We start from the raw sequence: 566,173 nt of genomic DNA on the forward strand, positions 1-566,173 counted from the left end.
TTGTTGTAGATGTTGTACAACTAGTACAGTAAAGTTTCTTTCATTCTTTCATAAGTTCCATCTCATTTTGTGACTTGTGATTGTTGTTTTGGGGTTTTTGTTGATTTTAGAGATTAAAAGTTTTTTTTTGCTTTTCTGTTCAAATGTAGCAAACAATCTTGCAACTGAGTGTAACAATTTTTTTCCTTAGTGGTGGATCAATTACTTAATTTAGTTTTCCGGTGTTTCCTTTACTAGGGGGAAATTGGTTAATCGCAATATCAACCCTTAAGTATGTGGCGATTTTATGACAATTGTTAATTATCTTAAGAACAACAAGATTTATTGTACCTATGGAATGAGTAAGTGAAAGTTGAGGAAATGTATAAAATTTATTATGCAGGCATGTAGACAGAAAAGCAATTACGTCTCAATTATTGACATTAGTAAAATGTTGAGTAAATATTTATAGTTGAGGAAAGGAAATAGAAATGAATAACGTATGTTTTATTTCCATAAGATTTTACCGATTTAAAAAGTCACGTTATCTGCAGTATGAATGAATTAATTGACCAATTTCGAATTACTTTCCCACTTCCAGTATTCTGCGGACCTTAGTGCATATGCACTAATTTGATTACAAACTGGATTTATCATCAAACAATACTTTTAAAGCTTAGCGCAGTGGCATTGGAATTCTTGACTCCAACGAGGCATACGCTTTGTAGAGTAATGTAACTTATATACAGAGTTATGTGTTCTCTGAGAGCTTCAATACACGAGCGCGGAGGAAATAAAATTTGTCGAAGTCACCAAAATACGTATTCGTGAGATGCTTTTATCGTTGAAGCCATTTCTTCAGGTTTGGAATCAAGAAATAGTCAATCGGGGCTAAATCCGAAGAATAGGTCGGATGAAGGAGCAATTTGTAGCCTAATTCATGTATTTTTACTAAGGAAACTGCACTCTTGCAATGTCCTGGTGAAAAAGAACTTTTTTCTAGTTCATATGCGGTCAAATCATATTCTCAAAATTTAAATCGACCCAATAATTCATGGTTGTTTTACCCTTTTAAAGGTAGTCAATGTGGATTATATACCAATTTAGATTATACCATGGTTGCCATGACTTTATTAGCTGACAAACCCACCGATTCACCCCGAGATAACTACTGTTTTGACTGTTTCCACGGTTACGAAACGGAGCAAAAACTCTTCCATTTTGAGGTTAAACTACGTGAAAGCATTCTCATACCGAAGTTATAATTCAAAATGTATATCACTGAGATTCCTATTGCTTCCACAATCTCTATCACTTTCAATCTCCGATCACAATTTTTTCAACTGTTACGTTCAGAACGTTCGGCAACTTCCGTGCTTGTACGGCCACAACGAAATTCAGTAAACCTCTTTTTTAACATTGACATTGAGGGTGCAGAGTTCCCATAGTATTTTTCAAGTTTAGCCTTAGTTTATATAATTATATTAGGTATATATTAACTTTATTTCTCCTGAAACAATTGTACAGTCACCGGACAGCAGTATATAAAATTAAATTAAACATGATATTCTCAACAAAAGAGCAGCAGACTTCTGGAGTGATCATCACTTCTTACTTGGAATAAAAAGATTGAAAACTCTGATCAAAGGAAATTCAACATCATGTGGACAGTTGCAATTAAGTATAGGTCTTTACAAACTCTTAAACCGAAACAATAATGACTGGTTCACAACAATCGAAAGAATACAATGGATTTCAGACTCCAGACTTGAACTACGAGACATTAACCTCAAACTCGGACTAACTCTCTTTCTCCAGAAACCACTTTACAGTAAACAATATGACTTCTCTCCTTGATATTCACAACAAGAGATCAGCAAATTCTTTGAATGACCATCACTTCTTAGTTGGAATACTTAGTTTGAAAAATTGGTTGAGAGAATCTCCGATCAAAGGAAATTCGACAACATGTAGGCATCTTCATCCACATTAAATGTAATCTTTACATATTCCAAGACCAAAGGAATGCTAAATAACCCATAGGTTTCAAGAAAACCGAAAACCATTGTTATCTTTCGGTTTCCATGGAATAGAAAACAGAAACTAAATGCAGCTCCTGACAATAAACAATTACAATAAAACCGATCCAACTGTTATCCCATAGCGGACGCAAAACAGATAAAGTTGAAACTAAATGTTGCAGTAAGAGGAAACGTAACAGAATATTTTAATTGGCCGTGCGCTTTTTAGGAGTGGTCTGAATATCTTTTTAAGATAACCAAATAAGTAACCAAAATGAATTCTTCAACAGAGCAATAAACATCAAAATCAAGCAAATAGATATTTGGGTAGAACAGGCGTGAATCCAGCCAAATGGTTTGGGTGTGGAAAATGGAATAAATACTTCAATACTTTTCCAGCTTTGTATATAAAATTGTATATTTTGTTATAAAAATATTGGTCTAGGGGAGGGAAATTTACTTATTTCCCCTTCCCGTGGATTTGCTCCTCCTATAGAATATAATTCCGATATGAAAAAAATCCAGCCATATTTTGAAATTGTAAGGTCAGATATTTCGATGAAAATACCAAAGAAAAGCTCATTTCCCATTATAGCTAAAGGAGTTACTCAAAACTTTGCCATTAGAATGCGAGCTCTTGGAACCCCAAAAACTTTGAATAAAGGGCATACCTAAGAGTTTGGGGCGAAACCCCGGACAATATTGACTAAGTAAGAATGACACAGCCAAAACTTTCTTACATAGAATCTTCTTTTGTCGTTTGTGGCATATCGCACAAATAAGAATAATTAGAGAGTTTTCTGACGGGTGTGAGCTGTGATTTCAGCCATAAAGAGAGCCGTGAATTGGTTAATATTTTACCGGATATACGAATAGGATATTCGGATCTATATCGGAAGCCAAGCAGATTTAATATCTTCTATATATTACGTGTTAAAACAACATCAAATTTGGTGCTTGAATGCTGTTAACGAGATGGCGATAAATGCCATAATTGGACTATATCCTGTTGTACAGGGATATCATATCCAGAACACAATGGCAAAGAGGAGGACTTCGCTCTTAGAAATGGAGATTGACTCTATTTGATATTAGACTCTAAGATTTCGTACAAACGAAATTATATCCAAAAACGACTTATTTGACGACAAGAGCGTATGATCTAAGTTTTCGGTCTATGACTCCAACGAACAATTCGCTGCCGCTACAGTAATCACTGGCCACTTTTTGATCGGCATACTGATATTCAGCTGAAGGAGTCGAAATAAACATTAGGAGGAAATAGTAAGATACATTCTTTGCCATTATTCGTCATGAAATGTTTGGTCAAGGACTCACAACGGTTGGATAGAATGCTTTTTTAATGAATGATTTCAGTTTTCATTTTCAACAACTAGTTAAATTATGTCTAAACAATTTTCTTTGTTAATTTCTCATAGTATTTATTCGTTATATGCTCGTTATATATGTACTTGGCAAATAACTACCAAAATTTTGCTTTTAAAACAAATATTTATTATTTACCAGTTAAATCTAAAAAGAGAAGTGTTAATTGTTGACTTAACTTGACTTAAATAGAATCAAAGTAAACAAACAAAAAAATAAAATACAACACATGACTGCATAACAAAAATTAAATGAAGAAATATAAAAAATCAAACAATTCAAATTAGTTGGCAGTGAATGAAAATAGCAATAGAAACAGAAACAGCAGCAACAATAATAGAACAGCAATAGAAAGATATAACAAATGAATTGGTAACAATTTTCATTCAGTTTTATTTATTCATTCACTCACTCCACTTCAACGGCCAATGATCGTCTATTAAACGCGATTTACAACAAACAACAGCAACAGCAACAACACTAACTAAGAAGAATAAGAATAAAATAAATGTTGCACTACATCACGTATCGCATCGAATACAATACTAAACGGAAGCTTGCCAATGTTCGAGGCACGTATGGGTTATTAGTGCAGCAGCAACAATAACAACAATGAATACGAATCGCTTGTATGGATGGATTCTAAAAGAAGGCAACAAAAAAAACACACTTTAGATTCTAAACTTTAGAATGATTTGATTGTAATGAGATTGTTGCTGCTTGCTGTCTGCTTGGTATTGCCGCTTTTGGCTAATTTTGTTGCTGAATTCTTTATTTTCTATGACTGCTGTTACATTGTTGTTTTTGCTGTTTGTTGTGTCCATATTATGATTTTTCAACTATTTGTTTGTTGATTTTTTATTTTGATTTATGTTTAAAACAAATTTAGTTTTTTTTTTCTTCTTCAGCAGCCTTTATGAGATGTACGAGTCTAAAAAATAAATATGTTGTAGAAAAAAGTTAAGTAGACTTTTAGTGTATGAGAAAATAACCAGCTGAGAATAAATATGTATTAATTTTTTGTTAAACAATTGAATTTTGTTAATGAATATTTTATGTATTAGCTTCTAGATTTTACAGAAAATCATTTCCGTACTCAGAATTTCAATAAATTCTGTAGTTGTTTTGATTAATTCTTACTTTTTTTGGACGAAAACTTTTAAATCTCACAAGTCTAGAACAGACCAATTTGTATTACATTAAACAGTAACTGAAATAAGCAGTTTGCCAACAGCTAGCCGAATAATTTATCTCGTCGGATTATAGTTTCCTTGCTATAGCTAAATTGACTAAAACTTTTCATCTCGGACTAAATCTATTAAATCTGACAAGTCGTGAGCAGAAAAAATTAATACTCTTGTTAGGTCAGTAATAAAAAGTAGCCAAAACCAGTAAAGAAGTGGCCACTTAAAATCCGTACGGATTAAAGCGAGCATAACTTTTAAATAAAACAACGTATGTTAACATTTTATACATGAAATTAACGGTAATTTATTAAGCTTTCAAAAAAATGTAACTGTAGGTTTATGTGTCTTTATTTTGAATAAATTTTTTGGCCTTTCTTTGTATGCCTCCCATTATTAGCTGCACAACTTTTCTTCCCACCGAGACACGATTGAAGCCGAGACACGATTTTGCATGACCGAAATGATCGAATCATAACTTGGGATGAAAAATGGATCCATTACGATAACCCGAGATCGTAAGTGAAATCTCTACCACATGTTGCAATACCTGGTAAAATGAATTTAGAATGATAGTTATAGTTCAGACCTTGCCCCATCTGACTACTATTTGTTTCGATCGAAGCAGAACGCTCTATTTGGTATATGCTTCACTTCGGAACAGAGTATCCGATATTGTCTTAATTCGTTCTTGGTCTCAAAACATGAGCAGTTCATTTGGCTCGAAATTCATATGTATGTTGCCAGAAAGACGGGAAAAGTGACCTTTTTAAATAAATTACATATATTGTACAAAAAAGCTAAAAATTTAAAAAAATCTCGATTTTTTTTAGCTCCCCACTTCCGAAGATATGCCAAAAAAAATCAAAATAATTTATCATCTAGAAATTATTAGGTAAGAAATCTACTGCACGAATATAAAGAAAATTGTGGATAATTTCAATTAGTTTGATTGAAATAATTCTAAAGCCGTTTGTCCACTAGCAAGTCACTTGCGGAAGAACTTCTGCAAGTATTTGCTGAAGTGTTTCCACTCAAACCGAAACTTGCGGAAGTCTGATTCCAGAAGTAGTTTGTAGAAGTTATTACGACGAACTTGCTGCAGGAAATTGCAGATGTATTTCCACACAATGTGAGTACAGATTGCAGTAAGTAGAGTTTGCCTTTTTTACGAATGACAATATAGAATCGCAGCATATTTAATTAAAAAGATACATCAACTTAAAAATACAGAAGATTCCATGAAGCTGAAAAATTTCCTAAGAATCTTTAATTCAAACAAATATTCAAAAGCAGGACATTGGTTATACCTCCAACAGAGCGGCTTTTAGTTACACTACCAAAAAAACACAAAACTAAACTGAAAACAGAAGATAATACCACAGACCGTTTACCCGATTTCTTATGCAAGTCTTCAAAATACTTGCAGTTCACAGCAAGTCGTTCAAGTTACTTCTAGAAAGTAACAAACACGTGTTTCCACATAATTGCTGCAAGTAAATTCTGCAAGCGCTGATTTCTGGAAGTCGACTTCTAATACGTGTTTACACGATCAGAACTTCTGGAAGTCACTTCTGGAAGTCACTTCCACAGGAAAAGTTGGTAGTGGACACACAGCATGTTGAAATCCACAAAAATTATTTAATTTTTTAGAGACAAATACATATTCAAATATTCACAAATAATTGTCAATAATTTTCTAAATACTTACATAGTACGATTATATACATACATACATATGTATATGCAAAGTAAAAAGTTAAAAATAAATCCCTCAAACTGGCTAATGTGCATGACGGGCGCAGCATTAATTGAGTGCCCCCCAAACAATGGACCCAAAAGACAAAATCATAAACACAAAGAAAAACAAAACAAAAAAATATGAAAAGAAAAGAAGCGGTTGACTTTGTTAATGACCTTCAAAATAATGGGCTTGTTAAACTAACTACACAAATTGTTGAATTAACAATTATTTTACTTTATACATTATTTTTTTTTGTTGGCGTTAGATTGCAAATATTTATTGAATAAAAAAACAAATAGCTCAATTGCATTACTTAGTGCTTTTATTTCTATATTAACTTTTAAATCGAAACCCTTTTTATTATTGTTATTATTTTTATACATTTATTTGTTATTATTATAAATTTACAAAAGCATGAAATTTGTTAAAGACTTTTTATTGATTTTTTTTTTTTTTTTAAATATTATTACTTTTTGTATTTTGTGCATTGACCGTCAAAATAATTGCTCTAGTTTTTGTTTTTTATAAAAATGTAAATATTATTGAGTTTAAAAGTTTAGAGACATTGGCAACAGTTTATATTTGAAATGCTTTGAAAACAGAAGTGTGCCAAAAATTAAAAAAAAAAATCATGTGACTGACAACAATAGGTCCTTGTTAGATTACACCTGAAATCTTTTGATATAAAAAATTTATGTTTTTATACCCTTCACCTTCGTGATGAGGGTATATATAAGTTTGTCACTCCGTTTGTAATTTCCACAATATAATTTTCTGACCCTATAAAGTATATATATTCTGGATCCTTATAGATATCGGAGTCGATTAAGGCATGTCCCTCTATCTGTCTGTTGAAATCAATTTTCTGAAGACCCCAGATATCTTCGGGATCCAAATCTTCAGATATGCTTTCGAGAAGTTTCATATTTAAAATCAGCAAAATCGGTTCACAGATGGCTGAGATATGAGGAAAAAACCAGGATAACCTCGATTTTTGACATATATCTGGATTACTAAGTCATTAATAAAGAGCTTTGCAACGACGTATATAAGACTATATATAATAAGTTGGACCTATAATGGGTCAAAATCGGAAAAAATATTTTTTAACCCGAATTTTTTTTTCACCAAAAAAAAAACAAAAAAAGTGGGAAAATACTTTAGGGATAAATAGGGAACACATCAGGGTTTCCAAAACTGCTTTCCGTTTTCTGATCACAGCTTTGGGATTTTAGAACATGTGGCCCAAAGTTGAAATTTTGATAAAAAAAATAGGTCAATTTCCAAAGGCCGTAGGGCCAACATGTTCGAAAAATACCAAAATGTTCTCCGCAAAGAAACTTTATAGAAAAACATAAAATTGTTATATGTTCTTAAATAAAGTTGTTTTTTAATAAAAAAAGAGTTATGTCATCTTTTTGTCCAAAAAACAGCAAAAATATACTATTTTTTTAATTTTTAAATTGAAAATCTGTTATTTTTGGATTCGTAATTGATATTGCTCTGAAATCTTTGTATGTTGTTGGTAATTTAGTTGTCTAACTAACAAAAAAAATTCGAGTCCATTCGGTCCAAAAGTGCGCCCTATATTTTTAAAAAGCGGACCAAGGTATCGCAAAATTTTAAAATTTCAATTTTGAAATGCCTATAACATATATAGCACAGGCATGTTTTTCAATGCTTTTTCAAGATCTAGCCGAGCGCTTTCCAAAAATATAAAATTCTTTGAAATCGGATGGGAAACAACAAAAATTGCACGTGTTTAAAAATTTTACATGTCGAAGGTACCCTACTTTGAGCCCCCAAAGCGCCGCCCCTGTATTATTTGTAGGGCCCATTTTAATAAGTTAAACTCAAATACTCCTTGGCTACACCCAACTCAAATTTTATCCCGATCGGACCAGCCGTTTAGAAATGCCAGATTTATTTCCAAAAAATTTCGATTCTGCCACACTGTGCAGTGGTTAAAACTCACATTATGTATATGAATTCGCCTTTGAAGACAATATCGGACCATAGCTTCTCGAAAATTACATATCGTATTGAGAACAGAGTTCTTGATATTGATGTGGTCGACATGTGGTTTCAACAAGACCCTGCCATATATACAGCCCGTAAAGCGATTCTTTAACTGTATGAATATATCAAGTTCATTTAAAGAAGTGGCCACTTAAAATCAGTACGCACTGTAGTAATCATAACAACGCCCCCTGTTATCAAAATGGGACAAGATTTACATATGTTTTTAACAACAAATCTACCCTTATTCTACAATGAATTGCAAGTCATTATGTTTAGTTTTAAAACGTGTAGACACAATGTAAAAAGAAGCCAAAGATAAAATTGTCCACAAATATCTAGAAAATCCGACTTTGTCGAGTTAAAAGATAGCCAAATTCTGATTTTTGGCAGTTATCAGGTCAAAAATTTTACGTCTCGGCAGCTTGAGGTTGTGTGGCCTTTAAATATGAATACGTAAAATTTAACAAAAATATTAATTTGGTAGGCAATCAAGTTTTTCAGACATGGTTTTAAAGAATTTTCAGAATTATATATAAAGAGAGAGTTTGGAAAAGCGATTGCTGTCATTTATAAGATATCACACATATGATACAAAGTTTTAGCCAAGTTGTCATTACTCAATGACAAGTTGTCATTACTCAAATACAACTATGAAGTGTTATATGAGATTTTGGAAGAATCCTCCTGCTCTCAAATGATTTTGTAAACTCTTGTTGAGTTTTACCACAATCTTCATGGAGTAATGCCTCGTATTCATGGTCTTCACACATTTTTGGCTGGCCTGGGCGATCTTTGTCTTTCGTATCAAAATCACCACTTATGAACCGAACAAACTATTTTTCGCACATTGAAACCGATGGAACATATTCACCATAAGCTTTGGTGAGCAATCGGTGTGCTTCAGCGGCACTTTTCGTGATCTAAAGATACGTCATCTAATGTAAATCCTGCGTTTTTAGGTATACACCCAACATATTTGCGTAATATTCCGACAAACTTTGTACAAAAAAAATCTCAATCAACAAAATTAATAATAAAACTTCTGTTACCAACTATAACCGTATTATTGCTGCTGCCGTAAATTAGATGTCATTAATCAGTTTAACAAAATGTTTTTGTCAATATTGCGCACATGCTCACCAAAAAAACACAATAACTATTTTAGTCAATCATTTAGTAAATTTGTCTTGTGTTGAGTCAGCCAGTCAGTCAGTTAGTTCGCCAGTTACGTTAGCTAATGATGTGTTAAATATAAAGTGTTAAATCATATAAAAATTTTTGTTAAATTTAAAATGTCAACAATTAAACGTCATCATCATTATCATAAATTATAGGCAAAATACTAGAGGCTCGTGCTTAACTGGAAAAAAAAATAATTTAAAAAAATATTTTTTTTACTTTTGAAACTTGAACATTTTTTTAATGAAAATCATTTCGAACTTCTATTGCAGCTATTGGGTGACAGGAAAAGTTATTTTCCTTAAGTTTTCTTAAATATAAAACATCAAGGAAGGATCTATTAAAAAAATTAATTGCAGAAATATTTTATTTAAACTCAAGATGCAATTCATTAGGCCAAAATTGACAGGTGTAAAAACCAGTATGAAAGAGACCTATTATAACAAATTTCATTTTTTTTACTCTGTTGATATTCCAAAATATGTAGAGAGCTTCATGCTGAAGTCTTTCCTTGCACCTTCAATATAGGAAAATTCAAATCAAATATCCACAAACACTACTCCCTATATCCTCCCTCCCATAACATATTTTACTAGATCCCCTGATTGCTGGTCCAAGCAAAAAAAAATAAAAAAATAATCCAATATGTTTTCGAAATGTGAACTAACCGCTTTTTTTTCCACCCAATAATTTTGTCTACATTAAATTACTCTCAAAGATCAAACAATTTAGATATTTCTATATTTAAAATAAAAATAAAAATAAAGAAATATGGAAAATAGACAAAAAGTCGAAAAAAAACAAATAATTCATCAATCTTGTTCTCTGGTAGTTGTTGTTGTTAAAATTTCCAACCGTTTAGATTGTTACTCGTACTCGTATCTGTCAACTTGATCAAGTGACAGTTTGAATTTGTCACCGTAATACGATCGGTATTCGATTTCTTATTGTTCATGTCTGATTTTGATTATTTTCTCGTTGCTTTGCTGATGGTTTTTTATTTTTTTTTTTATCAAATTATGTACCGTTGTAAACTGTTGTAGTTAGTTGTCGATAAATACAATAATTCGCTATAAAATTGTTGTTGGTATTTTACATACCTGGCTGATTGCCATAACAAGAGACATGACAACCAAACCAACCAACGAACCAGCCAGCGACATGTTGCCTTACCCATAGTCTACTACAAGTGTCTGAGAATACTTGCTGACCCGCTCCGCACCAAATCTAATAAATTGTCCCAAAATTAAACAAAAATTTATTTGTTTTTTTGCTTTATCATTGTTTAAACCAAACAAAACTTTAACCCTGAAAAAAGTAACTTTTAATATTAGATTTGAATTGTTGATTTTTTTCTTTTTAAAAAAAACTTATCCATACATGAGCAATAATCAGCAATTGTTGTTTGAAGTTTATTATTTTAGATGAATTTCGAAAGAAATTTTGCATTTACAGTTACATTTTTATTATTAAAGATAATTTTTAAATACTTGCAGTGTATTTGTATATTTAACCTTTTAAATAAAATAAAATTAAATTGTTAATTGTCATTAAATAGAATAATTGTTATAAATAACACTTTTGATTAACGCATTGTTTAATATCTACATATTGCACAATGGCTCTGTGTGTAGTGGGCAGCAATAACTATTTATTCACCAAAATTCCGTGAGAAAGTATGTACAAGGTTGTGTCGCTAGTAAATTAGAGATCAAGTGCTTTAACGAAAATCGATTGATAGTTTGGAATTTATCCAAGCAAATGGAATGTTTTAAAGAATGATCATAATGATCAGTGCTACACCAAAAATATGGAGGAGTTCTCATAACTTCTCGATAACTTCGTTTAGTACCAGTTTTTTTTATTATCAAATGTAGTGAAATAACAAAATTGTTTTTTTTTATATCAAAGATATATGTTTTACCTTCGAAATAGAAGAAAATCGGTTGGAAAGTGGCTGAATTACGGTCGTTTAAGTTTCGAAAATCTAAACATTTTCATTTTCTTTACACTCTTACTGGATCATGAGCCAGTAAAATAATTTTTCTTATCTTAGTGAAAAATCATATTAAATTAGCTTTCCAAAACATGTAACTAAATAAAAATCAATTAAAAAAATGATTGAGTGGAAAAACATCTTATCGCAAAAATAAGCTTATTTTTGTGATAAGATGTTTTTCCATAAATGCTTGCAAGTTCTTCTTTTTAAAAAAAAGCATGGCATGGTATACAGGCAGCCGTCCAAAACCTTCGTCTCGTACAGCTCACTTGGGTCCAATGAACGTTCCCTTTGTGATACCTGAAGAAGAAAAATTTGAACAGAAAGAAGGAAAAGGGAAATAGAAGTTAGGAAAAGGGAAATCTATAGAAAAGTTATAGTGAAATTTCAAAAGTAGAATGTATATAAAAAAAGAAAAGAAGGAGGAGAGGGGTCAAGAATTCAAAGAATTCGAAATAACGCAGACCATCATGGGATGGCTGCTGTGTCCATAAGAGGCATAATTTGCATGTCTGGTCTTATAAACCATCCGCTTTCCCTAATAAAGGCGTCTATACACCTCAAATTCTTCACGGATAACTCGGAAAGGGTGCTAAAGCATCGTTCACCTAAAAGCCTGGCACGTAGATCACCCAGTACCGGACAGTTACAGAAGAAGTGTAGGATGGTCTCTTCCTCTTCCTCATTATGACAACTTCTACAGTAGTCGTGGTAAGGTAACCCAAGTCTTGCAGCATGGATACCGAAGGTGCAATGCCCAGTGATCACTGCAACCATGTTGCTCAGTCGTATTCGTTGCAATCGAAGTAGGTACGACGCGTCGTGCGTTTACAGTCCAACGTAGGCCATATCATCCTCGTGGTGGCACAGGTGGATTCATTTCCCCACCTTGCATAGCTGACAGTATTTTGCTTTAGTTGAGGAGTATCCTGAATTTATACTACCGTAACTCAGCGATTTTCCATTGCGATTTTTACAAATATGTGTCAAACAAAACCAACAATTTTAAAATTAGTTTCTAAATAACTTATTTATGATGTTTTGATTATTTTACTAAACGAAGTGATCGAGAAAAACTATAATATATAACTATAAGTATTTCCGTAATCTATGGACTCCAACAAAATGTAATTGATACATGAGAACATGAGCGAATTTTTTTTCGTTCACTTTTTAATCACTGGTATTCATCACAGTCAAATTTGATGGTTCCTTAAACACAAATTCAATTGACATGAGGCCAAATTTAAGAGTGAATATTTCGACCTTACTTAGGAGGTAGTTTTCCAGCAGAACTCCTGACTGCATGGAATCTCATTACTTCTTAACTCTTAAGGATTTACTCCTTCATATATTCATTTCAAAAACGAGAAAAAAATCTCACAATTTAGGCCAAAAGTTCTGTCGTATTATCTTCAGAACACTGGACAAGATAGTATACTATTGACTAAAACGATTGATTCAGTTCTGTTACCTCTTCATCAACATATAGATTATAGAGGGAGATCAACTATATTTTAAAGATGTCGTCCTCTTTTGATGAATTCAACAGATAGCTTTCGTGGACATCGAAAACATTAAAACAACATCACTGCATGGGTCTTAAATTTGTTGGATTATAAATTTGATGGTATACAGGCAGATTACCTTAGCATTGGGTTCCTCTGGTATTAAAGCTATTTCAATAGAGCAACAATTGAGCGAATACCCGCTATTGTGGAATCTGGATCTGAATCCAAAGTATTGTAAAATCCCAGGAACATCATGGCCTTGAATTTGTCGCCTATTTTGATCATGTTGCTATTGAGACAAATGGAAAATTTATGTTCATTATAAGGAGCATTGTTTGAAGCAAAACTGAAGTATCAATTTAAATAGTAAGTTCAGCTTCTAACTAAATATCAAGGGTAGAGGCGACTGTCGCCCACAAAAAAGAGCGGATGTCTCGGTCCAAGGATTGTTCACTTGTTCATGCGATTCTTCTGTTTACGAACCCATTGAATAGATCAGTTTATATTGATATATTTCTAAATATTAAGATTCAAATTAAATATCAAGGATGAAGACAATATGCAGTACTGCAAGAAGCCCATTGGAAAGTATTGATATCGACTAGATTTAAAATGTGATCAGTCTTACCGATAGAATCAATTATCATGGTATCAATCTAAATAGGAAGTTGGACAGTCACACTTTCCTGCTTCCATTGTATGATTCTGAATAACGAAGTTCCATAATGGATGGTCGTGAAAGAAACATCTCCATACTCTATCCTAGTAGAAGAGATATTTTGGAGATATGGCTCCTGTTTGCACAATCGTTTGGGTTATAAGGTACAATCCCGGAGCACAATATTGAGATATCCTGACAAATCAGTAAAAAATTACGGTAATTGAGAATATTGAATATTAGCTGGAATCGAATAGTGCCTACATAACTGACGTGAATTTCGATTCTTAACCTTGTGCTAGATTTTGAAAGCGTGGATAAATCTCTACAATTACCACATGGGTCATTAAGAATAGTTGTAAGATAGCTAAGCAACAGTTGCCACGTCTGACTTGCTTACATGTATATGGGCTGGTATATGCTTAAACCGGTCAACAACTCATTAAACATAATGAGAAATGACAGGATGTTGAATACAATAATTTCTATCCAAAGGGTAGATATGAGAACAAAGAGACGATTGTTGAGTATTTAATTGTCATGTCGCTGAACTGTTTTGAATTTTGAAAAATGCACTTTATAGTAGATACTTTCTCACAAATCGGACATTATGGATTTCACGAGTTAGGTTAATATCTTGGGTGCAACAGTACATTGTACCACAATGGTCCAATTGTTCTTAGTATGTTGGACTTGACACTGGCAACAAAACATATCTAACATAACAAATCGTACATTTCTCAAAAAGTCATTAACTTTTCTTTTTCCACTCCCGTAGTATTCCTAACATTTAAGATCATATTATAGGCACTTCTTCCGTAATTATTCTCACAAACATAATAATTGCTCTCATAGTAAAATGAACTCATTATCCAATAAAATCTTAATTGCAAGCAGTTCCTAACATTTCTAATTATGGACTTTATTAACAACAACAACAATAAAAGACACATAGTGTCTTTCTTTACAATCTTAAGGGAAAAATCAACAGAAATAAAATTAAATTCATTCAACTAAACCATTCAGTATCATACGAGTATTATACCAAGAGTTGTAAGTAAGTATTTACGAGTATGTGGTATGTATGAATGTATGTATTTATTAATAAGTAAATGTTTTGTGAGAAATAACTTCAAAACCTTTATACTATGTACTACTACTACCTATATACTATGTGTATTACAGACCATTAACTTTTCGGAAGAATTTTGCCATACGTGGTGACTTTTGTTAAACAAAAACGAAAAAAAGTAACCACAATCCCTACAATAAGTTAAAAAAAATGTTTAAGTGCTTGAACACGCAACTCTAGAATAATTCAAAATTCATACCAAATCACGAACATAAATTACGAATTACATGTGAAAACACCTTGTTACTGGATAGGAAGGAGTACGTTACGATACGATACGTTTTCTTTTCTATACTTTTTCTAAAATTCTTATTTTTTTTGTGAAATTTTTCTTACGTTTGTTCGTTGATTTAAAGTCATTCATTAAATTTGTTCAGTTCCAAGTTTTATGTGTGAGTTTTTTTTTAAGCTGTTTTCTTATTTTATTTTTTTGTTTGTTCTGTGGTTCATTCAAAACCATTGACTTTAACAAGTTTTAGCCAACTTACCTCATCCACAACATCATCATCATCATAGTGGTCGTGGTCGTCACCAGTAGCAGCAACATCAGTTGTTACTATTGCCTGCAATTTAATGTGTACTGACGACACAATTGTGCAACAATATCTACGCGTTTAGAAGTGTATAACACGGCAATTTCCAAACATTATTTGTTTCGAATATAGAGTTTATGTTTGGTGTACAACAAAATTTAAATTGTTGGTAAAACAAATTTAATTTAAAACGAAGAAACTTCCTTGTAGGAAAATTAATAATACTTTAATGTTGTCATAAGATCTTTGACCTTGTAGACTTTATGCATTAATAATATTGATCTCTCAGTTCCACTTTATATAATGACACAACAGAAAGATTATTAGAAAGGAGTATTGATACTTAGGCCCTAATTTTGTAAATCACGTCACAAAGTGATATTTATATGGAAAGCAAAAACAAAATTTCAAAAATTTTAAAAATTTGTTTTTGTTTTATATACAAATTCTTAACAGAACAAACGCACCAAAATTCAAGCGTTGGTTTGCCTTTCATAATTTGAAAATTTTGTATATAAAACAAAAACAAATTTTTAAAATTTTTGAAATTTTGTTTTTGCTTTCCATATAAATATCACTTTGGCGACGTGATTTACAAAATTAGGGCCTTAATTTACAACCAGATCAATTGTAACAGTCTAATCAACAGTATGATTTCCCATTCAAAACCTTACTCACTGTCACACTATCGTTACTGCACCTTTCTCTTCTGTGTTAGTTCCACATCTACAACGTTACTCCTATGTCCAATGAAATTAAGGCACCTAAATCTCAATTGTAGACTGAGTAAGGAAATGCTCTTTTCAGTTTCGTCCATCCCCAGAGATCTTTAGGCTATGATATGTCAAAAACAGGAGTCATTCTGTGTTCTTTGAGTACTATTCTAAACAGATATAGACAGTTCTACATTCATCTCACTTATCGTGACACCGTAATGCCCAAAAGCCCCAAATATACGAACGATGACATTTTCAACTACATCATCTATGGAAATTTGAAATTTTTTTAAGTACATACTGATATTGCTTCATATTTGGAATCACCTGCATTCATTGCAATATTCTGGACACTGAATGTAAAAGCGGATGGTCGTAATGCACCAACGTGTCTCTGCTCTATCCTAGTAGAATACACAGAACACACTCTCATAAAAAGCAAAGAATCCGGCAATTTAGAAGGAGCATATGTTGGCTAGAAGTTTAGAAGCTAACGGAGTGGGAAAAGTTGCAGGATGTCCCATGGCTAAGATTTTTCATATTTTGCTTTTAATATTAAAAGTGACAAGGCACAAATTGATGTGTGTAAACATGAAAGAGGTTATGCAGCAAATGTAAAAAACAGTAGAAATTGCTGTATTGCTGTAATTTATCCAAAATAGGCTTAAAGTCGGAAATTGCCTGCAGTCGTTAATGTCGATTCTTAACCCCTATTTCTGAGAATGAAAAGAGCAGTTGATTGCTGCTCATTTCTTTTCAGGGGAATTTGAGATCGGTTGAGCTTATTTTAGGTTAGGTCATAAGGATAAGGATTCCTTTTCCATTTCCTGTACCACCACATATGTAATGCTTTCATTATATTCTTAGGCATTACATTTAGATGATCTGATATAATCCAATAATGGGTTTATGACTCTAACATCATTTAGTTTCTGAACAAAAAAAATATCCAAATATATTTAATCTCCTATATTAAAGTGGAGAGCATTGGACAGCTTCCCCTCACCATATCATCTTCAATAATTCGGATTCTTGCCATACTTGGCATTACATTATGATTTTCGAATTGGAAACTCGAAAACTAGAAGCCAGATATCAGTTACAATAGGACTCACTTTCATTGAGCAGCATGCGCAAATACAGAATAGAATAAAATGTGTTCGAGGTGTAGAGATGAAAATTAGGGGAATATTCTTGAATATTTTCTTCCTGTATTTTATATGCATTATATTCGGGAAGCTCACTGATCTGCTACTGATTCTGAAAGTCATGCTTAAATGAGATTTAGTATTCTTTCAAATGATTTTTCAAAAAGTTGTTATGAGGAAGACGAGGATGCAACTATTAAACACCTTGTTTATCGGGGACTCGGGCTGCGAAAATTGGTAGTACTTTTCTGCATAACCATGCGGTTATATTGAGGGGTGAATTTTAGGATTCGTTACCCAATCGCATACCGACATGTGAAGGACCTGATTTGAGGGGCCCTTCATAACCTAACTTATGGATTATATTTGCATAATTGTGTGGGTAATAAAATACAATCCATCAATCTTCTGATATAATGCAGGCTCAGGAAGAGATTCTGGCATTGCAGAATGTTGGAAATTAGCTGGGATCGAATGTCTACTCAACTCAGCAGTGAATGTATATTTTTAATTCTTGATTCTGAGAATGTAAAGAGACTTTGACTGTTTCTCATTTTATATCAGGGGAATGTCAGGGTGGATTAGCTTGTTTGAATCTTCATTACCTTCATTATCGAATTTTAATAGAATGAAATAGCTGGCGAATATGGGATGGGTCACCAGGAATGACAGCAGGATAGCCAGGCCACTGTGGTTTCATTCACCTCTTTTCTATCGATGGCTAAAAGGCTATGTGCAAGTATTTATCGTAGACGAAAGTGTGCTGGACTATCAAACTGAGGTTTGCGGGTTAGATTCCAGCCAGAGACTCTGAGCAAAACGCTTCGCAGTTTGTGTTAGTTCCATTGTCGCCTGAGCCCCATGTATAACTGTAAAGTCCTGTTGAAACAGCATAACATAGATGACATCTAGATAGGTAACTGAGAGCCACAAAGCTAAGTCTGTTGTCAAAGTCCTAGTTCGTGAGAATGTATTGCCATACATTTTGTTTTAGTATCACCCATATTTGTGAAAAGGGAGTAATTTTTTTCGTTGATATTTCTCTCTCCTCTCGTTCTATGTATTTATTCTATATATTTTTACTTTACAAATATTGAGACAAACCTGAGACATTTGTCTTGATTTATAAAAGTTATATAGCATCTTCCAAAAGATTGATTAATTTTGGGCTACATTGTGCAAAAAAAAACAAAATAATTTGACTTCCAAAACTTTTTTTGCATTTTATTTCACTGCTCAATTTCCTATCAAGGTTTTCCCAATACCAATTTGCAACATTGTTAAATTTTGCATGCAAACCATGTCGTTGAGATTTTAGTTGTTGTGTTTAGTTTCAAAAAATGTTTAAATAATAAAACGAATACGACGAGAACAAACAAACGCAATTTGTCGTCACTTGGCATTATTGTTGATTATTTGTTTTCGATTTTTTTTTTTGTCTGTTGTTTGTTGCAGTTTTGTTCTACTGTATTGTATTGTGGACTGACTCCTGGTTTTCTTTATGCTCTCCCAGTTAATGTTTCACAAAAGGGTGTTGCTGCTGTTGTTGGCACTTGGGTAATCATTTTATTTGTTTATGTGTTTCATATACCCCAGTAGTTAGTAAGCAGCCAACATCGGATGGAGATGGCTGGCCATGGCCAAAAGCCAACAATAACAGCAACAGCCCCAGCAACAAAGAAACAAAACTATAATAGTTACAACACACACAGACACAACTTAGGTAGCAGCAGCAACATTTATTCAAGAAGCATTTGTTGCATGCACAATTTGCTTATCGATCATATGCTTAATTCGTTCGAGGCGCCAAAAATGCGTTAAATTCCTGCAGCCAAACCAACCATCCATCCAAAGTGGGAAAATATCAATTCACTGATTTTCAATTGTGTAATAAAATTTGTTGAAATATTATTGCAACCAGAATGTTGTGAGTTTTGTGATGCATGCATGCATGTTTTTGTATGTTTGGCTTGGAAGGTGTTAATTTATGGCACCAAAATTCAATTTAGACCTCGTAATAAATGTAATTGATGGGAAATTTATTTTTTTGTTGTATGAAAGAAAAAAAGGTTTAGTTTTAACCGAAAATAAATTTTAGGGTTTATGGAGTCATGTTAGCTGGGAATTACTTACAACTGGGTGGTGGAATTGGTTGATGAGAACAGCAGAGAGTAGTAAGATCCTGGATGTAAACAGTGAACAATAAATGTAGAAGGAAATTGCGAACATCTTGAGATGTCACACGAATAATGTCTTTTTTTAATTCAACTTATTTTTACTTAAAATCTAAGGAAAAGGAAGTAGGTAAAAGTGTTTTACATTTAGAGATGTCATACATCGTATTTATTGTTTAATTTATTTAAACAACCAAAAAGCTGTCATTGTCATTTTTATACCCTATAGGATTTTAATTGATCTTGATGAATACATCCCAAGCACAGATTCGAGACTCAAGTTCAGAATAAATTCTCTCTACCTTTAAGCCAAATCAACTCGAAATTGTTTTATTTATTTATCCGCAATCATAAAGACAATTTAAAGTTTTTTTTTTTTTGTTAAGTTATTTATTCCATCACAAATTACTAGAAAAAGCTTCCCATCTTCAATTTAATCACAAAGACAAATAAGTATTTGTTTAAATAAAATAAAACGCCAAAATAACAAGAATTTTTTCCTTTATTTTATTTTTTTCTTCTTCAACTTCTCTTGATGATGGCAACCAAAAAGAATCAACTAAGAATGACAACAACAGAAACAAAATAAACCGCCTCTAAGAAATAAATAGAAATTAATTTTAATTGTTATGCAAATCAATTTAGCCGTAAACCATGAACACAACACATTCTTCATTGGACATTTGAACAACAACTTGGATTATTTGGACATCATACGACTAACTGACTGACTACAACAGACGACGATTATTTGGAAGCTCAACAACTTGTACAACTATAGAAAAAAATAATAGTCAACTTTTTAAAAAATAAATAAAAATGTTTAAGTAATTTGCAATAGAGAATTTTTTTTATCAGCTGCTACATACATATAATACTTTCAAAGAATTCTACATAGAGATGGTTTAAATGCAGGTTCAGTTCAAATTTGGAAAAGTTCTTTTTTCATTTTGTATTTCAAATGGTAAAATTCAAATTACTATCATGAACAAAATTGCAATATGATCTATTACCTAGAAGTACTTACATAATGACTTATTTTCTATCTCTAATAGGTTCTTTTTATACCCTTCACCATGAGTGGCAAGTGTCTATATTTCCATATTTTACGATATATCCATGTCCGTCTGCATGTTGAAATCATCTTTCCGTAACAAACAAATAACTTACATAATTAATACATCAATTTATACGCTTAGTCCAACTTAAATTGCTAAACAAAAGGCTAAGATTTTTTTCACCAATTTTTTTTCACCAAAAATTATTTTTAATGTTTATCTTAAAGTATACTTTGGCGAAGGGTATATAAGATTCGGCACAGCCGAATTTAGCGTTCTTACTTGTTTATTAGGCATTTGCATGATCACTCGAAAAATTGTACAGTTTTATAAAAATAATCAATATAATTCCCATTTAGTTAAGAACATTTTTCCCGAAAAATAGGAAATTTAAAAAAAAAGAATTATTTGAAAACCAATATTTTTTCTTAAAAGCTTTTTCTCAAGTTTGGCTACTAATCCAAAAAGGTAACGGCAACGCTAATTTTGATTATTTCGATAACGGTGATTTAGCGTTACGGTAACAGTATTTGGTGTTTTCGGTAACGGTAGATGAGCTGAAAAATTATTTTAAAGGTTTTATTATCTTATATACCCACCAACAATATAATACTGGCACCGATTTTTGGATATTTTCATGGACAAATTTTTATCTGCAATATTAATTACAAGAATGTGTTGACTAATATCAAATTTGTTGGTTTATAAAAATGTCATCCCCATTAGTCCTTCACTCTAGGCCAGGGATGCCCAAAGCTAAAACTGCAGTCGTGTTGGTAAGCGAAAGAGAACTCCACTTAAAAAGAAAAGTTTAGTGAACTAAAAAAAATATTTCAGTATTTATCAGACTTTATTTGTTAACAATCTTAATCAAATTGTCTGCAACATATTATCATACTTCATATTATCATTCACTTCAATGATTTTTTAAAGTTCAACATATATTAAACAATCCAAATATTTCTTTCAGTGACCATGAAAAAAAATACAACCTCTTACCATGTGCATTCGCCGCTGTCTCAGTAACGACTAGACAAAAGAGAATAAGAATATGTGTGTTGTTATTCAACTCGAAAGCACTATGAAATGGACACGATTGGTCTAAGTCCTATCGGTCAGACGGAAGGACATAGCTAGATTGTCTTTGAATTTTATAAGGATCTGAATATATGACTAAAGACAGATTTTGACTAAAAAAAGGAAAAGCTTTCGTATGAAGAAAACTTATTTGGAAACAATTTTAAAAAGCTCGTGTAAAAATTAATTTTTTGTGATAAGTTTTTTTTAAACAAACAAATATATTTTTGAAAACAACTTTCGTAATATAAAAGCTTTTTCATAAAGCACTTTCGTAATACAAAAGCTTAATTGGTTAAAGAAACGCAATTCATAAAAGCTCAGTTTGTTAATAAAAATTGTTGTGATATTTTCAAAAAGCTTTTTATTAAAGGCGTTAAATATTTTTTTCTTTAAATTCTTTCGAAATAAAAACCTTATGAAAATATTAGATTTAATGCAAAACTGTTTTTTTTTTGTTGGAAAACAAATGTTTTTTATTTTGAAAGCTTTTTTTTTAAATCAACCTGGTTAAAAAATAGCGATCTTTTTTTCTTCTAAATTTCTTCCAGATTTTGCCGGAACTGTTTTATATTCCAAAATAGCACAAATATTTATTAACCACAAACAAAATCTATACCTGCTAAACAAAATCGTCATCAGCTGTATAATCATCATCATCATGCCGATGATGATTAAACTGACTAATAATTAAAATGGATACGAGTATTTAAATTCTTTCTTCTTTCAAAAAGCGGTAGTTAAGTGAGGCGTTTATTTAGTAAATAGCAAAAAATCAAAAAAATCTATTAATATTTTAAAAAATTGCTATCCATTTAATTGATTTATTATTTCATCATGTGGACAATAATACTCTCCGATACTGTTTACTTAAACATTAGACATTGATGTCTCTAACAAAGGAAAGGGTCAGGAAGAATTTTTTGTTTTTTGGCCCCATGCAAATAATGATTAACAATTTTCTATTATTGTTTTGTTAGACATTTTTCAAATTGCAAAGTTTATACACTTTAAGTGGCTGCATTTCTTCATGTCCATGAATATTGACTTGTCGTCATTTATTATATTAGTATTTGCTCAATTGATTTTTAAGTGTCTTAAATTTCTATAGATTTTTTTTTGGTCAGAGAAAACCTTGAAGTATGTTTTTGTTTTTAGATTGCAGTTTAAATAGATATAAACTTTGTTAAATAAAAGGATGATGATGAAGCTGATTTCAGGGTCATACATGTGCTTAGAATCATTACACAACAAGTTAGAATGCCATATTTGGTTGTGGTGAATTTTTTTAGTAACCTCCATCATTAAATAACATTAAACATCATCGTTTCAACATTGATGACCAAACACACACAAGAATTAACATATTCAGTGAAAGCGTGAAAAATACAACAACAACCGAAATTCCAACATCATAAGCTAATGTTGAAAATTTGTAAAACATTAAATTTTTCCGTCTTATAACTTTATTACTGCTGAACCGATTTAGCTGATTTTCAATACCAAGCACCTTAGAAGAATAGCAATCATTTGAGAAGAAAATGATTTATTGAGCGGTTGAACTTTGAATGTGAGCTTGATTTCTACATACTATCTAAAGTTGGACATATATAGATCGGCTTAAGACTTTATGAGCAAGCACTGTACATTTAACTTATTGGTCGTCAATGGTATAATTCTAAATGTTATACACGAAACGACAAACCCTTAATCACAATGAGTATTGAAATGTGATTTGTGTTACTTCTTGTTTAAAGCATTATATTTTAAAATTGACGATGTCGTTGTTCTTTCAAAAATTCGTTAAACTGTTCATTTACCGTTTACTTATTTATGGGTTTCTTTAATTGGAAAATCCCTGTTAGAGAACTTCTGTTTTAAACATATTTAATTTAATGACAATTTCAGCCATTAATTTAAGTTTTAATTGACATTATTGAGAAAAATCCTCACCTTAGTGTTATTAGTAGTTTTGAAACTCATGAATGACTGCTTGAATGTGGCCACTAAATAGTAGTTTTTTTTCAATTTTAAATTGCACAGTGTCATGAAACAAATAGTTAACTATAAACTTAAATTTTCAAATTGATATTATGCCAATATGATTATGAATCTCAACGTAAATCAAAGAAAACTTAACGAAAATGCGTGTAAAATAAAATTGGCTCATTTAAGGAAATAGCCGACCCCACAGCCATCTCCAAACTTGGCCAAATTTCAGAAACAAATTCTTAAAAGGCAAAGACCCGATTATACAAAAATATTAGATTTAAAAAGCCCTATATCATTAATTCCATCTTAGAACACCGAAAAATAGTAAGTTTTTTAACTTTCGGATTTTGACTATATTTGATAAACATATTCCCTTTAGAGTGCTTTGGACATTTAAATTTTTATTCTTTTCAATTTCAAACTCGCGATTTTATTCACGATTTAATTCTTTTTTTTTTAAATCTAGAAAATTTATAAGGACTTTAACTTTAAATACTTGTATTTTAAAAAGCTGTAGTCGGATTTTATTGATTTTTAAACCCTTATAAAAAAATAAAAATATTTTTAAATAATTTTATAAAATTTTAAAAACTAAAAAAATTTCATACGGTGATTTTAAAAATATAAAATATGAATTAATGTAAAATTTTAACAATTAAAGATATCATAACAAAATTTGGAACCAATATAGACTCAAATGTCCTTAAATAAATGGCATTAGAATTTTTGAAATTCCTAAAACGGGGAAAATTTGTTCCAAAAACTCAGCTCATTGGAATCATAAATGGATTTTCAGCTCATTGGAATCATAAATGGATTTTTGGCTTTTTTTAAAAGAATTTGAGACCCGAGGCCCTTTAGGGAGCTACGTACTGGCACCCATTAGCGGTAGAAAGCTGAACAAACTCAAAAACACCTCAGCTCAAACCATGTGAAATTTCGTAACAATATCTCCAATAGTTACCAAGATACCGAATTATTTCCAAAAAAAAGTTTTTAAACCATTATAGTGTAAATGGAAGACAGTGTAAATGGAAGACACGGAAGACAAATATCGCCCAGGCCAATTAAAAAAGTTTAAAGACCAAGAATTGGAGGCATTACTCCATGAAGATTGTTGTAAAAATCCACAAGAGCTTGCAAAATCATTGGGAGTTACTAGGGTATTCGAATTATTCGATTTTTCTCTTGTTCGAATAAAACGAATAATTCGAATAAGAGATTTTAACTTGTTCGAATAATTCGCTGAAATCTGAGCAGACCATCAAAGGATACAAAAGGAACCTGTACCGAACGCAAGTGATTCGTTTGAAACGAGCAGTGGCCGAAATACGCCCAGAATATGAAACCGTAATGTTCCAGCATGACAGCGCTATCACTCATTCAGTATTCATAATGAAGTGGTTGGGAAGTTTTGCATCAGCTGCTTTATACACCACACTTTGCCCCGTCCGACTACTATTTCATTCGAACGATGTAGAACACTCTCTCTCGGATACGCTTCACTTTGGAACAGAGTATCCGAAAGTGGCTTGATTCGTTCTTGGCCTCAAAATATGAGCAGTTCTTTTGACCTGGAATCGGAAAATTACGCATTTTTAATTCATACTCTACATGTGAAATGACCCAAAATATATAAATTGGGGTCAGCCAAGTGATCAGACATTAGTGACAATTGTTGTCATTAAGGGTAAAACAGCTAGGAAGTTTTTTGAAATTAAAAGAAATACAAATATTAATGTCCAAATGACTCTAAAGAGTATGTGTTTATCGAAATTCATGGTTTATGGTTTAAATACACTAAATGAAAAAAACTAAATGTTTGGAACATATTTTCCCCGCTTAGATGTTTCGGTTTTTAAATGAAGACAATAAATAGCTAAAGTTATCAAACCATTGACTAAAAGGCCTTTCGACCTACATAATTTCCAAATTTTATTACGATATCTTAATGTGTTCAAATTTTACACTAAATTGAATTTTAAATATTGTTTTTCACAAAATATCACTAAATCATGACATGTCAGGAAATTTATGGTAAATGTTATTCTGAAAATTGATTGGATGTATTTTTTACTTTAAAATGTTATTTTTCTAGTCCTTAGGTTTTCAATAATATCAAATGCTCCTACATAGTGCCATTCAGTAGACTCACAAACCTTGACTTCTCTTGAAATTTTTAACAAGCTTAATCCAAAAACTCTTGAATATTTCATTAGAATATTTTTGACTTTCATCCTAGAATTGTTTTACAAAACCCGCATTTTTTCTATAAAATACCAGATCCCTAGAAAATATCCCTATAGATCTTTGAGTTATTTGGAAACAAATCATTGGACTAGGCAAAAGTGATGTAACAAATGGCAATTACTTCGCACAAAGATACCGACTGTAATTTTAGCACACTCGTTAAACACCACAATAACACCCTGCAAGGTATATTACGTAATTTTCAATCATTGCTAGACAAAGAACTAGCTGGATATTACTTTTAACTTTCCCTTGCTGGACGAGCAACACTGTGCCTAATGAAATTCTTCACAATATTTTCATTCGTACAATTCAGAACATTAATAACAAACACCAGCTAGTTTGTTAGTTAGTGGTGATTGGCCAAATGCCAATAACAACCTTTTTTACTAATTATTTGTTAAAAAGAACAAAAATTTATAAATAGAAACTAAAAATAACAACAAGACATAATGAAAATAAAACTTTTCAATTCAAAATAATTCTAAAAAGTCGTGGAAATAATAGTAGAGAAGAAAAGAAAATAAATACTTATTTATTTATGTAAATAAGTACCTACAATAAACGAAATTGCGAACTAATAATAAATGCCGACATTGTTTCCAATGTTTTGGCAAAGACTAGTCAAAGAATTATGTGCACTTTTTACCATTTTATTCTATTCGATTTAATTAAAACATGCAACAGCAGAAAAAATATAAAATAACAAAGAAACATAAATTATGCACGAAAAATTACAGAAAAAGCAAACGCGTTGCCATTTACACTATTTAGCTGAAAGTGCAACAAAAAAAAAACAAACAATAACTGCGCAAAAGTGAAAAAATAATAATGAAATAAATGGTAATAAAACATTTTCATTAAATATTCTAAAGGTATAATGAGGGGGAACAAATTATAAAGAAATTATATAAAGAACGTTAATTTATGATCATGGGAGACATTATTAAGGGAAAATAAATAAGAGAGCTATATTCGGCTGTGCCGAATCTTATATACCCTACACCAAAGTGTAGTTTAAGATTAAGTTATATTTAAAAATTTTAAATATTTTTTGGTAAATTTTTTTTTTAAATTTAAAAAACAAAATCTATCTTCGAAATTGTTTTCAATTTTTTTTTTGGAGTTTTAAAATTTTTTAATTTATAGTGAAAAAAAATGTTTGCCCAACAAATTTTCCCGATTTTGATCCATTGTTGGTCCAAATTGTTATAGCCTTATAATATAATAGAGCTTATAGACATAGTTGCAATGGACTTTGAAATATCTATCATTACATATCCATATTGTCTATATTAATGACTTAGTAATCCAGATATAGATCAAAAATAGGCCAAAAATCTAGGTTGTCCCGATTTTAAATAGCAACCGAGCCGTAAGAATTCCCGATATATTGATGTATCAATCCTGTTTGTAAGTTATTTGGGAGCTGCGGAAAGTTGATTTCAGCATACATACAGACAGACATGGCTATATCAACTTTGCTATCTATAACGATCCAGTACACGATTTACATATATTTTGATCAGTGCTAATGGTTGGTGGTCTTCCGGCATTAGGAAGGGTTCTTACAGATCCATACTGACGAAAATTGTGAATCAAATGGTTTATTGCTGACGCACATTAAAATGGCGATAATGGATATCTAACTAAGATATTTATGAGAGCTCAACTATTTTCAGATAGGGCAATCGTATGGGGGTAGGAGAAATAATAGACCGATTCTAACCAAATTCAATACGCTTCGACCTTGGGGCAATGGAAGAAATTGCACCAAATTTTTGTAGCATCTTCAATTTTTTTGAAGGGAGAGTTTGTGATAGAGATGGATCTGAGTTATTTTACAATTTTGTACCATTTTACTTTATTTAGTACTTCTTTATAACTTTTAGTACTATTTTACTATTGTTTGATACAAAAATGATTATAAATCTAATAGTTTTTAAACTTTAATATGATTAATGATTTTCTTTCAAATAAAAATAAAATGTTTACTATTTTTATCAGAAAAAAAATATAAAAATTTGAGTAACACGTAAATTTAGTTGTTGAAATATCAAATTGGCTCAAAGGAGTCTGCTACAAAAATGAATTGTTGTGTTGTCGAAATTGTTTTAAGCACAATGGGGTAATAAAAGCTTGCATTTGAAAAATTAGTTTTGAATAATAGCTCTGCATTTCATTGAACCAGTTCCGAAACTTCGAATTAGTTAACCACTAACAACTACTACTAGTGAAATTTCAACCCACCCGCAATATAATTTACTGGTGATTCAAGCATAGGGATATCATTGCAGGTGGCCGATTGACACACTCTGCATAGCACTAAATTCAATAGTACTAATTCTCATGAATTTGTTTTATTTAAAGAACTAAAAGCAGCTTAATTGGAATTCTAAAAACATTATCTCCCGTTTTATTTCCATATTTCATACCCAGAAAACCCATTGTATCATATCGCCTTCGGTAACAACTCCACTCAACTTTAAGTAACTGGAAAATTGACAAGAGTTTTATTTCTTTTAACAATTTTTATTTTTTGGTTTCAAATATTTTCAAGAGATAAACTTGAAAACTTAAATAGCAGACAAACTGCAGACAATAAATATAAAAAAAAGGAAATCTACACAAAATATTTTCGCGTATTTTTTGAAACATCTTTATCATGCGAGTACATGACAAACAAGTAACGTCAACAATAAGAAAATTGTAACATCATCAGTCATCACCCTCAATTGTCTGGGATTACGAGACACCTAAACTACCAGCAACCCAAACAAAAAAAAAAACAGCAAAAACTAAATTTTGTAAGTAAAAAAAGGGAACTAAATTGTTGACTTTAAGGGTGGATTTGTAAACAACATAAAATAAATTTATGGCAAAAAAAAAATATATAAAAATATGAAACTAGCTAAAAACATTCATTTATTATTTATGTACTAAAATATATAAAAATTATCAACGAAAATCAGAAGCAAAAAAAAATAAAGTACTAAAATCTATTAAATAATTTATGATGATGTCCAAACATTCGGCCATTAGACAGCCAAACGAACACACAGACTCAATTTGTTCTGGTCAGTTCATTGATAAAACATGACCAGACTTTAGAGACACAACTAAATCATGTTCAGGAAGTTGTAATAAACATGAACTTTAATAAATAGTTCATACTGGAGATTGCAGGAGAAAAATAAGAAACTTTATAAAATGAAAATGTATGTTGGAATTTTCAACAAGAAAAATCCATTTTACTGTTTGCAATCATTGATTTGACATGTAAGACCTGTCAACTTATTATACATACATATATTGTATAATTTTAATATAGTTTACGTTTAACCACACATAATATTTAAAAAAATTTATGAAAATAAACGAATATTTTACAAGTTTCAGTGGGGCAGAATCAAAATTTCTTTGGAAATAAATCGGCTGGTCCGATCGGGATAAAATTTGAATTGGGCGTAGCCAAGGAGTATTCGAGTTTAAGTTATTAAAACGGGCCCTACAAATGCTCCAGAGGCGGCGCTATGGGGGCTCAAAGTACCTTCGACATGTAAAATTTTTAAACACTCACTTTAACTTTTTTTAATGAAGCACTATACGGTCTACCGGGGCTCACTAGATTTACGCATTTCGTGAAGGACTCATGTTCAATTCTAATACCCTTTGTTGGCTTTCAGAATATCAATGGTAGATCTGATATTACAAAATCATCTTATATGCGTAAAAATAGTTGTGAAAGTTAGGGCCACAGGCACATTAGTTGGTTAACATTACACAGATCAACAGCAAAAAAAAAGGTTTTAATCTGCTCATTAGTAGCAGAGTTATAATAACAAATTGAATCGAAAAATATTGTTACGAAATTGTACTTGAATTCAAATATAACGATTTTAACGGCTGATTTAAAAGTAGCCTAATGCTTTCAAATAACAGTGCAGTAATAGCAAACTGTAACATATCTGTGGGCATTATTAACATTGAATAAAAGCTTTCAGTTGACCATTGATCGTAAGTTGGCAATGCTGTTTGCTGCGACCGTACATTCGAATTCGAATATTCAGTTAAAGAACATTGTAGAAAGTACACCACAGATGGCGTATGTATTAGAAAGCTCTAGACACTTAAAGAGAAATCTAGAGTGCAGATGGCAGTGTTATAAATAGTAGCAGAGGTTGCAGTCGTTAGTGAGTTTATCAGAGACGCTATTCGAATAAACATCAACTGAGTGCCTTAAAGTGTGATGTATTTTTCAAGTGAATTCGTGTACATTATAAAGTGTCTGTATTTCTGAGAATTTATAAACGTGTATAAAAAAAAACATTGAGTGACTATTTAATTCTGTTGTTGTACATTTATTTACAACAACAGGAAATAAACAAACGTTTTGAAAAGGTTAAAACATAACAATATGTATATTTTTTACGTGAAAATAGCAAATGTTTGTGTTTTAAAAAACTCATTAAAAATCGAAAACGCCAGAAATTGTTCAGGTTTATTCAGGTCACAAAGCCGAATATAATAGCAATAAAATGAGATATCGAATATAAAAATCGATTAATTCTTTTCGAATTTATTCACAATTAGGTGAATTCACCCATTTTCATAAAATTTTACTTTTTATTTGATATACATAAAATTGAGTTAATAATCTTCTTTCGATTGATTGAATTTTGAAAACATTTTCCCCATGCTATGTACAAATATTCACATATATCTTGCGTTTCAATCGGCTCAGTAGTTTCGGAGTTATAATAAATAAGCAAAAAATATATTTTTTAAGTGAAAATAGCAATTTTTTGTTTTAAAAAAAATCAAGAAAAATCTAAATCGGCAGAAATTGCTCGGATTTATTGCTTTATCGCAAAGCCACATGTAATAGGAATAAAATTAGATATCGATCATAAAAATCATAAAAATGGATTATTTTCTAATTTATTCACAATTAAGTGAATTTGCTCATTTTCATAAAATTGCAAGCATGTACTTTGAGTGTAAATTTCACATATGTTTTGTTTTTGTTACAGAACGATATTACAAAATCATCTGTGTATACGTAGAGCCACAGGCACATTAGTTGGTTTACACTATTGACATATGGCGTAAAATGTGACTAAAAAATGAAAACAATAGAAAAAGCAAGTATTTTACATTGTTGACATTATGTAAAATTTAGGTAAGCTATGAAAAAATGTCTACTTTTATGTTAAAATTATAGAATTTTGAAAACTCTCTTGAATTTTCAATTGTTTACATAGTTTACATAATGTAAACAATGCCATGTGCTTAAAATCTTCATTAATTTATCATATTTCTTAACTTATTTATAAATTTCATAAAAAAAATTTTTTTTACATTGTTGAAGTTATGTAAAATTTGGGTAAACAATGTCGAATTTACATATTTTTGATAAAATTTAAGAATTAAATATATTATAGAATTAAAATATTTAAATAAATGCCTTGAATTTTTTATTATTTTAATTTTTTACATAAATGTAAATAATGTCATGTGCATAAATTTCATTATCAATTTAACAAATTTGTTACACTTTATATAAAAATCAAGGAAAAACTTTTTTTTACATTGTAGACATTGTTTAAAATTCGGTTGAACATGGTAAAATTTACCTTAAAATTCTTTGATCCGATAACTTTACTAAAAAAAACTATTTTGTTACATTGTTTACATTATGTAAAATTATACATTAAGTAATCTTTTGGATAACTGTCTTGAATTTTCATTATGTAAAATTTAGGTAAACAATGTAAATTGTACCTTCTAATCATCATCATAATATTAATAGGCAAGTCGATTTCTTTAGACCCCTTTTACGCTCACATTATATATTCAATTTGGGCAAGAAATATACCATTTTAAAGGGATTTATTTACAGAAGTGCAGAATATATATTTTATTGAAATCGGTTCAGTTGTTTAGGAGTTATAAGCGTTTAAAGATTTTACTAACCCATATGCAAAAACGTGTACATGTGAACCTTAAGCTAAAATGTAAACAAAGCAATGCGTGTTTGTCCAATTTGTTGTTGTAAATATATAAGAGAAACAATTAAACAGCTCTGTTTCAAGTGAGAGTTGTTATAGAAATCAAAGAAGAAGATTTTAGTAATTCAAAGTCACTTAAAAACTATATTTTGAAGGTGTTTTTTTTTTTGTTTTCTAACTCCCATATGCATAAACAATTTTTAAATTTATCAAAGGTTTATAAAACAAAATTTCCATTCAAAATTTGCATATGGGGTTAAATATGTAATTGTACATAAGTAAATAGTTATTTTATAAATGTCCAGAACTATAACTGTGACGGTTTTCAAACTTCATGCGAATCAATTTCTTATCACGGCATGAAGTTTAATAAAAAATGGGACGGGTTGGAACAAATGTTGAGCCCCATACAAATTAAATAGTTATTTTTAAATATTTTGTGAACTATAATTGCAAGATTCTTCAAACTTATTATAAATGGCTCATTTATAATTTTGCATAGTTTCGCTGAAATTGTTCGGGATTGGAAATGTGGGCGTGGCCCTATACAAAGTATATAATTAATTTCGAATATCTGTAGAACTATAATTGTAAAAATGTTTAGATTAGATTAGAGGGCGTATCACCTCCCATACAGAGTAAATATTGATTTCGAATATCTGGGGAACCAAAATGGGAGGGGTCGGGAAAGGAGGTGAGTCACCTTCCATACAAAGTAATAATTGCAAGGTTATTCAAACTTTGTCTGCTTAGTTCTCTTACCATTTTACATAGATTGGCTGAAAATTATCGGGATTGCATTAGTGGTCGTGGCACAAAGTAAATACCTAATTTTGAATATCTGGAGAACTATAATTCTAAAAGTATTTAAACTCAGTATCAATCAGCATCAATTTATTACCATTCTACGGAGGTTAGCTAAAAACAAATTTGTTCCTGATCCCTGCTCGAAGTTTAGCTAAGCATGATCGGCTTTGTAGGAATGACCCCTCCCTTATAAAGGAAAGTTAAAGTAAAGCTTGATATTTACATAAAAGTTTATAAACTAACACAAAAAATTTGATTTAATCATTTCATAGGAAAAAAAAACTATTTGTTAAGATTGTTGACATCATGTAAAATTTATGTAAACAATGTTAAATTTAAAATTTTATATTAAAATTAAGGAATTTAGTTTAAAATTACTTAAATTCTTAATTGTTTACATTGTTGACATAATGTAAAAAACGTCATGTTGTATAAAATCTTAGTAAATCATTTAACAAATTTATTAAATGATTTACTTACTAATTTCATGACAAAAAACTAGTTGACATTATGTAAAATTTGTTGACATATGGTAAATAATGTTATGTGCTATAAAACCTTGACGAATTCAAAAATTTTTTTATTTAATTTAAAAAGCTAAATTTTTACATTGTTGACATTTTGTAAAATTTGGTTAAACAATGTAAACTATATGATTTTCTATTAAGATATGGAATATAATTAAATATTTTTACAATTCTGCTGAATTTTAAATTGTTGACATAAGGTAAATATGCTTAAACTGCATAAATTTAACAAATTTGTTATTTTATTTATTAGTTTATCACAAGAAATAGAAATTTTATATTGTTGACATTATGTTAAAATTGGGGTAAACATATCGCACTTAGTGGGTTAATATGCTACCTTTATCGTGTTCATCATGTAGATTCATACAAATTGTAGATAATCATCATGTGTATGGTTTGTCCTCATTATAATCAACATCAGCGTAATTATTGTCATTCTCATCATCATCATTAACAACGTCATCGTTAGCAACAGCTCATCAAAAGTGAATTTGATATAAATTGAAAATGCCACACGTCCAATGGCGCCAATATTCATTCATTCACTCACTTATTTGTACACACACACATACATGGCCGCTGCCACTCATACAAATACATAAATATTTCAAACATTTTTGCGGTAAAACATCAATACAGAAAGTCAAAGTCGTTGTAGTGTCTTGTTTTTGGTTTGATTCACAGCGTAAAAACCATCATCATCATCAGTCGGGCAATAAAGGCAACTTGCAATGATTCTATTGTACAGTGGGCCGATGCTTTCAAATATAGGACTTTTAAACTATTGGTCTGATCTATACTAACATTTATACACTGTAAAGCTTCACATTTGCTGCATTAACTTCAAAAGTTCAAAAAATAGTTTATTAAAATATTAGTGTTGATATTTGCATTTAACCCCACTGTGCAATATGAATTTACATCTGAACAACAACTACAACAACAAGAGCAATATTAGCAGGAACAGTACTGTAGGTTTCTTTTAATGTGTGACTACCGCCACCGCTGTTACTGTCATGGCTGCTACACAAGCTTCGTCCTCTTTTTGTCCTACTCCTAACACCACCACATACTCCTCCTCGTACACACACTCACACACCCAACCACATCAACATACACTCTCATTTACTAGACTGTGACACCTGTCAGTTTAAAATTTTTTTTTATGATTTTATTTACTTGTATTTATTTCAACAAAAAGTTCTTTCAACTTAATGTCTTCTTTCGGCTGAAGTTGGTTGCTGTTCTTGTTACTGCAGCTATTGTTGTAGTTGTATTCTGTATAGCTGATGCCTCCTGATTCTTCTGGGCTGTTTGTCTACTGGTCGGTGGCTCACTTGTTCGGATTGTTTATTTATTGTAGGAAATTCCCTTAAAAATTTTGTTTGGATTCTTTTTTTTCATATTGAAACTGTCATTGGAAATGTAAGAGTATGATGGTATGGTGTGTAAAATGTATGTGTGTGACTGAGTAATTGTATGTCAATCGAGTTTCACTTTTATTTTTTTCATTTCCTCCTGCCTGCCTTCATGTAAATCAAAAAGTTGTTAAAGTTCATTGTTTTTTTGTTTTACTTCGAGTCCATTAAAGCCATTTGTAGCTAGAAGAGTGTTTTGTTGTTTGATAAAACAAAAACCTTAATTTCTGCTCGTATGATGTACTTTGTTTTAACAAAAATAAAAACAAACAGAAATCATGTCCTGCTTCAATTTATACATCATTTTCATTTCCGTATAATAGTGTGTGTTTTTGAGTCTGTGTGCAAATGATTTATTAAGTTGGAAATTTCATAGATCAAGTTTGAGGAAATATAAATTAAAGAATTAGAAAATTTTTTGTTATAAATTTGTATAAAGAAAATTTGCAATTTACCATGTCATTAGTTATGTAAAATTAGTTTTGGGGAAATTGTGAGCCCAGTTGCTTTAATGGGTTAATTTCATTATATTCGATTCCAACATTGAATTTCAACTTTACATGATAAAGTTAGCACTTCACCTTAACTATCTAAGTGCATTGTTTACACAAAGATCGCCCAGGCCAGCCAAGACAGTTTGAAGACCAAGAATTGGAGGCATTACTGCATGAAGATTTTTGTTAATCTCAACCAGAACTTGAACAATCATTGGGTGCTACTCAAGTAGCAATTTAAAAACGTTTGAGAGCTGTAGAATTCATTCAAAAGCAGAGATATTGGGTATCATACCAATTGAAGCGGAGATACCTTGAAAGACGATTTTGTATGTCTGAAATAATGCTTGAATGCTATAAATGAAAATCATTTTTGCACCGACTCATTGCTTGCGATGAAAAATGAATTCATTACGATAACCCGAAGCGTAAGAGATCGTATGTGAAGCCCGGCCAACCAGCCGAATCGACACCAAACCCAAAAATCCATGCCGCTAAGTATTACTTTGTATTTGGTGGGAGCAAAGGGGTCTTATCTATTATGAGCAGCTGAAATCTGACCACACCAACACAGGGAACCTGTACCGAATGCAACTGATTCGCTTGAAGTGAGCATTGACCGAAAAACGCCCAGAATGTGTGGCCAGACATTAAATCGTAATATTTCATGTTGCAATACCTGTTAAAAAGTTTTTAGAATGGAGTGGTTGGGAAGTTTTGCCTTACTCGCTTTATAGTCCATACTGTGCCCCGTCCAACTACTATTTCTTTCGATAGATGTAGAACACTCTCTTTGGGATACGCTTCACTTTGGAACAGAGTATCCGATTTTGGCTTGATTCGTTCTTGACCTCAAAAGGTGAGCTGTGCTTTTGGCTTAGAATCCATATGTTGGCAGAAAGATGGGAAAAGGTCATAGCTAACAATGTATTTATTTCGAAAGAAAAACAGATTGGACTTTTTGGGAATTTTCCAAAATGGAATTTTTAAATTTGTTTCCTAAATAAATATTTATGAATTTAATTTGATTTTTTACACAAAATCGTAAACATTTCATTACAAAAAGCTAATAAAAACGTTAATATGGAGTTGGGAGAAATTTTTAAAAAACTATTTTGGGAATTTAATTTAATTTTTAAAAAAGAGTTCCCATATAAACATATAATGGGAATTATTGGTGATTTTGTAAAAAATTTTGGGAATTTAAAAAATAATTTTGCCAAATAATTAGTTCTTAATTTGATATAAATGTTCAGCATAAAATACTAATAAAAATACACCAGAAATAACTGGTTTGAGCGAAAAAAAAAATTGGGATTTTGGGGATTTTTAAGAATATTTTAGGAATTTTCAAAATCAGTTTAATTTAACTTAAAATAATGAAATTAACTAAATTAACTATTTATGAAGAAAAATTGTATTGGAATTTTTTGAATATTTTTTGGGAATTTAACAAAATGTTTCCAAATTAATAGTTTGAAATTTAACTTACATTTTATTGGTAAAAAATTTATAATTATAGTTAAAGTAACTAGTTTTAATGTTAATACCTTAATTTGTTCAAGGATGTTTAGAAAATATTTGAAGAAATTAAAATATTAAAGTGATTTCCATGATTTTAGTGATTTCATTTCCATTTGCATATTAAAGCGATTTCCGGATGTGGGCCCTATATGGAAGCTATGATTATGGATCGATCGTCATGAAATGGGATCACATAAATTAAACATGTATGACCGAAAAAGTCCTATTGACCGATTAGATTAATATTTTGCGCGTTTCCAACATCTGCACAAACACACTCTCCACAATGGTGGTGTAGGTCATAATTACTGGGGATTTTACAAATATGTTTAGACATCATAAAGTTTGTTTTGAAATCATAAAGTTTGTTCTTTATAAAATAGTATTTCTTATTCCATTTTTAAATTTTTATCAAAAAACAAGTAAGAGAGCTATATTCGGCTGTGCCGAATCTTATATACCCTTCACCAAATTATACTTAAAAATATTTTTATTTAAACAAAATCAAAATTTTTTTTTTAATGTTTTAAAATTTTTTAAAAATTTTTTTTTTTTAAAAAAGTTTTTTCAAAATTTTTTTTTTAAATTTCTTTAATTAAATTTTTTCGAAAAAGAATTTATGACAAAAAAAAAAATTTTGATGAAAAAAAAATTCGGGTTAAAAAATATTTTTTTCCGATTTTGACCCATTGTATGTCCAACTTACTATGGTCTTATATACGTCGTTGCAAAGGTCTTTGAAATATCTATCATTAGATATCCATATTGTCTATATTAATGACTTAGTAATCCAGATATAGGTCAAAAATAGGTAAAAATCGAGGTTGTCCTAGTTTTTTCCTTATATCTCAGCCATTTGTGGACCGATTTTGCCGATTTTAAATAGCGACCGAGCCGGAAGAATTTCGGAGATATTGATGTATGAATCGTGTAAGTTATTTGGGGGCTTCGGAAAGTTGATTTCAACACACAGACGGACAGACGGACATGGCTATATCGATTCCGCTATCTATAACGATCCAGAATATATATACTTTATGGGGTCGCAAATGAAAAATGTGGAAATTACAAACGGAATGACAAACTTATATATACCCTTGCCACTCATGGTGAAGGGTATAAAAAAATTCAAGAAATTTTCAAAAATATTTTAGGAATTTTTTAAATATTACCTTAAAATAACTTTTTAAACTCGTATTATTAATATTACTGAAATGAAGCTACTTAAATTTGTATAAAAATTAAATAAAATTCTTTAGGATATTTTGGGAATTTTTCGAAAAAAAATTTGGAATTTATTTTTATAACTAAATTTAAGAAAATCTTATCAAGGGAAGCTAAAATAAAAAGAAATTAAATTTAGGGGACATTTTGCAAAATATATATTTTAGGAATTATTAAAATATCTCTTTAAAATTAATTTTTCAGCACGAATTATAAATACTATTGTAAATGAGCTGCTTAAATTTCTAAAAATTTAAGTAAAATTCTTTAGGATATTTTGGGCATTTTTAAATAATATTTGGGAATTTATTTTTTTAGCAAATCTTGATAATTTTAATAAAAGTTAATAATTTACAAATAGTTTTGATGAAAAGTAGCCAAAATATTAAATTCTTATACATAATTTTTTTGTAAAACCCCCAAAAATTCCAAGGAAAATATTTGTGTATGTAAACTACTACATTCCTACAAATTTAAGACACTAAATTATAATTAAATTTAATACAGTCATTTAGTTTTGTTCAACTACAACTCGTTCGCTACATTAAATCTAAACTAGAATTAATGTTAAATTTAGCAAACAACCACCTTTAATGATCCTGCTGCAAAAGCAACATTAATTTGTACCAAATATATTCCGCGCCTATTAATACAAATTTGTTGTATGTTATAGTATATACTTACATGGACAACAAACAGTAGCTTCAATCCACACATTTACACAGAATAATAAAATTTTACAAACAAAAAAAACACAAACTTCATGTAAGAAGAGAATTTATATTGAAACGTTTATAGATGGTAGAAGGAGTACGTAAATACAACAACGAATATATATTACCAAATTATTCATGCATCCACAATACCGCACAATAAAATGCTAAAGAAAGTAAAACAACAAAAAAATTCAACAATAATTGCCAAAACGAAAGCAGGAACGAACTCAAACCCACCAACTGACCACCCACTTGTTTAAACTCACACAAATTTAATGCCGGCTACAATAGAAGCTCTTCTCCTGCTCTTACTCTGTCTTCTTAGGAAAAACAATACGACCAACAACCAACCAACCGCCTGTATTTATGGTGAACTTACAATTTGGACAATTTTACAAAGTTGAAATGTACGATTTTCGCACAGACAGCCAAAACACAGGGAAGGGCAAAAACAGGACAACACACACATTGGAATATATAGGCAAATGTTGTCCAGAAATTTCGCACCAATTATTGAAAAAGGACACTAACAACAATAGCAAAATTGTGCTTCTTCATACGCACACAATGTAGATAGAGACTGTCTTCTTTTTAAAGGGCAACAAGAAATAATATTTAAAATTCTTTGGACTTTTGTGGCTGCCACAACAGCAGTAGCAAAACACACAAGTCACAGAAAGTTGTAAAAGCGACTAGACTATTTAAATATTTGGTAATTGAATACAATACTACTGCTATTCAGTTTAAGTTTTAAATTAAACAAAAAATATTATTTTAAAAAATTGTATTTCCAAATAATTTTTTCGAAATTTCTTAAAATTCCCCAAAATATTTTCTTTTGTATTAAGTGGATAAAATGAAACAGCTTTTTATTATTTTTGTATTCAAATATTCCAACTATGGACTAAAATATTTATTCTGTCAATATTTTAAAAATTCCTAAAATATTGTTACGAAATTGTACTTGAATTCAATTGCAACGATTTTAACGGCTGATTTAAAAGTAGCAGAATGCTTTCAAATAGCAGTGCTGTAATAGAAAACTGTAATATATCTGTGGGCATTATTAACATTGAATAAAAACTTTCAGTTGACCATTGATCGTAAGTTGGCAACGCTGTTTGCTGCGACCGTATATTCGAATTCGAATATTCAGACAGATTCTAGACAGTTAAAGAGCAATCTAGAATGCAGATGACAGTGTTATAAATAGTGGCAGAGGTTGCAGTCGTTAGTGAGTTTATCAGAGACGCTTTTCGAATAAACATCAACTGAGTGCCTTAAAGTGTGTTGTGTTTTTCAATTGAATTCGTGTACATTATAAATTGTGTCTGTATTTCTACGAATTTATAAACGTGTATAAAAAACATTGAGTGACTATTTAATTCTGTTGTTGTACATTTGAATAAATAAAGAGTTGATACCATTTCTAAACTACTAAACGGCTTTTATTTGCAATCAAAAGTATCCGGTTTATTTAAAGGAAATAAACCAACGTTTTGAAAAGGTTAAAACGTAACAATATATTTGAAAACATTTTAGTTTTTTTTACTAAAAAGTTTTTATTCCTAATCAGAAACAAATTTTATGAGAAATATAACTAAAACTATTGAATTTTTAAAATTCCCAAAAATCCTCAAAAATTCCAATATGTTTTTCTTTGGTGTTTAAAGATTTTGTGACAAATTGAAACGCCTTCATTAAATAATTTTTAGACATAGGTATGACTATAGTTTTCAATTTTGGAAATATGTATATTCTACTTATACATATATTTTAAAATTCCGAACAATTTTTTGAAATTCCGAATAATACCAATTTAGCTACAAATCAAGATTTTATTAAGATAATATGAACAACATTTTAAATCCTTAATTAATTTTTTCAAAATCCCCAAAATTTCTAATATGTTTTTCTTTTATGTTTGGCTGTTTTTTTACAATTTAAAGCTGTTAGACTAAACTAGAACTTAAAATATGAGCAAAAGTTTTAATATTGAGCAAAATTTTTTAAATTCCTAAAATATTTTTCAAAACTCAAAATGTTAAGTTTAAAAAAAACACTATTTTATAAAGATTTATTTAACACTGTTAATTTTACTAATATTTTCCAAATTCTAAATTTTTTTCTAAAATCCCCATTTTATATTTTGCTTTTTAAACTTTTTTGAATTCCTAAAAAAAATTAAATTGCATTAAAATTTCCAGTTTTTTTTAATAAAATTAGTTTGTTATAGATTTAAAATAAATGTAATTATATTTTGAAAATAAAATTAAAAATTCCCAAATATTTTTTTATAAAATCTACAAAATATCCAACATATTTTTCTTACGTACCATGCACAGAAAAAATAAATTCATCATTGGAATGAATTTTGTAATAAATATTATTAATCGAACATGACTTTTTTCCCAAACTATTCCATTCAGAATAAGAATATGTTCATAAATATTATAAAATTGTTCATGACGGAAATTTTAGCTTATTTTGCATAAATTTAATAATATTTTATAATAAATTGCATTATAATTGCATTATCTAATGAGTTAATTCATAACTATTTAATCAATTTCGCGCATATTTTTTCATTTTGTAGCTGAAAATCATAAAAATAAATAAAAAATATTTTCAAGAAAATTTCAAAAATTGTTCAACAACATAAAAATATACATGAAAATTTATATTATATTTTTCAAGCCTTCTAGATTTAATTTGAAAACATAAAATATGAAAAAAATCTTAATATTTAGGAAATTATTTATAAATGTTATGAATCGAAATCAAATCATAATATTTATGTTGAAAGTTTTTTCCGTGTGTTGTAAAGATTATATTTGAAATAAATAATTAAATTGATACTTTAAATATTCCTAAACATTTTCTCAAAATCCCCAAAATGTCTGCTGTAGATATCTTTCATATTCTACTGTTTTTTTGACAATGCATTGGGGAAATATTTTATAAATTCTAAAAAAAAAAATAAATTAAAAATCCTTGATTTTTATTTTTAAACATGGTATTTTAAAATAAAACCACACTTTTATTGAGAAAATTTTAATTTATTAAAATACCATTAATTTTAAAAATAAAATTAAGAATTCCCAGAATTTTTTTAAAAATCCCCAAAATGTGAGCAATATTATTCAAATACCTAAAATATTTTCAATATATCCTCAAAATTTTTAGTTTTTTTTATTAAAAACACTAATTTCAAATCAGAAACACTATTTTATAAAGATTTTGTTTAAACTGTTATTTTATATTTTTCAAAAATTCCCAAAAATTTAATTTTTTCAAGTTATTTAAAATCAGTATCACTAGTTTGTGACGATTATACATATTTAAAACCAATAATTTAACCGAATTTTTTCCAAAATCCCAATTTATTTTTCCAAAATCCCAATTTGTTTTTCTTTAATTTTAAATATCGCAATCAAAAATACTAGCGTGGGAAAAAATTTATTAAATTACCAAAACTATCCCCAAAAAAAATTCAAACGATTTTTTTTTGCATATTTAGCTGATATCTTGCAAATTAAAGATCAACCATAATGTGTAATAAAATGGCCATATTTTTGAAAAATCCTTGAAAAAAAATATATGAAAAACCATAAAGTGAAAACCCCTAATAATCATGTACACTATGGATGTACCCAAATAACAGTATGCAAATTGTTTTTGCAACGATACTACTATTAATACTACTGCTGCTGCAAAAACAAAAACCAACAACTTTTAACTACTTGTATTATAGATTTTTCTATGAAAACCGGCAACACGTTGGTTCCTTCTATTTATTACTGTTTTTGTTTGTTTGTTTGCTTTATCTTCTATCAAACGCAATACACACTCTAAATAACAACAACAGCAACAAAAAAACTGTTAATGAAATTGACAAGAACAGCTGAGACACATTCATGTCTGACATTATAAAATGTCAGATGCGGTAAATTCAATAACGTACAACCAATGATTTCCTAAACTAAACAGACAAAAAGGAGCAACGGAAAAAATTTTCCAGAGAGTCTGGAGACCAGAACGTAGCCGAAAAATTGTTTGATTGGCGCATGCTTAATAAACGGAAGCGTACTGCTGAATCGACAACAACAACATCGACGGCTTCAGCATCATCAGCAGCAAGCAGCATCATCATCATCAATGACAACAACGATGAACAGGAGACATGAGAGTCTAATACTATTGCTGTGAAATAGCAACATCCATTTGTACATCTGCAGAGTGCTTAAAGGAGTGTTAACATTTGGATTTACTTATCATTTTAAAATACTACATAATTTTGGATGCAACCGCTTCGGTTTAGAGTTTTCAGTAATTAAAAAATCAAGCTCCTTCAATTTTGTTGAAATCAGGTTTTTTTTTTGGAATTTCCGAGGATCCACAACTGGTCTTCATCAATCATAAACTAGACTTTTTATTATCTCAATTTGCTTTGGTCTATTTATTATGCCAGAGAAAAAATATAGCACCAGGAAAGTTCAGTTGCTTATGAAGATATGTAAATGAAAGTGGCGGAAAACGATGAGGCTCCGAAACCTCTCTTTCAGTAGTATTTAGATATTTGAGACTGTTTGCGTTACTTCATTACATAGAAAACAATTCCGCTAAAGCTATCTAAAAGCAACATTTTTAAGACATTTATGCTCCTAAAACTGGTTTGCTGAAGTGGGCCTTATATGAAAGTTATGACCAATTAAAGACCAGTCAGACGGTCATGGTTTCATCGATCGGAATTCTTTAATGGCGTACAAACATTAGCACAATCGCATAATACCCTCCCATCTCCCAGAGGCGGATGTTGTTTTACTTATCGATCAGTAGCAGAAGATAGAAACTGTTTGTGAATCAGAAACGTAAATCCTTCCCATAGCCAAAAATGTCTATCATTTGCAGTAACAAGAGACTGAGACTGTTTGGGAACCAGTCATGTTAAGACAAATTGTGACATGTCTGTAACATTTTTCAAACTTAATCAGATATATTTCTGTTGATGCTCTCTGTACAAAGATAACTATTGGGTGTATGACTTAAGAATGCGGGAGTTTTTAAAATGTTTAGCTTTTATTTTAAAACATTTGTGCAATATAAATTTATTCAAAGCATTGGCCATAGTTAGCTATGACTTTTTCTCATCCTTCTGGCAACATATGGATTCCGAGCCAAAATAACTGCTCATCTTTTGAGTCCAAGAACGCATCCCAGAGAGAGAGTTCTGCATTGATCGAAACAAATAGTAGTCGGACGGGGCATGGTCTGGTCTATAAGGTGGGTGAGGCAAAACTTCATCATCCCTTTTTCAAAATAGTCTTTAACAGGTATTGCAACGATTTCATGTCTGGCCTTATGTCTGGGCATTTTTCGTACGATACTCTTTTTATTTGCGTTTGGTTCAGGTTCCCTGTGATTTTCACATTTCAGCAGCTCATAATAGATAGAACTCTATTGGTCCCACCAAATACAGAGAATTTCTTGGCGCCATGGATTTTTAGATATTTGGCTTTGGTGTTGATTCGGCTGGTTGGCCGGGCTTAACGTAGGATCTCTTACGCTTCGGGTTATTGTAATATTCTATTTTCCATCGCAAGTAATAATTCGGAGCAAAAATGATTTTCTTTTATAGCGTTGAAGCATCATTTCAGACATACAAAATCGTCTTTCAGGGTCTCTCAGCTTCAATTCCTATAGTATTCAATTTGCCTGCTTTGGGATGAATCCTGCTGCTTGCAAACATTCTAAAATTGCTAATTGAGTAGCTCCCAATGATTTTACAAGCTATTGTTGAGTTTGAGAACAGTATTCTTGGACTGTTCGCACAAAAAATTATCGAAACACAAAAACCGCGTTTATCTATTGATTTTACTAGTTGCAGATTGAAGATTTGGAAACTGATCCTTAATAAAGATAAAAAAAAAACGTTCACTATTAAAGAATGATACTGGAATCTTGTTGACCTGATATTGGAAACTTATAAAAGTAGATGGCGAAAGGAGTAAATGGGAAAAATTTCGACAATCTTCAGTAGCTTAAATTTTAAGGTGTTTAATCCAATGGTTGCTGCCGGTTTTTTTTTAACTGTCATTGACGGACCAGGTCTCTAGGGAATTGCGATACGAACATCATGTGTTCATCAATGGTTAAAGATTCAAACAGCCTATGTGCCTTCCTAATTATTCATCATCATTGTCCAAAGAATATCATAAAATGAAATTAGTTAATTGCCAATTTCCGGCAGAATAGGAGAAAGAAAACTTTGGAGTATCACTATAAACGGAGAGTAGAGTATTTTCTACTCGTCGTTCGCGGATAAACTGAGAAATCATTCTCTTATTCAGACAACAATGAACATAGTAAATCCAAAATAAATTTGCACAGGAACAAACATTGAAAGAGACTTTTAAACCAAAAATTATGCAAAGCTAGCAATTCAGTTTTATCACCTGAACTATTCAACTACGAGTACATATTGTATAGTATTCAAATTTAACAAATCATCGAATCAATTCTTCGAAATATCTGACACACGTACTATGTAAGCTCTATAAGGATTTGAAAAACATGTGAATATGTTGTCGATATGCGGCATTGCTGCTCGTACTGGATGGCACTGCCAATATAAGTTCGGGAAAAAAGGATGCCGGTTGTTGTAGTGCTCATTAGGCAAACGTAAGCCTAAAGTTACGGACGTGTGGTATTTTCCAAATAAAAAAAACGAAAAAATTAAACGTAAAATTGAAAAAATAAATAAATTCGTTTCTAGGATTTTTGGTTAGCGTTTGGAGTGTGTGTCTGTTTGCAGAACGGTTCATGGCCTAAAAGCCATCCATGGTGGCAAATATTGGCCAAACACAACAATAATAACAACAAGAATGTAGTGTTAAGTGTTTGTTTATTGTTGTTAAAGTCATGAGACATAACAACCAAAAAAAAACTTATAAAAAATGTATGAATTTTTTTTTAAGAAAAATAACACAACAAGAAGGAAGTTCTGACGACAGACGCAATTAAATAATTAATTAAATTAAATAAAATGAAACGAGTATTGTAAGCTAGTGACTGTCTTTATTTCTGGCAAACTAACATTCACAAAAAAAATTTAAATTACCTTAAAATTTCCGGACAAACAAATTTACAAAAATAGCAGCCACTGAAAAAAGTGTGAACAATGTTTTTGTTTTCTGGTACCCTCCCTTGCTCATTTTGGTTTTTCTAAATTCTTGTTAAATTTAGTACCAACATTTAATTGCATGTTAGAGGTCAAAACCCACTGTTGAACTCCAAAAAACCGGTTACATTTAAGAAAAAATCATTTTAAATGTTTAAAAAAAGAAGTTACTCCGTCGTACTAAAATACATCATCAACATCATCGTCATGAGCAGCAGCAGTCGCAAAAATATTTGCGAGAGTTTGTGGTGTCTGTCTGTGGATTGGTGTGTCCACAAAAGAATTAAGTGCGTGAGGTCGTTTCTAATGAGGTGTCTTTATTAGAGCGCTGGCCAAAAAGCATAAATATTTTTGAGTGTGCTGTACCCTACAGTTATTATTGTTGGGTTTTGGATAAAATTGAAATTGTCAAATCATGGTATTTAAAAAAATAGTAAAAAGAAAAAACGCAAAATTAAGCCTCATTTCACAATGGCCACAAAAAGCCAAAAGCGATTAAATCCGGTTCAGTTTTAGTTCAGTTCTAGTTCAGTTCTAGTTCAGTTCTAGTTCAGTTCTAGTTCAGTTCTAGTTCAGTTCTAGTTCAGTTCTAGTTCAGTTCTAGTTCAGTTCTAGTTCAGTTCTAGTTCAGTTCTAGTTCAGTTCTAGTTCAGTTCTAGTTCAGTTCTAGTTCAGTTCTAGTTCAGTTCTAGTTCAGTTCTAGTTCAGTTCTAGTTCAGTTCTAGTTCAGTTCTAGTTCAGTTCTAGTTCAGTTCTAGTTCAGTTCTAGTTCAGTTCTAGTTCAGTTCTAGTTCTAGTTCAGTTCTAGTTCAGTTCTAGTTCAGTTCTAGTTCAGTTCTAGTTCAGTTCTAGTTCAGTTCTAGTTCAGTTCTAGTTCAGTTCTAGTTCAGTTCTAGTTCAGTTCTAGTTCAGTTCTAGTTCAGTTCTAGTTCAGTTCTAGTTCAGTTCTAGTTCAGTTCTAGTTCAGTTCTAGTTCAGTTCTAGTTCAGTTCTAGTTCAGTTCTAGTTCAGTTCTAGTTCAGTTCTAGTTCAGTTCTAGTTCAGTTCTAGTTCAGTTCTAGTTCAGTTCTAGTTCAGTTCTAGTTCAGTTCTAGTTCAGTTCTAGTTCAGTTCTAGTTCAGTTCTAGTTCAGTTCTAGTTCAGTTCTAGTTCAGTTCTAGTTCAGTTCTAGTTCAGTTCTAGTTCAGTTCTAGTTCAGTTCTAGTTCAGTTCTAGTTCAGTTCTAGTTCAGTTCTAGTTCTAGTTCAGTTCTAGTTCTAGTTCAGTTCTAGTTCAGTTCTAGTTCAGTTCTAGTTCAGTTCTAGTTCAGTTCTAGTTCAGTTCTAGTTCAGTTCTAGTTCAGTTCTAGTTCAGTTCTAGTTCAGTTCTAGTTCAGTTCTAGTTCAGTTCTAGTTCAGTTCTAGTTCAGTTCTAGTTCAGTTCTAGTTCAGTTCTAGTTCAGTTCTAGTTCAGTTCTAGTTCAGTTCTAGTTCAGTTCTAGTTCAGTTCTAGTTCAGTTCTAGTTCAGTTCTAGTTCAGTTCTAGTTCAGTTCTAGTTCAGTTCTAGTTCAGTTCTAGTTCAGTTCTAGTTCAGTTCTAGTTCAGTTCTAGTTCAGTTCTAGTTCAGTTCTAGTTCAGTTCTAGTTCAGTTCTAGTTCAGTTCTAGTTCAGTTCTAGTTCAGTTCTAGTTCAGTTCTAGTTCAGTTCTAGTTCAGTTCTAGTTCAGTTCTAGTTCAGTTCTAGTTCAGTTCTAGTTCAGTTCTAGTTCAGTTCTAGTTCAGTTCTAGTTCAGTTCTAGTTCAGTTCTAGTTCAGTTCTAGTTCAGTTCTAGTTCAGTTCTAGTTCAGTTCTAGTTCAGTTCTAGTTCAGTTCTAGTTCAGTTCTAGTTCAGTTCTAGTTCAGTTCTAGTTCAGTTCTAGTTCAGTTCTAGTTCAGTTCTAGTTCAGTTCTAGTTCAGTTCTAGTTCAGTTCTAGTTCAGTTCTAGTTCAGTTCTAGTTCAGTTCTAGTTCAGTTCTAGTTCAGTTCTAGTTCAGTTCTAGTTCAGTTCTAGTTCAGTTCTAGTTCAGTTCTAGTTCAGTTCTAGTTCAGTTCTAGTTCAGTTCTAGTTCAGTTCTAGTTCAGTTCTAGTTCAGTTCTAGTTCAGTTCTAGTTCAGTTCTAGTTCAGTTCTAGTTCAGTTCTAGTTCAGTTCTAGTTCAGTTCTAGTTCAGTTCTAGTTCAGTTCTAGTTCAGTTCTAGTTCAGTTCTAGTTCAGTTCTAGTTCAGTTCTAGTTCAGTTCTAGTTCAGTTCTAGTTCAGTTCTAGTTCAGTTCTAGTTCAGTTCTAGTTCAGTTCTAGTTCAGTTCTAGTTCAGTTCTAGTTCAGTTCTAGTTCAGTTCTAGTTCAGTTCTAGTTCAGTTCTAGTTCAGTTCTAGTTCAGTTCTAGTTCAGTTCTAGTTCAGTTCTAGTTCAGTTCTAGTTCAGTTCTAGTTCAGTTCTAGTTCAGTTCTAGTTCAGTTCTAGTTCAGTTCTAGTTCAGTTCTAGTTCAGTTCTAGTTCAGTTCTAGTTCAGTTCTAGTTCAGTTCTAGTTCAGTTCTAGTTCAGTTCTAGTTCAGTTCTAGTTCAGTTCTAGTTCAGTTCTAGTTCAGTTCTAGTTCAGTTCTAGTTCAGTTCTAGTTCAGTTCTAGTTCAGTTCTAGTTCAGTTCTAGTTCAGTTCTAGTTCAGTTCTAGTTCAGTTCTAGTTCAGTTCTAGTTCAGTTCTAGTTCAGTTCTAGTTCAGTTCTAGTTCAGTTCTAGTTCAGTTCTAGTTCAGTTCTAGTTCAGTTCTAGTTCAGTTCTAGTTCAGTTCTAGTTCAGTTCTAGTTCAGTTGAAATTTAAAGTAAAAAGACATTATTATATTCCACAATCTAATAGTTAGTATTATAAACAACATATTTACTAAAATATAAAAATGCGAAATTTAAAATTTCCTTTAATATATTTAATAGTGTGTTTTTCAGTCGCCTCTTTTAATTTATGAAATAAAATAACGAAAAAAATCAACAACTAACATAAAAGCTTAAAGTTTCTTAATGAATAATTATAAATTTTATGGTCAATTAGAAGATTGAGCGAGAAGATTATTATCTCTCATCTTCATTCATTTTTAGCAGCCCATAATGAAAATTCTTAGAATTGATTCTTATTATTAGTTTATGATTTAATTTGAAGATACGTTTCTGCTGACTACTGTAAATCTGGCATAGGCACCAAGGAATGTAGATGGTTTTATCTTGTTTAATTACTTACCAACAATAATCCATGACTTAAGTAGTTTTACTGAAACTGTAAAGAAATAATAAAAACCATAAGTATAAGAAGGTTTAATGTATTTATTATGGCATATTTTTGATCAAATAGCCTCCTAGTCGAGGTTTAGTATTTACTAACGATAAAACTAAAACTATTTCATAGCTTCCAAATATAAATTACTTTCCATAAAGATACTTTAAATTCATTACAGTTTTTTTTTACAAAATATCGATCATCTTCATTTTTAGCACATGTTTTAAATTACAAATAAATACAATAAATATTTTTGTTTTTTTAGTTTTTATTACAATTCTTTGATTTATTTTTGCTCTTCTGTTCTTGGCTCAAAATTCCTACAAAAATAAACTAAACATAAAAGTGTTGGTACGAGAATTCAAGAAGTTCTTTGTCTTAAACTCTAACTAAAAGTCCATTTAGTATGTTGTCTACACACAGCAACAACAACAAATCACAAGAACCAAACCGAATGGTGAAAAAACCCTGTAATAGCAATAACAACAACTGCAACATACAGCAGCAGCTTCAGAATGAAATGAATAAAATTGTTTGCAATTAGGTCGAATTTTAAATACCCTGCAACTTAATATGCAAAACGTAGTTATGGTGGATGTTATTATATTGGGTGTATGACTTAACAAAGGATTCTTTCAAATTGTTAGCTTTTATTTTGAAACACTTGTACAACATAAATTTATTCATAGCACCGGCCATTATTAGCTATGACCTTTTCCCATCCTTCTGGCAGCATATGGATACCGATCCAAAAGAACTGTTCATCTTTTGAGGCCAAGAAGGCATCAAGCCAATTGCGGATACTCTGTTCCAGAGAGAGCGTTCTGCATCGTCCGAATCAAATATTTGTCGGACGAGACAAGATCTGGACTATAGGGCGGATGAAGCAAATCTTCACAACCTCTTCGTTCTAAATAGATTGTAACAGGTATTGAATAATTTGGAGTTTATCGGTAAATTCTCGCTTCAAACGAATCAGTTGCGTTCGCTACAGGTTCGCTGAGGTGGTCTGACCAGCTGTCAGCGCCATGGATATTTGGCTTTGATATCGATTCGGCTGGTTGGCCGTGCTTCACGGACGATCTCTTATGCTTCGGGTTATCGTAGTGGATCCATTTTTCATCGCAAGTAATGATTCGGTGCAAAAATGATTTTCTTTTATAGCGTTCAAACATCATTTCGGACATGCAAAAGCGTCTTTCAAGATCTCTTGCCTTCAATTCGAATGATACCCAATTTTGCTGCTTTTGGGTGAATCTTGCTGCTCGCAAATGTTTTGAAATTGCTGATTGAGTAGCTTTCAATGATTTTGCAAGCTCTTATTGAGTTCTGCAACAATCTTCATGGAGTAATTCCTCCAATTCTTGGTCTTCAAACTTTTCTGGCTGGCTGGGCTATTTTTGTCTACCGTATCAAACTTTTGAACCGCACTAACCATTACTCGCATGTTGAAACCGATGGAATACATTCACCATAAGCTTTGATGAGCAATCGGTGTGCTTCAGCGCACAGTGGGGCAGAATCGAAATTTGTTGGAAATAAATCTGGCATTTCTAAACGGCTGGTGCGATCGGCATAAAATTTGAGTTGGTTATAGCCAAGGAGTATTAAGTTATTAAAATGGGCCCTACAAATAATCCAGGGGCAGAACCAATGATTTGTGTTGAATAAAATATTAAGAAAATTTATAAAAAAATATATTTTTGAAGGACGGAGTTTTAAAGTAGCATATTTTTGAATCTAATTGAGATATTGACCAAAATTTGTAAGACCAAAAATTAACTTATCTAAACAAAAAAATATAGCTCGGAAAAAATATGGATCAAATTGTTCCTAATATTTGCAATCCTATTAAAATTTTGATATAAATTTTAGTTTTAGAAACTCAATAAATATGTAATATAATCTTTATTTATTAACGAAATCGCATGGGAAACAAAAAAATGGCACGTGTTTAAAAATTTTACATGTCGAAGGTACCCTACTTTGAGCCCCCATAGCGCCGCCCCTGGATTATTTGTAGGGCCCATTTTAATAACTTAAACTCGAATACTCCTTGGCTATACCCAACTCAAATTTTATCCATCAAATTCAAATTTTATCCCTATCGGACCAGCCGTTAAGAAATGCCAGATTTATTTCCAAAAAATTTCGATTCTGCCCCACTGTGCAGCGTCACTTTTTTTAAAGTGAAAATGCTAAATCCTGCAAACATTTACAAAATATCTTTACAACTGTTAAAAATACACTCCCCGAGTAATAGAATCCATATTCAAAGATTTATTTAATTGAAAGTATATTTTGAAAAAACAACGTTTTATTTAATAAAAATTATATTGCTTCACAATTGATAAACACAAATGAGAATAAATTTACATATTATCAGCATGTCTAATGTCTAATTTGAATTTGAATTTTCATTATTTGTATCTACTTTCTTCTTTTCAATATTTTGGCAAAAAAAAATTTAAAAATGAGATGTTGAAAATCTACTTTTTGCCGTAAAATTTGGAAATTCGGCCATATCAAATTAAATCAAATATTTAACCATATTTTCTATAGAATATTATGCATCACTATTTTTAAACCGAAAAAAAAATATTTTTTCATCGCTGATTCGAAAAGTTACACACGGAACAGCAATATCATTATAACCGAATATTTCGCTAAAAGTACAAAAAAAGAATAACACCACGATAATCATCATTACGATGGTCTACGTAATGAAGACAATGAAAAGGATGATAATAATGATGATGACGATCAAGATCATTAAATTTCATACAAGCAGCAGCAACAAAAACACCAACAATAATAGCAAGCAAGCAACAACAATTGCACAGCATTAAATTGAGTATGGCCAAGAACTTGAACATGACCAAAGTTCTCACGACAAGCACGAATAACAACAAGACGATGACGATTACGACGACGACGACGATGAGGAAAAAACGAGCAACATTAAAGCCACAACAACATTAAAAGCCAAGACGAAGCTTAAAGCCAAGAAATATAAAACAACAAAAGCCAACTCGTTTGCTGGTATTGTAGTTGCTGTTGTTGAGCAGAAACACAAGAAGTAAAAGAAGTTACAACAACAGAATTTATATGGAATTAAGCCAAGCATAGATTTGAAAGAAGAACTTCTTCGTCTTCTTGGACGACTGGCTGTAAACCACCAACTGCCAACGAACCAAGCAATCAAACACTAACACCACACACACATTCACACTCTCAGCCATGTAAGTGTGAGAATGTTGCTGCTGCTGCTGCCTCAAACTCTGGTTTGAAGTACAACCTGGTCAAATTAAAAAAAGCCAAAGCCGACTCTTGGCAAAATTACTAAAAGAAAATTATTCATTTTATAATGCTTGTAAATAAAATTCATAGAAGACCAAGAGCATAAATCCAACTCACTCACTAGAAGAGATTTTTTATAATGCCTTCAAACCCAACTGTTTTATTACACGAACAAAAAATGCCGGTTGTAATGAGTGTGAACAACACAAAATTTTACGCGGTTTTTATATGACTCTCTTTGCTCTCTATTTTACAACACTTTAAGACAAACCAAAAAAAAAAAAACAATTCTAAAGCTCTTTTTCTTGCTGGTTTGTTGGCTTCATGGTTCTTTTATTTTTTGTTGGTAATTTTGCACAACATTTTTACCATCTTGTCTAGGCAGAGCTGCCTGCCCGCAGCAATGACTGCCTGCTTACTGCGACTTTGATCTTCAACTTGACCATAGCTACAAAACACACCACAAAGCAACAATAACAGAAATTTACAACATTTGACCATGTAACTTTGAGGCAGCAAGTGGTTGGTACAAATGCAACATCAGTTTCTACATTCAACCAATTTCCTTGCAGTTTGAAACGAACTTATTGTTAAGAGTTGTATTAGAATTGTTTGAAATGCAACAAGATTAGTTGCATGGGTACTTTATTTGTTTGTTAATGGATATTTGTATCAAGAATTATAAAAGAAGTACTTTGCTAGGTACTTTTATGTGTTAGACTGCTAAAAGAACAGAGTTGGGAATTAAATTCTAATCAAATTTTCAACGTAACCAAATTGGAATAAAATTATAAACTATGTACATTAATACCCCCATTTTCCATACATTTGTATTGATTTTCATTTATCTGGTTCCGAGATTCATAATTTTGGCTGAAAAAATAGATTTTTCGATACAAACATTTTCATATTAAAACAAGTAAGAATGCTATATTTGGCTGTGCCGAATCTTATATACCCTTCACCATGTATACTTTTAGATAAATTAATAGCAATTGTTTGTATTTTTTTTTTTAATTTCAAAAAGATTTAATAATTCTGTTTTACCAATTTATGACTTTATATACATATGTATATTAAAACAGAAGTTAAGTTTTTGGTAAACAGATTTAGAAAAACAAAAAATTACACACAAATATCAATTCCAATTTGATCGTTTTACTACTTATTCTGCAGAGGCATTAATTTCACTTTCGATCGGAATGGAATTCTGTGAAAGGGGGGATGAATTACAGTGCGGGCTCGATTTGTGCAACTACCTTTTGTTGCAACTGACCAATTTGCGCAACAGCATATTTTTTAACATTACGGTCTTATAACAGCAACTTTTTTCGGAATAACGTCGCGATAAGTGCAACTTTATTTTTTATTTTGCAAATGTTACCTTATTTGGCAGTTATTCTGTTTCATATTTTTATACCCTTCACCTTCGTGAGAAGGGTATATACAGTATGGGCTCGATTTGTGCAACTACCTATTATTGCAACTGACCGATTAGCGCAAAAGCCAATTTTTTAACATTACAGTCTTTATAACTGCAACTTTTTTCAAAAAACAGACGCGATAAGTGCAACTTTATTATTTTTTTTCAGATGTAATATTATTTCGAAGTTATTCTATTCTCTTCTCTAATTATCCTGGTTGTTTTTTTAATCAGAAGCGTAATTCAAAACTATTCTTTGATTTTATTTAAGTTATATTTCAGTAAAGTGAAGATCATTTTATAAGTTAAATATGGGAGTAGTGAAAAAAATTTTAAAATTTACCATAAAACAAAAATTAGAAATTTTGAACAAATTAAATCATGGTGAAACTGTGAAGAAAATTTTGATTGATTACAAAGTTAATAAATCTACATATTCTTTTATTTTTTCGAGTATTATATTTATTTACACCATTTATTTTTACTTTGTTTTGTTTAATAAATCAATTAATTACTTTTTGTTAATTAAATTGCATGTTTTGTTAAAAAAAATAAAAAATAATAGCGTATATAGTGGTTGATTATTGCAACATTTCGAATATCGCAACAACCCCGATTTCCTTTCGGTTGCGCAAATCGAGCCCGTACTGTATATGTTTGGCATTCCGTTTGTAATTTCTACATTTTTCATTTCCGACCCTATAAAGTATATATATTCTGGATCCTTATAGATAGTGGAGTCGATTAAGCCATGTCCGTCTGTCTGTCTGTCCGTCTGTTAGTTGAAATCAATTTTCTGAAGACCCCAGATATCTTCGGGATCCAAATCTTCAATAATTCTGTCAGACATACTTTCGAGAAATTTGCTATTTAAAATCAGCAAAATCCGTCCATAAATAACGGAGATATGAGCAAAAAACCGGGACAACCTCGATTTTTGACCTATTTTTGATCTATATATGGATTACTAAGTCATTAATATAGACAATATGGATATCTAATGATAGATATTTCAAAGTCCATTGCAACGATGTAGATAAGGCTATAGTAAATTGGACCTACAATTGGTCAAAATCGGGAAAAATATTTTTTGACCCGAATTTTTTTTCATCAAAAAATTATTTTTGTCATAAAAATTGTTTTCCAAAAAAAAAAAATTTAAAAAAAATTTTTTTAAAAAAATTAAAAAACAATTTCGAAAAAAAATTTTGAAAAACAATTAAAAAAATTAAATTTTGTTTACCTAAAAATATTTAAAACAATTTATTTTAAAGTATAATTTGGTGAAGGGTATATAAGATTCGGCACAGCCGAATATAGCTCTCTTACTTGTTTTTATTCTCATAGTTTTTCAATCAGAAGCGTAATTTAAAATTGTTTGACAAATCATAGGAACCTAAAAAATCGTTTTACGACGACGCTGGTCTCACAAAGAATTTTTATCAGTAATATATAAATTTAAACCTTTTATTATATAACATTGTTTTATTTAATAAATGAATTAATTATTTTATGTTAATAAAATTGCTCGTTTCCGTTAAAAAAAAATGAATTTAAAAATTGCACTGTATTTAGTGGTCGGTTATTGCAACATTTCGAAAATTGCAACAACCCCGATTTCCTTTCGGTTGCGCAAATCTAGCCCGCACTGTATTATTCAAATTAAATTTTTAAGGATTAATTTTGTAATTTTAATGAACTTGTGTTATTTAGCGTTAAAACTAATAATTAACATTAAACTATACTTTTTTGGCGAAAAAAAAATATTTGGTTAAAAAATATGTTTTCCGATTTTGTCCGATAGTCCAACTTACTATGATCTAATATACGTCGTTGCAATAGACTTTGAAATATCTATCCATATTGTCTACATTAATGACTTAGTAATCCAGATATAGCTCAAAAATAGGTCAAAAATCGAGGTTGTTTCTTTATCTCAGCTATTTGTGGGCCGATTTTATCGATTTTAAATATCAACCGAACCGGGTCTATAGCGGATATATTGATGTATGAATCATGTATTTGATTTCAACATATAGACGAACATGACTATATCGACTCCGCTACCTATAACGATCCAGAATATATATTCAATTCATTTTCTGAGGGGGACCTTGTATATGAATTAGGTGTAAATGTTGCCCGATCTTCGCCATATTTTAAAGTACTTAAAACTAATTTGTGCAAAATTTGATGAGGTTTGCCGCATAATCAACATATTTATGACTGCTCAAACAGTATTCCGGGGAAGTTTTGTATGGTGGCTAGGTGAAATCATGAACTGATATTGCCAAAGAGAGTATTTGTGGAAAATGTGAGCCTAAGCGTGTTTTAAACTGACAGCCGGAAGGACGGATAGTTAGAATTTCCGTAATTAGAGAGAACTTCGAGTTAATCAATTTGAGCTCAATTCACTAAAATCTAAATTAAGAATTTAAAAATGTCAGCAACTCATTCCCAAAAAAAAAAAACTAATTCATTGGCTTCAATCATTTAGTTCATTCATCGTTAAAACAATTCATATTAGAATTCATTCAATCTTTGAATGATTAAATTTTTAATTCGAAATTGGATTAAAAAATGTCACAACAATATAAGGTACACTCGCTAGAAAATAAATTCTCAATTATACAATTCTTGTAACGTCAAACAAAAGAAAATATGAAAAAATTAAAATCAAAGTTTGACGCTATAGGGGTAAATATTGAAAACACTCCCTAGTGATTGTACCTTCTACAATTATTGTATCATGGATTAAAATATGTTTTCCATTCGATTTCTTTTGCCTACACAGACAAAAAAGAGATGCGTTGTGATGACCAAATTTGTAGCCAATCGAAAGTCAAAGTAAAGTCAGTTAAGAAACAAAAATTACTATTGAGATATCCGAACTTTTGTCACCCCAGCTACAACCGAAGAATTCGGTCATTATAACTAAATGATTCTATCAGCTACAAATTCGGTTATCATAACCAAAACTGTTTTTTCTGTGTATAACAAGCATTTACAAATTGACTGTAATATTGGTTTCAAACATATTATCACTTTGAAAAAAATCATATTCGAGCTTTTGTAAAAGCAAAAATAGTCAGTTAAACATTTAAGAATTCGTCATGTGCTTGATATTCAAACAGCTTGAGGCATGTTCCGTTGAACAAATTTATAATTTTCATATTAAGAACTTTGTTAGATTTGCCAAAGGTAGACATTTTAGACGAACATAGCTAGTTTGTTATTGAGTTTTGTAAATAATAACTTTATGATATCTAAGATTTTTAATATATTTTGTACGTTTTATTGAAAGAGAAATTTAAATATGTATATGTAATTAGTATACGCTTCATCATGAGTGTTAAGGGTATATATAAGTTTGTCATTCCGTTAGTAATTTCCAAAATTTTTCATTTGTACATTTCCACGGTCCTGAACGCGACAAAAAATAAATAATTTCTGAAAGAGTCGTAATTTGCAAATACATATTAAGTTAGGGGAAATTTATTGGATTCCAATTTTAAGGAGCGTTTGTAATGAGTTTTATCGCTGATTCGAAACAAAACTTTTCGACAAGGTATTGGACCTTACCCGTTTGCAAATTCGTTAAAATTGGTTATTTACATAAATTTGAAGTAGCTCTGAAATTGTTATTTTGCTTTGATTTGTTTTTTATCGAAGTTAAAATTTTATATAAGAATTGTACTGTAAGGTACTACTTTGTTTGTTTATAATGTTTGATTAAATGAAAGAGAATGGATCTTATGTATGGAATACAATATCAGGTTCGCCTTTGTTAGCCTCACAAAAGCGAGCCCTTTTGAGCACATTTTTCATTACATTCACACACATTTCATCACGAATATTTTGTTTGAATTACTCAAGTGTTTCTGGTTTGTTTGCATAAACCTTGCTTTTCAGATATCCCCACAAAAAGATGTCTGGAGCAGTCAAATATCAAGCGACCGTGGATGCCAATCAACTTCACCATTTCTTGAAATAACTGGTTGTTGAAAGAGGTCTCGCAGTAATTCCATTGTAATCCTGGCTGTATGCGATGTGGCACCGTCTTGTTGATACCACATGTCAATCAAGCCCAAGCATGCAGTTGTGGCGTTACAAAGTTTTCAATCATATCACGATATCGCTCCCCATTCACAGTTACCGTTACGCCGTTTTCATTTGATTCCACCTGACCAAATTGCACACCAGACTGTCACTTTTAATGGATGCAAAGGTGACTGATGAGGCACGTTGTTTCTCACAATAATTTCACGTAAGTTTCTCATCGTCACAGTAATCGATGATTGATTTTGATAAAATGTTTTAACGATTAAAACACGTAGGTTTATGGAATATTTTTCAGTAATATATTTACCACGTGTCTATTTCACTACTGCCAAATATGAACTGTCAAGACCTTCCGGCGGACACCCTGTATATCCTAGTTTCAATATATTTTCCTAAAAATCCTTTTTGTCATTGAAAAAAGGAAATCTCAAAAAAACAATCTTCCATTTTCTAAAGATTTTTTTCAATTATAAGCCATTGTAAGGTTAACAATACATACAAAATTCAGGAGATAGTAAACATTAGTAAAATTTTCCTAATATTTCGAAAATCTTTGTAATTATTTAGGATTTACAGTAGATGGCATATCTTTTGAACGCGGTTTTTGTTTTTAATAACTTATATGTATGTTATTTTGAAGGTTACATATCTGTCATTTATTCTCACGTTTTTTTTTAGCTTCGGAAGTGTAGAAAGGTGTGACAACAAAGCGGCATATGCTGGTAGTTTTGATGAATGTGTTCCATCGGTTTCAACGGGCGAGTAGTGTTTCATGTTTCACGGGAATTCCCGCAAAGGGAAATCCACTTGCGACCGGAATAGAATTCTGTGTCAGCCCTGAACATTCACGAGTTTTGAATAATGAACTTTAATTCCTTAGTTTTATTTGATGTTTTTTGAACTAGACTTTCTCTAAATGATGCTTAAAGCTAGAAAACAAATGCAGAAGATTCATTCAACAAAAATGATTTAAATCAAATAGACCATAACAAGTTCATTATTCAAAGTATTCCAAAAACTCGTGAATGTTCAGGGCTGCCACAGAATTTTATTCCGATCGAAAGTGGTATAACTAATTGTAGTATTTTGCTTTTTCACAAAACGTAAAACGAAAAAGTTGCGATTTTGACGCGGAAGACAAAGATCCTCCATGCCAGCCAAAAATGTTTGAAGACCAAGAGTTGAAGTCATTAATCCATGAAGATTGTTGTAAAACTCAACAAAAGTTTGCAAAAACATTGGGAACTACTCAATCAACAATTTCAAAATGTTTTCGAGCAACAGAATTTATTAAAAAGCAGGGAAATTGGGTACCATACGAACGTTACGCTATAAAAGAACATAATTTTTGCACCGAATCATTTTTTTCCGATGAAAAATGGATCCATTACAATAACGAAGCATAAGAGATCGTATGTGATGACCGATCAACCAGCCAAATCGACACCAAAGCCAAATATCTATGGAGCTAAGGTAATTCTCTGTATTAAGTGGGAGCAATAGGGTCTGTTATGAGCTGCTGAAATGTGATCATTAGTCAAATCGGAGGTATGTCTAAAGTGATTTTTTGAAGTGGACCTTATATGGGAGCTATGACTAATTATGGACCGATGGCCACAAAATTTGGTGTGTGTGAGTTCGGCTTATATAAAACTTATTTGTGCCGAATTTGGTTTGGATATCTATGTAACTAAGATCTTTATGAGATATTCAGATAGGGCAATCGTATAAGGGTTAAAAGAAATAATGGACCGATTCTAACCAAATTCAATAGGCTTTGACTAGAAAAGATTTACAAGGTCGGACAGGCAGACGGAAGGACGGACATCACTTAAACGACTCAGAATGTGATCGTGAGCAGGTTGGTATATTTTAAGGTGGGTGTTGGGAAAATAATTTTGCTCGTTACAAACATCAGTGATAACCCAATATACCCCACTATGGTGGTATAGGGTATAAATGTGAACAAATTTTGAAATTCAGGAGAACTTTAAATTGTATGTGGTCATGGAAAATATGTATACCAAATACATATTATCGATTTAAGAAGAGTAAATGTTCAAAATAATTTTTTTATGAAAAGTTATCGTTTCGCCCCAGCATACTGTTAAGATACATACATATATATGGAGGATTTCATGTCAAGTGAATCAATTTTTTCAATTCGATGACTTTCGATGATATTTGTACCAAGGTTAGTTGTTGACCCTCTCTAACTCAGAGAGTTCTTGACCGATCTTGTTGAAAAATTATGTCTGAATTACTATCCAATAGGTCTAACCTTGGTGCAAATTTCCCGATCGGAAGACATTAAAAAATGGTTCACTTGATCCGCCGTATGTACATATATTGTATTCAAACAAGCACATCGCAAAAACACTATTTGCAAAAAAACTACGTATGTACTAAATTCAGCAACCCTTGTTCAAAGTCGTGCGTTTTTAATATCAAAACAACAACAAAAAAATATGATCAAAAACTATTACAACAACAATAAATTGAAGAAGAAAAAAAAACAAATTAAAAGTCATTTTGCTTGCAAACATGCGTTTGTTTTTGTTGTTTTCTACGTATCATACATCGTCGTCCACTTGATTAAACGTTGACGCTGCTCTGACCACAGCAACGCAACGCACCGTCAACGTCTACATTTACCTCAGCTTATGGAATTATGGTGCTTTAAAATTGAACTGACTGCACTGCTGTATGGCGGAGAGCAAATGTTTGAATAAAATTTGAGACTTACAACCAGTTTGATATGAAATTTGTGAGTATGAATAGAATGTTGGAAGTGTTTAATAAAATATGTTGGGTATGATGGAGAACACAAGTATTGAATTAAAAACCACCACCTTTAATTTCTATTAAATAAAATAAATATGAATTTGATGACGATGATGATGATGCTGCAGATGAAGATGGTAACCACCACTAAATAGCATTTAGTTGTAACTGCTGTTGTGTTTGTTGTGTTTGCTGCAACTTGCTGCTGTGTTTGCTACAAGTTTGAGGTTGTTTGATGATGATGTTCTTTAGTAAAGAGTTTGAAATGCTGCAGATACTAATGCGGTCTCAGTCGACGTTATTTCGGTAGCAGTGTTTGTAGTGTATTGTTTGAGAATTTCTTTATTTGGCCAGTCAGCCAGCCAGCCATCCAAACCAACAACCATTCATCCAGCCAACCAAGCAACCAACCATCCAGCCATCCATCCATTGATGTATCTGTCTGTTGGTCTGTTGTTTGTTGGTTGTGTGTAAATGTCTTTCAGTTGTTGTTTTAACTTTGTTGTCTGTCTCTTCGCATTTGTTTCTGTGTGTGTGTGTTTGTCCGTATCTGTGATGTTGGTAACATTTGGATGTTATTTTTTGTTTGTATTGTTTTTGCTTTTATTATTATTTGGCGGCTGCTGTTGCTAGTGGTGTGTTGTTGTATAAAACGCTGTCGTCGTCGTCGCTGGCTGATACTTTTCTCTATGTAAAAAAATCGCCGCTTAACGGAGGCTATATAAATAAGCGTAGAGAAGTTATGACTCCGAGTCTCTTTGAATTTAATGAAGCGGTTGTATCTTGGTGCCAAAATCTATTACACACAGATATTTTTTGAGCCCACTTCTATTTAAACTAAAATTGTTTAACCAATTTATCCGTTAATAATTCCCAAACTAAAATTTCATTTGAAAAAAAAAATAGAAAAAAATTCTAAAACAAATTGCATGCTGCGTTATAAAAATCTAATAAATTTTGTGAATTTATTTAAGAAAAAAAATTTACAAACCAGTTAATTGATTTGATTAAATGAAAATAAATGAAAAATCAATTAAATATTTAATAAACAACAAAATAATCAATTAAAACAAAAAACAAGTGTTTTAAATAAAATATTAAGACAAAACAGAAAAGTGTGCTAACGAACCCTAAAAACCCAGGATACTAATTTATTGAACAACTAACCGGTCGGTCTTACGACCCAAAGGATTAATTCTAATTAGAAATTTAAAAATAAAACGAATTCTTTTTATTATAAGTTTAAGCAACCAAACGAAATTGTGTTAAAGAAAATTTCATTAAAGAAATTCTGAAAAACAAAAAACTTGTGCCAAAAGAAAATTTCAGTGTGTGCGAAAAATTTAATTTGGGAACAATTGCCAGTATAAAAGGAAAAATAATTGGATTTTTTAACAATTTGTCAAGTGTAAAAGGTGAGTGCTAAAAATTTCAAATAAAAAGAATAAAGTGCAATGGAAATAATTTAAAAAATGTATGTAACTTAAAAAATGTCTGGAAAAAAATGTAATTTTTTTCTGAAACGAACAGGACCTCTATTTACTAAATGAGATTTTCAAATAAATTACAAGTTTTGGAAAAAATTAAAGATTTTTCCATAAATTTTAAATAAAATGTTTGTGTAAAATTTATAATAAAAGAATTTATTGAAGTAAATGAAAATGAAATATTTTCATAAGTGAAATTTTCAAAGTTTGTTAAAATTTTAATTTTTATAACAAACAGGATATTTAAAATGTTTAAGATAAAGTTAATTGAATGATATCTCAAAATAAAAGTAATGTTTTGGAAACAAGTTACCAAAATATGAAAATTTTAAGTGTAATTTTTAAAGTTTCTAAAAATTAAAAAATTTATAGCATACCTGATATTTGAATTTTTGTATTATAAACTTAATTGCATGATCTTCCAAACTGAAGCCAAATAATTATCTGAATTTTTAAAAGTAGCAAATTTTAATTATTTGTTACCCTATTAAAAATATGAGAATCATAAAATTTTATAAAAAGTTTTGAAAGTTTTATAAAATGGAAATATTTAAAGCCTACTTTTTATTACAATGCTAATTGCATGAACTTTCAAACTAAAGCCAAAAATTAAGCAACAATTTGCTGGAAAAAAATTATTTTCCAAAAATCAAACAAATGTATTTTTAAAAGTATGTAGTCAATTGAAATTATTTGTTGTTTAAAAACTATTGGTATTTTATTTGAAAACTTATTGATTTTATAAAACATAGCAAAAGTTATTATCAAAAAAAGAAACTGTTTTATAAAATTAAATGTTATTTCATTATTATGAACATTTAGAATTTTTTAAATTAAAATTTTAATATTATTAATAAAAATCATATATTTGAAAAACTAAACGTTCAAAAAAAAATTTAAATTCCAAAGAAATTAGATATTTTTAGCACAGAAACTTTTTATTAAAAAAATTTCCAAAAATTAAATTTTTTTACAAAATTTTAAATGTTTTGAAACATGAATGTTTTTATTTTTAATAATATTAAACAAAATAAATTTTAAAAAAAATTCAAAAATTTTCAAATAATTTTTTAAAAATTTCAAAATATAAAAAAAAAATATGTATGTGTTTCAATTTATAAATTATTGCCCAGATTTTTTATATTATATCAAAGTTTTAGAAACAAATTTTAAATAAACATTTTAAAATTTGTGATATTTTATAACTTTCCTAAAATTATACTTATTAAAGCAGACATAACTTTGGGTATTTGAAATCAAAGGAGGTTAAATTATCTATCAAAATAAAAAAAAAGCTATTGGAAATTTGTCAATAAAAATATATATTTTTTTGGAATTTGAACTAAAGGCTACTACAAAATGCTATTGACAATTTGCCAAAAAATATATATTCTTTTTGAATTCTACTTTATTTTGAATTTATTATTTTTTTGAAAATTTAAATATTTTTCGAATTTATTCCTGTTTTGTTTTATTTTATCAAAATTAGTAAATAAACTCTCAAAAACATAATTAAAACTTGAGACTTTTAAACTAAAGCAACAAGTTTTTGAATCCAATTTTATAAGAAATTTATGTGAAATTTTAAAAGTTTCACAAAATTAAAGTTATTTAAGCTAAATTCATTTTAGATAATTCTACTTATAGCTTATTAAAAGAGCTTTTATAACATAACAAAATATGTTTAAAAATTTTAATAAAAAAAAGATTTTATCCGCTAAAATATAGCAACATTTTTGGAAAAAATTTAAGAAAATTTTCTAAAATTTTACTTTTCAAAGTAAAAATTAATATTACCAAATTTGTATTTATAGTAAATTACATAAGCTTTCACATGGTAAAAAGTTTTCAAATACATACATATCTATTTGTTTAAAAAAAAAGTTGATGATAAAATAAAACTATTAAAATTAAATCATTTTTTTTCATATTTTTTTAATTTATTGAAAAAAGTTCACAATGAATTGCATTTTTTGCAATTTATGGTTGTGAAACATAATCATGCTGAAATTTCAGCAACACTTCTGTAATGTGTCAAAGTACATGTCAGTATTGTGAATTATTCAAATAGTTTTTTTTATGTGTCTCAAATTCATTTCAATTAGAATTCATTCTTTTGACAACTCATAGAATGAATTCCTTGAATTATCATTAATTGAAAATCTCTACAAATATTTAAAAAAAAAAACAAAACGAATGAAGAATATGATTAAGTTTTCAAATCTTTTTGTGTAAAGCACTGAAACATTTTTTGAAAACTGAGTAATATTTATACAAAAATGTTAAAGTTATTTTCCAGTCGTGTTTCTGAATTATAATTCAAAGTTTGAGTTAATATTTTTCATACTAAAAAGGTTTATAAAACAATATTTCCATACAAAATTGTCTATAAAAAAAAAAGTTTATAATTTTTATAAAATAAAAATGTCACTATGAATAAGGGGATTAGTTTTCTGGGAATGAAATTCTGATATCTTAAAACTAAATGAAGATTTGTATTAAAAAATTATGATGTTTTTAAATCACTCATTTCTGGGCCTAGATTACACATAGCTGAAATGAAATGCATTTTCGGAATGATTGAAATGATGCTTACAATGACACAAATGTATATCATACAAGAATGTAGTGGGTTGGAAAATACATTCCATTGTGACATTTAGTTTTTGAAAATTTCTGTTAGTAGTAGCTTTTAGGAGGTTTTTTTCAAAAGTACATTTTCGTTAAAAATATTTCCTTTGACAAATGTATAATACAAAAAAAACTTTTCTTAAACTTTCATTTAAAAAGAGCTGAGAATGGGATTGTAGTGAACCCATAAAATACATTCCATTGAGCTATTTAGCTTTTGGCTGTTTCTGTTAATAGTAGCTTTAGGGGGCCTTTTTAAAAGTACTTTTTTGTCAAAAATTAAATATGTTGTTTAACAAATGTTTAATACGAAAGAATTTTCTTTTAAAAAAGTGCTGAGGATGCGATTGTAGCGAGCCCCTAAAATACATTCCATTGAGATATTTAGGTTTTGGCTGTTTCTGTTAATAGAAGCTTTTAGGGGACCTTTTTTAAAAGTACTCTTTTGACAAAAATTAAATATGTTCTTTGACAAATGTATAAAACGAATGAATTTTCTTAAAAGTTATTTTAAAAAAGTGCCTAGGATGGGGTTTTAGCGGTACCTTAGCTTTTAGTGGGACTTTTTTAAAAGTACATTTTTATAAAGAAATTATGTTCTTAAAAAATTACTTTTTTACAAAAATGTACATTATTAAAACTATTTTCAAAGTTAGCAAAGATAATGTAAAAATATTGAAAATGGATTTCAAATGTAAATTTAAAGATTTCGTTAAATTTGTTTACGAATTTCAACTACTACTAATTTGAAAAGCTACTTACTCCAGTTTTCAATTATTGTAATATTTTTTAATACGAGATACGCTGTCCATCATTTATTAAATAAAAATTCTTAAATTTATCAACGCCTTAATTAAATATTTAAACACCAATACATATTGAGTATTGAATTTAAATAATATATATATATTTTTTGCAGCAAAATGTGTTTCCCATTCACACTTGCAAAGTAATAAAATTGATTGAATTGAATTCAGGCAAATAAAACCCTGACATCTCTACTCTGCTAGTACCTATGTACTGCAAAAATAAAATAGTCAAACCCATTTGACAGAAAGTCGCACTCAGACAAACAGCCAACAATAATGTGCCTCAAGTTAAAAAGTCTACAAATTACTACGAAACAAAAAATACAAAAAAAAAGTGTGTGTAGAAAAAAGCCAACCAACCAACCAAACAGACTGACTGAGTGACTGATTAATAAAATATTCATTCATGAAAAAAAGTCAACATTTTTTTTTTTTTTTCAAAGTTGAGGTTTTATTTTCGCAGAATTATAGAGAATACGAGGAAGCGAAATAAAGTTAGGGCGAAGTATGCAGGTGCAATCACTACATGCAGTCAGACTAAAACTCAGTCGCAGTGTAGGGGCAAGAGTTTCACACGTAGCTAAGGAACTTTAAACTGAAACTAAAATTTCTTAAAAATTCTGGAATTTTACTTTAGTGGAATTATTGTAGCAGATTTTAAGAAATTTGAAAACGACATTTCCGCTTTACCACAATGTAAAACTACTGGGGATTGCATATCTTTTCCAGCTGTTACTTAAACAAATTTAGGAAAATAAAGAAAAATCTGCCAGACATGCCAGCGGACATTTTAAAAGGCCAGGGTTCGAAGGTACCACTTATATAGCAGCAGAATACAAATTTATTATTTTTCTATAAATTGTTATTCCCCTTTATTATATAATATAATAATGTATATGAATGAAAATATTTTAAGGGTCTGCTTAGTTTTTATATTGATTTCATTAATATTAATCAAATTTGTATTCATCTTCTTTAGCATTTCATGCAATCAATTCATTTCTTATTTAAACCAACTTGTTTTTGCTCAAACAAATAATAAAAAAAAATAGTTAGAAATTTCTAAAACTTTTTTTTTCCTTTTCTTCAATGGCAAACAAACTGGACGAGATCATTAAATGTTTGGAATTTCACTTTATTGGATATGTAATGAAATTGTTGTATTTCCCCCTATTTATTTTCTATAACCATTTACAAAGATGATTTACATCTCTCAAACATATAGATTTTGTCTAATAAGATGAAGAGGAGGTTGTAAAAAATTAATGAAAATTAAAATGGAAAATCTGGTTTAAAAGAAAAATTCTTTTTTCTGGCTTTAAAACTAGTAGTTAGACTAAAAGTGTTAATTATAATTTATGATTGATGATTTTCTACAGGATGTTGTGTAGATTTAAAAGAAGAAAAAAACCCAAACAAATATTTTGTTTCGTTTTTTTTTTTTTTTTTGAATTTCATTAATTAAATATTGAAAAGAAACGAAATGTTTTGTGTAACGGTGGTGAAACTAAACAATATTTCAATAATTTGCAAATTATCTTTAAAATAATCATTAAATATTGGCTGTAAATATTTCCTTTTGCTGATGATTAGAGTTTAAAAACTTAAAGAAAGTGTGGCCAATAGGAAAATTTTCCAGAAATTTTTATAGATTTTAGAAACTAAAAAATTAGAAAATTTGTTGATTGGCAAAAGAGCTATTTATTGTTTATTTTTTTTTAATTACTAATTAGTAAATATTTAGGTACTTTTTAAAAAAGTACTATTTTGAAAAAAAGTAATTTTTTTGAAAAAAGTAGTTTTTTACAATTTTTAAAATTAATTGTTTTTTATCATCAAAAGAATATTGTGGGAAACAAAATTTTTATTTTTGTAAGTTTTTGTTATTTTAAAACTTGCTTTCTTCCCAGTTATAAATATTATTAGAAAGAATCCACTGAAATTTAAAAATGGCCAGATCATTAGTGCTTTATTTAATTAATACTAGTTTGTAAATAGATGCTTTTTAAAAAGTACTATTAAGTAATAGTAGAATAGTGACAAATGTACTATTTTTTAAAATATCTTTTTTGGAAATTAGTATTTTTTTAAAAAATAATATTTTTAAAATTAGTACTTTTTTCAAATAAATAATTTTTTAAAAATGTAGTAGTTTTCTAAAATTATTTATTTTTTGAAATTAGTATTATTTTAGTACCATTTTTAAAATTTATATTATTTTTTCAAATTACTATTAAGTAAATAGATACTTTTTAAAAAAGTACTATTTTGAAAAAAGTACTATTTTTTAAATGATTTTTTTCAATTAGTTCTAAAATTGTATATCGATAATTTTTCAAAAATTAGTATTTTTTAAAAAACGTTTCTATTTTTAAAAAAGAGCTATTTTAAAAAGTACTCTTTTTTTAAAAAAAAAAATACTCATTTGAAATTTAAGGAATTTTTTAAAGTAAAAAGTATTATTTTTAAAATTAGTACCATTTTGCAAAAAAGTAGTATTTTTTAAAAAAAGGTACTATTTTTAAAATTATTTATTTTATGATATTAGTATTATTTTAGTACCATTTTTAAAATTTGTATTATTTTTTCCAATTACTATTAAGTAAATAGATACTTTTTAAGAAAGTACTATTTTGAAAAAAGTAGTACTTTTTAAAAATGTACTATTTTTTAAATGATTTTTTTTTTCAATTAGTTCTAAAAACATACTTTGTAAATCGATAATTTTTCAAAAATTAGTATTTTTTAAAACTTTTCTATTTTTAAAAAAGAGCTATTTTAAAAAGTACTATTTTTTAAAAAAAAAATACTCATTTGAAATTTAAGGAATTTTTTAAAGTAAAAAGTATTATTTTTAAAATTAGTACCATTTTGCAAAAAAGTAGTATTTTTTTTAAAAAAGGTACTATTTTTAAAATTAATTATTTTTTGATATTAGTACTATTTTGTAAGTACATAAATATCTATATCATATCAAAAAGCTTATATTATACATTTTTTAAAAAAAGTACTTTTTAAATTTATCTTCTAACCAAATCTTCTAATAAAATTACCTGAAAACTTTGCTGAGTTTCACTTAAATTTGCTTGAATGTCAGCAATTTCTCAACAGTTTCTTAAATAACTCAAGAGATAATGAAACTGTTACAGACTAGTTACATGACTGGTTCTTAGGGGATAGAAACTGATGCTAGTTCTAACATTTTATATTGTCACAGTTGGTGAAATTTATAAATAAGTTTTCTTTAGATCTCTTTATACATTTCCCATTGGGTCTAAACATAAAGAAATATAATTTTAAAATCGTTTAATTTTAATTGAGTTTCAGTTACTGAAACCTTGGTCAAGGTTTTGTTTAAAATATGTAACTAAAATTAAAAAATATTCAACATAATTAAAATTATAAATTTAACAAATTGCCTTAACTTACAGACCATTCAACGAAATCCCATTACGCATATAACTAATAGATGATTAAAAGTTTTTTTAAATTGAAAAATAAGTACATTGAAAGCAAACAAACAAACAAATCAATTAATTAATTGCATTAGTAAACCACATTATTAACACCTTAAAGGTTAAAGTACATATTCTTTCAAATAACTTGTAAATACGATTATTAAAAAAAACCAAACAAATTTCTTAAAGGAATTTTTACAATTTACAGCTTCAGAGAAGAATGAATCAGTAAAAGGGGAATTTTTAATGAAAAAAATGTAAAATATTATTTTTACAAAAAAATTATAATGACGACATATTTAAAAGAAACCAGAACAAGTTTATATATAAAACAAAATATTTAAATAATTTACATATTTAAATAAAAATATAATTACGCATAAAACAGTTGTGTATTTTGTCTCTCCATTTGGAATATTAAACAAATGCTATGTTTATAGTTTTAAAAAAGGGGAAATTAGTTTCATTATATGCTACATTTAAATTAATTTCTAGATTTTAATACCAAAAAACTTTTGGTACTTTTTAATAATGTCTTATTAAGAAAAGTACTGTTTCAAAAACGCACTTTAAAATAATAAGTTTGCTGTTAAGCTTAAAGCGCATTGAAAAACTTTGGCAACGAAAAGTACAATTGCTAAAATAGACTGTTTTGAATATGGTACTATTTTAAAAAAATATTTATTCTGTTTTTAATTATTTAATAGTAACAATAAACAATTTTTCAGAAAATTTTATTACGTTCAATTGCAAATAAGGACTTTAAAATAAAAGGTTCAAAATTATTATTCTAAAATACTTTTTTAATAATTGATTAATTGTATAGAAACTACATTCCAAAAAAGAAATTTTTTAAAATTGGTACTTTTTTAAAAAAAAAGTTTTCTATATTTTCATATGTACTATTAAATTTTGAAGAAATGTACTATTCTAAAAAAGTACTATTTTTTTAAATTGATAGTTTTCAGAAAATATGTTATTAATTTAATATTTGAATGATTATGGAAGAATATTTTATTAAGGGAAGAAGTACTATTGCAGAAAAGTACTTATTAAAAAAGTTGATACTTTTTTTAAGAAATAATTTGTTATTTTCAATATCTTAATAAAAACTATTACAATGAATATGTAAAAGGAACTTTTCTTACAAAAAGTACTATTTTTAAAATCAGTACTTTTTCGGAAAAAACATCATATTTTAAATATTTTTATAAAAAATACAATGATAAAAACTTATAAGCAAACTCTTATTGAAAAAAGTACTTTTTTCAAAATTGGTATCTTTACAAGAAAATGTTTACATTTTTCATATCTTTATAATAAGTTACAATGAAAATGTAAAAAGAACTTTTCTTACAAAAAGTACTATTTTTAAAATCAGTACTTTTTTGGAAAATACATCATATTTTTATAAAAAATACAATAATAAAAACTTATAAAAAAACTCTTATTGGAAAAAGTACTTTTTTCAAAATTAGTATCATTTCAGAAAAATTTGTCTATTATTATAAGAAGAAAAGTACTTTTAAAAAGGTACTTCTTCTTAAAAAATTAATTTTCTTTTAAAAAGTTAGTTTAACTTTTATAAGTTAAAGTAATATTTCCAAAAATTTCAGTTTTAAAAATTGGCTCTTTTATAGGATATCATTTTCAAAGTTCAAAATTTTAATAAAATTATCTCAATAATATTTTTTTCATAATAAAAGTAAATTAGACTTTTTTTTTTAAGAAAAGTACTATTTTGGAAAAAAGTACTTTTTGTAAAATTGGTACTTTTTCAGAAATATGTTTCAATTTTAAATATTTGAATAAAACGGATAATAATTAAAATGTATTGCGAAAAAGTAGGATTTATTACAAAAAAGTACTTTTTATGGAAATTTTTTTTTATTTTTAATACTTTAATAAAAAATATAACAATAAAAAAATTATAAGAAACTCATAAAGAAAAAGAACTTTTTCCCAATTTTTTTTTTACTTTGTGCATATTTCAATAATTTGGAGAACAATAAGATTTTATTATTAAATTTTCCTTTATAAAAAGACTTATTTTTAAAATTAGCATCTTTTCAAAAGAAAAAAATGTTCACATTTTTAAGCAAACATAGTTTCTTACCAATATTCTATTAAATCTGTAGAGTTTAAATTCAATTTCTTTTGTTTTTAAATTTATTTAAATTCCCTCCTACTTTACTGCAGAACAATTGGATTTTTGGCAAAAATTCAAAAATTTACTTTCGCTGAATTTCCAATACAAAATAGACAAACTCACATGCACAGACAGCAATAAATATAATAAATTAAATGAAATGAAATGCGTATAAAATAATAGAATAGAATCCTGGAAAAAAAATGTACAAAACGAACATTTATAGTAAATGGATGTGTTAAAAACAAATGTAAGTCTGTTTGTGTAGAAAGATACACACAAACACACTATGTACAACGAAACGAAAGTAGAAGGTCAGACAGTAGTTAAAGGATATTTTTGTTGTTTTCAATGTTTTATGTTAAATACAACAACAAGGGCAGGAGAAAGAGCGAACAAGACATGAATGTTTAAAAGAGGGCCAATATTCTGGGTGTTTTTCTGCTGTTGGATGATGCTGCTGTTGTATTTTGGAGTGTATCCTTTTTATGTTTGTTGTTGTATTTTATAAATATGTCTAGTCAATGTCTGGGTTTGTAGTCAATTTTCCAGCCAGCCATTTAATGCACGAAATAAAGAAAGTTTCTGCTTAAATCATAAGATTCTATTTTTGGAGGGTAAAAGTTTATTTATGTACGTATTTATTCATTTTTTTGCAATATGCGTACTTTTTTGTAGCAGAAAAAAAAACTTTAAGTTTGTTTATCTTGTACATGATAATTCCAGAGCACAGCAGAGCATAAGTTGGTAATTTCTTTAGAATTTTTTTGCTGATTATGTTACTTTTAAAGAAAATTTATTCATATTTTATGCTTGATATCACAAATGAAGGTACATTTATTAAGTAGAAATATTTTTGGTAGTTTATATAAAGCATTTTCATTAAAAAAAAAATATGTAAATATAACAAAGCGGGCTTAATATTCTAAATTATGTTATTTTTAAAGTTCAATGAACTTAAAAAGGTTGAACTGATGGTTTAATGATATCGACTGGAGGACAAATTGAAAAATAGTTTTGGTACAAAAATTCATTAAATCAGTTGAGTTTCAATAAAAGTACTTCTTGCAAAAGTACTTTTGTCAAAATTAATGCAATACTAAATAAATTCACAAATTTGAGAATAAAAAATAATAATTTTTGGTATAAAAATTCTTCAAATCAAATGAGTTTTAAAAAAGTACTTTTATCGCAAAAATTCTATATTTGAACCACTAAATTTTTAAATAAAGAACCCTATTAAAAGATTAATTTGAAAATTTTTTAATTAATGAAAAATGTAATTTTTAGAAAAGTACTTTTTTTAAATTAGTACTTTTTAACTGAAAATGTTTCACATTGTATTAATAAGAAATAAAAAATTTCAAAGCTATTAAGTAAAAATACTTTTTAAAAAAGTACAAAAAATTGTACTTTTTACTTTTAAAATAGTACTTTTAAATACGAAATTGGCGAGTTGTTTAAATATATTGAGAATCATTTATGATGAAAAGTACTGCAAGAACGAACTATTTTTAAAATTAGTAGAAACAGTTAAAGTTGTTATGAAACTTTTAATAGAAAAAGTAACCTAACTATTTTTGATATTTTATTAAAATTTATAAAGAAACTTTTATTGTATTATTGCAAAAAAGTACTTTTATAAATTGGTACTTTTCAGACAAACTTTACAATTTTTATTATTTTAATAAAAATGATAATAATAAAAAACAAGTAAGAGAGCTATATTCGGCTGTGCCGAATCTTATATACCCTTCACCAAATTATACTTAAAAATATTTTTATTTAAACAAAATCAAAATTTTTTTTTTAATGTTTCAAATTTTTAAAAAAAAATTTTTTTTCCAAATTGTTTTTTAATTTTTTTTAAAAAAAAGTTTTTTTAAATTTCTTTAATTAATTTTTTTGGAAAAAGAATTTATGACAAAAAAAAAAATTTTTGATGAAAAAAAAATTCGGGTTAAAAATATTTTTTTCCGATTTTGACCCATTGTATGTCCAACTTAATATGGTCTTATATACGTCGTTGCAAAGGTCTTTGAAATATCTATCATTATATATCCATATTGTCTATATTAATGATTTAGTAATCCAGATATAGGTCAAAAATAGGTCAAAAATCGAGGTTGTCCTAGTTTTTTCCTTATATCTCAGCCATTTGTGGACCGATTTTCTCGATTTTAAATAACGACCGAGCCGGAAGAATTTCGGAGATATTGATGTATGAATCGTGTATTGTGAGTTGGGGGCTTCGGAAAGTTGATTTCAACACACAGACGGACATGGCTATATTGATTCCGCTATCTATAACGATCCAGAATATATATACTTTATGGGGTCGCAAATGAAAAATGTGGAAATTACAAAAGGAATGACAAACTTATATATACCCTTGCCACTCATGGTGAAGGGTATAAAAATGTATTTAAAAACATTTATCAGAAAAAGTAATATTGGTACTTTTTCAGACAAACTTTTAAATTTTTATTATTTTAATAAAAATGATAACAATAAAAATATTTATCAGAAAAAGTACTATTATTGCAAATAAGTACTTCATATTTATATAATTGGAAGAAGAACTATAGAAAAAGTTATTCAAAAAGTACTATTTTCAAGAAAAACTTTTATATTTTTAATATTCATTTGCTTGATATTCCACATAATTTTTGTTTAATTTCAATTTTGATCTTAAATCCTAAAAATTGCCCTTAATTTCACACAATTTACTATTTTGTAAAAAAGAGAATTGTCTAGCTTTATGTTCATCCATTTTGGGGTAGCAGGTGTTTTTAGTATTTTATCGTAACAATTTATTAGCCACAAAACGAAATATTTATTCTTGTTTGTTTTTGAAATTTAAACAAAGTATAAATAATTTTGTGTAACAAAAAAAAGGAAAACCGCAAATATTTTATTATTATAGAGAATATGTGTATAAGACCCAAAAAAACACAATGAAATATGAAGCTTTAAGAAATTTAAGGATACAAATAAGTTTGGAAACAAAGAGCAAGCCTAAATGTAGGCAGCAGTTTTTAGTTTAGAGGGAAATCAACTCAAAAATCAGGTCTTTTTAAGGGAGAGTTTAGGCGATCTCATACTGAATTTTATGTGCTGTTTTTCTATAGCGAACGAGTGCTTTGAGTGGACGTTTTATATGTATTTTGTTTTTGTTACAAAACACATGTTAAATTTCCACTCAATTAGCACTCGTTCGCTATAGAAAAACAGCACATTAGTTTAAAGGAACCTCCTAAAAACCTTTAAAACTAGTTATTCATAATTCAGAATTTTAGAAACTGTATATTAATTTTATTTAATTTCCTTTGAGTAGATTTAAACTATTTATGCAAACCCAAAAAATAAAACATCAAAGAACTAAGCAAAAAACTAATAAACAATAATTCCAGCTAATGCAAAAAAAAAATATAGAAAAACACACACTTACAAACTAAAGAAAAACCAAATACATCAAACAAAAATTTAGCAGGTGCTTGTTATTTTTCGGGACAAATAAAACTAAAACAGAAAATATTACACAAATAGTAAAGACTAACAACAACAGCATCAACATAAAAATGATGACGACTAGATGGGGTATGCAAATCCTTAACTAAACTGTCATTTCCACTGTATTTAAGGAGTCACTCAAACCGTTTTCTACACACATACACATAAATAATAAAATACAAAAGACATAAAAATATATCTAGCCATAACTGCAAAAATATCTTAAGTGCATAACAGCAAACTTTGCGGGAAAAGCTTTTTTGTGATTGTTTGCATGTATTATTAATTCAAAGGACGATGGGCAAAATTGCTAAAATTATTATGAAATTTTAATAAATTTTGTAAACAAATGAACAAATTATGCAGGAGCAATTGAGTTTTGTTGGAGTCCATAGAGTGCGGTAATATTTAAGGTCTTATTTTCTAAATCACGCCGTTTACTGATAGTTTTCTGTCACTATGTATAAGAAACAATTTTAAAATCAACTGTTGGTTAGGATATTTTTGCTGTTAAGGGGAATCAATATGTAAAAATGTGTGCATATCATGGAATTTTAAATGGTAGATAAATAATAGAATGTACCAGATGGACGAAAAAAAAACGTCACCACACAACTACTACTCTACTATAACAATTATATACACACATGTACACAAAGATCTGTATATGCATCCTTCATAAACACTCGCTCACCAAAACACACACACTCACTGCAGATTTACCGTTTTTTTATTTTTTTTTATTTTATTTCTCTCTGTGGTCATTTTACTATTTTCATTTTTGTTTCTCCATTTTTGGTGAGTACTTACAGTTTTTTTACAACTCTGCCAAATACTTACTTATTTTACCGCTATTTCATTTGTTTTTTTATTTATTTTGTTTTTGTCTGGTCTATGGGTGAGAGAGAGCAAGAGATTCATGTATGTGTGAGTGGGTTGTAAGGACTGGCTGGGTGGATTTTTGATGCTGTTTTTGTTTGTGTTTTTCAGTTGCTTTTAAATTTTGTGATTTATATGCACAAACATTTAAAAATTGCTAAAAAGAAGCAACAAAAAATTAAGCTTTTCTACACACAGCCATATAAACATTTGCACGTTTTTTTACAATACCTAAATATTGTATGTAATACATACGTTCAATGTCCTTATTTTTTATTTTTTTTTTTGGTTTATTCTTGATTTTTTTTGGTGGCCATATTAGTTTTGTAGATTTTTATCATTGTATGTTTGTGTGTTTATTCTGTATTGTGTATATTTTAGTGTATATTTTTTTGGCATTTGTCATAATATTGACTTTATTGCATACGACAAATCGAGATTTATAGATAGAAAAACACAGCTTAAAATAGTTTTCCCCCAAAAAAAATTTTCATAGTTTTTTCTATATTAAAAGTTTTATAATATGTATTCTGCAGTATTTTTGAGGTAAACAGAGAGGTAGAAAATAGTGATTTCTAAAAAGTTTTTCTCGGGTTTGGCTCTGAGAAAATACTTGAATTTATTAGAAAAAGTATTGCTTATACAAAAATAATATGGTTTACTTACTAACTGCTTTAAATTCTACCGTAAAACCGCCAGTATTAAATAAGTACTCTGTATACGCATTCCTTTATTTTCCCTTATTTTTCTGACTCTGTGCGATAGCATTTACCAAAAACTTTTTCTTAATCTCAATTTTTATTTAACATGTCATTTAAAGTTTTCAGTTTTCCAGATTTTTTATTTGTGGTTGTTTGGTTTGACTAGTTATAAACTCGTTATTTACAACTGATTTTAAATGCAGTTGAAAAATACAAATAAAACAATATTTCTTCTTTTGACTTGACATATTACTGGCATAAATGGCAGATAAAGAGAGTAGAAAGGCATTAATAAACAGAAGTGTTTTTCCAGAACTTTATAAAATAAATTGTTGGTAGAAAATAATATACAAGTTTGAATTAATCAGATTCCAAAACAATTATTTTTGATGGGATTCGATATACTAACTATACAAAAATCAACGTTTCTAAAGAAATCAAAGATATCGAAAACTTTTCTATGGACAATCAAAGTTATGTAAAACGTTTATATAGAAAATTGAAGATATCGATAACTTTTCTATATAAAATTAAAGCTATCGATAACTTTTTTTATGAAAAAACAAAGTTATCGATCACTTTTCTATAAAAAATCAAAAGTTATTGATTACTTTTCTTTATAAAATCAAAGTTATCGATAACTTTTCTATAAAAAATAAGTTTTTGATAACTTTTCTATAAACAACCAAAGTTATTAATAACTTTTCTATAGAAAATCATAATTATCGATAACTTTTATATAAAAAAACCAAAGTAATCGAAAACTTTTCTATAGTTTTTGAAAACTTTTCTATAAATAATCTATGTTACTGACAATCATAGTTTATTATAACTTTTCCAAGCAAAAGTGAATGTTTTCGATAAGTTTTACAAAAAAAATCAAAGTAATGGATAATCAATAACTTTTCTACAGCAAATCAAAGTTATCGATAAATTTTATATAAAAGATCAAAGTTATCGACAACTTTTCCATAAAAACCCAAAGTTATTGATAACTTTTCTATAAAAATCATAATTATCGATAACTTTTCTATAAAAAACCTAAGTTATCGATAAATTTTCTATAGAAAATCAAAGTTTTTGATAACTTTTCTATATATAATCTATGTTACTGATAATCATAGATTATTATAACTTTTCCAAGCAAAAGTGAAAGTTTTCTATAAGTTTTACAAACAAAATCAAAGTAATGGACAATCAATAACTTTTCTACAAATCGAAGTTATCCATCATTTTCTAATAGAATAATCAATGTTATCTGTAATTTCGATATAGAAAATAAAAGTCATCATAAAATTTTCTGTAGAAAAACAATGTTATCCTTTAATTTTCTATAGAAAATCAAAGTTATCATAAAATGATCTATGTTATTAACAAATTTGCAATAGAAACTGAAAGTTATGGTTAAATTTTCTCTAGTAATTTTTTTGTTTAAAAATGTTCCCTAATTTTGGGCAACAAATTTGTCAGCAATTTTTTTTTTCAAATTCACCACAATTTCTTTTAAATTTCTCCAATTTCATTAATTTTTTTTTTTGCCTTTTTTATTAAATTAATTTGTTTAGAAAATTTTGTTGGCTTTTTTATTGTATAAAAACGTTTTGCTATTTTAACGGTTTAATTTTTTGCCAAGATTTATTTATTTACTTTTGTATGCTAAATTTATTGTTTGTCTTTTAATTGTTGCACTTTGTTGTGTTTATAATTTGTTTGCTTTTTTTTAGAAATTATTTATATTCAATTCAAATGTAAATTTGTTTATACAAATTTCTTTCATGAATTGATTGATTAATGCTTAAGCGCAGCAAAAAGAACATAAATAAATTTTGTTTTCTGAAATGAAAAGAAATAGAAAGTTTTTATAAGAAAAGAATGACAAAGAATAAGTTAAAAAATACAGATTCAATAGCTTTTATTTAGCTAAAGCTTGTAAATCTTTAAAGCTCTAAAACTATAAATTGTTGCTCTTTATGACTCAATTTGTTGTTTCACAATTAAATCACTGATGTTGAAATTAATTTATAAACATGATTTTTGTTGTATTTTGCAAATCATTATTTGACGTAATATAACCATTAATAATAGCGAAAAAATAACCTGCAAATTAGAACTTTTTTTTGTAACAAAACTGCGTAAAAACCAAAGAAATATCATATTATTTTTTTGTTGTTTTTATTTTAAATGAATCATTAATTTAACTATTTTGTAGAAACTACCAAAAAACAAATTTATTTCGTTTTGGTCATAATTGCTGATGAGTTGTTTTAAAATAATTATTATTAATAAATTATTTTTGTATCTTATTCTTAAAATCAAATTTCAATACTTAATGATTTTTTTTTTAACACTTCAAATTGTTTCAATAAAGAATCATCTATGTGCAAAAATACCAGAAATAAGGAAGTCATTAGATCAAATTATAATAATTTCAAAGAAGCTAGCCAAACAAAAAATTAATTAAAATCTAAAGAGTTTTAAACAGAAAGGAAAACCTTGTACATATTTACACTTTTAAACAAAAAAATTATAAAATTAACAAAACGTTTAGAACATCTTCTTTTAATTTCTTATATGGTTTTAGGCACATTAGCTAAGATTTTTTATTAATAAATCAATCAATCAATATTTATTTTCCATTAAAAGTTTTGTTTAATGACCGCTTTATTTGAATTAATTTATAACATTTATCTAAGATACTTGGTTAAATCAACAATATTCAATAGAGAGTGTTTTTTTATTTTCAAATTCCCACAGAAATCTACACTATATGTGTTAGACATAAAGATTTCAAACACACTCTTTATAAAAAAAAAACAATAATAATATAAAGGTGTTGATGTGGGTGTTGATCTAAATAACAAAAGTTGGAAATTGGTTCACAAAGACAAAGCATTTATTGCTCTATAAAACAATAAGGAACTTTTTATAATAAAAGTTTACAAAAGAAAATAAGAAAGAGTTAAATAAAAAAAAGTCCAAGAAACGTACAAAATATGTAGATTTATTTTATGCCATTAGTAAAAGACAAGTCATTTAAATTTCATGCTCACAATTCCAAATTAAAAACAGAACAACAAACGATCTATATATTTTCTACTGAAAACCACAGTTATCTATACAATTTCTACAAATGTTAAGATTTATGATATTTTTTTTAAGGAAAATCAATATTATCGATAATTATTCAATAGAAAATCACAGATATCGAAAACGTTTCTATAGAAAATCATGTTATCGATAACTTTTCTAGAAAAATCTATAAATTTTCTTAGAAAAACCAAGTTATCGATAACATTTCTATATAAAATTGAAGTTATTGATAAATATCTTTAGAAATTCAAAATAATTAAATCATTTTCTATTGAAAATCCAAGTTATCGATAACTTTTCTAAGAAAAATCAATATTATGGATAATTATTCAATAGAAAATCACAGATATCGTAAACTTTTCAAGTTATCGATAATTTTTTTTATAGAAAATTAAACTGATCGATAACATTTCTATACAAAATTTAAGTTATTTGATAACTTTTCTATAAAAATTCTAGTTATCGACAACTTTTCTATAGAAAATCAAAGTTATCGATTACTTTTGTATATATAATCACAATTATCTATAACTTTTCTGTATAAAATTAAAATTATCGATACATTTTCTTAAAAATTCAAAATAATTTATTAATTTTCTATAGAAAATTTAAGTTATCGATAACTTTTTTATAGAAAATTAAGCTGATCGATAACATTTTTATAGAAAATTTAAGTTATTTGATACATTTTCCATAGAAAATCCAAGTTATTGATTACTTGCGTGTATATAATCACAGTTATCGATAACTTTTCTATAGAAAATCAAAGTTATCGATAACTTTTCTATAGAAAATCAAAGTTATCGATAACTTTTCTATAGAAAATCAAAGTTATCGATAACTTTTCTATAGAAAATCAAAGTTATCGATAGATTTTCTTAGAAATTCAAAATTATTATTTTTGTTCCTTTAACAAAAATAATTTTATGTATCGATTTCTATGATATTCTAAGAAAATTTATAGATTTTTATAGAAAAGTTATCGATAACATGTTTTTGTATAGAAAAGTTTCCGTTATCTATCATTTTCTATTGAATAATTATCGATAATATTGATTTTCGTTAGAATAGTTATCGATAAATTGGATTTTCTATAGAAAATGTTTTAATTATTTTCAATTTCTAAAGATATTTATCGATAATGTTTTTATTTTGCAAAAGCTTTAGCATTTTAGAATTATGTATAATGTTGCACCCTTTCAATACAGATTATCGCACAGAATCAACAACATCCATGAATCATTTAATTATGATGCTTTAATGTCGTTGCTACTATTTTTGTGTTGCAAATTTAATTTAAAATTTCATTATGAATAATAATTTTCACTCGTTATTGTTTTAGTTTGACAACAATAAAAGCAAATCATAAAAATAATAAAAACAAACACAAACAAAACGCCTTCTGGAACCAAACACATAAAACTATTCAAATGACCACAAAACACTTCACAACCCCAGTCCACAGTTTATTTATTACAAGAGTCATACTCAACAACACACAAAAACAAATTAAATAAACTGAACTGAAATGAAATCAGTTCAATTAACTTTTGAACGTGAGTCGTTTGTTTGGAGGCGTTTTTTTGTTAATGTATGTTAAACAAAAAAAAACTAAATTTAGGTTTTGTAAATTTCGAATTTTGGCCAAAAGTTTGGCTACACAAACAAAAAATCACGTTTAAATGTGACCTATTTTTAACAATAATATATTTTTTTTATAGATTTGTTTATTTTTTTCTACAATTATTTGTTTAAAAATTGTTAACAATACAAAATACAGTATTTATGATTAAAAACTATTATTATAGGGTTCAAATAATATACAAAGCTATTAATTGAAATTGTTTCCATGGTTAATTTTATTAAGTGACACTTTATTATCAACATTTTTTTATTAATTAATTAATTAGCTGATAAGGTTAATAAAGAGCTTATTTTATCAACAACAAATTTAATTAAATTAAATTAAAATATAATTAATTATAATTTCTTTTCGTACTTTATTTGCAGGTAATTAAAAACAGAAAAAAACTACACTGTTATAAAGAAGATTTTTAACAAAAGGTTGGTTTAGAATACATTTATTTTAAATGCAATTATAAATGCTGTTTCAATAAAAAAATCCTCTTTATTCTTGCAGTATTTTCCAATAATTGCATTAATATTTCCTACCACATTCATAATCAAATATTAAATTTATTTTGTTTGCTAAATGTAAAAAGATAATTTTATTTTTCTAAAAACAAAATTTTGCCCTATTCTTTAAATTTAAATATTTTTCTGGCAACATTTATATTTTAATAAATTATTACAATAGTTTTCCCTACAATAATGCTTTCCTAATTAAAATTTTATAATAAAAACCAAAAAAAAAAAGAATAATCATTTGTAAAATGAGAAAAACTGCCACACACTTTCATTAAAAATGTACAAAAACAAAAAATTAATTTAAAATCACAAAAGAACACACAAAAATTAAACAAAAATAAAGCAGTAGCAGTATTTCCTTTTTCCGCTTTTTAGCAGGATTTTCATCATTATTTTAAAACTGTCGCTCTCATACAAATACTCACAAAGCTACACACTCGCTCTCTTCTTACACATCTACAGACACATTTTCAACAAATAGAATTTTTGAATTTTCAGAGTAAGAGTGGTTGTGTTTGTTTTGTTTTCCTTATACTTTTTGTTTTTGTTGCAGTTGTCTATGGGAAAGTATAAAAAAACAACAAATAAACTTAAATGACAATTTGAAAATTTAATACATTTTTAAAGAATTAAATACAAAACAAATTTCAGTTGCAAAAAAATTAAAACTGCGACAGTTTAAAAATGTTTTTGTTCTGGGAATTGGCTGTTTCCTTAATTTGTTGTTTGTGCCGCATTGTGTTGTAGCGCAAAGTGTTTTTCATCATTTCATGTCCTTTTAAATGTCAATTAAACAACTCTTTTCTGTTGCTGTTGATTTACAGAAAGAAACATGCAATATAAAGTTATAAATGCAATTTTTTTTGCTGTCTTTTATTGACATTTGCCCAACATGGACAGAGGAATTTATTACAATTTTAAAATATATATAAACAATGAGATCTTGTTAAGAGCATGTTCGTTTGTGCAACAAACAAGATTAAGATTAATTAATTTCCCCCCCCCCCCAAAAAAAAAAAAAATTATCAATAAATATTTTATACAACATTTTCTGGCGAAAATCTAAATTGTCAATATAATTTCTAATTTTATCCATAAATTTTCTATAGAAAATCAGTTTTCTAAAGAACATTTAAGTTGTCGAAAACTATTCTATAGATAATTAAAGTTGTTGATAATTTTTCTTTAGAAAATCCAAGTTATAAATACTTTTTTCATAAAAAATCAAAGTTACCGATACTTTTTATGAGAAATCGAAGTTATTGAGATAATTTTCTATAGGAAATAAAAGCTATCGGAACAGTTTATATAAAAAATTTAAGCTACAGGGGTGGATCAATAAGTACGCGCCTTTTTGAATTTCCCGGCTCCTAACTGAAATGGCAACACTAGTCCTGTCAAAATTATAACAAGCTTCGTCATTTGGTTTGTGTTTGACAGCCAGACTACCTCGTGACTTGAGGAGAAATTGGAAAAAGTTGAATTTCTTCCGTTCATTAAGCATTATTTTTACTGAAAAAAAAAATTACTCAAATAAAGGCTAAGCTTGATAAATACTATGGGAATTCTGCACCAGCAATTTCAATGGTAAAAAAGTGGTTTACTGAATTTCGTTGAGGCTGTTCAAGTTCGGAAGCTGCCAGTGGACGCCCAGTTGAGGTTTCTATACCCTAAACATTAGAAAAAATTCACGATATTGTGTTGGCCGATCGGAGATTAAAAGAGCGTGAGATTGGTCCGGTGGTTTCAATTTTGAATGATCACTTGGGAATGCGAAAGCTTTCGACAAGACGGCAGCCGAGTTTGCTCGCAATCGGGTGCACAAAAGGGTACACACATGTGCAGTTTCTATGGCAAAAATCCATGAATTAGGCTATGAAAAGCTCCCTCTTCCGCCCTATTCCCCGGATTTAGACCCTAGTGACTATTTCTTGTATTCAAACCTGAAGAAATGTATCGGCGGAAATTATCTATGTAATATCGAAATTATCGATAAATCATAGCTACCGATATCTTGTCTATTAAAAATTAATGTTATCAATAAGTTTTCTAAAAAAAATCCATGTTATCGATAAAGTTTCTTTAAAAATTAAAAGTTATCGATAACTTTTCTATAGAAAAACCAAGTTATCGAAAACTGTTTTATAGAAAAACCAAGTTATCGATAAAAATTATATAAAAATTTAAAGTTATCGAAAACTTTTCTATAGAAAATCCAAGTTATCGATAACTTTTCTATAGAAAACCCAAGTTATCGATAACTTGTCAATAAAAAATCCAAGTTATCGATAACTTTTCTTTACAAAATCCAAGTCATCGATAACTTTTCTTTAGAAAATCCAAGTTATCGATAACTTTTCTATAGAAAATCCAAGTCATCGATAACTTTTCTTTAGAAAATCCAAGTTATCGATAACTTTTCTATAGAAAATTAAAGTTTTCTATAAATTGAAAGTTGTGGATAACTTTTCCATAGAAAATCAATGAAAGTTGTTGTTAACTTTAAGTAGTCGATAAAAATGTTCAACGAAAATTTAAAGATATTAAAACATGTTCTATAAAAAGCAAAAATATCACTTGATTTTGGAGAGGAAATCAAGGATTTTGATAAATTTTCTATAGAAACTAACTAAAGATAACAATATCGATAAATTTTGTTTTGTATGATGTTATCTGTTGTGTAATTTTCAGTAAGGATTTTTCCAAATCTCACAAATGTTTGAAGCAGATTTTCAAATATGTATTTCAAATAAATTGATGTGTTTCCGATTATACAGAATCTATATAATTTAGTTTCAAAACAACTTCAAATAACAATTTTTCGCACTTTTAGTTGGTGACTTGTTTAAGCCTACAAAAACTAAAGTTGCTGGTGAAAATATATTCATATCTTTATAGGCAAAGAAAAAGATTGAAATAATATTCATTATTTTTTATGGCTATAATTTTTAAATTTTTTCTCACTGGTAGCTACAAAACAAAAATAAAGAAAACTATAAACTTAAAGGTCTATCTAACTTTCAACACTTTTTTAGAATGCCTGAAAACAAAACTATGGCACAGTGTAAAAAAGAAATTTTCTAAGCAATTGCACACAGCCTTTGAGCATAATTTGCAACTTAAAATATATAAAAAAAAGAAACTATAAAACAAAAGGGTAATACAAATTAAGGGTATTCAATTTAAGGCATATAAAGATTATATAGATTTAATTTATATAAACCAGTAAAATAATAACAAGTAAGAGAGCTATATTCGGCTGTGCCGAATCTTATATACCCTTCACCAAATTATACTTTAAAATAAAAATTTTAAATATTTTTAGGTAAACAAAATTAAAATTTTTTTCCAGTTGTTTTTAAATTAAACATTTTTTTTTTTAAAAAAAAAATTTGGTGAAAAAAACCAAATTCGGGTTAAAAAATATTTTTTCCGATTTTGACCCATTGTAGGTCCAACTTACTATGGTCTTATATACGTCGTTGCAAAGGTCTTTGAAATATCTATCATTAGATATCCATATTGTCTATAATAATGATTTAGTAATCCAGATATGGGTCAAAAATCGAGGTTGTCCTGGTTTTTTCCTTATATCTCAGCCATTTGTGGACCGATTTTCTCGATTTATTTAAATAGCAACCGAGCCGGAAGAATTTCGGAGATATTGATGTATCATTCGTGTATGTAAGTTATTTGGGGGCTTCAGAAAGTTGATTTCAACACACACACGGACGGACGGACATGGCTATATCGACTCCGCTATCTATAACGATTCAAAATATATATACTTTGTGGGGTCGCAAATGAAAAATGTAGAAATTACAAACGGAATGACAAACTTATATATACCCTTGCCACTCATGGTGAAGTGTATAAAAATATAGAGGAATACCCTTAATGTTAAACATTTTATTAAAGGCAAGCTTAATTTTTTTATTAAAACAGTCAACATTTTGTAACCATTTGATATTTGTTTACGAGTATTAAGTATAATAATGTTTTATGTAGCGGCATAACTGCTATTTGTCATTAGCAGCAGGCTTTTCTAACACTGTTCAGTTGGTTCTTTCAACTGCTTAGCCGTCCTTCCGTCTGTCCCTATGATATTGTGATTTCCTTTTTTTTTTGCATTTTCTGGGTAAATTTCTGTTGTAGTTGTAGGAGGAAGACAGGATTTCTGTGTTTGTGTTGTTGAATTATGGTTTGTTATTGTTGTAGTTGCTGGTTGTGCTGCTGCTGCTGCTCGTGCTATTGTTGTTGTGCTATGAAAGGACTAAGAAATTTTCTTTATTTGCCAACCATAAGAATGTTGTTGACTTCACTTAAGTGTTTATGTTGTTATTTCTTGTTACACTCGCTTGGCTCTCTCTGCCTCTGCTGTTTTATGTGGCAAGTATTCCAAAGATTTTTTCTTTTTTTTCTTTTTTTTTGAAAATGTGGTTGTTTGGTTCATTATTTGCTGCACTTGCGGTTGTGTGAAGCGAACTGCTGCTGTTGTTATTATTTTTTGTTGAGACAAGTACCTTGTTAAGTGACTATGACTTGACTCTTGGGCTTATGATACCCTTTTGGTATCTATGTGTTCCAAAAGTATGTACCAAAACACATTTTTGTCTTGCCAGTTACGATGACAAATCGTTATGGAATTTTTTATTTTTTTCTTCTCTAAATAAAGAATTTAATGACAATACAAAAAATCATATATATTATGCAACTTTGTATATACAATTATAAAAAAAATTGGGTACCCACTTTGTTTAAATAAAGTTCAATGTCAATATTTTTTGCAACTAAATAAAAAGGCATGACAAAGTCAATGTTAGTTTGACCAGTGGGGGATAAAGCTTTATCTTTCGTTTTTTATACCCATCACCAAGAAAATGATGGGTATTTGTCATTCTGTTTGTAACATTTCAAAATATTCATCGTAGAACCACGAAAGTTTATATACATATTCTGGGTCCTTGTAAAATTCCAAGGTGATCTAGACAACTCCAAAAAGTTGATATTTTTCAAAACTTTTTTGTAATTTACTTTAATTATGATGGCGGATGGATTAACTATTCCGTGACTTTTTCAATGTACAAATGTTTTTGAATTACGACAGTGACATAAAAAAAAATTAAATATTTTAATTATTATGGAATATTTATCGATATCTTTGATTTTCTATAGAAAATTCATCGATTACTTTGAATAATAACTCGAAGTTTGCTGTACTATAGAAAAGTTATCGATAACTTTGTTGATTATTATAGAAAATTTATCGATAAATTTGATTTTTTATAGAAAATTAATTTAGATTTTTTACAACATTTTTTTTTCCCATGAAACGATTATCAATAACTTTGATTTTCTATAGAAATGTTATCGATAACTTAATAGAAAATGTATCGATTACCTGAATTTTCTGACTAAAATTTATCAATAATTTAGAGTTGTATAAAAAATATCACCAACATTTATTTTCTACAGAAAATCTATCGATAACTTAGACAAGTTATCGATAACTTATCTTGAGAAAAACAAAGTTTGATTTGCAATAAAAAAAGAATCTGTAACTATTTTCATTATTAAAAGAATCGATAACTTTGATTTTCTATAGAAATGTTATCGATAATTTTGATTTATTATAGAAAAGTTATCGATAACTATGATTTTATGTAGAAAAGTTATCGGTAACTTTGAATTTCTCTAGAAGAATTATCGATAATTTTGATTTATTATAGAAAAGTTATCGATAACTATAATTTTCTCTAGAAATGTTATCGATAACTTGGAGTTACTCTAAAAAATTAACGGTTTCAAGTTTGAAACTCTTACAGATTTCAATGTTTTCTCTAGAAAAAATTAATGTTACCGTTCAGTTTTTTAGAGTAACTCCAAGTTATCGATAACTTTTCTAAAGAAAATTATAGTTATCGATAACTTTTCTGGATAAAATCATAGTTATGAATAACTTTTCTATAATAAATCAAAATTATCGATAACTTTTCTATAGAAAATCAAAGTTATCGATTCCTTAAATAATGAAAAGATTTTCTATTGAACATTTTGACATCTGTAAGATTTTCTATATATAGAAGATTTCTGTTTTGGAATCAGCTTATGATCAATGGCGACATATGAGTTAAGAATAAAAAGAAAATATGACGAATCCATGAATTCCACATATATCTATGTTGTTTTTTGGTTTTCAAAAATTTTATTAATTTTATTTACACATAATAACGTATTCTATAAGAAACAGTTATAAAATTTACCGTTTTTTATTAAACATAAATTTCAATGATTTCTCTAATTAAACAAATCTCACAAACATCTGTTGTTTTATGACTCAATAAAATTCTAATATCTTAAACACTTTATTGTCAATATTTTAGAGAAAATAAATATAAACCCCAAAATCAAAACGAAATCATAGCTCAAACAACATAAACTTAAACAAGTTCATTAAAATCGAATAAAAATGAAATTCATTTAACCTGTGAAATATTTTTAAGGTAAAAGAAAAAACTGAAATTTAAAAACAAAAAATAATTAATTACAACAACTTAAATGAAGCAAAACTTGAAATTACGAAACTATCATTTATTTTTTTGTTGTTACACAGTAAAATGAAAGTGTTCTAAAGCAGAGCAACCAAGAGAAAAAAATATTTCGTTTAAAAATTGAAAGTGCTAAAGAAAAGTAATTATTTTTTCTGGTTTTTATAAATTTCACTTTTATTAACTAGATTTTTTTCAGCTTTTTTTTCTTGAAGCGTGTATACAAATGAAATGAAAAGTTTAAAGGTTTCTTTCTAGTTATAGAAAGACAGAATGAAAAAAAAAGAAATGAAATGAAATTATACTCGTATGAGAACAAATACTTACTTTTAACTTTTTATTTCAACTTTTTTCCCTGTATGATACGAAACGCTGCAGGGTTCTTAGAGTAGAAACAAAAACACACAAATTGAATGATGTTTTATAATAAATCAATATATGGAGCAAGTATTTTTTGAGGTAATTGAAAGTTGTTGAACAAACATGAGTTATGAGACAGACCAAAAAAATAAAATAGCAAACAATAGGGAAGCAAATTTGTTTTAATGGATTTGCTAGATTTTTTGATATAATTTTAAATTAGATGTCTTCATATTGCTATACATCTGCATGATTGAATATTGAATAGATTCTATAACAAAATTTAAATATCAAAAAGATTTTCTGCAGAAATCTAAAACAAACTCAAATTATCTAGAGAAAACTGGAACACACGCAACATTTTCTATAGAACACTTTAATGTCCGTTAGATTTTTAATAGAAATGATCAACTTTGAAAATTCTCAAGATTTTCTATTAAAAGATTTAAAAACTGCAAGATTTTCTATAGAACTTTATAACAATCTCAGATTTTATATAAAAAACTTGAACAACCGCAAGATTTTCTATAGAAAACTTGAACAACCGCAATATTTTATGTAAAAAAGTTTATCAATCTCATGAGTTTCTATAGAAAACTTGAACAATCCCAAGATTTTCTATAGCGCAATTCAACATACGTAAGATTTTTATTAAAAATTACCAACATCCGAAAGTTTTTCTAAAGAAAACTTCAACAACCGCAATATTTTCTATAGAGAACTTAGGCCGCAAGATTTTCTACATAAAACTTTAACAGCCGTAAGTTTTTCAATAGAAATCTTATACAACTGCAAGATTTTGTATAGAAAATTTTAACATCCGCAAAATTTTCGATCAAAAATATGAACAACTGCAAGGTTTATACAAAACTTCAACATCCGTAAGATTTTTGATATAATTTATCAACTTCCGAAAGGTTTTATATAGAAAACTTGAAGAATCGCAAGATTTTTGATAGAAAACTTGAAGAACCGCAAGATTTTTGATAGAAAACTTCAAGAACCGTAAGATTTTCTATAGAAATCCTAAGCATCCCCATTATTTTCTTTAGAAATTCTTAACATCCCCCAAGATTTTCTGAAATCTTTTTTCAAAGGAAACCATTTCTAAACCAAATTTTGAATTGTTACATTCTATTTAAGCCTGTTTACTGCGGTTACTTTTCTTTAGAAATTTGTTTAAATATTAAAGAATTTCCTGTTTACAAATTACTGCAAAAAAAAAAAATAAATTAAAAAAAAATTACACTCTTTCTCATTAACACACGCACACACTCACAAAAACATAATTATAACAAAGTTCAAGTTTGTGTTTTAGGCACGTTTCAAAAATTAATTAGATTAGACTGAGAATGACAAGAAAAAGCGCTAAGAAAACATTTTACCTTTTTGCAAAATAAATATTAAAAACAAAAAAAAAAAAAACTCATCATAAAACTGTTCCTTGGAAAATTATGAATCATTTTTTTTAATAATCAAGAAAAAGCTGAAAAACAAATAGAGAAAGATTGTGTGTCAAGCCTGTCATAAAGTCTTGTCAATATTCGTACTCATACAGCCGTTAAATAATATTTTCATATATAAATTTGTTTATAGCGTTTTGTGTCTAATATTAGAAACCAGGTAACATTTGTTACCAACAACTCAGCTTAGATTTCTTAGAAGGTAAAAGTACTCTATCACTATATTTCTGTGTAGCACTCTAAGAGTACAAGTGCTTTTCTCAGCATTAGATTAAGGGTTGTCAAATCTGTATTGATGGCTTGTCATCAAAATGCTATAAATATTTTCCCCAGTTCTTACGTCTAGTTTATTTTAGCTTGATTTTTTTTTTGGTAAAACATAATTCAATTGGTTGCTTTAGCTGTATATTTTGATATTTATTTGGAGGGGTAGGGAAAAAAAAGCCTTTTTTATACATATTAATTTCTTTTGATTTCAAATTTGTTAAAAAAATGTTTGTGTTTGTAATTTATTGAGAGCACATTTCAATTAAACGGCTAATTTCAGTCTTAATTGAATAAATTAGCAGGATATTAGCAATTTTTCAATTAAAAAAAAATTGATTAAAAATTTAAATAAAATTAAGTATCAAAATCTTTAGCCGCAGATTTGTTTAATAGAAAACTTAGATATCCTTAAGATTTTTTGCAGCAAATTTAAACGTTCTTTAGATTTTCTATAGAAAACTTTGGCATCCTCAAAATTGCGTATAGAAAATCCAAAACCAACTTAGACCGCATTATTTTCTATAGAAATCACATTTATACGCTAGATTTTCTTTAAATCATTTTAAAATCTGCAAACTTTTTTATAACAAATTCAAATTTTTCCAAGACTTTCTATTGAAAACTTGAAAATGCACTAGATTTTCGATAATTTTAATTTTTTTTTTTTGTACAAATTCCTGATATTTGCAGATATGCCAAGAGATATCCGAAATATTTTCTATACACAGAAAAAACTATTTTTTAAACCGTTTCAATTCAAATATATATCACATATTGAACCGGTTTCAATTATTTTATAATTGAATCAAGTATTCATGTGCTCAAAAACAAAATTTTCTGATATTTTATATTGAATTTTGAGTTTTGAATTTGATTATTTTGACAATTGAATATACAATTTTCGTTATTGGTTGAATTTCAAATACAAAAATTATTGAATAGATAATTTTCGTAATTGAAAACCCATTTTTGTTATTTTTTGTACTTTCAATTACGAAAATTATCTATTCAATAATTTTTGTATTTAAAGTTCAACCAATAACGAAAATTGTATATTCAATTGTTAAAATTATTAAATTCAAAACTCAAAATTCAATAGAAAATATCAGAAAATTTTGTTTTTGAGCACATGAATACATGATTTAATTATAAAATAATTGAAACCAGTTCAATATGTGATAAATGTTTGAATTGAAATATATTCATTTTAATGCGTGAGATTTGCTATAGAAAACATTTTCTGAAAACTGTATTTTCAAAGAAAACCTTGATGTCTGGCAGATTTTTATAGAAATTTTTGAATTACGCCAGATTTTCTATAGCAAATATAAGCACCAGAAAGATTTTCTAAAGAAAACTTTAAATAATCCCAAGATTTTTTATACAAAATTCTGATATTTTGCACAATTTTTGTTGCGAAATCCTTGATATTCGCAAGATTTTCCACTGATAACTTTGGAATATTATGACACCCGCAAGACTTTTCATAGAAAACTTTGAGTCAAGACTTTCTATACAAGACTAAAGAATCTGCAAGATTTTTTTATAAAAAAAAACCCCAATATTCCACTATTTTCCAAGAAAACTTAAATATACGCAAGATTTTTTATAGAAAACTTAAAAATCTTCGAAATTTGTTATAAAAATTGTGAATACCTAAAGAGTTGGTATTGAAAACTCGCAAGATTTTCTATAGAAAACTGATTCAGAAATCATACAAATCCGCAAGATTTTCTGTAGAAAACTTTCACATCCGCTAGATTTTCTATAGAAAACTTAAACATCCGCTAGATTTTCTATAGAAATCTTTAATAGCCACAATACTTTCTATAGAAAACTTTAAATTGTGGCCACCTAATGATTTTGTATAGAAAACTTTGACATCATCTACAAATCATACACATCCGCAAAATTGTCTATAGAAAACCTAAACAACAGTAAAATTTCACTTTCAAATCATCACATTCCGCAAGCTTTCTATTCAAAACTTTTACATTCTCAAGATTTTTTATGAAAAACCTTGATTTCCGCATGATTTTAAATAGAAATCTTTGACAACCGCAATATTAGCTATAGAAAATCTTTGACACTCGCCAGAAAAGATTCAGATTCTCAAGCTTTTGCAACATTTCAATCTAAAACTTTAATATTATATAAAAAATTAATTTATAAATTACTAATTCAATATTTTTTTTCTTCTCTTTGCAGGTAAAAATTACGTTTAACAACTAGGTTTGATATTTTTTAGGAAGGGCCATTATTAAAATAACTATTCCCAACATAAAACAGCACTATTAAAGTTTCCCTTTAATCCTAACACTAAAATAAAAGGTTATTTAAAACTTCCACAGTTCGTAGGACCATATTAAAATACCTAAAACTACAACACATTACAATAACTGACAGTTAAGTTTATTTATTACAAATATTTATAGTTCATAACAACAAAGCAAAGAAAAAAAAAACAGAAACTATAATAGCATACCAGGGAAATGGATTAAAATGAATAAAGCAATAACAAATATTTAGTAGTTTTAGTTGTAAAGATAAATCTTTATGTAGCCATACATCCATAGATACATACATTGTTGTAATCCTCTTCCTTCCACAGTTACTAACTAAAGCTTTCAAAGGCTATGTATGTTTAGCCAGAACACACAATAATCAAATGTAAAGCAATTTCCTTGCAACAGCAATTTGCAAGGTGTTGAAAAGAAACTATCCTCTTGTTTGGCCAAAAACCAAAAGATAAATTATTGAAAATTGAAAAATGTTACATGTTTTCCTACCAACAACCATAGAAACAAAAATCATCACACATGTAATATTCAATGATTTCCAATTTCATCTGGAAACGAACAAAAAAAAAAAAACAAAGTATAATTTATATAGAGTTGAAGGAATGAAGGAGAACTTCTACTTCTTCGACTTCTAATGCTTTAGTTTAGTTTGAATATTTTATATAGTAGAAATCATGCTTAAACATGTCTCTCTCTTTCTCTGCTCATGCTACTTTTAGTGTTTTGTTCAAAAGTTGTAGGAAAAAAAGAAACGTAAAGTATTTCTATTGTACAAGTTTGTTTAACTAGAGTTATGGCCCTAAAGGCCATATATAGCCTATTCCCTAGAGTTCTCTTATGGCTTTTTTATTTTTTTTTCGTTTGAAGATTTACTGTTTTACAAAACAAATTTTTATAGATCACCACATACTATGCATTTTATATGTACATATGAATATATTATAGAGTGTATGTTTGTCTGTTCGAATATGTGTGGCATGTAGTTACTATTTTATAACTATGTACGACGTACTTCAACTACTTTTGTAGTTGCTTTAGTTAGTAAAGAACAGTTTTGCAAGGAATGTTTTCATTAAATGCATTTTTCAGTTAATTTAATAAAAAGAAATGATTTAAAAATCCTTAAGACTTTAACTTTAGCCCCAAAGTTTCTTATAAACAACTTTAACAGACGAAAGGTATTCTATAAAAATCTTTAACAGCCGCATGATTTTTTACAAAAAACTAGAATGTCCACTAGATTTTTTATAGAAAACCTTAACAATCGTAAAATTTTCTATAGAAAATCTTACGACTGTAAAGACTTGAATAGTCGCAAAGTTTCTTATAGAAAACTTTAAGAGCCGCAAAATTTTCTATAGAAAACTTTAATAGCCGCAAGATTTTCTATCAAAAGCTTTAATAGAAGTAAGATATTCTAATGAAAACTTTAACAGCCGCATGATTTTCTATTGAAAACTTTAACAGCAGCAAGATTTTCTATCGAAAGCTTTAACAGCAGCAAGATCTTCTAATGAAAACTTTAACTGCTGCAATATTTTCTACAGAAAACTTTAACAGCCCCAAGATTTTACAGACGCAAATTTTCCTATAAAAAACTTTAACATCCGTAAGATTTTCTATCGAAAGCTTTAACAGCAGCAAGATTTTCTAAAGGAAACTTTAACAGACGCAAGATTTTCTATCGAAAGCTTTAACAGTTGCAAGATTTTCTTAAGAAAACTTTAACAGTCGTAAGATTTTCTAAAGAAAACTTTAACAGTCGAAAGATTTTCTGTAAAAACCTTTAACAGCCACACAATTTTCTTTAGAAAACCTTTAAGAGCCATAAGATTTTCTTTAGAAAACCTTAATTGCCGCAAGATTTTCTATACAAATCGTTAACAGACGCAAGATTTTCTTCAGAAAGCTTTAGCAACAGCCACATGATTTTCTACCCAAATTTGAACAGCCGCAAGATTTCCAATAGATAACTTTAGCATCCTATAGATTTTCTATAGGAAACATAGTATTCTATAGATTTCCTTTGACAATAGAAAATGTATTTTCCTAGGGAAAGCTTCAATACTCTCCCGAATTCCTTGAAATATTAACAAATATCTACCAGTTTTCTTTTTATCAAATTGTAACCAGGAACAATTATGACTTCCAGTAGTTTTTCTTAAATAACATTTAAGATTACACTCCTTTATCTAACTTTCCTTAGTCAAATGCATTTGAAATATGTGTGTTCATGAACATTTTTGCCAACTAACTGTATGTGTGATTCTGTTCTGTTCTGTTTTTTCTTTTTTTTTTGTCTCAAAACATTGAGATTGAGACAACAGAGGCAAAAGTAGTTCTTCTGGGTCTTCTTTATGGTAGATTCATTCCTTTATACTTTATTTAAGATTTACTACATTATGGTACTTGTTATTTTACTGGTAAAGTGTCGTCTTTTTACTATATAGCTACATATATCGTTAGTAATAAAAACATAGCAAACATTTAAAAGGAGAATAAACAACACATATTCCCTGCTAATAATATGACTAGTCCATACATGTATGTAAAATATAGCCCCCTAGGGACTAGGACTTGGTCCAAAAGTCACCCAAATGTATTAAAAAAAAAACATGGTATATTCAAACATTACGATGTCCTAGGCCTGGACCATAAAACTCAGGAGAGTAGTCATTAAACTACTCTGTGGACCATTCCAGTGAATTAGTTTTGCAATCGGATTAACACGAACATAAGTCGTTTAACTACAAACTCTTGTTTAACAATGATATAGTCCATGACTGCATTACATTGGATCATGTTGTAATTATTCCAATATTATTAGAAGACCAATAAACAAAAAAACTTATTAAAACTCAAATGAAGGTAAAAGAAGTTTTAAAAACTTTTTGAAAAAAAATTTCAAAAAATTTTGAAAATTTCGAATTTCCAAATTTCAATTTTGTAACAAATTTCGCTGGGTTATTTATTCTTACAAGTCCTAGTCACAGTTTTTAAGTATTTGTTGCTATTGCTACATGAGTATGAGTTTTATATTACATATTTATACATTTTCACTCAGTTCAGTTTAAAATATAAGCCTGCTGTTTTGGTTTTTTTTTTTAATAATATTTTTCTTGTACAATTTGATATGGAAAAACTAAACGAAAAACTTACCTAAAGGCCAGCAAAGAACATTTCTATATACATTTAGCAAATGGTACTTGTATCTTTATATGTACAGATGATATAAGTTGGTTTTTTCTTTATTAAATATGACAAAATAAACAAGCAAAGAACCCTGACTTTTATTTGAAATTCAATTTCATGTTTTGCTGCGTTAAAATTAGTACTTAAGGCAAGAGAATTTTAAATTAAATTTAAATTGAACATATAGTAAATGGAAATAAGCTGCATGTTTTGTATTGAATAAATAAAGAGGAAATGTTTAAAAATAGGCCAAATTGACAGCATGACCTAGGAAGATCAATTGAGGAAGGCTTACAGAACAGGTGTTGCAAGGCAGCCAGACGGATGGAGGGACAAGAAATCGAGGCAATTGAAAAGAAATAAATATCTGCAAGACAATACATAATAATATACATTTATTTTTAAATAAAACCATGTAGTTTTTACTAAAAAAAAAACAAGTTAAACTTAGTTACAATGATTTGCAAACAAATTTGTCTGACATGTCAATAAAGGATCAGATATAAAATTAAACCGACAAACCTACATTTCTTTTGTATGAAATTGAATTTGTTTGTACAAACTATTAAATTAATCTAGACCTTTTAACACTCAAATATCATGACTTTTAGTTTTTGTCTGATAAAATTTTCCACCGACAATCAGACAAAAAATTTAAGCAGAATCATAAAAAATTAGCTTAGACATGTTTGATTAACTGCTTAAACAGTATTTAAAATTCATAATTTGTTTTCTGATCATAACTACTGATCAAATTCTCAAACGACAATCCCACAAAAAATGTCCACAAACTTGCAATTTTGAACAAATTCAGAATCTTTCGAACATTGATTTAAAACTGATAAAAAAATCTGTATTTTGTTGTCTGATTATAATTAATGATCCGACAAGCAGACATTTTACTTATATCAATAGAGATTATGTTTGTAATCATTAGTTGATTTTGTTTTCTATTAAAGGAAACTAGTAATTTTTAAGTTTTAAGACACACATGTGGTCATTTTCAATTGTCTGATCAAATTCACAATCAGACAAAAAATTTCCACAAAATACTTTTTTTTACAAATTAAATTGCTTAAAAGAATTTTTCGATACATTTTTTTAAAAATCTTTATTTAGTTGTCTGATTATAAATAATGATCCGACAAGCAGACATTTTACTTATATAAATATATATTTTTCTTGGAATTATTATTTCCTTTTGTTGTCTATTAAAGGAAACTAACATTTGAAGGGAGAGAGACTCAAATGAGGTCATTGTCGATTGTCTGATTATATTTTTATAATCAGACAAAAAACTTTGATGAAATGGAATTTTTTTTAACAAATTCCATTACTCACAAGACTTTTTTAATAAATTGTTAAAAAATCTTTAATTAGTTGTCTGATTATAAATAATGAACTAACAAGCAGACATTTTACTTATATCCATAGAGATTTTGTTTGTAATCATTAGTTGATTTTGTTTTCTATTAAAGGAAACTAGTAATTTTTAAGTTTTAAGACACAGATGTGGTCATTTTCAATTGTCTGATCAAATTCTTAACTCACAATCAGACAAAAAATTTCCACAAAATACATTTTTTTACAAATTAAATTGCTTAAAATAATTTTATGAACAGTGTTTTAAAACTATTTTTTTAAAAATCTTTATTTAGTTGTCTGATTATAAATAATGATCCGACAAGCAGACATTTTACTTATATAAATATATATTTTTCTTGCAATTGTTATTTCCTTTTGTTGTCTATTAAAGGAAACTAGTAAATTTTTAGGTCTGAGACTCAAATTAGGTCATTTTCAATTGTCTGATTATATTTTTAAACCATAATCAGACAAAAAACTTTGATGAAATTGAATTTTTTTTAACAAATTCCATTACTCACAAGAATTTTTTAATAAATTGTTAAAACAATTGTTAAAAAAATCTTTAATTAGTTGTCTGATTATAAATAATGAACAGATTTTGTTTGTAATTATTATTCGCTTTCGTTTTCTATTTAAGGAAACTAGTAAATTTTAAGGTCTGAGGCTCAAATTAGCTCATTTTCAATTGTCTGATTAAATTTTTTTATAAACAAACAGACGAATTTTTTTTATAAAATAATTTTTTTTAATCAATTCCATTGCACACGAGACTTTTATGAACTATTGCTTAAGCATTTTTTTGCAAAATTTTTTGTTTGGTTGCCTGTTTACTATTAATGACCCGACAAACATACATTTCATTTGCATGAAATTTTATTTTACTTGTAAAAGGATTTAACTTATGTGGTCTATTTAAAGAACTAGTCTTTTCAATGATTTAAGGCTCAAATATGATAACTTTTATTTTGTCTGATTATAGTTTTTGACGTTAATCCGACAAACAAATTTTCAAAATTTATAGGTATTTAATAAATTTCATTACCTATAAAAATTGTTGGAACAATTGCTTAAACAGACACTAGACTTGTATGAACAATAAATTTTTTTGTGTCAATATAATTTGCTTTTACTTTATATTAAAAAAAAACAAATTGTCTGATCAATTTTTCTACCGACATTTCGGACAAAAAGTTTTCAACTATTCGTAAGAATTTTTCGAGCTATTAAATTAGAAGTTTATATTTTCATTTGTCTGATAAAATGTCCAAGCCACAATCAGACAGAAAAATCCATCAAAAATATTTGTTTAATAAATTCAGGTTTTTAAAGATTTTTTTAAATAACGATTTCTTTAAGTCCCCTCTTTTGATGTTTGACAATATAAAAATATATTCTATGAACCGACAAATAGACAATTGAAAGTCTTCAAATTTGAAAGTCTTTAAATTTGCCATTGTCTGATTAAAAGTTTCACTTTTTTTGGATTTATTGATTTATGTATAAAACTAGCCCAGAAATTGGACAGTTTTAAGGATTTATTGTTCAAAATCTGTTAAATTTGCAATTCTCTGATTTACATTTCTTTAACAAAGAATTGTGATTTGTTTTGCAAACACCATCTATAACATTATTAAATTAAAGCAATTATCTTACAGAATCATTTAGTAAAATTAAATTTATTTTCAAATAAACGTGCAAAAATTACACTTTTACACTAATTTCTCTTTTACATATTGATTTTTTCAATACGGAAGTTTCTCGCCAAAAGTTCAATCATTTTATGTTTGTTTTGAAAATATATTTTAATAAGCACGTTTTTATGAACTTAACTTAACTCTATTTTCTTTTATTTCTAATAAAAACTACAAACATTTTGTCATAAATTCAACATGAATATGAGAGGAGCTGGTGATGATGATGATAATGGCAAGCGATAATGTTTGATGATTTAGTTGATTTCTTGGACAAACACCTGCATTATTTACAAATTGGTTAACACGTACTCGGCAACGACAACAAACAATAAAAATCCAACAAACCAACAGCATCTAGAAAAACTATTACTTATGAAGAAAAACAAAGTTGCAAGGAAAGGCAACAGAGGCATCATAAAAAGATAATGCTCACATATGCTAAGCCGCCTGGCTAGCTGGCTACTGCGTGTAAAAAAGTGTTAAAAATGATTTGTTCCATGAAATGGAAAAAATGTTTGAAGGAAACCAAAAAAAAAAGCAGATTTTTATTTATTTAGAATAGCACAACGTCAACCATTAAATGCTTCCAGAGTCATGTTAAACTATAGGCGAGTATTTGTAAGGTTTTGTTTGGGGTTTTTATGATGTATTTTTTTAGTTGTGTGTTGTGTCTGCACAGGGTACGGCTTTTCAAGAGGGACATGTTCACAAAAAAAAAATAAATACAAATAATAGAAGTCTGAAAAACTAACGGTATATGAATCATGACTTTGGCATCGTTTAACATCAACATCATCAGCAGCTCCAACACCAGCCGCCGCAGTCAATGTTGCCGTAGTTCAAGAGCAAACCTCATCTCTTCATCCAAACATTCACACCGTAAAACTTTTTTTCTGTTTTTTTTTCTTTTTTTTTTTTGGCAACCGACATTCTATGCCTGGTTATATGTTTTGGTTTATACGACTATATCTTATATATACATAGGTATACCTATGTGTTTTAATACATTTAGCTTTTAGCATCATCAGCTGGATAACAAGCTGGCATTATGATTTAAAACCACTTGCCAAATGCGTTAAAAATTGTCGACATGAACATGCTTGTAACAAACAACATTCTACACATCATATATATAACTACAGTTGGTGAGAAAATTAAAACTACATGCTAGCCAAACAGTAGGACACAACAAAATCCAACTTTATTTAAATTTTGTCAAAAATCTAACATCTAACGCCCATTTTAAGTAGGCGTGGCAATTTGAGAATTTAAAACAATTGCAAATTCTGCAATTGTTGGTTCTTTCAGCATTTGTTTTCATAAAATCTAAATATTTAAGGTTTTACACTGAAATGTGATTATTTTTCAATTGTCTGATCAAATTTACAACCGACAATCAGATAGACAATTTTCTACAGAATTTTAATTTTTGCGAAATTCAATTGCTTTAAAAAACCTGTCAAACATTTGATAAAACAATAATTTTTAAAAACAGTATTAGGTTGTCTGATTATAATTAATGATCCGACAAACAGACATTGTACTTGCTTGAATTTAGCATTTATCTGAACATTTTCCATTGTCTGACCAAATTTTTATGCAAAAAAGATTTCAAACAATAACACTTTGCTACAAAATGACACTTTTTGTCAGAACTTGAAAAGCGACCTAATGGGGGTTGTAGACCTAGGTGAGGAAATACTAAAATCGTTTTCAAAGATTTTGAAATACCCTCAAAATTTTGAGTTATTTTGAAAAAACCGTTTTAGGGTAGGTCGTTGTGCTTTAGTACCTCTAACTCACACATTTTTATACCGATTTCAAAATCTTAAACAAGCAAAGAATTGAGTTTTCATAAAATGTATATTATAAAAAATTGTGTAAGTTTTGATAAAAAGTTTCGCTTTACTTGTTATTTTTTTCGTAATTTTTCAAATTCAACAATAGTTATTTTAATTTTTTTATATGGAAACATATTTTTATTTGCACAATGTTTTAAAGACAATTTTATATAGACAAAAATGCGACATTACTTGTTAAAATCGGCTTATATTTCCAAAAGTTATTAAACTTTTTCGAAAAAATTTACTTTGTAAATTCAAAATTTTACAAATATTTTTTTTTATAGTTTTTTTTGTTTATTCATATGCGCTGGGGGAGAAAATACAAAAAAAATGTGTTAATGAAAAGTTTAATAACTTTTAAAATTTTCATCCGATTTCAATAATTAAAACGAACTAAATTTCCTTAATTCGTTGGTATAAATTTGTATAAGCTTTCATATCAAAATAAGCAACAAAAAGCGACCAAAATCAAAAAAGTTGAGAAATTTAGTTTTTCTTTTAGATATTCTTAACATAAACAATCCTTTTTGCTTAAAACTGTATCAAATTATACACGTCATTTTAAAGCGTAACTAGTTTTCTTTCCAAAACCGTTAAAGAATTTAAAGTCTGATGAAATCTGACTGAGTTACAGGTCGATAAGTTGACGAACATCACTGAAAATGTTTTTTTTAGAATAACTTCTGAATTTGAGGGTGTTTCTTTTTAGACACAATTCGTAATATACTCAGCAATGACCTATATCCCACGCTGGGTCGTTTTTCAGTTTTTTTCCATCGTAGCACCGTGTAATTAATTATTAACTTGTATTAAAAAATAAACTCCAAAACAAACATAGCCATTTCGCTGATTGTTTAATGTAAAGTGCCAAACATGATGATTTTTTTAAATTTTTGTATGGGGACACCCATGGGGGTTCCAGGGGGTGTGCCAGTAGCATGGGTGGGTCGGCCCTCCAAAGTTAGTGGGGGTCGGTCATACATTTACACTCGATTGGGGCACTTGAAATGGGTCAAAGTAGGATTTTTAAAAATTTGACCTTTAGGTCAAAATAAGGAACATCGGAATTCTTTTTAGAGTTATGATTCCTTGGGCAAAGTTTCTTATTTTGATCCCTAGAATTGTCAAAACGACTCCCTCTAATTTACGTCAATTAGCTTTTAAATAAAGTTTTTTTTATTATTTCATAGTTAACTATATATATTCCATTATTGAAAACAACACTCATAAATCAAAAATAAAAATTGTCAAGACAGCCAATTATTGCTACTTTATTTTTTCAAATTGACAATATTTTCCAAAAAAAAAAATAAACTTTCTCCCCTATTTTTAAAAAAGGGGCGTGTCAAATGTATTTTATAGTTCAGGAAGCCTAAAACTTATTATTATTCCAAACTGTGACTTTTGTTCCAGTTATTTCTTTAGTGTCCCCCAACTTTTATCACCTACTGTTGGGTACATCATCTGGCATACAAGATTTTCCACATCTTTTAAAGTTTTCTTTTGAGTTTTTTTTTTTTTTTGTTTTTATTTTCAAACAAAATGTTTGCACATATTTTAGCGCATTTCATTTCATTCTTAGTATTTGCTTGTTATTATTGTCATTGTTTGTTGTAGCTATTATTGTTGTGTAAGTTGTTGTTGTTGCAGTTGTTGTCTGTCTGTCTGTCTGTCTGTTGAATGAATCTTGTTGTAACTACATACATATAGTCAATATACTATATGTATGTACCTACAACGAGTAAATAGTTTCGATGTTGTGTGATTCTTTTTTCTACATTATTTTTTATTTTTTTTTGTTCTTTTGTTACAAAAAGCCCAGCGACGACTTCCTTTAACCATATTTGTTGAAGGTGCCAACAAGTACTTCAAACCTTCTTCTTTTCTTCTGCTTCAACTTCAAATCATTCTTGCATAACGTTACGTCTATGTGAAAGACAACAACAAATACTGGCAACACAAGAACAACAGCTCTTGCAACAATATGTACAACAAAAAGATATAAAGGAGAAACATAACGAAACAACAACAAAAAAACTATCTATAGATAGAGTCTGAAGAAACGTGCAAATTTTCAAATGACAGCCACCTTACATGACCACAGCAAAAAAACAAACAAAAAAAAAAGTATTTTTTTACACTCATGAGGAAAATGCAACAACAATAACAAAAATTTACAACAATAATAAGAAAATCAAAAAATTTATTGATCAAAATTAAAGGAGTTAGACAGGCAACTAACAGACAATAATCATACAAAACTTTGTCGAACCAATCATTTGAAGTATGAAATCATACAAGTAACTGTAACCATACAAAAATCAGACAATCAGACAATTTTGTATGTGGTAAACAGACAAAAAATGTGGGACAATTAAAATAAATTCTCAGACATTTTAAAACAGCAACATTGTTCCAAATTTTTATACATAATCAGACAAATATCTACAATCTAGTCAATCATCCGACAAATTTAAAAAATTTCAATTGTCTGATGGAATCTTCTACCTGCAATCACATGGAAAACTTCATAAGAAAATTTATTTTTTAACAGATGTAACAGTATTTTTGAACAACTGATTAAATAGTCATTGCATAATCATTATTTGAATGTCTGACAAGGAATATTGATCCGACAAACATACATTTTATTGGAACGTCATGGAATTTTGTTTGTAAAAATGTTTTATTTTGGTTACGTATTGCGGAAACTAGTCAAATTTTTAGCTTTTATTTTGAAACATTTGTACAATAAAAATTTATTCAAAGTATTGGCCATTGTTAGCTATGTCCCCTCCTTCTGGCAACATATGGATTCCGAGCCCAATGAACTGCTCATATTTTGAGGATCGTTCTGCATCGATCGACGGTCTGGCGGGTGAGGCAAACTACATCTTTCTAAATAGTTATCAACTGGTATTTAAATATGTGTTCGAGCGTCATGATGAAATATTACGGTTTAATGTCTGGCCGCATTCTTGGCGTTTTTCGACAAATGCTGACTTCAAACGAATCAGTTGCTTTCTACACAAGCTCATAATAGATAGAATCCTTTTGCTCCCACCAAATACTTTACATACGATCTCTTAAGCTTCGGGCTGTCGTAATGTAATGAATCGGGGCACAATTCGAAATTGAAATTACTGCTTGAGTAGTTGCCAATGATTTTGCCAGCTCCTGTTGAGTTTGGCAACAATCTTCATGGAGTAAGGCCTCCAATTCTTGGTCGTAAAATTTTTTTTGGCTGGCCTTTGTCCTTGTCGCACGTTGAAACCGATGAAACACATTCACCTTAAGCTTTGTTCAGTAATCGAAGTGCTTCAGCGGCACTCTTTTTCAAATTAAAGAAGTAAAGCAAAACTTCACGTATATAACGCTTTGTTAGCTCAAAATTAAACATTTTCGAAGCACAAAAAAAAACGTTGTTGTTTACATTATAATGTTCAATAAATAAAAGATACCGCATTTTTAAGTCTGTATTTAATAACCTTTTAAAATTCTTTAAAACTTTCCCTCTTTAATACCTTTGAAACAACCAATTTCCTTTTTTTCCTGAAAATTCTTTGAAATTTCTAAACTCACTTATCTTAAGATAGAAATCCTTTTTAAATTCCTTTTGCCAAATGATATTTACTACTTTATTTTAACCATCCGGAATGTTAAGTTTTATTTTTTCATAAAGTTAAAACATATTTTCAGGATGATTCAACAAATGTGTTTAGCAATGCAAAACTAATAACAAAATCTTACAAAAAAATAAACCAACAACTAGAAAAGTACGCCTTGGCAACCAGGAAATGCCAATCAATAAAACATAGAAACAGGAGAAATGAAGAAAAATCAGTTAAAAAGAGTATCCACTTGATGTGGTCAATGATCATTGAACACACAAATATACAACTAATGGACATTTAACTAAATATTTATGAAAAATGTTGTTGGTTGACTATACCAAGTGCTTTGCTGTTGTCAAGGCATCCAAAGGGGGGCTTGTGTTTAGACCTCAAGCCAGGAAATAGAGAATGTAGAAAAATCGTTTATTTTGTTTTTGCATTGGCTTTTAAAAATTATAAATAGAAAAATAAAAGGATGGTGTATTAAATAGCTTTAGTTCAAAAAAAAAGCAGTAGAGTAACGCTAAAGTAGGAAACAATTAAAAAAGGAAGTTCAGTAATTAAAGCTTATGCTAACACTGAACATGCTAGCCACTCACTAAACATATTCAACATAGGGGGTATGTTCAATGAAAGCAATGTGCAAATTTCAAATGGCAATATATTAATGACTGCAAAAATAATGAAATTTATTTACTTATTTCAAAATAAAAACCCACTTCTAATTACCTAACCAAACAATTTAAACTAATTCATCCAATTTTTATATTTTTCCCACCTTTAATAAATTTCACACATTCCAAAAAAGAAAAGAATCTATTTAAAAACAGCCCAAAAAACCCTCCATAGAATTAGTTACAAAAAAAATAAATAAACGAAATAAACAGTTATAAGTTCTTAATAATGTATTTAAACACTAAATGTGTTTAGAATTTTTTATTATTTAAATTTATTTACAACAATTTATTGAAATTAGTTCAATATTTAACAATGAAAAAAGATGTTCAACTCAGTCTGACAGCCCATGGCAACCACACAGACACGAGTTGAAAGCAACAATTCAACACCCTAACATAATGGAGGATTTTAAAGGCAGATAGAGTAAATGCTGCTTAACAGCTAAGCAATATCTACCTTTATAAACTGACATAAGTATCTATGAGCTACAAAGTATCTGCTTATGTACTTCAACTCATGCCGACAATTCATTAATATGATTACTCATGTTTAAGTAATTTGCATTGATTTTAATTTTGTTTGTTATAATCTTCTCTATAAAATATTTGTCTATTTTTTGTTGTTTATAAAAACTAAATACCAGAGCACTTGTTTAATAAGATATTTATTATTGAAAAGTAGAAACAAAAAATTGATTACGTCTAACATTACACGGAAATTCCCAGGTTTTTTCTTGAAGCTCTAGAAATTTTTTTGGCTAAATTTATTCTTTTTTATAAATTTAGCAAACTGAAATGAAATTTGTGTTTGTCATAATAATATGATGATGAGTTCTAAAATTATTTTTATTAAAATGATATCATTAGAAGAAGATTTCTAATTTTTTTTTTAACAAAAATTTTTAAATATTTTCAAGATGAAGTTTATAAAACTATAAAAATTAAGGAGAAAAAAACTATTAACAAAAGAACTTGTTAAAGATTTTTTTATTTTTATATTTATATTCTTTGTTTTGTTTAATGTATGTAGTCATTTGTCATCTTTTAATGATTTGATAAACAATATATTTATAATTTATAGGAAACTTTTATTGCCTGACACATGTCATTAATCTAATAAATAAAAATTTATTTAACAATCTGTTAAAATTGATGCTTGTATAAGATAAAAAAGATAATAAAGAACAAGATTTGATTAGATATTTACCGTTAAGTAACAAGTAACAAATATATAACAAATATAAAAATAAAATATAAACAATTTTCCCTTAAAATAAGCAAAAACAATAACTACATACATATACATTTTTAAATTATTAATGCTGTGGCAGTTAATAAACATAAACTGACTTTAACTGAACATGCTGCCCTTTAAACACTAAACATACTCCTTCAACACTAAACATACTGTTCAATGTTAGGCGGCAGGTAATTTGCGCCAAATGTTCTGCTTATATTTTTGTAGTTTTGCTTAAAATTATTGATGATTTATAAACATTTCATGTAGAATAAATCAGACAGAGGGCAAAAGTTGTCAGGCATACATATTGGATTTAACATTTTATACGTTATTATTGAGAATTTCTCTATTTTGACCATATATGGGATCCACTAAATTGAACCTGATTAATATTAAGGTCCTACGTGTCCTGGTTTATCCGTTATACCAAATTAAATTTTTAGTCCTGTAAGCTTATCCTGAAGCCCCCAGTGATTTGTTTTTCAATATTTTGTATTTTTGTATTTCCCTAATATGTTTCTATGCATTCTAAATCTTTTTTATTACAAAATTATAGTTTTTACAAATTTTGTACGCAAAAAATCGAAGCCACTTTTTTTAAAAAAAAATTTTGGATTCAAAAATCTATTTTCACACATTTTCAAATTGCTATCAATTGAACACGCATAGCGATAATTCAATGAAATAAATTGTAAACATATTCCAAAAATAGACTCAAAAACAATTTTTTAAAAATATTCATAAATATCTATGGATACAATGTAGCGAAAGGGTTAAACAAATTCCGAAAATCGGATTTCATTAGACTACAAATCCATCACTGTGTATAACAAAAATAAAATCGCATAATAATTAAAAATGTCTATGGCCATATTGGATCTGTCAAATTTAATTTCCAAACGTGTGTTTCTTTGTTAGTCATGCTAATTTTAAACTCACAATTCCAGTTAGGCTAAAAATTCAATTCAATCTTGACTCTCAGTGAGGCTGTTCATTACATCTAGGAGTTTAGTTTATATGTATATTGGTATTTTCAGAAAGCATCCAAAATCTTCTCTCTTTGTTGAAGAAATCCAGTTTTTTAAATGTCAAACAATGAAGTATAATTGCAACAATTAGACTTACTGCCTGTTCCATAATGTTGAAAAAATTTGAATGAGAAACACTCAGTTTTTAAAATTGTTTCGAATAGTTTTCATACAAATTTGTTCGAATCATTTTTCTTTCGTGGCGACACAGGCCTTAAGTATATACATGGTGTGGAGTCCAATGTAGCTTAGGTATATGTCTTTATGACTTGAGAAAGCGACTGTATCCTACCTAACCTAAGTAATGAACTTCCTATAACTGAACTTACTGACTGTATTAGTTATGTTAAGTGGAAACGCCTTTGAAAACTGCTTAGGTAACTTAATCTATTAAGATCTGGGTATAAAGGTGAGTCTTTAAAGTTTAGCTTAAACTGTAACATGTAAATAATACTGAATATACTTCCACCACACTGAACACTCTCACTGCAGCAGGTATGTTCAGTGTAGATGAAAGTAAACTATGCTAAGTGTTGCCCAAGGTGCATTTAATAAGGTGCCATCGGCAGCACAGCTGATTATAGAAATAGCACGCACAAATGTCAAACTACATATATAAAAAATATCCGCCAGTACGCCCGTATGTCAAACTCTATATATAAAAAATAAGTGAATTCGCCTGTATTTATTTCAATTCGCCACTGCTGTCACCTTGTTAAATACGCCTTGGTGTTGCCCTGAATATTTCCTCATTCCTAGAGAGGACTTTACCACATTCGCTTAACAATTACAGCAACAACTTTTTAATAGATTTCAAGTTACAATAATAAAACATTATTATTTTATTGAGCTGGACTCCTTTACCCGTTTCCGGGATTTTGAATTACTTTGCTATTCTATTCATTTAATTCTACTTTAATGCAACAAGGTTTTTTCGCCATTTATTAGCATTATTATTATTTAGTTTAGCGTCAAATGAAATCATTTATTAACATTTTGCTTGTCTGCCAGCCACAATTAAGCCAAATTTGGTGACATTCAATTTTTGTTTTTTTTTTGAGTTTTTTGTTCAAGGTATAATATTTCTTTTATTAAACCATTATTATAATAATAATAATAATGCATCAATAACATTAATTTTTTTTTACTATTTACTATTAATTATTATTTTTTTTTAAAAAGAGGTGGTGTAGGCCCTGGGTATTGTGTGAAATTTATAAAAAAAGGCTATTATGGAGGAGTGTTAAATTGTTTTTTATATAAACATAATTTATAAATGAAAACTATTGTTGTATTCATGAGAAAATTTAAATTAACTTTAATTGTGAAATTTCAAGTGGACTTGTAATAAGGAAAGTAAGGTCTTTTGCTTATAAATTCAATGACAAGTCAACAGCAAGAACTTTGGTTACTCTCTTATTATTCTTACTATTATTTCAATAAACTTTTTTATAATTTAAAGCATTTTAGCAATTATGTAGTTTAATATTTTGGTTCCTGGCTTAATTATTTTTTTTAACTTTCCTCCACCAAAGCAAAAGCTTAAACCAGTTCACAAAAATTAATTTTAATCATTAAAGTGGTTGGTGTTTGGAGTGACTGACTTGGGTATTTACCACACTTATGTACGAAATACATTTTTAATATCATGCTGAGTAATTTGCGCGTATTGAGTGCGTATTTCGAATAATCGTTTTTTTATAGATTTTATTTGCCAATAACAAATATGTTGTATTCAAATTTTGAATTTTTTTGGGTTGAATTCAAAACACGTCTGTTAATTGTAGTTTAGTTTTTGTTTGGTGATTTTGTAACATGTGCAAAAATTTATTTATAGACAATAAATTGTTATACATATGTAGATACTTGTTTAAAGCCATGAATAGTTAAAAACAAAATGGAAATTTTAATTTTATAAATACATAATATGCAAAAAGTTCTTAAAAAGGAAGCAAATTTGAAAAACCAGCCATAAAGTATAATTAATGCTTTTGAAATACATATTTAAAAATTCAATTGGAGTAGTAGAAAATAGTTTGATTTAAATTTATCATAGTTATTTGGGAACTGAACTTACCCTTTTACATGCTAAATATAAACTAAACATACTGCCGCTAACACTAAACATACGTCAGCCCATGAGACATGTTTTAGCTGGCAATGTGATTTAAAACTATTACAATGTTCGTTTAAAGAGTAAAGACATTTTGGCCGATTTTAAATTTTGAGCTCTCTAGCACAAAGCTTAGATTTATCTTAACTTCTCTTGGCAAATCATCATCAATCATTTTGTCTGCTCAGTTAGAATTTATGTGTTCATAATACGAAATGTCATAATAATGATACATAAAAACATTTTGTCACTTTATTATTCATATTTTTTTTTCAAGCATATTTGTCACAATTATCTACATACGTTAAGCAAATAAAAAACTAATAGATATAAATCTGGGAAGAAATGTAGGTTAAATTCTTATGCCATTGTGTCTTGGACACAACTAAAAAAAAACATACCCAGGCAGAAAGAAGACTATAAAAGAATTGTTACAAATTTGACTGACTGAGTCCGTGTGAGTGACCATTAAGTTACAATAAAGTAAGAAAAAAAAAAAGTAAAGAAACACCTGTGGGTACTTAAAGATACAATAATCATCATCAGCTATTTATGGCTTTTCTTTGGATTCTTTTTCATTCGTTCTTACTTATTTTCATATTTAATTTGTTTAATGAGTTCATTTAATTCACACTGTGTATTGAACAATTTCTGCTACGTGTTCCCACTGTCGATCACCATCGCTGCCTCTCTCTCTCTCCTGCCTTGAGTTTGATCAATAAGTTGGCAACTACTGGTATTTAAATAACGGTAAATAAAGACCGGCCATGTAAAAGTACGTGTACAAATCGTTGGTTGCTGTTTGCAAATGAAATTCTAGTGTATTTATGTATTTATTTATTGTGTTCTTCAAACAAATCTTTTTTAGTTGATCGCAAATGTAGAGTTAAAGATCTATTCTATCTATCTGAGTATGAAGATTGAATGGAAGATAAACAAAACATGGCTTTTTTGCAACATTGTTGTCTAATCGAATGTGGAATCTCTATTCTTGGTAAGAGAATCAGCAGCAGCAACAACAACAACATTTTCTTTTAATGTTGCAGTTTAATCTATCAAACATCATTGACACAAACACCCAGCAGAACCAACCAAACAACCAGCCAACAATTCATTCATTCATTCCCTGGGATCGATGAAAACTGACTGCATGAAATCCGAGTTAAACATTATGTTTAATTTACACGTTTTTATGCTCATTCTTCTCCACAGCACTCCATCATTGTATTCGATGTGTTTTCTTTCTTCTTTCCAAATAAAATAGAATTTCCTGACTAGATTCGCTCGCAGTCAGCGTGGAAGAGTGTCTGGTTGTTTAGAGTTCTAAGAATTTGAGACTTCAGCCGAAGTAGTGGTGTTTAAGTGGTAGATGCATGTTTTGGATGGTCAGTTGGAAATTAAAGGAAATAAGGCAGACTATTATTAAAGGAATGTAGTCCCTTTTATAATACTTACTAGATAATGAGAAATATCTACATATGTAAGATCTAAACCTTGTCTTTTGTATTGTTCAAAAATTAAAGCTTTTAGATAAAGCTTTTCTCTAAAATTAGTTTAAAGTTTTTAAATATTTAATTTTAAGTTAAATATTTTGCATCAAGTGCTTCAAAATGTGAAAACCTCCAAAAAGCTTTTTTTGCTGAATTATACATTAAACCTTTTTATAGAATTTATTGGAATTATGTTAGAATACAATATTGAAAGATGTAGAGCTTTTGAGTTTTGAGAGCTTTGACAGAAATAAAATAAATAAATTATTTGTAAAATTTTAAAAAGCTTTTAATATATTTGCAAAATGTAAATACCTACATATGTAAATCATTAAATATATAGAGCTTTTAATCAGTTGAAAAACATTTAAAAATATTTTTTTTGAAATACATACCTCAATTACTTTGAAAGCTCATCGTTTCCCCAAACTGTCTTACAAAGTTGCAAGTTTTAAAATGCTTTATATTTTAAAAATCAAGTTATTTCTGCAGATGTTTTTTACATCATGCAAGTATTATGAGCTTTTAAGTTATGCATGCATTTTTGATAATTATGTAATAACTTTCACGTTGAGAACAAGGAATCTTTTACAATTAAAAAGCTTTTTGAAAATAAAAGATTCTTTTAACCAAAAACAAATACAGGTTTTTGAAATAACTTTTTATAAAAGAGAGCTTTTAGAAAAAAATAAGCTTGGAAAATGCTTTAGAAGAAAGCATGTTATCGATATTTCAGAAATAAAAACGGAGCTTTTAGGAGAATAATTTATTAAATGTTTATAAATCAAATTTAGTATGGAAATTTTATTTTATAAACTTTTGATAACTTTAACAATTGATTATGAATAAGGCCTTTAAAAGCTGTTTTGTTGTCTTAATCTAATTTGTTCTCCTATATAAATAAATATCTGAATTCTTTTAAAGCATTTTCCAAGCTTATTTTGCTCTAAAAGCTGTCTTTTGTAAAAACTCATTTCAAAAAGCTGTCTTTTTTGGATAAAATAATAAAACCTTAAGGTGAAATTCACTAAAAGAATTTCAGAAAAAAGTTTTTATAAAATATACTGCTTTCCAAAAGACGCTCTTATAACAAAGATAAAGTTTAGAAACTAGAGCTTTTAGGGAAAATAGTGCCTTTAAAAACAATGAGCTTTTAAGAGCAGAAAAGCATTTGCAACTAAATACTTTTATATGAATGATATTTTTAGAATAAAATTAGCTTTAGTGTCAAAATGTTAAAAATTTTCACAAAAGCTTTCAAATCAGAGTTTTCAAGCTCTTAAGAAAATGCTAAATACTAAAGGGAACAGAAAGTTTCAGATTTAAATCATTTAAGATGGGTGAGTTCCAAAACATCAAAATACTTTGCTGTCATATCTTTATCAAAACAAAGCAAGCAAACGCTTAATGTACGTTCAGATTGTTGAAACATTTGGCAAAAAAGCGTAACCAATAAAAAGTCGTTATTTTTCTTTCCATTGAACAAAAATTTATTTCAATAAAAGCTAACTTCTGTTAAGAAAATATTACAATATGAGATCATTATTATGTATATAGCTTGACATCATTTGCCCTTATAAAACTCATCTAATATCAATTAAACATGTGTTGAACATATTGATTACACTATTTTCGTCAAAAACTTTACTTTTTCATACATTTTGAGATATGACGTTTTCGAATTTGCCCAATCTAAAAATTAAACAGAAATATAGAAAATTACTTGCAATTTATGCAACGGCTCTTTCAAATTTCTTTTAAATTGCAATTTTGAGAAGTTCCAGTTTTCTGCTAGCTTTGCAGTAACTTTTAAATTTTTTAGTTTTTCTCTTAACTGAATTCTTTAAAATTTAATTGAAATTATTCACTTACCTTTGCTAACTAATAATGTCTGTATTAGCTGCTTAAGTAGTTGCAGATTTCTTTCAATTTAAAATATTTCTTATTATTTTTCTAACCAGCCAGGTAAATTATTATAATCATCTTTTTAAGTCTATTAAGTGAAAGAAAAAAATCTGGGCGTAACTTTTGTGGCAAGAAAAATAGCAAACAAATTACTAAACCTTACAAATATGAAGAATTTATGAAAAACACCGGAGAAATTTTTACTCATGTCAAAAGACGAAAGCGACACTAAAAGTTTTTTTTTCAATTCTTTGTATTTTACCATGAAGACACACATTTTAATGTGGAGCTAAGGTGGCGCAAAAAGAACCTGATGAAGACGATGATGATGATGACATCAGTCATGCTGATGTTTGAGATGGTGCTGCTAAGGCTGTTGTAGATGATTTTATTAGGAGGAAAAAGGTTGGGCTTTAAGGATACATTTAGCATGTCTAAAATGTCAAAAAGATGTTTTTTGTGCCAGCTGAAAAGCTTAAAATTAATAAGCAGCGGAAGCATTTCTTAATTTTAAAGAAATAGTACGCAATTTTGTTGCCACAACTGACAACTTTTCCTGTGTAACTGACTGACTGTTTAACTATTTTGGTATTAAAATGTAAATTGTACGTGGTATTCGTATTAGATGAATTTATATGGCAAATATTTCTCTTAAAAAGCACTTGTTCTAATCTTCTAAGAAATAATAAGATGTCATGCCTTCATTCATTCATTAATTCATGTTTGTGGTCTTTTCTCCCCATATATTATTGGGTGTTGTTAGTTAGTTAGGCCAATGACTGAATGCGTGCAAAAGCGTGCATTCGCATAATTGGTTTTTCATTCACATCTGAGAAATCCATCCATAAGATTTGTTCAATTACCATTGTTTAACTGGCAGTGAGTAGTGTTTTTTTTTTTTTTTTGCTCATACTTGTTTGGGTTTGTGGTAATTATTTGTTGTTGAAGTATTTTCTTTTCAACTATTTGTGGTTTGAAATTGTTAAATATTTATTCTTTGAATTTTTTGTATTTGGGTTACCAACAACCATATTTGGCTAATACTTGTGAATGTTTTTTATTTTTTTAAAAAAAAAAACTATTATTCGTTTTTATGTTTTTATTATTTATCTGTTAAATGAGGTTGTAATTACATATTGGTAAAAGTATGAATTTGAAAGAATATTATTTTTGGCAGATTTAATGAAGATGACTGGCAAAAGTTGTTTTTTATGTAGAATAAAAATAAATTTAGCTTAAAAAAGCTTTAATTTATTTTCTGCTGAACATTGAAGAAAATACTTAAATACAGCTTTTAAATTATGTTCTTTAATTCAATGACTTTTAAATCTAACTAAGGAAAGTCCTTCAATTGAGAAAATAAGCTTTAAGTGAAAGCAATTATTTCTTAAGAGCTTTTAAAGTGAAATTTTTGTTCTTGCCTTTAAATCTACTCAAATTCTAATAACATCATTGACAATATTATTGTTATTACAAAAACTTCATACACTCTACTACATTTTCAAAAGAGCCACTTGAATTGGCTTAAAAATCCCAATTAAAATTATAATTTTTTTCTTTTTCTTCAGTTCTTTGGCAATGTATATGAGAATATGAGTATTAGAGAAAAGGTAAACCGAAGGTAGAGGAAACAGAAACATACAACTCATTAAATTCAAAATGAACATAAAGCATGTAATCATCTTATTTGTATTCGAATATAAACAATGATAATCACAAAAGTAAAAAGGCGAAGAAGCTTTTGCTTCGCCAAGCAAAAACAAATCTATGAAATTCTAGATTTAAAGAACACGCAGCAACAGGCCAGCAATGAAAATGTCGTTTTCTTTTGCTTTCAACAAATAAAAGTAAGACACAGCAACAAAAAATACAAAATATACAAGAAAAATTTCCTTTTTGTTTCCCATAAATATCAAAACAAAAGAATTAAAAATGCATTAATAATATAAACACACACTGACTCTGCAACATACCAGTACATATGATTAGCTAGCTGCTTTAAAACTGAAACTTTCCTCAAATACATGACCAAAAATGAAGCTTTGAAAAAAAGATTTTCCCCTTACAAAAAACACAACAAAACAAACCAAAAAAAAAAAATTCCAAAATTGCAACCAAATTTTTGCTACAAAAAAAGTAAAAGAAAGTCAAATAAAAATTGTCTTTTCGTGCTGATTTTTGGTTTGTTATTCGATTTGGTGGTTAGTTGCTAGTTCGACTCTCAAAAGGAAGTAGCAGCATCTTTGGCCATAATGACGATGATGATTGAGCTGTGGTTGTTGCAGCAGCAGAAGTTCCCAAAAACATCTTCACAATTCACAATTTCAAATCAAACGGCCACAAAAACAAACAAAAACATTACATGTACGTGCCATTTATTGGTTTTTTGTAATTTCTAGGTTGTCATGTTTGAATATGTGGAAATATGTCTTGGTTTGTGTGTGTTGCACTTGACTCCTTTTCCTACTTTTTTTTTTGTTTTCTTACATATAAATTCATTTTTAATGGTTACAAAAAAACCCTACAATTGGTATAATAAAAATTAAATAGTATCTACAAAAGTAATCGGTTTTAACATTATTCGTTTAATCGAATAACGGATTAATTCATAAATTAAGGTTATTAGTTTATTTATATTAAAACTGTATTTATTATTTGATTATTTAATTTAGATTAAATAAAAAAACAAAACCGATTATTCGGTTATCATAAAAAAAAACGATTAATTGGTATTTTAATGATGTTTTTTTTTATAAAACTCAAAATAAAACCAAATATAATGTAAAATATTGCCCTTTTATAAAAGGTTTTGCGATTAATCGGTTAATCGAATAAAAAATTAATCGGTAATTTTAGTCTACTAAATCATTCATGCATAATTTTAGCTGATTAGTTTATTTTAATAAAAAGCTCGATAATCGGTTTTCGATTATTCGAAATCAATTTTTTTAGAAATCCCACAATAAATAAAAAAAATAATGCAAATTGTTTCCTTTTTATAAACGGTTTTACGATTATTCGATTTACTAAATAATTGCTTAATCGTTAATTTTAATCTACTAAATCATTCGTTTTAATACAGAAATTATTATTGATTAAATTCATTAATACTCAAAACCTTAATAATCGTTTCTCGATTATTCGGTTATGTGAAACAGCGATTAATCGGTATTTTTATGATCTTAAAAATTATCAAAAAAAATAAATTATGCAAATTGTGTACATTTGGTAATAATTTTTTTATTTATTCGTTTTTATTCGATTATTCGGTTTTGGAAAAAAACGATTAATCGATTTCTCTGAACTTTTATAAAATGTACAATTAATAAAAACTGAAATTATGTAAACTTTCTACATTTTTTAATCGGGATTTTAATGGTACTACTATGATTTTTTATGAAAACTAAACTTAAACAACAAATTTTGCAAAATTTTTACGATTTTCGATTATTCGGTTAACCGAATAACCGTTTAAACGCTAATTTTTATTTAATAAATTATTCGTACAAATACTGAAATTATTTTTGATTAATTTAATTAATACCGGTTCTAGATTATTTGGTAGCCGGTTCTTAATTATTCGGTTATACGAAAAAGCGATTAATCGATATTTTTATGATATTTTAAAAAACTACAATTAAACAAACAAGAAACTATGAAATTTTCCTAATTTGGTAATCGGATTTTTAATTAATTGGTGAAACGAATAATCGATTAATCGGTAGTTTCATATTATTAATTCATTCGTTATAATACGGAATTTATTTTTCACTCATTTATTTGAGTTAAGTATGCTATTATACTAAAAACCGATTAATCGCTAAAAGATTTTTGTTTGTTCGGTTAGTCGGTATTATTTTGTCTTATAATTTGTGTTTAAAAACGTTTATAAAGAATTTTTAAATTATTCGAAAAAGCCGATTAATCGTAAACCGGTTTTCGATTATTCGGTTAACTGAAAAAAAGATTAGTCGGTTTTAGCAACAGTTTTTTTGTTCTTTTTGAAATTGTGTTAAAAAAAACGTTTATAACCGGTTTTGCGATTATTCTAAAAACCGATTAATCGTTAAACGTGTCGATTAATCGAATATGCGATTAATCGCCAATATTAAATTATTTTATACATCAAGTTGAAAATTTCGTCCAAAATTATTTATAAAATATTAAACAAATAATTTGTATTAATAAAAATGACTAACCGGTTCCTGATTAATCGAATAACCACTTAGTAGCTAAATTTAAAATATTTTATAAATTATTTTCAAATGATTTTATAAACAATTGAACGATTATTCGATAATTTTTTGTCGATTAATCGGGTACCCGTTCAATAACAATTAATTTATTTTATATTTTTTGTTTTAAACACATTTCTGGCATTTTTATTGTAAGTAATTTTAAGCCTAATCCTAAAACATTTGAAGAAAATTTGTTCATCTATAGCTCATTGTTAGTTCTCTGTTAATCAGAAACTTTTTTTTTTTTTTTTTTTTTTTGCTTTTCTACCACAAAAAGTACTTGCTGGCAATTTCTCATCAATGATTTTTGTTTTCAGAAAAAAATACAATTTATTGTTTGTATTGTAATTTTTTTTCTTTATTTTTTTTTTCTTGCAATGCTCATGCGTGTTGTCATGTTTTCTGTTTTTCTTTCTATTTGTTTGGCAACAACAAAAAGTCAGCAACATTTCGAAAAGAATTGCCTTTTTAAGTAGAACAGTTGTAGTCCTATTTTTGTCCATTATTCCCCCTTAACATGTTGCAGAAGAAAAAAAACAAAAAAAAAAACATATTGATGCCTTCTTGCGGAGAAGTTGTATTGTGAGTGAGTGTGTGTTTGGTTCGACAAGTATTGAATATTCAATGGACCACCAGGCTGGCTGGATATTGGCGAGATCTTCAATAAATATTTGCATTTTTGTGCATTCCTGTTTGTTCTGTTTGTATGTCTATATAAATTGAAATTTGAGTCCAAGCTTAGTACATGGTATCTATGTATTGGGGCAAGCAATTGCTGCTTGCACTTGTTTGTGTCATATTATAAATTTTTAGCAGAGAAAATTTAAAAACCATTATTTCAAACTTTTAAAACCTTAGAAAGTCACAATAATTTTGATTAGTAGCAAATATTTAGTTGTTAAAAGGTTTTACATAAATAATCCTTACTAAAGTTATAAGGAGTCGCACATTCGAAACACTTTAAAAATCTTTAGCAAAAGAAAAGGTAACATCTTTATTTAATAAAATCCACCCTCTTTTTTCTTGTCATAATTTTGTATTTCTTTTATGCTGTTATATTATCTCAATAAAATTTCATTTAATATGTTCACGTGTTGCATCCCTAGGGACTTTATTAAATTGTGATATATTTCTTTGGTTTTTTTCTTCTAGAAAATGTAATATAAAGGACCCTTTAAAAACGCAACAAAACTACTTTAGCTAATGTACTCATAAACCTATACAAATATATATGTATATGTATATAATAAAAGGAAATAAAAACCTTTCTGACATGAAAACGATTCTTTTTTATCTAAAATTACTTTTTGATTTATTATCTACGAAATGGTTAGTGACAGTTTATGTGTGTTGGGTTTCATGGCGGACAATTACAATATAATTTCTAATAACTTCTTTGTTAGAAGTTAAAAATGAAAACAAATTAGGATTTTTGGAAGAATATATTTGCTTGTTACATACTTTTGCTGGTGTCAAGTTTATATGTTTAGATAGTTAAACAAAGTTACTAACTAAAATAAAACATAAAAGCTTTAAAATTTAATATACAAAAAGCTTCATAGATTAAGACAGCTGTATATTTAAGCTTTATAATATTGTAAGCTGAAGTGTAATTATAAAAGCTTTTCATTAAACAATTCGTAAAATATTCTAAAAAAATTATAAAAGCTTTTTATTTTATAGGTAATTATGTATTTCCAAAAATCTTAATAAAATAAAAAAGCTTGTTTTATTTTACTTTTAATAAGTACAAATTTTAAAGTTCAATATGAAAGCTTTTAATAATTTTAAATGAAATTTAAGAAAATTTAGTAAATTATGGTGACTAAAATAAAAGCTTTCTACTTTAAAAGCATTTATTTACAAAAACATTTATGAAATAAAGCTTTTAAATTATGAAATAAAGCTTTTATATTTAAAAAAGTAAAAATTTAAAAAAAAAATGGTAAAAGACAACAGCTTTTTACTTTAAAATCAGTTACATATTTATAAAAATCTTTGTAAAATACTAAGCCCCATTTTCTCAATCTCTGTTTATTGTTTTTCGTAACGATATACTTCCTATTATTATAATTTTTATAGGAGAGGTGTCTGTTATCGTCACTATAAAAAATAACCAAATATTGAGAAAATGTTTTTAAAGCTATTTATTTAAGCTTTTAAAGTGTCATAAATTTAAAGCTCGGTGTGAAATCTTTTCAAAAATAAATTTTGAAATATACATATTCAAAATTTAACGAAACAATTTTAAATATTTGTAAAAACTGCTTTCTCATTCACAGAGTATTATGGAAATTAAGAAATTTGTTCATTAAAGCTTTAAAATAGTAAAAGCATTTACAGCTTTATTTAACCGTTTTTACAATAAAATTGCATTCTTATACCTTAAAAACTTAAAGCTTTCTGGACAAAAACTTTAGTTAATAAAAATGCTGGTAAAATATAAAAGTAAAGTTCATTGCTTTTTCAAAAATGCATTTTTCAGATCAAAATTTATTTTTATATGTATTTAAATTCTAAAAAGTTTTTAGCATTCAAAAATTTTTTTTGTGATAAATATAGATCAAAACATTGAAAAGCTTAGTATGAAATGGCATTAAGCTTATTAAAATCTAAAAGCTTTCTACTTTTAAAGCTTTTTTAAAAGAGTAATACATATGTAATTTAAATATTTTCTTTGGAAAATCAAAAGCTTTTGTCAAATTATAGAATTTTATAGTACTATAACTAAATCTAAAAGCTTTCTACTTTAATTACTTTCCTAAAAAGTTTCACTAGAAAATTTAAAATATTTTTTAAGTAGGATTTTTAAAAATAAAAAATATAAATAAAAATAATAGCTTTTTACTTAAAACAGGCCACATTAACTAAAAGCTTTTTTCAAAACTCGAAAGTTTCCCATCTTCTAATAGTCAATAACATATGTATTTAACAACTTTGTGGTAAAATATTACATTTCATTCATTAATTTTTAATGCAAATTGGTTATTGTTATTATAAGAAATGAAAAAAAAAGAAAACAAAATATTTATTGTCTATAAATGTTTACATATGTTCATGTAGCTTTTGAACCGTTAATCGTTCTATAAACTCCGCATATAATAATACCACACTAAATTACAAAAGCAATATAGAAAATATTTCTTTATTTATTTTATAGCAGAAAAAAAAACGCATTATTGGTAGATTGGAAAACAAAATTCCATTTTCTTTTAGCCACAAAAATCAAATTAACGCATTTTGTAAAAGATTTCTTTCTACGACGAGTAAAAACAATATGCCATATAACTCAACACAACATCTTCATATTCATCTTTATCCTCTATAAATTCAAAGCTGCTGAAGTTAATGATGATGATTGAATTAATCTTGTCTAGATGTAAAGATGAAAATAAAACACAGCCAACCAACCAACCAACCAATGAATGATCAATTTGATGTTGGTGTTGAGGTTAGGTCATAAGTTTTCCATTATCTGTATGAAAATTCTATAAAAGAAAATAATTTTGTTGTGTGTTTTTTTACATTTTTTTCACTTTGTGCAAATGCTAAATTAAATTGGCCCACTTTAGATGTGGAAATGCCAAGAGAGATACAAAAATGGGTTTGTGGTCAAGTAAATTGCAAAATAGTAAAAGATAAATACTGAAATGAGGTTGCAAGGTGTGAAATTAAGCCATAGACATTCAAATTATAGGTGAGCTTTGAAAGCAACAATGTTATTTCTGTTTAGTTTTTAAAACAAATTAGAATGAGAATTAAAGTTTATTGAAAAATAAAGTAAAATGAAAAAATCAAATCGAAATGGATAAAGCTTTAAAAAGCTTTTCATAACATTTCAGGAATTTGTATAAATGAACTCAAAAGCTTAGTTGACAATAACTTAACTAAAGCTTTTATTAAAATGAAAACACTTTTTAAAAACTTTGTTTTTGTAATACAATTTTAAAAGCTTGAATCAAAATTCAATAGTTTTTCATTAAATACCCAACTAGTGACAGTATGTCAGCATTAAAATCTCTTAAAACAAAAACACATAAATATCTTTATTTCATTATTTATTAAATTAAACTTAATTTGACAGCAACAGCAATAAAAAAAGACCTGACAACAATGTAAATTTACTAGGAATTTGCTCTAATTGTTTTTTAACAAGACATTTAAAACAATAAATTTAATTTTGCAAAACATTTACTGAAATATAAATACAGCTGTCAAAATGACAAATAACTAAAGTGATGCTTTTGTGGATGACAATGACAACTAAGGTTTTGCAATAAAATTAGAGGAGGGAGTAATCAAAAGAAAAAATAAATAAACAAATCACAAAACATACATAGCTAACATTCCTAAATAACTTTAATATTAAACACGTGACTTTACATTGTATTATCCCAAGCACGTGTACATATGTACCTACATATTCCTATTTTGTATTAGTTCTTAATAATTTCCTTATTTTTATTGTATTCTTTTCCATTTAGTTGTGTATAATATTTACTAATTTTTATTTTTATTTTGCAGGTTTCAACAACAAGATGACAAGAAAACGTTCGAGTCCCATGGGACTCGAAATATATTTGCCAGTTTTGCTGGCATTTATAATGTTGCCATTATTAGCACAAGCTGGTAAGTGTCCTAAAAAAAACTTTATTGTATTTCATTTAACAGTTTGGTTTTTTATGTGACAAAAAGCTTTAAGTATTGTTAAGTTTCATTAGACGTTTTTTTGGCAATAAAATACTTTTAGAATTATGTTATAAAAAAGATAAGATTTGTAATTAAATTGTGGCTACAAATGTGTTAGCTTTACTGTATTATCAATAGAAAGTAACAGGACATCTTTTCTTAAAGCTTTTTAAATATTATAGAAGAAAAAATAATTGATTACGTTTAAGATTTGTTGAAGATTTTTGTTTTGTAATTTTAAATCTTAAAGGCTTTTACAAATATATCAAATTTAATTTATTCTAAAAAGCTATAAAAGCATTGTGGTAGCTTTTTCAATGTCTTGACAAAAATAGTTTTTTAGTTCAAAATCACAATAAAAACTATATAAGCTCTTTAAAAACTTTTCGAGGAGCTAAAAGCTTTTGTAAAAATGTTTTACAATTAGGAATTTGTTATATCTGAATGTCATTAAAGCTTTTTAGAAAAGCTTTTTAGAAACTTTAACAAATAGTTTGTGTTTTTAATTGTTTTTATTGGAAAATCATAAGAAAGCTGGATAAAATACAAATTAAATATTTATTTTCTGGAAAGCTTTTACAAATATGTTCAACATGTATTTAGGAATTTGTCATATTCTCACCTTATTTAAAATTTTATTAAAGCTCTATAGAAAAGCTTACAAAAGCTTTTTATTAAAAAGACTTTGGGAAGTCTTAAGGATATTAAAGAATTTTTTGTCAAATTAAGGTTTTTCACAAGATCTAAAGAAAAGCTTTTACAAAAATTCTTATATTTCCACTGTATTTTCGCCCTCAACCTCGAAAGTAGATGTTGACTTGAAAAGCTTATTATATTCAAGGAAGATTTATGCTTTTGAATGGCTTATGTTTTATTGCAAAATCACCAAGAGACAAATAATTATTAAAAGCTCTTATAAGATATTTATAAAACTTTAAGTTTTTGCCAAAGTATTAAATAATTATGAATTTGTCATATGAGAATTTTACTGAAATTTAGTCGTAATCTTTAAAAAAATCTCTTTGAAATTTTTTTACAAAAATCTTAAAAAAATAAAGTTGAACTAAAAATAAAAGTTTTTAGAAACTTTAACGAAAATCATTGTCATTCACTTTTATTAAAACTTCAATATACAAACTTTAGCTTCAAAAGCTTTTTCATATAGATGAAATAATAACAAATATTTCTCAAAAAGCTTTTAGCATAAAATGTTCACTTTTTTCTACAAAAAAATAAAAGTTTTTATTAAAAAAATGTGTAATTTCAATTTGAAAACTAAAAGCTTTCAAACAACAAAAGGCTTTTACCACATTTTTTTATATTAAACAAATTATTTTTGGAATCCTAAACAAGAAATCGTTTAGATAAGGAATTTTCACTAAAGCAATTTCATAATCAAAATATTTGCTTCCAAGAAGAGCTTTTTCCAAAAGATCTGAAAAACTTTAAATATTTCTGAATACGTTTTTAACAGCAAAAGAAAGTTTTAATTATAAAAATTTGTTGGTTTCATTTTCTATTAAAAACGATGCTGTTAACAAAAGCTTCCAAAAATTCTAAAGTTTGTATCGTTTTAAAAACAGTTGTTAATGTTGTAAATATATTTTGAGCTATGTATTTGTAAACCTAAGGCTTTTAACATTAAGAGCTGTTATTATCGAACATTTTTACAAGCATTTTTAAAAGAAGACAAAACAGTTCAAAAAAGAATTCTTCAAAGGATTAGATATTGGATCAGCAGCACAATCCACAAAGATCTACAGGCGTTTTTGTATTACCTTAGACTAAGAAAACTGAAGTTAAAAGAAATTCTATTAACAGAACTTCCGACCTTTACAATAACTATGACAAATGCTCCCTAGCTCCGCGCTTTTAGGCAACGAACAAAGGAAAAAGAATCTCATTTAAAGATTTCAAAATCTTTTGTTGTGGTTTAATAAAAAAAAAACTTTGTTTTCTGCGACACTAATTCCGGCAATATTTTGATTAAGCCATTGAATTACAAACATATATTGATATACTCTATACTCTGTTTCCTCCGCAGGGTCAAGTCAGCTACCCGAAAACAATGTGAGGGGGTGAATTCACTTCTTGGTTGCTTTTGTGTAAAATAAATATAAAAAAAAACAAAACAGATTCTCACTTTACCCAAACATATGTGGGTGTATTTGAAGAATACAGGAAAAATAAATATTTAGACCTTAAAATTGTATTCACTTCCCCTTTGAAAATAAAATTAAAAAAAAACCTACAAAATTCACAAGAGGGGGAGGTTTCTGTTTGTTTGTAGGGCAGATGATATACAAAAAATATTACAAAAGAGTGAGAGGTTTATTAGCTTTAGCTGGTTTAAATTAAGAAACATGTGTATGATGGACGGGAAAGATGGTATGAGATGAAAGGTCAAACAACATTTTGTACCGAGAGGGAGAGGGTGGCAGGATGATGATGTTTTTAACACATCAACACTAATTTCTTGGCAAACATTAGCAGCAAATATGCGTTATTTTATTTGCAAATTGTTTGATGCTTTTGTTTTTGCTAAACATTTTGCCACCCTTATTTTTACACATAATAACTTACAATCACAACAAATTTCAGTCAATGCTCTCGAATTTATAGACTATATTTTGATTTTTTGTATTCATTTTGTTAGAGATTTTCTAAGATAAATGAAATTTTATAAACTACTACTACGACTGTTAAATTTACTGCACATGAGCTGAAAATTGCTGCAAAAAAAAAAAGATGTTCCACAACGAGTGACAAATTACTATCATCTGTTCGGAAAATTATAACAATTAGTTGGTAATTTTCAATTAGTGCGAATTGTGTTGCCGAAATTCCTCCCCCTTTTATAGAAAATAAAAAATCTGTTGAATTTTTCTAGAAAAATCAATAAAAATCATTTTCTATGACCCTGTCAATATATGACTGTGCTTTATTTTTGCAATTGAAGTGCATTTATCATTCGTTTCGACAGTTATTCATTTACACTTTGTGTTGTATCTTTAAATTGTATCTAAATCCCAGTTTTTTTTTTTGTTTTTGTATGTCTGCTGTATTTCTGGCCATATGGTAACAAACATTTGTTGGTTTTTTGTTTCGGACAATTATTAACACTCCCTGTTTACTGAGTCTGAGTGTGTGTTACTATTCAAAAAAAAAATTTTTTTTTGAATTGCAGCCCTCTTCTTTTGGTTTTGAAATTCTGCACAACAATTTTTATTGAGTCACGGATTTCAATTTAAATTGAAATTGTGTTTAAAATTTTTTCCATTTGTTTGTTTGTTTTAATGTTAAGTAAAGTGCGTGAAATTAATGAATGGCAAATTTTACAAATTGTTTGCAAAGCACAAGTGGGGGGTTAAATTTTAAACAAAACTCATCTATCCCCGGCAATTTATTTATAAAGAGTTTTTAATAAAAATAATAATTTTAATTATACCAGCCCAGCAGAGAGCTTTTTGAATATAAATATTTCCAAAAGCGTTAAAGTTGAAAGGAATTTTTAAAAAATCTAACTGCGGATTACTAATAATTAATTGTCAATTTACACTATTGAACTTTAGAAATGACAAAAGAGCTTTTTAATCATATTTTTAATAAGCAATATTAAATTAGAGCTTTTTTCAATATTGATTAGAATCCTAGAAAAAGTGTTTAAAATATGCATCTATCTAACACAAAATATCAAAAGCTTTTTTTAAGAATTAAATATATAACTGTAGTGAAGCTTAAAAGCTTTCTTAAAAAATATTTAATTAATTTTTTTTTTTTTTGGAAAATAATTTGCTAACAATTTTATAAAAGCTATGTTAAGGAGCTTTTACAAAAATCGTTTATGTTTTCAGATACTTTTATTGAAAAATAACTACAAAGATGATTTTGGCTTAAAAATCTTTTTAATTTCATAAAAAGCTAATGCAAAATAACAAAAGCTTTTTTCATCAAAATTAAAAAAAAAATAATATTTCAAATCTTGCAAGCTTTTTCAAAACATTTAAAGACTTTTAATGATTTAAAAGACATCAATTTTACATTTCACGAAACAACTAATGAAAGCTTTTTACAAAACTTTTACAAAAGTCTAATATTTTTAAAAACATTTTTTTTTTTATTTTCTTTAATGATTTAAAATACATCAATTTAATATAAAATTAATAAAAGCTCTGCAAAATTTTTTTTAAAAGAGCTATTTAATTTCATGAAAATATCAAAACTTTTTAAAAGATTTAACTCCTTATACATAATCAATTCTAAAATTTATAAAAGGTTTATAAGAAAATGTCCATACAAAATTTTGTTATAAACCTTTTATTATGTTTAAGGCAATTAAAAATTAATATTTTAAAGCTGAAAATTTGTAAATAAAAAAAAAACTAGAAGAATTTTCAATAATTTATAAGTTGCCACTTTAATATCTTACTAAAAATGTTATAAAAGCTTTTTAGAAAGCTTTTACATAAATCTTTTAGTTTCTAAAAGAATCTAGAAAAAGCATAAATGCTTTTAAATTTCATGAAAAGCTTAGCTACACTATCAAACGATTTTATAACGCTTTTAAACAACTTCAAGATTTTTCAATAATTTAAAATCAAGAAAAATTAAAAGCTTTGAAAGAATTATATGTTTTAAAAGATTTCTATAAAAAAAAACCTCGGCAATCATATTTTGCTTTTGAATTTCATGAAAAGCTTACGCAAATTATCAATCGTTTTTTAAAAAGATTTTAAAACTACCATAAAAGCTATTCAAAACGAAAATACAGCTTTTACAGAAATTCTATATTTTTACGAGATCTTTATTCGAACATTTATTCAAAACTATTTCTTTTTATAGTAAGAATTGTGCTAAATTTCCCAATTATTGATAAATTCATTGACATTTATTGTTGGTGGGGGGATAAGCTAGTTCATATGCGCATTTCACTGGTTGCTTAGGCCAGATCATCAGGAAACCTTTTCCCAAAAAGCTTTAGAAAAACTAAAGATATTATACAAATCAAACTATAGAGTGAATGAGAATTACAGACACTCAAGCTTTATTTGTAAAAATATCAAAGCTTAAACAAAACACCAACAATAAACAGTGAGTTTATCTTTTCTTACATTCCCTCTACAATTGGTTGGTTTGTTTCCGACTCAAACTGAAAAATTGCTGAAAAAGCTTTTTAATTTTATGAATAAGAAGCTTTTAATAATTGATTAAATTTCTTATTTAAAGGCAATTATAAATAATGTGATTTTAAAAGCTTTCCCCTGCAAGTCTAACCGATTTTGAGAACAGAAATTAATAAACTTTCTAAGTTCCTTATTTATTGAGTAAAAAGGCGACATTATAATAGAAACTTGATGGGGTCTAACAGATTTTTATTACAACATCTCGACAGAATAAATTTCAGTTTTTAAAGCCTGTTTAAGTTAATGAAAGACGTTTATAATGTACATACATTATTTCCTATTTATAGCACAAATAGTGAATTCGTCAAGGGACAGGTTATCTCTTAAACATCCTATATCATTAAAGCGCTATAGGATCATTTTGAATTATCTATAATATTCTTAATAATTGAGAATTAAAGTACTCATAAAAAGCCTTTTACCTTATCACTTTACAAACGCGCCCTCTTTTTCCAAACAATACTTCAAATCTAAAAAACACTTTCCTTCAAATACTGTCAAGCAAGTACTTTAACACAAAATAAAATTTACATTTAAATGAAGTGACAACACAAACAACAGGAAAGTAATTCTGTAAACTAAAAAAAAATGAATGAAAAACTTTCTTTTCGAATATTTTTTAGCAGGAAAAGTAAGAATTTAACATGCAATGCAAATTTTTGCATAAATAAAAATATGGGGTTTCTCTACAAATATAAAGCAAAAGATAACAATAATTTTCAAATATAGGCCATTTTCATAATTCTTAAACTTAATTAAACAATTAACTTAAAAATGTACTTAATGCGGGTATTATCTTTGTATGGTTTTGTAAATATAAAATGTAAAAGGAAAATGCATAGTGACCCATTTTTTCTCATGTTTATACGAACATAAATTTAAATATTTCTTCTTAGAATTGTCATTGACTTGTCAAAATTGTTTAGAAAACAACAACAACTTATTTACAAAAGATATTGGTAAATAGGGGCAAGACACAAAGAAAAACTAAACAAATAAACAAACAAACCAACAAAGGAAAAAAGAGTTTTTCTATGCCTTCAAGAGCTCAAAAGTAGGAACCAAAACAAGATTTAGAGAGTCAGTCCAGAGTCTGGTAACTGAAAGGGACAATTTATGTTAGTTATTATGTTGTCATTGTTCACATGTCTGTTGACTTCAGTTAAATGTCAGGTGATGTCTGTTTGACAGTTTCATTCAATTCACAAGCATTATGACTGATGGCTGTTTGGTTGGCAGTGTTTAAACAGATTTTCTTTGGCTCTTTAATTTCCTTTGACTGTTGAGTTTGTTTTGAGACTCTCATCCTATTGATGGTTTTTGTTTGAGAGAGCAGCCGTAATGTTTTCTATTTGATTTTCATTATTTTATATGTCAATAATGTTTGTGGATGGGTAAATATGTATTAGTGAGAAATTTAATATATCTTTTCACTTCGGTTTGGGAAAGAAAATTTTAAAATCTTTGTTTTTTACGATGATTAAATTTTCTTATTTAATTTCCATATTGGGCATGAAGGACCATTTTATTAAGCTGGAAATAAGATTTGATAAAGTAAGAAGGACTAAATAGACAATAATAATTTTGTTAACAAAAGCATCAATCATCATCCTTCGAACCACAGCTTTAAACAATAAAACATCTATTATTGTTTAAAGCTGTGTTTCGAAGGACCATGTATTAAAGCACATTTAAGATAATTCAAAGATTACTTTTTTAACGAGTTCAAAAGAGCATCATTGTTTAATGATTTATAAACTGAGTAGAGTTCGTAGATCCCACAAAAATAATTCGTTTTAAAATGCACACAAAATAAACTTCAGTTCACTGGAAACGACTGTAAACGTTTCCTCTGCAAAGACAAACCTGCTGCTACTTTAAAGTAATTATTTAAAATTTGATTTATTAAAGTTTTAAATTCATATTTAACTTTGTACAAAAAATTTATAATTTTTAATTAAAGCTACGGAAAAAAATAATGTCAAAAATATTTCCTAATTAATGTTAGCAAATCAATCATGATGCTGGCTGCAATACAATTAAAAATCTATAAATAATAACATTGAATAAATTATAAATTTAAAAAAAAAATCTTAAATGCCAATGAAATTTTTATGAAGCTTTTTACACCTTGTTCAAGCGCCAGCTATAGAGGAGGCTGTTAATAAAAACATTCATAAACATTTGGTTTATAATAAATAATTTATTTTTATAGCAATTTTATTGAGGTTTCTTTGTTTTAAATGAAAAAGTAATTGAAACAAATGTTTAAGTTGTACAAATCTACTATACTGCTTTACAATTTCAATAAGAGTATTTAACTCATTATTAATTTAATTTTTAAAAAACATTTTTAAAAGTTTTCACAAAATTTAGGGTTAATGGATCTAAAACCCTTAAAAACTTTTAGATCCATTGGTCTTTATATAAATATATTTTCTTTTGCAATAGCTGCCTACAAACTAAACAGAAGCTGTCGTTTGTTCATTTGATCATTTGAGGGTTAAGGGAGTTCTTTAGAACCCCTATGATCTATTTGCTTCTGTTACTGAAATGTAGAATGTTGGGAAAAGATCTAAAATAACATTTCAAAACAATTTTATGACATTTTAGAATAAAAATATAATTTGTGTACCCCGGAGGTCCAACTGCCATTTTCTACAAAACTATGACGGACTGGAGCGAACCTAAAGTTAACCCTCTAATGCTTAAGCATACCTAAGGCATTCATCGCATAAATGCCAATAAATGCATATATAACCGATTTTGCATTTCAAAAACTCATGTAACAGTTGCTAAAAAACGTACTTAAATTATTTTAAAAAGCTTTCAAAGTTTTTGAAATGAAATATCAGTTATATTTGCATTTATTGTCATTTTGCGATGAGTGCCTTGAGGTATGCTTAAGCATTAGAGGGTTCACTTTTATGTGGATTTGCTCGCAGGTATATTTATTGAAGTGATACCCCAGGGGTCTCTTGACTTTTTGTGATAAATCTATGACAGGAATGATTCATAACTTAAGATTTACTTTGATGATTTTCGTATAGGAAAATGTTGAAACATTTTAAATAGTATTATGCCTTTTCGGCTTGAAGGGATAATTTAGAAACCTTTTACTATTTTTTTTGTTGAAGTGGTTTATGAGAGCCCCTGGTAATTTAAAAATTACTCAATTTATTTAGTCTTTGGTAACGAAATACCAATGATTAAATTTCATATGAAAAATTTTACAGTTTTTAAAAACAGTTGTATGTCCTTTCCGATTAATGGGGTCCTTAGAGCCTCTGGTGTTTCTTTGTTTCATTTAAAAGAAAATCAATTGAAATATGTATGTATTATGTACTTATTTTTTATTTCTATATAAAGAAATGTCAATAATTTAATTTCACTGAACAAATTGAACAGTCTTTGGAAATTGTGCTTCATTTAGGATTAAAGGGTTTATTTACACCCTTTAATATATCGCTAATTTCTACTAGAATACTCGGTTTAAATGCTAATTAAACAAAACTTGGACCCTAAATTAAATATTTAAAATTAAATAATGATGTTTATAAATATTAAAGTTACTTATTACCTTTTAGGGTGTAAAGTGATCTATTTAAACCCCTGGGGTCATTCTATTGTCTTAAAATTAATAGTTTCTAAATATTTCCACTTCAAGGAAATTATTACTTCTGTTTCTTTTAACTGTCTCTACCAAGGCAACAGCATTATTTGTAGTCTATAATTATTATTTACTTTTAGATGCTTTTAAATTTTAAAATAGATTTCAAACCTCCAATAGTTTGATGATCTTTAAAATAAATAAAGAAATAACTACACAAGAATTTGCATATTTTCTATTTGAAAGCATCTAAATACTTTAAACAATAGTTTTTGCCATTTTATTTTAAAACCAAAAACAATTCAAGCTCAAGGTCAAAATCATGAGCGCTAACTAACAATTTTTAATAATTTTATTTATTCTCAAGCCCACATATTAAGAATTTACACTTGAGCAAAAAAAAACTATATAATCATGGACATGATTTGTAATTTTTCTTCGTTTATTTTTTTTGAAGTGATCATGTTTGGTGAACACAAACAAAGAAATTTTCAAATATGTTTATTAAATAATTTTGAAAGAAAATTGCCAGTAGCTTTTTATAAGTTTTAAGCAGCTTTTTTTTTTGGTTTTAATATTTTCTATGGCTGTTTATAGACAAACTATTGTGTGTTTAGGGCTTAAAAGCAGTCATTGATCATGACAATCATGATCATGGCCATAAAAGTTGGCGTTTGTTTATTTTTCTTTTGGTAGTCTATGGTAAAGACCCCCTTGTTAAAGGGGCGTCTTTTTAAATGTGGTTGTTTTTATTGTTTCATCAATCAATCTCTCTGGGTTTGGGTGTTTTACAACCAGCATTATAATTTTTTTTATTTACTTAGAAATGGTTAGAATTCATTATTTGCCAAAATCTTAGACAAAAAACACAGGTGCTTAAGCTAGATTTGTAAAAAGTGTTTGTCTTTTCGGGTAGTTTTGAAATTGTTTTTGTTTTCTTTTATGTATTTGAAAGGCAAACCTGAAATACTTTTCTGTGTGAAAGAATGGCCAAACAAAAACTAAAGTTGAATGAACTTTTTTGATTTAAAACCATCATCATTATCATTAGTAATTTACTAAAATTGTTTGGGAGTTACACATGAAAGCAAAGAAGGAAGGGGAGACAAAAAATCCCTAAAATTGTTTATTTTAAACAGACATAAAATCATGTGATCATTCTTGTTTTCTGTAACACGCTTTAAAACCCCCGGGGTCAGAGGGTAATTATATTTAGTTACCAAAGTTAGCCAGAGATTAAGTATAAAATTGAAGTCTTAGTATAAGGCGGTAGTCTGAGTATAAGACATTAGTCTGAGTATAAGACGGTAGTCTGAGTATAAGACGGTAGTCTGAGAATAAGACGGTAGTGTGAGTATAAGACGGTAGTGTGAGTATAAGACGGTAGTCTGAGTATAAGACGGTAGTCTGAGTATAAGACGATAGTCTGAGTATAAAACGGTTGTCTGAGTATAAGACGGTAGTCTGAGTATAAGACATTAGTCTGAGTATAATACGGTTGTCTGAGTATAAGACATTAGTCTGAGTATAAGACGGTAGTCTGCGTATAAGACGGTAGTTTGAGTATAAGACGGTTGTCTGAGTACAAGACGGTAGTCTGCGTATAAGACGGTAGTTTGAGTATAAGACGGTAGTCTGAGTATAAGACGGTAGTCTGAGTATAAGACGGTAGTCTGAGTATAAGACATAAGTCTGAGTATAAAACGGTAGTCTGAGTATAAGACGGTAGTCTGAGTATAACACGGTAGTCTGAGTATAAGACGGTAGTCTGAGTATAAGACGGTAGTCTGAGTATAAGACGGTAGTCTGAGTATAAGACGGTAGTCTGAGTATAAGACGGTAGTCTGAGTATAAGACGGTAGTCTGAGTAGAAGACAGTAGTCTGAGTAGAAGACAGTAGTCTGAGTAGAAGAGGGTAGTTTGTAGTAGTCAAATGAGATTAAATTGTTATTTTGCTAATTTTTAAAACATTTAAATTTGGTGTTAAAGGAGACATTTAGAGGTTTGAGGCACGCCCTTTATAATGTAATAACAAATTTCAATTTGAATGTCATTTCATAATACAAATTATATTTGGATCCTTTAAAATAATTTAATGGTGCTGGAGTGTTAGTTGAAATCAATTTTGTGAAAGTATCAGATAACTTAAAATACAAAATGACGTATCAAGCTATCGTATATTCCTTCAAGAGCTATGTTTTTACAAATTTGCCAAATTGGTTCAATAAGGGTCAGTATTTAACAAAAACGAGTTTTTTTTTTGTACAAAACTAAAATGTTTCACCAAAAGCGATTTTTCAAACATTACCTATTTAGTGATGATGATTTTTTAATGAGTCTAAGCTCAATTAAAGAATATTTCTTTTTATAAAGTGATTAATCATAATTTATTACAAAATTCTTAGGCTTAAACATGTATTTTATTATTTATTACAAACTTTGTAATAATATTTAATATTCAAGCGGAAGTTTATTGATTTTTTTAACAAGTTTTTGTTAGAAGTCATTAAAACTAAACTTGATGAAAAAAGACTGGCCGTCGTCGTACTTTTTACATCAATTCTCAAGTTTATTAAAAACATACGATCGCTATTATCATGATCGCTTTAATGGTTTCATATTTAATTTTGGTTGTGTAGAGTATAATTTCATATTTTACATATAAAGGGTTTAAATATCATTAATTATGAAATAAAAATTCAAAAAAAAAACAAACTAATCAACAAATTTGTTTTGCAGTTTAACACGCAAAAAATACTCATTATTAATTTTCAATTAGCAACGGTCAGTATTTTTTTTTCACTTCATATCCTGCATTAACATTTGTTTATAACATACAATAAATTTTGTTAAATTCTAAGATAATAACCATGAGAGTTTAGCTATTGCGTTCAGATCAGCTGCTTTGATCACTTCAATTTTTATAAAGTGTAAGGGTATAGAAAGCTTAACAAAAACATTTAAAATATACAAATTCTTGACACTATTTCAAAAAATTTCAAGCTATTTTTAGCCAATGACTACAATTTTAATCTCTATCAGAAATCTCTATCCACACTTAATTCATAGATTTTGATTAAAAAGATGCCGTTATTTTATCACAACTTCAACCGGCTTTAATACAATATTTATAAAATCCCACCTATTATTTCAGTAGCTTTTTCATGCTAATTAGACCATTAATTTCCATAAATTATTGAACGTTTTAATTAGCAAAGAGGTGCAAATTTATACACAAAACATAAATAAGCAACGAAATAAATTTGATATCAAATATGTATATGAAAGAAATATTTCAAAAGCACACAAATGAAAATTGCTTTAAACTGCTACATTTTAAACAAAAAATAAAAGGTCAAAAACCTTTCGAAAAACAAAACAAAAATCATTATAATGAGGTTAAAAAAACATACAAAAATTAAGTGGATAAAAATCACAAACGCCTACCAAAAACCAACGGTTTATCAAAACATTTTGTCTGAAGATGATCTTGTCTCTCACACACCAAAAATAATGTGATCTAATAATTGTGGCACGACTTTTGCTAAGTAATTTAATTTGGTTTTAATGTAATTATGGCTGGAAAGCCAAAAAAATATAATTTGTATTTAGTTTAAACAAACAGAAAATAAGGTAATGGTAAAATAAATCAGTCTTGAGTAAATAGCAAAAAGGGCGCTATTATTTTTTGTTTTAAATTAGTAAGAAAGAAATGGGTTCAATAAACTTCAATTATTAAAATATAAAAACTATAAGTTTCAAAGTAATTTATAAATTAGTCTCTTTAGAGAAAAGAAAGAACTTGGCTGCATTTTATTTATAAAATTGGGCAGGAATTTTTTTTAGTTTCAAGATTGATTTAAATTCGGCCAACAACCATTATTGGCAAAAAATTAACAGATTTAAGATTCTAATAGAGAATTTTAATTACAATTGCTAGTTTTACAACAAAATCTTTATATTCACAAACAAATTTCACCAAAATATATTATTTTTACTAAATAGTCAGAATTTAAGACGGTAGTCTGAGTATAAGACGGTAGTCTGAGTATAAGACGGTAGTCTGAGAATAAGACGGTAGTCTGAGTATTAGACGGTAGTCTGAGTATTAGACGGTAGTCTGAGAATAAGACGGTTGTCTGAGTATAAGACAGTAATCTGAGTATAAGACGGTAGTCTGAGTATAAGACATTAGTCTGAGTATAAGACGGTAGTCTGAGTATAAGACGGTAGTCTGAGTATAAGACGGTAGTCTGAGTATAAGACGGTAGTCTGAGTATAAGACGGTAGTCTGAGTATAAGACGGTAGTCTGAGTATAAGACGGTAGTCTAAGTAAGAGTCTGAGTATAAGGCGGAATAAGACGGTAGTCTGAGTATTAGACGGTAGTCTGAGTATAAGACGGTAGTCTAAGTAATAGTCTGAGTATAAGACGGTAGTCTGAGTATAAGACGGTAGTCTGAGTATAAGACGGTAGTCTGAGTATAAGACGGTAGTCTGAGTATAAGAAAACGGTAGTGTAGTGTGAGTATAAGACGGTAGTCTGAGTATAAGACGGTAGTCTAAGTATAAGACGGTAGTCTGAGTATAAGACGGTAGTCTGAGTATAAGACGGTAGTCTGAGTATAAGACGGTAGTCTGAGTATAAGACGGTAGTCTGAGTATAAGACGGTAGTCTGAGTATAAGACGGTAGTCTAAGTAAGAGTCTGAGTATAAGGCAGTAGTCTAAGTAAGAGTCTGAGTATAAGACGGTAGTCTGAGTATAAGACGGTAGTCTGAATATAAGACGGTAGTCTGAGTATAAGACTGTAGTCTGAATATAAGACGGTAGTCTGAATATAAGACGGTAGTCTGAGTATAAGACGGTAGTCTGAGTATAAGAAAACACATCAGATGTTTTAACTTAAAATCGATGTTAAATATATATATTTATTTATTTAATTTCCTACTAAAGTGAAGGGTGTTATAAAATTCGTTATTTTACTGGTTTCTTATAAACTCTAAAAAAACGTGAGCTAATCAAGTTAAAGAAACTAAAAATCATTATCATCATCTTATCAATTTATTTTAAAATAAAATTATAAATATTAAATTGCTTTTTGTGGGGCTACATTTTGTATTAAAATTTCATTAAATTTAGAAAATTTCATTGTCAAGGTAAATTGTTAAAAACTACAAAACAAAAGAAAGAAACAAAATTGATCAAATAAAATTAAGAAAAGGAAGTCAAAACGAAATCAAAAAAAAAATCACTTTTAATTGAAAATTGTTTAAATTAAACCGTTATATAAAATAAAAATCATCAATTTAATATAAATAAATGTTTGTTTTATTAAAAGGAATTGTATATTGCCCCCAAAACAATAAAGAGCCACTTAAGGGATCAACAATTTGAGCTTTTTAAAGAAACTGACATTTATTTAAATAACAGTTAATGGAAGAAAACATGATTTAACATGATATGCAAGATGCAGCATTTACATTTAACTGTCTACGAATGTTAAAAATTAAAAAAAGAATTTAAATGTCTTATTTATTGTTTATTATGGGCGGTTTGAATGTATTATGTTTTTCACTTTATTGAAGAAATGCTTTCAAAGAACAAATACACATGTTATAAAAGTGTGAAAGGAGTTTTTAACAAAACATTAACCCTTAACTGCACACTACGTACATAAATGGAGCTAAATAATGACAACAAATATGCAGTACTATTTATCTCACGCCTTACAATTTACAGTACACTTCACATAGTAATGGGAACTACTTACTGTACACATTACCTTATAGTATTATTACTAGGAAATGACAATTTGGTAATGGTAACTATTGCTACTGTGACATTTTGAACTAAATATGTAAGAACTAAATAATGCTCCAGTCTTTTAAAGGTTAAAATGCTTTCCAAATATCAACGGTATATTGACCTCTTCAATTGACTGATTTCTTATTTTAAACACAATTTACGGTTTTGTTTAATTTATTTCCAAAAAACAAAATCTCTTCTTTTCAGACTGGCATATTTGTGTTAAGAACAAAAATCTTTTCTTATTTAAACAGTAATTAATGGGAATTTGATTTATTCTCATTTCAAATTTATGTCATTTGTTTGTCTTAAACAAATTTCGTTTTATTTTTCCTCAATATTCTAACCATATTTGTATAGCTGTCTGAAGAGAATCACAGCGTGACAAAATTTTGTCAAAAAAAAATATAAAACGGTTAAAATAAATTGAATAAAAACATAAATTTTTTTGTTTATTTGTTAACAAAGAAATGTGGGTTTCTTTTAATGATTTTTGTTAGAGAATTTTCAAATGTCACTTTTGCTAAAAAAGGTCATTACAATAAAAGCTACTTAGCGGCATTTATTTATAAAAAACATTGATTAATGGAAGTTCTAGTTCAAGCTGTTTTTATAATTCAAAATCTGGTAACTAAGGAAAATAAATATTTGTAAGAGATAGTTTTTAAAAACGTAATTTCGTACTAGAATTCATACTTAATTGTCTGGGTTATAGAGTTGTGGATCTAAATTATTAACGAGTGTACACGACATTTGTTTACTTATTTTATTTTATTCAAGTTCAAAGGTCACATAACTGGGTATTTGCCTATATCTCGCTTAATATTCATCTAACAACATTTCAGTTAATTACAAAATATGTAGATTATGGAATTTCCTATATTTTAAGATAATTTTTGTTAAGTCTTATTAAAAAAATTTAAATTTCCTTATTTTGAAGAAATTTCTACAAAAAATGCGTACTTCCAAAGCAAACTTAAACAAAATCCAAATTATTTCCTGTCATTTGATTTCCAATAGAAATAAAATCTTTTAACATTCTTGAGTTTCAATTACACAAAAATTTCTAGAAAACAAACCGCAAAAATCTTGACAAAAAGCATTAACACTAGGCAGACGATAAAGGAGAGATAGTTAGACAGACAAACTATTAAATTACCTTGCATAAACATTTTTAATGTCGATGGTTAGAGCTTCTTCTGGCTCTTGAGAAACCCCCTCCCTGGGCTCCTAACAGACGTCTGCCTTTAACAAGATCATTGACAGTCATTTTCAGTTCGTGGTGTTTAGTTTTTGTTTCCCCCTCTAAATGTTGTGTAAGGAAATTCAATATCTCATGTGAACTATCGAAAAATCACAGTTAGCTTCACAACAACAACTCCTTTTTGGCGTGTGACAACAAAAAATAACGGCAAAAATATATCTACCAAAAACAAATAAAAAATATCTTAGAAATATTTTATAAAAGACAAAACAAACAAAAAAAAATCTTAGTAAAATCAATCGAAGATGATCAGCAAGCAGCATACCTTGATCAAGTTAAGCCACGAAAACTTTTCAAGACTCCCAACAGGCTGTATGAGGCTTAAAGCTGCTGTTGAGGATGATGATGATGATGATGATGACTTGGACGTTCACACTGATGCGGATGCGAATTGGTGATTGTATCTTTAAAACTAAGCATGTGTGAAATGCAAAACGCCTAAATCTCATCTCTCGTTTTGTAAAACAAACAAAAAAAAAAACGTAGAAATCATGATCAAATAGTTTTGCATGTTCGCATTTAATTTTAAAAGGAATATCTATTTATACGAGTACGATCGAAATAGAGGAAGAAAAAAAAATAGTGAAGATGGAATATGAGGATGCCTCAAGTTTGTGTATATATGTGTCATACAATACTATTTACATGTAAACATTGTTTACATATTCATGCCATGCCACATACACTTGCAACCAGTGTAGCCAGATGTGGGGATTTGTCCCCAATTTGGGGATTTCAAGATTTTTTTGGGGACAGAATTTCGTGGGGAGGGATTTGGGGATTTTAACAAAATTTGGGGATTTACATCCATTTTTGGGGATTTTACATTTTTAGACATTAGCGGTATTCACAATGTAGAGTACTTGGCCTAGTAATAAAGCAGAAAGAAGAGCTATTTATTGAAAAACATTTCAATTTCTAATCTATTTGGTTTTATATTTTGTTTAAATAATCATATTTTATTTCTTTCATTTCTTCAGAATTTGATGAAAAACATAAAAAACACAAAGATTTTTCGTTTTCAGGACACTACTTTGATAATAAAAAAATTAAAAAAGGATTTCATCAAAAGTTCACAGATATTAAATAGTTTTAAATTCTTGCTAAACACAGAAAGCTGAATCATTCTCTAGGAGCCAATTTTTGACTTCGTATTTAAATGTTAATTACACTGTGCGAAAGTGAAAAAATGTCAAAAAATTTCAAAAACATCCTCAAATTCAGAATTTATTCAAAAAAAAAAGTTTTCAATGATGTTCTTCAACTTATCGTCGACCTGTAACTTAAGCTGGCCACACACGGTTGATTTGTGATTATGATTTGGTCGTGTTCGACATCTTGTTACTTGTTAATGGGGATGTGCGCGATACTTTTTTCTGGAATAAAAAATCGAATATTATAAAGCTCTTGATTTCTCAAGGAGTTATAAAAACTAATTCATACAAAAATCGGATAAACATCAAGAATTCTTTGGCAGGTTTCAAAGTAAAATGACATCTTCCAAACAATTTGTTCCAAAATCGATGAATCAACATTTTGAAAATAGATGTAAAAATGCTTGTCGTATGTTATTATGCCAGATTGCAACTTTAGTTTGTTTAACTCAACATAGTAAAATTTAGTATTAACAATATAATTTAATTTTTTTTATGGTGACAAAATTGGGGATTTCAATATTGAAATGGGGATTTTTTGGGGACATCGACTTTCAGATTGGGGACATAAGGTAAACTTTGTCTGGCAACACTGCTTGCAACGTCTAAGATCTTTTGCCAGAAAACAGCAATAATGGTCGGAAGGTTAGGAATAATTTAAATGTTATATGATATAAACTCTTATATTTAGATTTTTTACATTTAAATACAGTTTTAATATCACCATTTTATTCTACTTACGAAAAGCTTTTATTTGATATACATTTCATTAAAATCCCTTCAATTTTATTTTTGCGCCGATCCATTAAGAATATGAAATGGCAGTAGATAACATAAGCAAAATGGGTATCAAAATTTTGCATTTTTTGAGCAGTTTATGAAATTCATATAAACTACATGAATTAACATAATTTATGAAGGACTTTTCCAAAATTATTAAAGTTTTTATACATTAAAGATTTAGTAAAAGCATCATTTAATTATGCTTTAAAAAAGCTTTCATTTGATATACATTTCATTAAAATCCCTTAAATTTTATTTTCCCCCGATTCATTAAGAATATGAAATGGCAGCAGATAACATTAGCAATATGGGTATCAAAATTTAGCATTTTATAAGTAGTTTAGGAAATTCCTATAAATTACATAAATTAACATAGTTAATAAAGGAATTTTTCAAAATTATTAAATTTTTTATACTTTAAAGCTTTATTAAAAGCATCATTTAATTATGCCTTTTTTAAGGCTTTAATTTTACATACATTTTGTTAAAATCCCTTAAATTTTATTTTCCCCCGATTCATTAAGAATATGAAATGGCAGCAGATAACATAAGTAATATGGGTATCAAAATTAAGCATTTTATAAGTAGTTTAGGAAATTCATATAAACTACATAAATTAACATAGTTAATAAAGGAATTTTTCAAAATTATTAAATTTTATAGACTTTAAAGCTTTATTAATATCGTCATTTAATTATGCTTAAAAAAATCTTTCATTTAACATACATTTTGTTAAAATCCCTTCAATTTTATTTTTCCGCCGATTCATTAAGAACATGAAATGGCAGAAGATAACATAAACAATATGGGTATCAAAATTTAGCATTTTGTGAGTTCTTTAAGAAAACAATATAAACCACAAGGCTATAGAAGGATTTTATTAAATTAAGCATTTTTTACTTTGCTAATTTTTTAATGCCACTAATTCAGCTTCTAGTTTTGCTAATAAAATTTGGCAAATCACTTTTAAAACTAGTGGGATTTTTAAATTTTTTTTCTCTTTCTAAAAGTCCAAAAAAATTGCGATCCAACATGCAGTATACTGCAGATGTAGGGTATTTAAATTCAAACAAAAACAAACTTATCAATACCACGATATATTTTGAATAGAATCGAACTTACAGACAACATTGGTTGATCACTATTTGCTTAAATGAACAAAACGAAAGAAGAGTGTGTCTTGAGATCTACAGCAAAAAATATGAAGAAGAAAAAACAAACATTTACGTGAAGATTTGTTGTTAATACTAAGATTGTTGTTGTAAAGAACAACACATGAAGATAAATGACATTTTTTTTGTTGTTTGTTTGTTTGAACACAACACACACTTATTAAAGACAAAACACACATTGGGGAGAAAAAAAGGAATTTAAGTAAATTTAAACAACATGAGAGATTTCTTTTACAAAAAAAAAAAAAACAAAAAAAAAACGTAAATGTTTTACGTTGGTTATTTGACCATTTGACCAGTTTACATGAATGCGTTAGTTGGACACCGAAAATATCTTCCTTGTTATGTTTTGTTGATTTTGTAGCTATTTTTTGTTTGGATTTTTGTGTGTAAAAGATCATCTTCAAAAGGTCATATAAAAAACAATCATTTTAATTCTGCCAACTTGCTAAAGAATGTTAATGACGTTTGATGTTTGTATATTTGTTTTTTTAGTTTTTTTGATTTTCAGTTTTTGTCACAAGATGTGGCACAAAAACTGCCTACAATTAGTCATGTTTTAAAAATTTCTCTTGCAAACACAAAAAAATTTTGCAAAAGAGGCCACATAAATTGCACACAAATGAAGAAAAGAATTTTAAAATATCTTAAAATTCTTCAGCATTTGTCACTGGTAAATATTTGCTAAAGGATTTCAAGAGTTAACCTTTAAAAAGAATTTATTACAAATAATTATTTATCTTATACTATAAAAATGTGAATTAAAAACTAAAATAATATTTTGCTTTGGTAGCTTAACAATTAAGGCCGTATTCATAAACAAATTTTAAATTTAAACAACGTTTTAAAATCACATTTTGTATGGAAATTTTGCTTTAAAACATTGTTTAAATTTATAAATTTTTATGAATACGGGGGTTAGTATTTGGCCTCTTTAAATTAGCTGAATTAGTAATAAAACACTTGTAATTTTAAACTCACAATTTCTAACTTTATAATCTTGTCTTTAAAATCTTGATTTAGCCTGATGTATTTTCAAAATAATTCAGTTTGTACCTTTTTAATAAGTACCTTATCCCTTGGCAGCCTTTTGTTGTCTTCTTAGGGTTAATTTTTCAAAAAATCTTTAAATAATTATTTAGTTCTGCTAAAGCTTTTATATATTTTTCTGCTTTTTGTTTCCCAAAAAAGTGACAAATTCTTGTTGAAACAAAACTTTCATTTCTTGCCACCAAAAAGCAGCCACACCTTTTTAGGTGCTACAAAAGATTTTAGACAATACACAACAACAGAAACATTCTTAACTTAAAGAAAATAATAAAACATAAATCATCTTTATGTTTAAATCTTAAAAAATATATATTTTTTCAAACTTTAACAAAACAATTTGTAAGTGAAGTCATCAATTTATAGCTTGTTAGGTTGAGATTAATTAATGTTTGTTTAAACAATATGAAATCTTCTTTAAAATATTTCTTAGGCTTAAAAACATATTTACCATATCATATCTTTTCTTTTTTTATATAATTTATATTGAAATGTCATATTAAAGCTTTATTTTTTGTTTGTTCTTTTCTTTTCAGGTATGTATTGAAATTGAATCTCCCTCCAACTAACCCTGACCATAACAAATTCTTAATTCCCAGGTATTTTATTAAAAAGCTGTTGCTTTGGTGTCATTGTGTTAGGCCCACCAATAGAGTTTTTGTTGTTTAATTATTAATAATTTGTCAATATTGGTTTTATTAACTAAAAAGAACTTTAAAATATGTTTTTCTAATTGAATTTCAATAGAATCTCTGAAACAAGTCATTAGATTTCCGTTAGCATGTATGACTTTAGACCTTTTCAACCAAAACTTCTTGGCTGAATTAATGAACATTTCTTTTTGTTTAGACAGTTTTGTTCACCCCGAACAACAAACATTAATGAATGTTTTTGTTAATTTAACTAAAATAAATGATTAATTTAGATTTCTTCTAAAGGCTGTTGTGGGGTGAGCGTGATTAATTTTATTCTCATGTTTGTTTCGGTTAAATAATGATGTTATAATAGAGTAGACATTTAATTTGTTTTTTGTTAATGTTTAAAAAGTCAATATTTGTTATTTAATTCGGCTAAAGTAGTAATAAGCAAAGAAAATAATTTAAATTAAAACTAAAGTCTGATTAATTAAAGGAAAGTCTTTTCTAAACAATCTACCGTCATTTATTTATCACAGACACAAAAAAAAATGTAAAAATATCTAAAAGATGTCGTAATATCATTTATTTTAAGAAAATTTTGAGTTAAAATTTAGATTTTACTTAAATTCTTAAAAAAGCTTTTATAAACATAAAATAATCAATAAAATACGTAAACCTATTTAAAAACTTTGTATAATTTTCAACAGGATTTTAAAATATTTCTTAAATATGAAAAATATACAAATTTGTGAATATGTATAATGTTCTAGTAGAAGAGCTTTTTGCAAAGCTTTGAATATCTTAATTTTTTGTTAATTATCTAAATGAAAATGTTTGAAATAATTTAAAATTTGTGTTTTTGGTAAACTTTTGTAGTTTTTGGAAAAAAGCTTTTGAGAAAGCTTTCAGAATTTTTTTTGGAGTTTTGCAAACATTCAAAAAAATACACGATTTATTCTCAAAATTCATTAATATACACAAATTGTTACATTTCAGTTGTTTTTCGATTGACGAGATGTTTTTTTGCAATAATGTAAAATTTTGTCAAAAAAAAAGCTTCAAAAACCTTTCAGGTTTCCAAATAACAGAAATATTAAATAAAATTAAATATATATAACTTTTGATAAGAAATCATGTAGTTTTTTTCAAAATTTTCGGTAAAATAAAGAAAAATTTCAAAAGCTCGAAAAAAGCTTTTTTTAGAAAATACAAAATTTTATCAAATCATTTAGTTTTAAATGGTTTAAACATTTAACCAATAGTAAATTTAAAATTTATTCGAAATTTTCAAAAGCTTTGGAAAAGCTTTGCTGTTAGAAAATCTATGATTAAAAAAATTTTTGTTTTTATGGATTTTAAGAAAAATTATTATAATTAGTGGAAAATAGTAAACAAAATTATAAGATTTTTCAAAAGCTTTACCTAAATTCTTTAAGATCTCAAGAAACAAATTTCAAAAGCTTTAAAATATTACAAATTTATAAATTTGTAAAGGATTTGAAGAAGTAATATAAATAATTTTTTAAAATTATATAAATCTAATAAGCTATAATTTAAATCCAGCATAATTAAAGTTTGTAAAAAAGCTTTATTAAAAAAATTAATAGAAATCCAGTTTTAACTTAAACTGAAAGTGTTGCTTAACATTTTTCGCAAAATCAAGATAATCTCATTAAAAGTTTACAAAAAGCTTTTTTTTAAATTTTAATTATTTGGGTTTTAACTTGATTATTTAAAATTTGTAAAAAGTTCTTTTCATCTATTAAAAATTATGGAAATTTATACATTATTTTTAACTTTATTGAACATTGCAACTTCAAAAGCTCTTTTTAAATGTTTAACAAATGAAATCTACTTAATCATTTTTGTGTCTATAATTCTTATACAGTTTGTGCCAGGTGTCTGTTTGATTCTTCAACATCCTCTTGCAAAGTCGGCTTTTATAAACACAAAAAGACCTCACATTGAGCCAAGCAATTTTCACTAATATTTCAATTTCACATGTCGTCTGTGTAGCATGTCTTTAGCAAAACACTTTCTCTATTTAAGCCAAATAAACCAACAACACATTAAGGAGAAGCCTAAGAAGACTAGCAACATGACAGTCATGTCAGTGCGTCCGTCTGTTCGTGCATCCAATAGTGTTCTGTTTAATGACTACTGGTTCAACAAGAAATTTAATAAAAATTTTTTGTAACAAAAAAAACACTTACATATTTTTTAGTTTCTCACCATAAAGATTAAAAATTTTTTTTACTTTCTTTACTAGTTATTAGAAGTTAGAGAGAGAGAACAAGTTTGTGTCTTTGGTACACATTGTTCGAGCTTAGAACATTTTAAGTTAATTTTATTAAATTTTGTTATAGCCCCCTGTAAATTTAAAAGAGATTGTAATTAGACAGGTGTATTTTGAATTTATGCTGAGATGAGATGTGTTTGTTTTTCTGTTTAACAGCAACAGGAAGTTGTAAATCCTTTATGATTTATGATTTTATGAATTTAATATATGAATAATAAAGAAAGATGTTGTAATAAAGCATTAAACCTTAAAAGTAGAAAATTTGTTAGGCTTTGGTGGTTGGCTTTGCCGTTTGCAATTCGCCTAAGAGCTATTACTGGTTAAAATGTTTCATAGGCGATAAGAATAGAACTTGATTTAGAAAGCCATTAAGCTGTTTATTATTACAACTAAAACGTGAAATTGCGTGAGCTGATGATAACAGCAAAACAACAAAAAAAACGAGCGCCATATATAAAATATGTAGTTAAGTATTTTGAAAGCTTACGCAAAAAAGCTTAATCATCATCATGATCTACAACACTTTAACTACACTTAACCACCATCATCAGCACACTATTAAACCATACTATTAAACCATAAATTTATTTATCGTTTTAAGCATTAAAAAATATCTTGAAATTAAAATCCCAGGCTAAAAATGAAAAACCAAATGATCGTCATACAAAGATAATTATTTCTTGACCTACGACGAGGCAACAAATCCACAGACGGGCGAATAGACAAGACAGTCAGTTAAATAAACATAATCTAGCCGGAGTAACAGCCATTACAGCAAACACCCTAACTGCTAGTCTACCTCTATTCTACTCCCATATTTGTTGTTGTTGATTTTTTATTTCGTGGATACTTTAAATTAGAACCTTAAACTATGTGATGCGTAAAGGTGCCAAAGTCTATAGAGCGAATGAAAAATATACTTTAGGAAACTTATTTTAACTTATTTTTTTTTCTTTCCTCAAGTTGACTGAACTCTTTTTTTTTCTCTTCTGGGTTTTGTGTAAAATTATACACGAATTTGTTCTACAACAAAAACAAAAAAGAGTTCTTTCTCAAAAGTCATTGCACTTGTAAGAAACGATAAATATCTTAAGAAAAATTACTTCTTCCTGATCATTTTTGTTTTGTGTGTTCTGCTGCTTTTTTTTCTTCTGTGCTGTCTGTTGGCCAAAAGTACTACCACTTTAGCTTTCAGATAGAAAAAAGCGCTGAGATTTACTCTATGTGCTCGTACATATTAATTATTTGTGTTTTGTGTTTTTGCTAATTACCATTGCTTAAACATTAGTAGCAGCCATTACCAGAGATGGGTTAAGCTTAAAGCTATACTTAAAACAACTCATTTAAATGAAGACTAAAATTATATTTATACAATATTAAACAAAAAACTTCTAAATTATGGGTATATAATAATACTTCAAGTTGTATTTACTTTTAAAGTCAATTAAAAAATAACTTTTCATTTTGATTTTTTTTAAATTTATTACCAGCATTTTTATTGCCTTCTTAAATTTTAATTTTACACCGATTTATTAAGAATAAGTAATTAAAGCAAAATGTAGCATTTTGTGAGTACTTTAAGAAAATAATATAAACCTTCCAATATCTATGTATATTAAAAGAAATTCTGTAATTTTTTTGCACATTTTAAATTTTCCAACATTTTTATTGGTGTAATTTTAATAGCCTATAAAAAAGCTTTCATTTGATATACATTTCGCTCAAGTCCTCTAAATTTTGTTATTGGTCCGATTCATTAGGAATATGAAATGGCACTATATAACATTAGCAATATGGGTATCAAAATTTTGCATTTTGTGAGTGCTTTAATGAAATAATATAAACCTCCCAAATTTACAAAGATATTTAAAGAATTATTCTAAATTGTTCCACTTTTTAAATATTACAACTTTTTTATTAGTGCAATTTTAATAGCCTTCAACTAAGCTTTCATTTAATATACATTTTGCTAAAATCCCTTAAATTTTGTTTTTGATCCGATTCATTAAGAATATGAATTTACACCAGATAATATAGGCAAGATGGGTATCAAAATTTAGGATTTTGTTAGTTCTTTAAGAAAATAATATAAACCACTCAAATTTACATAACTTTAAGCAATTTTTTTTTAAAAATTTCCAATTTTTTACAAAAACTTAGCTTTTTGTATTACAACTAACATAATTTGCATTAACTAGTAACACTTTGTGAATGCATTTTTTTAATAATATTCAAACTTCTATTTTCCTAACAAATTTTGATTATTTCAAAGCTCTCAATATGCAAATTAAATAGTCATTCACTTATAGTTTCCAAATCCCTTAAACGAACTGATTTTACTGCTCTTATTCTGCCATCTTCAAGTTATTATAAAAGCCTTTTATAATAACTTTTTGCTTAAAAGCTTTTGGAAATCCTGAAAGCTTTGCAGTTTCCTGAAATCCTTCTAATATTGAAAGCTTTGCAGTTTCCTGAGCTTTCTATGATTGTCCTTTCTGCTAAATTTATTTTAAAATTCCTTTAATAAATTAATCAACATAATTTTGTTACAGCTTCATATTTCCAGTTTTTCAAAAACTTTCTATGACAAGCTTTTTAAACGAATTTTTCACAAATATCGTTCTTATTTTTAAGCTTATACTAAAAAGCTTTACATTTATAAATAACATTCCAATCTTAGAAATATGTTTGGATAACTTTACATTAAAACTCTTTTAAATGACCAATTTGAAACTTAATTGTAAATCAAGCAATTAAACAAAAAATTAATAATTTAATTTTACTTATACTTAACAACATAAAGCTTTAATATGCTGGCTTTTAATATTTTACGGCTTAGTAAAGCTTTAAGCTTTCGCTGTTTCTCTAGAGTAACATTTAGCTTTAACAAATTTTAATTAAATTATTTTTGCTTTAATTGACTGGTTTTTTATATTCAGCATTAATAAGATGTTAAAGCTTTTGCCTATTTCTTTATTAACTTTAAGTTTTTTTAGCTTGAATTGGTTGGCTTTTATTTTCAGCATTAATGAGAGCTTTAAGCTTTCTGCTCTATATTATAATGGGAAGCATATTAGTTGTGGTGGTGGATATTACAAAATGTAGCTTTGCAAATATTAAGCTTTAAGATTTTGTCGCTGTTTAGTGACAGCTTAATCTTTAATACTTTAGAGCTTTCATTTTAAAGCTTCTGCAGTCTAAAGCACCAAATTTAGCACATTCCTGTTTAAGTTTTTACACTGTCTTTTCAAAAATTCTTACTTCCCTGTAGTGTCTTGTTTTTGGAAAATTCGTAAGCTCTCATTAAGTAGTGTCAAAATGTATTTTGTACACGAATTCTGTTGCTTCATATAGTTGTTGTTAATTTAACATACAGCAACAATATTAAGTTGGCAAGAACACAAGTCATATGTCCCAGCAAACTCTGCAGCAGAGATGGCGGCGAACCGTAAAGTACATTACATAAGATACAAATATACCACCGAGTGAAGAATACTATCAGAATAAGAATATAGTTTTGTTAAGGAAAGAAAAGAAAGCTAAAAGAGATGTTACAAATACGCCACCACGTTTTAAATTTATTCCATCAACGTGGTTGATTGGTGTATGTGTACGGAGTACATTAACACTTTCAACATGTTCCACTAATCTTTATTGCAACTATGTTTTTTCAAATGTTATATAAGCGAGTGTAGCTGTCTGTGTTTTCTTAACGAATATGTTGCATGTTAATTTTTTTCTAGTTACCATGAGGTAAAGACAAAAAGCCAAGATTTGTTTGTTGAAAAAAAAAAAACAAAAAAAAAGCAAAATCATCGTTATGTAAAAATTCTATTAGAGTGTTTTGTAAAGAAAGTTTGTTTAAGACCAGAACCTCAGATACGGCTGTTGCTGTGAACTCGTTTAGGCCATGTGTATAATTGTACAACCAGTCTGTCAGTTATTTGTCCATTTACATAATCTATTAAGACTTTCGGCTGTTGATGAGTGTTGGTTGGATGCAACCAACATCAAGTCCAGTAAAACCTTTTAACAGTCAATCGTTTTCATTCCATTCCATTTTCACAACTTCCTTTTTAGATTGTGACCAATTGCAAGATTCCCTTGCAATTATTTTTTTCTTCTAGTTCTTTTTGCTGCTGCAACGTCATCTGTAGCTGCTTACTGGTCATTAAATATGGGTATAATCTTTGACTAATTGTTACAGGGAAATTTATGTTCATGGCCATTCCGCTTGATTATTAGAGGTCATTTTTGTTATAGAATTTTCTTTGCCATAAAATGTAAATGTGTCCATATCAATTTAATGCTTTTTATATACTATACATTCTAACAATTTGTTTGTTTTGTTGGTAGATGATTGTAATTAAAAGCTCATCAGTGTTTGGATACATTGTAATTATGGGGAATTTGCAGAATTATTCTTAATAAGTAAGAATATAAGAAATAATTTATACTTTAGCATACCAATTAAGAGGGGCATGTTTTCTTAACATTGTAATAATAAAGCTTTTTTAAATCACCAGCTAAAGGGGGAAATAACGGTACATTTTTAAATAGTAGCTTAATTTGTTGAAATTATGATGACAATTACACAATACAAATTAATGATATTCATATAGTTGAAAGTTTGTAATTAAAGTGCTCTTAAACTGTTGGGTTTATAAAGTTAGAGCTTTCAGAGAATAAAGCTAAATCCAAAGAAAAAGGAGCAGAGACGAAATACCAAATAGCTTTTTTAAAAAGTTAAACTCAAACTTTTTTTTTAGTTTTTATATCTTCTCTTTTATCTTTTTTTGTCAATAAAATAACCCGGATTATTTATGATTTCATAATAAATTGCAAGAATTTTATCATAAATATTCTATAATTAGAGAATTCTTATTAAAATACAGCTTTAAATTGGTAAATTTTTGCAATAATTAAGATTATAAAATTTAAAGCTTTTAAGCTTTAATTAAAATAGTGTTTTTAATATTGTAACTTTCTTAATAAATTGAAACGCTTTTATTTGTCTTAATTTAGTTACAGATACAGATACAGCTTCTGGTATTTCAATCATATCTGAGCAAATTTGTATTCAGTACATTTTTTTTCTGAAAGCTTCAAGTATTTCAAGTACATATATACTTGACAACTTTCATATAAACAATTTTTAGGAATTTATATAAAATTTTAAGGTTTTATAATACAATTTCTTTAAGAAAACTACATATTTATCTGATATTTTAAATCCTATAAAGGATACATCGATATTTGAGTTTGTGTTAAACAGCTTTGAAAGCTCTAATACTGATCACAAGCATTGTTGTCTGATTACTTGTTGTACTCTTGGCGGTGTGAGAGCTCAAAAGCTCTTTTGTAAAATCTCGCATATGAGCTGGACGTAACTGGTCTAAAGCTTTCATAAAACATATTTAAAATGGAGAGCTTTTAAAAGCTTTTGTTTTTATAAAGTTAATTTTTCATTTAGGAACTTCTTGTTGACTTTATTATATAATATTATAAGGCTTTATGTGATTTTAAAGTTTTTCTAAATGCCATTGGTAAATTTATTTATTTTTTTTTTAATTTGATAAAAGCTTTCTGTAATATAAACTATTTATTTTACAAACCAAAATCAATGATTTTGCATATTTTAGAGCTTTCATAAATTACATTTATGTTTAAAGTCAATTTTTATTTATCTAAAAAGCTATAAAGCATTCGTTATGAGCTTTTATTTTTATAATGTTAATGTAAAAGAATTCAGCATTAAAAATTAAATTTCTATTAAGCTAAAAATATCCCAGACTTGTTTAATTTTAACTTGAATTAATAAAATATATATTTAGTTTATTGAAAAGATTTCTTTATATTAAATAATAATATTCATTAAACTCTATGATTTCATTATAATTCTAACATATTTTTAACCTTAAGATCTTAAAATAGCTTTCCTAATATGGCTTTCTAATGTCTCAAGAAATTTCCATAAAACTTGTCTTACATTAAGCCAAATACGGCAATAAATTAGTTCTACCTAATAAAATTTGTTTAAAAATATGAAAACCATTTAAATTTAAATTTATACAATATAAAACAAACAACAAATAAGTGAAGTTTCAATAAAAAAAATGCTTAAATAACTGCAAAAGCTATTAAAAAAGACATACTACATACATATATGTATAAAATAAATTCTCGGGCTATGTTTTACAAATTTGTTTATTTTCTTTGTTTTTTCAATATTTCTCTAGCAGAAATTCTTTTACAATTAGTTGTGTGTTATAAAATTTGTTTGAATAATTAAATAAATTTTGCTTTTTATTTTTCCAATTCATAAAACATAACACAAAAAAACTTAAATTCCCCTTATTTTATGCCAGCAAAAAAAAAAAAAGCTTAAATCATTTTATACAACTAACCGTTATGGCCTTTAGTGTTGGTTAAAATTTATATTCAAACACACAAACATTGTAACCAATATTATTAACCCAATATTTAGAAGTAAACAAAAAGAATGGTTAATAATTTGTAATCATTAATACATACATATTTTAAAAGAAAATTGGCGAAAAAAGCAGGAAAAATAAAATTAAACAATATAAAATGTTTTAAAAACACACAGTGGTCCTGAATAAATCAAACTAACAAACATTGCAACATCTTAAGGTTACCCAAATCAGCAAATCAATATCGGAAGATATTGTGTAATTCGTTTAGCAAGAAAACATTTTCCAAATGATTATTTTTTTTTTAATCGTATTACAAAATAATCCCTCTCCCTGATTCTAAAATCTCTACGAGAGTTCGTAAATATTGAAGTTTACTATTAAATTCTATGAAATTAGCCCCACTGTTTGCAACAATACCAACATATCATCTCATATCATACAACATGTGTTTATGTGGTGTGTTCACATAATATTAATACACTGAATCAAACTGAATAGTATCTATGTATTTCGAGAAGAAAAAAAATCAATCATTAAGAAAAAGATGCCGCTAACTGTTATTGATAACACCGTACAAATTACACAAATTAGCCAAGCAGCAACAACAACTAACGCAAAATATTGCTAACACACACACTCTGCCACCCATATTAATAGCAAAAACAACAACAGCAACATAATATTTCACTCACATGAATTTTACTCGCAAGAGCAATGTCATGATCAATGAGTATGGAAACACAACAACAACAACAAAAAACATCGATATGTTTTTGATTTTTTGCATGTTGAATATTGTTGTTGGGGTTTTCGTTTTTGTTGTTATTGTTATTGTTTTTGCGAAAAACATAAAAAACAAAAAAAATTATACACATGTTTTAAAATAGTATCACAACACGGTAGACGGAGGCAGAGATAAATGAACAGGCTGTTAGACATTTGAGACCACAGCATACATTTGAAATACATAATATACATATATCTAAATACATCGGAGTCCAAATAAACGGCCTAATAAGTTAGTGCTCAATTATGGATTTAACATTTTTTAAGGAAAACTTTTTACAGAAAAAAAATAGTGCTGACCTAATCATATTCACAGCCTCAACAAATATGTATATAGATTCTTCCCGAATTGTAATTTTTACTGTGTATGTTCCTCTATATCTGGTAGGAACAATAAGATACTTTTTATTTTGAAATTTCAAATGGGCGTGGCACTACCCATAAAAAGTAAATATTTATTATGAAATATCTGTTGAACAATAATTGTGAAAGCCGGTAAACTTCGTGGAATTTAAATGGGCGTGGCACCACTCCATTATCTTCAGAACTATAATAGTGACAGTCTTTAAACTTTATACGAATCAATTTCGTATCACAGCATGAAGTTAAACCAAAAATTGAGACGGATCGGAACAGGGGTTGAGTCACCTGCCATAAAAATTAAACAGTTATTTCTAAATATGTACCTCGAAAACCTTACTTTTTATTTCATTAATAATATAAAATATCTTGGGCAATTCCTGTTAGTTTTGCAGCTTGTAAAAATATTTAATGTGCAGTTACGAACAGCTGTATTTTATTTTATTCCAATGGCTTAGAGAACAGGATCTGGCAAGATAAAAAACAATTCACTCAATCATATCCATTATGTTTGAGAAATATATCTTTTTCTGGCAATTTACTATTTAGAAATTTACATTCAGATTTAAATTTGACTTATTGTACTTACATTCAGCTGTAGAATACATTTTGTTTTCTTTGATTTGCTTGATTACACAAACTTTGACACGTGTTTAACGGATGCTCCTACTAGTCGATCTTTACTCATACAAACTGAAATTGTCTGCAGACACACCCAGAGTGTCTAGCGGGAATCGAACCCGCAACCCTCAGATTAATAGTTCAGCATACTATCGACTGGGCTATCGGGGCACCCACTGTACGATCGTCAATATTTATGAGCAAGAGTCTATCGCATTTATATTATTCTACATATTTGGATTGTTGACAAAATTACCGAAAGTCCATTGGCGATGTATGGAAGCCCAGAGGGTTATTTTTCCCATCTACCTTTTGACGCTTTGTTACTAAAATATAAGATTTATTTATCACTAAATTTAGCTATTTTACCAACGAGTACAATTTGTCATTGAAATAATTTTAAAGTAGTTTGAAACCTTTGAAAGTAAATCTTCGCCTAAAAATATGTATGTGACACTTAAAATGTTTTGTCCAACTCAAGCTGTGTTTAATATTTGAGGCTAGTTTGATTTCCATACTCGATTATATTTCAATCCTAGTTGTGATTGAATTTTGAAGATTGTTTGATGTAACTTGAAAATATGCAGAACTTTAAATTTCTCCATACCCTGCTAGACTATGTTTCAACATAGAAGGTTGTGGTTAAGTTTAAGACTAATTTGTTTAAAAATATAACTAAACTTGTATATCCTGTTACTGTTTGTTCCAACTCAAGCAGCGCTAGAGGTTTGAGGCTAGTTTGATGCAACTTAAACTAGTTTGAAGTCTTTGGAAGTAATTTACATTTCTCAGTATTGTGTTAGATGCAACTCATGCTAGTTATAAAGCTATAGTTGAATATTTAGGATACTTTGATGTAATTTAAACTAGTTTGAAGCCATTTAGAAGTAAACTTCACGTTTTAACTTCTAATATCTACAGATCGTTAATACACTGTCAGACTTTGATGCATCACAAGTTTGAGGCTAGTTTGATGTAACTACAACTAGTTTGAAGACTTTGGAAATATGTTTCTTGTTAAAATTATAAAGAACTTAAAATTTGTGAGTACTCTGCTAGATTTTGTTGCAATTCAAGCAAGTTATAAGCCAGTTTGATATAACTTAATCAATTTGAAACTTCAAAAATACATAGATCTCTAATACACTGCCAGACTTTGATCCAGCTCAAGTTTGAGGCTAGTTTAATGTAAATTAAACTAGTTTGAAGTCTTTGGAAGTAAGTTTCAAATTTGTCAGTACTCTACTCGATTTAATTGCAACTCAAGTTAGTTTTAAGGATGTGGTGGAAAGATTGAGGCTAGTTAAATTTAACTTCAACAGTTTATTGGTACCCAGCTACATTTTGTTACAACTCTGTGTGGTTGAAGTTTTATAATGTGATTTAAACTAATTTGTACTGACAAAATTTTTACTCAGTCCAGGGGAATGTCGTTATCATGCTCATTGTTAATGAATATATAATAGATCTTTCCAAAGTCAGCTGGCGAAATCGCTTCAGTTATGGGTTACCGACAATTAACTAATTTCAGAGCCTATTTGCGGATCAGTTTGTATTCATTAACCGAATCTTATGATCGCATGTTAAACAGTGAAGATCAGAAGCGACCTAAGGGCACTGCTACATGTTCAATATATATTGTGATATTTGGATCGCGATTGTAATGGATCACGCAAAATTAGGTTATTCTGCGATTTGGATCGCGATCCATCAATAATGCATGCTACACGTTTAATAAATATCGCGATACTGGATCGCGGTCAATATATATTGAACGTGTAGCAGTGCCCTAAGAATGTTTGATGTAACCACAAATCACTACTAAAGCACATCCACCAATTTGTGTATAACAATTAAAAACCGTACTGTGAGGTATCAGTATCACATCATAAAACCATACAACTAATGGTGTTGGGAGCTTACTGTGCTACACACAACATCATACAGACAACGTCAGTCAGTCAGTCATACATGCAAACACAAGTAGCGCGCAGCAGCCGGTAAAACACAACCAACTAGGTATTCATACATTCAGTCAGTCAGTCAGTCATTCAGTTAGTTGGTTACAGAGTTTGTTAGTTGGCTTTGGTTTTGCTGTATTTTGTGTATAAATTTCTATGTTGTAAGGTGAAAAATAACAAAATCAAAGTCAAACAACAACATCGCCAATGCACTAACAAACAGATATACAAATGTATTAAAAACATCATCATCAATAACATTAGACAACAAGTCAACAGCAGTGGTTGTACTAATCAACACACACACTTTTCTACAAAGAGATAGATAGACATACAACGTATAACAAATGTTTGCAATGCAGACATCATCATCATCTCCGTCATCTGTAGGCTACAACATCAGTTGTATGAATATTCGTATTGTACATGGTTGCACTAAAAGTAACTACATGCAACATACAAATCATTATATTGTACAGATATGACATTTGAATCTAGTTATATATATTTTTTCTAAAATATTGTCAAGACCTAATAAGACCACAAAAATACTAGTATGTCTAGGTGTGTTTGTCCGTCTGTCCGTCCGTCCAAGCGTCTGTGTGGCAGCGAGTGTGTGTTGTCGGTCTGTTGTAATTGATATGATGGATTTTGTAATACTGCAACTGTTGTTTTATGTAAAACGCCTGTCTCATTGATATAAAGTATCTGTTTAATACTGCTGTTGATGATGATGATGATTATGACGATGTTGCACACATAATGCTGGTGACGAAAATGATGTGGCTGACGATGATGGTGATGCTGTTGTTGATGTGTTTATTATGTACTAGAATATGTTAAAGGTGTTGGATAGTTTTGTCAAACGTTTAGTGGACACATTTGCAAAGTGTATAAACTATGGATTTTGGAAATTAAAGAGTTTAAGTATTTAATAGGGAATATTACTAAAAATCCTTTTGAATTTAAAAAAAAACAGATGGACACTAACAAATGTTGAGTTGAGTTCTTCCTTCTACCCTGCTAGATTACCTTGTAATTCAAATAAGAAGCCTGTTGAATTAAATTTCCTTTTAAAAATATACAAAACTTTATATTTTTCAATATCCTGCTAGATTTTGTTCCAACTCAAGCTAATTCAGTCACAGCCCTTCATGCTAGTTTGATGTAATATGAACTAGTTTGGAGTCTTTGGAACAGATCTTTAAATGGCTTAATGCCTGCCTTATTGTGTTTCAACTCAAGCTTTGGTTGATGTTTGATGCTAGTTGGATCTAGTTTCAACTACAATATTTTTAAGCATTTTTAAGTAAAAATATACAAAACTTTAAATTTAGAGTTGGTTCCAACTCAAGCCAGTTCAAAGATTGTGATTGATGTTTGATTTAAATTGAAATAGTTTGAAGCTTTTGGAAATACTTTTCTTCTAAAAATATAAACAACTTTCAATTCCTTAATATGTACACTGCAAGATTTTGTGCCAATTCCAAAGCTATTGTTGAAGTTTGATGCTAGTTTGATGTAATTTAAACTAGTTTGAAGCCTTTAGCAGGAAGTTTTCTCTTAAAACTATGCATATTCACCATATTCTGCTTGATGTTGTTTCATCTTAAGCCAGTTTAAAGCCTGTGGTTGAAGTTTGACACTAGTTTAAAGTAATTTGAACTATATTGATACTTTGGGTTATTTTAAATTGAACACTAATACAATTTAATTCCAATTATGTTATAATTCAATATGAATCACATCTGCTGAGTAATTCCATCAACCGAATACCCATTATATGACAAAAAAAAAACATCCAAAATATTTAGTTGTTTATTTTGGAACAACAGTTCTAATTTGTTTGAAGCCTAAACATGTTCCAATTGAAATATAATGATCGATCGACATTGTGGGAATTCTGACGCAAATTTGATGCAACAGAAAATAGTCGCAGTTCGAGACAAAGACAACTATAACACTCGTGTTATAAACTTTTGAAGATTTGTCATCCCATCAAAAATTTTGCAGCCACAACTGAAAGATTCGGTCATGAAGACTGAATCATTTGATTGTCAAAACATTCAGTTAGAGACTATAAAGCTTATGGTTGAAGTATGAGGCTAATTAGATGTAATTTGAACTATGATTGAGTTATAGGAACATTTTTAGATTCTTATTTCAAAACATGATGTTATTTTGTTTGAAATCTAAAGAAATTTGTAACAGTTATACGGTTTGCATTATATTTATACAATACTAGAATATGAAACCTAGAACAGTTTCAATTGCTTTAAAAGGATTCTTTAAACAACATAAATTCTATATAATTTTCTATATTGCAAAAATGTACTAAATTATTTAATTTAATTTTCCCAAAAATTTGCATAATTATGAGTTTTAAAATAATTTCATTTAAGCGCCATTTCCGTTAAACAATTTTATTATATTTTTTTCAGAGTCTGTTCAACAACATATTTAACACTATAAAAATAAAAAACAATGGGAAATCATGAGCATTAAATTGTAGGTTTTTTTTCGTGTCTGAACATGATATGAGAGGGGGAAGTTTTTAAAGCTTTAAAATCCAATATGCCAACCACTATTATGCGGATTGTTTAACAAGTTGTATTATTTTTTTGTGTGTTATATTATTGTATTTTTTTTTTTTAAATAAAACTTACGCTTAGTTAAACATTGAAAATATGTACAATTGTAAACATAGAGTAAACTAAACTGTCTGACAGCTTTGCTACTACCACTATTACTACTATTTCAACCAACCATGCGGTTTAGAGCAGGGAAGTATGTAAGTAGTAGTTAGTAGCAGTTGTAGGCAGATTGTTTCCAAAGGCACGCTTGACTGATGGTCATTTATCACCGTTATAGTGGTAAAATAAACTTAAATTTAAATAAATAAATACACACGGTTAAAACACAAACCGCAACAACTAAAATTAAAACTACTATTTAATCATGCGTGTTATAATGTTGTTATTATTGTTGCTAATTTTTTTCTTTCCATCATAAATGTGTGAATTTATTTATTTATTTATTGTGTGTTTTTTTATTATATTTGTCTCTAAATATTATATACAGCACGCGTTAAATAATTTATTGTAGCAGATAACAAGTGTTGCCATTAGAAAACTTGTTATTTGTTTTTGGCTTTCTTAACTAGAATCTCGGTGTCTGAAACATGTTGACAATCTTCCAAACGTCAGTTGACAATTTCCAGAAGTGGTTGATAATGATGATAGACTGGTTTTGGCAATGGTTGTGTTGTGGTGTGGTGTGTTGTAGAATTTGTAATAGATTTGATTAATGGGAGGAAGTATTAATGTGGCAACACCCGTAGTAGAGACGTGTAGACATAAATGGCCAACTGGTTTGGCCAATATATCTAATTATGGCACAATGTTAATGGAAATTTGTTAAGTGATAAAATGCTAAAGGATGTTTTCAGCAAGTGGTAAAAGAATGAGGGTAAATTGTGAACACTGTAAACAACTTGTAGGGATGAAATTTTTGAAATTTTGAAAACTACTTTAATCAAGAATTATTTGTATAATTTGGTTTGAATTGATTTGACAAAAACTTTATTTTATAACTATGCAAATCTTTGCAAATTATGACTAATAAAGAATCATGTAATTCAATTATTTCACTACCTTAGTCATGTTTGTATCTCCAACTGCAATTAACTTGACTAAATTAACCGAGAAACTATGTAAAGAAAAATAAGAAATACCATGAAATTATTTCAATAATAAGAGCTTCAGCCAAAGGCTACTCTATTAATTCTTAAACACTGCATGTTGTTTAAATAAAAAAAGAAAATAATAAAAATAAAAAACAATTTCCATTTTCCATGGCCTTGATCACATAACAAAAGCATTCTTGGATTTATGCTGTAATTTGAAGCTGTTATTGTGTAATGATGATTAAACCTTTACAGGCAATAAATATTCAGCTTAACTTCCTAATGTAAATGAAAAATGTTAATTTATTCTTTGGTTTATGCAAAATTTAAATTTTCTTATGATTTTTTTTATAAATTATCAATTTTTATCACAAAATTATTGCAAAAATTGTTTTTTTTTAATTGCGGCGAATTCATAATTTTGCCATTTTAATTGAGAATTCTAAATTATTTCTTGCAAAATATAAATTTTTATAACAAAATGTATGCGAACTGAAATTATAACATTATCAATATATTTTTTCAATTATTTTAGCATTTTCAAAGAGATTTTTAAACTATTTTTTCTAAAATATCAATATTTATCACAAAATGTATACAAAAACTGTTTAAAATCATTCAATTTGTTCAATTGTTTAATTACGGCGAATTAGACATATTACGGCGAATTCGTTATTTTCACCTAAATTAAACAATATTTTAGTTTTGAAAACATTTTTGCTAAGTTATTCAGTAATTAGAATTCTGATAAACAATTTTTTATATTTTTTGTAATGTTTTTTTATTAACAATTTGTTGAACGTTGCTGAGATAAACGACTTTATTAAGTTTTGGAAGATCCTAAATAAAGGATAGAACTATAATAACACAAATCAGCCACAAATACTTTCTGAATTATCTGAGTTGAATTAATTTTCCAAATCGGTCCATAAATGATATACATATAAGCGAACCCGGTTTTCTAAAACCTACAGCGTTCAAAATTTTACCTCTAAGGACTATAATTGTGAGTTCAAAAAATTTATAATAATTAATAATCGGCAACGCCTGCTTTTGAATGGGCGTGGCTTTTAAATGTTTGCCTATACCTCGTATACTAAGAAGGATTTTACAACGAAGTATAACTCATCTTATACGATTTTTATATCCTTCACCTTCGTATAAGTATGTCATTCTGTTTGTTCATGATCCTAAAAAAATCAAAAACTTCGCGGGTGCTTACTCACTTTTGAGGCTGTGTGTATATTCTGGATCCTTATAGATAGCGGTGTCTATTAAGCCATGTCCGTCTGTCTGTTTGTTGAAATCAATTTTCTGAAGACCCCAGATATCTTCGGGATCCAAATCTTCAGACATGCTTTCGAGAAGTTTCCTATTTAAAATCGGTCCACAAATGGCTGAGATATGGAGTACTAAGTCAATAATATAGACAATATGGATATCTAGATATTTCAAAGACCTTTGCAACAACGTATATAAGACCATAGTAAGTTGGACCTACAATGGGTCAAAATTGGAAAAAATATTTATTAACTCGAATTTTTTTTCACCAAAAAAAAAAAGAAATTGAAAAATCCAAAAAAAAAAAATTTAATTTAAAAAAAAAAAATTAAAATTACAATTCGAAAAAAAAAATTTTGCCAAAAAATTAAAAAAAAATTAATTTTTTAAATAAAATATTTAAAATTTTTATTTTGAAGTATAATTTGGTGAAGGGTATATAAGATTCAGCACAGCCGAATATAGCTCTCCTACTTGTTTTATATTAATATAAACCCTTTTCCAGTGTAAAGTTATAAAGAAAACTTTTAGACTTACCTTGAAATTGATTTCTATGCAGAGATTCTGAAATAGAAAACAAAATTTTAGAATATATTTTTTTTAAATTTTACTTGAATATTTAAAAAACGTTATAATGTAAACATAAACCATTTTTAAATTGATTTTATTTTCGATTTTTCTCACTACAGCGGGATCACAACTTTTAGTTAGATTTTTACCTTTTTATACATATATTTTTAAATTCCATAAGTTTTTATCCTTCTGTTGTTCCTTCAACAGAAATATAAGAATTATTCCTTTGGCAGACTGTTTGATACCAAAAGTTAAATATTATGGTCCCTTTAAAACCTCTTTGCCCTCTTAAAGGTTTAATAAATAATCTGTGGAAATTTAGCAGTTTTGTTTTCGCTTAGAGTGTTGCAAGTCTAAACAAAACACAAGAAATTGAAGATCATGACAATGATATTGTATTATTGCTGTTGTTCTTGTTATTTTGGGTGAAAATGATCGTGAGCTTAGGATCTGTTGCATCTTGTGGTGGTTGGTATACGTTGCTATGATGATGCCTGATACAGATGATTGCCACAAAAAGCTAGAAAAAAAGGGTGTAAAATGGCTCAAATAACACAAACACAAAAGAAAACAACCTTTGGCTAAGAAAAACCCAGACAGACACAATATACACTACAAGACAACAGACAGCCAGCCAGCCAGTTAGAACAAAAGAAAACTAAATAAAAAAAAAGAATTACTAGACAACTAGAAGAATACCTAGAAACCAAATGTAAGAATTTGTTTGTGGTAGATACTCAAAGTGCAACAAATGAATTTACCAGTAATTTAACATGATTATGTCGTAGAACTTCAAAACTGCTTTACATGAGTCCCATGTTATTATTCAATTTTTTTTTTTCATTTCTTAAACTTTAAAGTAAAATGCATAAAGGGTCTAGTCGTTTGTTTAGTTTTACTCACTGCTTAAAGAAGCTATTTGCTGATATTAATATGTTGATAGTAGCAAGAGGGGCTTCTCCTGCTGTTGCCGCACAGAGTTCACTTTATACCTCTTTGGTTTATTGTAATTTTTTTGTTTTGTGGCTGCAAATAAGTAGCATCCCAGGTAAATCTAGTGTATTATAGCGTGACGTGGGTATAGATTTAAGACTTCTACCTATTTTTTTTTCATTTTCTTTGTTGTGAGTTGTTGCTGTTTTTGCATATATTCAATTAATGTTTGGGGGATCCAATCTAAATAGTGTATAGAGAGAAATTGTAGAAATTATTATCCAAGAGTCATATAATTTCACAACCTTGTAAGCCTGGCTGCCTGATGACGATTGTTCACGTTTTGCTTATTACAAAACAATTATCAAAGGAATTTTCTGTTTTGTTGCCAAACAATGTTTAAAGCTTAGCAGTGGGGGATAGCGGCTAATAGAGGCAAGAAAATATAATTTTAATAGGTAAATTAGCAACCAAGAGACCATAAATTGTATTTCAAGAGAAATGGGTATTTTCCTCATTATATTTATGGTTAAAATGGCAAAGATTTTTTTTAAATTTAAGCTTATTAAGCAGCTTAAAAGCTTATGGAAAAGTAAGCTCTTAAAGCTTTATATGTTGTAATATGAAACTCCAAAAACCGCAAGTACCTCACAAACCGTTAAATTTATTACATTTCAACATCAATCCGATGTTATTGGAAAATCCTTTAGTTTCAAAGTTATATTTGAGTCTCTCAACAAATTCCACACCATTATTGTATTATTGTTTATGAAACTTTCTGATAATGCTTTTACAAACTTTTAGGTTCAGTAAGAAAACTCCAAACCCATTGACCCAGATCTTATTAAAACATTAATTCAAAAATAATGCCTGTAGTAAATCGAAAACAAATTCTTCACAGATTTCCTTGCAGATTAAAATTCAAAATACCCCCAAAAAATATTCATTATTACAGCAGTCAATTAAATCAAATATTTACCACCAGCCATTAAAGTTTAAAATAAACAATTGTTACATAAAAACAACTGGCTCAGAAAAAAAGACCCAAAGGAACCATAAAACCTGAAAACCAATTTAAAAATAAAGAAAAATTATTACGCATCCAAAAGCTGGAAAGAAACACCAATGAACTTGGCCGAAAACTTAAAGGCAAAACATTTAAAACATAAAAACCATGTTAATGTAACTTCTACCAGTAACCATATGTTGAACACACACATTTCTCTATGACCAAAATAAAATAAACAGACAATTTTCAAGAAACACGAGATGACAATGATGAAGATGCTGGGTTGGAACCAGCCAAGGCTGCTCACATAACTGGAAAAACAAAGTGGCATTACAAAGCCTTTAAAAAACGACAGCAGAAACAAAAACCAAAACTAAGCTTTCAACACAACTACGCCTTTATGTACAACACAAGACACAAGTCTACACCAGCTAATTCTTGTTAAACGAACTAAAGGGGGTGTGGCTGTAGACCAACAGTCAACAGACTACACCTTGGTGGAAATAGAAAATCATTTGGCAACCTATTTAGTAAAATGTGCGGTTAACAAATAAATAAATAAATATGAACAGAACTAAATACACAGGAGGATCAGTTAATAAAAGTCTCTACAAACACACATTTAGTTAGTTAGTTAGTCGTTGCAGATAGATGCAGTATGAGCACATATTTTTTTTTCCTACTAAATGCTTTAAAAAAATATGAGTAGTAAATGTATTATTTATAACCCAGCTAATGTTGTGAGCAAATATATTGAGCAACAAAAATGTAATGCTTTTGATAGTGTTACGTTTTTACCTTTTAAAAACGGTGGTTGATATCCTTTAAATAAACCGGGTGCTTTTGATTACAAATAAAAGCAGTTTAGTAGTTTAAAATTACACAACACCGTTCGGGTATTTCTAGCATTATCGGAGACATTCACTTTTATAACGATCAACTCAAAGTTTTTATTCAATGTAATGTTCCATTGCAATATTAACAATATCCACAGATATGTTAATGATGACAGCAGTTAACATAACGATATACAAAGGTTGAGAAACATTAACTATGCAACTTCAAACCAGCCGTTAAAACCGTTATATTTGAATTCAAATACCATTTCGTAACAATAGCTTTATAGAGCAACAGAAATTAGATGATTTGAAGTCTTCTGTGTTAATGTTTTCGGATGATCTTCCGATGTTTTCCTTTTTAATTGAGCAACAAAAATGTATTTTGCAGAGGTATTGTATTCTCAGTTCGAATACAATAACACCTGTATGATCTGCGAGTACTTACTGAAATCATTAATATTCTGTCAGTGATGGAAATGTTGATACGATCGTACTTTTGTTGATACTATTTCATAATGAAAAGTACCGAGGCTCATTTGATACTTACAAAACAATTTTAATTATTTTGTGTATAAAAACTAATTTACAAATACATATAAACTCAGAATGACTGTATTTTTCCTCATATACATAGAAACTCTTCAGTATAACACTATTTTCTAAAGAACGTCTTCATTATAACCTATTTTTACAGATGATTTGCAACATAAAACTCTGAGTTTGGAAAAAGTACTATTTGAATATTATTTTACTACAGAACACATATTTCATTTCCCATCCTTGTTGTCCTTCTCCATAGTTTTCTTTAGCAGCAAAAATTCATTGTATACGATCATTTTATTGAGTAACAAAAATTAATTAGCTGAATATTTCAGAATATTCCAAATATATTACTGAAGTTTCCATTCAAAAATTTCTGGTTGTATTTTAGAAACTTCTATTTGAAATTCAAAATTATATAATTAAATTTCAGAATTTTTTAAAATATAGAAACTTTTGAAATATAATTGGAAATTTCTGAAACGCAATAGGAAATTGGTGTAGTTTTTGTTTATTCCAGTGTTTGTTAGAATCTTTGACATCAAAAGTGGCTTTAGTTATTCGCTGAATTTTTGATTATTTATTGTAAAGTAACAGCTGGAATTGAATGAGTTTAATAGCTGTATTGAGCAGCAGTAACTGATTATTTGCAACAATTTTATTGAGCAACAAGAATTGACGATTTTATTGAGTAACAAAAATTTATTGCCAACCAGTATACAAATAACTGATTTGAATTTTGTTTATTGAGCCGCATACGAATTAGTTTAAATTCCAATTTTTGTTTGAATCTTGGACATTAAAAGTTCCTTTGGTAATTAGCTGAATTTTTTGACCAGCAAACATTTATTGTGAAGTAAGTGCTGGAATTGAATGAGTTTAATAGCTGTATTGAGCAGCAGTAACTGATTATTTGCAACAATTTTATTGAGCAACAAGAATTGATGATTTTATTGAGTAACAAAAATTGATTGCCAACCAGTATACAAATAACTAATTTGAATTTTGTTTATTGAGCCGCATACGAATTAGTTTAAATTCCAATTTTTGTTAGAATCTTGGACATTAAAAGTGGCTTTAATAATTGGCTGAATTTTTATGCTGGAATTGAATGAGTTTAAGAGCTGTATTGAGCAGCAGTAAATGATCAATTTTATTGAGCAACAAGAATTGATGATTTTATTGAGTAACAAAATTGATTGCCAACCAGTATAACTGATTTAAATTTAGCTGAAACTAGAAATTAAAAAAGTGTATCGTCACCTTAAATGCAAACAGACGTAGCTACACAGTTTTTGATTGATTATGCTCACGCAAATGTTTAGACTCCTGCGATCAATCGCAAAAATTTGCCAAGTATTTTTAATTATTATGCATTTTATAACTTTTTTTGCTTCTCCTGTAATACAAAAATAAAAGTGTAGTTATGTCCGTTTTTATTTAAGGTCGGACAATATTTTATAGAAAATTTTAGAATTTAATAAAACAAACTCATTCTCTTTGCAAAGAACCCACAGCAACATATCACTGGGATTTCTATTCCAAAAAAAAACATATCTGGTGTTCTGCCACAGCTTCTTCGTCTACTTTTGCTACAATTTCCGCATCGTCTTCAGGTATTCCCAGTAAAAACTGCATGTAACGTTAAATTCTTGTTGCAATGCGTTCGCAATGTTTTACATGTTTGTGGCACAATGAAAATGTGTTTGCCAGAAGTTAAAAAAGAAAACCAAACCATGTTAAGTCTATATGAACAACAAAAGCTCAACAACAATGTGATGCCACTTTAAGCTTAAACAAAGAAACAAGTTTCGTATAAAATTTGCCCAAAATAATTTAACCCTACAAAGCTCATGGCTTTTTTATTTATAAGAAATTCAGATGACCTCATGACAATCAGAGTGAATTTTCAGTAATGAGTAGCTGATTCCTATTTCTTAGTCTAATTTTCACAATATCCACAATAACATAACATAGTGATATTTATTATGCCAAAGGGAATTTAAGCCCTACGAAACATTTTAAGGTTTTTAACGGCTAACCCAAAAATCTATGCTCTTTTAAGAATAGTTTAGTGTTACACTAAAGATTGGGTATTTTTTACGCATAATAGTGAGTATCTCGTTTTATTTTCAAACAACTTAGTATTTGAATGCATTTTTAATCGTGTGGTAAAATTGTCTTTTGTGCCACCATTATTTATGACTCTTTAAAGTTTCATAAGATGCTTGTCGTTGTTTCATTCTTTGTTGCAACTAAAGATGATGATGGCGGTGAGGTTATGTAGTTGGTGGTAAAACTATTCCATTTCTTCGGCCTTCTCTTTAAACTTTGGTCGCTTAGCGAAAACATGCTGTTAAAAATTTAACGTTATTTACCATTTTTTTCGAGATATTGATAAGGTTATAATTTATGAGGGTATTTTTACAATGACAACAAATATTTGCGTTTTATTTTTTTCATTTTGTTAGCATTTTGTATGTGTAACTAAGAGAATTTCAATTTAAAGTTGGCCATAAGAAACAATCCTTTATGTGTCATTAGACAACAAAATAAACGTCATAAAGTTTTAATATCTTTATAGGAAGTGGGACAAATGAACATTTGTTTAAAACAGCTCACATAAATTACAACAAGAGTGTTGTATTCGGCTGTGCCGAATCTTATATACCCGCCACCAATATAATACTGATACTTATTTCTGTAGATTTTGTATAAAAAAACATTTCTTTGTAGCAGATTTTCAATGCCAATTCCAATTCTTAACATTTTCAATACAAATTGTTCTTTTGTAATTTCAATGTTTTATCTGCAAAATTTTTTAAGAAAATTGTTAAAAAAAGTTGAAAATTTTGGTCCTTAACTCTCGTCCTTATTATTCGACAGATCTTGCTCATTTTTAATACCAAACATTTCAGATCAACAAGGAATATTCGGGGGGAAATTGTATCCCCCTAACCCCTTCCCTGTAGGTCCTATCGTGCCTTCAACAGACAGACGGTCAGACGAAAGGACATAGCTGGATCGTCTTAGAATTATAGTCACCTGAAATGCAAAAGGGCGGAACAACCAAAAAATTCAAAATTGAGTTTTTAATGGATATTGGTACAGCGCATCAAGGCACACGTCTTCACAAATTTTTAGCTTTCTATTTGAAAAAAACGACTTTATTGAAGAAAGAAAATCATATTTTTAATCACAGTACTTTCAATTTTATTATGTGTTTTGTCACTCCTGCAAAATTTAAAAAAGTGTTGATAGGCCTTTTTGCATTTTAGGTAACGTTATGGACCTAGAATATATATAATTTATGGTTCGATATGTTACAAATGGAGTGATAAAAACAATATAGCCCCCTTCTCTTTGGTGGTGGGTATAAAACTATAGAGACAATGAAAAATGTTCTTTGAATTTTTATTTATAATTAACAAAATCATTAAAAATTTTAATGTTTTATCTTTATTACCGGAGATTTAATGTAATAATCCTTTAAAATTCTTAAACACTGCTTTGCCATACAGCAATTTTACTTCGTTGACACGAACATTTTCAAGTTTAAACCCCCAAAAAGGATGCATTAAAATATCTTGTGAAACTTAAACAACCTCACATAAAACATTTAAGAAGTCATTACCTTACCACATGACAGGTGATGATGATCTTCTTAATTACTCAAAAATAATGATCAACATTCCGGCAAACCTCCCGTTAGCCAAACCAAACAAACAAACAAAAAAAACAAATCGATTTGAACGAACATGTACAAATTAGAAACCTAGCAGAAATATGTTTTATTTTTCCGAAAATTAAACATTTTAATGAAGAGAAAAAATCCACCAAAAACAAAAAAAAAACGAAGAAAAATTGCAATAAAAATTTGAAAACAGAACAAACCTAAAAACAACCACAACTGACATGAATCATAAAATAGATCCACATGCAACAAAGAAAATGACTAAAAAAAGATACAATACATAAAATAAGATGTGGCTAAAAAGAAAGATAGAACAGCACAGTACAGCAGAAATGGAAAAACGTCATAAAAAGTGTTCTACTACTTATGTACATACATACATATGTATATTTTGCTCATATAATGGCCATGGTTGGAGTAGTAAAAATTCTAACTGTAAAAGCAGAAAACCATAAAAAATTATAATAACATACATAAGAGTGTACGTACATATGGAACTGTTTTGTAGCTCGGCATATATTTTTAAGATACATTTGGATTCATTCGTTTGCCAACACAATCATCACTAGCAATATGCAAAAGATACAAAGATACCACAGCAGCAAAAACAAAGACTTAGAAAAAATGTTCCCAAAGCTGACAGAAATACTTATAAAAAAGAAAACACTTTTTTTCATAACAAATTAAGATCAAATACTGATCTTGTTTTGTTAAGTAGTAATTTATGGACTGATGCGGTTTTTTTTTTTAAAAAAATATTCGTTATTTTAAGAAAAAAAGTAGGAGAACTTAAACACTCAACTGCCATGAAAATAATTCTTGACAATAATGAGAAGATGATTTATGAGCTGAGGCTTAAATTAAATTAACACAAATGATTTATAAAATAGGAAGCTTCATGCTCCGATTTATTGAGCAACAAAAATTAATTGTTTATAAAATTTTTATAGAATTCAAGCCGTGACAGTGAAAATATCTTAATCAACAGAATTTTCCATTTTCGTTTTTTGATGCAAATCGATAATAATGATCCTAGTTTATATATTCTGCTAAAATATCATAGGTGTACCAAGTACCGTTACAATTTAAGCTCAAATCCACATCATCCGTATGTTTACTTTGAATTCAAGTTTATTGTTATGCACTTAAGATATTTTTGCGGTTAGGGCTCGAATTTCTATCACTTGGAATAGCTTAGTGAACAACAAAAATGCATTGCAAACAAGAAGTGGTTCGGTTTTAAACGATACTTTTTTTTTTTGCTTGGATCAGCAATCAGGGTATGACACATACTCATGCAATGCATTGAGCTGGAAGTAGGAAATTAAGTCATTTGATTTGAATTTTTCTAGATTGAAAGTGACAGGAAAGCATCTCCACTTACGGACGGTACGGTTAAATAACAAATTTTCCCTGTGCTGTGCGATCTACTGTACAATCGACCACGAATTTATAAGCCCTTGCTGAAGAACATGTATGGATGAGTTTCGGGAACAAGTTCCTTAATTTCTGCAAAGCGCATTCCATTGTAGACTTCGAAACACCGACAAATACATGAGAATTGTATTCCATTTTGGGTCGGATATTAGTGGGGTAAATAGTAAGAAGATGAGATGTGAAATTGTGTTTTGTCGCACTGATTTCTCATGACTAGAACATCAAGACCCTCTGATTCTTTAATATTTACACCACCCATAAAAACTGATGGAGCAACATGAGTATTAAAATCGTCTCTATTCGCTCAACCCCCATTCAGAGATTGTCACAAAATCTTGGTTAGGCTTGGTCTATAATTTCATGAATATGCATGACAAATGTTGCTCTCATCTGCAAAAGAATAGATAGTGTTGGATGTTTGATTTAGATGGTCGCTTGGAATATCCATTCAATGCATGCCTGAAAAATTATTAATTTTGTAAAAACACAGCTGTTTAAAATAAACACTATTTTGTATAGGATGCCATCAGCGCAAAAGTAGTGTAACCCACAATTTTTTTTCTTTGATTGCTGTTCTAGTATTACATACAGTCCTTACATTACCAACTATCAATACAAAAGTGATTTTGGTATTCAAATGCAGATGGAGCTGAAAAAATCGTTTTTTACCACTATGTAAATAGTTTGGGGTTACACCACTTTTGCGCTGATAGCCTCATATATTAATCAGAGCATATTTCAGAGAACAATAATCCTTTGTTTCCTTGCTCCCGATGTTTTTCTTAAACATGTTGTATTTCCCAGGCACTAATACAGTATATTAAATTTCCCTATATCCCTTTTAAAGTGCTAATTTATGAAATATGTTGTAGTTTTGCTTGCATTGCAGTTTTTCATTTAATTAACTCTTAAATTCAAGTTATTGTTGTAGTTAGCGGTTAAATATAGTGCATATGTACAATAAAACCACAACAAAGTCTTATTCTTGATATTGGCCATATAAAATATTTTAACAATTGTGTTAGAGAACCACCTTCATAGAAAAGAAAATAAAACTGATCATAATAATGATCATGTGTGTCTGACTAACTATAAAAGAAAGACGGAAGGACGGTTGGGCGGGAAAACAAATAAAATCAAATACTGGTCGTTGGTCGTGACCATACTTGAGTAAGATCATTATAATGATGATCAGCGACAACAACATCATCATCATGATCATTACGATGATGGTGGTGTAAGTTTTGCGTCTTGTTAAAGCATTTTTGTACTTATTGTATTTTTAGCCTAGACAAAATACTGGGAAAAAATTGTGTGTATTTGTTTTAAAAGCAAAGTTAAGTTTTGCTGTAATATGGTATTTAAGCGGTTATATGTAGCTGCAATTGCAACAAAGGTCAATCAACTTATTTTTATAAATGCCCAGCAGGTTAGCAAGTCGTCATTGTATCCCTTAAAAACAGTAATTGTCAATAATGTCCTATCACTTGGCTGACTCCAATTTATATATTTGGATCATTTGACACATATGTACTCTTTGTAGTGCAGAAAAAAGACAAGTAAACATACTTTATACATCCCAGGTAATATAATGTGAAGACAATTGTCACTTAAGTGTCTCTAAGTAATCTAGAGTGTAGTTACTTCAAACGTTTTGTGTGTAATTCGTACAAAATGATTTTAAACAAATTGTGTTGATATAATTCTCATACAGTTTATTTTTATTTTTGCTTAAGCATACTGATATCCCATGTAACATAGCGTGAAGTCAATAGTCACTTTAGTGTCTCACCAGAAGCAATCTATTGGAGATTATTCGGAGGAACGTTTGTTTACCAGCAATCGTTTATTGGACTGTCTGTGATGTGTCTTTTTAGATAACTATTTGCGGTCAATTAGCACCCGTACTTGTTAAAATAACTATTTATGTAGCTGAACAAGGAACCACTTAGGTAGCTAGTAATGTAACTGATGGTATGTAACCAGTATGTGAATACTTTTGACCAGCTATCATACAGGCTCATTGTAATCAAAATGGGTCAATTGACCCCCTACTTGATGGATAAAATCACTTCGGGACTGTCTCCTAGAACTGCTAACACTACCATTGAACTATAAATCTAAAATAAATAATAATAATTGTTCCATTATTTGTCAAGCGATTTTTAACACCTTTTCAACAACTTTAACGAAATTTATGTAACAAATAACATTTTCCATAATGAATTATTAAGAAAAAAATTATTTAAGATGCACAACACAAAAATGATCGTACGTACTACAGTACATCAAGTGTTAAAGAGTTCTTGTAACCTGAAAGACAAACTGCAGCCAGCCAACTGAAACATAATTTGTCAAATCATTTATGCTGAATGTATAACAGTCTTGTGAACAAGATGTAGTTGGTGTTTTTTTGTTGTTATGTTTGTTCAAACATCAGTTACAAAAGAACTTGTTGTAGTTGTTACAAATTGTGAGAATTTCAAATCTAAGATCTGTTACAATAATATAAATGAAAGAATGAAATGCCATGCACATAATAAAATGTTAGACGCTTCTATTTATTTGAGTTCATTTCTTTTAAGCATATTCGTATCATTTAACTGACTGACTGCCTACTCATATTGTCAGTTGGATTTCTTTTCTAACACAAAATTCATAAAGACAGTAAGAAAAATTTTAACACGCAAGATCAAGTTTAAGATGTGAAAACCATTTGAATAAGAATTTTAAGCAATTTGTTTTAAGGAAATTGTTTGCATTGTGTGTAGGCATAGCTAACAGAATGGGGGAGCAGATTTTCATTAAAATAATGCAATACTTGTGTGGTTTTAATGTAATAATTAATTAAGGTTGTTTGTTAGTTTAAAGCAAGAACATGAAATGGCAATTAGAAAACTCGAAAGTTTTAACATACATACATAAACATTTTTAAGGGTTTTAGATGTTCACACTTTACTTTTGACCATATATTGGCAGCATTATAAACAGTTATCTCAAAAATTAAGAATTTATAGCTTAAATATGTACCTACATATACATAATCGATTTTCAATTTATTTGTGTACAACAAATTCTCTTCTAATTTATTTTAAATAAAATTAAAATCTTTTAAATTTATTTGAAATCTTTGCAAAAAAAAAGAAGAAGAAGACAAGATATATAATAAACAGACATAAAACTCTTTATTTAACAGTCACGCAATGACATACGGCGACGGCCAAGTTAGAGAGTACGAACAAGCAAGAATGAAGACGACAACGAGATGTCGGACGACTTGTTTAACTTGATCATTATTTTGATCATGTGAATTAAATGTTGAAAATGCATTCATTTCCTGTACTCATGTACCTGTAACTGACATCGCATATCGCCGCATCGTATTGCATCTCGGATCGTAATAATGTTACCACGAGTATGTATCTTCTTTCCATCTAGCCATTGTATCGCACATCTTTAATGTGTCTACTGCGCGCAGCGTATGAAATACATTTTATGGTTACGAACGCGTGCTAAGTATGCAAAAATGAAGATGTTCTTCAAGTTTTCTATTTACTTCTTCTTCTTCTTATTCTTCTCTGTTTTTGTATTCTGAAATGTAGTTTAAAATTCTTGGCTCTAACAAATTGGTCATTAGATGAATAGAAGACGACGACGAATAAGAACAAAGTCACAGCTAAGCACAGACTAAAGCAGTGGAAGACAAAATTGCACTGTCTTTACGTCCAAGATTTTCAACAAGAGATTATTCTTCTTTTTCATTTTCGGTACAAAATAAGAAACGGTTGTTTGTTGCTTTTAGCAGCAAAATGAATTTATAGTTGGACATTTTGTTGCCAGCAACACAAGATTATTTACGTTTTAGCTATTTTTAGTAGCTGCAAAAACAGACGTTTTGATAATTTATTAGTAGTTTGTTGTTAAAAGAAATTAATTTATTGTAAAACATTTTTTTAAACATTTTAATTAATTTTCGTTTGTTTTTTTTTTCTTTACAGCTCCTTTACAAGACTACACAGAAATTCAACAATATACTGGTAAGTTTGGTATTCTTTTTTTATACCCTTCACCTTCATGAGAAGGGTATATATATGTTTGTCATTCCGTTTGTAATTTCTACATTTTTCATTTCCGATCCTATAAATTATTTATGTGGAGTCGATTAAGCCAAGTCCGTCGGTCTGTCTGTCTGTTGAAATAAATTTTCTGAAGACCTCAGATATCTTCTGGATCCAAATCTTCAATAATTCTGTCAGACATGCTTTCGAGAAGTTTGCTATTTAAAATCAGCAAAATCGGTCCACAAATGTCTGAGATATGAGGAAAAAACCAGGACAACCTCGATTGTTGACCTATTTTTGATCTATATCTGGATTACTAAGTCATTAATATAGACAATATGGATATCTAATGATAGATATTCCAAAGACCTTTGCAATGACGTATATAAAACCATAGTAAGTTGGACCTACAATGGGTCAAAATCGGAAAAATATTTTTTAACCCGATTTTTTTTTTCACCAATAGTTTTATTTCGCTAAATATTAAAAAAAAAATTAAAAAACAAAAAAAAAATTTAAATTTAAAAAAAAAAAATTTTTAAAACAATTCGAAAAATGTTTTTTCCAAAAAATTAAAAAACTGCAAAAAAAAAAATTTTGTTTACCTAAAAATATTTAAAATTTTTATTTTGAAGTATAATTTGGTGAAGGGTATATAAGATTCGGCCGACTTGTTTATCCTACACTTGAATTTTTCTAAAGACATATTTCTAAATTCTATAATAAAATCGCAATTATGTAAACAAACACAATCTATAACATTGGTAGACGTTCATATTGTGCAGATTACGAAGATTTTCCTCAATTTACACATACACAACCCGAATGTAAACAATAGAGAGTAAAAATACAAATATTTCAATAAGATGCTTGATGTTGTTGTGGATATTTCATTTTTTTACCCATACATTAACACAAATTAAAATCTCTCTATTCGCCTAGCAATGATCTATAATTTAAATATATATTTTGCCAAAAAGTATGCTTCAGCTTTTGAACTAATAGATTCCAGTTGCAGATGCAATAGTGAATGAGATTTAAAGAAATGGGCGCAGATAAAAAACGTACATGCCTACATTGGTGAATTTCTGCACCCTTTAATTATGCTTTAATTTTTAAATAAAAGAGCTCTAAGAACCAATTGTTGAGAAAGATGATAAAAAAGCATGGAAACACTATCTATATCTCAAGGGCAAAAAGAGAGTGAGATAATTCAAAGAAAATTCTATAATTGATAAGATTAATATATACTTATACTCAAGATCAAAGAAAACCTGCAATTGTAACAGTTAAAGCCTTTCACATAGTCCCCAAATTATGCTACAATTAATAAATAAAACATTTTGTGTAAAACATTTTAAGGATAATGCAACAAATCCTAATTTAGCACTCCCTTAACAAGCATAATTTTTCATAGTTACAAAATGTTCAAAATTATTCAACATAAATATTTATATAAATGCCACATGCAACTTGTTGCAAGTACATACTCGTATGACAATTCTTATGTTACATAATAATTCTTTGTTTTTTTTGTTTTTTTTTTTGCTGGTACTCGTACATGATTACCGGAAATTTATGATGACTACCTTCTGTTGTAACATTGCAGACATGAGTTTTTTCTATATTTATATTTCCAGCCTGCCACCAGTTGTTGCCAGTCAGTTTATTATTAGAGTAGTTGTTGGAGTTGTGTTATGAAATGTAAAAGACCTGTTGCATAGTGTTGCAGTTTTTTTTCTTCTTGCTTCTCGTTATTCTCTTTAGAATTTTAAGTATGGGGTTTAAAATAAATCCTTTTATTACATTCATGTTTCAAGATTAATGCAAAAATTACATGATATCCACGATTGTTGCATACGAATTAAGTATAACTACGTTAGAGCATAGACTGCAGTCATCTTTTAACTACTTAAGGACCGTTAGTAGAGTTTGGATTAGCCAGCCACAGAAAAGGAAATTGTTCATAAAAATTATAATTGCATTAAACAATTTCATGGGCTATTATTTGAATGTTACCCATACTGGGTAATTATAGAGGGCAAGAGATTGCTGCTGATAATATGGTTTTTTGCTCAGAACAGCTTAATTTTTTATGAAATATTCTATTATTCAGATGATATTTTGCTTTTGAATGTATTTGCTTCAATTTAATTTATATTTATAGAATCTCATCTCATTTATTTAAAACTTTCAGATTTATTTAAATATAAATTCTTTAAATTAACATTAATTATATTTAAATAAAATAATTATTTATTTAATTGTGAGAAATTTTGCTGTAATTGTTGCCACAATAAACTGACACAAATAATTTGTATAAAATATTTTTTACACAATCAAAATACAGTTTTTACCCTTAAAAGGAATGTAAATTGAAAGTGGAATATTCAAATGAAATTTGAAATATCATAAATAAATAGATACTCCTTAATTGAAAACGATACAAAGGTAGATTTGACATGTATCTTCATATTTTCTTTCATATTTATATTGATGCTTTTGTTTGTAAGCACAAGGATCGAACTTGTTGTCGAAAGTTGTAGAAAAATTTTCAGTGTGCCCAGCTGCCACAGAATGAGACTGCGTCGTTCGCCGTTACTCTATATGTAAATCTCAGCAGATCTCCTCAGATATAATATCGAGTTTTGCTATTATCTGAGATGTGAATGAACTGCCTATGTGTCTTTATTTTGGACAGATCTTTCAGATATAATTTCACACAAAAACGCTGTTGTTCTGCATTGTGATCTAGGTCAAGGAATTGGGCTTCTAGCGGTTTATTCCATAAAACCAAGGAGGGTTGGGTGGCCAGTTGATTGCATAAATTGTCCAATAGTCAGTAAATATGTTGCTCCTTTCCATGTGGTATTTTGCAATCGTGGAATTGATAAAGTCTTTATGAAAGCTGATATGCATCCAACTTTATAATTTTGTAGTTAGGATGACTTCAGCGATAGAGCAACTGTCAATGCGACACTATGCTCCGTGACCTTCACTTGCTCATGTAGATGTGATACGTGGTAATTTGCATGAACCTGTAAATGGTTGCAATCAGTCCTACGATAGGCAACTCTATGTGTCAGAATGATCAGACAAGAGCTCTCAATACCTGCCACCTTATATTTTTGATCATTCCTACGACAGTCAATTCTATGCGTCGGAATAATCAGCCGAGGGCTGTCAATACCAGCGAGATCATTACATTTTGTAGAAGTTGTCTCGAATTTTGGCTTATAACGCTTAGAATCGTGGCAGTGTTTTAGACTAACGGGCAGACATGCAGGCTAATTCGAACTAGATTTTCATAACGATTAAGAATATAATTATATAGACTTTGTAGACTCCTCGTTATTACATACGGAACAACAAATAAAATGTATCCTCTATCATAACGATGGAAAAATCCCATTTGAATATTTAGTTATTAAGAAATAAATGAAATATAAGTATAAGTATAAGCAATAATTACATTTAATTATGAACTAAACTTAATTATTCGTTAAAATTTTTGCCAACGAATTCCACTATAATTAAATTATTATATATAATTGACACAACACCTTGAACTTTATCTTCTAATGCTTTTAACAAACTAAATTAAAATCCCAAATCTTTAAAATTCCACCTGAAATTATTTGCCAAAATTCTCCCACAAAAGAAAATAAATCTAAAACAAAACACAAATGATTATACATTAGGCTTCCACCAACAATTGACCACAAATTGCTAGATAAATCAGTTAATAAAAAAAATGTGTATATAAATAAATTTATAACAAAACTTTAAGCTTAAATAAACGACGATTTAACTGACTGTCTGTCTGTCCTCCTTCGTCTAAATAATGAGGTGTTAAATAAGCAATTAAATGTTAAGCATGAGAAGCAGAAAACACGTTTCGCGGGAGAAAAAAATTCGCACCAAACAAAAACTGTGATCGCCACGCCACCACCACTTAACAAAATATAATTTTAAAATCATCAAATTAAATAAAACAGTAGCTTAGCAAATAAAACAAGTTGTCATAATACTATAGCAATTCCATCAACAACAAATACATTTAAATATGCATAAAATTCAATGTTAGAATGATGGCAGTAGGCAAATCACAATTGAAGCGTTAGGCGACAGGTGATTATTATATTTAAAAATATTTAATTTTTAGAGAATATTGTGATATATGTCACCTGGTCTGTACTTAACTAAAAAATACATCTTCCATTTTCTAAAGATTTTCCTCAATTATAAGTCATTAACAACACAAATAAAATTCAGAGTGGGACCATTACAGAGACCTGCGCCGATTAAATTTCACGTCGGCGGCGGCTAGCCTGCTGTCGGCCGACTAAAGAATAACTACTCAAATTCTAAATAATTAAAAATTTGAAAAAAGTGAAATTCTGAAAATTTTAAAGATTACTAAAGAACTTTTATCAAAAACGGCGGCTATTTTGAAGCCGACTTAAGCCAAAAAAAAAAATACGTCGGAGGCAACTTTGAAAATTTATCGGCGGCTCGGCTTACAGCCGTTCTGCGCAGGTCTCTGCACGCAGAGAAAAAATATAGTTGGGCATGGTTACTGTAACCATTTCAATATTGTTACAAAGTTTTTAACTATATTATAGTCACAGTAACCATTTACATGATTGTGGTAACCATATTATGGTTAACTTACGATTCACATGATTGTCTCAACCATATATATGGTTACAGTAAACATATATATGTTTGTGACAACCATTTATATGATGAAGGACTTATCATATTATGGTGCTCTCGGCTTAAGGCTTATCATAATCTGAGAACAACATATTATGATAAAATTATTCATCATAAATATGGTTGCCACAAACATATATATGTTTACTGTAACCATATATATGGTTGAGACAATCATGTGAATCGTATGTTAACCATATTATGGTTACCACAATCATGTAAATGGTTACTGTGACTATAATATAGTTAAAAAACTTGTAACACTATATAAATGGTTACAGTAACCATGCCCAATTATATTTTTTCTCTGCGTGTGGACCATTAAGGGATCTTGAGATAATAAACATTTAGAAAAAATGTCCTTATATTTCGAAGAATAAACAAAAAACTTAAAATATTCCATAGAATTTTTAACCTAAAATTATAAGCAATTTTTCTCAGTTTTTCTCGTTATGGAGACAGTATTATATAATAAAAAAATTATCCTTCTTAAATAACAATTTATTAGAAAATACGCTATAAAGATACTCTTATCTTATGACATCTCTAGAACTCCATTTCCAATTTTAGACCTGTTTTTCCCAATAGTAAGAACTAATTTCTATATAAATGAAGGACATTAATTTCGAGTTATCCTTTTTCAAAGTACGCTAATCATACTTATTATACCCTTTCTTATAAAAATGTCTGTTTGAGTAATACATTAGAATAAAAAAAAACTTTTAAGGATTTATATAAAACTAAGGAAATATATAAGTTTCTCATTCCGTTTGTAATTTCTACATTTTTCATTTGCGACCCCACAAAGAATATATATTCTGGATCGTTATAGATAGCGGAGTCGATATAGCCATGTCCGTCTGTATGTTGAAATTAACATTCCGTAGCCACCAAATAACTTACAGACATGATTCATACATCAATATATTGTCCCGGCTCGGTTGCTATTTAATCGATTTTTTACCTCTTTTTGATCTATATCTGGATTACTAAGTCATTGATATAGACAATATGGATATCCAATAATAGACCTTTGCAACGGCGTATATAAGGCCAAAGTCGGACCTATTTTTTTTTTCATTTAAAAAATTTATTTTAATTAATAATTGAAAAAAAAAATATTTTAAAATACCAAATAAATTAAATTTTTTAAAAAAAAAAAATTTGTATACCTAAAAATATTTACACTTTTTAGCTCTTTAGAGAAATAGCTCGTTTACTTATTAATCATGAAATGGATCATATTTAAGTAAAATCTTTGTACAATTGAATATGGCTTTTTTGAGATATTATTTCAATTTATATTTTCTCAATGAATAAATAAACATTATATCATGTGAAATGAAAAAAATCTCATAAATTTGTTCAATTTCGCTTTTTTTTCTTATAAAAAAATGTATATAGAACAAAAACGTGTTTAAGATGTGCAAAGTGATTAATTGATTGATTAAATGGAATTTGACACAAATTTCTTTAAAAAGCAAAAACCTGAAGTAGTTCACAAAACAAAATCTTTATAAACCAAAAATGAAACGTTTCAATTCCCATTACATACACACAATGATAAAGTAATCAACACGTTTGGGACATTAACTATAATTTAATATGAAAATTGTTATTTTTGCTGTTATTTTTTTTGTATTCATTTTTTGTTGCCGCTCCATGAATGCACGTGCTGCTGTTTTAGTGACATGCATTAAGTTGCTAGCGGCAATGGCAGCAGCAGTTGTACTTAGTAGACTACAATAGTCATATTTAAGCCTGAGTTATAGACTGTTTGGCTGTTGTGCGTATAATAATCGGCCATAAGAGGCCCATTAGTCATTAAAAGAGCCTAAACGAAATAACATCAAGTATTAATTTACTGTGACCACTTACAACAATTCGTATGTGAGTAAATACACTTGTATGACACCAACTAAATAATGCTGACTTTTGGTGTATGATGTCTTTATTATTAAAGACTTTATTACTTGTGTTCATGGTATAACAAATTTATATTATCGTTGTTGTTGTTGTTGTTTATTAGCCAAATTAATGTGGCATTAAATCGCTTAAAGTTTGCTTGTTGTTGAGGCCCAGCAGCGAGTATCAAATGGAGACAGTGGTTAAAGGTAGACATAAAAATTAAACAAAAATCTAAAATTTTACAACAAATTATACATTTAATCAAACTTAATATACAGACAACCTCAAAAGTGAGTAAACACCAACAATTATTTAATTTTTTTTTAGATAATGAAAATTCTAAAATCTATCCATCGATTAAAATTTAAAAGTTTCGGTTTGTTGGAGATTGGGCTAAATAATAGATTCGGTTCTGAAAGAAAGATTTAAGTCGGACTATAATAATTTTCATCATCTTAAAAAAAAATCAAAAAATTCACTGGTGTTTACTCACTTTTGAGGCTGTGTGTATGTACAAAAAAGTCGAATTAGACTACATTGTCTTGAACGATTTAGAAAAGTTTTTATGGGGAAATCATTTGACAATCACTTGAGCGACAAAGACTTATATATTGCGTTCTTTTTACTCTATTATAGATAAAATGAGCTACAATATTCTGAAGGTTGTCTTCTATCAAACTTGGTTATTGACAATATGATGTTGTCTCCTATTTAGATATATAGAGCTATTGTTGAGCATATTTTACTTCTGTCAACTCTGTTTATGACAAAGCAAGCGATGATGTCCTGATCTTTGTTACCTATCAACTCTGTTTATGACTAGATTGTAAAACTATGTTAACCACAATCTGAGCGTCAAAGTCTTGATAGTTGTCTGCTTGCAACCTATGGGGACATACAAGTCATCGGATTTGTGTTTTATGTTTTGCCTACAAAATTGCATAACTTTTTCCTTGTCGCTTGAGTTGCCTTTAATGACGATGTGAAAGACTGAAAACTAGTCTAGAGTGAAATAATCTTCGATATTATTTTTCTGAGGAAAACTTGAGGGACATATTCTTTTATGTAGTATTTTATTTGCGACTAGATAAACGACAAATTTAAAATTTTTTTTTCAAATTTAAAAATATTTTTTTTTAATATTAAGCGAAAAAACTTTTGGTGAAAAAAAAATCGGGTTAAAAAATATTTTTCCGATTTTGACCCATTGTAGGTCCAACTTACTATGGTTTTATATACGTCATTGCAAAGGTCCTTGAAATATCTATCATTAGATATCCATATTGTCTATATTAATGACTTAGTAATCCAGATATAGGTCAAAAAATAGGTTTTTCCGACCGATTTGTGGACCGATTTTGCTGATTTTAAATAGCAAACTTCTCGAAAGCATGTCTGACCGAATTATTGAAGATTTGGATCCCGATGATATCTGGGGTCTTCAGAAAATTGATTTCAACAGACGGACAGACAAACAGACAGACATATACCCTTCTCACGAAGGTGAAGGGTATAAAAATCGGTCAAGCACTTGAAATGTTATGTTGTTGGGTGATACTGATCTTCATCATGCCTTCCATGACAAAATAATCTTATTTTAAATATAATAATACAGTAACGTAATAAGATTCCTAATGTCTGGATTATTCCTTTTCAAATAATTCTCATATTTAGGATTCATCCAAAATAATGAACATTTTCAATATATTGACTTTTATGCATTCCGATGATTGCAGGATTGTATTAGGAATAGCCATTTTTCCTTAAGGGCACACAACTTGATACAGTTTTCTAACAGACAACTTTAAGATCATAACCTATTGACCTTTTACACTTTATTATGATTACCTTTGATTATACAACTTTATGATTGAAGAATTGTCATAAGATTCCTAGTTTCACATATTAAAAGTTGTACATATATAAAACTTCTTTAAGATTATAACCTTTTGAACTTTATCTCTTTTTGATAATATTCAGTTTAATGCATCCTAAATGATTGCAGTCTATGTTTTTGCTAATTTAGCTTTAATAGTTTGAGAATTTCAAACTACCTTCCAGGCTTTCAAACTACATGAAGTTGCATCAAACCAGCTTACAACAATTTTCATAAGCTACAAGTTACGTATATGTTTATATTTTAAATTTACTATATTTTTTGCAAATCTTTACCACTGTTCATAAATAACAACACCTCTACTTCTCCTGTCACCAGCATTTAGTCTCATAGGAAATTGCTGCGGCAAAAGCAACTACAGCTATTGTGATATAGCGAATTTTAGATTAAGTCACATAGTAGTCTCTAGTTACTCATAATATTTTATGATTATGTACGAGTATTTAACAGCAAAAAAATAATAACATTTGCAATAATATAAATAATGCTACTGCTGTGGTACTTGTCGTATTGTATGTATTGTACACGAAGTAGCCGTTTATAATGTCATTATCTTGTCTGTTTTTCTATCTCTACGTCCAAAACAATCGAACCATCCATTCATTCATTCATTTATTTATTTATCCATCTATCCATTCATTTATTAAATTATCGTTTGCGCGAAGTAGAGGGGATTTAACATCGCATAGTCGTTGTTTTAAACACGTTCCAGCTTAATTTAACCATTATCTATAATTATTTGTACAATTTGTCACTTTTACACGGAAAAACAATTGTGGTATTATGTTTATTTTTTATTTGTATGTTTGTTTGTGGTCATACACATTGTTTAATAGAACATTTTGTAATGAAAAAAAACTATGGTTTACAAACAAAAGGTTATTTGAATGAGATTAAGAAGTATTAAGTTGTCATTTAAAAAATTAAAACATTTCAAGTTGTTTTTATAAATTTACATGAACAGTAGTAGTAGCATGTTATTTGATTTAATGACTAACATTAACCTCTCAATTTTTAATAATACTTAATGTAATTAAAAATGGCTAATATGATGAAATTTATCGTATAGAGGACTTGAAACAAATGGCAAATAAATTAAACATTTAAGAAATTATATTGAAATAACATACTTTCAAAAAGTTGTTAGAGCTACAAAGCTTCAATCAAGTAAGTTTGAAAGAATCTAAATTAGTTTGATGCAACTGAATGCAGTTTGAACTCGATTCATACACAATTAACTAGATACGATAGTTTGAGTAGGGTTCGTGTTGTAAACCTGAGTCAGACCAACTTCCTACAACAAAATACACACTTTCTTTACAAATTCATTCTTAGAGTTAGATTTGCAACTTGAAAGACTGCAAACAGAATTTTGCTGCAACTAAAAGTAGTTTGAACTCAAATTTAATAAATTTTGTCTGGAATCAATAAAAACCTCTATACAAACTTGGCTAAAGGGTTTTCATTAATTAAAAATTGTTTAATGCAATAACAAATTCAAAGTATGTTATTATGATGCAACTAAAATATGTTTGATTGGAAATCGTTTAATCACTAAGTTAAAAATCAAAGTTAAAACGGTAATCTGAAACAATCGAAAGCCGTTCGTTGCAACTTAAAGTAGTTGTAACACAACTAATACCTTCAGTTTTCTACTATAAAGATAACTACACATTTTTCAAAGAGTTGTTTAGATGTGCTTTCATTTCAGCTATTTTTATTGCCTTGAACTCATTTTTTTCTTGTTGCCACAAACAAAAACTTTACAATTTCCATGTACTTATTGCATTGATATCATTAGTATGGAAAAGTATCTCCCACTTATAATTAAAAATATACATTTTTATCAAGGTAAAATGTGTACCTTTAATAACAAATTAAGGTTAAGTGCATGAGAATCATCCTATAAAAATTAAAATAAAAAAAAAAACCTGAAACGCAAAAACTAAACTAGAACATAATAAATATTATGCAAGTAGGTAGAAAAGTATAACATTGATGAGATACAGATACGAATGGAAATAAAATATAAAATAAAATAATAAAAACACTGGCAGACACTTATAACAATGATTAACCTTTCCATGATGATGATGATGTTTACATATCTATATATGTACGTATAATTGTAAAGCGAAAAAGTTGAATTCGAAAACATGCGAATTTATTTGAGAAGTTTTATAAATAAAACATGAAGTGGCAACAAGATAATAAAAAATGAAAATCTTAATTATCGTAAGAAAATCAGTTGAACTGAGATGTAGAATAAATTAAAGGGATTTAAATGTTGGACAACTATTCTTTTGTATAGATTTTAGAAAGGGAAGGGAAATGTTAGGGGCCAATAATGGGATAGTTATTAAACATTTCACTTTATTAAGGCTAAGAGAATAAACTAGTTTGATGCAACTTAATGAAGTTTGATAAAGAATAAACTAGTTTGATGCAACATAAAGTAATTTGATGGAAACTTAAGAAATACTTATGAATTAATGCATTAATACTAGTCCGACAACAATCATTTGGAAAATAGTTTGAAACCAATTTAATACAATTTCATACTTGTATACAATTTGTTTGACGAAAGTCTAATACAACTGGAAATAGTTTGAAGCTTAAGAGATGTTTGATATACAATTTTAGGAGAAAACGATTTCATGTAAAATATATATCTATTCATTTTCTCACTCTCAAATGGTTTCTCACCCCTGCCAGCATAAATGAGACCACAAAACTCTATAAAAGTTTGACATATGAAGAATACAACAAACATACATACATACATATGATGTCAGCAATAAAAATAACCAACAATTGAATGCATTTACTACAAAGAATGAAAAACAAAAAATATTGCATGTTTTAGTTCAACAGCATAACACAATAAAGGTTATTGAGTTAGAAAATCAAATTTAAATCAAAGAATAATCTAACTTGATTGTCTCATTATAAGAAAACTTTTTTTTTTCATCGACTTCTACAACATCGTCTTCTTAGCCCACTCACTACTCGCTGATCGTAACAACAGAAAACTGTTAATTCTATCAAAATACAAAAACAAATGCCTCAAATAACTATAATTTCCCAACAAACTATTAGTGTAATAAAGAAAACAAATATTTGCAACTAATATTTGTTGAATGGTAGGTAGTTAAAAAGAAACCTAAAAAATTATTGTGTTATTAACTATTATTATTTATTTCAAAGGAGAGTATCCCCGCATAGAGTACATGTGGTATTAAATTTACTGACCGACTGAAAATCATGTAGAAAACAACTTAACTTTAAGGCAATTTACATAACCAAGCCAAGCAAGAAATTTATTCTAAATTGGCTTTCTTGCTTACTATGAACTACTACTTCTTAGTACTACACGAGCATTTCTATTCTATGTATATTTTCAATGTGAGCAGTTTTAACTTATATTCATTTTGTATTCTTTTGTTGAATTTTTGCAGAAGGCTGCTACTACAACTACAATCATTACAACGAAGGCGATAGAATCTTGACAAATGAGCCCTGTTTGAATTGTACGTGCCACAATAAGATGCTCATGTGCTATTTGCGTGTATGTCCGTTCACCAAACCCATTGGACATGATTGCATAGTGGAGAAACGTGAGGATCAATGTTGTCCAATCATTACATGTCCCGAAGGTGAGTGTTGTTAACTAAAGAAAATTACTTTATTTAAGATTTATAAATTTTTTTCCTTCGTTCTTTTTCCTCCTGTAGTTCCTGTGGATGTTGCTCATATTGCTCCCATAGCTGGCACAGAATTAAGTTTCCCCGAGAAATTTGGCTGCAGTATTGATGGTAAATTCTATTTGGAAGGTGCTCAAGTTCCCTCAAATCCCAACAAACCTTGTGAACTCTGTTACTGTATTAAGAACCGTACCTCCTGTTTAATGCAAGAATGTACATTGCACATTGATGGCTGCACTCCAATTTATAATAAGGGTTCTTGCTGTCCTGTACGCTACAATTGCGGTAAGTATTTCCACATATTTCATATTGAAAAGAAAAATAAATATTTCGTCATTTCTTAGACCATGAAAACGATGTACTCGAATTGGAGGATCACTCTACCACAACTGAAGCAGCTACTACCACAACCACTGAACGTCCTACCACTGGTTTTATTCTTACCAGTACCATGTCTCCCACTGTTTCAACCGATTGTGTTCATAATGGTGAATTGTACGCTGATGGTGCTCGCATTGCTGGCGAAACTGCCTGTGAAAATTGTTATTGTATGCGTGGTGATATCATTTGTGCTGTCCAAGAATGTCATATGCCCATGCTTAATAGTAATGGCAAATCTTGTCATGCTTTGCCTGCTGCTGAAGGTGAATGTTGCCCCAGTAATTATGTTTGCGAAGATGACACTGCTACTACTCAAATTATTGAAGCTACTACCTTACCTTATGGTGGTCTCGATGAAGATGATAAGATTACTACAGCCGCTCCAGTTAAGGATCTCCATAGTGCCATACCTGAAGAAGACTTGCAATTGCAAACCCATATCGATGAAGAAGAAACAGCAACAAAGGCTCCCTCGACTGAAACAGAAGAAAAAGAACAAGAGGCCACAGAAGCTGCCATCATCAGCAAACCAACTGAACACACAATTACCGCTACTGACGATCAAGATGAACAAGAAGGCGTTGAGCCAGAATCTGTTACTAAAATTTCTGATGAATCTGAAGCAACAACTGTATCGTCATCAGATGTCAAACCTGTTGAAAGCGATGAATCTGTTACAACATCTCCCACAAGTGCAGATGAATTACCTGAATCTTCAACTGTATTACTTGCTGGTGCTGAAGATGAAAGTAAAACTGAGTCTGCCGATGAGGCTGTTACTAAATCACCTGTTCAAGATGGAGAAGAAGAGCATGCTGGAGATGAAACTGCCACTAAAGTTCCTATTGCTTCTGATGAGTTACCAGAAATCTCTACTGACGCTACTGCTAGTGGCGAAGAATATGCTACCGAAACATCTGAAGAAGACAAACCTGAATTCGAAGAATCCGCTACCAAGGTTCCTGCAGTTGATATTGTAGAAAGTCAAACTGCCACGGCAGTCACACCAACTGAAGAATTATCTGAAGAATCCACTGAATCCGCTAATGCAATTAAACCAGTTGCTGGTGACGAAGAAGATGTATCAACTGAAGCTGATGAAAAGGATCACAAACCAATTGAATCTGATGAATCTGCTACAGAAACTGAGGACAAATTTGTTACTGAATCTCCTATTGCTGGAGAAGAAGAACATAAACCAGTTGAATCTGATGAATTCACAACTAAAGCTCCTGTGGAACTTGAACATTCAACAGAGGCTGTTGAAGATGGTCAAATCGGAGAAGCTGCAACCAAAGTACCATTTTCGGTTGAACAACAACATGATGATCTTGCTACAGAAGCCCCTGTTGAATCTTCTGAAGAACAATCCACTGAAATTTCTGGTGAAGAAGTCGACGAATTATCTACCAAGGCTCCCACAACTGAAGAAGAAAAACTACCAATTGACGGCAAACCAGAAGAACAAGAAACATCTATCATTGAAGAAGAGGGTGTCGCCACAACCGCAGGTCCTAGCAAAGATGTCTCCGAAGACCAAGAGTTGTCAACGGAAGAACCTAAAGAGGATGCTAAACCTGAAGATGTTGAAAACGAACCAGAAACTGTTACCAAGTTGCCTACAACTGAAGATGAACAAGAAGAAACAACAGAACCTGCCAAAGAAACTAAACCACTTGCCGAAGATGAAATTGAACTATCTACTGAAACCTCAACTGAATCCGAAGATGGAGAAATGGTTACCAAACTTCCTGTTTCTGCTGATGAGGAACAAATACTTGCAACAACAGCTCCCGAAGTTGAACAAGACAAAGATGAATCATCTACAGATGAGGTACCAACTAAAGCTCCTATTGACATTGGCACTGTATCAACTGATGATGATACTGAAAGCTCTACTGAAGTATCTGAAGAAGCATCTGGTGAGGGTAAACCAGTGGCTGCTGACGAACAACAAATTGATATTACCACCGATGCTCCTGTCAAATCTGAAGAGGACCATACCACCATTCCCATGGCTGAAGAAAAACCAGTACTTGCTGATGAATTGGGCAGTGGTGATCATTCTGCCGAAATTACTCCTGAAGAACCATCCGAAACTGCATCGGTTAGCCCCGCTACTGAAACTGTAACCTCAATTCCACATTCACAAGATCAAGAAGAGTACGCAACAGCTAAACCCGTCAAGCCAGAAGGAGAGGAAGATTCCACAGAAGTATCTGAAGAATCAGCAGAATCTGAAGAAGATAACAAACTTATGGATCTTACTACTGTTAAACCAACTATGTCCGATGTCACATCATCTACCGAAGAAAGTAAGGATGATCAAGATCAATTGGATATTACAACTACCAAACCCGCTATTAGCGATGTTGCAACCACTGCTGCTGAAGCATCCGATGAGATCTCAGAAGAAGAAAAGGAGACTGTTACCAAAATGCCATCAGAAGAGGAACTTTCGTACAGTACCATTACTCCCATTAAGATCTCTGAAGATGAGAAGATCGAAGGAGAAACTGCTGCCGAAGATAAAATTGATATTAGCACAATGGTTACTCCACTTGAAGAAAAACTTCCAACAGAAGGAGAAGAAACTGAAGTTACTTCTGAAACATACGTTTCGAGCACACCTAGTATTGTTGATGAATCTGAGGAACAAGAAGCAAGTGGTGAAGAAGACAAAACTAAACCCGAAAGTACTGAGGAATCTGTTGAATCAGAAGATGTTACCACGCAAAAGATTATTGAAGAAAATGCCCAACAAACAACTTCAACACCAACAGTTGACATTATTACAGAAGAAGAAATGGACGAACACAAAGTTATGCCTGAAATGGATGATCACAAAGTTGAAGAACCAACTGGAATTACTGATAGTCCAATGGTTATTATGGAAGACATGTCTGCCTTTACGACATCAGAACCAACTGCTCAAGAAGACATTAGAGAAGAAACTGAAGTTGAAGCAGAGAAAGAACAAGAAGTGGAAGCAACCGCAACCCAAGAACCTTCAATGGATGACAAGAGCGAGTTCGAAGAGGAATCTGCAACCACCACCACAATTAAACCATATGTCGAACAATCACATGTTCAAGAAATTCCAGATATGCAACTGCCATCAGTTATTCCAGGTGAAGGCGACTGTTTGGTTGGACAGAAAACATATGGAAACAATACCATTGTTCCTACTTCAGATGAATGTGAAATTGTATGCAATTGTGTCAGCAGCATTGTTACTTGTGAACGCGTTAAATGTGAAGTTCCCGAAAATGTCGAAAAATGCATACTGGATGAATCTAGTACCAACAACTGTTGTCCTTCATACATTTGTGGCATTGACAGTATACCTCCTAAGAGTGAAGATAGCATTGAATCCATTGAAGAAGATGAGGATGAAGAAATTCAATACACAACTACTTCTGCTCCTCATAAACTTCCTACAGAACAGACTGTCGAAGAAGCTGATACTGAAAAATCTGAAATTACTACCACTAAACCTGTTTTAGTACCAGAAGTTGTCAGTATTCCTGAAATTGAAATGCCAGTCGCAAGTACTGAAGAACCAATGTCACATGTTAAGGATGAAGAAGAGTTTGATCAACAAACAACAAAATCTCCTATTGAAACTGTGGCTGAAGACAAGAAGGACATTATTGTTGAAGGAGAGATTTCCACTACACCAGCTGTTATTGTCGATGACATTGTTGTACCCCAATCAATGGCTCCAGTTGAAACATCTGAACAAGAGCAACATGAATTTGTTACTGCCAAGGCTCCAGTCGAAACAGCTGAGAAGGAAACTGCTCATGACCTTCCTGTTGGTCAACAGCAACCGGAGAAGGAATTGGAAGAACATACAACATTCGCACATGGACTTGTCGAATCTTCCACAGATTCTGCTGTGCACGTTCCCATTGACGAAAAAGAAGAAAGTGAAATGTATGTTACACCAGCATTACCTTCTGCTGATGAATATCAAACTGTTAAACCTATTGAAGAAGAAAATGAGGACAATGAAACAGAACCAGAAACTCAAACTCAAACTACAGTGCCTACCACATCAACCGAAGAGGAATCTGCTATTTCCGAAGAAATCTCAGAAGAACCTGAATCTCATACTTCTATACCTTCAGTATCCCCATCAGAAGAAGACAAAGAAGCTGAATCTCATACTTATATTCCATCTGTATCTCCATCAGAAGAAGACAAAGAAGCAGAAACACAAACTTCGCTTCCTTCCATGTCATCTGAAGATGACAAAGAACCAGAAACACAAACTTCCATACCTTCCATGTCAGCCGAAGAAGACAAAGAAGCAGAATCACAAACTTCCGAACCTTCCATATCGTCCGAAGAAGACAAAGAGACCTCAGAAAATCCAGAAGAGTCACATACTGTTCTTCCAACCGGATCTTACGAAGAACATGAACCTTCCCAAGAACCAGAAACCCAAACAGACCATCCTATTGCTAGCGATGAAATTCACTCTTTGGCTCCATCTGTTGAGGAAACTGTATCACCTGCCGGTGAAAACCCAGAAGTGGATACAACACCTGAAAAGGACATTGAAATTTCAACAGTGGCTACTGAGTCGGAAGAAAAAGAACATTCAACTGAAGCTTCCAGTGAAGATACTTCAGATTCTACAACTGCTACAGTACCAAGTAAGGATCGTGATACAGAAACTGAAGAAGATATTACACGTACTACAGCTGTTCCTTCAATGGGTGACTCTGAAGAACATGCATCTACTACTACCAAACAACCATTTGATGAAATCGAAGATCACACTATTCCCTCTGAAAACTTGGACCATACAGTTGCTCCATTATTGGAAGAACTCGAAATTACTTCAACTGATGCCTCTGATATAGAAGAACAAAAAGAAGAACATACTGCTTCATCTAAGCCATTGGAAGAACCTGAAAGTACATCAGTATCTACAATTTCAGAAGATACCATATCCGAAGAAGATGTATCATCAACCCCTATGTCAAATGTCTTTGCCGGCGATAAGGAAGAGGTTCAAACAATCACCCCGGATACAGAAGATAACAAGCAAACTGAAGAAGGATCAGCCGAACAAGAAATCGATCGCACTACTGTTGCTACCGATATCAGTGATGAAGCATCTGTCGAATCTGTCACTTCATCAGTTGATGAAACTTTGGAATATACTGTTGCTCCAATTGTTCATGATGAACATAAGGAAACATCTGAAGAGTCCGATATTCAAACTTCCACTCCTGTAATTCCTATCAGCGAATCTCAAGAATATGAACAACCTGAAACCCAAACCTCTATTGTTCCCACCGAAGATCATACTATTGCCCCGTCATCTGAAGAATCTGCCGAAGAAGACCAAGAAACAGAAACTCAAACTACAGCTGTCCCAACATCTGATGAAGAAACTTCAGTTCATACTACTGCTCCATCAGCTGGAGAATCTGTAGAAGAAGACCAAGAGAAGGAAACTCAAACTGCAGCTGTCCCAACATCTGATGAAGAAACTACAGTTCATACTACTGCTCCATCAGCTGGAGAATCTGCCGAAGAAGACCAAGAAAAGGAAACTCAAACTGCAGCTGTCCCAACATCTGATGAAGAAACTACAGTTCATACTACTGCTCCATCAGCTGGAGAATCTGCCGAAGAAGACCAAGAAAAGGAAACTCAAACTGCAGCTGTCCCAACATCTGATGAAGTTCATACTACACCTTCCGTCACAGAGGGTTCCGATATCGCTACGGAAAAACCAATTGATTTCGAAACTAAAATTGATACTACATCATCTGTACCTTCATTGGATGAATTACCCACCGATGTTCAATCTCATGATATTGTTGAAGATATGTCTACTACTGTCGTTTCCCCTGTTGAAAATACCGATGACGATAAAGAATCTGCAGAAGACCACACTCTTGCTTCATCTACAGATACTTCTATTGAAGAACAAACTGAGTATGCCGAGGAAGAATCCACAAGTGCTTCTGTTGAAAAAGTCACAGAATCCACCAAACACGAAAAGACTACCATACCCTCCATTGAACAAGTTAAAGATGAACTTGAACCCTCTATGTCTCATACTGTGTCTCCCTCAACTGAAGAAGAGGAATCTGTTACCAAATCTCCTACCGAATCTGCTGAATATTCTCCAGATGATATTGAACATATGACAACCGGACCATTTACATCAGATGAATCTACTTCTGAAGTTATTTCTTCTGAAGAAGATATGATTCCTGTCAAGGAAGATGAAATTGTTTCTGTTTCTGAATCCGATAAAGAGAAACCTGCCACTTCCTTCGATGAATCCACCACAGTTGCACCAAGTATGGAAATTGAACTTCAAAGTACTCATTCCCCTGTTAAACAACCATCATTGGATCTATCTGAAGAAGCATCAGGAGAATCAATCGAATCTGAAGAAGAAATCAGCACTGAGCCCAGCAAGATCCAACATATTGGCGAATTTGTTACTGAACGTATGGAAGAAGCTACCTCTAAACCAACGGTTCAGCCTATCAGTGAGGAAGAAGATAAAGAAGCCTCCGGAGAAGAAGGTGAACACATGGAAACAGGTACTGATAAACCACATGTACCAGCTATTGAACAAGAAGATGAAATGCTTGTTACCACAGAACACGCAGATATTTCTGAGATACCTGAAGCTGATGAAGTATCTACTGATAAATTATTGGAGGAAGATATTCATATATCCGTTACTAATGCTCCTGTTGCAGATGAAGAATCAGTCACTATTTCATCGGAAGATACTTCTGTTCAGCAAACAGAAGAAGACATTGCCCCAAGTGCTACCAAAGCTCCTTTGGCAGAACAAGATCTTGAAGATGTTACCGCTCAACAACCTGCTGAACAAGATTTACAATCTGTCACTACTGCACCTTTGGCCGAACAAGACGTCACAGCACAACAAACCGAAGAAAATACTATTCCATCCGTTACTAAAGCTCCTATGTCTGATGAACATATTGAACACATTACTGCTCAACAACCAGAAAGTGAAGAAGAGATTGCAGGTGAAGATGTTACAACTGAGAAATCCGATGAAGATGTTTTAACTGTTACCCACGCTACAGAATTGGAAGGAATTGAAAGTGTTTCATCTGAACAACCCGAAACAGAAGGTATGGAATATGTTACTAAGGTTCCAATGGCTGCTGAAGATGTTGAAGGTTTCACTGCACAGCAAACCGAAAAAGAAGAAGATATTGCTGCTGTTACCAAAACTCCAATGTCTGTTGAAGGTATTACTGATCACCAGTTTGAAGACCAAGACACACTTGCTGTTACTAAAGCTCCTGTTGCTGCTGATGAAATTGAAACGGTTACCGTTACTCTTCCTGAAGAAGAAAGTGTTGATGTTACCATATCTCCAATGGTATCTGAAGAATTTGAGCATGCCACTGCAGAGCAATCAGAAGAACAAGATGTCGAACCTTCAATTACTAAAGCTCCTTTGGCTGCTGATGAAATTGAAAATGTTACCACTCAACATTCTATCGATACTGAAGACATTGAGTCTGTTACAGTCAAACAACCCGAACATGAAGAAGATGACTCTGCTTTCACCCAATCTCCAGTTATTCCTGATGATATCGATACTGTCACAGCACATGTATCTATTGAAGAAGAATCAGAAGGCCCAGAAGAAAGTGCAACAGCAAAATTACCAACACAAGCTGATGAAATTTCTGAAGTTACAGTTTCTCACATTCCTTCAGAAGATATTGAACATACAACTGTCCAACATACTGAACAAGAACTTTCTGAGGAAGATATTGAAACTTCTACAGCTAAACAATCTGAAGAACATGACATCTTATCTGTTACCCAAGCTCCCGCGTCATTTGCAGATATTGATGTGGCTACAACTAAACCATCAGAGGACAATGAAGAAACTTTAGATGTCACTACCGTGCCACAAACATTAGAAGATACCGAAGCTACTACCGCAAAATTACCAGTCCATGCTGATGAAATTTCCAGTGAAACAATTACTGAAGTACCAACAAATGACGTTGAAAAAGAAATTGAAGAAGATACCGATAAGATCGAAGAACATGCAACTCAAGTGCCCACAATGACTGAACAAGAAGGCGATGAAGCTACAACATCAAAATTACCGGAACTGGCTGAACATGTTACAGAATTACCAACTAGAGATACTGAATCAGCAGAGGAATCACATGAACATGATACTGAAATACCCGTAATCGCTGAAGTATCAACCGATAAATTGCCCGAACTTACAGAACAAACTACGGAATTACCAACTAAATTTACCGAATCCGATGAAACTGAGTCTCATGAAGAACCAACTGAAGTTCCCATGGTCGCTGAAGTATCTACTGATAAACTGCCTGAAAAAGCGTCTGAATTACCAACAAAGGATACTAAATCAGATGAAGAATCCCATGAAGAAGCTACTGAATTGCCCGTTGACACAGAAAAATTACATGAACTTGCCGAACATGTTACCGAATTACCAACTACTCACGCCGAGTCAGAAGAAGAGGAATCTCACGAAGAAGCCACTGAATTGCCAATGGGTGCTCATGTGTCATTTGATGAACTACCCGAACATGTCACTGAATTACCAACCCAAGATACTGCATCTGATGAAGAATCCGAAGAAGCATCTACTGAATTACCTGTGGTCTCTGAAGTATCTACTGTCAAATTACCTGAAGATGATACATTACCAACTAAAGACTCAGAGTCTGAAGATGAAACATATGCACAAACCACTGATTTACCTGTCGATGCTCACGTTTCAACCGACAACGAACACATCACAGAATTACCAACAAAAGATACTGAATCTGAAGAAGAATCCCATGAACCAACTACTGAATTGTCTGTCAGTGCTGAAGTATCTACTGATAAATTACCTGAGCATGTCACTGAATTACCAACTAAAGATGTTGAATCAGACGAAGAATCTCATGAAACAGCTACTGAATTGCCTGTGGTCACAGAAGATAATTTACCCGAAATGCCAACTAAAGATGCTGAATCAGAAGAGGAATCTCATGAACACTCTACTGAATTACCTGTCGATGCTCATGTTTCAACCGACAAGTTACCCGAATATGTTACAGAATTGCCAACCAAAGACATGGAATCAGGAGAACAAGCTACTCAATTACCTGTGGTCGCTGAAGATTCCACCGATAAATTACCTGAACATATCACTGAAATGCCAACTAAAGATGTTGAGTCTGAAGAGGAATCCCATGAAGAAGCAACTGAATTGCCTGTTGTTGCTCCAGTTTCAACTGACAAATTACCTGAGGTTGCGGAACATGTCACTGAATTACCAACTAAAGATACCGAATCGGATGATGAAGATCTTGAAAAAGCAACTGAATTGCCTGTGGTCGCACATGAAGTCTCGACTCTTGGGCAAGCTGTTGAACAATCCTCAGAAGAAGAATCTTCCGAAGAGACCTCAACCGAAGCAGCTGAAGACATCAGCTCTGTTAAATTGCACCCAGCAACAACAGTACATCCGCTATTCGCACATCATACAACATTGTCCTCAGTGGCTATCGATAGCCGAATTGATGACACTAGCTCTCACAGCACCCCAGTTCCAGTCAAGGATGAAGAAGCTTTCACCACATCCACTACAACGACAGTTAGCAGCACCACACCAGAACCAGTCACCACATCCGCTCCACACTATCAACCACAACCACCAATTTATGGTCAATCACCACAATATGGTCCTACACAATACGAAGACGAATACACCGATGAAGATGAGGGTGAAGTGTTTGGTCCTGGCACTTGTCGTTATGGCGGCAAACTCTATGTATCCGCCCAACAAATACCCAGAGATGATCCTTGCGATTTCTGTTTCTGCTTCCGCAGCGATATTATCTGTTTGCAACAATCTTGCCCACCACCAATTGCCGGCTGTCACGAAGAACCCATTTCCGGTTTCTGTTGTCCCCGCTATGAATGTCCGGTTTCCATGGCAACCGTACTTAATATCACAACAAGTACCACAACGACAAGTACCACTTTACCCCCACATTTCCTACATCACTCTTATGGAAATAATGTGCAACGCAATGGTTGTCTTATCAATGGCAGATCATATAGAGTGGGTGAAAAGATTGAATCAACAAGTGGTCCATGCATTAATTGCACGTAAGTATTGGAGGAGTACAATAATTATTACTATTTTTAAGATACGAACGAGCATTAACAAATTTTTTATATTTTTTCTTTTTATTTCTTTTTACTTGGCATTGATTAGATGCGGCGGTGATGGTAAAATGAAATGTGATCCCCAGGCTTGTGTTCCTGAACCTACCATGCAACAAGTAATGGCTGTTGTAGCGGCTGGTCGCAAAAGATGAACCCCTAGCCATGCTAATTTAAACTAATTATTAAATTTTTTTTATATAAATTAAGATTAATACAGTTACAAAACGAAAAATCTTCACCACTGCTCCCCCTCCTCGTACCCGTTTTCCACTACACCAAACCAATTGCGAAAATAACCCTATTTTCACCACTCACTACTATTAACGACCAACAACTTGAATAAGTTTTAACGGAAAACAATCATAACTTTTGAAAGAAATTTTAATCAACAATTAACTGTTAGGAAATAGGTGCCAATATTTAAAACGGACATACATACGATTTTTAGACTCCCCCCTTTTATTCAAAACATTGAGATGCAAATTTAATAATTACGAATGAATTAGCTTATTTGAAGCAACCAGTGATATTGTACTGTATACATAGTATAGGTGCAATTAATTAAGTGAACATGAAAAAAAAACAAAAAAAAAAACAAAAACGCACACAAACAAATTTATATACACCCGAAGAAATTATATACACGAAAGGAAAACATTTACACACTTTGACATAGAAAAGATAGAATACCTTCAAATATTTTTCTGTCAAAATTTAGCACTCTTAGTATGATTAGGAAGATAGAATCCCCAGACTTGTAACATGGTTTTTTGTTCAGGAGCCAACGGGAAACACCCAGAAACTTTAGATAAATCGTTACATTCAAGAGACTCAACAAACCGCGCTTTCTCTAAAGTTTCCATAGATTCCCGTGGCCAGCAACAAGAAATAGTGTTATGACGAATGAGATGTTGGGATTCACCAATTAATTTCTTCTTTATTTTAATTTTAATTTTTATTGTATTCCCCTTAACTCCCTACCCTCAAATTTTTATAAGCTAATCCTTTTTGATACCTAAATATAAGTTTCTATTTTATAAATTATTTAAATAATATTTTTATACATACAAACATATAAAATTAACAAATGAAATGAAGAAAAACAAAAAGAATGAAAAATTGTTGCTTCTAGTCTTCTCTTTTTTTAAATATAAAAGAGCAACAACAAAAAAATTTATATTTAAATTCAATTTTATAATTTCCTTAAAGTAACGAAACTAACGAACAAACACATTTCAACTATGTATTTAACTACGTTTTTAATTACGTTTTAACTACGTTTTTTTTTTTTTTTTTTAATTATTATTTTTAACGAAATGAAATAGTTAATAAATAATAAACAGAATTTGTATGAATGAAAGTGAAATATTAAGAAAATCATGAAGAAAGTAGTTTTATAGAATAAAATTTTCAAATAAAGTCTTACGTATCATTGTGAAATTTGTAAGTGTAGTAGTAATAAATAAATAAAGAAATAAATAATAGTAACTATTTAGTAGTTTCCAGCAAAAAGAAAAAAACAAAAACGTACTATTAAACAAAAACTTAACTATAAACTGACACAAACAATCCCTTTTATCAAAAACCCCCGAGAAACAATTAATATTTAACGTGAAAAAAAATAAGGATGTTTTATACAAAAATAAAAAAAATAAACTAATGCTCGACTGATTGAAAAGCAAGTACTTTTAATAAACAACAACAAAAATATATAACTTAATAACTAAATAAATAAATATAACAACACAACAACCAGAAATCATAATATAAGCTAAAAAAAAACAAAACATTTTGTATATGTAGTTTTTTAAAAAATTAAATAAAACAAACAAAAATATTTATAATTTATTATTATTATTTTTATTTTTTTTAAATGTCTTTAGTTTTCAATTATTTTTCAATCACTTGAGCTTTAGTTTTTGTCCTCTTGTCTTTTTTCCTACACTTTCTTTTATGATTTTTCTTTTTTTATAATTTTGCAATATACAATTTTAATAGTTTATAAGTAAATATGTATCTTTTTTAGTTTTATGTAGTAATTTTTTATATACATATGTATTTATTATTAATTTTTTGTTTCTCTTAAACAAAAAAACAATATGTATTTCTTTTTTTAAACAGCTCTTGTTTACATTTTTTTTTTATAACAACTCTCTCTCTTTTTTATAATGAAATGCTTAAATAATATTAATTTTATTATAATTTAATTTTCTATTGCCTGCAATTGTAGATATTAATTAATTAAATATGTGCGAATATTAAAATGAGTAAAAAAAATAAAATAAAAAATAAAAATAAAGAAAATTCAGTGTTTTTACTAGTTATTAAACACTAAATTATAATTATTAATAAATAAAAAATTGTATTTTAATTTTTTATATACACATAAATAAATAAAACAAAAACATTCTGTTCAAAACGAAAAAGCGATAATAAAAAAAAAATATGAAAAAATATATAAAAGTTATGCTTTTTTATGAAATTATTTGATACCGGAGTAAATACAATACATTTGACAAAATAAAAATTCATTGACTTTTGTATATGTAGATGAAATTTTAGTACTTCGGCAAATAGAAACAAATTATTAATTACATATTAGGGTTTTTAATAAACGGTTATAACCGGTTTTTTTGCTAAGGTCGGTTTCGGTTTTTTTGAAAAGCTCACATTTCGAATATCGAAGAAACCTGGTTTTTCACCTCGAATAGCCGGTTTTTTCTAAAAGTGTATTTTTATGAGTTTAGTTTAGTTTAGTGTATAAAAACTTTAAAAAATATTCAAAATCCAAAAAAAAAATTAAAACAAATACTTCAACTATTTTAGAAGACCTTTTATATTTAGAAAATCTCACAAGTGATCTGGAAAGCCTGAAAACTTACTCAATGCTTTGTTTTCTATATGTCCTACAAATACACCAAGTAAACGATAATTTTCAATGTCTAGTTTTATAAAAACAAAAAAAAATCGATATATTCCAAACATTTAAACTGTTTTTTACTTATTCCTAAAAGATTATTTTACCTTCATAAGGATTTCAAATTTACTGACGTTAACGATCTTCTGGTCAAATTTGACCCAAATAGAAAATAGATTTTTTTTTAAAAAACCTAACGTAGTTGTTGACATTTGAAATTAAATTGAAGTCATAAAATATCAAAAATATCAACCACTCATTTTTAGAAAAAATGCAATTTTAATTTCAAAATGGGTAACATTTTTCCCGAAGACCTTATGAAGTATAAGAAAAACAGTAGTAGGATAAAAAGAGACAGATATATATTAGAGCTACCAAAAATATGTATATTGTAGTGCTACCAAGGCTCTGAAAATATGTAACTTAATTGTACGTAACAAAAGACCTTAAGTCCAAACAAGTTTATAGATATTTTTGTTCCCAATTTGTTTTTCTTAAAACCTAACATAGTTGTTGACATTTGAAATGAAATAAAATTCATAAAATTCATAAAATATCAACCACTCACTTTTAGAAAAAATTAAATATTAATTTCAAAATGGGTCAATTTTGAACCGAAGACCTTGTGATGGATAAAAGAAGTAATCAAAATGGTTTTAATCACTATTATTTTAATAAATAAAAAATTTTTTCTTCTTATTTCTAGGCGTTTTAATATTTTTCCAAAAAACCGGTTAACCGGTTATTATAAAGAAACCGAAAGCGAAACCGGTTTATATTAAATTGCAATTTTTCGAAGAAACCGAAAACCGGTTTCTAAAAAATGTCGAAGAATCTATCACCCTATTACATAGTATGTATATTTATAATACCAAAATTTCCCAATATTCCTTTGGCTCAAATATTTAAAGATCAAAAACTTGAAATAAATATTTTTTACTTTGATCTATGAACATCATTTTCAATTGTATTTCAGAATTTTCCATTTGTATTTCAGAAAAATTCTAATGGCAATACCAATGGAAATTTCTGAAATACAAATAGAAAATTCTGAAATACAATTAGCAACTTTTTAAAAATGCTTTCATTCCCAAATCAATTAGATTTTCGTTCTAGTTTGCCTGATACTTTCCTTGGATGGAAAATATCCCTAAATACGAAAAAAATCTTTAAAAATAATATTCCGTGTAATGTTATTAAATCTCTAACCCGCAAACTTTAAAAAGCTAAAAAAGTTGTCGAATAATTTTTTAGGGTAATTATGTCCCAATAAACTCAGAACAGCCATCAGAAACTAATTTCTAAAGTAAGTTTAGCAACCAGGTGCAAAAAGGTGAAGGGCATTGTTGCCGGTTTTGGGCATTGTATACGATTTTATTGAAAAACTAATGAAAAAGAATTAATAAAAAATATTTCGAATAGATCGGGCGACTAAAAGTCAGTAAAACTATGAATTAAAAAAAATGGCACACAAAATTTATATGTACAAATTTTGCAATAAGTTATGTGATAATAAAATTCTTACGTGATTTAAAAGTCAATTTCAGATAACTGACATTTATCATATTTAATTAAATTGTTAAAATCGAAGCAAACATGCAATCTATTTTAATGTCTATTTACTAGGGTTGTTTATTATTGGACAAAGTTGATTTCAAAATACAGACGGACATTGCTATATTGACTCCGCTGTCTATAACGATGCAGAATATATATTTTATGTATGGAAGAAATATTAAAATTATAACAACGTTTATATTTAATTTACTTCCCATAAATAATAATACAAAGGTACGAAAAAAAGTTTACGATAAAAAAAAAGTTGGTGAAAAAAATTAAAAAAAAAAATTTTTGGTTAAAAAATTTTCTGAAAAAAATATCTGAAAAAAATTGTAGGTAAATGTGGAAAATGTGGGAACTTCTTCAAAATTTCTTGAATTACGATTATTTTATTCAACAGACACAGATTTGTGCTTTCTCTATGTTAATATTTCCTAAATAGAGCGATTTCTAATAATAGCCTTTGGGAGTTTCCAAAGTAAACTGCTCAAAGTAACAGAACATATACATACATATATCCACGATAATAGGATATTCGCTCAGGAACGACCCGAGTCTCTCATGGACAAAGCTTATCCACACAGCGGCAGCTGTATCATCATAATAACCTTTGTGAGTTTCCAAAATAAACTGCCCAAAGTAACAGAACATATACATACATATATTCACGATAATAGGATATTCGCTCAGGAACGACCCGAGTCTCTCACGGACAAAGCTTATCCACACAGCGACAGCTGTATCATCGAGAAGTTTTTTCCCCCCCAGCAAAGAACTTTCGTAGGCAGAAGATCTATTACAACAACAATATGAGAATAGTGTGTGAAAATTACCTTACAATTTTGATGAGTTTCCGCAAATTTTATATTATAAATATATTTTCACTTCTGTAAGGACACACACTTGCAATAACCACATAAACACTATAAAAATTTAACAAAAGTTTCACACTTGAATTGATATTAAAGGAGTTTTCTTGTGTATTTTTCATATACTAAATTTTTTAACGATTTTAACACGCACTTACAATGAATACATCTACATTATTTTCTTAATTACATTTTTAGTTATTAATAATGTATTAAAATACAATTTTAACTCAATTTTCACTAATCTATTCACAAAACTAAAAAGCTAAGGGAAAACGCGCCAACTGAAGAGTTATATAAATGAAAACTGTCAAAAACTGTCAACGGAAGTCAGTGCTGTAAAGCTTTGCAACTATTTTCATGAAGATCCAGAGCAAAACAAAGCAGAAAGTTTAATTCATATTTTACGGTTATTTAGTGTTGTTAAGTGTGTCAATAAAAAACAGAGTTGTTCGTAGAATTGTTTTGAGTAAAACAGCTGACTGGCATTTACAAACTTTGTTGTTGTAACTAAAAATACTTTTTGTTAACCTTAAATGGGTTATAGTTTATAAATCCCCAATTATTTTTTGCTAAATTAGCAAAATTTTGTATAGCGTCTATAGAAAATGTCCTAATTTGTTTAATATACATATTTTTTAATTAGTGAATTTAATACTCAGAGTTTTAACAAAATAACTAGAAAAATGACAGCATTAGCCACCATCAATTGGTTGTTTATATGTGGTTTGTCCTTTTGTCTAGGCGGTGTAGTGGTGCTAAGTTTAATGCCATTGGGCTCAGGTGAGTATGATGCTTGCGTTGTTGACCTAATTTCAATATTCTGATAGTTTTCATTTTTTTCCAGATTGCATATGTCCCATTAGCAGAGGGAAGCCTAAAGTAGAAAATGCTGAAATGCAAAGTCGTACGTTGGATGATTTACAAGTTGTCCACAAATTAGCCATTCTGGTACCATTTCGGGATCGTTTTGAAGAGTTGTTGCAATTTGTGCCTCATATGACAAGGTTTCTTAATAAACAAGGCGTAAACCATCATATATTTATTTTAAATCAAGTGGATCGCTATCGGTTTAATCGAGCCTCTTTGATAAATGTGGGTTTTCGTTTTACTAGCGGTGTTTACGACTATATGGCCATGCATGATGTAGACCTGTTGCCGCTCAACGACAATCTACATTACGATTACCCCAGTGAAGTAGGCCCCTTGCATATTGCAGCTCCGGATTTACATCCGAAATACCATTATGAAAATTTCGTAGGTGGCATTTTGTTGGTTCGGAGAGAACATTTTGATACTCTCAATGGCATGTCCAACAAATACTGGGGTTGGGGTCTAGAAGACGATGAATTTTACGTACGCATCCGAGATGCCGGTTTGCGTGTAACAAGGCCACAAAACATTAAGACTGGTGTAAATGACACGTTCAAGTAAGTTGTTTTGTGTTATTGGGGAAACTAGCAAAATATAAACCCATTTTAAAATTTCAGTCATATACACAATCGCTATCATCGCAAAAGGGATACTCAAAAGTGTTTCAACCAAAAAGAAGTAACTAGAAAGCGTGACCGCCAAACGGGTCTTAACACATTACAATATAAAATACCAAAAGTCTATGACATGACAATTGAGGGAATTCGAATAACAGTGTTAAACATAATGCTGGAATGTGATTTAAAGGAAACACCCTGGTGTGATTGTTCCGGCGCTGCGGCAGCAGCTGCTGCAGAAGATTTAAAAGTATCGTAATTATAATAAAAATGCCATAAATAGAAGACAAGACAGTTTTTAAGTTTTTTTCTCATTTATTTATATATACCTAAATCAAGCCTAATCCTCGCATATATCTACTTAAAATTATACCTTAGTAGACATGTACCATACCATAAAGGAATGTCCAGAATAATACATAAGTGCATAATGCCCCCATAAAACTGTTGGTCAGCAAACTTTGGCGATTAATGAAAAACTTACGCCAACCAGTACCGGATTTGCCGAGCACCAAAAGCCACAAAACAAAAACTGATATAAAGTAGAACAAAAATCCGAGCAAGCCATTCAGTCCCAAAATACCTAAAACAAAATCAATGCTATTTTATTTAAGAAATTGAAATATTTTAATAAACAACTTACCCGCTGCACATCCCGAAATTGCAGCCATTGATGTGCGACAATATTCCACCGCAGATATATTGTGTCTTATGGCTGCCTCACTGTAGGCCACAATTTCGCCGGTTTTTGAAGCAATGGGTTTAACACGTTGCATTTTTATTGTAATAAATTTAATAACAAAAAGTTTATTGAAATAAATATATATTTTCTATTAAAAAACACGTCCAATTGATGTGAAAAAAATTAATATTAATTAATGTCAAAGTACAGCTGTCTATTTTGTTTTGTTATCGATAATAAATTCAAGCTGTGTTCAGTTACCATATAGATTGCTACTATTGTTAATCGTTTTTCCTTAACATTTTATTAAATAATGTGTAAAAACATCTCCAAATGCGGAAAATGGTGAAAACTTATGTTTGCTGGCGAAATACACACAGATATCTCAATTAAAAACTTAAAAAGCACATATACCATTCTAAAGGCTTTAGTTTCTTTACAATTAAAGGTGGAATATTATATATTTCAAACCGCGTTAATAGTTGCAGATTTAAGTTTTAGCTCTATATACATATGAAGATATATGTATATTATATTAATTTATTGTAATTTTCTTTAAAAAATGACTAAACCATTTTTATTGTTTGTTTTATAGGAGCTCTTGTTTCCAAAAAAACCTCACACACTGTATAGAGATGAAACAATATATATTTCTATATATAATCAATGCCAACATAACAATTCTTATCATCTCTAACTACAGACAGTTGTTTTTGACATTTCTCCTCAAAATAATTTTCCCAGAAAATCTGAAAAAATCATTTCTAATTGGAATTTGGACAAATTAATTAACGTCATGTTGTGATAAAAACAAAAATATGGAAAACACAATAATTTAAAAACAATATTGTGCAAATTGTTAACAATTAATACATATGAATACAACAAGATAATGAATTTATAAAAAAATAAAACATTTATAATAAGGAGAACAAAAACAAACAACTGAAGAGGGATTGGAATTGAAACAAATTATTTAATTGGCCACAATGTCACCTCCTAAAACTTGTGCTGTATGTGGCGACAAGGCACTGGGATACAATTTCAATGCTGTAACCTGCGAAAGTTGCAAGGCCTTTTTTCGACGCAATGCCTTGGCCAAGAAGCAATTCACCTGTCCCTTTAACCAAAACTGTGAAATTACCGTAGTCACGCGAAGATTTTGTCAAAAATGTCGTTTGAAGAAGTGCCTGGATATTGGCATGAAAAGTGAAAATATCATGTCCGAAGAGGATAAAATGGCTAAACGACGTAAAATTGAAACTAATCGAGCTAAGCGAAAAATTAATGAACATAAATCACCTGAAAGTAATGAAAGTGGAAGGGAGGTTAGTAGTGCTGATGGTCAAGGTGATACGGCTGTTGCTGATAGTAGTGGCTATGATGCGTTTGCTGGTAATTACGATTCTCGTAGTTGTGGTTCATTTGACAGCAATACAGCTGGATCATCGGCCGGTACTGCCCCAACATCGAGCACTACACTACCTGTTTCAGATTCATTACGTGATCTCAATCCCGAATTGATGACGGGAGAGGAAATGGTTGAATTTATAGTGGGAGATCCAGATAGGGCGTCACAGGCAATAAGTAAATTAATGAAAACTCCGGCCGAAGCAGTAGCTACGTTGGAGAAAATTATTAATTCTCAAAAGGATGCTTTGCGTTTGATTTCACATTTAATTAACTATCCAGGTAAGTTTATAGAAATAAAATACGAAATAATATGATATGATAATTGGTTTAGAATTGGGTATATGAAATTTAAGATTAGTATGATGTAAAAAAATTAACTCAAACATAATAATAAAAGTTCTCTTTAATTGCGTTTTTAAAAATTGCTTTATTATTCCAGGTGACGCTTTAAAGATCATTAGTAAAATTATGAATTCACCTTTCAATGCTTTAACAGTATTTACAAAATTTATGAGTTCACCCACCGATGCTTTAGAAATAATTTCAAAAATTGTTAGCTCACCTCAGGAAGTTTTGCAATTCATAAAGAATTTAATGGATTCACCGGAAAATGCTATGGATATAATGAATAAATTCATTAATACACCGGCGGAAGCTTTGCGTATGTTAAATCAAATCTTTAAAGGTCACAATGATGGAAGCGAACATCATTCTGAAGAAAATTTGGAACTCAAAAATGTCATTAAAAGCATACATGATTTGACGACGCCCGAGAATTTATCGTCAAATGACCAATCCACGAAGTCGATAATGAGGAATCCGAATGTTGCTTCACCTGCAAATGAAAATACTCTTATACATTCTATGCTTAATTACCCCAGTCCGAATGATGTGAACAGTGTCATTATGCCGCCAGCAATAACATCACCCTCACATGCATCCGCACCGGTCACTCCTTTATCAATTGATAGCGGTCATTATGTCACACCACCGCTGTCAGTAACTGGTCCACCTACAGAGTCCTTAAACATGTCATCACCTTTGCAATATCACTCATCGCCTGGAATTAGTTCTACAGGTCCATCTACTCCCCTAATACCAGCACACCATGATGAATTGCCCAGCACTTCTTCGGTAGGTCTTCTATCTCCACCCTCTGAAGTGGATGCCGCTGCAGCGGCAGAATTTGCCAGTGAACATTTTGATATCAAATCATTTATACAGAATTCATTTCCTGCAAACTCCGGTCCATATACACCTGGTGATAGCTTAAATTCTTTAGAATCAGTACTCACCGAAGTGATACGCATAGAATTTCAAGCTTTTAATAATCTACCACCAGAACCACGCATAAAACATGAACACATGAATTCCATGATTAATCTATCACAAAGTCCTGAAGATATGGGTAGAGTACCAACGCAGTATGGAAATGTCAGTTGTATGCCGCAACAGCAACCATTACAATGTCAACCGCCGGTGGTGTGCTCGCCCTCTACAAGTATCAGTATGTCGCGAGATCTTAATGAAACTGAATTAATGAAATTGCGAGAGTTGAAAATGGCCAGTGAGGCATTGTACTTGCCAGTCGATGATGATTTGAGTGTTTTGATGAGTGATGATAGAATAAAGGTGAGATTTTTCTTTGTTTTAATTTTATTTATCATGCATGACTATATTTATCATTTAATATAACAAAACATCTGTAATAATGTTTGGAAATAATTGATTTTTGGTTAAATCTGTGAAATATAATTATACCCGTTACCATGAATTGTAAGGGTATATCTGTCTATTGGAACCAACTTTCCGAAGCCTCTAAATAATGATTGATACATCAATATATGAACTATAGTCCAACTAAGGTTGCTATTAAAAATCGGCCACTAATTGCTAAGAAATAAAAAAATGGATTTTAACAAAAAAAAATATTTGGACACCAAACATTACTTTTTTCCAAATTTTATTTTTTCACCAGAATTTTTTTTATTATTTATCTTAAAGTATACTTTGGTGAAGGGTATATAAATTCGACACACAATAATATAGCAGTCTTACTTGTTTTTTAATTGAGTTTTGGTAACAATCGTTATGTGGAGTTGATATTTGTTTGTAATTATTTGTTTTTCTCAAATTTTAATCATTTCCTTGCCAAAATCTCAAACAAAATTAAAATCAGCATAACAGAGTTATAAAATCTTTTGAGAATTAACAAAATCAAACGGATTATGAAGAAGCTAAAACAAAACCGATCGGAATAATAACTATCGAATTGAAGTCATTCTGAATAAAATTTATGACAGACCTGTATATTTAATATCATTTTGTATTTATTTATTTTCAACAACCTATCCTATTGGACATAACCGGTTATAAATTTCTACTTAAAAATAGTTTACATGGCACAAATCCTTTTTTAAAAGGTCTTTTGCATGCCCCATAATAACAAACGTAGAACAAATGTATTAAGACAGCATATTTCTAAACTATCTATTCCTCTCGAAATAAATTTTCATCTTTTAATATTCAGCCCAATTATGAATAAAAAATTCCGCGAGAGTTTGTTCCCCAGCAGTTTTTTCCCATTGAATTTGAATAGGAAAAATGGAAAAAGGTGAAAAACTCCCGGGGAATTTTTATTTATAATTGGGCTGATTATATTAGTTCTAATAAATTTCTCCATTATTAAAAATACTAAATTTTGTATAATTTATTTTTGTCCAACTTTTTTTATCTTATCATAAAAACTTCTTCAGACTAATTTTCAATTAAATGAAACACCTGTTGGTTAGCTACAAAAAATTATTAAATACTTGTTCCTATAGCATACAACTCATGAATAAGTACATAGATGGATGAGTCAAGAGGCTTTTATCGGTATGTTTGTAAAAAACTACCTATCAAAATTAAATGCAAACGAGTGGCTCTAAGAATTTCCCACAATATCAGAAACTTATTGTATATGTTGATTAATATTACAACTAGTAGGTCTAAAGCTAAACTAAAATGATAACAATAAAAAAATAAGTAAATAAATATCAAATTTTTTATTAACAAAATAGTGTGTATATTTTTGATTAATAATGAAAGTCAACAAAGATATTTGTTTTCTTCATTTATTTTCTAACAAACACCTGTTGGCTGTTATGAAATTGAAACTATTTATGCAGTATATTTTATTATCAATGGTTGGTTATCAATGAAGATACTGGGAGAGCAGCATTTTCAGTTATTATTTTATATATTTTCATTTAAACAGTATTTTTTTATTCTATTATCACCTTATAAAAAAGATAACTAAAGTTTATATCGCTGTGTGTTTATTTCATTAACACATTTCGATTTATTAAATGTATGCATTGAACCAAATAATTATTAATTATGTTGTATAAAAAAATAAAGATACAGAATACATTTTTGTTTGTGAATTTGTCAAATTACCACTGTGCACTATAGGACTTTTTACATAAATCCAAATGGCTGGACCGATTTAAATACTTTGTTTGGGATTTTACCTTTTGAAAACTCCCTTAAAATCACCCTCGAAAATACCAGAAGATATATTTGTTTGTTCTATCAGGTTTTTATTAAAATGTTAATTGTGAGCGTCCAGCTTTTAATTTAGTAGAGGCAAGCTGCGTTTTATTATATATTATTTAAGCCAAATATATTTATAGTAAAAGCATCGCTATTTATAGTAAATAATTCTGAGTTGGCGGATTGAAAAAATAATAAATAATTTTGTAAGGTCACTGCGAATGTATAAATATATGCAACTTTAAACCGAAGTAGATTATCGTAATAGAAATCTACAAAATATTTGTTAATCTTGTGACATATTTGACTATATCAGTGAATTATGAACTTAGTTAACATTTACAACATAGTTTCATTTAAATTATTCGTAAAACTATTCACAGTTTAACTACAATATTCTTGAAAAGGCCACTATTATCCATATTTTTATCGATCGTACTTATATATATTTCAGCCCGAAGATACAAACCAAGATCCTAAACTATTGCAAGTGATAAATTTAACAGCCGTTGCCATAAAACGTTTAATAAAAATGGCTAAAAAAATAGCCGGTTTTCGTGACATGTGTCAGGAAGATCAGGTGGCCTTGCTGAAAGGTGGTTGTACAGAAATGATGATAATGCGTTCAGTCATGACCTACGATGATGATCGCAATACATGGAAGGTGGGTACATATTATATATGTATATATACTTTTTTAAATATTAAATTTAATTCGTATTATAAATAATATAGATACCTCATACCAAAGATGACATGTCCAACATAAGAGCAGATGTTTTAAAATTAGCCAAAGGTAATGTTTATGAAGAACACATTAAATTTATAAGTACATTTGATGAAAAATGGCGCATGGACGAACATATTATATTAATAATGTGTGCCATTGTATTATTTTCACCCACAAGGCCACGTATTATACATTCCGATGTTATCAGATTAGAACAGGTTAGTATTTACTACACTTTTCATTAAATTTCTTTAATTATTGTTTTATTCTTATTATTACTTTGTAGAATTCCTATTATTATCTTCTACGAAGATATTTGGAATCGGTTTATCCTGGTTGCGAGGCTAAATCGGCTTTTATCAAATTAATACAAAAAATTTCAGACGTTGAACGTTTGAATCAATTTATTATTGGTGTCTATTTAAATGTTAATCCATCACAAGTTGAACCTTTACTAAGAGAAATTTTCGATTTAAAAAATCATTAAACTGTAGTTATTTTTCCTATTTTGTTTACTGTTATTTCATCTAATTTTAAGTTAAAATACTATTGTTAAATTCTGTAATTGTTAATCAATTAAGCATAAAATGCTTTTTTGTTAACAATAAATAATCAGTAAATATAAAGTACCTTTGCTGCTCCCCTCCTGTTTTAAAGTTATTTGTACAAGTGATAAATGTACAAAATATTTTAAATATTAACTAATAATAAACAAATGAATATGTATATCACATTATATTTTCTTAAAAGTATATTACTGTAAAATTATTGTTAAACAAATTCAATTTTAATCGTGTATAAAGATGAAGATGAAGTAAATTATTGTGCAATTTTAATTCTATATTTATGTAACTATTCTTATTCTGTCGTATGTGTGTATTTTTTTATTGTATCTATTAACAAAGTAGAGTAGCTTCTGCCTGAATGAATAGTTAATTTATTCCTTAATCTTATATGTATGTATGTACAGACAATGTTTTAATTACATTAATAAATTCTTATGAGTAGTAAATACATGTGCTGTATGTTATATTGACTTCGTAAAACCATATCACATGTCAGAGGTTATAATTATTGTTAGATCAATGGACCTATTGTGGAGTTTCCGATATGGTATTACAGATGGCAACTGGCAGCTATTATTTTCCAATACAAACAAAAATACCAACAAATACTTCAACATCGGGAATGATGACTTCACCTTCGTGAGATGGGTATATATTAGGGTATTCGAATTATTCGATTTTTCTCTTGTTCGAATAAAACGAATAAGAGATTTTAACGTGTTCGAATAATTCGATCACACGTTTAAAATTAATCGAATTATTCGAATAATTTAAATTTTTTTTAAAAAAGTAAAGAATGAAGTTTTGATGTCGGTTTTTTAATATTTTATTGTTAAAGAAAAGCAAAAAATAACGTTAAAGTTAACAATTCAAGTATTGATAATGTTAAAAAACATTCGAAAACAAAGTCCATCATTAAATTTTCAACAGAAATATTCTGATCAGATTAACTCCCGAACAATCTATAAAAAAATTTACTTGCAAACCCTTTAGTTTCCGTTTTGGAGCTATACTTTATACCATATAAACGTATTAAGATCTTTTTTATGTCGTTCATTAATTCGGGTTTTAAATTGAGTAACTAATTCTTTAGTAAATTAATTATTCACTATTTCTGAATTATTTATAACAAATTGTATTATACATCAAGTTCTTTCAACGTTACCGAATCTTTGCTTAATAAAGTGGTCTTGGGGAGTTACACAATAAAGGGAATCTGTCCAAAGTTTAAAGTTTGATATCTTGTCAGTGAACGTGGCTAATTTGAAGTCAGACAGTGCATGATGACGCAATTACAAATACGCAAAAAGTTTATTAACATGTTAGACAAAAATGTTCAACGGATGTTCTTGCAACAAAACGTTAGTTTGCAATATTTGTGTTTATCATTCGATTTATTAAATATTTTGCAACACTTACGTACGCGGTTAATAACATCACTTATATACATATATTTTAAAATCATGGCCTTCATCTATTTCAATGTAATCATTATAAATGTCATCCTCAATATCACTTTCGACGACCGTTTCAAAATCACATTCAACTCCACTTTAATCTAAGTTAAAATTTTGATTATTAATTGCGATTCTTAAGTTTGTCATTCCGTTTGTAATTTCTACAATATAATTTTCCTACCCGAGCATAGTCGATTAAGACATGTCCGTCTGTCTGTCTCTTGAAATCAACTTTCCGAAGCCCCCAAATAACTTACATACACGATTCATACATCAATATATCCGGAATTCTTCCGGTTGCTATTTAAAATCGAGAAAATGGCTGATATTAAGGAAAAAACCTATATCTGGATTACTAAGTCATTAATATAGACAATATGGATATCTAATGATAGATATAGTAAGTTGGACCTACAATGGGTCAAAATCGCAAAAAATATTTTTTAACCCGAATTTTTTTTTCACCAAAAGTTTTTTTATCGCTAAATATGCTCCTAAAAGTTTCCTCCTGTAGGAGTAATAAGGCGTGAGCCCAAAAATTAATGTTTTGCATTGTAATCACCAGCTACTATAAATCTTGGAACTAAAATATTCGAGAAACTGCTCTCAAATAACATTATACCTAGGAGGACAATATAATGAAGATATTGTAAGTCTGGCATCAGGTATATTTATAGATGTGGCCTGAATGTGGTCCTTTTTATATTCTGGCATTGGGAAATGCCTTTTTCTCACTAATATAGCTGCTCCGCCACATGCTCTACCACTTGGATGTTTTGTATCATAAATGTAGTATCCGTTAATTCTGAAACAGTTCTTTATGGTAAAGTGTGTTTCAAAGACGAGTAGTACGTACATCAATTTCCTAAATCTGGCGTCATATAAGTCTCTTTTTGGAAATTAGCATATATTCTATTACATATTTTGTATTTGATATCAGTAATCAAGATGATAAATAGTTGTACTCAATTCCATTTTACTGAGATAATAATTTTGGAATTTTACAAAAATAAAAATGGAGCACGTTGCATACCACAGTATAACAAAGGGAAAAAAGAAAGTTTAATAAAAAGCGGACTTTTTGCACTAACGATATAATCACCCCTATCGGCAATAACATGTGAAATGTTGTTCCCATGAAATATTCATTTCCCTCGAAGGGAAAATTGCTATCGGGAATATCATGATGAACTTTACATTCGCAATAGTTAATTTTGTTCTTAACAGCTGTTTATTGTTTACAAAATTCCATCTAAAAATTTCACAACAAGGGGAATTTTTTTCACGTGAACAAAGTTGATGAACGAAAAAAGGAAAAGGGAAAATATTTCATGTAAAATGTTGATTCGCGATAGGGGTGATTAAATTTTCAGTCAATTGTTTATTCAATATCTAACAATAAACGAACTTTAGTATGTTTAATTTAATGACTATATTAATATGTACGTTATATCACATCGTTCCAAGTATAGTAGGATGTTGAAATTTGCCCAAAATATTCTCTTTAATAATTTTAGATACATTCAAATCTAAAGTTAAATATAAAATCACTCTAACCTACAGTTGAAATAAAACATTTTTTTTTCTTTTTCTGTTAAAGACATATGATTATTTATTTTGAATATAACTTGCATTTATATGCATATAAGTATGTATAATAAAAATGTTTTTCCAATATCAATATTTGTATTCTAACAAAGAATTACGAAACTAAAAATAACGCACATCAAACGATAACATTTAGAAAGTTTTAATTATTCATTAAAAAAAATTGTAGTTTTGTTTTTAAAACCAAATTTCTTTTTACTACATTTTACGTAAAGAGAATACACAGACGGATCTAATAAATAACACATTTTCCCTTGATGATAAATATTCCAGTCACCACAAAATACATATTCTAATGTAAAATATACCACTAGTAAAAATATGTATGTAATAATGTATATAAATGTATATATAAATCAAAACACAAAGATAAAAAGAGCACACTTTTGATGGGATTGTTGATTTGGTTTCATTCTTTTTTTTTCGCAAAATGTTAACAATTTAGTTTGATACAAAAGTTTGATATTTTCATTTTTGTAAGAACAAAACGGAAACAAACGAAGCACTGCTTTGTAAATGATTAATTGCAGTCTTTGGCCCATTGTAAAAATTCGGGCAACTCGCTGACGGCCAAATTACGTGATAAAGCTTTGACACGTAAATTGCGGTCGGTTGTTATTAGCACCATTTCAGTTTGTATAAAGCATTTGCCATCTGTTAGGGAATTAAATGAAATTATATGTTAATTGTGAAAGTATTTGTATTATATCCCAAAAAAAAAACTACCTTTACTGGTTTCCGAACTCATAGTTTTGGTTAATGCTATGGCTGTTGCTAATATTTTGTCATCATTTGAAACATGTTCCTCTTCTACTAAAGCAAATAATGACGCATTTATAATAGAACCCTTGGTAGTGGCACATCTGTGAAAAATCAATATAAACGTTATGTTAATAATAATAAATAATTGTATAACACTTACTTGACATGACTTTTAGCGGATTTTATAAAATCCAAAGATTTTTTGGCTCTTGTGGAAACATCATCATAGTGATGTATACGATGTTTTTGTAAAGATTGCTCATAGGAGTCGACTTTTACACCTTTCGAAAGGCCATCTAATTCTTTTACCACTAATATTCAATAATAAATAATTTGAAATACATTAGTAAATGCTGAAATATAAGCTGTTTTGTTGACTTGCCTGTTAGTGGTATAATTAGAGTGTAACGGTTGAATTCGTGTACAATATGCTCAAAGTCTTCCAAGCAATCTATAAAACAATTTGTATCTGGTAATAGATATTTCGGACGTACTTCGATGTATACCTTGGTATCAACAAATTTAAGAATTTCCTAAGAACAAGAAGTAAATTAAAAATGTTGCTGATTTTGTGAGTAGCTCAAAATTAACTATGGATAATGTTGCTCAAAATTGTGTATAGTAAATGTTGATCGAAATTGTCTATGTAAACTGTTGCTCAAAATTTTCTATACAAAATGTTGCAAAAAATTTGAGATAAGCTTGAAATTTTCTTTGAAAATTATGAACATTTTATATAGAAAATTCATTTGAGATATTTTATTTCCTTACCTCCAACTTATTGTGATACATTTTCTTAACATGAGTTTTAGCTTCCAATTCCCTTTTGAGTTTAGAAAGATGCGACAACTGATTATTTTCCGGGTTTGAATTTAAACACAATTCTAAGTTCTTAGTTTTGATGGATTTCTCAACGTCTCCTTTGACTACAATAGTTTCTGCATTATTATCATCATTAATCTCGTCACTGTCCTCGTTTTCGTCGTCGCCGTCTTCAGCTTTAGTCGACTGTGTAATTTGTAAATCGTCCAAGGCCTGTTTAATGTCCGAATTTAAGTCTTCATTGATGAAATGTGATGTAGCAACATTTTCGAAACGTTTTTGATTTTGACAATAAATTTGTTTAAAATCTCTGAGAATTTTAAGACGGGCCTTCAATTGTAGACATTCTTCCGAAAACGTATCGCTTTTTGTTTTGGGTATTATGGATGCTAAAGGTGTAAAGCCCATGAGAAATATATCTTCTTCAAAAACAATGTTGTGTTGATGATCAACATCGTATAAGCTTTCGTGTTGCAAAACATTGAAAAGTTTTTCCAGCTCTAGCCAGGAATTAATGAAAATGTGACTGCAAAGATGTGAAAAATTCAAATTTTAAATATTATTTTTATTAATTTTCTTACTCTTCATTTTTAATAGGCTCCCATATGTTGAGATGATGTTTAAGCCACAATACATAAATTCGGTTGTATTGTAATGTTGTGTTCAAGTCCAAAAATCTTTTAAAGAAATAAAGTGGTAAGTTTTAATAGAAATGTATATAATAGAGAACTTACTGTTCATCATCAAATTCTTCCGGATTAGTGTTCAGTGTATGTAAAAGCTCATGAGATTTACGTAGTACTAAACCAAAAATTTGATTGCAAAAATTAAATGCATGATATCGTCGGGTGTCTGTAAAATTTGTTTGTTTAATTGTTTAACTTTTAATTACATATGTTGATGTCTTGTATTTACCTTTATCTAAGTTATGTTCTAAAGCAAAAATATTTAATGCCAACATTTTCAACAATCTGGTTCTGGTAATGGCCAATGGTTCATTTTGTAATAAAATGCTTAATTGTAACAATAACTTTCGTTGATGCTCTAATATGGATTCCATGCTGAAAATAGTTTCCAAATGAAACAAAATTAACAAAATACTACATTTAGCTGCTGAATCTAATACATATGCTCTTTGCATTTAGTAATAAAGTTTAAAAATTCGATTTGGTTTTGGAGAAAAATCTATGTTTTCGTGGAAAAATTATGTTTTTAGTGAAAAATTGTTTTAGTGAACAAATTCCTAATTCATTAAAAATTGGGTGAACATTATTGGAAAAACTTACCCAACTCCGGTATATAGTTTGCCAATTATATATAAATATAAGGAGGTGATGCGTCGCAGAAGCTTAAATTATAATTTAGAAAATATATCATTTATTGGTAAGATTTAAAAGGGTAAAATAATTTACTAAATTTACCTCATCTGTAGTCATTTCTCTAAAACGTTTCTCTTCATTTACAATCATTTTATAATTATTATTGCCGTTAAGGTCAGTGCGATGTAAACGACGCACACCGTCTGGATAAATCCACACCTCTTTGCGCATAGATTTTGAGGATTGATGATTATTATTGTTGTAATTATAGTGTATAGGGGAAGATTTTAATTCAGTTTCTTCATACTAGAAACAAAGAAATAATTAATTATAAAACTAACAATAAATTCAATAATATCCAACCTTTTTACGTATTTCATCAAATAACACCAACAGACTTTCTTTGGCCGAATGTATGGCATTGGAAGACATTAAACTACGCATATGATAATAAATTGCATCGAATTTTTTACGCTATAAAATATATAATGATTATTTTTCCTTAAAACATAATTTTAACTTAACATACATTATGTATTGCAACTATAGCCAATTGATTGTATGGCACTCCATTTGATGGTACTAGTGCTTGGGCCTGTTTATAATATTTAGCCGCCACGTCATAATCTTGACCCTGCAAGTCTTTGATTTTATAGCGCCACAGATCGCCCAAATAAATCAATAACTTTTGAGCTGTTACTCTAGCCATCAAATCTAGTTTGTGTTGTGATCTTTGATTTGTTGAAATTTGTAGGTTATTAATTGATGATATTTGTTGAGACTCTTTCGACAAGTACTTTTCGTAGAGTTGTTGATAAATATCTTCATAGAATTCTATACCCTCAGTTATGATTTGTTGTATGTAGTTTATGGCATTGGGTGAATTTTGTTGCTGCTTTAAATGTTCACGCATGTTGTAGAAGAGTACTTTCCAAAAGAATGAATCAACTTTTTGTTCACAACAAAATTTAACATTGTTCAGTAATAGATTTTTAAAGATTTCCTGAAGGTCATGGCGTACAGTATGCAAATTGGACCAGTTCTAGGAGAATGAATAAAATATTGAAATGTTGTATGTATGTAGAATAAACATTATATAGAATAACCTATATAAACTAGAAAGAATTAGATACAATACCTCTATTACTAGATTATGACTCATTATATTCTGTAGACACTCAAATAGTGGCGGCAAACGTTTTGCATTAACATCATCTAATGCATCGAACCACTTGGGATGATTAAGCTTTTGCACCTGTCTAACGGGAGACATTGGTAGTTCATATCTTGCTGATAATATTTCTTGTCTGGTCTGATGACGATTACGTCGGTCATGGTTACGCAAACCATTTTTTGAATCCTGACTGCATTCATTAATTTTTTTGGCATCTTCTGCATTAAGACGTATTAGTCCTGGTATAGCTATGTTTGTTGGGATTTCGCTTCGGGTTTCCCTTGGCATAGGATTAGTTATTGACCCGCTGGCTTCCAAAACGGGTTTAACGTATTCCACTTTCTCCTCTGCATCTTCCCTCTTGGCAGACATACGTAAAAAGTAATCAATGGAAGTTAACTCATTGCCGTTAGAGTTGGTAGTTGTACCGCATTCTTGTGGCTTTGGTTTTTGCACCACTGCCACCTTAGCCGCATTGGAGCTGTTGACATGGTCTTTCTTTCCACCGCTGCAAATGTTAACATTGCCCGCGCAAGCATTACTGCTTCCTTCACTTACAATATTATTGCTGCTTCCGCTGTTAATGCTGCTATTGTTGTTCCCTTCGCGTGTGATGATTTTTTCCTGTAGTCGTTTTGGCAAATTCCCGATGATTATCGAAATATCATTTTGTTCTCGCGTTCCCTTTCGATTCATATTTTAAACAAAACGCCTTCAACTGCATTTATGTTTCTTTTGTTGTTTGTTTAGTTTGTAGTAATTTTCAAATTACGCACACTATAATTTTTAAAAACTTCTTTAATTTATTGTTATCTTTTGTTTATTTTCTTCACTTTCCTAAAAGTAAATTCCACACGAAAAACAGAAATTAGTTAAACCACCACGAAGTGGTTACACCAAGGCGAATCTATAGAAGGTGACGACAGAAGAACAGCTGATTATTTTTTTTATTCAGTTGTTTAGACAAGTGAACTGTCAATTCACTTGTGTTTGTTGTGGCGAAAAATACAACAAACCCAAAAGCAAAAACAACCACAGGCAACTTTGACAGTTCACTTATCTTTTTACAAAAACAAAGTACCTGTTGTTTTTGTATATGTTGTATTTGTTGTAGTTCTGTCGTCACCTTCTATAAATTCGCCTTGGGTTACACCAACAAGTAGACCCGGTGTTGTCAATATTTGTTCAGTACTCATACCCAGTTAATTTTTTTGTATCGCCAAAAATCCTCAAAAACATGCTACTAAACCCGACTTTGCTTTATATCGGAGGTATGACCAATTATTTGGATATATGATTTAGGCATTTATAAAAGATGGGCTAAACTAATTGTTATGCCGAACATTGAACATTAAATCAAGATCATCGAAACATGTTGCATTATAATAATTTGTTTGGTGTTGATATAGCTCTCATAAGTATAAGCACAACACGTTAACATTTTCGCCTGCTCTCTATTAGTTTAGGTGTTATAGGAATTATAGAAATATATTTGTGTACTATTGAATAGTGCTTCGAAATATGATATGATACTGTTTATTAACATTGTGAACCAAAAATTCCTTTTTAAATATATATTACAGTACTTCAGACAATTTTGATATACACAAAAAGTGATGCGCCCAGCCGAATACAGACAAATACACAAAATATGAATATTAAAATAAAAAAATTATGATAATATAAACTGTTATTGCGATCTTGATTTGTTCCAAATTTACTTTAAACTTATTTTTAAATGTGTAAATAATGTTATTTTCCGTTTCGATTTATTTTTCTCTGTGTACAACAGTAATCGATGAATTTGTCACCACTAACTGATAACTGAGTTTTTTTTGTTTATTTATTATATAGACATTTTAAGACGAGAACAATATTTAGATTTTTTATACAAATATTCCTGTAAAGTATTGCAATTAATAATGGCACAAGTAACATTTTTAGATAAGTTACTTCAAGAATATTTGGTATTTAGAGGATTTTCGAATACTATAAAAGCTTTAGACAATGAGCAAAGAAATGAAAAGGATCAATCATTTCGAGCTGAAAAAATTCTGGAACAATTCAATCAACATATACAAACCCACGATTTGCAGGCGTTGTTAACATTGTGGAAACATTTGGACACTCATTTATTTAGTAAACTTGAACATACTTATGCTATGGGTAAGTAGAAAAAGAAAGACGCTTGGTTTACATTATTTTATTGGATTTATTATGGTTTTCTTTTAGCTGTAAAAAAGCTGGAAAATAGTTTATTGAAACTATACTTGGTAACGGCCTACAACCATAATAAAACAGAGAAAATTTCAGAATTCTTTACGAAATTAGCTGGAGAATTGCAACAACAAAGCGAATGGAAAGATTGGTTTTGTAAGTTCTTTTTTGTTAAATAAAAATATTTGTGTAAAACAATAGACTTCTTTTATAGATTTTCCCTTCTGCCGCAATGCTGAAGAATCGCCCACTTTTTCTCTATACTTCAGCAAACAGTGGTATGACACACTGCAATTGTCTTTACGCAATTTCTTGGCTACGGTCTATCAGTGTTTGCCTCAACCCACTTTCGTTCGAGTGGAACAAGAAGCTGCCCTTATACGTCGTTTACAGGAAGAGAATGCCTTGCTCAAGTCTCGTCTTCAACAAGCACTCCAACAACAACAGCAACTTTCAGCCTCTATAAGTTCTCAAAATCTAAACGTATCTTCAAGCGCCTCTGTGGGTGATCATGCGACTAAACGTCACTCTTCATGTCGTCCTCAACAGAGTTTAAGTGACATCTTACCGTTTGACATTAGTCCGCCCGGGCATGTGGTTGACGATTTTTGTATTATTGCTACTGAAGTGAATAGTGTTTCACAGGCTAGTGATGCCCAATCACGTGGTTTAAAAATGCTTATACGTAACATTGGTAGTGGAGGTTCTCCCGTAATGGGTCGTAAAGATAATGTGGCTGACAAATCGTCGAAACGGCGTTCTGGTAGTGTGGGTAGGAATTGGATGTAATATGTTTTTGCATAACTATTATTATAACCCTTTTTTGCATATTGTATAATTCATTCCTAATTTTATTATTTTTAAGGTACATATTCATATTTGAACTATTGTTTTCCAAAATGTTGTGTTTATTTCGTTTTGATGACAAAAAGTCTATTACATTTTGACAAAATTTATAAATATATATTTTTTTTATTTATATAAAATAACACCCTTTTTATAAAGTATTATTTACCAACACTGGTGTCCCTACCATAATACATTTCTTTCTTGAATGTTTATGGCATACTTTGAGGCGTATTGTATTTTTAACATTCTTGCATTTGGTTATGCTAGATTTTAAAAGCATATTTTAAGGCGACTGTTTAATTTTATTTTTCAAGTGTTTACTTGCTGTTGCTTTCTGCGCTCCTGGTATTTACATGAAATTTTCAATTTACTTTAACCGCAACAAAAAATAGAGTGCCCAGACTTTAATGATAAAAAAAGCTAAAAATCTGTTTTTTGGTGAAAACATAAAAAAATAATTATTTATTTATGAAATTCACTGTAATATAAAATACCTTTGGATCAAAATTAAATATAAACATTTTAATACTTTAATATTATACTTTTAACCAAAACTTAATAAATTCTCATAATTCACCTTTAATAAATAATAACAATTTTTTTATTTATTTTATTAATTTCGTTTATTTGCTTCTCGTTTTGCTTGTTTGTTTTGCTTTTAAATGCTTATTAAGTTAAATCCTTAAATCACTATTATTAATTAAAAAACTATTTGAAATTAATAATGAAAAAATTATTAAACAAATAAATATATTAGCTGAAAATAAAATAAAAATAAATTATTGTATTTGATTAGTTTTTGAACAAAAGTTTATACTGATTATATAGTAAAATGTAAGTTATTACATATGTATATTAAAGATATTAATTTCGAAATAATAATAAAGACATTTTAGTTTTAAGAAAAAATCAAGATATTTTACAGAAAAATTCAAACTTAGCATTAATGTAATAAATAGGCCTCATAATTAATTGTTTTTTAAATAGTAAAGAAAAAGCTTAAATAATGTACAACTTAAAATAATAATATTAAAATAATAATCTAAGAATAGTGTATTATATATTTGAAATGAAAATAATAAGCTTTCCTAATAAGGAATATCTAACATTGTATTTGTTTTAATTATTAGGGGATCTCATAATGGCGAAAAAGAAGATCAATTTGTAAAAGATTATTTAAATGTTTTTGCTTAATTTAACAAATTAAATAATAAAAACTTCCTTCCGTCCGTTTGTTTGATGTTTTTACGATTTTCCAATATTTTACTAATTAATTTAACCAGAAATTTGCATACAAAATATATAGGAAACAATTAATAAAATTTTAAATAAAATTTAGTTAAATGTAATAAAAATTTTGGTTTAATTATGAAATTGTTCCAGTATTATTTCTGAACACTACCAAAAATAGATGGGAATCAATTAAAATACTTATTGTTCAGAAATTTTAAATGCTTTTCAAAACAATTAGAAAAAAGCACTAAGATTTTTAAAAAATTTTAATAAAATTCTCTTATTCCAAATATGTGAATGAAGAAATTGAAGTTATTTAAATTTGTCTTAAACGTTAGTGTTTTTAAATCATTTTTTAATTTGTATTTTGTTATTAATTAAAACATTTTCCACCATAAATGGCTCTCTATTATGATTTTCTTATTAATTTTTTGTTTAATTTAAAAAAAACCATAAAGTTTAATTAAAAGCGAAAAAAGCTAACTAGTTGTTTGTTTAATTATAGTTTCGTGTATATAATTTGATTGTTTTGCTTTAATTTATAATTGTTGTCTTAATTTTGAAATTTCTGCTTGACCGTATTAGAATTTTTGTTTAAACTTTTAATATAAATGCTATAAATATGTTTACTGGCTTATAAGATATTTCGAATTTACGAAATTTCAAATAATTTACAATGCGGTTTCTAAAGCTGGCATATTAGATATAGAAGCTGCTGTGGCCGCTGCTGTTGCTGCTGCTACTGGGGCAGTGGTTGTAGTTGAGATTGAGGCCGACACCGTTGCTAACATGGGCGAAACCTGGGGTGAATTGCGCAAAGGTGACATGGGACCTGTTACATATTTATTGCTGTCGGCTTTGGAACGCGTAAAACTTGATCGCAATTCACCGCGCATAAAATTATTCTCTTCGGTTTGCAAGAAAATGTTGCGTTTTAAATTTAAACTGTCCGTATCGACGAGACTTTCATGGGAAGCGTTTTTGTCCTGGGAAGATGGTGTGGAAGAATTTGTGGAGGTGTTTAAAGAAGAATTGCCAGAATGATCTTCTTCGCTGTTGGCCTCTGGTATGGTAGTGGACATGATGTCTGTGCGTTGCACCGAATTCGAACGCCAATTGTTGGCTGGCGATGATTTCATTTTGGGCACAAACGTCTTGGAAGGTGAACCAAATTGTCCTTGTCTTAGCATTCTACGATTGGCAAATGTTTTTGGCGAACCACTTAGATCTAATAATTTCATGCTAGAATTCAATTGTGTGGCAGACGACGAACCATTTGTATTGCTGTTGCTGCTGCTGCTTTGTGGGTTGCTGGCGGCCGTTTTAGTGGGCGACTGTAGGCCGTTATTGGTTTTCTTTAACAATTCCACGGCTGATATTTTTTTGGGCACAGTGCTAGTCTTGACCGATTTGGCCAACAGTAATCTTTTAAAGTCCATTAGACTGGTCTTACTTTGGCCAATGCGATCGGCACAAGTATTCAAACGATCGGGAGAGTTATCATCCCAATTGCGTAGACGCTGCTTGGCTGGTATATTATCAGCCGGTAATTGAGAATCACTATTAGCTCCTGCTCTACTCAGAGGAGTAGAGCACAAAAATGCCGTACGATTGCGTTGTACTACGGGCGAGAGACTTGATGTGGTATTAAGCGAGCTAGATGAAGTAGCTTTATTAATTATGACATGTTGCTGATGTTGTTGTTCTTGCAACTGTTGCTGCTGCTGTTGGGCACGAGCCAATCTTTCGGACCGTTTAATGGGTGTAGCATACAAATCATCACGACTTGTTACCGATTGTGGCTGTGGCTTAACCGGCCTACGATTTTGCAAAGTCCAATAAACTGGTGTATTACGTGGAAAGCCCGTATTGTCCAAGGGCTTTTGACTTAGAGTCTCATAATAAGAATCCACTTCATCATTAGTTTTATATAAATGTTGATAGCCTAGTTAAGAAAAAAAAACAGAAAAATGCAAATAAGTTAAAAAATTCTGAAAATTTTTAATAAGTATGCAATTTTTTTTTCAAATTTACAACAAAACCCTTAAACCTTTTTAAAACAAATTCTGATTAGTTTTAGTTTTAGTACAGGAAATTTCATATTCATGGTGCAGTTAAACAAATTCAAATTAAAACTAATTCTACTACAATTATCTATTAAACAAAGGGGAACTGCAAAAAACATATTTGTTTAAATACAATAACTGAATATGTATTCATACATACAATACATACATACATAAATACATTCCGTAACCATTTTACATTTAAACAACAATAATTACATTTAAAACATACATACATACATATTCATACATTTAGTAGTACATAAAGGCAAAATAGTTTACATACATACAATATTGTATAGAAAATTGAGGTCATACTACGAGTATATTTGATATTTTCTATGTTTATATTCTTTATTTCATACTACTTACCTGTTGAAGTCCTTGTTCGGGGTTTGTATGACAATAGTTGTGGGTGGGTTTATGAATGAATAGTAGGAATTGTAATATTGTAATAATAATAATAATGCCAATGATGAAAACAACAATGATATATTGTTGTTGTGTTTTCCCTACACATATGTGGGAGTTGAGTATTTAGTCCTATTTAAATAGTTGTTTCTTTTATTTACATCCGTTACATTTTTGCATTCATTTGAAAAAATAAATGTTAACAAAAAATAGTTTTTCTAATGTAAATGACATCCTACATCATGTAATCTGACAGGTGACATAGAACGTAATGTGTATTAAAATAAAAAAAAATATGTAAAAACATGTCTCAACTAGCATTTAATTTGTTTAAATACAATTATTGCACTTTTTCTTGCCCTTTAATAGAAATATATGTATGTACATACATATATAAACTTTTTTGCAGGTTTTTTATAATAAATTCAAATTCTGAAATGATTGTTAAACTATAATACTCGACAGCTAAACACAAATATGGCATAAATGTTAAAACCGTTTTAAAATCTGCAGAAGTTGAGCTCCTAATTGAATACAATTTTTTAGTTTAATATTTAAGGATGTTTACAGAATTATGCAATTAATTAATTCAAAATTTTCTGTTGTCAGTAGTTCTTAACCTACCTAAAATACATATGGGGGATTTCATGTCAAGTGAACCATTTTTAAAATCGATTTGCACCAAGGTTAGACCTATTGGATAGTAATTCAGATACAATTTTTCAACAAGATCGGTCAAGAACTCTCTGAGTTATAGGGGGTAAAAATTTTAAATTTTAGCCAAACATGTGTTTTTCTCATCTTAGCAAAATGTGTCCCAAATAGTTTAGTTATAGCTATTTCTTCAATCTTTCGAAAAACTTTTTTTTTAAAATGAGCCCTTTTTTCTTAAAAGAAAGCTGACATATTTTCCTTGAAGACCTATTTGCTCGCTTAATGGGATGCGAGTTCTATATCTATTAAAATAAATCTTTTGTAACTCAAAACAAGATATTTTTGACTTTTTTTTGCAAAAACTTTGTTGACATTTTTTTTCATTTAATTTTTTGTCTCTTCCTTGAAGACATTTTTAGTCGCTTAGTGGGATGGATGCGAGTGGGATATCTATCAAAATAAATATTTTGTAACTCAAAACATAACATTTATGAATTTTTTTTTGCAAAATCTACCTTTTTTTTCAAAATGATTTTTTTTTCCAAAATGGGCCCTTTTTTAAAATTTTTTTGCTAAAAAGAAAGCTTGGGTCTATTCCTTTATGAGCTTTTTGGTCTCGTAGTGGGATTCGAGTGGGATATATATCAAAATAAATATTTTAACTCTAAAAGTCCTATAACTCTGAGAGTTCTTGACCGATCTTGTTGAAAAATTGTATCTGAATACTATCCAATAGCTCTAACCTTGGTGCAAATCATTCGATTTTAAAAATTGGTTCACTTGACATGAAATCCTCCATATTTAAGTTTTTTTTTTAATACCGCATTAAAATTGGAAAAGCATTAAATATTTCATAAAATATATGGAAAATGGAAGTGAAAATATCTCTAAAACTAACAGTAGGATTTTAAAATCATAGCAAAGATTTGTAATCAACGTGTAAAAATTATATAAAAAAGATGTTTTGTACGAAGCTCTTCTCAAAAATTAATTTTCATTTTGTATGGTTGGGTTGGATAGGGAGAAATTTGAGTTAATTTATTTATAAACTAAATGAATTTTCAGTAATATTAAGATATTATAGAAAATATGTAACAATGAGCAACCAAACTGGTTGGGTTCCTACTGTGAGTGACAATACAATGGACACATTTTCTGAAAACTTGACCTTTTACCAAATAAATACGTATGTATATTTCCAAGATAAATAAAAATGTAGTAGGTTTTACATAATATGTAGTAAATTCCAGCGTTTTCAATCAAATTATCCCAGTTTACTTTGAAACTCAGTCATCACGCAACTTATAGACGAGTGTTTTATCGGAAAATTGTGTTTAGCGATGAGGCTAAAAAATTGCCACATATGGAGTGAGACTAATCTACAACAGACCGTACCATTACATCTAGAAAAATGCACCGTTTTGTACGGTTTACACGCTGGTGGCGTCATAGGACCTTATTTTTTTTTCAAAAATGAAGCCGTAGCTTACTTTGCGGTCAGTAGAGATCGTTATCACACAATAATCAATGATTTTTTGTTTGAATGATGCGTATTTTGCTGTTGCAAGAGTTAGGTTTTTGACAATTTTTTCACGTCTATATAGAAAAGTTTCCATTGTATTGCCAAACACAGTATCTGAAAATTTTGAAAACTTCTTTAGATATTAGATATCCAAATAAGTAAACTATTTTAGTGATAAGTTGAACATTTTTGAAATAAATAAAGACTGAATTAATTTTGCACTATTCCAGACCAGTTTTACAGATTTTAATAAGAATAATAAATTGGACAGACAATATAAATATGTTAATGTTTCCTGTAAATATTGACAAAAAAAGCCTTGCTTTCTTGTCTAGTATTCGAATAGAGCTATAGTTTTTTTTAAATTAAGGAGATTTTCTGACAACCCTGGATATGATGACAACAACACTTCTTAGGTCTCATCTGCAGGCGAATTCTTTCTTAATTTAAATATGTAAAAGCAATCTTCTTCTTTAATATACAATTTTAAAATGAATACCTAAATATATGTTGTATGTGTATTATGTACAAAATGTGCAGAAAATTTCATAAATGACTGTATTAACACCAATATAAAGAACCAAAAAAACAAAACAGGGTGTGTAAATTGTGCCCCAAAATAAATGAAAGATGTGTAATAATGACAACGAACAATGGCAAATTGTGATCCAGTGAAATTTCCAATGATTAAAAAACACCCAACAAAAATGCATGTATTTTAGTTTTTATTTAACAAAAAAGTTTTTCTTTTGAATGAATGTGCATTGTGCATTTTTATGCTATTCAAATGATAAATGGATAAACAAAACATTAACATTAATTTAAATAATTTATAAAGAGAGAAAAACAAATGACAAAAAGTTGATTTAAAACGAATATTTATGTTAAAAATGGAATGTATTGATGAGTAAATTAATAAGGCACAGCAACTGTAATTGACTTCGGTTCGAAGGATGGTAGTTAATCCAAAATGTGATATTCAGAAATATGATTAAAAACGATTTCATTGTTTGCGCTAAATATTGTAAACTGTAATTGAAAGTAAAGTTTTCGGAAGACTACACCATTTCCAATTGTATTTCAGAAAATTCCAATTGAATTTCAGAAAATTTCCAATTATATTTCAGAATTTTCTAATTGAATTTCAGAATTTTCCATTTATATTTCAGAAATTTCTAATTGTATTTCAGAATTTTTAATTTATAATTAAAATATTTCTAATTGTATTTCAGAATTTTCCAATTGTATTTCAGAAATTTCCATTTGTATTTCAGAAAATTCTAATAGCAATACCAATGGAAATTTCTGAAATACAAATAGAAATTTCTGAAAAACAATTGGAAAATTCTGAAATACAATTGGAAATTTCTGAAATACAATTAGAAATTTCTAATATATAAATGGACAATTCTGAAATATAATTGGAAATTTCTGAAATTCAATTGAATTAGAAATTTCTGAAATACAATTGGAAATGGTGCAGATACAGCCATTGTTTTAATAGTTTTTCTTAAACAATATAAACTAATTAGTTAATATTTAAAAAAAAAATTTTTAGAAATCAGTTTCGAATAAAGTCTCGAATTACTGCATTCGATATATTAAATCAAAAAACAATTTCGATATCGAAATTGAAATACAATGTACTAAATTATAATCTCAAATATAAAAATAATGATAAATTTAACACGATATTGAATGCTGTAATTTGGTCCCCGATCTTTTGTAGAAAAATCACCATCAGATTTAAGAATTTAGTTTAATTTTGATTTCAAATGTATTTTTTGTGTTAATTTACTATTAAAAATAAATCATAAATCATAATATACCAAATAGTTCAAAGGGCCATATTTAGAGTAAGGAAGTTTCTGGCTTGAAGAACCAAAATTTAGTTTAGACTAAAAAAATAATAATTTCGAATTACTCCGTCATTCAATTCGTAAGGAAATCCTTTAAAAGTGCAATGTATTTTGAAAGAATAGGAATTACTTAGTAACACCCTAGATGGAGATCACCACTAACTTTGAAACTTAATAATAGTGAAACACTGCACCAAAGCAAGACGAGCGATCAAAACGGCAATATTTGGCATCGATGCTTTACCACAAAGCATACAGAGGTTACACGAGACAGACAAATATTTGTTTCAGACATACCATTTGTCAATATTTTATATCAATTACAGTTGTGTGCCTTTAGCAAATTCTTAATAACTAGCTAAAAAAGTAAATAATTTAAAAATACAAACAATTTTTAATATTAATAATATAAAATAATAGGGGGTGGTTAATAAAACAAGGTAATTTTAAATTATAAACAAATAAAATTGTAACAGAACAGGGTTATTATTATTAATACAATTAAATATATATAAAACCAAGAAACTTAAAAAAAGGAGCAGTTACTAATTTATGTTGTTCATTTTTCAATTATTTACTACCATATTAACAAACAAAATACTGAAAAAGCTTAAAACAAACAAAAAATCAAGCAGTTATTAATAAAAAAATGAAAAGAAAAAACATCTACTACTACGTTCACACCCATAAAAAAAATGAACAAATAATAGAAGCTTTTTGCACTTTCATTCAATTAACTTATTAATTAAACTGTAAACAAATCATACCAATCAATTAAACGGGGTAATTGATTTAATAAAGCAATTTAATGCTGTTAACAATATAGGGAACATGATTAATTTAAAAAAAAAACATAAGTAAAATGTAGAATGTGGTGGGTGAATAAAATTAGTGACTGCTTCTTTTTGTACATTTAAAATTAATTTAATTTTTGTTTAATTAAGAGGCAAGAACATTTTGTACATTTAAATATGTATTGTTATAAAAAATATAGTAATAAGAAAAGACGTTATGGCAAAGTTACATGTTATTTAAAAACAATTAATCATTAAACAGAGATTGAATAGTGAAAAATAAACTTTGTAACAAAATGTTTATATAAAAACATTCAAATAATTTTTGAATGTTTTTTATATAAAATTTTTTATTTAAAAATTGTTTTCCGTTCATCTTTCTAAATTAGAGATTTAGTTACTTTAGTAGTACAGTATAGTGATTTATTATTTTTTATTTTGTTTAGTAACAAAACCTATTTTAAATCCTCTAGGTTAAACAAACCAACTTCATCTCTGGTTTTTTTATTAAAGACAGTTTAACTAGTAATTTCAATAATTTAATCTTAAGTTTTACTAACACTAGCTTAGTAAAACTGTTCTTAAACTTGCCTTGTTAGTCTTTTCTTATTTAAAATAAAGAATTTTAAATTATTAAAAAAAATATTTGTTCTTTTGTGCAAAAAACTTTACAAGTGTCTTTTTTTATAACTATGTATTATTAATTCATTTTTGTGTGTGGCCAATTTGTTAAAGGTTAATTTATGTAATTAAATTTAAAATAAAACGTATACTTTAGATAAAATAAAACTTAATTTATGTTAATTATTTTAAAAATATTCTTAAACAACTAAATTATTAATAAAAAAACAGGATTTGGAGTTAATTACAACACAATGCATATTGAACAAATAATTTGTATTAGTTACAAAAAAAAATGTTTATTTTTCCATTTTTTTTTAATAAAATATTAAAAAATCAAAAAAAACTTTGAATAAAACTAACATCTAGCATAAATTATGAAGCTGCAAATAAATTTGAAAACCATTTACTTTAGGTTTAATATTATATATTCATTGAAAATTTATTTATAAATCAAATCTTACAATTTCTTCTAAATTTCTCGCTGAAGATATATATTTGATTTTACATTAGTTTTGTAAAAGCAAACAATATAATGAATTGTGTCTACTGGACGTAAGTTATGTTGAATGGGAGTGAGTTCCATTAATATTATCCTATTCAAAACAAAATTAAACAGCTGGCATAACTTTATTGAAAATTTTTTCTAATACATTGCCTATTTTTTCAAACTTTAACTTGTACCTAAAGATTTTTGTTTGCTGCTGCCAATACATATATGCAGACATAATGCGGTAGAAATATTTTTTTTTTTTACTCGTGTTTACTTTTTCAAATGTTCATACATAATATTAGTATAGTATGTGAGGAAACGTAATCAACTAATAAAGTTGGGGAAAAAAACATGAAATGCATTTTAAAAGGCCTTTTTTTGTGAAAGTTTGAAGACCACTAAAGGATCAATGACAACGAGCATGAGGCAGGCAGGCTTTTAAAATAAAAAAAAAACTTTGCCAATAACAAATTAGCTACATAGAAATAATCTTAAATTAGTTTTTTTGTAAAATTGCCTGATGATGCTTCATTTTAAAGATATTTAGCAAAATGTGGAAAAAAAGAACACGTCTTGAGGAAATGCTTAAATAAATTGCTAAAGTAGTCATTTATTTAGTAGTTTCGTTGTTGCGTTTTACTTATTTTTTGTTCAATTTCAATTTGCTGATGAAGTTTAAAATAATACTTGACAATATGAAGGGTTTTTAAAACCAACCATATGAGGAGACGTATGGATTAAGTGTTTTGTGTTTTTTTTTAGTCTTCTTTCAATTCCATCATATGTACATGCAATATAAGTGCCTGTGTAGACGGCTGTAAAAATGTTTAAATATTCCAGTAACAGGTGCTAAAATCCTGTAATAGGCTGTCAAATATTATAAATTCAACAAAAAGTTTTAGAAATTCATAATTCGTTAAAAAACCTTACAATGTAAACATAACATTGTTGAAACCCAATAACAATTTTTACTGGAATTCAAGTTGAAAGCAAGTGTAATTCAAGCCTTGAATTATAGTCAAGCAATTGAGTTTGTATTACATTTAATTTCAATAGCATTCTCCAGCAAAAAGTGCTTGAATTTTTGGGGCTTTAGCTTTGAATAAATATGTATTTATTTATTTTCACAATAAAATGTGATAATTACATTATACCACCTATATGAATTTAGAAGAGCCACTTAAAATCAAATAAATATTTGCTGAAAATAGCGGTTTGATTTATTTTTTTTTTGTATAGTATTTTAACAATTAATTTAAACGTTGCCTTTAAAAGTAGTTTCAATATCATTTAGTCATAAACAAATGGTTAATTTTCGTTTATTTCACTTCAATTATTTTAAACAATTTCCCAAATAGTTCAGAAACTAAAAAATCCCCACCTAATTCAAAAATTTTACATCATTATTAAAGTTTTTTTTATTTAATTATTTAGGAAAACACTTTAATATACTTTCTAAGAAATTGTATAGTAGTTTAGAAGCTATAAAAATTTCTCAATTCAATTCTAAAAATTTACATCATTATTGAAAAAAAAACAGTTACAAACAGAGTTGCATTCCAAATGCATTTTTCTTTCTAGCCGTTTAACAAGTTATCGATGTTTAACAACTGTCATGTTCAATATCATGATAGTTTTTTGTTGTTATTGTCATCAACATTTTATATACTATACATCTAAGCTTATATATATATAAATATGTATATCTATACATACATATTTATAAACAACAAATATATACAATACTATGTACATTAGGGAGGTTTTCATTGAGTCTTTTTTAATTCAAAGCAGTAAAGTGATAATATGGAAATTATATAAAAATGCAAAGGTGAAACTTTTAACAAAATCTTATCTACGTTAACCGGAGCCGATTCTAAAGTTCAAACATAAGATTTCTATGGGAACAATTGGACTTTTTAGATTTTTGGAAAAATATTGATATTAAATATTGCTAAACTCATTTAATTATATAAAACACAGAAATGTACCCCCGAACCTTATGTATATCAGATCACCTAATGCAGAAAATTCATGAAAAATAGCACTCGTTTTAAGAAATGTTTTAATGAAACACTATTTTTACTGTTATGAAATTAGAGTATCCAAAACCGAAAACCGGTCAACCGGTTTTTTCATCTTTGTAAACTCCACCGGTTTCGGTTTTTTTTTAACTTTTCGATTTTTTGACAAACCGGTTTTAATGAAATATATTTTCTAAAGCTCAATCAAACATATTTATAAAAACTTTGATACAATTTTTAAAATTATTGATTTATTTTATAGAAAATTATAGCATTTTACAATATTTCGTTAAAGATATAAAATAATTGCATAAAGATAGAGCTTTAAAAATTCAAAAATGTTAAATTAAAATTTAATATAAACCGGTTAACCGGTTTTTTTGAAGACAAAAACCGAAACCGTTTAACCGTTTTTTTAAAAGATAATAATAAAAACCGGAAACCGGTTTTTCAAATTTGCCGGTTTTTTGGAACTAAAAAGTTTTATTAACATTAGCCATTCAAAAAGTTATATCACTATGATTACAATTGATCATAAAAGGATTACAATTTAAACTAATCATTCCCGAAAACCAATTGTGTATTTTGCAAACATTTTCTCAATCTCTGGTTATTTTTTATCGTGATGATATACTAACCCCCATTTTCTCAATCTCTGGTTATTTTTTATCGTGACGATAAACTGACAGTTCTCATACAAAAAAAATGTTAATTGGAGGTTTATCGTTACGAAAAACGATAACCAGATATTGAGAAAATGGGGGTTATAGTTCACATACAACAATATTATACTAATTGAAAGTATATCATGACGAAAAACTATAACCAGATATTGAGATAATGTGGCTAAAAGGTTAATTTCTATTAAAATTTAATCTTAAGGGAATATTTTTCTGAAGTTCAATACAAATCTGCCAATTAATTTTATATCGTATTATTTTCACGAAAATTCTCAAATATTTCATAACTTAACCTTTGACCCTGCAAATGAAAGTCTTTGACTTGACCAAATTTGTAAAGGAATTGTCAAAATTTCAACGTTTCCGTTTAATATCATGATAGTGTCACAGTATAAAAACCTCAAAACTTGAAAAAAAAACCATAATATCGTAAGTATTGTAATATAAAGATGGCGGAAAAATAAGGTGTGAATGTTGACAATTAAAATTAAAGTTTATTTTGTCTCCAATGTCTCCAAATTTTTGTCCTGAGTTGAGTATTTGGTGAGCTGGATCAAAGGATAAAAGAGTCATTATTGAAGGCAACATACGAAATATTGATATCATATGAAAGGTATTTGAGAAGTGCTTTCAATGCTGTATCGGATATTTTCGTGTAAATTTAAAAATATTCGAACGTTTGTAATTTTTAATTTTTTAAATTTTGATATGGAGTTATTTAAATTAATACACCACACCATAAACCGTATAAGTTCTCAGAAACGATTTTTTAAAATTTTAGAAATTCAATTTAGTTTGAAATTTATTTGAATTTTTCGAAATCTCAATCTAATTGTAAACTATACATTCAATATAATCTCATTATAGATATCAAAATAAAAGTAATTTTACAAGCTTTACATTGGTATATAACACTTTATAATTTCATTGGGTTATAAAATAAAAATTTCAATTTAACTAAAATACTTGCAAAATTTCATACAAGAAAAAAGGTTTCGAAAAATTCAAATAAAATTTATATCGTATTATTTTACACTAATTATTTTAAATAATTATATTTAAAAAAAACTTAAAATATTCGCAAAAAAACTACAAAAGTTTTGAAAATTTTTGGACTTAAATGATAATTTCAGATATGGCATTTTGAGAATGATTTAAGCTTATATTTTCGTTGGAAAAATCCGCAACTAATTTTGGTGCCGCCCTAATGTATTGTATATAGATTGATATTCTTTTTGAATATATAGTGTACATGACATTCGATTATATTGTTCAGAGTAGTGTTGTATCATAGCAAGTATGTAGTGCCTTATAACAAGACAATGGATATCAAGTGTAATGGTTTTTAAAAATGTTGATTTTTGTTATTCAAAATAAAAATGAAAAATATTTTTCAATAGTCAATTGTTGCAATGATATGAAAATTGTTTACGAGTATACAATATGTATAGAATTTATGTATTGTGGCTATTGTTAATATGCTAAATATCCATTATTACATACTAGACATTTACATAAAATATATGTATGTATAGGAGTAGATATTACGTTAACACTAAGGAGGTACACATAACAGGATCTTTAGATTTTTCGGAATACTCTTAAAGTATTGAAATTTCAGAAACGGATGCATCTCTATCGTTACACTTCTAATTAAAATTTTAACAATTATCTATTAAAATGGAAAAGGAATAGTAATATATTTATATCGTAAGTAATAGTTATCCATGGAGTTGGTCGACAAAGAGAATAAAGCATTTACAATATATTTTTTTGAAATTGGATGCATTTTTGAAAAATTTTTAAATTTTCATAATAATTTTAAGACTCATATGACACATAATATCTCGTTTATCTGAATATATGATAAACTTTAAACTTTTGTTTATAATATCAAAAGGAAGATCAATTTCTACATCATTCATTCCTCAAATTGACCTTTGGACATACGATTTCGATCATATTCGGTAAACACCTACTCTTTGGAGTAATTTTGACATTGCCATTTTTATTTCTTCTAATTTCGGAAAACTCTTGATTTTATTCGCGATTTAAATTTTTGGGAAAAAATTTCCAAAAAAATTAACTTTGAAGCTGATGTCAGATTTGATTGAGAATCATTTGAAAAATAATTATATCCTATTTGGACTACATAAATAAATGCATTCATGATGCAAAAGCAATTTTCAGATGAAGTTTTGGAATTGGATTTTAAAGGGTATGTGTCAAAATCGGTGTATTTTCTGTGTGTTATTTGAAGGAATTGTTGATATTTAATTTCTTTCGCTACTATATTTAGACGTGTTTTGAAAAGCTATGATATTTAATATATCAAGTAGTAGATAGATCAATTTTGATATATTTCTATTTAAAGTTATTACACAAAATATGCATCACCCTACTACTGTATTTGACAAAGTGCTTTTTAAACAGAAAAAAATCATTTATCTATTATAAATGTTCATGTATTATAGGGGAAAAAAAGGTCAAGTTTAAAATTAATGTACTTATGCATACAATTTACATAAGTGGATAATAAAATTGAGAGATGGTCCACTTCATATTGATTAATAAAACTCTCATATAAAAAACAAAACAAAAAAGATTATAAAGTGACAATTATGTATAAAAAGATTTGCATGATAATCATTACTTTTTACCACAATTCAGAAAAATGTTTGATAGCAAAGCAAGTTCATTGAACGTTAGGGACATTAAGTTGTAAGGGTAGCAAAATAAAAAACAAGTTACATTGTTTTAATGTAACAAAAGCATTAAAACAATGAACTTTGTTAAAATGAAATCGATAAGATATAAGTTAAATTGTAGGGAATACTATTATAGCACGGTTAGACTTGCAGGCATTTATTTAAGCAAAATGTGTTAAGTCTTATTTTTTTAAATGTGTTATGAAATAAATACAAGTTATCATTTGTTTTCATTGCAACACTGCATTTGTATATATGATAATGGAATGCAACTCTGTTCTATTGCATTACACTAAATTTGAATTAAGTTTTTTACCAAAATAGTTAAGCTTCTCTTTTTAGAAATTAATTTCAAAATGTTTACACTAAATAAGTGTAATAGAAGTAAATCCGTGTTTTCAATTTACGTTTAATGACTAATTTAGCATATTAATTTTGCATATTACATTCTACTACAATATTTTATATGAAATTCTAAATTTACCCGGTTTTTTTCTTCTTGCTTGCTATTTATTTCAGCTTATCCTACATTTTTATTACTAATTAGACTCCTGGTAAAGGAGTTTTGCTAACTACCAACAAACACTTAAGTATGTAGTGAGTAGCTGCTGTGTCACAACATTTCCTTAACCCTGACTAACACTTACTATAAATAAATTATTTAAATTTTGTCTAGTATCTACTTTTATGTAAGTATGCCTTTCAAAACACCTTCTTTGTTTAACATAGATACCAACCTATTCGTATTACTATATAGACACAATGAAGGGAATTTATGCTAAATAAAAAAAAGCTCTAAAGTAGCAGGCAGCAATGCCACAATATTTTTCCATTGCTCACAAAATAAGTTAAAAACCAAATTGTACCTTTAAGCTGTTTTATATTTTAATTGTATGTACTCAACAACTTGGTGTAAACTCTTCTTATGTGTGTTTTTGGTTTTTTTTTTTGTCAAACAAACTTGAGTTGATTTTATGAAATGATAATTTTATTTTACACCATTTCCATTGAAACATATGAAAGTGTTGGCCTGTCAAGGAAGTGAAATTTTTTTCAAACAATCATGAATGGAATTTCGAAATTGTTTAACCACTTATATGTCCTTCATAGCAACAAATATGCATAAATTCTATTCTACACCATTTCCTTAAAACACACCTCAAATCTTTATTTGAAATAAGCTTAAGAATTTAGTTTTCTACATTTGTAAATTAAAATCAAATCTGCCACTTATTTCAGATATTTTTAAATAAACTAAAGCTCCTAAACTAACTAATAAATACTTCAAAATTCCCCATTTTTTGCCACCCTTTTACCATATCTCGGTAACCTCAAACTTTTGCAAAATTCTCTTTCGACTATCGTCGATTGGTCGGATTATTTTCAATGGTTTCATCATTACCGCCTCTATAAAGGACTTGTGATATTTTATTTGCGGTATAGCTGGTGAAATTAAACTGTCTAATTCAGACTCTGAATCGGAATCATCTTTGTCCGCTTTTTTTCCATTGAGATTTGAAGCATTCTCAGTTAAATTAGGCGATAAAATGGAAGGAGAATCATCGAAATTTTCCAAAGATTTATTACGCAAATACGATGAATCCATGGAAATGGTGGACAACGAGAATTCATCGACTAAACGCTCAAAAGATTTGGCAATTTTCCTAGACGCCGGTTGATTGCCAGACGTAGGAGTTGCAGCAGTATTTTGGGGCGTTGAGGTTAGGTGGGGTTGTGGAGTTGTATCGTCAAACACATTATGCAACATATGTTTAACCTTTGTTCGAGGCAGTGATTGGAAATGATGTGGACTTGGTGTAGTAGCCACTAGAGTAGTGGGGGAATCATTGTAGACATTATGATTTTCTTTGTTCATTTCTAATTTCAATTCATCGTTTGCCAGTCTATAGCTGTTGTTACGCTTCAAAGGCATATGTTTGTTGGAGAGTGAGGGGGAGTGAGGTGAGGGTGGTGGGGGCATGGTGGTTGTTAGCGTCTTTAAATGCGTTTTTGCATTGTTTGGGGAGTTTAGTATTTTGTCGTTAGTCGTTGCTTGTTTTAGAATCGTTTTTGGGTCATCGTTATATTGAATCGATTTTTCTGTGTTGTGTGGAGTTGTTGTTGTTGTTATTGTTGTAAAGGGGGGTTCATTTACAAATACATCGTCGTCGTCGTTGTCGTCGTCACACAGTGGATTCACATCCACTTGGGGCGGAAGTGCATTATTCGCAGCTGTTTGTTTGTGTTTGAAATTTTGGTATTTTAAATCTCTAGGTGGTAAAGGTGGTGGAAAAGTTAAAGGAGTAGATGTTGTTGGGGTTGGGGTGGTTGGAGTTTTAGATGCGGATGTTGTTTCTAATGATTTTTCATTTTCAACTTTTCTTTCTTGGCTTTCGGTTTCTTTGTTTAAAACATTTTTCTCATTTCGAAATGAATTTAAAGAATTTATTTGAGCTTCATTTATGCTACATGATGATGTTAGTTTATTTAAATCGTTGGTGGTTTTGTTAATTTGTATAATATTATTTACATGTTCTAGGTGTAGTGTGATGGAAGAGGGGCGGTCTGGGATTGTTGTGGATGTTATAATACTTAGAGGTTTATAAAGCTTACCTTCGTCATCTTTGGATGAGCCACTTTGTGTAGTGGTTGTTGTGGATGATGATAATGATGAGGATGTCGTTGATGATATGGTGGAGCCAGTACTTGAAGCAGTCGATTTAGTTGATGGTGAATGCATAGACTGTTGATGGAAATGGGGATTAGTGCCATTGGCCAATAAGTGTTTGGTATTGTTGGCACTGGAGGTGCTGTTGCCAGTGTCTTTGTTGTAGACCGCATATTGGGAAGTCATGTAAAAACCGGACATTTCGTTGGCAGTGTTTTGTTGCTGTAGTTGCTGTTGCAGTTGCAGTTCTACCGGTGTAGAGGGCAGTGGTCTTTGGAGATGCGATTTATTTATTATGGGCCGGACATTGGCAATTTTTCGTGGATTTGCATTGCTTTTGTTGAGTAAAAGTAATTTTGCGGCTGGATTAACACTTTCACTTGTCGTATTGCGTACTGTAGTATCGATACTTTCGTTTTCTACTTCCTTATAGTCGTGGTCGTAGTCGATGTTGTCTACGGTGTCTTGTTGCCGTTTAACATACGGACCCGGTGCGAATGTTGTGTGCGCGCCTTTACGTCGTTTCAAACTATCGGAATCATAGATTGGTTTGCCTTGTGCATTCAAACGAACTCTCGCTCCTTTATGGGGTGAAACGTGCGGCGAAGAGGCTGCAGACGATGGTGGTGTGTTTTGCAAATAACTGAGAGCATGTGTTGAAGCAGATGCTGCAATTTCGGAACGCAATTCATTTATTTCAGCATACATGGGTATGGTCGCTGCTGCCGCTCTTGTTGTTGTTGCGGCGTTTGTCATTGTTGGCAAATTGTTTTGTTTTGTTTCCTCAATAAATTGCGATTCTGCGCCCTGTTTGTTTCTTTGTTCTTGCAATTGTGTCTCTCTGTTAAAACTACCCTTCTCACTTTTACTACTCACCATCTGAGATTCCTTAGCATAAGCTTTTTGTATGTTTCTTGGCAACTCATTCAATGAAACGTACTCTGTAGGTTTTGGCAATCTATTCAACACATTGTTGGAGTAATAAATACCCAGGCCAGTGTTGGCAGAAGCTTTTGGCATGTTGTGAACAGATTGTAAAGCTTTCTTATTATTATTGCTAACATCAGCCGAAATGTAGACATATTCACCTGCCATATCATAAAGCTCATCGTCGTTGATAACAGTAAGCTCTCGAGAAGCTAAAGCTTTTGAAGGCGATTTCCTAATGTTGGGCAAAACAACTTTAAGTTTGTTCATTAGCGACATGTTAACAGAAGCTTTAACATGATTCAAATTATTGTCGACTTCCTGTAAAGAACGTTTTTCATCTTCTTCGATGTCTGTTAAATCTTTGAAACTGTCTTCAGTTAGCGTCTTATTAAGCTCATCTTCTTCGTCGTCATCATCGTCATGGCAGTTGTCTTGCTCCTCAAGGGCTTGATTCTCATCGTCACTAGTAGAGGGCGTTATTATACACATTGAAGGAATACGTTTGGCATTCAAGGCAGTTTTCTGTCTCATGCGTTCTATACGCTCCACACCCTCCAGATCAGAACTTTCCGAATATTCAATTTCATTTGAAGTCGAGGGCGGTAAAGGTAAAGCCTGGCGCTTTTTCATTTGTTCGCTATAGTTGAATTCTTCTTCTTGGGATTCGGGTGTATCTATATTTTGCATATCCTCACTCATTCCATCAGAGCAAGTCGTCAGCTTAAGAGAAGCATTGACATTTCTTTTAATGGTACCGGTTCTTTCTAAGGTACTGCCGATAGTACTGCTTGATATACTGCGTTCGAGTGTGGAAGTTGAGGCTGTACTGTGTCTAAGGGAACTAATACGTTCGGGAACTTCGGGACCACAACTGGCCAAGCTGTTGTTGAGGCTGGACTGTTCTGCACCACTATTGTGAGCCATTAAGGTGGTGCAAACTGTGCCAGCTGAACTGGTGGTGGTTGAGGTAGAACCTCTACCAAATAATTCATATTCATTTTCGGCCATTAAGGTTTGTTGCGAATTATTGTTATAGGATAATTGTGATTGGCCAAATGAAGCGTTAAAGGGCTGACCTCCAATCTGGAAATTGCTCATATTAAATTCCTCTTCTTTCAATGTTCTCAGACCACTGTCCATGTGGAAGGAGGTGTAATAGCCCTCGGTATCGCAGGAATATGCCGAGCTGGTTTCATCGTCCAAATGATTGGGATAGGTGCCTTCCATGTTGTTGGCATTTATTTGCAAATCCGGAGTAGCAGTTCCCTCACTTGTTACACTTGAAGAAGCGGATGTATTGAAGAATCTTCTGCGACTTAACATGGAGGAAGGTGGCGCCGAACCATTATGAAAACTCGACACATTTAAAGAAGTATTCGAAGCACTCGATTTGGGCTGTAATGTTATCTCACTACCTATGGAGGCGCGACCGGACTCAGAGCTGGCACTCCAATTGCCACTGCTCGAATGGGGTTGGTCATCTTTGCTGCCCAAACCATTAATGCGCCTCTGGCGATTCAAAGAAGAAGTATCTCTCAGCTTTACATTCGCACATACCGAATTCAAGTGAAGTTTTCCTCTCAAGTGGCCCGAACTGCTAACACTCATCGATTTCTCGGACGACGAATACGAAGGTTTTCGTTCATGCGAAAACCGACTTTCGTTCGTGCGTTGTGTTATCATATCATGTACCCGACAATCCTCATCGACATCTGTACCCGATTTCTCACCTATCTTGGCTGTGGACGAGGTCTTATTCGACAATCCACTAGCCGAACCGGAAGCTGAACATACTTCTGCTTTCTCCGTTGAAGAATTATGAGAACTTGTACCCGAAGTATTTAAATCGTTACTGCAACCACTGCTATCAATGGTGGATAGTGTGGAAGTATGTTGCTGCGTTAACTCTCCATTATTTCTTTGCATGAACTTGAAACGATTGCGGCCCCATTGTTTGAGTGAGTTGAGACGGGTCAGCGTATTCTTTCCCTTATCATATGGCAAGGCAACAGATTCTTTTTTTAATATATCGCTCGACTTGCTGCGACCAAATTTCTTAGATGTTGTTCCCAAGCGACTGCGTTCATCCCCATTTCCATCTTCAGCCGAAGCTAAAGCATTTTTAAGCTCGCCACTAGTAGCCGTCGAATCGCTAAAGTTAGTTAATAAGTTTTTGTGGATTTTTTTCGATTTCGATTTTATGTGTTTTTTAATTGAGCATTAAATCAATTTCAAGGTTTGTTTAGGGATATTATCGAAAATTAAAAAATTTACAAATCATAAGATTTAGGTTAAATTTTGATACAATGGGATTGAATTTTTTTGGGTGGGGGGCAAGGAATGGGAGAGAAATGAAAAAAAAGAAGAAAAACAAAATGTTTTAAGGTTAGTTTTTAAGTTAAATAAAATGAACATGATAAAATAATATACATATATAAAAAAATTATGAGTAATGAGAGAAGAGATTATAATAAATAATTCAGAAATAGCAAAATAAAGAAATGTGTAAATAAATTGTGTAAAAGTATGTTGTAATGAGTGAAAGTTTAAAAACTTTATGTGGGAAATAGTAGTAAAGAAAGAGTAGTATAAAGGCTAATTAGCATTTAATGACAGTTAAAAAGGTATCTAAAACTTAAAAATTTACAACATGATTGAAATTATAGTATACAAAGAAAATAGTTTGACTTCTTCGACCTCTGTTAAATTAGTAAGAGTTTTCTATTAGCGTCTTATTAATCTCGACTTTTACGCCATAGTCCTGACTGTTGTTAAATTTAATCCAAATTCAATTTGTTTTGATTTTTATTCATTAAAAAATGAAGTGAACAAATTATCAAAGGCCTATTTGTCATTGATTTACGACTACAATCGTTTTGATTTAAAAACATTTTTATAATTTAATCATGAATTAATTCTATAATGACTGATTTCAATACGTTTGAAGTAGGGATGCCAAACGGGACTGGGTTTTACAAATCCCGGGATTCGGGATTTTAGAAATGTAACTCCCGGGATCCCGGGATTTTTCGGGATCCCGGGATTTTTCGGGATCCCGGGATTTTTCGGGATTTCGGGATTTTTCGGGACTTCGGGATTTTAGTTAAACGTCAAAAACATCAAATTCAACAATAAAAACTATTATTTCATTAATATATTTAAGTAAAAACATAACAAATCAAAAACTAATGCGTTAAATTAAAATAAAATGGTCCATGATTTCCCCTAGCTCCATACAATTGTCCCCCGGAGTACTGTTTGAGCAGTCATAAATATCTTGATTATGCGGCAATCCTTATAAAATTTTGCACAAAATAAGTTGTAAGTACTCTGAAATTATACTGTAAAGTACTGCGGAAATCGGGCTACATTTGCCCCTAGTCCCCTTTAGAAAATAACTTGAACATAAATTTCGTAAAAGTGTAAATTGTGTAAAAGCCTGTTAATGCAAGGGAGACGTGCTGCTCTCCGATTCAAATGAAAAAATCTGGCTGCGTTTGGATTTGAAGCGAGATTATTATAAATATGCTGAAATTTAGCTTTCTAAGTATTTTGGGTGCTTCAAAAATCTTCCTAAAATATCAAAAATCTCATAATATTTCGGGATTTGTTAATCCCGAAAAATCCCGGGATTCTTTTTCACAAATCCCGGGATTCGGGAAATCCCGATCCCGAAAAATCCCGGGATTTTCGGTATCGGGATTTCGGGATTGGCATCCCTAGTTTGAAGTACAAAGAAATAATCCTATGAATAATTTCGTAATGAACTCTTTAATGAAATGGTGTTAAGAGATAAAATCATGTTGTAAATTGAATTAATAAATGGTTCTTTCAAACTTTTGATATTAATACAATACAAAACTGCAAAATATTGTATTTTCTGTAAAAAGTACCTTTTTAAATCATCACTAAAATTTAAAATTTTGTAAAGAGTAACATGTAACTATAAATAAGAGTGTTAATAATAGCAAAGAGATAAAACAGTTAATTAGGATAGAATTAGTCATAGATAAGTAAGTAAAATGTATGACAGGAGAAAATGAAAAGCAGTAAGAAAAAAAATATGAAATCAATTTGAATAAAAAATATAAATAAACTCAGATAATGAGAAACTAAAAGTGTAAGTATAAATGTGTTTAAGAATAAATAGATTTCAGTATTACATTTATTTAACTAATTAAAAATTATAACTTTTTATTTTACTTAAAAAACAAATTCAAATTTTTTTTGAAGCAGCCTACAAATTATTGTGATTTTTTTCTCTAAATATTTTCGGTGGATTAAATTAAAATGAGTTGTTAACTCCTCTCAAATCATTAAAATATTTAGTGTATAAATATTAATGATGTTTAACAGACATATGGGAACATTTCTAAACACCACAAGTCCAAATGTTTTAGTATAGTTGTTTAGATTGTTATTGTAAAAACTGGAGCATTTTCAAGTGATTTCCCTTGTTTATATTTCAAATAAATTCCATATTACAATTAGACGCATCAATTTCCCCTTGTTTTATGTGATAATGCTTTTCAAATCACAGATTATCATTTAAAATAATTTGAGTTTGCCCGTCTGTAGACATAAAACTATGAGAAGTTTTAGTATTTTTTGATGATCATGTTGTTTGTTTTGTTATTGTTAAATAAATTAATTAAAACCTCAAATACTTGTACAAAAATAAAAAAAACAATTATTTGATTATTTTGTTGAAGATTACAAAACATATTTTTTTATTTAAAATCCAAATAAATTTTCCATATTAATGATTGGAAAAACATTCACTCTTAATAACAAGAGGAGGATGATTGGTTTGCTTGCATATGTTTACATTTCTCATTAATTTCAAGAGAGAGAGAGAGAGATGTAATTTTAATGGTTTCTAATCTCTCACTTGTAAGTGTTTTTTTGTTTTGATAATATTTGCTTGGGAATTTTATTTTTTTTTTAAGAAAATATAATTTAAGTAATTATTGTTTTAATAGTTTTTAAATTGAGGATAATTATAAACAATACTACAAACTCCAACTGTTTCTTAACCAGCTAAATTGTTGATAATAAAATTTATATTATAATGAAAACTTTGTGTTAAACTCCCAATTCGCCCATAACCACAAGAACTTGTTCTATTGAACAAGTTAATTATTTAAATTCTTTAAAACATATAATTTTATTAATTTAAAACATGTCTTAAATAAAATTATTATAAACAAGTCACTACTGATCGTTGCCAACAAAAAATAACTACAAAACTTTTGCAACATGTTGCCATAAAAATGCTACCGGCGACCAGATACAAAAAAAAAAACTATAAAAATTATGTTTTGCTTTTATATAAAACAAAAAAACAGACGCAATATGCATGTTGCATAAGTTTAAATGGCAAAAAAATAAACATAAATTCATTGTTCATGAAATTACTGCAGTCACTCTTTCTCTTTTACCCAAAAAAATACATATGAAATAACCCAGCAATACTTCAAACAAGAAATATTTACTAAACATTCTAAATTTTTTTAGTTCAATAAATTTTAGCAATTAAATATATTGCTATCATGATAAAAACTATTTAAGATTACCAAGTAAATGTAATTTTTAATGCATACATTGTTACGAATTTTGAAATATGATGTTGGGTTCATTAACCAGACAATATTGCCAAAATTTGCAACCATGAAAAGGTACTAAAAGAAACTACAGCCTTTCTTTTTATGCCTAGTCGTAGTGTATTGTTGAAAAATAAAGAGAGAGAGAAAATAACGGTTAAAATGATTTATGTTTATGGCCTGGGTATTTTGTGTACACACAATGGTTTACCCAAAAAGTATGCAATGAAAAACTTTTCAATGGCACACAGATAAAAATATCAACCAAATAAAATAAGGACAGGATTTAAGGAGAAGATATCCAAGGGAAATACATATTTAAAAATGTTTCATTCTAAAATCTTAATGAAATCGATAGGATAGAGCGGTAGTTATTAAGTTTTTCCAATATATAGACATACCGACTGATCAAAATATTTTTTATAATCAATTGAAGCTAAGAATGTCTGTCAATTTCATATAATGGGATACAAAAGTTTCCTGTGGTTATCAAAGCTGTAATCGACAAACAATAAAAATTGTTTGGGTCATGAGCATCATTGTTATAAGAAATGTCAACATTCCTAGGGAACCTACTCTTGAGATTACTTTAAAGAACTACAATGGTGTGAGTCCATGTGGCTCTGAATCGAGAAAAAATAATTTTCCGTTTTAGTTGTAAGATTTTAATCAATCAAAATATATATTTTTGATATTTCTTCAGTTCATGTGTGACAAATTAGGGTTTGAAATCAAATTAAAAGAGTAGTTTTTTTTAAATTTATGCATCAAATTGCATTTTTTGACACATTTGTGCCCAACATATTAATAATACGATACTTTTCAGATTCACAGCTGATAGTTTTTTTTTGAAAAAATTTTATATGGCGAATGTTCGAAGTTGATATAAATTCCTTTTGAATAAAAGCAAATTAATTAATTCCAATTATTTATTTTTATTCGTAATCTGGCCAAATTGATTACATAGTTTCTGTACTGACTTTTCCAACCCTGCCACAGTTGCAAATATTATGTAGTTTAAAAGTGAATGGTTGCATTTGATAAGAAATGCAGCTATATTTGCTAGTAATATTTCGTTCTTATTAGAACATAATGGTAGATTTTTAAGTGAATAAATGTTCTATTTAATACATCTACTAAATTAAGAGACCGGCCTCACCTACTTTTTATTTATTATGAAGGATTATCAAAATTATTTTTTATTTATTTGCCTTTATCTTTAGTTTTAAGTAGCGTACCTTCCCTTAACACAAATATTGTTAAGAATATGATGACAAGTAATACTGAAATCTTGTTTTTTTTTATTATTTTTTTTGTTATATAGTCAAAATAATTTTTTGTCTAAAGGCCTAAAAAAACCTGACATGATTTATAATGATGAGGATTTGCTTTGTTTTTTTTTTAACAAAAAATGCATGAATATTTATATAATAAAAATTTTAAATAAAATTAAACTTTCAATATTAATGGGCAATAAAATTCGTGATAGTATTAAGCAAATATGGTGATAAACAAAAGTTCACAAGGACTTAAGGTTTCGGCATGAAAAATTAAGGTAAACAAACTGATGATGAAATATTATAAATGTTTAAGTAATTTACAAAGTTAGTTGTTAAGTTATTTAAAAAAATTATAAAACAAATTAACAGCAGCTAACATTATTATTAAAGCTGATATTTTTTATGAATTTTTCAGGGCTTTTGGCAAATTATTGTTAAGAAAAAAAATTAAATATACATATTTTAATATAATTTTTATACATTCATAAATATTAACTAAACATTCATTAAACATAAATATTTATGTACATTTCAACTAAAAGGAAACAAATTTCATGCTGTGCTGAAAAAATAAAAACGTTTTAACGTTTTTTTCTTTGGCGTTTGTGTTTGTTTTCATAACATTTTCTTTAGTCTTGCAAACAAAATCATAACATTGAAATTTAACTAAATAAAACAAAATGCTAAAAACAATTGTTAAAAGTGTAATAAAAAAACTAATATTTTTAACATTTAATTTTTCATTTTGCATACCAATAAGAAACTTAGGTATTCCAAAAACAGCATAACAAATGCTTAAAAAAAGAAGGTAATAAGAAAAAAATCACAATAATTTCTAGGTACAAATAAAATGGAAATAAAAATTAAATATTGAACTATAAAATAAGTATAAATACATAAAAAGTAATATTAGAGTATTGATTTTTAAACAAATTTAACTAAAAATTTAAAAAATGTTGAACAGCTATTAATAAAAGTAATAAAGGGAATATGTATTTTAAAAAATATGTATGTCAATATCTGTGGCCCGACATCAGCTTTTATTGTAAAGAATCTCAGACATGAGCTTATATTCTATAGAAAATAAGGCCATCAATTCTATAGAAATTCAGGCCAGACATGAGCTTTCATTATACAGAAACGCTTTTATTTAATAGGAGCTCATGATGGAAATGAGCTTCTCTTATGTAGGATCTCAGAATCTATATAATTATGCCCGTCTGGTTGTTGAAATCACATTTCCGACGACTTCATATCGAGCCCTTAGCGCCAAATTATCGTAAGTGACATTTCTAAAATTTTTTTTATTGCAAATATTAAAATTTTATGGACTGACTGATGTTTTAGCGTTCAGAGAATATCAAAATTGTTAGTAACTTCAAAAATATAGGGGGTAAGACAGGCGCGAATCCAGGTCAACCATTTGGGGGGGAAATTAAAATTAGTTTTTCTTTTTATTCCTTTTTTATATGAAAACTTTTCGGTTTTGGGAGGGGGAAATTTCCTATTTCACCCCCTCTGGATCCGCGCCTGGGGTAAGATTTTAACGTAAGTCAATGTTTACATTTTATAGTAAACGAATTTTATAGTAAGCGACACACAGTGGTATAGAAAAAAAAGAGGGAAATAAATCTGTAACTTCTAAATGGTTTGATTTGTTTGAATGAAATTTCACATGCACAAAGAGGAAGTGCTGTCGAGTTTAAGTTTTGGACCTCATGGGCCCACCAGGGGCGCGACCAAAGGTCCTCAAAGTATGACACCTCGGGTATGTTATATTTTTAAAACGATCCTATTTCTTCGTTTGTGTTCCGATTTCAACAAAATTACACATATAGAATCTCATCGAGCAATACAAAAAAATAGTATAAACTCTAATTAGCAAAAAATGCTGCATAAACTTTGTCTGCTTAAAACTCTGTTCAACATTTTTCAAATTTCTACTAAAAATTGCTTAAAAATCATAATATTACTTAAAAAAATTATATAAAAAAACATTTAAATAAATGCAATACAGCAAACTCTAATTAACATAAACAAAAAAACTTTAAATATCAATAACTTTTGAAGGATATAAAGCTTTTTACTTTTGCTTAAGTTGAAATTTTATCTTTTTAATTTGTATTCTTAACTTTTTTACTGTCTACAAAACTTAATCTTTAATAATACTACTACTATAAATAAAGTAAATAGATCAAAATCAAAAACTTACCCATTTGCTGCATCTTGTATTTCCTTTTGATCTATGCCCGCTATAGTGTTTCTTCGTTTACCGCGTGCCTTTCGCGATCTTGAACGTCTTGAGACAGTTTGCACATCCTCGTTTAGATTGTTCGTATCGGGCATATGGGTAAAGACACCAGTGGTTGATTTGCGAGCCATGCACATGCGTTGAAAGCGTTTACCAGATGTATCAACAGATATGACTTCGGCAGGATATCTGGAGGAATTAAACAATTTAAAAAGAATTGAAATTAAATATCTGATATTTTCCGATAAATATTTGTATAACTTAAAACTATCCTGTGAAAAATTTCTCTTCCAAATCCTCATTAATGATGATATTATCTATTGGCTAAAAAAAAATGTTTTGTTCAGAATAAACCATCACCAAAATTTATAATGTTAAAAATTCCGATAAATTGTCATATATGAATGTTTTCTAAGGACTGTTTGGTCTACCCCCAGTAAGCCTTAAATGTTAGCGGTAATTTTAAAAGTATCTCCATAAAATAGCCCCTATTTACACATTATTTGTTTTATTACTAAAATGTCATTTACATGTCTTCTTTACCAAAATAGAATTTCCTAACTCGACCTCATTGTTTCAAACAAACTTCTTTATTTAATGGTCATTCTAAACACTAAATTACAATTTTATGACCCTCTCCAAATAATGAAATCAAAGTTTTATACACTTAAATAAACAAATCAGGGATTAAATAAAAATTACGGTAGTTAAATTAACCAACATTGCTTTTTATATAATGACTTGACACGATGATGATCAACATCGTGACTTTGAAAATTAAATAAAAATAAGAAAAACCACTGTAATTTACTCTTTACGACTCCTTGTGTAAGTAAACAAGTTCATGCATAAAAAGAGCAACAGATGTAAACAAAACAGGAATGGAAAATTTAAGTTAAGCTGGGGAAAAACAATTTCTATAGAAAATACTATTATAAGTATTTAAAATTTACTATTGAAAATATTGTTATACACAAGATTTTCTATAGAAAATAATATTATATACAAGAAAATCTTTTTATACACAAGATTTTCTATTGAAAAACCTGTTATACACAAGGTTTTCTATAGAAAAAACTGTTATACATAGTATTTTCTATAGAAAATACAGTTATACACAAGATATTCTATAGGAAATACAAGATTTTCTGTAGAAAATACTGTTATACACAAAATACACTATAGAATATACTGTTATACTCAAGATTTTCTAAAAAAATATACTGTTATACACAATATTTGCTATAGAAAATACAGTTATACACAAGATATTCTATAGGAAATACAAGATTTTCTATAGAAACTACTGTTATACTCAAGATTTTCTATAAAAAAAATACTGTTATACACAATATTTTCTATAGAAAATAATGTTATATGCAGGAAAATCCTGTTATACACACGGTTTTCTATAGAAAAGCCTGTTATATATAAGATTTTTTATAGAAAATACTGTTATACACAAGATATTCTATAAAATACTGTTATACACAAACTATTCAATAGAAAATACTGTTATAATCAAGATTTGTTATAAAAAATTTATAGCTATAGCAGAAAATCATAGGACATACACAAGATTTTCTATAGAAAATACTGTTATACACAAGATTTTCTATAGAAAATAATGTTATATACAAGAAAATCCTGTTATACACACGCTTTTCTATAGAAAAGCCTGTTATACATAAGATTTTCTATAGAAAATACTGTTATACTCGAAATATTCTATAGAAAATACTGTTATACTCAGGATTTTCAACAAAAAATATAGTTATACACAAACTTTTCTATAAAAAAAAGTATAGCTATAGCAGAAAATCATTCCAAGTCTATAGGAATGCATAAATTTGCCCTGTTAACACATTGACTGCCAAGGCACTTTCAGCAAATAAGATGCTGCGGGCCACAGCATTTTATTTGCGTAATCTCTTCGAAAACGTCAATATTGGAATTTAGGCTACTGTCAGTAATATGTACTGCTTAGAAACAGATTTTTTTTATAAATAAGAGGGTCTTACGAAATGGCGAAAACGAATTTTTTATGGGATACTGAGTTAGAAAAAATACTCAGTACAAGTTCAGAAAGTGATGAAGAATGTGAAGATCGACAACATCGTAAAAATTCTTAAAATCCAGCACTATTGTCTGACATGGCTAGAGAGAATAACAGTGGTGTCGGACATATGTGTCCGACGTGGCGTAAACCGCATAGTGCAGTGTCACACATAAGTTTCCGACGTGGCATAATGAATAAAATACTGAAAATTGTTTAAAAGTTTCAAATGAGTCGCGAAAATGAAATAGTAACAAAAAAAATACGATCGTGTCAACTTTTCCATCCCTGCTATAAACCAACACACACATGTATTATTCTGTTTGCAAATAGTAGTAATAAATAGTTGTACTATATAATGCAACCATGGGATTTGGTTAGGTAATAATAATAATGCCTAAGAATGCAATTAACCTTAAAGGTTAACTTAACTGACAACAACAGCAAGAACACCATTAACTAACAGACAGCAATAACAACTATGTATTAAAAAGAACTTCAAAATAACAAAAATAACACTTACAAAAACAATCTTCCTTTAGGCTTTTTCTTTTCTCTTGATTTTTTTTGTTTGTTTCTATAACACCTTGAAAAAAAAACGTTGTTGGTTATTGTAATGTTTTTTATTTTATTTTGTATTGCTATTACCACATATACGAGTAGTTTGTTGTTCTAGCTTTGATTTTATAGTTTTCTTTAATGTAATAAGTTTTCTAACCAAAACCATTTAGTTTCATAAAATAAAAATTAAGAATGTTACCACAAAAAATAAGAAAACCTATTTATTGGTTTTATAAGCTGAAACCGCGCCTTTTGATCTACTGTGTAAAAAAGTATAGAAAGAACATTTGTATGATTACACTGATTTCCAGCGGAATTTCAAATTAGTTTTTGATAATAAAACGTATCAAATACAACTCTATCAATGTGTCTTTCTTTTACATCCAAAAAAGCCGCTGCCGTTTGTGTTGTGTTTTAAATAAAAGAGGTAGTGGAGGTAAGTAAGCCAAACCTTTAGACATACACTTGAAAAAATTTATGATTTTTAAAAATACATACAAATTGGAACAAAAAAATAAATGAGTTGTAACTTTTTTTTCTATGAAAACCACAAATTAACATGCTTGAATACTTTGGTAAATAAATAAATAACAATTTAAAAAATAAAAAATTAAACAAATTTACATAAAAGCCATGTATGAAATATACCAGGTTTTTATGTAAAATAAAACAAAAACAACTACAACAACAACATTTTAAAGGGCCTGTATGCAAATTAGTTTGAAGTGATTTGCCACAACATATCGCCCAAACTCTGGAGAGGCAATTTCGTTTAAAATTAATAGTTTTTTTTGTGTACTCCTATATAAATCATGCTAAAGTTTATTATAAATATAAAGTTTTATGACAAAATCATGTTCATGGTTGACTACTTTTTTTTTCTCGAAATATGTAAATTTGTATGTAATATAGTAAAAAATAAACAAACTTACCTTAATGCTATAATTTTACATTGTTCTTCGGGTGAGGGCAGTCGATGATTTAAAGGCACATCTTTATTGATATCATTAGGAATTTGACTGTTATCTATAGTGTTACTAACATTAATGGAATATAATGCATCTACAGCATCAGCTGATAGAACGGACGGAGAAAGGGCTGGTGTTAAAATTCCATTATCGCCAATACACACCGAGGTACTGATCGAAGTATCGACATGGTGCATACAATCGGGTGTAACGGTTACATCACCCAGGGCCTCCGAAGAGGTCCATTTGCGTAAATCTTCAATGGCGGCGGGCTATAAAAAAAAGGAAAGAGAAATTAAAATTAATAAATTATAAATTGATAATATCATTTACTGTACATTCTTACTGCTAAATAGAAAAGTTGTCACAAGATAATAAACATTTTCTATAGAAAAATTTTCTTACAGCTTATTTTTACATTAGCTACTTTTTCTATATAAAATTTGATGCAGTCTGTATAATTATACCCTTCACATTCGTGAGAAGGGTTTATATAAGTTTGTCATTCCATTTGTAATTTCCACAATATAATTTTCCGACCCTTATAGATAGCGGAGTCGATTAAGCCATGTGCGTCTGTCTGTTGAAATCAACTTTCCGAAAACCCCAATTAACTTACAAACACGATTCATACATCAATATCTCCGGAATTCTTCCGGCTCGAGAAATTCGGTCCACAAATGGCTGAGATATAATGAAAAACCCAGGATAACAATTCTAAATTTTTTTTTCCAAAAAATTAAAAAAATTTCGTTTACCTAAAAATTTTTAAAACTTGAAAAAAAAATTTTAAAAAAATTAAAAAAACAATTCTAAATTTTTTTTTTCCAAAAAATTAAAAAAATAAATTTCGTTTACCTAAAAATTTTTAAAATTTTTATTTTGAAGTATAATTTGGTGAAGGGTATATAAGATTCGGCACAGCCGAATATAGATCTCTTATTTGTTGTTTCGGTACTGCTATATCAAAGTTTCTACAATCTGAGTAACTTTTTCTAAAAAAAATTGTCTTAAAATAATTGTTTCCTTAATCTGACCTAGTAAAAATGTGAGATCATCTTAAATTTTAAGTTCCCAACAAAATCACGCAGACATTTGTTTCATTCCTCTTTTACAGCAAAAACTGTTAAAACAAGAAAACAGCCTTAAACTATGCCACATTTAAACATAAATATTTTAGCCACAATGTAGGCTAAACTTAATAGACATGTTTTATTACACTGAAAAGAGTTGAACCCAAAAGTTTTTTTAACCAACTGACTCATAACATTTCATCATCACTTTTGAAATAACCAACACTTGAGTATCTGACTGCATCAACATCGTCATCATCAACAACTTCACTGCTGACCATTCAAATAAAGTGAAACTTTATTAAAAAAAAATAACAATAAAACTGAAAAAAAAACGCTAAAAATGCCTTTAAGCATTTCAACGCAAATAAAAACCATTTAAGCACGAATATTTAGTAAAATATATGTTGTGCCACCGACAAATAAAATGGCACTTCCTCACGCAAAACTCGCCGCACAATGAAAATAAAATAAATTAAAAAATAGAAGAAAAAACTAAACTATAATAATTTGGAGTTAAAATCTACTGGGCCTACACTAAAGCAATTTTTTAATTATAGAAATTAATAAATTTTCTTTTGAATAAAAATCGATTTGTATTTTAACGATGGGGAGGATCAATTGTGAGAATAATGGTGGAGTGTATGATTCAGAAGACAATAATGAAATATATCAACAAATTTTGTACATTCATATTGATCAAATATTTTCCAAAAAAATAAACGTAACCACTATTATCAATTCTCGTTATTGGCTCTAATAAAAGTCATATAATACCGACAAAAAATATAATAATGATCTTATATTGTGATATTTTCTAAGCTGAAGCATGTTTATTAAAATAAATGGAATGAAAAATATCGATTTTTTTTGTCAAATATTTGATCAATGTGAACGTACCTTTAGTAAATCTTTTAAATTTTCTCATTTCACTAAAGTTTTATAAAGTGTTGCATACTTTTAGGCCCACTATCCGTTAGTACTAAAAATGTTCCTCCTTAATTGTAGTTTATTTCTTTTCTACGTTTCTGTTGATTTCATATATGATTTTTAATCCTCTTAGTATTTTGTTTGCTACCAAAAAATATCATAAAGACAACCAAACTAAATAAATACATAAAAAACAAAGGAAACAATAACAATTGATTGAAAAATCCTTTCAGTTTAATTAAAATTGTAAATGTACTCTCGTATGTATAAAAATTTATAAAATACTCAAATAAAATACAACAATTTTTGTTCGTTACAATATGTGCACAAAATAATAATAATAAAAAATAAACTTTAACTTTGTTAAAGTTAAAGTTAAAATATAACTATAGTATGTACTACTGACAGCCACATATTTTTGTTGTTTAAGCTTATTAGAGGCAATTGTTTGGAAAAAATACAAAGTGATTACATGCCAAATACCGGTTCCATAGCAGCACTAGCACCAACCAGCCAGCATATGGTTGTTTTTATGGACGAAAGCACAAATTCATGGGCATTTATAAACAAAAAATTGGGTTACATTGTGGTTTTTGTTTTGGGGTTTTAAATGATATGTGTAGCAAATAAACAGAAACTAATAAATAGCAGACAAGTTTAAGAAAATTCCATTGAATGTGTGCTAGTGTGTTTAATGAAGGAATAATAAATGTTGATTTTTAATTGGATTCGTTACAGGGATTTGTTGAGAGTTTTTAAGCATTATATCCAGAAGAGCAAAGTAATTTAGCAGCTTTAAATTTTAATCCATTTTCCTATTTATATATGTAGTAGCCTGAAGGTATGCTACAATATTTTTCTATAGCATACTTTTTCCATAATATAATAATTGCCTAATTGTAAAAATTACACATTTTCTTACACAAGTTTTTACAATTGAAGCAACATTTTCTATAGAAAATATGACACAATATCAAAAACTCTTTCAAAATTTTCTCGTTGACATTATTGAAGCAACTTTTTCTATAGAAAAGTAGATACAATTCAAGCAACGACGTTTTCAACAGAAAAGTTGACGCAGTTGCAGAAAGTTGAGACAATTTTAATATTCAATTTGAAGAATGAAGCAAACAAACAATTCTGTATAAAAGTTGTCACAATAGCAACAACTCTTTCAAAATAGAAGCAATTCTTTTTATAGAAAATTTGGCACAAACAAAGCATCTTTTTCTACAGAAAAGTTGACACAATTAAAGCAACCTTTTCAAAATAGGTGCACCATATTCTATGGAAATGTTGACATCAATGAAAAGTAGTTAAAAATGGAGTAACTGGTTTTATGGAAAAGTTGCCGCTATTGGTGTAAATCTTGCTATGGAAAAGTTGCCACAGTTGTTTTCTTTAGAAAAATTGGCACATTTATAAGCAAATACTTTTCTAAAGAAAAATTCGCACAAATAAAATTATCACAAATTTAAGAAAATAACTGTGCACAAATTTGAGTCAGTTTTTGTACCGAATAATCTATATATGTATATAAAAATGAAATGGTCCATGTATGTAATGGCATCACGTGAGAGTCCAGTAAACTGTAATAAAAAAGCTCCCTAGAATATGCAGTACAAATTTATATATTTTATTTGCAAATAAATAAGAACAGGCAGGTGAAGAACTAACATTAGTAAATGCTACCGGGCGAAGCCGGGGCGGTCAACTAGTTGTGCATAAATTTGAGCAAAACTTTTTCTATATAAAAATTTTGAATAAATTTGAGCAAAAGTTTTTTTCTATAGCAAAATTATTTCTTTAGAAAAATTTGCACAAATTTGAGCTATAGTAAAATTTTAGAAAAATGTTCAACAAAAGTTTTTCTATAGAAATAATTTTGCACAAATTTGAACAACTGTTTTTTATAGAAATTTTTTTTATAAATAAAAAAATTGCACAAATTTGAGTTAGAAAAAAATTTTTAATACGAGGTTTGTGTAATTCTTTTTAAACATTCTTGGTTTAAGGTTTTTCTATAGAATATGTTTGCACCAATTTGACCTAGAAAATGTTTGCAGAAAGTTGTTCAATAGAAATATTTTACAATTTTTAAAACGGTTTTTGTGCAAAATCTTTAATACTTTTTAAACATTCCTCGTTTTCACAAAGCTAATACATTTTGCAAAAAAAACACACACTAATTGATTCAGACATTTATATCACTTAACGAAGGTAATAAAATGAAATTCTATATTAAGAATTCATTCATTAATTATTATTACGATTATTTTCAGTTGCTACATACGTCTGCATATTCTGAATGCAATTTCACATTAACAAAGAAAGTAAAAAAAATTAAATTTACAAAATTGAGGGAAAAAAAATTTAACCATAAATGTCGCCATTCGTTGCTCTAAAGTAAAATTATATTAAAGTGGCCCAGACGCACGTAGCAAACGAACAAAATCTGCATCGTGTAGCATATAGTAACTACACATTCGCGTTCATTTTACACCAAAAAAAAAATGAAACAAATTCAAAACCAGAATCATTTCCATAGTTGGCTTTTTAACGAGTTTATTTGATGGTGTTGCTGTCGTCGTTGTCGTCATCGTCTGCTGTTTTGTAACATAAAAAAATTACAATATCTATGTTGCTCCTTTGAGTGAGTTAGTCAGTTTTCTTTTTTTTATGGAAAATGCTGAACGTCATCATATTGGTTTGGCTGCCGAGGGAATACATTTACAGATAAATGTTGTTGCTGTTGTTCTGGTTGTGGTAAACTTAACAAATGTTTTTGCAGTTATTTGCCGTTACATGTTTTCATATGTATTACATGGATAGAGAATAACGGATATAAAAATATGGATTTAAAATAAGCTATTTTATGAAAAAGATGACAAAAAACAACATTATAAAGCATACATTTACGGGATATTTCGGAAATATGCTCAATATTTGTTGACATTAGCCGGGTGTAAATGTATAAATCGATTAAGACTTATTACATTTGTATTAAAAAAACAAAAAAAATGTAAAAATGTCATAATGTAAATTTTAAATTTACAAAATTTTAATCAGCACAGCGTATAATGTATAAAGCATACATTTTGGAGCAACAATGTCCCTTAGCTATTAAAAAAGTAACGAAACAAATATTTGCAAGTTAAAAGAAGAAATAAAACCATAAATCCCTATAAACCAGCAAAAAAAAATAAAAACACATCGAAAACAAAAACTATAGCATACAAATTGGCTGCAATATCCTTAAGGAATTATTGCATGTTATTAGGGAAACTAAAAATACAACACAATGTATATTTTTTTTGTATAATTTAAGGATTAAAAAAGAATTTTATTTATTTTAATAGTACAGTAAAAGCAAGCTTTAAACCGCATATAAAATAATAAACAAGGATTATAAATATTTTTTTTTTAATAAAACAAAACTAGCTGGTGTAATCATTTTATACTCTTACAAATAACATTGGTTATTGATAACATATATAAAATAGAACCATGTATGGGGCTCTGAAAGACTCATAAGAATAACAAAATCCAACAATATTAACAATAAACACAAACAAACCAGCCAACTAACAAATTTTTTAATAGAAACAATATTACAACTTTGTCTTTAGACTCAAATAGAAAAGATCCCAGCCCCAGCTAAAGTAGAACTACAACTATTTTTTTTTTTTGTTTTTGCTAAAAGCCAATAACTGTTTGTTACTAACAAATTTATTGAATGGCTTTTAGCGTTTAACCACATTCAGTCATTTATGGCCAAATCGCATACGAGTACAAGTCTGCTGTCTGCCTTCCTTTACCAAACAGTTGCCTTACACTTACTTACACGTTTAATATAAATTTTATATTTTAATTATAGTATTTAGTTTTTATGGACTTTTGTTATCAAATACATTAGACAAATACAATTTTATTTTACACAAACTGTCGTCATTCTTTGTCGTCTGCCTGTTTAGGTCTGCTTTAAAGTATATTCTCCAAAGATTTCCATATTAAAGCCAAGAAGATTTTGTTGCATAAAACCACAAATGTTGGTTGTAATGCAGTGAAAGAATTAAAATTTTAATTTACTTTATTAGTGCAACACAATTTCAAAGAACTGGAATGCTAAAATAAAATATTATGGAGATAAATATTAACAAACTAGGCCAATTAATTAAAAGATTGAGTGGAATGCAACATAAATAAACTAATTTTATGTTCGTACAAGTGTAAATAAATAACTTTATTACTATATAATTAAGTCATTCAGGCAGCAATTTTGGCCACAGAACAAATGTATCTACAGAAAAATGAGCACAATTTAATTAAAACAGTCAGAATTTGTACATTTGGTTTACAATTTTAAATTTTCGTGTGTAAAATTTGCACAGTTCGAGCAAAGTTTGCCCAATTTGAATTAAATTTTTACAATTAGACCAAAATTTACACAATTTGAACAATAGTTACACAATGTAAGCAAAAAGATTTGAACAAAATTTTTACAATTTACACAATTTGACCAAAATTTGCACAATTTGAACAATATTTGTACAATCTAAGCAAATATTTTGCACAATTTGAATAAGATTTGTACAATTAGAGCAATAAGTTTGAAAAATTTAAAATAAAAAATTTACAATATGAGCAACATTTACAGAATTTTAACAATACTTTCACAATCTAAACAAAAGTGCACAATTTGAATACCTTTTATACCATTTGAGAAAAATTTACAAAATTAAAATTTTTTTTGAAAAATCTAAGCAAAAAGTTTGCACAATTTTAACAAAATATTTACAATATATGCACAACCTAAATAAAGTTATCATAATTTGAACAACATTTGTACGATTTGATAAAAATTTACATAATTTGAACAATATTTGCACAATTTGAACAAAACTTTAAACGAAATTTACAAAATTTAAACCACATTTGCACAATTTGACCACAATTTCCCAAACAAATTTTACAATTTAAGCGTAATTTACAGAATTTGAGCAATAATTGCACAATATGAGAAACAAATTTGAACAAAATTTTTAAAATTTGAGCAAAATTTACAGAATTTGGACAATATTTGCATAATCTGAGCAATTTACACAATCTAAGCAAAAGTTTTTCCTTTAAAAAAATTTGCGCAAATCTTTTTCTATATTAAAAAATTTCAGAATTTGAGAATATCCTTTTTATAGGAAAAAATTACGCAAAACTTTTTTTATAGAAAAAAAAAATTGGAAACATTTTTTTTTTCTATTCAAAATACTTGCACAAAATTTGAACAAAGATTTTCTCAAAAAAAATAAAAAAGCAAAACTTTTTCTAAAGTTGCATTAATGAACAAAATTAACGAATAATTATTAACATTTTTGAATGCAAAAATTTATTGTTAATATTTAAACAGGATTAAAATATTTATCGTTTTCATTTCCAGCATGTTTTTATTTGTATTTATACACCACAATCTATTAAATAAATCTGGCCACATTTATTCCTTCTGTCAAAACCATTTATTCTCCCACAGCCTTGCCACACTCCTGATAATTACTTTAATGCAGTGTTGCAACACAACAAACCAACACTCGCCCCCTCTTACTCCACACTTACCAAGAAACAATTAATTTTAAAAATTTTAGAAATATTGTGTGGAACACATGGAAATAATAAAATTTCAACGTGATATATTTTAAAGTACTTATTCGAAGAACTCATACTGCTTTATAAAGATCATGTAATTTTCGTAAAGAATTTTTACACATATTTTGTGAACGCAATTAATAACAGCACAAAAATCATACTTAAACAGAAATATTTGTGGTTTTTACTCCACCATCGGTTTTTCAAGGCTGATCTGGTTTGTGTCACTTTGGTAAACAATAATGAAATAACAGCTGAAAAAAGTAAGCCTAAAGCTTAACAATTTTTGTACTCGTTGCTACGAGTGAGTGAGTAGTTAGTAATATTTGCTTGAGCCATTACTTAGTATTTGTCTATCGTAAGAAACGTATTTATGTACCTCCCATACGTTTGTTTGCAAAGTTGCCTTTGGAGACTCTAAAGTAAAATGTCGCCTGACCAAGTAAAACATACAGACCAGACTGTCCGTCAGTCAGTCAGAGTCAACCATGCAAACAAACCATTATTTTGTTTTCTTGTTTTCATACAAACATTTCTGAGTCAGTTGTCTAGGTTGCCTTTATGAACAGATCCCTAAAGGAGTAAAATCATTGAGTTGTATTTAACATTCCAATGCACTGTGAGAAATTAGTTTAGACGAATGCCACATCTAATACAGTTTTCTATTCGTGTCTAAAGACAAGGTCGACTTTTTTTATAGAAAAGTTTGTTGCATTCAGGACGACTTTTTCTATAGAAAAATTTGTCGCACTCAATACGACTTTTTCTATAGAAAAACTTGCCGCATTCAGGACGACTTTTTCTATTAAAAAAGTTGTCGCATTCAGGACGACTTTTTCCATGAAAAAAGTTGTCACATTCAAGACGACTTTTTCTTTACATAAATTATCCCATTCAGGACTCGCGACATTTTCTATAGAAAAGTTGTCCCATTCAGGACTCGCGACTTTTTCTATAGAAAAGTTGTCCCATTCAGGACTCGCGACTTTTTCTATAGAAAAGTTGTCCCATTCAGGACTATCGACTTTTTGTAGAGAAAAGTTGTCCCATTCAGGACTCGCGACTTTTTCTATATGTATAAAAGTAGTTTATCTATAAAAATAATAAAAATTAAAGATTTGTCAGTGTAATCATGTAAAATACCGTACTAAGACTATTGTACAATGCTGCTAAACAAAATTATTGTTTCTTTAGTGGAGTTGTCGTGGTTGTTGTCGTCATTATTTGTGACCACACATTAATTCTACGAACTTTGCCAACAACTTTGGTCGCACACAATATAAATACATATCTACATACATACATATTTATGCACACGTTCTAGTACTCATCATAGTATCTACGTAGTATGTGCTTGGAAAGAAACTTGTAGTTCAGCTTAATATTTATGACTCTAAAGATTAGTAAAACAAAACCAAATAGAAGAATGAGAAAAAAAATTTCAGCTTCTTTCTTACAACAGCCTTAAAGAGTCACTCACTCAGCAGCATCAGCACACCAGATCTTTTGGTGTAGAAAGAAAACTTCACTCTACTGTGTTTGTTCAACAGCAACTAAGTAACACCAAGAATTTGTAATACTTTTCAAATCATAGTAAGATAACAAGTACTTAGTGTTGTACTTTAGCTCTGTTTAGAGCTGTTACGTTGAGATTGTATAAATTTAAATAAATATCTACATTATTTTGAATCACCTCTTAATTACTTTCAGTGGCCTTTTACTTGCACTTATTCAAGCATTAAATAATTTCTACTCGTAAGTTGTTTAGAATCTAATTACAAAGTGAAACAGTAAAGGTACGTTCACATTGATGAAATATTTGACGAGCAAAACGTAACCACTACTTTAAATTCTTTCTTATTTGAAAATATATATGTAGACATATAAAATTCTTAACTGAAGCATGGTAATTAAAATAAATATTGGTTTAGTGGAATGAAAATTATATTTTTTTAGTGTTTACGCCTTTTTCGTCTAATATTTTATCAATGTGAACGTACTTTTAGCCACGAAATTTTTATTTTTCAATTTAGTAATTCTAATTAGATTTTGAAAACTTTGTTGAAATTTAAATTTTGAATTTAAATCAAAGAGACTATCCTTGTTCCTGTTTAATTATTTAAATTAATTTCTTTAGAAACATTTTGAACAACAAAAGCAGACACAAAATTTCCAAATTTCATAATTCCGCTTGATCCTTATTTCACACACGACTGGGTGCCTCATAAATGTCATGCTATTTGCAAATGTTTTGCAAATAATTTCCTCATAATACAAAAATGAGTATTGTGTGAAAACAAGCATGTTTGTTAGCAAACCAATTATTAAAAATGTTTTTCACTAAATCATGTCTGAAAAGTTTAAATACCTGTTATCATAAAGTGATAATTTTTGTTGAATTTCTTTTTTTGTTTATTAGCTCATTTTGCCACATGGAAAAATATTAGCGGTATTCACAATCTTGTGTATTTGTATTGAAAATTCATGCAGTGGTGTATTTCTGTATATTTTGTTAGTGTAAAGTAAAAATACAATGCAAGACCATTTGCACAACATTGTGAATACCGCTATTGTTTAAATGATACCAAATTTATACTATGTATTGGTCGGTCGGTTGGTCAGCAGAGAATAAACACACGACAAAACAGCTAAATTGAAAAACTTGTTAAATGGAAAATTATGGTTTTTTGCACAGATAACGGAGTCACACACCCATACCTGCATTTTCAATGCACACACGGATACATGAAGAGTAAAAAGAAATTGAAAAAAACACCGTTAAATACCAGTTATAGAGTAGAAATCAAAGCATACACATGATATTTGTACATACAGTGCAAATGAAAAGTATCCCAGAAAAAAAATTAAATTATTATAAATTAAAGGCAAGCCCATTTTTGACTCAGCAAAGAACTGAAATCTGATCTATACCTTTATATAGGAAACCGGACCTTTCAAACTCACTGTTATGGTCTCCAGAAAAATAAAAACATGTCGCATTCATGTCACGACTTTTTTTCAGTTTACATAGATAATATAGAAAGTTCTATACAATAGATGTCACATTCATTTCGAGTAATTTTTTTTCGTGTCGCGTAAATTTCTCTCTTGAAATGTTTTCATTTTCAAAATTTAATTCAACAATTTTTCTATAGAAAACTTCTTGTGTCATGAATGTGACAAATTTTTAACACAACTTTTCTATAGACAAATTTTATTTTAATTACTTTTCTATAGAAAATATGTCGTATTCATTTCGCGAGAATTTGTCTATAGAAATGTTGTCGAATTCATGTCGCCGCTATTTGTCTATAGTAGAGTTGTCGTATTGTTGTTTTCATCTCTGGATAATTTTTCCATATAAAAATTGTCGCATTCAGGACGACAAAGTTTTCATATTTGTTTTTTTATAGAAAAGTTGTAGAATTCATGTCGCCACTATTTTTCTACATACAATAGTTTTTACACTCAGGGCAAGAGTTTTCCGTAACGATTTACAGAAGGCGAATCCAAACATTAAGTTAATGAGAGAGTAAAACACAAATCTCGCGAAGGTAGAGAAAAACAAGTAAGAGAGCTATATTCGGCTGTGCCGAATCTTATATACCCTTCACCAAATTATACTTTAAAATAAATATTTTAAATATTTTTATGTAAACAAAATTTAAATTTTTTTTCCAGTTGTTTTTTAATTTTTTTTTTTAATTTTAAAATTTATTTTTTTTAATATTTAGTGAAAAAAAATTAAAATTCAATAATCCCATTTTTATACCCTTCGCCATGAGTGGCAATATAAGTTTGTCATTCCGTTTGTAATTTCTACATTTTTCATTTGTATTCTAGATCGTTATAGATAGCGAAGTCGATATAGCCATGTCCGTCTGTATGTTGAAATCAACTTTCCGTAGCCACCAAATATCTTATATACATGATTCATACATCAATATATCGGGAATTCTTCTGGCTCGGTTGCTATCGACAAAATCGGTTCATAAATGGGGGAGATATAAGGAAAAACCGGGATCCAATGATAGATATTTCAAAGTCCATTGCAACGATGTATATAAGGCTATATATGTCAAAATGGGTCAAAAAAAATGTTTATCTAAAAATATTTAAAAATTTTATTTTAAAGTATAATTTAGTGAAGGGTTAAAGTATAATTTGGTGAAGTTTCGGTTTTGACATGATCAGAAACTCTAAAAATCACTGTCACTTTGAGATCAAATCTAATCAATTGTAATAATTGCTGTCTGGCTAATCACGTTTTAAAACTTTTACCAAAGTGTAAATTAACTTTTGTATATTACTGTAAATTAAATTGAATGTCTATCATTTGTAAGTTAAGCCCAATAAACTAGATATTTTGACGTGTTATTGCCATATATGTTGAAATCTAAGTATTTCACATTAGAACAAAAACAGGGTGTGATGTTAAAGGTGGAAAATTAAAAAAAAAATAAATATCAACAAATTAATCTTTTTAAAATAGGAACATATGACATACATAACTCTAAATACTTAACAACATTTTAACAGTTTTACCCAATTCTATATTTAATACCTCTTTATTAAAACCCCACAGAGGTAATATATATTCAATTAATACTTTAACATTAACTACCACTTGACTTACCAATCTTATTTCGATTTCAGCATCTATACGTTTACACATCTGACGATTTGTATTTACACCGAATGCCGATGAGCACAACAACAGATCATCGCTGCCAGCAGCCAGATGATGATGATGATTTATGCCACCAGCATTGGTCATATCGAGCATGCCATCGTTACTACTGCTGCCATCACCTAAAACATGACCGGATGCAAATTGTATGGGGGAGCCAGCCGCCGATGACTGTGCCGTAGACGTTGAGGTTGTTGGAGGTGGTGTCACTTTACCGGCATCTTCATAAAGAGCACGTACACTACGTGGTCGGGTATCGGCAGTAAAGAGTTCCTTTATATATGACTTGTCACAGTCATAATGTTGTTTACGCTGTGCGAATGTTAAAAGGTCGCTTTCCGCTGCAAAAAACAAAATAAATGAAAATAAAAAATTAATTTTTGATTAATCAATATGTAAAAGAAAAGGAAAAGATAAAAAAAAGTTGTAAAGGAATTGTATAGTTTGTGTTTTTTTTTGTTGTTACTTTATGACATCCCAGGCTATTAGAGTCAATTATGTTGCGTGTGAGTGAGTGACTGTGTGTAACGTGTCGTGTATTTGCCATTTCTGTTTTAATAATTTGTATCTTTACGATTTTAATGACTCATTTGTTTGTCTATAAATTGCTTGAGAATGTAAAAATTTATTTTTAGCGTTCAGTTTTTTTGCTTTGTTTCAGCTAATTACAATAATAGTAGTAATAACTGATCTAGACAGAGTGTAGTTTTTGAAGGCATGTTAGAATTTAGGCAGTAATATGGCATTATGTTGAGAAAATATACGCAGCATATCATTTTAAAAGTGATTTTTGATTATATTTTTATCATAAGTTGATTCTAAATATGTTTTAAAAGATTTTATATATATTTTTAGACCTTTTTAATATTTAGTACATATTTTTTTATAATTACAATTTTTATCACATATTTTATCAGAAGTTGTTTTAAAACACGCACTAACCTTTTAAATTTTAGATACGCCCACATTTAAAATTTGGAAAATGAGCCTGTTTATATTTATAAATGTCAATTTTGTATCACAAATTGTGTTTAAATACGCTTTAACGAAAATTTAGTTATGTTTTAAGTACTTTTTTATATTTAGTACTTTTATTAAAAACAACATGAAAATCTTAAAAAATTATTTAAAAAATTTTAGCACAAATTAAAAGTAAAAATCAAATTTCTTAAGTTTAAATTTTAGATTTTAAAATTTATACTTTGTTAATTTATTTGTTAATTTGGCAAATTCAGTAGTTTTTTACAAAAACTCAAAACCAAAAATCGTAATATTTAAATTTAAGCCACGCCCACTTTTGAAAATTAATATTTTTTACGATAAGTAAGCTTTAAAACGATTTGAATTATGTTTTTGGTACTATTTAACATTTACTACTTCTTTAAAATTTTAGTACTTTTTAATATTTGGTACTTTCTTACAAAAACATGAAAATCTTAAAAAATAGAAAAGTTTAAGACAAACTTAAAAGTAAAAATCGTAATAGGAAAAGAGGGAAAAAACATCCGGGGAATTTGTATTCATAATTGGGTTGAATATGAAAGGCTTTCAAAAAATGTCATTTCAAACTAAATTTTAAAATTAAAAAAACTTTAAACTAATTTTATAAAATAAAAAAAACTTTATCACATATTTCAAATAAAAAAAAATCTAAATTATAAATTACTGGACCCGTTAAGTAAGCGAAGTTACACATAATCATTTTTAGTCAAAATCTGCAGATTTCAGAAAAATTTTCAAAATGTCAAACACTGCATGATGAACTACTCAACTCAATCCAATTCTTTTGGCAATTATTCAGTTTCAATTCACTTTTTTTTATTATTTTGTAGTTCAAATAACTGTGTTGTTTACCTCATGTTACCTGCACTTGAAATGACTTGATATTACCATCGCTTGAAAATGCAGGGTGGTAAGCAATTAAAATTACTTTGCATTCATAATTTCATTTATTTTTTTTTTCTGTTTCCATTTAAATTAAAATACTATTTATTTGCTTAAGGCAGACTGTTTTATAGTAAATATGTGGAAAATTGTTTATTCAAGTTTTATTTTTGCTGGTTTCTTACGAAATAACAATATTGCTAAATGATTAAAACAATTGCTGCCATAATAAAATTTATTTTTCAAATTTTGCCTAGAAGATATCAAAGTTTTTTTTTTTTTTTAAGAAAAAATAAATAATGGCTTATAGTGTGGTGTAATTTATTATAACAAAAACCAGATACAAATTCCTAGCTGTGTATTGTATATTGAAATTTTATTTTTTTGGAAATAAATTAAGAAATATTTATTTATATAAAACATCACACAAGTTCATGTTGAATATTCTCATGATCTTGAGTTATTTTTTAATATAAATGCAAATGGTTTTTAAATTGTAAGCTAAAAACACAATAACAAACAAATTTGGTAATTTTTTAATAGATTTTTAAAATTTTTAAATATTTTTGTATGGAATTGTGGCCTCCACCCTCTTCCTCCTTAGCAAGTGAAATTATATATAATGATGCGTATTGCATTGTTTTTTTTAATTTAACTATGAAACTTTAAGTTTAAACCTTAGTAATAATAATTATTTTAAACGATCTACAATCTTTATTTAAACCTAGCTTAAATTTAAATTTTTTACATATGGTTAATTATCTAGATTTAACTGAGCATCACTGGCCAGTTAAACTTAAGTTAGAACAAATAGATGAGAAAAAATAATTTAAACAAATTTTCAGCAAATCATTTTTATGCCCTTCACCTTCGTGAGAAGGGTATATATAAGTTTATCATTCCGTTTGTAATTGCCACAATATAATTTTCCGACCCTATAAAGTAATCCGAATTTTTTTTTACTCCAAAAAAAAATTTAAATTTTAAAAAAAAATTTAAATTTTTTTTAAATTTTAAAAAAAAAATTTAAAAAGAAAATTTTTAAATTTAAAAAAAAAATTTAAAATATTTCGAAAAAAAATTAATTTTGTTTACCTAAAAATATTTAAGATTTGTATTTTGAAGTATAATTTGGTGAAGGGTATATAAGATTCGGCACAGCCGAATATAAATCTCTTACTTGTTTTATTTCAATTTCGCTTTTTCATTTAACAAAGTTAATGACTTTTAGTTTAAACTCAGTTCAGCAAATCTTGAGTTTAAGCTTTTATGTATAGAAGTTAACAGTACTTTAGTTTAATATTATATTTAAACAAAATTAAGCCTTAATGTAATAGTACCCCTATAATTTAAACATCAAAAAACCTTAATGAAATTATTACTTAATTCTAATTATGTATGTATGTACATTATAAATGCAGTTGTGGAAAAAGCCAATAAACTAAACAATTTGTTACGTACATTAAAATTTAAATTAGGAATGAGCTCAAAAAATGACACATAAGTTTTAATTAAAATCATTAAAAAAGTATAACAAATATTTAGAAAGACAAATTGTAAGAAGAAAATAAACAAATTACAAGAAATAGTAAAACTAATAAAAATACCCTTAAAGTTTCATTAAAATGTTGTTGAATCTAAATAATTACAATTTAATTATTTTAATTAAAATTTCTATAACTCTACACAGCAAGAAACTTACTCGCTTAAATTTAAACTCAAACACTCTACTATACCCTTAATTGTATAAATAATAAAAAATAGATGAATAAATAAAACAATTCCCTGTGAATACATTAAAATAAATCCATCTACCAATTGACTTGACCATGGACGAGAATAACAAAATAAAAAAAAAGAAAAGAACTCAAATCCACAACACTGTCGTCACACACAAGACAAGACAAGATATGTAATTAAAACAAACGATTAAAAAAATCCAAGAAAATAATTGAATTAATAACAGAAAATAACGAAAGAAATGGCACAAATGAAACAACCGACCAAATCTGAAAATAAACAACCAACATTGGTTCATAAGATATAAATGTGTGACATGAGAAAGTCCAGTCCAGCTATTCATTCAGTTCGTAACAGCAGTCATGGAAAAGTAACAAAAATCTATAATAATGCCAAAACACAAAATATATTTACTATATACAACATTCTACTAGTAGTACCTACTTTACACAAACAGAAAATAAAACGCATTTAAAGAGATAAAAAGATCATCACACAACGGCTAGGCTCCTTTCTACAATTATTGTATTTAACCAGATACACTGAAAACAAATTTTAGGGCTGTTTCATCAGCCAGTTTTTGGAATAATTGTTCGCTTAGCGAATCCTATACATTTTCATGCATGATCTAAATGTATAATAACTATAAAGTACTATTTGACCGCCCCGGCTTCGATCTGTAGCATTTACTAATGTTAGTTCTTCAAGTTTCTCCAACCCACATACACCTGCCTGTTCTTATTTATTTGCAAATAAAATATCTAAATTTGTACTGCATACTTTAGGGAGATTTTTTATTACAGTTGACTGGACTAAAAAAAAAATATTTCCGTGTTTTACCCGGAATTTTTGAATTTTTTTTCTTTACAAATCATCTCCTGAAAATTTCGAATCAAATAAAAAAAAATCAGCCAAATCGCTCCAGCCGTTCATGGACCATTTCATTTTTATATATATAAAGTATAATACTCGTAACCCTAGGTCTACATGTCGCAATTTTTATTGCTATGCGGCAGAACAACAGCACAGCGATTGCTTTAAGTGGAGAAAACGTTCGCAACAAATACAAAATTTTTAACGTGATAAGTTGTATGAAAAATTGAGATAGATGTATTTTGCTAATATTTTGTGTTGAAGGATTTTGTCTATTAATTTCTTTGTTTTTTTTTTTAAATTTTGGTTTACCGAATCATAGAAAGAACAAATTGTACATTAATGACAACTGAACTGTCATTCCTTTAGATCATATAAGGAGCATAAGGCCTCAACAAAAGATCGTTTCTGTTAGGTTCTTAATTTCATTCCAGATTTTTCCTGCTCGCGATGCCTCTACGTCTAACTGTCTTCGCCAAGTGTGGGTAGGCCGTCCTCTCCTTCTACTGCCTTGCGAATTACATATCCAGGTGGTCTTCGTAATGCGTGGCCAATCCAACGCTATCTTATTGCTTAGCAATAATTACTCAAGCAATCATTGCGCAATGGATTGCTACATATGGCAACTGCGGTCTACACATCGAAAATTTTATGGACGCAATTAAATTTGACAATAGCGGCAATAAATATTGCTACGTGGAGACCTAGGGTAACTAACAAATGGTGAGTTTTTAAAAATATAAAATTTTCTATCGAAATGTTTTAGTTTTGGCACTGATTAAGTTATTCGAGAGAATATTCTTAATGACGTATATACACACAGAAAAAACTATTTCTTAAACCGTTTCAATTCAAATATATATCACATATTGAACTGGTTTCAATTATTTTGTAATTGAATCAAGTATTCATGTGCTCAAAAACAATTGAATTTTGAGTTTTGAATTTGATAATTTTGACAATTGAATACACAATTTTCGTTATTGGTTGAATTTTAAGTACAAAAATTATTGAATAGATAATTTTCGTAATTGAAAACACATTTTTGTTATTTTTTGTGTTTTTAAGTACGAAAATTATCTATACAATAAATAATTTTTGTATTTAAAGTTCAACCAATAACGAAAATTGTATATTCAATTGTCAAAATTATCAAATTCAAAACTCAAAATTCAATAGAAAATATCATAAAATTTTGTTTTTGAGCATATGAATACTTGATTTAATTATGAAATAATTGAAACCAGTTCAATACGGGATAAATGTTTGAATTGAAGTATAATTTTGTCTGTGCATATAGCCTCAAAAGTGAGTAAACACCAGAGAATTTTTTGATTTTTTTAAGATCATGAAAATCATTATAGTCCGACTTAAATCTTTTTTTTTAGAACCGAATCAATTATTCAGCACAATCTACAACAAAACAAAACTTTAAAATTTTAATCGATGGATAGATTTTAGGATTTTCATTATTTTAAAAAGGAATCAAATTATTTGTGGTGTTTACTCACTTTTGAGGCTGTGTGTATTTTTAATGAAACCAGCTGTCATTCACTATCAATCGATAAAAAATGTTTAAGTTGTGATACTTTCTCTGAACCAGCACCAACGTTTCAAAAATGATGGCTTAAACATATCATCAAATCGTTTAAAAAAAAAGTACTTCTAATTGGTGAGAAAGCTAATATGTATACATTTGAAAAACACATTTCAAATCATTCTTAATTTGAGATCAAACCTTCATTAAAAAATTTAAAGTAATGCAAGCGTTTGAAAAATCATGGCGTTTTCTTTTGACATCAATCATCTCATCAAAGCTTTTAACCCTCTAACCCACAAACTTTAGAAAGCTAAAAAAAAGTTTTAGGGTAATTGTAAACTTAGAACAGTGACCCATTAAACCCAGATACTAATTTGGAAATTAAGTTTAGGAACCAGGTGCAAAAAGGTGAAGAGTGACTCAGGACATTGTTGCCGTTTTAGGAGTAAAAAAATATATTTTTGAAATGATTTTATTGAAAAACTAATGAAAAAGAACTAATAAAAAATATTTCGAATGGATCGAGCGATTGAAAGTTAGTAAAACTTTGATATAAAAAAAATCTCACACAAAATGTCACAGCTAACTAAAGTCACATTTAAATTTAAAAAAAAATATAACCAATTTTTGAGATAATTGGTATTTAGTAATGCATGCCTTGAGGCACTCTTGCGTGTTAGAGGGTTAAGATAGTTTATCAAAGAATTCACACAAACGTTAACAAGGCTTTCATTTCAAAACATTCTCAATTTAAGAGAAAAATTGATTAATTTTTTGTAATATTTCTCAAAAAATGCATGAATCTTACTTTTTTTAACTTTATCCATGACCACTCTGTGTAATTTTTAAAAGTTGCCGTTACGGAAATTTTAAAATTACATTTTTTTCCATAAATAACATTTTAAATAGATTTAGAATTATATTTTGGTACTTTTTAAGAATTAGAACTTTTTTAATTTTAAAAATGGGCGTCATGAATTACACAACACTAGGTTTTCTGGCAACTACAACCAATTTCAAGACAACCGAAATGTTTTCATATAAAAAAGTAAAAAAAATAAATATGTAGAACAAATTTTAATATAAAAATAAATAAATCTAAAAATTCTTGTTCTCAATATTAAGATTTTTCAATTTTTTACAGGCTACTTTGTTCTTGTCTATTTACTTCCCCATTTCCCTTTTATTTCAAAATCATTAAAAACTGATTTTTTGCCAGTGTATAATTTTATTTACATTAATTTCGTTTTATAGACTGTTTCCCATACATCTACTGTGGAACAATGCAAGCGGCGAAAGGTATAAAAAAATGCAGAAGCTCGTTTACTTGTCAGTCGTAGCAATGTGACCGATGTTTTTGGTAACATGAAAAAACAGCCGGCGGCTCTTTTTTCATAAAGTGGATAAAAAAAGTTATACTCGTTTACCACAAAAAAAAAATAAGAAAAATTAAATCTTTTTTTTGCTAAAGAAAACAAAAAAAACGTAAACTAGACATTGATTGTCTAGTAAATTGACTTTTAATTTAGCAGTTTTTTGGTTATACGAGTTCTATGGCTAAGACTTTTCGTCATCATTAGTAAAATAAATGATGGTTTATTTTAGAAAAATTTAAAATAAAAATTAAGTATTTAATAGATAATAAGTATTTATACTAGAGCAATTTTTTAGTAAATTTAACACATTTTTTCTTTCTCTAGCCTTAATTAAAATACAACTCTGCCGGTCAAATAACGAATAGTTGCATAAAAATGGTAATAAATTTATTACACTCAACTGATAATAGTAGTGGCAAGAGTAAATACTACTGTATAGTTGTTTTAAAGTAGCAGTAATTAATTTATTTTAACTACTTGCAACTTTAACCTCTATTATCTTGTTGCAACACAATTTAAACTTAATTTCTGTTGAACTTCTTTTGCATAAAGGCCAAAATTTCATTTCCTTCTTTTCAATATCAAGTTTGGCATGTTCCACAAAACCAAAAAAACAAAGAAATTAAAAGAGCAACTGCATCATACATTTTGCAAATTAAAACAGAAATTATGAATTTTTAACAGACACGGTCATATTGTGGCTCATTTAATGCCATTCCCCAAACTATGAGAACTCTGGCGCTTTTAATATTGCTTGCTGGCTTGGTGGTGCTGCTGCTGCTGCTGTCACTGTCACAATTTTCATTTCATACTCGTAGCAGTGCACATGTTCACACTCGCACTCACTCACATGAATACATATATTTTAATGGCCTAAACCGGCAATGCCACACAGTAAAAATGTTAAATGTTGCTACATACTACAGACCACGACAAACTGTAAATGTTTTCGCCGCCGTCCAAAAATAAGTGTCACATAAAATGTGCAAAACTAAAAAACTATCTAAAATGAAACTCATGAGCATACATAAGAGTACGACAAATAAAAATGTACATGATTGATATTCTTTCAACTTATTTGTTGTGTCTTGTGGCAGCAAACAAACACTATCTATGTATGCATGTACTTTAGTAGATGCAGACACTAACAGAAATGTGGCAGCCAGCAGCAGCATATGAACACAATCATGCAAACGCTAACGAAACATGTTGCTCATGATCTTTAATGCCACCGTTTTGAAACTTTAAAAACAAAATTAAAACATAAATACAAAAAAATAATAAAAAAAAAAACTGCAAATGAAGTGAAAAAGTTTGAAAGCAGCAATGGTTGTTCTTTCAAAAGTTGAATCTTTGGTTCTTTCTGCTAAACAAGGAAGTCGAAATGTGACATATCATGGATTATTATTTTTGGATTGTGTGTGCATGAACAAAATAAAAAACGAGATTTATATTTTGCTTTTATAGAAAAAAAGTGTGTGTTTTTAGGTTTTTTGCTATTTATAGCAACATTTTAGCACAAAAAATTATTCTACATATGTGTGTATGTAATATGCAATTTTAAAACTGTCTCTCGTTTTTGCAATTTATGTGCGAAAATGTAGGAAAATATTTCCTGAATTTTTTTTGCGAAAATAATGATAAATGTTGCAGTAAAATCTGGATAATTTCGAGGGACTTTATATTGCTTATTTAATGAGATAATTAAAATAAGAAATTAAGTTGAAGTAGGCAAGATTTGTAAAAATAATGATTAAAGGGTTTGAGACTAGACTTAGATTTTGTGTACTGGCTTAGCTTTTCTCTGTTTTATAAAAGGGGCGTGAGGAAGAATGAGATATGCTAAGAGCCAAATGAATGTAAGAATCTAGATTACAAAATTACATACTTTGAAAAAAATAAATTTTTCGGCTCTATCAACAGAAACTCAGATGATAAAGCAGAATTTTGGTTGAAACAACCAAACTTTTGTAATTCCTTTTAAAATTTTGTAAACTCAACTGTAAAATTTAGTCACTAAGGTAGAATCATTCATATTATTTTACTACCATGAATCTGTTTTCTCTGTGTGTATTTCTATAAATATGGTAGAGTGGGTTTGTGTCTTGACTTAAGTTAAACCACACTTAACCTACAGTTTTGAAAGCAATGCAGTGAGCCATTAGTTTGAGATTTCCATTGTTTTTGTAACAAATTATTATATTAATAAACAAATTATAAAAATATGAAAATTATCTTAAAATTAATTTTTGGATGCTGTATAAAAATCCCCACATTCCTTTATAATTCTTTACAAATTGCTGTCAATTTTAGAAATTCTTTCCTATACAGCAATTCAATTCAATTTTATATTTATAAGAACATCACATTTGAGGTTGAACTCCCATTATTTTGTAATTTATTATAATGTTGACAAATTCTTTATTATTCTTTTAAAGAACATATAAAGAGCAGCTACACATTTTTTAGGCAATTTAAATGATAATTTATGTGTAAATTTTTTGCAATATTTTACACAATATTCTTTTTTTGTTGGCCGTTAACGAGGAAAGAAAGAAAAAACAATTTCAGTTTATAAAGTACAAACTACAACAGAAAAACAAAAACCTAAATGACACGTCAGCCAGACGTGATGGCGCTGTAGAAAAGACTGATTCGCCAAATAAAAGTTTCGAATTATTTTTAAACTTTGTATTTTTACAAAGAATAAATAACTATAAAAATAAATTATTTAATTTTAGCAGGCAAGTAATATGAAGATTTACATGATTATTAAGTTTATTAAGTGATTTAAATATTTCGCAAGTTTTTTTTTTGTTAAATTTAAAAATTAAATAACAATGAAATGTTTGTCATTATTGGCCTAAATAGAAACAAAAATATTTTTGGGATACATATACAATTTCATTATGACTTTAAAGAAAAAAAAATTAAAGAACTTTAAAACAAAGGCAAAAATGCTACATATAAGAAAACAAATTATAAAATTTGTAAAAAAAAATACCAAATTCATGTTTAAACACTGAAACTTCATGTTTAAACACTGAAACAACTTACTTAAGTTTTAAATAAATAAAAAGTACCTTAATAAGTAACAAAAACACTGCAGTATATAATGCTACTGAATTTTCCATCCCTGGCTAACACTTAAGCATTACCGTTATAATCTTCCTCTTATTATTGCGGATTTCTCTCTGTATCCAAAATAAAAAAGCATACTTTTAGGTGTGACTAAATCAATTTCCTTAAATTTCGCAATCTTTACAACTACCGCAGAAATTAAATTTAAAAAAAAATCAATTCTAAATCAATAAAAATCCTCAGCAATAAAATCGAATTACATTAACCCAAATAAATTGAACCAGGAAGTAAAGCAAAAAGAACATCAACAAAAAAAATTATTAAATAAAACACAATTACAAATCAAATCGTAAAAAAAACATATTTTTTGATTGGTTTAAGTAAAATTACCATAAGACGGCAACAGTATGCAAAAAATGGAAACAAAAAACGATATGTAAACCTTAAAAAATCTTACACACAATACGGTTTAAGCATGACATTTAATGCGTGGTCGTGAATAAACCCAAAGACTTTAACACATGCAACTCATGCAAGTGTCATGCATGATTGATGAAAATGAGTTTTTGCATAGAAGTGTATCGAAGAGTAAAGGGAAAGAGGGAAAAAACGTGATTATTGTAAGGTTTGTTTTGTTATGAAATATAATTACAAAAATAATGCAAAAAAAAGAAACTAAAAACAATGTTAAAAAAACATAATTGAAGTAGCAGTGGAATAGAGAAAATGAATTTACCAAAAAAAAAACTATGTAAACTGAAAAAAATTTCACTAAATAACTAAAAAAATAATAGTCAATAAATGAATAAATGAATATCACTTAATTTAAAAAAGCTCATCCTAACTTAATCATTTCTTAATTGATTTCAATTTACAAATAAAAAAACTATAGAGCGAATGAGAATTTTTAGCAACGTTCGATTTGAATGTATTAAATATGATTTAAATTTAGATTTGGTACTTTTTTGTCATAAGTACTTTTTTACAATTTTAGTACTTTTTAAAATTTAGTACTTTTGTACAAAATTATTTAAATATCAATTTATGATGACTTATAAAAAAAACTGTTAAAGTAAAAAATCTTTTTTTTATAATTTTGGCCACGCCCATTTTGTAAAATTTTGAAATTTGTATAGCTTATCTTAATAGAGCACAAACATATTTTGATTTGTTTCAATAATTGTTTTTTAATCCCACTCACTGCATTTTAAATTTTAATTTAAAGAAAGCCAACAATTCTCAAAAAATCATTTCCTTTTTAAACACTTGTGCTTCCTAAAAAGAAAAAAAATTGTAAATATTTAAAACATTTGAGTTGGGGGACAGAACACAGACGAATGGTCAGTTTTAGAATAATGGCCTTTTCATACTTTAAAGCAAAACCCCACAGTGACCAACTAATTAAGTTAAAACACCATTATGACACTTAAGGAAAACTGCACAGCAGGACATCAATGACTTAAAAAACAATTAAATCGCCAACAAAAAGACAATAACGCAAACAAACATGAATTGAAATGATACAAAATGTAAAAAATGCAAAAAAAAAACGAAATAAACTGAAATAAAAACAAGGAGGGTGAAATACGCACTACAAACATGTGTTACATGAGACAATTCCAACAGACATATTGGCTACCAGCCAATTAATAAACATACAATTTAACGAGCAAACAAACTACAATGAAGGGCTAATAAATAGCACAGTAAACATATAATAAGAATTGCTAATATTGTACAAACTATAGATTCAAAATACTCTTTTAGTTAAATCTCTATGTGTGCTTTTTTGTTTCCCTTAACTGTTAAGTCCTATAAATCCCTACCAAACCAGCCAGCCAGTCAGTCAGTCATGCAGCCAGTTACAGTCACAGTGATTTACAAACAAGAAATTCCATAAATACTTACATACATACATGAATATACAGTGGTGGTCAAAACATATGCAACCAGCAACAGAATTTTACAAAAGTGGTTTAAACTACTTTAAGATGTAAACAAAAATATTCATTTGCTTATAATATTTTTTAATTTATGCTTTAAAAATAAGAATATGAAATTTAATTCAGAATTTTTTGCATTGAAAAGAAAAAAAATTTTAAAAAACTACGTATGGGTTGATATTTCATTGGCCAAAACATATGCAACTAATTGCTTTTAAAACATTTCTGTCTATAAAACTTAATATTTCGTGGCAAATCCTATATTTTCAATGACGGCCTTACATCGGCAAGGCTGTGAAGCTATCAAATTGGCAATAAAATTTGCAGGAATAGCGTTCCAAGCATCTACCAATCCTTGAAACATAATATTATTAATAATATTGAATTAGTGCAATTTTCGGTGTCGATTCTTTGATTAACGATTTCCCAAATGTTCTCAATGGGATTTAGATCTGGTAATTGTGGTGGCCATTCCATTACCGAAACTGTTTCTTGTGCTAACCACGATTTAACAACATGTGAAGAGTGCTTGGGGTCGTTATCGTGCTGAATAACTCATCGAAGAGGCTTATTATCCTCAGAATTTGGAAGCATTACTCTTTACAAGATGTCTCTATAGATAAATCCATCCATTATTTCATTAATTTAGAGCGATGGGCCAACTCCAGCAGCAGAAAAACAACCCCCATACCATTACGTTGCATTCTGCAAGCTTCACCGACGATTTCCCTACGCGCAAAAACCGCTTATATTAAAAGAAACGTTTGAAGTTTGCTATAGAGTATTTAAATTGGCCAGAAAACAAATGGACGACTGTCCTATTTAGCGACGAATCCGAATTTAATGTCATCGGAAGTGATTTCATGTGTTACGTAAGACGACCACTTAACACGCGGCTTCAAGCACATACTGCAAAAAGACACTGAAACATGGAGGATGCAACGTAATGGTATGGGGGCAGTTTTTCTGCTGCTGGAGTTGGCCAATCGCTCTAAATTAATGAAATAATGGATGGATTTATCTATAGAGACATCTTGGAAAGAGTAATGCTTCCAAATTCTGAGGATAATAAGCCTCTTGGATGAGTTATTCAGCACTATAATGACCCCAAGCACTCTTCACATGTTGTTAAATCGTTGTTAGCACAAGACAGAGTTTCGGTAATGGAATGGCCACAATTACCAGATCTAAATCCCATTGAGAACATTTGGGCAATCGTTAATCAAAGAATCGACACCGAAAATTGCACTAATTCAGATATTATGTTTCAAGGATTGGTAGATGCTTGGAACGCTATTCCTGCAAATTTTATTGCCAATTTGATAGCTTCACAGCCTTGCCGATGTAAGGCCGTCATTGGAAATATAGGATTTGCCACGAAATATTAAGTTTTATAGACAGAAATGTTTTAAAAGCAATTAGTTGCATATGTTTTGGCCAATGAAATATCAACCCATACGTAGTTTTTTAAATTTTTTTTCTTTTTAATGCAAAAAATTCTGAATTAAATTTCATATTCTTATTTTTAAAGCATTAATTAAAAAATATTATAAGCAAATGAATATTTTTGTTTACATCTTAAAGTAGTTTAAACCACTTTTGTAAAATTCTGTTGCTGGTTGCATATGTTTTGACCACCACTGTATGTATAAAAAAAGACACTCGCATTCACAAAATAAAAATTTAAATTCATGCGCATGCGTAGAGATAAATTTTATAAGACAACTACATCAGCAACAACAACAAAAAACCTTACAATGTCAATGAAATTTATGATTAAAAGAAGACAACACAACACATACGTTCACAACTGCTTGAAATAAAGTTAAAAATGAAAAATAGGTAAAATATATTTAAATTACAATTAAAATAAAATATATTTTTACTACCGTTATGCTGATAAACTCAAAAATAATAACATTATCCCTTGGACTTCCGTTTCCCCCAAATGACACAGCCATCCATCCCTACACACACACACTCTCTGTAAATGCAATAAAGGCGAGTCATTTAATTTCGTCTTTCGTGTGTGTAGCTTTTATTTGGAATGTCATTAAACAGGGAGTTTTAATGCGAGCTTAGATATTTATTTTTATTTTATAGGTGTCAAAGTGACAGGTGTCTTTTGGTAAATGTAAATTTATTGGAATTTTGAAGCAAAATGCATAATATTGTTAAGAACAGATACCAATATATGCAAATATGGCGAAAAGTTTGAAAATGTCATTTTTTAAAGTACATTTTTCTTTACCCAAAATTTTATTTAAACACTCAAAACGCGCGACAGATCTGTATTTTTGGGCGGTGTAAATATTATGAAATCAGAAGAGCTTTTGATATTTTGGTCATGATAATACAGTATGATGTCGACTGAACTAACACACACTGTTTTCTAGAGTCTAGTGAAGCATTTGAAAACGGTGTGATAATCTTCTTACTATTTACAACACCTCTATCCAACCGAAAATAAAACAAGTAACAGTGCTATATTCGCCTGTGCCGAATCTTATATACCCTTCACCAAATTATACTTCAAAATTTTAAATATTTTTAGGTAAACAAAATTTAATTGTTTTCCAGTTGTTTTTTTCATTTTTTGGAATTTTTTTCCGATTTTGACCCATTGTAGGTCCAACTTACTATGGTCTTATATACGTCGTTGCAAATGTCTTTGAAATATCTATCATTAGATATCCATATTGTCTATATTAATGTCTTAGTAATCCAGATATAGGTCAAAAATAGGTCAAAAATCGAGGTTGTCGGGTTTTTCCTCATATCTCAGCCATTTTGCTGATTTTAAATAGCAAAATTCTCGAAAGCATGTCTGACAGAATTATTGAAGATTTGGATCCCGAAGATATCTGGGGTCTTCAGAAAATTGATTTCAACAGACAGACAGACGGACATGGCTTAATCGACTCCGCTATCTATAAGGATCCAGAATATATATACTTTATAGGGTCGGAAATGAAAAATGTAGAAATTACAAACGGAATGACAAACTTATATAAAAACAATCAAAGTCTATTTTGAAGCATCTCGACAGCGCACAGGAGAGGACGAATGTGTCGAACTCTATTGATTTGATGGTGCATTGTCACAATTTTAAAATTTAAGTTTTTATACCCTTCACCTTCGTGAGAAGGGTATATATATTTATGATAAGTTTGGTTCTAAAAACTATTTGTTTAACGATGTTGATACTTTTAAATAATTTTTTTACAATTTTAATACTTTTCAATATTTTGTACTTTTTTATAAAAACCCATGATACAATGATATAAGGTAGTATCACCAGTAACTACGTTCTCATTTATACATTCCCTTAAATGTCAGCCACATACAAAAAAAGTAATATCAAAGCAAAACATCAAAAAATAAAAAAAATATTAAATATTTTTTTGTAAACAAATTTACATTAAATTTACAATATGCGTGTTATGTGTTGTGTGTGTAAATGTTCATTCGAACAAAAGGACGTATAGTTCATAGTGTCCAGAAAATAAAATAATTGAATGGAGTGCTGCTTGTGGAGTTCAACTAAAGAAACATTCAAGGATTTGTATGTATCATTTTAGGAATTGGGACTACATTGAACTACATCAAGAATCAAAACCTGCACGTCTGATGCCAACCAATGAAAGGAATGACTTATTTTCTTGCTTAAGCAGATGGAATATCTACCAAAGAAAAAGTGATTCAAACTTTTAATGTGTTTTTTTGTAGTTTCTCATTCTATTTTTTTCAATTTTGTTTTTCATATTTCAGTTGTTTGACTTTACAAGGCATAAAATTAACAACTCTCCCTAATGATTCTACCTTCTAAAATTATTGTATCATGTAAAAACCTAATAAATAAATAAATTGGTTGGTTCTAAATACTATTTGTTTAATGATTTTGGTACTTTTTACAATATTTAGTACTTTTTTTATAAAAACCTAATAAATTGGTTATAAATACTATTTGTTTAATGATATTGCTATTTTTTAGTAGTAAGTATTTTTTTACAATTTAAGTACTTTTCAATATTTAGCACTTTTTTTTACAAAAACCTCATAAGTTGGTTCTAAATACTATTTGTTTAATGATTTTGCTATTTTTAGTAGTAAGTACTTTTTTACAATTTAAGTACTTTTCAATATTTAGCACTTTTTTTACAAAAACCTCATAAGTTGGTTCTAAATACTATTTGTTTAATGATTTTGGTACTTTTTAGTACAAAGTACTTTTTTACAATTTAAGTACTTTTCAATATTTAGTACTTTTTTTTACAAAAACCTCATAAGTTGGTTCTAAATACTATTTGTTTAATGATTTTGGTACTTTTTAGTACTAAGTACTTTTTTACAATTTAAGTACTTTTCACTATTTAGTACTTTTTTACAAAAACCTAGTAAATTGGTTAAAAAATCCTATTTGTTTAATGATTTTGGTATTTTTTTAATAATTTAAATATTTTTCAATATTTAGTGCTTTTTTACAAAAACCTGCACATCTCAAATTGTGATTAATTATAGAAAAACATGTATCCATTTATTTAATTTTAGTCGCCCACTTTGTAAAATTAAAAAAGTGGATATGTTATAAAAACATTTAAATAGATTTTATAATTATATGTTTTTTCTAAGAATGTTTAAAATATAATTTGATTTATGATTTTGGTACTTTTCAACATTCAGTATCTTTTTTTCCATTAAAGTACTTTTTTATATTTAGTACTTTTTTTTACAAAAAACAGGCAAATCTCAGCTTGTAATTTAATTTAAGAACAAGCTTAAAAGCAAAAATTACCAAAATTAATCATTATGTCGAAATTGTTGATTTTTTTTTAATTAAAAAAATTTAAAAAAAATTGTCACATACGTTTCGTTTTTAGAAATATTTACTTTATTAAGTCCAAAGTATTTACTTTCAATATACTTTTGCATCACCCTGTATGTGTCGCATAAATATAGTCTAACAAAAAAAACCAAATGTCATCAAATTTCAGTTTTTCTATTTCCTTAATGTTTAATTTTATGATTTGAAAATGTCTTTTGCCAAAAAAGGAAACAGCCTGAAATGGATCATTGAACCATAGACAATTTCAATTTTCTTATGAATTGTTTCTTTCGTTTTTAGCTTTAATCATTATTTTAGAGAGAGACTGCATACGAAATAGGACAGAAATTGTCATGTTATGAGTGATATGTATGTTTAGAAGCGGGGTAGGACAGATAAAGGCCCCAAGGAAAAATAATCAGATCTATTCGCGTTTTCGTTTAGATAAGATTTTTCGGAAAACTGAATAATATTAATGTATTTTGTTGTAACCAAAGTATATTTATACAAGTACATGCAACTCTACAACAAATCAACAATAAAAAAACAACATTAATTTTGTTTGTGTAAAACATTGCGAGATTGTCAAAAACAGTTGAAAATTTTTGCCACAAATTTCACTCACGTTGCCTTTTAATCGGGTCTTTTCGCACATAGAATAAGTCACCACTGCCACTTGTACATCTTTTTTGCACAATGATCAAAAACACATAATTCCAATTGTTATTTTTACTTTTATTATTAAAAATTTTCAAAATTAATTTTTTTTTATTAATATTTTCATATACAAAAAATGTAAACAAACAGAAAGAAAAACAAAAAAGTAAAAAATTTTGACAATCTCACAAGTATTTACAAAGGAGAAAAAAATGAACAGCTGATCACTTGCATGTACTTGTATAAATATACTTTGGTTGTAACTGCTCATGACAAAATATGAAAACTGGAATAACCCTGAATGGAATTTCTATGATTTTGAACGGGTTTCACTTTATTATGTACAACATAGTTTTTAAATTCATTAGTCCTCGATGATTTAGTTTCATTTGAAACAGGCGCGGATCTAGGTGGGGGGGAAAGGAAAAGTTTTAATATAAACAAGTAAGAGATCTATATTAGGCTGTGCCGAATCTTATATACCTTTCACCAAATTATATTTTAAAATAAAAATTTTAAATATTTTTAGGTAAACAAAATTTAAATTTTTTTTTTCAAAGTTGTTTAAAATTTTAGTTTTAATTTATTAATGAAAAAAATCGAGGTTGTCCTGATTTATTCCGTATATCTCAGCCATTTGTTGGCCGATTTTCTCGATTTTAAATGGCAACTGAACCGGGTCTATATCGCATATATTGATGTATGAATCATGTATGTATGTAAGATATTTGGGGGATACAAATACATACATACAAATCTTAAAAAAATACAATAATATCTGATGAATTAAAAAAAAAATCATTCTAATCATCAAAGTTAGCCCTACCCTGCTGGAATAGTTTGTTGATGTCGCAGTGGCTGCTTTTAATGTCACTGGCTAAATATAATGAAACTGTAAATTGGTTTTCTGTCTTTCTCTATTCATGTATATCGTCATCGTATCATCATTTCAACATTTCATTAAATCTTTTAACAGATTCTTGTTGTTGTTTTTTTCTTCCTTTTTCTGCAGCTTTGAGGTCTTTTTCTGATCAAATTTTATGATGCTGTGTCTTTGTCAGACTCCTCATCATCAACCAACATCATCTTCTTATTGCCATTTAAAGGCAAATGCAACACAAAGCTGCAGCCACAAATAACAAAAACAATATTTATTTGTCGTACTGTATAATGCCACTTATGGCATTTTGCTATTATTGCAACATTTTGCAGCTAAACACAATTTAGAAAAACAACAACAATCTTATGAGGCATCAGGCATATTGTATAGATTGTTATAGTTGCAACAACATAAACTCATGAAGTGGTTATAATAAGAACGCACCAAAAATTACAATAACAACAATAAACCACAATCCCATACATGATGATGATGATACTGACTCGACTTGGCTGGCTGACTGGCTGGCTGCTTGACTGTTTGTCTGTCATATTTTAAAAGAAAAATGTTGTATGATTGTCTGTATAAAATATATGTTGTCTTGAAAATGTCTTTTGCCTTGTCTTAGAAGATGTTTTCTTTTTCAAGTTTTCTTTGTGTCATCTTCTAGGTTGCTACAGTGCTGTAAACTTATGGATCCTTCAAATATTAAAAATTATCTAGAAATTCTTTTCGAAAAATTTCGAGAATTCGTAAATTGTCGGTGATTTGCTTGCTACAAAATAAAAATTTATAATATAAACCAAAAGTGCGGGTGGTATTTGAAAATATGTATCTCCCAAAATCTAGAGTTATTGCAAAAGAAAATTTCTTTAAAGCTGTCGTTTCTAAATCGATTTTTTGAAAAATATATGAAAATAAAATCTTTTATAAACTAAATGCCTGCGAGCATAGATAAATACAAATATATCGGAAACTCTCATGTCATAGACTTAACTCAGTTGTCAAAAACCTAAGTGGTGAGAATCTATTAGTAAAAAAAACAGCTACACATGTGAAAAAAATGTGTGATTATTTTGAGTAATTTTTTTGTTATTAGTTTCCGATCTATTTTTTTAATGCTATAAAAATGATTTAATAATTTTTTAATTTTGATTAAAGCAACAATCATTCGAATAAATTTATAGAAAGCCTTACTTATTGTCAATAAAATAAGCTAATTTCCAATTTAAATGGATTGTTGTTTTCAACGAAGGGGAATTTAAAGTTTGGTGTAAAATCAATGTGAAATTTTATTGATTTGGTTTCATCTTTTTTCACAGTCATAATTAAAACTACTACTTATGAGAAAAAATACAAAAAATTTAAAACGTTGAACGCCCTCTTTAAAAATTTTACAAAAGGGGCGTGGCTAAAATTTAAATTTTTCTTTGTAAACTTGTTATTAAATTGATTATTAGTTGATTTTTGCATGTTTTTGAAAAAAAAATGCACTTAATTGTACTAAAAAGTACTAAAATCTTAACTGACACTGTGTGTAATTTTTTGATACATGGAAATATAACCATATACGGACACCACTACATGATAAAAGACCAAAAAAAAAATACACGTGTCTCTCAGCTTTTTTTATGGACCCCCAAAGATTTGGGGCCTCGGTGTAATTTTTGCAAAAAAAAGTGATAATTTTATCAGGCTCATATCATGCAAACAGTTCGAAATTTTGATTTACTCTCTGAAGCAAAGTTTTAGCACTTGTCATAAAGAACAAAAATTGTGACCATATAAAATCAAAAAAAATGCATCTTCAAGATCAAAATCACAAAAAACTTAAAAAAAATTTGTTATTTTAATCACGCCTACTTTGTATAATCTTAAAAGAGGGCGTTTAATTTTAATATTTATTTATATATTTTTTTAACATAAGATGATTGTAAATATGTCTTAAAGAGTTACACAGTGCAACATGAAAAAAATAACCATATGCGGACACCACTACGTGATAAAAGACCAAAAAAAGGGACCCGTGTCTCCCAGTTTTCTCCCAGCACAATGTTAGTAAAATCTATTAGCAAATAGTAATGATTCCTTGTGTTGTCCATACTTGTATAGTAGCTGTTTTATTATTATTGTATAAAGCATACAGTACACGGCAATAGTCTTGCACACTTTTTTTTTAATTTTCTAAGAAAATTAAATATTTTGTATGATTTTGAAATTAAAAAAAGTATTTGTTTTTTATTTCAATTCAAGGCTTTTGAATAGTAAGTATTAGAATATTTTTGTGTGCAACTGTAAACATTATTACATTTATTGCAGCTATTGTCTAAATATATTGAGGCTGCATTTAAAACTCATACTTATACCCTGTTTATGAGGATGCTTTATAAAAAGATTATACTTACTTAGTTTTGTTGTTGTTATATGCCAAAGTGTCATTATTATTCTAGTATTTTTTATTTTTTGTAATAGAAAACCAAACAATATTTTTTGCTTTATTGGCAATAAATCGAAAAAAAAGTTCGTTTGACAAAAACACTAGCATTTTAAAATTAAATAATCTGTACAACAACACATTATTTGTGACCTGTCATTGAAAAATCAAACTAAAAAGTAAAGATCAACAAGCTCTACAAATAAACTATAGTCAGCAAAATTAGGTTTAAATAATGACAACCCTCTAGAGAACACTATATGAAGGACACTCATTCTCTTTACACACTCGTAAATTATTTTAAGCTTTTAACAATTTAAGGTAACCGTAGTTTTAGGTAATGGAAATATAATTGTTTAACACATTTTATTACATTTTTTCTTTTTATCATTGGCTTTAATTTGTATTTAGAATTTTCTTCTGTAAGCCTAAAGCGAAATGAATACTTTAGGAATAAATTATGTCAAACGGAAGTATTTAATTAAATTAGCACACTTAAACACTCACTCATTGCATGCATCAGTTGAAATAAAATAAAATAATATTATTTTTAGAATCATAAAGAGTTTGTAGTTAGTTAATTAAACTTTGGCATAAATTTAATTAAATAAGAACAAAATTAAACAAATTGTAGATTCGTTTGGAGATGTCAGGGTTAAATAAGAGTTTGTTTTACACATGGAAAATAAATTGAATTCAAATTCAGAACAATTTTCAAATCACTGGCTCAGAGTTTTAAAATTTAATTTTTTATCCTAGATGTACTAGATATGTACTGTGCTACGTAATGGTAAAAAACAAATAATAATATCCCCAACTAAATTAGTGTATGTTAGAACTGGTTAAGTACTCCATGATTCCGGTTTTTGATGTTTTGAAAATATCACCAAAATCTGGAGTTAGTAACAAACATATTTAAATTTTATAAAGAATGTCATATTTTATTGTAGAATGTTTGATCAGTTATTCAGTAAAAACTGTTCTTTTTTTTTGGAAATTAATATTATATTTGAAAGTTTCGGTTTGTTTCCGATTAGGCGGATTATGGCACGAAAAATCAAGACTGCAACCAGGCTTTTAGAATATTTATTGAAATAGTGCGGATTTCAAATATAATTATGAAACAAAATTTAAAACAAACTAAAACAAGTAAGAGTGCTATATTCGGCTGTGCCGAATCTTATATACCCTTCACCAAATTATACTTCAAAATTTGAAATATTTTTAGGTAAACAAAATTTAATTTTTTTTAAGTTGTTTTTTTCATTTTTTGGAAAAAAAATTTTTTCGATTGTTATTTTAATTTTTTTTTTTAAATTTTAAATTTTTTTTTTTTTTTTTTTTTGTTTTTAAATTTTTTTTTGTGAAAATTTTTTTCCGATTTTTACCCATTGTACGTCCAACTTACTATGGTCTTATATACGTCGTTGCAAATGTCTTTGAAATATCTATCATTAGATATCCATGTTGTCTATATTAATGTCTTAGTAATCCAGATATAGGTCAAAAATCGAGGTTGTCTTGGTTTTTTCCTCATATCTCAGCCATTTGTGGACCGATTTTGCTGATTTTAAATAGCAAAATTCTCGAAAGCATGTCTGACAGAAGATTTGGATCCCGAAGATATCTGGGGTGTTCAGAAAATTGATTTCAACAGACAGACAGACGGACATGGCTTAATCGACTCCGCTATCTATAAGGATCCAGAATATATATACTTTATAGGGTCGGAAATGAAAAATGTAGAAATTACAAACGGAATGACAAACTTATATATACCCTTCTCACGAAGGTGAAGGGTATAAAAAAAATATTTCGATTATAAAGGGTTTTTAAGCCCGATAAAACATAGGAAAGGGTTTACTGTCAAAGGGTTTACTGTCACATTTTGACATGTATGATCATTCTACTGTGGCAAATCATAATGAATATATTGAAGCTTGAACAACGCTACTAAATTATCCAAATTAACTTTGAAAATCATTCATCAATTAGCTCAACTTATAGATGGCAGGTTTATTGCAAAATTGAGTTCAGCGATGAGGCTCATTTTTGGCATATGGAGTGATACCAATCCACAACAGACTCTACAGACTCTATTAGTGTATATATTTCTGTCTGACACAGAAATTTAAAAAATTAAAGAGTTTTTTTTCATACTGCGCTCACTTTTTGACATTTAAAACCAGCCTCTACATAGAAATGCATATTGTTGGCTTAGTGTACAAATGTGCTAAGTCCCTTTACACAAATTTTAAATGAGACACAAAAAACAATTTGTAATCCCTGGTTTAAAATATTTTTAAAATCTGTCAATGCAGTTTCGCTACCTATTTAGTATGATTTAAAATGATAAATAATTACAGTTTAGAATAACTTTTTTTCGACATACACATCTTTTTTTTTTTGTGGACTCATTTTCTATTAATTTATTTTGTTTTTATTTAGTGGACTTAGCACATTTTCTTATAACATCGTATTAACTCTGTTAATGGTTTTAAAGTCAATATTGTCACTAAAGTTGCTCTCAAAAGGCATCGTTTTTCATAAAAAGTGGACTTACCACGTTTGCATACTAAGCTAACGATATATTATTTAATAGCTGTGTGGATTTACTATTCATATCATTTTAAGAATTTAAAATCGATTCAGGTTTGACTAAGATGACCTTTGTTAAGTGCTCGAATTCTCAAAAAATCAATATTTGACTATAACTCCAAATTTAAGGGTTTCTTTTAAAATAAACTGATAAAGTTTTCAACAAGATCTACCATTTAGCTCAGGCGCGGATCCAGTGAAGTGAAAAAATGGAAATTTCCCCACCAAAACCTTTATATAAAAAAGGAAAAAAATAAACTTTAATTTATTTCCCCTCCCCCCAAATGGTTGACCTGCATTGGCGCCTGATTTAGCTGGTGTTACTTTTTAACCAATGAAAAGGTTAGAACATTTTATATGTCTCACATGATTGCAGATAAAATTACAATTTATTATACCCTTCACCTTCGTGAGAAGGGTATATATAAGTTTGTAATTCCGTTTGTAATTTCCACAATATAATTTTCCGACCCTATAAAGTATATATATTCTGGATCCTTATTGATAGCGGAGTCGATTAAGCTATGTCCGTCTGTCGGTCTGTCCGTCTGTCTGTTGAAATCGTATTAACTATTTTCTGAAGACGGCAGATATCTTCGGGATCTAAATCTTCAATAATTCTGTGAGACATGCTTTCAAGAAGTTTCCTAATTAAAATCAGCAAAATCGGTCACCAATGGCTGAGATATGAGGAAAAAACCAGGACAACCTCGATTTTTAACCTATATCTGGATTACTAAGTCATTAATATAGACAATATGGATATCTAATGATAGATATTTCAAAGACCTTTGCCACGACGTATATAAGACCATAGTTAGTTGGAACTACAATGGGTTAAAATAGGAAAAAAATTTTAAACCGAAAATTTAAAATTTAAAAAAAAAAAATTTAAAATAACAATTCGAAAAAAAAAATTAAAAAAAACAACTTTGGAAAAAAAATAAATTTTGTTTGTCTAAAAATATTTAAAATTTGTATTTTGAAGTATAATTTGGTGAAGGGTACATACGATTCGGCACAGTCGAATATAGCTCTCTTACTTGTTTTTCCTTATGTCTTTAACAATTTTTTTTCTAGTTTTTCATGTAACAACTAATTCAATTGCTTGAATTCTAAGCATTGATCAAAGCATAAGAACTTGCCATGTCGTTGAAATCAAAACATCAACATTCATTAAATGTAAGTGTATATTCTAAACAAGATTCGATACATAACAAATTTACATAAAACTCTATTCTTACAATCATAAATCAAATGTTGCTACAGGTAAACACCACTGTTAGATGATGCTTAAACTTCCCAAAAAATTTAATAGAATAGAAATGAAAACCATAAAAATAAGAACAAGGAAACATGTGTAACCATAGAAAAATTCTAGACATGGTCATCATTTACTTCATTATGGAGGCAAACACAAACAAGTACAGAAAAACTAAAGCCTCTTAGATGAAGGCAAAAAGGAAAAAATCCAGAAATACAAACATAATTAATGATTTATGTCTATAACTACATATTTACAACTAAAAAAAAAATCAGCAAATAACAGACAACATATGTATGCAGATACAACAGCTACATTTGTATCTTGTAAATGCATAAATGTATAAATTATTAAGAATTTATTGCAACTCAAGGATGCAGAGAGAAAGAAAGCGTGTGCGAGCACAAAGGGAAATAAGTCAAACATTTTAAAATTTTTCTAATTTTCTTTTAAAAATTACCTTTCATGTCGTATGTTCGTTTCAAATTTAAGGTGTAACGGTTTAGATGCAAAATTTGCACACTTTTAATTTCTGGTTTTTGGTAACATTTGCTGGCTGCACATAGTTTAAACGCATGTATGTGCACCATAAGGCGCCATCTGCTGCCTTCAGCAGGGAGTTGTATGTTTGAATTTTTTCATTAATTTCAGTGGCGCGTAGCATATGCAGTTTAGTTTTTTACTTTCTGTGGTAGAAAAAACAAAAAACAAAACTCAAAAGAAAAGAAAAATACTATAGATATTTGCATGCAGCAGAGATAGCCAATGTATGAAAGTTTCCGGCGAATAATGGAATGAAAACTGACACAATTTGAGCTGAACTTTAAAAGTCGACTTGAAGGTTACCCAAAAGCCATATAATTTATTAGATTTCAATAGATACTTGTTCCACAAACTTTTTTATAAATAAAGAGTTCTTTAACTGTGATGAGAACTTAAATGCTAGCTTTATTTGTCAAAAGTGTTTGTAATTCTATAAGAAACATACGAATATGCTGAATCAATTTGTCTAGTTTTAAGACACTAGAATTGAAATGATTAAAATGTCTCCTTTTGCTTCCCGGTAGCTATTTACTAATGTTAGTTCTTCAAGTTTCTCCAACCCACATACACCTGCCTGTTCTTATTTATTTGCAAATAAAATATCTGAATTTGTACTGCATACTTTAGGGGACTTCTTTTTATTACAGTTGACTGGACTCAAAAAAAACATTTCCAGTTTTACACGGAATTTTTTAATTTTTTTTCTTTACAAACCATCTCCTGAAATTTCGAATCGAATAAAAAAACAGCCAAATCGCTCCAGCCGTTCTCACGTGATGGCATTACATACATGGACCATTTCGTTTTTATATATATAGAAGATAGATTAGTCTGCTTTTACACACAGCAAGTTTACTTGAACTTGTTCGCCTGTTTTCACACAGCAAGTCTGTGATCAATTAGTGAAAATGAGAAAACAAAAGAGAATTGAAGACACTTACCAGTACAAGCAAGTGTGTACCCCTCTTCTTTCTTCTTGCCTATCTCTCCTATAAACTCAGACTTGCGGCAAGAAAACTTGCCCTGTGTAAAAGCAGACTTAGTTAAATTTATTTTTATATATCTGTCTCAGCAATTCTTCAGTGTTTTTCTCATATTTATTCCTATTTAAGACTCCCTGCCTTAGGCCTATTATTACATGCAGTAAATTTTCATACAATAGCGAAATGTGAGCCCACAAAATACCAACCAAACTGAAGCGTAGCGAATTCATTCAAGCCACCAATCTTGTTGACAGTCTTTTTTCTTTTTCCTTTGCTGTGCTATTTTGCCATTTTTTTCTTTCTTTTTCTAGGTTTTTTTTATTGTACAAGTCTTAACAAAGTTAGATTTCAAACATGAAACAAACAAATAATCGGTTGATAAGGCGTGGAGAGAAGCCATCATTTAGCATTTAGAGTTTAGGGTTTGGTTGTGATTTCAAACTAATAAATTTATGATGGTTTTTTTTCTAAGACTTCCTATAAAAAATATAAACAACTACTACTCCCTCTGCTAAGAAACGTGAGTGTGTTTTTAAGTAGAAGGTGGCCAGAAAAATCCCAGTTAATATTAAGAAAATGGGCAAAAACTTGACAAATTTAAAAACTTTAATATATATGTATACAAAGAACTTGTAATGACTTAGTTGTAAACGAAGAAGTCCTTTTCGTAATTAAAATACATTATTTTAAATAACATTAAAGGAACCTACCCAATCTTTCATCTCTATCTTGATATTTTTTAAACAATTTATGTGAGCTAAAACTGCTTTCATTTAAAACAAATAGGGCTTTTAGAACATGAATTTAAATTAGGGTTATTTCATACAAAATTGCATACAAGTCTTCCAAATTTTAAAAATAATTTTAAAAAAAGTATGCAGCAGTTAAGGAAATAGTCAATGTATCCTTTATAGACAGTAATTGTCACTAATATCTGATCACTTGGCTGACTCCAATTTATATATTTTGGGCCTTTTGACATGTATGTGCTCTTTGTAGTTCATAGAGAAGTCAATTTGTTACTTTATACATCTCATGTAATCTATCGTGAATACAATTGTCACTTAAGTGCCTCTAAGTAATCTAGAGTGTAGTCACTTTTAATTTTTATTTTTAACTGCACTTTTTTGTGAGTAATTCGTACAAACAGGTTTTATACAAATGGTGTTGATATAATTCTCATACAGTTTATTTTATTTTTGCTTAAGTATACTGACACCCCATGAAACCTAGCGTTAATTGTCACTTTAGTGTCTCTAAGTAATCTAGAATGTAATCTATTAGTGAATTGTGAGAGGAAGGTTTGTTTACAAGCAATCGGTTGTTGGACTGTCTATGATATATATTTTTAGCTGACTATTTGTGGTCAATTAGCAGCCGTATATGTTAAAATAACTAGTTATGTAGCTGAACAAGTAACCAGTTTGGTAGCAAGTAAGGTAACTGAAGCTATGTATCCAGTATGTGAATCCATTCGTTGTCTACTTTGGGCCAGCTATTAGACAGTCTCATTGTAATCAAAAATGGTCAATTGACCCCCTGCTTAGGACATGCACGTGTTGAAATATCTAGTCACGTAACTGATCAAGTAACCAGTACCTGGTACCAGTAACCAAAGCTCGTAAGGTAACTGACGCTATTTATCCAGTATGTGAATCCAATGTGTTGACTAGTTTCGACCAGCTATCCGACAGTCTCATTGTAATCAAAAAGGGTCAATTATCCCTCTGACTAGTCACGTAGCTAGTTATGTAACTAGTTGGTACCCTAAATGATAATGATATTACCTATATCACTGGTTCGGGACAGTTTCCTAGAACTGTTGGGTCTTCACTTATACGCATACAAATTTTGTTACGTTTTTACCTTTTAAAAACGGTGGTTTATTTACTTTAAATAATATAGCACAATTTATAATGTACAAGAATACACTGGTAAAGCAGTTGATGTTAATTCTAACAGCGTCTATGATAAAATTATTGCCATCTTCCAGCAGTTTCATGAATTATCTATATAACGGACAAAACTAGAATTTTCTATTTCTAGAGCTTTAACAGTAAATGCTGCCATACCCACAAACAATGTTAATAGCAGCGTGTTATCAACATTGTTGATAAGTAGAAGTTTCGAGCACTGGAAATGTTTATAACCATGATGAAGGTTGCAAGCAGTCGTTACAGGCCGTTAAATTCAAATCGTTAATAAAACTTCTTAATAGTGTATATTATTTATAAGTTGCAAGGATTTTTTTCTATTTATTTATGAATTTTAAATCGAATAAGAACTGACTAAGTTAGGATGCGTTAAGTGCGGCCAAATCACAAAACATTAACTTAAAATAATAATATTGGCCCATAATCATAGTCAAACACTAAAGTCGGTTCTTTTTAAAAACAACTTTAAAATAAAAACCTGCTTTTTATTAATTTGCAACCATAGTCAAAATTAAAGTATGTTTTAAATTGAAACGACTTTAACTGGGTGCCACCGCAAATGTAGAAAATGTTTTAATACAATATACAACAAAAAACAGACAAGTGGCAACGCTGAACAGCTGACATACAAAATTAAAAAAAATCCAAAAAACGTAAACAATAAAAGTAACCGGGACATCTAAAGAAAGAAAGTTGTTTGTTGTGGAAAAATGGAAAAGATAAGATTAATATCATAATTACGATATTTTGGTACTAATTTTATTGATAACTGTTCAATAATTGCAAAATCTCTACCAATATCTTGTAACTTAAACATTTTTTACTTTGTGACGAACTTTTTTACTCGGCGAAGAACAGCTGATGCTGTTAAACGAGTTAAAAACAACTTCAGCTAGTTTTATATTTAGAGTCGACTTCAGCGTCAGAAGTATACTTTAACTTGTCTATGATAGACCTAAAGTCCACTCTTAAGTAAAGTCAAGTTTAATTCTCTTAAAATGTACTTTATTTTTGACTATGATTATGAGCCATTATCTCTAAGAATTTTAATAATTTTAAAAATTGCAGGAAATTTACCAGAAAATTTTGGGCATCCGCCCTAATCAATACAACTGGCATCACTGTGCCTATGTCTAATGTAGTTGCCATATGAGTGTTTTTAAGTACATGCTGTATCAATTTCTTTTATTCGTTTAAAAAAAGTGGTTGCAGTTTATATTTTATTTCTTTTCATGTTTCCAAGTTAGTTTATTTATTAAATACATGTATGATCACGTTTTATTGCTGATTTGTCAGAAAATACTACAAAGCTAGTAAAAGAAATATTAATTCAATGACAAATCAGTGGCAGTCAATATGGGTTACACACTGTGTGTTTTTTTTATTAAAGAGGGGATTTGATATATATTTTTTTTTCTTATTTTGTGTATAATCTGTTTAGTTAAAAATGAAACCATTTTATTATTGAATAAAATTGTTATATGATAGGAATGTTATTGATTTTATAGCAAAAAATAAAAGTAGTAAGTTATATTATACAATAGTAAAGAGATTTATACATATGAATTGTGGAATACACTGAGAAAAAAGGATAAAATAATGTTGTATAAAAATATTAGAAAATAACGAAAACAACATAATATTATTAAGAATTTGAAAACGATTGAAACGAAATATCTGCTGAGTTATTTAGAGATTATTTTTTCATGGTAGCACAGTGTAAATTACAACCCAATTTAAAAATATCTAAAAACACATATGTTCTTATGCCAATCTTATATTTTATTATTTATACAATCAAAATATAAGAAAAGTTATTGAATATATGGATATTTTATTAAAATTAAACTCAAAAAAATTGTATTAGACATAAAAATAAATTATTTCAGCCAAATCTAAACAAATATTTGTTTCATAGCGTAATTTTCCAAGAGGCAAATGACGTACGGCTGAGCCAATTGAATTATTTGTTCAAAAGAAATACAATTTGTTGTATAAACAATAAAATAAAATTTATACATAAATAATTTGCGTTTTTTTTTTTTTGGTTTAAGAATTATTGTTTCGAAATAAAGAAGAAAAACTTTTAAAGATTTATTTGGCAACAACAAATACAATTTGTTGTTGAATGAAGCCTCAATAACAATGATTTTTTTTAGGGTTAAATTATTCCAAATTTTATTTGTTTTACAGGACTAACAACAGATTGTCATGAAAAACAGAAACATGTAGTAAACAATTGTAATAAAAATGTTGTTTATGAAATAAATTTTTGGTTAAAAAAATATGAATTTAATAAGCTATACAAAAAGAAACAAAGAATCATAAAATAAACATAATTTACATTTTAATACAATATACAAAACTTTATCAATAAAAAAAGTCTAAATAAAATAATATTTGCAGAAAACGCAAAAATTGTTATTGAAACATTCGATTCGAAACGATACTTCAGTTGTCAAAGTTGTAGTACATTTTCTGACAAGCAACATTTTAATTTTCTTTGTTGTTTACACTATAATGTTCAATAAATAAGTGAGGATAAATGACAGACATATGTACCCTTCCATTTTTAAGTCATACACACCCAATACAATCTTTTTTTTTTTAATTTTCGCCACGCCCAATTATAAAATTTTGAGAGTGGCCTTCAACAAAGTTGAAAAAATTACATTTTTTTAAATAAATTCATTCTTTTAAATAATTAGTACTTTTTTAATGCTTTACAATTTTAGTACTTTTTAATAATTAGTATATTTATTACAAATGTTGAAAGTGAGCGTGTAAACAAGATTTAAACAATTTATTTTCTTTATATTATATGATTACAAATATGTATGTTTAAAATTTGATTTACGAATTTATAAAAAACAAGTATGAGTGCTATATTCGGCTGTGCCGAATCTTATATAACCTTCACCAAATTATACTTCAAAATAAAAATTTTAAATATTTTTAGGTAAACAAATTTTTGTTTTTTCCAAAGTTGTTTTTTTTATTTTTTGGAAAAAAAATTTTTTGAATTGTTTTTTTAATTTTAAAAAATTTTTGGCGAACAAAAATTCGGGTTAAAAAATATTTTTTTCCGATTTTGACCCATTGTAGGTCCAACTTGCTATGGTCTTATATACGTTGTTGCAAAGGTCTTTGAAATATCTATCATTAGATATCCACATTGTCTATATTAAAGACCAAGTCGGAAAAATTCCGGAGATATTGATGTATGAATCGTGTATGTAAATTATTTGCGGGCTTCGGAAAGTTGATTTCAACAGACAGACAGACGGACATGGTTTAATCGACTCCGCTATATATAAGGATCCCTTTATAGGGCCGGAAAATTATATTGTGGAAATTACAAACGGAATGACAAACTTATATATACCCTTCTCACGAAGGTGAATGGTATAAAAATTAAAATAAAGAAATTCATAATAAGAAGCTGATTAATAGCTGATTTCATTCCGAAAACAAAAGGCTTTCATAAGATTTATTCAAATGATGGGCATTTCAAACAAAATTGTTAAATTAATTGAGGCCTGAACATTTAAATAAAAAACAAGTAAGAGAGCTATATTCGGCTGTGCCGAATCTTATATATACTTCAAAATAAAAATTTTAAATATTTTAGGTGAACAAAATTTTTTTTTTTTGCAGTTTTTAATTTTTTGAAAAAAAATGTTTCGAATTGTTTTTAAATTTAAAATTTTTTTTTTTTTTTTTGTTTAAAAAAAAGTTCTGGTTAAAAAATATTTTTTGCGATTTTGACCCATTGTAGGTCCAACTTACTATGGTCTTATATACGTGTTGCAATGGTCTTTGAAATATCTATCATTAGATATCCATATTGTCTATATCGTCACCTAAAATGCAAAACACGTATCATCAAAAAATTCGAAATTGATTTTATTATTGATTACGATTCACTACATCATATTACATATGTGTACAAAATTTTAAACTTTTACTATCAAAAATAAACAAGTTATAACCAAAATTGAAACTAAAGTATCATCAATTATATGATTTTTTTAAACAATATAACGTATACGCTTTGAGTAATTAATTAATAAATCGGTTTTACCTTATTTTAGGAAGTATCCTAACCTTTTTTTAATAAATTTGTTGCAATTGAATGTTTTTTGCAGTCTTAATGAAAATTTAATCAAGAACCTTTTTTTAGTTTAAAAAAGCAGTTGTTAGTAATTAAAATAAAAAAAAAAACATTTTTTTTAAAAAAACAAAAAAATATTTTTTTTAAGTTTTTATTTTTTCATAAAATAACAATTCAAAAAAACGTAAGCCACGTATCTTAAAGTGTGCTTTGAACATTTTTTTTTATAAAATATATTTCTAGAGTCATTGTAATTCAGATTTGAAAATTTTGTTTCAATATCTCAAGTAGTTTTCATTTTATATCGTGTTTTGCTCCTCCTATAAACTTATGAAAAGTGATGTTACGTTATTTTACATTTTAGGTGACGATATTAATGACTGAGTAATCCAGATATAGGTCAAAAATAGGTCAAAAATTTGTGGACCAATTTTGCTGATTTTAAATAGACAACTTCTCGAAAGCATGTCTGACAGAATTATTGAAAATTTGGATCCCGAAGATATCAGGGGTCTTCAGAAAATTGATTTCAACAGACAGACGGACATGGCTTAATCGACTCCGCTATCTATAAGGATCCAGAATATATATACTTTAAAGGGTCGGAAATGAAAAATGTAGAAATTATAAACGGAATGACAAACTTATATATACCAGATAATAGATTTAGAAATGCTTGCGTTAGGATTCGGCTTAATTAAAAAATTTCAAAAAAGCGAGACTTTGAATAATTTAGTTGCTAAAAATATTCAATTATATGTATAGTTTTGTTCGTTTGAATAATATAATTAGTAGCACATACTATGTTGATAAGCTTTTTTTAAATATTTATTTCAATTTACCATTGAGAGTCTTAATATAACGCCTAATTACAATATTAAACAAACGTTATATTCAAAATCAAAAAACATTAGCATTGCTAATGAAGATTTACAAAGAGAAAGAGAGAATAAACAAAAGAAAAACATAAACAACTGAAATGAATTAATTGTAATCGTAAATTATACAGTTATTTCCATGTGCAAGATTTACATACATGTATGGAACTATGTATAGTGTTTAAGAGTAAGAAGAGAAGGTCTGGGTTGAAGAGCTTTTGAACTTTTAATGAGCCATAAAGTACCAAAACCGTTACAATAACATAGCACACACACACACATGCGAAAGAAAATAATTCTAATTTCTCACACTCCCTACTGCAACAACTACCACCCACACCATTTTCTAAGGATTAGAGGAGAATAGAATGGAACCTTAAGTGGTAAATTACAAAAGCAAAACAAAACTAAATGAAAAACTTTAAATGCTTCAAATAGGCACGCGTTAAACATAAATATTTACATACAATATACATATACTAGCACTACAAGTAAATAAGAATGTGCATATATGTATGTTTTAAAAAAAGAGCGGGAGAGTGATATTACTCCCATGATGGAGTCGGGGGTTATAAAAAGAAATGAGGATAATTTTAAAATCGTGTAATAAAAATACTCGCACATACATACATATAAAAGAAAATGTGATAAATTTTAAGTGTGTGGAAAAGAAAATACTTACATAATAGAAACATTATTATTGGATGGGGCTGTCAAGAAATCGGAAAATGTTAAAAAGATTTTTATCTCGACACACTAACAAACACATTCGTTAAAACATTTGTAAACCAATAAATTTGTTTAATGACATTGACTTTTTTCCTTCTATTTCTAGGAAAATTTTACAAGAAAATTTAAAATTTTTAGTCATTATTTATAATGTAGGGGAAATAATTTGATTTTATAGTGCTGGTATTTAAAATAAGGGATATATGTATTTGTTGTTGTACATAATATAACAATTTCGTTAAAGTTTTGGGAAAAACATATGTATATGGGTGAATGTAAAGAGAATTCTAATTGAAAATCAGTATTTTAAAGCCTATCGCTCTAACCACAAAAGCCTTAAGACGATTTTAAGTCCATAAAGTTGACTATTATTTTATATTTCGTACCATAAAACAAATTTCAAATATAATTTAAAATGTTGTTTTATTATTTTAAAATAAGCTTTTTGTTTAGAACTTTTATGTACATTTTGTTTTTTTTTATAATTTTTTGAAATCTCTTTTTTTATTTACATTCATTGAAAAATATTTTCATTTATTCTTATGGTACACAAAAAAAAAAAAAGTTCTATTTTAAATATAGTCGACTTTAACAAAAAATTAACTTTAAAATTTCTTTTATAGTTAGGCTGTATCATTTCAGTGAGATTCTTTTTTAAATCAATGACTATCAATCCAGCAATTTTTCTCCAGTTTTATTTTAAATTTCTTGAGTTTAACTAAAAATTAAATACTAGATTTATTATTATTACTAAAAAAAAATATTGTGCGAAAAAAAATACAAAAAGAATTCTTAAAATAAAATAAATATTGAAATAACGGTAAAACATATGGCATTTTACATAGTTTTCTTAGATATTCTTTTTGTTTTAGTATCCTTACTTGCACAAATTTAAGTTTCCATTGTTTTGCCACTGCTGGAAGTATAATCACATTCTATAAATGTATTTTTTTAAACTATAATGTTTTAAAGCTCTGAAATTTGAATTGATCTTAACATTTATATTTTCTAAAAGGTAATGTTTTTGAAAACTGAAATTACAAATCATAGTTTTCAAAAAAAAAAAGTTTTCATTGTATTCAAAGCAAGATCACTACAACTTAAAAACTGAACTCTAAGCTCTTTTCAGTTATGTAATTCTATATTTTCATAGTAAGTAGTTATTTTCCATACACATAATCTACTCGTAACTTAATTTTCTGAAGTGAGCAATATTGTTTCAATTATTTCTTCCAAAAAAAAAATATACTTATTTCAACACCCTCGCACTTTAAACTATTTAGTTCCACAACTATTGAATACAATTTAATGATACTCATTAAAACATAGACACGCTTATGCTTTAATAATATTACATTGAAATATGCAGGAGCTGAATGCATCGACAGCAAGCAGGGAAAACTGCAATCAAAATTTTCCAAAAACTCCCACAAAATATGTGCTCTTGTTCCCTAAAGTGCTATACAATGTATTTGTTAAAGTCATTCAACACACCCTCACCACCTTTTTATTTCATTCTTTCAAACTAAATATAATTTTTAAATTAAAAACAAAGTTTAAAAATAGAAAACATAAATTAAATTATTATATGTTGTATTTTTAACAACCAGCAGCCCATACCGATTTAGTTTTAACTATAATTTTCTTTTAGTTGAAACAAAAACTAAAAATAGTTGACAACCAACACTTCGCTAATGACATAAACATCAATGATATTATTATTATTTCTACGATATTTATGTTCATCTTCTTTCCGTTTTCGTGTTACCATAACGAAAGAGCAACAACAACAGCATTTGCTTTATACAATTTAAGGAGTAAATAGCGGAACTAGTTTAAAAATATAATAACAACAAAAAAAGAGAAAGAACCTGGGCGAGAGCATTCGTTGTAAATAACGGATAAAGTCATTAAATTGTTGCATCCGTTGTTATCTTCGTTTTTTCTTATTTTTTATGTTTTTAATTTCTAAAGTCATTTGTGTAGAAAATTGTTGTTGTAAAAAATTACTTCCTTTTCCATTTTGCTTTCATCTGGGAGCATGTGTTTTTTTTAGTGCTTATTATTGTCACCTTGCATTGTGTGACATTATTCTAATGTTTATATATATTTCTTTTGTTTTAGTTTTAGTTTTCTCTCTGTATTCCTTAAGCATAGTGATATTGAAAATATGTAGTATTCGGAAAAAAGATTCCATTGTTTATTTTGTATTATATTTCTGTCATCATTAGTTGACATTTTAGGTTGAGTTTCTTTTTCTGGGGCGACATTAATGACCAGTGACTGTGTCTATGTTTAGTTTAAAATTTTTTGAATTCTAAATTTTAAAATAAAATATTTCTTATGTAGATATTTTTAACATATCCTATGTAGGCATTGTTTAAAATATCAAACAATTTTATAATTCATTTATAATCTTAAACAGTATTCCTGGGGAAAATTTGTATGTAGGCTAGATGAAATAATAGATCGATATTACCCATATTCAATACCATACAAACCTTAGCAACAGAGAGTAATTGTGGAAAATGTCTGCCAGCTATCTCCTTTTGTTTGGTACCTATCGTGACAGACGATCAAGTTATGTCCGTCCGTCTGTATGTCTGTTAAGAAAACTAAAACAGCTAGCTGACTTGTTATACCCTACACCACCATAGTGGGGAGTGTATTATGCGTTTGTGCAGATGTTTGTAACGCCCAAAAATATTGGTCTAACACCCACCTTAAAGTATTCCGATCGACTTAGAATCACTTTCACTTCCATGTAAACCTTGTGCGCAAAATACAGGTCGCAATTTTGAAGATATTTCTATAAAATTTGGTACATATTATTTTTTCGGCCTAAGGACCAAGCCTGTTGAAACTGGCTGAAATCGGTCCATTATTCCGAAATTGGACTTTATCGGTCATAAATGTTTAATTTATATAGGTATCTCCACAAATTTCGTTCCAAATAAGTTCTATATATACGAAATTCATGTCACCAAATTTTGTTACAATCGGTCCATAATTAGTCATAGCTCCCATATAGACCCGCTTCCAAAAATCACTTTAACGTTCATAAATCTCTTAAAAATGTTGGTATACACACAAAATTCATCATAAATAGCTTTCATATAGACATAAATCACATGACCTAAATTCCTGGTGATCGGTCCATAATTAGTCATAGCTCCCATATAAGCCCAACTTCCGAAAATCGCTCACGAATATAAATTATTGATATTTTAAAAGAATAATGTTTTTGCTCATTTACTTGGTGTAGGGTATTATATGGTCGGGCTTTACCGACCATACTTTCTTAATTGTTTGGTATTGAAAATGGGCAATATCGGTTCCTGATTTTACATAACCTCTTCCAAATATCTTCCAGAAATACTGTTCGAGCAGTCATAAACATGTTGCTATGTGGCAATCCTGACTGATTAGTTCTAAGTACTTTGAAATTATACTGCAACATTTGTCTCTAGTCCCCTTACAAGGTAGGTCATCTTCAGAAAATGACATGAATATTCATAGTTTTCTTATAATAAATAATATCGTGATGAAATTGGACATAAACAAGTTGTATATGAACCTCAATCTTTACACCAACTTTTGTGAGAATCATTGACCCTACTCCCCATATAACCGCCATATCAGAAAAATATTTCATTGTCACATATTGATGGTGGGATATACAAGATTCGGCACAGCCGTATACAATACTCTTACTTGTTAATATTACAAAATTTATTTATTTATTCTCTGCCATTTTTATTTACAAATTATCATGTAATAACACGCAATATTGCATTTTCTGTAATAATTTCATGTTTAGTTATAGAGAATGTGTAAAGTTTTTTAATTGTGTTATTAAATAAACATAAATACAATATTTTGATAAGTAAATGTTATAAAATTTCTAAGCGAAATTGTTGGAAAAAACATAAATTTTATTATTTTATGATGAAATGTCAGGTTTTGATGACAGTTGCAAAGAAAGAAATGTTTTGGAATTAAAATAATTTGAATAATTTAGATGTGCTACAAAAATTATTAGAGCTTGTGTTTAAAATTTTATTTAAATCTAACGTGGCATGTCTTTCAATGTAATAATGTTACCTGCAGGTTGTACAATGTTTTTGAAATTAATAAAAATTCTTGGGACTTACCTAAAATGAAAAGAAAGAAGAATGGAATTAATAATTTTATAATTTCAGTTTATAAATAAAATCATTTGTAATACAAATAGCACAAAAAGTAAATTTATTTTATATTTTTAAAAAAAAAAAAGTATTTTTAATTATTACTTTTATACCTAAAACTTAGCAAAAGCAAAAAATGTAAAGTAAAGTAAAATTTAGTCACCCAAAAAGTGTTATTTTACACCAACAATGTGGCAAATTTTAAAAGAAAATCATCATATCATTTGATTAATCTTTTCTCTTTTTATTGTAGTACTCTCTTTTTAATTATTTGCAACATATAAATTTCATGTTTCAGAAACACAAACTAAAACTTAAATTGAAATTAAAACAAATCCCAAATTCCCACAACACAACAACTTTGTTTATTAGTTCACAAAAAATTTCCCTGCTGTTCCTTTTTAAAAACAAGAAAAGAAGAAGCAGCAGTAAAAATACAAAACATATGTTTTTTGTTTACCTTGCACTTTAACCAAATATTGCTCCCTTCTAACACTCACTTGTACTCCCACTACAAAAGGGAAATTTATGGAGTGACAAAAAACATTGTTGGGTTTTTTTTGTAAAAATAACAACAAACAACAGACACACACACACATTTACACACATACAATTTAGCAAAACATGTTTATTCATTTTCAAAACGAAATTCCCATAAGTTCCCACAGTTTTTTATTTCTGAGGGTTTTTTGAGAATTTATTATGTGCAGCAGGTACAAAGAGGAAGAATGATATAAAAAAATCAACTAAAACAAGGAAATTGTAATAAAATTCTATAAATGCATTGAAAAAAACAAACGAAAACTGCATGAACAAGGATCTATGCGAAAGGGGGAGTGAGAGAGATATAAAGAAAAGGGAGGAAGTTCTTAAACAAATATATCAGCATTTAAAAGTATTATCCTGGCATTGTAGTAAAAATTTTTACATGTCACCAGGGTTTTGCGTATGAATAGTATGAGAGCAAGAATTTATTAGAGAATATTTTTTTGAGTTATAATTTTTTGTAAAAGTTTCATTTCAATTTTTATGGTTTCCTGTCTTTGTCTGGTATTATATTGAATACATATGCTTACACATGTACAAAATGTAATGGAATTGTGCTGGGGAGTGTGATATTTACAGGGATTTGTCCGTCTGTCTTTCCGCCTGTCATTTCGGTCTTAGATCATAATGTAAATTTCGTATATGAACAACTTACAATGTCTTCAGCAAATTGTTATTGTAAGGATAATAACAACAAGACACAGTGCGATAAATAATATAATAAACAAAGTAAAATATAAATAAAGTAAAAAATATAGAAAGCTTTACGAAAAGTTCTTTCAAAAATGAATATCAATCAATTCCTAACAAGTAAATTTTCTCTTAAATATGAAAATACAATACACTTAACCGTACACTTAAGCTTTCAAAACAGAAGTTTAACTTTAGTTTAACACAAATTAAATGATTTAATTTAAATTTGAAATTTTGAATTTAAACAAATTTTATATTTGTAATTTAGGTTAAACTGTAGTTAAACTTTATAAAAATTTTACGGGCTCATCATTATTTAAGAAAACCATTTTTAATATCTTAAGTTTGTTAGATAGCTTAATTTTTAGAAGATTTAAATTAACTAAAATCAAACTTTGAAATCATAAATTTAAAGTCTAAACTGGTAAAACCCATATTTAACTTAAGTTTAACAGAAATTAAAAATATTAAATTAAACTTAACTTAAGTAAAAAACTATTTCCGAAAAATCTTAAGAAAATTACAAACGCAGAAACGACTTTTGGAAATTTAAAGTCAAGTTTAATTAGTTTTTTAAAATATTTTACTAAAAAAATCATAGAAAACTGATTTTAATGCATTTTGTTATTAAATTACATTACAATACAAATGCATGTTAATCTAAAGTTAAACATTAGATTAACATGCATTTGGTAATTAAATAATTAAGTTTAAACAAATTGACATTAAAAAACTTAAAGTTTAAACTTATAAAATAGTAACTGAACTTTTAAACAACAATTATTACATTAAACTTAAAAAAAGTTTAAACTTGATTGAAATTATGTTAATATATCAAGTTTAAACTTGTAAAACACAGGTTTAACTTTACATAAACATGAACTCGAAGTTCTAAATTTAATTAATAAAATTTTAACTAATTTTAGTTTTCTTTGTTTCAAGAATTGTATGTGATTTTTAATGAACAGGGCAAAGTTAACTTATGTTTAAACTGTACTAAAATAAGTTTAAGCTCGAAGCATGAATAAATTAAAGTTTAAGCTTATAAAAGTCTAGTTTAACTGTAGTTTAGCTATAAATATTGTTTGGTTTTAGTTTTAAGTTAATTAATACTTCAGTTTTTCAGTTGCTTTGTTTCATGATTCATTGCCTGGGATTTTTCAATAAATTTTGCAAAGTAAACTAAAGTTCAAACTTAAACAGAAATAAGTTTAACCTTAAAATATCATCAACAAATTTATGAAATGGCTTCTACAACACAAACTAAATTAAATTAAAGTTTAAACTTTAAAAACTATAGTTTAACTGTAGTTTAGCTATAAAAATGTCTATAAATATTATTCTTTTTCGGGTTTTAAGTTAATTAACACTTCAGTTTTTCTGTTGCTTTGTTTTATTTTCGGATTTTTCAATAAATTTTGCAAAGTTAACTTAAGTTTAAACTTAACAAAAATAATTTTAACCTTAAAATATCATCAACAAATTTAAGAAAGGACTTTTAGAACACAAACTAAATTAAAATAAAGTATAAACTTTTAAAACTATAGTTTAACTGTAGTTTAGCTAGAAACGTTCTTTTAGGTTTTCAGTAAATGAATACGGTAGTGTTACTGATGTATTAATTCGTTTGACCTTCCTGGGATTTTTGAATTTAACTTAAGTTTAAACTTTATTGAAAGAAGTTTAAATATAATATATCTCCAACATTTTTATGAAAGGTTTTTAAGAACATAATATAAGAAAAATTAAAGTTTAAACATAAAAAACCGATATTTCATCTGTAGTTTAACAATAAAAATATATAGGTTTTAAGTTGCTGTCTTTGCCTGAGATTTTAACATAAAGTTTGTAAAGTTAACCTAAACTTGACTAACTTAAGTTTAACCCAAATTGATCATGACTGAAATTGAAAACATAAGTTAAACGAAAGTTAAACGGCTTTAAATTTTCAACTTTTATTGAATGGTATAAACAATGACTTTCTCAGGTTTTATTTAAAATTTTTATTTTTTAGAGAAAATGTTTGCAAAGTGTTTAAACTTGTAAACAGTATTAACTTAAGCTTAACATCTCACTTAGAAAAACATGTTTGTTGACTTCTATTCCCGTCTGCATTATTATCTGCCACACTATTCATTTACAATTAACGAAGACTCTAACGTATGAAGCCCTACTACTACAGCCAACTACTAAGAAATCCTGCATACATACAATTACATGTGTCTTAAGGACTAAATGTCTTAAAGAAATCCCTTGTAGCAAATGCCTTCAAGTACTTTCACACATGTCTGTCTGTTCGTTTGACTGGCTGTCGGCTTCAAAAACAAAAATTGTTGTAAACATTCGTACAACTTCCCTGTTTGGATATGTCTTTGCAACAGTCCCTGTTTTTTATTATTTTTTTTTGTTCCTTAAATTTCATTAACTCTAGATTAAATTACAAGAGTTTCAAATGTTTGTTTGTCACCAAATTACCAATGAACGAAGACAGCAAAATATTTCTTTGAAAATTTCTTCAAAATAAATATTTATTTTAATTTTCTTCCCAGCTTTATTTGTTTATGTCTGTGTCCTTTTTTACTTAGCAACAAAAAAGGCTACAATTTCTTAGGTCTTGGGGAAATTTTAAGGTTATGGGAGTATTTTCGGCGAATTTTTTTTTTTTGTTGATTTTAATCAGTCAAGGATTTTGTTTTTGAAATTTGAAACCTTGATTAGTTAACTAGGGAACAAATACTTATAAGAAACAATTGTTATAATTGAAAGATAAATGGAATATTTTGTACAGGTATTTTCAGGCTAATAAACACTATGTGGGAGTAAATTATATGTATAAAAGAATAATTATACCATATTAATTTAAAAGTTCAAATTACTGACTTTAAATTAATGCAAACGTGAAGTATTAAACTTAATTTAACATAACTTCAATTTTTATTAAAAACATTTTTAACTTCCTTTTAAACTTTGTTTTGAATTTACCAATTTAACTGAAGTTTAAACTGGATGAAATAAGTTAAAGCTTTAATAATACAAACGAAATAAAATTAAAGTTTAAACTTTATTCCTGTCAGGTTTTAAGTAAATTAACAGTTTAATTTTAAAGCTGATTTTTGCGTTTTTGCACAAAATTAACTAAAGTTTAAACTTAACTAAAGTTTAAACTTAACTAAAGTTTAAACTATAGTTTAACTATAGTTTAAATAGCATTAAATAAATTTAATAACACCAAAAAAATCAAATTTAAGTTTAAACTTGTAAAACAAAAGATTATCGATAGTTTAACTTGTATTGAGAGGGATAACGCCAAATTTAATTTAAATTTCACTCAAAACATATTTAATTCTTCTTAGGCCGGGTAACTTTTAAACATAGTTAAAGCACAATCAATGTTTAAATATATTTTTTCATACAAAAAAAATATTTAAACATTGATTAAGCTTAACTATGTTTAAAATTTTGATAAGTGATTAGTGTTTTTATTTTAAAGTATATTAGGGGATATTTAAATAAACTTTCCAAAGTTAATTTAACTTTAAACTTGAATGAAACTATTTAAAAAGTCACACAGGATATAACTTTAGTAGCAGTAAATAAAATCAATGTTTAAACTTTTAAAACAAAGGTTTAACTATAGTTTAACTAGAATTGAGTGGGATAATGCCAAAATTAACTTAAATTTCACTCAATAAAATTTTATTTATTAAAATAAACTTAACTGATCTATAAGTTTTGAGTTGAAATGTGAAAAACACAGGTTTATCTTTTGATTAATGTAAATTAATTTTATAATATTTAACAACACAAAAAAATAAATTAAAGTTTCAACTAAAATACTAGTTTAACTGTAGTTTAGCTACACAAATGTATATAAATATTTTTTTTTATTAAAATTTCTTATTAATTTTACTTAAACGTAAGGTTAAACAAAGATTAAATTTTAAATTGCGTTAATTTCTTTATAGATTACTACAATATTTGTTTCAAATGTTGAAAATTATAAAAAAGTATCTAAAAAAGACTTCAGTAATTTAACTTTATTTTAATTTGCACTAAATTTGGAAAAGTTACATATTTAACTTATTTTGTCCATATTTTTCTAGCTTAATTAAATTATTTTACAAATTTTACTTAAAAGTAAAGTTTAAATTTTAAGGTTTTCAATTTCTTATAAAATTTCTAACTTAATTCCTGCTATATTAAGAAAAACATTTTAAATTCATTCATCTTAAATCATTTAACTTTGCCTAACAATGATTTCTTTTTCAAGATTTATTATTTAAATTTCTTTAAAATAATCTTTAGGATTTTAGACACCTTAAAAACAAACTTGACTGTTTTTTTCCCTACTTCTCATATTCTTTACACATCCATTTTTGAGTAGCTTTTAAGCTCTACTATATACAAAAAAGTAAAGTGATATTTTTTCCCATTGCAGTTGCTGTAAAATGTAATACAAAAAAACATTGTCTGCATTCATTTTTGTAAGTCCTTTTTTTGCACAAGAATTTTCAAGTACAAGCCAACAACAATAAGGAGAAAATGAAGCAAGTGTCATCTTTTGTCATTAGAAATGCAACACTGCAGAATGTCACTTAAGGTTACAAAATGGAAGTACAATAATAGTTACACAAACACATGGACACATACACACAACATACTCATTCATACCCAAAGAAATAAACTTGAAAAATAACTTTTGTAATTTATACAGTTTAAAGGTATTTTAGCTCTCTCTCTCTCCTGTTCCTATATTTTTCTTTTATTTACCATTTTAAAGTTTAACTGTGCATTTGTTTTTATTGTAAAAGGGAAAAGTAAATAATTTTCCAAAGTTGTATTTGATAATCTTCTGTTTTAACTTTAAATACTGTTATTTTTATTTTATTTTTTTTAATTTAATTAAAATTGTGTTAAGTAATTTGATACATAGTGTTTATTTTATTTGTATTTTGAGGCAAAACATTTGTTGTTATTTTTATGTACTACATGGTTTAGGCTTTTAAGAGTCTCCCATCTATGAGTTTTGTCTCTGTGTGTTTCAGTTTTAATTTAATTTCTTTTTCTAATATGTAATTACTATTTTGTGTTAAATGCTTTTAATGAGACATTGATTGATGATGGGCTTTAAAGTCTTTAGGCTTGTTAGTTTAAACACTTTTATTTAATTATTATTTAAATTAATAGATTTGTTTTGTATGTGAAGAAATGTTCTCAAGAGTTGTTGAAAATTTTAGGCATGTGACCTAAATTTATACAAAATACATAATAACTTATAATTTAAGGTTTTAAAAAATGTTAATAATTATTTAATTAAAAGAATTCAAACTGCTGATTAAAAAAAGAAAAGTTTAAACAAACAAATTTGGTATTTTAAACATTAGCCTGCATCAAAGAAATGAAATCAGAGTGACTCCATCTGGAGTTGTTCCTTGAATTGTGAGATGGCGATACACTGGTTGAGATTCCACATGATATGTAAGTTATATACTGCCCGAACTCCAAAGAGTTAAAAGGATTTTATTGGATCTGAACGATAAAGTTAACCTTTTAGCTGAATTATTCGCAAGTAATTCTCACATGTCGGAAAGTGATCAACCACTGCCCGAACTCGAAAGAGCTGAAAGGGTTTTATCGGATCTCAACGTAAATAAGTCTCCTGTATGCCAGACGGAATACCAGAGCTGGTCTTAAGGCAGTGCTCTTCGACGTTAGCTCGTCCATTAGCTAACCTTTTCAGCACTTTATACTTTAGGTCACGCCAGTTCCTAAAAAGGAAGAAGCTAATAACCTTGAAAATTCTCCTCCAATAGCAATTTGTTCTGCACTTTCCAACGTTATGGAGAGTATGGTAAACTACCAACTGGTTAAATATTTTGAGTCCAACAATTTACTTAACGACCGCTAGTATGGCTTTCATAGAGGACGCTCTGGGGGAGACTTGCTAGCCTTCCTATCGGAAAAATGCTGTCGTTCCCTTAAACATTTTAGCGAAAGTCAAATGGTGCCTCCTGATCAGTGGTGGCCAACGAGAGAGTGCGTAAATGCATATGTAGTAGTGAAAAAATAAAAGAGTACACAAATGGAATGCTTTGCACTGAAAAAATTGTATGAAATCGTTTTTTGTTTTGAGTTTATTTTGTGTTTTTACTGAGAGCATTCTTATTGCGTATGTATTAGTGAGAATAACATAACTACCCCGGGGTAGTGTTTGGCCACCAACGCTCTAGATATTTCCAAAGCGCTCGATAGAGATTTACATGGTGCACTTTTATCAAAACTTATTGTTTTTAGTGTCGGTATTAACTTCTCTCGATTTATATTGAGCTTTCTCAGAGTTGTTATAGATGGAATCTCATCTAACGAGTTCAATATCAATTCAGGGGTACCGCAAGGCTACGTCCTTCCTCCTACTCTATTCATTATTTATTAATGACCTTCTACGTCGAATTGCCAACCCTATCAATTCTTTTGCAGATCACAGTAACATTTGCCATTCAAATGCATTCAGTTATAGACCAAACCTGTCGAAGATTGGGACAATGAGACAAAACATAAATGATTCGGTACCTTGTGACAATCTACCTTGTGATAATCTATGTAATGTGATCGTGCGAATAGGTTCGCTTACAATGCTCGCAAGACTCAGTGTTACATGTTGACACAAAAACGAACGACAGACCATGTCGCTTCATCTGTATTTATGGATGGTTTAAATATTGTGGAATCAGACGCTCTTGATGTTCGGGGCATGAGAATAAAATATGATGTCTGCTGGAATTACTTTACTCCATCCTATCTCCTCACTGTTTACACAGAAAATGGAATACTACTCCCATGTATGGGCCGGTGCTTCATATTATATTTTGGAGCTTCTCGACTGGAGGAGAGGGCGAAGGTGATTTTTGGTTACAGTAGGGTATTCAACTCTATTGATTCGCTGGAGCACTAACGCAATGTGGGCTGTGTTTCACTGGTCTATCGGTACTACAATGGAATATGTTCAGATGGAATTAGGGAACTTGTTCTTGGTATCCGCAGATTTTTACGTAATACACGTTTTTCATTAAGAACACATCCCTGTGTGGCCGTATGTGGAACAAACTTCCCGTTGAAGTGTTTTCTATCATTTTCAATGTAGGATAGTTCATATTGAATATCCACAAATACTTCTACATCTTTCCTCCCTCCCATATCCTATGTTCCTAGTTCCAAGAAGAAAAAACCTGCTTGACTGAGTTTTTTATTTCTTATTTGATAACTTTTATGAACTTCATTGACATTGGTGTTGTTTACCTGTAAATTCGGCCAGTGGTGGCTATGATTGCTGACCACTGATCAAGATTGATTCATGAGGTGACCAGACATTCCAACATTAATGAACTTCGTTGACATTCGTGTTGTTTACAGCTAAATAATTGATTATGTTCGGTTCCTAGTGGCTATGACTGCCGACCACTGATCTAGATTGATCCATGAAATTACGAGACATTCTAACCTGGTTTAGGAACAATTTTTATTAAAATTTTATTCGATAAAATATTGCTTTACTCTCACATAAATCTCTCTGTTCCTACATATTTTTTTTAAATTCTCCTCATTTCACCTACTTTGTTTAAACCGTTAAAATATTTAAAGTTTACAAGTTTTAACCAATGCAATTTAATTCACACTTATATAAATTTTTACTTTAAATTTTCCCTTTTATCCGAAAAAAAGTTTAAAATTTGTGAGAATTTTTTTTATTTACTTAACTTTTCTGCCAGTGTAAAAGTGAGTATATAAATGAGTAGTTTTTATTTCATTGACCACAACATTAGCGCAGTGGTTTCCTTACGACAAAACAAAAACAGTTTGCAACAAAATACAAAAAAAAATAAAAAATACTGCTGCATTGTAGTGGCAGTAAGTAGTTGAAGTAGTGGCATTAACTGCTGCTTATGTTTCCTTTAAACGTATAGAAATATTTTTTCCTGCTACGTTTTAAGTAAATTAACACTTTAGTATTTTATTTTTTTATTTTTTTGCTATTGTTGCTGCTATGTTTCTTGCCTGTTTGCCACCACAAAAACTTCATCTTTTGCGGCTTTTTTTCTTTCAGCTCTACTCCTTAAGCCCTCTATCTTCCTATATTTTTAATGTTATATTCAAATGGTGTCTTGTCTAATTAACATTAAACATTTGTTTGGTTGTTTATATTTTAACAGAAAACCAAAACAAAATGTACTATACACACAAGTAGAAGTAGTCTTGAAGATATTTAGTTCAAATGTAAAGGAAATTAAACAAAAAAAAAAAAATAAACACCAAAGCAGCAGCTGTGATTTCATTTTTCATTAAGTGTTGAATTTCTTTTACATGCTGCCAAGTTAAAGTATTTAATGTAATTTGATCATAATTTAAGTGCAGCAGTTTTTTTTGTTATTTTTCATAGCATTTTGCTTTTATTTATAATTATTCATTGTGGTTTTTATAAATATTACAATGTTGGGGTGGTGGGTTGTTTTTTTTTTAAAAAAATAAAATCGAAAAAGAAAACTTTCTTTTTGTCTAATGAAAATGTGAAGCAAAAGTAATAATAAAAACTAAAAATAGCATTGACATTTCTTTAAAAGCTATAAAATTTTAGTTCATTTTATATTTAACTAAGAGAATTTAGCTTAAGTTAAAAGAAATTGAATAAAATGATTTTCATGCTTTGGCAACATGTTGCTAGATACATAATTTAATGAAATATGTTATTATTTGCACATATTTCTAGAAAAAATATTATCAAAACCAAATTAAAATCAAGTTTTACTTTATGCGATTATTTATTATAAGAAAATGTTATAACAATTTAAATAAAATTGATATTAATGAAATATTTTCTTAAGCAACATGTTGCTAGTTTTTTTGGAATATGATAAAAATTGATTAGTGTATAATCAATTTTTATGAAAAACTATGAAAAATACTGTAAAAACCTAATTAAACGTAAATTCAGTTAAACCTCTTCTTTAGCAACATTTTTTCTTAACTGCATTATTTACCTGAAAAATACTATAAAGAATCTAAAATTTATTTTAAAGAAATAACTTCTAAGAAAACATGTTTGCTAGAAACATTTTTAAGAATATGACAAGAAATTATATTGATTTTATATAATATTACCAAGAAAAAGCTTAATTAAAACAGAATTTAGTTAAAAATTTGCTAGGCAACATGTTGCTAGCAACATTACTTAACTACTAAATATCAAATTTTGACAATTTCTATAGTTTTACTAAGAGAATATTTTAAAAACTGTAAATTTAATAGATTTTAGTAAGATATTTTTTATGGCAACTGTTGCACCAAACATATTATACTTGAAGTTACAAATACAATTTTAAATTAATTTAGCTTACATCAAAATTATTATTGTTTTCTTTGGCAATATTCAACAAGCAACAATTTTTAAGTTTCTTACTATGAAAAATGCGGAGAAAAATAACTATTAAAAGAACAACATGGTCTTATCAATATTTTGCTAATAAAACTATTGATCAGACATAAATTTAATATATTTATATGTTTAAAAGTGAATTACGTTGGCGACAAGCTACCAGCTACATTTTGTATAAATAGGTAACATGTTGCTGGCAATATTGCAACATTTGCAATTATGAACTTTATATTAAATAAGCGAATTTAATGTAAATTTTCACTTATCAACATGTTGGTAGCAATATTTTAATAAAATTCTGTTGAATTTTTCCATTTTGAAACAACATAAAAACTAATTTACAAAATAAATTAATTGTCTTGTCAACGTGTTACTAGCAACATTTTAATTATAATTTGGTCAATTTTTTAATTTCAAATTTATTTACTGTTTAGAAATAGCTTTAATCCATACTTTCTAAGAGTGAATTGCTATGGCAATATGATGCTAGCAACATTGTGTCTGTCTGTAAAATGTTGCAACATGTAAAAAACACATTTAAACTAATAAATGCGACTTAAAGTACATTTTGACCTTTTGAACATGTTGCTAGCAACATTTTAATAACATTTTAGTCTATATAGGTGTAATTTAAAAATTTTTTACAAAATAAAATTTCTTCTCAACATGTTGCTAGAGAAATTTGAATACTAATTTGGTTTACTTTTTAGTTTAAAACTTAATTGTATATAATAAATAAGATTAACCCCATATTGCTTTGAAAACATGTTGCCAGCAACATATGTTTATAAGTAACATGTTGCTGGAACGTACAAAATAAGCTTAGTTAATTTTTTTAGTTTTAAATTTTAGATCAGAAACTCAGCTTTATTCTAAATTAAAGCTGGTTTACAAGGATAATTGTCTTGACGACATGTTGCTAGTCTCACTTAACCAAAAATTAGAGATTTATTATTGATCTGAAAAAATGGTCTTTGAAATTAATTACATTTTACAAAATCAACATGTTGCCAACAACATTTTTTTTACAGAAAACCTTTAGAGTTGCAAAAATTTTAGTTTTTTATGAAACTTCAAAACTAAAAATCTAAAATCTTTTACTGTAACATGTTGCTGAAACAAATTATTAAATTAAATCAAAATTAAATTTAATTAATTTTATTTTTTAATGTTTTAATATTTTAGCAACATGTTGCCAATAAACTAGTTCTAATGATTAAAAAAATTTTCATTTGCAACATGTTGAAACTAACTTTTTATTTGTTTAATAAAAATATAGCTTTACAGTACAGTAAATAAAACAAAACAATGTTTTAAAATTTTACTAGCAACATGTTGCTGATACAAATACTAGTTGTTTTAATTATAAACCAAATTGTTCTAGTATTTACGGTAAAAAATAAATATATAGAATTTATTTGCTATGTTGCTAGCCTTTCGATTCTTGAAACCTTCAAGAAACATGCTGCCAGCAACTTGGTTTGTAATCATATTGGAAAAAACTAATATCTAAGCCTCAATCAATTTCAAATAAAACTAATGTGTTTTTTAACTTTTATTTTTTTTTATTTGTTTAACCACTATATTCAATTAAAATATTTATATGATCACTGCCAGTGTAAACGCATTATAAAGTGAAAGGTTTTACAAGTATATCGTTCAATGTTGGTGTTTGGCCAAAAAAAAATTTTTAGTTCCTTTGTTGTTTTGTATTGCAAGATCGTCTGTTAGTTTGTGTCACTTAAATTAAATATTTAGTTGCAAACAACATTGTTTGTCTATTGTCGGTCGGTCCTTCCGTATCGAAGTCCTCTACTTAACTGTCGACTGGATGTCTGTCTCTATGTTCGCGTGTTATTGTTGTTAACATGGAATTTTTTCTGCTGACTCTATTGCGCTATGTTTTGGTAACCGTTTTGTTAAATATTTCTCTGGTTATTTCCTTTTTTTTTTTGAAGTAAACATTTTAAATGTTTTGTCTATATGTAGTGTTTTGTTTTACATTGCCATTTTATTCAATATGTATGTTAAATCACGAAAAAAAAACAAACAAGTCAAAGATCAATGTGACAACATTTAAGAGGGAACCAAGCGACGACATTGTGGGTTCATGGTTGCTGGCTGTTTGTATTTTATTCGTTGTTCCTTTTTTCCTTTAAAAGTTTTCCATTAAAAACATGCTGTGTGTGTGGCATACAAACATTTTAACCATAAACAGTCCATACTTTCTAAAATAACTTATGGTTGATTTAATAAAATAAACAACGACCTCAACAAAAAAAAAATAAAGACTTTGTGTAGTTACTAAGGATTAATATTAATTTGATAAGAAACAACAACATTTTTTAAGGAAACAACATTATTTGAATGCAATCTAAAGTAGTTGTCGACAATTTTGTTAACATTTTCAAGCAAATAGGTACGAACATTTTGTTTTGGAAAACATTTCTATAATTTATATTGTTTTAATAAAAAAATGTTTTAAAAACTGTAAATAAATTTAATTTTAGTGAAATATTTTCTATGGCAACATGTTGCTAACAACATAACTTACTTGAAATTATAAATAAAACAAAATAATTTATGGAAAATGCTTTAAAAAACAAAACAAAATCTTTGCTAAGTGTTGTTAGCAACATTAATTAACTTGGAAAATATGGCAAATATAACTGTTTGCGAGCTATTAAAAAAATAATTTGAACTTATCAACATATTGCTAATAACATTTCGTTGACATTATAGTTAACAATTTAACTATTGATCAGGAATATATTTAATCAATATTTTTTAAAGTCAATTACTTTGGCGACATGTTGCCAGCAACATTTTGTATAAGGCTATATATTGCAGGTATATTGCAGGTATGATTTTTAATTAAATAAGAGATGTTAAAGAACATTATCACTTATCAACATGTTGCTAGCAACATTTAAATAAAATATTGTTTAATTTTTCAAATTGAAACTTAATATAGTCTCATAAACATACTTAATCCGAAAAAACCAATTCACAAATTAAATTTTCTTGTCAACATGTTGCTAAAAACATTAAAATTATAATTTATTTTAATTTTTTAGTATAAAACTTAATTATTGAGCAGAAATTTCTTAAGGCTCTGATTCAGAAACACGGACAGAACATTTATGTGCTGTTTTTCTATAGCGAACGAGTGCTTTGAGTGGACGTTTTACATGTATTTTGTTTTTGTTACAATAACAAAACACATGTTAAAATTTCCGCTCAAAGTACTCGTTCGCTATAGAAAAACAGCACATTATTTGAAAAATTCGTATGAAAATCACTCAGTTTTCAAATAATTTTTGAGTGTTTTTCATACTAAAATTTTAAAATTATTTTCCTTTCGTGTTTCTGAATTAGGGGCTAGTTAAATCTATACTTTATAAAAGTGAATTAATTGCTTTGGCAACATTTTGCTATCGAAATTTTATACATTTGTAAAATGTTGCAAGATGTTAGAAACAACTTTAAAAGCGGTCTTGACGCTCTTAAAAAATACTGTTATACACAATTTTCTATAGAAAATACTGTTATACACAATTTTCTATAGAAAATACTGTTATACAAATGCTTTTCTATTAAAAATACAGTTATACTGTATGTTTTCTATAAAAAATACTGTTATACTTAATATTTTCTGTAGAAAATACTGTTATACTGAATATTTTTTATAACAAATACTGTTATATTACATACTTTCTATAGAAAATACTGTTATATACAATATTTTCTACAAAAATAGCTATTTTCTATGGAGAAAATTGTTATACACAACATTTTTATCAGAGAGAACTGTTACACACTTTTTTACTTTAGATTACTGTTGTATTGTACAAAATAAATGTATAATGTATAACAGATCATTTTTGTCCATTGGAGAATACACAATATTCTGCATGGAATAAACTGTTATACACACCATTTTCTATAGAGAAAACTGTTATACACCAAATGTTCCATAAATAAAAACAAATGTTATATACAATATTTTTTACAAAGAAAACTATTATACATAATAAACTTTTTATAGAAAAAATTATTATACATACAATTTTCTACAGAGATAACTGATATACAGAATATACTCTTTCTAAAAAAAACTGTTATACATAATAGAAAAAACTATTATACAAATTATTTTCTACAGAGAAAACTGTTATACACAATATTTTATGTAGAGAAAATTGTTATATACAAAAATTTGTATACTCTTTATAGAAAACTGTTATACATATGAAACTTTTTATGGAAAAACTCTTATACATATTATTTTCTATACAGAAAACTGTTATACATAAAATTTTCTATAGAGAAAACTGTTATACATAATATTTTATATAGAGAAAATTGTTATATACAAAAATGTCTGTCTCTAATTTTATAGAAATCTGTTAATTTGTATTTTTACATAAAAACCTGAAAACTGTCACTTAAGTACCAAGGTACTTTTGAACATGAAATAGTATCAAATAAAAAAGTACGATCTTATCAACTGCTACAACAATTTAAATAAATAAAGCAAAAACTTGATAACAAAATGAATTTCATGTAAAGGAATTTATGAACCTTTACTAAAACCAAAAAAAAAACTCCATTAAAAAAGTAATGAAACTAACAATAACAACGACACATTATGGCCAACTATAAAAGACTGGAACTCTTTTTTTATAGAACAAAAAGAGATGTTATGACATTAGGAGGCAAACAAAAAAATAATAAACCCTTAGCTGTAAAAGAAATAGCCAACAGTTGTTGTTACTGCTAAGCGAATACGTACTGTATGTTAGTATGTGGATTAAAAGTGTTGCATGTTTAGAGTTTAACAATAATAACAACAACAGAAACTGCCACCACATCTGAATGCGGAAGTTTTGAAATTAACTATTGCCGCAAAAAATAAAAGCAACAACATTCTTTTACTTAAAAAAAAATATTAATATACAATAGGCAGGCACCTGCCATGACCACCAGACTATTTATGCATTTCTGAACTGAACAGAAAAAAAAACACAAAAACCTTGATGATGTTGATGCTTGAACGTCATGTTGCATGACCAAACACAATGTAAATTACAGCACAACAACAGTTGGCCTGTAACTGACTGACGAGTGACCGAACCAAAAGAATAGATGAAAGAACTAATGTAACGTATGTTGGTTGGCCTTATGTGCTGGTTGCTTGGTGTACAACAACAGTAGCAATATCAATCAAGAGAAATCATAGACTGACTCATAAACATAAACATCACTTTGTGTTATTTTTTCTATTGGTGATGACAATAACCAGCTCTGGGATTAGTAGATAAAAAAAGTTAACGGTTGTTATAGGCTGATGACAGCTGATGAGTAAATTGCTGTAATCTCATGTTGTATCTTCCTGTCCAAAGTAAATTAATAAAGTAGCGACAGTACTACAACAAATACAACATTTACAAAAACCACAAGCAATTTTGTTTTTGGTTTAAGGTCTGAGCTGTCAAAGTTGCCTGTTGTTGTTTTTGCTTTTGGGCTTGTTGTATTTTTCGCCACAACAACCACAAGTGAATTGACAGTTCAGACCAAAGTAAAAAAAATAGTCAGCTGTTCTACTGAGTCTACTTTATTAATTTACTTTGTTCCTGTCTCTTTGATTTTTATATGAGATTTAGTTGGAATTAAAAATTTAAAATTTATTATGAAAGTACATACCTATGTTTGTATTAGAAAAAGATTCTATATGGACACAAAAATACATTTCTTACTATAAATACAAATATTGCAGACCTTAGAGTGATCAACAAATATTACCACTTAGCACTCTGTATTACAGCGTAATCATTTCGAGAGTTTTTCGGGAAAAAAATATTTAAAAATCTGTATTTATTATAAAGAGTTTTTTTTAGTTTTTATTGTTGTCTTCCTTTTATCCTATCTCTTGCTTAAATTTTTTTATCATTTAAATATTTATATACATACATATCTCCTTAAGTACATTTCACTTTAATGTCTAAACATTACATTTCTCAAAACCTTACAAAACTGAAAACCAATAATGTTTAATGTAAAATTTTTGTTATCTTTAGCAATAAAAATTTACTCAACAATCTAAAACAAAATCAATTTAATGTTAAACATAACTGTGAACTTGGAAAATATTTCAAGTTTATTAAGAAGCATATTCTAATTATTTTGTTACGAAACATGTTCCATCTTTCATATTTTATTTTTCAAAATATTAAACGGAAAAAAGTAATAAATTTCAATCAGTTCCCATGGTAAGAAGAAAAGAAAACAGAGTTTTTTTACAATTATATTCTATTATTAATGATTTATGTTTTACCATAAGAAAAAAACAATCATAAAAAAATTGGAAGGGAAATATGTGTTCATAGATAGACATAATTTTCATTAACCATCAAAATTGTAAAATAAAAGAACAACGGCACTTTTTTGTTGAGTGGTTGTGGATGGGTACAAAAAAAAGAGGGGAATTTTCTATCATCTTAATGAATTTCTATCGATATGCATCAGCATTTTTTTATTATTATTCTTGTGGTTGTTGTTGGCTAAAAACAAAAACAAACAACATCTGTTTGAAAGCATCTCACTAATACATCCAAAAATGTCGTGTTCATGTGAACGGAATAGTCAGTCAGTCCAGCCAGCATGTTATTTGCAGTTAGTCATTCACTCATTCATCGTACATTGTGTCAAATTCAATAATGTCTATCATTTGTCGTCATCATTTCATTAAGATGGCAAGGGTACGAAGAAGAAGAAAATATGAAAACAACAATAACATTTATGGCAATGTGCATTAAATTGAGGTTTGATAGCAAATCATTCAACAACAACCAAAATGTAAACAATACGTTTTATTTATAAACAACAACTACTGTTATAAAAAAAATATATATATTTTTTATTAAAGTGTTAGTGTTGGTCGGCTGGTGTTCGTTTATAAATGTGTTGTAAGCTTCTGTTTCTAATAAAATTTATGTTCGGGTATTTTCAGATTCAAATTCCTTCGTCTACCATTTGAACAATATCAAATTTATTTAAACATCTATGATTAATTATTGTTTCCAGCATTTTAATCAAAACTTATGACATTTTTATGTTTTTGTACATGTTTTTGTTTGAAATGATGACAATAATTAAGAAAATGCCACTAAAAAGGTTTGCCAGACATGATAGTTTTTATGAAATTAAGAGATTTTTATGGGGAATATTTTTTTTTTAAATTTAAAGAAGTTCATTTAGAATTAGTGTAGGTAAAAGGTCTGACAGATTGCGTAGGTACATCAGCATCTTGTTTTTAGAATTTTGAAAATATTGCCGTAGCTTCAGCTCAGATAACTTTGTCCTGTGATGATTTTTTGGAAAACTACGTAAATTCCGTAATTAAATTTTTTAAAAACCTGAACATTTACCAAACAGACTCGTATATGAAAATTTCAAAGATAAATTAAAATCTACTAGGTTTTTTTTATTAAAATATGGAATTGTATATTGAATTTACCGTTTGCAACACATCGAAATATTCATAGTAGACCCACACAAGATCTAGCTATGAATTAAAAGTAGGGAATTAGGGGATGACATTTGCCTAAAATATTATTTGCTTATTAAAAATGTTTGTCATTGAAAATTGACAAAATCGATCCAGAGTAGAACCAGAGTTATAGACCAAAATGTGGGACAACCTCCAAAAAACTTTTTAAATTTTTTCTTGCAATTTTCTTTAAATATTAAACACTGAAATTGTGCACATGTTGTTCCTATCATAAGAAAAACAATTTCTAAATAAGTACACATAGGTGCATTATTTCTCATAACATCCACACAAATTTATTGGCAACCCTGCTATCTACTGTTTTTTTTTTTAAATAAATATTATTTATGTTGCAATTAATTTGATGTCATCATCATAATAATTTATTAACAAACAAATCTGTTTTTTTTTGTAACAAAATTCAACACAGTCTTTTGTTACATATAATAAAAAAAAAAATTCAATTTATCTTGTGATTTATTTTCATTAGAGCGTAATAAAGTAAAACTTGTTTATTTGATTAATAAATATAAAAAAAAACTCTTTTAAAAATCAATATTGTTGCCTATGGAATTGAAATTAATTAAGATTTAATTAAAAAGCATGTTGAGCAACTCAATAAAATATTAAATTACAAATTAAAATCATTAAATGAAGCGTAAAATTGAGACTGATTAACATTTTATTATAACGGTTTATAATAAATTGTTGAAGGAACTAAAGACGGACCTAACTCAGTTGTCAAAAACCTAAGTGGTGTGAATGCATTATTAATAAAAACTATGTGAAAATAAAAACTGTAATCATATGTTTGATTTTTTTTTTGTTTCCTTTATATGTGTATTTCTCTATGGTTAAAGACATCAAGTATCCGATATATAGGGCATTTTTTTAAGTCCGCTAGAACTTGAAATTGTAAAAAATAACACAAAAAAGTAAATTTACATTTAAAAATGATTTCGGGCATATGGGCATTGCGGCTGTTCTTGACGAGGCGCATTTAGGACGTACAATTTTGGGCCACATTTTCGAAAATTGCTGGCCGTATGACAACAACAATGTTGGCCTCCAAGACGTCAATTGTTGCTGGTTTATCAGCATAAACCAGTGAAATACTCGCTTGGAGGCCAATTGGTAGGTCGAAATCAATAAATAATAATTTCAATAAAACGACAGGATGGCCAATTTTTATATACGTATGTACATAGGGGTTGGTTCTGCATTTCCATTAACATGTGTTGGCCACACTGTTTAGAATTCAGTGATGCCATATGATAACACTTTTTCTTTAATCAGTTTTATTTCAATTTGAAGTTTACAAATGGTTGTAAGTTATTTCACAAACTGCTTTTCTTAAAGAAAGAAAACACTGATTTAAAACGAAAACTTTAAATTTTATAACAAACTTTCTTAAAACTATGGCTTAATGTGTCAGTATATTTAAAAAATTTAACTTTTTAGGCCTTTTAAATCTATTATCTCCAAAAACTTCATAGATTTACTAAATTTCCCTAGAAATATGTCAAACCATTACCATATATTTATTCTTTGTTTAAACTTGAAACTGTGTCATAAAAATTATTGACAGAAATATGTTTGTTTGTTTGTATGTTCATTTTAATGTCAACTTAACATAGATTAAAAAGAGATGACAACAACAAAGAGACACTGGAAAACCAAACACAAACAGCTGATAATAATATCTAAAATACAATTTAATTACAATTCCATTGAAAAATATTAAATAAAAAAGTGAAAATGCCGCTGTAAAACAACTAAAAAAAAGAGATAAATATTACCAGAGAATGTATTTCAAAGTGTAGAATAAATAAAAATGAACAAGAAATAGACCTTTAAATATGTCAACACTAGGAGTGACATTTAAAAAATATGTGTCTACTGAACAATATTTAATATTTAAACGATTAAATTTAAGACCAATAAATTGTTGTAAATATTTGTTTGTTATAGAAATTAAATAACGATAAGTATTATGGAATATTAAATAAGTAAATAATTGTAATTTGGGGGGAAAACAAGTAAAGCATCAAGACAATATTGACATTAGAACCTACTAAACCATAATTATGTCAGCAATTGACATTTAATACAATATTGTCATCATAATTGTGTTGAATTTAAAAAGGTTTTTAAAATTTAAGATAAGGGACATTTAATAAAATTTAATAGCTATCGAGCGAAGTCGGGGCGGGGCGGTCAGCTAGTTTTTAATAAAAACGAAATGGCAAACCATCCTTATTACAAATTACGGGGCAGCTATTAACGTATGGATTTCTCCTTTTTTACTTTCTTTTCCTCTGTGTTTGGAGTACAAAATGATTTTTAAAAAATCATTTAATCATCTTAGAACTTAAAAAACTACATTGTCATTTCTCAGAGCATTTAAAACATAATTTTTTTATTTCATTACTTTAAAACCACAAATTTTAAAAACACTCATATTAAATTATTTAAAAACACAAAAAACCCGGAACTTATTTCCATAAACCAAAATAATCTTTAAAAAAAACAATAAAAATTGTAAATGATTTATGAGCCTACATAAATATTTATATATAAATAATTAATATCCAATAACACTATGCTACAGATACTCTATAGAATACTACGATTCTCATTCTTTGATTAATTTTGAAACATGTAAAGTTTTAAAAGTGGGCGTGATAAAAATTATAAATTTTATTTATTTTTTTAACATAAGTTTTAACTACTAACTAAATATAAAATAAAATAAGATTTTGGTGCTTTTTTTTTTGTAAAAAAAAATTTTACTTTTCTTTATCATATATATGTTGTTACAAATAGATTTTAACTTCGATTTGATTTTGGTACTATTTAATATAAAGTACTTTTTTACAATTTTAGTACTTTTTAATATTAAGTACTTTGTAACAAAAACATGCAAATCTTAACTTAATGTTAATTTTAGAACAAGCTTAAAGCAAAAGTATCATTATTTCCAATTTTGCAAAATGTTGAATGTGAATGAGGTGTAAATTTTTAAATTTAAATTTTTTTATGTTTTTCTAAATATATTTTAAATATGATTAAATTACTTTAACAAATATTTATTTTATTTTGCAGCACAGTGTAGGGTTTCATTAAAATATTGGCGCTAGAATTATAGCCATAAAATAACGGATATTATTTAAACTGTAGACCAAAATAGTAATCATGAAATTACCATATTTAAAAAATGCATTTATTTGTTTATGACACTTATAAAACAGATTCAAATTATCATGTCTAAGGCATAAAATAAAAAATTCAATTGGTTTTAAAAACTGTCAGTCATTAAAATGTCTTAAATTGTGTGTGTGTGTGTGTGGGAAGGGCCTGTAAATCAATACAAATAAAAAAGTAATAAAATTGTAAATAAAATTTATTTATAAACAAAAGATAAAAAAAAAGAAAGTGTCAGTCAGCAATTAAAAATAAAAATAAAAAGTGATTAACTTAAGAGGAAAATAGTTTGTCAACAAAATTTGTAGCAATAAACTTTTACAAAAATATTTTGAAATCTGGAAAATTTTCAAAATCATTATTTTAATGATTTTAGATTGTTATCGCCAAAACATCTTATTTAAATATTTTCATTTTTAAATTCACTCATTCAATTTAAAAAAAAACCCACTTATTAAAAGAGGACACCCCTTTTTAATTATACTCGTAACTATAAACTACGAAAGTCTTAATACATTCTTTCCCCTACAAAAATACCACTTCCTCTCTTTTTAATACAATAATCACATGGTTGGCATGGAAAAAATTACCTTAAACTTGCTTCCGTTTAAATTTTTACATTCCTGCATGTATTCATTGTGTTCCCTATTGTATCCCTAAATCAAAATTATAAATAACACCCAACTTTATTCAAGACTCTTCATTCCGCCCTGTTTTGTTATTATTATTCTATATGAAACAGAAAAAACATTAAATCTCTATTCATGTCATGTTTTATGGTTTTCCAACACGATAGAAAAACAAAATCTAAAACGAACCACTTGAGTTTGCTCGCATTGCACACATTGTTCTACTAAATACACAATACCGTGGTAATTGACAAGTATTGAAAAAGAGAAATTAAATAATCTAAAAATACGAGAACATTAATGGTAATAATACCTTTTTTTTCTTTTGTGCATTATATTTATAATAAAACTGTGCTTGCTAGCTTAACATTAACATTTGTATTATATTCAGCTAAATTTTCTTTGAGTGTAATCCAAGGGGTAGACACGAATATTAGAATGCACCACTTCACTTGAACACTCAATCATCGGGGATCATGTGACATTTGTACAATTTTCAAGTACTTTTAACTATTGTTGTGTTCTGTTTGATTTGTTGTACTTTAGCATGGAAATAAAAATGCACACCTTTCCATTTCTAATAATGAGCAACAACAAAAAAATTAGAATAGAATGTTTTTTTTTTAATGTTCTGCAAAATGGTATAAGCTGTGACCGATCTCATAAAATAGTAAACGTCAAGAAAGGGCAATTTGATTTTTGCCAGAGAAAAAAATGTTGCCTTTAGTCTACCCACTTGTTTAATTTATCGTCATAGTTGTATTTATTGTGATAGATCTTGAAAAATACCTTTAATTTCATACTTTATATGAGCCTTTTTTTTAAATATGGTGGAAAACGGGCGAAATTTTTACCAGCATTAATATTCCTTCATTTTTTATTCAATAAACGTGTCAAGTAAATATGTAGAGTCATATCTGAATATAGCCGACCTCATAAAATAGAAGACATCAAGAAAGTGCAATTTCATTTTGTCACAGGAAAAAATTTTGCCCTTTTTCTGCCCTTTCTTTTTCGCAAAAAACTTATGTGTAAGGATCTGAGTGGGCATACAAGTTATCAAATTGAAGGTATTACAAACATTAAACATTTTTCTTTTTTTTTATTTCTATGATTTAGTCAAAAGTATAATTTTAATTCATATAGTTATTAAAGTCACAAACTATTGTGGTATTTCCAAACAAAAAATAAATTGGTAAAAAATTTATTTGCATTATAGTATGAACTAAAAGTACGATTTTGTAAAAAGGGCAGAAACATTTTTTTCTAGTAAAAAAAAACTGTGTCCTTTTTCTGCCCTCTGTTACGAAAAAAGATTATATGTAAAGTACTGGAAAAAATTAAAAGTATTTTCAACATCTATCATAACAAATAAAGAAAACTATACTAAAATTATACAATTTGTTCGAAAATATTATTTAAATTCAAATAAAAAATTACAAAATAGGCAGAAAAAGTGCAACATTTGTATTTTTCAGAAAAATGTGACAGAAACCTCTTGTTCAGAAGAAAATGGACGTTTATTAGGTCATAAAATTAAAGTTATTTTCAAAACCGATCATAACTAAAAATAAAGAAAATTTTACAATTTAAATTAAAATATTTATAAATAAATCTTACAAAATATTGGCATATTTTTGAAAAAAAATATTGCTAAATAACTTTAAATTGATAACAAATTTATCTGAAAAAATATGCTTTTTAGTAACCAAAATACGATTTTGTAAAAAAGGGCGGACAAAGCAAACATTTTTTCTCAGAAAAGTGCTACATTACGTTTTACATTCTTTTATTTTTTTTTTTTACCGAGTGAACTCGGATCATTGCGGTTCATAGAAACACCTGTCGTAGGAATGTTTAATTTTATACTTTCGGTGGTAAGAAAGTGCTCCAAGAATTTTATTGTAAAATTTTTAATTGTAAGCCATTTAACAGGATAATCATTTATTTTTTCTCTAAAGCCAAGTGTTGAAAACTCTGCAAAAAAATATTTGCCAGTTATTGAACATTTAATTCATCATCCCAAAAAAACTTGAGACTCTCCAAAAAGTTCAATATACTTAGTTCTCTAAATTAAAACAATTTACACACGATTATTAATAAAAACTTTAAACCTTCAAACACGATACAGTCATAAGAAAAGGCCAAAATATTACTTTCTCACATAAATGCTTCCCAGCGGAATGTTTATTTTCAACAATTTTCTATTTGTTAAATCATACTCAAACACAAACACTTGAGGAATTTAAATTTTCAATTATCACTCAGAAAGTATTGTATTGAAAGAAAGTAAACAAATAAATTTAAATAATTGTTATAAAAAAAATAGAAAAGAAAAGAAAAACCGTAACTGTGTCAACATGTAAGTAATATTTAAACGAGCTCATAAATTATTTAAGTGTATACATTTCAAACATGTTATTACTTTAACCTTTTTTATGGTCAAATAAATCGGTTTTTATAATACAAAATAACCAAAACTCTACTAGCACACATAACCAAGTAAATAAATGACAGTTCATCAACAACAAATAAAGAATAACAAAACGGAAAAATGGTAACAACATTTTAATGTAAACATTACGATGGTGACCATTTGTTATTTACATTCACAAAAAAATGTTAACACACAATTGTCAAGCAATTTTTGTATACACCTACATTACAAACATACATATATATTTACATATAATGATGTAGTATGTTTGTAATTTTTGTTGTTCTCTCTCTCTCAGTGTATTTTGTTTGTTTTTGTTTATAAACATGATAAAGATGATGACAATGACAATGATGAGCAATGTAGCGACTTTTCCAGGCCTGTTATTTAAAGAAAAAAAAGCAACACATACGTGCATATGCATACTTTCATAATAAATTGTAATTAATTTGAACTTTATGAACTTTAACATGTTTTTCTGTTAGTTTTAAATGTTTTATTTTTATATTTGCCACAATTAAACTAACAATTTATTTTGTGTTTAAGTATTTTAATGGTTGATTTAACAGACCTATTTTTAATATTCATTAAATGATTGCCTGTCATTTGCAAAACAGGCCTATTTCATTCATTCATTCATGCGTTCATAGTCATACTTAAACATTTATGCAAGCACTCAATTACCCAAAGTATACTTGGTGAAATTACTGCGTGCAGAGACAAACAGACAGACATAAATAGAAACAGAACGCAATTTATGTTTGTGATTCATTATCGTACTTGGTGGTGATGATTAGCCTATATAAACTTTTAAATATTATTTATATACATATGTACAATATGTACTACATATTGAGGAGCCGCAGAACAATAGGTACTTTTTTGAAAATTTAAAAATTTTGGGAAATTGATTTTTTCTAAAAGATTTCAACCCAAATATTATAAAAATACCAAAAAATCATTTTGTAAAAAATTGAAATAGTACCTTTTGTTCTGCGGCTACTTATATGTACTATATGTAAATGTTTCGTTAATTCACAATATTATTATTTGTTTATTGTAATAGAGTTATGTATGTTAGTTTACAATCATGCAATTGTTGCTTTTGCTGTTTTGCATGTAATTAATGTTTTGCCATAAGTAATTAGTAATTTTATTTTGTTTTAGGTTTTATTTACTTACAATAGTGTTATTAATGCCATATTAAATTAATTATTTATGCTAAATATGCTTAAGGTGTATTTAAAATATCAATCATTACAATTGTTTGGGTAATATGCAATTTATTATGCTGCTTTACAAGGTAACTTTATGAAAATACCCAAGAGCTACATTAGTTACTGTTTGAAGTATTGGGAGTTTAAGGTTAAACGTGAAATAATTTTTAAATAAAATTTAAAACTGAAGTCTAATAAAAAAGGGCAAGTTTGTAATGTTTATGGCAGTTACTTTGTTTCTCTAGTTTACCTTATAATATAACATGGTGTTTAAAATATAATAAAATTCTGAAAGTTCAGGTCTTAATGTTAATGTTATAAAAAAAATTTGGTACATGCCAAAAAAAATGTTGCCCCATTTCTGCCCCTTTTTCATCAATCATAATTTTTCATACAATTATTATTTGTTTACAGGTACTTTTTTACTTTAGCTTAGCTTGTCTTCTAATAGTATAATTAAAATTTATTAAAATTCCGAAAGTTTAGGTCTAAAGTCTAATTAAAACAAGTAAGAGAGCTATATTTGGCTGTGTCGAATTTTATATACCCTTCACCAAATTATACTTCAAAATAAAAATTTTAAATATTTTTAGGTAAACAAAATTTATTTTTTTGTGGTTTTTTCATTTTTTGGAAAAAAAAATTTAGAATTGTTTTTAAAATTTTTTTTTTGTTTAAATTTTTTTAATATTTAGCGAAAAAAAACATTTGGTGAAAAAAAAATCGGGTTAAAAAATATTTTTCCGATTTTGACCCATTGTATGTCCAACTTACTATGGTTTTATATACGTCATTGCAAAGGTCTTTTAAATATCTATCATTAGATATCCATATTGTTTATATTAATGACTTAGCAATCCAGATATATGTAGATCAAAAATAGGTCAAAAATCGAGGTTGTCCTGGTTTTTTTTCTCATATCTCGGCCATTTGTGGACCGATTTTGCTGATTTTAAATTGCAAACTTCTCGAAAGCATGTCTGACAGAATTATTGAAAATTTGGATCCCGAAGATATCTGGGTCTTCAGAAAATTGATTTCAACAGACGGACAGATAGACAGACGGATATGGCTAATCGACTCCGCTATCTATAAGAATCCAGAATATATATACTTTATAGGGTCGGATATGAAAAATGTAGAAATTACAAACGGAATGACAAACTTATATATAACCTTCTCACGAATATGAAGGGTATAAAAAGGGCAACATGGAGACAAATTTTGCCCTTTCACCGTCTCTTTTTCACAAAAGCTTAATATTAATAGTTTGTTGGACCAAGTATACAAATTGGCTGGAATAGTGTGGTTTTTTTGCCTCAGTCTTTAAATTAGACCTGACAATGACAAAAAGGTCCCATTTCATGAGGAGTTAGGTGGATGTTAGAATAATATTTTTGGGCGTTACAAACATAAGCACAAAACGAAATATAACCTCCCCACTATGGTGGTCTAGGGAATAAAAATGGAAAATACAAACATATACTCACTAGGTCCGGCGCGGGGGGGTGAAATAGGAATACACCACCCCCCCCCCCCCCCCCCAAAAAAAAAACCGAAAAGTTTTCATATAAAAAAGGCAAATTTTGTAATATAATAACAAAATACATGGCAATACATTCTCATGAATTAGGGTTTTGACAACAGACTTAGGTTTTTGACTCTCAGTTACCTCATCAACATTCACTTCCGAATTTCAATGGAAATTTATCATGAGCACAAGAACAAATAAATAATTTTCAACGCATACGTATAAAAACAAAGTTTTACTGTCACCTCAGGCAGAGATAAAACATGGTTGTGGTAAACATAATCAAAGAGCAACATATCATGATTGTAAATATCAAAATATATGTATAAAATAACATATTATGATCAAATATCATTATTTAGTTGCTTTTACGGATCACCTCCTAATGTGTCGTTTCATAACTGACAAGGTAAAATTTTACCCGACCTCTTTCTTTGGTGCTTTCTACCAAAGCCTTTTCAAAACACCCTCCTGCAATTTGAAATAGAGAGAACAAAAAAACTGCCTGTATTGTTGGCCTATTTTGCATTTGTGCGAAAAACATAAACCAACAATAATAATTTCAATTATGAAATGTTTGGACTCCAAAACAAACCAACCACCCTAAAAAATAAAAATAAAGTGAGGTTAGTTTGAAAACAATATATTGGTTTAATAAAGGGCTTGTTAACATTTCAAATGGGATTTTTTTTTTGGTTGGTTGATTATTTAATGCATTTTCCATGCTTGCACTAAATTACTATAAAAAAATGCTTTTGTCTAGTAGCAGTATTCTTTTGCTTCATTAAACTTTATTTCCGCAATTGTCTCATTAATATATCATGAAATTAAATGTGGTTTCCGATATTCTATATGGCTCATTAAAATGACAAAACTAGAAAAACATATAGCAATTATTTACATAAATTTTTAAGAAAATTTGTAAAAAGAAAAAATAAACTAAAATCACAGAAAAATAAAACAACAGAATATAAAACGCCGTAAGTTATTTATAAATAGCAACAAAAACAATGACCTAATTTTGGTTGCTTCAACAATTTATTAAAGTAAAAACAACAACAGCTGATGTTATAAGTGTTACACCGGAAAAAAATTATGATGAAATTAACTAAAGGAAACTGAAAAAAAAGAAACACTCATCATCTGCCAGTACTTATGAAAATATTATAACATCCGTAGTGTTTTTTTTTTATATCTCAAAACTATTTCATTTTTATTTGTTTTGTAAAGAAAGCAAAAGACTAAAAGGTTTGAGAGAGATCATGAGGTATAAAACAAAAACGAGATAATAACCATGATAATGACTTGAGATATTTTTTTCTTATTTTCAAATAACATTTTGTATTTTTCTTAGTTTGTATTAAAAATAAACTTTGCAAGATGTCTCGTGTCTAAATGCAAGACATAACTACAGATTACCAACTGCATCATGAAAACTTTAAAACTGTCTAAGATGGCATGACAGATAAATATCTTCCCTTGTTTTTGTATTTCTTTTTTTTCGTTTTCTTAAAAGTTTTTATTTTATAAATGTTTTGTTAGATGGAGTGTGTAAACTTGGTGTGCCACCCAAAAACTTGTTTATATTTTTTTTATTTTTAAGTTTAAATTATTTGAGATTTTTCTGTTGGGTATTTGTTCAAACAAAATTAATTACTTGGAAATAACGTGCTTAGTTTAAATTCTAATGTAAAATTGAACAAAAATTAAATGGAAAACGAAGAAAGAAAAAACTGCAAAACAAAAATATACGCATTGCCAACTATTTCAGAGCACAGGGAAAAAAACTCTGATGCCAATGTAGATTGATTTTTAAAAGCTTAAAACAAAACTAAAGTATTTATTTTATTTATATGTAAAGGCGAATATTACAAAGTTATGTGTTATCTGTTTTATTTAATCATATACTTACTTATATAAAAATAGAACAGAGTAGGGAAAAGGGAACAGATTAAAGATCATTTGGAAAATATTAATGGAGCATTTGACAGCTAAAGTAAGCAAAGCTCGCAATATACAATGCAATCTGCACACAGTCAAGCATGCAAACATGATTTTTTGTAAACCCTTCAGCAAAAGTGGTATTATTAGTTTGTGATTATGTTTGTAATTTCTACAATTTTCAGCTGCGACCCCCCTAATTTTCTAGATCTTTATAGATATACATTTACACCTGTGGTATCAATATATAAAAAAAATACAACTAAGAAAGTGTAGTCGGTAAATGAGTAAATGAGCAAACCTATTTTTCTTTTAAAATTTCCATAATTATTTCTCCTTGAGTGATTTATTACCATATGAAAAATATGTTCCATCGGTTTCAACGTGCAACAGATGGTTTGTTCGATTCAGAAGTGGAGATTTTGACACGGAAGACAAAGATCGCCCAGGCCAGCCTAAACAATTGCAAGACCAAGACTTGGAGGCATTATTCCATGAAGATTATTGCCAAACTCAACAAGAACTTGCAAAATCATTGGCAGCTGCACAATCAGCAATTTCAAAACGTTTGCAAGCAGCAGAATTCATCCAAATGCAGGGAAATTGGGTACCACCTGTTGAGAACTATTTATAATGAAGTGATTGGGAAGTTTTGCCTCACCCGCTTTATAGTACAGACCGTGTACCGTCCGACTACTGTTTCTTTCAAACGATACAGAACGCTCTCTCTGGCATACGCTTCACTTTCGAACAGACTAGCCCATATTGGCGTGATTCGTTCTTGTCCTCTTTTGGCTCAGAATCCATAGAATCCATAGAAAGATGTAAAAAAGTTATAGCTAACAATGGCCAATACTTCGAATAAATTTAGTTTGTACAAATGTTTCAAAATAAAAGCTAAACATTTAAAAAAAAATCACGCATTTTTAAGTCATACAACCAATATTTATTGTGGGCGTGGCTTTAAAGCTGCAAATATTTCTTTGTATATCTCTGATCATATGAAATTGAAATGAAATTTAAAGGCCTTAGGAATTTTGATTCGCAATGGGCCAATATCGGGAAAATTATTTTTAAACCGAATTTTAAAATACATAAAAAAACCCGAACTGCCCTGCCCGGGTTTCTCATAAAAACGGGTTTACAAAAATAGTTTCTTTATTTTTTTTTTTTTCAATAAAGTTTTTTTTTATTAAACTAAAGGCTAAATAAGTTTGGGCACAGCCAAATATATGTAAATGTCTGACTTTTTTCCTCTCAATATGTTAAAGACAAAACAAACTAAATCCTAAAAAAATTCATAATTAAAGAATGAAATCAAGAAATTTCTTGTACAAAAATCCTTGAATAATTTTTTTTATTTTTTTAAATCAAGCCTAGCCAAAATGTTTTATATTTTATAGATTTTTTTTTTTTGGCAATCAATCGATTTTATTTCTCAAACTTAAATTTGTCTGTAAAATAATCTTCAGCCATCTTAAATGCGGCTTCTTTGTGCCAAGATAATAAAAGTAGCAAAAGAAACAAAAACTATAAAAATGGAAAAAACAAACATATACTAGGTGACCCAAAATATATCAGTCTATTGTAAGATACATTACAACTTAAATATACAAATAGCGGCATCTGTCAATGTACTAAAATATAATTTATCCATAATGTCAGACTCTCTGAGTATCTGAAAATTCAGATATCATTCATTAGGAGTCCTTGCTTTGAGGAGTTTTACTGTGGAGGTTTCATCGGAAGTTTTTTTTTTTTGGGGAAACAATAATGTAGTTACTTTAACTGATTTGACTTTGGGATTTTCTGAAATAATGGGTCTATGATAACAAGAGACATGCTCTGAAAACTCTCAAAGAGAATAATCCTCAGAAATATGAGTTTCCAAAAATATCCAAACTGACAAAATTGTAAATTATGAAATAATATCGTTAGTTATGGTTAGTTATTTTTGGGCCACCTTGTATTTTCTTCTTCTTGTTTAGTGTTTGAACAATTCGTGATTTTTTTTACAATTGTTTCTTTCTTCCAGTTTTATTTTAGTTTTATTTTTTTGTTGTTGTTATTTTTATTTCTACTAATTTCTTGGCATGACCAAGGTGTAAAATGAATTTATGTTCAAATATGTTTGAAATTTCTCATGGTTTTAAAGCATTTGAAATTAAATCATGATTTGTTAAAAAAAACTTTAATAATGTTAATTAAAAAATGTTAATTTTAAAGATAAATAAAAAATCGTGTAATAAAAACTACAATATGCTGTGGTTAATTAAAGTTTTAAGAGAAGTTTTCAACAATATTTTATTATTTTAAAGTTTTTCATATTAAAAAAACAACAAAAGAACTTCCTGTAAAAGAGTTTTTTAATTACTTGTAAATGGTTCAAAAAAAAATATTTCGAATTTAACTTCAAGAAGTTTAAAAAACTAAATAAAGTAAAAATAAAAAATTTTAGATGAAAAATTAAAGTTCGAATTTTCGAAATTCTGCTAAAATATGTTTCAAATCATTTTTACATATTTATTACAAAACTAGAATTGTTAAATTTAATCTTTGAATGTTATAGTAAGAGTTTTGACTCAATTTTGTAACACTTTTGAAGTAAAAATACAAATTTTTGGATGAGAAATCAAGTTCGAATTTTTTAAATTCCTCTAAAATACTTTTAAATGAATTTTTATATAATTGTATTTTACTTTTTTTTACAAAACTAGATCTTGAATATATGAATGTTGAATTTCGAGTTTAAAAACGTTTTACTAGAAAAATATTTCGGATTCGAGAAAAAAATTTTAAATTTTCCTACAAAACTAGAATTTCGAAATCGAATCTGTGAATCTTTTGAAAAAAAGAAATCGATTTTTGGATGAGAAATCAATTTTTGAAATTAAGTTCGAATTTTCGAAATTCGTTTAAAGTACTTTTAAATGAATTTTAGATACTTAACTGTTTTAATTTGACTTTTTTTACAAAACTAAATTTTCGAACTTGAATCTATGAATGTTGAAGTTCAAGTTGAAAAATCTTGTACTAGAAAAATATTTCGGGTGCGATAAAAAATTTTAAATTTTATACAAATTGCATAATTTTTAAGTAAAAATACAAATTTTGAGATGAAAAATTTAATTTAAGTTTGTTTCTTTAAATGTTGTATTTAGAGTTTGAAGTGTTTCCAAAAAACTCGATTTTTGTAATAGTTTTTTAGATTGAACTGAAACAAAAAAAAAATTTCTGATGAAAAATCAATTTTCGAAATTAAGTTCGAATTTTCGAAATTCATCTAAAACAGTGCTAGATTAGTTTAAAATGTTTAATTATATTTTGCAACTTTTTTAAAATTTAGTTAAAGCGTTTTATTAGAAAAATACTTTGGTTTTAAAAAACTCATTTTGTATAATTTTTTTTAATTTTTAAGTAATAATATGAATATTACAATGAAAAATTGAATAAAGTTCGAATTTTCGCAAATACAAATTATTATATCAAGGTTTTTTTTACATAATTTTATAGAAAACCATTAATTCCGGCTACAATATCAAGTACATATTTAAAATCCCTAAAACCACATTCTGTAATAATCATCATTCAATATGTCATTTGATTTATTATCACCATTGTTACAGTTTCTATATCAAATAATGTGTTATCTCTCTCATTGAACACATTTTAATTACAAATAAATTCAACACTATTGTTATTTTCAAGGTTCTCAAGAGGCTCTAAACAATAAACCTTAACATTTTCAAAAGATCTTTCTTTATCTATTATCTATGCTTGCACACGTATTTATTTATTTATACCTACCTAATTCTCTAAATTTGTGAATGCTCTATATTTTCAACAGCTGTTTCGTATTGCAAAATTTTTGATGTTACTAATTCATTATTAAGGGTTGTTACTTACGCACCTTTTGTTGTTCTCTGACATCCTTTGCTCTTTATTTCTTTCTCTCTTGAGTTGCATGTTCGTTTAATCCTTCAAATAACTGGATTAACGAGAAACACATGTATGTAACAAACATTATAAATAATTTTTGTTGTTTTTAACATTATTTTTGTTGTTAGTTTTAAATATTTCCATATTTTTTTTTTGTTGGAATTTAGATTTTGCTGTTTGACTTGTGCTTCAGAGAAAATTAGAGGAGTGTATTTTGTAAACGCCCTAATCTAATTACATGTAAACGTTAATTTTTTAAGCGTTTTCCCTAAAGTCAGTTTTGTGATTATTGTTTAGAGGACCCTGCGGTGTTAATGTGTATGCTTTTATTTTTTTACACTTTAAACAATAGTTACAGCTAAAGTTTAGGGCGTTGATTGAGAACAAGATTAGTGAAACTTAACCTAACTGGATAAGGTAAATTTGAGGAAAGAAAAAAAGGAAGAAATGAAATTGAGACTGCGAGATTTTAGTGATTATTATTAGTATAACCAAAAATAAAAACAACTTATGTTTTTATTACATAAAGGAATATATACTTTAAATGAATTTTAGAGTTAATAAACTTCCAATCAGTCTAAATTTTTCCAAATCAATCTTTAATTTGTCTTTATTGGATTGGATTTTCTATATGCCTAAATAGTTCTATAGCGATTTTAATTCTGTAAAAAATATTTGCCCTTGTCATGCAACTCTTGATTAATTCTTCTTCTTCATATAAATGCCATTCAGCCGAGAATGGCACACTGGGGGGAAAATCACATATTACGATTTTTAACTCTTCTTCTTCATATACATAAATGTGATTCATTGGAAATACATGCTGGGGTAAAAATCGCCGGAGTCTCTTTAATTATATGATTAATTAACACAACTGATCGTCATGCTACAAAGAAAGTGTCAAGTACTTATTAAAGAAGAAGTCTCCTTCTTTTATTTACTAACTCAATTTAAATCTTTCTACTCTAATTCAAATTAATTTCCTAAAACTTTTCCAAAGAAATAAATCTTTCTTTCATTCTTTTTTCTTTCAAAACTCCCAAATATTTTTGTCTGCTCTCCACACATAAATTTTAACAATTTCAATTCAAAGTACAGTTAGAAATACCTGTATACTACTTACAATGGGGGATAAAGTTGTAACCCATTTAACAAGTTTGAAATAAATAAGAAAAATATGTAAATTTCTATGGTTTTTTTTCTTTTGCTTGTTGAAATTTGTTTATCTAGTGTGTCGTTTGCAACTTTGGAAGAAAACTATGTTTTTTTCATTTATTTTCGGTTTAAAAGCGTGAAAGTTTAAAAAATAAATAACATAGGCTGAAGAAAATGTTAGAATAAATTGGAATACATAGTGTATAAGTTTAAAGCAGCAGGGGTGATTAAAGGGTGAGGCCATCAAAACTTGGAAAATTTCAATAGTTTATTTCAATCAGGTTCTTTTTAGAATAATTTTAGATTGTTTATTTAATTTCCATAAGCAAAATGTTTGATTTTAGAACAGATATTATAGACTACATAATAATCCTTATATATATTATTTGTTTTATATTACAAAACCATTACATAGAAGAATATTTAAAGCAGAGGTTCGCAAAAATAAATCCTCTCACCAATACACTTACTCTCACCAACACATTCAATTCTTTATTTTATTCAGTGCACCTACAAACACACAAATACAAAAACTGAAAAAATAAAGAAAAAGTCATACACCAGTGCTCATGCGTATTCTTAGTTGTCTCGTTGAGTGGACAACGACTACTAAAATGTAAGAGCATAAGAATACGTGTGATTTGATTTTCCACAATTGTGGTATGGGCTGCGCATGTCTGATTTAAAGAAACTAATGTTATCAGAGAATTTGCCTGATTTTTTTAATGAAAATTGTTGCAAATTTCTTTTGAAATATGTTATGTAAGTCGGGCAGAAATTATCATTACTTAAATAATTCAAATTAGATTTACTCTTATTTTTTTAATAGCCAAACTTTCTTTAAATCCCCCACAATTCCTTTTCTGTACCAATAAATATGTACTGCTTAAGTTTTTTATATCAATTTTTTAATATTCTAAACGAAAATATAAGCTAGTTACTTAAAATAGCAAAAAAAAAAACGCCAATAAGGTAACACTAATGACAACACTGAGTTACCTGATCACACAAGAAAGCAACTTTAGTGTTGGCAACGCTGTGTACAGAGATGTCATGTATATTAAACAGGGATGGCATTCCCAATCTACTTAATTTAAACGTATTATAAACTATTTTATAAAATAAAGAAATTTGAACGAGTTTCCCTTACTAGGGCTACACCCTGTTGTGTTAGTTATAGTTTAGCGTAGAAGTGCATGCATATTAAATGACTTTAACTATTCACGTACGAGTGAAATACCCAGCGTAGACTCTAGTATTTAGAAAAATGTTTTATTTTTTATATCTGGTTGGTTGCATGGTTTGGTTGAATGATTTGTTGTTGTTGGGTTGTTATCAATGGTTGGTATAAATTTTTTGGAACTTTTTTTTTCTGTTGTTGGTGTATGATAAACACAAAAGCGGCAACAGACAAGAACAGCAGCAGCCAGTGGGTTTAAATACGAAAAAAATGATATGGATGAGTGACAAAAAAAAAACTTAATTTAATTGTTAAAAGATAGTAGTAATGAAGATCATGATGAGGTTAAGAGGAGGGAATAAACGGCAAACCTAAATTTAACCAAATTTTAAACCGGAAAGTAATAAAGGTTTAAATAAAATTATGTGTTCATGAGTATCTGATATATGTATGTATGTATGTATGTGTTTCTGGGGTAAGAGTATACATATAATGGTTTCAACATTTATTTTAAATAGAAAGAAACGTTAATACACCTGTATAGAATTGTATACATATGTATTTGTTTGTTTGTTAAAAAGCTTAGATTTCATTGTTTAAATAGCAGCAGCCCATTGACCTGTTTCCAGTTTGTGTGTTTGTTTAATACTAGACATGAGAGTAAGTCATTGAGTTAATGGAAATATGTACCTAGTATTTATTTCAAAAAAAATAAGTAAAGTAAACATTTTCCCCCTTTCAGTTAGTGATATATTTATGATTTTCTTTCCAACAAAAAATTAAACACACAGGGTAAATAGAAAAAGAGTTGGCAATTCTGTCAAATGTAACAGTTGCTTATTTTAATATTAAAAGTTAGTGTTGAAATAAATCAATTATGATTTAGTTTTATCAAATAGTTCAAATCTCAAAATCAACTCATACATTTTTGAGTATGAATTTTCAAAATTGAGTTTGAATTTTTGCAATTGGGTTTGAAATGTTGAAATAAATAAACGGCAAAAATTCTAATTTTTTTATAACAAAACATTAAGTTCGAATTTAATTTTTTTTCTAAAATAGTTATAAAAATAATATATTTGCATTTAAATGCCGAATTTAAATTTCGAAATTAAGTTCGAATTTTCGATATTCTTCGATCATTCGGTCGTAAATCCAATTTTTTATAAAAATATATAAATTTTAGTTAAAACTATTTAATTCGAATATGTTTTGTAAGAGTTCGAAATTCAAATTAAACATATTTTGTACGATTTTATAAAGGCTATGGCTAAAATTTTTCTGAACAAACTCTTAAATGTGCGTTGCCATAAATTCGAGATAGAAATCATGATTTTAACATAAAAAACTAATTTTCGAAATTAAGTTTTAATTTTCGAAATTCTTGAAAATTGATAATAAATATATTTTGTGCTTTAAAAAAGGTTTAATTACATTTCTACTACTATGTTTAACTATTTATAAAACTCAATTTTTTAATAACACCTCTTTTTATAACTCCTTTTTTTAGTAAAGTAAATATGGAGTTAGTAAATTTTGAAACAAATTTTTTTCGTTTTACATTTTTCCAAGTAGTGGGCTTTGAAATGGAGCCACCAACCAACCATTTTTAAACAAGTTTAGGAACCCACGCACTTGCAGAGTTTTCATTTCATAAAGTGTTTATTTTTTTTTTCTTCTACTTCTTCTATTTAAGTGGAAAGAAAAATAGCAATTGAACTGAATTTTTGTTGTTTGGTTTTTGGTACTCCATACTTGTTTGGTTTATAATGGTTTGGTGTTGTTTTACCACAAGATTTCCTTTTTATTTTAAACCAAAAACAAAAAAATTGTACGAAATGGAAGTGTTAAAGAGAGTGAGAGAAACTTCAAAGTTGCATGACTTTATTTTATTGTTTAATTACCTACGTTGTTTTTTCTGTTTAGTTATTTTAAGGAGTTTTACTAGTTTTTTTACCCAATTTGTTATGAGAGTTCTTGAAAAGAAACACCTACATATATATGGTTTTTGTCTTATTGGACATGCTAATAATAGATAGCTGTATAAAATCAAGTGAAAGCTGTCAGACCTGAAGTTGTCATTAAATTGTAGTGTGATTATTTCAACACTTTTATTTGCTGTCATTACTTAAGGGAGAGGCTGGCTATTAATAAAATTGTACAAAAATAGCTTAAGGCTTTAATTGCATTTCTAACAACAATTGCAAATCATTTGCACTTAGAGAAATTTGCACATATTTAATGATAGCATGTAGTCTGGAAATTTGTTGTTACAGTGATATCCTAAAATTGTGAAAGTTCATAGAACATTTCCATATTTAATGGAGTTGGAAATTTGAAATATATTTGTATTTCAAATTGGAGTATCTTGTATTCCTAAAAGCCTGCTACTTATAATTAAATTTACCTTTAGATTGTACTTGTTTGAGTGTTTTATACAACAAAATTTTGAAACTTACCTAAAAAGAAAAGAGAAAGAAAAATATTATTAGTATTTTGTCATAAATAAGTTAAACTATTCTTAATATTTTAACATAATCAATTATATAAATCAATGAAAATAAATCGAATTTATTTAAAATGTGAGTTGAAACTGAAAATTTTATAAGCATACATAAACAATAGTTTAATCAATTTTCAAATTACAAAATATATTTTTGGGCACTGAAACTTGTTTTGTTGTTTCAATACATTTGCAAGCAATTTATTAAAAAATATTTAAAATTTGTGTTTAAAAACATTTAAAAATAAAAAATACTATTTTTATACAAAAAATAAATTTTTCAAATTTTCTATTTTTTATAAAAAAAATTATTCGAAATTATATTCGTAATTTAATTTTAAATTCTTTTAAATAATAAATAAGTACATGTTTATTGCAAATTAATTTCGAATTTTCCAAAATGTTTCCAATATATTTTAAATTTGTATTCAGAAATATATAAAATATTCATTTTGGAATTTTTAAAATTTTCCATAAAAATAATTAGTCGAAATAAAGTTTGAATTTCGAAAAAAAAAATTATTTTTTTTTTTGCCTAAAATTATTTCAATTATCCGAAATTTTTCATAAAAAAATTATTTTATTTGAAATTTTTAAATAAAAAAATATTTCGAATTTCGGTTAAAATCTTCGACATTTCTAATTTCAGAAATGAAAGTCAAAAGTTTTGAATTTTAAAAAAATTAATTTTCGAAGTTCTTTTGATATAGGTCTCTAGGCCAGCAAACAATTTTTGAAGCTCAAGAATAAGAGGAATTACTCCATTAAGATTGTGTCAAACACAACAAGAACTTGCAAAATCTTATTGGGTGCTACTCAAGAAGTAATTTCAAAACGTTTGTGAACAGCAGGATTCATCAAACAGCAGGGAATTTGGTACCATACGAATTGAAGCCGAGACACCAATAAAAGTCATACATCCAATACATTCTTGAATTTATGTTTAAATTTTCGAAATTCTTTTGAAATAATTCTATAAATAGTTTATATGATTTTTAAAAAATTACTTTGAGTTTCTGTTAAAATTAAATTTTAGAGTTTACTTAATTTTGCTTAAAAATTAAATTTTTTATAAAAAAGAAAATTTGGAAATTAAATTTGAATTTTCGAACCTAAATATTTAACTTTTTACACAAATTTAAGATTTTAAAAAACAAGTTAAAGTAATTTTTCGAAATTCATAATTTAAACAAGTCTAAACAAAAAGTTTCGAAATTAATTGTTTAAACATTTTTAGCGCTTTCATAATTTTGTGTTATAATTTGAATTTGATTGTCCAATTTACGAATTTTTTTAAATCTTCTCAATACATTTTTTGTGATGCAAATATAATTTATGTAGTAAAAAAACAAATATTTTTTTAAAAACCAGAGAAGTTCGATTTTCTGTTAATAATTTTTCGAAATTTCTAATTTTAAGAAAAATATGCAAAATTTTATTCCATAGATTTTAGAAATTAAGTTCGAATATAAGTTCAATTTCGAATATCTGTAAGAAAAAAATTTAAATTCCTAATTAAAAAAAATGTTCGAAAAAAATTCATAATTAAAAAAAAATTAATTCATATTTTTCGTATTTGTATGTCTAAAATACAATATTTATTAAACAATTTTATTTAAAATTTTGATTTTCCGTTAAAAAAAATCCGAAATTCCTAATTTTAACAAAAATATGCATAATTTTATTCCATAGTGGAGATTTTTGTTAAAAAAAAAAATAAATTTTCGAAATTGGATTCGAATTTTGTAAATTCTAAATAAATTGTTTGATAGTATTTACATATATTACATTGAACACAAAATTTTAAGAATTTTAATTAAATCTTATCTTTAAAAGATTTCTTTTATGTGAATAGATTTATTTACATGATTCCCAGCAGTTTTTGCAAGTGAAATAAATATATTTTTACGTAAAGTGTGAACGAACAATTCCATAAGTACCATCAAAAAAATTTAACTTTTAAACATTTATTTATAAAACAATTCGATACCATCCATATAACCACAAATTGAAGCCTCAAGCTTAAAAATAAAATGATTTTCTATTTAATCTAGAGGAACAGATAAAAAAAATTCTGCTCAATTTCACTTTTATATACCAAAAAACAACGTGTTTCAATATTTTTGCTGAGTTTTTTTTTAATGTTAAATGCCAACATTAACATTTTCAGTTTCCATATGACTGCAGGCTTAACTAAACGGAAAAGATTAAAGGATGGCGTTGGGCTGGCTGGCTGAGCAGCACAAAATAAAAACAACACAGACAACAAAAATGCACAGGTTGAATATTTTTTTGTTTTTACTTTTTTTTAACAAAAACCAAGGTAGATATATCAATGAACATCCAGAATTATTTTACAGTGGAGCTTAGTCAAAAACAGTTTAAAACAAAAGTACATATAACACTGTAATGATATGGATTATTAAAGAGCTTTTACTGTGAATGTTTTACTTTCATTGGCAACATTGTTTTCGTTATTTTTTGACATGTCTGCGAAACAAAAACAAACCTTTTGATGATAAAATAATATCGGAAATGATGTCAGTTAAAAATTACATGGTTTTTGCTTCATGTTCAAATTGTTTTTGCTGTTTAAACTCTTATATTTTCGAAATCATGTTTCAAGCTAGCAGACATAATGATGAACTTGAAGAACCAGGCAGCGCAGCTGATTAAGAAGAACAAGAAGAGCCAGGCAGGAACTGTAATACAATTTTCGTTCACATAATAATAAAATAATAAATAAAAATACATACATATTCACATGCATATGTATTTACCACAATAACAACATTAAAAAGTATTTTGTAAGATAATTTGTTAAGAAGAAATGTTTATTTCTTTTATTATTCTTCTTCTGTTTTTGCACATCCATAAATAAATGAATGTTCTTGATGTTGTTTATGGTTAAAGTTACATGAACATGATGTTAATTGGATGGATGACTGTTAAACAACAAGACAAGAGTAGGAAATTGAAGCTGGGGAATCGAAAGGAGAGTGCACTGCTTATTTAAAGTAGTTTAAGCAAATAAAACAAGGAATGTTCTTTATTTTCTTCACAAGAATGTGTGAAATATTTGTAAAACTTATAAAAAAAGAAATGAAGAAAGAAGGTGAACCATTACTAAAGTGAAAGAGTGTGTAAATTGCATTTAAATGGGGAGTTTAACAACTAAGTATCCTATGGGAAATACATAAATGAAAAAAACAGTTATGCGCTTCAATCAGGGTGAGATTTTAGGTAATAGTGAAATAAAAAACAAAGATACTTAAAATTTATGTTCAAATATTTCAAACGTTCCCCGATTTAATTTTTATTGTGTTAACGATTTAAAAAAAATTGTTTTCGAAATTATGTTCGAATTTTCAAAATTTTTCCAAACACATTTTAAAATATGTATTCTTGCAAGCTTTTTCTATAAATTAATAATAAAAAACAATTTATTTTTTTTTAAATTAGTTTGAAATTAATTTTTTATTGTTGTCATCTCTTTCATGAAAACTTATTTTCGATAATAAGTCTGAATTATCGTAATTCATTAAGAATAATTTTCTATGAGTGCTATTTTATATAAAAATATTTCAGATTTCTTTTAAATAATTTCGAAATTTATTAATTAGTGAAATCAAAATAGTTTTTATTTTTATAAATGTCAGATAAGATTAAATTTTTTTTTATAAAAAACTTAATTTCAAAATTATGCTCTAATTTTTAAAATTCTCAATCATTTTTTCAAATTTATTTTTATTTAAAAAGTATTTTGAATTTGATTTCAATTAAAACGAAAATTAATTATTTTGGTTTTATAAATGTCAGATAACAATTAAATTTTTTTTATTAAAAATTTATTTTCTAAATTTAGATCGAATTTTGGATTTTTTTTTAAAAAAGTTCCAAATACTTGTTTATTATATTTTACATTTAAAAAGTAAATTTAGAAATTTTATTTGAACAAAATTTTTGAAATTTCAGTTGAAAAAATTCAATAAATATATTGAAAAAATATAAATTTTAAAAGGTTACATTTTTATATTAAGAGCTTTTTTAGTAGAATTTCGAAAAATAAGTTTTTATGTAAAATTATGCTTTTTTACTTCAAATAAAATATAAAAAAAAAACATAAAATATTGTTTCACGTTCATTCTATAACGAATACTTAAAAAAATATTGAATTTTATTTTTAATAATAAAAATTATTTTTTTAATAAAAAAATAAAATTAGAACTAATTTAGAAGAATTTTGAAAATTCAAACTTAATTTCGAAAATTAAATTTTTAACTCAGAATTTGTAAAATTTTTAGACAATAATGAATTACAATCTAAAAAATTACTTTGGAGTCGATTAAGCCATGTCCGTCTGTCTGTCTTTCTGTCAGTCTGTCTGTTGAAATCAATTTTCTGAAGACCCCAGATCGGGATCCAAATCTTCAATAATGCTGTCAGACATGCTTTCGAGAAGTTTGCTATTTAAAATCAGCAAAATCGGTCAACAAATGGCTGAGATATTAGGAAAAAAACCAGGACAACCTGGATTTTTGACCTATTTTTGACGTATATCTGGATTACTAAGTCATTAATATAGACAATATGGATATCTAATGATAGATAATTCAAAGACCTTTGCAACGACGATTATAAGAACATAGTAAGTTGGACCTACAATGGGTCAAAATCGGAAAAAATATTTTTTAAACCGAATTTTTTTTTGACAAAAAAATTAATAAACAAAAAAATTCTTTTTAAAATTTAAAAAAAAAATGAAAATAACAATTGGAAAAAATTTTTTTTCCAAAAAATTTTGTTTACCAAAAAATATTTAAAATTTTTATTTTAAAGTATAATTTGTTGAAGGGTATATAAGATTCGGCATAGCCGAATATAGCACTCTTACTTGTTTTATATAAATCTGTATTTTCCTCTAAAAAAGTTTTAAAATTGTCTTAAAATTACCCCCAAAAATGTATGTATAGTTTGGTTTTGTGTGAACAAATTATTATTAAAAGTAAATTTTACCCCCCAAAAAGCCCCAAAGAAAGTATTTTTTACGCTAAGGAATAAGTAGATTTCGGAATTTTTATATGAAATCCCTGAGTCCCTTCACATTAATATATTTTTAATTCTGTTCAAATGATAACGTTGCCAACTATTAAGACAAAGTGGTCGACGTCTGAGCTGATGAAAAACTGGACACGTTTTTGAGTACTTTTCATCAGTTATATAGAGGAAATATATGCAATTTTATATTTAACTAGCTGGACCCGGTCCGCGTTGCTGGCCTTTAGAAAACATCTGTTTTATATTGCATCTCGATTTTAATATACAGTGTCGGAAAAAGTCGGTAATCCGACCTTCAATGTTAATACATGTGGTGGTGGCATTTCGACTGGTTCCAATGAATTCAAAAATTCAGTAGGATAATTGACGACTTGTTCTTCATTACTGTGTCAATCGATTTGTATTTTATTGTTTCGCCAGGCACTTTCAATTGTATTTGGTCATCGAGCTTGTTGATGCCAAAATTGCACGTTCCCACAGCCAATCCGGGAGCGATTGGCTTCTAGTTAGTCTTTCGATATGCTGTTGAGGTGTCTCTGCAGCTATCGATGAAGATTCACTGCGACGCATTTGCTAAGCAGTGATTCTCGTTCTCGGAAACAAATTTTATTTGAATAAAACCGTTATTTTTTATTAAAAGTAGATTTCATATGAAAATTTCTTATTCATGCACCTAATATTCAAGAGTAAACAAAAATGTTTATCACAGACCGAAAATCAAACATCTGACTTTACACTGTTACCCAAAAGGCTTTTCTGAAGATTCCATGAAAATTTCATAAAAATCGGTCGAGCCATTTTTGAGTCCATACGGAACATTCATAGCGGTATAATGTAAAAATTGGATTTTTACACGACCCTCCTCCCACAGACCGATTATCAAAAATCTGACTATACAGAGTTACCCGCTGGGCTATTCTGAAGATTCCCTGAAAACTTCATCAAAATCGGTCCAGCGGTTTTATATATATATAGATGGCATTAGCGGTATAATGTAAAAATTTGATTTTGCCACACCCCTCCGCCCACAGACCGAAAATCAAAAATCTGACTTTACAGTGTTCGACTCTTAGCTGCGACCTTTTTTTATGTTTTGTTTGCAAATGCAAAATTCTATAAATAACTCTGCTAACAAAACAACTTATTTCCGGCCAAAAAATATAGCTTACTTTTGGGACATCGCGAACAAAAATAAGTACTTATTCCGCCGAAAAATAAGTAGTCTAATCGTCAATTCCCCTTATGTTTCGGCTTATTTGTAAGCAAAATTTTTGCTGGGTAGTTTTTATTTAAAATCCCTACATATTTGTATTAAAAGTACATACTTTTTTTTCGAAAAAAATCAACTACATTTCAAACTCATATTACTGCGATGATTGTATTTAAAATTGTTTGCCTACAAATGCAATATCTAACGCAAATTACAGATTGTGAGAGTAGTATTATATTTTACTGGTGTATTTCTATTTATTTTTTTGTTGTTGTTTTTGTTTGAGTATTTTGTCTAACGCCTACAAATATCCTGCCTGTAGTATACAATCATTGCATACATATTTCAAACTACACACACGCAGTCATTAAAATTACATTGCAACAGTTGCAACACAGATACACAGGCGACGGCAACAACGATGACGACGACGACTCTTGCTGGATAAATAATGTTAAAGCCAACAAACATCATTTGAGTACAATAATATTTACCTTTCAAATGAAACATCACCTAGTCATGGCAGCCATAGGTGTTAAAACCAAACAAACAAATGGATTTCATTATACAAAGTATAGTTAGTGTTCACAAAATACCTACATACATACTTACACCAACTCTAACTCTAACTCTCTACTTTATAGTCTGCCATCATCATCATTCTATCTAACTCCTGTCTATTTTAGAGAATGTATGCGTTCGTTCGTTTGTTCCTTTTGCATTTTTTAAGATTTCTGTGATTTATTTTTAATGGATTTAGCTGTGTCAAGAAAGAGATGCAGAAAGAGGGAGGTGGTAGAGAGTGTTTTACAGCTAAAGCAGGCTCCTCACTACAGGCTACAAACAGCGTTGCAACCAAAACCAATTCATAACATTAACCTTCGCTTTACCAAAGGTTTTTTATGTTCATGGTTTACCAATACCCACCCGGGTGACACTACTCTTCTATAAATATATGCGACGAACGAAATTTTAAAAAAATTAAAAAACCTTATAAAAAGTTTAAAATGTTTCTATTAAATTCTATAGAACTCTAAAATTTGTTCAGTGAGTACAAATTTCATTTAAATCGAAACAAAATTAAAAAAAATATTAATCCAATAAAAACGATGTGGTCACCCGGGTGGGTATTGGTAAAGCGAAGGTTAATGTAAAGTATTTTATATAATTTTCTATTTTTTTTCTTTATTTTATCTTAAAATTGTTTTTTAGAGGCAAAAAAAAAGGTTTTAATGTTTTATGTCTACTGCTTTTGTAAGAGTTTGTAGCTCTGAGAGTTGCTAGCATTTAGAAATAGAAGTTGAACGTTAAAAAAATCCCCGAGTTGAATGCATTTTTTTCCTTTTATCCCCTGTTGTTGTTGGCTTTGCTGTTTTATTGAAAATTTAATTTAAATTCCATTAAATATGATCATATTGTATACAATTATTGTTGATAGGTACACATATTTCAACGGATTCAGAGGTTTAAAAGAACGGATTCTTGGCAATTAAAAAATTTTGAAGACCAAGAATTGGAGGCATTACTCCATGAAGAACAAGAGCTTGCTAAATCATTGGGAGCTACTCAAGTTGTAATTTCCAAAATTTTACGAGTAGCAGGATTCCGAGAGACATTGAAAGACGATTTTGCATGTCTGAAATGTTGCTTGAACGCTATAAAAGAAAATAATATTTGCACGGAATCATTACTTGGATCCATTACAAGCGTAAGTGATCGAAGGCACTAAGGTAATGAGACCAAAAGGGTCCTTGGATCCAATACAATAACCCAAAGCGTAAGAGATCGAAGATCCCTGGACACCAAAGCGCTATGAGCGCTGAGGTAATGAGACCAAAAGGGTCCTATTTATTATGATCTGCTGAAATGTGGCCAGACTATCACAGGGAACCTGTACGCCTAGAATATGCGGCCAGACAACCGTAATATTCCATCATGACAACTCTCGGTCACATGTTGCAATACCTTTTAAAAACCTATTTAGAAAGAAGTGGTTGGGAAGTTTTGCCTCACCCGCCTTGTAGGCCAGACTTTGCCCCGTCCGACTAATATTTGTTTCGATCGATGCAGACGCGCTCTCTCTTTTCAGAACAGAGTATCCGAAAGATGAGCAGATCTTTTAGCGCCAGAATTCTGGGAAAATGCCATATGTTTTTGAAGAAAATAATCTATATTTTACTTGTAATAATTGACAGATGTGAAAATTATTTTATTTCTCGCATGTATCCACAATGCTTTCTTTAGAAATACTTATAATTACAACTCAAGTTTTATTTAAAATGTATTTTGAACCAAGTTGTGATAAAAAATTCTGACACCGCTCAGCTTGAAAAGCGTGATCTGGTCACTAATACGCCAAATATATGGAATCAACATTTCCAAGGCTACGAATTAACCATAAGTTGTATGAGATCTACTCCAAGGTGAACATAGTGACGATTGAGCTTTCTGGAAAACGTATGAAGAATGAGCTCAGATACTTAAGCAGGAATGGAAGGAAGAGAAGATCGACACCCCGCTGGAAAGTAGCATGTAAAAATCGTTGGAGAATCCAACTGGAAGCAGCACAGAAGTTAAATGTTGTGCCTTTCTGATTTATTTGTTTTTAAACGCATTTCTGATCAACAGAGGATATTCCATTGCCCTAGGCCCTTTCCTCTAGGCCCCATCGTGCTTTTAACAGACAAACGGGCGGACTAGCTATATCGTCTTAGAATTTATTTTTTTGCTTGGACCAGCACTCAGGAGATGACCCCTACTCATTGAATGCATTGTGTTGGAACTAGGAAAATAAGTTATGGAAAGAACGATAGAGTGGGTAGTGTTTGTGGACATTTGATTTTAATTTTCCTACATTGAAAGGCACAGAAGCATATTCCACATACGGACTGTACGGCTAAAGAACGAATTTTCTCTGTAGTGTGTTGTGCGATCCACTCACCAATCGACCGCGAGTGGATGAGCACCCACTGATGAACACGTATTTCATAAGAAACTGCAGGTATCGGGAACAAGTTCCCTAATTTCACCAGAACTTATCGATAGAACAGTGAAACACAATCCAACATTGCGACGATGCTCCAGAGAATCAAACGAGCTGGATACCCTACTGTCAGCGATAAACATCTTCGCCCTCTCCTGTACGCGGTCGAGTAAATCCAAAATAGACTTCGAAGCAGATCAGACGAATAGAATTCAGGGGGCAAATACTCGCACTCGCAATAGAAATAAATTTCGAAAGCTTATTAGCGTTCGAAATTTAATGTTCTATACATTTAATTCGATATCGAATAAGTGAATCTTAAAAATAAAAAAAAACTCGAACGTTCGAATAAGTATTCGATCATGTTCGACTGCGGTAATTAGCTCCCAGTTTTTCCCTTTCCCAGATATGAACACAAAAAGGGCAAAAAGGCAACATTATTGCCAGTAAGAAGGCATTTGGAAAATTTTGCATCCTGAAATTAATTTAAATCAAATTCTGTAAAGAACGAATTCTTTTTCTACAATTATTATTTAAATTTCCACATATTTCTAAATAAAATATGTAACTAGTTTAGTATTACATATAATTTTTCTTTTAAAAATAAAAGTATGAGTATTTTTATTTTGTTTGAACTTCCTCTTAAATTATGACGATACTCTATCTAACAGCATTTCATCTTTAGTCTTCTTTAGTAACACAAAACATTTGTTGTTTTTTGTTTTCTTCTAGTTTTTTTTTATAATTTAAACGTGATGTTAGTTGGAAAAAATTATAATATTTTATAGAAAATTCCTTTACATTATTCTTCCACTTCATTCTACTATTTGATTTTTCAGCATTTGTTACATTGTTAGTGTTAGGGAGTGTGAGTGTCTGTGTAAATGTATGTGTTACCCATTTTATTAATAAATTTTTATATTATTATGTAAATATCAAGATTAGAAAGGCAGACTCTTTTTTTATTCCTAGAGAATACTTATTTTTTTATTTTTCTCTTTCATTTCATGACATTATTCTTTGCCTTTTGTTGCTGTTGTTCATATTTTTTTCTAAACCATTTAGTTTTGAATATTATGTGACATTTTTTTAATATTCTCATTCTCTTGCTTTATTTATTTAACGAGGGAATTTTTCATTTAACTCCATTTAAATGTTATAAAGTGGCATTTTAGATTGAAGATCTAAATTCACATTTGTTTGTGTGTTTATGAGAGATGATGTGTAAGAAAAATAATGCTGGTTAAAGAGAAAAAAAAAACTCAGGTAGACAAATTTGAAAAGTTGAAACTTTTAAGATTCATAGAATTTGAATGGGAGGTTTATTTAGAGATTAAATAAAACGTATGATCATGAAATGATCATATGGAACTTATTTGCCTTAACATATCCAATTACTAAACCTACAAATTAACCCCTTCATAAAAACTTAATTAAATTCGTTAAACACCCAGTTGTAAATTTTTAAGTATGACTAATCTTTACCTTCAACTAAAACACTTCTTCCCTTTTTCTCGCCCTATCAGCTTGTAAACGCCTAATTGTCTGCAATCTTTAATAAACCTAAACCAAAAGAAACACTAAATTGAAACCCTTAAAATAAACCTAAAGGCGCCCAAACTTAACAACTAAAAAAAACACAATGATGAAACCAAAACACATAAAAATCCCACGTGGTGCCTACAAAAATTTAAAAAACAACAATCATTATTGAAAAAACTAAAAAAAAAAAATCTCATAATAACCATTAATATCGAAACATATAAAACCAGTAATACTAGTCATGCTGGAGTTTAAAAATGATTAAAATTAAGATCTGAAAATAATAAAAAATATAAAACACGAAAGAATCATAAACGCCGGCTCTATTCAACAACAAAAAAAACTTGTACAAATTGAAGCCCATTACGAAATAATTTGGTTTTCTATGAAAAAAAGTTGTTCATTAAAACAAATCATTGATTGTGGCAAAAAAAACACATAATAATTTTTATCCATGATTACAGTTTTTATTTCTCTAAAAAAAATTCCAAGAACTATTAAATACCAAGGTAAATAATCAAGTAAATAAATACTTGTACAGAGAGCGTGTTTTACAAGTGCTAAAGATTTAATATAAGTATATAACGTTGTTGTTGAATATAATTATAAATTCAATAATTGCAAAAAACCAATTTTTCTTCCCATTAACTTATAACATATATGGACAACAAGTTATCAAAGCTACAATGGGTTTAACCCATCAATCCGATGTGTTGAATGATCACTCTTCAATTTTGAATGATCACTCAGACTTTAAAATTGGAATGGCATTGAGTCTACATGATCTATTTTCCCGATCTTTAACTTCAAAAATTTTTGGTTTTTCTTGAACCATACAATCGCCTCCGATCATGGAGTCTACATGATCGGTTTTTCCGATCTTTAAGCTAAAATATTTGATTCTTGAACCATACAATCACCTACTGTTCAGTTTGATACTCTTGTGTGTATGTGCAATGATTTCACTGATAAAATGCTATAAATTTGCAGTTATGCCGTGCTCTAATGACACAGGGGAGAGATGATCTGTTTTTCCGATCTTTAACTACAAAAATCGTTGGTTCTTCTTGAACCATACAATCTCCTCCGGTTCAGTTTGATACCCTTGTGTGTAGATCAATGATTTCACTGATCAAATACTTCAAAATTGACAGTTATGTCGAGCTATAATGGCATGGAGGCTACATGATCGGGTTTTCCGATCTTTAAGCAAACATATTTGATTCCTCTTGAACCATACAATCGCCTCCTATTCAGTTTGATATCCTTGTGAATAGATCAATGATTTCACTGATCAAAGACTTTAAAATTGGCAGTTCTGCCGTGCTATAATGGCAAGGAGGCGACATGACATATTTTTCCCATCTTTAACTGCTAAAATGTTTGATTCTTATTGAACCATACAATCACCTTCTGTTCAGAATGATATCCTTGTGTGTAGATCAATGATTTCACAAAAATGTTTGGTTCTTCTTGAACCATAAAGTCGCATCCTGTTCAGTTTGATATCCCGATGTGTAGATCAATGATTTCACTGATCAAAGACTTTAAAATTGGCAGTTCTGCCGTGCTCTAATGATGAGAGATGATCGGGTTTTCCGGTCTTTAACTACAACAATTATTGGTTCTTTTTGAACCATACAATCGCCTCCTATACAGTCTGATATCCTTGTGTGTAGATCAATGATTTCACTGATCAAAGACTTTAAAATTTACAGTTATGCCGTGCTCTAATGACATAGAGGTGACATGATCGGTTTTTCCTATCTTTAACTATAAAAATGATTGGTTCTTCTTGAACCACACAATCGCCTCCTGTTCAGTTTGTAGATCAATGATTTCACTTATCAATGTTTTCACTGATCAAAGACTTTAAAATTGGCAGTTCTGCCGTGCTCTAATGACATAGAGGTGACATGATCGGTTTTTCCTATCTTTAACTTAAAAATGATTGGTTCTTCTTGAACCACACAATCGCCTCCTGTTCAGTTTGTAGATCAATGATTTCACTTATCAAAAAGCCAGTTTTATCTGTGTGTGCTGTAACCCTCTCAATGGGCGTTCAATGGTTCGATAGCAACCTCAACAATTTTAAAACATTTTTTAGATTTGCATCTTTTTTAAAGATCCATACAATCGACAGCTGTACAGGTTGGGACTAATGGGGATAGATCAGTGATTTGAATGCTTAAAAGCTATATTTTTGTAGGATCGGTGTTTGGCTGATAATAGCAAACTGTTGATATGTTTATATTCATAGAAAAAGGATTCGTGCCCTGAATTTTTTTTTGTACAAATCTACCAGAAGAAGGTCCCGAGGTCCTTGTATCAAAAATTGTTCGTTCTCCAAAAACATTTATTTAGATCCAAAGAAAAAGTTTTCAAAACTATTGGTATAGGAAATGATCTAAATTATGAAAACTATTAGCAATTAAATAAAAATTCTTTCAAATTATCTCGCAGTGTATTTTATGTTTTTATTTAATAAAAAAAATCATAAAAACCTAAAAATAAAATCACTTTAAACCAAAATAAAACAAGTACTTAAACAATCAAAACCACCATACGAGTTCAACGTAGCAGAGATTCTTATTCTGGCTGATCATATTGTGTTTATGTTGGCTTTTTTTCTTATTCAATACCTACAACAACGATCTTTACTCAGACTGTCTGCCGGTTTTCTGTTCATTCGGCTGTCTATATGGCCTGCAATTAAGTCTGATCTCTGTTGGCAGTACATATGTATGTATGTATGATCATTCATGTACTATGTGGTATATCTGTACATACATGCATTCATACAACATAACCAAAAAAAAAATCAAGTTAAAACAAAGGCGTCTTTAAGTATTGACTGGATTTCTGTTGTATGTTTTTAGGTGGATGTGAGACGAGTATCTGTAGATGTCTTCACTGTGAGTAACATAATATGCTGTTTTTTGGTCAATACATACATAAATATTTGTAGTCTATAGTTACAGTATGAACAAAAATTCGAGAGAAAAAAAAAACTTCAATTTATTTTTGTTCAACCATTCATATATTCTTAAAGTTTTACCTTGAAATGTTTGTAGGTACTTGAGCATAAATGTGTGTCTGTCAGTTTATATGTATAGAATTATATAAAAATGTATCCAACAACAAAAATATCAATGAATAAATATCAAATATTTTGTTGTCTCATACCTGGCGAATACTTTTTTTTTTTTTTGTTGACGACAAGAAGGTCACTTGAAATTATTGAACCAAACTCGATGAACTTTTCAAAACAACTTGATTTGTTTAGAAGTTTAAACTTAGTTTATGCTTCAGTTAAACTTAATAGTTTGTATCTAGAAGAGATTTATTGAACCAAACCTGAAATATTGGTAAAGCAAGTTTAAGGTGTCTGAACGACGATGCTAAGGAAGAGTCGGAAAAAAGTTTCTGAAGCGGTGTTCCAATAATCTTTAAATGAAAGCTTAAATACTGCACAGTGATTAAGAGAAAAATGATGTTGTTGTGGCATCATTATACCGAGCCCAAAATTCTTTATTGTTTTGTAAGCAGTAGGAATCGTTATTGCTACAGCTTCCCTCAATATTTAGCTTCAAAAAATGGCGAAAGAATGCAGTAAAGTAAGGCGAAGAACTGTCAACAAAGCTTCTAGGTGGGGAATAACGAACAACGATCATGTAATATATCTGTACAATAGTAAGCACATACCAAATTTGTGGATGCATGAAAGCCTGCGTCACTCAATTCCAAAATATTTGTTGCTGTAATATTTTGTGAAATTTTCCATTTTTGGACATTAGTTCCACTTGAGTAACATTTAATATTCCATGATCATTTAGCAGTCAAATATTATTTTGGAATTGAATAAACTTTAATGCTGAATGTATAAATTTTGCGAATATATTTTTGATTTGAAATTTCGGAAGTATTAGCATATCAACAAGAGCACAGAATACTCGCTCCGCACAGCCTTAATAAAGGAGCAGACGAAAATCGTTCGTATAGATGAATAATTTGTTTGAATGAGCGGTGTTTGGCGGATAATTGTGCAAAGACTTCGGGGAAAGAAAGCAGTTGCTTTCTTGGCCCTTTTCATCGAAGTTACTAAGCGATGTTTGGCTGATCTTTGTTCAAAGAGCTTGGATAAATAATAAAGGTATGTATATTCTTTTGAACTGAACCGTTCTACGTTAATGTAAATGCTGGCTAAAATATGATCAACTTTCAACTTGCATTGGTTTCGTACCACCTTGTTTAGTATCCATTTGGATTTATCAATGAGTGTTGATAGATGGTTTCTATGATGAATTTTCCGAAGAAACAGGTCTCTATTTCTAATTGCTTATTGATCAAACAATATTTGGAGGATTCGAACTTATATTCATAGATCAAGAAATCTTGGTAAGAGTAAGCTACACAAAAAAATCAGGAGCTTTCAGGAGCGACACATAACCATAATCAAGGAGATATTATTGATTTTGACCGTTTCAAGCCTCTTTCTGTGCTTTGAGATCTATATGAATCTATATGGATGTTCTTTTCTTGGAGCACAACGATGGAGAATGCAATAAAAAAAATCCGAAATGGTCATCAACTATGGCGGCAGCCACTTGATCTTCAAAAATTAATGCAAAGGAAGTTCCAAATAAATCAAATTATGCGGTTTTATTTTAAAGATACAGCTAAATAACATCGATTGAGTGTTTTGGGGACACAATGACAAATCATTAGTCGCCTACAAAAAGTGTTGTTCCATTTCATTCAATGTAACTAGGATCAAGGATATAAAGCTTCACATAGCCGGTTATAACGATATAATGGTTTTATTTTTAATTTTAAAACTTTTTTAATAAACCTCGTGTTTATGGAAACACAAACGGTAACATCTCTAAAAAAAACCTTTAAATACCCAAAAAAAAAAAACAGATCAAATTTATACAATGTAAGCAACATTTATAAAATTAATAGCAACAACAACAAACCACAAATAGAGACAGAGAGAAATAAGAAACTAAACATATGCAAAGGTGTTTTAAAACAATTCATCACACAAAAAAAGCAACCCTTTGCAGACACGAATATTTGCCAAACAAAAAAAAAACAAACAATTTTTCAAAAAAGTTTCCGTTAAAAAATACCAATACAACAAAACAAACAAGCAAATAGCTTAGAAAAGGTAAAAGAAAATAATAAAAGTATAAAAGGGGGTAAAACTAAAACATAACAAGCAACAAAACAAGTTTAAAACAAGGGTGTTTAACACAAGACGCTCTCTGTCGTTGTACTCTCTTTGGCAATTGTCATCTGCTGATTAATAAAAAGATCTAAACAGCTGATTACAATTACAGCATAAACCATGTTTATACTATATGCAAATTAACCATGAGAACAATGGCAAAGCATTTATAAAAAGATAAAAGTAAATTGGTTTAAAATTTGTTGGTTCTCTTAAAATTTAATAAGATTTATATAAAACAGCTGTGAAAAGTTCAAGCAAAAGAGAACGAATGTACAATTTCTTGAAAATATATCAAAAAATAGAAAATTGTATGGGCCATAAATTAGAAACTAGAAAAATAATCTGGAAAAAGAATTCTTTTTTTTTAAAAATCTTTAAATTTCCAATAATTTGTGTTTGAATTATAAACATTTCATGGAGTATAAAAGATTTATTAATCATTGAAGATACATATTGTTAAACTAAACAAACAACAAGAAGCAGAAGAAATACATACATTTAGAAATGCACCTTCATTAATTTGTTATTTTAGCCGGCAAATGTGTGTGGATGTGGCTGTTTAAACGGATTTATGTATTTATTTATTTTTTTGGTTAACAATTCCACCATACACTGCTTAGAAGTGTATAGAAAATACATTTAAACACGGGGAAAATCCAAGCAAACCATTCATTACACTACATCCCATGATATTCCCACAGTCAAAATGTTTTTCTGTTCCTTTGGACAAAAACAATCTATTGGGAAAAATGTGCATTCTATGTTTATGTTGGCATTGGTGGGTTTTTTTTTGTTTGTTCTTAAGTTTGTGGTATGTTGTTGCCTTGTGTATATAGAAAACCAGCAACAACAAAAGTTAAATAGGAAAAAAAGTTCAATGACTCTCCCTTTCTGGATCCACTGCGGGTATGATTGTGAGTGAGTGTATGCATGTATGTTTACTTTTGTGTAATCAAAAGGGCCTTGTCTTTCTTAACTACATACACTACTACCAATCAATATCCAACAATCAATACAATGCAATAAAAACACTCAATTTATTTATTTGTTCTCTTCAACTTAAGAATTGCTCTTACAAAACACTACAATACTGCATGCATAGAGTACATAGTTACAACAACAGAAAAAAATATTAAAAAAAACTTTACGCAAGTTGTTGTGAAAATAACAAGCGTAACAACAACAAACGATCAAAACAATTGATCGTTTAGCTGTTTTTTTCCTTTTTGCTAGTTTCAAAGACAGTATGAGTGAAATACAGCAAGTACAGTAAATATTTACAGTGTGTGGAAATAACAGGGATGGATATTTTTAAATATGGAAACTAAGACAGCCAAAAAATGTATCAGCCCTTCGGAAGATGCTTTTTATTCCTTTAGCAAATGACGGCAACTGTCAGTCAGTTAAGTTATGTTATTTTAATTTATATGGAACGCTTTGGATTGCAGGAGTCTAATATTTTATGGCCATACGTGTGATTAGGTCTATTTCCATCTCAACGGATATGTAAACTAACAAAAATTTGCGCTCCTGTGGCATTGAGAATCCAAGCATTCACCAACATCCCTTACATCCACTTAAAGCCTCTGCATTTAGGCCGGACTGAACCATGATCAACCAGTTTTTATTGCCTCATATTGATGAATGGGGTCAGCAGCACATGAATAGCCACAAACTCTGGAAGCTGTCAAAGAGAATAACTAACAAGTATGTGAGGACTAATCGTCCATACTTCTAGCCAAAACAATTGAAAATGTGCTAAAAAGAACCGAAATGGCCTTCAAATGACTTCAAAAACTGGGAGGTGGTGTTGAAATAAATTAAAGTTTATTTTACATTTTTCTTTTTTTTCCTCTTTTATATTAAAACTTTTTTGGAGTGGAGGGAAAGACAGCCCGATATGGGAATTTTTGAAGAGACGGATTTATTGGATAAAGCCGCAAACTCTGAAAACTTTTATTTGTAATATGGACGATAAGTTCTAGCACTTTTTCGATATTAAGCTTTATTTATGAAAATATCAACGCTTTTACAAAACATCAACCATAAACTGTGATTTTGTGTTTCAGTCCCGGGTTGAGTTGATATTGGGAAAATATGTTGTGGAACGGAAGATGGAGCATTGTTTGGGAGCATTTGATTTGTAAGTGACAGAGAAGACTTCTACAGTAAGTGATAAATACTTATGGACAGTATGACGAACTTGGGATGTGTGATCCATCTGCCAATCAATATAAAAACGAATGCTACGTAAAAATTAGCTTCTATTGAGATCCACAATGTGATGAAAATATCACAAATCTAAAGTGTTGTTACCGATAGGGCCTGCATGTGATCGAGAAGCTCCAAATTAGACTTTAAATCTCCTACACTTACATAAGACTTTATTCGGCAGGACATCAGAAAGAATGTCAGTTGGATCGCATTAAATAAAAAACGAATCATTTGAATTCTACTATTTCTTCTAAGTGACGAAGAAGACTTCTGCAGCAAGTATAATCCACATAAAAACAGACCGCAGAACGAATATCCGGCCCTTACATGAGAGTTATATTCAATTTTCTGTAGAATATCAGAAAATCTAAGGTCAATATGTTGCAGTCATTTGCAAAGGAGTCCATAGGATAGCAAGCTTGACATAGGTCATTGAGACAAATAAGAAATAGAATAAGAGAAATTGAAATTGTTAAATGATATTCCATTTACAACAACTAAGTAGTTAGTGAGATGCCTGAAGAAGTTCAATACAAATATAATTTACCAACGACTGTCATCTGGGCTATCTGACTGAGCTATTTCCTGATTTTGAAAAAGAATAAATATAAAATAAGATAAAATCATCAGCTATAATTTTAAACCACCTAGTTTTCGTATTGCCTCAAAGAAATTATTTCAACACTCATTGTAATTTTATATCCCCATTCCTAATATGATGTAACCATACTGTCAGCTTATTTAGGAATCTTGTTTCTTAACAAATTCTTTCAAGAATTTCTAGTGATTTTATTTTCAGCTGGTTTTCTCTTGTGCATGTCTGGCTGCTTGTAACACAACAAGTACTTTTTTGCCTTGTAAGTTTTTCTGATGACGATTAATGATGATGATAATGACGATGACGGAGTCGATTGTTAAGTAGACAAACATTGTCCGTGGTATTAAGTATAGAACGAATACAAATAAACTTATTGAAAGATCATCAAATCTAAGGAGTGAAGAATGTTGTTAGTTGTTTCGGCTGCTGCAACAAATGGGAATGTAATTATAAAATTGTTAAGAATCATTTGTTGTAAATAAAAAAAAATTCCATTTTGTAGCCATAATAAGAGGATCTCTAGAAACCAATAATATAAGTGGAGTTTTGAGGTAAAATTGTTTAGCTTTATGTAATGTAAATGTAAAGAATGGAGAGCTTCTTTTTAATAGATATAAATAAAGTGGTATTGGTTTTTGGATTTTCTTTTAAATTGAGTTTAATAAGAATGTTAGTGATGTGTAAACAAGCTTGAAATGAAACAATTGCTATCGATAAAGTTCAATAGGAAATTTGTTTTAAAATTAAAATAATTACAGAAAACTTCATAGATATTTGATTGAAAAGAAATAGCAGGAGTATTTTGTAATGCTACTCTTTGAGTAGCATAGATAAATACATTATACATAATTGTAGAAGGTAGAATCACTAGGGAGTTTTCAATATTTACGCCTATAACGTCAAACTTTGATTTTGATTTTTTTCATATTTTTTTATGTTTGACGTTACAAGAATTGTATAATTGAGAATTTATTTTCTACTGAGTATACCTTATATTGTTGTGTCATGGATAAATACACATAGATCGGAAACTCTCCTGTCAAAGACCTAACTCAGTTGTCATAAACCTGTGGTGAGAATGTATTAAGGAGTGAGATCGAAAAATTCTTAACACACGTTTTTCATTACATTTTTTAACCCAAGTATTATTTGAATTTTTTTTTGATCAAGTTACCTTTGAAAAACATGTCAGTTATTATGTGTAATGTCAATTATATTAATTTTTTTGTTAATCTGATTAAAATGAGTGACCAGAAAAAAGTGCGTACTGAAATTATTAAATATTTTCAACAAAACCCAACTTGGTCTTACAAAAAGTTGGCCAAGCATACAAAGGTCTGCCGTCAAACTGTTTCCAATGTTATTAAACAGTACCGGGAGAACTTGTCAGTTGATAGAAAACCTGGTTCAGGTAGAAGGAATGGTCCACATGATGTTTCTAAAGCCAAAAAAATAGAACGCATTTTCAAAAGAGCTCCCAACACATCCGGTAGGAAAGCAGCCCGGTTAGCTCAGTGCTCGGACTATTTGGTACGAAAAGTTAAAGCTAATGCAGGTTTAAAAACATACAAGGCTCAAAAAGTTCCTGACAGGAACGCTACTAAAAATTTAGAGGCCAAAAACAGAGCACGGAAATTGAAGTCAAGTTTTATAAAAAAATATTCTTGCTGCATAATGGATGACGAAACGTATGTTCTGGCAGATTTTTCGCAACTTCCAGGTCAAAAATTTTATGTTGCTGATGCTCGAGGGAATGTTGAAGAAAAGTTTAGGACCCAAAAGCAGACAAAATTTCCCAGAAAGTTCTTGGTATGGCAAGCAATATGCAGTTGCGGCAAAAGAAGCCACTCATTTGTTACAACGGGCTCTATAAATACCGAAATTTACATCAAGGAATGTTTACAAAAAAGGCTGCTTCCATTCATAAGACTTCATAATGTGTCCACTTATTTTTGGCCTGACTTGGCATCCTGTCACTATGGCAAACAAGCCCTTGAGTGGTACAAGAACAATAATGTGGTATTTGTACCAAGAGAGGCAAATCCTCCAAACTGCCCGGAGCTAAGGCCAGTGGAGAGATATTGGGCTCTTGTTAAAAGAGAATTGAAGAGTACAAAAAAGGTGTCCAAAAGTGTGGTAGATTTTAAACGGAGATGGACTACATGTTCGAGCAAAGTGACAGAAAGCACTATAAAAACGTTAATGGAAGGGTTTCCGAAAAAGGTTCAAAATTTCATCACTAGTGATTAAAACTATAAAAATAATTTTTTTTGTAAATTGTAATAATAATTTCAATCAAATAAAAAAAAAATTAAAGCTGTAAGTTTAGTGGTTTCTTTTTTATAAACATATATGTATGTTAAGAATTTTTCGATCTCACTCCTTAGTAAAAAAGCTAATATATGAAAACAAAAACAACAATTATATGTGTGATTATTGTGAGTAATTTTTCAGTTTGAGTTTATTCTAGTTTTGCTCACATCATAGAGAAACATAGAGCGGAAACTAGAAAAAAACTCAAACAAAAAATTACCCAAAATAATCACACATACAAGTGTTGTTTATACATAATATTTCTCACCACTTAGCTTTCTGACATCTGAGTCAGGTCTTTGACAGGAGGGTCTCCGCTCTATATCTATTTCCTATGTCACATATATACGGTTACCGTGTGAATTCAATACCCTAGTGAGATAATTAAACACATCAAAATACATACTTCAAATTTTAATTTCGATATGATTTTTTAGAGTTAGAGTTAGGTAATTTTTCACTAACATGTGGTTAGAGTTAGGTAATGTTCTAAAATATTAGGATTACTTATTATATGTACTTTGATTTATACTTAAAGATATTTAGTTTTTGAGAGTTGTTTTCTTTTTGCATCAAAATTTTTTTTATTGAAAATATAATAAATGACAACAGCTGTGAAATATTGTTATTTTTTTTGTTGTGACTTCTTTTTGGCATTCTTGGTGAAATATTTATTAAAAGACAACAAGTATGTAAATGTTAAGTCAATGACTTTTTACAGTTTAAATTACTTAAATATTAAGTTTATATTTAAAATACAAAAATGAAAAAACATGTGTATATTTCCTTTATTAAAGCCCTTTTTTCTTAATAAAAAATGTTTAAACAATTCTTTTTATTTTAACATAATTAATCATGAGTTTTTTTTTATTCTTTTCAGGCATATGTTTTTAAAAATTTCAACACACTTGTTTACATTTTTGTTTTTCTCCACTGTGGCAAACAAAAGAAAAATACTTTTGGCTACAAAAAAAAAAATTGTAATTGTAGCACAAAAAATTGTGTTTCCTTCATGATTATTTTTATTACCTTCAAAACTAAGATACAAAGTGTTGGTGTTTGTCTCTTTTGGTTTTTAGTTTTCTTTTGTCAGTACCTTCTATATTGTCTTTCCTCAAATCTTCAAGATAAATATTACTTGATTATTTGGTTGAAATGCGTGTGCCATAAAGTATTTCAAAATACCGAAATTGTATACGAAACAAATAAACAACAACTTGCTCAAATATGTATGTACGTTTAATATTTATACAATGTACTTTGTAAATATAACTTAAATTGTTTTGTTTAACTAAACAAAACAACACAAATTTCAAAAACAAAACAAAATATGTATGTATGTACCTTTAAAAGCCAAAAATAAAAAGTTGTTGTTTTGTTAAACCTCAAACTTCATTCTTGTGTAAACAAATGAAGTTAAGGAGAACTAAAAACATAATTTTTATGATTGACAAGATACGATTACAAAATTATTCCATAGAATTTTATTTTAGCAGCAATTACTTAAATATTTCTGAAACTTTGGCAATAAAAAATATAATTTTGTTAAATATTACTTTATTTACTGGATAATTCCATTTTTGTAACAGATAATTTCATAAATTTTGTAAAATTTTGCATCATAACATAAAACAGTTATCGTTTATTTGTCATCTCTAGCAAAAACAAAAATTAACATCTCTACGTAGTGCTGCCATATTGCATAACTAATGCTGCCAGAAGATTTTTGCAAGAAAAACAGCAATTTTAAAACAATTGAACATTTTTTAAGATAAATAAAACAAACAATTATTTATCTTTAGAAAACTGGGAAAGTTCTGTATTTATGTTTGTAAAAATGCGATTTTCTTGTTTTGATTTTACTTTTAGCTATATTCTTTGAAAAATATTAAAGTTTTGCAACTTTTTTTTTGGGAAAATTTAATTTAAAATTTTTTTTTTCAATTTATCTTTTTCTATTGTTCAAAAAACAACATTTGTTAACTTTTTTATTAAATAAAACATCCTATACGGTTGGCTGGTTTTCAACCGAAAATGGTAGTTAAAGTTAAAATTAAACCACCACACATAAACATTATCGTAACATTTTACATACAATAAATAAAAATACCAGTGAACAATAAAATTAAACACTGGCTAATAAAAAATTAACGTATACAAATATTTCTATACATACTTTAAAAGTAATTAAAATGATAATATTGTGGGGGGAAAAAGAGGAAGAGAAACAAATAGTAAAAAACATAGGTAAATTAACATAAATGAATACATATGTTGAAATTCTAATTGAAAGGTTACACATTATTGTGTTAATGACCGAGAATTATTGAATAAAATATGTACAATATACATACGAGTAGCTATATCAATTAGTTTTGCACACAAGTTCAGAACAGAAAAATGGCTTATTCTGAAAAATTTTGTATTATTTAATTGTAAACATGAGAAAAAAGTGCCGCTGAAGCACAACGATTGCTCACCAAAGCTTATGGAGAATGTGTTTCATCGGTTTTAAAGTGTGATCCGTGTCGAAATCACAACTTTGGAACCGCACAAACCCTCTATCGCACGTTAAAACCGATGGAATACATTCACCATAAGCTTTGGTGTGCTTCAGCTGTACTTTTTGTATACCTTCACCTTCGTGAAAACGGTATATATAAGTTTGTAATTTCCACAATATAATTTTCCGACCCTACAAATTGTATATATTCTGGATCCTTATAGATAGCGGAGTCGAATAAGCCATTTCCGTCTGTCTGTCTGTTGAAATCAACTTTCCGAAGCCCCCAAATAACTTACATACACGATTCGGAATTCTTCCGGCTCGGTTGCTATTTAAAATCGAGAAAATTGGTCCACAAATGGCTGAGATATAAGGAAAAAACCAGGACAACCTCGATTTTTGACCTATATCTGGATTACTAAATCATTAATATAGACAATATGGATATCTAATGAAAGATATTTCAAAGACCTTTGCAACGACGTATGGGTCAAAATCGGAAAAAATATTTTTTTATCCGAATTTTTTTTTCACCGAAGTTTTTTTTCGCTAAATATTAAAAAAAAAGAAAAATTAAAACAATTGGAAAAAAATTTGTATCCAAAAAATTAAAAAAACAACTTTGGAAAAATAAATAAATTTTGTTTACCTAAAAATATTTAAAATTTTTATTTTGAAGTATAATTTCGTGAAGGTTATATAAGATTCGGCACAGTCTAATATAGATCTCTTACTTGTTTTAAATTAAAAAAGTAAAGCAAATATGCGGCACAAAAAATTTGACATTGTAGAAACAACAAAAAAACAAAAACCGCGTTCAGAAGTTAAGTCATACACCCAATACTATGACAGAAATCGGATACAGATCCATTTTCAGTAATGTTATGTATCCACAAGCTGAGCAAAATGTGCCCTTATTTTGGAGATTACAGCACGACAAAAACCCCTACACACACTTATAGGTTTGTAACCGAGTTTTGAAGTGTCCTGTCCACTCTCCAGATCTCATTCCCTTGACACCTAAGTTTCAATTTTTTTGTCAATAGCATAATAAATAATACTTGTTTCGTTTTTCTATTTTCAGAATATGTTTCAGAATTTAATCATGTTCATATTTTATTTGTTAAAATGTGTTAATAAAAGTATAAATTAATGAGCTACTACAAACATAAAAACTGTTTATTTTTTTATTTTCTACTTTTATTATCTACTAGTTGAATATTTGAAAAAGTTTCCATTGTATTGTCAACCACTGCATTTGTTTTCGGGAATTTCCTAATTACGTTGCAATTGAGCGACATATACCAGTAAAACTGTTTGTATTAAACATTAAATTACCACAAAATATTTTTTAATTGTTCTAATTTTCTTTTGGAAACAGGTGATTCAGCAGTTTTATTATATTCTTTACACATTTTCCATGAGTTTGCCAACAAGTAATTAACAAAAAATTTCATAAAACAGCTGCTGGTTTTCAGTCGTTTTTTGCAACATAAATATAATAAAAAGGTAACAAACATAGAAATTATTGGTCAGGGCAAGATGACTTTCAAGGAAACACGTGATGCATCATTTAAAAGGTTTACGTGCTTGAGTAAACCGAAAACCATCATCAAAAGAACTCAACGAAAGAAAAAACACACAAGAAAATGTTAAAGATCCTGTGCAAGAAAAGGGAAAATTGAAAAGAAAACGAAACAAAACAAAAAAGGCATAAAAATAATAAGCTGTAAAGGGCAGAGTGTAAGCAAATACCCTTAATGTTAAAGGTGGTGGGTATGGTGTTGCCAATTTGTAAATAGAATTTTTTAAAGTAAGGAAATATAAGAAAATAAAAACAAAAAACTTTGTTAAATAATCTATTAACCATAAAAAACATAAAATTTCATGGTATTATTATTTATTATTAAAATCGTATAGAATTTAGGTTAAATGTTGCCCATTTGAATTGTAGACATAATAAAATAGTAAACTTAGCAGTTTTATTCCCCTGCAGATTTAAATATTATATATATTTTTTAAAATATATAAAATAAACAAAACTAAAAATAGTCATAAATCTGTCTTAACAACTGTCAACACTAAATGCTTGTATGGCTAAGAAAAACATTTTGAAAATCTTTAAATCCCTATACAAAGTGAAAGAATGCACTGTCAAATTGTCTAGTCAAACACGCAACAAATGTCAAAATAATAACTTAAACACTTTATATTGCATTCTGACAAATCCCTTGCTCCTCCGCAAGAAAATTCATACATATTTTGTACATTTGCTGATATTATTTGGAAATATGTAATACAAAAACTACCGGCAAATGCAAAGTAATTGGAATTTAAAAATCTTTTTTATACCCATTTACTAAATATATATTAAAGATTTGTTGTTGTGCTTGTTCTGGGTATTTATGCAATCAACAGTTTTTATTTGGAGGGGATATTTTGTTGTTGTTGCTGCTATTGCAGTGTCAGAAGCCTGTCAATGAACGCCAAAATAAATTGAGCATTTTAAAATGCCATATAGTATAAATTTTCGGTTCTGTTTTTTTTGGAGCAACCAAAATAAATGCTTATAAAGCACGTTTCGTGAATAAGCGGCGAAGCAAAAAAATCTGTATGAGCACATATAAATAAATAAATAAAAATAACAGAAAAACGGCTATGAAAACATTTGCACTTAAGTAAGACATCACTTGAAAATCGTAATCGTATTTTCCTTTCTTTGGCATTTTCTAGTACGAGCAGTACTTGTGATGTGGTAAATTATAAACAAAATTTTAAATAATTTGATATTTTCAACTGAATAAATATATGTATAATAAATTATACTAGTCATTGGTTTACACAACAACATGTTGCCACAGTCAGTCTGAGAACAGAAGACTGACTGTTCAATGGAATTTTAATTGCAATAAATTTAAATTGTTATAAGAAACAAATTAAGCACAAAACAGAACGAAAAAGAACCCACGAAATAAAATTGTACAAATTGTTGACCTGTATTTAGCAACAAGTTGGAGTTGCCAATTTAGACGTTTAGTAAATATTTAATTAAACACAAAAGTGGAAAATGGTTTTATTTATTTAGTAACTGTAATTATTAAAGTGCATACTTAAGTTATTACAAAAAACATTTGTTTTATGAATTGCTAATTTAGCGTTTTAAGAATAAATCACAATGACAGGAATGGTGTTCATTTTTTAACGGTTCATATGCAGGATTGCCATAACTATCTTTTGAGGTTGGGTTAATTTGATAAGACGGTCACCCTAAGCATCTTGTTTCATGTCAGCAGCGTTACCAATTTTTTGCATTAGCTCTCCTTTAACTTCAATGACGTTATCCCGTTGCCCCATTTTCATCTCAAGTGACACAACTTTTGAAACCGATGTCTTGTGAATTTGCACCACGGATAGTAGTTTAGACACAATTTTTCAACAAGATCGGTCAAGAACTCTCTGAGTTAGATGGGGTCTAAATTTTACATTTTGGCCAAACAAGTGTTTTTCTTATTACCTATTGTTCTTAGCATAACTTGTCCCAAATAGTTTAGAAAGCTATTTTTCATCAATATTTGGAAAAAAATTGAACTTTGTCAAAATCAAAACTTTTTTCAAAATGCGCCTTTTTGACGTTTTGGCTAAACAGGTGTTTTTTTCATTCATGTAACTTAGAAAAATTTGACTGTATGTCTGTTGAAATCAACTTTCCGAATTTAACATAAAAATATTTTCAACAAAATTTTTTTCACAGAATTGTTTTTCATGAAAATTATTTTTAACAAAAATTGTTTTTAATCTTAATGTAAACCTTGGTGTAAAGCTCACGTTCTTGTTTTTCTCAATATAAGTAAATAAATGTAAATATTTGAATTTTTGGGAAAGTTTCCATTGTATTGTATAGCTCTGTATATCGCCCAAACATCTTCAAATGCTTAAACCTTCAAAAATTGTATTTCCAATTTCAATATTTTTTTAAATATTTCGAAATTGTTTATAAAAAAATAATTTAATTTAAATATACAGCATTATTCATAATAAATTTTGAAATTTACCAAAGGTTTATAAAATAAATTTTGTATGGAAACCTTTTATAAATTTAATAATTGATTATATGTATGTAGGTATATATTGGAGTAAAACTCTAAACCACTCAACTAAGAGAACCAGTTTCCGACATTTGTCTAAAAATTCACTTTTATTTGAAACAATGCTATAAAACAAATACTAGTTTATCGCATATTTTCCTATAAACCTATAAAAGCATTTTGTTAAAGATATTAAACAATTTAAAGTCATAAAAATACCACTTTAAGCCTTAATAGACACTTCAGAGTATTTATGTATGTTTGTACACTTGTTTTATCACAAGGTCGGTCAAAATTATAGGTTACAAATGGAAAATGTATAAGAAAAAAGATAAATCAACATTGTTATCTATCAATTAACATTACTTTTTTTTATTTTGTTTATTATTATATACATAAAAGTATTGAAAACAGCAAATTTAAGATAAAGAATTATCTCAACAATTTACGTCAATTGTTTTTAAAACAAAAAACAACAGAAAAAGTTAATGAGAAAAGCCATGTACTGCTTTTGTTTTGTGTACATTGGTATTCCTGTTAATTATATAGACATGAACAATTAGTAAATTTATGGTTAAAAGAGCTTTAACAAATTATCACATCATTCCAGCCGCCACCACCTCCCACCAAACGAACACTACACCCAACCAACTAAAAAAGAGTCATTTAGATAGTCATACTCACTGTGTGTCTGTCAGGCAATCAGCCAAATGTAACAAATTTAAAATGTAATTCAAGTAACAGAATATTTTGCAACAACTTCAGTGTTTAATTTTAATTTACGTTTTTTTTTACTTTGTTGTTTTTCTTTTCAACCATTCGTCACTTTACAATAACTTGATTTTTTCCACTGTTTAATGTTTATTTTGTGTAACACCCTCACATGCAGCGTAATGGGTATAATGAAAAAGGCCTGCGATGATTGCGTTAGATTAAGAAAAACTTGATTTGGCAACATTATTTAGAAGAGCCCTTAGAGATATTATGGACATATTACTATAAAACTTATCAGTATTGAGTATGTTTAACAGTTATTTGAGACGAATTTTATATCAATATCGATTTTTATATGGGCGCTATTTTAAATAGCTACCGAATCGGGTATATAACAAAAAGTCATCACGATCATTTTGAAAAAAAAAGTAAAGCAAAACTTCTTTGTCGTTTTTCTCAATTCCAGATTTTTGGATATGTATGTGCCAAATCAATAATAAGCCTAAATTGAATCATTCTTTAGTCGTTCATCGCCTTAATTGTGTTTTATATGAATGCTTTTCTTATGCTACTCCCAAAGTGTTAAATAGTACAATTTTGTTATTTTAGTTGCTTTATGCATGGAACACATTGAAGACAGCAGGCTACCAACTGCAATCTGTCAAAATTAGAATACACACGTTTATATGAAGACGATTCTTTTGACGACAGCACAGCTACACGACCACACGATTGCTTTTGCCGCTGTAGCCGAATTAAACTAATTTCTATTTCTGTCAGCTACAAAGCAGAAATAGTGTTGCTAATATAATAAAAAATGTAAATCAAATGAGTGCTTAAAAAAATATATTTTTTTTACTTAATTAAGAGAAGTTTTTGATAACCATATTGATGTAAATTAATAACAGGTACATAATTAATTATAACCATAAAGATATGTTTACTCAAAATAATTGTTTAAATCTTAATTACTTTGGAATTTTGTACGGTTATTTTTTATTAAAGTGGCACCACTGAATTATAAATCAGCTGTTTACTTTGTAGCTGTCGTCTTTAAAATAATTCAGTAGCTGCCACACGACTACAACTCCAGCCAGCAGAATTTGTGTTCGTGTAGTCGTGTAGCCTGCTGTCTTCAATGTGTTCAATGCATTACAATTAAGTTGTTGATTTTACTTCAAACCTCAAGTGAGTTCTTTCTGTAAGTGTAATTGAATTTTAAACAAGTTTTGCGGTGTGTACATTCGCTCCGCGCCTCACCACTATTTATTTTACTAGTTTTATTTACTCCTGGCAAACACAAAATAATGAAAGAAAAAATCGAGACGTGTTACAAAAACAAAAACAGGCCCAAAACTTAAGGTGGGTATTTGCGTTTTTCTATTGAATTGGAATTTTGCTTCGTTTAACTTAGAGTAGGGAACAAGAGCAACCAGCCAGGCTGAAAGACAGACATACAAAGACCACTAGCTAGCAAGTGCAAAAACTGAGTGTAGGTACGTTTTTCTACAGATAAGAACTTGCCGAAATGATTACGTGCTGATAACGTAATACTAACATTTGTTTTTTTTTTATTTTCATTTCTTTGTTAGTTTCTTCCTTCTCCTCTAGTACTCATATTTTGTTGGGAAACAAACGTGTGCCGCATTTATGAAATTAGTTTGAACTCAAGATACGTTGTAAACCTTTTTGTGTGATTATTAAATAGTGGCGTAATACTTAGTACATTGCGATAATGGTACATAATTTTTGTTTAATTACTAAACTGGAAAAATAACTCTATGCTACACCAAAAGTATGCAGGTGTTCTCATACATATATCTGTTCTTAATTCTGTTTTATTATAGTTCCATAGAGTTCGAAAATAGTTATATGGACCTATGTTGTTTTTCTCGATCACTTCAATTAGAACTTTATTTATTAGCAAATCCAGTGAAATAACGATATTCTTAACGTTACAACTTCAAATAATCATAACTATGTTATTATGAAATTTATTTTATTTTAAAGTGTTATTTTTTATATGTTTTGCTTTACAGAACAGAAGAGATTTGTTGAAAATCAACTAATTCATTTTGATTGAGTTGATCGTAACGCAATAAAATATTTGTTTCATATTTTAGGTGAAGAAGTAATTTTCTTATTAAAAAAAAAAAACTGTAGCTGACAGTTGGAGAGCATCCTAATAAAACTACCGCAATTCAAACGACTTTTACACATCTTTTTCTATTTAAAAAATAAAACTGATAACTTTGCTATGTTTAAAATATCTCCGAAAAAAACAAAATCAAATAATACTTACGAACTGTGACCGTTTTAGGATCGTACGCACTAACACGCCTCTCCACTGCGACGATTTTCTTTTGCACCACTCGCGCCCTATCGCCCACCGTCTGTAATTCCCGCTGCAAATCGTCAAATATATCGCTGGCTATCAGAACCAACGAGGCCAACTGCCTTAAGGCGTTACTTAAAGTAATATTACTAATTGAATCAAATTCATAGCCGGCCACAATTTTGGCAGAAGTTGGCGTTTGTGGTGTTTGCGGTGAACGTAAACGCTGATGCGACGAGGAACGTATCGCAGCAGTACCGCTGGCTGTTGAGGGCCGCGAAGTATGCGAACGGGTAGGTGAGGGAACGGTTGATAGAAATTCCACATGTTGTTTAAGTTTTTTCATGGGCATGGCGGGTGCCGGTGAGACGGGTGTAATAACACCATCATCTTCATGATCGGTGTTGTAGGAAAAACTCGAGGCAAACCCATTGGAATGGGGAACAATGGTAACTGAATGATCTGTGTTATCCGTGGAGCTTAAATCCAAACCATTTGAATTGTGTATGATGGCCGTGGTTATGGTAGTGGTTGAAGAGGATGAGGTTGATGTCGAAGATGGTGATTTTAAGCCACTGTTGTCCTTGACATTGCTACTGTTGTTATTGTTGTTTAATGTCCTTGATGAAAGCAATATGTCTTCCTGAGCTTGTTTATGTTTTTGCTCTCCGCCATTAAGAGATTCTTCTCTCAACTGTGGATTGGAGGCCGATGGTGGTAGTTGTTTATTGTTGATACAATTGTTGTTTTTACATTTGCCGGGTATGCATAGAAACTTGGTGGTTCTATTGCCTCCCGTTGCCGAGACACAAACTTGTGCAAGATTTACCGGTTGCACCACACGTTGAACAAACGGCATTTTTTTAGAAAAATTTCACACTCTGGTTTTTCTTTTATTTTAATGTTAATATAAACATTATAAAATTTTATATTTTTCTAAAATTATTAATAATAAATTTAATTAAAACATAACTACATATGTATGTACATATTTATTAATCACTGGCACTTAATTATTGCTTTAAATACTTTTTACACAATTTAACTCTTTCATCATTGATTTAATTTTTTTTCTTTATTAAAATCTTGACTATTTTAGTATTTTTTTTTTCTTAAATAATCATTTTTATCATAAAACCGGTAAAACCACTTTATCCATTTCAACTATCGAACGCATAAATCCTCCTTATTTCATCTCCTCATTCTTTTGTTGTTTTTTTTTACTTGTTTTGGTTTTGTTTTATTTTTATTATTTTTAGGCTCTTCTTATTTTCTACACCTTCATTTATGCTGCTTCATTATTATTATATGTATTGTTGGTGTTGTTGTTATAATCATCATATGCACATACACCGATACTAAAGTGATTTTAGCCTTTTTATTGTCGTTGCCGTCTTTAATGTAGTTGTTGTTAGCACAAAATTCCTTTACTAAATGATCTTGCACTTGAAACCTTTTTTGGGGTTTTTGTATTATTATTTTATATAAAAATGAACACTATATTTTATATAAACACTTTAAAATTATTTTAAATAATTTGTTAATAAGCTCTATTTTTAATAATTACACTACGAAATAAAATTTCATTCATAAACAAGTAAGTAATAAATAGTTATAAATTATAAGAATATCCCCTCTTCGCACTAAATTCGCTTGGTGTTGGTTTATTGCTAAAACAACAACTCGCGTTTCAAAAAACCGTTTTATTAACTATGACGTTCTATCCGCTACGCGCGTCATTCTTGCACACCGGTTGTCGACTGAGGAGTTTTTGTTGCCTTATTATTGTCGTTATTTATGCTATCAGTTGCAAAAAGTAGTAGTAGTAGCACTCCGGCTCACGTCAAACCAAGGCGAATTCATACAAGGTGCTATCAGTTCTACAAATACATCAATTGGTCTTAACAAACGTCAAAAAACAAAAATGAAAAATTAAACAAATAAGTATTAAAACTTAATGTAGTGTAGATAATTGTATAGTGAGGGCTTTACTTATTTATTTAAAAAATAAATATTTTGTTAATACGATTAGAATATGTAGATATTTAAATATAAAAACTAGCTTTGACAACTGTTAGAACCAAAAAGCGAAAAAAAAATTATCAGCTGTTTGACTGATTCCACTTTGTATAAATTCGCCTTGCGTCAAACGCTTTACAAACACATAACGTGCATTTCTTAGGGTTTTGATAGGTTTGAAGAACCCCCATTTCTCATTACGGTTTTGCTCATGTGAACTGCTCAGATGTGCCATTTTCTTGTCTACTACTATTTGTTGCTTCTGAGGCTTCTGATAGAGAGATGCCAGATGTTTTTAATGCTTCTTTGGAAATAAAAATTTATTTTTTTAACGTTAAATAATCTAATAAATAAAAAATCTCATTGCTTATTATATTATTTGCTGAAAGTTTTACTTCATAATAATTTTCTTTATTATAAAATTGTTTTTTACATGTAAACATAATACTTTTTGAATTTAAAAAAATCGTTAAAATTTGGCATCCCTCTACTAAGTTTGTTTATATATGAAAGCTACTTTTTGTGTAACAGAAACTTGTGTGTAGCATCGACACACTCAACAAAATTGTGTTATCTATTTAAATAAAATGAATGGATTGAAAATGTAAAACGGTAGAAATAACAAAATACTAAACAAAACCATTTTTTTAAACATACACGCTTTTTGTTTTTCATACATTTTCAATGCTCGATTAAACTCATTAAAATGTAATGTTTTTTTAGACACGGGTGAATTTTAATGGAATGTTTTTGTGTTTTTATTAATTGAACTTTTTTGAGAAAATGCAATGATCTAAAACGATTATAATATAGTCACTATAACCCCCATTTTCCAATAAACCTCCAATTAACATTTTGTTTGTATGAGAACTGCCAGTTTATCGTCACGATAAAAAATAATCAGATATTGAGAAAATGGGGGTAAATGATCTAAATAACATACATATCAAAACCATCTATCTTGAAATACACAACTTTTCAGGAGAGCGTATTACTTGAGTTATTAAAATTCGGTATTCTACAATATTTTTTTAAAGCAACTACTGAATCTCACATATAATTGCTTTTTAAAGTTTTACATTATTGTGGACTTTATGATTTTGCTTTCCGGTTAAAAAATATTTTTCACGATTTTGAGCCATTTTCGGTCCGAATTTCTATGGCGTTATATAAGTGATTGGAAAGGTCTTTGAAATGTATACCATGAGCATGATTGAAATGCATGTTTGTAGTCAGTAACCCAAAATCAATTTTGACCAATTACTTTTCCGAATCAGATGACATACAATGGCAGGTGCATATATTTAAGCATATGTTGCTTGTATGCGTATACAATTTGCATATTTAAACATTTGTATTGCTTATTTTACAATTTTAAAATTTTTTTAGTGCATGAAAATAGACCACCTAAATAAATCAACTTTCCGAAGCCACCAAATAACATATATTCATGATTGTTACATCAATATAACCGATATATATATATATATATATATCATGTATTTTTATAAATTTTCAGATTTATTTATTCGTTCGTTCTACCGAGCTTTGCTTGTACATACATGTTTTTGTAGTGATCATATATTTTCAAACTTATGTTATAGATATTTTGTATAAAATATTAAAACCATAGAGAAATATACATAGAGCGGAAATTCAGATGTCAAAAACCTAAATATGTTTTAAAAAAACCTAAGTGGTTGAGAATGTATTAGTAAAAAAAACTACAGAAAACAAACACAACACTCGTATGATTAAATTTTTGAGTTCACTTGAGTTCAATTTATGTCTGGTTTCCACACTATGTGTAGTTCTCTGTGATTGAAATACTTGATTTTAAATAATAAAAAAGAACATACTTAGTTCTAACTTAACATTCACATTGAGAGGTAGATTGGAAAAATATATAGAAAACAAAATGTTATCAAGCATACAACTCAGACAATCAAAATATTGTTTTAATTTAATAAATAACAATAGTTGCTGATGTTAAGGCAAGTTAAATAAAAAAGATAATGAAATAAAAAACCAACAACGAATATTTCAATTAACAAGGTATACTTTAAGGTAGGTGTTATTTGAGACTTACATATATTTGACATTTAAAATACTTTATTTACTTGATTATAATATAAAATTTTGAATCGGTTAATCTTAAAAGAAGGAAAGACGATTTCCACTTACTATTCATTATATCGAAAGTAAAATAAGTTGTTTATTCATTATATGTATAAGGATGCTAATGCAAATATTTGCTCATTCGTTATATTTAATTTTTGTTATAGCGGCATTCGTTCGTTCTACAGAGCTTTGCCTGTACATGTTTTTGTACTGATCATATCTTTTCAAACTTATCTTATAAATATTTTGTATAAAATATTAAAACCATAGAGAAATATACATAGAGCGGAAACTCTGATGTCAAAAACCTAAATATGTTTTAAAAAAACTAAGTGGTTGAGAATGAATTAGTAAAAAAAACTACAGAAAACAAAAACAACACTCGTATGATTAAATTTTTGAGTTTACTTGAGTTAAAATTTTTTCTGGTTTCCACTCTATGTGTAGTTCTCTGTGATTGAAACACTTGATTTTAAATAATAAAAAAGAACCTACTTAGTTCTAACTTAACACTCACATTGAGAGGTAGATTGGAAAAATATATAGAAAACAAAATGATATCAAGGATACAACTCAGACAATCAAAATATTGTTTTAATTTAATAAATAACAATAGTTATGCAACAGTTGCTGATGTTAAGGCAAGTTAAATAAAAAAGACAATGAAATAAAAAACCAACAACGAATATTTCAATTAACAATAGATATTAATATAACCTAATATACATGTATGTTTGTTTAAATATAACGATTATTTATTATTATTAGACCAGTCAGCCTGCTTTGGAAACCTCCTATGCGAATAGCTTAAAAGAAGAATGGTCTGGAGCAAAACCTTTCGATAGCGTACCAGGTCTTTCTAAATTTCAAAAGTTTCGGGGTTTTATGAAAGGTGGTGAATTTCACAATTTATCATTTGTTGATGTTTTGAGTTTGCTACGCAAACGTTATGGCGATATCTATTATATGCCTGGCTTATTTGGTTCAAGTTCAAATTTGATAACATTCAATTTGGATGATCATGAGAAAATATTTCGCACCGAAGGAACATATCCTGTAAGACCAGGTAATGAATTGGTAAAGTACTATCGTTTGTCAAGAAAGGACAATTTTTATGCTGAGGAATGTTTGGGAGTAGCTGGAAAGTAAGTTAGCGAAGATAATGATTTTGAAATGCTTTCATATATTCAATCATATTAAAATTAAATTGTTTTTTAGTGGCAAACAATGGGGTAAATTTCGTCATGCTGTAAATCCTATATTAATGCAACCGAAAAATGCTAAACTTTATATGGATCCCATGCAAAAAGTAAATAATGAGTTTGTACTAAGGTAACCAAATGTCCAAATAGTTATATATGTATCTATATTAATATTTTATTTCCTTTTTTAATAGAATCAAAGAAATACGGGATCCTAATACCATGGAGGTCCCCGGTACATTTATAAAAGATATAAATCGTTTATCATTTGAATCTGTAGCTGTTGTAGCATTGGATAAAGAAATGGGTCTCATCAGAAGCACATCAATTACTCCAGAAGCTAAAGAGCTGTTCGAGAATTTGCAAATGTTTACTAGAGCTTTTTACGATTTGGGCATTAAACCTTCGATCTATAAATATATCAAGACACCAACATACAAACGTTTCGAAAAATGTATGGACAATATGTTTGATATATGTTTAAAATTTACCAACGAGGCTATACAACGTTTAGAAAAGCAAGGTGCAAATGCTGAAGGAAATAGCGTTTTAGAAAAATTACTAAAAATTGATCGGAAAATTGCCATGATTATGGCCATTGACATGTTGATTGGTGGTGTTGAGATAACCTCATCTATTTTATCGGCCATTATGCTTTGTTTAGCCACCAATCCAGTAAAACAACAGAAGTTGCGTGAAGAAATACTGAATACAATTGGTAAAACTGAAAAATTCACTGTAGAGAACACGAAAAATTTACCATACTTGAGAGCTTGTATCAAAGAAGCCATAAGACTATATCCCGTAATTTTTGGCAATCTAAGGTCGACTGGAATGGATCTATGTTTAAGTGGTTATCAAATACCCAAAAACACAAATGTTTTATTAGCATCGAATTTATTGCTGCAAGATGAGGACTACTTTCCCAAACCAAAAGAATATATACCAGAGAGATGGTTACGTGAGGAGAATGGTGAAAATGATAAAATATCTGTGAAAAATATGCATCCATTTACATTTTTGCCATTTGGATTTGGTCCACGTTCATGCGTTGGTAAACGTATCGTTGATTTGGAAATGGAAATAACAATGGCTAATCTAGTGCGTAATTTCGAAATTGAATTTAATTATCCTAGTGAAAACGCTTTTAAAAGTTATTTTGTCAATTCGCCAGTTGTACCATTAAAATTTAAGTTTACTGATTTATAATTGAAATAAAGAATATGTATGTATATCAACGCATACACAACATTGAATACGATTTGAAATACAGTAGTTTTGACTTACCTGCCTTTCACTTAAGACCATTTTGCATATACCAGCATAAGTGCTGGTAAGTGCAAAAAAAAAATATCGTGCAAAGTTGGTTGTGCAGGTATGTCAAAATTACTGTACATAGTCATAGAGAAACATTTCATGTTATAAAAGAGTTGTTAAAACACATTGTTTAACAACCGTGTTAAAACATGTGAAAAACGCTAACATTATGGGTCTATACCTACAACTAACATCATGTTAGTGTTAATGTTAAGCATTTCATATCAGTTGTAGACCCAGTGTTATAATATATGTCCGTCTGATGATGAGTTGGTTGCAATAGGTTTTCTCTTTCTCTCTTTTTTTAAGCGAATTTTTGGGAAGGGAAATTCTGCAATTATATACATAGTTAAAATTACGTACATAATTTAACAATTTTGCTTCTACTTATTAGAAAATAGTATTTGAACCTTGACGACAGGAACGGCAAAATTATTACGATCTTACTTTTTGAAAATATGTATTTGATTTTCAATAGTACCTTGATACTCATTTGATACTCTCAAAATATCTTCAGTGATTTACATAACAGTATTAATAATGTGTATTTAATTTGTATATTTAAATTTAATATTCTTAATTTTAAAATTCCAAGTATATTTTGGTAATTCCGAAATATGCTTCTAGAGAACAGGCGATAATAGAATTATCTTTGAAAATTTCTTTTGCTTTCGTAATACAATCAGAATATGTTTGTATTTTTACCTCGATTGGCATTACATAAATACTAATTTTTATCGCCAATATATCTGATATTTTAAAAATAAATTTCGACCCTCCGTAGGCCCCTTAAAAAATCATAAAAAGATCGAGCAAAATTAAAAAAATAAATCAATAAATCGAAATATAAATTTGAAAAATACAACTCTGAAAGCACAAAGTATACAGAGGCGACACGGCAAAAAAATATATTTGTCTCTTTCGTTCGAAACAATTTCAACTGGTTTGGTTTTGTGCTTATTTATATAGTTGTTTGTTTTAACGCACTGTCTGTATTAAACTGCCTCTGTATACTTTGTGCTTTTATGTCACTTTATTGGAGACACCCAAACAATTATTTTCGATTATGTTAACGGATAGTTTGTATAGAGTATTTCATATTATTTTTCTTTATATTATATTTATATTGTTATATTTAGTTTTTTTTCATATTGTATTTAATTATATGTACATAAATACAATATTATAGTATTGCTAATTGGGCCTTAATAGGCTTACGGCATTTTTTTTTTTAAATAAATAAATATCTCAACTAATAGAGATAACCTAGACATGTATGTAAGCGTATTTTTGTAGATCTTCTCAAGGAATATTTGGGATTTTTGGAGGTTTTTTTTTAAAAAAAAAATTGAGACCCAGTTCGCACCATGTGATATTTCGTAACAATATCTCCAATAGTTCCCGAGGGAACAAATTATTATCAAAAAAAAAAAACCTTTCCAAACCACTATGGAGCGGTCCATAATTAGTCATAGTTCCCATATAATGTTTTTGCTAATTTACTTAGTGTAATTGTTTTTATTGAATTAATAAATAAAACAATTTAATTACATATATTTCGATTTTTTTCTTTTTGTTAGGTTTGTTGCATTTAATTTTAGTACATACTGGTATAAATACCGATATATTAGTTTTATACCGGTATACCGATATAATTTAAATACCGTTACCGATACAGAAATAATAATAAAATTAACACCGTTACCGATACCGTTATTCGTTTCGGTTGCCAACCTTGCTGGTTTGTTACGATAACACAATAAACATAGCATACAGATTAGTATTATTTTGCGGAACAAATCAAGATCCCAGTAACAGTTTATATTTTTTTCTGTTAATATTCATATTTTCTGTATTGAAGGCCTTCGGCCGGGCGAAAGGACTTTAAACTCTGAACACCGGCATCGCTAAAATCTATATATCGAAATTTTCTAAAGTATAGGACCATAAAACTTTGCTATCATTTCACACAGTTAGGGCGTGTAGAAACATTTTGAAAGAATTTTGTGTAGAAAGAGCTATTTTTTTAAACATTTATTAATTTTTGCATACACTAGAAAAAACGGTAGTGTACCAAGTGGATATTATTTTATTTTTTCCGGGCAAAAAGTCGATTTCGAACAATATGGCATCCCTGTAGTTTTCCTAACTTAACAAATCTGGCAACAATATTCAGCAACTGTCAAAACAACTATGCTGAATTGCTGGTTAAAACTGACAACCATTTTTTATTGACAGTTTGCATTTCACACTAAAATCGTTTACTTCGTGAAAAATCCGGATATTAGCACAAGTTTTAAATAAATTATTAAAAATTTTAAATAAAAACAAAAGGCAAACATGCCTAAATATTATTGCGATTATTGTGACACGTATTTAACGCACGATTCACCTTCGGTGCGAAAAACACACTGTACCGGGCGCAAGCATCGTGACAATGTTAAGTTCTACTATCAAAAATGGATGGAGGAACAGGCGCAACATTTAATTGATGCTACAACTGCCGCCTTCAAAGCAGGAAAAATTACGCAAAATCCATTTGCCGGTGGACCACCTAAACCGGGTGGTGTGGCGATACCACCGCCACCAAACATGGCAATACCACCTAGACCTGGTATGATGCCGCCCGGTATGCCTGGAGGTCCTGGCATGCCGCCAATGATGATGGGACCTCATGGTGGTCTACCGCCACCTATGATGGGTATGCGCCCTCCTCCCATGATGGGTCCAATGGGTATGATGGGACCACCACCACCGCTTGGTACCTTAGCCGGGGTACGACCAACATTAATGAATGGACCGCCACCAAAATAACAAGAGGTTAATAAAGGAGCAGGAGGAGCTCACAAAGCTGTAAACAACTAACATTTACATTTTCTGTCTCAAGAAATTTTAACTTAAGTTGGATTTAAGATTAGTATTTAAATTTTCTAATACTTACAAATTGTACTTTAAAAAAAGTTCAAATATATAAATTTTTAATTAAATTTGCTTAATATTAATTTGATTTGAAAACAAGTTAATTTATCATTCAAAAAACTTATTTTTGAAGACACAGAATTATTAATTTACAAAACTCATTTCTGTTTAGTAGTTATTATATTTTTAGCAATATGTATAATTACAAAATAAAGAATATGTGCGAGTATAAAATAAAATATATTAATTCTAATGAGATATTACAATGTGTATATTTTATACATAACTAGCTTGACCCGGTGCGCTTCGCTACCCCTGTCGTAGTAAAATAAAAAATATATAGCCTATTAACGCTTCCCAGTAAGGATCTATCCACGTTCCAAATTTCAATAAAATCGGTTCAGCCGTTTAGGCGTGATGCTCAAAGAAATAAACAAACCAACAAACAAACTTACAAAGACATTTATATAGATTTATAAATGGTTTCGAATTAACAGTAATTCATTTCATTTAATACATCTATATTTCAATTTAATAAAATGTATGAAATATGTAATAAATTTATGATTTTTTAAAAGGTAAATTGTAATTAAATGCTTGTACCTTGAAGATATGACAGTAGCCCTTACCCACTCAGTCGGTATTCTGGGGAGTAACTCCGTAAATAGATTCGAATTTGTAAACATACATTGTAATTTGAAAATGATTTTGTTTATTATTCGAAAATGCAATGATTCAATGTTTGAAATATGCTAGTCACAAAATCTGAAAATTTTATATTCATTTCGGAATGTTGAATGTAATACAAATTCGTATTTATAAATGTATTTATTAGAATTTAGAGAAACATTTTGTAAATTGTAGACGTACATTTCTGTTTTGTTGTCAATAAATTCAAGTACAAACAATTTCCAGGATTTGTAACGCCGTTTTCCGCTTTTTTAATAAAACTTTTATTACCAAAAATGTGTATGAAAACCACTAAGTTTTTTAAATTCTTTCAAATAGTTTTCATACAAATTTGTTCGAATCATTTTTCTTTCGACATCGTGAAACAGCCCTTTGTTAATTTTTTTCAAACAATAAATAAATGTCAAGGCGAATTTACTGCACAGCAAATTCGCCTTTATAAATATGAAATTCAACAAAAAATTAACTCAAATATTTCAAAAATAGTACTGATGTATTTATGGGTCGATTGGTATTCTTTTCAAAATAAAAAAATTATTAATTTAGTTTATAAACAGTAAAAAATAAGTAATTTTTTATTTTTTTAATATTCATACTTTTACATGTATGTGTGTTACTTAAAGACAAAAAATAAATTAAATATTGCAATATTTCCAGAAATAAAAAGCCAAAAAATGTAGAAAAGTGCTTTTTTGTTTAATATTTTGTATGGCTACCGCGAGCGGCAATAACTGCTTGCCTACTAGGAATTGAGGCAATGAGCTTTGAAAAGTCATATTCCGTAAGAATTTTGACCCACTCCTCTTTTATAATCCTTATTAATTAATTTTTTATTTTTTGGGCTTTTTTTGGCAACTTTTTTCTTGATATGTGTCCACAAATTCTCTATGGGGTTTAAGTTGTTATAAAATTCACTCCATAGATGAGGGCTGTTTTATTGAAGGTTTTACCATCAAAAAGTAATTTTCGTGAAAATCAAAGATAGAGGCTTTTGAATATAGGACCTCGATATGTATTTTAATAAATAAAATTTAAAAATGCATATATTATGTCTCCGGTAGTTTTCCCCTGAAGATATCAATCTATGTTGAATGACGCAACCAAAAAGAAAAAAAACTATTGATGAAATCTGGCAGTATTATTTTTTTGGCGATTCCATTCGCCGGTAATCAGTATTGCCAGAACGTTTTAACACCAGCCCAAACACTTAATAATCCCATGACTTTGGGCGTTTTTGAAAAAATCTCCTTAAAAATTATTTTTATATTTTTCAAGATCATAATAATCTGATTAGTGTTGATAGCTCTTATAATTACAAGCACAAAAACGTAAAATTTGTTGATGATCACTCTTAGTTTAGGAGTTATAGGAATTTAAAGTCAATATATATTATAATAGTGCTTCAAAATACCTCTTATATGATATATAATATATATACATACTAGCTGACCGTCCGGGCTTCGCTCGGTAGCTATTAATAAACGTTTACTTTGTATGGGATGTACCACTCCCATTGTACCTATATAGGTCAATTGTGAATCTAAACATCAAACACAAACAACAAATTTCATCGAAATCGGCCCAGCCGTTAAGGAGGAGTTCAGTTACAAACACACGTACATAAGAATTATATATGTATGTATATAAAAAGAATTATGTATGTTCGATACATACATTTCTTTCCCAAGTTTCGTCGAATTCCCAAAAATGAAATGATACAAATATGAGTTTTTGCGATTTGTAAATTGCGATGCCATATTTTGTTGATCTCTTTCAAGTTTGTATATTCTGGTTGTATTGCAAAAAGCGTGTTTTGGCGCAAACTTGTGAAATACGACAGGCAAATAAAAAGAAATCATTTAGTTTTGCAAGCCAATCGCCGGTGAGTCAATTATTGAACATGAAATCAAATAAATTATTTGTTCTTAAACGAGATGGCCGCAAAGAGGAAGTACATTTCGATAAAATTACATCTCGTATTCAAAAGCTTTGCTATGGATTAAATATGGATTTTGTTGACCCAGTGGCCATTACACTGAAAGTTATCAATGGCTTATACTGTGGTGTTACAACTCAAGAGTTGGACAATTTGGCAGCCGAGACAGCTGCTACATTGACAACAAATCATGGTGATTATGCCATATTGGCGGCTCGTATTGCCGTCTCCAATTTGCACAAGGAAACGAAAAAAGTATTTTCAGAGGTTATAAGTGATCTGTATCATTATGTTAACAAAGAGACGGGTAAAACTTCGCCCATGATTTCGGAGTATCACTACAATGTGGTGCAGAAGAATGCAGAACGTTTGAATTCGTCCATTATTTATGATCGTGACTTTGGCTACAATTATTTTGGATTCAAGACACTGGAGAGATCCTATTTGCTGAAAATGAATGGTAAGATTGTTGAAAGACCACAGCATATGTTAATGAGAGTAGCTATAGGTATACATGGAGATGACATAGATTCGGCCATCGAAACTTATAACTTGTTGTCTGAGCGTTATTTTACACATGCCTCGCCCACTTTGTTTGCTGCTGCTACCCCGCGACCACAATTGTCATCGTGCTTCCTTTTGACCATGGTGGCTGATTCTATTGAAGGTATTTTCAAGTCAGTGGAACAATGCGCCATGATTTCCAAATCTGCTGGTGGTATTGGCATTAACGTGCACTGCATAAGGGCCAAGGGCACTTCCATCGATGGTACTAACGGCACCTCAAATGGACTGGTGCCCATGCTTAGGGTGTTTAACAATGTTGCCCGCTATGTAGATCAAGGCGGCGGCAAACGTCCAGGAGCATTTGCCATTTATTTGGAGCCTTGGCATTCAGATATTTTTGAATTTTTGGATTTAAAGAAAAATACCGGCAAGGAAGAGCACAGAGCTAGAGATCTATTCTATGCCCTGTGGATACCCGATTTGTTTATGAAAAGGGTAGAAGAAAATGGAGATTGGTCGTTAATGTGTCCCCACAAATGTCCTGGACTGCAGGAAGTTTGGGGTGCGGAATTCGAAGAATTGTATACCAAGTATGAAAAAGAAGGCAAAGCAAACCGTACCGTCAAGGCCCAGGCTCTTTGGTTTGCCATAATTGAAGCTCAAGTAGAAACAGGTACTCCCTACATGTTGTACAAGGATGCCTGTAATCGTAAGAGTAACCAGCAAAATATTGGCACTATTAAGTGCAGTAACTTGTGTACGGAAATTGTAGAGTATTCAGCACCCGATGAGATAGCCGTGTGTAATTTGGCCTCAATAGCCCTTAATATGTTTGTGACGCCTGAAAAAACATTCGACTTTAAGAAATTAAAAAATGTTACTAAAGTCATTACCAAAAATCTCAACAAAATCATAGACATTAACTTTTATCCTCTGCCGGAGGCCAGGAAATCTAATCTACGTCATCGTCCTATTGGCATAGGTGTGCAGGGTCTTGCCGACACATTGATTTTAATGCGTTTCCCCTACGAAAGCGAAAAGGCGGCTTTGTTAAATCAACAAATTTTCGAAACTATTTATTATGGCGCATTGGAAGCTAGTTGTGAATTGTCCGAAAAGCTAGGTCCTTATGAAACTTATCCCGGCTGCCCGGTAAGTAAGGGCATACTACAATACGATATGTGGAATAAAACTCCTACCGATTTGTGGAACTGGACAGAGTTGAAAGAGAAAATCAAACAGCATGGTGTACGAAATTCTTTGCTATTGGCCCCTATGCCCACTGCCTCTACCGCACAAATCTTGGGCAATAATGAATCATTTGAGCCTTATACCTCCAATATTTATACCAGACGTGTGCTATCGGGAGAATTCAATATTGTCAATCATCATTTGCTAAAAGATTTAACTGAACGTGATCTATGGGATGACGAAATGAAAAACAGAATTATTTCCAATCGCGGCTCTATACAAGCCATAGATGAAATTCCCAAAGATATTCGTGATCTATATAAGACAGTTTGGGAGATTTCCGTTAAGACCACTATTCAAATGGCAGCCGATCGTGGCGCTTTCATCGATCAAAGTCAGTCGTTCAATATACATGTGGCTGAACCCAACTACGGTAAATTGACCTCAATTCATTTCTATGCCTGGAAAGCAGGCTTAAAGACCGGCATGTATTATTTGAGGACAAAACCAGCAGCAAATGCTATACAATTTACTGTGGATAAGGGTCGTGCAGCTGCTCAAAACGAAAGTCAATTGCAGGCCAATGGTGAGCACGATGAAAGCATTCTCAATGTATCGTCATCTTCGCTAAACAATGAGTCGGTGCGGGAGAAAAGAATGGCCGATATGGTGTGTTCTCTAGAAAATAAGGACGCATGTATGTCCTGCGGCTCTTAGGCTTCTATGAATTTTCTATATTATTAGTTGTACAATATTTAATACCTACTCTTCTTTTAATTTTGAATAAAAAAATACTATAAATAATATGCAATTTTTTTTACTTATTTACTTAAAATAATATATACAGAAATGGTTTAAAAGTTGGCGTTACGGGGGTTGTAACGTATCCATGGAGAACATTACATAGGCACATTAAATACATTTGGTTATGAAAAAAAGCTTTTACGCATACAATAACAAAATACATGGTTTAACGAATTTAGTACCTTGTACAATGATCGTTTTTTTTCATCTTTAACTGAAAAGTTTTTTTGAGGGAATAGTTTATAGTTTTTACGGTATCACAACGTATGCGGAATAAAATTGCAACAAACAATGGAAGGAAAAAATTAATCATATTCATGTACTTTTGTGGCAGTTATGAAGAAATGTATATACATGTGGTGGAAATACCATGTTTGCACTTTTCTGAGCTCTTATTTGAGTTTAATGATCCTATTTTTTCCCGCTTTTTATTTTAAATAATCTAAAAAAACTCTTCTATTTAAAAAGGTCCAAAAACTCTCAAATTAGGTTTAATTTAAAAACATTTAGAAAAATATTCAACCATAGAGAATTATACATAGAGACGAGACACAACAAAATACATTGTCTAGCATATACATATTTTGTTGTTGCAAGAGATAGGTTTTTGACAATTCCGTCTCGTCTCTATGTTACCCTATGTATTCAACCTTATTCTATTTGGCGTCGTCAATATCGTTTTCAGTATTGATTCAAGAAATGGTATGTGTTTCGCCGATATCAATAACAATTGGTAACTTTTGAAAGAATTTAGTTATTGATATTGGCAAAACATATACCATTTTTTGACTCAATATTGACGACGCCAAATAGAATAAGGGTGATTATCAGAAGCCGAATTACCGCATTCGTGATCGAATGAACTATCGTATCGAAAAATAATTTCGATACCGTAATTGTAACAAAATGTATTAAATTCCATGCTCGATTGATTTTACTCGATGAAATATCAATTCCACTTTGAAAACTGAAAGCGATTTCATTCCGAAGGAAATTTTCGTTTTACTTTTTCTGAAGAAGCAAAAAACGGAATTAATTCCACTTTCTATCGGAATGGAATTCTGTGACATGCCTGAAGTTGCGATTTTTTAAAGTTGTAACTATAAGAATATCATTATTTTACTACTTTTGCTAATAAAAAAGTACTAATCGAAGTGATCGAGAAAAACAATCACCTCAATAGCGAATCAATATTTCACATGAAATGTGTTCCCTTTTCCCATTTTTCGTTCATCAACTTTGTTCAAGTGACATTTTGCATATGAAAACAAATGCATTATACCCTCCTCCCCACTATGGCGGTGTAGGGTATAATAAAATATGGAGGGTTATTATGTAACTCCTTTCGAAAAGAAATTCGTTCGAATTTGTATGCTTTATACATTGTATTTCGATTCGAATCGAATTACATAATAACCCCCCTGGTTCGTACATATTATGAATAACTTGTCGTTTTTTATTTCTTATAAAACTAGCTTAATATTAATTACAATTTTAAGGATTTAAAGGTTTAAAAACAAAAATTCCATAGAAAATTTACGTAAAACAAACATTTCGTTAAGATTAAAAATTCATTTATATAAATATTTTCAAGTTACTGAATTTTGGTATCATTAAAATACATAGCTCATTTGCGACAAGAAGATAATAACTCAAAAACACAGTTCCAAGTAAAATTGTTTTAAATGTTATAAGTCATTCTATTATTATTTAATTAATTGTTATTAAAATCGCGTGTTTGATAAAAAAAATATTTATGTGAATTTCTCTAAAATAATTTAACGAGCGGAATGTTCTGTAGTACTCAGTTCAAAAAATGCAAAATATTGAGTTATGATCCTCTCTTGTCGCAAATGATCAACATAGTCATTGCACAAAAACAAATTGATAAAATTAAAATAGTTAGGTATTGAATATAAAGTAACCAAAATATTGGATAATAGTAAATAGTGATGATATAAGGTATATAATGTAAATTTGCTAAAACAAAATTGGAATCAATCCAAACTATTCCATATGCGGTCGTTTACTAGGTGATACTAAAACCGCCTGAGGTTGTTGGCTGAACATGGGATTTATTATATGATTCTCGTAGCGTTTATATTCAGATCCAATGTGTTCCAAATCTAAATCTGCATTTAAAACGACAACCTTTAAAAAATAAAATAATTTTATTATATGTAGTAGTAAATAATTTTATTTAAAAAACATTTCTGTGGCAACAAGTAAAAAAGTACATTATTCGTGTTATGGAAATATTACATTTGACTAATAATGAGTAGGGTTCATAATCGGGATTTTTTTATAAGCTTTCTTCTTAAAATCACACTATCGAATAATTAGATTATGTCCATAGATTTTTATCGATATTAGCAGCAGAAAATTACCGAATTTTTTGTCAACCTAAGTAAAATTATTCAGCCACAGCAGAAAAAATTAAATGTTTGGACTGAATCATTTAATTAGCAATAATTATTTTGTTACAAAAACAGGAAAATTTTCGTGGTATGTCCAGTAAAATTTTAATTTTTGCTTAACATTTTAAAACTTCTGAGAATACTCATATTTGGTTAAAATGGTGATTTTAAAGATTTTTTCGATTTTAACATAGTCAGACACCTTAAATCGTTTATTTAAAAATTTTTACTGGTGTTCGTAAATGCAGTAAATTTGTCATCACTGATGCCACAACCTGCAAACTTTTGCAAACATATAACTTAATGATGCATTGGTTGCACAAATTTGCGGCATCACTGCCAACAATTTCCATTAAAAAAAGTTTGACGTAAAGCAATAATCGCAAATATGCTTTTTCGAACGCTAAACTTTTAATTTGCTACAGTGATGCAATCATACTGAATTTACGAACACAGTATGTTCAACACACCCATAATTAGTATTAAAAAAACTCCCGGGAATGAACAGACTATTATATCCCGGGAATGGAAAAAGTCTGGAAAATTAGGAACCTTAATACTGTGTCAAAATTTTATAAAATTTATATTCAGCCCAATTATGAAAAAAATTCCGCTTTTTCCTATTCAATGGGAAAAAACTCCCGGGGATTTTTTTATTCATAATTGGGCTGATTTACTATGGTTTTGTATTGGAATTTAGGAGTCTGCTAGAATATTTTCCAACATTCTGTTTTTACATTTTGTATTGAAAATGTTCCAATGATATTTAAAATAGCAAAAATCAATAGACTATAAAAGATATATATAAACTACTTATGGTGTTTTACCGTTGCCTCAAATTTAAGAAAAAAAATCAAATAAGACGGATATATTCGACTCCCGGCATCTACATATAACGATACTTTAGGCTACTTGTACTTACATTTTTATTATAGCCACGGTTATTTATTAACCATTCCTCATGTAATTTATGCAACTCCTCTAAATACTTCAAAGGCACACAACTTTCCTCGGAACGGGCACGTTTACGCATACGCTCATAGACCACTTCAGGCGAAGTACGCAGGTAAACTAATTTAAATACAAAATTTTTACCAAATTACCACTGTTTCTATTCGTTAAACAAGTATCAAGTATACCTATCAAATCGGCTCGTATATGTATGGAATCTTCAATGAATTTATACCATTCTTGTAATACATGATACATTCCGGCATCTATGATTTCATTTCTAAACATATTCTCAACAAAACAGTGCCTGAAATGTAAAAAATCATTAAATCTCTTCTTCACTGTAAGTATTAGCTTAAGAATTTATAGCATCGTAAATAAATAACTCCTATACATTACTAATTTCTTTAACTTTTAAAAGTGCATAAAAACAACTGCTTACTTTGAACTGTATATTGAACGTTCCATTAGTTTAACAGGTTTATCGGTCTGCAATGTATGGCTTTGTAGCATGGTCAGTGTAACATATGATTGGAATGGCATGGCCCAACGTTCTGGTTCCTTATACATCAATTCCTTTTAAAAACAAAAACATTTGAAAACAAAGTCATACTAATAAATAACAAATTTAATACTTACCAATAAGTTGACACCTCTAACATTACGCCATTTTTCCACAGGTTCTGTGATTAAACAGACCTTGTCTTGGAATTGTTGAAAATGATTAAGAAAAGTGGTCTTACCGCTGCCAATATTGCCCTCAATCAATACAGTAAAGGGTTGAGTATTGGCAGCAAATTTAGGAAGTTTTGTACTAGCACTATTATTACCAGACATGGCTGCAGCTGCTTTTATAATGCGTCCTTGAAAAATAAATTTTCTTATCAGTATTAATTTGTATACAGATTTATTACATGTGCTATTTATGTTCTTATTGCTTTACTTTCACTTGATAAATTCTTACCTTTATGTATTAAGAAATATTTAAAACCAAAGATTATTTTATTTAAATTTTAGGCGTGTCAAAAATATATATTTTTTTATTTTGGATACTAATTTTTAGTTTTGTTAGCTATAGCGTAAATTTTGCCTTAAAATTTTTACAAACAACGAAAAAGACAAACACATTAATTTCTCTACACTATTGCTAAGATAGTTTTTTTAAAGACTATAATTATTCTAGTGTATGTAAATCACATTAGTTGAAATTTGTACTGAAAAAAGCGGGAAATGATTATGATTAGGCGCCGAAAAATTTGTTTTCGTCATTAATGTTTGTTTACGTTTGATAATTGTTTAAATTGTTGTTGCATTCAAAAAGTATGGCAACATAATAAAAAAAAACAATGTTGCCATTAAATTTACAAATCCGGATATTTTCGAAAAAATTAAAAAAGTCATTATTTACGTTTGGTATGGTAACGTTTGGTATGGTAACTACTGTTGCCGAGAAACAGGTAAGATTATTATAGTCAATGATATCAACATACTGCTTAAAATCTTAAAATCTACAATGATGCTAATTTTTCGAAGTTTTCAGAATATTTCAGAATTCTCTAATTGTATTTCTATCAGAGACCAAAAATAACTTATAAAATTTTTTGAGACTGAAAAAGTTAGGCATAAATCAATAAATAATATTTACGTTTTCAAATAAGAGTTATTCATAATAAATATTTTTTTTTCGTTGCTCATAACTTTTATTTTCGATTTATATTTTTTTACGTTGCATAATAAGTGTTATTCATAATATATATTTTTTACGTTATTCATAAATTTTATTTTCGATTTATATTTTTTTACGTTGCTCATAACTTTTATTTTCGATTTGTATGTTTTTAAGTTACCTAATAAGAGTTATTCTAAAGAATATATTTTTTTCGTTGCTCATAACTAGGGTATTCAATCGATTAACCGTTAATCGGTTAACCGATTAATTTTGGACGGTTAACTGTTCGAATAATTTAAAATTGCAGATTTTCAAATAACAAATAAACCGATTAATTTGTGTCGATTAACCGATTAACCGAAATTCCTTTTTTTTGCACTTTAAAATTATTTTTTGTATTTATTTTTCACTTTCAATTCAAATACAAATTTCAAATTAAAATTAGATACTTTTGAACATCCAATAAACATGATTAGTGAGTATGTATAACAACTGACATATTTAATTTACATGTCTTTGAAACTTTGTTTGTATTTACATGTATAGACGACATTTTTTTTTGAAATTAGTCTTTTGTCATAACTAAACGAAACTTAAATTAATCAAAATCTAAAACAATCCAAAAAGGAATATTCTTTATCATGCTTTTGATTTCTGAAACATATACAATCAGCGAGAGAGTTTTTTTCCAAGAAAAGTTTTATTAAATCAAAAGAAAAAAAATCGTTTAAATTATATTATTTTTATAAACCATTATTTCAGAAGATCTCACTAAAACCCTAAAAAACTCACACATCGCTCATTTGCTGCAACAACGTCATAATTCAAAAAAGTCGTCTTTGAATTTTTTATGACATTTTACTATTTCTTAAATAAATTTTCAACAAATCATGCGATTTCAGAAATATAAATAGTAGATGTTAATATCTTTCTAATCTGTATTTAACCCAAATTTTTACTTATCAATTATACGAGAAAACATGAATTTTAATTTTGATGTTTACAACTAAAAAACAATTGACTTTTTTGAAAACTGATAAAAATATATGAAAGATTATATTTTGTATTACTCAGTTCAAAAAACACGGATTTTGAGTTATGACGTTGTTGCAAATAAGCGATATGTTTACAAAAATGATCTCAAATGCCTTATTTGCTGTTTTTTATGTTTTTGTACACAAAATTCGTTGTTGAATTTTCAATTTAAAATTAAAATAGAAATTATTCGGTTAATCGAATAATTTTAAATTAACCGATTATTAACCGAATAAATCTAAACCTCGATTAATTATTTGCTCGATTAACCGATTAAACCAGAAAGCCGATTAATTGAATACCCTACTCATAACTCAAAAGAAGTTTCTTTCGTCACCTTGCTTGCATTTTATCAGTACATACATACATTGTATTTAACCTTTAAAGTCGCAAAAAATAAGCTTGGTATGAGGTGGATGGTTTTTACTGTGTGTTTTTTAATTATGAAGAATATTGTTTCACAATCAATGTTTTAGCAAACGCATTGTCCGCCAAATTGCACCTTTTCTCAGTCAACAAAATACGCAAAGCAGAAAATGCTCTTTCAACAGAAAGCCGTTTAGTCGGCAGTGCATAGACAATATGAACCTATTTATTTAAAAATTGCAAAAGTATACTTTTTCTTTTCTTAATATTGCAACAAATCGGCTTCTACGTCCAGTCTCACAGGTTTAAAGCTCTCTATTTCAGCTATAACTGCTAATAACTCTCCCGATGTATTGCCTTTGTCATCTTCTGAAGTTAAATCCACTTCAAGTTCTCTAATTGATGTTCCGAACAACGAAGACGTATTTAGATTCGTCAATCAGAAAATCTGATATTGGTTGAAGTGGAGATACTTCAGGTGAAGTTATATTGAAAATAAAAGAGTAACGTAAAAAAATATTTATTATGAATAACTCTTATAAGGCAACGTAAAAACATAAAAATCAAAAATAAAAGTTATGAGCAACGAAAAAAAATATTTATTATGAATAACAATTATTGGAAAGCAAAACTTATTTTCATTGAGAATAACTATAAGAAACAAAAATTTATTTCTACAATATAACAGTTATTTATGGCTATTTTTTTTTAGATATTTCTTATAACAGTTATGTCTCTGAGTAATTTCTAATTGAAATACAGAACATACTAATTATATTTCAGAAAATTCTGAAATATAATTGGAATATTCTGAAAATCAATTAGAAAATTCTGAAATACAAATGGAATTTTCTGAAAGAAGCATAGACCGAAGATAATTGGTCCACATTCATTTCAATGATGATAAATTCGCATTTAAATATTAAATTAATAAATCATTGAATGTAAAACTTTCAATTTCACAAAAAAATCGACAATTTTATAAAGTCATAAAATTAGCAAGAATTCATCGATTTCTTTTAAATTAACAATTCAATTATACAAAAAAAAAAATTTTTTATAATTTTATTTTAAATTCAACATCGCGAATTTTACAACACATTTACAAATAGTTAATAGCACAATTTAAATTAAAAAAGAATTTCGCTCTATTGTTACATCTCAGCACTTCATATTCAACACGTTTTATTATTCAAATAATAATTTTGAATCGTTATTCTAGAATAATCGAAGAAATTTTAAAAATTATTCAATCACTCGAATAATAAAATAATTGAGTTCATATTAAACACTTTCTATAAATCTATCTGATCATGAATATTAGTAAAGTACTGCCTTTATGAACGAAGCCGTTTATTTAAAGTTTAAACAATTGATCAAAAAAAATATTACAATAAAAATACAATTGTACCATGTTGCCATTCCTGGCGAATATGCATGTGAACGAAATTGTAAATGCGGCATTCATTATATTTATGAATTATTTGTCCACTAATGTATTAGCATATTGTAGAATATCTACTTACCAACGAATTTTGTTAACATAATAAAAGCATTAAAGGTTTCAACATATATTTAACTTAAATGCAATATTTATATATTTCACAACTGGTACACTGTGTAATTGAAAAAAAACTGAACAGCTGTTTCCCTTATTTTGGGGTTGAGAATAGTGTGGATACCAAGGCGAATTTATAGAAAGTGACGACAGAACTACAACAAATACAACAGGTACTTTGTTTTTGTTTAATGATAATTGAACTGTCAAATTGAATCGCTGCAACAAACACAAGAGAATTGACAGTTCAATTATCAAAATAAGTGAAGAAAAAAAATACTCAGCTGTTCTTTTGAGGTAACCTTCTATAAAATCGCCTTAGTGGATACCGTAAATGAATAGTATTGCCATATTAACACTACACAACTATCGAAAAAACATCGAAATCGACTTATTGGTTGGAATGAAGTCGTACAATAGATTATATGTCATCTTCAAAAGTGTGTAATGAAAAAAAGTATATTTTTTTAATCCAAAAATGGTTCGCATTAATTCGAAAAGTGGAAAATTAAGATTTAAAAAATTTATAAATAAAATTCTTGGCAATATACCACTGTAATTTCTACATTTTTCATTTGCGACCCCACAAAGTATATATATTATGGATCGTTATAGATAGCGAAGTCGATATAGCCATGTCCACCTGTATGTTGAAATTAACTATCCGTGGCCCCCAAATAACTTACATCAGGGGTGCCCACAAGTTCCTTATGGAAGAGTAAACACCAATACATTTAAAGAAAAACTACTTTTTATTCAATATTTTTTGTTGTTAAAACCAATTCATACAAAGAAAAAAGAAAAAAAATCTCACTTTCAAAACACAGCAAAGCATACGAAAGTGTTGTTGCTTTGAAGAACTACAAAAAAATTATAAGACAAAGTTGTTTGTGTATTTTGTATTGCTAGTGCTCTAGTGAGTATACAAAACACACAGCCTATAGCTAAGAGCATTTACAAAACAAATCAGCACCAAGAGTATAGGGCTTGGGCATGACTGACTTACATACATGATTCATACATCAATATATCGGGAATTCTTCCGGCTCGGTTGCTATTTAAAATCGGCCCACAACCTCGATTTTTGTCCTATTTTTGATTATATATGTATCTGGATTACTAAGTCATTAATATAGACAATAATGGCGCATATTCAGAAATCATAACTAAAGTCGGAACTAGTAAAACAGAAACTAAAAAATAGTTCATAGATAGTTATTCTCAATTTATAACTAGTATAGTTACTGCTTTGACATGTAGGAAAACAAAATGTCGATAATATTTTGATCGATATATACTGTAATTAATTAAAAGGCTTATAAAGCTATTAAAAAACTATTCTTGTTCTCTAAAAAGTACATACAAATTTAGTTACAACTTTACCCATGATTAAGTGCTAACTAATTGTGCTGAAAGTAACCAATTGTGAATAACTTAAATAAGTACTTAAAAAAGTTAACACTTGGTGATCGTTTATGAATATGCGCCTTTTAGAAATGTGTTTACTATTTTATAAATTTATATCTATTAGAAACAATAAGAATGCATTTTTTAATGCATTATCGCATTGATACATTTCATTTTTATTGCTAAACATTGCACACTAAGATAAGGTAAAAAGTTGAAAAAAGTCGAAAGGTTGAAAAGTCCATTACCATTACCACTAAAATACCGTTACCTCTACATAACGTTATTCTGTAAATAGTTTTAAATTATGAAAATACATACAAAATGTTTGATTTTAATAATTGAGTTTGAAATATATAGAATTTTTATATTATTAAAATAACTCCAATACTTTTAGCGAAATAACCAAATTAGCTTTACGTTACCTTTTCAACTTTTCGAATCGGTAGGCATCCTAGGATTTTACTCAACGGACAAAATATCTCAGCAATATATTATATGAGATTTACTGAAGGTCATCATGTAAATCTCAAATCTTTTGTGAGTTGAGTCGATTGTTCGATTGTTCGAACAATCGACTATTTCCTGAAAAAAGTCGAAAAGTCAAAATCGACTTTTTGGTTGGAAAAAAGTCGAACATTCGATTATGTTATCTCAAAAGTCGAATAGTCGAAAATAGTCGATTAAAGTCGAAAATAGTCGATAAAAGTCGACTTTTTAGATTGTTAAAAAAAATATTGCACTTGCTTTTTTTGTAGTGTATGCTAATATCAGCGTTGCCGCTTTGGTCCAATTGGACCAAAATTGGTAGTTTCAAGTTAACAAATTGACTTTTGGTAGTTTGGTTGGTTTGTTCCGATATTTGTCGTATTTTGGTAGGCTACGATATTGCTGAATACATAAGTATTTTTAAGAACAAAATAATTAAAATAAATGTGTATTTATTTAGTAGTGTTGAGTTCAAAAAATGCCAAAGGGCTCTCAAAACTTTTATTTTCTAATAATATGTGTTAAACTCTGCTTCAATATTTCAGTTTCATCTGACACTTTAAATATCCAAATATGGAAATTAGGACGCGTACTTTTTTTCTATATGAAACTTATTTGTGTTGAATTTTTTCGGGATACCAACACTTTTAGGTGTTTTATGCTCGTTTAAGTAATTTTCGGAAGGGGGCCTTATATGGGAGCTATGGTCAATTATGAATTGAATTTTTAGGCTATGTGAAATACATGGACAACCAGCCAGACAGACGTACGGAAGGACATCGTGAAATCGACTCAAAAATAAAATCTCGAAAACTGAACGATTTTAACATATTTATGATTGTAGTGTAATTAAATAACTTTCATCGTCTGGGTAATTTTATAGCAGCAATAATATAATTTTAAGTTAACTATTTATTTTGAAACGAATCCATATAGCATTTCTCAAATATTTTAAATTTGGTAGGTTTTGGTAGTTTTTAATTAGAAATTTGGTAGGAAAAATATTTTATGAGTGGCATCGAAAATTACTTTTTGATGGTAAAATACTCAGTAAAACAGCCCTCATCTATGGTGTGAATTTCGTAACTATTTATTTTGAAACGAATCCATATAGCATTTCTCAAATATTTTAAATTTGGTAGGTTTTGGTACTTTTTAATTAGAAATTTGGTAGGAAAAATATTTTATGAGTGGCAACGCTGGCTAATATATGTAAATAATAAATAAATAAATGTTTATAAAATAAAGCTTTTTTCTACACAAAATTCTTACATTATTCTAACTATTATCGCCTAGATAAATTTCATTTTTATTGCTAAACATTACAAAAGGCGCATCAATAAATGTAGAAACCATGTATTTTTACAAGAAATGGTAAAATGTTGAAAAAAGTCGGAAAGTCGAAAATAGTCGAAAAAAGACGATTAACTAAAAAGTCGAAAATTCGAAAAGTCGACTTCATAAAAAAAGTCGACTTCATAAACTACATAAGTCGACTTTTTAAAAAACGGAAAAAGTCGAAATGTCGACTTTTTGTTTCAGCTATAGAACCCTAATCTACAGTAGTACAGCTAGTAATAATTTTTAGCTGCGCCATCTGTTGTTGAATAGCTTTACCAAACCTCAACTTTAAACTACAGCCAAAGTAAATTAATAAAGTACTTTGACTACAGCTGTCTCATCGTAAAAATAACGAAAACGAAATGCATTAGGGCAAAAAACATGGAATAAAAATGAGAATGAAAAAAGCCGATAATTATTGATTTCCTTTAAGGGTGCCAGATTAAAAATTTTAGCTGCAATAAGGGAATTTGTGGGAAATAATTTTTGTGTACTTATTTCCTAGGTCAACTAATTTATACATATTACTAAAGTAAATTCCTGAATAATACTTAAACAAAGAAGTTCTTTATATATGTATTTAATTTAGTATATAATATTTTAAATAATTGGCCCCCCATCTCGTGAACAATATTTTATTTGAATACTAAGTAGTGACCCAAAAGTAGTAACCAAGTAAAAAAAAATAGTGTCCCAAATGTAGTAACCAAGTAACAAAAAATAAAACGAAATAAAGTTTATCATGAACAAAAATATCCATATAAATATATTGTTAAAATCCCACATGTATTCGATACATATGGAATTCTATGTGTAAAAATGCATGTTATACATACGATTCATAATTTCCATGTTCACACGTACGTATGTAATTGCGTGTGACATGACCTCTATTAGTTTATACTATGTATGTTGTTTCGCTGCATAAAACCTGCGGACAACGTCAAATGTTAACAAAATACGCAGTGTCATTATCGACATCTACTTCAGAATAGTACCAAAAGTGTATACTAGAATTACTAAAATGTACTAGTAAAGCTATGTGTACAGCTCAGAAAATGATTAACGCTGCAGCCACACGATGAAGTTTTTCTTGATAGCCTTTTACATATACTGTTTGCCAAAATTTATAAAAATTTAATGCTGTGACTCGTCATAACGTAGGCTGCACGCAAATTTAAAATAATTTTAGTACGAATTGTGCAAAAAAAATTTAATCAGCTGTTTTGTTGATTGAAAATTGAAACACCAACTCAAGGCGAATTCATACAAGGTGGTGTCAGTTCTACAAAAACAACAATTGGTCTTAACAAATGTCAAAAAACCTAAATGAAAAATTAAACAAATAAGTATTTAAACTTAATATAGTGTAGACAGTTGAATAGTGAGGGCTTTACTTATTTATGTAAACAATAAACATTTTGTTAATAAGCTTAAAATATGTAGATATTTAAATACAAAAACAAGCTTTGACAGTTGTTAGAACCAAAAAGCGAAAAAAATTATCAGCTTGATGATAAATTGAATGCGTGTTTGTTTCAATTCTTAAAAGTGTGACTATATTAGTAAAAAAGTGTGAGCGTATTAAAACTTGAAAGAAAAAACATGATCGTGTAACCCCCAAGTAATAAAACCATGTTAAAAACATGTTGAAACATATGGTTGTTAACCAATTATTGAATATTTTTCTGACAACGTTGTAAGATCTGACAACCGTGTACCAGAAGTTTCAACATAAGTTCTCATGGTTGTGTTAACCATTTTCTGACAATCTGACAACCGTGTATACGTAGCTTAAGTCTCTGGTTCCAATGTCTACATATGGTCTCAAAAGAAGTACATAGTCAATAGTATTATCGTCAGTGGTAGATTTCCAATGACACATGTTAAATGTCTATAGTAAATAGCATTGTCTGGGGTATAATTAGTCACTAGTACAGTACTAAGTCAGTTCAGCGTTATAACTATATATCTAATACATTTTTAAATCATTTTATTTAATGTTTAAGGTAAATTATGTGGGGAATTTCTGGGAACATTACATACATCTGGCATCTTTATAAATTGTGTGTATTTCATTTTCTCTCAGCTAATTCTCTACAACAGAATTTATTGTCGGTTGCAAAAACAAGAAATGAAATAAAACTAAGTGCATCATAATTCAAAAATTCATAACGAAATTCATTAAAAAATATTTCAAAATATAAAGTAATAAGTTTTGCAAATGAATGCTAAATTATAATTATGAAAAGACACATTTCTAAATGAAATTTTAATAAAACATAAGTCCTCTGAAGATTTATAGAAATAACGAACGAGAAGAGACACAGAAAAAGAAAACGCAGACAAATTCAAATCGAATATTAACCCCTCAAACAAAAGAAAAGGAGAAAAACACAGTGGGCAGAAGATACAACAACAATAGACAAGTAGAACTGTGCAAAAAAGGGGGGCTTGTTTATAATAAAAGTGAGTTTGGTAAATTGTTGTTGGTGCAGTGGCTGCAATTTATACTATATTGGTTTTGTTTTGTTCCATTTCTCGGTAAGTACCAAGTGGAGAAGTGGGGGCTGAGGCACCTCAAACAATTGAAACCAAATAAATAGTTATTCAGTCAGTCAGGGCAGCCATCATCCAGCCAGCCACAAATAATGACAGAGGAATGAATGAATGTATAGACGAAGAACGAACATACGACGAACAAACGAAACCCAACAGCTAACGTACCAACAAACATTGTACATAGATAGATACATTTATGCGAAAAGGAGGTGGTGGAGGAGTAGAGGGAGGTGGGAGAAAAAGGAAATCCTTTTGTGTTTCGTTAACAGTTTTCACTGGTATAGAGAGAAAATTATTTTTTAAGGGACACACAACACAGTTCTATTGTAAATCAACGACTGAACGGGAGTAGTTAATTGAAAAGAACAAAATTAGCAAGAAAAAATAAATAATTTGCGTTGTGATTGAATATAAATTTTCTTAATTTACACTAAAATTTATTTCAAGTTTATTTTATTTATTTAATAAGTTTTCCTTTTCGTTGGAGACAAATCAAAGGAAGCAATCGTGAACTTTACAATTGTGTTTGAGCCAGAGCCACAGCTGAAAGAAAGTCATCATAAACAAGATGACAAATTTGGAAAGACAACATGAGTTGGTGAAGAAAAGTTTAGTGCAATTTGTCAGTGCCCATATACCGGGTGCGGATTTTAGTGGCGTTGACGAAATTGTACTCTCGTACATAATATCGATTTTGGAGGAAGCCTCACAAGATCCCTGTTTTGATGTGGAAGGTTTTGTGGAAATGATGAGTGCTTATTTTGAGGATTTTTCATCGATTGATCAGGGTGTGATATGCGATTGGATTTATAAATTGGCCAATGAATTGATTGAGCTGCAAAAGAATCAAGATAATCATCATCAGGCAGCTAATCTGTCATTTAAGTATGTATTCGTTCGTTTTTTAAATATGTACGTTGATTTTGTTTTTGTTCCTTTTTTTATTTTTCTGTATTATTATCTATTGTGCATTATTTGGCAAATAATATCTATGTAGATATGTATATTTCTTAATTTGTTTGCCTTTTGAATTTATCTTCCTTTTAGTTCACTTTCTTTGTCGGATATTATACCCGAATCAAAATTACGTGCTCGTAATTCTTCATCCTCTTCGGAAAAGGATGAGTTCCCATTAAATGAAAATGATAGTTATAGTGTGACAAATAATGGCTATGACTTTGATTTGATTTATTGTCAGGAGGCGAAGATTTTACAGGAAATGTTTCCGGACTCGGCATCTGTTGAGGTAAGTTTTGGATATCATGTTTATTACTAGTATAAATAATAGTATTTTATTGGGTTTAGTTAGAATTTATAAAAAAAAAATATATTAAAATGGTGTTACATGATATATAAAATGTATATCTAAAGTCATTTTTTTAACAAATTTAAATATTATATAGTATATAGTGTCTTTATAACCAGACATCATGATAATGGGGATTATTGAGAACTAACATGGAATAAAATATAGCGTATATTTTGATATATATTCTCAAGTATTATTGTTTACTATAGAATATTGTTATTTGGGCCATTATTATGTTTTATATTACTGAACTGTGGTTATAATACGAAATTCAAATTATTTTAGTTTTGAATTGCGAAATAGTCGATTCGGCTTTGCCCCTCAGACGGTAATGTTTGTCTCTATATGTACAAACAATTTTTAGTGTAATTTCATTAAATTTGAGACACTATTTAAGACCTGAAGCGAAGGTCACAATATTTATAAGAGGTGCTCCATGTCGAGGCCCAGCGATGACGCTCGGTATGCCGGTGGTCCTTTTCCAATATTGTGAATGCCGCTTAGGAAGATTGACAGTTGACATTTAAGTCCTGTCAATCATCCTAAGCGGCATTCACAGGCATAGCGAGTGAGGGTCACAATATTTATAGGAGGGGCTCTATATCGATGTCGAGGAAGTCGTCATCGCTGGGTTCGCCCTGGGTCTCGACACCTATTTTCATTTAGAGCAAAAAAGGCATTTAGTTTTGCTTTCGAGCGTTAGAGGTTTAAGGAGATTTGCAAAAAGTTGGACCATTCTCGTTTTAAATGCATTATTTTTATATTTTTATACCCTTCAGCTTCGTAAGAAGGGTATATATAAGTTTGTCATTCCGTTTGTAATTTCTACATTTTTCATTTCCGACCCTATAAAGTATATATATTCTGGATCCTTATAGATAGCGGAGTCGATTAAGCCATGTCCGTCTGTCTGTCTGTCTGTCCGTCTGTCTGTCTGTTGAAATCAATTTTTTGAAGGCCCCAGATATCTCCGGGATCCAAATCTTCAACAATTCTGTCAGACATACTTTCGAGAATTTTGCTATTTAAAATCAGCAAAATCCGTCCATAAATAACGGAGATATGAGCAAAAATCCGAGACAACCTCTGAAAATTTCATCAAAAAACACAATGTATTGCATGCTTTGACAAAAAAACAACAAAACGTATGCTTGGATGTGCAAGCTTTGTGTATTTTGTTTTTTTTTGTGTTTTGTTTCTTTTGGCGTTGTTGTTGTTTTTTATACAACTAAAGTTTAGTTTGGTTGTGTGTTGGTTTTTTTGACAAAAAAACAACAAATCGTATGTTTGAATGTGCATGCTTTGCGTATTTTGTTTTTTTTTGTGTTTTGTTTCTTTTGGCGTTGTTTTTTATACAACTAAACTTTTGTTTGGTTGTGTGTTGGTTTTTTTGACAAAAAATCAACAAATCGTATGTTTGAATGTGCATGCTTTGCGTATTTTGTTTCTTTTGGCGTTGTTGTTGTTTTTTATACAATTAAACGTATGTTTGGATGTGTGTTGGTTTCATTGCCTTGCGTATTTTGTTTTTGTTTTTTCTTTTGGTGTTTTGTTTCGTTTGGCGTTGTTGTTGTTTTTTGTGTTCTTGATAAATTTAGGATGCTGTACGCTGAAAGTGGGCAATGTACATACATATATACTAATTATAAAAAATAATAATGCATCCACAACAAAGGTGAAGGGTATATAAGATTCGGCATAGCCGAATATAGCACTCTTACTTGTTTTTACTAAGATGCTTATATTTTTCAAAATATTTAAAAGTTGTATAAATTCCACAAAAGAAAATCTTTTATATTTTAACTAGTTTTTTAATGTTATTTCTCTTTTCAGATTAAATATTGTGTTGCTATAGCAAATGGTGACATCGATAGTGCTACTCAGGCACTTTTGCATCGCCAAGAAACTGGCCAGAGTTTGTCCGAGAAACCAAATAATGCCATAGCTGGTCGCAAGAATATCGTTGTAAACGACACTGAACTAAAAAATCGTATTATAGCCAGGTGAGCCCACATACATTGTTTAATGTTTTATTAAAAGGAAAATTAACAAAAGCATATTTAACCTGTGGTTTTATTAGTTCTAATGACATCAGCCAATATTATTTTTGTTGATATAAAATTAGTCAATACTCTCTTAACCAATTCAATTTATAGAATTGAGTCCTTTCAATGTTAAATCGTGTATATTTTTTTCTTCTATTTTTTCCTCTGCCACGATCTTTTAAAGCTCAGAGATAATTTTTTTCATGATTTTTGGAGGAGTTAACAAATCTGCCTTATGCATTGAAATTTAAAAATGTTTTCCGTCGAATCGAATTACATAGTAACTAGGTTTGTCAATTATTTTTTATTATTCGATTGATCGATTAATTTTAATATTTCCTCGAATATAGCGAGTAAAAAATATTCGAATAATATAATAAAATATATTTGATATATATTGCTAAGATTCATATTTATTAATTCTAATAATATTTTTAATGTAACCAACTTGGAATAAAATTATAAACGAATGCACTTTTGTAATTGACACAGTTTTTCGAATTTTTTGTTTATATAATCAATTTTTAAAAGTTTAAATTGAAAGTAAATCAAATAATTTTTATTCTAAATTGAAAAATGGTATTCATTCGAATAAAAAATTTATTTTTTCCTTGATTATTTGAAGTTGCTTTGTACAAGAGCCACCTTTTACAAGAGGTGGCATCAGATTGTCTATGTCGGTACCTCGGAAATGTTATCGGTAGTATGTGAATCCCAAATAAATTTCAAATATAACATAGTTATTTTTTAAAAAATATTTTCTACCAAACACAAAATTTATTTTTTCTGCAGGCTTTATTTACATTAATGACTGTATAAAATACCATCTTTACTAGCTAAATTACAACAAAATCAATACTTCTATAATTAAGTAAAATATTTCATTATTTTTTTGCCTCTATCATAAACAATTTAACATTCCAATTTAGGTATTCGTATGTTGATAAAGATGCTAATAAGAAAGAATACAAGCCGATGGTGCCAAAAGTCGAGCCCAAAAAGCTTGTTCGCTATAGGGACAATAAAATTGTCTCGTTAAAGGGCGAACGTTACACAGAAGTAAAACGCGACGAAGAAGCTGAGTTAAAAAAACCCAAAAAGCCAATTCAACCGTAACTAAAGTTGAAGAAAATCTACTACAAATATTTTATTAAAAAGTTAAAGCTCAACTTAAATGATAAAAAATACAACAACCGTAATATTAATAAACCAAACACCATATATAAGGACGACTTTCTAATGGCAGCAGCTGCAGATGAAGAGAATTATGATGAAGACGATGTTAACGTTAGAAAAACGTTGAAAATTGAAGAGAATGCAGTAAATATAAAATATAAAATGATAAAATATCATTTAAATTTAAGTAACTTTAAAAGTATTATTATAAAAAAGCAACTACAACAATTTTGTGTATCCTCCTCCACTATTAACACACCCACTTATACTTATACAACTACTAATTCTAATACTACCACAACTACCAATTTAAATAATCTCCTAAATATTTATAAAGCACATTTAATATTAGTAGCATCATTACCAACTCCAACACCACCCACACAAACACTTTGCAATAACATTGTAGAAATGTTATATCAACAGATACACAACACAAATGCACTTTTCATGATGATGATAATGATGAATTTACAATTTACAACAAGTGGCTACCATGCAAAGGATAAAATTTGCAACCGCAACAAACAAATGCGATTTATAAAAGATATTAGGCTTCCATTTGCCACCAAAACCACCATTTTATTAACACTATGGACGACACCATTATTAGTAGTAACCAATGAACCTTTACCAAAGTTTTTACAAATGTCATTAAAGATTAAACAAGATTCAAACACCGTTACCACGATGTTGATGATGAGAGCACAATTCTCACACAATAGTCGTGTTGCTATCTTCTTGAAGTTTGTGATCTTTATTATTATTATTAGTATAATTGATTTGTTCATTAATTTTATTAAACATTTACTACTATTATTTTCATATTATTGTTTATTGTTAATTATAAATTTATTTATTAAATCCTCCATAACAACAACAACAACAAAGACTTTAAAAACATTTTTACTTTCATCAGCATCATTACAATTTAAGCGTAATAATGATAATGTTGCTGATGACCATTGTGATGATTCCTCTAAACATTTCATTGAAATTTTATTTCAAAACTTCTCTACGAATGCATTTTTCACATTTAATTATCGTTGGAAATGTTTTCATTTTGCCATTTCGAATTTTTTATGAGTTCAATTCTCACTAATTGTAATTAGTTGATTTTACAACTATCCATTTGTTTTATTTAATAGAAAATTATGACATATTGTCAGTGTGTGTTTGAAATTTATGCAATTTTTCAATACATTTAGGTCAATAAAACTTGAGTTATCACAAAAACGTTTAACGTTTGAAAAAACTGGTAATTTGTTTGTCGCGCTAAGACAACAAATAGAAATAAGCTGAAAAAAAAAATAAATTTTTGTTTTAATGATGACATATTTCTTATACAAGAGTTAAATAATAAAGGTCAAACGGGAATTTGATTAAATAAACTCTTAAGTGTAAACCTTGGTCAAGTCTTCTAAAAAGTTTTGTAACATTGGAAGATTTAAACGAATTGAAAAAGTCTTAATAGATTTTAATAAAGTTGCTGTCTATTTTCAGATTTTTGGTTTAAAACGGCTTTAAAAAGCAGCCATCTTTTGTAAATTTCAAGTGGTAAATATTTAAATTTGCCTTAACTTATATTTGCAAAATGATGCTGTTACATTAATTAGCTCAAAACGATCAACTTAGTTTTGAGTGTGTTTAACTCTACCAAGAGCACTTCCTTATCACTGCCCTTTTTATCTATCGAAAATTTTCATAATTTAAGGACGACTTCGCTCTGGAGCGAACAGCAACCACAATTGAATTTGAAAGAAACAAAAAAAACAGAAATACACGGTAGACTGGGATGACACTTTATCTCCAAAAGTCGTGTTGAGTTCTTCCGAGTCGTTTGTCGATGAAAAATTCAGGATACAAAGGACTTTTCGTCTGTTACAATATTTTAAAGCACTTTAGGATGACTTCATTCTTGTGGATCGAACGACAAACTCAATGGAATTTGAAAAACCAGCGATTCGTAAAGGATGAAGATAAGAATTGAGTAAATGCATGTTAAAATTGCAAAAAGGCCGCCACGATTTATATTTGGCTCTCAATTCCTTGTTTTATCTATAAAATAAGATTTAACTTGTTGTATTTATTTTCGAGTTTCGGCTAAAAATCAGCAGACACCTGTGCCAAACAAATGTTCGAAAACATTAATCCTTAATACAATTATCAAAATCAAATTAAATTTGTTCCAAACGAAGCTCTGGCTTAAACTGGAACAATGTTGACACTGGATTTAACAAATGTCCTTATATGCCATGAATATCTGTAGAGACCTTTAAATTGTCCTATAATAAATACACATATTTCAGAATGTTATTGAATTGTACAATAACTTTTCCGATAACTCAATGATGTGTTCTTTTAACAAAAATGGAACTAAATAAAAAATAATCAATTTAATTTAAAATTTTGTTATTCAATTATATAATAATCAAAAATATAAGTATTAAATAAAAATGAAAGGGTTTTTCGAAATTTTAAACAAAATTTTTTGTTCATAAATTTGATACCAGATACCAGACTACCTTGTGACTTGAGGAGAAATTGGAAAAAAAGTTTATTTCGTCGGCTCATTAAGTATTATTTTTACCAAAAAAAACCATCACTCAAAGGCTAAGCTTGTTGTGGCCGTACAAGCACAGAAGATACCGAACAATATGGACGCCCAGTTGAGGCCTCTACAATTGAAAAAATCAGCATATGGTGTTGGCCGATCGGAGATTGAAAATGCGAGAGATTGTGGAAGCCATAACCATCTCACATGGCTCAATTCAGTGGTTTCAATTTTAAATGATCACTTGGGCATGAGAAAGCGTTCCGCAAAATGGCTGCCCTATTCTCCGGATTTAGCTCCGAGTGACTATTGTTTCCAAACCTGAAAAAATGTCTCCGCGGAAATAGGTTTGACTCCAACGATGAACTCATTTTAAAAAAATACATATTTTCATGACCTCGACAAATGGCATAGAGCTCAAGAGAGACTATGTTGAAAAAATAAAATAAGTTTTTATTCAAAAACTGTGATTCATTCAATTCCAATTATTTCGGGAACTTGGTCCATTCTGAATTTTGTATATGTTTTTAATCGTGCAATTGCTCATATTTAAGGAACATTTTTGGAGATATCCTTTATTGAAGAACGATTTTCTAAACTATATCCTGTTTTGATGAGAACTGGAAAAAATGATAAAATCTACGATTCATTAACATTAATAGAAGATCAAAAAATCTGACGAACAATTCTAAAGTTATTAACAGTTTTACTTTAGGTAATTTACGTGCATCTATTACAAAATATGAAGTTTGAACCTATATAAAATCAAATTTAAGAATCCGAAATTATGGAGAACATAAAATTTTGTATGACCATGGGAAACAGGTGAAGATTGAACAATTATTTTTTTGATTGAAAATGTTTTTTCGTGCCTATTTAAATCACTGTTAACTAGTAGATACAAAAAATTTGAATTAAAACACAAATTATACCAAAACAGTTTTTCTCAAAAAATATTTTATTTTATAAAAAAATTTATGACTAAGATTTAGTCCTATATTTTTTTTTGAAATTTTAAAAATCATTCCTCATTTTCTTAATGTCTTGGTTAGTTTTTTATCGTAAGGAATAAAGTTAACCAGCCTTAATGAAAACGTGGAACTTTAAAAAGATTATAGATACATATTTTGTTTATTATAATACTTTTCTAACAAAATTATAAATTCTAACGAACTTCCATGAACAAAAATTGTGATGAAAATATATAATATATTAAAGATAAAACACACACACTGGATTTTAAAGAAAACAGGAGCTCAAATAGACTTATGAATCTGTAATAATGATATCAAAAAATATATATTTTTTAAAAAAAATTAACTATTTTCTTAAGTTTTTATTTTAGGTTATTTTTCTAAAACATATTTATAACTGTATATTTTTTTATTAAAAAATAAAACAAATTACTTATAAAGAATATAAACTAATTAAGTTACATAAATATTTTTTTTGTAAACAAACGATTCAAAATCGTTTTTAAAGTCAACCAAATTTATTTTAAAAAAATAAACAAAAAATGCCATCTCTAACAAAAATCAATTATACTACATATAATTGAAAATTTTAGCAAAACTTTAAAAAAATAAATAAACATGAAATAAATTTCATGTCAGGTTAGGTTTTGCTAAATACAATACAAGACATATGTACACACAAACTCTAGTCCTAGTCTTAAAAGACATTTTTTTTAAATAGACCAAAAATTAAGGAAATTAATTACAGAACAAACGAAATTAATTTAATATAATTTTAGAAAGACTTTGGTGATGGTAAAGGTTATTTTAAGCAAAATGAAAAGAAAAACAAGAAAACTTAAACATAAACTTAAATAAAACTAATAATGGTGCTTCTAGTTTAAAAAATATAAACAAAAATATTATTCATTTATAAACTAAACAAATTCTCAGCTAAATCACAACAGTTTAACATATTGTAATAGAAATACAAAGCTTCAGTGAAAATGAAAATTCCTATTAAAAAAAAAACAAATAATAAACATGAATTAAATAAAAGACAAAACAAAAAACAGCGGAAAAGAGAGTGCATTAAACTTGCCACCACAACATCACCCACTTTACTATAATAACTATCTATTTCTACTACAAAAAAAAAAAAACAACTACAACTACAACATTTCTACACCACACCCTAACAAAAAATTTACACTACTCTAATACACATTTAATTAATTCTAATTTATTTATCATTAATTGTTTAAATTTATGTTTTCGTATGGACTCATTTCATCAATATCATACCACAATTTATAGCATTATTGTATTTATTTTAAATATTAAATATTGGTGTTGCCAAGTAATATATTTTAATAATAGACTATGTAATGGCTGGATTGATGGCTATACAAATTCAACAAAGAATTTTTAAAATTTCAACAAAATTAGGGAGTTTTCGTAATGTTAATTAGTAATATTATGGTTTAACAAAGCGCTAAAAGTTTAAACTAGCGGTACTCAACAACAACCACAAGAGTTAAACTTGGATTAAAATGTTAAGTTAAACTCGGAAAAAATTTACATGAGCTGTAATCAATAATACTGTTTTCCGGTGCAAGATTTATAACAGAGAATTTTGTTTCCTTATGAGAAGTGGCATTCATGAACAATTTTTACATCCCGGTCTCCACCTAACATGGTTTTGGAAATTTTTAATTTAAAAATTGTCAAAAAAGAAGCAAAACACACTAACAGATGTTGTTATCATTTTACTTGATACGGATCTTGTAAAAGCAAAATGCAATACGACTTTTTTCCTCTTGCACGAAATTGTCACTTTTTTCTGTCAAGAGGGGCACCCGGCGGGTTAAGCTAATTCGATTACTCTTAATCCAGTGGTGCTAACAGTTTTTTAGGTTAGCTCTTGTTTTCGAGATATTCGACATATATTCGCGTAACTCAAAAACGGTTTAGCTATTGAATAAACTAAAAAAACTGAAATTCCGCAATAAAATTACCTTTAAGTAAGACTGAAACTTTTTTAATCTGCGCAGTCGTTTTAGAAATATAAATTTTTTTTTTGCAGAATTTTCCAATTTTTTATGCCGTTTTCAAAAACTAAAAATTCGAAATTTTCATATAAAATTATTTTTTTTGCCAAAAAAAAATTATTTTTCTAAAACGACTGCGCAGATTAAATAAAAGTTTGAACCTTACTTAAATGGTATTACTTATGTGGTATTTCGGTTTTTTCAGTTTATTCAATAAGCTAAACCTTTTTTGAGTTATGCGAATATATGTTGTGCAACCTCCTCCATTTTCGAAATAACGGTACATATATCTCGAAAACAAGAGCTAACCTAAAAAAACGGTTAGCACCACTGAACTCAGCGTACTTGAATTAGATTAAAGCGCTGGGTGCCCGCTTGACAGTTTTTTCAACTAGCACATTGTAATCAATTTTAAAAAGTTTAAAACTGGGTATTTTAAATTGCACTTTTATTTATTGCAGAATCTGCTGGTATAAAACCGTGGTTCTTCTAGTGCAATTCCAATAACAATGTTTGGTATTGACATATTATTATTATCTGCCTTTTGATTAATAAATAGTTTACCAACTGCTTTTAAACCGGCACTAATTCATTATCCCTAAAATTAAGCAAATCTCTATTAATTATTGTATATGGCAACATTAATAAACATCACCTTTATTTATTTTATACATTGTTTTATAAAAAAAAACTGGTATAATTTGTTAAGTGTTTGCCCCCCAAATTATTTATTAAGATTTAATTAAACACCATAAATCAATCAACAGAAGGTGTTGTTTATATGTAAAAAAGGAAATAATTTTCCAAAATGAAATTTGAAAACCATCTATCAAACACACCTATTGTGAAATTGAGTAAATATATTATTTTAAACCATACATAAATATTTTGAGGCAGCCATTTTTAGCGTTTTATTAAATATTTTAAGTTTTTTTTTATAAATATTTATATATTTAGATTTATATACACAAATCAACAAATTGGCTTGATAACAAAAATTTATATATTTTTTTTAAACATCATTGTGAACGTTATTACCAATATTTATTTATTTGACTCAGTAATTATTAACCTTATTTTTTTTTTATAATTTTTTACAATATACATATACATATTTATTTTTATTTTAAATTTAATCTTATATTTATGTTTTAAAAACATATTTTTCCAAAAATCCACAAAAACTTTTGTTTTTAAATGAATTTATTTTAGACCATATTTTTCAAAATTTATTTTGATTTTAATTTGTGATATTAGTTTAATATTTACCACAATTATTTTGCAAAAAAAAACAACAAAAACAAATTTAACTCGAATACCAACAAAAAGAAACTTACAACAATACTTAAAACAAATTGAAACAACAACAAAAATACATACATAGATACATCTTTTAAGACAAAATTTAATTAAAAATACTTAAAAAGAAAAACTAAAAACTATCAATATCAAATATATTAAATGGATATTAAATTAAATATTAATAAAAAAAAAACAATTAATAACGGAACTTGTTTTATTTCCACCAGAAGTTTTGGTAAGTTTTTTAGAGATTAATATTTTGAATAATATGATGTAATGAGAAAACTCAAATTCGCCTAAATGGAATTGGACCTAATTTTCTAATCACCCATATTTCCCTTAAAATGAGTGAAAACCTAAAATCGCTTTTAATTTGTAATTCTTCTTTAAAGCTGAAGTTGAAAGTTAAATATTTCAAATTCAGATGTAATCTATCTATAATTTTTTTAAATTGTTTTACTAAGTAAATGTGTTCTAAAAAAATTTGTGCATAACAAAACGTACAACACTAGTATAAAACGAAAAAAAAATTATTTAATTTCAATGTGTAATTTGTTTATATATTAGATCAGGATTAAAAACATTCATTTAAAATATTTTCGTTAAAAAAAAACTCCAAAAAACATACTTTTTAATTTTGTTTTTAACAAAACGTACTTTTCTTTCTTTATTTTTTAACAAAAGGTTCTTTTTCCGATATTAAAATGGTTTTATATCAAACATCCATAACATTTAATGTGGTGACATATGGCAGTTAGCTGTATCTATTGATAAGTAAGAAACTTGTTACCATTTCCAGGTTCATGATGTTTTTTAAGGGGGCGAAATAAATAAAACTCATTTTCCCAAAAATTTTAAATGTGCGAAAAAGTACCTTTTGTTCTGCGGCTCATCATATATCGTTGTCGAAAATCCAAAAGTACGTAACATCATTTTTTACAATTTTACAGGAGAAGCAAAAAACGTAATAAAATGAGAAATATTCAGATATAAAAATAAATTATCGAATATGGGCTTAAAACACAACAAGAACAATACTAATACTATGACCTTTTCTCATCTTTCTGGCAACATACGGATTCCGAGCCAACAGAACTGCTCATATTTTGAGGTCAAGATCGAATCAAGCCAAAATCGGATACTCTGTTCCAAAGTGAACAGGTATTGCAACATGTGGCTTATCGTTGACAATCTGGAACATTACGGTTTCATGTCTGGCCGCATATTCTGGGAGTTTTTCGGACAATGCTCGCTTCAAACGAATATGTCGCATTCGGTATAGGTCTTCTGTGATGATCTAGCCAGATTTCGGCAGCTCATTATAGATAGGAACCTTTTGGTCCCACCAAATACAGAGCATTACCTTAAGGTAGGCCAGTCCGGATGGTTGACCGGACTTCACCTACGATCTCTTACGCTTCGATTTATCGTAATGTGTTCATTTTTCATAGCAAGTAATGATTCAGTGAAAAGTATTTTTTTTATAAGGTTCAAGCAGCATTTCATACATACAAAATCGTTATTCATGGTCTCTCAGCTTCAATGCCTATATTAAACAACTTGGATGAATCCTGGTGCTTAAAAAAGTTTTGAAATAGCTGATTGAGTAGCCCCAATGATTTTACAAGCTCTTGTTGAGTTTGACAACAATCTTCTTGGTCTTCAAACTTTGTTGGCTGGTCTGGGCCAAATAAATGCCAAATACAGTGAGGCCTTGATTATCCGTAATTCGATTAACCGGCAACATCAATTAACCGGGAAAGAAAATTTAAATATTTTTGGATCGATTTAATTTTTTTGCATTGATTAACCGTAATTACCTCTATTATCCGGGATTATAAGCATATTTTTTTTCGATTATTTTTGAACAATCAATTTGAACAATATGAATAAAACGAAAAAGGGAAATTCCCTCTATTGCATACGATGATTCGAAAGCATATACAAAAGTAGATTTTGCTGTTTATGAATGGTTCCGGAAGGAAAGATTAAAATAGAAAGGCTAAAATATTTCACTCAAAATTAAATAAAAAAGCGACATTGTATTCACAAACTTAATGCAGCAGGAGAAAAATATAACTGCTACAATTTTCGTGGAAAAATTACATGAATTCATATCAATAAAACAACTCACCAACGAGATAATGGAGATTAAACAGACATTTTTTGAAATTGTTTACCTGAGAGTAGTATGCCTTAATGCTGAAAACGTTATTGTGAAAGTTTGTTCACCAAATTGGACGATATTGATCCAACTGATGTGATCCATCAGTTGGGTGCAATATAGAGCCGTAAATGTCATTATCGAAAAACTATATGTATTAAAAAACTACTTAAAATTGGTACTCAATTAACCAGGAAAATTGATTATCCAGAATGCTCCCGGTCCCGACCATTACTGATAATCGAGGTCTCACTGTATTTTGTTTTCATTTATCATACGTACTTTTGATGAAAATAATGCACATGTTGATACGTAGTTTTGAATTATGGATATAAAATCGTTATTTTTGGACACAGAAGTCTAAAAATTTGTAGAAGCATTTGGACTATAAGTTCCCTTCGCACTTTGTAGAGATCCATTAAGAAGGAATTTTTGGTAAAAAACACCCAAATATCTTAAATCGTTAATAACTTCATAAATACTGTGATTTTAGTTAAAATAAACTCAATATCACTCATATTTTATGCAAGATTTAGAATAAAAAACTTAAATATATTAAATCGTTAATAACTTTGATTACGACAGTTTCGTACTAGATTAAAGAAACAGTTTGCATTTTATCTTTAATCATTTTATCTAGTACGAAACATTCGTATGCGTAAGACGTTTACGCCAACCACGATAAGGGTGATTATGATTTTAAAGAAAATAAGTTCAATCTGTGATCACTCATAGTATATACCAAAAATCAATTTTGAGTACAAAAAAACTCAAATATCTTAAATCGTTAATGACTTTGTAAATATGTACTGTGATTTTAGAGACCATAAGCTCAATCTGTGATCACTCAAAAATCGATTTTTAGTATAAAAAAACACTCAAATATCTTAAATCGTTAATAACTTTGTAAATACAACGATTTTAGGGAAAATAAGCTCAATCTGTGATCACTTATATTTTATAACAAAAATCGATTTTTAGTATAAAAAACTCAAATATCTTAAAACGTTAATAACCTTGTAAATATTGCGATTTTAGTGAAAACTTGCTCAATCTGTGATCACTCATATTTCATGGAGATTTAGTATAAAAAACTTAAATATCCTAAATCGTTAATAACATTGTAAATACTCATATTTCATGGAGATTTAGTATAAAAAACTTAAATATCCTAAATCGTTAATAACATTGTAAATACTGCGATTTAAGGGAAAATAAGTTCAAAAATCGATTTTTAATATAAAATTCTCCAATATTTTAAATCGTTAATAACTTGTAAATACTGCGATTTTAGGTTTAGGCACCCTGAAGCTAAATATTTGGCTAACAGATTTTTGGCATATTTTTGGAATTTGACAGAATTCTGGCCAACAATGCTACTAATATTAGCATTTTGTTGAAGTGTATAGTTTATATAGACAATGCTGCAGCTTAGATTGTTTATTTAACCTGATTAAATTTAAAATTTTCACCGGTAGTCTTCTGGTTTTTTTTTATCATTGAAAAGTTTATTAAATATTTAGTTTGTTTATTTTTGTTGTTGTTTCTTATTGTTAATACATACTATTTTATTTACTTTATATATTTTCTTATCTTCAAGGTATTTATTTATGCAGTGTTGTAGAGTTACTTTGTACACTTTGTTGAAAATATAATTCTAGGTACTAAATTAAAATTCAAACAAGTTAGTAAATTACTTAATTTGTTATCGTTTGTTCATCGTTGTTGGACGCTAATATTTATAATCATACATTATTATATATACTTATATACAGTGGTTGGCAATACAATAGACAATATTTAAAATATTATATTAATACAAACAAATTCTTAAGAGTTATTTATTTATATTACAAAAAAAAGAACATAGTTAAATTCTGAAAACCGAAAACAAAATAAACCAGGAAGAAACTATGGTTGGTCAACGCTACATTGAACAAATATTTTTTTTTTTTTAAATTCAATAATTTATTTTCGTGAATAATTTTTGGATGATTTTTTGCATTATAAGAGAGCTATTACTAATTATGAACCGATCGCCACGAAATTAGGTCCTGTGATTTCTGTCTACATATGTATATGAAATATCAACATTTTTAAGAGATTTATGCTCGTTAAAGTGATTTTCGATAGCGGGCCTTATATGGGAGCTATAACTAATTATGACATGACTACCTATATATAAAACTTATTTGGAATATATTTTTGTGTAGATAAAGTCCTATTTCGGGATGAGATTTGTATTGGGGCTAGGTGAAATAATGGATCGATTTCAGCCAGTTTCACTAGGCTTCGTCCTTGTGCCGGAAAAAATATAAGTACATATAAAATTTGATCGAAATATCTTTAAAATTGCGAACAAGGTTTACATGGACAGCCAGCCACCCAGCAAGCCAAGCGGACGGGCGGACGGACATCGTTTAATCGACTCAGAAAGTGATTCTAAGTCGATCGGTATACTTTAAGTGTTGGACTAATATTTTTGGGCGTTACAAACATCTGCACAAATGCATTATACCCTTCCCACTATGATGGTGTAGGGTATAAATAGCACGCACTTTTTCGAATTCGCTGCATTAGTGCATGAACTTTTCTGTAATTAATAATGCCATTCTGCCTTGAGTATTGTCCCGTTTATAACTGACCTATATCCCTCTATAGGTCAAAATTCTGAATATTTATTTTGGTATGAAATGGATTTCTTCTGTTCGATAACAAATTTTAAATTTTAGATTATTGATAACATCCCGGGGAGTAATTTTTGGTAATTTCTTAAACCCTCTTGCTATTAAATTATTTAGCTTTGAGTAGTTTTATGAGATCTGCATACCAAATGTTGAGTTTTTACCTGTTCCGACGAAATAATTGTATTTTGCAGTTTACTATATTTTAATAATAAACCTATTCTATTTGAATTTATCTTAGAAATATATAAAACTGAAATTAAGAAATACGGTTTTCAAAAAAGTTTTTATTGTATTTGTCATTCACTGTAAATACATGTATATGGTTAGTGTTTTTATTTGTGTTTTCAGTTATTACCAACCTCATAAAGAATTTCGCGTTAACGTGTGCAATTCTCTCTCTGTCGTTATATCTACTGCAATCTTACTTACAAGCAATATGAATAGAGCTGATGATTTTTAAGCTACTTTAGAATGTGGAAAGTAATTACTACTAGTGAAGCGGTAAGAAGCGTCATAGCAAACAAACGAAGTAAATTGATTGACTCACTATTGTTTTAGAAATAATTTTTACGATTTTTAAATTTTGTAGCAAGATGAATTTTTAAGTTTCTTTTAAGAAAGTAAATAACATTGTATAAACGTTAAAATGTTTATGTTAATATGACATATGGGCATTTCCATGTCATCGTACGTGACATTTGTACGCCATTCAGAGGGTAATATAATAAAACAAGTAAGAGAGCTATATTCGGCTGTGCCGAATCTTATATACCCTTCACCAAAATATACTTCAAAATACAAATTTTAAATAATTTTAGGTAAACAATTTTTTTTTTTCAATTCTTATTTTAAATTTTTTCTTTAAGTTTTAAAATGTAAAAAATTTTTGTTTTTTAAATTTAATTTTTTTTGTTGGAAAAAAAATTCGGCTTATAAAATATTTTTTCCGATTTTGATCCATTGTAGGGCCAACTTACTATATACGTCGTTGCAAAGGCCTTTGAAATATCTATCATTAGATATCCATATTGTCTATATTAATGACTTAGTAATCCAGATATAGGTCAAAAATCTAGTCCGATTTTGCTGATTTTAAATAGGAAACTTCTAGAAAGCATGTCTGACAGAATTATTGAAGATTTGGATCCCGAAGATATCTGGGGACTTTAGAAAATTGATTTCAACAGACAGACAGACGGACGTGGCTTAATCGACTCCGCTATCTATAAGGAACCAGAATATATATAGTTTATAGGGTCGAAAAATTATATTGTGGAAATTACAAACGGAATGACAAACTTATATATACCCTTCTCACAAAGGTGAAGGGTATACAAAGTACATTCGAAACATTGTTATCCAATATATCGAGCGAAATAAGGGGTATATCGTAATATCATTCGTTTTCTCTAATAGTAATAAAATATATATAGTATGTATATTCTATATAGTATATGTATTAGAGTTAATTTCAAAAATTTGATTTGCGGATATCATAATTTTTCTGAAGGTTTTGGAAAATTTTCACTCATTGTGGTGGTTTAACGCCAAATAACTTTGAAGCCACATAACTTTTTAACGGGTTATGATAGAAAGGAAATATTTGGTACCGTTTTGATAAGCTTAAAATGCAGTGTTGCCATTTTAGAACTGAAGTAAAGCGTCAAGTGTATAGTAAAAACGGGTAAAAAGGGTAAAAAATTACGAAAAAAAAGAGTAAAAAGGCCAGGAGAAAAAAGTAAAAGTTAAACAAAAAAATTTGAAATTTTTTTTTTCACTTGCAAATAACTCATTCAAAACGGTTATAAAGGGTAAAATTGGCACTAAAACAATGAATAATTTTTAAGGTTTAAATTTTTAATTAAATTATTTATTTTATTATTTACTTAGGAGTAAACAAAACCTTAAAATAAAATAACAATTCAATAAAAAACGAAATAATACATTTCAAATACATCTTTTTAATAATCATCATCATCACCGGGCCACAAAACGATTTTAATGAAATACTCAGGGGGCAAATTGTCCCACTCGTAATCGAAATAAATTTCGAACGCAATCATTATAATTTTCTATACATTTTATTCGATATCAAATAAGAGAATGCCAAAAATTAAAAAAACGCACGTTCGAATAAGTATACGATCGTGTTCGACTGCGGTAATTAGCCCCTAGATCTTTTATAAGTTTGATTTTTTACAAAGTCACATGGTTTTAACAAAAAGCACCAAAAGCGCCAAAAACATCAATTGTATTAATTGTTGATGTAGAATCGACTGGTGAAATCAGATTTGCAATATATTCAACCGTTTTTGCTATACAGAAAAATGTGCTCAAAATCCGCGTCTTTAGGTGCGTTGAATCACCACAAGGAGTGAAAATTTCCAAAAAAAAGTACGCCATTATTTTTATTTATGTAAAAGCCTTCAAAAAAATTATGATACCCGAAAAACAAATGAAGTGACATGGTCACAAACGAACTCTAATATGTATGTATATATTTATGCATACAAAAACTAAAAACCAAATTAAAAATATATTTTAGGTTTCGGAAAACAAGGTAATAATAGCAAAAAAACCAATCAGAGTCAAATTAATTTCTTACTACTTACTAATTGGGAGCTGAGTTTTCGCCACCAGATTAGCATGCTATATACTAATTAAATTAAGAAATTAAAGAGTTTAAACTGTTATTTTTGGTTTTAAAAAGTTGTAATAAGCGATAAATACTTTCTCATAGAAAAATGTCAGTATTTTTTTCCTATTCAACTCAACTTTTCAGTCGTGGTTCACATTCATGGAATGCATCTACTAAAAACATGCATAAGTATTAAGTATTTCTCTCGGTTTGCAGAGATTTCAAAAGTAATATTCAGATTTCCCTTGAATATGAAAATATTTTTACATATTCTGTTGAATATGTTTAGTGGTAACTTGTATTTTCAATTTATGTCCTGCTTTATTTATGTAGATCACTATGTACGTAATCTCTTTAGGTACCAAACAGTCTGTCAGTTTTACTTTGAGTAATAATTTCATACAGCTTATCAAATAATATAAACCAACCATGACAGTAAAAATAAAAGCAAATAAATTAATAACATTTATATTTGTATATAGGAGAACCTGTCATTAACTGATTACGTGCCCGCAATAAAAACAATACTCGTAGATGTTATAAAAATAAAAAAATGATCGATGCATTTTTTAAAATTTATTTTACAGTATGTGGGTTATAATTTCCAATTGGGTCAACAAAATGAAATAACAAACAATGATATAAAATACTCTCATGAGAGTATTAATAAACTTAGAGCCAGTTTTTGACTTCGTATTTAAATATGAATTATATTTAAGTTCTATTTAAATGCGAAAATGAGTTTCTCAGTGCTTTTTTAAATGATACTTAAATGGCCGACGTTGGTCATTTAAATTCTATTTAAGTTTCATAAACTACCATATGTTTTTGACAGCTGACTTTTGTTGTTTGGTTTTTTTTTCACTCTATTGTAGTAAAAAAAAAACAAACAACAGCGTCTTGCTAAAAATAGCGTCTTGCAAAAACTACAATTCCGATGCGGGGCAATTGGAGCTTCTTTTGTGCATTTTCCTACCAATAATTTTATTGTTTAATAAACTTTTATTTCTTATTGGGCAAAATGTATCAATTTTTGTTTTGGTTGAACAGCTGTTTTAAGCAAAACTATCGATAAATTTTTGATATTTAGTAGTGCTACCATACTTTTATCTTATTTAAATAAGACAAATTATGTAGCACTGAAAAACTCAAACTGTATTTAAATACAACTTAATTTTAAGTTAAAATTAACTAAATACGTATTTAAATAACAAGTCAAAAACTGGGCATTAGTTATTATGTCACATTTACACGTATTAACATACATAGATACATTTAAAAACTTAAACAAATACAGCAACACAAAAAAGGTTTTCCAAAGAGAGCGATATCAGCAACAATTAATTGATGTTGCCAACAAAGTTGCCCATTATTTGGAAAAAAAAAATCGTTAGAAATCAATAAATTTTGGGAATATTTAAAAGTAAATAACACAAATACTGACATTAACAATAAACATTTAGATGTATTTAATGGCATTTTGTTATATGGCAAAAATGTTGCCCTTATTCTGCCATTTGCCCCTTCTTGTGTTCTAAAGGAATGAATGCTATGCCTGTATTTTCTTGGAAATAATTCTGGCATTTTTACCCTTCACCAAATTATACTTTTAAATAAAAAATTTAAATATTTTTAGGTGAACAAAATTTAAAACAAAAAAATTTATTTCTAATTTATTAGTGAAATAAATTTTATGGGAAAAATATGTTTGTAATTTTTTTTAATTTAATTTGTTTTTTAAATTTATTAGTGAAAAAAAATTTTATGACAAAAAATTTTGTTTGGTAAAAAAAATTAGGTTAACAAATATTTTTCCCTATTGTAAGTCCAACGACCATATAATACCCTACACTAAGTAAAAGAGCAAAAACATTTTTCTTTTAAAATTTCAATAATTTATATTTTTGAGTGATTTTCGGAAGTGGGCCTTATATATGACCAATTATGGACCGATCACCATGAAATTAGGTCTTGTGATTTATGTCTATATGAAAGTTGAATTTTGTGTGTATACCAACATTTTTAAGCGACTTATGCACGTTAAAGTGATTTTCGGAAGCGGGACTATATGGGAGCTATGACTAATTATGAAACGATCGTAACAAAATTTGGTGACATGAATAAGACTTATTTGGAGCGGAATTTGCGAGAGATAAACTTATGCTAAATGTCTAATAAGGAGTTCGCTGTGAGGCCCGTAGCTCCGTCCTGCTGGAACCACGAACGCATCGCTTTAGCTAAAAGCTAAATTTACAAAAACTGCGTGTTTTTGCTGATACATTTTAAAATATTTGACATGTTTTCGATTTCTTGACTATACTCTTCGTATTATTATTAAACAAATTTAATAAATTATTGTATGATTTATAACATTTCAACGACAAAATCTAATCGACAAACAAAGTTGGCATCACTGCCTGTGACGATAGCGTGTGCTAGTGTGCGTGTCATGTCTGAGGCGACAGATAAGGTTTGCTAAAAGCTAAATGAATTCAACTAAAGTCAGACGAGTGCTTTCTACCGACGAGGCAGGTTCTAAAAATTGAAAGGTAGAAACAAAAAAAGAAGAAATTTTAAAATACTATAACGTCGGTTAACAAATATTTCTACTTAACGGAATAAATTATTTAGTTTGTGGCAACGTAAGTAAAATAAAACTACAAGTTTTTAACCAAATAAATTGTGTAAGAGAAGCAGCAGCAGCAGGTAGTGAAAAATATATGATAGCGAGAGAGTGACTGAGTGAGGGGAAATACCTTAGAAATAATCAAAACAATAATAAATAAAACAAGTGTTTTTTGTTAATGAATTATTAATTTTGTTCGATTGTTTGTTTCTATTTCGTTCTCTTTGCTGTGCTGTATTGTTCGAATTAAAACAAATTAATATTATTTGAAATGAACAATTAACCGTAAGCAACAACAAAATATCAAGGTGATTGCCAAATGCTGAAAAATACTATATGTAAATGTGAACAACAAATTCAGCACAATATTTGAACAATTTGAAAAATGAAAAAAACTAAACAAAAAAAAAAACAGATTCATAGTACATATTTTCAAAATTAGACAAAATGAAGAACACGCGAAATTAAAACTACAAAATCAAAGCAAAAATTAACTAAATAAATAATAAAAATAAAAGTGTGCCTGCCAAGAAATAAAAATACAACAAAGGTGGTTTGATTTAATAAAACAAAAAAACAAATTTTTGCAAATCTTTTAGTGTTAGTGTAATAAGCATTAAATTAATTATTAAAAACAGATTTGGTTTTTAAAGTTAAAAAAGTAAAACGAATTTCATTTATGTTTAAATGTAAAATATGAGCGATTTTTTTTAAAAATTTCCAAAAAATTACATAAATTGTTTATTAGCACGTGATTTGTTTATTATTTATTAGCTAATTTTGTTTAGCAGATATTTAGCAGTAATTTTACATGCACTGCATACTTCATCATAATGATCATCATCATTATGTGTCAAAGTCACATGAGAGTTGTCACAAAAACAGTCAGTGTTGATTTTCCTTTCATAACATTTGTTTACAAAAAACAACTCTACCAACCACCCTCCATCCCTCTTTGCTTTGTTCATAACTCATTAGCTCCACACCCAGAATCTGTTTAGTTAACTCGAGTTTACTCTGCTACTCTTCTGAATGTCTGTTTCCAGTTGTATCTATCTCTATAATAAAAAAACAACAAAATTAAGTACGAATACATTAAATTGTATTTTTTTATTAGCTCCTACTGTATATTTGTTATTGTAGTTTGGGTGTAAGTGCTAGAGTATGTGTGAGTTTTATTTTTAATTTGGGGTTCGATTATTGTCTTGTCAATTTGGGCTCTTCTTAACACGCACACGAAACACTGTGCGTATGTATGAGTGAGGGTTTTAGCAAAAGCCAGTGGCGTTTTTTTTTTTTGCAAGTTTTATGAGAATGTGATCATGTGATTTATGAAAATATTAAAAAAAAAATACAATTTAAATTATAAATCTTGATTGAAATTAAGATGATTTACATGAAAAACCTAAACTGGTTTTGAGAATAATATTAAAGTGAAACAAATTGAACAAGTATTTATATTCAAAATATAATTCTCAACCAGTTTTGAGGTTTGTTTTTATACAATTTTAACGTATCCTAAAAGTTTATATAAAATTATTGGCAGGCAATATAAAAAAAAAATTCCAATATTTTTTTTATTAAACATCTTTTTTATTATGCAGTCAATGTTTTGTTAAGCCTTTTTTTACACAACTGATAGATTAAAATATTTCAATGGAAGAATTTTAGCATATTTCTCGTATGAACAAAATAATCTCTAGCTTAAATCACGAGATTAGTTTTGCAACCAATTTTAAGAGTTAAACATGAAACAATTATTAACTCGTATAGAAAACAATTGTTATTAATATGTCATGAACAGTGCTACCAGATCAGTTTGATAAAAAATCGGCAATATTTCTGAATATGGACATAACATGGAAAAATAAAACTATTCTAAATACGCATAACTTTATTCTAAAGAAATAAATAACACTATTTCATGGTTTAATATTAGAATCTTTCTGTAACATTCAGTCCAAAGAATATACAACAAAACTAAAAGTCCCTACGTTTTGGTGGTTATTTTCTTACAAAAATAATTTGTTATAATCCTAAAGGGAAGAGAGAGAATAGACAGAACTAACCATGTAATGGGTTACTGGGGGCATATAGACCGTTTCCAGTTCTTACACTTTACATGAAATTGATTTGTCAATTTAACATGACATTGTTCTGGCAAGCTCCTTTTACCCTATGTCTTGGTACATTTTTTTCATGATAAACGTCTAAATATTTGTCAAGATAAAAAATCAGGTATAGGCTTAGTTTATTAGTGTCATTACTTTGTTATGACAAAATTGTTAGTGCTTTTGCTCAGACAATATTGTCTTGACAACAAACGTCATTTATTGTTATGATAAATATTTGTCAAGTATACGATAGGTGCCTCGATAAAATTATTAACAAACATTTTTCTTAATAATTCCATTTGTCAATAACATTCAATTAATAGGCCACAAACCAAAAAAAATTCTTAAGAAATTTGTATTTTATTAATGTATTTTATTAACAACAAAAAAAATAGGAATATAAATTATAGAAAACTAAAATGTATTAAGTTTAATTTTTTGACTCAGTAATTTGTTGGATGGCCCTTGTTTTTGTTATTACTGCTACACAGTCGTTCTGGAATCTCCATACTAGGGGTATATTTTACTTGGAGTATGGATACATAAAATTTCATATTCACCCCTATCGGCAATAACATGTGAAATTTTATATATTATATAACCAAAACGCCAGGGTATCCCACACGAGTTAAGTAAGTCCCTAGTCGACCTATATCTTCATATAGGAAGCTGGAACGCTTAAAAGTTTTAACGATATGAGTTTTAATTGGTACTCCAACAGTAACGAAGAGTTTTAATGGTCTCCACCAGAGTAAAACAGGAACCGTTATGCGAAGCCTTATATCACACACGTGCTAGAGTGAGAAGCAAAATTGTCGAAGGCAAAAAACACTAAAACGGGCCTGATTGCACTTAAAAAATAATTGCAATGACGCGCGAGTTGTTAATCAACCCAGACCTACTTTACGACATATATCCATTTTCCTCGAAGGGAACAGCTGCTTATTTTTTACAAAATTCCATCTGAAATTTTCACAACATGCGGAATTTTTCACGTGAACAACGTTGATGAACGAGAAATGAGAAAAGCGAATATATTTCATGTGAAATATTGATTCACGATAGGGGTGATTATCTTTTATGATATAAATTGTCTTCGTTAAACTTGACTGTATATTTGTGGGTCCAGTATCATTCCCTTCAGCAGTTTTACAACTGATCTCTTATCACTGCACTGAGCTGAACGAACTATTTTTCCTATTCCCATGGAGTCAGCATTATGTGAATTTTAGCAATCATCTTATGGGATAAAACCAAAAATCTTTGTTACTTTTGAGGTAAAAAAAATCACCTAATCTGGCAAGCATTGTGATTGATCTTGAATCATGAAGTTCACTCACTCAAAGTTTATTTTAATAACATGTTTAGTAAAAGTAGTATTAAAAAAAACATATGTATTAATTTAGCAAACAGATTAAACAATCATGTGACTTCTTAACAATAATTTGAATTATTCTGAGAAAGTTGCATGTTTGGCAGCTTTAAACAAAAACAGTAGTGGCTTTAAAAAAATGTTTATTAAATTCAAACTTTAAAGCAACCCTGGGGAAGTTAGTAACAAACTAGTCCCATGACCTGTGATTAAAATATATCATTGGTTTAAATCTCTTAATCATCAATGACAAAAAAAAATCAATTAATTTTTTTTGGAAATAGTATATCAAATTAAAAACAAGTGCTTAATGGAAACTTTAATTTTAAACTAAACAAAACAATTAAGTTTTTGTCCTCACATTCATAAAATTGGAAAACATTTTTAAGCTGACTTTATACGATCACATTGTGGATCACTTGTGGGAAGGAAATGAAAATAAAATCCAAAATACGCTTGATTAAGAGAGCCATATATATTTCTTCTTATTATGTTAAAGCTGTAAAAAACATACGTTATTATGATACTGGCGCAAATGTGATCGTGTAAAGCTGCCTTAAGTGATATTCTACTGCACTGATCTACATATTATGTATGTATTTACTATATAATAATTAATTTCTAATTTTTTTTCTTTCAAATACGGAATTTCTTTAAAAGTAGGTAGAATTTGTTGTAACAGTTGTCGAGAGTTCATTACTGGCAACAAGGTTTTCGGATGATGCTGCTGTGATTAAGCAGATATAGATCGTTGATCCAATTGACAGGAGAACGTTTTTAAATTTGTATAGTATTTATATTTCAAATATTTTTCACAACACTTGTTGCTAACGCTTTAAAATAAATCTATTACAAACACTCATTTGTTTTATACAATATTTTTTTTTCTTTGAAAGTTTATAAATTGTTTCTCAAGAAAAAACAACCGATAAAAGTTTTCAAATCGCTGTAAATATAATAAACATATTGTTATCGTCTTTCAGCAAGTTCAGCGTGCTGTGCATTTCTATTTTTTGTAGTGATTTATAAAACAAACTTCAAAAATTCTTAATAAAATCATATATTTGTTTTCAAAACAAATATCAAAAGGCATAAATAAGAAATGTATTTATGTATTCAATCAGTATTGAAAACGTTTGTGGGTTCCCCGGTGATAAAACACACACTAGTTAGTGACTGATTAATATAGAAAAAATTAAGTTCTTATCTTGATTTTTTTTTTAAAGATTTTAATAATTTTTAAAGAGTATATTTATGTAAGTGTATGTATGTATTTGCGTACAATAATAGTTGGTCAGATATGTGTTTATGAAGTGCGGACTTTCCACAATGACAATTGAAAATATAAATACATACATATGTATGTAGTATGTATATGTATATATTTTTGATCAATCACATAGTTAAGTAACATAGTTAAATGATTTGAAAATTTAATGATACCTGGGTTTTAAGTGATTTATGACATTTATTGCTTGTAATTAATTTATTTATCTTGATGGTTTTACATTTCTTGATCAAAATCCAATACATATATTTCCCTGTTAGTGGCATATTAATAAATTTTATAGTTTGTTTTTGTTTTAAGTTTTCTATAAAACTATTGAGATTTATATCTGTTATTTGATAATTTAAATTGGCTAACGGATATTGTTGTTGTAAAACTTAAGTTTAAAATGCGAGATGTCAGATGGCTTTATAACAGATATTGTACATAGTATGTATTACGAGATTTACACGATGACTTTTCAGTCATTAAATTTTTCCCAAATCTTTTTTGAATTTGATTTTTCTATACCTCTCTCGCTAAGAAACTTATAAAGTCATTCCATAGATTAGGTTAACAGGCAGCCGCATGGTAGAGACAGGAAAGAGAGCAGCTCACTTGGGTCCAAACAATAGAAAGGTCCAATAGAAATGAAAAGAGAAGGGGAAAGTCAGATAGAATAAAGGAGTAGAAGAAATAAAGTGGAAGGAGGTCAGAAGAAGAGAGGTGAGCAGAATATTATGCACCAGTCATTTGACTGATATTATGTCACTCCGTGTACCTTTATGTCTGAAGGCTCCGAGAGATTTTTTAAGGAACGATGTCCCAGAAACCTGATGCGTAGATCTCCCAATGCCGGACAATGACAAAGAAGATAAAAAATGGTCTCATCCACCTCTTCCTTTTGACAACTTCTACAGTAGTCATTATAGGACAGGCAAAGTCTCCTCACATGGTTGCCAAATATGCAGTGTCCGGTTATCATCGCCACAACATTAATTAATTGTGAGCGTGTCAGGCCAAGAAGATATGTTGTCTGGGCTATATCATTCTGGTTATCGTACAGGTGGGTTCACATCCCCATCTTGTCTCAGCGAGTTCATAGTAAAAGTTACTAATTTATAGCTTGCAATTAGATAACGGAATCCCGTAAAGGAAGCCTATGTCTCTTCAGGCATAATTGTGCCTTGTTTCACCAAAACAAGTAAGCAACACAGTTGCCCGACTGCTGAATGTATCGCCATCCTATTTAAGGATTCCCGGTATTCCTGGACTAATTTCGATGTTGTGTACACATCTCTCAGAGATTTTATGAGCCAGTTAGCAGCCACTTTAATAGCGGTACCTTAAAGTCACACAAAAAAGTCATCATGTAAATCTCGAAATTGTCTAAGGCCCCGTTTACATTGTACCACAAATAATATGATCTGTCAAAATTGTGTGCAGCGCAGAGTACGATTGGGATAGTCTAAACGTAATATTTAACACACACACAAGCACATTTGATATGAAAAATATGCTTGTTATGTTTGCTTTTCAGATTTTCTAACGTTTATGATACGAGGACGATATCATATAAATATGATAATTTATATCATCAAGATGATATCGTTTCGATATCGTTATAATATCGTTTGGTTTATTGGGAGTATTTATTCCAAAATGTTGCCTTCTTATAAGTTTTTAATAATACATATTGGCACACTTTAAGGAGATAAGAGTGCAAAAAGAATTGATAACAATTAGTTTTTTTAATTAATTTTTTCTATTGATAAATTGTTTTTCTTTTAGCAATGATTAAACACATTTTATAAACAAAATCAAAAGCAAATTTTTGATTAAATAACATTTTGGCAAATACACTTGCATATTTTATTATTTAGAAATTAAAAATCTTCTAAAATATTTTAAGTTGGTAGCATTAGTTTCTGTTTATTAGAAAATATTAAACTATGTATCTCCCATATTTTGAGTTTTGTTATAATTGAATCGATGTTGGTCCTTTATTGCAGTGTACTCAAAAAATCAGTTTGGCAACTCACAATTTACAAATAATTCTACACCACCACTGTCTTCATCATTTAACAACCATTTGGCCACGCCATCAAATAACCATAGTAAAATTTTATTATTTCAATTAATTGGAAATTGATTTTTGTTATAGTTTTTTTTTTTGAATATTAAACTAATGCATAGAGTGTTAAATTAACACTCTCTCACTCTCTCATTCAGTGATGGTAACTCAGCGATATTTAGCATGTTTTTGACTGCTTTTAAATAATAGTTTCAAAAATATAATTTTTAAATTTTGTTAGAGTTGGTGGTAGTTAATACTGTTCTGGATCATTTTCTCAACTATCCGTAGTATTAAATTGCCGAGGACGTGCAAAAAGTCAATGAACTCTCAACAATTTTCAAAGTTTTAAAAAATATCACGAACTTTTCTCATTTTGATCTTAACGTTCTGCCTATGGATCTTTCTGCATGTTATAAGTCCAACATTAATTCCAATAAAATACAAACGGCGAAGCGTTTTGTGTTGTCTGGAGATACACCCAGAGTCTTTGGCGGGAATCGAACACACAAACCTCAGATTGATAGTCCAGCACACTATCGTCTAGTCTGTCAGGGTTCTATATATATATGGTAAACAGTAAAATGTTCTGGATCAAAATATGAAAAATACAATCCAATTACTAATAATAGAAAATATAATTGATGCAGGTCCGTATACAGGGGGTGAAAAAAGCATATTCCCCCCCCCCCCCAAAAAAAAAAAAAACCAAAAAAAAAGGGAAAAATGTAAAATATATTTTAATTTATTTCCCTCCCCCCAAATTATTGACCTGGATTCGCGCCTGTATTGGTGGTGGGTATATAAGATTCCGCACAGACGAATACATACATATGTATGTATATAAATAAGCTCTTTCTACACACTTTTTGAAAAATGTCTGCGGAATTGTTAGGAGTTGTCAACACTGGTTTCTATTGGGCGTAACAGCTTGATTACAATTGGAACCACAACCACTATGGACAATAAGTTTTCATATATTTTGTATGGGAAACCAAAAAAATCATTGTGGCTGGCCAACATACTAGATATTCTTTTATTTATGTTGCTCTCTCTTGAGATCCTCTTATTTTTCTTATGTAGAGTTGTGGTGATGATACATACATTTTTATTAGTTAAACGTCAAAATATGTCTTCTGTTGACAGCGGTCGCAATTGTAATCAGGCTGTAAAGCGAAGAAATTGCGTGAACAAAAATTGCTTTTAATTATACAATAACTTATGTAAAATATGCCGCTTAAAGGGGAATAGAGAGTAACACGCTTTATTCCTATTTTTGTGTGTTAAATAAACATTCAACAAGTTAAAAAAACAACATTAAGAGAACAAATTATTTGTAGGAAGTTAAAAATAGTACTCAAATTTCATATTACCGGAAATATACTGGTATCAAGGTTGTTAATATTAATTTAAAATTGTATAATTTTTTCTTTTTATTAAATTTTACCTAAAAAGATGAGAAACAAACGACATTTGTTGGTTGTCATTTTTTACTTTAAAAGACAGTGACAAAATAGGTTTTAAGGCGCCTCATTAGTGTAATTGTAATATAAATATAGCGTAAAGAAATTCGTTACACAAAAACTAATATTTTAACAGCTTTCTCCAAAAACTTTAACATAACAGCTAAAATTATATGATATGTTTAGAATATTGCTACTTTTAGGTTAAAAATTATGTTAGAATACTCAGTCTAGAAATGAAGTATAAAGTCAAATACTTTTTTGAATTCATTTATTTGATTTCAAACCCTTTATATTTTTTAAAAAATTCTTGACGTTTTCCATTTATATGTTTAAAATAACCATTCGGGGCAATAAATCAATCATGTCTCTAAAACTTTTATTTATATTTGTTAAACTTGTACTAAAATGAGTTGTGACAGTATGACAGGCAAGACATTCTTGTCTATTTTTATCTTATTTGTCAAATAAATAAATGTATTAACATGTCAAATAACCAACATTTTTCCACCTAAAAATTTCCCTGTAAGTGTAAATTGGTAGAGCATACCAGACCTGAAGGTCAATTATGAATATATAAAGTATTTACATACAAATTTATATAAACATTGACGGATGGACGGACAGGTATGTGCTTCCAATAAAAGTTTAAATTATTTATTTTCCATATTAAATATTCTCACGTTTACATGTGATTCTAATAAAAGTTATTTGTATTGGAATTATTAACCAGCAAACAAACAAGTACTAAATTAAAACATTTGAAGGTTAGTAACAATTTCATTACTAGTATTTTTGTTTGAAATAAGTTTTTTTTTTCCATTTCAATACAAACATTTTGATTTTGATATCAAGAATATTGAATGAAAAAACCATGAGTTATTAACGGTGTGAAATTTAGTATATTTAATTCTTATTTGTGTATTTCGAAATCATGTGGCACTGTATTTTATTTATTTATCATACATTTTTTTTAGTTTTTGACACTTAAGCTCTAATTAGCAACAAAATATATTGTACATATATGAATTTCAATAGCAAAATTGTATTTAATAAATATTTGTGTCTATGCCTGTACTTCTCATGGGGCAAAAACACATAATAAGCCAGCTATATAGACAGACAGACACATGATCGTTTTTCTTGCTGCTCATCAGCTGACTTTAAAAATAATTTATTTGATCTCTTTTACTAGTTTTTTTTCTTCTATCTTTTCTTTAATTTGTTTCTGCTTAAATACACATTGAATTTACGCAATTTGAGTTGATTGTATGTATTTATTTTCATGTTGTTTTTTTCCGCCTTGTTTTTTTATTATTTTTTAAATCAACAATACAAATGATAACTTAATTAAACAATGATATGAACAGTCAAGAAAATAATAGAGAAACTTTAAGGCATAATTAGAGGGTAGGGTCTGGTTTCAAAGACATTATGTTAAGTGTTAGGTAAATTTTAATGTTAGAAATTATATTGACAAATCAAAATGCAAATACTGACAGTAGTGAAATGTAAAAATCTGCGAAATGGAGCGGACTATTTAAAAGCGATTAATTTATTTTAAAAGTGTATTAATGCAGGTCTCTATTCGGTATTTACACAATAAAGTATATCTATTGGTTTTTGTTTAATTGGCTTAAGTATCGGTATCGAAAGTACGGGTCGCGAACGTACGATTTTTCCACATGTTTTTTTATTATTATCACCATGCCATAATTTCCCATAAATATCTTCAAATTTTCTTAACAAACAAGTAGGAAAGTATGGTAGGTCAAGCCCGACCATATAATACTCTACACTAAGTAACATTTTTCTTTTAAAAATTCAATTATTTATATTCGTGAGTAATTTTCGAATTGGGCCTTATATGGGAGCTATGGCCAATTATTGACCGATCACCATGAAATAAGATCGTAGTTTATGTATATGTGAAAGTTATTTATGTTGAGTTTTATGTGTATACCAACATTTTTATAAGTTTTATGAACGTTAAAGTGATTTACGGAAGCGGGAGCAATGACTAATTATGGACCGATCATAATAAAATTTGGTGACATGAATTCGGTATATATAAAACTTATTTGGAACAATATTTGTGTAGATACCTACATAAATTAAACATTTATGGGCGATAAAGTCCAATTTCGGGAGGACATTTGTATTGGGGCTATATGAAATAATGGACCGATTTCAGCCAGTTTCAATAGGCTTCGTCCTTGGGCCGAAAAAATTATATGTACCAAATTTGATCGAAATATCTTCAATAAAACATGATGATTATCAACATTTTATTTTTCGATCCTGGTTGACTAATCGTAGGAAATGCCCATTTGCGATTGGGCAGACCACTTCAAAATATGTACCTCAATAGATTGTAACCACTGGCTTGCAACCCTAGATACATAGCTGTAAATTGTGAATATTTTTATTCAAAATATTTCCAAAAACTTAATTATTTTTGAATTTTAGTTATATTTGAAAAACTAAATTTATATTGAAATCATTCTATATTATTCAAAATAGGATACTAATTAATATATATCTATTTAGAATATAAAGCAATAAATATTATTTGATTTATATAGAATACGATATTAAATATATTATACTTAAAAGTTTTGAATAAACATTCATAAAATTATACTAATATTATTTGTATTTTAGTAACAATAAGTTGTATTTTATTCAATATATAAAGAATAGATTTTAAAATATTTTAATCAATATGAAAACATGTAATTATTTTCAAATTATATTTTTATAGTAAAAATTAAATATTAATTTAGTTTATTCAACTAGTTATAAATGAAATATTATTTTACTTATTCGAAAATTTGATGATAGATTTTATTCAAAGCAATTTTCTTTGAATAATTTTATTTCTCCAAAAAAAAGAAAAATATTTAAATATTCAACAAAAAAATTTAGAATACTTTTATTCATAGAAATTTTCTTTGAATAATTTTATTTGTGAAAATAAAGTCAAATATTTTAACAACAAATTTTTGAACAATTTTATAAAAAAAATATTTTTGTGTGTGAAAATGAGCTCGGACGATGAAGATGTTTCATCCGATGGTTATGAAAAAGATCCTTCGTTTGCTATGAAAAAACAAAAACAATGCTCAAAAATAATTCAAAGATAAATAGCCCTAGGAGGAATGCCATGTCAGACGATCATTTTGAACAACTAGTTACTTAAAAAACAGTTTTCAAAAATAATTCATGAATTTTGTTCTTCACAGTTTAAATTAATAATAAACCTCCAATTGAAACCATAAATCTGTGTTCATATTCTAGTGATAATCAATGATTAAGTAGTAGTTTTTAAAAATAGAATATTAGAATTAGGGTCTGAAAAAAATTTGTAATTCGTTTTGAAAATAACTTTTTCAACTCAGAATGCAATCAGAAGACATTTTACATCAGTATTATTGTGAAATAAAAATATTCTTTTACATTTATTAGAATTATTTCTATTCAGTAATTTTTGGAAAAATAAATTTATTTGTTTCAAATTTGTGAGAAATAAAAATATTTCTAAAGTTTTATTAGAATTATTTCTATTCAATCATTTTTTGTTTGAATAATTTTAGTTTTTTGTGTTTTGTTTGAATAAATATTCCAAAGAAATTAGTTGATTTTTTTTTGTATCTAAATGAAATAAATTTAAATTTTATTCAACTTTGGTTTATTTGAATATATAAAATTTTACTATTTTCTAAAAAAATGTCAATATAATTTAATTAAACTAATATAAAATGATTATATTTATAATTTATTTGGTTTAAAAAGATATAAATATGGATAAATTTAACTGTAAATATTATTAATAAATTAGACAAATACTTTATTTAACTAATAAATAATTTGGAAAATAAATATTTATAATTGGAAACAAAAACTAAAATAATATAAAAAATATTTATATTTTGTATTTTATTCACAAGTTACAGCTATGCCTAGATATCAAAATATTTGAAAAAATCTTAATTCGGAATTAAAAATAAATTCAACATAAAATGTTGAATTTATGATTCAATCCCAACATTCATTCAAAGGCTTTTATTTAAATAGAATTCATTTATTGTTGAATTAATTCATAAAAGAATTCAGTCATCCTTTGAATGATACTATTTTTGTTACTTCAAATCTAATACAAATTGAATAAAAATTTCAGTTCAGTTTTGTTTTGCTTTAATCATCTACAAAATGAATTGAAAAAATTTGACTTAAGCGTTTTTGTAATTGATTTGAATTGCAGAAAATGTTAATCATTCGATACATTTGAAACATAGACAAAGACACATAGAGTGGAAACTCTCTAGTCAAAGACCTTACTCTGTTGTAAAAAAAACTATGTGAAAACAAAAACAAGTAAGAGAGCTATATTCGGCTGTGACGAATCCTATATACCCTTCACCAATTTATACTTCAAAATACAAATTTTTAATATTTTTAGGCATAGAGAAAACACATAGAGCGGAAACTCTCCTGTCAAAGACCTAACTCAGTTGTCAAAAACCTAAGTGATGAGAATGTATTAGTAAAAAAACTATGTGAAAACAAAAACAACACTCGTATGTGTAACTTTTTTGAGTAATTTTTTTGTTTGAGTTTTTTTCGAGTTTCCGCTCTATGTTCTCTATGTTTTTAGGTAAACAAAATAAATTTTCCAAAGTTGTTTTTTTAATTTTTCGGAAAAAAAAATTTCGAATTATTTTTTTTTTTTTTAAATTTTGACCCATTTTAGTTCCAACTTACTATGGTCTTATATATGTCGTTGCAAAGGTGTTTGAAATATCTATCATTAGATATCCATATTGTCTATATTAATTAGTAATCCAGATATAGGTAAAAAATCCAGGTTGTCCTGATTTTTGCCTCATATCTCAGCCATTTGTGGAATACTCGAAAGCATGTCGGACAGAACTATTGATGATTTGGATCCCGAAGATATCTGGGGTCTTCAGAAAATTGATTTCAACAGACAGACATATAGACGGACATGGCTTAATCGACTGCGCTATCATAAGGGTCCAGAACATATATACTTTATAGGGTCGGAAAATTATATTGTGGAAATTACAAACGTGGAATGACAAACTTTTATATACCCTTCTCGCGAAGGTGAAGGGTATAACAAAATGTGTGATTATTTTGAGTAATTTGTTTTGTAAACAATGTATTGGATTTGAACTACATTTGAATGATTCAATAAGGAATGAATTCTATAAAGTATAAATTCTCAAAGGAATGAATTCAAAAGGAACATTTTATCATGAATCCCTTGATCCCCACCAACATTTTTGATTATGTCAAATATCATATGATTGACCTTAAACACTCAAACTTTTATTAATATTTCATTTGATAGCTTAATGCCATTTTAACTAATTATGATAAGGTTTGTTTTTTTTTATACTAATATATGCATGTAGCTAACTAATTTGAGTTCTTTTGAAACTTGACGTCATAATTTATGTATTTAGATAAAAATGGTATTAAATTTATTTATTTTTGTTTGTTTGGAATCACATGCCATTTAATGAAAACTCATGTACAAGTATTAAATCCATTTAATTATAGATATTAAATATTTATTTATTTTTATTATATAAACATTTATGATAAAAAGCTAACTAACTAAGTTAGATAAAAAAGATTAATTGCCGGGCAAATAAAATTTTTGTAAAAACTTAGGATAGAATATGACTAGCAATGTTTCTTATATGTATCATCAAATAAAAATGTATTTAAACAATTTTAAATTTGATAACTCATTTAAGAGTACAAATCAGAATACCTAATTTCCCGTTCATTCCCGGTAATTTTTTAATACTAAATTAACCTAAAACCCAGTAAATTTAAATCTAAATTAAGATATGGTATACTGGCCGATCGGAGATTGAATGTGCTAGCGATTGTGGAGCCATACGCATATCACTATGATCAGTGGTTTCAATTTTGAATGACTCACTTGAGTATGAGAAAGATGGCTGCCGCGTTTGCTCACAATCGGGTGCACAAAACGGTACACACATGTGCAGTACTCATGGCAAAAATCCTTGAATTAGGCTATGAAATACTGCCTCTTCTGTCCTACTCTCCGGATTTAGCTCCTTGTTTCCAATGAAATGTATTGGCGGAAAGTGTTTTGACTACAACCATGATATCATCTCACACACAACTACCTATTTTGATGACCTCGACAAATCTTATTTCTTGGAAGGGATAAAAAAAAATAATTGGAGAAACCACCTCGTATTAGTACCGTCAGATAGGAAAGGATTTAGAACTTAAAATTTTAATTTGTATTAGGTCGAGCTACTAGAAACATAAAGAAACAACAAGATCGGAAACTAGAAAAAAACTCAAACCAAAATTTTACTCAAAATAATCACACATATATACGAGTGTTGCTTTTGTTTTCACTTAGTTCTATTTACTAATACATTCTCTCCACATAGGTTTTTGACAACTGAGTTAGGTCTTTGAAAGGAGAGTTTTCGCTCTATGAATATTTCTCTATGACTAGAATGATACACAATGTTTTTAACCTGAGTTTTTTTTTCATAATACATTTTTTTTCACTAAAATAATTTTTTTTAACTAAAAATATTTAAAATTTTTATTTTAAAATACAATTTTGTGAAGAGTATATAACTCTCTTATTTTTTTCCCTATTTTTATAGGGTATATATAAGTTTGTCATTCCGTTTGTAATTTCCACAATATAATTTTCAGACCCTATAAAGTATATGTATATATTCTGGATCCTTATAGATAGCGGAGTCGATTTAGCCATGTCCGTCTGTCTGTCGGTCTGTTTGTTGAAATCAACTTTCCGAAGCCCCCAAAAAACTTACATACACGATTCATACATCAATATCTCAGGAATTCTTCCGGCTCTGTTGCTATTTAAAATCGGTCCACAAATGGCTGAGATATAAGGAAAAAACCAGGACAACCTTGATTTCTTACCTATATCTGGATTACTAAGTTATTAATATAGACAATATGGATAGATAATGATACATATTTCAAAGACCTTTGAAACAACATATATAAGACATAGTACGTTGGACCTACATGGGTCAAAATCGGAAATATTTTTTAACCCGAATTTTTTTTCACCAAAAGTTTTTTTTCGTTAAATATTAAAAAAAATATTGAAAAAACAAAAAAAAATAATTTTTTAAATTGAATTTTTTTTTTTAAAATTTACAAAAATTTTAAAAAACTATTCGAAAAAAATTCCAAAAATGAAAAAACTTTGGAAAAAAAAATTTAGTTTACCTAAAATATTTAAAATTTTTATTTTGAAGTATAATTTGGTGAAGGGTATATAAGATTCGGCACAGCCGAATATAGCTCTCTTACTTGTTATTTTTAAAGTTATAGTATTATTTCTGCACATATTAAGAACCTTAGTACAAATCCATAATTACAGATATTTGTTTATTCATATTCAAAAGTATAAAAAATGTATTATTAAATGAAACCCCTTTAATTTCTAACCTATTTAACTTACAATGTATATCTCCCGCTTTTATGACAAATAATTACTAAACTAATGTTTAATAAAAACGTTAATTTTCTTTAATTTTATTTCAGTGGAAAAATAAATAAACTCATAAACAGACTGTTACAAATTCAAATGGACAAATAATGTTTGTTGTTATTTTGGGAAAAATTTAAAAAAAAATCAAAGAAAGGTCGGTCATAAACACCCTGCTCTAATGAAAATAAAACTAAAATACACGACAATTTGTTGTGTATATTTGAATGCTAGACTGACAGACAGACAGCCCAAATACAGACATAAAAATTAGAGGAAAAAAAAACATTTAAATCACAAAAATAATCATAAAAACATGAAGAATTTGCTTTTGTCTGTTGTTGTTTTTGGTATTTTTTATTTTGGCTAAAATGTACGGTCGAATGGCCAAGAAATATTATTAAAAAAAACAAGTTGAAAGACACAGACTCATAGTATGTTAGAATAGCAGATGAGGAATATAATGTGCTACAACAGTGATGGCTAGAATTTTAGTTCATAATTGGAATTGGAAAATATTTGTGTAAATTTAATTTATATATAACAAGTAGTTCGAATCTTTTACAACAGAATATGTGTTAGCAACAAAATTTACATTGTACCCATATACATACATACTATGTATGTGAGAAACTAATTTAAAAAAAATTAAGAGTCATATACTTGTTAAACATTGTTTTTTGCAAAAACCGATTGACATTTGACATTCGTTTTTTTACTAATACATTCTCACCACTTATGTTTTTGACAGGACAGTTTCCGATCTATGTGTATTATCTATGCTAAAAACTATCTCTCACTCTCTTTACTGTTTTCACTATTTTCTGCTCTACTGTTTGTTTACATTTTTTTTCGGTAATGCCAACTATTCGAAACTCAATTATGTACATACAATTATTTACAAATGAGTTTTTCTAATTTCTTTAATTTTATTTTTGCAGGATTTTTCGTTTAACAAGTCTTCATCATGGGGGACATGTTCCGGAGTGAGGAAATGGCTTTATGCCAAATGTTTATACAGCCTGAAGCCGCCTATACATCGGTTTCCGAATTGGGTGAAACTGGTTGTGTACAATTTCGTGATGTAAGTTGAACAATTGATAATTTAGATAATTTGAATTTAAGAAAAGTTTTCTGAATTTAAAAAATCTTAATAAAATGACTCAACTGATGGTGTTATCACAAAAACTAATTGTCATTGATATTTTCATAAGATAGTTTTCCTAAAATGTTGAGAAATGAAACATTATGAATTAATTCATAGGCTTAATTCCTTTGTACTTCAAATGTTTTGAATTCATTCCATTAAATCATTAAAATTTCAAATCCATTACAAAATACGAGTAGCTTTAAAAATGTATTTGTCTTAAATTCAAATCTATTACAAAAAGGCTTAAATCAATTGTTTTCAAATCATTTTGTAAATAATTAAAAACAAAACTGAATGAGAAAAAACTATTTAAATTCAATTTGATTAGATTTGAATTAACAAAAAATAAATCATTGAAAGAATAGACGAATTTATTCAATTCCATTCATTATGCATTAATTCAACGATGAATGAATTATATTTAAATAAAAGCTTTTGAATGAAGCTAAACAATAGCTGATATTTTTTAATTCCGAATTAAGATTTTGGAGAATTAAATTTCCTGAAAGTACTCTTAACTTTCTAAACCCAGAAAACGTTTCTCATTTATTTACACCTATATATGTCACAGTACACATACTAATGATATATTTCCTTTTCTATCCTATCAATTTCTAGTTAAACAGCGGTGTTAATGCATTCCAACGTAAATTCGTCACCGAGGTACGTCGTTGCGATGAATTGGAACGTAAAATTCGTTACATTGAGGCCGAAATCAAAAAGGACGGCATCACATTGCACGATATTTTGGATGATATCCCCAAGGCACCCAATCCAAGAGAAATCATTGACTTGGAAGCTCATTTGGAGAAGACCGAAAACGAGATTTTGGAATTGGCCCAAAACGAAGTCAATTTGAAATCAAACTATTTGGAATTGACCGAATTGCGTAAGGTATTGGAGAATACCCAGGGTTTCTTTTCCGACCAGGAAGTGCTCAATTTGGACTCTAGCAATCGTGGAGTAGGTGGTGTGGTCGTTGACGATGCTGCTGCTGCTCAAAATCGCGGCCGTTTGGGTTTCGTTGCCGGTGTTATTAATCGCGAGCGTGTCTTTGCCTTTGAACGCATGTTGTGGCGTATTTCCCGTGGTAATGTTTTCCTTAAACGTTCCGATTTGGAGGAGCCCTTGAATGATCCCAGCACTGGTCATCCCATCTACAAGACCGTGTTCGTTGCTTTCTTCCAGGGTGAACAATTGAAGAATCGCATCAAGAAAGTGTGCACCGGTTTCCATGCCTCTATGTATCCTTGCCCCAGCTCTCACACCGAACGTGACGAAATGGTCAAGGGAGTACGCACTCGCTTGGAAGATTTGAAATTGGTTTTAAGCCAAACTGAGGATCATCGTAGCCGCGTTTTGGCCACCGTCTCCAAGAATTTGCCATCCTGGTCCATCATGGTCAAGAAAATGAAGGCCATCTATCACACCTTGAACTTGTTCAACATGGACGTCACCAAGAAATGCCTGATTGGTGAGTGCTGGGTTCCCACCAAGGATTTGCCAGTTGTACAGAAGGCCTTGTCCGATGGTTCGGCTGCTGTGGGTAGTACCATACCATCATTCTTGAATGTCATTGACACCAATGAACAGCCACCTACATTCAATCGCACCAACAAATTCACTCGTGGTTTCCAAAACTTAATCGATGCCTACGGTATTGCCTCGTACCGTGAGTGTAATCCTGCCTTGTACACTTGCATTACATTCCCCTTCTTGTTTGCTGTCATGTTTGGCGATTTGGGTCACGGTTTCATTCTGACCCTTTTCGGTGGCTGGATGTGCATGTTTGAGAAAACTTTGTGCCGCACCAAGGGCGGTGAAATCTGGAACATTTTCTTCGGCGGTCGCTACATCATCTTGCTTATGGGTATATTCTCCTGCTACACTGGTTTCATTTACAATGACGTTTTCTCCAAATCTATGAACATCTTTGGTTCAACATGGTCAGTACGATACAATACCTCCACGGTTTTGACAAATCCATCGCTACAACTGAATCCAGAGTATCATGTCGAAGGCGTCTATCCCATCGGTTTGGATCCCATCTGGCAAATGGCTGACAATAAAATTATTTTCTTAAACACATACAAAATGAAATTGTCCATTATTACCGGTGTAATTCACATGATCTTTGGTGTCTGCATGTCGGTCGTCAACTTTGTTCACTTCAAACGTGTGTCCAGCATCTTCTTGGAATTTTTGCCTCAAATTCTTTTCTTGGTTTTGCTGTTCGGTTACATGGTCTTCATGATGTTCTTCAAGTGGATCCAATACAATGCTAAGACCGACTTCCAGCCCAATACACCCGGCTGCGCCCCCTCCGTCTTGATTATGTTCATCAACATGATGTTGTTCAAGAACACACCACCACCAGCAGGCTGCAACGAGTACATGTTCGACAGCCAATCTACCATTGAGAGAGTATTTGTGTTCATTGCCTTGATTTGCATTCCCTGGATGTTGTTGGGCAAACCAATGTACATTAAATTCACCCGTAAAAATAAGGAACATGTAAGTTGTGTTGGTTGGTCTTTTGGTATTGGAAACTTTTGATTTTAATTTGTATTCTTTACTTTTGCAGGCTAAACATAACGGCGAACTGACTGGCAATATGGAGTTAAACGAAGGTGAAACTCAATTGCCAACTGCCGCTGAAAGTCATGAAGGTGGTGCCCACGGTCATGACGACGAGCCAATGAGTGAAATTTACATTCACCAAGCCATTCACACCATTGAATATGTGCTCAGTACCATTTCTCACACCGCTTCATATTTGCGTTTGTGGGCCTTGTCTTTGGCTCATGCTCGTAAGTGTTTTGATTGCATTCATTTTGGTAAACATTTTTATTAAAATGTATTTATATTTGTTTTTTTTTTTGCAGAATTATCTGAAGTATTGTGGAACATGGTGTTGTCTTTGGGTCTTAAACAAAAGGGCTATGGCGGTGTTATTTTCGTGTTCTTAATCTTCGGTGCCTGGTGTCTCTTTACTTTGGCCATCTTGGTTATGATGGAAGGTCTATCTGCTTTCTTGCACACCTTACGTTTGCACTGGTAATTATTGATTTGTTTATTTTAAATGTTTCAGCAAATAATTTATGCATTTTTCTCCTTGACAGGGTTGAATTTATGAGCAAATTCTACGAGGGTTTGGGCTATGCCTTCCAACCCTTCAGCTTCAAAGCCATTTTGGATGGCGAAGAAGAGGAATAAGTTTAAGTAGTCTCACAATTAAACTTTTAACTTATTCCCCCTATTCCAGTATTGGTGGTACTCTTCCCACTATATAATTTATCGTCTTTTGTTTGTTATTTAAAAATTTATTAAATTTTTTTTTGTTTGTTTAACTTTTTCTGTCCACTTTGTTTGTTAAATAATTGTTAATGTTTATTGATATTAATAATCGTTATATTTGAAAAAAGCAATATACATTTTCTTCCGTAATTGAAAGATTTTGTTTCAATAAAATCATATTAAGAAGAGAAGCAGCAAAAAATCGAAAAATGGTTTTAATTTATGATTTATTTTTTTAAGTTCTTAGAAAAATATTGTTTCAAATTTATATAGTTTGAGATTAGAAAGAACATATTTATAGTAAACGAAAAAAAAAACTAAACATATAACATATAAGCAGAATAATATTTAATACATTTGAGGCCAGTTATGTATAGAATTACGATTCGTGCAAAATTATATTTAACTTCTCCAGAAAACGGGGACGTTTTTGGTTTTCAATACTGTTTCATCATTACACAGTCCAAAGGCCAGAGGCTAGAAACATGAAATTTCGACTCTATGTTCGGCTCTCCCCAAAAGATAAACTAAAAAGGGACATTTGGAAATTCGATTTTTTAAGTGAATAAAATTTGTAACTTTATATCTTCTAAACAAATATAGATAGATACAAGAAAGATTTCAAATACATCTTCATCCATTTTAACTTTTTACTGAAGAAAACGGATAAAATATGAATTTTGGTACCGATTTATCATAAAAATACCAAATATTTATATGGATATTTTATTATGAGCTCCCACAACGATATTGAAATTTAAATTAATAGAATTTGTATTACATCAAAGGGGAAAATAAGTACCAATCGGGGTTGTCATAGAATCCAATCATTGTCGGAATCGGTTTTAAAAAAAAAATTTATCAACTTTTTTTAATTTTAGTTTCTTTTCATAACTATTCGAAAACATTTTTTTAAAGTATCATACATTTGCCTACCAATGAAATTTTATTTTAACTCTACTGCAGCAGAACAAGTTTTTGAAAAAATGCAACCTTTGGCCCTTGTAAATAATGCGGCTTAAAAATCTAAATGCTAAAAAGATATTAACAAATTCTTAATACAATTAAAACTAATGAGAAAATACATAAAAACACCTCTTTAAAAAGATAATCTGTTGTTAAGTTATTAACCGAAAATTATGTCTTCGACATTTCAAAAATACTGCATATTTAGAAAACAATTGTAGGAGAACACATACATACATATATTGTACAATATTCAATAAAAGGCTTGTTCGTTGACACCAAATGTAAAGGTGATAATAAATATGAAAAGCAAATCCCGCAATTACCAAAAACATTTTTGGAATTTCGCTCACATGGCTGGTAAAAGAACAATATGAATGATTGGGGATGCATCGTAGTATGTAAAATTCTTGCCCATTTTGGAATCCCAGCTTTGTGATTTTAGAACACATAAAAAATAGGTTAAATTCGGAAGGTATAAAAGCATTATAAGTTCCCTAAGAAGCAAAGAATAATAGCAGTTTTTCGGCCAAACGATTTTCTAATTCACAAAAAATTGACCATAGATCGTATCCGATATATCGAACCCTTAGCGCCAAATTATCGTAAGCGACATTTTTAAAATGTTTGTTTTATTGCCGAAATTAAAATTTTATGGACCGACTGATGTTTTAGCGTTCTCAGAATATCAAAATTGTTAATAACATCAAATATATAGGGGGTAAGATTTTACCGTAAGTCAATGTTTATATTTTACAGTAAACAAATTTTATCGTAAGCGACACACAGTGGTATAGAAAAAAAAGAGGGAAATAAATCTGTAACTTCTAAATGGTTAGATTGGTTTGAATGAAATTTCACATGTGCAAAGAAGAAGTGTTGTCGAGTTTAAGTTTTGAACGTGGACCTCATGGGCCCACCAGGGGCCCGACCAAGGGCCCTCAAAATAGGACACCTCGGGTATGTTACATTTTTAAAACGATATTATTTCTTGGTTTGAGTTCCGATTTCAAAAACGTTATACATGTAGAATCTTCTCATCGAGCACTACAAAAAACCTTGTCGTAGCTATCAATTATCTATTATAGATTAGGAGATATTCGCATTTGAAAATTATATTTTCAACATTTATACCCACCCTACTCCAGTTTTTTTATAACAGCGTATCCAAATATTTCCCGATTTTCTCCAGTTTTCCTTTATTGGACTAACAACACATGTATGTGTCAAATGGAAAGAGAACTGTTTAAATATAATGACTAAGTCCAAAGTTATATGCATTTGAATTTAAAAAAATTTTAAAAAGCGATTTTTCACTATTTTTTTGGGAAAAAATAACTTTTTTTCTTTTCAAGTTATCGCAAAAAATTTCTAAGAGGATGTATAAGGAATTTCTACTTTCTGAAAGCTAAGTTTTGATAAAATATTTTAAAGGAAAACCAATTTCAAAATTGTTGTTACCGAGGGGACCAGGTCCTTTCAAAAAACATCTATTTTTTATGTAAAATAAAACTTTAGGGCAAAAATTCTCAAATCGCGTATCCGATATCAAAATATAGTAACCGATTATAGGTGGCTCAATATGTTTCTAATTATTTTGAAAAGGGTCCCGATAACCCCGACCCTGGTATGGATATTATAGCCAAAAAACTAAAAATTAGCATTTTTGGAATTTTTCAACACTTTTTTGGGAATTTCGGGATTGCTGATAATAAATTTCAAAATTCGTTTTTATTTTTCCATTTTAAATAGAAAAATCTACATAACTTCATTAAAAACTATTTATAAATAAAAATTTAATTTCAATTCGAAAAATTTTTATCTATGCAAAAATCCAATATAAAACATTTTTTGTCATATTTTTCTATAAAGTATTCCATGAATTTTTAATTGTCAAAAGTTATAAATATTTTTGAAAAATAAGCAAATAGCTTGAACGAAATTATATTATATCGCATCATAACATTTTTAATTCTATGTATAAATTTCAAAATAATCAATAAAAAACCTTCTCCTGTAAAATTTGTGTTTTGTCGCTTACGATAATTTGGCGCTAAGGGCTCGATATGGTGAAATTTTTAAATTTGAATTTTCAAATGCATTTAACTGAATAACTATAATATATAATTCGCACAGACCAGACTGTGTTTTTTATAGACCTAATCAATGGCTTTAAGAATATATTTGATTTTAGGCAAACCATAAACAATTCGCAAGAGTTTAAACAAATTTTCATGTCTGAGGTGCATCCTGTGGCACTCCAAAAATATGGTCGCCTTTGTGAAATCTCATGCCTAATGGATCAACCAGTTAGAAATGACAGATTTATTTGTAAAATATTTATATTCTGCCCCACTATGCATTGTGTTATTTTTGTTTGAATCAACAATCTATTGTGTTTTTTTAGTTTTATTTTGTATATTAAAAAAGCCTAAAAGTATGCTTTGCTTTGTTAAGACACTTTATTCAGTGTTGGCCACTCGGTGCTTTTAAAAGGTTTCAATGCATTCTGTGTTAATGTTAATTTTTTTTTATTTATAAATTAAAATTTTATAAGTTAATTTGCTTTAAGTTAAAGTTATTATTCGAGTTAGATTAATACTTTTTGAAAAATTTGTCTTTTGTTCCTCCCTGTTACAGGATTCCATTTCGATGGAAAGTGAAATGTACTCCAAAAGGTAAGTTTTATAAGAAAAACTCTCCGATTATTTTTTTATATTTGAAATAAAATATAAATTTTAAATTATCGTACATTTGGCAATTTTGTTCCTACGATTAAAAATATATTTGTGAACTTCGCTTTTTGGAAAATATAAAATTGATTTGCTTAGTAGTAAATCAATTTTATAATTTAAAACTAAATTGTCTTTTACTAAATTACACACTAAAACACAACATTTTTCAATTTAAAACTTATTTTGTCACTGGTCTGTACTTAACTAAATGGTTAAATAATTAACAATTTTCTAAAGGCCCCGCAGACAACAACACATGACTATAGACTCTTTATTATAGAGTCTAAAGATAAAATATTCTATTCTATATGGAGCAGTCATACTTAATGTACTTTAATATAAATTATCAATGTACATTCGCCCTCAAACGTATCATATGTTGCAAAATTTAATTTGATTGATTTGTAAATGATTAATTATGAATTATTTTCCAATTAACACTTTATTTTAAAGCCCAACACAGAGGTTTGTTTTTCATATTTTCATAGTAGAATTAAATTAATAGATAAAACCAGCAATTATTCAGGTTGCTTTAGAATTGATAACGAATAAATTTAATATATAAAATTATCTTTTACATAAATTTCAGTATTTTTTTTACAAATTTAAACATTTGATGGATAATTATAAGAGCTATGGAAAATTAGTTGACTTGTTAAAGTCCAACAAGAAGGGTTGTTAATTTTTTATTTTGGGGATATTGAGAAGTTGAAGTGTAAAAATTTAAGAGGATAACTTTTTTGGTGATTTAAGGTGAGAAGAAAACATTAGGTATATTTTTGTATTTATTTAATAAATTTCGTATATTTTTATTTTAGGTTTTTTTTTTAACGGCTTCATCATGGGGGACATGTTTCGCAGTGAGAAAATGTCCTTGTGCCAAATCTTCCTGCAACCGGAAGCGGCCTATGCCTCGTTGGCAGAGTTGGGAGAGAGTGGCTGTGTACAATTTCGTGATGTAAGTGAAAATTTAATAGAATTTGTGGAATATGCATTTAATTTCTTTAAAAAACTTTACAAAATTACATTTAATTTTCATTTAAGTCCCTTTAACATTTAAAATTTAAACTTGGTCAAACGACGTCTCTGAAATCTCTTAATATGGGGGGAGGGCAAATTACGGTATTCGATATTCATCGAAATTCTCATTAAAATTATATAATAAACTAGCTGAACCCGGTCCGCGTTGCTGGCCCTTAGAAAACATCTGTTTTATATTGCATCTCGATCTCGATTTTAATATACAGTGTCGGACAAAGTCGGTGATCCAATCTTAAATGTTAATACATGTAGTGGCATTTCGGCTATTTCCAATGAATTCAACAATTTAGTATGGAAATTTCTTATTCATGCACTTAATATGCAAGAGTAAACAAAATTGTTTATCACGGACCGAAAATCAAAAATCTGACTTTACACTGTTACCCAAAAGGCTTTTCTGAAGATTCCGTGAAAATGTCATCAAAATCGGTCCAGCCATTTTTGAGTCCATACGGAACATACATACACACATCCATTTTAATGAAATATAGGGCATTAGCGGTATAAAGTAAAAATTTGATTTTGCTACACCTCCGCCTACAGACCGAAAATCAAAAATCTGATTTTACAGTGTTACTCGCTAGACTTTTCTGAAGATTCCCTGAAAAATTTCATTAAAATCGGTCCAGCCGTTTTTGAGTTCATTCGGAACATACATACATACCCACATACAAACATCCATTTTTATATATATAGATAGAAGATAGAATAGAAGAAGAAGATAGATAGATGATCCAAGATTGGCAAAATACTTTTTTTGATCAGCTTGACCTTTTTACCTAAATGATTTTCCTAACGTTCATATTTGGAATTTTTAGATTAAATTTGAATAACCCCAACATCAGCATATGGCTTTATATCGAACTTAATTGTCAACTAAAAGTAAAATTCCTTGATTTATACAGATTAATACCTCTTCATTTCCCCCTTAATTTCAGATGAACGAAGGCACTACATCGTATCTGCGTAAATACGTTTCGGAAGTAAGACGCTGTGACGAAATGGAGCGTAAGATACGTTTTATAGAAAGTGAAATCAAAAAAGATGATCTGCATATGCCAGAGTTAATGGAGATACCACCAGCACCCAAGCCCAGAGAAATGATCGATTTGGAGGGTCATTTGGAAAAGTGCGAAAAGGAAATAACGGAGTTATCGCAAAACGATGTCAATCTTAAGTCCAACTATTTGGAATTAACCGAAATGTTAAGGGTTTTGGAGAAAACACAAGACTTCTTTGCCGAACAAGCCGTGGTGAATATGGAGTTGAATAAACAAAACGAACATCATCATCACGAAGCTGGTGGTCATTTGGGTTTTGTGGCGGGTGTGGTGAATCGCGAGAGAGAGTTTGCTTTCGAGCGTATGCTGTGGCGTGTAGCACGCGGTAATGCCTACCTCAAAAAATCACCCTTGGAGGAGTCCTTGAAGGATCCTAAAACAGGCAATAAAATGTATAAGACTGTGTTTGTGGTCTTCTTCCAGGGCGAACAATTGAGAAGTAGAATAAAGAAAGTGTGTACCGGTTTCCATGCCTCCATGTATCCTTGTCCCAATGAGCATGATGAACGTGAGGGTATGATTAAGGGTTTGCGTACCAGAATCGAGGATTTGCAGGTGGTATTGAAACAGACCGAAGATCAACGTACTTGCGTGTTGGTGGCTGTGTCCAAACAATTGGCAGCCTGGGAAGTCATGGTAAAGAAAATGAAGGCAGTGTACTTCACATTGAATATGTTGAGTCAAGATGTGACCAGTAAATGTTTGATTGGAGAATGTTGGGTACCTACTAGAGATTTGGAAAATGTTCAGGCCTGTTTAGCGGAGGGTTCTGCTGCGGTAGGCAGTACAGTACCTTCTTTCCTAAATGTGGTTGAAACCAATGATCGGCCGCCCACCTACAATCGTACCAACAAGTTCACTAGAGGCTTCCAAAATCTTATTGATGCCTATGGTGTGGCCACTTATCGTGAAGCCAATCCCGCTCTATATACTTGCATTACATTTCCCTTCCTCTTTGCTGTGATGTTTGGTGACATGGGCCATGGTTTTATTCTGCTGCTTTTCGGTGCCTGGATGGTTATTTGGGAAAAGTCTTTGGGTCGCAAAAAGGGTGGAGAAATTTGGAATATTTTCTTTGGTGGTCGCTACATTATCTTGCTCATGGGTATCTTTGCTGTCTACACTGGATTCACGTACAATGATTGTTTCTCCAAGTCATTCAATGTATTTGGCTCCACATGGCGTGTGCGTTATAACACAACCACCGTGCTAACAAATCCCCAGGGTCTTACTTTGAATCCCAGTTATGCGACCACCGGAGTTTATGTATGGGGCATGGATCCGATTTGGCAGTTGGCTGATAACAAGATTATCTTCTTAAATACCTACAAAATGAAACTGTCTATTATTTTTGGTGTCCTGCACATGGTATTTGGTGTTTGCATGTCGGTGGTGAATTTTGTTTATTTCAAACGTTATGCCAGTATTTTGCTGGAATTTTTGCCACAGATTATTTTCCTGCTAATGTTGTTCGGTTACATGGTCTTCATGATGTTCTACAAATGGGTAAAATATTCGCCCACCACCTCTTATCAACCGGACACTCCGGGTTGTGCACCTTCCGTGCTGATTATGTTCATTAACATGATGCTGTTTAAGAGTACTCCCCCCTTGCCAGGCTGCGATGAGTTTATGTTTGACAAACAGTCCACACTAGAAATGGCATTTGTGGTTGTGGCCGTGATTTGTATTCCCTGGATGTTGATTGGCAAACCTTTGTACATCAAGTACACCAGAGATCATAAACCAGTGGTAAGTTAAGCACTTTCATTTATGTGTTAAAGATGTTCTCAACATGAAATCTTTTTTTTATTTCAAAGCATCCTGATGATTTCACCTCCACAGACACTTTGGAAATGGTAGAAGGTGATACCGCTGTTGTGGTGGAAGTTATTCAAACATCCAACAAAGATTCGGATAATGCTGGTCATGACCATGATGAAGAACCCATGAGTGAGATATGGATTCATCAGGCTATTCATACCATTGAATATGTGCTCAGTACCATTTCTCACACCGCTTCATATTTGCGTTTGTGGGCCTTGTCCTTGGCTCATGCTCGTAAGTGTTTTTCTTTATTTTCATTTGAATTAAATTGTCAAGGTGTTTATTATTTATTATCTTCTCTTCAGAATTATCTGAGGTTTTATGGACTATGGTTTTATCATTGGGCCTGCAGCTTAAGGGTTACACCGGTTCCATTGGCCTCTTCTTTATTTTTGCCATTTGGGTGTTCTTTACACTCGCCATTATGGTCATGATGGAGGGCTTGTCAGCCTTTTTACATACTTTACGTTTGCATTGGTAAGTTTAAGATTTAGTTGATTAGTTTAATTATATAACTAATTGATTTGAATTTGTTTTTTCTTTAAGGGTCGAATTCATGAGCAAATTTTATGAAGGCGCTGGTTACATCTTCCAACCATTTAGTTTTAAGGCCATTTTAGAGGCTGAAGATGAGGCTTAAATTTGTTATTTAAATAAAATGTTTTTAAATAAAGTTTAGCATTAACAAGCTTTACAAACTTAAAAGCATTCCCAGACAAAGTTTTGTTGAAACTTATTTTTTGTTTTATTTTAAAATATTTCTCTTTAGTCTTGAGAAATTAATTCAATTATGCAGTCTGTGCAGATTCTATAAATTGGCTGTCTCAGCCAATTTGGCTTTATAAACGAGAAGAAGTACCCTACATGCTGCTAAGCATTTGGGGTGGTTAGACCAAAATGACAAAAAAGTTATTTTGTTCAATTGAATTTTATGACTTATAGTCATATTTGCTGCAAGGTTTGAATGTATTTATTTCATTAATCATGGATTGCTTATATTGATACAGAGTGCTTTAAATGTATTTTAAAGATTCCTGGGAAGACATTTTCACAGATTTTACGGAAAAACTATAGGAGGTATTGATATAATTTTTTCACATTTTTATTCCCTATTATGTTGTCAATAAATCCCCATGTGATGATCAAAAAATTCTGAAATTTGTTTAACCAAATTTTTGAAAATTTTAAATTGGAGTTTTGAAACTGCCGTTAAAAAAATATTTTTTTTTGTTGTACCTGCGAATAGGTTAACTGTATCCTATGAAGCTAAAAACTCATATACAAGTAAATGTGGATATATTTTAAGTAAGAATAAACTTTTGTTTTAATATTTCTCAAAATATGTTAATTTTGTTCCTACATTTCATGTTCTAGTGGCCTCAGATACGTTAATGACCTGGCGATTTTTTAATAACTTTAACATTTTTTAACCAATTTTTGTCATTTATATCTCATTAAAACGAAAATTACGTACACATTTCGATTCTTTTAAATTAAATGCCAAAAGTAATTACTTAATAGCTATATTTTAAAAAAAAAATTAAAAAATGCATTTTTTCCCCTTGAAAATGCACCTCAAAACTAAATCGAAAGTCGGCACGGCTTGCACTTCTTAGAACAAGCTAAAAAAATTTTTGGTGGTATTTTAGGTCATTACGAAAGTTTTCAGGGGTTACCGTTTCAACATTTCAAAAAATTTAATTCTAAGGGACACTCTAGTGTTCGTCCAATATATATCGTATGAGCTGCTTACCAGTGTAGTATTTATATTGTTACGTTTTAACCTTTTCAAAACGTTGGTTTATTTCCTTTAAATAAACCGGATACTTTTGATTGCAAATAAAAGCCGTTTAGTGGTTTAAAAATTGTAACAACTCTTTATTTATTTAAAATATACAACAACCACAGAATTAAATAGTCACTCAATGTTTTTTTATACACGTTTATAAATTCGCAGAAATAAAGACACACTTTATAATGTACACGAATTCACTTTAAAATACAGCACACTTTAAGGCACTCAGTTGATGTTTATTCAAATAGCGTCTCTGATAAACTCCCTAATGACTGCAACCTCTGCCACTATTTATAACATTGCCATCTACACTCTAGATTGCTCTTTAACTGTCTAGAGCTTTCTAATACATACGCCATCTGTGGTGTACTTTCTACAATGTTCTTTAACTGAATATTCGAATTAGAATACACGGTCGCAGCAAACAGCGTTGCCAACTTACGATCAATGGTCAACTGAAAGCTTTTATTCAATGTTAATAATGCCCACAGATATGTTACAGTTTGCTATTACAGCACTGCTATTTGAAAGCATTATGCTACTTTCCCAATAACTGACCAGTTCAAGATCTTAACCAACCAAAGTCATTATATGGAAGATTCAATATCCTAGCATTTGGTGACATTTGATAACTGCAACCACGTTCCGTAGTCGATCACGTGAAATGCTTATCAGTGTTGAGATTCGGCTACAGTCACATATATGGTCTTTGTATGTAGGATAGCTTTGAATTTAGAATAACTGTCAGATATGTTGCTCTATCGGATAGTTAAACATCATCCAGACAGAGTATCTGGAATGTCAATTCTATTCGTTGCAAGATAGTGTCTATATATTTTCATCATCCGCATACACAACAGCAGAATTATAATATATCTCCTCAGCTTTTTAAAAAAGTTCTTGTGAAGTGTCCAAAATGGAAACAGAAACGGTGCTAAAGTGGTTCTTTTATTATATATAAAGTAAAAAAAATACAAACACCAACTTCGAAGCGTTTTGCTTGTCTGCAGATACACCCAGAGTCTCTGGCGGGAATCAAACCCGCAACCCTCAGATTAATAGTCCAGCACACTATTGACTAGTCTATGGTAAGTTTTAACAATTGTTAGCTAAATAGCTGATATTTACAAGAGATATTGGACTACTGAAGATTGCTGCTGATTCTGTAGCGGATCAGATAATGTTTATCAGTCTCATTTTTCTTATATAAAAAGCCTCTCTTGTTGGTCCCATATGGGCACATTTACATTTCAAATTAGGATCTGTAGTGCACTTATTATTCAGCTTTACCCTATTCCTATATAATTATCTGCTCTAGAGTTTTCGTAGTCTAAAGACCCCCACAAATTTACGCATTCTTTCTAAACATAAAAAAATAATTTTAACCAAAATAACCCTCAACAAATCTTGAGAAAATTTACCACAAATAATAAACTTAAATTTTTTTAACACGTTTTTGAACTTGTTTCCAACAAAAATGCACGTAAACTTCAATGAACTCTCTTTACATATACAATATTCACGATTTATGCTGAACCAGCTAAAGTGAAATATTACTACGAATCAACGAATTTCTATATAAACTTAAGATCTACTTTCAATTAAATTAAACTAGAACAATTATTATTAAAACCAACAAATGAAAAAAGAGTAAAGTGACAAATTAAACATTAACATTTAAGTGACAAAATTTTCAGAAATTAGTTGAGTTGATAAAGTGAAACTATAAAGAGTTCTAACTTAAATATAAATTAAAAAAATTGTGGTTTGAACTTAAGAGCCTGCAACATGTCCTGGCTCAGGAGTTTATATTTCCATGGAGTGTTGTTATTATTCGCCCATTTAGTCTGGGCTGATGTTATAGTGCAATTGAATATAAATCGTCCCATTAATGATGTCAGTGATAAATTTGTTAGTTTTACCATGAAACCAGAGGATTTATATAAGGCCTTAGATGGTTCTAATAGGTGAGATTTTAAATGCATTTTTTTTTGGAATATCAGTGAAATATTAAAGTGTTAATTTTATTTTAATATTTATTTAGAAAAACTATAACACGCATGGCCTCCATGTTGAGCCATTCTCATGTTAAATTTGTGGGTGATTATTATTTTGCGGCCAAGACCGAAGGTATACGTTTAAGAAATCCAACAAAAATTGTTTGGAAGGGCTTCAATAAGTGGACCAAGTAAGTAAAGATTTCTATTTTCGAATCATATTGCAGGTGTTTTTCGATCCATTACGAATTTCGCAGTCTTCTAAAATCGGTTGATGTGATATAAAATATCGCAGTGCGCGTGTATTCGTACGAATCGTTAGGTCACTTTTTGGGCATTAGTTCCATCTACATTACATTTCCTTACAAGAAGCAACTCAGAGGTCTACAATATAATTGAAGGTAAAGATGTGATGAAACTTATAACGGCCTAAAGATTAAGCTGGACAGGCCACGTACCCAGAATGCCCCTTAGTAGACCTCAACAAAGAATTTATGAATTATGAATGCTACTCCATACAGAACCAGAGCAAGGGGAAAGGAAAGCAAATATAGCACATTGGAAGAATGCTGCGCAAGACAGAACCGATTGGAAGAAGAAAGTGAACGTGGTGAAGGCCAATACCGGGGTGTAGTACCGAAAGATGATGATGATGACATACATTTAATAATGCCATCAAAAAGATTTTAGCTGCATCAAACGTGGATCAAAGAGATTTTAAAGAAATTCATAGTGACAGTTGAAGAGTCGTGGATTGATTTCTATTAGTTCGGATATTTAACAACAGAACACATAATGTGTTACTCAATATGAGAAAAATCTAAAATATTGACACACGAACCACATCGAAGGAAATACTCTCTTGTTTCTTCGTAAAAAAGAACATGGAACAGCGTCAAATAAGGATCTTTCTCTATCATGGACATGCGAGCTATTACATAAATAACTTGAAATTGGTGAATCGTATCTCTGAGTTGGCACATCAAAAATAAAAGACGAGGTCAACTAATTTGAGACCAGAAGAATCGAATGTAAAAAAACTACCTTGAATTGACATTTACGATGATAAAAATGTCTTTAAAGTGAAAAGTCACCAATTAAAATTCAGAATTATCCCCAGTAAAGCTTTTTCACTAACAACTCCTTTTTGTAATATAACATTTTAGAACGTTACTATTTTTCCAATAAAATTAACTCCTTTTTATCAATTTACTTACAGAGCCGTCAATTGGTCTATGATTATACCGGTGCCATATAAACCCGACAATTGGGATGCCATGCAGGCTTTGAAAATTTTAGATACTTCACAGATGGTGGGTATTGATGAGGCTATCTGGCAGTTGGGCACTGGTAAGTTTAATGAAGATAGTCTGATTAAAAATTAAATTTCAATTAATTTGTTTAATAAAAAATTTCAGATTTCGGTTCTTCCCGTGCGGCGGACTATGTAAGCGAACTGAAGACCTTTAATTTAATGGTGGAGTCATTTAAACAATCTGTTACCAATTGGCAAACTATGGGTGCCGATATTTCGGCTGGTAGTAGTCCGGATGAAACGCGTCGTTATGTGGAGATGTCTAGGGATTTGAATGCGGCTTATGGTTGGATTCAGTAAGTTTAGTTTACATTAAATTTATACAATTTGGTTTAATTAATTAAACTATACATGTTTCGAAACAATTTCCTTAAAAATTGCTCTAAATTGTTGTCTCACTTTCTCTTCCATACTTCATATTCAGATCCGAAGATATGTTCTCAAGCAACAGTGTAGGATCCCCCATATCCGACCGAGATCCTGCTCTTAAAGTCTTATTTAAAGCAAATGTTCCCGTTTGGCTGTCGCTGCCCAAAAAGAAAGTCCTCTCAACACATCTGGATGATGAGGTCATTGATGGACTTAACTGGGCTCAGACAATGGGTGATGCTGCCAATTTGGGTTTCGAATCCATATTTAAACCTCTCAGCCTAGATGATTTGGAAAAACCCAAGTATGGCTTCTATGTAACGGCATTGTTCAAAAAGATAATGGGCTCTCGTGTTTATCCCGCCCGACCTTTGGGTGTGTTTGGTCGCAACAATAAATTGTATACCCACTGTGCCAATATGGTATCGGGCGGTCTAGCTTTTATGGTGACCAATAAGCAGGAGCAACCATTACAGATAACTGTTAGATCCATGAACAAACTACAAGATTCAGAGGTATGGCAATATGCCCTGACCATGTCCAATGGTCATGTTATGCTAAATAATAAAAAGTTGTGGGTGAATTCTACCCTAATGCCTGAGATCAGAAGGAAACACACCAAATCAATGTTGCAATTGAAGATGCCCGGTTTGTCGGTGAGTTTTTGGGTTTTGCCCAATGCCAACTTGGAACACTGTCAATTTACTGAAGTCGAGACACCGGTGGTGCCAGCTGAGGAGACCAATCAAAAAATTAAACGTTATTCATCCACCGATCGCTTGTTAAAGGAACTAATTAAAGAATCGTCCAAACCTCCTCTCTCACCCTTGGCCAGTCTTATTAGAAGACATCGCAGATCAGTGGATACAGATGCAGACAGATTTAAACGCTTTATTTTAGAAGGCTCAAGGGATGAGGTTAAACCTTTGGCCAATTTTGCCGGAAACATTGTACAAGAAATGAAGTCGCCGCTTAAAAGGGATATTTTTTCACCAGACCGCAGAATTTCAGCCATAAAATGGTTAAGCAACATCTTTAAAGAACCCCTAAGTTTGGATTTGCCATTGCTAAAGAGAAATGCCCGCCAATCGGATGCCCATTCAGGACCCTTCTTTATGACTCGTGATGGTAAAAAGACTGCCTTTACCAAGAAGATCACGGAGATTAAAAAACCCGAAAAGAAAGTCAATAAATTTCCTGCAGAAGACCAAGAATTTGATGAGGAAAAGTTCTTTAAAAATGTGGGTGCACAGCCCGAGCCAGAATATGTTCGTGTACCCGAAGGAGATGTGTTCCTAAGTAAAATAGCCTCTCTAGATGGTGAAGATACAGAAGATGAGCTGAAAATAGAAACCAAAAAGTCCAACAAAGCCAAGGCCCCAACTAAAGAAATTGTTAGTGAAATGAAACCATTGCGTCTCTTGCCCACAGAATTCTTTGAAGCCTTACCCGCTAGTCCCCTTAAACCTGTGGCCAATAAGCTCAATATTGGTTCTGCCTTGAATTCCCTGCTTTTCTCGGATCCCTTCGGCAAGAGCTATGGCAAAGCTAGCAAAAATGTATTTGGCAAAAACTTTGATCTGAAAGAAGATCCTATTGCAACGGAAATTGTAGAACCGGAAATCCACAAGGATTTAGATATTGAGGCAGAAACCAATGATGAAGATGATTTTGTGCAAGCTCAAATCGATATAACCCAAAAAGCCTTAAAAAACAAGGATGCAATAGAGGAAGATGAAGAAATTGCCGCCAAAGATGTTGAAGATTTATTGGATGCCACCGAAGAGAGAACCTCGGAAAAAACAAAACCTTTATATTCCAATTTTCTATCCTCTGATAGTTTAAATTTCTTTGGTGAATCTACCAAAACCGAGGCGGACGAGGATGTTGATGTCGAAAACAAATCTGTACAAACTGACAGCTCTAGCAATGGTAAATTTGAGGAATTACCTTGGTGGGATCTATCAGCCAAGCGCTTAAAACGCTCGCTGGACACTCGTTATTCGGCCGATTCGTGGCGTAATAATATGATTAGTAAAGATGAAGATCCCATAACAGCTGCTGATGAATTATCACCATTACGTTACCGAAATTTCGAAAATAAAGTGGATGAGGTCGTACGCACTACCAATAATAAAAATACAAATAAAATCGACGTTGACGATGATGGTTCAATTGGCAAAAGAATTGTGAAGACTTTTAAGGAACAAGTAACAAAATTGGTGGATATTTTCTCGCAACATGTCAATGAATGGTACAATACATTGACGAAACAATTGGATAGTAGTGCTGAGGAAACCACTACGGAAGGCAATCGTATAGCGTAATGTAAGCTTTAAATGATTAAATGGGAGATGTTAAAATTAAATTTGTAGTTGTTAGAGAATTTATTTGAATTATTTTTAAATATCTATTTAAGTTATGTTTACCGTTGTATTTAAACAAATATTAATCTTTCTAATATATTTGCGTAATATTAATGTAAATAAAAATTATGAAATCGTTATAGAAATGCTAAATCTAGACTTTTCTTTGCAAGCAAATGAAATTTCCATTAGCATACATTTCATATTGCAAAACTAAAACTATTCTCTCAAAGAAGACATTGTGTCATTTGTACCTAAGAATTTTTGACAAAATTATATAATTTTGATTCAAAAGACGCGATATTGATTTATTCATGCGTGACCGAAACTTAACAGTAGTCGACATTCAACATGAGATAGGGCGGATCAATAAGTCCCTGACTTTTAGAATGAAATACAGGTTTTTGGATAAAAAAATATTTTATTTTTCAATATAGTCTCCTTTGAGTCCAACGTTTCTTGAATATTTGTATCCCTTCCAAAAACTTAGATTTTTTTTTAAGAGGTCATCAAAATTGGTATTTGTTTGTGGTAGCAATTCGAAGTCTAATTTTGTCATGGAAACTGCACATGTGTGCACCCTTGCATTGTCCTGGTGAATAAGAACTTTTTCCTTGGCCAAATGTGATCGTTTTTTTGTAAAATCACTATTAAAGCTACCCAATAAGTTGTCATAATATTCGCCATTGACTGTTTTACCCTTTTCAAGGTAGCCAATGTCGATTTTCTCCTCAAACTAAACGAAGCAGCTTGTTAAAATGTTGATGGGAAACTCAATGGGAAACTCAAAAAGTCTCGGACTTATTGACCTGCCCCGCGGTGGCTCAGAACTTAATTTCATCAGCCAAAAGTCCATTTTTTTTGTTAAGACCCATTTCCAAAATTTAGACAAAAATATATGTAATTGTGGGCGTGGCATGCTTTATGTTATTTTGTAAAAAATGTGGTATCTGTAAATTTTATCAGAAGTAAAAAATTGGCTGATTTTTGTTCTATGTTGGTAGGATAATAGTCTTTAAGAACTGATATGATGTGTCGTCGCTGTACCGTTTATACCTATTATGTTAAATTTTGTTAGGTACAGTGGGACCTCGATTATCCGTATTGGTCGGGACGGGAAGCATTCTGGATAATGAAATTTTCCCGGTTAATTGAGTACCAATTTTGAGTAGTTTTTTAAAGGATTTTATGTACATGTTTAAATAATATAAGGATTTTATTAAATTTCGGACATATGCCACAGCATTTCATTTTCTGGGCAGAGTAAGTTATTCTACGCAGTAACAGCATTCCAAGCATTATTAATTGACAACAGTGCTTTCTTAAATTCTTATCTATTGATTGACGTGAATAGTTTTTGCACTATAGTTTTTCGATAATGACATTTAAAGCTCCATATTGCACCCTGATCCATCGGTTGGATCTAAGATGTCACATTTGGTTTGGAAAATTGTATAAATCGTTCATTGCTGAGTTTTTCTATTCTATTGATATGAATTGTGGCAGCTATATAATCAGCTGAAGATTTTTGTCCTAAGTTTGTGAATTCCATGTCGCTTTTTGTTTAATTTTGAGTGGAATATTTTAGCCTTTTCATTCACTATTAATCCTGAACTTTTGCCTCTTCAGCAGTCTTTAAATATTTTCAGTTTCGAATGGGGAATTCATCTTTTTCGTTTTATTCACATTGTGTTTGTTGTTCAAAAATAATCGAAAAAATTTTGCTTATAATCCCGGATAATTGAAGTAATTACGGATAATCGAAAAAAAAGTTGAAATCGATCCAAAATTTGTTTCATTTTCTTTCATGGATAATTGATGCTGCCGGATAATTGAATCACGAATAATCGAGGCCTCACTGTACTATATTTTAATTTTAGTGGAATAAAGATTCAAAAGCGGTTGAACAAATTTTACAACCAGAAGAAAGAGTCCTCTTTAAACCCAATAAATACATGTTGACCAGTTTTGACCTGTCTGTATAAACATTTTTTCATTTGAATGAAATTACTCCTAACATTTATCCTATTTTTATTTTACCTGTTCATGTGACTGGCGCAAAGTACAAGTCGCAATTTTAATTATATTGCGATTAAATTTGGCACAAACATTTTTTCGGTCCGAGGATGAAGCCTATTGAAATTGGCTGAAATCGGTCCATTACTTTACCCATACAAATGTTCTCCAGAAATTGGACTTTATCGATCGTAAATGGTTAATTTATTTAGGTATCTACTGAATTCATGTCACTTAACTCTTTGCGGTTAGGTGGTTAGTTTACTAACCACATTTTCTATAGTCTTTAAAACGGAGTTTATTGTCATCTATTGCCATTTTGCTAAACAATTATATTTTTTGAAGTCATCGTTTATGATTTTTTGCAAAACTTTGCCGTCAGGGTGCTCTGGTTAGAGAAATACATATTTATTTGAAAATATTGTAAAATTCAGTTTTTTTAAGAGAATTTCACGTATTCAATAAAAAAAGCACTGAGTGTTTATTGTTCATCGAATTCAGTGTTACTTTGATATTTCGGTTGTTTGGTCAGAAAATTTAGTCAAAAATAATAAATTTTCCAAAAAATTTATACGAAACAAAAATTTGTATTTGTATAGTTATTTTTAATGCCATAATTAGTAAACTAACCACTTCACTCCACAAAAAACCTTGAAATGGGGTGGTTTTGTCATGTTTTGATAAATTTTTTCTTACTTTTTATAATAAACTATCCTTGATTAAAGTAAAAATGCAATTGTTTTGATTTTAAACTTATTCAAAAAAAAAAAAACGTCGACAATCGGTCCATAATTAGTCATACCTCCCATATATGGCCCGCTATTGGGCCGAATAAAATGCACGTGGCAAATTAGATGTAAAAATTGAAATATCGGTAAAACGTAATGCTTTTTATGTAGTTTTGTTTAAACTTGAATAGAAAACCTAGCTGAGAGACATTGAAAGACGATGTTGTATGTCTGAAATGCTGTTTGAACGCTATAAAAAAAATATTTTTGCTCCGAATCATTACGATAATTTTCGGCCGAATCGACACCAATATACATGACGCTTTGGTGGAACCAAAAGGATAATATCTGTTATGAGCTGCTGAAATCTGGCCAGACCAAGGAACACAGGGAACCTGTACCGTTTGAAGCGAGAACGACCAGAATTTGCGGCCAGACATGAAACCGTAATATTGCATCATGACAACGCTCGTTAAAGACTATTTAGAATGAAGTGGTTGGAGAGTTTTGCCTCACCCGATTTATAGTGCAGACCGTGCCCCGTCCTACTACTATTTGTTACGATCGATGCAGAACGCACTCTCTGGAATACGCTTCACTTTGGAACAGAGTATTCGATATTGGATTTATTCGTTCTTGGCCTCAGAATCTATATGTTGTCAGAAAGATGGAAAAAGTTCATAGCTAACAATTTCCAATACTTTGAATAAATGTTTCAAAATAAAAGCTAAAAATTTTGAAAAAATCACACATTTTTAAGAAACTTTCAAAAGTTGTTATGCTTGAATATTTCCAAATTAAACTCTATGTTAATTGAAAAAGAAAAACTTTATTACCATCCAAAGAGAGATTTCAAATCTCTCTCTCTCTCTTACATTATTTTATCAAAAACAAAAGACTCAAACTACAAACTTGCTCACGCACAACCATCAATGGAAAATTTGAAAAAGAAGAGAAGCAAAAAAACTAAATGGTTATAAATTAATGATCATTAAAAAAGCCCTTTTAAGAAAAAAATGTAGGAAAAGCAAAAAATAAAAATAAAAGAAAAACAAATAAAAATAACAACAACAGTAATAATTATAGAAAAGTGTATATGGAAAAGAAGACAGAAAAACCAACATATAACAAAATTATACTCACTTTGACGATTGACTCCCAGCTTTTTTTTCAGTCAGTTTAACAATGCAATCTCAGCATATTGATCGCTAGCAGCAACAACAACAACCTGTTGTTTTACGTTAAAATAATACAACAACCAAAAGACGTGGCTTTTTATTATTATTTTACTTTATTTTATTTTATTGTTGATGTTGTTGTTGCTGTTGTTGCTATTAACTGTGTTTGTGTAAGATTCACTGATAGAGACGCGCTTTAATTCACAGCTATTGACCAGTCTTATAGAAATCGTTCAAGGCGAAGGTTGTGAAGAAGTTTTAATAAAGTTTTTATTTTTTCTTATTTTTGTTTGTGTAAACTAAAAGCAGACACATTTTTAATAAAATTATTTTACAGTAGATTAATTTTACAAGGTAAGTTAACAAGTGTATTGAACATAACTTTAAGTAGATTTAAAATAATTAATAAAGAAGAAATAGAAAATATAAAATAAGAAAAGAAGAAAAATTATTTATAATATAATAAAAATGATATTATTTTAATGTTTAAATGAAAAAGCAAACAAATAGTTTCTGTTAATCGCTTTTTGTTTTCTTAATAAAACCACAAACTATCTTATTTGGTTAAATTTTCTTTAAAAAAAAGAAAATTCTTGAAATTTTCGTCTTTACATATTTTTCAATGACGTGGAAGTTTTAGTATTTTTTTTTCTTCTTTCATCATTTACTACTTGTATGTACATATGTACACCATTGTTCCCCCTTTTCCTTATATTTTTTGTTGGTTCATCATGATGATGATCATGCTGCTGCTAGTTACATTCTCTTCTTCTTCATACATAAGTTGTTTTTGTTTTTCTTGCCTCTTCGACATTGAACTTTAATAAACTTTTTAGAGTACGTACTGTTTAAAATGTATCTCTTGCCATACAAAAAGATACACATAAACTCTACAACTTATAAATAATAATTTACCGACATATCTACAGAATCAAAACATCCAAAAATTTCATAACAATTTCATTTTTTTTTATTTTTTTTGTTGGTTTTAGTCAGAAATTTTGTTTTTGTGAAAGTGTTAAATGGACTTTGTCTTTAAAGTCTTCTTCTTTTCTCTCATTATTGCATAAAATATTGTGCTTCTGTTTGTTGCTGTTGTCGTTGTAGTATCAATACATTAACATGACAAAGATATAGTATTACTACAAATAAACTAAAAATTATTTAAAGCAAATGTTAACCCTTTAAAGTAGCAATGAAAAAAAGTGGTACAATTTGTACCTAAGTAGGACAGTAGGCGACGTAGTTTATTAAAATTTTTTAATAAATATATTCGGTTTTTAGAAGCAGTTGTGTAAGGGAAATACCAAACACAATAAGTGAAGAATTTGGAGATTGGTACCATTTTTTATTGCAATGTAAACAAACGAGTGCACTTAACCCTCTAATGCTTAAGCATGCTTCAAGGCACTCATCGCAAAATGCCAATAAATGCAAATATAACAGACATTTCATTTCAAAAACTTTGAAAGCTTTTGAAAAAAATGCTGATTTGTGTATTTTTTATTATAATCGTAGTTATGTTTCTCGCTTCTTATTTCGAGCGGTAACAACGAAAAAAAAACATAATCAACAAGATATTAAATTTTTGTATTAACGATTTTATTGCTAAAGACATTTTAGCTTAATCCTCATACGTATTATGTTCAAGTAATACATCATAAAAATGGTTACCACAAACATATATGCAATCAGTTACTACAATCATATAAGACTTCTACAATCATGTGATTGACACCTTTAACATATTATGGTTACCGCAATAAGTTACAGTGACCATAATATTGTTAAAAATTTTGAAATGGTTATGGTAAACATGTGCAACCATATTTAAACCCTACACCACCATAGTGGGGAGGGTATTATGCGTTTGTGCAGATTTTTGTAAAGCGCAAAAATATTAGTCTAACACCCACCTTAAAGTATACCGATCGACTTAGAATCACTTTCTGAATCGATTAAACGATATCCGTCTGGCTGGCTGGCTGTCCATGTAAACCTTGTGCGCAGAGTACAGGTCGCAATTTTAAAGATATTTCGATCAAATTTGGTACATATAATTTTTTTGGCCCTATTGAAACTGGCTGAAATCGGTCCATTATTTCACCTAGCCCCCATACTAATGTCCTCCCGAAATTGGACTTTATCGGTCATAAATGTTTAATTTATATATGTATCTACACAAAATTCGCTTCAAATAAGTTTTATATAAATTCATGTCACCAAATTTTGTTACGATCCGTCTATAATTAGTAGCTCCCATATAGACCCGCTTCCGAAAATCACTTTAACGTGCATAAATCGCTTAAAAATTGTGGTATACTCACAAAATTCAACATAGTAAACTTTCATGTAGACATAAATCACACGACCTAATTTCATATAAGGCCCACTTTTAAAAGAAAAATGTTTTTGCTCTTTTACTTAGTGTAGGGTATTATATGGTCGGGCTTGACCGACCATACTTTCTTACTTGTTTTTATCTGGATGCATCCTGCTCATTATTATTAGATTTTTATTATTTAGAGAGATTTAACTAATTATTTATGAAAATTCGTATAAAGGATTTGAATGAGCATGTTTTGTGAAAAATTGAATGTGGGCATGGCTATATTACGCCCACTTCTCGTACATATTGGGAATTTAAATGTTTAAATTCTTTATATTTGTTTAAAAATTAATGATTAACATTGCCAAAGAATACAACTAAGTATACACTAAAAAGAGAGAATCAGTTAAATAAAACTTAAACCGTTCCATATAAAAATTCTCAAAAATACGTAAATTTATTCTAATATTGTAAAAATTCATAAAACATTAAAATATTGGCATATTAGTTACTCGGTAGATTTTATAGTTGCTTCCGTTATCTTTTTGGACAAAGTGGTCCACTTACATAACCTGGGATACCTTGCCAGTGTTCTTTAAGTTTTTTTTACAAGAGCCCAATAAATTCCCACAGCCGAAGTTCTGGACAATTGGTTGGATCGGGCCATAAATATGAAGGGACTCTGTGCTATTTTAAGAAAGGTAAAAACCATATATATTTCTGTGTTTATCGTGCCTGATGTCAGAAATTATTGGCTTTTTTTGCCACAAATGGCTTCCAAGATCTTTAACGCATTAAGATCTGGAACTTTCTGAACTTTATACGACTTCAACCCAGCATTAGCTTTGGCTCTGAGCACAAAAGAATCAGAGCATTTGACTTTACGAGATGCTTTTCTCATAAGTGTTCGATTTTCTTTCAATGTTCAAGTCTTCCTTATACTGTTTAATGACTTTGAAACAGTGTGACGATGCAGCTTCAGATCTTTTGCTATTTTTGGGAAAGTCCATATTGGATTTTTTCAAAAGTTTTAATTATTTTTTCACATACTTTTTTTTTGCTGTCCATTTTAACGCGGGAAAAATTTTGAATATTTTTTTTTTGGAAATTTTCGGAAATTTCTTTATATGTTTTCTTCTTAAAGTTAAAGTTTATAACAACAATGATATTTAATAGTTAAAAAGTAAATTTTTTTTATTGTATCCTAACGACCCTAAGTACCTCATAAGGGTTAACTTAATGTTGCAAGCATGTTAATTTAATATTATTTCTCCAATTTATTAACGCTAAATAAATATTACATCAACATTTATTTATACTAAAATTACATTATTAACAAAATTTTAAAAAGCAAAGAAGACCAAAAATCGCTTAAACCGTAAAGCACCATGACATAGAAACACAAATTGTAAAACACTTATAAAACATAAATTTTTGTTAAGAAATCACTTTTCATTTTTTAATAAATAAAAGAAACACAACAAAAATAAAAGAGCTAAATATAAGAAATAAAACAAGTTTGCATAATTTAAAAAAAGTTATATAATTCACCAAAAAAAAAAAAACCAAAAACCCTAATAAATACCTATACAAGACATGTGTTTATTAAACAAAAATTTAATGATTTTTTTTAGTTTGTTCACATTGTGGTTATTGTTGTTGTTTTGTTTGTTTTGTAAATAAATTAATAAATAAATAATTATGAGTATTTTATAGGATGGGTCTAATATTGGGTTGGTTGCCAGGCGATTTTTATATACGTGATATTTGTGTAATCGCTATTATATCAGCTATTGTGGCCACACTTTTAAGTTTGCGTTTCTATTTGCGGATTACAGCGGGTAGATGTTTTACGGAGGTAAACTTTTTACTTTGTTACAAAATCCCCTCCCATAGCCTTTTCTCTATCTTTATAAAATGGTTTTAGAGAAAAATAATTGTATAAAATTCCCCCTTTTTATTAAATAAATTCAATTTGTATATATTTGTTTATATTTTAATTAAAATGTTTATATTTATATCTACTTATTTCGGTTACTGTAATTTGTTTTTATTTTAATTTTCTTTTGTTGGTTTTTTTTTTTGCAAATTAATTGCTTAAAGTTAATTCAGCAGTTTATTTCTTTGTCAGTTTTTTTATTTTTGTTTTAAAGTGTGTCTACAACATTTAAGTTTAGTTTTAATTAAGCTTTTTAACCGGAGGTCAGTGTCGTCGTATTAAGTTTTGAGTTTAAGCGTTCAAGCGTCCAAGATCTCATGTCATATTATTAAACCTTTAATTTCTCTAAGACAAATACTTATAAAACATTTGTAAGTTTTGTTTAAAAAATAATAGAAAGTTTTGTGGATTTTGTACAACATAACAATCCATTTTATTTGCAACAAATGATCGCTAAGATCACTTAAATTTCATATAGGGTGCATAGGATTTAACTTTTTTAATGTGTCATAGTCCCATCAAAATATTTGTATAAGTACAGTAAGGGATTTCCAAAAAAAAAGTTGTGTGCATTTTAAGCTTAGAAATTAGATTTAAACAATCGTGAAATTGTTTAAATCTACTTTTATAGAATCTCTGCTATTGTTAATGATACATTACAACTTGACAAATTTAATTTGTATTAAGTTAATTTGTATTAAGTTAAAACTTAAAACGTTAAAATATAAAAATTCTCAAAAATAGGTACATAAATTTATTCAAATATTGTACAAATTCATTAAACATTAAAATATTGTCATATTTCTCGGTATTTATAAATATATCCACTTTTTCCGGAAATACTCCCATTAAAAATTTTATAGTTGTTTCCGTTACCTTTTGTACACTTAAAATCGGACATGTCCTGGCATACCTTTCCTGTGTTCTTTAATACTTTTTTTTACAAGAGCCCAATACCATTCCACAGGCCATAGTTCTGGACAGTTGGGTGGATTTGCCTACACAACATTCAAAATCCGTAAAATATGATGATATTCAGTACAAATTTATAAATTTGCGTTCATCATGGTTCAGTATCATTTACAGAAACCTTGTTAATCCCGGTGTTCACGAAAAATAAGCTCAAATGACTCCTCCGTCATAAATGGAGCATCATGCAGGGACATTAAATGAATACAATGAGTCTTCGTGAATGATATGTACGTCGCACAGTGGTATGAGAAAAAAAGAGGGAAATAAATCTGTAACTTCTAAACCCTTAGTCCGATTTGAATGAAATTTGACATGCGCACAGACGAAGATAATTTACTTAACATAGAAATTCATAAAAAAGCATGTTGCCTACATAACACCATATTTATGAATGTAAATAACAGTGCTAGGTATGTATATTCTCAGCGAGTTGTTAAGTTTTCCCAAATTTATTTGACACGTAAAAAACACAAGGTAGACATGTTATATATCAATGGATAGAGGATTTTGTCTACTTTTCAAAAATGTATATAACTTTTGACAATTAAAAAATTCATGGAATACTTTTTTTTTAAAATATGACAAAAAATGCTTTTTATTGAGTTTTTGCAAAGATACAAATTTTTCAAATTGAAATAAAATTTTGATTTATGAATATTTTTTAACGAAATTTTACACTTATATAGATTTTTTATTGAAAATGGAAAAATAAAAGCAAATTTTGAAATTTATAATCAGGAATCCCGCAATTCCCAAAAAAGTATTGAAAAATTCCAAAAATGGTATTTTTTCGGTTTTTGGCTATAATATCCATACCACGGGCGGGGTTATCGGAACCCTTTACAAAATGATTAAGAACATATTGGGCCATCTAAAATAGGTTACTATATTTTGATATCGAGTATGCGATTAGAGAATTTTTGCCCTAAAGTTGAATTTTACATAAAAAATAGGAATTTTTTGAATGGACCTGGTCCCCTAGGTATCAAAAAGTATACATTTTTTTCATTTAAAATATTTGACGTAAAGTTAGCTTTTCAAAAAGTACAAATTCATTATACATCCTCTTATAAATTTTTTTAGATAACTTAAAAAGAATAAAAGTACTTTTTTACCCAAAAAATTGCGAAAAATCGCCTTTTTAATTGTTTTTAAATTCAAATGCATGTAACTTTGGACTCAGTCATGATTTTTAAACACTTCTTTCTTTATTTGATATATAGATCTATTGTTAATCCTATAAAAGAAAAATGGATAAAATCGGGGAATATTTGGAACCGCGGTCACCAAAAAAACTGGAGTAGGGTGGTTAAAAATGTTGAAAATTAAATTTTCAAATGCGAATATCTCCTAAGCTATAAAAGATAATTGATAGCTACGACGAGGTTTTATGTAGTGCTCGACAGATCGAGGAGATTCTATATGTGTAATTTTTTTAAAATCGGAACACAGACGATGAAATAGGATCATTTTAAAAATTGAACATACCCGAGGTGTCCTACTTTGGGAACCCCTGGTCTCGCTCCTGGTGGGCTCATGAGGTACAAATTCAAAACTTAAACTCGACTACACCTCCTCTTTGCTCATTCAAATCGGAGTAAGGGTTTAGAAGTTACAGATTTATTTCCCTCTTTTTTTATTCTCATACCACTGTGCGACGTGGTCCACTTATGCTTAAAATCGGACATGTCCTGGCATACCTTTCCTGTGTTCTTTAATACTTATTTATATATAAGGAGTGAGATCGAAAAATTCTTAACATACATATATGTTTATAAAAAAGAAACCACTAAACTTACAGCTTTATTTTTTTTTTTATTTGATTGAAATTATTATTACAATTTACAAAAAAAATTATTTTTATAGTTTTAATCACTAGTGATGAAATTTTGAACCTTTTTCGGAAACCCTTCCATTAACGTTTTTATAGTGCTTTCTGTCACTTTGCTCGAACATGTAGTCCATCTCCGTTTAAAATCTACCACACTTTTGGACACCTTTTTTGTACTCTTCAATTCTCTTTTAACAAGAGCCCAATATCTCTCCACTGGCCTTAGCTCCGGGCAGTTTGGAGGATTTGCCTCTCTTGGTACAAATACCACATTATTGTTCTTGTACCACTCAAGGGCTTGTTTGCCATAGTGACAGGATGCCAAGTCAGGCCAAAAATAAGTGGACACATTATGAAGTCTTATGAATGGAAGCAGCCTTTTTTGTAAACATTCCTTGATGTAAATTTCGGTATTTATAGAGCCCGTTGTAACAAATGAGTGGCTTCTTTTGCCGCAACTGCATATTGCTTGCCATACCAAGAACTTTCTGGGAAATTTTGTCTGCTTTTGGGTCCTAAACTTTTCTTCAACATTCCCTCGAGCATCAGCAACATAAAATTTTTGACCTGGAAGTTGCGAAAAATCTGCCAGAACATACGTTTCGTCATCCATTATGCAACAAGAATATTTTTTTTATAAAACTTGACTTCAATTTCCGTGCTCTGTTTTTGGCCTCTAAATTTTTAGTAGCGTTCCTGTCAGGAACTTTTTGAGCCTTGTATGTTTTTAAACCTGCATTAGCTTTAACTTTTCGTACCAAATAGTCCGAGCACTGAGCTAACCGGGCTGCTTTCCTACCGGATGTGTTGGGAGCTCTTTTGAAAATGCGTTCTATTTTTTTGGCTTTAGAAACATCATGTGGACCATTCCTTCTACCTGAACCAGGTTTTCTATCAACTGACAAGTTCTCCCGGTACTGTTTAATAACATTGGAAACAGTTTGACGGCAGACCTTTGTATGCTTGGCCAACTTTTTGTAAGACCAAGTTGGGTTTTGTTGAAAATATTTAATAATTTCAGTACGCACTTTTTTCTGGTCACTCATTTTAATCAGATTAACAAAAAAATTAATATAATTGACATTACACATAATAACTGACATGTTTTTCAAAGGTAACTTGATCAAAAAAAAATTCAAATAATACTTGGGTTAAAAAATGTAATGAAAAACGTGTGTTAAGAATTTTTCGATCTCACTCCTTATGTATATGTATTATACAAATGATGATTTAGGTAAGAGAACGCGACATTAGAGTATGAACAAAAGAACAAAAATCATCATTAATTGAGAATTTGTTCATTAGTTGTATTAATTTGTTTTTGATAGAAAGAGATAAAGACACTAAAAGTAGCTAAGATTAAGAACAAATATATTTGTTATTTTCTCATGATAAGCATAGACTTTTTTAATATAATGTTAAACAAATCAGTTCCATAATAACGCTTTAATTTCCGGTACCTGTTAATATTATGTAGACATTTATTTACTTTTCATAAATTGATTAGGTTATAATGTCAATAATAAGTTGTTTAACAACACAATATTTAAGTATTTTTAAATATTAAGTTTTTTAAAGACCAAAGTCCAAAAAATTTTATAGAAAAAATATTTACAATTTATTTGCAAAAATTATAAAAACATGCAAGCAAATATGTAAATATTAATTTAAATTTATTTCAAAATAGTTTAGTTAAATACCAAAGTTTAAGGAGATTAAATCAAGCGATTATTTCTATTCAATACCTTTTTAATATGAACTTTTTAAGTACAGCTATACAATTGTTGAAATATTTACTAGTTTTAATTGTTTTCATTAAAAAATTTGAAGCAATTTGTTGGATAATTATATTTCTAGGCTTAAAATAAATTTTTAGTCATATAATCTACTGAAACTAGTTCATGACAATTTACACAAAAGAAATAAAACAAACCCCCCCATGGACAAAGTTACAGCCACGTCTGTGCTCTACCTGATTATTTTTAATAACCTACTAATAATTTCAAGAAAAAAAAAATGTGACTTATAAATAACAATTTCAATTGTTTTTATTATTGTTTTAACTGGTATTTAAATAAATTTTATACGCAGTCATGATTGTGTTATTGTTTTGTTGCCTTAACTTCTTTCTTAATAAAGTTAATCATACTTGTACTTTATACGGTCTTACAATGACGTATCGTTACGTATCGTTTACTATCACATTTGTTTTTATTATTTTTTGTTACAAAGTACTTTATAATTAAGGTACTATAAATTAAAGAGCGTATAGTAAATAAAAATTAAAATAGCCTTAACTATGATCATGACAAATGGATGTTTAAACGTTAGTGGTTTGATTCATAAATGTATTCATAATGGAATTATTTGAAATTCATTTCCATTTCTATTAAACAGGTTTCATTATTGTAGTTAATAGAAATTAATGTGAAATTTAAGGAATTTCCAGACGACAATACTAAGTATTATTGGGTGTATGACTTGAAAATACGGGATTTTTTTTTTAAATTTTAAGCTTTTATTTTGAAACAAAGTATTGGGCACTGTTAGCCCATCTTGTTGGCTACATATGGATTCCGAGCCAAAACTGCACATCTTTTGATGCCAAGAACGAATCAAGCCAATAACGTCTGGACTATAAAGCGGGAGAGGCAAAATTTCCCAACCACATCATTGTAAATACTTTCTTACAGATATTGGAAGATGTGGCCGAGCGTTGTCATGATGGAATATTACGGTTTCATGTATGGCCGCATATTCTGGCCGTTTTTCGCCCAGGGAACCTGTGATGGTCTGGTCAGATTTCAGCAGGTCATAATAGATAGGACCCTTTTGCTCCCACCAAATACAGAACCTTACCTTAGGGCCATGGATATTTGGCTTTGGTGTCGATTCGGCTGGTTGGCCAGGCATCATATACGATCTCTTACGCTTCGGGTTATCGTAATGGATCCATTTTTGGATTCGGTGCAAAAATTATTTTCTTTTATAGACATACAAAATCGTCTTTCAAGGTCTCTCATAGAGTATCCAAAACCGGTCAACCGGTTTTTTCATCTTTGTAAACTACACCGGTATCGGTTTTTTTACAAACCGGTTTTTGTAAAACGGTTAACCGGTTTTAATGAAATATATTTTCTAAAGCTCATTCAAACATATTTATGAACAACTTTGATACCATTTCTAAAAATATTGATTTATTTTATAGAAAATTATAGCATTTGACAATATTTCGTAAAGACATAAAATAATTTAATTGCATAAAGAATTCAAAAATACTAAATTTCCATTAAATACTAATTTAATATAATCCGGTTAATCGGTGTTTTTGAAGACAAAAACTGAAACCGTTTAACCGTTTTTTTTAAAAGACAATAATCGAAACCGGTTATTTCAAAAACACACTTTTTCGGTTAAACCGGAAACCGGTTTTTTAAATTTGCCGGTTTTTTGGACACTCTCGTCTCTCAGCTTCAATTCGTATGATACTCAATATCCCTGATTTAGAATGAATACTGGATTTTGAAATTGCAGTTGAACAATCTTCATGGAGTAATGCCTCCAATTCTTGGTCTTCAAACTTCTTTGGCTGGCCTGGACGATCTCAAAACATTTTTAAGTTTGCTTCCATTAATAATGCAATATTATTAGAAATTCCAAATATTGCAAAATTTGACATTCACGATTTAAAGGTTAAAGTTGTCCGATTTTAGTAAAGCTTTCGGTGTATATTTAAAATTATATGGACTATAATATTGATTGATATGAAATTGGGCTTATTCGCCAAAATATGGGAAAAAAATTATTTTAACATTTAACATTTTTTTCCCTTATATATCCTGAATAAATCCCAAAGAATTGATTTAAAAATTAAACAATTTCTTTAACAAAATTTAAAACAGAGTTTTGAAACAGCCGTTAAAAATCAACGTTTTTGGACCATACTAGACAAAAAATAATTATTTAATGCCAAAATATATAAGGCACATTTATATATAAAGTTAAAGTGGAATATTACTGTCTCCATAATGAGAAAATTGTTTTTAAATTTAAGTGAAAAATTCACTTGAGTGAAATGACAGTCAAGTCGAAAAATATTTCCATTTAGATAGAGAATAAAACTAAAAATCTATATAGACATTCATAATAATACAATATTTTTAAGAAACACATGTTTCTTTATACATATTTATATTGTTACGTTTTAACCTTTTAAAAACGATGGTTTATTTCCATTTAATTGCAATTAAAAGCGATCAGTAGTTTAAAATTTGTAACAACACTTTATTTAAATTGACACGACAAATTAAATTGTCACATACACTTTACAATGTCCAATAATATTCTTGTAATACAGTTGATGTTAATTCTAACAAAGCTTAATATAAACTTTTACTATTTATATATACTGTGTCATCTTCTAGTTGTTTCATGAATTATCTATCTAACGGACAAAACTAGAAAGTTATATTTCTAGAGCTTTTAGCAGTTATGTTAATGTTAGCTTTTAGCTTTAACAGTTAATGTTGTTATACTTACAAACAATGTTAATAACAGCGTGTTATCAACATTGTTGATAAGCAGAAGTTTCGAGCACAATGTTTATAAACAAGCTGAATGTTGCAAGCAGCCGTTACAGACCGTTAAATTAAAATCGTTAATACAACTTCGTAACAATATTTTTTTACTTGCGAGTATCGTTGAGATATGCCTTGTTCAAAGACCATTTTTTGGTTCATTATCCTGTATTCAAAAGAAAAGATTTTTTAGGAAAAAATGTATATTGAAACTAGGGTACATCGAAAACTTTTATTTCATCCTAATTAGTAAAATAAATTGCATAATTTGTAAATTGTATATTTTGAAGTAGCTTTAAATTTTCCTGGCTATGGCCCTGCTTTATAACCACCCTCTAAACACATATTCCAAATATCTCAAACTAAAACTAATCATTCACTTATTTATTTCTTTAACTATTACAGACAAATATGCAAGGAAAAACTGTAATCATTACTGGTGCCAACAGTGGTATTGGCAAGGAAACTGCCCGTGATTTGGCCAAACGTGGTGCTCGCATTATTATGGCTTGCCGCAATTTGGAAACCGCCAATGCTGTTAAAGGTATAAATTCCCTCTATAGTACAGGCGCTTTAAACAAATTCTTAATTTCAAAATTATATCTTTTACAGAGGAAATTGTCAAGGAGACTGGCAACGATAAATTGATTGTGAAGAAATTGGATTTGGGCAGCTTCAAGTCGATACGTGAGTTTGCCGCCGATATTGTTAAGAATGAAAAGAAAATCGATGTACTCATACACAATGCCGGTATGGCTTTGGCCTTCCGTGGCCAGACCAGTGAGGATGGCATTGAATTGACCATGGCCACCAATCATTATGGTCCATTTTTGTTGACCCACTTGTTGATCGATGTTCTGAAGAAGAGTACTCCCGCACGTATTGTGATTGTAGCCTCCGAATTGTATCGTTTAGCTTCGGTGAATCTTAACAAATTGAATCCTATTGGCACCTTCCCAGCTGCTTATTTGTACTATGTCTCCAAGTATGCCAACATTTACTTTGCCCGCGAATTGGCTAAACGTTTGGAAGGTTCCGGTGTCAGTGTTAACTTCTTGCATCCCGGTATGATTGATTCTGGCATTTGGCGTAACGTACCCTTCCCCTTGAACTTGCCCATGATGGCCATTACCAAGGGTTTCTTTAAGACCACCAAGGCTGGTGCCCAAACCACCATCTATTTGGCTACATCCGATGAGGTGGCCAATGTTCATGGCAAATATTTTATGGACTGCAAAGAGGCTACTTTAAATCCTGCCGCTATGGACGAGGAAAAGGGCATGAAGATCTGGGAAGAATCAGTGAAATTGGTCAAATTGACTCCTCAGGATCCAAAAATCTAAACGTAACGTTTTGAGACTGAGTGTTTTTTTATCAGCTATAAGTAGGTTTGTTTTATTTTAATGTGTAATTTGTGGTATCTACAGTCTTTAAAAATATGTATTTTAAGTTCTACTTTTTAATGACTTTTTTTAAAAAATAAATAAAGAAAATTTAAAAAAAAACAAATATTTTATAAAATTTAGTTCAAGTTGCAAGAATTGGTCTTAAAAAGTGGTTGGCATAAGGAGAACTAACTATTTATTTTTTGTAATCTGACCAGTAGTAGTGGTGCCAATACTGTACACAAGATTTTTTATAGAAAGCCGTGTTATACTGTTATACAAATGATTTTTTATAGAAAAATTTTTATATACTAGAGCTTATATCTCTTTTTCTTTAGCTTCACTTGAACCATTTAGAATAGAGTTTCATGTTCGGTTTTAATCGAAACCGCGTTTTTTCAAGGCCTAAAACCGTAACCGACAATTATTCTTCGGTTTTTACTTTTAATCTATTTTCAGTAGAAAAATTACAAATTTAGAAATGAAAAACAAACTTTTTCATCCAAAGATTCATCCAAGTATTTCCTGACAATTAAAATTCAAATGACTGTTTATTTTTTTAATTTAAAAAAAGAATGCAGTGTTTTTAACAAAGACTTAGTTATTTTCAAATCTTCTATATATATAAAAATGAAATGGTCCCTGTATGTAATGGCATCACGTGAGAACGGCTGGAGCGATGTGGCTGATTTTTTTTTTATTCGATTCGAAATTTTCAGAAGATGGTTTGTTAAGGAAAAAAATTCAAAAATTCCGGGTAAAACTCGGACAATTTTTTTGAGTCCAGACAACTGTATTAAAAAAAGCTCCCTAAAGTATGCAGTACAAATTTAGATATTTTATTTGTAAATAAATAAGAACAGACAAGTGTATGTGGGTTGGAGAACTAGCATTAGTAAATGTTACCGGGCGAAGCCGGGCGATGCTCACCCCAATTAGAAGAAAGAAATATTACTATTAAGTCTGCCTTTGTGAATTAATAATAATTCAGGATAATTCTAGTTTCAAGTTTATTGGTTCAATGTAATGTGGATTCTAGCTCAATCGAAACGTATTATTGGAATTAAAAAAGGACCATAAAGACCCACATTTTGTATTCCCACTCAGCATCATGAATGCCTAATTTCATATTTCTGGGCCCATTATTATTGAAAATGCAAAACAAATGTAACACTAAAGTCACATTTTGTTAATTCTAACTCATTCAGAATCGTGTGTGTCTAATTTTTAGGTTTATTATTATAAAATATTCGGAAAGTACTATTACAATAAAGAAATAGTACTATATCCAACTATTATGTAAATAAGAAAAATAATTTAATATAATAAAAAGTACAATTAGAAGATAAAGTAACAATTTTCCATAATTGAACCCTCGTCAAGTTTGAAATTAAAGTAATTTCCTGATTATAGGTCCAATATTATAGAAAATTCAAAAAGTACCATTTTGAAGAACGAAAATGTACTCCTTAATTTGGTTTAGTTTTCCTTTTTTGGTATCATAATACAATTGAGACCCCTATTAGCCAACTTTAATGTATATAAGCTAACTAATTTAAAATACATATTAAAAAAGTACCATTAAAAGAAATAGTACCAATTTTCCTTTATCCTCTTGAACTCCCGTCAAGTTTGAATTTTAAATTAAAAACTGATATTGTTTCTATAACACTTGATATTTAATAAATTATCACAAAACCGACCGAAACCGATCGGTTTTCTATTTTTTAAAACCGAAACCGCGGTTTTGAAATTCTTCGGTTTTTTGGAAACTCTAATAACTTTAAAACCGTGAGCTGCAAGGGTATATATAGGTTTGTCATTCCGTTTGAAATTTCAACATTTTGCATTTTCCCAGAAAGTATGTATATATATTGTGGATCGTTATAGATAGGCGAGACGATATAGCCATGTCCGTCTGAAATCAACTTTTTGAAGCCCACAAAAATAACTCATACATCAAAATATCTGGTTCGGGAGAAAACCAGCCCACAAATGGCTGAGATATAAGGAAAAAACCATTAAAAACTCGATTTTTGTTACCTATTTCTGATCAATATATGGATTACTAAATCATTAATATAGACAATATGGATATCTAATGATAGACATTTCAAAGAACTTTACAACGACGTATATAACGCCATAGTAAGTCGGATCTATAATGAATCAAAATTGGGAAAAATATTTTTTAAAGGACGAAGGTCTCAGTAGCCAGTTCCTAATTTCTAATATTGATATGTAAATTTAATTTGCTATTAATAAATAAAATAATAATAATATTTTTTAACCCGATTTTTCTTTTTCACCAAAAACAAATTTTTGTGTCATACAATTTTTTTCACTAAATTAAAAAAAAACATTTTTTTTAATAAAGAATTTTTTTAATTTTGAAAAAAAAATTTATTTTGTATTTAAAATTGTTTATAGTAAAGTATAATTTGGTAAAGGGTATATACTAGGGTATTGGAATTATTCGATTTTTCTCTTGTTCGAATAAAACGAATAATTCGAATAAGAGATTTTAACTTGTTCGAATAATTCGATCACACGTTTAAAATTAATCGAATTATTCGAATAATTTATTTTTTTTTTAAAAGTAAAGAATGAAGTTTTGATGTCGGTTATTTAATATTTTATTGTTAAAGAAAAACAAAAAATAATGTTAAAGTTAAAAATTCAAGTATTGATAATGTTAAAAAACATTCGAAAACAAAGTCCATCATTAAATTTTCAACAGAAATATTCTGATCAGATTAACTCTAGAACAATTGACTAGCAAACCCTTTAGTTACAGTTTTGGAGCTATGCTTTAAAAAATTTGAGATAGTTGGACATGATCCTGAATTCAAATACAATATAAACGTATTAAGAACTTTTTTATGTCGTTCATTAATTCGGGTTTTAAATTGAGTAACTAATTCTTTAGTAAATTAATTATTCACTATTTCTAAGTTATTTATAACAAATTGTATTATACATCAAGCTCTATCAACGTTGCCGAATCTTTGCTTAATAAAGTGGTCTTGGGGAATTACAAAATAAAGGGAATCTGTCCAAAGTTTGATATCATTGTCAGTGAACGTGGCTAATTTGAATGCAGGGAGTGCAGGATTGATGCATTTACAAATACGCAAAAAGTTTATTACCAGACAAAGATCTTCAACGATGTTCAAAATCATATATAAGACGAATTCCATGCTTTTCTTGCAACAAAACGTTAGTTTGCAATATTTGTGTTTATCATTCGATTTATTAAATATTTGCAACACTTACGTACGCGGTTAATAACATCACTTATATAGATATATTTTAAGATCATGGCCTTCATCTATTTCAATGTAATCATTATAAATGTCATCCTTAATATCACTTTCGACAAGCGTTTCAAAATCACATTCAACTCCACTTTAATCTAAGTTAAAATTTTGATTATTAATTGCGATTCTTCTAATATTTCGCCAGCTAAATAACAAATATTTTATTCCGTACCTTTTATTTTCAATTTTGAAAGATCTGTTTTTAGAATTGTAACTTCTTGCAGTAATGTTTATATATTTATAGAATATCGGAACACTCATCTACAGTGATCGAAAGTCCCTTTCTCTTTAGTTAGTTGTCGAATTTCAGAAACAATACAATTTTTGTGAGTCATTATTACTTATTTAAATTTGAAATTATGAAAAATTTTAAGCAATTTAATAAATTTAAATATATGTATATGAACATGTATTCGTTTTATTCGATTATTCTACATAAAATTGTTCGAATTATTCGTTATTCGAAAATGGCCATTTTTAAATTTTGCGAATAATTATTCGATTAATCGAACGATCAGTAGTCGAATGAATACCCTAGTATATACGATTCGGCACAGACAAATATATCTCTCTTATTTGTTTTTAAATTAAAGTCTTTTTAAATCGTAGATTTCCATCTATTCTTGACTTGCAAACTCGTTCAAACATTTCTTTGCTAACCTCATGTGTGATATGAAAACGACCAAAAGGATTTAATTTCTTTAATTAAAATTTTGGAACTAAAGTATTAATATTAAAATCATTACAAGAAATCAAGCGAAAAAGAATAATTTTTCTGAGAACTCATGAAATGAACAATTCACAAACGGTTTAAGAAATTCGATACATATTATCAAACAAAATTCCAGTAAGTTTACATGCAATAACAAAAACTAAAATATAACAACTACATGAAGTACTCACAAATATTGGTGAAAAATATGGGTACATAATGACAAAAAATCAAAAAAAAAAACAAACTGGTTTAAGCAGCACACAAAATTAAATAAAATTAACTCATAAAGGATATTAATGAATGATATTCTTCAATGAACACTAATACATGAAAACACCTAAATTCGTTTTTACACCCCAAGAGTAAAAGTTCCCACACTCCCAGACAAGTCAGCAACTAAAAGTTCAATCACTGGCAGTTTTGCCACACACTCAGACAAGCAGTGACATCTATACACTCTGACACACAGGACCTCCTCTCACAATTACCTGTTGTTATTAATGCTGCCGTTGGCAAACAATGCAACCGCAACCGTATCAAAAGTAGATCTGCCAACAAAATGTACAAAACGTCTGGAGACGAGATTCCCAAAGGACAACAGAATACCGACTAAAATGGAAATTAAATGCAGAGAGAAGATTAACAGATAATAAAATTGGCCACAGTAATCAAAATTATGATGATGATGATGAGCAGTAGCACACACTCACTCATACACCCCTTCTCAACACTTTATATAATTTTGTGTGTTGAGTACATAATTATAGAGAGCAAAAGAGAAGTGATGGTGCAGAATTTACAGGGTTGAAAATGGTACATTCTGGAACTGCACATTAAACAAAATATCTTTACTAAGCGAGAGGGCAAAACGCATCCCGCTAGTTCTACAAGTTTTAATTGCGCAAGTAGTTTTGGTTTTTTTTAAAACTTATATGTCATTTTGAAGGGTACATATCTGCCATTTATGAACCCTTTAGGTTTTTTTTTGTTTTAAAAATGTCGAATTTTGTGCCAACGAAGCGTCATATGCGGGAAGTTTTGCTTTATTTCTTCAAGTTGAAAAAAAGTACCACTGAAGCACTCGAGTGCTCAGAAGTGCGGTTCAGAAGTGGCGATTTTGACACGGAAGACAAATATCGCCTATGGCAGCCGAAAATGTTTAAAGGTATTACTTCATGACGATTGCTCTCAAACTCAACAAGAGCTTGCAAAATCATTGGCAGCTACTCAAGCATCAATTTCAAAACGTTTGCGATTCAACATGTTGCTATAGCAACATTGTTGCTGAACTCTAGCAACATGTTGTTGAACTATAGCAACATATTGCTGAACTCTAGCAACATGCTGGTTTACTCTAGCAACATGTTGCAGATATAAATGACAAAAAATGGTTAAACAAATTTTATAGTTATTAACCCCCTAACCCGCAAAAACTAAATTACGCACAAAATTTCACGTGCTGAAATTGTGACATCTCTCACAAAACAGCTGACAGAACAATAACTAAAATCCGGAATGCAGTTCTTTGATCTTCGAGGGAAATGTTATCAAATCTGTAATTAAAGTCTCCGTTAAAATTAAAAAAATATATAATTCCTTTTTTAGATAATTGGTGTTTTGTAATGCATGCCTTGTGGCACTCTTGCGGGTTAGAGGGTTAAAAATTCTCCAGCCCATTAACGTGTATCAGGCCACTACAACAAGAAATTTAGTAACAAAATTAACATACATATTATGAGAAATATTAGTATATCCATATTTACTCGCATATGATACCGTTAACCTATTCTCAGGTATGACCAAAGAAAATAAATTTGTTTAACGGCAGTTTCAAATCTCCATTTTGAAATTTTTAAAAATTTGGCCATATTTTGGCGAATGAGCTCGATTTTCTTACTGTTATGAATTTTATGTAAAACTTATACATAATATTATAGTCCAGATAATTCTGAATATACTCTGAAAGTTTTACTAAAATTGGAAAGCGTTAAACTTTAAATCGTGAAGTTCAAAGGTCAAATTTTTCAATATTTAGAATTTCTAATTATCAGATAGCGAAATGTTATTTATTTTTGGGCCGATTTTGATGGAACTTAAGAAAAATATAACATGAAGTCTAGTATTTATAATAACAGCACAAAAATGGAAATTAACATTTAATGACACTCAAATTTTAAAATCACATTTTACTAGAGTTGATCAACATGTTGCTTTAACTCTAGTGCATATTCTGGGCGAAAAACGACATGAAACCGTAATATTCCATGATGACAACACTCGGCCACATGTTGCAATACCTGTTAAAAACTATTTATATCACATGACTTATAGTCCAGACCGATTACTATGTATTTGTTTCAATCGATACAGAACGCTCTCTCTCTGGGATACGCTTTACTTCAGAACAGAGTATCCGAAATTAGCTTGATTCGTTCTTGGCCTCAAAAGATGAGCAGTTCTTTTGGCTCGGGATCCATATGTTGCCAAAAAGATTGTACAAATACATAATTCAAAATAAAAGCTAAAAATTTGAAAAAATCTCGCATTTGTACGTCATAAACCTAATATAAGACACATCTGGCCATATAAAATCTTGACCCGGATGTTGTGAAAAGTCTGCCAGTACATAAGTTTCATCATCCATCACACAACAGCTGTATTTTTTATGAAATTTGTTCGTTCGTCCTTTTGCTGCTAAGTTCATTACTGCATTGCGATCTGGAACTTTCTGAACATTGTACGACTTCAACCCAGCATTAGCTTTGGTTCTACGCATACAAGAATCCGAGCATTTAACTATACCAACTGATTTCCTGTCCATTTTGACCGAAATAACAGTTGAAAATGAATGATTTAGAAAAGATAATATCTGACATCTTTTTAAAATCTAATGTGATTAAAAACAAGTAAGAGTGCTATATTCGGCTGTGCCGAATCTTATATACCCTTCACCAAATTATTCTTCAAAATTTTAAATATTTTTAGGTAAACAAAATTTTATATTTTTCCAGTTGTTTTTTAAATTTTGTTGAAAAAATTTTTTTTGATTGTTTTTTAAATTTTTTTTTTTAAATTAAAATTTTTTATTTTTTTTAAATTTTAAATTTTTTTTTTGTTTTTTGAATTTTTTTTTGGTGAAAAAAAAAATTCGGGTTAAAATTTTTTTTCCGATTTTGACCCACTGTAGGTCCAACTTACTATGGTCTTATATACGTCGTTGGAAATGTCTTTGAAATATCTATCATTAGATATCCATATTGTCTATATTAATATCTTTGTAATCCAGATATATGTAGGTCAAAAATCGAGGTTGTCTTGGTTTTTTCCTCATATCTCAGCCATTTGTGGACCGATTTTGCTGATTTTAAATAGCAAAATTCTCGAAAGCATGTCTGACAGAATTATTGAAGATTTGGATCCCGAAGATATCTGGGGTCTTCAGAAAACTGATTTCAACAGACAGACAGACAGACGGACATGGCTTAATCGACTCCGCTATCTATAAGGATCCAGAATATATATACTTTATAGGGTCGGAAATGAAAAATGTAGAAATTACAAACGGAATGACAAACTTATATATACCCTTCTCACGAAGGTGAAGGGTATAAAAATAATAATTTGTTGGACCAAGTATAAGTTTTGACTGGTATAGAGTGTATAAGTTTTTTCTGACTCACACTTTACATACCATTTATTTAAATTTGAATTCATTGAAACAATAAATAAAATCCCACCTGGTACCAAAAATTACCCTTACAATTATTTTAGCAACCCTGCTGTAAATTCATCATAACTAGCTTTAAACACAGTATTTTGTGGGTAGATTATACAGAGAAGATAACGGTTACATTGTAAGCAAGATGCGAGAGAGGCTCTCACACACCCATTAACAATAAGAGCACAAACAAAGAGACCAGTGATAATACTAGTGTATGACACGTGTCATAAGCTTTTTTTTTGAGCATCCGATAATGATCATCAAATAATGGTAATTTTGTTACAAGTACTTTTGTTGTACGTATAATTAATTTATTTAATGACCATAATTGAAATTCAATATTTTTCTAAAAGATTAAAAATAAAATTTACTATCTATCTGTTATATTGCAAAAAATTGTGTAACAAGCGGCAAAGTTACTACAATCACATGAATGGGAAAGTAAGAGAAAGGATACATTTTGATTTCGTTTAATTCTTGTGTAAAAAATCTATAAGTAGTAAAATAATTATAGTGTTTATTTTATGTTTAACTGGCATTCATATGATTTTAAGAATTTGGGCAAATAATTAAAGGATTTGTATGTTTAAATTGTTATTTAATGTGAGAAAATATTATAACGTAAGTAGAAATGGTGGGAAAGTTTAAAAACATTTGAAAGTGAGAATCAATGAGAATTTTAAAGATATAAACGAATTTTTGTATTTGTAATGGGGGATACAATTTCTTAAATTAATTAAAAGCAAATTAATAAACAGTCGAAGACAAAAATAAATGTTTGCCATTGGTTCACTGTTGCAAAGGACATTTCTCTATATCATTGAACGAGTAATTGTAAAACCAAACAACTAAATCTATTAAAATTAAAAATAATGTATTTCTCAAAACATAATTAAAAATTGTGTGTTTTTATAGTTTAAGCAAACTAACCCTATCCATCATTGTATTCGTAACTGTCTTGAGATATCACATTTCAAAAAAAGAAACAAAAAAAAAACTGTATTATTTGGCGCGCTTCACTCAAGTGTACTTGAATTGGTTGGTTACAAAAACACAAACAATGTTCAATATTTGAAAACAAAAAAATGCGTCACATTTATGAAGACAGTATAAAGTAATTTAATACTTTTTAATAAACTCAACGATCCCGAAGTATTTTGCTGAAGTGTTTTTTTATTAGCCACTGTATTTAATATTTTTTCCATTCTCTTCAACAGACAATCACTCAGAAGTTAAGAGGACACAATTCAATAACTAAAATAATTTTATTAAAACAAAAAATAAAATTTCTTAGAGGAATTTATATCCTAATATTCATATGTTCAGAATTATTTGTAGGAAACAAAAGGGAAACAAAGTAAAACCATCGTAGACCAGCTGTCACCTCTAGATAGTTGGAGTGTCACTGGAATTGGAACTTGCTCGTACCATGACATACTGCATTGTGTTGACAGTTGGAATAGTTAGTCATTGATACTTTTCTTAGTTTGTTTTATTTTTTTTTTCAGAGTAAATGTATGACAGGCCTCGGAAATGTCATAAGGTCTTTAAGGAAACAATAAGTAGGAATAGTTTCGCTGGACAGTTGGTTAAATTTTGTAAGTTATTAAGAAAAACAGTTTGTAAAAGATAATTTTTGTAGTTTTAGTAAAATTAACAAGAAATAAAAAAAAAACTAACAAGTAAAAGTGTTATATACAATTGTGTCGAATCTTGTATACCCACCATCAATATGTTATATGTAATAAAATATTTTTCTGATATAGGGGTTAATTATGGACCGATCCTCTTTGTCAAGTTCAAGTTATTTACTGAGGGGGACGTTGTATGGGGTCAAGTGTTGCCCGATTTTCGTCATACTTCATATAATTCAGAGTACTTAGAACTACTTTGTGTAAAATTGTTGCCGCAAAATTAACATATTTATGACTGCTCAAATATTATTTCGTCGGGATATTTGTATGGCGGTTAGGTAAAATAATGGACCAATATTGCCCATTTTACATACCAAACAAACCTTATCAAGAGAGAGAGAGTATTTGTGGAAAATTTCAGCCAGTCCTATCATGTTTTCAACAGACAAACAGACGGTCGGACATAGCTGGATAGTCTTGGTATTTCATAAGGACCCAGAATATACATAAAGTCTACATTAGTGGCCCTTAATAAACGAAAGTTGGACCCCAGTTTGGTGAACATTAGTAAAAAAAATCAACCTGAAAAAATGTTAGGTAAATCGGTTGGAGTTAAGACGTGCCATAAGCCCTCTGAAGTTTTGAGATGCATGCAAGGGGAAAAAATGCATTTTTTTGGTTTTTGTAAAAATTTTGCCATTAAAAAATTACTTTTGCAATTTAATTTAAAAGAATAAAAATGTGTACGTAATTATCGTTCTAATGAGACATAAAAAACAGAAATTGGTCAAAAAAATGTTAATGTTATTAAAAATTCGCCAGGCAACTAGAACAAGAAATGTAGGAACAAAATTAACATATTTTGATAAATCTATTTTCTATATAAATAAAAATCAAATTTCGTTCGTTGGTAAATGGAATCAGTAGAGAACGGCCGGACTTAAATTTTTTTTTTTAAAATGTTGGTTATAGCCCAACTTAGGTTTTTACGGAATGAAAAATTGACCACGCCCACTTTTTTCGATTTATCTAAAATTGAAAAACGGCTACATCGATTTGGCTAATTTTTTGTTTAAATGATCATAGTAATCCTATTTAAGTTTGTACTGAAAGAATAATTTACCGTGCTAAAACCTCAGGACGCCTGAACCGATTTAAATTTTTTTTAATGTTCGCAATACATAGTCCGCAAAAGTTTTTACATAAATAAAAATTGTCCACGTCCACTAATGCGCCCACTTATTAAATACATCTGCAAAATACATAGGTCTGTGATCAATCATATTTCAGACCAAAATTCGATTTCTTATATAAAAACTAACAATAGCTTAAATCGCTAATAACTTGGCCAATAAGCGTTTAATCAAGAAAAAGAGGTCGATCTCTGATCACTCATATATCTGACCAAAATTCGATTTTTTATATAAAAACTCGCAATAAATAAATTCGCTAATAACTTGCAAATAAGCGTTTAATCAAGAAAAAGAGGTCGATCTCTGATCACTTATATTTCTGACCAAAATTCGATTTTTTATATAAAAACTCAGAATATATAAATTTGATAATAACTTGGCCAATAAGCGTTTAATCAAGAAAAGGAGCTCGATATGTGTTCTCTCATATTTCAGAACAAAAATCGATTTTTTTATATAAAACTCAAAATATCTAAATTCGCTAATAACTTGGCCAGTAAGCGTTTAATTAAGAAAAAGAGCTCGATCTGTGTTCACTCATATTTCTTAACAAAAATCCATTTTTTATATAAAAACTCAAAATATATAAATTCACTAATAACTTGGCCAATAAGCGTTTAATCAAGAAAAGGATCTCGATCTGTGATCACTCATATATCTGACCAAAATTCGATTTTTTATATAAAAACTAAAAATATATAAATTCGCTAATAACTTTGCCAATAATACATACATGAATATATGTATTCGGTTGTTGCAAGACTTAGGATTTTGACAACTAACTTAGGTTCTTTGTCTCTCAGTAGCGCTTCAATGCATATTTTATTCTATGCCCTATATGAATAAAAATTATCATTCAATAATACGTTTTTTCCCTTTTTAACTATTTTTACCCTTTTCAAACCGTTTCTCACAAATTCACAAATCGAACACAAGCATTTTTTTAACTTGGACAGGACAATGTCTGTCGGGTCAGCTAGTATTAAAATAAAAGCTTATTTTTACTTAAAATATATCCATATTTACTTGTATATGAGTTTTTGTCTTCGTAGGATACCGTTAACCTTAGCAGGCATAACCAAAAAAATAAAAAAATTTTAACGGCAGTTTCAAAACTCCATTTTCAAATTTTTAAAAATTTTGTTAAACAAATTTCAGAAATTTTTGATCATCTCATTGGGATTTATTGAGAATAAAAATATGAAAAAATTATGAAAATATCTCTTATAATTTTTCCGTCCCTGCAATTTAAATTTTGAAATTTTCTAGAAAACCCAATTATTTGGCCATTATTTGGCGAATGAGCTTTTTTCCTTACTGTTATGATAATCCAGATAATTTTAAAATTTTTTCAGGATGATTATTTTTTTTTGGGCCAAAATCCTACATTCGTTTATTAAGAGCCACCCTAGTCTACATACAGGAATTATAATTAAATTTCTTTCATTGAAAGCGGTATTTGGAAAAAATAAATTCATAATAAAAAAAAATTACATCACTTAAGTCGGGTTTAGCAACATTTCCTATTACGTCCAAAATTTCACCGCTATTAGAATTATTGATTCTGGGTCAAATAACATAATTTTTTTGGATTTTTGGAATAACAAAATCATAAGAGGCCGGACCAAATAATACCTGTTTTTTTTAATTTCAATAATTTATTTTCGTGAATGATTTCCGGAAGTTGGTCGTGTGATTTATGTCTATATGAAGATTATTTATGTTGATACCAAAATATTTATGCTGGTTAAAGTGATTTTCGGAAGCCGGCCTTATATAGGAGCTATGACTAATTATGTACCGGTCATCATAAAACTTCTGTATATGGGGGATTCCACGTCAAGTGAACCAAATTTTAAAATCGATGTCTTCCCATCGGGATGAATTTGCACCAAAGTAAGTCCTATTGGATAGTAATTCAGATACAATTTTTCAACAAGATCGGTCTCTGAGTTAGAGGGGTTCAAAATTTGACATTTTGGCTAAACAGATGTTTTTCCATGTAACTTATTACCTATTGTTCTTAGCAAAATGTGTCCTAAATATATTAGATAGCTGTTTCTTCAATATTTCGAGTATATAAATTCATCACTATTGATTAGAACTATAAAATAATTTTTTTGTAAGCTGTATTAATAATTTCAAAGTAAAATTTAACAAAATATGCATTATTATTAATTATTTTACTAACGGAATAGTTAATAACTTTCAAAAGGCTTTCCAAACTATTTTTGGACTGTTTGACACTAATTTCAATAATTCCCACACTCTTCTTTTATTAAACAAAAAGACTAAAGAACATACAAAAAACACCGTTTTCATATTGATGCATATTTTTTTTTTAAAAATGTAGTCAAGTGTAAAGGCATTCGATGATGAAGATCACACTCGACCAATATCACATTACACGGTGGGAATTCTTTACACTGTCTCATGACTCTCCATACACAATACATACATACAAAATATCACTCTCAAAGCGGTAACAAACAACTACTAACAAACAAATCAACGACGTGTGTGACAACAACGTATTTTTACTGAGATTTAAACGTAGTTTGAACCGGTTTCAATTAAACTCCAGTCTATTAAACAATCAGGGTATAAATTACACAGAGCGAATGAAAATAAATAGATGTATATAATGCGATCAAGAGGCGACAACAACATAAATAAAAATACTTTGACGCAAAACTAAAAAGTTTGCTTCTGATTGTCAAAATGCATTAAGAATGAGATTGTGAAGGTAAGAATGTCGTCTACTGTCTTTGGATAGGTTTGAAGTATTTGTTGCGAAGTTTTAAAATAAAAAAATGGGGATATGTAGTAATATTGTTTTAATACTTATAATACACCCAAATCTGGGAATGGTGGTAGAGAACATAAAATGTATTATATACAATTTGAAAACAGCGTGAATATAACAGATAATACGCATGTCATTATCGGAGAGCATATAAGTAATGTAGATGGTAAGCAGAGTGTGGAATGTCAATACCACGTGCTTGTTGGGCAAATTGCAATTCAGAAATACGAGGCCGGGTCAGTAATGAAAAAAAAAAATATTTTATTTTAGTCTATATATACATTGTCCAACGTTCCTCCAATTTGTTTATCCCTCCAAAAAAATATGAATTGACGAGTTCATCATAATAGGTATTTGTTTGTGGGGTGATTTCATCTTTGGAGTCAAATCTCATTCCCCCGAGCCATTTCTTCAGATTTGGAAACAGAGTTACCAATTCGTAGCCTAATTCTTGGATTTTTGCCATGCAAACTGAACATGTGAGCACTAGGCTGGCCCTTAATAAACTAATGTTGGATTTTGGTCAGTCTCACCCCCTCAATTTGGTGAACATTGCACAGTGGTATGAGAAAAAAAAAAAGAGGGAAATAAATCTGTAACTTCTAAACCCTTTGTCCGATTTGAATGAAATTTCACATGCGCAAAGGGGAAGTGCTGTCGAGTTTAAGTTTTGAATCTGGACTTCATGAGCCCACCAGGAGCTGGGCCAGAGATCCCAAAAGTAGGACACCTCAGGTATGGTCAATTTTAAAAATGATTCTATTTCTTCGTTTGTGTTCCGATTTCAAAAAAATTACATATATTGAATCTTATCATCGAGCACTGCATAAAACCGTAGATATCAATTATCTCTTATAGCTTAGGAGATATTCGCATTTGAAAATTAAATTTTCAACATTTTTACCCACCCTACTCCAGTTTTTTATTGACCGCGGTTCCAAATATTTCCCGATTTTCACCATTTTTCCTTTATAGTATTAACAACAGAACAGATATATCAAATAAAGAATGAATGGTTTAAAAATCATGACTAAGTCCAAAGTTACATGCATTAATTAAAAAATTAAAATGGAGATTTTTCGCTATTTTTTTGAGAAAAAAGTACTTTTATTCTTTTTAATTTATCTAAAAAATTTCTAAGAGGATGTATAATGAATTTATACTTTTTGAAAAGCTAACTTTACATCAAATACTTTAAATGAAAAAAAAATTTATTATTTTTGATACCGAGGGGACCAGGTCCATTCAAAAAACGCCTGTAAAATTCAACTTTAGGGCAAAAATTCTCAAGTCGCATAGTCGATATCAAAATATAGTAACCCATTTTAGATGCCCCAATATGTTCTTAATTATTTTGTAAAGGGTTCCGATAACCCCGCCCCTGGTATGGATATTACAGCCAAAAAACGAAAATATCCCATTTTTGGAATTTTTCAATACTTTTTTGGGAATTGGGGGGATTCCTGATTACAAATTTCAAAATTTATTTTTATTTTTCTATTTTCAATAAAAAAATCTATATACAGGTAGGCCTCCATTTACGCGGTTTGTTGGGCCCAAAAAAATTGCGTGTAAATCAAATTCGCGTAAAACGAGGTTCTAATTTAGAACGAAATGCTTTTGTGGGGCCAATAACTTTTTATTTCGCGTAAAACAATACATCAGTCACATAACAAATAAGAAATTGGGACGCGTTAAATCAAAAATACCTTAAATGCAAACGGTCGTTATTTGTACTTTTAAAAACTTAAAACAAAAGTAAAGTAAAAAACTGAAATAAAAAAAGTTCTTATCGAAAGTTAAGAAAAAAATTTCAATTAAAAAAACAAAATATTCCAATGCATAAAATAGATCAAAATATAACAAAAAATTATAAAAATTAACAAAGCAATTTCAAAATAATAAAAAAATTCATTTAGTTTTCAAAAAAAATCTGTTATTCGCATCTGTGTTTTCCGTTTCTTGTTGTTTGTTGCCGCGTTATATAAAAATCGTGTAAAAAAAGTCGCGTATTTGAAAAAATGGTTGCTAATTAGAGTTCGCGTTATACCGAATTCGTGTAAATAAAGTACCGTGTAAATGGAGGCTTACCTGTAAATGTAAATATTCATAAATAAAAATTTCATTTCAATTTGAAAAATTTGTATCTATGCAAAAACTCAATAAAAAGCATTTTTTGTCATATTTTTAAAAAAAAGTATTCCATGAATTTTTTAATTGTCAAAAGTTATATACATTATTGAAAAGTAGATAAAATCATCTATCCGGTGATATATACCTTATGTTTTTTACGTGGCAAATTAATTAGGGAAAACTTTATTTACAGTTACAGATTTATTATTGGTAAAAAAAATCATACTGAAACATTTTTAGGTCAATCGGTTGGGGTTAAGCAAGCCCTCTGAAGTATTGAGATGCATTTACAAGGGGAAAAATAAAAATTTTTCAGTTTTTGTCAAAATTTTGCTATTAAAAAATTACTTTTGCAATTTAATTTAAAAGAATAGAAATGTGTACGTAATTGTCGTTCTAATGAGACATAAAAAACAAACAAAAAAATTAAATGTTATTAAAAATTCCCCAGGCCATTAACGTGTCTCAGGCAACTAGAACGAGAAATGTAGGAACAAAATTAACATATTTTGAGAAATATTAAAATAAAAGCTAATTTTTACTTAAAATATATCCATGTTTACTTGTATATGTAAACTTCGTAGCATACCGTTAACCTATTCGCATGTATGACCAAAAAAATTTAAACAAATTTCTGAATTTTTTGATCATATAATTTGGGATATATTCACAGAAAAAAGAAATTCATAATTGGAATGAATTTTGTAATAAATATTATTAATCAAACTTGATTTTTTTCCCAAACTTTTTTCATTCAGATTAAGAACATGTTCATAAATATTATAAACATATCGGAAATTTTTGATTTTTTTTCATAAATTTATTAATATTTTATAATAAATTGTATTATAATTGCATTATCTAATGAATTAATGTAAAAAATATTTGCTTAGTAGCCATACATATCGTCACCTAAAATGCAAAACAACGTATCATCAAAAAATTCGAAATTGATTTTATTATTGATTACGATTCACTACATCATATTACATATGTGTACAAAATTTTAAACCTTTACTATCAAAAATAACCAAGTTATAAACAAAATTGAAACTAAACTATCATCAAGTATATGATTTTCTTAAAGAAAATAACGTATACGCTTTGAGTAATTAATTAATAAATAGTTTTTACCTTATTTTAGGTAGTATCCTAATTTTTTTTAATAAATTTGTTGCAATTGAATATTTGTTGCAGTCTTAATGAAAATTTAATGAAGAAAATTTTTAAGTTTAAAAAAGTAGTCGTTAGTAATTAAAATAAAAAAACATAATCAAATTAAAAAAGTATATATAAACTGCTTTTATTTAAAATAAAAAAATATTTTTATTTAAGTTTTTATTTTTTCATAAAAATTTATATTGATGATACGTTTTTTTTTCTTCAGAAAATAACAATTCAAAAAAACGTAAGCCACATATCTTAAAGTGTGCTTTGAAAAAATTATTTTTTTTTATATAAAATATATTTCTAGAGTCATTGTAATTCAAATTTGAAAATTTTGTTTCAATATCTCAAGTAGTTTTCATTTTATATCGTTTTTGCTTCTCCTATAATGCTTCTCCTATAAACTTATGAAAAGTGATGTTACGTTATTTTGCATTTTAGGTGACGATATATTGGTCAATATTTTAAGATGAATCAACAATATCTGAAACTTAAAAAATATAATTGAACATAATAAAATATCCATAAACATTAAGCATATCATCCCCTTGTGACTGAAAATCATAAAAATAAATAAAAAATTTTCCAAGGAAATTTTCAAACATTTTTAAAAAACAAAAAAATATACATAAATGAAATTGAAATAATATTTTTCAAGCCTTCTAGATTTAATTTGAAAACATTTAAGAAATTATTTATAAATGTTATGAATTGAAATCAATGAAATCAAATCATAATATTTATGTTGAAACTTTTTTCTGTGTTGAGAATATAATAGGGTATAAAAATATGAATAAATTATGACAATTTTTTCATTTAAATTTTCGAGAAAAACAAATTATTTGGCCATATTTTGGCGAAAAAGCTCAATTTCCTTACTGTTATGAATTTTAAGTAGAACTTATTCAGAATTCTAAATATATTCTGAAAGTTTTACTAAAATTGGAAAACGTCAAACCCTAAATCGTGAAGATTTAGAAATTCTAATGAAAAGATAGCAAAATTTTAATTATTTTTGGGCCGATTTTGATGAAACTTAAGAAAAATATAACATGATTAATTAACATGTTACTAGAGTTCAGCAACATGTTGCTAGAGTTATGCAAATTTTTGCACTGTTATTGTAAAAAAAAAATATGAACAAATTATGAAAACATCATTGCAATTTTCGAGAAAAACAAATTATTTGGCCATATTTTGGCGAGTAAAACTTATATAGTATATAGTCCAGATAATTCAGAATATACTGTGAAAGTTTTCCTAAAACTGGAAAACGTCAAACCCTAAATCGTGAAGGTTAAAGGTCAAATTTTTCAATATTTGGAATTTCTAATGGAAAGATAGCGAAATGTTAATTATTTTTGGGCCGATTTTGATGAAACTTAAGAAAAATATAACATGAATTCTGGTATTTATAACAACAGCACAAAAATGGCACTTGGGGTTAAAATGACCCTAAACTTTTAAAATCATAAAAATGCTTAACAATTTCAATAGTTCTGATCATAATTTGATTTTTAAAGGAAGCAAACTTAAGAATATTATAGTGTGTATTATAAAGTAGTAAGTTAACCCATTTTAAAAATTTAGTATTCAATTTTTAAATTCTAAACTGTACTATTTTTTACTAGCACAATTTATTCAATTACAATGTAGTAAAAGAGACAAATATTTTCTCTTGAAGTGCCTGCTAGATTTTACTATTTTTTTGTGTATGAAACTGAAAAAAAAACAGATGTCCGCAAATACATAATATTTAGTTGTATTGACAATATTAGAATTCTCTTGTTTACTTTTACACCATCTAACAAGCATTTAATAAAACTGGCCTTTTCCAACAAAAAATAAAAAATAGAAATTGATTTGGTTTTCTTTTGTTTTTTCTTCTTTTTCGTATGAGTGTGTGTTTTTTCCTTCTAATAAAAACAGACGCCAATATTAAAACATAAAAGCAAACGAGGAAGCCCCAAGAATGCGCGCTAACGCCAAGAAAAAGTATTTCATTGATTTTTGAAACCAAACAAAAATACTTTTATTTTGGAAAATGTTTTTTGTACGTCGTATTAAGTTGTAAACATGGCAAAAAGGCGTAAAAGATAGAAAAAAGGCAAATGGAAATTCAAATCAAACTGACATATAAGTACATACATACATATGTAAGGATGTGTATATGGAAAGAATATTTATTTGAAGAGTGATCATCATGTGAAGGGTAATTGTTGTCAAAAGGATAATAAATAGTTTGAAATAAACGTGACCATTAAAAGACTTTCCTTTCAGCAAATACATATTTATTTAATTAAAAATTGTTTATTCTGCAAAGGTCTTTATTATATTAGTTGATGTTATTTGATGTTACAAGTCTTGTAATTATGCTATTTAAAAAATCTCGCTTATAGTCTTGTCTATCGTCTTATCTATAGTCTCGCCTTGTCTAAAGATCGTTTCGTCTACATATCATCTAGCCTATAGAACGTCTCGCATATAGATCATAATTAAAAACAGTTCTTTCTGCAAAGGTCTTTATTATATTAGTTGAGGTTATTTCACCATAAAATTTTTATGTTACAAAAGTCTTGTAATTATGATGCTATTTAAAAAATAATTGGTCTCGTCTATCATCTCGGCAGCAACTTTCGAAAAATATTGCCTGTTTCCATGCCACATTTTTTAGATCAAGAATTACAATACTGTTTTGAATATGTCCCCATACCACAATTGTAAATAACGCCAGTCAAACACTTTTAATACGTACATACAGTGGTGGCCACCAATTTAAGACAAATACTTGAATTTTTTTCATCAACTGAATTTTAAGTGCGATAGAGCCAAAATAAAAGGAACTCTAAGGGTATGAAATTTATTATTAATGTTTCTAGTTTCTGAAAAATGTTTGGAAAAATCGGTAAAACATATATGGACAAAGATATGTGGAAATACGTTGACCCACCTCAGCGAACATCCGCTGTTAATAACATGATATGACCGAAACTAATGGAACTAAAAATACGAAATTTGGTCCGAATATTTTATAATAATAAAAATATAATGATATAAATGTGAGAAAATATGTTTATTTAAAAAAAATTTTTTTTGGTCAAGTTGTAGACAAATTTTATGTGTTCATGGTGAATATGTATGAATTGACACAGTCGAATAAAACACACTTGTGTGTTTAAACAGTCCTCATGCATACATATTTGTGGAAATATTTGAAAAAATAATTGACAATTACATGGAATTTAGCAAACAATTTTTGTCTTAAATTCATGGCCACCACTGTATATGACTCCTGCATGATCAGTACATTTCTTACAGTAAGAGGGATGCAACAAAACACGGCAACAAAATCGAAAAAATTCTAAAGGCTTTTTAAACCACTACACAAGTTATCACAGATCGAGCTCCTTTTCTTGATTAAACTCTAATTGGCCAAGTTATTAGCGAATTTAGATATTAAGAGTTTTTATATAAAAAATCGATTTGTTTCAGAAATATGAGTGATCACAGATCGAGCTGCTTTTCTTGATTAAACGCTAATTGGCCAAGTTATTAGCGAATTTAGATATTTTGAGTTTTTATATAAAAAAATCGATTTTTCTTCAGAAATATGAGTGAAAACAGATCGAGCTCCTTTTCTTGATTAAACGCTTATTGGCCAAGTTATTAGCGAATATAGATATTTTGAGTTTTTATATAAAAAATCAATTTTTGGTCAGAAATATGAGTGATCACAGATCAAACTCTTTTTCTTGATTAAACGCTTATTGGCCAAGTTATTAGCGAATTTAAATATTTTGAGTTTTTATATAAAAAATCGATTTTTGTTTAGAAATATGAGTGATCACAGATCGAGCTTCTTTTCATGATTAAACGCTTATTGGCCAAGTTATTAGCGAATTTAGATATTTTGAGTTTTTATATAAAAAATCGATTTTTCTCAGAAATATGAGTGATCACAGATCGAGCTGCTTTTCTTGATTAAACGCTTATTGGCCAAGTTATTAGCGAATTTAGATATTGTGAGTTTTTATATAAAAAATCGATTTTTGGTCAGAAATATGAGTGATCACATATCGAGCTCCTTTTCTTGATTAAACGCTTATTGGCCAAGTTATTACCGAATTTAGTTATTTTGAGTTTTTATATAAAAAATCGATTTTTGGTCAGAAATATGAGTGATCACAGATCGAGCTCCTTTTCTTGATTAAACGCTTATTGGCCAAGTTATTAGCGAATTTAGATATTTTGAGTTTTTATATAAAAAATTGATTTTTCTTCAGAAATATGAGTGATCACAGATCAAACTCCTTTTCTTGATTAAACGCTTATTGGCCACGTTATTAGCGAATTTAGATATTTTGAGTTTTTATATAAAAAATTGATTTTTCTTCAGAAATATGAGTGATCACAGATCAAACTCGAGCTGCTTTTCTTGATTAAACGCTTATTGGCCAAGTTATTAGCGATTTTAGATATTTTGAGTTTTTATATAAAAAAATCGATTTTTGGGCTGAAGTATGAGTGATCACAGATTGAGCTCCTTTTCTTAATTAAAAGCTTATTGGCCAAGTTATGAGCGAATTTAGATATTTTGAGTTTTTATATAAAAAAAATCGATTTTTCTTCAGAAATATGAGTGATCACAGATCGAGCTCCTTTTCTTGATTAAACGCTTATTGGCCAAGTTATTAGCGAATATAGATATTTTGAGTTTTTATATAAAAAATTGATTTTTGTTCAGAAGTATGAGTGATCACAGATCAAACTCTTTTTCTTGATTAAACGCTTATTGGCCACGTTATTAGCGAATTTAGATATTTTGAGTTTTTATATAAAAAAATCGATTTTTTTTCAGAAGTATGAGTGATTACAGATCGAGCTGCTTTTCTGGATTAAACGCTTATTGGCCAAGTTATTAGCGAATTTAGATATTTTGAGTTTTTATGTAAAAAATCGATTTTTGGTCAGAAATATGAGTGATCACAGATCAAACTCCTTTTCTTGATTAAACGCTTATTGGCTAAGTTATTAGCGAATTTAGATATTTTGAGATTTTATATAAAAAATCGATTTTTGTTCTAAAATATGAGTGATCACAGATCGAGCTGCTTTTCTTGATTAAACGCTTATTGGGCAAGTTATTAGCGAATTTAGATATTTTGATTTTTTATATAAAAAAATCGATTTTTCTTCAGAAATATGAGAGATCACAGATCGAGCTCGTTTTCTTGATTAAACGCTTATTGGGCAAGTTATTAGCGATTTTAGATATTATTTGTTATATAAAAAATTGATTTTTGCTCAGAAATATGAGTGATCACAGATCGAGCTCCTTTTCTTGATTACACGCTTATTGGCCAAGTTATTAGCGAATTTAGATATTTTGAGTTTTTATATAAAAAATCGATTTTTGTTAAGAAATATGAGTGATCACAGATCGAGCTCCTTTTCTTGATTCAACGCTTATTGGCCAAGTTATTAGCGATTTTAGATATTGTGAGTTTTTATATAAAAAAATCGATTTTTGGTCAGAAATAATTCTTGATTAAACGCTTATTGGCCAAGTTATTAGCGAATTTAGATATTTTGAGTTTTTATATAAAAAATTGATTTTTCACAGAAATATGAGTGATCACAGATCGAGCTGCTTTTCTTGATTAAACGCTTATTGGCCAAGTTATTAGCGATTTTAGATATTGTGAGTTTTTATATAAAAAAGTGATTTTTGGTCAGAAATATGACTGATCACAGATCGAGCTTTTTTTCTTGATCAAACGCTTATTGGCCAAGTTATTAGCTAATTTAGATATTTTGAGTTTTTATATAAAAAATCGATTTTTGGTCAGAAATATGAGTGATCACAGATCTAGCTCCTTCTCTTCTTATTTGCCATGTTATTAACGAATTTATATATTTTGAGGTACATATTATTTTTTCGGCCCAAGGACCAGGCCTATTGAAACTGGCTAAAATTGGTGCATTATTTCACCTAGCCCCCATACAAATGTCCTCCCGAAATTGGACTTTATCGGTCATAAATGTTTAATTTATATGTTTTATATACATATATACGGAATGTATGTCACCTAATTTTTTCATCCCCTGGTTTCACGGCTGACCTATTATATAGTCTCTTCTATAGTGTCGTCTATAGACTTTCTGTATTCTTCTTACCTATATTTTTTTTTGAAAATTGTTCGTTTTGGCATTGAGGGATAACTTAAGGCACCGTCACACATACCAAATATTTAATTCAAAAAGCGTTCTTTACTCTTACAAGTGTTTTGTAAGATCAAATAGCATCAAAACAAAAAGGGTTATGATTCAAATATTTGTTATGTGTTACCGTACCTTAAGAGTCTAAACGTTCAAGAGAAATCAGAATATTTAATGTAGTATAAAAATGTAAAATGTTCAACAAATATCTTAAACAGAGTACCCAAAATATTCGATCACAATCAAGTTATCGCTGCAACACGTGTGTTTAAATATACAACATTTGTGTAACAATTGATAAATTTATTTATGCAATAAAAGAAACATTTTATTCAAAATTGCATCAAAAGAAGGATTTTCTGGTTGGTGATTTTAACAAGTAAGTAAGTTTTACTCAATGTAGCCTGGCAACCCAAATATGTATTCAAAAACCAACAACAACAACAACATGACAATGATGATAATTGAGAGAACAATTAATTAAGTACCGGATAATGTTGAATAAGTTTCTCTTATCAAAAAGTACCAACAATTTGTTTGCCCATTTGTGTTTGTTTATATTCTTAGGTATGTATGTATGTATATCAATTAAGGAGTGAGATCGAAAAATTCTTAACATACATATATGTTTATAAAAAAGAAACCACTAAACTTACAGCTTTAATTTTTTTTTTATTTGATTGAAATTATTATTACAATTTACAAAAAAAATTATTTTTATAGTTTTAATCACTAGTGATGAAATTTTGAACCTTTTTCGGAAACCCTTCCATTAACGTTTTTATAGTGCTTTCTGTCACTTTGCTCGAACATGTAGTCCATCTTCGTTTAAAATCTACCACACTTTTGGACACCTTTTTTGTACTCTTCAATTCTCTTTTAACAAGAGCCCAATATCTCTCCACTGGCCTTAGCTCCGGGCAGTTTGGAGGATTTGCCTCTCTTGGTACAAATACCACATTATTGTTCTTGTACCACTCAAGGGCTTGTTTGCCATAGTGACAGGATGCCAAGTCAGGCCAAAAATAAGTGGACACATTATGAAGTCTTATGAATGGAAGCAGCCTTTTTTGTAAACATTCCTTGATGTAAATTTCGGTATTTATAGAGCCCGTTGTAACAAATGAGTGGCTTCTTTTGCCGCAACTGCATATTGCTTGCCATACCAAGAACTTTCTGGGAAATTTTGTCTGCTTTTGGGTCCTAAACTTTTCTTCAACATTCCCTCGAGCATCAGCAACATAAAATTTTTGACCTGGAAGTTGCGAAAAATCTGCCAGAACATACGTTTCGTCATCCATTATGCAGCAAGAATATTTTTTAATAAAACTTGACTTCAATTTCCGTGCTCTGTTTTTGGCCTCTAAATTTTTAGTAGCGTTCCTGTCAGGAACTTTTTGAGCCTTGTATGTTTTTAAACCTGCATTAGCTTTAACTTTTCGTACCAAATAGTCCGAGCACTGAGCTAACCGGGCTGCTTTCCTACCGGATGTGTTGGGAGCTCTTTTGAAAATGCGTTCTATTTTTTTGGCTTTAGAAACATCATGTGGACCATTCCTTCTACCTGAACCAGGTTTTCTATCAACTGACAAGTTCTCCCGGTACTGTTTAATAACATTGGAAACAGTTTGACGGCAGACCTTTGTATGCTTGGCCAACTTTTTGTAAGACCAAGTTGGGTTTTGTTGAAAATATTTAATAATTTCAGTACGCACTTTTTTCTGGTCACTAATTTTAATCAGATTAACAAAAAAATTAATATAATTGACATTACACATAATAACTGACATGTTTTTCAAAGGTAACTTGATCAAAAAAAAATTCAAATAATACTTGGGTTAAAAAATGTAATGAAAAACGTGTGTTAAGAATTTTTCGATCTCACTCCTTATAAGGGGTGTTTACCGTTAATATGGGCGAGTGTGAATAAGGAAGCAGGACTATGAGGTGGAAGTGGTAAAGGGATTATTATTAGGGTGGGCTTTATGTTGTGGTTTAATTTATTTGTAAATTGAAATTCATACAAAAGTTATTGTAATTAATTTGTAACCATAGTGTTGTGATTGATTTTGATGTTGTATTCTTTGGAACAATATTTGCACAGGTGAATTTATAAAGAATTAACACCTGTATTTGCAGAGCACACATATTGCAACTTCGAATCACTTTGATAGTAAAAAATTACATATTTTACTATTATAGTTTTTTTTAACAGCTTCCAAGAAACTCAAATCCCAGTTCAAATAAAAATCAATTATTAGCAACACAAAAAATGATTAAATTTTCAAATTTTTTAAATCAATTCATAAAAAAATATTTATATCTCGGAAAGACTAACCCACATATTCATAATATTGGGTGTATTACTTAAAAATGCGAAATTTACAATATATGGCGTATCTTTTGTTTTTAATAACATAAATGTCATTTTGAAGGGTACATAAATGTCATTGATTCTCATTTAATTATTGAACATTATAATGTAAACCACGAAGTTTTTTTTTGCTTCGAAAATTTCCAATTTTGTGCCAACAACCCGTCATATGCTGGAAGTTTTGCAATACTTCTTTAATTTTTTTAAAAAAATGCCGCTGAAGCACACCGGTTGCTCACCAAAGCTGAATGTGTCCCATCAGTTTCAACGTGCGAGAGATGGTTTGTGCGGTTCAGAAGTGATGATTTTGACACCGAAGATAAAGATCGCCCAGGCAAGTCAAAAAAGTTTGAAGACCAATAATTTGAGGCATTACTCCATGAAGATTGTTGTAAAACATAACAAGAGCTTGCAAAATCATTGGGAGCTACTCAAGCTGCAATTTCAAAACGTTTGCGAACAGCAGGATTCATCCAAAAGCTGGGAAATTGTGTACCATACGAATTGAAGCCGAGAAACCTTGAAATACGATATTGCATGTCCGAAATTATGCTTCAACGCTATAAAAGAAAATCATTTCTGCACCAAATCATTACTTGCGATGAAAAATGGATCCATTACGATAACCCGAAGCGTAAGAGATCGTATGTGAAGCCCGAGACCAAATTTGTTGAGAGCAAAAACTATCACAGGGATCCTATACTGAATGCAACTGATCCGTTTGAAGAGAGCATTGAACGAAAAACGACCAGAATATGTGGCCAGACATGAAACCGTAATATTCCATTATGACAACGCTCGGCACATGTTACAATACCTGTTAAAAAGTATTTAGAAAGAATTGGTTGGAAAGTTTTATAGTCCAGACCTTGCCCCGTCCGACTGCTAATTGTTTCGATCGATGCAGAACGCTCTCTCTGGGATACGCTTTAGTTCAGAACTGAAAACCCGAAATTGGCTTGATTCGTTCTTGGCCTCAAAATGTGAGCAGTTCTTTTGACTAGGAATCCATATATTGCCAGAATGATGGGAAAAGGTCATAGCTAACAATGGCAAATACTTTGAATGAATTTATACTGTACTAATGTTTCAAAATAAAAGTTAAAAATTTGAAAAAATCCAGCATTTTTAAAATATTTCCATACAAAATTTGTTGTATAAACCTGTAATAAATTCATAAATTGATTATAAATAAGGCCTTTAATAACGAATTCATCATTCTTTCATTACGTTAATTACAGAACCACAGAGAAACATAGAGCGGAAACTAGAAGAAAACTCAAACAAAAAAAAATACTCAAAATAATCTCACATACGAGTGATGTTTTTGTTTTCACATAGTTTTTATTTCTAATACATTCTCACCACTTAGGTTTTTGACAACTGAGTTAGGTCTTTGACAGCAGAGTTTCCGCTCTATGTTTATTTCTCCATGAACAGAACATTCATATTAATAAATAGGGAACAAACATTGTAGGACAGCACTGTCTTAAATTCTACATTATTTTAGCTTCTTTAGAAGTTCTTTTTTTCAGAGCTAAAGGGCATTTTCATGGTCCAAATCATAACTTTGTCTAAAAACTCAACTCAGTTTTTGTTTAATTTGAATAAAAAACATTTTAAAAACTGATAACTAGGCATCTTTTATAGGTCCATTGAATTACTGATAGAACTGCATCAAAATATGCTAATAATATGAGATAATTTCTTATCATAAGCTTTAAAGTTTAAACCATAACAAACAAATTAGATTCATAGACACACAAAATCGCCATCAACTCAGTCGATGTCTAGCATCTGGCATTAAAAGAACAATGAAATTCTTGCTTCTCATAAGTTTAATTTGTGGCCTCATTATCACAAATAGAGCAGCGGAAATGAGAGGAAATTATGCAGATCCAAGTAAAGTTTAATTATTTTAGAAATTGAAATAAATTATAAATAATAATTGAATTATTTTTTTTAATAAGAACACCCAGGAAAATGTGTTGTTAAAGGTGTTGTATTGTCGCCTGGAGAACATCCCTATTCACGTTGTGGCCGTATGTTGTGCGGTGAGAGTGGTGCGGTTGTTTTTCATACGTAAGTTTTAGAATTTTCATTATTTAAAATTTTTTACTAAAAAATATAAAAAACATATATACATATATTATTTCAATTTAGATGTGGTGCCATACTACCACCCGAAGGTCATAAGCTGGGAGAACCTATTCATCCAACAGCGCCATATCCAAAATGTTGTGAAAAACATTATATTCCAATTGAGAAGGAAAATGAGTAATTGTTGCAAATATATAAATAAATATACATATACATATGTATAGCAAATCATATGTATTTGCGATTTCTATTATTTTATTGTTTTTATACCATACACCACAATATTGGGGAGGGTATTATGAGTTTTTGCCACAACCAATTTCTACGTCGATTAAATGTCCATGTAAATATTGTGCGCAATGTTTTAAGATATTTAGATAAAATTTGGTTCATGCATTTTTTTCGTCCCAAGGAGGAAGTCTATACAATATAGGTACCTAGTAGGGTGTTCATTCGACTACTGATCGTTCAATTAATCGAATAATTTCTTACGAATAATTATTCGAACAATTTTAAAATGGCCATTTTCGAATAACGAATAATTCAAACAATTCTAAGTAGAATAATCGAATAAAACGAATAAATGTTCATATACATTTAAATTTATTAAATTGCTTAAATTTTTTCATAATTTCAAAATTAAATAAGTAATAATAACTCACAAAAATTGTATTGTTTCTGAAATTCGACAAATAACTAAATACAAAGGGACTTTCGATCACTGTAGATGAGTGTTCCGATAGCTCCTTCTATAAATATATAAATATTACTGCAAAAAGTTACAATTCTAAAAACAAATCTTTAAATATATTTAACTTAGGACTTGAACCAATGAAAATAAAAGGTACGGAATAAAATATTTGTTATTTAGCTGGCGAAATATTAAAAGAATCGCAATTAATAATCAAAATTTTAACTTAGATTAAAGTGGAGTTGAATGTGATGGAGAATGTGATTTTGAAACGGTCGTCGAAAGTGATATTGAGGATGACATTTATAATGATTACATTGAAATAGATGAAGACCGTGATCTTAAAACATATGTATATAAGTGATGTTATTAACCGCGTACGTAAGTGTTGCAAAATATTTAATAAATCGAATGATAAACACAAACATTGCAATCTAACGTTTTGTTGCAAGAAAAGCATGGAGTTCGTCTTATCGTTGAAAATCTTTGTCTAACATGGTAATAAATAAACTTTTATCGTAATTGTAAATGCGTCATGCACTGCCTGACTTCAAATTAGCCACGTTCACTGACAATGATATCAAACTTTGGACACATTCCCTTTATTGTGTAATTACCCAAGAGCACTTTATTCAGCAAAGATTCCGCAACGTTGATAGAGCTTGATGTATAATACAATTTGTTATAAATAATTTAGAAATTGTGAATAATTAATTTACTAAAGAATTAGTTACTCAATTTAAAACCCGAAATAATGAACGACATAAAAAATGCCTTAATTCGTTTATATTGTATTTGAATTCAGGATAATGTCCAACTAGCTCAAATTTTGTAAAGCATAGCTCCATAACGGAAACTAAAGGGTTTGCTAGTCAATTTTTTTTGTAGATTGTTCGGGAGTTAATCTGATCAGAATATTTCTGATGAAAATTTATGATGGACTTTGTTTTCGAATGTTTTTTAACATTATCAATACTTGAATTGTTAACTTTAACGTTATTTTTTGTTTTTCTTTAACAATAAAATATTAAAAAACCGACATCAAAACTTCATTCTTTAATTTTTAAAAAAAAAAATTTAATTATTCGAATAATTCGATTAATTTTAAACGTGTGATCGAATTATTCGAACAAGTTAAAATCTCTTATTCGAATTATTCGTTTTATTCGAACAAGAGAAAAATCGAATAATTCGAATACTCTAGTACCTAGACATATTTCGCTCATAAATAAGTTTTATATATACGAAAGTTATGTCACCAAAATTTATGATGATCGGTCCATAATTAGTCATAGCTCCCATATACGGCCCACTTCCGGAAATCAGTTTAAAGAGCATTAATGTCTTAAAAATGTTGATATCGATATAGAATTAAACAGAAATAAGTTTCATATAGACATAAATCAGGCGACCTAATTTCATGGTGATCGGTCCATAATTGCTCATAGCTCCCATATACGGCCCACTTTCGGAAATTTTTTGATCATTTACTTAGTGTAGGGTATTATTTGGACGGGCTTGACCGACCATACATTCTTAGTTGTTTATTAATGAAATATTTGGGGGATTCAAACGGTCTGCTATTAGGTCGTATTGTCATAATGTCGTAAAATATTTTTTTAGTGGTTATATGATTTCAAAATGCGTGATTTACAATTGATGGCGTATACCGAAGCTAATGGTGAATGTGTTTCATCGGTTTCAACGTGCGAGAGATGGCTTGTGCGGTGATTTTAAACATGGAAGACAAAGATCGCCCAAGATAGCCAAAAAAGTTTCAAGACCAAGAGATCGTATGTGAAGCCCGGCCAAACAGCCGAATCGACACCAAAGCCAATTATCATGGCGCTTAGGTAATGTTCTGTATTTGGTGGGAGCAAAAGGGTCCTATCTAATATAAGCTGCTGAAATATCGCCAGACCATCACAGGGAACCTGTACCGAACGCAACCGATTCGTTTGAAGCCAGCATTGGCCGAAAAACGCCCAGAATAAAGAAATAAAATGTATTTAGAAAGCAGTGATTGGGAAGTTTTGCTTCACCATCGATGCAGTACGCTCTCTCTCTGGAATTTAAAAATTGTACCAATCAGCACCAGAAATTGTACTTTTTCGACTGTAATTGTACCAAAACTAGGGTTCCTCCACGGAAAAATTTAGAGAAAAAATTCGTTAGACACGAACCGGATGATATACGTCTGAAACTACAAATTTAATGGAGAGAAACTGTGTTTTCAGTTTTTCATTTCGTGATCCTGTGTCCATTTTTAAGGACTTTAAAGTTTCAAAGAAGTACATTTTTCAAAATATATTCAAAAATACTCCTGCTATTCCAAAAATGACAACAAGAATAGTCGTAAAATATTTTGTATTATCTTTATTTTATCCTGTAAGGATCAAAAAATGTCAAAAATGTCCTTTAAAATGTTTATCCTTTAAGATTACCAATAAATTCCTTTTAAAAAAATAGTGCGTTAAAGACCCAAATATTCTATACTAAATGTCAAAATTTCATGCTTTATATATATAAAGGTCAAATTAAAATATAAAAAAAAAATGTATTAGTATACAAAAAAGTTTTATTAAGAAAAGTGCATGTTTATAAACTACACCAGCATAGTGGGGGAGGTTAAATGGGTTAGGGCTGTTGTTTGCAACATACAAAAATATTGTCCCAACACCCACTTTAAAGTATGCCAATCTGCTCAGGATCACTTTCTAGTCGACTAAGCGATGTCCGTCCGTCTGTCCGTCCATCCATGTAAACCTTGTAATCAAACTACTGGTCGCAGGTTTAAAGATAATTCGACAAAATTTGGCACAAACTTTTATATTGCCCCAAGGACAAATGCTATTGAATTTGGTTAGAATCAGGCCATTATTTATCCTAGCCCCCATACAATTGGCCTATTTGAAAATAGTTAAGCTCTCATAAATATCTTAATTATAAACATATTCAAACCAAATTCAGCACAATTAAGTTTTGTGTAAGCCGAACTCTCACGACCAAATTTCGTGACGATCGGTCAACAATATTCCATAGCTCCCATATAAGCAACATTCTCGAAAATGTCATTAATATACATAAATCTCTGAAATATATCAGAATTCAACAAAAATATGTCATATATTCGCAATTCATCCCACCAAATTTTGTGACGATTGGTCGATTGACGATTGGTTTTAAAAAAAAATATATTGGAAATCTAAAAGGATATTCAAGGATACAAATTTGAAAGGACATTTTGGACATCTTTTGATCCTTACAGGATAAAAATAAAGTAATACGAAATATTTTACAACTTTTCTTGATCATTTGACACCAAATTTTACATAGTAGGATGATCAGAAGTATTTTAAAATATTTTTTTAAAAGGAAACAGGATCACGAAATGAAAAACTGAAAACGCAATTTTTCTCCATTTAATTTATTGTTTCAGACGTATATCATCCGTGTTCGTGTTCTAATATTAAGTGTCGTACGGTGTATTCAGTTGATAATGAAGAATTACAAATTCTATGGAAATTCATATTCAACAGAAAATAATGGCAATAATAATGGCTTAAATTTGTTTATAAACTTTATGGTTTGAAAAACACTTAAAATTACGAGTGTGGAAAGACTAGTCAAATGTCACCATTTCTTCTTTATTTTAAAAACTCATAAGTATAATTTTAAAAATGTTATTTTTAATATTTTCGTATAATTGATAGAGAACATAAATTCGTAAATTGGTTTTAATATATTAACTGTGAAATAAATTTTCAAATTGTACCAAATGAGTCATTGGTATACCATTGTACTTTTCAAGATCAAATTGTACCAAAAAAAGTACAATTGTACCAATTTTGCCATCCCGTTATTGGCCTCAAAAGATGAGCAGTTAGTTGTGTTCACAATCACAATAGTTGTATCATGCAATTTACAACATACAACTACATTGTGAATTGAGCAAATATATTGTAAATCATAATATAATAGAATAAGAATTAATTTAAAAGGTAAACTGTAGACTTTAATAATTAACTATAAACTTTAGTGCAGCACAGTGGGTTTTAGCTAGTAGTATTAATAAAATTTACATTTTATAAAACATGTCTAATTTTTTTTCTTCTGATGCTTTATTTTAGGAATAAGTGTTGAGTATTTTGCAAATTTATTGGTGGCAACATTGTTTTAAAGAAGACTGATCTGCACGATACAACTTTTACAACAGCAAACAAGTAATTAACAAATTCTTATCACTGACTATTACTCAAAAATAATTTTGAAACAATAAAAAAAAACTAATTAGATTTATGTTTAAACACAACAAAACACCATTACATCAGTTAGTTGGTGTCTAGTATTTCGCATTGAAAGAGCAATGAAATTCTGGATTCTAATAAGTCTAATTTGCGGCCTCATAAACGCAAATAGGGCAGCAATGTCTACAGGAATTTTTACAGATCCAAGTAAATATAATAATATTTTAAAGCCTGTTTAATTAAATAATTGTTTTTATACAACTAAATTTTAGAGTACCCAGGTAAATGTATTGTGGACGATGTGATTATGTCGCCTGGAGAACAGGCTAAATATCCATTCTCGCTCTGCGGCCGGATGTTGTGCGGTAATGAGGGTTCCGTTGTTTTCCATACGTAGGTATATAATATTTACTGGAATATGCTAATAAATATAAATATTTTATATGCTAAATACTATAGATGTGGTACCATAGGCCCACCAAAGGGTTATAAGCTGGGTGAGCCCATTGAGCCATCAGCACCATATCCGATGTGTTGTACAAAGTATTTTATTCCCATCGATAATGAAAATGAATTAATGTAGACAATATTTTAAGAAAATATTACTTATTTCTTTATTAAATATGAGAGCAGTGTGTGATTGTATGTCAATGAATGGAAATAAATAATGAAAAAATGTTAAAAATTTATGACTGCTCGTTTGAATCTTGTTTGTAAATTAATCTCTTAACCTTTCGGTGGGTATTGCCAAGAATTTGTTATTATAATACTTATATGTAGTATGTAGTACATTTACAAACTAAACAAAAAACCAAACTAAACTAAATACTTTAGATTCTAAAACTAAGTAACTAAACTAGGAGTATGTTTGCAAGTATGTACTTAGTATTCATATTGTTGTTGTTTTTTTTATTTATAAATATTTCATAATTTTAACCAATTCATTCCACCACAAATACAATATCGAATGACAGAAAACACATACAGACACATGAGGGAAAAAAATAAACAGAGATTTACAATTTTTGTGGCTGATTACAATTGAATGAACATTGGCTGCTACGAGCAATATTTTCAATGTTTTTTTTTTTGTATTCCCTCGAAGCAAAATGAACGTACTAACTAACCAATATCATCATGATGGTGGAGAGGAACTACAAATGGAAATGGCAGCGAAACAAATGAGACAAAGAAACGAAAACAAACCAAAAAACAACAGAAGCAAAAATAAAAATTCGAAAAACAAATAAAGCGACACATCCATCCAACCATCCATCCATTTTACACACATTCATGGATAAAGCGGACGGAATTGAAATGGTAGACGACATTCATTGGTTAAGAAGAAGTCAGCTTTGTACGAGTGTGAGTTTGAGTACGTAGGTAGTCAAGAGATTGTCACCATATCTGTTGGCAAATGTGTCTGGCTCAGTGTTGTCATTATGGCTTGTTTTTATTGTAGTAGATTGTAATTCGAAAAATACGTAAAAAATAATGAAATTCTACGATCACTCACAAATAACGATCACAACAAAAGTATGCAATTACTGATATTTTTATGAAAATTTTAATTTTTCAAATCAAACGCGCCAAGTGATCATTCAAAATTGAAACCACTGAGCAGTGTTAGATGCCTAAGGCTTCCAAAATCTCTTGCACTTCCAATCTGCGATCGGCCAATACAATATCTTAATTTATGGACCTGTGTGTCCATAACGTTCGGCATCTTCCGTGCTTGTACGGCCACAAAGAAATTCAGTAAACCACTTTTTCACCATTGAAAATAACGTTGCAGAGTTCCCATAGTATCTATCAAACTTAGCCTTGATTTTAAGTTTTGGTTTTTTCCCTAAAAAAATAACGCTTAATGGTCACAATAAATTCTCTTTTTTCATTTTCTCCTCAAATCACGCGGTAGTCTGCTATCAGTGGCTGTCAAACACTAAACGACGCAGCTTGTTCATTGCCCATTCAGTAGGGTATTCGAATTATTCTATTTTTCTCTTGTTCGAATAAAACGAATAATTCGAATAAGAGATTTTAACTTGTTCGAATAATTCGCTCACACGTTTAAAATTAATCGAATTATGCGAATAATTTAAATTTTTTTAAAAACATAAAGAATGAAGTTTTGATGTCGGTTTTTTAAAATTTTATTGTTAAAGAAAAACAAAAAATAACGTTAAAGTTAAAGTTAAAAATCCAAGTATTGATAATGCTAAAAAACATTCGAAAACAAAGTCCATCATTAAATTTTCATCAGAAATATTCTGATCAGATTAACTCCCAAACAATCTACAAAACAATTGACTAGCAAACCCTTTAGTTTCCGTTTGGAGCCATGCTTTAAAAACTTTGAGCTAGTTGGACATGATCCTGAATTCAAATACAATATAAACGTATTAAGAACTTTTTTATGTCGTTTATTAATTCGGGTTTTAAATTGAGTAACTAATTCTTTAGTAAATTAATTATTCAATATTTCTAAATTATTTATAACAAATTGTATTATACATCAAGCTCTGTCAACGTTGCCGAACCTTTGCTTAATAAAGTGGTCTTGGGGAATTACACAATAAAGGGAATCTGTCCAAAGTTTGATATCATTGTCAGTGAACGTGGCTAATTTGAAGTCAGGCCGTGCAGGAATGATGCATTTACAAATACGCAAAAAGTTTATTGCCATGTTAGACAAAGATCTTCAACGCTGTTCAAAATCATGTATAAGACGAACTCCATGCTTTTCATGCAACAAAACGTTAGTTTGCAATATTTGTGTTTATCATTCGATTTATTAAATAGTTTACAACACTTATGTACGCGGTTAATAACATCAGTTATATACATATATTTTAAGATCATGGCCTTCATCTATTTCAATGTAATCATTATAAATTTCATCCTTAATATCACTTTCGACGACCGATTCAAAATCACATTCTCCATCACGTTCAACTCCACTTTAATCTAAGTTAAAATTTTGATTATTAATTGCGATTCTTCTAATATTTCGCCAGCTAAATAACAAATAAATATTTTATTCCGTACCTTATATTTTTTATTTCTATGGGAACTGCTACTACTACTAGGGGTTTTATCTCCACTCTTGTGGAATCTTGCCATTAATACATTACTCATGAAATTAGATTCCATGAAGTGTAAAACTGTTGCATATGCTGATGATGTTGCCGTAGCTGTTTGTGGGAAACACCTGGACACATTATCACAATGCCTACAAACTTCACTTAGTACACTCAGCCAGTGGAGCACTGCTAGTGGACTGGGTGAGAATCCTGGGAAAACGGAGCTTGTGCTTTTCTCCAGAAGGTACAAAATCCCCTCGTTCCCACTACCGCGCCTTAACGGAGTGGAACTTAAGCTCTCGGATAGTGCAAAGTATCTGGGAATTATTCTAGACTCTAAGCTATCCTGGAGCCAGAATATTCATGCGAGAGCGTCCAAGGCTGCAGAAGGGCCATTGGGAGTACCTGGAGAATAAGCCCTAGGAATGCGAAATGGCTTTTCGACATGGTGGTTAAGCCCATACTAATGTATGGAGCACTAGTTTGGTGGGAGGCTCTAAGTAAATCCACCTACTGTGGGATAATTGTGAGAATCCTGCGAATATCTGCACTAATGATTACGGGTGCGCTGCGCAGTACTCCGTCTCGTGCTCTGTTTGTAATGATGCACTGGCTACCGGCTGAGCTAATGGCCATAAATTCGGCGGTTAGGTTAAGTACTGTAGGAGCATAGAAGTCCAGATGTACTGGCCATGCGTCTATTTTGGGTAGTATATCTTATCTCCCTGTTAATATTGATTACTGCACTCCCTTACCCTTTATTGACAGATGGTTCTCTGTGTCATTGGCGGGCGAGTCTCCTTTCTCTATGGACACGCTTGCCATATACACAGATGGCTCCAAGTCTGCGGATGGGGTGGGTGGAGGCTTTTATATTCCCCATCTTCAGAAGAGGGTGTGTTTCAGGCTACATGACCAAAGTAGTGTAATTCAAGCTGAGATTTCAGCGATCAAAAGGGCGGTACACTGGATGAAGTACTATAGGCTATTTGGTGTGAATATCCGAATCTGTACCGACAATAAGCCTGCTATCAAATCCCTATCTGGCGTCTAGTCGACATCCAGATTGGTAAATGAATGCCGGGTATCTCTTAATGAGATGGCGAGACATTCTAACCTGGAGTTATTCTGGGTGCCTGGTCACACTGGTGTACCTGGCAATGCTATTGCGGATGAACTGGCCAAAAGAGGCTCACGTCTACAAATTGACGAGATCGATCACTTGGTCGGTTTACCGCTATCTTGCTGTAAGTCAACCATACAGCGTAAATTATTTGAGTCTGCTCAGCTCAGATGGTCTAATTTGACAAATTGCTCGATATCGAGACTCACTTGGCCCGTATTTGACCATCATAGGTCGATGTCCCTCACGGGGCTACCTCGGGCTAGGCTACGAGCTCTAATATCAGTGCTCATGGTGCATTGCTTGATAGGTGCGCATGCTAGGAGATTGAATACTCCTGTAGGAGTTGCCATGATGAAGACGAGGATGAGACGATTGAACATCTCCTCTGTCTTTGCCCTGCTCTAGCAGGGGTGCGGACTGCGACAATAGGTAGTCCATTTTTGCACGGTCTAGCGGATCTATCTACTTTGGATGTCAGGAGGATGGATTCGTTTATTCGTGCGTTAGGTTGGTTCGGCATTGAACCCATTTCTGACATGTGAAGGACCTCTTGAGGCCCTGAGCATGATCCTTAGGGTAACACAAAGGAACCAATTTAATGGACCCAAGTGAGCTGGTCGATAACTAGCTGCCTTTATAACCTAACCTAACCTTTTATTTTCATTGCTTCAAGTCCTAAGTTAAAAATGTTTAAATATTTGTTTTTAGAATTGTAATTTCTTGCAATATTTATATATTTATAGAAGGAGCTATCGAAACACTCATCTACAGTGATCGAAAGTCCATTTGTCTTTAGTTATTTGTCGAATTTCAGAAACAATACAATTTTCGTGAGTCATTATTACTTATTTAAATTTGGAATTATGAAAAATTTTAAGCAATTTATAAAATTTAAATATATATGTATATGAACATTTATTCGTCATCATTTGCATTTAATGTTGGTTAATTTGTATAACAAAATAATTGTGGCAACAGTGGTCTTGGTATGTAAACTTAGCATTAAAGGGAAGGAATAAAATTCAAAAGTAATGAGCCCCGGGGAATATTGTTTATATGTGAGATAATCTGGTAACTGCAGTAGACTGGCTACAAGTTAATGTTGTCAAATGTCCCGATTTTTTTGTTTGTTCCGTGTACCTTTTTAAAATCCCGCCGTTTGTCATTTACATATTTTGAAAATTAATTTTGTAAAAATTTTGTAAAAATAAAACTGGCAACTCTTCACCAAATGCTTTGAACTATAGAACACTGGGTTGAGAATTAGTATGTTGCACGAAAGAACAATGCAACTGTCCCAATAAGCAATAGGAAGAGAATGTACGAATATTGACCATTACAAAAAACTAAATAAAAAACATTGTTGTAATTACTAAGGATTAACCCATAGTGAGGAATATATAATCTATACAATCCCTGACAGCCAAAAGGAAGTTCGACATCTAATACACAAAGATGGATGTTCCAAACATTTAATTTTAAAAACTAATCAATTCACATATGAAATACATTTAATAACACCGTATAGCTTTATATTATTAATTTTGTATCTTTATTCATTAATTGCTAACGAACAAATTATTAAAAATTTTTTGGTTTATATTGTATTGGGAAGCTACTGAAGCAGCAATTTCAAAACATTTGCAAGCAGCAGGAGGATTCATCCAAAAACAAGAAAATTGCGTACCATACGAATTGAAGCTGAGAGACCTTGAAAGATTTTGTATGTCAGAAATGCTGATTGTTATAAAAGAAACCGAATCATTACTCGTGATGAAAAATGGATCCATTACGATAAAGCGAAGCGTTGAATATCGTATGTGAAGCCCGGCCAAACAGAATCGGCTCCAAAGCCAAATATCCATAGCACTAAGCAAATAATCTGTATTTGGCGGAATCAAAAGTGTCCTATCTGTTATTAGCTGCAAAAATCTGGTAAGACCATCACATCATCTGTACCGAACGCAACTGAATCGTTTGAAGCGAGCATTGGCCGAAAATCGCCCAGATATGTTTATTTAGAAAGAAGTGATTGGGAAGTTTTGCCACACCTGCCTTATAGACCAGACCTTGCCCCGTCCGACTATTATGTATTTGTTTCGATCGATGCATAACGCTCTCTCTGGGATACGCTTCACTTCCGAACAGAGTATCCGAAATTGGCTTGATCCGTTCTTGGCCGCAAATGATGAGCAGTTTCTTTTGGCGCGGAATACATTTGTTGCCTAAACTTTTGTTTAGGGAATGCTAAGAAAAAGAAGGCAGTTGGCAGAGGCCTTATACATTCGGTGAGTTTGAAGCGAGCATTGGCCGAACATCGCCCAGATATGTTTATTTAGAAAGAAGTGATTGGGAAGTTTTGCCACACCTGCCTTATAGACCAGACCTTGCCCCGTCCGACTACTATGTATTTGTTTCGATCGATGCATAACGCTCTCTCTGGGATACGCTTCACTTCCGAACAGAGTATCCGAAATTGGCTTGATCCGTTCTTGGCCTCAAATGATGAGCAGTTTCTTTTGGCGCGGAATACATTTGTTGCCTAAACTTTTGTTTAGGGAATGCTAAGAAAAAGAAGGCAGAGGCCTTATACATTCGGTGAGTTTGGTATCAAGATCTGCTTTGAACTTTCCAAAAAAATCTTAGCGACGAAAAGAAACCAATGAGACCTGTTCAACCAAATTAACTTAAATCACACCACATAGAGCTTCTACAGATGCAGCAAAAATAAAGATAACTATTTTACAACCCGACTTTCGCAAACGTACGTTCTTCTGCCAATGTTAGGCATGTATAGGATCAGCACGATCATAAGAATTTGAAACTTTTTCTTCTAGCTTCAATAACATCAAAGCGAACCCGTTTGATCAATTAAATTATCCTAAATTACATTACATACATATTCTACGGATGCAGAAAAATTAAAATAAATATTTTGCAACGATCGGGGAAATCGTATATGCGGCATTCTGTATTTGACTATCGACGGATACGACCTCCATTTAACCCGACTTTTACAAGCTTTCGTTGATCTGAACGATAGGCATGTTCAGGATTAGCACTTTTGTTAGAATATCAAACTTTTTATAACAGATTCAATAATAGTACAGTTAAAAATGTACCTAAAAAAATCCTCAATTACAACAAGTTTAAATAGGATAACAGCTGATCTCAGTATCAGAGAAAACATTCAACCATAACTGTAAATTTCTGTATAGTCTGCGTATAATGTAAATCTCTGTCCATTCTAACCCCGACTTCGGGGGTTAAGAAATAAGGAAGCGTGTGCTTCTTAACAGAAGTTTCAATGTGTGGGTTTTGTTGGTGTTGCCGGCAAACAAGACGATCAGTAGTGGTGAGTGGTTTATTGCTCATGCCACCTAAGTTCGGTGGTGTGTGTGTGTGTGTGTGTATGACCGTCTCTTCGTCAGTCTGGCCAAACAGACTTCTTAAACTTTTTCATTCATTTTTTCTGGTTACCACTTTTTTCATACTCATTCTGCCTGCCGGTATCTGATGTCGTCCAATAATGTATGATATTGAATGACAATGAGTAGAACAAACAAACACTTTGGGACAAGGGGTAGTAAAATAATAAACAATAAAACAACAAACTAAATAAAAACTGATTTGTATGACACTTTCTATGTCAATGGATGGATGTACTATGTAAGTGTGTGTGTGTGTAAATTGAAGTGCTGGAAAAGGAAGGGAAGAAGGAGGGATTTAGTTGTTTTTCAATATTGAGCTGATTCAACCACTCACTACCCAGCAGTTTTACAAGTTGCCAATGTATCCCTTAAGGAATCGTAATTTTCAATAATGTCTGATCACTTGGCAGACTCCAATTTATATATTTTGAGTCATTTGACAGGTATGTGCTCTTTGTAGTGCAGAGAGAAGACAGCTGGTTACTTTATACATCCCTGGTAATTTAGCGTAAAGTCAATTGTCACTTAAGTGTATCTAAGTAATCTAGAGTGTAGTCACTTTAAATGTTCATTTTGTACTGCAATTTAGATTTATTCCAAGAAGAAATAATTAAAATGTGATAAATAAGCTTTCTTAAGCTTCAATACAATTGTCATAGACATAAAGAGTAAGTCAGAAAAAACGTATGCAAAATATCTGAAGGTTCATCGTCACAGTGTTTCAAAAGCCATTAAACAGTATAAGACTTGGATCAGGAAGAAGAAAAGTTCTAACAGATATTAATAAGGCAAAATAAGTCAAACAACTCTTTCGAAGAGCACCGAACACTTCTATCAGATAAGCAGCTTGTAAAGTTAAATGCTCTGATTCGTTTGTGCTTAGAGCTGAAGCCAATGCTGGGTGGAAGTCGTATAAAGTTCAGAAAGTTCCAGATCGCAATACGGTAAAAAAATTTGGAAGCAAAAAAACAAATGTAAAAATTTAGTTCCAATTTTATAATATTCGGATATGGGCATTTCCCCTGAATGGTCTACCAGGATCGAAAAATAAAATGTTGATAATCATCGTGTTTTATTTTTTATAATTATAAAAAACAAATGGTTTCATAGCATATCTCAGCTGTTTTAATTGAGAAATTTGGGCTTTAAACTGGAAAATTTTATATTTTCTTTTTAAGCTAGTTCTAAAGACATTTTTATATTTAATTATGTTACATGTAAAAAATATATTATGTTTGCACTCTTTCTTCAAAATCACTCTATTACAATCAATTAAGAAGAGAAAAGTGTAAGGAGAACAAAAAAAGTTCGATTAACGGTTAATTTTTACTTTGTTTCTTATCTATGTTTTAATCGTACGTTCGCGACCGAAAACATCATTTTATTGTAATTGCTTTGCATTAAACGTCAACTGGAGCCAGACAGAACACATTTTAATTAAGTTCGGTGTCACTAATTTGTAAATAAAAAAAAACTTCTGGGTTACAATTAAATAAAGTTTTTTTTTATTTGCTAAATTTTGTACGTTCGTGACCATAAAGAATGCATTTATTTTCTTAACACGTATCAGAATGATGCATTCGATCTTCTGTGACTCAGAATAACTTTCTGAATCGATCTGAAACGATGTTCGTCCGTCCGTCTGGCTGGCTGTCCATGTTATCCTTGTGCGCATAGTACAGGTCGCAATTTAGAAGATATTTCGATAAAATTTGGTACATACAATTTTTTCGACCCAAGAACGAAGTCTATTGAAACTGGGTGAAATCGGTCCACTATTTCACATAGCCTCCATACAAATGTCCGAACGAAATTGGACTTTATCGGTCATAAATGTTTAATTTATATAGGTATATCGTTCCAAATAAGTTTTATATATTACGAATTCATGTCACCAAATTTTATTATGATTGATCCATTCTTAGTCATAGCTCCCATATAAGACCCGATGCACTTTAACGTGCATAAATCTCCTAAAAACATTGGTATACACATAAAATTCAACATAAATAACTTTCATAAAGACATAAATCACACGACCTAATTTCATGGTGATCGGTCAGTAATTGGTCATAGCTCCCGTATAAGACCCTCTACGAAAATTACTCACGAATATAAATTATTGAATTTTTAAAAGAAAAATGTTACTTAGTGTAGGGTATTATATGGTCGGGCTTGACCCACCATACTTTCTTATTTGTTTGTTAAGGAAATTTGAAGATATTTATGAGAAAATGCATGGTGATAATAAAAAAACATGTGGAAAAAACGTACGTTCGCGACCAGTACGTGCGCGACCGGTACTTAAGCCAATTAAACAAAAACCAATTGAGATATTTTATTGTATAAATACCGGATAGGGAGCTACATTAGTATATTTTTAAAATAAATTAATCACTTTTAAATATTCCGTTCCATTTCGCAGATTTTTTCATTTCACTACTGTCAGCTAAAGTTGACTTCTATTTTGCGTACGTTCGTTACCACATGTTTATAACTATCATTATGAAAACGTAAAGTCGATGGAATACATATTTTGTACTAAACACAGAGCTACCAAAATGCTATCGAATCGCCAAAAAAATGCTAGGAAAAGTTTTTTTCTATATTCTCAATCATCAAAAGGACATCAAAAGCGTACGAACGTACGTTCGTGACCCCAGGAAATGCCCATATGCCATATTGTCTATATTAATGACTTAGTAATCCCTATATAGATCAAAAATAGGTAAAAAAATCGAGGCTATCGCTATTGTAGGCGAATTTTCTCGATTTTAAATAGCAACCGAACCGGGTCTATAGCGAATATATTGATGTATGAATCATGCATGTAAGTTATTTGGGGGCTATGGAAAGTTGATTTCAACGGACATACAGACATGGCTATATCGACTCCGCTATCTATGGATGATGAAACTTTTGTTCTGTCAGACTTTTCATAACTTCCGGGTCAATATTTTTATGTGGCTGATGGACAAAAACCGCTTTTACCTTTTTTTAAAACAGCACAGATTTGGCATCAGTTAAAGTTTATTTTCCAAACATACGTATCAGTTATGTAGCTAATCCAGTAACTTAGGTAACTGACTCCAATGCATTGACTACTTTGGACCAGCTACCAGGAAGCCTCTTTGTACTCTTTGTATTGACCACCTGCTGGAGCCACAGAACAATAGGTATTTTTTTGAGCATTTAAAAATTTTGGGAAATTGATTTTTTCTAGAAGATTTCAACCCAAATATTATAAAAATACCAAAAATTCAATTTGTAAAAAAAGTTCGAAAAAGTACCTTTTGTTTTGCTGCTCCTCAACTAATGGTGAGCCTAAATTATAGGTAAAATCTTTAGTTCAGGAAAGTCATCCAGAACTGCTGGGTAGTTTTTGAGTGTGTTTGTACTTTTAAGGGCGATATTCTTTCTTATTGTCTTTTAGTTGTTTGTATTTGTAATTAAGTACTTGTTGTTGTTATTGTTGCATGTTTGTGTCTGTGTAAATGCATGTGTTTCAGTAATTTTTTTTTACTCTGTGGTTGTCGCTTTACATTGCTGTTTCTTATATTGTCATGTTGTTTTTTTTTTTGGTTTGTTTTTGAACGAAACCCATCCATCAATACATTTTTTGAACGATAGTTTTTCTGAATTGATCTGATATTTAAAATTAGTTGCTGTCTTTAGTTCGTCGTTGCAAGTTGTTCCTTTAGATACAAAACAAAACAAATTTCAAATCGTGTCTTTTAACAAAACGTTAACGCGTAACGGTTTCTTAATTTTGAAAAAAAAAATATTGAAAATAAAATAAAATTAATCAAATTAAAGAAATTTTATTAAATTATAAAAGAAATTTAAGAAAAATAAAATAAAAAAATTATAAAGTCAACTTAAAGCACAAAATATTTTATATAAAATATATCAATAAATTAAACCAATTTAAGAAAAAATAAATCAAATTAAGGATACAATACCAAATAATTATGGAATACAGTTTATCAATAAGGTGCATTGAAAAAAAGCTAAACTCTATTGAAATAATACAAAAATAATAAAAACTGATCATTTAAGGATATTGCATAGAATATTATTTACATACCTACATATTATAATTTTCATAAAAAATTGAAAGCTCAATTTATAAAAACAAGTGTTAATGATCGCTCAGTTCATGTTCATTTAATAGGCCCTCTCAAAAAAGCAATAAGAATGTGTTAAATAATACTTGTATTTCGATTACAGTAAAATAATAAATTTTCTGAAATATAAACATTTAATATTTTGAAATGTTTTCGACTATTTTTGAGCCATTTTGGATTTTATTAGAATATCCTTGAACCGTTTTGCCACCAAATTGCAGCCAATGAAAAAAAGATCAATTTCAAGAAGAGATAGGTCATGCCATATTTTAGCCAGCCAACAAAATTAAGCTCTAAATTATTTTGCTCCCTCATTTATGTGTCCTTGATCCTTTGACATCCCAAATGTCCTAAGATCGAAAGTGTGTGTGTGTGTATGTATGTCCGCCTCATCGTCCGTCCCAATAGATACATACTGAACGATCTCGCTGGCGGTGATTGAACTTCTTACATTTTATTTGATACCCACATTGGGATACAATAGATATTTATACAATTTTTTGAAAATAGTTGATCCTTTAAAATTTTAAAGTAAATTTAAAAGGACAACGGACTCGATCAAGAAGGACTTAGTACGCAGTGTTACTATATACGGTCGCTACTTTCACGTATTTATCGATTTTCCCACAGTTGCATCGTGCAATCGAAGTAGTTTGGAATCACAGTATTGTTCTACAGAACGCCTTCTAGAAGTGATTCCAACAAATTTCAAATCTGAAGTGGTTCTTATTGTACTCGTTCTAGAGCTAATGATTTTAGAAAAAGTTTCTTGGGTAGTTCGTGTACCTTAATAATAAATGTAAACAACCGACATTTTCTTTTAAGTCATAAGAAAGAAATAATCTAAGCATTCAAGTTAAAATAATATTGTATGAACTATAAATACTAGTCGCAGAAAAAAGTGGGCCTTCACTGTTTTTTTCAATTCAACCAGTTATAAAAAAAAAATGGAAGTATATTATTAAACATTTTTACGACGATTATGTGACAAAACTCTTCAATAAGATATTCAACAATGAAATTCATGTTTTTATACATACATTTGCTATTCAATGTTTTTATACCCTACACCACCATAGTGGGGAGGGTATAATGCGATTTTCAGATGTTTGTAACGCCCAAAAATATTGGTCTAACACCCTCCTTAAAGTATACCGATCGACTTAGAATCACTTTCTAAGTCGATGTCCGTCCGTCCGTCTGGTTGGCTGGCCGTCCATGTAAACCTTGTGCGCAGAGTACAGGTCGCAATTTTGAAGATATTTCGATAAAATTTGGTACATATAATTTTTTCGGCCCAAGTACCATGTCTATTGAAACTGGCTGAAATCGGTCCATTATTTCACAAAGCCCCCATACAAATGTCCTCTCGAAATTGGACTTTATCGGTCATAAATGTTTAATTAATATATGTATCTACACAAATTTCGTTCCAAATAAGTTTTATATATACAAAATCCATGTCACTAAATTTTGTTACGATCGGTCCATAATTAGTCATAGCTCCCATAGAGACCCGCTTCCGAAAATCACTTTAACGTGCATAAATCGTTTAAAACTGTTGGTATACACACAAATCATACGAACTAATTTCATGGTGATCGGCCCATAATTGGTCATAGCTCCCATATAACCCCTCTTCCGAAAATCACTCAAAAATATAAATTATTGAAATTTTCAAAGAAAAATGTTTTTGCTCTTTTACTTAGTGTAGGGTATTATACGGGCTTGACCGACCATACTTTCTTACTTGTTTTGAATATTTTTTTTTTCGTAAAAATTCTACACAAACGCACGAGAGATCATTTAGCTTCATCTGTATTTGTGGATGATGCCAATATTAAGCAATCCGAATCTCTTGATGTTCTGGACAAGAGAATTCAGTACGCCGTTTTTCACATCTGGTTACATCTGATCTTCTTATTTGATCGAAAATTACTGTCATGTATAGTATATGCTGGAGCTGCAAAGTCTAATTTGGTGTTTTTCGATCACATTTCGAAACACATTCTCTACTCTGCATATCGGGGCAGAATTAAAATTTTTTGGAAATAAATCTGGCATTTCTAAAGAGCTGGTCCGATTGGGATAAAATTTCTTTAAATTTCGGTTTTTTGAAAAACCGGTTTTTGTAAGACGGTTAACCGGTTTAAATGAAATATATTTTCATAAGTTCATTAACCATATTTTTGAAAAACTTTGTTACTATTTTTAAAAATATTGATTAATTATATAGAAAATTGCAGCATTTGACAATATTTCGTAAAATATATAAAATAATTTCCTTAAGAATTCAATAATTTTAAAGTAGCGTATTTTTCATATTGAATAAAAATTTAATATAAACCGGTTAACCAGTTTTTTTGAAGACAAAAACCAAAACCGGATAATCGTGTTTTTTAAAAGATAAAAATTAAACCGGTTTTTTCAGAAACACACCTTTTCGGTTAAACGGGAAACCGGTTTTTTAAATTTGCCGGTTTTTTGGACAATCTAATAGACACATAATACGCCCTATATTTTTCATCACACAACCAACCAAATCGAATGTTCACAAGCACTACTCCCTTTATCTTTCCTCTCATTAGCCAATTTTCTAATTCCTTGAAAAATTGCATATTGTTTACCAGGGTATATCTCTGGTAAAAAAGTAAAAAATTAAGCTGTTTACGGTTTTTAAAAGTATTACATAATCCGAAAACTTTGTAACAGCAGTTTATTTTTAAAAGAATATTTTGGCAAACGAAATTGTTATTTTAGCAAGTTTTTGTTTAGGTAAGCGAATGAGAATTACATATGCTCAAGTTTTACTTGTAAAAATATCAAAGCTTAGACAATACACCAACAATAAACAGGGATTTTATATTTTCTTGCTTTCTCCCTTCTACAATTGCTGGGGTGTTTTCCAACTCTAAATGTAGTTCGTAAGTGGGTAAAATTGTGCTTTATTTTAGTGTTTTCACAGGCAGCAAACTGCCATAGTTTTTAGTACACCGGCAGCTTTAAATTGATCATAAAAATAATATTTTGGGAAATATTTGGGAAATTAGTATTTGTTTATTTTGATTTTGAAAATTTGTATGCTTAGGTTATTTCGCTCTGAACGCATTATTGAATTATCTTTATTGCTATTTACAGCCAACAATGTTGACTTCTCAATAGTTTCAAATGGAATAAATGTAAATATTTTGTTTAAAACAGTCTTTCTGTCCCAGTTTTGCGATTGAAAATATTGGCTTATTTCACATCGAACATCGAATCCTGACTATTACAATAGACTTCTGAAATAGTTGGTTGATTTTATCAGATTTTATATTAATAATGATCAGTTTATAAATGTGTACATAAATCTAAATCTTTTTAATCATTATCAAATAAATTAACCTATAAATATGTGACGTTTTAAGATTAAATTTATGTAAAAAATAACAGCTTTAATTGAAATTTTAAAAAAATATACATTTAAAATTTTAAATACTCATGTAGTAGATTAACAAATAAATAATATTTATGTAATTGTAAAATGTGTATGGTTATTTAATGTTCCAATTATTTCTTTATATGCTTTTAGTAACACACAAATTACAAATTATGAAACGTAGAAAAAATCAATGTGTATATAAAAACCAAAAACAACAACAAGAACAAAAGCAACCTGCTAAAGGAGTCATGTCATGGGATTGCTATATAAAAGTTCCAAACTCTTGAAAATAATTCTGGGTAAGTTTATGCAAAAAATTTACATTTTGATTTACATACATTATTAGACCGACTCACAGAAAAAACTGATTGTGTAAACACACTCAAAACAAACCTTGGTTTATTTTATGATGTTGCCCAAACTATTTTGGATCTAATCATTACCGTTCGTTTGATGGACCATTTAAAAAACATTATTTTACATTTCTATTGATTTTCAGTTAATTGGTTCCTAGTTTTATTCATAATTTTATCTGGAAAATTTGATTTTTCAATAAAAAAAAATTTTTATGTTTTTTTTTTAAACAATTAAATTCGGCTGTACAGAATCTTATATAATCTTCACCAAATTATACTTTAAAATAAAAATTTTAAATATTTTTAGGTAAACAAAATCTAAAAAAAAAAAATTCAAACTTAATTTTCAATTTTCATTTTTTTTTTTAAATTTTTAATTACAATTATTTTTTTTTTTTTTAAAATGCTAAAAAAAAATTTGAAGAAAAAAATTCGAGTTCAATTTTTTTAAATATTTTTAGGTAAACAAAATTTAATTGTTTTGCAAAATTTTTTTTTTCGAAATTGTTTTTTAATTTTCTTTTTTTAGTTTTAAAATTTTTTATTTTTTAAAAAAATTTATGACCAAAAAATTTTCGTTGCAATGGACTTTGGAATATCTATCATTAGATATCCATATTGTCTATATTAATGACTTAGTAATCCATATATAGATCAAAAATAGGTCAAAAATCGAGGTTGTCCCGGTTTTTTGCTCATATCTCCGTTATTTATGGACCGATTTTGATGATTTTAAATAGCAAACTTCTCGAAAGCATGTCTGACAGAATTATTGAAGATTTGTATCCCGAAGATATCTGAGGTCTTCAGAAAATTGATTTCAACTGACAGACTGACAGACAGACTGACAGATAGACAGACAGGCAGACAGGCAGACGGACATGGCTTAATCGATTCACTCACTCACTCATGACTGATGAGTCAGTGAATGAGTGAGTGAATGAGTCAGGCCTTGTATTTTTATACTAGCATAACCCGGGCACTTCGCTACCCCTACCCCTACCCTAGTAAAATTAAAAAATATGAATGATTTCTAATACAACCTAACTACGTACAATGGTAAGAAAATAACACATGTAAAATATAACTAACTAATTTGGTATGGGAGATACCACTCCACTGTTCTGATCCCACCCATTTTTAAAACTTTTGTGTAAAAAAATAACTCATATCAAGCTTTACTTTAACTTTCCTTTATAATGGAGGGGTCATCCTACTACGCCGATCACGCTTAGCTAAACTTCGTACAGGGATCAGGAATAAATTCGTTTTTGGCTAACCTCCGTAGAATGGTAATAAATTGATTCATACGGAGTTTAAATATTTTTAGAATTATAGTTCTCGAGATATTCAAAATTAATTATTTACATTGTGCCACGACAACTACTACAATCCCGACAATTTTCAGACAATCTCTGTAAAATGGTAAGAGAGCTATGCGGACAAACTTTGAATAACCTTCCAATTATTACTTTGTATGGAAGGTGACTCAATTCCTTTTCCGACCTCTCCCATTTTGGTTCCCCAGATATTCGAAATCAATATTTACTCTGTATGGGAGGTGCTACTCCCTCTAATCCAATTCCGTCTATATTCAGATAAACTCCGCACAGTAAAGAAATTAATTCGTAAAAAGTTTAAACACTTTTACAATTATAGTTTACTTTGTATAGGGCCACGTTCACTATTTCAATCCCGAACAATTTCAGCGAAACTATGCAAAATTATAAATGAGCCATTTAGACTAAGTTTGGAGAATCTTGCAATTATAGTTCACAAAATATTTATAAATAACTATTTAATTTGTATGGCAGGTGGCTCACCATTTGTTCCAACCCATCCCATTTTTTATTAAACTTCATGCCGTGATAAGAAATTGATTCGTATGAAGTATTTACCCCCATATGCATAAACAGTTTTTAAATTTGTCAAATGTTTATAAAACAAATTTTGAATGGAAATTTTGTTTTATAAACCTTTGAAAAATTTAAAAATTGTTTATGCATATGGGTGTTAGAAAACAAACAAAAAAAACACCTTCAAAATATAGTTTTTTAATTGACTTTGAATTACTAAAGTCTTCTTCTTTTTTTTCTATAACAACTCTCACTTTAAACAGAGCGAAATCAATACTGTTTATTTGTTACTCTTATTTATTTACAACAACAAATTGGACAAATATGCATTGTTTTGTTTACATTTTAGCTTAAAGTTCACATGTACACGTTTTTGCATATGTATTAGTAACATCTTTAAACGCTTATAACTCCTAAAAACCTGAACCGATTTCAATAAAATATATATTCTGCACTTCTGTGAAGAAATCCCTTTAAAATGGTATATTTTTTACCATAATTGAATGTATAATGAGAGCGTAAAAGGGGTCTAAAGAAATCGACTTGCCTATTAATATTATGATATATAGATTTAAAAAAAAGGCCCAAAAAGTCGATCGTACGTATACTTTAGTAACTATGTGTACGTCATGTCCGGCATTGATTTGTAGTTTCAATATTCGTAATAGTTCGCGTTTTATCGGACATTCAATTTGGCAAATATCATGTTTCAAACATGATCAACATGGATATCAAAATGTTTAGTGAATACAGTTTGAAAGAATTAATGAATTGAAACATATGGGGATTTGTGTATTTAGGTCTTCTAACTTCGGAAAAAATATTAAAAAAAATCCTGGACGTCAAACTTTTGAGATATGTATTTATTAAAAACGAAACATATAAAAATGTACATTAAATTAGGACAAAGAAAATTAAAAGTGAAGTGTTTCAGTCCTCTTTTTATAATTATTTTCATTTGTCTCCCTCACGACACTCCAACAGTAGTCTCCTAGCTTATTCTGATCCCAAAAAACTTGATAATTCTTCTTGAAAAACTTGATGGAAACGCTCTCCATGTTCGTCACTCATGTGTCCGAGGTTTTCCGGGAAAAAATCCACATGAGAATGTAAAAAGTTCTAAATTATGTAATAAATTCGCAACAATATCTCTGTAATTTTGACTTTTTTTATTCCCCAAAAATTCTTGAATAACATGTTAAAAGAATTCCATGCTGCATTTTCAACATCGGTTAGTAGACACTCAAATTTGGTATCAACCAAAATTTTTCTTATTTGAAGACACATAAATATACCTTCTTTTAGTTTAGCCTCAGAAAGACTCGGGAACACGCTGCATAAATATTGAAATGCTGGTTTTGTCTTATCTAAAGCTTTTACGAAATCTTTTAATGTAAATAAGCATTTTGCAGTGTTTGTTATAGGAAAACCTCGATTTGACTGAATAATTTCTCCGCAAATAAAACAAAAATGGTCTGGGTTTATTTTACACTTTATGTAAGACATTTTAAAATAGTTTTACTTTAGAGTTTTTTAGCGATTTATTAACGTTTATCTACAGGAAAGATGTACTTTTAAACAGTATTTATTTTACTAGATACTCTGAAAGTATCTAGTAGCTTCGCCAGAGTATTGAGTACCTAAAAAAACGATGTAAATACTTAATTACTACAATTCGGTACACTACAGTATGCATTAGTAGTACTCAGGGCAGGTGAAAAATAAAAACCCATATATCTCAAAATGTTTACGTATAGGTGGGAAACAAAAAATGGTCAATTAACTAGCGTCCCTAGCTCTTCTCAAAAATATAAGTTTCATTCCATGAGCAAACAAAAATGTTTGATTTGTAAACTAGTGTATTTACTGAAATTGATGTAAAATTCCAATGTCTGGAGCAAAATTGAATCGTGCTGAAATACATTTTTAACGCGTATTTAATAAAAACAAGTCCGACCATATGATAACCTACACCGAGAAGATGATTATGTGGGACTAATTATGAACCATAAAATTAGGTGGCATATCTTCTGTATATATGAAACATATTTGTGTTGAATTTTATTTGAATACCAATATTTTTAAGAAATCTATACTCGTTAAAATTATTTTCGGAAGTGGGCCTTATATGGGAGATATGGATCGATCGTTACAAAATTCGGTGGTGGGAGTTCGGCTTATATAATACTAATTTGTGCTGAATTTGGTTTGGATATAACTAAGATATTTATGAGAGCTTAATTTTCAGATAGGGCAATCGTATGGGGGCTAGGAGAAATAATGGACAGATTCTAACCAAATTCAATAGGATTTGTTCTTGGGGCAATAGAAAAGCTTGTGCCAAATTTCATCGAATTATCTTTAAAATTGCGACATGTAGTTTGATTATAAGGTTTATATGGACAGACAGACGGACGGACATCGCTCAATCGACTGGTATACTTTAAGGTGGATGAAACAAACAAAATTTTATTCTACACAATAATTTTTTTCCTCTTCGATACCAAGTGAGTCGCTCTAACATTCATTTCAAATTTAAGCAATTAAACCATTTTTGACAATTGTTGTTTGTAATGGCAATGTAAATTGGAATGCAAATTTTTTTATGTTTAGTGTAAAGTATCCCTAAGATACATATAAATGTATGTATGTATCTACATAGTAAATAGAATTACAACCACCACGAAATGATGATGATGTATTATATGTATATACAGACACACAAACACCACCAATATGGACACATCTATAACTTAAATGTATAAATGTGCGGCGTATAACGTTGTTTTGACGAAATGGGCGGAGTTTCAAATCTTGTACGGTGGTATGAAAGCATCAGAAAAATTAAAAAATTTTTAAAATAGCTACATATTCAACTTAAGAGAAAGGAAACATTTATCTCTTATTTAAAAAAGTTGTTAATGTACTAAAATACAAAATAAAATAACAACAAAACGAAAAAACCTAAACATTGAATTTAAAATATTGTAATCTGATAAATATTTGGGTTTTTATAGTGATCCTTCTTCTTTAAGGTTAACAAATTCTAATAATGTAAAATATGAAACAGTAGATGCACCAAAACTGCTCCATTGTTTGTGATTTATTCATAATTCATTTTTAAATTTGCAATATAAGGACTGAGATCGAAAAAACCTTAATACACGTTTTTCATTAAAACTTTTAACCGAAGTATTATTTGATATTTTTTTTTTTGATCAAGTTACCTTTGTAAAGCATGTCAGTTATTATGTTTAATGTCAATTATGTTAATTTGTTGTTAATCTGATTAAAATGAGTGACGAGAAAAAAGTGCCTACTAAAATTATTAAATATTTTCAACAAAACCCAACTTGGTCCTACAATAAGTTGGCCAATCAATCAAAGGTCTACCGTCAAATTGATTCATATGTTACTAAACAGTATCGATAGAACTTGTCCGTTGCTAGAAAACCTGGTTCATGTAGAAGAAATGGTCCACATGATTTTTCTAAAGCCAATAAATAGAAAGCATTTTCAAAAGAACTCCCAAAAAGTCCGGTTAGCTCAGTACTCGGACTATTTGATACGAAAAGTTAAAGCCAATGCAGGTTTAAAAACATACAAGGCTTAAAAAGTTCCTAACAGGAACTCTGCTAAAAATTTAGAGGCCAAAGACAGAGCACGGAAATTGAAGTCAAACTTTATGACGAAACGTACGTATGGAAAATTCGCAGCTTCCGGGTCAATATTGTTACGTTTTAACCTTTTCAAAACGTTGGTTTATTTCCTTTAAATAAACCGGATACTTTTGATTGCAAATAAAAGTCGTTTAGTAGTTTGAAAATTGTAACAACTCTTTATTTATTTAAAATGTACAACAACAGAATTAAATAGTCACTCAGTGTTTTTTTTTTATACACGTTTATAAATTCGCAGAAATACAGACACACTTTATAATGTACACGAATTCACTTGAAAAATACAGCACACTTTAAGGCACTCAGTTGATGTTTATTCGAATAGCGTCTGTGATAAAACTGACTAACGACTGCAACCTCTGTCACTATTTATAACACTGACATCTGCACTCTAGATTGCTCTTTAACTGTCAAAGCTCGTATATTCTAGAGCTTTCTAATACATACGCCATCTGTGGTGTACTTTCTACAATGTTCTTTAACTGAATATTCGAATTCGAATATACGGTCGCAGCAAACAGCGTTGTAATACTTAGTGTGCTTTTACACAGGGCAAGTTTTCTTGCGCAAGTCTAGAGATTATTGGAGAGAGTGGCAAGAAGAAAGAAGAGGGGTACACACTTGCTTGTACTGGCAAGTCTCTTCAATTCTCTTTTGTTTTCTCATTTTCACTATGGCGTCTATTAGGTTTTGATATACAAAATTGAACACAGACTTGCTGTGTGTAAACAGTCGAGCAAGTTTAAAAGGGAATCGAAGAGACTTGCTTCAAGTAAACTTGCTGTGTGTAAAAGCAGATTTACGATCAATGGTCAACTGAAAGCTTTTATTCAATGTTAATAATGCCCACAGATATGTTACAGTTTGCTATTACAGCACTGCTATTTGAAAGCATTATGCTACTTTTAAATCAGCCGTTAAAATCGTTATATTTGAATTCAAGTACAATTTCGTAACAATATTTTTATGTTGCTGATGCTCGAGAGAATGTTGTAGAAAAGTTTAGGACCCAAAAGCAAAAAATTTTCCCCAAGGCCAGTGGAGAGATATTGGGTTCTTGTTAAAAGAGAATTGAAGAGCACAAAATAGGTGTCCAAAAGTGTGGTAGATTTTAAACGGAGATGGACTACCTGTTCGTATTTAAAAAAAAAAATGTCATGTTGTAGAAAAAAGGTATGTTTTCGTGGTGAATATGTATGAATTCATACAGCTGTTAAAACAGTCCTTTTGCATATATATTTGTGGAAATATTTGAAAAATTAATTGAGAATCAAATGGAATATAGCAAACAATTTTGTCCCCAATTAGCTGGCCACCACTGTATATCCTGGGTCTTCATAAGATTCTAAGACGATCTAGCTATGTCCGTCTGTCTGTCTATCTGTCTGTTGAAGGAGCTAGCTGGCTGAAAAATACTCTATGTTGATAAAGATCGTTGGGTAGTCAAAATTGGCAATATCGGTCTTTGATTTCATCTAGCCCCCATACAAATGTCCCCCCGGAATACTGTTTGAGCTGTCATAAATTTGTTGATTATGCGATAATCATGATAAAGTTTTGCACAAATTAGTTCTCTGAAATTATACTGTAAAGTATGGTTAAAAACGGTCAACATTTGTCCCTAGTCCCCACTCAAGGTCCCCCTCAGAAAATGACTTGATAATTGTGTTATAATAATTAATATCATTATGAAATTGGACACAAACAACTTTTATATGAACCTTAATCTTTCTACCAACTTTTGTAAGGATCGGTCCATAATTGATCCACCTTTTTTTCAGAGAAATATTTTATTGTCAATAAATAATTTTCTTTCGGTACTAAAAACCTTTCCTACATTGAAAAACCTTTTATTATATGCTTTGAAAATGCTTTCTATTTATTGGCTTTAGAAACATTAGGCAGACCATTACTTCTACATGAATCAGGTTTTCTATCAACGGACAAGTTCTCCCAATACTGTTTAATAACATTGGAATCAGTTTGACGGCAGACCTTTGATTGTTTGGCCAACTTTTTGCAGGACCAAACTGGATTCTGGAATATTTAATAATTTTAGTATGCACTTTTTTCTCGTCACTCATTTTAATCAGATTAACATAATTGACATTAACATTAATAACTGACATGCTTTACAAAGGCATCTTGATCAAAAAAAATCAAATAATACTTGGGTTAAAAGGTTTAATGAAAAACGTGTGTTATGGTTTTTTCGATCTTTGTCCTTACGTGTAATTTTTTTAATATTTTTGTTTTGCTTTTTTAATACTCCTATCTGGAGTCATGTAATACTCCTATCTGTAGTGATAAATGCAATATTTTTGAGAGTAATATTTGGGGGATTCAAATGGTCTGCTATTAGGTTGTATTGTCATAATGTCCTAGAATATTATTTTAGTTTAAACAAATTGTTGTTGTGCTGCAAACTAAAAAAGTGTTATTTTATGACAAAACAATAAACATGGTTCAAAAAGTCTTATTATTTTACAAATTTTTTGTTTGAAACACAAAAAAAATTTGTTTAAACTAAAAATATTTTAGGACATTATGACAATACGACTTAATAGCAGACCATTTGAATCCCCCAATTATTTGTTTAGGTTTCGGTTGTAATTGATTCGTTGGTATATGCCGACTAGCTATAGAGGTAGCACCACTATTTTTAACCAAATGGTACCAATACTTTGTTTAGACGTTCAACATATTTTTAGCAAGGTTTCTCAAAAATAACCAGGGATGTGAATTTTACATTTGAATTCAGTTTGAGGTTGATTTTTGTTTTCTTAATTTGATGTTAAATATTATTTTCAAACTATTTTTAAATAACATAAATATTTTAAATAGTCAAATAAAGAGTTCAACTCTTAAAAATCATGGCGCAATCGCACATAAATTACCACTTTATAAAAGATTTGCTTGAAGTGTTTAAAAGAGAATTTCATCTCAATGTGGTTGATTGAAATCATAATTTAAGGGATGCTTTACTTTTTAAATACAAATACAAACCACTAAATATTATATATTATTTCATTGATGTTATAAAATGTATAAATTTCATTATTTCTATTTCATATACTACGCAGATTCCCTGGAAGATCAAGAGGGTGGAGCTATGTACATATCGTGCGATGTCTCAAATGGAGGTCCTGTGGAACCTGAAACGGGATATGTTCCCAATAATCCATTATTCGGTTTGGCATTGGATAGTCCGCAGGTAAATTTACGTTAAAACGCAATTCAAAAAGTATTTTAAATAAAAGTTTGGCCGTCGGTTTGTGTATTAGCAAATGAAATTGTTGAAGGATAAATAAAAGTTAGTAAAATGAAAAAAGTATTTAAATTAAAGTGTTGTATTAAAGAAAGTGGAAAAACATAATTAAGTAGAAAGTCTACATTATAAATGAAATTTGTGATAAACATTCGAATTCAGAAATTTATGACAGTGATAAATTTAAAACCAAACTAAACATTTAACAACTTTTGTATGAAAATTGTTATTACCAGGGAATATTTTTAGAACTTGTTCTAAAATCAATACCTCTAAAACAACTTTAACCAGACACACTAAGGATTTTTTTTGTAACATTCAAAGAAATAATGATATCGCAACTACTTCTAGAATCTGTTCTGAACAGGGAACAGTTATTTTGTGACTTTACAAATAAAATCCATCAAAAACAGTTATTTTTCAACTTAAAATAAAAGTTCACATGAAACTCTTAAAAAGAAAGTTTTAATTAGCCGTCATAAAATAAAATTCATTTGAGGAGTTTTATTTATACCCGTCAGAAAATAAAACTCATTTTATGTAAATCGACACCTAAACAATTGCAAATGAGTTTTATTTTATGACGGCCAATTAAAACTTTCTTTTTTAATAGTTTCAACTCAACTTTTTTTTTCGTTGAGAAATAACTGTTAACTGTGGAGTTGAGATCGTTTTTTAATATCATCATTGATTCTGAAAGAGCACTTCAATACGAATCTATTGGTATAGGACTCCGTTGACTCTAACATGGAGTGTTTTTGAGTTTAAATTTTCTGAATAATCGTTATTTACGGTTCCAGGTTCTGAGGAATTATATTGTGATTCTTAAGAAAATGTATAGAGATTTAAAAGAACTAGTTATTTAGAACTAGTAACACATTGGTTCTAGACTAATGCTTAGTACACAAACTAAGGAGTGATATAGAAAAAACCTTTACACACATTTTTCCTTAAAACTTTTAACCCAAGTATTATTTTGATTTTTGTTTGATCAAGTTACCTTTGAAAAGTATGTCAGTTATTATGTTTAATGTCAATTATGTTAATTTGTTGTTAATCTGATGAAAATGAGTGACGAGAAAAAAGTGCCTACTAAAATTATTAAATATTTTCAACAAAACCCAGCTTGGTCCTACAAAAAGTTGGCCAAACATTCAAAGGTCTGCAGTCAAACTGATTCCAATGTTATCAAGTATCAGCATGACTAGTCCATTGATAGAAAACATGGTTCAGGTAGATGGAATGGTCTACATGATGTTTCAAAAGTCATTAAATAAATAGAAAGCCTTATCAAAAGAGCTTCCAACACATCCGGTAGTAAAGCAGCCCGCTTAGCGGACAATTTGGTACGAAAAGTTAAATCCAATGCAGGTTTAAAAACATACAAGGCTCAAAAAAAGTTCCTGACAGAAACGCTGCTAATAATTTATAGGCCAAAGATAGAGCCCGGAAATTGAAGTAATATTTTATAAAATATATGTATATACAGTAGCGAGCATAAAAAATGCAACGCTATGCAATGTGATTTTCAACAGCACTGATTTTGCTCAAAAAGATATCCATTTGTACACATCTACTGTTTTTATATCCTTTTTGATCATAGGAAATTATTGTATGACATTTTGTCCAATATTTTTTTAAGTAAGGATAATTATAAAATTTTTTAGTAGTAAAATTGTGCGAGCAAAAAAAATGCAACTCTACGGAAATTTACTTAATTTTTAAAATTTTGAAAAAAAATAATTATAAAAAATTGCTAAAAACTATTGCATTACCATCATTTACTATTAATACAAACAAATTTAAGGACATTAAAATTCAAAAGGATAAACATTTTATCCAAAAAACGCCATACTCCTATTCAGTTATAAAAATTTAGATATAATTAAGAATTTTGTTATGATTAGAGTACAGAAATAATTTTGATAGCTAGTTTTGATTTGGATTTTATTGAAATAAAACTAAAATGTTAGACATTGAAGTAATCAAGGCTGTATTACCTGATCAATGGAAAGTGACATCATATATTTGATGCTACCCAAACGAACACATGTGGACATTTATGACTACTGCAACCTCCAAAAGATAATTTAATGATGCAAATATAATAAGGAGAAACCAATTCAATAAACCATATATTATTTACAAAAATAAATTAAGCGCCTATGCTTTTCGAAGCAGGTCCTTTATGCTTAAAATGGTGCAGTCGTATGTTTCGATCTGTTACTTAGGCCGTCTGGTCACAGATATTCCCTTAAATATTAAATTAAAATAGTAAAAAATTGCGATAGCTTAGTAATCACGTAAGCTAAATATAGGATTCTATGAAATAGGAACAGTGTCAAATTTAATATTATTTACAGTTGTCTTCCGCTGTTTTGGAATTCGTTTACTTACCAAACTAAATGAATATTTGAATATGACTTTCATATGTTTGTGAAAATATTATTTTAGCATTAAATTTCAGCACCCTTCTAACATTAACTAGTCATATCCTTTTGATCTTGAGCTCTTATACACTCAGTTTTAGGCACACCACCACAATTATTTGATTTCCTTTTCATAGAGAATATCCGCAAGATTTTAAATTGGTAAAAAAAATACAAAAAAATTCTTAAAATTTTCTTGGTTTTCGAAAAATTCACCAAAAATTCAACGGAAAATGCATCATTCGTTAATTCGTTTATCCTTTGTAGATTTCATATCCTTGAATTTATCAGTATTAACAGTAAATTACTGTATTGTAACAGTATTATAGTTTTTAGCAATTTTTTATAATTATTTTTTTCAAAATTTTAAAAATCAAGTTTTTTTTTGCTCGCATAATTTTATCACTGTTTTAACTAAAAATTTTATAATTATCCTTACGTAAAAAAATATTGGACAAAATGTCATACAATAATTTCCTATGATCAATGAGAATATAAAAACCGCAGATGTGGACAATTGGATATCTTTTTGAGTAAAATCAGTGCTGTTGAAAATCACGTTGCATAGTGTTGCATTTATTATGCTCGCTACTGTACATGTTGCATAATGAATGGCGAAACGTATGTTCTGGAAATTTTTCGCAGCTTCCGGGTCAATATTTTTATGTTGCTGATGCTCGAGGGAATGTTGTAGAAAAGTTTAGGACCCAAAAGCAGACAATTTTTCCAAAAAGTTCTTGGTATGGCAAGCAATACGTAGTTGCGGCAAAAGCAGTTAAAGATTTTTAAAAAGTGCTCTGTAAATACCGAAATTTACATCAAGGAATGTTTATTCCACTTATTTTTGACCTCATTTGACTATGGTAAGCAAGGTTTTGAGTGGTACAAGAACAAAAAGTTGGTATTTGTAACAAAAGAGACAAATCCTCCAAACTGCCTGGAGCTAAGGCAAGTGGGGAGATATTCGGCTCTTTTTAGAAGAGAACAAAAAAATGTGTCCTAAAATGTGGTAGATTTTAAACTGAGATTGACTACCTATTCGAACAAAATGGATGGGTTTCCGGAAAAGGTTCATGAATTCATCACTGGTGATTAGAACTATAAAAATAATATTTTTTGTAAGTTGTGATAACAATTTCAACCAAATTAAAAAAATAATAACTTTTTATTAACATTTATGTATGTTAAGATTTTTTCGACCTCACTCCTTAGTTGCGAAAGAACTTCAAGAAGAAAGAAAAGAAAAAATTTTACGGGTTTGAATGCAATAAACGCAAAATGCCTCCAAGAATAATTAGCCAGTATTTTAAGACTTTTTTGCACTAGTTCCATTTATCATAATTTCGAATAAAAACATTGATTGAAAGAACTAGTTCTAGAATGGTTCTTAAAAGAGACTGTTATTTATCGCTTCCGTAGAACTAGTTCCGATGTTGACAATTTTAAGCGGAAATCATTGACTAAAGAACTAGATCCAGAACCGTTAAAAGGAAGGGGAAAGAAGGGCTTTGTTATAATTTTGTCATTGTCATAAAGTTCAAATATTTAAAATAAGCGAAGTTTTGTTTTAAGAAATAAAACAATGGAAAAAATAATACCATGATATAAAATTATTAAAACCAACGTCGGATTTATCAAACAAAAATGTACTTTATTAAAGATATAGATTAATATGTAATTTAATTGAAAGATTTGAAAAAAATATATTTAATTATTAGCTCAGTGTTCAAAAAATAGGGAAACGAAGGGAAATCTTTTAATGTTTTATTTTATAAAGAATTTGGGCAGATTTGTTACTAATACTGCTCTGATTAATAGATCTATCACTCTCTCTTCAAATACAAAATATTGGATTTTATTATTTTATATTATATTTTGAGAAATGCATAATAAAGAGTACGAAAAAACCAAAGCATGCCCAAAACAAAATGTGCTTTAGTAATAAAAATGATTATTTATTCTAGTTAAATCTGTTTAGTGTACGATAACGTTAATTGATGTATTAAAAACGACATAACCTAAGCATACACATTTTAATAGGGCCTTAATCGTTAAATGCCACATTGATGTTCTGCAAATCACACAATTTTATACATTGAATCTGATTTGTTTATTCGAAAATAAAACGAGTAATATTTGGATTAAATTGTAAACATATTAAAACAATTGGGGGATTCAAACGGTCTGCTATTAGGTCGTATTGTCATAATGTCGTAAAATATTTTTTTAGTTTAAACAAATTCTTTTTGAGCTGCAAACAAAAAAAGTGTTATTTTATGACAAACCAATAAACATATGGTCAATTCACAAGGTTCCTTATTATGTCATATTGTCATAATGTCCTAATATTTCACAATGGTTTTTATTGCTTTTCAAGTAAAAAATGTCCTAAAATAATACTACTCTGTATGCTATGTTTATTGTGTTATCGTAACCAACCAACAGAGACCTGCGCCGAATGCCTAGGAGTCAGTTAAGCCGAGCCGCCGAGTCATGATATATTAGGACATTATGACAATATGACTGATAAGAGACCTTGTGAATTGACCAATAGTTCAAAAAGTCTTATTAGTTTACAATAAGACAACAAAAATTTGTTTAAACTAAAAAATATTTTATGACAATACGACTTAATAGGAGACCGCTTGAATACCCAAATATATTTATTAAAACTCTCATATGAATAAGAGGAAGCGTAAATGGATAGTAAGAGTTGAAAAGTGTGATATAAATTGGTTGCCTTATATAAACAAACATTATTTATGTATTATAAGGATTCATCAAATTTCTGAGAAGCATATTAGCATTTACAATAGCAACACAACAACAAGCTACATCCTGGAAAATATGTACTATAAATTTTTCAACTACCAGTAGCTAACATATTGCATTTGAATATGAGATTTAGAAAATCAGAACTTTTACCTCTGGCAGACATTTTGATGTCGCTGCTGCGGCTTCAAAACATTAATAACACTTGAATATTTAGCACAAGTTTTAAATGTTACAATTTGCATGCTTAGATTATTTCGTTTAAAGCTTATTATGTTTTGTAAGAAATTAAATTACACACCTAATCAATCTATCTTCCACTCTCTTCCCACTTGCAGCAAGAGTGTGCTGCAGCGTCGTGTATTGGTTGTTTGTCGTGCCAAGGCAATACAGTATTACCGCTATCCTCATTGCCGAACAACGATTTCGATTGTGGTTCCTGTTTCGATCCAATTATTGTCGGCGATCTGGGTGGATCTGCACAAATTAATTCACAAGTTATACACAATAACACTGGCAATAGTGGCAGTGGAAATACTTGTGCATCAAATTATTGGTCCACCGATGAAATGGCGTCAACATTTCCAGGCCTGCCACCATTAGACATTGATCCCCTACCCAGTCTCTTTCCCTTTTCACCTTGTGGTGCATCATACAACTTCTCAGCCAATCCCCATCAAGCTTCACTCTCGTACACCGTACATCCGCATCAAATGTTAGTATCACCCAATAGTCACCAGCATCAACACCAGCACCAACATCAGCACCAGCATCAGTCCGGAATAACAACGCCGTCAGCGTCAATGTCGACGGCGTCGTTGTCGTCGTCCATTGTCGGAGGCCAGCAATCGTTATCGCACAGTAATGCGTTGAACAATGTTGCAACGCAGTCATGTTACTATGATCCCATAAATACATCGTCGTCAGTTGCGGGAAATATCACGGGCAATTCCTGTAATTCACAACATATGAATGCATCGGCAACAGGAGCAGGTGCTGCAGCCATGTATCCCAGTATGAGTGTTAATGTTAGTATGAACATGACAATGCATGGTTATGGGGCTGCTGATGCTACAATGCCCATGCAATGTTCACAAGTGAGCCTCTTTTTTATTTCTTTATTATTATTATTTGTAAGATATTGTACGTACTGAACCACATAATTAACTTGTTTATTTTATTTAAACAATTTCAGATGCAATGGACTCCCACCAATTCCTCCTCAGCGGTAAATGTACTGTATCCGCCATTATTAAGTCCCTCACATTATCCAGCTGCTGCCACCTACTCGTTTACAGCTGATTTTCGTGCCCCATCTCTACAATCCAATCAAAATCCCTCAGCCCTACTACCGTCTCTCACCGAGACCCTCGAAAAAGACACAACACCACCGCCAGCACCCCTTATGGATGCTGTATCACCAAAAAGTTTCTATACAAGCACACAAGTGGGTCACAGTTATTCACCGCCCACTAAAAGTCCAACTTTATTCACACAAATGCGTGACACAAAACCGTTCAACCAAATAACTGGACCCTCATCGAATTCGGGCGTTGCCAGTGGCTACGAAGACGAGGACAGCAATGAAGAGGGTTCGGACAGCAAGCCGAATCTGTGTCGTCTGTGTGGCAAAACTTACGCCAGACCCAGTACGCTTAAGACTCATTTGAGAACGCACTCGGGCGAGAGACCCTACCGCTGTCCGGACTGCAATAAGAGTTTCTCACAGGCCGCCAATCTAACAGCTCATGTACGCACACATACTGGTCAGAAGCCGTTTCGTTGTCCCATTTGTGATAGACGTTTCTCACAAAGTTCCAGTGTCACTACGCACATGAGAACCCATTCGGGTGAGCGTCCCTATCGTTGTTCAGCGTGCAAAAAATCATTTTCCGACAGTTCAACACTGACGAAACATTTGCGAATTCACAGCGGCGAGAAACCGTATCAATGTAAACTGTGTTTATTAAGGTGAGTTTGCTAAATACACTTTTACACAACTAAAAATAAATGTTCTAAAAATAACTCTATCTAGATTTTGTACAATATATTTTGAGAAACAGGGAAAAAAATCTAATTTTGAAAAATGTTTGCGATTTGAGATTATAAATGAAAGATAATAATTCCGTTTCGTGGTTTTAGGATTTTGAAACCAAATTGGTCTTATTAAAATCAAATATCTTATTGAAACTGTAATATATACAATTTCTCTAGGCAATGAAATTAAAAAAATGCTATATTTTAGAATTCAAAGTAAGAAATTTCTGTGGGATAAGGATAATACAATAAACGAAATCATAGAAATCTAGAATTATAACGGTTTGGATTATTTCGGTAACGGTAATTTAGCGGTAATGATAATTGCAGTTATTTCGAAAACGGTAGCTTAACTGGAACGGTATTTGCTATTATTTAGAGGTAACGCTATAGACGATTAAAGGTAGATGAGCTGAAAGGGTAGTTGTTGTAGCAGCAGTGATTGCTGAGTTGACAGCCCTTGGCCAAGTGAACTCGGGTCATTCCGGTGCGTAGAACCGGCTGTCGTGGGAATGAAAGTTATTTCCACGGATAGTTAATGGTAGCGGTTGCCAAACTTGATACACGCCCCACATTACTTCGAATTGGATCAACAGGCATACAAGTTTAAAATAGAAACAGTTTCCAAGAAAACTTTATATACAGAATGCAGGAATGGCATCCATCTATATAAAGTTTTCTAGGAGAACGTCATCGATATATGTACTGAAGGACCAAGATCACACGAAAATATAGGACGCTGCATTTATTCGGAACAGTTCGATCAGAGATTGTTACGGTAAAATATTGTAGCTGCGGAACAACTTAAGTATCAAGGAATATAGAGCAGAGATATCTGTTGTATAGATTCCTGGGTACGGGGACGTAAAAGGAAACTGCAGAACTGATGGACTTAAAAAAGCTGAACGAACCAATTGACATTCTTGTATTGAGGGAAAAAGAACTAATTTCACCAAAAACTTCATTTCATTGCCAAAGAAAGATGGGAGAGAAAACCTACTTGCAAGTAGACTAAACCATTTACTTAATATTAATATGCAGAAGACACAGTTTATTAAGAATTTGGATAGGAAGTCTTCATTAATTACATTTATTTAGCTCTAGGCAATTCCACTTCATTACCATACGCATATTTCAGCTATAAGCGTTCTTCAATGGATGCGCATGTTAAATTTTTGGGGTACTTTAAAATAAAATTCTTAATAAATGCGAAATTAACCGTAAGCTCTCTTTTGTTGTGTCTTATTTCTGACTTTCTGGTTGAATTTTCCGCTTTGGTGTATTTAGGGACTTATAGTAAAATTTCACGGATAATATTTTTGCGGAACATTTTAACCCCTTAAATCCCTGTTTTAATGGAGTTTGTTGCTCTTTTTTAAAAGAAGGACAAAAAAGACCCATGCTTTGCGGATTTAGGGGGTTAACATATTCTACAAAAATGTTCTCCGTAACATTTTGCATAAATTTGCTGAATACATTTTATACCTAAAATGTTCTTTAAAATAAAATTCTTAATAAATGCGAAATTAACCCTCGGTTCTCTTTTATTATGTCTTATTTCTGACTTTCTGGTTTAATTTTTCGTTTTGGTGTATTTAGGGACTTATAGTAAAATTTTACGGATAATATTTTTGCGGAACATTTTAACTCCTTAAATCCCTGTTTTAATTGTGGTTTTTGCAATTTTTTAAAAGAAGGACAAAAAAGACCCGTGTGTTGGGGATTTAGAGGGTTAATATATTATACAAAAATTATCTTCGTAACATTTTACATAACTTTGCTGAACACATTTTATACCTAAAATGTAAGGATCACATGGTTTCTTATGACGATTAACAATAAGAATGTGCCAGAGTTGGGAAACATTAACCCCTCCTCAAATAAATTCAGATGTAAACTTTCAAAACGCCGATACACGTGTCTTTTTTTTTGTCTCCTCTATCAAAATTTATTGGTCGGACCTCGTAATTTTTTTTGGTGTTGTATAGTGTAATTAAAACTAATTGAATTACACTGATACAAGTTGTGATTTATGTATCTGTCTAGAACAGATTTTCACAATAAAACGCTTCTAGGCCACAGGTCTACAATAAGTTACAATAAGTTCTCTGATATGTCTACGCAAATACATAATATTAATGTATTTCAGACTATTACATAATCAAGGGTAAAGATTAAAAAGTTTTACCGCTTGATCAAGAATTTATGATTTCATAGGATAGTAGTATAAATACAAGTATCTCTTTAAATCATATGTAATTTTGATACTTATAGAATGGCCACTTTCGAATAACGAATAATTCTAACAATTTTATGTAGAATAATCGAATAAAACGAATAAATGTTCATATACACAGAAAAAAGAAATTCATAATTGGAATGAATTTTGTAATAAATATTATTAATCGAACATGACTTTTTTTCCCAAACTTTTTTATTCAGTATAAGAATATGTTCATAAATATTATAAAATTGTTCATGACGGAAATTTTAGCTATTTTTGCATTTTATCTAATGAATTAATTCATAACTATTTGTATAATAGCCATATATTGGCCAATATTTTAAAATGAATCAACAATATCTGACACTTAAAAAATATCATTAAATATAATAAGATATCCATAAACATTAAGCATATCATCCCCTTAAACAAATTCAATCAATTTCGCGCATATTTTCTCATTTTGTAGCTGAAAATCATAAAAATAAATAAAAAATTTTCCAAGAAAATTTCAAACATTTTTCAACAACATAAAAATTTAAATGAAAATTGATATTATTTTTTTCAAGCCTTCTAGATTTAATTTGAAAACATAAAATATGAAAAAAATCTTAATATTTAGGAAATTATTTATAAATGTTATGAATTGAAATCAATGAAATCAAATAATAATATTTATATTGAAACTTTTTTCTGTGTATATATTTAAATTTAATAAATTGCTTAAAATATTTCATAATTTCAAAATTTAAATAAGTAATAATGACTCACGAAAATTGTATTGTTACTGAAATTCGACAAATAACTAAAGACAAAGACACTTTCGATCACTGTAGATGAGTGTTCCGATAGCTCCTTCTATAAATATATAAATATTACTGCAAGAAGTTACAATTCTAAAAACAAATCTTTCAAAATGTTTAACTTAGGACTTGAACCAATGAAAATAAAATATTTGTTATTTAGCTGGCGAAATATTAGAAGAATCGCAATTAATAATCAAAATTTTAATTTAGATTAAAGTGGAGTTGAATGTGATTTTGAAACGGTAGTCGAAAGTGATATTGAGGATGAAATTAATAATGATTACATTGAAATAGATGAAGACCGTGATCTTAAAATATATGTATATAAGTGATGTTATTAACCGTGTACGTAAGTGTTGCAAACTATTTAATAAATTGAATGATAAACACAAATATTGCAAACTAACGTTTTGTTGCAAGAAAGGCATGGAGTTCGTCTTATACATGATTTTGAACATCATTGAACATCTTTGTCTAACATGGTAATAAACTTTTTGCGTATTTGTAAATGAGTCAATCATGCACTCCCTGCATTCAAATTAGCCACGTTCACTGACAATGATATCAAACTTTGGACAGATTCCCTTTATTGTGCGGTTTGCTTGTCAATTGTTTTGTAGATTGTTCGGGAGTTATTCTGATCAGAATATTTCTGTTGAAAATTTAATGATGGACTTTGTTTTCAAATGTTTTTTAACATTATCAATACTTGAATTGTTAACTTTAACGTTATTGTTTTGTTTTTCTTTAACAATAAAATATTAAAAAACCGACATCAAAACTTCATTCTTTACTTTTTTAAAAAAATTTAAATTATTCGAATAATTCGATTAATTTTAAACGTGTGATCGAATTATTCGAACAAGTTATGATACTAGGGAAATGTTGGGAAATATTGCAAACTTATTTCCAAAGTGAGTGCTGTTTTTACCAAACTATCCGTCTGTGCTGTACAAAAGTTTATGCAAAAAGACTGACTTGCTAGTGAAGAACTTCAATCTCACTGCTACATATTCATATAAACGTACATCACTTTTTTTTAAACAAATAAACAAAAATGTGTTTTAAATAATATTTAAGGAGCTACAAAGTTGCTTAATAAATCTTTGTGGAATTCACACTAAAATTTATTAATTAAAACTTCAATAGCACAATAATTGTTATTATTATTTATTATTTGCCATTTTTAATAATGAGTTCATTTTGGCAAAAATTTAAATTCTCTATCGTCCTTAATTGTCCTCAAATCATGAAAATAAAGTTTTTATAACCTACACCTGTATTCAGATAGACTCAGAATTACTTTCTGAATCGAATAAACGATATCCGTCCGTCTGATCAAATTTGTTACATCCAATTGTTTCAGCCCAAGGACTATGCCTATGGAAACAAGCTGAGATCGGTCCACTATTTCACATAGCTCCCATACAAATGTCCTCCCGAAATTGGACTTTATTGGTCATACGGAAGTTAATTCACCTAATTTTATGATAATCGGTATATAATTAGTCATAATCGGTATATAATTAGTCATAGGATAATCACTTTAACGAGCATAAATCTCTTAAAAATATTGGTATCCACATAAAATTCATCAGAAATGGTTATCATATTGACATAGATTAGACGACCTAACTGCATGGCGATCGGTCCATAATTAGTCATAGCTCGAACGAACATAAATTATTGAAATTAAATAATTTTTTTCCTCATTTACTCAATGTTATATCATACTCAATCACCATCCGGTAGAAAGGTATAAGGGGCTAATTTTTGAAGCCAACATTTTGGTGATTTTACATTTTTTTTTTAGGTTTTTGAAAAGTTTAGCAAATTGAGACGCAAAGACGATGGTTAATGAAACTTCATTTAAGACATATGCTACTCATGTGCCCTCATTAACAACATAGTTTGATCACTTTAAAACCCGAAAGAATTAGTTAGAAGAACAGTTTTTCACGAGGCTCATCCACGGGACTATATAGAATTGACTGGTTTATTGCGTGAACTGACCGTTTTTGTCTATAAAATATTATTGATAGAGAGGCCTATGTCGAATATAGCACTCTTACTTGCTTGTAACGTTTATTTAACAGCTTTTTGTTTGTACAATAACTTTTTTTAATAACCTTAGTTCGTACAAACCGCTAAAAACTGTTCTAAAATTTAAATCATATACAATTCTTAATAACTTTTAATTTTCTATACTCATTTTTAGATTTTCCCAGTCGGGCAACTTAAATCGACACATGCGCGTACATTCGACCAACAACAATGGCAGCAATCTGTTGACGTGACAAAAACAACGCAGTGGAGGTGGCTTTCAACATTATCATCCCCACAACCATGCACACACCCATGCCTATGCACACCACCATCATCATCATCACCATGCGGCCGCTGCTGCAGCAGCAGTCGCCGCCGTACATCCAACACATTCCTTTAATGCCAGTAATTATGGCGATTACGTTAATCATCATACACACCCGCATTCCCATTCCCATTTGCATTCGCATCCACATCACTCGCATCATTCCCATGGCATCGGCGATTATGCTACACCCGGTTCACAAAACTATTCAGGGTATTATTTTTGTGCAGCATTAAATAAACCCAAATTGGAAAGATTTTATTAAGGACAACAAAGAACAAAGTATGTAAAGTAAAGAAAAGAAAATGAAGTGATGAAACAAATTCAACGAATATAAATATGAATCTCTCTCTATCTTTTTTTGATAAGCAACAAACAAATAAATAATTAAATTTAATTAAAATAATTAATTGTTTCCATATTTTTTAGCATTTATGCTCAAATTGATATAAAACAAAAAAACTAAAATTAAACACTTAATTATACAACGTAATTAATTATTAAATATAAAAATAAATGTGTAAATATAGTACATATATGCTTCTGTATCATGTAGCCAAGTAGATATTTTGTTCGTTAGTATTTTTTTTTAATTTTAATTTTAAACAAATTCCCAGTACTAAAATTTAAGTTTTTTTTTTTATTTAAATTATTTGTTTTTAGTAATGTAGTTTTAAAGAAAAACAAAAAAACACGCATAATTAAAAAAAGAAGATTACATTTTGGTCTTCATTGTATTTTATTTTTCGTCCAAAATATTTAAATAATTTAAAATTGAATGAGTATATAAAAGGGAAAACAAAAGTTGGAAAAAAAACAAAAATAATTTTAGCTATAAGTCAGGGTGCTTCAAATGAATTTCAAAATTTCCTTCTCTACCTTCTTTTTAAACCATTAAATCATACATACAAATTAACAAAATAAATAAACAAACAAATAAATAATAATTATAATGAAAAGCTAGAATTTTAAAACTCTAGTCAATCTTTAAGCTTAAACGTTCTATAGTGTTTTTATTTTTCAATTCAATATAAGTCAAATATAAATACATATACATACTATATTTAAAATCAAACAAATAACTATAATAAATATAAAAATAAATGATTTTTATCTAAAAAACAAAAATATAGAATTTGTGTTATTATTACGATTAATCTGAAGCTCTCATATGACACTACTTTACAAAGATTTTGTCCATGATGTTAAACATAAAAAATAAATTAAAACAAATCCAGGGGGGGTTATTATGTAATTCGATTCGAAACGAAACACTTTCGTAATACAATGCATAAAGCATACAAATTCGAACGAATTTCTTTTCGAAAGGAGTTACATAGGACGTTAAACTTTTCAGATATTTATTAAGAAATAAAATACTAAACATCGCATTACTATTAGAACAAAATATTAAAAAGTGGAAATTTTGCTTTAAAACTTTGTTTAGAATTTAAAAATGGACATTTTCGATTAACAAATAATTCGAACAATTTTATGTAGAATAATCGAATAAATCTACATATGTATATACAGTGCCGCACTTAAGTATTGGCACAGAATGCTCATTGTACTTTAAGGTCCATTTAAAAGCCATATAGATTGATGAATTTCCTACAAAATACCACCTACTTCATTTCAACAATTTTGCAATATTATTTACTAATAATAAAAATACGAAAAATTCCCCACCAGATTCTTCAAATTTAAATACAGCCATATAATCAAAAAGGCCAAGTTATGTCCAAAAATATATTCAAAACAGGTTGCTGCAGAAATTAAAGAAGTGTTTGGGAAAGAAGTTCACGCAGCAATAGCCAGAAGAGTGCTCCAGAGGACAAACTATAGTTGTCGTATTGTTAGACGTAAACCATTTATTTCACTTGTGAACCAAAAGCGTTAAGAATATGCCGTTTAGGAATTTACGTAAGCCACATGATTTTTAGCATCAAGTGCTATTCTCTGATGGAAACAAATTTAATATTTTTCGCTCTGATGGCGTTCAAATGGTATAGAGAAAAACCAATACAGAGGTGGAAAAACAAAATATTGCTTCAATAGTAAAACATGGTGCTGGAGAGGTAATTGTGTGCTGTTGTATGTCCGCTGCAGGGGTTGGAGAGCTGGTGTTCATTGACGAAATAATGGACAAAGTGAAATATATGGATACACCTCAGGAGAAGTGCAGAAAAGTTAAATTTACCATTTTCTTTCACTTTTCAACATGACAATGATCCCAAACATTCGGGCTATACTGGACGTATGTGGCATTCATACAATATTTCGCATGTATAGAGCATCTGTGGGAAGAGCTAGATAAGCGAGCATCCTGAGCCAATACTTAAGTTCGGCACTGTATTTAAATTTATAAAATGACTTAAAATTTTTCATAATTCCGAATTTAAATACGTAATAATATGACTTATGTATGTTATTTTGTAAAAAAAACGATTGAATGATTCTGGAATAGATTTCGAAACATAAATTTTAGGGTCTAAACATAACGTTGCGGCCGTGGTGTAAACATATGGCGAAATATTAGCAGAATCACAATTAATAATCAAAATATTAACATAGATTATAGTAGTGTTGAAAGTGATGGCGAATGTAATTTTGAAACGGTCGTCGAAAGTGATATTGAGGATGACATTTATAATGACTACATTGAAATAGACGAAGGCCTTTATTTTAAAATATATATAAGTGATGTTATTAACCGCGTACGTAAGTGTTGCAAAATCTATATACAGTAACCGACAAAAGTCTACGTACGACCATTATTTTCGTAACTCGCGGACTTCTAAATCATAATAAGTAAAAGTAATGATGCAATTATATTTCAAATGCATTTTTAGTAATATAACAAAAAAATATCGTTAAATTTATAATTAATTTAGCTTTTATTCAGAAAAAATTAAAAAAATATGTTGACAAAAGTCTACATACGATCTGTAAACTAAATAAACATTTTTCAGCGAATACAATTGTCATGGGGCATGGTAGAGTAACCAATCTTTGACAATTTGAGACCAATGTTTCGGATCGTTATTTTGCTGAAAAATCCAACTTTAACCAAGAGTTAAAATATCAACGGATGCTCTCAAATTTTGTTCCAAATTGGATTTGTACTGACAACGATCCATATTATCCTCAATAAACACTAACTTTCCCACTCCAGAAGCAGCGACAGTACCCCAAAACATCACACTGTCACCACCATGCTTAACTGTAGCAAATAAGTTTTTCGGATCCATTGCTGTATTTGTTTTACGCCATACTTTATCTCTCCCATCACTACCAAATATGTTATACTTCAACTCATCAGTGAACAAAACTCGCTTCCAGAATTCTATGTTTGCGATCCGTTCGCTAATTTACAAGGAGTTCTGCTTTAATTACCATTATTATTTAAGGTTCTTTGAATTGTTCGTTGATGAACAATAACTTCTGATCTTGTTGCGAGTTCTTTGGCCAATTTTGTGGTATTTACTTTTGAGTTTTTGTTGACTTCTTCTACGATGTAGTTTCTTGGGGCGACCACTTCGCAGCTTGTTTTTAACTTTACCAGTGTTTTCAAAGTTACTGAATATTGTTTGAACTGTAGATTTAATAAATTGCATGCTTATCTGTTAGTATTCAAAAAAAACCAGGACATGCTGTGGTCGTATGTAGACTTATGTCAATGTTTTTTGTTTGAATAATTTTGCAAGTTTACATTGCAACAACATTTTTTTTGGTACATAGCAATAAAATTAGATTTCAAACAAAACTGCATTATTATTTTTTTATTTACCAGGTTTTCTCTCATAAAGTGGCAAAAATAGACTTATGTCGACCACTGTATATAAAAATGAAATGGTCCATATATGTAATGACATCACGTTACAACGGCTAGAGCGATTTGGCTGATTTCTTTTTATTCGATTCAAAATTTTCAGTAGATGGTTTGTAAAAAAAAAAATTTAAAAATTTAAATTTTTAAAATATTGCCTTCTTTTCATTTCTCACTTTTATTAATAAGAGAAATTTGTTGGAGAACCTTGAAGAACTAACATTAGTAAGTAGCTACCGGGCGAAACCGGGGCGGTCATCTAGTATTTAATAAATCTAATGATAAACACAAAACATTGCAAACTTACGTTTTGTTGCAAGAAAAACATGGAGTTCGTCTTGTACATGATGTTAAACATCGTTGGACATCTTTCTCTAACATTGTAACAAATGCGTCAATCATGCACTGTCTGACTTCAAATTAGCCACGTTCACTGACAATGATATCAAACTGTTGACAGATTTGCGTAATTTCCCAAGAGCACTTGATTAAGCAAAGATTTGGCAACGTTGATAGATTTACTAAATAATTAGTTACTCATTTTAGAACACGAATTAATGAACGACGTAAAAAATATCTTAATACGTTTATATTGTACTTGAAATCGGGAAGGAATCTCATCAGAATATTTCTGATGATAATTTAATGATGGCCTTTGTTTTCGAATACTTGAATTGTTAACTTTAACGTTATTTTTTGTTTTTCTTTTACAATAAAATAATAAAAAAACGACATCAAAACTTCATTCTTTACTTGATTAAAAAAAATTAAATTATTCGATATTCGAACAAGTTAAAATATCTTATTCGAATTATTCGTTTTATTCGAACAAGAGAAAAATCGAATTTGAATACCCTAGTATGTATCAACGTCTGCATACATACATACATAGTAAAAACAACAACAAATCGTGGTAGTCATGGCTTTTGGCTTATATCTCAGCCATGTTTGGGCCGATTTTCTCAATTTTAAATAGCAACCTATGTTAGACTATAGCTGATATCTGTCCCTTCAATTACGAACAGATACGAACTCTACATAACTTTTCAAATCAATATACACATTAATATGGTTGACGTTGTTCTCCGATATTTTCTTGTCTTACATTTTTTTCTTTAAAAAATCAAAAGTGTTATTTTCGGTCCCTAAAAAAAATTTCACCAAAAATACAGCTTTCCCTCAAAAGCCTGATTTCCACCAACCATATTTTTACAAAAATATATACAAGACTTTTTCTTTCAGTGTATAACAGAATACAGGATAGCAGATTCAGTTGCTCCTTTTTTTCATATTACATGGTTTTTTTCCTGACAATTGTAGACAAATTTTCATAATCATTTGTTTAATTTGTTCTCTATGAAAATTAAGTAATGAAAGAGAAGCTTACCTTATTCCTACTGCACAAATTTCAAATTTGCTTTTAAAGATTATAGTCTTGAGTAATTTTGAGTCTTGAATTTAATTTGAAACAGCTGGGATCTTGAAATGTCGCTTTTGTAATAAACATGTTTAAAAAGCGTATCTTTGGCTGTCATATTTCATTTTGTATTCTTGAATAATTTTTGTAAATCTTGAAACACTTTGTATGCATTTGAATTCTCTGTATAAAAAAATTTAAAGTTTTAATAAGTAAAACAAAACATACAACTTAGAAAAATAATAAAAATACGAACTTAGGACTAGCAGGAAATCCTTCTACGGTTTATAAAATATTATCAACAAAATAAAACGCTTCGCTATCACTGCCACAGATTATTTTTGAACTTTGGGAATCAAATGTATTAATTGATTTGCGCAAATCCGATATTAAAGAAGTCACACTAATGCGATTTTTGGCACGTTCACCATTTAGCCAGGGGTTGATGTTGTCTGTGTTGGAAGGTTCCATGGCACTGGCGACACCCATGGAGGAATGTTGAGACCACAACCACAATTCACCACTTTCGGCAGTGGAAAACAATTTAGAGGGGTCGGATCGATGAAAACCAATATCAGTGATAGGACTGTTATGGGCAGATAGATAAGAGGCGGGATAGCCAGGATTGCGCAAGTCCCAAACGGTAATAGAACCTTCTTCGGAACCGGCCAGCACAATATGGGGCTGAGTGGGATGAGAAGTTAAACAGGAGACATAATTTGAGGATTTATCGTCTTCACAGGAAGTCATAAAAGCAGCTGATGGTGTTGCTTCGGCGGATGAGCGTATATCAAACATGCGTATGACACCCATACGATTGGCCACCAGAACCTCTTGAGGATTAACATAAAGTACTGAGAGTAAAGACAAACTATCTGCCTCTATAGAACGTCTAGTAGCCAAATGTGCCTGGGTATCAACGATATTTAAACGGCCATCTTCGCCCACAGTAGCCACCTCCTTGCCATACACAGAAATAGCAGTACAGCAAGCAGCATCTCCGCTAGCCTCAAAATGATGTAAAACCTCACTTTTGCCTTCCTCCTGCAAAGTATCTTCCTCAACGGCCTTCTTAATTTTCAATAAAGTTATGCGGCCTAAAGAAAATATCTTATTAAATAAATTTAGCTTTTGATTTATCTCTCAATTTTCTTACCATCGCTACAACTCACTATGGCCGCTTCATCTGTTACAAATTCTAGGCCCGTTACATCCCCCGGCATGGCAAACTTATCATTACATCTGGGCACATATTCATTGTAATCGTCAACATACTGATTCTTTTGCAGACGCCAAATTCGAACAAAATTTTTGGGCATGTCCCAGCTGCCACTTAAAAAACGTTCACTTTCTTTTAGCTGTTCCGGCACCCAGCGCACTTTAGAGATTTTCTCCGATATAAAAAATGTATTTACTTTTGTATCACCCATTATTTATGTTTTAATTTATTAAATTATTAAAATTTGCTTTCCTATTTCGATTTGTATTTTTTGTTGATTTGAGGTTATGTTTGTTTGCAAAAAGCGGTATTTTTACCACAGCTGTTTTAAATTTGCGTTACCAACTACTACAAATTGTTTTCAAGCTGCCAGAAGCAGGATATTTTATTAAAGCATAACCGTTAATTTAAAAAAAAAAACAGATGTATAGCCTAGTACTCTGTTCATATATGGGACAAATAATTGAGGAAATATTCGAAGAAAACTTTTTAACGCGATTTTTTACAATTACTCGGTAAAAAACAAATACAGTACATATACCCAAAATTTGTATTCAATAATGTGGGGAGTCTAAAATACCTTGGAATAAATGAAGAAAAACAAGAAATTTGCATAGATTTATCCATAAGACCCCTTTCACACTATGCAATTTAGTTGGGCAAGTCTCTTGTGTTTGTAGATGCCAGAGGTAATGCCGGTTTAAGGAGAAGAAAATTTTACATGCTGTTTTGTTGTTGGGCAAGAGACTTGCGCAACTAAATTGCCTAGTGTGAAAGGGGTTTAAATTAAAAATAAACAAATTCAATTAAAATCACTTGTACTAAACTTGAAGTTAATTTGGGCACCGAAAACTACGTTTCGTTTATCCCACAGCGTCAGTTATGCTTACTTAATTATGTGCTGAGCATATAATGTCACATCCACAAACATTTTCGAATGGGTTTAAAAGCGAATAGATCTCCGCGAAATTCTGAGATGTTGATGACGTCTGAATCACTTCCTTTTATCCATCTGATCAAAAATATATAAACTTTGTTTCATTTAACATAATTCCAAAGAATACGAAGGACTTTTGTATTACTCTACAAAAAATAAAAGTCGTTAGGTGATTTATACTATGTTTTAAATTGATTAAAAATTGCTGAGTGAAACGTTGTTCTGCCATATTAACAAATTATGAAAATATAAATTGTTATAGGGACTTTGATGTGTATTTTCAGTATGTTTAACTCGTTTATATAATTTATGAATTTATTATCGACAAGGGGCCATATTTTAAGACTGTTCATTAAAGAATTTTGCTATTTATTAATTGGATGTGAATTTTATTCTGATAGCGACATACTGTGAGTGTCAATACAATGAAAACATATTGGACCCTTAAAATCGTCAAATCTGGCAACCGTGCTTACAGCTTAAATTTTAATAGAGTGAAATCATTAGTGTAAAAACGGCCATTAGACAATAATAGTTGGCAACAACATCAAAACTAGTTTTGGCGCTCAAATTCACAATTTTGTTGCAAAATAATATAAACACAACAAAATTTTTATCATTCGCATTAAAGTTGTTGATATTTATAGACCTATTTCATAGCAAAAATTTAAATTTATTCCAATAAAAGATGGCTGGCAAGCGTGCGCTAAAAAGTACAAAATCAAAAACTGATGCTGAAACACAAAAAAAGGTGGGTTTTAAATTTTCAGAAGCCTAAATCGATGTTATTGTATTATTTTTTAATGTAGACCAAACTAGACAAAGAAAATGAGGAAAATCCCCCCAAAAGACGCAGCACTCGTTCAACGCGCAGCACACGCTCCATGGCCGAAGAAGGTGGCCAAAAGGATTCACCAGAAACTCCAGAAAAGGAAACCAAAAAAAAACCTTTATCTTTTATTAAATATAGCGGGGCGATCAAATATTACACAGAAGCCCATGATATTGCTGAAGCATCGGACAATTTGCTGTAAGTTTTTGGTTTTGTTGGGGAAGCCATAATGGTTTGATTAATAATAATTTTATTTTAATTTGTAGGCAATGGGTTGAAAAACAACCCGGTGATGGTTTAGTACCCATAGCCTTTGACATGGAATGGCCATTTTCATTTCAAACTGGTCCCGGCAAGTCGGCGGTTATACAAATTTGTGCAGAGTTAACTACTTGTTATGTATTTCAATTAACTAATATTAAGAAACTGCCTGCAGCCCTGGTGGCTTTGCTCAAGCACAAGCGTGTCCGTTTGCATGGTGTTAATGTGAAAAAGTAAGTGAAGTTACACAATATTGTTAAAGATTTTGTATACATCTTTATTGCAAAATGCTTAAAACTTAAGTTTTTTTTAGATTTAGATAGCAAAATTGTTGGTAATTAGCAGAATTGCGGCAAAACGCAATGACAAAAGATTTTCATTTTAGTTTTAAACACAATTAGACAAAATAAAGTGTTGATTGTTTTAGAAAAAAAAAAACTGTTTAACAGTTTACTAGCAATAGTCGACAATTGGGTACGTAAATTTTAGTTATGAAATTAGGTCTTTTCTATTTATCACTTTAAATATTCTGACGAACCTGATTGCTAATTCAATTCAAAGATTCTATTACCGAAGTTTTTTAATTTGAGTCTTCAAAAAATATGTTTGTTCTTCACATTTTTGATTTTATCTCATACTAACATTTCTCTGCCTATAAGAGAATTTAATCAAATTCTTTTCTTTTATAATATTGTTAATTTTTGTCCCTGTGTTTAGTGATTTCCGTAAACTGGGTCGTGACTTCGCTGAAGTGAACTCTGATGATCTCATTGTCAATGGTTTAGATTTGGGTGTGTGGTGTAATCAAGTTTGTGAGACTGGTGGTCGCTGGAGTTTAGATCGTTTAGCTAATTATGCGGTAAGTACAAACATTCTTCCTCTCTATATTTAATTTTCACATGTAGACCTTTTCTAACTCACAATCTAATTTGTAAAACAAACAAAAATTCAGGTGGATAAGGCCATAGACAAAAACAAAAAAGTCCGCATGAGTAAATGGCATGTAATACCTTTGGATGAAAACCAACTCATGTATGCAGCAATTGATGTTTATGTAAGTTCTCTTGTAATCCACAATTGTGAATTTTTAAAACATTTGTATTTCCATAATAGATTGGTCAACTTATTTACCTGGAATTGGAAAAGCGAGCCAAATCAAAAGAGTCCAATGAGGCGGCGTTTATAGAGAAAAATGGTGAAGCTGCTTTTAAGGTGGTCAAGGCATTGGGTGAAAATTTTGTCACCGAAAAAGCCGATGAAGTTGCAATTTAAGAAAATTTATTGATTGTTTTTTATATTGTTATATTAAGAAAATTACTTGATTGTTAATATATCTAAATTTATTTGTAAAGTTTAAAAAAAAATTAAAATATATATTTTTATTTCTACGCAAACTCACTGATCCTTCTAACAATTGCAGTTTAAATTACAAAGCACTTCTTGTTTCACTAGAATTCTCTAAAACTTTAGTTCACATTAAGGAATCAGTGGCCGCCTGCGCAGGGAAATTGCCTCAATTTTTCGTTTCAATACTTGATTATCCAAATCAATTTGTCGTTGTTGCTTTTTGCGATTCACTGCCGAGGTAGTAAGACGTGCGTTACTTTGAGAAGGTATCTGAGGTAGAGAAAGATTAAGTAACCTTTATTAAAGAAAAATATGTTTATTTGTTACCTTTTGTATGGAAGGTTGTGATGGCTTGCTTTTGAGTGTGTATGTGGGCTTCTGTGTTAGAATTTTACGCAGGAGTATTTGATTGTGTCTTTCGATTTCACGCATGCGCTCATTGGAAAAGCTCATGCTTTTGCGAGGGTGTGGTTTTACTCTGTAAATAAATTAAAATTTGATTATTCGTTAAAAATACATTCAACTTTATTCCATGGAAAATCTTTTGAAACAAAATGTTTCATAGAAAATCATTTCGAACTCAAAATTATAGAAAAGAAAACATTTTCGAACTTAAATTTTCCCTATAAAACTATTTTTTTAACATATTTTTTTTCTATAGAAATAATTTTTAACATAACATTTTCTATATAAAATGATTTCGAACATAAACTTTTCCATTCAAATATATTCAAACGCAAATTTTATAAAAAATATAGAGAAAACCTCTTCAATAAAACATTTTCCATAGAAAATCATTTTAAACACAACATTTTCTGTAGGAGATGTTTTCGAATGTAACATTTTTTATACCAAATCATTTCGAACATAAAATTGTCTATAGAAAATGTTTTTGAAAATAAAATATTTATAGAAAATGTGTTCGAACATACATTAATTTATACAAAATCTTTTCGAACATAAAAATTTCTGTAGAAAATGTTTTTGAAAATAAAATATTTATAGAAAATATGTTCGAACATACATTACGAACATAAAAATTACTTTGTAAATCTTTTCAAACATAAACATTTTTATAGAAAGCGTTTTCCTACATAACATTTTCTATAGAAAATATTTTCGAACATAAAATTTTATATTGAAAATTTTTAGAACATAAAATTTTTTATACAAATTTTTTTCGAACGTAAAATTTTTCATAGAAATTATTTTCGAACATAAAAATTTATAAGAAAGCGTACATAAAATTTTCTATAGAAAATTTTTTCGAACACAAAATTTTATATTGAAAATATTTTCGAACATACAATTTTGTACAGATAATCTTTTCGAACATACAATTTGATATAGAAGATGTTTTCGAACATGAAATTTTCTATAGAAAATAATATTTTCGAACATAAAAATGTTTTTAAAAAATCTATTCAATTAAATTCTGTAGAAAATCGTTTCAATAGAAAATAACATGAAATTTTTTGGTAGAAAAAATTGTGAACTTACAATTTTTATTATAAAATGGTTTTGAACATAAAATATTCAATATAAAGTGTTTTCGAACATAAAATTTTCTATAGAAAGTGTTTGCGAACAAAAAGGTTTCTATGTATACATATATAATCTTTTCGTAAATAAAATGATCTATTAAAATTTTTTCGAACATACAATTTTCAACAGAAAATGTTTTCAAACATAAAATTTTCTATAGAACTATTATTTTCTATAAAAATAATATTGTCGATTATAAAAATTTTAATCTTTTCCACCATTAAAATTGTTTTTAGAAAATCTATTCTATTAAATTCCATAGAAAATCTTTTCGATCATAAAATTGTCTATTGAGAAAAGAAAAAAAAAATTTCTCGAAAAGATATTTTTGGAATATAAAATTTTCTATAGAAAACAATTTTCAATAAAAAACGTTTTCGAATATTAATTTTTTTTAAGAATATCATTTGAAAATAAAATATTTTGGGGATTCAAACTGTCTCTTTCCTATTAGGTCGTATTGTCATAATGTCATAAAACATTTTTTTAGTTTAAATAAATTTTTGTTGGGTTTCAAACAAAAAAGTTATATACTAATAAGACTTTTATATCTATGTTTATTGGTTTGTCATAAAATAACACTTTTTTTGTTTGCAGCACAACAAGAATTTGTTTCAACTAACATACATTTTTTACTACATTATGACAATACGACCTAATAGCAGACCGTTTGAATCCCCCAATTATATTAAAAATTAAATATTATAATTTAAATTTACCTTAATTTATCTGTGGAATTCGTCCGATGAAATTGCTTTATGAAATTAGCATGGAATATATAATCATCGGAATTAAAACTGGTTGGAGTTTTGCTGGTAATGCGATAATCAAAGTGAGCATCATAATAAACATCACGATCGTCATCGTAATTATCCTCACCGACAGGATTATTATTTTGAATTTCTTCTATCTCTGCTGCAGTCTCCTCTTCTCCTTCATAGTCATCTTCATACTGAACCAGTTCAAGTTCTCTTTCTTTTCCACATTCGATATTGGACTCAATGGCCAACTTTGCCCCATCTTTCTTATCTTCAGTTTCTTGTACTTTAATTAATTCTTGACTTTGAGTTTCCAGTTTGCCTAGAGACTGTAAGTTTGTTATACCCGTACATTTAAGAGCATTTACTACAGCCAATGTAATTTGTTCTGGTTTTATTATATTTGCTGTGTCAATACTGTGTGTTACAGTTTCGCTTAATAAGAGAGCTTGAGTGGTCTTTAAAAAGTTGTCTTCATTGTCATTTGTTGAAGCAATTTTTAAATTAGCTAAAGAACTTTGTATAATTTGCATTAAACTGTTTTGTGCCATCGACTCTATAGTGTTATCGGGTATATTGTTTTGAGGTTCTGAACTATATATTTTTTCAGAGTCTTCTTTATTAAGGGGGACTTCAAGATGTTCATCTTTTGTTTCTGTTTCAAGTTCATGATTAGATTCTTGTTCTTCCTCTGCTTCATCATAGCTTTCTGTCTCTTGTTCTTCACTGCCTTGCTCGTTTTCTGTACCTCCAACTCCATTTTTCTCTACCACAGAACCTTTAATAACTTCACTATTTATTTCCTTAAAAGTTTTCGCAGAATTCTGTTGCAAGTATTTCTCTTCCATGTCTTGTATTCTTTTGAATTCCTCTTCTTCGTCATCCTCCTCTTCACTTATTTCTTCCGAACTAACCTGTGCTTCTTCTTCTACACTTTTCAAGTGATGAGTTTTTTCTTTAAAAATTGGTAGTAAGTGCCGTGGAGCAGGTGTCGGTGGTTCATCTTCAAAATGCATTGAGGGTGTATTTATTTCGGCTAAAGTTTGCCCCACTATTACATCGTCTTCTTCATCGGATGAGGAGGCAAATGGTACGACATCAGTTTTATGGATAGTGGTGAAATTGTTGGAAAAACTATTCCTTTTAATAGGACCCTGAGAAAAGAAATAAAAATAAATAATAAATGATAAAATAATTATAAATTTTCAATAGGTATAGAAATTTTGATATTTGAAAAGATTTTCAATAGAATATTTTATGTTCGAAAATATTTTCAATAGAAAATTTTATGTTCGAAAAGTTTTTCCATAGAAATTTTATATTCGAAAAGATGTTCTACAGAAAATTAACATTTAAAAAGTTATTCTACAGAAAATTTTGTACTCGAAAAGTTTTTCTATGCTAAGTTGTATGTTCGATAAGATTTTCTATAACAATTTTATGTTCGAAAAGATTTTCTATAGAAAATTTAATTTTTCTTTAAAAAAATTATCTGTTCGAAAATATTATCTATAGAATTTTATGTTCGAAATAATTAATGATGGAATATTGTATGTTTGAAAATATTTTCTATAGAAAATTATATGTTCGAATTAATTTTCCATAGATTTTGTAAGGATATTTTATTCATCGAAAATAAGTTCTACGGAAATTTTTAATTTGCGAAAAGGTTTTTATGCACAATTTTATGTTTGATATGTTTAGAAAAGACACAGTTATGTTTGAAATCATTTTCTATACAAAATTCGATGTTCGAAAATATGCTCTAGGAAAATTTCTATGGAGTGTTCGAAATGGTTTTTATAGAAAATTTAATATTCGAAACCTTCATCATGATGAGTACTAATCAAATCAAAAAGTGATTCAGAGTCGTTCCTTATATTTTTGGGCGTTACAAACAGCACAAATGCATAAAACCCTCTACAACAACATTGATGACATATACAATCAAGTGAATGGTTATTCCGGAGAATTACACAACTTCTTCACTGCACATAACCTGCCGCTATCACCAACGAATATTCTTCACGACTTGGACGAAGGAGGTACATATATCTTAAACATGGCGTCATAGCCGATGGAGTCCAACGACTGTGAATCATCCAAAAATTTTGGGGTCACATTTCAAAGCAAATAATATTTAGATACAAGGTACTCAAAGCGTTAGCCAGCACATGGGGAATGGATAAAGAAACCGACGATTGGTCGGCCAGGTCCATTTCGCAGCTCCAGTGTGGTCGCCTTCGTTGAATGATACCCAGTGGAGAAATATTCAAAGCTGTCTTTACGACCTGAGATTATTCGGAGGAAATGCGGGTTCTTCAAGTAAAGCAACACAACATTATGTTGTTCCTACTGGGATGTCATCGGAGGTATTACGCGTTTGTGCATGAAATGTTCTCTTGTTTGATTTTGTTAAAATTCATACCATTTTACTCTTAATCGTATATGGTTCAGATTTTATAGCCATCTTAAGTTGGAATGTTCTGGATTGAATAACTTTGGAACTCGTTATTCGATTTTAACAAACGTTGTGACCTTTGAAAGGATTCAGTTTTATCTCTACCAATATGTTATAACAAGTATGTACATATCATCTTTGCTAAATGACCTTAAAAATTTAAAAATGTCCTTTATCCTGGGTTATCGCAAAAAAAGTGAAAATTACAAAACGGGATTCGAATGTATTATGGTAATTTTTCTATAACAACTTTCACGATTTTCTATGAAAAGTAGTAGAATGAATTAAACTTGTCTCTGTTAAATTAGTTAAGCTTCTTTTCGTAGGAGACTGTATTTTTGTACACCGATTTTTATACTCTTCACCATGAGTGGCAATATAAGTTTGCTCCATAAAGTGGAGTTGATATAGCAATGTACGTCTATATGTTGAACTCAACTGAAAAACTGGCCCAGAAATAGCGGAGATATAGCAAAAACTACGACCATCTCGAAGTTTGTGCTATTTTTGATCTATATCTGGATTACTAAGTCATTAATATAGACTATATTGATATCTAATGAACTTTGGTGAATGGCCGAATATAGATCTCTTATTTTTTTATAGACAATTTCGGCATTCACACGATGACTTTTTTTTGTGACTTTAAGTCATGATTTTATGATTTTGTTGTCAAGAGGGTTGGAGTAAAGGCAAATTCAAAAGAGAATTTGCTAAAATTGCATGACTGAAAAGTCATCGTGTGAATCCCGTAAGTTTTATATGTATTTCAAATCATTTTCTATAGAAAATTTTATGTTCGAAACAAAATTTTCTTTAGATAATTGTTGTTCCTACATTTTTTAAATATATTTTCAGATCCTATTACATTAATTGTTTTCGTCACAACTTACCGTGTTCAATTTTACGGAAGGCAAATCGTCATCGTCATCATCATCATCCTCATCGTTATCTTCACTATTTTCGCTTGTCTCACTTTCAAATTCCGACATTTCGGGTACTTCAGTATCCGATTCATTCTCAAACGATTCATTGGCATAAAGCTCATCATCCGAATTCTCAAAGTCCGTCATATTTAAGGTAAGTTTTTTTTGTTTGTTTTATGTTTAGTTTAAACACTCAATTCCATGTCAATAAAAGTTTGTTAGTTTTTCATTTAAAGTTGACTTTTACAATAATATTTTGACAAACTTTTCGAAAACATGTAAATTTTGATAACATTTTTTTTTAGTTATTGATTAGGGGGTTCCATAACTCCATCCCTTATCAGAGATGTCATCCAATAAATTCATAACGCGGTACTATGGCAACGCAGGTGTGAACAATATATATATTAGTAAATAAACAACAACAACATTAATAAATATATTTTAATAACATTTTTCCAATAATATAAATGTTTGTTGATGTTTTCCATATTGTATTTATTTACATTTTTCACTCGTATCTCCTTCAAAGGACGTTGTTGTAGCCTTAAGCATTTTGCGAGAACTAAATTTGACGGAGACATGTAAGAAACGTTATTTCACAATATAAACCCACACACACCATGTGCTAACCGTGAATTCTCCCCCATTCTTTTTGGATATTTCACTCTCTATTGGTATATTATTTGTTGTTGCTATATTTACCTTAGTAACGGGTGGGTATGAGTGCGTAACATTTGGATTTGACATAAAATTAAACGATTCAAAAGCAATGTCAATCATTTGGTCACATTCGATTTTATGCAGGTGTAAATAGTTCGTTCATATTATTGATAATCTTTAAATTGTATGAAAATTCAAGTCTTCTGTACTTAAGGCAAATTGTTTAAATTGCAGTATTTGATATCTACTTTTATTCAAAAAGTATTTTTTTAGGCCATCTAACATCGGGAAAAATCCAGTACGTCCAACTATTGAGGTGGAAAATACATAAAAATTTGTTAAACAAATTTAAAAATGAACCGCGTTAATTCTGTTCTTATAAATATTTTCATTTGCACGCCTCACGACACTCCAACAACTCGTTGTATATGCTGGTCCCAAAAACCTTGATAATTCCGCTTATATCCGGGGTCGATCGGAAGAAAACAATTCGTACAGGAGGACACAAGATTTAAATTTAGACTAAATTTAGACTACAAGGTGAGATACAGGGTGTCAAATTTGACTAACTTTAGTTTGCAAAGCTTTATAGAGCTCGTAACTATTACGGACAGATATTAAAGCAAATATCATAATAAAGAAAATCTTTTCAGTTCTCAAATTTATCTCTTATACCTACTTTACAAGATATTTAAGTTTCAATTTTAAAATGTTTGATTTTTACTTGACTTTATTTGGTTTTTTCGCAAATATATTTGGTATTAAAGGCAAATCTTGGTATAACGCGAAAAATTCGTTATATCGATAATGACTAATGAAAAAGGGGTATTGTCACATACCACAACGAGTTCAGATAACTGATTACCCAACTCTTGCTATCAACACTTTTGACCCATTCGTTTGTGCTTTCGGCAGTGAGCGAATCTCTGCGACTATCCATTTGAATAATTCCTGCGGTACCAATTGCACCAGTAGGTAACGAATGAACTGTTCGGGATCCAACACCATGTTTTCTACGACAAAATAAATTGAAATTGGTCTCACCACATCTTTTCACATCTGATATAATCGTTAATTTTGTTTTTTTAGTTTAAAATAATTTAAAATTTGAATTTCTCAATTTCATTTGGAATTATCTCAATTTAAAATGGAAATTCTCAATTGGAATTTTTTCAATTTCATATTGAAATTCTCAATTTCATATTGAAATTCTCAATTTCATTTGAAATTTTCTCAATTTGAAATGGAATTTTCTCAATTTAAAATGGAAATTCTCAATTTCATTTGGAATTTTCTCAATTTCAATGAAAAGTGGTATAGTGTTTTATTGTTGGGAAAGGTTTCCTGATGATCTGGCTTAAGCAACCAGTGAAATGCGCATAGGAACTAGCTTATCCCCCAACAATAAATTTCAGTGAATTTATCAATTATTGAGAATTCAGCACACTTATTCTTAACAAAAAAATAATTTTGTATTCCCGTATAACTTTTTGATAAAAATATTATCGTTAGTTTGATTTTGTTTAATTTTTCTTAACATTCGTTATATCGAGCATAAACATTCATTATATAAGGCCGGAAAACATTATCTTATATCTAATAAACTCCAAACTAATACGTAACAACTTTTTTTTTTAACGATTTTAAGGGCTTATTTAAAAGTAGCATAATGCTTTCAAATAACAGTGCTGTAATAGCAAACTGTAACATATCTGTGGGCATTATTAAATAAAAGCTTTCAGTTGATTTGATCGTAAGTTGGCAACGCTGTATTCGAATTCGAATATTCAGTTAAAGAACATTGTAGAAAGTACACCACAGATGACGTATGTATTAGTAAGATCTAGAATATTCGAATTTTGACAGTTAAAGAACAATCTAGAGTGCAGATGGCAGTGTTATAAATAGTGGCAGAGGTTGCAGTCGTTATCGTGATTCTTTTAAATAAAATTCTAAGTTCATTATTAAAATAATTGCCAGCCACATGGAATTTTGGCATTTCCCTTTTAATTGTTTTGAAAAATTGTAAAATTTTGAGTTGCATAAAATTTTTTTTTCAAAATTATTTTTTCTTTCGTTCGTTGAAAACAAAACAGATCTTTTTAAATTTCAAAAATTATTAAGATACCTTGACGCGAATTTTTTATGATCTTTCAAATCCCCAAAAAATAACGTATGAAAAATAGAAACCTATTTTTTGTTAAAATTGTAGAATTTTTTATTGTAAACTTGTGTAATTTTTTAATATGTAATTTTTTAATATTATTTAAAAAAAAAATAAATAAAAAATATCCGGGCTCAACCGGGATTTGAACCCGGGACCTCTCGCACCCAAAGCGAGAATCATACCCCTAGACCATTGAGCCTCTTGTAATATGGCAGTTGAAATATCTTATTTCTTGTATGAGTGTTTTTTTTTTTATATATTTTACTTTTACCTGTATGAAAACAGGTGTTACAACAAGCACAATATAAAACAAAAAACTAATTGATGCACACGATCTTGTTTGTTCAATACACCATAAATAGATACAAACAAAAAGTTATTGTTTCTTTTATCTGTTGGAAAATTAAGTTTAGATAAATACTTTTGTGTTTGCTTTTTAATTAATAAATACAACAAGTGAGAGAGTTATATTCGGCTGTGTCGAATCTTATATACCCTCCACCAAATTATACTTCAAAATGCAAATTTTAAATATTTTTAGGTAATAAAATTTTTTTTTTTCAAAGTTGTTTTTTTAATTTTTTGGATTTTTTTTTAATTTTTTTATTTTTTTTTTTAAATTTAAATATTTTTAAAGTTTAAAAATTTTTTTTTGGTTTTTTAATTTTTTTTTGGTGAAAAATAAAATCGAGTTAATGAATATTTTTTCCGATTTTGACCCATTGTAGGTCCAACTTACTATGGTCTTATATACGTCGTTGCAAAGGTCTTTGAAATGTTTATCATTAGATATCCATATTGTCTATATTAATGACTTAGTAATCCAGGTCAAAAATCGAGGTTGTCCTGGTTTTTTTCTCATATCTCAGCTATTTGTGGACCGATTTTGCTGATTTTAAATAGGAAAATTCTCGATAGCATATCTGACAGAATTATTGAAGATTTGGATCGAGAAGATATCTGGGGTCTTCAGAAAATTGAAACTGTAACAAAAATGTTGACGCTGGCCAAATGCTATAGATTTTTTTTGAATTACCTTGTGTTTGTCTCTAAAAAAATCTGGACTTTAAAAAGGTTTGGAATTTCTTCGAAACACTAGATGCTATCTTCTTTATCTTATATATAAATAGGCCACACGTTTTTTTGTGGTACACTTTTAAGTATGTTATTGTCCATCAATATTGATGAAACTTATATGGTTTAAAAGGTTATTTTCTCTAGATGTGCACAATATAATTTTTTTTTCAAAAAATTTTTTCCATAAAATTGGTAAAAAGCATTTTAAATTTGCTTGAAAAACAACAACAAGCATTTGTACACACACGTGAAAAATATTTTTGCATATATGTACTCAAAAGTAAATGTATAACATCGTTATTAGTGGTCGAATTTTGACTACCAGGCTGTCCAAGTCTTATATATAAATAGGCCACACGTTTTTTTGTGGTACACTTTTAAGTATGTTATTGTCCACCAATATTGATGAAACATATATGGTTTAAAAGATTATTTTCTCTAGATGTGCACAATATAAATTTCTTTTTAAAAATTCTTTCCATAAAAGTGTTTTTAAATTTGCTTGAAAAACAACAACAACATGTTTATGCACATCTAAATACACGTGTACACAATCGTGAAAAATATTTTTGCGTATACTCAAAGTAACTGTATAATTTTGTTATTAGTGGTCGAATTTTGACCACCAGGCGATCCTAGTATATATAATTCTTCTGTACGTGTGTTAGTAACTGAACTCTTCCTTAACGGCTGGGCCGATTTCGATGAAATTTGTTGTGTGTGTTTGGTTGGGTCCCTGGATGGTTTAGATTCAAAATTGACCTTTATAGGTGCAATGGGCATGTCACCACCCATAAAAAGTAAAAATTTATTAATGCACATCTGGAGTACTATTATAGTGGGAGTCTTCAAACTTTGTGTGTGCTATGGCAGAACAAAGTTTGTCGGGACAGCTAGTACAAAATAAAATTCTTGAGAAGGGCTTCTCATAACAACATATTTTTTATTTAACTCTGGCTAATATGTAAAAAATATTAAATCTACGGTTAATTTTCGAGATGTTTCTTAAGTTTTCACTAAAAACCTATTTTTAAGCAGTTTTACCCCAAAAATATGGAATATAATTGAAAGTTTTAAGCATTTTTTATGGATTTAAAATCTATGCAAGTTAAGCTTGTAATTAAGTACATTTCATGAATAAAGTTTGCAGGATTATGTAAGAAATTGCTAAATTCTCATTTTGTAATTTAATACCAGCAGTTTTTCCTATAGAATGCATTGGATGATCTCAGAATTTAGTTTGTAGACGTGGTTGGTTGGTTGGTTTACATGGTAGTTCACCGAGCGCGAACAGTTAACGAACAGTCAAGTTTTGACAAGATCACATCACTCAGATGTAGTGTCATTTAAATCATTATGTATATTCAAATGTCTAAGTTGTAGCCGTGAGATATCTCAGTAGGTCATTATGTTTAGACGCAGCTACCTCACCAAGGTTAGTCAATATCTGGATGCTTAGGCATTCTCATGTCACCTAATTTTATGATGATCGGTCCTTAATTAGTCATAGCTCCCGCTTCCGAAAATCACTTTAACGTGCATAAATCTCTTAAAATTGTTGATATACACATAAAATTCAACTCTCATAAAGGAATTAATCATACGACCTAATTTCATGACGATCGGCCCATAATTGGTCATAGCTCCCATATAACCCATTTCCGAAAATCACTCACGAATATAAATTATTGTAATTTTAAAAGAAAAATTATAAAAGCAAATGATACTCTTACCAAAGATTTGTTGCAATCAATTTTACTGCATATTGCTGAAAAATTTTTGAGATGCAAAAATACGCTGTAATGGAAGCGGAGAAGACAGATTTTTTAAGCTCCGAATTAATATTAATATTAAACTGTACCTCAGATCCATTAATTTCCACATCATTTTTATATAGGCGCTTACAAAAGCGGAAAAGTTCCCAAGACGATGAAATTAATGAAAGTTAAGAGGACATTTTTGATTTAAATTTACAAAATGAATTAGATTTAAACAATTACTAAAAGTTTGCATTAATGATTGCAAAAGGGTTAATTTTTGGTCGTTAGTGGATTAAATTCCATTATTTTTAATAGAATTATTCTTACTTATGAAATTCTTTAAGGTTTTAGTTTGAATACCATGATTTTGTAGTAATTAAATCGGGATGCAATTTTCAGCAAAATTATTCCAATTGGAATATTTTAAATTTTTTCCAAACAGGTGTTTTTTCTCATCGATGTAACTTATTACCTATTGCTCTTAGAAAAAATGTTTCGAAATAGTTTAGATAGCTATTTCTTCAATCTTTGGAAAAAAATAAAAAATGTTTGACTTTTTTTTTTGCAAATTGAAAAAAAGTAAAAAAAGTTTTTGATTTTGCAAAAAAGTCAAATAGTCAAATATTTTATATTTTTAATTTTTCAAATAGTCAAATATTTTATATTTTAATCACCATGAAATTAGGTCGTGTGATTTATGTCTATATTTAAGTTAACTATGTTGAATTTTGTGTTTATACCAACATTTTTAAGAGATTTATGCTCGTTAAAGAGATTTTCGGAAGCGGGTCTATATGGGAGCTATGGACCGATCGTAACAAAATTTGGTGACATGAATTTTGTATATATAAAACTTATTTGGAGCGGAATTTGTGGAGCAATATTTATAAATTAAACATTTATGACCGATAAAGCCCAATTTCGGAAGGACATTTGTTTGGGGGCTAGGTAAAATAATGGACCGATTTCAGCCAATAGGCTTGGTCCATGGGTCGAAAAAATATTATGTACCAAATTTGAACGAAATATCTTCAATCGACTCAGAAAGTGATTCTAAGTCGATCGGTATACTTTAAGGTGGGTGTTAGACTAATATTTTTGGGCGTTACAAACACCTGCACAAACGCATAATACCCTCCCCACTATGGTGGTGTAGGGTATAAAAAACAGATTCGGTGTAATATTTATTACTTTTACATCTAAATTTCTTATTTTTTGTCAAAATTTCATCACAGATACCTCTTTTGAAAGGTTTTGAAATTATCTATTTTTCGGTATTCTTGCAAAAAATTTGTGTTAGGTAATGATATTTTTCTTATACATTTAAGAAAATAATACTTATTTGGATTTTTTCGATGTTGGTACATTCAGAAAAAATGTAGACCTAACACCCCTGGATAAATTTGCGGAACATTGTCAAGCCTAATTTTTTGGTTTTAAGAGTCAAAAAGGCGATTTTCGGGGGTAACATAAAAATAACAGTATCTTTTCAAAAAATTCAGAAATAAAAAAGTCGTAGAACAAACAATGTTTCTAATACCCCAGAGATTCATTTTCTATAATGAAAAAGTTCTTTTTCGCAAAAAGTCGATTTTGAGATCTTGCTATTTATGGGATCGAAAATGCGTATTGAATGAATAACAAACTTATTTGCATTTCATTGTGAATGTGTACAAAGGGTTAATGAATGGAATGGGTAAATCGAAATATTTTTATCCACCAGCCAACCAACCACATCTAGTATATGTTTAAATAGTACAATGTGCATGCAATTATTTTGCAGCTAAGAGCTTTTACTATTAAAAGCTTTTTTATTTTATCCACCAAATTAAAAGCTTTTACTATCACTACTTGGATATAGAAGACAATAACAACAAAAAATAAAACACCAAACAAATAAACTGCAGCTAACTTCAGAGGTAAATAAACCACAAAAAAAAAATAAAAACAAATCGCTCTTCACTACAAGCTAAAGCATGACACAACAGGATTTTGCGCACAAATCAACAAACGAAAAGCAACAGAGTTACAAAAACAACATAAATACGAACACTATTTCCACGAGAGAGTGAGAGAGAGAAAGTGAGTGAGAGTGTGTGTAAAATAAGGAAATACCGTTACATTTATGGTTTAATGGCACGACCACATAAGGAAAATTATAGAAACGACCAACCAGCAATTTAAACGGCTAAGAGACTTTGTAATGTGCGGGTGTCGGAATTTTTTCGCTAACGTTGGCCATAATAATCGAGGCAACTTAAAGTTGTATTAAAAACACAAAAAAAAACATAAATATTAAAGGAAAAACTCAAAATTTAAAGCGCGCGTAATTAATGTAAAATAAGTGCAAATATAAAATTTAAATAAAAAGTAAAAAAATATTAAAGAAAAATTTATTTTTCAAATCTCTAGCATATGAAAGTTATTTAAGAAATTTAAAAAAAAAAAAATTAAAATGTTGGAAAATAATTACAAAAATAAATATTTGTAATGAATTGTGTGGTTTTTTCTGGTGTTTAATCAATATTTTAAGGCTTAAAGTTTTAAAAAGTGAAAATTTTAATTAAAGTGTTAAAAGCTAAAAGTTGTTGGTTGGCATT

At 29.3% G+C, this 566,173-nt stretch overlaps 21 protein-coding genes, 1 long non-coding RNA gene and 1 other non-coding gene across 25 annotated transcripts; 16 read left to right on the forward strand and 7 right to left on the reverse strand.

Moving 5' to 3' along the window:
* Nucleotides 1–61,631: 61,631 nt before the first annotated feature.
* On the forward strand, nucleotides 61,632–196,041 carry tnc (tenectin). Its single transcript, XM_065502500.1, has 7 exons — nucleotides 61,632–61,936; nucleotides 121,252–121,356; nucleotides 172,527–172,565; nucleotides 184,572–184,769; nucleotides 184,848–185,102; nucleotides 185,162–195,380; nucleotides 195,490–196,041. Exons 2-7 carry the CDS (start codon nucleotides 121,266–121,268, stop codon nucleotides 195,590–195,592), a joined length of 10,905 nt encoding a protein of 3,634 aa, XP_065358572.1. The 5' UTR covers nucleotides 61,632–61,936; nucleotides 121,252–121,265; the 3' UTR covers nucleotides 195,593–196,041.
* A 5,322-nt stretch (nucleotides 196,042–201,363) lies between these two features.
* Nucleotides 201,364–202,568, forward strand: beta4GalT7 (beta-1,4-galactosyltransferase 7). The gene is made up of 3 exons (XM_065515694.1): nucleotides 201,364–201,569; nucleotides 201,634–202,216; nucleotides 202,277–202,568. Exons 1-3 carry the CDS (start codon nucleotides 201,473–201,475, stop codon nucleotides 202,533–202,535), a joined length of 939 nt encoding a protein of 312 aa, XP_065371766.1. The 5' UTR covers nucleotides 201,364–201,472; the 3' UTR covers nucleotides 202,536–202,568.
* A 3-nt stretch (nucleotides 202,569–202,571) lies between these two features.
* On the reverse strand, nucleotides 202,572–203,165 carry EMC6 (ER membrane protein complex subunit 6). Its single transcript, XM_065515695.1, has 2 exons — nucleotides 202,920–203,165; nucleotides 202,572–202,859 (listed from the first exon to the last, which is right to left on the reverse strand). The coding sequence occupies exons 1-2, from the start codon at nucleotides 203,050–203,052 to the stop codon at nucleotides 202,651–202,653; spliced, it is 342 nt and encodes a 113-aa protein (XP_065371767.1). The 5' UTR covers nucleotides 203,053–203,165; the 3' UTR covers nucleotides 202,572–202,650.
* A 535-nt stretch (nucleotides 203,166–203,700) lies between these two features.
* On the forward strand, nucleotides 203,701–209,650 carry Hr96 (Nuclear hormone receptor HR96). The gene is made up of 5 exons (XM_065515696.1): nucleotides 203,701–204,650; nucleotides 204,811–206,003; nucleotides 208,363–208,572; nucleotides 208,644–208,856; nucleotides 208,925–209,650. Exons 1-5 carry the CDS (start codon nucleotides 203,948–203,950, stop codon nucleotides 209,123–209,125), a joined length of 2,520 nt encoding a protein of 839 aa, XP_065371768.1. The 5' UTR covers nucleotides 203,701–203,947; the 3' UTR covers nucleotides 209,126–209,650.
* Nucleotides 209,651–212,653: 3,003 nt separating this feature from the next.
* Nucleotides 212,654–217,246, reverse strand: Smg6. The gene is made up of 13 exons (XM_065515697.1): nucleotides 216,311–217,246; nucleotides 215,702–216,214; nucleotides 215,536–215,646; nucleotides 215,275–215,478; nucleotides 215,140–215,201; nucleotides 214,769–214,914; nucleotides 214,588–214,705; nucleotides 214,435–214,530; nucleotides 213,803–214,379; nucleotides 213,414–213,564; nucleotides 213,192–213,342; nucleotides 212,996–213,132; nucleotides 212,654–212,923 (listed from the first exon to the last, which is right to left on the reverse strand). Exons 1-13 carry the CDS (start codon nucleotides 217,040–217,042, stop codon nucleotides 212,790–212,792), a joined length of 3,132 nt encoding a protein of 1,043 aa, XP_065371769.1. The 5' UTR covers nucleotides 217,043–217,246; the 3' UTR covers nucleotides 212,654–212,789.
* Nucleotides 217,247–218,238: 992 nt separating this feature from the next.
* On the forward strand, nucleotides 218,239–219,552 carry LOC135956744 (WD repeat-containing protein 91). Its single transcript, XM_065507313.1, has 3 exons — nucleotides 218,239–218,512; nucleotides 218,579–218,719; nucleotides 218,778–219,552. Exons 1-3 carry the CDS (start codon nucleotides 218,269–218,271, stop codon nucleotides 219,350–219,352), a joined length of 960 nt encoding a protein of 319 aa, XP_065363385.1. The 5' UTR covers nucleotides 218,239–218,268; the 3' UTR covers nucleotides 219,353–219,552.
* A 1,625-nt stretch (nucleotides 219,553–221,177) lies between these two features.
* gukh (GUK-holder) lies at nucleotides 221,178–371,306 on the reverse strand. Its single transcript, XM_065515700.1, has 6 exons — nucleotides 370,304–371,306; nucleotides 263,071–263,465; nucleotides 250,759–251,066; nucleotides 247,171–247,398; nucleotides 237,091–240,227; nucleotides 221,178–222,590 (listed from the first exon to the last, which is right to left on the reverse strand). The coding sequence occupies exons 1-6, from the start codon at nucleotides 371,193–371,195 to the stop codon at nucleotides 221,317–221,319; spliced, it is 6,234 nt and encodes a 2,077-aa protein (XP_065371772.1). The 5' UTR covers nucleotides 371,196–371,306; the 3' UTR covers nucleotides 221,178–221,316.
* Nucleotides 371,307–375,030: 3,724 nt separating this feature from the next.
* LOC135952515 (probable cytochrome P450 12c1, mitochondrial) lies at nucleotides 375,031–376,887 on the forward strand. Its single transcript, XM_065502513.1, has 4 exons — nucleotides 375,031–375,117; nucleotides 375,245–375,621; nucleotides 375,695–375,808; nucleotides 375,873–376,887. The coding sequence occupies exons 1-4, from the start codon at nucleotides 375,031–375,033 to the stop codon at nucleotides 376,885–376,887; spliced, it is 1,593 nt and encodes a 530-aa protein (XP_065358585.1).
* A 2,417-nt stretch (nucleotides 376,888–379,304) lies between these two features.
* Nucleotides 379,305–379,989, forward strand: snRNP-U1-C (small ribonucleoprotein particle U1 subunit C). The gene has a single exon (XM_065507403.1). It carries the CDS (start codon nucleotides 379,336–379,338, stop codon nucleotides 379,807–379,809), a length of 474 nt encoding a protein of 157 aa, XP_065363475.1. The 5' UTR covers nucleotides 379,305–379,335; the 3' UTR covers nucleotides 379,810–379,989.
* A 2,459-nt stretch (nucleotides 379,990–382,448) lies between these two features.
* On the forward strand, nucleotides 382,449–385,042 carry RnrL (Ribonucleoside diphosphate reductase large subunit). The gene has a single exon (XM_065515698.1). The coding sequence runs from the start codon at nucleotides 382,505–382,507 to the stop codon at nucleotides 384,953–384,955; it is 2,451 nt and encodes an 816-aa protein (XP_065371770.1). The 5' UTR covers nucleotides 382,449–382,504; the 3' UTR covers nucleotides 384,956–385,042.
* A 1,435-nt stretch (nucleotides 385,043–386,477) lies between these two features.
* Nucleotides 386,478–393,137, reverse strand: dnk (deoxynucleoside kinase). Of its 2 annotated transcripts, none has more exons than XM_065507414.1 (6): nucleotides 393,007–393,137; nucleotides 389,050–389,273; nucleotides 388,853–388,986; nucleotides 388,599–388,717; nucleotides 388,382–388,530; nucleotides 386,478–387,193 (listed from the first exon to the last, which is right to left on the reverse strand). In XM_065507414.1, exons 1-6 carry the CDS (start codon nucleotides 393,023–393,025, stop codon nucleotides 387,050–387,052), a joined length of 789 nt encoding a protein of 262 aa, XP_065363486.1. In that variant the 5' UTR covers nucleotides 393,026–393,137; the 3' UTR covers nucleotides 386,478–387,049. The 2 variants fall into 2 exon arrangements, with proteins under 2 accessions (XP_065363486.1, XP_065363493.1); XM_065507421.1 differs by lacking the exon at nucleotides 393,007–393,137 and adding an exon at nucleotides 389,375–389,527.
* Nucleotides 393,138–398,399: 5,262 nt separating this feature from the next.
* LOC135963732 (CUE domain-containing protein 2) lies at nucleotides 398,400–404,257 on the forward strand. The gene is made up of 5 exons (XM_065515699.1): nucleotides 398,400–398,819; nucleotides 399,307–399,722; nucleotides 399,885–400,083; nucleotides 401,980–402,149; nucleotides 403,121–404,257. Exons 2-5 carry the CDS (start codon nucleotides 399,406–399,408, stop codon nucleotides 403,305–403,307), a joined length of 873 nt encoding a protein of 290 aa, XP_065371771.1. The 5' UTR covers nucleotides 398,400–398,819; nucleotides 399,307–399,405; the 3' UTR covers nucleotides 403,308–404,257.
* A 15,962-nt stretch (nucleotides 404,258–420,219) lies between these two features.
* LOC135963734 (V-type proton ATPase 116 kDa subunit a 1-like) lies at nucleotides 420,220–440,850 on the forward strand. Its single transcript, XM_065515701.1, has 6 exons — nucleotides 420,220–420,358; nucleotides 437,135–437,277; nucleotides 437,962–439,857; nucleotides 439,928–440,153; nucleotides 440,229–440,400; nucleotides 440,466–440,850. The coding sequence occupies exons 2-6, from the start codon at nucleotides 437,161–437,163 to the stop codon at nucleotides 440,557–440,559; spliced, it is 2,505 nt and encodes an 834-aa protein (XP_065371773.1). The 5' UTR covers nucleotides 420,220–420,358; nucleotides 437,135–437,160; the 3' UTR covers nucleotides 440,560–440,850.
* Nucleotides 440,851–445,166: 4,316 nt separating this feature from the next.
* On the forward strand, nucleotides 445,167–448,954 carry LOC135963735 (V-type proton ATPase 116 kDa subunit a1-like). Its single transcript, XM_065515702.1, has 5 exons — nucleotides 445,167–445,299; nucleotides 446,321–448,195; nucleotides 448,264–448,504; nucleotides 448,576–448,747; nucleotides 448,817–448,954. The coding sequence occupies exons 1-5, from the start codon at nucleotides 445,183–445,185 to the stop codon at nucleotides 448,908–448,910; spliced, it is 2,499 nt and encodes an 832-aa protein (XP_065371774.1). The 5' UTR covers nucleotides 445,167–445,182; the 3' UTR covers nucleotides 448,911–448,954.
* A 2,899-nt stretch (nucleotides 448,955–451,853) lies between these two features.
* On the forward strand, nucleotides 451,854–456,073 carry LOC135952522 (uncharacterized). The gene is made up of 5 exons (XM_065502525.1): nucleotides 451,854–452,032; nucleotides 452,110–452,253; nucleotides 453,282–453,412; nucleotides 453,481–453,673; nucleotides 453,802–456,073. Exons 1-5 carry the CDS (start codon nucleotides 451,854–451,856, stop codon nucleotides 456,071–456,073), a joined length of 2,919 nt encoding a protein of 972 aa, XP_065358597.1.
* Nucleotides 456,074–460,244: 4,171 nt separating this feature from the next.
* Nucleotides 460,245–473,191, forward strand: LOC135963736 (retinol dehydrogenase 14). 2 transcript variants are annotated; one of them, XM_065515704.1, is made up of 3 exons: nucleotides 460,245–460,388; nucleotides 472,088–472,226; nucleotides 472,295–473,191. In XM_065515704.1, the coding sequence occupies exons 2-3, from the start codon at nucleotides 472,094–472,096 to the stop codon at nucleotides 473,023–473,025; spliced, it is 864 nt and encodes a 287-aa protein (XP_065371776.1). In that variant the 5' UTR covers nucleotides 460,245–460,388; nucleotides 472,088–472,093; the 3' UTR covers nucleotides 473,026–473,191. The 2 variants fall into 2 exon arrangements, with proteins under 2 accessions (XP_065371776.1, XP_065371775.1); XM_065515703.1 differs by lacking the exon at nucleotides 460,245–460,388 and adding an exon at nucleotides 464,081–464,221.
* Nucleotides 473,192–500,093: 26,902 nt separating this feature from the next.
* Nucleotides 500,094–500,702, forward strand: LOC135956834 (uncharacterized). Its single transcript, XM_065507433.1, has 3 exons — nucleotides 500,094–500,251; nucleotides 500,320–500,431; nucleotides 500,513–500,702. The coding sequence occupies exons 1-3, from the start codon at nucleotides 500,164–500,166 to the stop codon at nucleotides 500,628–500,630; spliced, it is 318 nt and encodes a 105-aa protein (XP_065363505.1). The 5' UTR covers nucleotides 500,094–500,163; the 3' UTR covers nucleotides 500,631–500,702.
* Nucleotides 500,703–505,354: 4,652 nt separating this feature from the next.
* Nucleotides 505,355–505,939, forward strand: LOC135962073 (uncharacterized). Its single transcript, XR_010576624.1, has 3 exons — nucleotides 505,355–505,594; nucleotides 505,660–505,780; nucleotides 505,847–505,939. It is a non-coding gene; the product is annotated as an uncharacterized LOC135962073 (long non-coding RNA).
* A 10,960-nt stretch (nucleotides 505,940–516,899) lies between these two features.
* Nucleotides 516,900–542,646, forward strand: gl (glass). The gene is made up of 6 exons (XM_065507443.1): nucleotides 516,900–517,021; nucleotides 520,726–520,874; nucleotides 529,551–529,681; nucleotides 535,275–536,033; nucleotides 536,132–536,907; nucleotides 542,222–542,646. Exons 2-6 carry the CDS (start codon nucleotides 520,829–520,831, stop codon nucleotides 542,298–542,300), a joined length of 1,791 nt encoding a protein of 596 aa, XP_065363515.1. The 5' UTR covers nucleotides 516,900–517,021; nucleotides 520,726–520,828; the 3' UTR covers nucleotides 542,301–542,646.
* A 5,113-nt stretch (nucleotides 542,647–547,759) lies between these two features.
* Nup43 (Nucleoporin 43kD) lies at nucleotides 547,760–549,084 on the reverse strand. The gene is made up of 2 exons (XM_065515706.1): nucleotides 548,777–549,084; nucleotides 547,760–548,717 (listed from the first exon to the last, which is right to left on the reverse strand). The coding sequence occupies exons 1-2, from the start codon at nucleotides 549,048–549,050 to the stop codon at nucleotides 547,906–547,908; spliced, it is 1,086 nt and encodes a 361-aa protein (XP_065371778.1). The 5' UTR covers nucleotides 549,051–549,084; the 3' UTR covers nucleotides 547,760–547,905.
* A 1,288-nt stretch (nucleotides 549,085–550,372) lies between these two features.
* On the forward strand, nucleotides 550,373–552,263 carry WRNexo (WRN exonuclease). The gene is made up of 6 exons (XM_065515707.1): nucleotides 550,373–550,527; nucleotides 550,586–550,806; nucleotides 550,875–551,102; nucleotides 551,587–551,728; nucleotides 551,822–551,923; nucleotides 551,983–552,263. Exons 1-6 carry the CDS (start codon nucleotides 550,465–550,467, stop codon nucleotides 552,139–552,141), a joined length of 915 nt encoding a protein of 304 aa, XP_065371779.1. The 5' UTR covers nucleotides 550,373–550,464; the 3' UTR covers nucleotides 552,142–552,263.
* On the reverse strand, nucleotides 552,232–558,114 carry hmw (hemingway). Its single transcript, XM_065515705.1, has 4 exons — nucleotides 557,874–558,114; nucleotides 554,481–555,673; nucleotides 552,544–552,694; nucleotides 552,232–552,486 (listed from the first exon to the last, which is right to left on the reverse strand). The coding sequence occupies exons 1-4, from the start codon at nucleotides 558,051–558,053 to the stop codon at nucleotides 552,346–552,348; spliced, it is 1,665 nt and encodes a 554-aa protein (XP_065371777.1). The 5' UTR covers nucleotides 558,054–558,114; the 3' UTR covers nucleotides 552,232–552,345.
* Nucleotides 558,115–560,863: 2,749 nt separating this feature from the next.
* TRNAP-UGG (transfer RNA proline (anticodon UGG)) lies at nucleotides 560,864–560,935 on the reverse strand. The gene has a single exon. It is a non-coding gene; the product is annotated as a tRNA-Pro (tRNA).
* Between the last annotated feature and the right edge of the window lie 5,238 nt (nucleotides 560,936–566,173).

This window comes from Calliphora vicina, chromosome 1 (genome assembly GCF_958450345.1).
Source record: "Calliphora vicina chromosome 1, idCalVici1.1, whole genome shotgun sequence".
Taxonomy (NCBI): domain Eukaryota; kingdom Metazoa; phylum Arthropoda; class Insecta; order Diptera; family Calliphoridae; genus Calliphora; species Calliphora vicina.

Bases quoted from the DNA above. Each gene is read 5' to 3' on its own strand.
- tnc (XM_065502500.1), top strand. From the start codon at position 121,266: ATGACAAGAAAACGTTCGAGTCCCATGGGACTCGAAATATATTTGCCA. The intron at 184,770-184,847 runs GTGAGTGTTGTT...TTCCTCCTGTAG, and splicing joins AATCATTACATGTCCCGAAG to TTCCTGTGGATGTTGCTCAT. The intron at 185,103-185,161 runs GTAAGTATTTCC...GTCATTTCTTAG, and splicing joins TCCTGTACGCTACAATTGCG to ACCATGAAAACGATGTACTC.
- beta4GalT7 (XM_065515694.1), top strand. From the start codon at position 201,473: ATGACAGCATTAGCCACCATCAATTGGTTGTTTATATGTGGTTTGTCC. The intron at 201,570-201,633 runs GTGAGTATGATG...ATTTTTTTCCAG, and splicing joins TTTAATGCCATTGGGCTCAG to ATTGCATATGTCCCATTAGC. The intron at 202,217-202,276 runs GTAAGTTGTTTT...TTAAAATTTCAG, and splicing joins GGTGTAAATGACACGTTCAA to TCATATACACAATCGCTATC.
- EMC6 (XM_065515695.1), bottom strand. From the start codon at position 203,052: ATGCAACGTGTTAAACCCATTGCTTCAAAAACCGGCGAAATTGTGGCC. The intron at 202,860-202,919 runs GTAAGTTGTTTA...ATTTTGTTTTAG, and splicing joins AATTTCGGGATGTGCAGCGG to GTATTTTGGGACTGAATGGC.
- Hr96 (XM_065515696.1), top strand. From the start codon at position 203,948: ATGTCACCTCCTAAAACTTGTGCTGTATGTGGCGACAAGGCACTGGGA. The intron at 206,004-208,362 runs GTGAGATTTTTC...TATATATTTCAG, and splicing joins TGAGTGATGATAGAATAAAG to CCCGAAGATACAAACCAAGA. The intron at 208,573-208,643 runs GTGGGTACATAT...TAAATAATATAG, and splicing joins ATGATCGCAATACATGGAAG to ATACCTCATACCAAAGATGA.
- Smg6 (XM_065515697.1), bottom strand. From the start codon at position 217,042: ATGAATCGAAAGGGAACGCGAGAACAAAATGATATTTCGATAATCATC. The intron at 215,479-215,535 runs GTTGGATATTAT...CTTTGTTTCTAG, and splicing joins TTGATGAAATACGTAAAAAG to TATGAAGAAACTGAATTAAA. The intron at 214,915-215,139 runs GTAAGTTTTTCC...AACTATTTTCAG, and splicing joins AAACTATATACCGGAGTTGG to CATGGAATCCATATTAGAGC.
- LOC135956744 (XM_065507313.1), top strand. From the start codon at position 218,269: ATGGCACAAGTAACATTTTTAGATAAGTTACTTCAAGAATATTTGGTA. The intron at 218,513-218,578 runs GTAAGTAGAAAA...GTTTTCTTTTAG, and splicing joins TGAACATACTTATGCTATGG to CTGTAAAAAAGCTGGAAAAT. The intron at 218,720-218,777 runs GTAAGTTCTTTT...CTTCTTTTATAG, and splicing joins CGAATGGAAAGATTGGTTTT to ATTTTCCCTTCTGCCGCAAT.
- gukh (XM_065515700.1), bottom strand. From the start codon at position 371,195: ATGCCGTTTGTTCAACGTGTGGTGCAACCGGTAAATCTTGCACAAGTT. The intron at 240,228-247,170 runs GTAAGTTTTTGA...AACTAACTTTAG, and splicing joins ATACAAGATGCAGCAAATGG to CGATTCGACGGCTACTAGTG. The intron at 222,591-237,090 runs GTAAGCTTTATA...TTTCTTAACTAG, and splicing joins CTCATCCAAAGATGACGAAG to GCTATCAACATTTATATAAA.
- LOC135952515 (XM_065502513.1), top strand. From the start codon at position 375,031: ATGATATCAAGGATACAACTCAGACAATCAAAATATTGTTTTAATTTA. The intron at 375,118-375,244 runs GCAAGTTAAATA...TATTATTATTAG, and splicing joins CAACAGTTGCTGATGTTAAG to ACCAGTCAGCCTGCTTTGGA. The intron at 375,622-375,694 runs GTAAGTTAGCGA...ATTGTTTTTTAG, and splicing joins TGTTTGGGAGTAGCTGGAAA to TGGCAAACAATGGGGTAAAT.
- snRNP-U1-C (XM_065507403.1), top strand. From the start codon at position 379,336: ATGCCTAAATATTATTGCGATTATTGTGACACGTATTTAACGCACGAT.
- RnrL (XM_065515698.1), top strand. From the start codon at position 382,505: ATGAAATCAAATAAATTATTTGTTCTTAAACGAGATGGCCGCAAAGAG.
- dnk (XM_065507414.1), bottom strand. The intron at 388,718-388,852 runs GTAAGCAGTTGT...TTTACATTTCAG, and splicing joins CGTTCAATATACAGTTCAAA to GCACTGTTTTGTTGAGAATA. The intron at 387,194-388,381 runs GTAAGTACAAGT...TATTTTTTAAAG, and splicing joins ACCGTGGCTATAATAAAAAT to GTTGTCGTTTTAAATGCAGA.
- LOC135963732 (XM_065515699.1), top strand. From the start codon at position 399,406: ATGACAAATTTGGAAAGACAACATGAGTTGGTGAAGAAAAGTTTAGTG. The intron at 400,084-401,979 runs GTAAGTTTTGGA...TTCTCTTTTCAG, and splicing joins CGGACTCGGCATCTGTTGAG to ATTAAATATTGTGTTGCTAT. The intron at 402,150-403,120 runs GTGAGCCCACAT...ATTCCAATTTAG, and splicing joins AAAAATCGTATTATAGCCAG to GTATTCGTATGTTGATAAAG.
- LOC135963734 (XM_065515701.1), top strand. From the start codon at position 437,161: ATGGGGGACATGTTCCGGAGTGAGGAAATGGCTTTATGCCAAATGTTT. The intron at 439,858-439,927 runs GTAAGTTGTGTT...TTACTTTTGCAG, and splicing joins CCCGTAAAAATAAGGAACAT to GCTAAACATAACGGCGAACT. The intron at 440,401-440,465 runs GTAATTATTGAT...TCTCCTTGACAG, and splicing joins CACACCTTACGTTTGCACTG to GGTTGAATTTATGAGCAAAT.
- LOC135963735 (XM_065515702.1), top strand. From the start codon at position 445,183: ATGGGGGACATGTTTCGCAGTGAGAAAATGTCCTTGTGCCAAATCTTC. The intron at 448,196-448,263 runs GTAAGTTAAGCA...TTTATTTCAAAG, and splicing joins CCAGAGATCATAAACCAGTG to CATCCTGATGATTTCACCTC. The intron at 448,505-448,575 runs GTAAGTGTTTTT...TCTTCTCTTCAG, and splicing joins CTTGTCCTTGGCTCATGCTC to AATTATCTGAGGTTTTATGG.
- LOC135952522 (XM_065502525.1), top strand. From the start codon at position 451,854: ATGTCCTGGCTCAGGAGTTTATATTTCCATGGAGTGTTGTTATTATTC. The intron at 452,254-453,281 runs GTAAGTAAAGAT...ATTTACTTACAG, and splicing joins GGCTTCAATAAGTGGACCAA to AGCCGTCAATTGGTCTATGA. The intron at 453,413-453,480 runs GTAAGTTTAATG...AAAAAATTTCAG, and splicing joins TATCTGGCAGTTGGGCACTG to ATTTCGGTTCTTCCCGTGCG.
- LOC135963736 (XM_065515703.1), top strand. From the start codon at position 464,081: ATGGGTCTAATATTGGGTTGGTTGCCAGGCGATTTTTATATACGTGAT. The intron at 464,222-472,087 runs GTAAACTTTTTA...TAACTATTACAG, and splicing joins CGGGTAGATGTTTTACGGAG to ACAAATATGCAAGGAAAAAC. The intron at 472,227-472,294 runs GTATAAATTCCC...TATCTTTTACAG, and splicing joins AACCGCCAATGCTGTTAAAG to AGGAAATTGTCAAGGAGACT.
- LOC135956834 (XM_065507433.1), top strand. From the start codon at position 500,164: ATGAAATTCTTGCTTCTCATAAGTTTAATTTGTGGCCTCATTATCACA. The intron at 500,252-500,319 runs GTAAAGTTTAAT...TTTTTTAATAAG, and splicing joins AGGAAATTATGCAGATCCAA to AACACCCAGGAAAATGTGTT. The intron at 500,432-500,512 runs GTAAGTTTTAGA...ATTTCAATTTAG, and splicing joins GGTGCGGTTGTTTTTCATAC to ATGTGGTGCCATACTACCAC.
- gl (XM_065507443.1), top strand. From the start codon at position 520,829: ATGGGATTGCTATATAAAAGTTCCAAACTCTTGAAAATAATTCTGG. The intron at 529,682-535,274 runs GTAAATTTACGT...TCCCACTTGCAG, and splicing joins TGGCATTGGATAGTCCGCAG to CAAGAGTGTGCTGCAGCGTC. The intron at 536,908-542,221 runs GTGAGTTTGCTA...ACTCATTTTTAG, and splicing joins TGTAAACTGTGTTTATTAAG to ATTTTCCCAGTCGGGCAACT.
- Nup43 (XM_065515706.1), bottom strand. From the start codon at position 549,050: ATGGGTGATACAAAAGTAAATACATTTTTTATATCGGAGAAAATCTCT. The intron at 548,718-548,776 runs GTAAGAAAATTG...TATTTTCTTTAG, and splicing joins CATAGTGAGTTGTAGCGATG to GCCGCATAACTTTATTGAAA.
- WRNexo (XM_065515707.1), top strand. From the start codon at position 550,465: ATGGCTGGCAAGCGTGCGCTAAAAAGTACAAAATCAAAAACTGATGCT. The intron at 550,528-550,585 runs GTGGGTTTTAAA...TTTTTAATGTAG, and splicing joins ATGCTGAAACACAAAAAAAG to ACCAAACTAGACAAAGAAAA. The intron at 550,807-550,874 runs GTAAGTTTTTGG...TTTAATTTGTAG, and splicing joins GAAGCATCGGACAATTTGCT to GCAATGGGTTGAAAAACAAC.
- hmw (XM_065515705.1), bottom strand. From the start codon at position 558,053: ATGACGGACTTTGAGAATTCGGATGATGAGCTTTATGCCAATGAATCG. The intron at 552,695-554,480 runs GTAAATTTAAAT...ATTTATTTACAG, and splicing joins AATTCCACAGATAAATTAAG to AGTAAAACCACACCCTCGCA. The intron at 552,487-552,543 runs GTAACAAATAAA...TCTCTACCTCAG, and splicing joins CACAACCTTCCATACAAAAG to ATACCTTCTCAAAGTAACGC.